Source organism: Onychomys torridus, chromosome 11, assembly GCF_903995425.1.
Source record: "Onychomys torridus chromosome 11, mOncTor1.1, whole genome shotgun sequence".
Classification (NCBI taxonomy): Eukaryota; Metazoa; Chordata; class Mammalia; order Rodentia; family Cricetidae; genus Onychomys; species Onychomys torridus.
The window spans coordinates 15,773,162-16,349,877 of NC_050453.1; the positions used below are offsets into that span (position 1 = coordinate 15,773,162).

Sequence of the window (576,716 nt, forward strand, 5' to 3'; positions counted from 1 at the left end):
TCTATAAACTAATCCATAATCTAAAAAGATTTTAGCCTCCCCTCCTGAAAGTACAGCCAGCATATTCTTTCATCAGCTTGATACGGTAAAAATTCTTACCCTAATAGTGAAATGTTTCACTAAAGCTTGCCTAGTAATTGGGCAAAACCAAAACTTAAAAGCCACAGACATCCTAGGGTGTGACTCTGATTTTTTTTTTTTTTTTTTTTGGTTTTTTTTGAGACAGGGTTTCTCTGTGTAGCTTTGCGCCTTTCCTGGAACTCACTTGGTGGACCAGGCTGGCCTGGAACTCACAGAGATCCACCTGCCTCTGCCTCCCGAGTGCTGGGATTAAAGACATGGGCCACCACTGCCCAGAGACTGATTTTTTAATTGATAATTAGATAAACACATCAACTTGATAATTCTCCACTCTAATTTAGTCAGGACTCAATCAGTAGCACCATCCAGAGAGGGTTGGGTCTGTCCATCAATTAATATAATTAAGACAAGCCTTTACAGATGTTCCTGCAGGCCAAACTAATCTAGACAATCCCTCACTGAGCCCACACGCCTTTAATCTCAGCACTCAGGAGGCAGAGGCAGGAGGATCTCTGTGAGTCCGAGACCAGCCTGATCTACAGAACTAGTTTCAGGACAGCCAGGGACTCTTGTCTCAAAACAAAAAACACCAAAATAATAACTTCAAAGACATGCATAAAGTGGGGATAAGTGGGGATTGAATTATTTGGTTTTGGGTGTGTGTGTGTGTGTGTGCGCATTTAAAGAATTATATATACAGTATTCTGCCTGCATGTGTCCCAGCAGGCCAGAAGAGGGCATTAGATCTAGTTACAGGTGGTTGTGAGCCACCATGTCGTTGCTGGGAATAGAACTCAGGACCTCTGGAAGAGTAGTCAGTGCTCTTAACCGCTGAGCAGTCTCTCCAGCCTTTTTGTATTTTGTTTTGGAGAGGAGCAGGGTTTCTATATGCAGCCTTGCTTGTGGTCTTGGCTACCCAGGAGGATAAGGCAGAGGGGTCATTGACCATAGGAGTTCTGAGACCCTGTCTCGAAATTAAATGAATGCATAAATACCTTTTTTGCATAAATACCTTTTAAATTGAAGTACATATCATCCTCCCCATAAGTCCATGATTTATGGACCTGGCGTTAGAATGCCTGTCTGGAGAAGCAGCTCACCCCCAAGCGTCTGGCTCTGAGTCTTTATGTAAAGTTGATGATGAGATTTTGTGAAAACAGCCACAGAGAAATGACGATGATGGAAATGAAGTGATAAGACCATGAAGCCACGAGGCCACAGATTTGATAAGAAACTTCAAAAAACTCTCTATGATCCCAAAGCTCCAGTTGTTGTAAGTACTTTGCTAGCATGTGAGCCCTGGTATCAATCCCTTAGGCCCACACACACACACACAAAAAAAATATAAAAAAAAAAACATCAAACTCTCTGGTCTAGTTAATTCACGTGCCTACGATAAAAAACATTCTGATCAAAAGCATGCTCTAGGAGAAAGGATATTATTTGACTGACACTCCACATCACAGTCCCTCATCTGAAGGAAGTCAGTGTTAGGAACTGGAGGCAGAACCTGAAGCAAGACTTGAGGAAACCCTGCTTGATGGCTTCACCCTCTGACTATACTCAGCAGCTTTCTTTAGTACCGGGCCCACTTTTTAGTGGGATAATGCCACCCATAGTGGGCTGGCCCTTCCACCACAATCATCAGCTCTTTCTAGATGTGCACAGGCCATCTGATATCTGTGCATAATCCCCTCAAATGATGGTTCTCTCAGTCGATCTAGATCGTATTTCAACCAGGCACCTAAAGCTTAGTGAAAGACACTTCAGATACTCTTTCTGACTTCTACCGTTATAGGTATGCCATTTATACATGGATGGAGTGCAGACACACTACCTGAGTGTCCTCCGTATCCCTTCAGACCAGGCATCTGGATTCATCATCTTATACCTTTTTCTGATTTCTAAGTAGTTGTGACTCCTCTTAGACACCAGATGGCACTCTGGAGAACTTTTCTGGCAAAGCTTGTATGGACACAGGCAACTGAGTAACAGTAGCGCAATCCAAACCCGTTACTGTGCCCAGGCTGGGCCAGAGTATTCGGGAGAGCTTTGTGCAGTGCCATGTCGAAGGTGCTCCATAACATCTCGCTACTGGCTGTTGTTTTCTTATACCTGTTTTAAATCCCCTTCCCTTGGACAAAACAGCATCGGTCTACCTTTCTAGTTTTAGAAATTAATTCTTGATCCGCCACTTAGTATTATTGGGTGACAGTAAATCAGGAAAACTTTTACTGTAGCCAAGAAAAGGGGCAGTTGCCCAGATAAATCTAGCAAGATATACCTAACAAAAGCTCTGAGACCGAATGGTGTATGCTAGTCATTATATGTTCAAAGATGTCCAGACACACTGTGGTTCTCCTCTATTAAGCTCGCCCACCTTAATTTTTACAGATAGAAGTTCTGCTCCATCAGTCAGCTAGACTGGCTGGTTTCAGCGAGTTCCAGGACCCTCATGGCCTACCCAGCTTTCTGAGCACAGGCATGCTCAGCCTTTTATATGAGTAGCATGAAGACCCCAATACTCAGGACATAATCTCCATACGCCCCACACACCCCCATTTCAATAAGAATACGGATCTCCTTATCATGTTTTCTTCTAGTCGTTAGTATCAAAAAAGCTTTACCTCATGTCATAATCTTGGACAAAGTGTTCTTACTTGTGACCAACCAGCCCCCTTGAACTAATATCACCAGACAAGCCCATATTATTCATTCAAGCACCCCCATCCCTCCTATAGCTCCGCATGATAAAATAAGCTGACCAGTTTTCTGGTTGCGCCTTTCCCATTTCAAGCCGGCTATCCAGCCTCCTGCTGCTTGAGCTACGGATGCTGTGCTCAGAAAAACCCTACTTTGTTTTGATTACCTAAAAAGCTATTTTATTTCCCCCAATGAGGAATCAAGGGGAAAATTATTCTGGTCTATAAACTCCTAATGGCTAAAATTACAATGGGGTTGGGGAGTGGCACAGTTGCAAAGCCATGCGATAGGAGCTGCCAAAAAGGAGAAGCTAGAAACATCTGAATCCAGTCCATCACAGCTTTGAGCACTAAGAATGGGGTACAGTTCGTAAGAGCAAGGAAGTGAACGGATACAAGATCTTTCTTTAAAAGAGGAGTGTAATGTGTGGTTGTGTGTATTGTGCTTGTCGTCGTGTGTGGGTGTTGTACACCACATTTTCCTTGGAGGCCAGAAGATGTGCATCAGATGCCCCGACTTGGAGTTTAAAAGCAATTGTGAGACACCCCAAAGTAGGAGTGGCGTAAACTGAACCCAGCACCTTCTGCAAAAGAGCAACAACCCTCACACCACCAGGCCCCTAACTGCACGTTTGGCTGAAACTCTCCTACCCACAGGAATAAGCCCAGGATCTACAAGCAAGAAGTCAGAAACAAGGCTCAAGGAAAAATCCATATTCCAGATATTGGGAAGTACAACATACGAAATCCTCAGCCCGTCACCCAGCAACAAACGACATGAAGAAAAGAATTACCACAAATTCAGGATGCCTCAGCAGAGATCTGAGACGATAAAAAATCTCCCCCATTCTAAAAAATGACGTTTGACCTCTCTTACTGCCAGTATCAGAGACGAACACCCCGCTAGCGATGAAACTGTCTTTCCGCTTTGTTTTTTTTCTTTAATGTTTTTCATGGGATTATGTTCTGCATGCACGTATGTACAAGTAAATTTGTGGTACCATATGGAGGACGGAAGAGCTGGACTGGATCCGCCTTGAAGACGGATTAAGATGCTCTGATTACCCCAGTGGGGTCTGGAATTGAACTCCAGTCCTCTCAAGAACAGCTCACGGCTCTTATTGCTCAGCCTTCCTTCTCCAGGCTCCAATTCCTGCATATTCCACAGCACAGTAGTTTTAGTCAAGCGCAAGCAGGCCTCAGCAGATAATTTGTGGGCCGGAAGCAATGTTGAAAACAGGAAGCTCAGTCTATGTGTCATTGTATTGTGAATGTCCCTTTGACATGGATCGCAGCCAGTGTGACAAATTGCCTCACCATACTAAAACTTGCCACACTCTTCTTATAAGCTAGTGAGTAAAACGGACCCCTTTCGTTTCCACAGGATAAATTTTGAATAGGCCCATTGCAGCGTGAACAACCTGACTTTACGACTATACACAGCGAGAGAGCTTGCTCTCGTCACCCGTCCCGGTCCTGAAACACAAATGTTGCCTAAAAGTGATTCCCTCCGTTAGCACCAGACTGTAACAGTAATATCAGGAACTTCGTGGCTGCACCAGCCCCATGCTGTCCTGGAAACAATTGAGTAATACACAGTATTCCTAAGAAAGACAGAGAAGTATCAGAAGGGAAAACAGAAACAAAGATCAGACTTGGTCGGCAAAGACACTGTCCAGCGAACACCGGGAAACAATACGAAACCCCAACGAGTACAGACCAAATCGTGAAATGCTGGTATGCGAGGACATTCTCAATCTTATCAGCACCGGACCCCCTTCCTTCCTCTCCACCTTACTCCCAGTTGCACTAAACGATCCCCTTTCCCGTCTGCCTCTAACTGGCTGAGTCTAAAAAGAAGAGTAGAGAGATATGTGCAGTTAAAGTCCTGAATTTCCCTTCTTTTGTTATCTGCTGTTATATGTTCCAGGGATGCTTCCAACTAACTCGTCTATTAGCCCGGCTACCTCAAACAGGCAGTCCGCCATCCTCCGTCTTGACTACTGGGATGCAAAAACTGTGCTCCATACCTAGCTCCACTCTCCTGCATGAATCTTGTTCTTAGCTACTTCGTTGTTGAATTCTTCATGCTTTTCTTTTTCTTTTCCTCCCTCCCTCTCTCTTTCTCCTCTTTCTGGTCTTTTCTTTTAGACAGGTTTTCTCTGTGGTACCCTGCTTCCTGAACTTACTCTGTAACAAGACTGACCTTACCCAGGGAATCCACCTGCCTCTCCCCAGTCTGTTAAAGTTGTCAACACCTATTACCAGCTTCTATGCTAATAAAATAAATAAATAAATAAATAAATAAAATAAATAAATAAAAAAAATTTATAGGTTTATTAATAAAAGTGGGTTTTAGTCAGTGGTAGAGCGCTTGGCCTAGCAAGTGCAACCCTGGGTTGGTCTTAGCTCTGGAAAAAAAAAAAAAAAGACAAAATTTACAAAAAAACACAAAAACAGGAGAGTCTTGCTATGTTCCCCAGCTTGCCTCAAATTATCTCCATCTCACTGGCCAGTACTGGACTGAGGGATCCTGGAGCTAAGGGGAGGGCCCTGAAATTCTGACCTCAGGGTTTTTGCTCCTTATGCATGGTGTACTTCTTCATCTGCTACCCAGGCCTCTCTTTCTCTTGCCCCTAACATCACTTGATGAACCTCAGTCTTCTGCTTACACACTTTTGAGCCTGCTGCCAACAGCCTCGCAGAGCCTGTCTCCCTCTCTGGCCAGACTCGTCTCAGATTCTAACAGGGTTCCCAGGTCAACTCCCTGCTCTGTCATCACTTGGGCTCCGCCTGTCTCATTCTTTGACCCTCAGGTCTGATTAGGGAAGAAAGAATGTCCCCGTGGGTCCGTGGCTTGGCTGCCGAAGGACAGGAAGCCTGTGCAACCGGCCACAGCCAAAAATAAAGAGGGAGGCCCCGCCACAAAAGTCACTGAGTCAGTCCAGGCCTCTGCCCCGGGAAACATTCCCTGGTGAAGTCACACCCTCCGCCCTCTGAGGCTGCTCAGAAAGACGGCTTTAGAGAAGCTGGGATATGGGGAAATTTCCCAATGAGATCCAGGGAAGCAGGGGTAGGCGACAGCGAAAGTGACCCGCTAGTTTTCCGTCTGCTGCCACCTCCCGGGAGAGGTGCGAACTGCAGGCCTGCCGGGGGCGGGCCGGGGGCGGGCCGGGGGCGGGCCGGGCCGGGGGCGGAGCAAGGTCACCCGGGAGGAGCAGAGACCTACGGTAAAGTGCACCTTTGTGAGTCACTGGTAGAGGGAGGGTGACAGTGCCAGGCCAGTTTGAAGCAAAAGGGAGAAAGGAAACGTTCTGGCCAGGAGCCCTCCGCCTCCAGTGGGTTATCAAGTCTCGATTTCTAAGCCAAAATACCTCCTACCCGCCCACCCACCTTCCCCATTTCCACTTCTCTTGCCTGGGTGGAAACCTCCTTTCTCCCTGTCAATCCATCCAGCACACAGCAGCCAGTTTAAAACCATTTAGTCGTTCATGCATGCCCTTAGGAGGCGGTCTCCACAACCCAAGGTCCCATTGTTCGCCCACCTTCCCAGACCCTCCCTCACACAGGCAGGCACCTCCAGGAAGTCCGTCCTTTCCAGTTCTTTCCACCGGGTGCATTTCTCCGGGTCCCCACTCTCCATCTATTTCGATCCAGTCACCCTTCAGATAACAGCTCAGCCGTTAATCACTGCTCAAGGAAACTCCCCCGACTGGAAAACCAGGTCCTTTTTCTGTCAATTTTTCAACATTCTCATGGGTGCCCCCTCAAGTTCCTGACCGCAGTTTAATGACCTCTGTATATATTCATCAATTAATTTCTCATTCCCTGTCACTGATATCTGACATTGAACCTGACATACAGTAAATGCTTGAATAATATTTGGAATAAGAGTTCAAGCATGGTGGCTTATTCCTGTAATCCAACACTTTGAAGGCAGGATTTTTAGCATGATCACACACACACAGCCTCCATACACACACACACACACACACACACACACCACACACACACACACACACACACTGAACTTGACCGGGCCTTGAGGATTTTTTTTTTTTTTTTTTTGAGACAGGATCTCTCTATGTAAGCCCTGGCTGTCCTAGAACTCTCTATGTAGACCAGGCTGCCCTCAAACTCACAGAGACCCACCTGCCTGTGCCTGCTGAGTGTTGGGATTATTCTCACTACTCACTATCACTACTCCAGGCTTGGTGGATTTTTTCCTTTGCAAGAAGAGAAGAAGGGAGAAAGAAGTCTGGCTTGCTCGGCGTATCAGTAACTTTCCCCGTTTCTCTAACACAAGCAACTGAAGGAACTGGAGGGTTTATTCTGGCTTCCAGCCTGAGGACACAGGAGTGTGAGAGGCAGCTGTCACAGTGTGTTTTCGGTGGAGGAGGCAGACACGTGAAGGCCCTTGCTTGGGTTCCTTCCCCCTTTGTGTTCAGTCCAGGACCCCAGCCTATGGGTTGGTCTCCCCACTCAGTTAACCCGTTCTGAAATGCCTTACAGACAGACATACAGAGGAAATTCTAGGTCCTGCCAAGTTGACAATATTAACCATAGCAGAAGTGCTCTTGTGGATCAAGAGGAAATAAAATGTAGAATTACTACAGGATATTTGATCACACTGTGAATCCCGAGACTTCCATATTTACTGAAAAAAAAAAAAAAACAAAACCCTGTTTCTAGTTGTGGTGTGGCTTAGCCCTAGCACACCTTTAATTCAAGAGCTTTCTGTTGAATATTGTAAACAGGATTCAATAAAATCAACCATAGGTCAAGAGACAGAGCAGGCAACTGGGTGATAGGAAGTGAACATAGGATTATTAAAAAACAAAAACCATAGAGAGTAAGAGGGAGTCCAAAGGATGGATAGAGAGACGCACAGGAAGTAGAAGGGAGGGGCATTGAGTTTGAGGAGGTGGGTTGGAGACAGACAGCGGAGAGAGGGAGAAGGCTTCTGGTTCTGGGGTGTTGGCAGAGGAGGAAGGTCAGCTGGGTGCTTGCTCTGCCTCTCTGAGCTGGCAGGCTTTCACCCCAGCGTCTGGCTCCTGAGTCTTTATTGGTAAAGTTGAATGATTGAGATTTTGTTGAAAACAGCACAGGAGAAATGAAGTGATGGGAAATGAAGTGATGAGAGACCATGGAAGGATGAGGGCCACAGGATTGATGACTTCAAAAATCCTGATGGGGCCAAAGCTCAGTGGTGGGGTACTTTGCTAGCATGTGAGGCCCTGGGTTCAATCCCTAGTGCCACACACACACACACAAATAATAATAAAAGAAAACATCAAACTCTCTGTTCTAGTTAATTCACGTTGCTACGATAAAAAACATTCTGATCAAAAGCAGCTTAGGGGAGGAAAGGATTTATTTGACTGACACTTCCACAGCACAGTCCCTCACTGAGGGAAGTCAGGGTAGGAACTGGAGGCAGGAACCTGAAGGCAGGGACTGTGGAGGAACCCGGCTTGATGGCTCACCCTCTGACTTATACTCAGCTAGCTTTCTTATGTAGCCGGGGCCCACTTTCTTAGGGATAGTGCCACCCATAGTGGGCTGGGCCCTTCCACGCCAATCATCAGCCCTTTCTAGATGTGGTCACAGGCCAATCTGATCTGGGCTATCCCTCAATTGAGGTTCTCTCAGGTGATTCTAGACTGTATCAAGCAGGCAGCTAAAGCTAGTGAAGACACGTTCAGATACTCTCTCTGGGTTTCAGGATAGGTGATGCCATTTATACAGTGGGAGGGAGTCAGACACATACCTGAGTGTCCTCCTATCCCCAGGACCAGGCAGCTGGGATTCATTCAGTTAGTAGCCTTTTCTGAGTTTCTAAGTAGTTGTGACTCCTCTTAGACACCAGAGGGCACTCTTGAGACTTTTCTGGGCAGCTTGTCATGGACCCAGGCACTGAGTGTAACAGTAGCTGGAATCAAAGCCCTGTTTACTGTGCCGCAGGCTGGGCCAGGAATTCGGGAGACGTTTGTGCAGTGCCAGGCAGGTGGCTCCATAGACATCTGCACTGGCTGTTTGTTTTCATACTACCTGTGTTTTAATCCCCTTCCTTGGACAAAACAGCACGTCTACCTTTTAGTTTTAGAATTAATCTTTACCCCCTTATATTTTGGTGGGACAGTAAATCAGGAAACTTTTTACTGTAGCCAAGAAGTGGGCAGATGATCTAGCAAGGATACCTACAAAAGCTCTGAGACCGAATGTGTGTATGCTATGTGCATGTATGTTCAGATGTCTGCAGACACATGTGGCGTCTTCCTCAGTAGCTCCCCACCTTATATTTTAAGATAGGGTCTTCCATCAGTTCAGCTAGACTGGCTGGTCAGCGAGTTCCAGGGACCCTCATGTCTCTACCCGCTTTCTGATGCACAGCAGTGCTCAGCTCTTTATATGAGTGCAGGGGACCCAAACTCAGGGACATACTCTCCATTCCCCCCCCCCACGCCCCCATTCAAAGAGAATGGATCTTCCTTATCATGTTTTCTTCTAGTGTTAGGGATCAAACCTAGAACCTCATGCATTCTGGGACAAAGTGTTCTACTATGTGAGCCACCAGCCCCCTGAGACTAAATCACAGACAGAGCCATATATCATCAGCACCCCCATCCCCTCCTTAGCTCCCAGATAAAATAGCTGACCAGTTTCTGTTGGCGCCTGTCCCATTTCAAGCCTGGCTTTCCAGCCTCCTGCTGGCTTGGAGCTACCTGATTGCTGCTGCTCAGAAAACCCTCTTTTTGTTTGATTAGCTAAAGCTAGTTGTGTTTTATGCCCCCAAGGAATCAAGAGAAATTAGTTTCTGGTTCATAACTTCTACTTGGCTAAATACAGATGGGGTTGGGGGAGGTGGTCACAGTTCAAAGCCATGGATAGGAGCTGCCAAAAAAGGAGAGAGCTAGAAACATCTGAAATCCAGTCCATCACAGCTTTGGAGGACTAAGAAGAGGGGTACAGTTGGTAAGAGAAGGAAGGTGGGTACAAGATCTTTTCTTTAAAGAGGTGTGTGTGTGTGTGTGTGTGTGTGTGTGTGTGTGTTGTACACACATGCCCTTGGAGGCCAGAAGAGTGCATCAGATCCCCCGAAGCTGGAGTTAAAAGCAATTGTGAGACACCCAAAGTGAGTGAGTGCTGGGAACTGAACCCAGGCCCTCTGGAAGAGCAACAAGCCCTCACACCACCAGCCCCCTAACTGCACTTTTGTGCTGAAACTCTCCTACCCACAGGAATAAGCCAGGATCTACAAGCAAGGAAGTTCAGAAACAGAGCTCAGAAAAATCCATATTCCAGGGATATTGGGAGATACAACATTACGAAGATCCTCAGCCTTCCCCAGGCACAGATGACTGAGAAAGTACCACAATTCAGGATGTCCTCAGGCAGATGACTAAGAAAAAAATGCCCCATTCTATAAATGACGTTTGGCCTTATTACTGCCAGAGTCAGAGAGGGAGACACCCCCTCCTAGGCTGAGGAAGTCTTGTATTCCCTTTGTTTTTTTCTTTAATGTTTTCATGGATATGTGTCTGCATGCACGTATGTACAAGTGCTGGTGGGTACCTATGGAGGCTGGAAGAGGGTACTGGATCCCCTGAAGCTGGATTAAGAGTGCTCGTGAGTTACCCCAGTGTGGGTGCTGGGAATTGAACTCCAGTCCTCTGCAAGAACAGCCAGTGCTCTTATTTGCTGAGCCTTCTCTCCAGCTCCAAGTCCTGCATTTTCCACAGCACAGGCTAGTCTAGGTCAAGGTAAGCAGGGCCTCAGCAGAGGTGGTGGGTCCCTGGCAGTGTTGGAAACGGGAATCTCAGCGTGGTCATTGAGGTGTTGGAGCCCCTTGACATGGAGTTAGGCCAGTGGACAATGCCACCAAGCTCTTGCCACACTCTTCCTAGAAGCTAGGTGAGAAAAGGGACCCCTTCTTCAGAGGATTTGTGTTGGCCATGTCAGCGTGAACACCTGCCCTAACAAGCGAGAGCTTGCTCGTCACCCTCCCGTGTCCTGAAACCACAAATGGTTTGCTGTAAAGGGGATCCCTCCCTGTAGCCACAGACTGGTAACAGGATCAGGAACTTCGTGGCTGGCACCAGGCCCAGGCTGTCCTGGAAAGACATTGAGTAATACACAGGATTGCTAGAAAGACAGAAGTATCAGAAGAGGAAAACAGAAACAAAGATACAGACTATGGGGTCCGCAAAGACACTGCTCAGTGGGACACCGGGAAACAAGGCCACCACGGCAGACCCTTGTGATGCTGGAGGCGGAGGATCACTCTGGTCTTGTCAGCACCGGACCCCCTTCCTGTCCTCCCACGCACTCCCAGTTGACTCTAACTGCTTCCCGTGGTGCCTCTAACTGGCTGAGTCTAAAAAGAAGAGAGAGAGAATGTGCAGTTAAAGTCCTGAATTTCCCTCTTTTTTGTTTGCTGTTGTTATATGGTCCAGGATGGCTTCCAACTAACTCGTTCTATAGCCCAGGCTATCCTCAAACAGGCAGTCCCTGCCATCCTCCTCTTGACTAGCTGGGATGCAAACTGTGCTCCATACCTAGCTCCACTCTGCCTGCATTGAATCTTGTTCTTTAGCTCTTCTTTGTTGGAATTCTTCCATGCTTTTCTTTTTTCTTTTCCTCCCTCCCTCTCTCTCTCTCTCTTTCTTTCTTTCTTTTGAGACAGGGTTTCTCTGTGTTACCCTGGCTGTCCTGGAACTAGCTCTGTAGACAAGACTGACCTTGACCTCAGGGATCCACCTGCCTCTGCTTCCCAAGTGCTGGGATTAAAGGTGTGCAACACCATACCCAGCTTCTATGTGCTAATAAATAAATAAATAAATAAATAAATAAAATTTTATAGGTTTATTAATTAAAATAGGGTTGGGGGTTTAGCTCAGTGGTAGAGCGCTTGCCTAGCAAGTGCAAGGCCCTGGGTTTGGTCCTTAGCTCTGGAAAAAAAAAAAAAAGACAAAATTACAAAAAACACAAAAACAAGAGAGTCTTGCTATGTTGCCCAGGCTGGCCTCAAATTATCTGCCATCTTCACTGGCCAGGTAACTGGGACTGATGGATGGTGCCACACCCCACATTTTGTGATATCCTGAGAAGCAAACCCAGGCCCTGGACCATCCACACCATGAACTCTGCCTTAGAGCTGCACTCCCGGCCCAGGATGTATGATCTGAAAGAACAGCTCTTAACTGCTAATTCGTAATAGATACCATGGCACCTCGCTAGATCCCCAGCCCAGTCCTGTAAATGTCGATAGCTAACCCATCACAGATGCCCGCTTTTACCTTCCTTGTCTGACATAAACGGCCCTGCTGGGAAGTTATGAGTTCTTTCTACCCAGGAGAAGTATCAGGGGAGGTGGGCCCAGTCATGAACTGAGGAATTCAGGGACATATATCTTGTCTTTGCCTCGGGGTTGGCTGTGCTCCTGCCCTCCCCTGTCAGCCTCTAGAAGAGGTCACATCCTTGCTTGATCCCATTCCCAACCTGCTTCCCCTCTTCCCTTGCAGCTTTGCCTGAGATAGCCCATCAGTGAACCCCCCAAGCAACCACTACCCTGTCACAGGCCGCACCTCCAGAGAGCAGACTTAGTCAGTCATTCTTGCGGATGTGGTTGTCATCCTTCCTCACACACACCACTCCACTTCTAGTCACAGCTTTACAGTCTAATGTGTCTCTGCTTTCCCAGCAGACAGTCACAGGATGCTGGAGCCTCCCTGACCAGGGAAACGGGCATTAACTCAAAGCCACACAAATGAATGCAGGGTTGAGTGAGGCATGCCCTGTGAAGGAAAGGCACTGGCCACTGCTTTAGAAGGGGAACGACTCTAATTAGGAGGCCAGGGAAGGTGTCTCTGAGGAAGCAATGTTGAGTTGTAACTAATCTTAGTTGTCAACTTGTGTGATATTTTTATTGCATTCTGACAATAAAGTTTGTTTTGAATCAGAGGGCAAAGCCATCCAGTAGCTGACCAAAATTAACCATAAAGGTGTTTGGAGGACTAAGGACAGATAGAGAGACAGGAAGTGGTAAGGCGGGCCTTAGAAAGATCTCAGCTCTTTTGGATGGAAAAATGGAAGAGATAGAAAGTCACTGGTGGCTTCGCGGCTGCTTTTCTGATCATTCAGGTTCTTGCCCGGATATGTGACTCTGATTTTTTTATTTGAAGCTAGAAAATATTTTCTCTGAAGAAAATAGTAAAAATGATAACATTTCCCAATAAGCCCTTTTAGGGCAAATAATAGCTGAATTATACATATAAATATTGATTAAATTCTGGGATACCGAAGAAACCTATCTTCATCTGTTCAGAGAGTTAAGTTTTACTTAAGTTGTGTGAGATTCCTGTTCATCTTCCCCTTCACTGTTTGATTTATGGCAGACATTTTTCTATAAACTAATCCATAATCTAAAAAGATTTTAGCCTCCCCTCCTGAAAGTACAGCCAGCATATTCTTTCATCAGCTTGATACGGTAAAAATTCTTACCCTAATAGTGAAATGTTTCACTAAAGCTTGCCTAGTAATTGGGCAAAACCAAAACTTAAAAGCCACAGACATCCTAGGGTGTGACTCTGATTTTTTTTTTTTTTTTTTTTTGGTTTTTTTTGAGACAGGGTTTCTCTGTGTAGCTTTGCGCCTTTCCTGGAACTCACTTGGTGGACCAGGCTGGCCTGGAACTCACAGAGATCCACCTGCCTCTGCCTCCCGAGTGCTGGGATTAAAGACATGGGCCACCACTGCCCAGAGACTGATTTTTTAATTGATAATTAGATAAACACATCAACTTGATAAATTCTCCACTCTAATTTAGTCAGGACTCAATCAGTAGCACCATCCAGAGAGGGTTGGGTCTGTCCCATCAATTAATATAATTAAGACAAGCCTTTACAGATGTTCCTGCAGGCCAAACTAATCTAGACAATCCCTCACTGAGCCCACACGCCTTTAATCTCAGCACTCAGGAGGCAGAGGCAGGAGGATCTCTGTGAGTCCGAGACCAGCCTGATCTACAGAACTAGTTTCAGGACAGCCAGGGACTCTTGTCTCAAAACAAAAAACACCAAAATAATAAACTTCAAAGACATGCATAAAGTGGGGATTGAATTATTTGGTTTTGGGTGTGTGTGTGTGTGTGTGTGTGTGTGTGTGTGTGTGTGTGTGCACGCGCATTTAAAGAATTATATATACAGTATTCTGCCTGCATGTGTCCCAGCAGGCCAGAAGAGGGCATTAGATCTAGTTACAGGTGGTTGTGAGCCACCATGTCGTTGCTGGGAATAGAACTCAGGACCTCTGGAAGAGTAGTCAGTGCTCTTAACCGCTGAGCAGTCTCTCCAGCCCTTTTTGTATTTTGTTTTGGAGAGGAGCAGGGTTTCTATATGCAGCCTTGCTTGTGGTCTTGGCTACCCAGGAGGATAAGGCAGAGGGGTCATTGACCATAGGAGTTCTGAGACCCTGTCTCGAAATTAAATGAATGCATAAATACCTTTTTTGCATAAATACCTTTTAAATTGAAGTACATATCATCCCTCCCCATAAGTCCATGATTTATGACCTGGCGTTAGAATGCCTGTCTGGAGAAGCAACCAGTGTGACTTGCTTCACTGACTCACGAGATTTATCTCTTTAAAATTTTCTTGTGTGTATACACATGAAGGTGAGTATAAAGGGTATGTGTACACATCTGTATGTGCAATGAACATGTGTGAGGATGCACATGGACACCTCAAGTGTGGTTCTTCAAGGGTCATCTGCCTTGTTCTTTGAGACAGGGTTCTCACTGGCACTAGGCAGAACCCAGAGAGCCTTCAGTTTCTGCCTCCCCAGCACTGGGATTGCAAGCACACACCACCGCACCAGGCTTTCCACCTAGGTGCTGGGGATCAAACTCGGGTCCTCACACTAGACCTCTCCCTAGCTTCTTAGCTATTTTTTTTTAATGTTTTCACATTATTTTGTGTGCATGAGTATGTATGGATTTGAAGGGGGACAGGGTGGAGATAAGGGTTTCTTTGTGTAGCCCTGCCTATCCTGGAACTCTATTTGTAGACCAGGCTGGCCTTGAACTCAGAGATCCACCTGCCTCTGCCTCCCTTTAATTCTGCTGGAGTTAAGTGTGAGCCACCCTATCCAGCTGAGTACATGCGCTTGGGCAAATGTCATGGTATGTGTGTGGAGTCAAATGGCAACTTCCTTCCACAGTTCAGGTCCCAGGGATTGAATTCAAGTCCTCAGACTTGGCAGCAAGTATCTTTACTCACTGAGCCATTTTGGTGTTCACATATTTACTTGAAACAGGGTCTCTTGTGGCCTAAGCTGGCCTCAGACTCATTATCTGAGCATAACTTTGAATTTCTGATCCCCCTGTCTCCACCTCCCAAGTACTGGGGTTACAGGCCTGTGTCATCATGCCATTTTTACATGGTGCTGGAGATAGTTGGTAGAGTGCTTGGCCTAGCATGCACTAAGTCACATCCCCAGGCCACACCTGTGGTGGTTTGAATGTAATTACCCCCCAAATCACAGAGACTGGCACTATTAGGTGTGGCTTTGTTGGAGTGGGTGTGGCCTTGTTGAAGGGAGTGTGTCACTGTGGGGGTGGGCTTTGAGGTTCCTATGCTCAGGATGCTGCCCAGTGTCTCAGTCAACTTCCTGTTGCCTGCCTATCAAGATGTAAGGACTCTCAGATCCAGTACCATGTCTGCCTGCATCACACCATGCTCCCCTCCATGATAATGGACTGAACCTCTGAAATTGTAAGCAAGCCACCCCCAATTAAATGTTTTCCATTGGTCACAGTCTCTTCACAGCAAAGAGTGAGTGGCTATGGTCATGGTCTCTTCACAATAGACACCCTAAGACAACACCCCTAACTGCTGTGGGATGTTCTGTATGTCAAATGTGTTGCTCTGATTGGTTAAAATAAAGTGCTAAATGGCCAGTAGCCAGGAAGGAAGGATAGGGTAGGCGGGACAAGGAGGAGGAGAATTGTTGGAAGTGGAAGGCTGGGTAGAGAGCCCTGCCAGCCTCTGCCATGACAAGGAAGATGTAAGGTACTGGTAAGCCAAGAGCAACATGGCAACTTATAGACTAACAGAAATGGGCTAATTTAAGATAGAAGAAGTAGACAACAAGAAGCCTGCCACGGCCATACAGTTTGTAAGCAATATAAGTCTCTGTGTGCTTTCTTGGTTGGGTCTGACTGTGGGCCTGGCGGGTGAGAGCTTTGTCCTGACTGTGGGCCTGGCGGGTGAGAGCTTTGTCCTGACTGTGGGCCTGGCGGGTGAGAGCTTTGTCCTGACTGTGGGCCTGGCGGGTGAGAGCTTTGTCCTGACTGTGGGCCGGGCAGGACAACTCTAGCGACACCTAACTTTCCAGGCTATTCCTCTTTGGGTCAGTCCTCTTCGTGGTTTCCCAGAATTCCAAGCTATTCAGTTGACGGGCCTTAGAATCCCTCCCCTCGCTCTCATCCATTCTTTTAAGAGAAACCAGAGGGATCAGATTAGATCACACCCCTGGTTAAAACCTCCTGTAGGGGTTGGGGATCTAGCGCAGTGGTAGAGCACTTGCCTAGCAAGCACAAGGCCCGGGGTTCAATCCTCAGCTCAAACAAAACAAAACAAAACAAAACAAAAAACACAAAACAAAGCACAAAAAAACCTTCTATAGCAGTAGCTCTCAACCTTCCTAAGGCTGCGACCCTTTAATCCAGTTCCTTACACTGTGGTGACCCCCAACCATAAAATTAACTTTGCTACTGCTATGAATCATAATGTGAATATCTGTTTTCCAATGGTCTTAGGCGACCCCTGTGAAGGGGTCATTACCTACAGGTTGAGAATCACTGTTTTCTAGGTCTTCCCCATCTCTCAGAATGAAGCGCCAAGGCCTGCCCGTGCCTTTGAGGCTAGTGTGAGACAGCCCCTGTCCATTTTTCCAGCCTGTGCTCTCCCCCACACTGTGCTCTACCAACTGGTTTTGATTCTTCTCACCCACACAAGCATTTTAATCTGCCAGGACCTCTGGAGTGGAGGTTTCCTTGCCTCTGCATTCTCCTTCCTCTGTTCTTTACCCTCAACATTTAGTTAGCTCTCAGTTAGCGAAATGCAAATGTCCCTGCAAGCTACATTGTAAGATGAAGAAACAGGTGGTTTAAAAAGTAAGCAAATAAGTAAATAAATAACAAGGCCAGGTATGGTGGCACAGGCCTTTAATCCCAGCACTCTAAAGGCAGAGGCAGGCAGATCTCTGTGAGTTCAAGACTAGCTTGATCTACATAGTGAGTTCCAGGACAGCCAGGGCTTTGTAGAGAGAGACTGTCTCTAAATACCAACAATAATTATCTATCCTATTAAGCCATATAAAGAAAAGACAGATGGGGAGGGCCATAGAGCACTTTAGAAAGAACTGTTGGACCTGGGCGATGGTGGCACACACTTTTAATTTCAGCACTTGGAAGGCAGAGCCAAGCAGACCTCAGTGAGTTCAAGGCCAGCCTGGTCTACAAAGCAAGTTCCAAGACACCCAGGGCTGTTACACAGAGAAACCCTGAAAAACAAACAAAAACAGAAAAAGAAAGGTAAGTCAAGTCGGTGGAGACAGATCACAAAGGCATTTATATAGATCGAGGTACAGTTCTAACTATGCCCCAGGCCCTGGGCTCCATCAGCAGCACTGAGCAGGTGGGAAAGGAAGCAGTTAGGATCTAATTAGCATCATGGGGGTGCATAGAATACAGACCCACTGAAACGTCCCAAAACTGTGTTAGAAGAATGCAGTTCCTTAGCTGTCCCTGTGTCACCAAGGAGTCAGGCTGTGAGCTAAGGATCTCATTATTTTCACAAGTGCAACAGTCAGCCCTCGTTGTCTAGGTCACTCTGAGTAAACACCTGCTGTCTGCAAGGGCACAGGCGGTGGGTTTTCGTGTTTGTGGTTTTAATAAGCAGCAGCAGCAGCAGCACCACCAGCAGCAGCAGCAGCAGCAGCAGCTCTATCGGAGAGGTTTGTAACAAGCAGGAGGGGCTTGAATGCACACACTACCCGTCTCTCCCACCAGCTCCAGCTCCAGATTCTGCTTTGTTCCTGCAGCAACAGCTCCTGCTAAGAGCAACAGCTGCATCCGAGTCGTAGTTTTTCTAACATGCACTGAACCAGCCTCCTCACGACCCACAGAAATGCAGTACACCAGGGAGGGGGCCCCTTCCCCAGGAACACCACTACCAGCCCAACTGCAGTCCCATTTCAGAGCTCTTGATTTTCCGCTCCGTGGAGTCCTTCCTCCAAACTAAGTCTAAGTGTTAACAACTTCCCCCGCCCCCGCATTGTGCGGGCATGCACACTCTGCATAGTAAGAACTCCCATCTCACACCGGCTGTTCTTTGCCGTGTGTGGAGAGTTTCTTCCCACGCCAAGTCCAGGTTAATATTTCCCTCTTCCATCCTCTGCCCTATGAATTGCCATTCGCCTCAAGGCCCTCTGGGCCTTGTGTCTTCGACTCTTGGGGTTGTGCATTTGCTCCCGCCCCGCCCCTCGCCTTAGCGCTTCAAAATCTGCCCTCCGGCAAAGACTGGGGAGACCGTAGGGTTTCTTACTGGTTCCATCTCAGAGATCATACTTGGGTCATGGTTGGGATACAGTTGCTTCCTGTATGTGTCCAGGTTTCTAGCCGTTTATGCCAGAAAGCCAAGTTCCATTTCAATTTTTTTTTCCCACAGCTTGATTTCTAGGCTGAATCAATATCTAACCTAAAACACCTATATTAAAAGATGTGTATTCGTGGCTGGTTTGCAAAGTGACAATGATTGGTAGTTAATGGTTGGTTGCTTCGCTTGTCTCTGCTCTTCCCGGAGCTGCTGGGACCTCAGAAGGACCTAGCCAAGCCTTTCCTGAGTTTGCAGAGGAGACTCCCAGAATGGAGACTTTTGTTCCTTAGATACAATGTAGCCAAGATTGGGGTTTATAAATGAATTACTGACGGGGAGCCGAGGACAAAAAAACCTCTCTAAGGACCATCTCTAGCCAAACCCACAGCCTGAGGTATTGTACATGATCTACACCAGAGTCTTACAAATAGTGTATGGGATCCGGCTGGATCACTTCTACATGATGCGGTGAACATAGAAGTCATGTACCCACATATAATGCAGGGCTTTTTACCAATAGACAATTTATTCTTTCCTCTGGACTCCTTTATGTCCATCTGCCGAGTGAATGACTTTGAGATCTGATGTTTTGTATCCAAAAGCCAAAAGGACAGTTCGGTTTTTGAGCGCCATTATCAACTTTATTCCCTTCAGAGAAGCATGCCAGGAGACGTATGAAGAATTTCTTGTGCAAAACGAGTCCTCTATGGACAAAATGCAGCAGTTACACCGTGCGCACCAGAAGGCGTTAATGAAACTGGAGAAACTCAAGCTGGTTCCTGAAGGGCAGGGAGAGTTCGGGCAGGCAGCTTCTGATGATGTTCAGGAGCTGCAGCGCTCGCCGAACCAGGAGTTTAGGCAGAAAACAGTGCTGTGGGAGGGAACTGCACAAAAGAAATCAGATTATTTCAGAAAAAAAATCAGCGTTTGAATGAACTAAAGTTGTCAGTGGTTTCTTTGAAAGAAATTCAAGACCACTTGAAAAGCAAAGTTGTGAACTCACCCGAGAAGGTGAAAGACATTCTCCAGAAGCTCCAGAATTTCCGGCAAGAAGTGCTGGAGAAGTATGAACTCCATAGAGACTCTGTGGATGATGGCCTGCCTCCCTGTCAGCTGGAGGTGCAGATGTATCAAAAGAAAATCCAGGACCTTGCTGATAACAGGGAGAAACTAAGCGGCATCTTGAAGGAGAGCCTGAACGCGGAGGACCAGATTGAAAGTGATTCACAGAACTAAGGAAACGGGACTGAAGAAAACTGACTCAGAACACTGGTGGCTGCGAAGGAGGAGAAGCTTGCCACCGCACGCTTCAAGACAAAGAAGCAGCAGGAGGATGTGAAGCAGTACAATCAGACAGTGACCCAGGACTGCAATACAGCTCAAGCAAAGAGAGGTGCTGTCCGTGAGCAAGTGACCTCCACGGATCAAGAGATCCAGCAGATTTTTGGTTAGTGGACATCACCAGCACTTCTATTGTGTCACTGCAAGTACGCCGAAGGGAAACGGGAAGGCGGTGTGCTGGAGGGCTGCCCGTGTGGATCAAGGCCACACTCTGAACAGCCTCTTCCTCAGCTTGGCAGTCTCCTATTCTCTTCTAGTGCAGCACTCCAACGTGGAGCGTCTTCTCAGTGCTCTCCTGGGACTTTTACATAGAAAATACATAAAAAGAATAACCCAATTTCTGTTAAGAGCTTTGGCAGCATAGAAACTGAGTTCTAGGGTGTAATGGTTAATCTTCACTGTTAACTTGTTGGGATTTTTTTTTTTTTTTTAAAGACAGGGTTTCGCTAGGTAGCCCTGGCTGTCCTGGAACTCACTCTGTAGACCACCAGGCTGGCCTCCAACATAGAGATTCTCCTGCCTCTACCTCCCGAGTGTGGAGATTAAAGGTGTGCACTACCATACCTTGCTGAGGTACTTGTTGAGGTTTAAAATCACCATGGAAATACACTGCTGGGTATGTATGAGTGTTTTTAGGAGCTGGGCAGTGGTGGTGCATGCCTTTAATCCCAGCACCCGGGAAGGAGAAGCAGAAGGATCTCTGTGAGTTCGAGGCCAGCCTGGTCTATAGAGTGAGTTCTAGTAAAGTCAGGCTACACAAAGAAACCCTGTCTTGGGGGAAAAAAGTGTTTCCAGGAAAGTTTAACTCAAGAGGGAAGACTCCTCCTCAATGTGGGCATCACCAGAGTCTGGGCCAGGGTCCTAGACTGACTAAAAGGCAAGAAGTGAGCTGACCATTGGTCTTTATTGCTCTCTGACAGTGGACATGAGGTGACCCACTGGCCCACAGCCCTGCAACCATGCCTTCCCTGCCATGATGCACTGTACCCTTAAACTATGAAACAAAATAAAAAATCTTCTGTAGCTAAAGTGGTCTCAGGGTAACCCTTGATGCAATGTCCAGGTTCTTTGCGGCTCAAAGAAAGAATTGAGCAAGATGCAGAGCAGCCGCAACAAAAACAGATTTACTTAAAGAGAGGGTGAAAGCATAGAAATATTCTGTAGGGTGGGAACAGGCTCAAGTTATTGTGTGGTTCTGTTATGGGGTACCTGGAGATAAAAACTCCAGAGATTTCTGAATAAATCATATGGAGTCTTTATTGCCAGTGGGACCATCCCAAGCAGAGTAGCAGGAAGCTGCCTGGACCTTCAGTTTGAGTTTTTGAAGACAAAACCCACAATTGTGCCATATATAGAAAGGTAACTCTGGACATCTGCAGCAAGCAAGCATTGTTTACAGAAGCAGAAAGACAGAAGTAAACGGGCAGTTCTCATAACTCTTAGGTCAGGAACACATTGTATAGGAATTGATGGCTGGTCCAGAGACAGGTTTACTCTAGGAATTGATGGCTGGTCCAGAGACAGGTTTACTCTAGGAATTGATGGCTGGTCCAGAGACAGGTTTACTCTAGGAATTGATGGCTGGTCCAGAGACAGGTTTACTCTAGGAATTGATGGCTGGTCTAAATGACCAGAGACCAGTTTACCCAAGATAGTTGTTAGCACTTAGAGCATTCTTAGGGATACTTTCATGAGATGGCAGAGCTATAGTTCAGTACCCCACTACAGTTCAAGCGCCCCACTTACTAGATCCATGGCCTTTTATTAGCAAAGGGAAAGGATCAATTCTCTGGAGAGGTTTACTTTTTCCCTTGGCTGTCATAGGGGATTACTTTGCTTTGTTTGCTGGAGAAGATTGTACAATCCTTGGGGTGATAGTCTCAAGCAGTCCCAGGGATAATCTTTCTCAGTTGCTGGGTTCCAGCGTTAACCTTTGTACTCACCGTCATAAAAGATGGACTGGCCTCCTCCCTCACTTACCCCCTTCCTCTTCTTCGTCAGGTACCTCGTCACAGCTGTGAGAAGAACACAGAGGGAACCTTAAAGATGCCCTAAAAGGACAAGATACTCAGGGGGAGTTTTGATGCGTCTCAAATGTGATAAGGCCAAAACAGAACTGATCATCCCAGAAATCTGCCCCTACAAGTCTTCTTCACCTTACTCAACAGAAGCTCCATCCAACAGTGGCTCAGACACTGTAACATCATCCTCATCACCTCACTTTTTCTCTCTCCTTCCATTCAGCACATCAGACTTATCTCTAAGACTTAGCCCAAATTCAGCCATATGCCTTCCACCCTGGTCTTCATCCACCATCAGCATTGTGTGTGCTGTGTTCACTGAATGGAGTCTGACATTTATCAAGCATTTTATGGATACGTGAATGCTGACATTGTAGTTGGGGAAGATTACTAGTGAAGCATAGGCTCTTCAGGAGGAGGGGCAGAGAGTACAAATGATCAGGAAATGCAGATTAGAAGGGTTATGGGTGGAATGAAGGTGTGATGGCTATTATTGGTTGTCGATTTCACCACATCTGGAGTGAACCACAATCCAGAAATGGAGGGCACACCTGTGAGAGACTTTATTTTTTTTTTCCCAGTAGGTGAATCCACTTTTAGTGTGGATCTTTGAAGTAAGAAGGCACACATCTTTGATCTGGATCTTGAAGTGGGAAGGCACACCTTTAATCTGGGCCACACCCTCTGTTGTAAGTCTATATAAGGACATGGAAGAAGGAAGCTTCTGCTCTTTGCTTGTTTGCCCTTGCCTTGCTAGCACATCCATTCCTTCACTGGCACTGAAGCCTACTTCTTTGAAATTCCAGCACATACTGAAAACCAGCTGAGACATCCAGCATTGTGGACTGAGCAACTACTAGATTCTTGGACTTTGTTCACAGCTGGCCATTGTTGGATTAGCTGGACTGCAGCCTGTAAATCATTCCAATAAATCCACCATATATACACATGAGAGAGAGGGAGGGGGAGGGGGGCAGGGGGAGAGGAGGGGGGAGGAGGGGGGGAGGAGGGGGGAGGAGGGGAGAGGAGGAAGGGGGGGAGGAGGGGAGGAGGAGGGGGGAGGAGGGGGGAGAGGAGGGGGGGAGGAGGGGGGAGAGGAGGGGGAGGAGGAGGGGGGAGAGGGAGGGGGAGGAGAGGGGGAGAGGGGGAGAAAGCGAAGTTGACTAATACAGAAGAGCATGGAGAAATGTGGCTGGTGTGTCAATCTAAGGTATTTGAACTTCAGCTAAAAGCAAGACAGGAGATGCTGGCAAGATGGTTCACTGGGTAAAGGTTCCTGCTGCCAAGTGTGATGACCTGAGTTTGTCTCCAAAACCCACATGATAGAAGACTCCAAGTTGTCCTCTGACTTCTATATGTGTGCTGTACACACACACACACACACACACACACACACACACACACACACAATAAATGTAATAAAAGGTGGGGCAGGAAGGTGGGAACAGAATGTGAAACCTGATCATATTAGTAATTTAGAAAGTCCACTCTCAAAAAAAAAACTAAAGGAGGTTTCATAAGGCCATGTTGTTAGTATTTTGGCGTAGGAACATGTCCTGAACACGACACATGTATTTTACTCTTTGTGTGTGTGTGTGTGGTGTGTGTGTGTGTGTGTGTGAGGGGTGTCTCCCAGCTCCCAAATAAATCACACAGAGGCTTATTCTTACTTAAGAATGCCCGGCCTTAGATTGGCTTAGTTTCAAAAGAGAAGATAAACCTCTCTAAGGACATCTCTAGCCAAACAACAGCCTGAGGTATTGTACATGATCTACACCAGAGTCTTACAAATAGTGTATGGATCGGCTGGATCACTTCTACATGATGCGGTGAACATAGAAGTCATGTACCCACATATAATGCAGGGCTTTTTACCATAGACAATTTTTCTTTCCTCTGGACTCCTTTATGTCCATCTGCCGAGTGAATGACTTTGAGATCTGATGTTTTGTATCCAAAAGCCAAAAGGACAGTTCGGTTTTTGAGCGCCATTATCAACTTTATTCCTTCAGAGAAGCATGCCAGGAGACGTATGAAGAATTTCTTGTGCAAAACGAGTCCTCTATGGACAAATGCAGCAGTTACACCGTGCGCACCAGAAGGGCGTTAATGAAACTGGAGAAACTCAAGCTGGGTTCCTGAAGGGCAGGGAGAGTTCGGGCAGGCAGCTTCTGATGATGTTCAGGAGCTGCAGCGCTCGGCCGAACCAGGAGTTAGGCAGAAAACAGTGCTGTGGGAGGGAACTGCACAAAAGAAATCAGATTATTTCAGAAAAAAAAAATCAGCGTTTTGAATTGAACTAAAGTTGTCAGTGGTTTCTTTGAAAGAAATTCAAGACCACTTGAAAAGCAAAGTTGTGAACTCACCCGAGAAGGTGAAAGACATTCTCCAGAAGCTCCAGAATTTCCGGCAAGAAGTGCTGGAGAAGTATGAACTCCATAGAGACTCTGTGGATGATGGCCTGCCTCCCTGTCAGCTGGAGGTGCAGATGTATCAAAAGAAAATCCAGGACCTTGCTGATAACAGGGAGAAACTAAGCGGCATCTTGAAGGAGAGCCTGTGGAGGACCAGATTGAAAGTGATTCACAGAACTAAGGAAACGGGACTGAAGAAAACTGACTCAGAACACTGGTGGCTGCGAAGGAGGAGAAGCTTGCCACCGCACGCTTCAAGACAAAGAAGCAGCAGGAGGATGTGAAGCAGTACAATCAGACAGTGACCCAGGACTGCAATACAGCTCAAGCAAAGAGAGGTGCTGTCCGTGACCGGATCAAGAGATCCAGCAGATTTTTGGTTAGTGGACATCACCAGCACTTCTATTGTGTCACTGCAAGTACGCCGAAGGGAAACGGGAAGGCAGTGTGCTGGAGGGCTGCCCGTGTGGATCAAGGCCACACTCTGAACAGCCTCTTCCTCAGCTTGGCAGTCTCCTATTCTCTTCTAGTGCAGCACTCCAACGTGGAGCGTCTTCTCAGTGCTCTCCTGGGACTTTTACATAGAAAATACATAAAAAGAATAACCCAATTTCTGTTAAGAGCTTTGGCAGCATAGAAACTGAATTCTAGGGTATAATAGTTAATCTTCACTGTTAACTTGTTGGGATTTTTTTTTTTTTTAAAGACAGGGTTTCGCTATGTAGCCCTGGCTGTCCTGGAACTCACTCTGTAGACCACCAGGCTGGCCTCCAACATAGAGATTCTCCTGCCTCTACCTCCCGAGTGTGGAGATTAAAGGTGTGCACTACCATACCTTGCTGAGGTACTTGTTGAGGTTTAAAATCACCATGGAAATACACTGCTGGGTATGTATGAGTGTTTTTAGGAGCTGGGCAGTGGTGGTGCATGCCTTTAATCCCAGCACCCGGGAAGGAGAAGCAGAAGGATCTCTGTGAGTTCGAGGCCAGCCTGGTCTATAGAGTGAGTTCTAGTAAAGTCAGGCTACACAAAGAAACCCTGTCTTGGGGGAAAAAAGTGTTTCCAGGAAAGTTTAACTCAAGAGGGAAGACTCCTCCTCAATGTGGGCATCACCAGAGTCTGGGTCAGGGTCCTAGACTGACTAAAAGGCAAGAAGTGAGCTGACCATTGGTCTTTATTGCTCTCTGACAGTGGACATGAGGTGACCCACTGGCCCACAGCCCTGCAACCATGCCTTCCCTGCCATGATGCACTGTACCCTTAAACTATGAAACAAAATAAAAAATCTTCTGTAGCTAAAGTGGTCTCAGGGTAACCCTTGATGCAATGTCCAGGTTCTTTGCGGCTCAAAGAAAGAATTGAGCAAGATGCAGAGCAGCTGCAACAAAAACAGATTTACTTAAAGAGAGGGTGAAAGCATAGAAAATATTCTGTAGGGTGGGAACAGGCTCAAGTTATTGTGTGGTTCTGTTATGGGGTACCTGGAGATAAAAACTCCAGAGATTTCTGAATAAATCATATGGAGTCTTTATTGCCAGTGGGACCATCCCAAGCAGAGTAGCAGGAAGCTGCCTGGACCTTCAGTTTGAGTTTTTGAAGACAAAACCCACAATTGTGCCATATATAGAAAGGTAACTCTGGACATCTGCAGCAAGCAAGCATTGTTTACAGAAGCAGAAAGACAGAAGTAAACGGGCAGTTCTCATAACTCTTAGGTCAGGAACACATTGTATAGGAATTGATGGCTGGTCCAGAGACAGGTTTACTCTAGGAATTGATGGCTGGTCCAGAGACAGGTTTACTCTAGGAATTGATGGCTGGTCCAGAGACAGGTTTACTCTAGGAATTGATGGCTGGTCCAGAGACAGGTTTACTCTAGGAATTGATGGCTGGTCTAAATGACCAGAGACCAGTTTACCCAAGATAGTTGTTAGCACTTAGAGCATTCTTAGGAATACTTTCATGAGATGGCAGAGCTATAGTTCAGTACCCCACTACAGTTCAAGCGCCCCACTTACTAGATCCATGGCCTTTTATTAGCAAAGGGAAAGGATCAATTCTCTGGAGAGGTTTACTTTTTCCCTTGGCTGTCATAGGGGATTACTTTGCTTTGTTTGCTGGAGAAGATTGTACAATCCTTGGGGTGATAGTCTCAAGCAGTCCCAGGGATAATCTTTCTCAGTTGCTGGGTTCCAGCATTAACCTTAGTACTCACCGTCATAAAAGATGGACTGGCCTCCTCCCTCACTCACCCCCTTCCTCTTCTTCGTCAGGTACCTTGTCACAGCTGTGAGAAGAACACAGAGGGAACCTTAAAGATGCCCTAAAAGGACAAGATACTCAGGGGGAGTTTTGATGCGTCTCAAATGTGATAAGGCCAAAACAGAACTGATCATCCCAGAAGTCTGCCCCTACAAGTCTTCTTCACCTTACTCAACAGACGCTCCATCCAACAGTGGCTCAGACACTGTGACATCATCCTCATCACCTCACTTTTTCTCTCTCCTTCCATTCAGCACATCAGACTTATCTCTAAGACTTAGCCCAAATTCAGCCATATGCCTTCCACCCTGGTCTTCATCCACCATCAGCATTGTGTGTGCTGTGTTCACTGAATAGAGTCTGACATTTATCAAGCATTTTATGGATATGTGAATGCTGACGTTGTAGTTGGGGAAGATTACTAGTGAAGCATAGGCTCTTCAGGAGGAGGGGCAGAGAGTACAAATGATCAGGAAATGCAGATTAGAAGGGTTATGGGTGGAATGAAGGTGTGATGGCTATTATTAGTTGTCGATTTCACCACATCTGGAGTGAACCACAATCCAGAAATGGAGGGCACACCTGTGAGAGACTTTTTTTTTTTTTTCCAGTAGGTGAATCCACTTTTAGTGTGGATCTTTGAAGTAAGAAGGCACACATCTTTGATCTGGATCTTGAAGTGGGAAGGCACACCTTTAATCTGGGCCACACCCTCTGTTGTAAGTCTATATAAGGACATGGAAGAAGGAAGCTTCTGCTCTTTGCTTGTTTGCCCTTGCCTTGCTAGCACATCCATTCCTTCACTGGCACTGAAGCCTACTTCTTTGAAATTCCAGCACATACTGAAAACCAGCTGAGACATCCAGCATTGTGGACTGAGCAACTACTAGATTCTTGGACTTTGTTCACAGCTGGCCATTGTTGGATTAGCTGGACTGCAGCCTGTAAATCATTCCAATAAATCCACCATATATACACATGAGAGAGAGGGAGAGGGAGGGGGGCAGGGGGAGAGGAGGGGGGGAGGAGAGGGGGAGGAGGGGGGAGAGGGGGGAGGAGGGGGGGAGGAGGGGGGAAGGAGGGGGGAGGAGGGGGGGAGGAGGGGGAGAGGAGGGGGAGGAGGGGGGAGAGGAGGGGGAGGAGGAGGGGGGGAGGGGGGGGAGAGGAGGGGGGAGAGGGGGAGAGGGGGAGAAAGCGAAGTTGACTAATACAGAAGAGCATGGAGAAATGTGGCTGGTGTGTCAATCTAAGGTATTTGAACTTCAGCTAAAAGCAAGACAGGAGATGCTGGCAAGATGGTTCACTGGGTAAAGGTTCTTGCTGCCAAGTGTGATGACCTGAGTTTGTCTCCAAAACCCACATGATAGAAGACTCCAAGTTGTCCTCTGACTTCTATATGTGTGCTGTAACACACACACACACACACACACACACACACACACACACACAATAAATGTAATAAAAGGTGGGGCAGGAAGGTGGGAACAGAATGTGAAACCTGATCATATTAGTAATTTAGAAAGTCCACTCTCAAAAAAAAAAAACTAAAGGAGGTTTCATAAGGCCATGTTGTTAGTATTTATTTTGGCACTAGGAACATGTCCTGAACACGACACATGTATTTTACTCTTGTGTGTGTGTGTGTGTGTGTGTGTGTGTGTGTGTGTGTTGAGGGGTGTCTCCCAGCTCCCAAATAAATCACACAGAGGCTTATTCTTACTTAAGAATGCCCGGCCTTAGATTGGCTTAGTTTCTTGCCAGCTCTCCTTAATTCATTGTGTCTATCTTTTGCCTCTGGGCTTTCCCTGTTCTCTTACTTCTGTGAATCTTACTCTTACTCCATGGCTGGCTGTGTAGCTGAGTGGCTGGCCCCTGGAGTCCTCCTTCTCTTTCCTTGATCTTTCCCCTTCTATTTATTCTCTCTCCCTGCCAGCCCTGCCCATCCTTTCTCCTGCCTCACTATTTTAGATAGGCACAGTAACACAGCTTCACAGAGTTAAACAAATGCAACATAAACAAAAGGAACACACCTTAAAATAATATTCTACTAAAGGCCAGATACAGAAAAACCAGTTGGTCCTTATTTGAATAATGTTGATGATTATCAGTGAGGTCAATATCCAGGTCTATTGAGCAAAAAGGCTATAAAGTTTGAAGATATACACGAAGTAAAGCCTTCAGGACTGGGTAGATAAATCCATTGTGGGGTATAAGGAAGAGCAGAAGTCTAGGGTAACAACCAGATTTGTAGCCTGGGTCACTAGAGGGTGTCAGTGTCATTCACTAGACACTAATGTTAGTCTCACTGGTCATTTTCCTGTCACTGGGCTGCAAAGTTCCAGTGATGGAGCACAGAGCTTAAGCCACACATCGGAATTCACCCAGCTGGCGGCAGAAGCCTGATAAAGCACTGTTAACCAGCCCCTTCCCATCCATTATGAAAGGCCACTCCTGTAACATAAACATCATTTTGGACAGGGCTTTGTGACTTCTTGCCCCATTAAAAAAAATTTTATTTAACTTTAATGTGCATTGGTGTAAAGGTTCCAGATCCCCTAGAACTGGAGTTAGACAGTTGTGAGCTGCCATGTGGGTGCTGGGGATTGAACCTAGAACTCTGTAAGAGCAGCCAGTGCTCTTAACCTCTGAATCATCTCTCCAGCCCCTTCTTGCCCCACCTTGATACTCTGAGATAGCTGAAGAAGGATCGTGTAGCCAGGCGTGGTGGCACACGCCTGTAATCCCAGCACTTGGGAGGCAGAGGCAGGTGGATCTCTGAGTTTGAGGCCAGCCTGGTCTACAAAGCGAGTTCTAGGACAGGCTCCAAAGCTACACAGAAACCCTGTCTTGAAAAACCAATAAAATAAAATAAAAGGATTGTGTGTAGGCTTCCCCAAAGAAAGTTTCAGATTTGTGATAGTGACCTAAAACTCAACATCCTTGCCTCAAGTGCTGGGATTACAAGCATGTAAACAAGCCTGCTTGCTTCTCACTTAAAATATTTTGTGTTTGTTTTGTCTGAATATATGTCTGTGTCCCACATGCGTGAAATGCCCACAGAAGACAGAAGAGATTGTTGCATCCCCTGGGACTGGAGTTACAGGTAGTTGTAAGCCATCATGTGGGTGCTGGGAATTGAATCTCAGTTCTCTGAAAGAGAAGCCAGTGCTCTTAACTGTTGAGCTAATCCCTCCAGCCCCTGCTTCTCACTTTTTTTTGTATTTACGTTTACTTCGTTTTGCATTTTTTAGAAGATTTATTTATTTTATGTGCATGAATGCTCTATCTGCCATGTATGTCGTTATGCTAAAGACAGTATCAGATCCCACCATAGATGATTGTGAGCTGCCATGTAGTTGCTGGGAATTGAACTCAGGACCTCTGGAAGAGTAGCCAGTGTCCTTAACTGCTGAGCCATCTCTCCATGCCCCTGCCCCTGGACTTCTTGCTTCTTGAGAAGACCTTTCCCCTTGAGTGGTGAGGGGGTAGTTAGAAGGACACTTTGCTAATCTGTTCAACTTTAGAGCCAATGATCACAGCAGCCAGAGTCCCTTCACCAGAAAAGCTGGGATACCTAAAGGCCCTTTCCCAGGCTTGGCTGAGTGCCCAGGGACAGCAGCCATGAAGAGAGCAGAATGCACCTTTCATCCACCTGAAGGAGAAGGTTGATGAGAAGCAAACCAATCTGTCTAGAGCCAAAGGACTACAAGGAAGGCCAGCAACAGGCAGTAAGTAGATTTAGGATACTGAGTAGCAGACATTCCAGACGGATCTCTGAAAAATCTATCTATAAAGGAGGAACAGAACTTGAAGATCATTCTCAAAGCCACTCACTTGGACATAAGTAGTGTATATAGCAATGGCCTTCCCTTTTATGGAGTGGAGGCAGTAGCATAGTGAGGAAATAATGGGGATTAGACTTTCAAATGCACTGTAAGGAGGTAAAAGAATTGCGTTCATATACTTAAAAGCCTTTATTAAGCTCCTATATGCTTATGAAATAGGAGGTGGTAATGCATGATTATCACATGAATGAATAAACAGACCATTATAGGCTAGTGCAGCTGGAGGTGGCTTTTAATGTAATGAAGTGTTATGCCTAATTATAGGAATGCGGTGTGTGTAAATTTTTAATCATGATGCTAAAGATGGCTCTTGGAATTAAGCATGTTCTCTTTGATTTTAAGAGAGGCTTTGAAATAGCTGACTTTTTTGACCTTCAATTGACCCTTCTATGGGTTTCAATGCATCAGTCAAGTCAGGCAGTCCACCTTTTTGATGAACATTTAAAAAGTAATAGATGAGTCTAATTGGAGACATATCCCAGTGGTCCTAGCTACTTAGAAGATGAGACTCAGTGAGTTCAAGACCAACCTGGATAATATAGTGAGATTCTGTCTCCAAATAAACAAACCATTCTGAACTTAAAAGAGCTTCATAGATCCTTTACTTTTTTTTTTTTTTTTAAGATTTATTTAGTTAGCTTTTTTTGAGACAAGGTTTCTCTGTGTTAATAGTTCTAGCTATCCTGGAACTCTTTTTGTAGATCAGGCTGGCCTCGAACTCAGAGATCTACCTGCCTCTGCCTCCTGAGTGCTGGGGTTAAAGGTGTGTGCCACCACCACCTGGCAAGATTTCTTTTTATTAATGTGTCTGGGTATGGATGTGTGTGTATGTCTAGAGATCAAAGAAGGGTACAGGCTCCCCTAGAGCTGGTGTTAAAGCAATGGGGGAGGGGCACTCAGGGTGGGTGCTGGGAAATGAACTCAGGACCTCTAGAAGAACTGCAAGCACTCTTAACCACTGAGCCGTCTCTCCAGCCCTCATGGTCTTTTTGGAACTATTTGTACTGATCTTAGTAACTATTGACATATAACCTGAATGAAAAACTTCATGGCTGAGATCTTATATGACAGCCTTGTCACTTAAAATGGAACTAAATTATTATGCCCAGAGCCAACTTGTCTTTTACTATTCATATTTGATAACTAGCATCCAAGAAAGCAGTGGGTCACTGCCTAAACCATTAAAACTGTGTCTAGTGTACCGTATTATATATAGTTATAGTCGCACACAATTTTCCCTAAGGCCTATTCCCTGCTTGAGAGGGAAATTTGCTGTGTCTAAAAATTCAGTCTCTGAATATTTGAGACACAGTTCCCTTTTTGCTGATGTGTTTACAGTATCTTTGAACAGAAAACAGGAAGGATTACAATCTGCTTCCTTCAATAATGACATGGCGAAACCTGACAGGAAAAACAAACAATTCCAAGTTACTTAAGAAACTCAGTTTCTTCAATCAGTAACAGACGCGTTTTAGGTTACTTTGTCACAGCAAAGCACGCTTGCAGCACGGTCATCACACAACTGCCATGTTTGACCTTTCACCGACTCCACAGCCAAAAATGCACGGCAAGCTGGACATGGTGGTGCCATGGCTGGGGCAGGGTTTTCTTTTGCCTTTCCAAGAGAATGAAGGCATCCAGCTAAGGAATCTGAAGACCACTGGACAAATGAGACATGTGAAGAAAAAGAACAAATCATCCAGAAAAAAAAAAATGTCTCAAGAAAAAGAGTAAATTGGGCTATTGGCATATCACATCTCCATCAGGATAAAATTTCATAGATCTTCCTAAATGTTTCTGTTGTTCTCTACAGACACATAATGCAAATGGTCTCTTTGTAGTCCCAAATCCAATTAAAAATTAAAGCTAGGGATTGGGGATTTAGCTCAGTGGCAGAGCGCTTGCTTAGCAAGCACAAGGCCCTGGGTTTGGTCCTCAGCTCTGCACTGTGTTGTTGACATTATTTTAATATGGTGTTTTAGCTGTTCACATCCCATCATGTGTACAAATTGACCATCAGTGAGTGTACAGAGCTAGTCAACACTTTCTCATAAGATAGGCTTGTATTGGGTGACTTGGCCCATCCCTGTCTAGGTCTTGTGATAACAGGTAGGATTGGTGTGTAAAAAGCATCTTCGAGTACTGGTAAGATGACCCATGAAATGAAGATGTCTGCTATCAAGCCCGATGACCTGAGTTGAGTTTGATCCCTGGGACTCACATGGTAGAGAAGATCAACTCCTAAGAGCTGGTCCTCAGACCTCCACGTGCACACTGAAGCTCCTGACCCCATTTTATTTTTTAAGATGTATTAATTTTATTATTTGTGTGTATGAATGTTTTACCCCAATATCTGACTCCAAGTTTAAAATAAAATAAAATATTTTATTTTTTGAGACAGGGTTTCTCTGTAGCTTTGTGCCTTTCCTGGATCTCGCTCTGTAGACCAGGTTGGCCTTGATCTCACAGAGATCCGCCTGGCTCTGCCTCCCAAGCACTGGGATTAAAGGCGTGCGCCACCACCGCCTGGCTAGGTTTTTATTATTAAGACCAATTAGAATTCATACCACAGTCATGCTTATCATTTCAGCAATCAAGAGCACTGATGGAGGAGGATTGCCTTTGAGTCTGAAATTAGCCGGGACTGTCTAGCAAGTATCAGGCCAACCTGAACTACACAGCAGGACTCCTGGTCCTCAAGTGTGTGCTACTGTGTTCAACTGTATTTTGTTCTTTTGGGGGAGTTTTTTTGTGATAAGATATGTAGCCCAGGCTTGCCTAGAACTTATTATGAAACCCAGTCTGGCTTTGTCTTTTATGTATTTGGGTATTTTCATGTATGCACACATTTATGTCTGCACGCTAGAAGATGGTATTGCAGGGCAGTGGTGGTGCACACCTTTGATCCCAGCACTTGGGAGGCAGAGGCAGGTGGATCTCTGAGTTCGAGGCCAGCCTGGTCTACAGAGTGAGTTCTAGGAAAGCCTGGGCTATTACACAAAGAAACCCTGTCTCGAAAAAATAAAAACAAAGAAAGAAGAGGGTATTAGGTCCCATTGGACAAGTTACAGATGGTTGTGAGCTGCCATATGGATGCTGGGAATTGAACTCAGGACCTCTGGAAGAGTCTCCAGGGCTCTTAATCACCGAGACATCTCTTCAGCCCCCAAGTTGGCTTTGAACTCACAGTAATCTTCCTCCCTTGGTCTACCTAGTACTAGAACTACAAGTATATGCTATCAGGCTTAACTCATTCTTTTAATCATTTAATAATGAGCTAATATTATATATACTTTTTAAAGATTATATATATACTGTTCTACCTGCATATATGCCTGAATGCCAGAAGATGGCGCTAGATCTCACTACAGATGGTTGTGAGCCACCATGTGGTTGCTGGGAATTGAACTCAGGACCTCTGGAAGAGCAGCCAGTGCTCTTAACCACTGAGCCATTTGTCTAGTCCCCTATTATATAATGAAATCTATTAAATTTTAAAACATATAAGAACTAGGAGATAAATCTCAAACATTGAGGTTGGGGATTTAGCTCAGTGGTAGAGCACTTGCCTTGCAAGCACAAGGCCCTGGGTTTGGTCCTCAGTTTAAAAAAAAAAAAAATCTCAAATATTTTTCAAGGAACCCATTTCAACAGACTGTACTTTCCAAAAATGGCTGTACCTATTTAGTCTCTCTATTAGGGGCCAGCAGTTAAAAGCACTTTTTAAAGCTTTTGCACAGGACCTGGATTCAGTATCCAGCACTCACATGGCATTTCACAATGGTCTAGTAACTCATTCTAGGGTTTCTGATGCCCTCTGTAGGCTTCTCTAAGTACTACATGCACATGGTGTACATACATACAGGCAGGCAAACATTCAAACACATTAAAAAAAAAAAAAACCAAGTCTAAAAAAGTAAAAAAGTGGGCTTGGCAGTAGAGTGTTTGCCTAGTATGCCTAGGTTTAATACGCGGTACTACCAAAAGGGAAAAAAAAACTGTCACAGTAAAATGTTAGATGATTGAAACCCCGTTATCCTGATCTGTATCCCTCCTCTTTCGGTGACACAGGATTCTTGATTGTCTTGTAGGAGCTACAGTAACAATAAGACCTGTTTCAGTGATTGGCAGTCAGGGGAAGGAACTTCCTCCCCAGGAAGGTGGAGCAATATGGGCTGAACGGGTAAAGCTGGCATGAAGGTCAGTTTGGACTCTTTTCCCTGGGACAGTTGGAAACACTGCCTGGCCTGCCCACGGCTGTAAGCTGCTGGGCAGTGAAGCCTGGAATGCACACCAAAGCACGGGGTCTACTCTCCAGCTGAATGGTTCTTAGTGCCCTCAGCTCTCTGGGAGAGTCTGTACAAGCTCCTCGTGTTACTGTAGGAAGATGGCTTGATTAGCGAGCTCTGTTCAGTGGAGGACAGACAAGTCATTTGTCCATCCCTATGCTGCGTCTTTGTACACAGGAACTGTTATGGAAGGCAACACTAATGACTTGACAATTTACAACACTAAGGGGAATTCCCCCTAAGATGCCCAGGGCCTTATCAGAGTCCCATGTGTGTTACTAACCCTGGGTTTTAGGTTTCTTCGTTTTTATTACTGAGGGTTTCTTATAGGTTTTAAGTATTTGTTGTTTATTTAGGCAGTGTTTTGTGTAGCCCAGGCTGGCCTTGAACTCTCTATGTAGCTGAGAATTATCTAAATTTCCTTCTACCCCTGGAGTGCTGGAATTACTGGTATGAGCAGCTGCACCTATGGGTTACTGGAGATCAAACCTGGAACTTTGTGTACACTAAGCAAGCACCAACTGAGCTGTGTGTGGATACCGCTCTGTATGTTGTGAATGTGTTGCTCTGATTTGATTAATAAAATGGTGATTGGCCAGTAGCCAGGCAGGAAATATATGCAGGACAAGCAGAGAGGAGAATTCTGGGAACAGGAAGGCTGAGTCAGGAGACGCTGCCAGCTGCCACCATGAGAAGCAAGATGTAAAGATACTGGTAAACCATGAGCCATGTGGCAAGGTACAGATATATAGAAATGGGTTAATTTAAGATGTAAGATCTAGCTAGCAAGAAGCCTGAGCCATTAGGCCATACAGTTTGTAATTAATATAAGCCTCTGTGTGTTTATTTGGGTCTGAGCAGCTGCAGGTCTGAGCAGGACTGGAGAAAACTCCAGCTACAAAGCTGTGTCTCTAGACCTTTTTTTTCCCCTATTATCAGCTTGATACAGTACAAATTATTATCCTAATAGTGAAATGTTTCACTGAAGCTTGCCCAGTGACTGAGTAAAACCAAAACTTATTATAAGCCACAGTCATCCTAGGGGCCCTCCTGCTATATAGCCTCCCTGGTTCTGTGGGTTGCAGTCTGATTGTTCTTTGCTTTACATCTAGAATCCACTTATGAGTGAGTACATACCATGTTTGTCCTTCTGGGTTTGATTACCTCAGGATGATATTTCCTAGTTCCATCCATTTGCCTGCAAATTTCATGCGGTCATTGTTTTTCTCCGAGTAGTCCTCCACTGTGTATATGTACCACATTTTGAGGGGGGGGGTGTTTCGAGACAGGGTTTCTCTGTGTAGCTTTGTGCCTTTCCTGGAACTTACTTGGTAGCCCAGGCTGGCCTCGAACTCAGAGATCTGCCTGGCTCTGCTTCCTGAGTGCTGGGATTAAAGGTGTGAGCCGCCACTGGGTGTACCACATTTTCTTAATCCATTCTTCAGTTGACGGGCATCTAAGTTGTTTCCAGGTTCGGGCTATTATGATAACGCTGCTAGGAACATAGTTGAGCATGTATCTTTGTGGTATGATTGAACATTCCTTGGGTATATGCCCAAGAGTGGTATGGCTGGGTCTTGAGGTAGATCAATTCCCAATTTTCTGAGAAACCGCCATACTGATTCCCACAGTGGTTGTACAAGTGTGCATTCCCACCAACAGTGGAGGAGTGTTCCCTTTGCTCCAAATCTTCTCCAACATAGATTGTTATTAGTGTTTTTGATCTTAGCCATTCTGACAGGTGTAAGGTGGTATCTCAGAGTCATTTTGATTTGCATTTCTCTGATGATTAAGGATGTTGAGCATTTCTTTAAATGTCTTTCAGCCATTAGAGATTCTTTTGATAATTCTGTTTAGCTCTTTAGCCCATTTTTCAAATTGGATTGTTCAGTATTTTCATGTCTTGTTTCTTGAGTTCTTTATATACTTTGGAGATCAGTCCTCCTTTGTTTTTAAAACAAGGTCTCACATAGCCTAGCCTTGGGTTTAGGATTTCCCAGTTTGTCCTACATACCACTGCAGTAGTTGAAGTGTTTTCTATGAAACCAAGAAGTCCAGAGTTCAGGCCCCCAGAACCTACATAAATATGACTACCCAGTAGCTATGGTAGCTCACCTATAAATCCAGCCTTTGAAGGAGGAGACTTGGATCCCCAGAGCAAGCTGGCTATCGAGATTAGCCATGTGGGCAAACTTTGGATTTGATTGGGAGACCTTGCCTCAAAAGAGTAATGTGGAAAAGCAATCTAGGAAGGTTCCCACTATCAACCTTGTGTCTCTACAGACACAAGTACACACACGCTCCCATACTCATGCAAACATGCACAGACACTGTGCACACATACACACACAGAATCAAGAGATTTCCTTAAGGCCTTTTGCAAAACAGTCTGTGGCAGGCCATTCTGCCTTCTTCCCTCCAAATACTCCTCCAAGTCTACTTCCGCCTCAGAATTCCCCTTTCTGTGTGGCTGTGCATAGGGGCTGACTGAAGCCTAAGTTTGTACACTGAGTAGTGGCTTTTTAAAAGTTCTTCAAAAGATCTCTGTATGCTATCTTTTTTTCACTTTTTTTTTTTCACTTTTTTTTTTGGAGACAGGATCTCACCATGTAACTCTAACTGGCTGGGAACTCTATGTAGACCAGGCTGGTCTTGAACACAGAGCTCTGCCTGCCTCTGCCTCCTAAATTCCAGGAATAAAGGCATGTGTTACCATATTTGGTACCCTGTAAATTTTCTTCAGACAATCAAAATTTAGGTCCCGATTAATTAGTTATTAATTAATGTTAAGTGCTGGGGAATGAATCCTGGGCATCAAGCCTCTAGGTAAGTGCTGTACCTGAGCTATTATTCTCTCCACACCTCAGTTCTTCCCCACCCACCCCAGACAAGATCTCTGTGTAGCTTTGGATCCTGTCCTGGAAATCGCTCTGTAGACCAGGCTGGCTTGGAACTCAGATTTACCTGCGTGCTGGCATTAAAGCTGTGTGCCATCACCACCTGGCCCTCCCCCAGTTTTAAGGATTTTACTATGGATTATTTCAGATGGGCTCCTCCTGTGTAGCTCAAGGTGACTATATTCACAGTTCACAAGGCCTAGCCATCCTCAGTTTGACAATCTTAACTAGTTACATTTGCAACGATGTATTTTTGGAGCAAGGTCACATTCTGAAAGTCCTAGAGGTTAGGATTTCAAAAATGTCCAGGGGAGGGGTACAATTAGCCTGTAACAGAGAACAAGAACCGTCAGATTTCCCTAAACAACTGCTGGAAGGGAGAGACTCAAGGAGAATATCCTGAGGCTGTCTTGGTGTGTCCACTCAACGCCGGTTTTGCAGGACAGTACTTTAACCGTGTAAAAAGCACAATACCAATTGTATCCATTCTATAGCCGAAGAAGAATTAGGCCAAACCCTCCACTTCTTACTCTGAAGAAATCAGGCATGCCTGTTTAATAGTTTTCATTTGGAGTGATTATATGATACTTTTTTTTTTGCAGTGCTGGGCACAAGGGCCTCATACACACCAGGCAAGGATCCTATCGGAGAACTAGACACCTTGGCTGTACTAGCAGCTTTTGAGTACTTGCAAGAAACCAAGCTGAACACTTTCATAAATGTCTGACACATACCAATCAACTTCACTGTGGCAGTAATAAAGTTGTTACCTCTTTGCGTTCTTACGTGGGGGAAACTGAGGGGGGGGGGGTGACTGGGAGTAATTTTCCCAAACTGATCACTCCGTAGGAACAAAGCCTCCACAGCAAGAAAACATTGGTAAATCCATCCAGGCCCAGTGAACTACACCAGTAATCCCGAACTCAGGAGGCTGAGGCAGGAGGATTGAGAATTCCAAGCTAGCCTGGACTAAACAGCAAGACTCAATAAAAACAAACCAGATTTGGCTAACTTTACAGTCTTTTTGTTTGTTTGTCTCTTTTTGTTTTTCAAGACAGGGTTTCTCTGTGTAGCTTTGATGCCTTTCCTTGAACTTACTCTGTAGCCCAGGCTAAAAGGTTGGCCTCGAACTTGCAGAGATCTGCCTGGTTCTGCCTCCTGAGTGCTGGGATTAAAGTTGTGTGCCACCACTGCCTGGCCTGACTTTACAGTCTTTGTCAATTTCCATGGTATTGATGAGAGAGAGGGAGAGGGAGGGGGGCAGGGGGAGAGGAGGGGGGGGGAGGGGGGAGGAGGGGGGGAGGGAGAGAGGAAGGGGGGAGGAGGGAGAGAGGAGGGGGGGAGGAGGGGGGAGAGGAGGGGGGGGAGGAGAGGGAGGGAGGAGGGGGAGAGGAGGGGAGAGGGGGGGAGGGGGAGAAAGCGAAGTTGACTAATACAGAAGAGCATGGAGAAATGTGGCTGGTGTGTCAATCTAAGGTATTTGAACTTCAGCTAAAAGCAAGACAGGAGATGCTGGCAAGATGGTTCACTGGGTAAAGGTTCTTGCTGCCAAGTGTGATGACCTGAGTTTGTCTCCAAAACCCACATGATAGAAGACTCCAAGTTGTCCTCTGACTTCTATATGTGTGCTGTAACACACACACACACACACACACAATAAATGTAATAAAAGGTGGGGCAGGAAGGTGGGAACAGAATGTGAAACCTGATCATATTAGTAATTTAGAAAGTCCACTCTCAAAAAAAAAAAACTAAAGGAGGTTTCATAAGGCCATGTTGTTAGTATTTATTTTGGCACTAGGAACATGTCCTGAACACGACACATGTATTTTACTCTTGTGTGTGTGTGTGTGTGTGTGTGTGTGTGTGTGTGTGTGTGTGTTGAGGGGTGTCTCCCAGCTCCCAAATAAATCACACAGAGGCTTATTCTTACTTAAGAATGCCCGGCCTTAGATTGGCTTAGTTTCTTGCCAGCTCTCCTTAATTCATTGTGTCTATCTTTTGCCTCTGGGCTTTCCCTGTTCTCTTACTTCTGTGAATCTTACTCTTACTCCATGGCTGGCTGTGTAGCTGAGTGGCTGGCCCCTGGAGTCCTCCTTCTCTTTCCTTGATCTTTCCCCTTCTATTTATTCTCTCTCCCTGCCAGCCCTGCCCATCCTTTCTCCTGCCTCACTATTTTAGATAGGCACAGTAACACAGCTTCACAGAGTTAAACAAATGCAACATAAACAAAAGGAACACACCTTAAAATAATATTCTACTAAAGGCCAGATACAGAAAAACCAGTTGGTCCTTATTTGAATAATGTTGATGATTATCAGTGAGGTCAATATCCAGGTCTATTGAGCAAAAAGGCTATAAAGTTTGAAGATATACACGAAGTAAAGCCTTCAGGACTGGGTAGATAAATCCATTGTGGGGTATAAGGAAGAGCAGAAGTCTAGGGTAACAACCAGATTTGTAGCCTGGGTCACTAGAGGGTGTCAGTGTCATTCACTAGACACTAATGTTAGTCTCACTGGTCATTTTCCTGTCACTGGGCTGCAAAGTTCCAGTGATGGAGCACAGAGCTTAAGCCACACATCGGAATTCACCCAGCTGGCGGCAGAAGCCTGATAAAGCACTGTTAACCAGCCCCTTCCCATCCATTATGAAAGGCCACTCCTGTAACATAAACATCATTTTGGACAGGGCTTTGTGACTTCTTGCCCCATTAAAAAAAATTTTATTTAACTTTAATGTGCATTGGTGTAAAGGTTCCAGATCCCCTAGAACTGGAGTTAGACAGTTGTGAGCTGCCATGTGGGTGCTGGGGATTGAACCTAGAACTCTGTAAGAGGCAGCCAGTGGCTCTTAACCTCTGAATCATCTCTCCCAGCCCCTTCTTGCCCCACCTTGATACTCTGAGATAGCTGAAGAAGGATCGTGTAGCCAGGCGTGGTGGCACACGCCTGTAATCCCAGCACTTGGGAGGCAGAGGCAGGTGGATCTCTGAGTTTGAGGCCAGCCTGGTCTACAAAGCGAGTTCTAGGACAGGCTCCAAAGCTACACAGAAACCCTGTCTTGAAAAACCAATAAAATAAAATAAAAGGATTGTGTGTAGGCTTCCCCAAAGAAAAGTTTCAGATTTGTGATAGTGGACCTAAAAACTCAACATCCTTGCCTCAAGTGCTGGGATTACAAGCATGTAAACAAGCCTGCTTGCTTCTCACTTAAAATATTTGTGTTTGTTTTGTCTGAATATATGTCTGTGTCCCACATGCGTGAATGCCCACAGAAGACAGAAGAGATTGTTGCATCCCCTGGGACTGGAGTTACAGGTAGTTGTAAGCCATCATGTGGGTGCTGGGAATTGAATCTCAGTTCTCTGAAAGAGAAGCCAGTGCTCTTAACTGTTGAGCTAATCCCTCCAGCCCCTGCTTCTCACTTTTTTTTGTATTTACGTTTACTTCGTTTTGCATTTTTTAGAAGATTTATTTATTTTATGTGCATGAATGCTCTATCTGCCATGTATGTCGTTATGCTAAAGACAGTATCAGATCCCACCATAGATGATTGTGAGCTGCCATGTAGTTGCTGGGAATTGAACTCAGGACCTCTGGAAGAGCAGCCAGTGTCCTTAACTGCTGAGCCATCTCTCCATGCCCCTGCCCCTGGACTTCTTGCTTCTTGAGAAGACCTTTCCCCTTGAGTGGTGAGGGCGGGTAGTTAGAAGGACACTTTGCTAATCTGTTCAACTTTAAGAGCCAATGATCACAGCAGCCAGAGTCCCTTCACCAGAAAAGCTGGGATACCTAAAGGCCCTTTTCCCAGGCTTGGCTGAGTGCCCAGGGACAGCAGCCATGAAGGAGAGCAGAATGCACCTTTCATCCACCTGAAGGAGAAGGTTGATGAGAAGCAAACCAATCTGTCTAGAGCCAAAGGACTACAAGGAAGGCCAGCAACAGGCAGTAAGTAGATTTAGGATACTGAGTAGCAGACATTCCAGACGGATCTCTGAAAATCTATCTATAAAGGAGGAACAGAACTTGAAGATCATTCTCAAAGCCAACTCACTTGGACATAAGTAGTGTATATAGCAATGGCCTTCCCTTTTATGGAGTGGAGGCAGTAGCATAGTGAGGAAATAATGGGGATTAGACTTTCAAATGCACTGTAAGGAGGTAAAAGAATTGCGTTCATATACTTAAAAGCCTTTATTAAGCTCCTATATGCTTATGAAATAGGAGGTGGTAATGCATGATTATCACATGAATGAATAAACAGACCATTATAGGCTAGTGCAGCTGGAGGTGGCTTTTAATGTAATGAAGTGTTATGGCCTAATTATAGGAATGCGGTGTGTGTAAATTTTTTAATCATGATGCTAAAGATGGCTCTTTGGAATTAAGCATGTTCTCCTTTGATTTTAAGAGAGGCTTTGAAAATAGCTGACTTTTTTTGACCTTCAAATTGACCCTTCTATGGGTTTCAATGCATCAGTCAAGTCAGGCAGTCCACCTTTTTGATGAACATTTAAAAAGTAATAGATGAGGTCTAATTGGAGACATATCCCAGTGGTCCTAGCTACTTAGAAGATGAGACTCAGTGAGTTCAAGACCAACCTGGATAATATAGGTTGAGATCTGTCTCCAATAAACAACCATTCTGAACTTAAAAGAGCTTCATAGATCCTTTACTTTTTTTTTTTTTTAAGATTATTTTAGTAGCTTTTTTTGAGACAAGGTTTCTCTGTGTTAATAGTTTCTAGCTATCCTGGAACTCTTTTTGTAGATCAGGCTGGCCTCGAACTCAGAGATCTACCTGCCTCTGCCTCCTGAGTGGGCTGGGGGTTAAAGTGTGTGCCACCACCACCTGTGGCAAGATTTCTTTTTATTAATGTGTCTGGGGTATGGATGTGTGTGTATGTCTAGAGATCAAAAGAAGGGTGCAGGCTCCCCTAGAGCTGGTGTTAAAGCAATGGGGGAGGGGCACTCAGGCGTGGGTGCTGGGAAATGAACTCAGGACCTCTAGAAGAACTGCAAGCACTCTTAACCACTGAGCCGTCTCTCCAGCCCTCATGGTCTTTTTGGAACTATTTGTACTGATTCTAAGTAACTATTGACATATAACCTGAATGAAAAACTTCATGGGCTGAGATCTTATATGACAGCCTTGTCACTTAAAATGGAACTAAATTATTTATGCCCAGAGCCAACTTGTCTTTTACTATTCATATTTTGATAACTAGCATCCAAGAAAGCAGTGGGTCACTGCCTAAACCATTAAAACTGTGTCTAGTGTACCGTATTATATATAGTTATAGTCGGCACACAATTTCCCTAAGGCCTATTCCCTGCTTGAGAGGGAAATTTGCTGTGTCTAAAAATTCAGTCTCTGAATATTTGAGACCACAGTTCCCTTTTTGCTGATGTGTTTACAGTATCTTTGAACAGAAAACAGGAAGGATTACAATCTGCTTCCTTCAATAATGACATGGCGAAACCTGACAGGAAAAACAAACAATTCCAAGTTACTTAAGAAACTCAGTTTCTTCAATCAGTAACAGACGCGTTTTAGGTTACTTTGTCACAGCAAAGCACGCTTGCAGCACGGTCATCACACAACTGCCATGTTTGACCTTTCACCGACTCCACAGCCAAAAATGCACGGCAAGCTGGACATGGTGGTGCCATGGCTGGGGCAAGGGTTTTCTTTTGCCTTTCCAAGAGAATGAAGGCATCCAGCTAAGGAATCTGAAGACCACTGGACAAATGAGACATGTGGAAGAAAAAGAACAAATCATCCAGAAAAAAAAAAAATGTCTCAAGAAAAGAGTAAATTGGGCTATTGGCATATCACATCTCCATCAGGATAAAATTTCATAGATCTTCCTAAATGTTTCTGTTGTTCTCTACAGACACATAATGCAAATGGTCTCTTTGTAGTCCCAAATCCAATTAAAAATTAAAGCTAGGGATTGGGGATTTAGCTCAGTGGCAGAGCGCTTGCTTAGCAAGCACAAGGCCCTGGGTTGGGTCCTCAGCTCTGCACTGTGTTGTGACATTATTTTAATATGGTGTTTTAGCTGTTCACATCCCATCATGTGTACAAATTGACCATCAGTGAGTTACAGAGCTAGTCAACACTTTCTCATAAGATAGGCTTGTATTGGGTGACTTGGCCCCATCCCCTGTCTAGTCTTGTGGATAACAGGTAGGATTCGGGTGTGGTTAAAAAGCATCTTCGAGTACTGGTAAGGATGACCCATGAAATGAAGATGTCTGCTATCAAGCCCGATGACCTGAGTTTGAGTTTGATCCCTGGGACTCACATGGTGAGAGAAGGATCAACTCCTAAGAGCTGGTCCTCAGACCTCCACGTGCACACTGAGCTCCTGACCCCATTTTATTTTTTAAGATGTATTAATTTTATTATTTGTGTGTATGAATGTTTTACCTGGCATGTGATGCAGATTGTTGGTGTACCACGTGCATGCCGGGGTTCCTCGGAGGTGACAAGAGTGTCAGATCCCCTCGGTCTAGAGTTACAGATAGTTGTAAGCCAACATTTGGGGTGCTGGAGAGAGAACCCAGGCCCTCTGGCAAGAGCAACAAGTGTTCCTAACTTCTAAGACACCTCTCCAGCCTTCTCCCATTTTAAATGTGTAATAAAATAAAGCATCTTTGAAGGCTGGATAGTGCTCAACTAGCTTGTTTACAATAAAAAAAAAAAGTCTGTCTGGTGGCTGCTGCTCTGCTTCTCTGCTCTTTCTGCTTCACCCCAATATCTGACTCCAAGTTTAAAATAAAATAAAATATTTTATTTTTTGAGACAGGGTTTCTCTGTAGCTTTGTGCCTTTCCTGGATCTCGCTCTGTAGACCAGGTTGGCCTTGATCTCACAGAGACCGGCCTGGCTCTGCCTCCCAAGCACTGGGATTAAAGGCGTGCGCCACCGACCGCCTGGCTAGGTTTTTATTATTAAGGACCAATTAGAATTCAGTCACCACAGTGCATGCTTATCATTTCAGCAATCAAGAGCACTGATGGGAGGAGGATTGCCTTTGAGTCTGAAATTAGCCGGGACTGTCTAGCAAGTATCAGGCCAACCTGAACTACACAGCAGGACTCCTGGTCCTCAAGTGTGTGCTACTGTGTTCAACTGTATTTTGTTCTTTTGGGGAGTTTTTTTTGTGATAAGATATGTAGCCCAGGCTTGCCTGAACTTATTATGAAACCCAGTCTGGCTTTGTCTTTTATGTATTTGGGTATTTTCATGTATGACACATTTATGTCTGCACGCTAGAAGATGGTATTGCAGGGCAGTGGTGGTGCACACCTTTGATCCCAGCACTTGGGAGGCAGAGGCAGGTGGATCTCTGAGTTCGAGGCCAGACTGGTCTACAGAGTGAGTTCTAGGAAAGGCCTGGGGCTATTACACAAAGAAACCCTGTCTCGAAAAAATAAAAACAAAGAAAGAAGAGGGTATTAGGTCCCATTGGACAAGTTACAGATGGTTGTGAGCTGCCATATGGATGCTGGGAATTGAACTCAGGACCTCTGGAAGAGTCTCCAGGGCTCTTAATCACCGAGACATCTCTTCAGCCCCCAAGTTGGCTTTTGAACTCACAGTAAATCTTCCTCCCTTGGTCTACCTAGTACTAGAACTACAAGTATATGCTATCAGGCTTAACTCATTCTTTTAATCATTTAATAATGAGCTAATATTATATATACTTTTTAAAGATTATATATATACTGTTCTACCTGCATATATGCCTGAATGCCAGAAGATGGCGCTAGATCTCACTACAGATGGTTGTGAGCCACCATGTGGTTGCTGGGAATTGAACTCAGGACCTCTGGAAGAGCAAGCCAGTGCTCTTAACCACTGAGCCATTTGTCTAGTCCCTATTATATAATGAAATCTATTTAAATTTTAAAAACATATAAGAACTAGGAGATAAATCTCAAACATTGAGGTTGGGGATTAGCTCAGTGGTAGAGCACTTGCCTTGCAAGCACCAAGGCCCTGGGTTTGGTCCTCAGTTTAAAAAAAAAAAAATCTCAAATATTTTTCAAGGAACCCATTTCAACAGACTGTACTTTCCAAAAATGGCTGTACCTATTTAGGTCTCTCTATTAGGGCCAGCAGTTAAAAGCACTTTTTAAAGCTTTTGCACAGGGACCTGGATTCAGTATCCAGCACTCACATGGCATTTCACAATGGTCTAGTAACTCATTCTAGGGTTTCTGATGCCCTCTGTAGGCTTCTCTAAGTACGTGACATGGCACATGGGTGTACATACATACAGGCAGGCAAACATTCAAACACATTTAAAAAAAAAAAAAACAAGTCTAAAAAAGTAAAAAAGTGGGCTTGGCAGTAGAGTGTTTGCCTAGTAGGCCTAGGTTTAATACGCGGTACTACCAAAGGGAAAAAAAAACTGTCACAGTAAAATGTTAGATGATTGAAACCCCGTTATCCTGATCTGTATCCCTCCTCTTTCGGTGACACAGGATTCTTGATTGTCTTGTAGGAGCTACAGTAACAATAAGACCTGTTTCAGTGATTGGCAGTCAGGGGAAGGAACTTCCTCCCCAGGAAGGTGGAGCAATATGGGCTGAACGGGTAAAGCTGGCATGAGGTCAGTTTGGACTCTTTTCCCTGGGACAGTTGGAAACACTGCCTGGCCTGCCCACGGCTGTAAGCTGCTGGGCAGTGAAGCCTGGAATGCACACCAAAGCACGGGTCTACTCTCCAGCTGAATGGTTCTTAGTGCCCTCAGCTCTCTGGGAGAGTCTGTACAAGCTCCTCGTGTTACTGTAGGAAGATGGCTTGATTAGCGAGCTCTGTTCAGTGGAGGACAGACAAGTCATTTGTCCATCCCTACGCTGCGTCTTTGTACACAGGAACTGTTATGGAAGGCAACACTAATGACTTGACAATTTACAACACTAAGGGGAATTCCCCTAAGATGCCCAGGGCCTTATCAGAGTCCCATGTGTGTTACTAACCCTGGGTTTTAGGTTTCTTCGTTTTTATTACTGAGGGTTTCTTATAGGTTTTAAGTATTTGTTGTTTATTTAGGCAGTGTTTTGTGTAGCCAGGCTGGCCTTGAACTCTCTATGTAGCTGAGAATTATCTAAATTTCCTTCTACCCCTGGAGTGCTGGAATTACTGGTATGAGCAGCTGCACCTATGGGTTACTGGAGATCAAACCTGGAACTTTGTGTACACTAAGCAAGCACCAACTGAGCTGTGTGTGGATACCGCTCTGTATGTTGTGAATGTGTTGCTCTGATTTGATTAATAAAATGGTGATTGGCCAGTAGCCAGGCAGGAAATATATGCAGGACAAGCAGAGAGGAGAATTCTGGGAACAGGAAGGCTGAGTCAGGAGACGCTGCCAGCCGCCACCATGATAGCAAAGATGTAAAGATACTGGTAAACCATGAGCCATGTGGCAAGGTACAGATATATAGAAATGGGTTAATTTAAGATGTAAGATCTAGCTAGCAAGAAGCCTGCGCCATTAGGCCATACAGTTTGTAATTAATATAAGCTCTGTGTGTTTTATTTGGGTCTGAGCAGCTGCAGGTCTGAGCAGGACTGGAGAAAACTCCAGCTACAAAGCTGTGTCTCTAGACCTTTTTTTTCCCTATTATCAGCTTGATACAGTAACAAATTATTATCCTAATAGTGAAATGTTTCACTGAAGCTTGCCCAGTGACTGAGTAAAACCAAAACTTATTATAAGCCACAGTCATCCTAGGGGCCCTCCTGCTATATAGCCTCCCTGGTTCTGTGGGTTGCAGTCTGATTGTTCTTTGCTTTACATCTAGAATCCACTTATGAGTGAGTACATACCATGTTTGTCCTTCTGGGTTTGATTACCTCAGGATGATATTTCCTAGTTCCATCCATTTGCCTGCAAATTTCATGCGGTCATTGTTTTTCTCCGAGTAGTCCTCCACTGTGTATATGTACCACATTTTTGGGGGGGGGGGTGTTTCGAGACAGGGTTTCTCTGTGTAGCTTTGTGCCTTTCCTGGAACTTACTTGGTAGCCCAGGCTGGCCTCGAACTCAGAGATCTGCCTGGCTCTGCTTCCTGAGTGCTGGGATTAAAGGTGTGAGCCGCCACTGGGTGTACCACATTTTCTTAATCCATTCTTCAGTTGACGGGCATCTAAGTTGTTTCCAGGTTCGGGCTATTATGATAACGCTGCTAGGAACATAGTTGAGCATGTATCTTTGTGGTATGATTGAACATTCCTTGGGTATATGCCCAAGAGTGGTATGGCTGGGTCTTGAGGTAGATCAATTCCCAATTTTCTGAGAAACCGCCATACTGATTCCCACAGTGGTTGTACAAGTGTGCATTCCCACCAACAGTGGAGGAGTGTTCCCTTTGCTCCGAATCTTCTCCAACATAGATTGTTATTAGTGTTTTTGATCTTAGCCATTCTGACAGGTGTAAGGTGGTTCTCAGAGTCATTTTGATTTGCATTTCTCTGATGATTAAGGATGTTGAGCATTTCTTTAAATGTCTTTCAGCCATTAGAGATTCTTTTGATAATTCTGTTTAGCTCTTTAGCCCATTTTTCAAATTGGATTGTTCAGTATTTTCATGTCTTGTTTCTTGAGTTCTTTATATACTTTGGAGATCAGTCCTCCTTTGTTTTTAAAACAAGGTCTCACATAGCCTAGCCTTGGGTTTAGGATTTCCCAGTTTGTCCTACATACCACTGCAGTAGTTGAAGTGTTTTCTATGAAACCAAGAAGTCCAGAGTTCAGGCCCCCAGAACCTACATAAATATGACTACCCAGTAGCTATGGTAGCTCACCTATAAATCCAGCCTTTGAAGGAGGAGACTTGGATCCCCAGAGCAAGCTGGCTATCGAGATTAGCCATGTGGGCAAACTTTGGATTTGATTGGGAGACCTTGCCTCAAAAGAGTAATGTGGAAAAGCAATCTAGGAAGGTTCCCACTATCAACCTTGTGTCTCTACAGACACAAGTACACACACGCTCCCATACTCATGCAAACATGCACAGACACTGTGCACACATACACACACAGAATCAAGAGATTTCCTTAAGGCCTTTTGCAAAACAGTCTGTGGCAGGCCATTCTGCCTTCTTCCTCCAAATACTCCTCCAAGTCTACTTCCACCTCAGAATTCCCCTTTCTGTGTGGATGTGCATAGGGGCTGACTGAAGCCTAAGTTTGTACACTGAGTAGTGGCTTTTTAAAAGTTCTTCAAAAGATCTCTGTATGCTATCTTTTTTCACTTTTTTTTTTCACTTTTTTTTTTGGAGACAGGATCTCACCATGTAACTCTAACTGGCTGGGAACTCTATGTAGACCAGGCTGGTCTTGAACACAGAGCTCTGTCTGCCTCTGCCTCCTAAATTCCAGGAATAAAGGCATGTGTTACCATATTTGGTACCCTGTAAATTTTCTTCAGACAATCAAAATTTAGGTCCCGATTAATTAGTTATTAATTAATGTTAAGTGCTGGGGAATGAATCCTGGGCATCAAGCCTCTAGGTAAGTGCTGTACCTGAGCTATTATTCTCTCCACACCTCAGTTCTTCCCCACCCACCCCAGACAAGATCTCTGTGCAGCTTTGGATCCTGTCCTGGAAATCGCTCTGTAGACCAGGCTGGCTTGAACTCAGATTTACCTGCGTGCTGGCATTAAAGCTGTGTGCCATCACCACCTGGCCCTCCCCCAGTTTTAAGGATTTTACTATGGATTATTTCAGATGGGCTCCTCCTGTGTAGCTCAAGGTGACTATATTCACAGTCACAAGGCCTAGCCATCCTCAGTTTGACAATCTTAACTAGTTACATTTGCAACGATGTATTTTGGAGCAAGGTCACATTCTGAAAGTCCTAGAGGTTAGGATTTCAAAATGTCCAGGGGGAGGGGTACAATTAAGCCTGTAACAGAGAACAAGAACCCAGTCAGATTTCCCTAAACAACTGGCTGGGAAGGGAGAGACTCAAGGAGAATATCCTGAGGCTGTCTTGGTGTGTCCATTCAACGCCGGTTTGCAGGACAGTACTTTAACCGTGTAAAAAGCACAATACCAATTGTATCCATTCTATAGCCGGAGAAGAATTAGGCCAAACCCTCCACTTCTTACTCTGAAGAAATCAGGCATGCCTGTTTAATAGTTTTCATTTGGAGTGATTATATGAATACTTTTTTTTTTTGCAGTGCTGGGCACCAGGGCCTCATACACACCAGGCAAGGATCCTATCGGAGAACTAGACACCTTGGCTGTACTAGCAGCTTTTGAGTACTTGCAAGAAACCAAGCTGAACACTTTCATAAATGTCTGACACATACCAAATCACTTCACTGTGGCAGTAATAAAGTTGTTACCTCTTTGCGTTCTTACGTGGGGGAAACTGAGTGTGTGGGGGGGGTGACTGGGAGTAATTTTCCCAAAGCTGATCACTCCTGTAGGAAGACAAAGCCTCCACAGCAAGAAAACATTGGTAAATCCATCCAGGCCCAGTGACATACACCAGTAATCCCGGAACTCAGGAGGCTGAGGCAGGAGGATTGAGAATTCCAAGCTAGCCTGGACTAAAGCAAGACTCAATAAAACAAACCAGATTTGGCTAACTTTACAGTCTTTTTGTTTGTTTGTCTCTTTTTGTTTTTCAAGACAGGGTTTCTCTGTGTAGCTTTGATGCCTTTCCTTGAACTTACTCTGTAGCCCAGGCTAAAAGGTTGGCCTCGAACTTGCAGAGATCTGCCTGGTTCTGCCTCCTGAGTGCTGGGATTAAAGTTGTGTGCCACCATGTTTTTAATAGACAGTTGGAGACATTCCAAAGAACGTGGGTTCTTTAGAACAAAACATAATTTGGTTTTTGATATCCTAAAGAATCCGTGGGCTTTAAGAAGTCTGCTTAGCTTTAACTGTCAGCTTCTTGAAAGACAGTTGTTGGGGTGAGTTTACTTCACATGAAGGTCGTGACAGATGCTATGTGAAGACCATATTCTGTGATTTATTTGTACTTTTGGTGGTTTTGGGGATTGAATCTATGGCCTCACACTGTTAGGCGCATGAACTACCTTGAGCTACTCTTTTTTATTTTTTTTCCTCTTTTTTAGAGACAGTTATCACTTTGTAGCCTAGGCAGTCCTTGAATTTCCTCAACCCCTGGAATAGTTGGATTACAGGTGTGAGGCTCATAGTAACTTAGTATTAAAATGTTACTAATTTGTAAGGCAACCTAATTTTGTAAACATTTAAAGTTGGGCCATAGATCTCCACTAAAAACATTTCCTTTTTAGATTCTAACTTTATAAATTTACAGGGACTCCAAGAATGAAGTGTTCTTCAGATTAGTTTACAGATCTCTGTAGCATGGCTGTTCCATCCAAACTCGTTTCATGGATTTTCTATTCAGCTATACAGAATCAGCACCACTCTTTGGGCTCACATTCCTGAAAAGGTGTTTGATGTTTTGGGGCTCATCTTCAGTTTGGCATGCCAGCTTAAATTTTTTAAATTCTCACATTTCAAAATCATGCTCCTAACTACCACCTTTTGTCTGTGCCTTTTTTTTTTTTTAAATCTCAATTTGTTTCTAGGATTCAATGTCTGATTTTATTCCTGTGTCTGATATTGTGATTATGAATGCCATCTTCTAGAATGTAAACTTCTGGAGGTCAGAATGTAGATCTCTGCCCTTGGATTCTACTTTTCCAGCACAGTGTTTTTTGTTTTTTGTGTTTTTAGTTTGTTTTGTTTTTCAAGACGGGGTTTCTCTGTATAGTTTGGTGCCTGTCCTGGATCTCGCTCTGTAGACCAGGCTGGCCTGGACTCACAGAGATCCGCCTGGTCTGCCTCCGAGTGCTGGGATTAAAGGCATACACCACTGCCACGGGGCCCCAGCACAGATTTTAAAAGTAGATAACTAGGAATAGTGGTACATGCCTGGATTCATAGCACTTGGAAAAAGAAGGCAGAAAACTTCAGGAGTTCAAGACCAGCCTGGATTTCATGAACATGAAATGTCTGAAATGAAAACTTTAAAAAAAAAAAAATGAAGCAATGGGTGATTGTTTGGATTAAAATTGAAAGAATTGGTCCACTTGTCTTTAGATCAGATACTTACTAAACAGCTAGGTTTAGAGCTCTGTCTTTGGTGGTAGAATTCAGTCACTTTGGGAATGTGTACGTTTTACTTTAAAAACTGGTTTATGGTATTTTGTTTTAATTCTTAACCTTATAAATTTTGTTCTTCATAATGAAACAGTGATATTTAAAAATAAAAGAAGCTGATATTGAGAGACTTTTAAATTACAAAGAATTAAAATGTGGCACAGGCTTTTAATCCCAACACTGGGGGTTGGGGGCACAGAGGCCAGCCGGGAGTTCCAAGACAGCCAGTGTAGAGAAACCCTGTCTCAGAAAACAAACAAACAAACAAACAAACAAATAGGAAGGAAAGAAGGAAGGAGGAAATAAAATAAAATTAAAAAGGAGAGAGGGAATTAAAAGACAAAGTACAAGTAGCAGAATTAGCAGTTAAGAAAGGCGTTTATTGGGAGCGAGGTAACACACATGCAGCACACACACACACACACACACACACACACACACACACGAGAGAGAGAGAGAGAGAGAGAGAGAGAGAGAGAGAGAGACAGACAGACAGAGAGAGAGAGAGACCGACCCTCTGCGAAGCAGAACAGGTACTAGGGAAGCTGAAAATTCTCTTCTTGGGCCTGGGGTTTTAAAGCCTCCACTGAGACTTCCTCCCTCGGGTTGGTCAGTCTGCAGACAGACTTAATGGTTGGTGACTGATCCCACACGGTTGCGTGACGTGTCCTGATCAGGCCTTGAACTTACTGTACCAGTCCATCCGCAGGGGGTCTGCTGGTAGGAGACAAAAGCTGCCAGGCTTCTGTCTCAAGTCAGCCGGTTGAGGACGAAGCTGGCTATCTTGGAAAACCGCCACAGTCCTTCTCCCTATCTGCCTACTAAGGAGTCTAACTCCTGGTCTCGCAATACGAACAAATCAAAAAGGTAACATAGGTTTGGCGTAATGAAACCCAGAGCTTCGTGCATGCCACGCACGTGCTGTCAGCAGAAGACACTCAGGTTCCGATAGACAACAAATAAGCTAGGAGGCGTGAGCACACTTCTGTTTGGAAAACGAGTAAACATTTCTCAAGTCTTGGGTACGCTTTTTGCATGAAAAGTTGGAGCACAGAACGGAAAACACGGAGGCAAGTGTAGCAGTCAAAGAGGAAAGATTATGGCTTGGCTGCCAGCAGGAACCGCCGCCAGAATACCCCGGCCATGAGCTTGGCGAAGCCTGCCACTCCCTACACCCCGCCCAGCGCGCAAAGCACCGTGGGACTTGTAGTCTTTCTCCTATCCACTCCTAGGAGGCGGGGAGACCCTGATGTACGTAAATGAACCTTTCTTCCCAAAGCGGTTTCCCTTTCCTCCCTTTCCGCAAGGCCTAGTAGGGAAAGTTTGAAAATTCCCGCGGAGTCGGCGCCCGAGGCCGGAACCCTCGCGAGAAGTCCGGGCCCCGCAGCGCGATCTGCGCTCGGCTCCCCGCCCTGGCCGCGATCCTTCCCTCGGCGGAGAGGCGGTGTGTGGGGTTCGGGCAGTGCGCCCGGGGTAGTGCGCAGAGCGCGGCCCGCGCAGTGCCAGCCCAGTAAGTCGAGTCGCCAGCGGGGAGGACGCGGCGCGGGCAGCGGCCGAGTTCGAAGCCGGGATTGGGCGGCCGGGCCAAGGCGCTCCCGGGGCCTGAGGGGGCCGGCGAGTAGCTGAGCGAGACGCGGCTTCCGCGGGCGGGGGCGCGCCGGGCCGTGTCTCCCGGGAGATGCTGTGACGGACTGCGCGGAAGCAGCAGGCGCCCGCCGCGGCACTCGGCGGCCTGGCCCGCGGGCTCAGGTAGGGTGGGGAGCGGCAGGCCCGCGCGCCGAGGGCGGGGCGGACGGGGCGGAGAGGCCGGGGCCTAGGCCGGGCGCTCCTTCGCTTCTCCGCGCGGGGAAGCGGCGTCCGCGAGCCGCGACCGGTGCGGCTCGTTCCAGCGCTCGGGCGTTAGTTACATAACCTTGGAGGCGAGCGCCGGCACATGGCGGCAGAGTCGCGTCTCCGCGCTCATCTCCCGCGCCCGAGGGCGGGATCTCGGCCACCCGGGGCGGGCCTGACTCGAGACCCGGACCCGTCGTGGTGTAACGGGACGATGGAGACCTTTGTGGGGCGTTCCCCGCGGGCAGTGGCGGGCGCTCTGGGTCTCTCCTACGTTGGCGTGTGCTCCACATGGTCCTGTGCTTGGCTCGGGTGAGTCCTGAAAGTTTCACTCCGGCGGTGGCGGGTCGTGCGGGCCACCGGGGTGAATGGATCTGGTACGGGGGACATTGAAGGGAACCGTGTCAAGAACTTTGTCTGCCAGGTTTAGGGGGCGATTACTTCTGCCTTTGGGTGACTTTTTGGGGAGGCGGTTATGTTTGCTTTTAGAATTGATAGGTAGACATGCACGGTCTGCTTAAGACGGGTGGTTTTTGTTGACTTTGTGGAACGGTTCTTTTTGGTACGATGGAGAATCGCGTTCAGGTCCTCACACATGCCAGGCAAGCGCGCTGCCGCTCAGTTGTGTCCCCGGCGTGGGATCGGTTGATGTTTTGGGGGTTCCCAAAACGAATGGCATTCATTCTAGAGATGTGTTGTTATAGGAAGATGAGCGTTATTATTTTTGTTTATTTTTGATGCCAATGATGCAGGTTACCACCTGGCGCGTGTTAAGCACGCGCTCCACCACCGATCTCCCCTCCAAGCCGCTGGGTTTTTTTTTGTTGTTGTTGTTTTTGTTTTTTTGTTTTTAATAGACAGTTGGAGACATTCCAAAGAACGTGGGTTCTTTAGAACAAAACATAATTTGGTTTTTGATATCCTAAAGAATCCGTGGGCTTTAAGAAGTCTGCTTAGCTTTAACTGTCAGCTTCTTGAAAGACAGTTGTTGGGGTGAGTTTACTTCACATGAAGGTCGTGACAGATGCTATGTGAAGACCATATTCTGTGATTTATTTTGTACTTTTGGTGGTTTTGGGGATTGAATCTATGGCCTCACACTGTTAGGCGCGTGAACTACCTTGAGCTACTCTTTACTTTTTTATTTTTTTTCCTCTTCTTAGAGACAGTTATCACTTTGTAGCCTAGGCAGTCCTTGAATTTCCTCAACCCCTGGAATAGTTGGGATTACAGGTGTGAGGCTCATAGTAACTTAGTATTAAAATGTTACTAATTTGTAAGGCAACCTAATTTTGTAAACATTTAAAGTTGGGCCATAGATCTCCACTAAAAACATTTCCTTTTTAGATTCTAACTTTATAAATTTACAGGGACTCCAAGAATGAAGTGTTCTTCAGATTAGTTTACAGATCTCTGTAGCATGGCTGTTCCATCCAAACTCGTTTCATGGATTTTCTATTTCAGCTATACAGAATCAGCACCACTCTTGGGCTCACATTCCTGAAAAGGTGTTTGATGTTTTGGGGCTCATCTTCAGTTTGGCATGCCAGCTTAAATTTTTTAAATTCTCACATTTCAAAATCATGCTCCTAACTACCACCTTTTGTCTGTGCCTTTTTTTTTTTTTTAAATCTCAATTTGTTTCTAGGATTTCAATGTCTGATTTTATTCCTGTGTCTGATATTGTGATTATGAATGCCATCTTCTAGAATGTAAACTTCTGGAGGTCAGAATGTAGATCTCTGCCCTTGGATTCTACTTTTCCCAGCACAGTGTTTTTTGTTTTTGTTTTTTTAGTTTGTTTTGTTTTTCAAGACGGGGTTTCTCTGTATAGTTTGGTGCCTGTCCTGGATCTCGCTCTGTAGACCAGGCTGGCCTTGAACTCACAGAGATCCGCCTGGTTCTGCCTCCTGAGTGCTGGGATTAAAGGCATACACCACTGCCACGGGGCCCCAGCACAGATTTTAAAAGTAGATAACTAGGAATAGTGGTACATGCCTGGATTCATAGCACTTGGAAAAAGAAGGCAGAAAACTTCAGGAGTTCAAGACCAGCCTGGATTTCATGAACATGAAATGTCTGAAATGAAAACTTTAAAAAAAAAAAAAATGAAGCAATGGGTGATTGTTTGGATTAAAATTGAAAGAATTGGTCCACTTGTCTTTAGATGAGATATTTACTAAACAGCTAGGTTTAGAGCTCTGTCTTTGGTGGTAGAATTCAGTCACTTTGGGAATGTGTACGTTTTACTTTAAAAACTGGTTTATGGTATTTTGTTTAAATTTCTTAACCTTATAAATTTTGTTCTTCATAATGAAACAGTGATATTTAAAAATAAAAGAAGCTGAATATTGAGAGACTTTTAAATTACGTCTTTTTTCCTCCTCAAGACAGGGTTTCTCTGTGTAGCTTTGGCTGTCCTAGAACTCACTCTGTAGACCAGACTGGCCTTGAACTCACAGAGATCTGCTTGCCTTTGCCTCCCGAGTGCTGGGACTAAAGGTGTGTGCCACCATGTGTGGCTTAAAAGTCCATCTTAAAATTTATTGTGGCATTGTGTGATGGCAAATACCTTTAACCCCAGTGCTCAGGAGACAGAATCAGGCGGGTGTCTGAGAGTTCGAGGCCAGTTTGTTTTACAAAGCAAATTCTGCTTTGGTTAGATTCTATTCCAACCTGCCCAGTCTTTTCTTCTGTTACTACTTCCTGTTGTGAGTCTTGATATTCATGAATCTTGACTGTGTATCCATCTAGTGTATTTTCTTCCCCCTCTCTACATTAAACTTAGTCTTGCTCTCTCTTTCAAGTGATTTTTTTTTTTTTTTTAAACTTGCTTCTTTACCTTTTGGACACTGAGGCTGTTACTGAAGCACCAACCTGTATCAGAATTACTATTCTTATAGCATAGGCTTGCATTCAGTTTTGAGCTTTATTTTAGCTAAGGTTTTTTAGTACATCCCTAACTGGTCTAGAACTTACCATGTAGACCAGACTGGCCTGGAAGTTGTGGCAGTCTTCCTCCTTTTGCCTCCCAAATACCAAAATTACAGGTCTGTGACAGCATGTCTAGCCTGAGGGAGCCTGCCTCTTTGGAACTCAGAGTGCATTAAACGAGATAGGGTCACCAGGACTAGATTTGATAGTTAATATTCAAGACCAGAGCCAGTTTGTCTCTCAGAATTCCTATTGTCCACCCTCCCTATCTTCCCTCCCTGTCCTCTCTGCTTTTCATCTCATCATTCAGAAAGATGCTTTTATATTTAACCAGAACTTTAGGTTTTATTTTATGCGTATGGGTGTTTTGCCTGTGTGTATATATGTGACCCACACATGTGCTGCATTCATACCTGGTGCCTGTGGAGGTCAGGAGAAGGTATTGGGTCTCCTGGAACTGGAGTTATATTGATCTAGTAAAAGATAGGTATCAGATTCAATTTTTGAGTTTTCTGGGGAGTCTGGACATTATAGTTTTTCTTTCTTTACCGAAAAATCAGCTTTTTGAGGGTTGAAAGTGTTAGTTCAGAGGTACTGGGTTCAGTTCCCAGTATATAAAAGGGAAAAGGGGGAAAGTGGAAAAGAGCTAACTCCTAAGCTGGGATAGCCCCTTGTTCCTGTGTCTGCTGTTGCTCTCAGAGGGTTGGGCAGTCAGGTGGATTACACCGAAGCAGTTCTCACGGAATGTGGGAATAAAGGTTACCCTCAGGACTCCTGGCTTCGTGAGTGTCTCCCTCAGGCTGCTTGAAAGAAATATTTTCTAAGGAAATACATTTTTGTAGGCAAGATTTTGGTAGACCCCACATGTACACACTTACTTTACTTTATTTGCTTTTGTATGTGGCTTGCTTTCCCTCACAATCATCTGACTAGAAATAATGAAGTACACTGTTCAATAGAACAAATAACCATACTAATTTACTTTTAAACAATGTTTACAGTGGAAGTATGCAAGACTTAACAGCTCAAGTGACTAGTGACCTCCTGCATTTCCCAGAAGTGACTGTTGAAGCCCTTGGAGAAGATGAGATAACCCTAGAGTCCGTGCTTCGTGGAAAGTTTGCTGCAGGTAATAACATCGCTGGAGACTCACTAATGTGGGGCTAGAGTTCAGTGATAAAACCTTTGCTGCCTGGCCCTACTCACAGTCCTACGGTTAGTTTCTATTACCCCTCACGGATGTTCACACACATGCACACGTGCACACATGCAGAGGGGTCTCAACACTTAAGAGCACTTGCTGCTTACTTGTGGGGACTGGAGCCAGGATGTTGGGCCACTCAGAAACCAATCATTTCAGCCTCGAGAGGCCTAACACTCTTGACCTCCACGGGCAATCTCATATTCTCACAGAGAGACAAACACACCCACACATAAGTACAATAAAATAAATCTTTTTAAAAAAAGTTTACCAATTTAGTTTTAAAATAAGTATATATTAGTTTCTACTAGTTTGTAATATAAATGTATATATAAATACATAATAATTTCTATAAAAAACAACTTAGAATATTCTCTCTCTCTCTCTCTCTCTCTCTCTTTTCTTGTGGATCTGAGGATCGAACCCAGGGCCTTGCACTTGCTAGGGAAGCACTCTACCACTGAGCTAAATCCCCAACCCCCGAATATTCTTATATAATGCCTATAACTAATGTTTGTAAAACTATATGCTTTGGAACACATTATCAGTAAATTTACAGGATGGTGGATTCTGATTGTTTTTCTTATGGGGGTGGGGTGGGGAGATAACTCAGTAAAGTGCTTACTGTAAGCATGAAGACCTGAGGGGTGTTTTGTTTGTTTGTTTTTGGTTTTTCGAGACAGGGTTTCTCTGTGTAGCTTTGGAGCCTGTACTGGAACTCACTCTATAGCCCAAGCTGGCTTCAAACTCACAGACATCTGCCTGCCTCTGTCTCCAAGTGCTGGGATTAACCTGAGTGCACCTGAGTTCTAAATCTGCATCACGCATGTAAAAGCAGGGTAGAGTGGGACATGTCTAACCCCAGCATTGCTTTGAGGAGAGAGGTTGCCTGAAAGGCCTTGCTCCCTAGCCATTGTTATCAAAATGGGGAGCTCCAGGTTGAGTGTAAAACACACAAATAAGTGGAGAAACACACGAGATACCCAGAGTTAACCCCTGGTCTCCATGAGCAATTGCAGCTGCACACATCTATCCATGCCTAGCTATACACCTATAACCCCATTGCTGTATGGGGCAGATCACTGGGGCTTGCTGTCTGCCGTCATAGTTCCGAGTTCAGTGAGAGACTTTGTCTCAAGGGAATGAAGCAGGACACACAGTACCTTCTACACTCATTGGTATGTGCATGTGCCTATACTTACACAGAAGAATACTCATTTTCTTATCTGGGAAGAAATTAATAGTTCTAAAAAACATTTCCCTGCAAGAGTTAGAATGCTTATTAGAAACTCTTAAGTTTCTTTGTTTGTTTGTTTGTTTTTTAGTGTTTATTATAAACTTATTTAGGAAGCTCTTAATTTAGTATTGTTAGCATGCTTAAATCTCAGGAATCCACCTGCATCTGGCCTTCCAGTGTGCAAGGCCATATTGGATTCTTTTTGTTTGTTAGTTTGTTTTGTTTTTCGAGACAGGGTTTCTCTGTGTAGTTTTGGTGCCTATCCTGGATCTTGCTCTGTAGACCAGGCTGGCCTTGTACTCACAGAGATCCTCTTGGCTCTGCCTCCCGAGTGCTGGGGTTAAAGGCGCCCGGCTGTTAAAAGAGGTGGGAGAGGGTCTTTTTTTTTTTTTTTTTTTTTTTTTTTAATGTGTATTGGTGTCCTGCATGTATATCTAAGTATGGAATGCTGTTTCCCTTGGGACTGGAGTTACAGACAGTTCTAGGAGAGCTGACACTGGCGGGCCGTTGTGAGCTGTCATGTGGGTACTGAGAACTGAACCTGGGTCCTCTTGAAGATCAGCCAGTGTTCTTAACCTCTGAGCTATCTCTCCAGCCTCCATGTTGGATTCTTAACATAGGCACATTTTCTTCTCTCAGTGATAGAAGAAATGGCAAAGGAAACAGAACTGATTAAATATCCAAAATCGAAAAGGGATATACCAGCCACCTGACATTGTGGTATTATTCATTTCTTGAAGAGACTGTGTGTCAAAATGTAATAGATAATACATATATTTCAAATATTACAAAATAATACTAGATTCAAATTAGAAGATAATGGGTCATTCATGGATCTCTAAAATTTCTGCTGAGAAGAATTATATACATGTATTTTATTTTGGGTTTTTTTTTGGGGGGAGGCATATCATGTGTGCCATGATAAGCACATGGAGGTCAGATGAAAGCTTTTTGGAGTAGTACTGTTAATCCACAATATGGATATCAGGGATCGAATTCAAGTCATCAGGCGTTTCACACTGAGCCATCTCACCAGCCTGAAAATTCTCTTTTTAAAAAGCCATTTTTGCTGGGCAGTGGTGGCACATGCCTAAATCCCAGCACTTGGGAGGCAGAGGCAGGTGGATCTCTGAGTTTGAAGCCAGCCTGATCTACAGAGTGAGTTCCAGGACAGCCAGGGATACAAAGAAGCTCTGTCTCAAAACAAAGCAAAAACCCATTTTCAATGGTGTTATCAAAAAACTTTGAGTCTTATTTACTATGGACTGTCTTTTAGTTACACACAGCTAGTCACAATTTAAAGATTTATTATGTTTTTGGGTGTTTTAGCTGCATGTGTGCATGTGTACCATGTGGATACCGGGTCCTCAGAAGTCACAATTTGCAGGTGACTCTGTTGTCAGTTCTGCTTAGAGTCTCCCTAGCAGGAGGGGCCCCATAACTCTTTCACGTTTAAGCTTTCCCAGCTGTGTGTTTACTTTCTGGGTCTCATGAGCCTCCCCTCTCCTGGGGGTAGGGTTTTCAGTAGAAGAAAATTGTTAGACAACAATAATGGGCATTCCATCGTAGTAGAAAAGTGACCTTGATTTCACTTTATTTTATGTGTATTGGTGTGAAGGTGTCAGATTCCCCCAGAACTGGAGTTACAGACAGTTGTAAGCTGCCATGTGGGTGCTGGGAATTGAACCTGGGTCCTCTGGATGAACAGTCAGTGCTCTCAACCACTGAGCCATCTCTCCAGCCCCTCTTAATTCTTTTTATTCTTCATATCTGCCCATCAATAAGCAAATCCTATTCTGTCTATAAGATGAAACTGTAATTAATCCATTCTTTTCACAGTCACCAGCTCACATATCATTTCACTATATCTGCTTTCTTGTTCATTTTTTGCTTAGTGGCTGAGTAACATTAAACAAATTAGATTGTTATTTACTTGCTTTAGACTATCCAGTAACTTTAGAGACAGAAGAATGCACTTTGAACAGGATTAGGAGACAAAGAGAGGATTCTGATACTTTTCTGTGGTTAAACTATTGTATCCTATCTTGTAAGCGTATAAATGCTAAGATTACCACAGCTCATGTTTTGTAGTTCTTACTGCCACTAAGTGTTGGGTTTTCCAGGGTGTGCCACAATGCCTGGTCTTGGGGTCTACTTGATTATACTTGTGTTAACTTTGTAACTATGTGACTTCAGATCAGTTAAAATGCATTAAGCTTTAGGTTGTTTTATGTTCTATTGAGCTGTGATAAGGAGTAAATAAAACAATAAATTTGGATGCCATTATGGTCTCTTTACTGCATGATTTTACTGCTGTAGTTGCTCTTCATTTATTTTTTATTTTTGAGGATTGCTGTGCTCTATAAATACTTGGTTTTCAATTCAGGAGGGATTTGTAATCTTTGTGTAATAAAATATTCATATATAAGAGAGCGAACTACTAGATTTGTTATGTTGCAGTGGTGTTACAATAAACAGACATTTTGCTTCCTTTTTTTCCTCCATAGGGAAAAATGGACTAGCATACTTAGCTTGTGGTCCACAACTTGAAGTTGTAAACTCTCTAACAGGAGAGCGGTTGTCTGCATATAGATTCAGTGGAGTAAATGAACAATCTCCTGTAGTCCTTGCAGTGAAAGAATTCTCTTGGCATAAGAGAACTGGATTGTTAATAGGATTGGAAGAAGCTGAAGGGAGCGTTCTGTGTCTTTATGACCTTGGTATATCAAGAGTGGTCAAAGCAGTTGTTCTTCCTGGAAGGGTATGTACTATTTCAGGTACCTTGATAGTTTTGCTTTCTAAGCAGGAAGCTTACAAGATGTATTTACCTAAAAAACTCATTGAACTGTACACTTAGAATTAATGTGTTTTCATATAATTATCACCTTTAATATAAAGTTAAAAATGTACATGTATCATATGCTCATGTGGAGGTCAGAGGGCAATTTGTGGGACTCTGCCCTCTCCTTATCTTTATGTGGGTTCCAGGCATCAGATTCAGGCTGTCGGGCTTGTATCATTGGGCAGCAAGTAGCTTTACCATCTGAGCCATTTTACTGGCTCCTTCAAAAACTTTAATTTAAGATGACCAGGATGGTGGTACACACATTTAATCCTCACTCAGGAGGCAGAGACAGATGAGTCTCTTGAGTTCAAGGCAAGCCTCCCTCATGTATGTATATAGTAAGTTCCAGGTAAGCTAGGGCTACACAATGAGACCCTGTCTTAATAAAACTAAATAAAACAACATTAAAAACAAGATGATTATAACTCATTTGGAAAATCTGTACCCCTCTCTTAAAAGATTTTGAAATTTAATGTGTTATGGGTATTTTGCATACATGTATGTCTGTGTACTATGCACATGCAATAACCATAGAGGCTAGAAGAGGGAATTGAATTGGCTGTTAGCCATCATTTGGGTACTGGGAATTGATTCCTGGACCTCTGGAAGAGTAGCCATTGTTGTTAATCACTGAGCCGTTTCTTCAGCCCTGGTTTCACCCCCTTTGGTAGAACAACAAACATCTTGTCTGGGGATGTGTGCACAGGCTCTTATGCTATTGCGTTATTTGGAAGGTGTCTTAGTCCTTGTTCTATTGCTGTGAAGAAACATTGACCAAGGGAACTCTTAGAAAGAACACATTCAACTGGGGCTTGCTACAGTTTCAGAGGGTGAGTCCATTATCATCATGACCATGGAGCATGGTGGCAGGCAGGTAGACGTGGTGGAGAAGGATCAGAGAGCTACATACAAACCACCACGGAAGGGTAAACTAAAATGTTGTGGAATGACTACCGCTGGATAATTCTAAAGTGGTTGCTTAAGAGCTCTAAAATAAAACAGCATAGGTTTAAGTTGTATGCTTAGCAATTTTATGATTTTTAAGTTTGTGTTCCAAGCTTCAATTTTTATTTTTTATTATGTTGAAATAATAGCATAATTTTGTAGTATATCTGAGAATTTCAGTATGTTTACTTAGATTCATAAATGTCATATAGTTACAATTCTAAGTCTATTCAAGTTACTGAGCTGTGGAGACTCACAGGTTTCCTAGTGAGAACTTACTCAGGGTCTGAGAATCTGGGCTTGTTTTACCTAGCAGGGCTGCATAAGGGGATGATTTGGCCATGGGTGTGGTTACCAGGTGTTTGGAAGGGTCTACACTTGGTTGGGCAGTGTGCTTTGGTCTAGCAAGGGGGAGGTCTTTTGCTCCACCCCTTGGCATTGTTATAAAAAAGCCCTTTTGAATAAACAGAAAAGTCTGTTGGATGTTGACCCAGTTCCTCCTGAAGCTATTCTGTGTTTCTGTCTTTCTCCTCTTTGCCTAATATTTTCTTATCCCTCTCTCCTCCTCATAGGAACCCTTTAAAAGATGGGAGCTGGCCTCCTACACTAACCTGCCTTAATAATCAGATCCTATTTGTTGTACAGTTTGTTGTATTTTCTCACTTTAGAAAAGCTAACCACATATTCTGGTTCCTAGGTAACAGCTATTGAACCTATAATTAATCATGGAGGAGCCAGCGCAAGTACTCAGCATTTACATCCGAGTCTTCGATGGCTTTTTGGAGTGGCAGCTGTGGTAACTGATGTTGGACAGATCCTTCTTATTGACCTATGTTTGGATGACTTGTCGTGCAGTCAAAACGAAGTAGAGGCATCAGGTGATGTACTTATTCTTTACTGGGGGCGTTGGAGGGGATGAGCATTTCAATGTCCTTGTGTAATTTTCTCTTTGTAACCCTGGCTGTTCTGGAACTCGCTCTGTAGACCAGGCTGGCCTCAAGCTTAGAGATCTCTGCCTCCCGAGTATTAGGATTAAAGGTATGCGCCATCACTGCCCAACTATGGATTGTTTTTCAAATGGCCTAATAAGACTTTCTCAAGAAAAATGAAAAGAAGAAATGGCAAAAGGCTAATAATTAGTTTCCATACATGTACTAATAAGATCTACTTATTTATTTATTTTGGTTTTTTGAGACAAGGTTTCTCTGTAGCTTTTGGAACCTGTCCTGGAACTCATTCTGTAGACTATGCTGGCCTCAAGCTCACAGAGATCTGCCTGCCTCTGCCTCCCAAGTGCTGGGATTATAGGCAAATGCCACCACTGCCCAGCTAAGTTCTATTTCTCACATTTTTATGTATAAGTTTTTCCTGCATATTCTCATGCTGGTCGAGATCAGAAGATGACATTAGGCACTCTGAGAACTGGAGTTGTATACATGTGTAGAGAGGTCAGGAACGTCTTTGTGGATTCAGGTCTCTTCATCTTGTCTTTATTTTAAAATATTTTGTGTTCATTTATGTGTATGTATGAGGGGACATGTTTGCCATGGTGTACATGTGAAGGTCAGAGGACAACTTGTAGGATTTGGTTCTCCTACCATGTGGGTCTCAGGAATTGAACTCAGGCCATTGGTCTTAGTGGCAGATGTCTTTTACCAGGTGAAACATCTGGACAAGCCCCAGTGTACACCTTTCGTGGAGTCTAGGAATTGAACTCTCCTGGCCCTTCCTTAGTTTCTTCATCTTACTTGTCTCTTTGATTTTAGACCTTGAAGTTATAACTGGTATCCCAGCTGAAGTACCCCACATCAGAGAGAGTGTGACGAGGGAAGGACGCCACCTGTGTTTCCAGTTAGCGAGCCCATCGGGAATAGCCATTTCCACTCTCAGTTACATTAGCAGGACAAACCAGCTTGCTGTAGGCTTTTCTGACGGCTCCTTAGCACTCTGGAATATGAAAAGCATGAAACGAGAGTAAGTACAATTCTTTTCCTCTTGGTTGTTGGTTGATTGTTTCTTTTAAGATATATTATTAACTCGTAACTCAATAAAACTGTTGTCATTTTTCTCATACTGAGTTAAGTCATAGTTTGATAAGAAAATTAGTTAGCATGTGAATTTAGGTTAGTACTTGTAGAGTTTATAGTGTCTCAGACGATCAAGATTGGAGGCCAGAGTGGACAGCAAAGCAAGGTCCAGGCAACCCTGGACTTCCTTAGTGTACCCTAAGAAAGAAAGAAGAAAAGAGAGTTTTCTTTTTTGGAGAGAAGAAAGAAAAAAGGGCATTACAGTAATTGTGATGACCCATTTGCTGGTCAAGTATGACCATGGATAAAGTACATATATAGCATGAATTCTGTGAGAACTCTGGTTGCCTGTAATAGATTAAAGAACCAGTTTAAGTGTACTTGGTGTTTTATGTTGTCAAAATCTCCCTTAAATATAATCTAATTGCAGCTTGTTTGGGGGTCACACAGCATATAATGTTGAAGGAGACAGCAAATTAAACACTAGATTTTAGTTCAGAGATAATGTCAATGCCTATTGGGCATTTAAATTTCTGATTTATTTCTTTACCCTTTATTATTACTTTTTTTAAAAAAAATTTTATCCCTAGGTATGTTGGTCTGTCTCCTTGGATATTTTATCCTATAGGCTTTTCCTCTCTGTTCTAGTTCTCTGCTTTTAAATTGTGCCTAAAACAGCATCTTGAAAATGTTACATTTACAACATTGTCTTCTCTAACATTTATTTTGGGGCTTGTTATGCTTTTTAAGCTGTTTATGAAAATGCTTCAGTTTCTTACTTTACTGTCCCTAATTTTTAAATTGTGTGTGTGTGTGTGTGTGTGTGTGTGTGTGTGTGTGTGTGTGAGTACATGTGCCATAGTGTGCATATAACTGTTAGGACAATTTGCAGGAGTCTCTTCTCTCCTTATACCATGTAGATCCCAGGCTGTCAGGCTTTGTAACATATGCTTTATAAGGCTGAGCCATCTCATAAACCCTCATCTACTGTTTTTATAGTAGAAAATTGCCTTCAACCCAAAGGGCAGCTAGGCCTGGATAAGTGCTATCATGCCTTTAGCACTGAGGAAGGAGATGGAGGCAGAAGGATCAGGAGTTTGAGGCTAGCTGAAGCTACCTCGCAAATCTGTGACATGAGACTCTGAAGAAGCAAAGGAGCAAATAACAATGATGATAAAATTCCTAGTGGTTAAGTTGGCAGTTTATCTGTCTCTTGTACTCTGTGAGGAATGATATAGTATGGTGTATATTCATGTGACTCTTAAAAGCTAGTTGTCACAGAAGTATCTGCGTGTGATTTAGCAGTTGTCATCTCTGGTCTGCCTGGAGTAATAACTAGCATGGCATGGTCTTACCCTCCCTTGTGTGTTCTTGAAGGTAAGATGACTTAGGTCCCCCAAATCATTGAATATAGGGAAATGTATAAACAGTGTCCTTTTAACTCGGGTTTTTACAAGAGGCACTTTCCCCCCAGTGATAAAATTTTAACTTAAAAATAAAGCAATGTGTTATTCTGTTGTTTTAGATATTATACACAGTTAGAAGGTGGAAGGGTTCCTGTCTATGCGGTTGTTTTTCAAGAACCTGAGAATGATCCTCGTAATTGCTGTTACTTATGGGCTGTTCAGTCCACCCAAGATAGGTTAGTATGCCTGTGGTTTTAAAATACATGTCGTTAAGACTGAGGATGTATAGTAAAGGGGTCCAACTAGAACAGTTTGTTTCTCTGGAAAGTTTGAATTACATTACCACTGCCAGGTGTTGTGATGGCACCACACCTTGTGCTATGTATGCATTGTACCCGAATCCTTTGGTGCCTTGCTTCATGTCCTTGTTGTAAAGCCCTCTTTTTTGTGTGGGGCTTGATCCTCATGGGTAAGAGTGTGGAGGAAAAAAAGAACACATCTCTGAAGGGATGTGCTCTGTAGCTGCCATGGGATGATTCTGTTCATACTCCCATTGGCCTTGACTTAGTGTGGTGCAAAGGAAGGTAAGAAATGCAGTTGATCTTTTTAGGCAACCGTATATATAACTAAAATATACTTACTGAAAGAGGATTATCTGGGGAAGAATATTGGGTAAAAAAAAAAAAAAAAAGGTAGACTATGCCACATTGCATTAATTACATTTTGTACAAACAAAATAATCTGTTCTACATAAATGCAGTTTGTCACATGTAAAAATTTGGGAAGATAAGAGGCAAGCTCTGTGTTTTAGTGTCTCGGGTAATTTTTCTTTCAGTGAAGGAGATGTTTTGAGTTTGCATCTGCTTCAGCTGGCCTTTGGTGATAGAAAATGCTTGGCATCAGGGCAAATCTTATATGAGGTAAGTGGTGGTTAATTAAATGTTACCATTTGGGGGTTTTTGTTTTGTTTTCTGTTTTATGTTCTTTGCCTTATCGTACTGAAGTTTCTTGTTCAAATTAAAATTGTGTTCATCATGTGATAGAAGAAATACTGGGTTAGTGAGCCTGAGCTTCCTCATATTTTCACCTGTTCTGCCATTGCAGCACTCTAAATTTTTCCAGGTGTTTCCCCGTAACAGAGAGACTGGACTAGATTCGTGTTTGTGACCTGACTGTAGTACCCAGGAGAAATGCTCCTAACTTTGTTCTAACATATCAAACAGTATACACTAGGGAGCAATTTAGGGTATATACATCAGAATGCTCAGATGACTGCTTATTTTTCTAAGCAAATTTCTAAAATTAAAAAAGAGGAATGTTACTAAGAACTGTGTTTCCAACTCTAGAACAGGCTTTCAGAATTAGCGACTGGGTGCATTTTAGGGGATTTATGAATGCTAATGATAGTAAATTTTCCTGGTGAACATCTCAGCCTTTTGTTAGCTCTTAAGGGAAACTGATTAAGAAAGAATTATAAGCCTTTAAACCCAGCACCAGGAAGAGGCAGGAAGATCTCTGTGACCTCAAGGCCAGCCTTGTCTACATAGTGAGTTCCAGGGTAGCCAGAGCTACATAGTCATCCCTGTCTCAAAGAAAAGAAAAAAAAAAAAAGAGGGGGGGGTAATTAAAAACCATTCTTGTTTATTAAGCAAAAGTTTCTTTTTTAATTAAGAATTAATATTCAATCTTTTGAGGCAAGACAAGTTCTAGGACAGCCAGGGCTACATAGAGAGACCTTGTCTCAAAATAAAATGGAAAAAAATAAAATCGTATTCTTAAGAATTTATATGAGAACACTGAAATTGATTGGCTGGCCTAGGGTATTTTATACTCTAGCTTCTAGTACATAAGTGCTCCCATGTTTAAAACAACTTTACAACAGTATTGGTGATTATTTTTGAGAGTGTAAATCTAACTTAATATTTGCATTTATAGTGTATATAATTTTATAGCCTTTGGAGTGATTGGTTCTGTTAAAGCTTTTGTGTGGAAAAACTTTTAAGCATGGAGATACTTAATTTTAGAGCACTTTTACTTAGATGATGTTAAAATTTGTGCTTATTTTATATTGCAGGGATTAGAATACTGCGAAGAAAGATACACACTGGATCTAGCAGGTGGCATGTTCCCCTTAAGGGGACAGACTAGTAATACTAAACTGTTGGGATGCCAGAGTATAGAGAGATTCCCATCTCATGGTGACAGGGAAGAAAGTATGAGAGAAGGTTGGTTCAAAGTACTCTTAACTAGTCTGTGTGATGACTTGTGACTTACGACAGGTTTCTAGAACTAATGTTTCTGACAGTAGAAAATTAAGGTTGTGATTATATTATTTTTTAGGCTTTTAGATCTTTATTGCTTTCTGGATTTCTATACAGAACTGAAGAATGATAGATTCTTGTGTTTGACTCCAATTCCACACAAAGATGGTCTCCATTATATTTAGTATTTCCGAATCCTGCTTCTCCTTGTATAGATGAGATGAAACTATTCCTTTTATAAGAACTACAGCAGAGTGTCACAGTCCCTTCAGTTCTGGAGATGCTTCAGGCAGGGCTGTTCATGTATCTAGATCCTTTATTTTAGTGAGTTCATTCATCCTGTGTGAGCCTGTTTCCACATTCAAATGAACATGTCAGAAACTTAACACGCCAGGTCTCTTCTTCATCTCTGTCTACATCTTCCTTCCTCTTGAAGTTGCCATTAGTGGTTCTGAGGTTTTTACTTTTCTCTTCCTGGTGAGGCTCCTTCTGGTGCTGTTCCACTGCCACAGTCTAGGTATTGGTTTTGCCTTTACCATATGGCTAGACCTGTCTTTCTCAACTAAGTTCCTCTAAAGAATTAAACCTGAGTACTTAGAGACATTCATTTTGAGCTGGGCACACACCTTTAATCCCAGCAATTGGGAGGCAGAGCCAGGCAGATCTCTGTGAGTTGGAGACCAGCCTGGTCTACAGAGTTCCAGAACAGGCACAAAAACAACACAGAGAAACCCTGTCTTGAAAAACCAAAAAAGAAAAGAAAAAGACATCCATTTTGAGTATTGGATTAACTTCTGTGATAGCTCTGTACCATCCTTGGGGGGAATTTTTTTGAAATCACTTTGTATTTTCTCAAAAGTTAATGATGTATTAAAGCAAAGAGCCTTTTGATGAGAGCTTCCTAGTAGCTAAAGAGGAACATCAGGGCATAAGTGAGACTCAAATGATAGAAAGGTTTTTGATAAGTCTATTGAAAAATGAATTAAATGTTCCTGTGACTCTGTTGTGGTTGTACTTTCAGATTCTTTATTCTGTTTCTGAAAAATTGTTGGTTTTTTTGTTTGTTTGCAGCTCTATCCCCTGATACTAGTGTTTCTGTCTTTACCTGGCAAGTGAATATATATGGGCAGGGAAAGCCTTCTGTGTACTTAGGACTTTTTGACATAAATCGGTGGTATCATGCACAGATGCCAGATTCATTAAGGTATGGTTACTGTGTTTTCTCACCCCCTCTCCCTCAGATATTTTTATGTATAGCTGATCAGTGTCTCAATACTTTTTAACTTTTCTTTTAGATCAGGAGAATCTCTACATAATTGCTCTTACTTTGCGTTGTGGTCATTGGATTCAGTTGTAAGTAGGACTTCTCCACATCACATCTTGGACATACTAGTACATGAGAGAAGTTTGAATCGAGGGGTTCCTCCTTCATACCCACCTCCAGAGCAGTTTTTTAACCCAAGTACTTTTAATTTTGGTATGTATTTTAATGATACTTTGAGGGAAATAATGTATAAATGAAGTTGTCAATTGTATGTATGGTGTCTTCTGTTCATATCTCACTGGCATTAACTTAATAATTAATACACATATTTACATGTACATGAGAAATTTAGTATGTGTCTGTAAGTTAATACTATTTCAAATCTTTTAGAATATGTCAGTTAATAAGTTGGTAATAAAGTTTGTGACTATATCAGAAGAAAATATCTGAAGAGGTTTACTTAAGAATTTATTCTTGCTGGGTGCGGTGGCACATGCCTTTAATCCCAGCACTTGGGAGGCAGATGCAGGCAGATCTCTGAGTTCGAGGCCAGCCTGGTCTACAGAGTGAGTTCCAGGAAAGGCTCCAAAGCTACACAGAGAAACTCTGTCTCAAAAAACAAAACCAAAACCAAAAAAACAAAAAGAGGGTGGTGATTTATTCTATATAATTATTTGCTTACCTGCAGTAAACATTTAATTTGAATTTTTAAATCTTTTTTTTATTTTTAAGATGCCACTTGTTTGTTAAACTCTGGAGTTATCCATGTAACTTGTGCTGGATTTCAGAAGGAGGTATGTATGAATTAACAACATGCAGAGTGTGTGGTATTAAGCTGAAGTTGCATATTAAAGTGCATACGATTTCATGCATTTAAACATTCGTGGTATTTATATAATAGTTTCTGCTAGGTTTATGAGTTTAGTGTCTTAATACCTTAGTTTTAATGACAGTTTACTAGAAGAGGCATTGAAGTGTTTTAGGAGCTTTATGCGAATGTTAGCTACTTGAACGCCAAATAAGTGAATAGGCCTTATCACATCTGGGTGGTTGCTTAGGAGACAGGGTCTCTCAGTGGCTGTTGTGGAGCTCACAAGTCCATCTGCTCTGCCTCCAAGTGCTGGGCATAAAGACTACACCCCAACTGTGGCTCATCCTTTGTGTGGTGGTGACCTGGGGAGGGCTTCTCCTTGGCTCTTCTCAGAAATAATACCAAGCTACCATTGGAATGATGCAAAAATAGTTTTCTGGGTAATGTGATGTTCAGATGTGGTAGTCAGCCACACGTGAATAGTTACTGTGACTTAACTGACTGATTTGACTCACGCAAAGAAACATTTCTTGAGACTCTGTAAAGCCCCTTATGATCCATAGGTGTATATTAACTAAAGTATTTCTTAGACTGGATTGGAATTGATTATTGGTTGATGTTGGACTAATTTCTCTATTACAGACGTTGACATTTTTAAAGAAATCAGGACCATCTCTCAATGAAGTCATTCCTGATAGTTATAATCGATGTCTTGTTGCTGGCCTTCTCTCACCAAGACTTATTGACATTCAGCCTTCCAGTTTAAGTCAAGTGAGATACTTAACTATATTCTTTCTTTCTTTTGAATTGCATGTTCTCTATTGCAATCTAAATTATAAATCTATTACATGTCTTTTGCAAAAGTGGATAATAAGTGATACTATCGTGTATTCTCATGCTGTCGATCATGCTTGAGATTTGGCTTCCAAGTCACCTAACTTGGCTAGAGAAATGGCTAGAATTAAGAGTACTTGTTGCTCTTACAGAGCAGGTTCAGTTCCCATGATCCAAATAGTGGCTTACAACCATCTGTAACAACAGTTCCAGGGGACCCAATGCCTTCTTTTGACTGCTGCAGGCATCATGCATACACACATGGTGCACATCTATACATGTAGGCAAAATACCTTTTAAGAAAAAAAAAAGTCCCACATAGAGGTAGGCCTGTCAATGTAAGCATGTATCCTAGTTATTGAGGCAGCAAGATCACAAGTTTAAAGTCAGGCTGGGCCTCAGAATATATTCAAGGCTTGCTTGTCCAATTTAGTGAGCCTCTATTTCAAAATAAAAAGAGGACTGAGGATATATAGTTCAGTGGTAGAGTGCTTGCCTAACATGCCCTGGGCTCCAGTTTCAGTCCCAATACCATCAATTAAAGTAAAAACAAACAGCTTAGGATTTCCTTGGCTGTCTAGTCAGCTTCATCAAACATGCCGTGCGAGTCTTCTGAGTGAGATTTCCCCCCTCCTTACTGAGGCTGGTTATTACTGTCATTGGCTTTCTCAGTGGTTTGTCCAGTTTGGCCTCCAACTTGTGATCCTCCTGTCGTAGCCTCCTGAGTGAGTGCTGGGATTCTAGGCATGTGATTTCTTGTTTCTCCTCCTTTAGCCAATCTAGGGAGTCCTAACTCTTTTCCAGCCTTTGACTGCTTGTTATTTCATGCTGTCTTTCTCTTGAACACATTTAGGAAGAACAGTTAGAAGCTGTATTGTCAGCAGCAGTTCAGACAAGTTCCCTGGGACTCTTGACTGGCTCCATCAGAACATGGATAACAGAAGGTAACAGTTGAACTTTATTTTTAAAATTATAGTTTGTGGTTTCACTTTTTGGCTAAACTTTTTTTATGAGATAATTATAAATTCACATAAACTTGTATGACATAATAGAGTGGAATCTGTGTATGCTTTATACCAGTTTTCTCCCCTGAGTGAGTAGTGCAATCTAAAAAACCTCTTGTAAAGTATCACATCCAAGATCCTGAGCATTGCCCTCTGTGTCTACCCCCTTGCCTGGTGCCTGAGCACTAATCTGCTCACTGCTGCTACAATTTTGTCATTTCTCATGGTCACAAACTGAGTCATGCTTTGTATAACTTTTATATCCTTTTTGCACTCTGCTAAATTCCCTGGAGATACATTTACAGTGTAGTGTGTATCTCTTTTGCTCTTTACATGTGTATGTGCACATATGCAAACGTGTACTCTGCCCCATATTGTTCTGTTGTAAACCAGTTTGATAGAAAGCTTCCTGTTTACTGTTTACTCATTTGAATTTTATTTAACTAAAAGCATGATGCTTATCTATAAAAACTTTGTGATTACAGAATGAAGATTAACATCAATTGAGAACTTAGCAATGTTCCAGAAATGTGTTTTTTGTTGTTGTTGTTGATTTGGTTTTTCGAGACAGGGTTTCTCTGTGTTGCTTTGCGCCTTTCTGGATCTCGCTCTGTAGACCAGGCTGGCCTTGAACTCACAGAGATCCGCCTGGTTCTGCCTCCTGAGTGCTGGGATTAAAGGTGTGTGCCACCACCGCCCGGCTCAGAAATGTTTTATAGCTAGAGGGGTTTGGAGGAATACAGCATCTTTTGTGTTGTTTAGTTTTTTGTGGGGTTTGTTTCTAGACAGGGTTCTTTTGGGTAGCCCTAGCTGTCCAGGAACTTACTCTTAGACCAGGCTAATTAATCTCAAATTCTGATTTGAAAACTTCTGCCTCCTGAGTGCTGGAATTAAAGACATGTGCCTCTATGCCTAGCATGTTTTAATTCTTTTAATATTCCTTAATCTGGTGAAATTTCTAAAGTCAAATTTAAAAGACTATAGGCTTGTTTTTGTTTGTTGGTTGGTTGGTTGGTTGGTTGGTTGGTTGGTTGGTTGGTTTTGATTTTTCAGACAGGATTTCTCTCTGTAGCTTTGGAGCCTGTCCTGGAACTTGAGCTCATTCTGTCGACCAGGCTGACCTCAAACTCACAGAGATCTGCCTGCCTCTTTGCCTTCGAGTACTGGGATTAAAGGCGTGCACTACCACTGCTCGGCTGGTTTTTTGGTTTGTTTTTTTGTTTTTCTGAGTTGTTTTTTTTTTTAAAGATTGCTTTCCAGTTTCTATTTATTGATCTTCGTGATACCCACTCCCTATCCCTCCTCTACTTCATTATGTTTTGTACCTTGGGCAGCATAGTTCATGGAATAAGGTGCACCAAGATACATTTGATACAAGTTGATGTTTAAATTCATGAACTTGGTTAAGGTGCTTCCTGCCTGGTTCCTCCTACAAAGAACTGATTTTCAATTTGGAGTTAGTAATCATTCTTTTTATCTTTTTTCTTTTATAAATACAAATAAGAACAACCAAATTCTGCTGCTAATCTACGATTTGTTCTTGAGTGGACATGGAATAAGGTGGTTCTCACAAAAGAAGAATTTGACAGGCTTTGTAAGTATTAAGTCTGGATTCAGGACAAATTTTAATAGTTAAAAGCTAATCTTGATTAATGTGTTATTTACAGATAGACAAGGTGTCAGTAACCTAGGTTGTCATGAGCCTCACTATAGTCCATGCTTGCTTTGAACTTGTGGTGAGCTTCCTTCTTCAGCCTCCAAGTGCTTGAATTACAGGCATGAGCTCATCTAGCTCAGTAATAGTTTTAGGAATGTAAAATCTTAAGATTTACAGTCCTGGAAGAAAACATTTAATTAAAGTCGTTGAAACAATTTTTCACCGAGTCTTTTCACTGGCAACACATTAATTAATAAGCTACATTAGCATATCATCATAGCGATGTGGCAAAAGATGATCCTGCCTTTACCTCTCAAGTGCTGTGATTACAGTTGTGTGCCTCCACACCTGGCTGTCTATAACTCAGCTGTTGTTGAAGTTTTAAATATTTTATGCTGGTTAATGGAGACATTGTAGCTTTCTTGTTTGTTTTTTTTAACCTCTTATGATAATTCAAATGCAGATATAATATTATAAATTTACAAGAAGAAAATTAGAATTTCATTTAAGGGACTCAGAAATTAAGATAGTTATTGTTTACATTAGCTACATGTTAAAATTGATGTGATTAAATGGCTTATTAAAGTAAATCCATATCTTATGACCCATAGTTGTTAGGAGGATAAGCTGTAGCCAATATTGAGTTTATGATCTTACTTTGACTCTGGTTTTATATTTAAAGCACTTCTAAGTTCCTTGATAGTTGCCATTTCTAGCCTGTATTTTTTTTAGCCTATCATTCTTTAGAGTAATGGGACTACCAGAAAAATGTACATTGATTCTAATCTTGTATTTTAACCTTGGAAGGTGCACCGTTATTTGATGGTTCATGTCGATTCATCGATCCACAAACCATACAGTCTATCCAGCAGTGCCATTTACATCTTAGCAACCTTAATACAGTCTTAAGTTGTTTTGCAATGGAGGCCCAGGGCATCACTGAAAGAGGTATGCATTCTTACTTGGTGAGGCATTGTGTAAAGAGGAAATTAATTGTCCTAGATGGGTTTTTTTTTTTTAATTATTTGTATGGTATAGTGAATGTGCGTGCATATATGCCATATTGTGCAGATGTCACAGGACAGCTGTGGGTGGTTCTTTCTATGTGTGTTCTAGGAGATGCACTTAGGTCTCCTGGCTGTTTTGATGATCGTCTACTCATTGAGCCATTTACTACCAGTAGAATTTAAAATTTGAGGTTAGCATGTATTTTCGTATTGAAAGAAGTGACTTTTTGTTTTTGCTTTATTTTGCCATTTCAGCAAAGGAAAAAGTACCATTTCATTTAAAGGCCGATTTGAACAATCTATTTTCTGTCTATTTTAATTACATTTTGCATGAAACAGTTAATTGTAGTTTGCATAAAAATGCCTATTAGTTGGTGAGTTTTCTTAACATTGTAGAGATTTGCTTAACCTCAATTTGACTCAATGTATAATAAATATAAACTAAATTTTATATATGCACACTGTTGACTGTTTTGATTGTCATTTGTGGTTGGTAAATTGAAAGTTACACAACCAGTGTTGATTCTTTTTTATAGGACTGGTGGACTTGAGCAATAAGCATATGGTTACCCAACTTATCTGTCAATATGCACAAATGGTTCTGTGGTTTTCTCATTCCGGGCTTTTACCTGAAGGCTTAGGTAAAGTATTTAGTATATGAATATGACTGAAATGTCCTAACTCCATACTGTTGTTAATTGTTCTGCTCTGAGCCTCCCTATTATGTTTTCTGGCTGTCCTTCCTTGCTTTGTATCTTCATTGCCTCACAGAGGCACTGTGTGTGTTCATTGGGTTAGCATGTAAAATAAGAGCAATTTGAGGAAACGTGGCTTCGAAAATAATACTACCCCACAACTTAGACCCATGGGGCTATGGTTTTGACAGAGAACTGATGTTTAGTGCTTTTGTTTTGTTCTGTTTTAACAAAAGGTCTCACTGTATATCCCTGTCTGGTCGGAAACTCATATAGACTAGGCTTGTCTCAAAATCATGGAGTTTCACCTGACTCTGCCTCTGCCTCTTCACTATATGCTGGGACTAAAGGCTACGCCGACATGCCTGACTTGTTGAATGTTCTCTTAATAGAATTATGTATTTACTTTGTAAGTTTTGTTTGTTTGTTTCCTGTAACAGGTTCTTGCTATTAGCTCTGGCTGTCCTGGAACTCAAATATGTAGGCAGGCTAGCCTTGAACTCACAAGAGATCCACCTGCCTCTGCCTTCTGAGTACTGAGATTAAAGGTGTATACCCCATGCTGGCATTAATAGTTACCATTAATTATTAATACTTACCATCAATGAAATGGTTCTTAAAATCTAATAATATAAATACTGAGAATTAGCAGCTTCTTGAGAAATTCTCAATATTGGCTTGTATAGAGTTTATTTACAACAAAGGCCTGACTTGTATTTCTACAAAGTACAGCATATTGACTTGAAAGTTACTGTTTACTGCAGGTGTACTTGTTGATCTTATTCTTTTCCAATTTGTTTATATTCTAACTTGAATAAATGGTGAATATTATTTGTTTTCAAATTCTTTTTTGTGCCACAGGAGTAAAAATGACTAGGAGTACTTTCTAGGCTGTTCAATCCCACCCAGCATCCTTATTACAAACTCATGAGAGATTGTTCCTTATTTGCACATTTATTTGTTTGTTAGATTTATTTTTTGTTTTGTTTTGTTTTGTTTTGTTTTTAAATAGAATTTCTCTGTGTAGCTTTTGGAGCCTGTCCTGGAACTCACTATGTAGACCAGGCTGAACTCAAACTCACAGAGATCCTCCTGCTTCTGCTTCCCAAATGCTGGGATTAAAGTCATGTGCCACCATTGCCTAGCTTTGTTAGATGTATTTAAATAATCCCTTAATACTTTAAGAATTTCGATATGTATTCAGTGTTTTTTGGTTATATTTAACCTATTCTCTTTTTCAAACTCTTTGTAGATCTATTCTCCCCCCCACCCCGACTTTATACATACTTTTTTTTTTAAGAGTATGTTCTTGTATTGATTAAATTTTAACAAGACTGGGCTGGGCAGTGGTGGCACATGCCTTTAATCCCAGCACTCAGAAGGCGGAGGCAAGCAGATTTCTGAGTTCAAGATTAGCCTGGTCTACAGAGCAAGTTCCAGGATGGCCAGGGTTACACAGAAAACCTGCCTTGAAAAATAAATAAGTAAATAAATTTTAGCAAGACTAAAAATTGATTATTTAGTTAGAGTAAGATCCATTTGTTATAACCTAAATTTTGAGATGTTTTGGCACTATTACTAACTTTTTCCCCAACTTTAATAAAACCGCCAGATGATGCTCTGCAGCTGTCAAGGCTCCGCTACAACTACCCTATTATTCAGAACTATTACACCAGCCGTCGGCAGAAGTGTGAACGCTCGCCCAGGTACAGTGCAGCCTGACTGCAGTACTCATGCTCAGACTGTAAAATGACTATTTGAACTTCTTCATCAAGTGTTGTCATGATTGACATTACTAGTTGGGTTGTTTGCTTTAACTTAATGTCTATACCTTTTTATTGAAAATAATTTTTTTCATACTCTATATTCTGATTGTGACTCTCCCTCCCCCAACTCTTCCCAGATCTTCCCACCCACCGAAATCTATATCCTTTCTTGTTCTCTCTCATTAGAAAGCAAACCGGCATCTGAACAAACAGCAAACCTGATCAGAACAAAAAAGAAATGAACAAAAGAACAGAAAAACTTAGAGGCAAAGAAAATCCCAAACATACATTGACAAACACAGAAATCCCCTAAAAACACGTAATCAGAAACTATAATATATAAGGAAAAGACAGGACAAGAAGAAAATGCCCAAACAAAGCATTATGGGACAAAAATGACATTGAGTTTGTTTTGTGTTAGCCATCTACTGCTGGAAATATGCAAGTATTTGTGTATTACCAAAATCACAAAATTCCAGTATCAGGGCTCAGACTTATAACCCGGTTTCATGAAATGTCCCCACCCCACCTAAGTGTATTAACTCAGGGTATGGGGCCTTGTAGGTGATATGATAAGTATACATAGTGACCCTCAAAATTCCAACAAGAAAATCCTACAGCTGATAAACAGTTTCAGCAGAGTAGCAGGATACAAAATTAATACACAGAACTCAGTAGCCATCCTTTGTACAGAGGACAAACAAACTGAGAATTAAATCAGGGAAGCAGTACCTTTCACAATAGCCTCAAAATAAAATCTCTTAAGGTATTCTAATCAAGAGTGTAAGACTTGCCGGGTGGTGGTGGCGCACGCATTAATCCCAGCACTCGGGAGGCAGAGCCAGGTGGATCTCTGAGTTTGAGGCCAGCCTGGTCTACAGAGCGAGAGCTAGGACAGCCTCCAAAGCTACACAGAGAAACCCTGTCTCAAAAAACAAACAAACAAACAAAAAAGAGCGTTAGACTTGGGGGTTGGGGATTTAGCTCAGTGGTAGAGTGCTTGCCTAGCAAATGCAAGGCCCTGGGTTTGATCGTCAGCTCCACCAAAAAAAAAAAAAAGTAAGACTTTTATAGTAAACACTTCAAAGACATTGAAGAAAGAAATTAAAGATTCAGAAGCAAGAAAGGTCTCCCATGCTCATTGATTGGTAGGTTTGATATAAGACTGGCCACCGACCTAATGCCTGCAGAGTATACTATGATTTTTTTTTCTAAATAAAATGATAGTCATGTGGGATTTGTCACAGGAGCTTAAAGAATCACTCTTCACCCCCAAGAATCTTCTACACATCAAAAACCTATTGGCTATTTTAACAGTCAGTTTTCAAAACTTTGATCTCTTTTTCCTTTTCTTATTTTTGGTAGTTTTCTCTTAAAAGTAAAAGAAAAAAATGAATAGCCTAGTTAGGTGCTTTGAAGTAAAACAGTTACGATAGAAGAAACATTTAGACACTGAATCCTGTCTCTGGACAGTCTTCTTCCTCCAGTTGACCAAGTAGCATTTAGGGCATGGCTTGCAATCACTGACTCCAGATTTACTGGGTTCGATTCTCCTGGGAATGAGCTATAATTCTCAACCCCTGTGAATTTTGGAAACCAATGCTTTAGCATAACTATTCTATGATAATGGACATGAACTTGGGAAATGGATTGGGTGTATGGTTTTAATAGTCTTTATTCTCTGGAAGCAGTGACTCATGATTTTGAACTTAAAAAGTTTTATAGCCATTATTTTGTAAGTGCGTGTCCTTTGGAAGGTTTGCTTTACTTGTAAGCTGTGATATAAATACAGAAGTTAAGTATGCAGGGCACTTAGTATATGTCTGACTCTTAGGACAGTAAGTAAAAACTTCGCTTGCTGTTTGTTGGTAGGTGAGGGAATCATCAAGGGTAGTGTCTGTATCACATTGGAAGTACTCAGTAATACATTTTTGAATGAGTAAATCAAGATTCAGCTCTGCGTTGGAACAGAAATATTTTTAGTACCTGGGACAAATAATGAGTTGAGAATGGTGGAAGATAGAACAGTCTCAGCCATCTTACTGGTTAGACCCCATTCTTTCCTAGCATGTAGTCTTCGATGGCTGCCTGGGTAATGACTTGAACTTGAAGCTACTTTGGGGTTTTTCTGACCAGTGCTACTTTATTTCTACAGTCTCATGGTACTAAGGAAGTCTGCTTCTCACCTGTCGTTTGGTAATTGTATAGTTTCTGAGCATTTGATATCAATGGTTAACATTCATGCAGATAATCTGTAATGTTTCCCATATTGCAGAGGGAAGTGGAGCCGTGATTGCTTGATGATTGACGGATTAGTTTCTCAACTAGGAGATCAAGTTGAGAAGTTGTGGAAACGGGATGAAGGAGGCACAGGAAAATACCCTCCTGCTAGCATCCATGTAGGTTACAGTAATAGTTCAAGAGTCTGAATGGAGGGAGGGGGAGTTCATGACTGAATAAAGTTTCCATGCCTGACATAGGCTAGAGAAAGTGGGACACCAAGAAAAGACTGTAAATGCACTGACATTTTTATCTTTGTTTTCTAGGCACTACTCGACATATATTTGTTAGACAACATTACTGAAACAAGCAAACATGCTATTGTATCCTTTAAACTTTTAATAGCTATTTGTATATTACCAAAATTATAAAATATCTAACCCAGTCTCATGAGATGTTTTCTTTCTCCCCTACCCCCACCCCTAAGTATATATTCTTAACTCAGAATCAGTTGGTCAGGCTCAGATGGCTGATGATAAATGTAAAAGTTATAAAAGTAACTGTCTTGGGGTGGCCTTGCCTTTATCAGTCTCAAGTGTGCTCAGAAGCAGCTGATCCGGGGCGGGCAGTTGGGGTGAGGGTCTGTAGATGAGTGGTGGCGCACTCACCAGCAGGCCTGAGCCGGGAATGAGCACAGGGCTACTAATATTGCTGGGGCAGGCTGCCTGCTCAGTAGAGTCCATTTCTGTGCCGCAAGTGAGGGCACTGACAGTCCGCACAGCACCACATAAAAGCCAGGGCAGTAGTGTGTGCCTGCAGTCCCAGTGTTAGGGAAGGAGAGACATGGATTTTAGGACCTTATTGAGCTAAGTGATAAGATCCAGGTTCAGTGAGAGACTTCCTCAAAAAATTAAGAACAAGGTGTGAACACTGGTGAGTAGATACCTCCCTGTATCTGGTTTATGGCCTCCATGTGTGCCTGAGCATACTCATAAGCACATGGGTGCACACACCACACATAGACATTGTTTTAAAGTGCACTTGATACAGCCTTAGGTATTATTTGAACCTTGATGCAGTTTGTGACATTGTTTTATCCTAATGTCATTTTAGTCTGATATATTGTTTGTTCATAATTTATTAGGTACTTGATATGTTTGTTTAAACTGCCGATTTTACCAAATAAGAGTTTGGTCTATAGCTCTTTTTAAATTTACTGAACAGGTTACTTAAATTTACTGTTTGTTTTAATGAGCAAGATATATTTTTGTTCAGTCTTTTGTTGTAGCACTAAAATAAAGAAGATAAATGAGGTTGGCATGGGACTACTTTTGCCTATGTTTAATGAACTATATCATAGCTGGATATCCCTGGTAGCCTTGTAAACATGTTTAATTCTATATTTTATTCCCTATTCCAAGTATATATGTAGGATTGTTTCTTTCTGTTTCATTGTCCTTAATCCATTTTTTAAAAGACCATTTATTTGCTACTCGATATTATGTATTCCTTTCCAAACAAAATGGATACTCCCATCGAGTCTTTTCCAACTGCCTTTGCTATTTCTTGGGGCCAAGTTAAGTTAGTTCAAGGATTTTGGCTGCTAGATCATAATGACTATGAGGTAAGTGTTTCATTGGAATACAAGCTTTTGTAAGTTAGTGTACTGGAAAGACGTATAACTAGATGGATTTTGACACAAGACGGTGTTGTCTATTTCTAAAGGTAACAGCACTTTTAACTAGAGTCTCATCCAAGCAGCAGGAATACCAGCTGATAACCTCGGGTTACTTACTGTTTAGAGAAGGGATCAAGGGTGGATGGGTGGGAATGGTGCAGCACTGAGTGTTGTGTAAAGAGATGTGATTGGGTTTGGGTATGAACCAAAGAAGGCAGAGTTGTTAATGGGGCAGGAAATTGGTATAGGAAGAATTTACATACGAGGCCTCAAAGGTATGACACCTTTGTTCTTTGAACTCTACCAGATTAGCTCCTCTTAGCTTACATTAAGCTTACTTAATTTTGATTTCTGTAATTTTTTTAGTACTACTTGCCCCCCCCCTTTTTTTAAGATTTATTTATTTATGTATTATGTATACAGAAGAGGGCACCAGATCTCATTACAGATGGTTGTGAGCCACCATGTGGTTGCTGGGAATTGAACTCAGGACCTCTGGAAGAGCAGTCGGTGCTGTTATCCTCAGAGCCATCTCTCCAGCCCACTACTTGCCCTTTTTAAGAGCTAACTTCTTTGTCTAAATACAAAGGACTATATTTCTATTTAACACTTCATTTTGCAGAATGGTTTAGATCTTCTGTTTCACCCAGTTACTGCAAAACCTGTGTCGTGGCAGCATTCAAAGATAATTGAAGCCTTTATGAGTCAGGGAGAGCACAAACAGGCTCTCCGGTATCTTCAGACAATGAAGCCAACAGTGTCCAATAGCAATGATGTCATCCTTCACCTCACTGTTCTGCTTTTTAATAGGTAAGTACACAAGGAAAGAACACAAGGCATTTTCCTAAGCTGAAGTAAAATTTACTTTGTCTAGGACCTAGTACACTGTGAGAAATGAATTGTTTCAAGTATTTTATAGTTGCACATGGAAATTACCTTTGAAATACTCTAAGCAGGTGACTTTTCTATGTGTTCTATGGCTTTTTGAACCTTTGGTACTGATTTCAGATGTATGGTTGAGGCCTGGAACTTACTGCGACAAAACTCAAACAGAGTGAATATAGAAGAACTACTAAAGCACACTTACGAAGTTTGTCAGGAGATGGGCTTAATGGAGGATTTACTGAAGCTACCATTTACAGACACTGAACAGGTAATTAATCACCAATCAGTGTAGACTTAAAGAAATTTAGGGTAAATTGATAGTTTACACATCTCTTTTGTTCTTCCTAGGAATGTTTGGTGAAATTTTTACAATCCAGTAGCAGTGTTCAGAATCAGGAATTCCTTCTAGTTCACCATTTACAGCGTGCCAATTATATTTCTGCCTTGAAACTAAACCAGACTCTGAAGAATAATCTGACGGTATGATTAAAGTTTTCTCATTGTGTGAAACAAGAGTGTAGTTAGAGTTTTCCTGCCTGGCCCAGTCAGGACAAATCTCTCTTACCCGCCAGTCCCACAGTCGCTCAGACCCAACCAAGAAAGCACACAGAAACTTACATTGTTTACAAACTGTATGGCCGTGGCAGGCGTCTTGTTATCTACTTCTTCTATCTTAAATTAACCCATTTCTGTTAGTCTATACTTTGCCACATGGCTTGTGGCTTACCAGTGTCTTTACACATTGCTTCTCATGGCGGCAGCTGGCAGTCTCTCTCTCCAGCCTTCTACTTCCCAGAATTCTCTTCTCTCTTGTCCCGCCTATACTTCCTGCCTAGCCACTGGCCAATCAGAATTTTATTTACACAGAGCGATATCCACAGCACTTCCCCTTTTCTTTTTTTTTTTAAGGAAGGTTTTAACTTTTACATAGTACAATTACGTATAACAAAACAATTATCAAGCAAGAATTATAGTTACATTATTAAAGAAGATATACTATCTATCTTATATTTGTGAGTCCACGGTTTTATATCTAATTTATCTTTTATCATAACTGAGAAAATTATAACTATCTAGTCTTCAACCACATCAAAGACCTCAGAAGGATATAATATTGCCTGAGAACCGGAAGAAGGATGCAAGCATTTTTCGGGAGTCTTGTAAGAGTAGACAGAGACAGCTGGCAGCCTGGACAGTCACCTAATGTTCCTTTGTAAAGTTGGGGCATTTGTCTTCAGCCCACAGGGCTAGAGTCTCTCGATCACTTCTCTCAGTGACCTGTAGAATGTCTGGCAGTTTCCTCTGCGAAGCAGGAACCTGAAGGACCATTTTGTCAAGCCAAGTTCAGTGGTCACCTTTTTATGGGTTCTGTATGTCCAGTTGATCAAGCAGTCCAGGCAAGAACAGTTTCTTGCCCAAATGGCTATTTTTGCAAAGGTGAAGATAAGATATGAAATGTCTTCAATGCCCATTCTCCTCTCTGAAGTAAATTGGTGCTGCCAGGAGCAGACATGTCTCACTGTCCAGAAAAATCTAAATTTTAAAAATATTTTAAATGCCATATTCTGAAGGTCTTTGAAGTATTTGAAGATTACCTATCTATCTGAAATATCTCTATGTATACCTAGAAGACTTAACTAACATGGCTATGAGTATGATTATCACAGATGATTAATTATTAATTTATTTTTAATTATCTATTATAATTTTAAATGAGTTATACAAACACAATACCTTAAACAGGAGTAGAAATATACACATAGTATAACAAAATTAACTTTAAGTTTGTATCAATAAACTAAAATCTATACCAATGTAAAACATTTTAAACAAGTTGTTGCTCTTTAGAAGTAAATTCCTTAATCTACCCTTTCATCCTATTATATCTGTATCATATCCCCTTTTCTTCTTTAGAAAGAGATCTCATTTATAATCAACCCAATTTAAATAAAAATATTGGTTTCTCTCTGTCCCACACCAGAGGGCTCTTCTGATTTGGGACACGAGAATCTCTTAACCTTTTCTTTTAGCAATATGTCTAGGTTTAGAGAAGGAGTGAGCCAATTCCATCTCCAAAGCCAGCTTGATAATTTTGGGAATGTGGGCATAGTTTCTCTTACTACTTCCTGCTGGAGGGGGGCGCTGTATCTTATGGGGATACAAAGAAATTTTAGGATTATAGAGTAGTCTATTAGGGTGAACCTCTGAGCCAGTTGCCTTGAAACCATTCTGGATGTCAGATCATCTGGGCCATGGTGTCATCAGAGACCTTTCAGGTGGTCTTGGCTGATCAAACCTGATGTATCTTAATCTGGAACAAATCCACAGCCTCTGGTTTTCTGTGGAAACAAAAGCAGAGACTCCTTTCCAAAGCAACATATCCTTATATCCAAATTTCAAAGTCAAGGTACCTTTAAAATTTACATTTTTGTTTAACTCAACAGCTTTTATGATCAAATATTTTTCTGTGGTTAAAAATCCCAAAGACAACATAAACCAGATTCTCTGTGTAATATCCATCTTTGTAAGACTGAAACGCTGCTGTGGCTGCTGGCTCCGCCCACCTCAGCTTTCCAACATGGCGGTGGCACTGTTTACCGCCAGCTCTGTTTCTGGAGCCATGTGTACCATCAGCTATCAGAAGCAGTTCTATCAAAGCAGTGCATAACCCAGAAACTTTTTTTTTTTTTTTTTTAAACTACCTAAGGCTAAATCCACCACGCAGCAGAGTAAAGTGCTGCTTGTAGATTCCTCATTCCCGCCGCAGTACAGGTCAGACGCACACGCCAGGAACCCGCCACAGTAGCTCAAACTGGCAGGCTGCCGCTAACTTGAGGGAGACAACCAGGAAGCTGTTTTTAGCTCCGTTTAGAATCTTTTTTCTCAGGTTTTAGGTGGAAACTCTTGCCAATACGTTGGGCGCCATTTGTAGTTAGAGTTTTCCTGCCTGGCCCAGTCAGGACAAATCTCTCTTACCCGCCAGTCCCACAGTCGCTCAGACCCAACCAAGAAAGCACACAGAAACTTACATTGTTTACAAACTGTATGGCCGTGGCAGGCGTCTTGTTATCTACTTCTTCTATCTTAAATTAACCCATTTCTGTTAGTCTATACTTTGCCACATGGCTTGTGGCTTACCAGTGTCTTTACACATTGCTTCTCATGGCGGCAGCTGGCAGTCTCTCTCTCCAGCCTTCTACTTCCCAGAATTCTCTTCTCTCTTGTCCCGCCTATACTTCCTGCCTAGCCACTGGCCAATCAGAATTTTATTTACACAGAGCGATATCCACAGCACAAGAGAATGAGGAAAACTGAAACCTCTTTTACTTTTACAAGATCTTAGTTTAATGACCATTTGCTTTACATTGTCTTGAACTTGGATAATCCTCATTGATATGGTTAACATTGGGAACTGGGTATTACTGCTTAGAGAATTCTGTGTGTGTACTGTGTTCACTTAGAGAAAAGGGAGGGAAGAGTACTACCAGAGAGTAGGAGCTTAAATATAGACACACAGAAAAGCTGGCATCAGTTGCACTTGGCTCTTTTAAGGGAGAAACCACAGCACCCTGGAAGCTCAGTTTGTTTATTATATGCAGTTAAACAGGGAGTTGGAGCTATTGCATACAGCTGAACAAGGAGGCTAAGTTATTCTATCCACACAGATAAATGAGGAGGTACGGTTTATGGTATACAGCTGGATCAAAGACAGGTTTATTTAATCTTAGTAGAAGCAGTCTTTAGGCCGTAAATATCCAGGGGAATAAAGCTACATTTTCTGTATATGCCTTTAACATTCAATGAACATCCTCATGAACAAGAGGAAGCCTTTGCCTCTATGTGTGTGTAGTGATAGTAGTAGCATCTAACATGAAGATTAAATTTTTGTTAATTATGTGTTCAATAGAGTGATCGTGACCCACGTTTGCGGGAGAGATCAGTGGCTCGAAATTCTATATTAGACCAATATGGGAAAATTTTACCTCGAGTCCAGAGGAAATTAGCCGTTGAGCGAGCTAAGCCTTACCATTTGTCAACATCATCAGTTTTTCAAGAAGGTAAGATTTCATCACAAAATGCTTACACTCAGGCTAGAAAAGATACCGAATGATTCCCTTCCTGGAGTCACCTCCATCATTTCCTTGTGTTGTACAGTCATGTTATCTTTTTCTTTTATAAAAACCTTGTTAGAGATGCAGCTGAGTCCTGTATTTATTTTTCAGTTTCTAGACCCAAACCATTATCAGCATTTCCAAAGAAAGCCGTAACGGGAACAGTGTTAACGAGATCTACTTTCATCAGTAATGTGTTGTCAAAAATTGGAGAGGTGTGGGCAAGCCATGAACCTAGAAATGGCATCTCACTTTATAATAGGTATTGTTTTTAATTACTTTTAACTTGTACCTAACTTTATGTGTGTGGTGGGGGGATAAGGCGTGCAGCTCACATAGCCTGTGTGAAGGTCAGAAGAATATTTACAAAAGCTGATTCTTTTCTTCCACCATATTGGTCCTAGGGTTCAAACTCAGAGTGTCAGGTAAGTCTTGCTACGTGTACTCTTTCCAGAACAGCAGCAACAATATTCATCAGCAAGGCACCCTCGCTGTTAGCGAGTTTATTATAATATAAAATATGAAATTTCTTTTCGTTAGTTACTTTGTTAAAGGATTGTTTGGTTAGTGTGTGTGTGTGTGTGTGTGTGTGTGTGTGTGTGTGTGTGTGTTTGAAGATCATAGGACAACTTGTGGGAGTCAGTTCTCCACCATACGGGTTCTGGAGATTGAATTCAGACACTGGGACTGAGTTCTTCTAGCCCCATTTCATGTTTTCAAGTGACTGTTATTATTTGTAAACTGCAGAGATGTACAAAGAATGGAAGCCCTTTCTTCCATCTAATTTCATAGCATTTTGCCAGTAACCCATATGGTACATAACTTAAAATGGAATTTTTATTTCTCTGTAGTCCTAAAACAGAACAGCCATCTCTTGTAGTACATCCTTTCCCACATCCAGAACTTCCTGAGGCATTTGTTGGAACACCAATTTCAAAAACATCCCAGAGAATTTCTAGGTGAGACTTTATTGGATTATATTGAAAAAACTCTAATTGTCTTAAGTTTTAACAGGTGCTACTTTAATTTCCTAAGTAAAATATAAATACTTATAATTTGGACAAGAGTATACTCATTTTAGAAAATTGTAAATCAGCTTTTGGTATATTTAACATTCTGTTTACTTACCTCATGTGGCTTAGTGAAAATAAGCAAATCATATTGAAACCTTTAGGAAAACAATCTGTCAAACTTAGGTTTTTGTTGTTGTTGTTGTTGATCTCTAAAAGAATGGTGTTTCTGTAATTAGTTACTAAATCTTGGTTGATGTGGTGAAGATTTCTCCTGGGCTTTACTGAAGTATCTTGTGTTGCTTAGTTGCAGTAATAACTTCATCTTGCCTGAAATTTTTTTTCCCCTGAGATGGGGTTTCTCTGTTGTTTTGGTGCCTGTCCTGGATCTTGCTCTGTAGACCATGCTGGCCTCGAACTGACAGAGCATCCAGAATCGGCCTGGCTCTGCCTCCTGAGTGCTGGGATTAAAGGCATGTGCTGCCGCCGCTGCCACCACCACCACCCGGCTTACCTAAATAATTAATTACTTAAGTCTTATGTAAAAAATGAAATTGTGATTAAGTATATATTTAAAACATAATCATTACTAATCGTACGTACATTTTTGTATTCTGAGTAATAATGCTTGAGTATTTTAAATTTTTAGTTGTATTGTCAAAAATTATACTTACTAAAATTAAAATGAGATTTTTATATTAGCAATAAGTTACCTGGCATAAGTTTATATAACAAATAGTTGAAACCAAAGATGTTTGTGGAGCTTTCATAATTGAATATATTTTGAAAGTTCAAAAGGACCTACTTTTTAGACTAAATTTAGTTAGATGATTTCTATTACCACAAGATAGTTAGCTGATGTAAATGAAGTTGTAACTGATGTTCTCTGTCTTGGTCCCTTTCTTTAACTCAGCAGCATAGTATAGCAGAAGGCAATACGGCCCTAATGAAGACCAGCCAAAGGGTTTCAGGTCTCAAGCGTAATCAGAAGCTAATATTAACTCAGATGACAGAGATTCTATTAACTATAACTCTGCTTTCTCAGAAAAATTAATGCAGTCCCCAGTCAGTGAACTGGCATTTTTATTTTTGTAAGGGTTACCTTGCTGTTTTCTGTTGTTTGCCTTGTTATATATATATACTAGAAAGTCTGTTCGTAGTTGGAACACACCAAGAAAACTTGAGGAAATCCCAAGACCTACTGTGATGGTTAGCATTTCTTTTATAACATTTCTTAATTAGAAATAATTTTAAAAGTATAATTTTAGTCATCTATGTGTGTGGGGCACAGGTTTGGTTTCTGCCAATATTTCCCCACTAAGTAACAGTTTGGTGCCCCTCTAATAGTGAGAAGTTGAACCAAAAGACTGGGATTCCAAGAGAAACACATCAACCAGGATTTCTTACTTGTCAGCAGCAAAGCAGGCCACACTTTTCTGAGCATTTTCAGCTGAGGTCACCCTTGCATTTTGGAGGAAGTAAATGATATTTTTGTTTTGGGGTGTGTGTGTGTGTGTGTGTGTGTGTGTGTGTGTGTGTGTGTTTTCTAGACAGGGTTTCTCCATGTAGCTCTGGCTGTTCTAGAACTCAGTCTGTAGATTAGGCTGGCCTTTAACTCACAGAGACCCACCTGCCTCTGCTTCCTAAGCGCTGGGATTAAAAGCATGTCCTCCACTGTTTGATGATGATGCAGGTTTTATCACTAAACATTTTGACCATAAACTGAGGGTGGTGGTATATGCTTATAATCTTTGCATTTGGGAGGCAAAGGCAACAGGATCAGGAGTTGAAGGCCATTCTTGGCTACACACACACACACACACACACACACACACACACACACACACACAATTCACTAAAACATAATGGGAAGAACCACCTATACAAGTGGTTCACTAGATGTTGTGACCTTAAGATGTTTCCTGGAGGTTGAAATTCCGTGTAAAGGGAAGATGGGTTACTGAAGTTTTTTGCTTTTAAATTGTTGTCTACAATTCCTAATTCCCTTTTGCTTTTGAAAGAACTTCAGACTTGTAAAACAAATGCTCTCATTTTTATTACATTACATGTTACGGTGTTTGGTAGTGAGCACACAAACATGAGTGATTGTTTTGAAACTAATAAAGAAGTTACTAAGTTTTTCTATTTAATTACAGATTATTGGACTTGGTTGTTCATCCTATCCCCCAACCTTCTCAGTGTTTGGAGTTTATTCACCAAAGTCCAACAAGATCTCCTTTGTGTCTGCTATCCAGTTCATTGCCATTAAGTTCACAATTAAAAAGGCCACATCAAAATACCTCCAGGCCTTCAGAATTACTTTTACTTGAAACTCCTCCTGTAGTTAAGGTTAGTATTACCTGTCTGTCATCCTGGGGAATTAGCATTTTTCAAGTAGCACAGAGAAATTAAGCTGCTTACGGCATAACTATGGGTAGTCAAATGCATTACTTTTCATTTTTTTTCTTTCATGTATTTATTTATTTTTCAGGGTTTTGGTTTGTTTTGTTTTGTTTTTTGAGGCATTTTCAGGGTGGAGCCCTGGCAGTGCTAGAACTCCGATCTCTAGACCAAGCTGGCCTGGAACTCTCCCTCTGCCTCTCGAGTGCTGTGACTCACGGTGTGCCACCAACACCCTGGCTATGCTTATATTTTCAAAGTCCTATTTAGAGTATAAATATGAACATGAGTATCATAAAATGTCCTTTATAAAATGCTTTCAGGTTTTTTAGTGATATACACACACACACTTTATTGCTGATAATCGTATTTTTTTTTCCAAATACTTTGGTTTTAGGCTTATTTTTACTTGCTTTACTTTGAACTCCTGTTAAAAGGTGATCTTGAAAAGGCTGTTCTTCCACCACACTTGCTAAATTACTAAGAGGGAAACAAACCCACATTTGGGATGACTGGTAGTAATAAATGGGCAAACACATTTTTCATTTTCCAAGTATTTTTGCATATAGTATTTTTTATTAGTTAAAAAGGAAAAAGTCAGGGCCTCTAGAAAGAGTATAAAAAAAGTTCCAATTGAATCTTTTATTTTCCCACCAATCTGAAATAAAATTTTGTACTTGTTTTTTGGAGATAGAAATATATATGCCTTGAAATTACTGTCTGCCCTTGTGTGAATTACAAGCACTAATAACTAACTAATATCTTTGCTCTTCATCATAGAAAGCTAAATCTTTGGCTCTGTCGGCTACTTCTTCTGGATTTGCTGAGTTTACTCCTCCATCCATCCTCAGATCTGGTCTTCGAACAACACCTTTGGCCTCTCCCTCTCTGTCACCTGGAAGATCCCTCACTCCACCTTTCAGACTTAAAGAAACTAGGATTTCATTCATGGAAGAAGGCATGAGCACACACTGGACTGAGAGAGTAAGTTTGAGTAACAGCACAGGGTTTTGGGGGGATTTTTTTGTTTTTGTTTTTGTATGCAATCTTGTGGATAGTCTTGAAACTACAAAATAGTCCTGGAAAAAAAAAAACAAAAAACCTTGTAGAACATGGACTTAGCCAATATATATCTTCTACAAGTAAAAAAAGTGTGTGTGTTTTACTATTATGCTATTAAAAGGCTGAGGAGCTGTGTATTTGGTGACAGAAGTGACGCCTGGTTACATAGACTTCCTGATGGTTTGGTTTTCACCTAGAATCTTGTTGCTTTCCTTGCCTATTGCTTTATATATAGAAAGAGTGTCTGTGAAGTCCACTTTAGTTAATAGTAATAGAAATCTACCCACTTGATGATTTTTCATCATCTGTACATTGTATTTTGTCTTAATTGCTGATACTGATTAGAGAAATGTAAACAGCAATTCACTTTTAGTTACACAACTGAAAAAATGATTAGAAACAAATGAATTGTAATTAAGAAAATTTAAAAAAAATATGAAGTGTGGAAAGGGTGGGTGTGGTTGGGATAGATAGCTGGGGACTCTGATGCTTTAATTTTCTTTTCATAATCCCAGGCTACAGATGACCGTAATGCAAAAGCATTTGTTAGTACATCTTTCCATAAATGTGAGCTCCCAACAGAAACTGAGTGGATGAAGACTAGTGATAAAAATCCTTATTTCCCTCTGGATATCCCTATAAAGGGCCATCAGAAAGTGGTTGCAGGGTCGCTGGACACCCACTCCCGATGTCTGGAGAAACTGGATGTGAGCAAAGAAGACAGCATTGCTTCAACCAGATCAGACCAGACTTCCTTAGAATATCATGATGCACCGTCACCAGAAGACTTGGAAGATGGTGTTTTTGTGTCCCCCAAGCCAGCAAGTGCTTCCACTGAAGTAACTACTAATTTGACTCTACAAACTGACAAGGAGAATGTTAAAGATTTGTTTAATTCCGAAGGTACTCCTTCAGCTATGGAGAAACAAATGGGTAGGAACTTTAAAATACATACTCAAAATTTCATAATAAAATATTTTCTACCATAGGGAAACAAACATCCAGGCTAAACAGTTTTGTTGGGTTTTTTTTTGTTTGTTTGTTTTTTGGTTTTTTTTTCTCCTCAAAGTGTACTGCTAGGTCCTAGACAAAGTAAATTTTATTTCAGCTTAGGAAAGTGCCTTGTGTTCTTTCATAAGTAGATAAGACATTTGATGACAAGAGAACTTGTATGTGCTACCTTTTTATTTAGCCATGACAGTTGGCAAACAACAGTAGTAGTGTTTAGGGAAGGGACCTAACATGCTGTAGTCTGCCTTGAAGGTTTCTCTAAGTATGAGAAGTAATAGTGCCAACTTCATACATACATGAGTACTGTAATTTTGATTGTTCTCTGCCCTCACCTCTGACATAAGCACACAAGGGTCACAAGAGTCTTTAAAGTATGTGCTCTAGTAGAAAATCACCTTCCCCACCATCTGGGGTTGGGGATTTAGCTCAGTGGTAGAGTGCTTGCCTAGCAAGCGCAAGTCCTCAGCTCTGAAAAAAAAAATCTGGCCAGGCATGGTGGTGCACGCCTTTAATCGCAGCACTCAGGAGGCAGAGGCCGGTGGATCTCTATGAGTTTGAGGCCAGCCTGGGCTACAAAGCGAGTTCCAGGACAGCCAGAGCTGTTACACAGAGAAACCCTGACTTGAAAAAACAGAAACAAAAAAATGTCAGTGTCATAAGTAGATTGTATTTCATATTTTTAGCCTAGGCTGATTGAAGGTTTTATAACAGATGAGTGAATTTATTTATATTGTGGTGTCTTTAGCAAACATAGACATTAATTATTGTAAGACCTTTAGGTTTGGACTCATCAATAGAAAATGTGTCTAGAATTTCATGCTCTTTCTCTTTTAATGTGCTGTATTCCACTAAAATAAAATGGTCACCCTTAGATAAAGATATTCATAGCAAAATCTTCATTAATCATTCCTATAATATTAAGCAGTCTCAAATAGAAATCATTTTGAAGGGATAGCATATAACATAAACCCTAGAGTGTAATAGGTTAAGTTTGAATCTTAGCCCAGCTTCTAAACATAGTTTGTAATCTGAACTAAGCATGTAGCTTTATGCTTCTGCTTTTTTTTTTTCTCCCTCAACTATCTCTTTGGATATTGAGAATTAAGTTAATTTAGGGAGACCATGTGTTACACCAAAAATGAGAACTGGGAAGTTAAGAGGGGGCCCTTGAGCTAGGCCCAAAGAATTAGAAGGAAATGCTAACAGCCCTATGCCAAGGAATTAAAACAAATTAGAACAAAAGAAGCAGGCCCAGCAGTTTCCTTAAATGATGGTGATACATTGGTCATGACCTTGCCTGTCTGTCTTCTAGGCTCTGGAGAAGTTGCAGTGGAGGCATCTTCAGAATTGAGTTGTTTAAGCCCTGTCCAAAGAGCTGAAGCTTCTGTTGGTGTGTCCTCAGCCTCTGGAGGGTGAGTGTATGGAGACAACTGAGGGCTCAGAGGTAGTAGCTTGTTGGTTAAGAGTGTGCTGCTCTTCCAAGGACCCAACTTCAGTGCCAAGCACCTTCATCGGGTAGCACAAAACTGCCAGTAATTCCAGCTCTAGGGATCTGATGCCTCTGACCTCCTTAGACACTCTCACAAGTAAATCGGGCTGGAGAGATGGCTTATTTAAGAGCACTTGCAGTTCTTCCATAGTTCCCATGTTCTGCTTCACAGCTGTGTACAAACTCCAGTTTCTGGAGACTGAGTTCAGCTCTTCAGCATCTATATAAAATCATAGTGTATGCCTAGAGTATCAGTTCTGGACACACAAGAGGATCCTGGGTCTGGACAATGGTGGCACATGCCTTTAATCTTAGTACTTGGGAGGCAGAAGCCAGCCTGGTCTGTAGAGCAAATTCCAGGTCAGCCAAGACAGAAACCTTGCTCAGAAACCAAAAAAAAGGAGTATGCTGGGTCCTTACTGGTCCACCACACTAGCCAGTCATTGAACTCCAGGTTTAGTGAGAGACCCTGTCTCAAAACATAAAGTGGACTTGGCCAGGTAGTGGTGGCGCGCGCGTGCGCGCGCACACACACACACACACACACACACACACACACACACAAAGAGAACATAAAGGTGATTTAGACAGTTGGTCCATACCCTACCCCTTCTTCCAATCTGTGTCCTCACCTCCCACCTCCTAAGACAGTTTATTCCTATTTGAGTGTGATAGACCCAAAAATGCCAGGCATGGTGGCATACCCCTTTAATTCCAACACTTGTGAGTCAGAAGCAGGCAGATCTCTGTGAGTTCAAGGCCAGACTGGTCTATGTAGTGAATTCCAGGATAGCTAGAGCTACATAGTAAGACCTTGTGTCCAAAAAAAAAAAGACCAAAACATGCTTCTAGTGCCAGCAAAGCCAAGGTACCCCAGATGATGTATGTCAGCCTTTGCTTTCTGAAACCTGGTTTAGTTAGATATGGTGGCTCACAACTGTAATTTAGCACTTGGGAGCCTGAAGGAGGAGGAGTGTGAATTCCAGATCAGTCTGTCTCCAGTAGTGAGGAGAAAACCCAGTCTAGCAAATCAGTTCTAGTTCCTAGATTATAGTCATTTGTAAGGTTACATTAAAATATATACCAACCTACTGCTTCCGTTGTTGAAAGTCAGCTTACCTAGTCGATTAGTATGACACTGGAGCTACTCATCACCTTTGTTTTAGTTCAGCACTTGGAGTAGCTCTGTTGTAGAGGATCTAAAACATTGACAGCTTTAATTCTTTAGAAATAATAAGGTAAGTTTGATACAATGAGCCCACATAAAGCATGGTTTTATAAGACACAAGAATAATTCTTTACTTTATGAACAAACATGAGTATGAATGACATCACAAGCTATCCACATCTGCTGGAGAATATGATTTCAAGGTGTGTTACTTTGTTTATGCTCTGAAATCTTTGTTTAATGATGCAAAGATGTGTTTGATTAAACAAATTCACCTGTGGTCAGGAGGCTGCTTCAGCAACTAGCTGACAGGAAATGGTAGGGAGGAGCCAGGTGAGAAAGGGTTTATGAGGAGGGCAAGGAGAAGCAGGAGGGCTTTTTGAAGGTCGATAGCAAGGAGAGGAGGTGAGCTACTTGCTGTTCAGCCTCTCTGAAGAGCAGAATTCCACCTTAACCTTTGAATCTTGAGTTCTTTAGAGGGAAAGAGATTTAGTTAAGTTCCCTTCGTGCATAGCTTTTCGACAGTTGGAGCCAGAGGGAACAGACTTCCTTCTGGCTACAGCCCTTACGGCCTAACCGCTGCTGGTGGTGGCAGAGTTGCAGTTGCTGATTCAGACAGCTGTGGCTTAATAGGCAGCAACCATTTAAATAAAGGGCAAGTCACCTCTGTCAAACTTAGTCACGTATTTTCTGCTGAGAATAAAAATTCAAAAACTGGAATCTTCCAGGACTTCAATAAAAAGTAGAAGAGATAAAAGATTTTCTTGATCTTTTTTTAATTGCTTATTTTGTAATTTTTCATTTTAATAAAAATGTTACTTATTTTGGTAAGTTTGATGGCCAGTTTAAAAAAAAACCCAAAAAGCAAACGATCATATCATAAAAGTTAGTTTCCATGAGAATCTAGGTAAATATCAATATTTTGGCAAGATAGTTGTCAAGATAATCTCACAAGCATCTACAAATAAGTACTTCAGAAACTGCTTTCTTGGGAATATAGTGTTTGTTCTGTTTTAAAAGTCAGCATGCTTTAGTTGGGACTTGGGGAAAAGCCAGTGACAGGTGACTGTCAGGATAGTCACAATTGTTTCCATTTGTTGTCCGTTCTGAGTCATTCACCTTAATATTTCCAGTTAGCGCTAAAGAGCTGATGCTGAGCCTACCAAGTCATAGGACATCCTGTGCACCTGACAGACTTACTTGAAAAATACAGCCTCTGGTTATTTTTAAATGCCTGAAATGTAATTTATATACTGAGACACTTAGGAACCATTTTATTTGTACTTTTAAGGCCATACCGTTGTTTCAAAAAAGTAAAAAGAAAGTAGGAAAAACAAATTGCAACAGTAATTCTCTTATAAATTTTATAAAACCTAAGCCATGCTTGATAGTGGCTTCTGAGTTTTGGTTTTCATAGCAAAGTAACAAGTAGAGAGGAGAGGGTGGGACAGGTACGTGGGTCTCATACACTCAAGTGTGCATTTCTGTTTATCAAGGAAAACGCCCACCTCAGGATCCAAGGCATCAGTTTTGGATGGAATAGTATCTGTTGAAAGCCGAGCCTCCACAGTAAGAGCAGACCACGATGAATGTATGTATCATTTAGTGTTTGGAATCAAGACTTCAGTACTTAAAAGGATATTAGATTTTCCTTTTCTCGATTCTTGACCTCTGGCCAGCTTCCCTGGAGTAAAAGCATTCTAAGAATATTAGAGACACTTAAGAATAGAAATCTCAGCTGGGCATGGTGGAGCACGCCTTTAATCCCAGCACTCAGGAGGCAGAGGCAGACAGTTGTCTGTGAATTCACAGCCAGCCTGGTCTACAGAGTGAGTTCCAGGACAGCCATGGCTGTTTCACAGAGAAACCCTGTCTCAGAACAAAATACGGGGGAGAAAAAGGTGTAGGAATCTCGGTGGATTTTGTGGACAGACTTTCATGCTTTCCTTTGGAACAGGGAGGAATAGCAAAATAAATGACCAGTTCATAGCAATTTATTCAGGGAAATCAATAAATATATTATTAAATACTTCAAGATTTTAATATGGTTAGTTTTGTTTTATACAAATAAGAAGATGATATTTTTATTCTGTGCATTCCAGTCAGATCAAGGGAAAGCAGACATGGAATATCTATTCCCAGACACATTTCATATGTATTAGCATGTTTAATCTTCCTAATACTATGCTTTGATGGGGTTGCCCAGGTCTGGAGTGTACACACACACACACACACACACACACACACACCCCGCTATTACACCTTTTGACCTATCATAGTATAGGTAATATCTGGGGTAAGCTTGAGAATTTTGCCCCAAGATTAGAATATGAAATGCACTGAGAATGGTGACTCACTCCTTTAATCCTAGTACTCTATAAATTCTGAGCCATCCTGGTCTACATGGCAACTCCAATACAGCCAGGACTACTTCATATAGAGACCCTGTCTTAAAAACAAACAGCAACAACAAAAAGACTGTGAGGTGAAATGTATGTTCATTGTAAACTAATCTAGGAGAAATTCCTAACATGTAAATTTACCAACTTAAGTTGTCTTCTTCAGTTTTGTTGTGTTTTCCACACCTGTGGGAAGAGGAGACAGTATTGTAACTGCAGGTCTGATTGAGAATGCTTTGGTCTCATAACTCAGGTCTCTACTGACTGAGCTATTCTAAGTATGTTTTGTCTGATAAGTACTGTTTTCATGTGAAATGTTTACAGTCATGTTTGGTACTCAGTAAAAGCTAATTCGTGCTACCTGCTATTATAAATACCATTACATGATCAATACATTTAATTAAAAGAAAAAAAACTAGCCGGGCTGTGGTGGTGCACACCTTTAATCCCAGCACCCAGGAGGCACAGGTAGGTGGATCTCTCTGTGAGTTGGAGGCCAGCCTGGTTTACAGAGCGAGATCCAGGACAGGCCCTAAAGCTCCACAGCAAAACCCTTTCTCAAAAGACTCAAAAAAGAAAAAAAGAAAGAGAGAGAGAGAGAGAGAGAGAGAGAGAGAGAGAAAGAAAGAAAGAAAGAAAGAAAGAAAGAAAAAAGAACGAAAGAAAAACTTTTAAAGTATTTTTAAGACTTTTTCCATAGCAGTAATCCACACAGTATCCTGTCCTTTAATATTATACCCTGTCATTTAATAAGGATGTTCGGTGATACGATTAACCACTTTTTGGTAAGATCATAATATTTTTGTCAGCTATTGTTATTTCTTTAATGCGTGTCATGTTTCTCTTTTCCAATAAAGGTTGATGTACTTCATGCATTGAGAGGGGGAGGTGGGTCATGGTGCCAAACACAGGCATAAATCATTTCTCATTATATGTAACAATAATTACATTCTAGGAATACCAATGCCATTGTGTGTTAAAAGTATAGCAGTCTTTAATTAGGCTAAATATAAACACCGTTTTCCCCCTTGAGGTTATTGTGTTTTGTGTTGATCACAAATGCCAAGCCTCATAGTGACATACAAAACATACACAAAAAGAAAAATGAAAGGGATTTCCTCTTTAAGTGGACCATAAACTTAGGAAGTGTCAGAGAAGACATCTATTCCTACTTGGATGCTTCGCACCAGAAGAAAGACATCCATCCCTTATAGCTACCTCAGAGTCCAAGTTTCAGATCTCTTGTGGAAATCTGTAATGACTCAATGAGGATGGCTATTTTTCTGGAAGTCTGAGGCCTTTTACAATAATGGCAAGAATTGTATTCCAGTTCGGGAGGCCAGTGTGCTTTTCAAGTGTGAAGTTTATCTGCTGTGTTTGCCTTTGTGGGGAGTGTGTGCATACTGTTACCACTTGATGGTATATAGCCAAGAAAATGGGGGGCCACAAGTAGGTCTTCCTCCTGAAGATGTCAACAGCTCTGACAGTGTATTCAAACACTTTTACTCTCAAGTCTAGGGAATCTGTTGCTTTCTAGAGTATATGAATCAAGTTTTTGGTTTGGGAATGTAAGATGTTATTCTGGGTTTTTTTGCTTTTTTCCAGCTGTGACCAACATGGTTGAAGGTGGTGAAAGCTCTGGGCCTGTTATCTGTGAACATAGCCTTGACCAAAAACTCACCTTAAACCTAAAAGAAGATCATGAAATAGAAGCTGATATACCTGTTGGTTTACCAGAAGAAAAGCCTCAAATTTTTGTCAGTCCTCCTGATACTCAAGAAATTCATGTAAAAATATTAATTTTTTTTAATGCTTTATAAGTTTTTGTCTGGCTGGGCTTTAAAGATGATCACTTAAACTTAGAACATAAAATCTCAAGAAACAAAAGAGATTGATTTTTTTGAAATAATTATAAGCCACAATTTAGCCATTTAATTTTTTTTTTTTTTTTTTTTTTTTTTTTTTTGCTTATTTGCTTTAAATGGAGGGTTTTTAGCTATCAGTAAACATAGTGGTTACTTGACATTTAGGCTCCATAGTGATAAGTGGATATAGTGAAACAAGATCTCCCTGCATTTCTGTGGGAGAAGACACTAGAGAAAAGGTTTCTTTTAGTACTTGATAAGACTTCCTGCTTTCCAAAAATCTTATCAAATCCCTTTCATTATCAAGGGAACTTTCAGTATATGAATTTAAGATTAAAAGCCAACTCTTCTAATCATTCTAATTACTCATAGAAATCTAATTGTATGGAATTGGGGGGGTTATTTATAAATTCATCCACATTCATCTTTTTATAAGTATTCTCTCCCTGAAATAAATGACACTAAATTTCCTATCTCTTCAGTTTGAAGGCTAACAGAAATGTGGGTGTAGTCTAACGGGACTCCTCATTTCTAGGTTGTGTCCAGCTTATCAGCTCACTATGGGGAGTGGGAAATTGTCTTTGTCTAGGTGGGTGATAATGTCTTCCTTCTTGGTCAGGAGATCTCTCTGTTACTTTCTGCCTCCTCCTTTTTCTCCCCTTCCCTTACCAAAAGGTAAATGCAAGGACCATTCCTTCTTCCACCAAACCCTTGCAGGAGAGGTACTGAACTTGACAGCCTTAGGAATTTCATGGTTTGTGCAGCCCCAGCAAAGGGAAGAAGATTGAGTCTAGCCCAAGGGAGCTTATGTAGGTGACTTGTTCTTCAACCTTACGGGGTCATGCTGTTTAGAAAAGTGTGGATAGTTAGGTAATTTGGGAATTATTGTTGGGGGTTATTTCCTTTTCTCTGGTTAAGTTTTTTCTTGGATAATAGAATGTCTTTAATTTTCTTAGAATTGTTAGCATAATTTTTTCAAGATTTTATCAGTACTGCCTTTTTAGTTAAGGATATGTGGAATTTCTAGTTTAATTCCAACCATAATCTCAGTATCTTTTTTGTGTAGATATTTTGACTGAGGTTTCATTTCTTAAGTGAATATTTTATGAAGTAAACCTGTTAGCATATGCCATAAGTTTAGTTTGTATTGTAAAATGGACACACAGAGTGAGATGGTCATTAAAATCCTGTATGCTTTAGGTTAAAATGTATTTTATAGTTCATTAACTAGTTTCTTACCTTTAATTTATTTTAGCTAATTGGACACGAAAAACCTGAAGTTCAAAATTCAGAAGAGGAAGCCAAGAATCTTTCATTTAGTGAGTTGTATCCCTCAGGATCGCTTAAACTTCAATATAATTTTGATGCTATTGAGCAGCAGTTTCGTGACTTGCCTGATGACAAAGACTCTGCTGAATGTGATATCGCTGAAGTGGATGGGGAACTTTGTGTGGCCCAGAGCAACTTTACCTTGATATTGGAAGGAGAAGAAGGAGACGTTGAGGCAGGTGACTCTGCAGCAGTGAATGTGTCATCGAAAGCAACTAGCATAGCAGCCCAGGAGAAACCTGGGTCCCAGGTAGAACCTGATAATCAAGACTGCATTACAGACTTGCCATCTAATGTAACTGGTGACCAAGAATCCCACAAGGTAGAGACTTTACCGTATGTGCCTGAAGCAACTAAAGTGGCAATTGCAGAAAACTTGCTGGATGTAATTAAAGATACAAGAAGTAAAGAAGCGACTTCAGCGGCAGTGGAACAGGTGGTTCAGGAAGATGGAGCCTTACTAGGCCCAAAGGTTACACTTCCCTCCAAATTAACACGATCTACACTGAAGACTCTTCAGGAAACAAGTGCCGAGACTGGAAACACCAGCCAGAGTGATGGCATGGTTTCTACTAGAATTCGCACACGAAGGCAGCATGCCCAAAACCTGACTGTCACATCAGAACAACAGGAGTCCTTAGCAGTTGTTACTCCGAAGAGGAGAGCTAGAAAAGGAAAAGAACTTGCTGGGTCTCCAGACAGTGCCGGTTCTGCTGTAACCATAGCATCTGAGACCCTGCCAACCCCTCAGAATTCTCTCACTCCTAGGAGAGGAAGGGGGAGAAGGGAAGTTAGCCAAGGCACGCTAGCAAGCCCTGACACCGTGGAGCGGGAGCCACGGGAGCCGCCAGCCGCTAAAGAAACGCCTTCCAGAACAGCAGTCAAGCTCTCATCTGTTAGAAGAAGGACTCCAAGAAGACGGAAATCTGTCGAAAATGGACAAAGTGCCAAAAGTGTGGAAGATGTAAACTTTAATAAAGCAGCAGCAAGTCATAGTGGGACTAAAAAGATGAAGGATGCTAATTTAGAAGATTCTCAAAATGTGGCCTCTAAACAAGAGGGGGAACCCAGTGACCAGCAGCTGCCTCTGAAACGAAGAAGGGTCAGAGAGAGAGAAGTTAGTGAGTCGAGTGTGATGGAAGAGCCTAAGCTTGTTTCCTTTAGGTTACCGATTCAAACAGAATTTGATGTGCCGGCCACACCTAGGAAACGTGGTAGACCAAGGAAAGTAGTGCCGTTAGAAGACGGTGGTGCCACGGCTGTGGAGGGCCAGACAAGCCCCCAGAAGAGAGAAGTTCCAAGTGTCCGAAGATCTACACGGAACACCCCATTTAGAAATGTGAGTACTTTAGAAAAATCCATTTTAGTGCCAAATGAGGAAGTTGCTGTAGTGATGACCTCTAATAAAAAACCTACAAAGAAGTCTGCAAATGAAAGCAAAAAAGGTCCATTACCAGCAATATCAGACTTTGAGGCTGAAACAACCCACAAGGAGCCAGCTGACCATGAGGAAAGATTGTTGGCCACTGCGGCTTTGACTAAATCTTCCCGGAGCACAAGGACTAGGTCTAGAAAGATCATGTCGTTGACGGACTTTTCTGAACCCAAAGCTGAGTCTTTGTCTTCTCCTCCTTCAGTGAAGGCTCCAAAGAAAGCAAAAGGTATTTAATTTTATTTTTGATTTTTATCTTATTTAGAATGCAAGCCTAATATTTGGTTGTTTAAAAGCACTATTTGAGTTCATTATTTGATTTGAAACACTGTTTTTCTTTTTTTTAAAAAAAAAAAAAAAGTTGATTTTGAGATTCACAATTATCCTGAGATTCTGGCTGGCTTTCTATATCCCATAGTCCAGTTGACATAGGCTCTATTTTGTTATGTTTCTCTTCATTCTGTCCTTATAGCCAAGTGACTTAATTTTGTTTTCCTTCAAACACAACTCTTTTTGAGCTGGGTGATGGTGGCGTATGCTTTAATCCCAGCCAATCTCCATGAGTTCGAGGTCAGCCTGGTCTGCAGAGCATGTTCCAGGACAGCTGGTGCTACACAGAGAAACCATGTCTCAAAAAACAAACAAAACCAAACCAAACAAAAAAAGGCCAAGGGAAAGTCTTTTGTAGCCCAAACTGACTTTGAATTCCTGATGCTCCCTCCTCTGCTTCCCAAGTGCTAGGATCACAGGTTATGTGCCTAAAATTATTGGGGTTTTTTTAAACTGAGTACCATAGCTTTTGGCTTATGTCCCAGTGATAGCCACAAATCTGAATTCTTTTGTGGCCAGCTGTCAGCCGGGTCAACGGAAATAAATCTATACTTAATGTCACCATGTCTGATGCATAATTGCTCCTTGTCTTTGATGAGCATGTCACATGGTTGATAAAGTTTTCTTTATCATGCTTTCTCAAGGATAAGACTGTCTTTTTATGTAAAGCACGTATGTCCATCAAGTAACAAATGGGTATAGAAGGTATCTGTGCTATTTAAACCTCAGTGGGAGCAGTGCTATAAAAATGTCCAGAAGGGTGATGATGAAGAGCTAGTGTAGCTGACCAGATGTCATTGGAGTAACACTTTGTAAAGTTAGTTTTAGTAATTATGGTCAGGCCTACAAAATACAGTTGTTTCCTAACCTTACAGTTTAAAATTTGAATTTCAGGGCTAGGCTGTGGTGGTGCACGCCTTTAATCCCAGCACTCAGGAGGCAGAGGCAGGCGGATCTCTGTGAGTTCGAGGCCGGCCTGAACTACCAAGTGAGTTCCAGGAAAGGCGCAAAGCTACACAGAGAAACCCTCTCTGAAAAACAAAAAAATAAAATAAAATTTGAATTTCAGAAAAGCAAAGATAGCTTTATTCATTTAAGAACGGTGATAATGTATAAGGCAACTCCTGGATAGTTGCCGCCTGTCTTGAAGGCCAGGTGGAAAATAAGTCATTTCAAAATCTTCCATTGTCAGGAGGTGGTGATGCACACCTTTAATCCCAGCACTTGAGAGGCAGAAGCAGGAGGATCTCTGAGAGTTTGAGGCCAGCCTGGTCTACAGAGTATGATCCAGGACAGCCAGGGCTACACAGAGAAACCCTGTCTCAAAAAAACACAAAACAAAACAAAAATATTCCATCTAGCTGTGCATGGTGGTACATGCCTCCTTAAACTCATCCCTGGGTTCCTGCAGGAGATGTTCCCACTAGGTTGTACAGATCTTTGGCCATGATAGCACCAGTCCCTTTCCTTCCTGATTGTTTGCTTTTTTTTTTTTTACACTTTGTATGGAGAAAAATGAAATGAAAAAACGTGAGAGTTTTAACTATATTAAGCTGCTATGTTAGAGAAAGTTTTAAAATGAAAGACAGTGAAATTGGTAAAATATTGTTAATATTTGTATTTTCTTTAGAGCTTAAAGAGTGAGAAATAACATGTTGGTTATGCTAACTTAGACCAGCATAGCAAACATCTTAGTAGTTTGTCATCTTCACATAATTTTCTGTCTAGCTGTTTTTCTGTTAAAAAAACAGTACACATCTTCTATAGAAAATCTGATCATAAAACATGCTCTAGGACATGAATAGTCTTAGCAGTCATGAATGTTCTTTGCTTAAGGCATACAGAATAAGCCAAGCATGGTGTACTCCTGTAGCCCTGGTGCTGAGTAGCCTGAGGCAGCAAGGACAGCTTGTGCTGGATGGCAAGACCTTGTATCAAAACACACTACAGTGGATGAGCATATATATTTTGTGATCATTCTCAGATATCCATGGAAGACTTTGCATTTGAGCAGGTTCGCTAGCCTGTGTGGAAAGCCAAAGGTGGACACCAGCTGTTTTCCAGTGAACCTGGAACTAACTTATTGCAGTTGACTAAACCAGCTGGGCCAGTCAGCAGGCCCTTGGGATCCTGCTGGTTTTGCCCCCCAGCACTGGGAGTGGAGGCACATAGCACTTTGTCCAGCCTTTTAGATGACTGCTGGGGATGGAAATTCAGGTCCTCAGCTCACACAGGTTTACCTACTGAGCCACTTCCCCTGTACCGTTCACAGATACTCAGTCTTCAAAACCCTGAGTATTTATGGCACTGTAGTTTTGGGTTTTGCTTGTATTTTGTATCATGTTGCATTTTATCTTGCTGATATGCCATAGGTGCTTAAACATCCTCCTATGGGATAGTTTCATGTTCTAAGGTTCCCTGAGTTATTAGATAGATAGAGGTATTGTAGATAAGGCATTTGACAATCAGGGTCTGATTTTGTTTGTTTGAAGTTGACCACAGTGGAATCATTTGACCACAAAAAGTAATGTTGCCAACCAGAGCTACCTTGTTTCTCCTCTTTCCCAGCACAGTACTGGATTAGCGTTTAGGTCTTGTAGTTTTAACTTGTCCTGGTTATCAAAATGTTTGCCAGACATTTACAGAGGTAGATGAGGCATTGTCTCATGATATAATAAAATTTTGTCCCTGCCCTGAAAGAGGCATGTGGGATAAACAGTGAATTTGGGAACATTTTCGCACATGATACTGAATTCTTAAAAGTCTGTTCTGAGTCCCTAGAAGTAAATGGGGAAGTTTAAGTGGACTGAGAAAGCAAAAGTTGTTGTTCCAGGTAGCCTAGAAAGAGCATTATGAAGATGAGCAGATTTGTAATTTTAACGGTAGGAAGGGGCACCTCACCATTGGTGGCCTGAAGTGTAATTTCTGCCTCATAATAAGCTGGTAGTGAAGATGTCGGTTGCTGCCAGTGCTTTTCTTTTATTAAGAGACATGGCTTTTGTGAACAGGGGAGATGGGTCACTTGACTCTACTTGACCTGAGTTTGGACCCCATGATCCAAAACAAGCTGGCATGGTACACACCCAAAAGTGGTGAGATACAGGGGCAGAGACAGGATGCTCATGTACCAGCTATCCTGGTCTTCTAGTTGTGGTAGTTCTAGTGAGAGAACTGCGTCAACCAAACGGTGAAAGACACCCGAGGGCCAGCACCCAAGACTGTCCCCTGACCTCCATAGAGGCACGCCTATATCCACACAAGAGTGCAGAGAATTGAGGTTTGGGGAGTAGTGGTGGTGTTAGCTCTGTTTCGTTTGAGGTGGTCAGGCCAGCTGGGCCCCAAACTTGTCATTATCGTGCCCAGCAAGTCCTAACAGCAGGATTTGACATCTGATGTTGGTCAGCCAGTCTATTTGCATATCTGTCTCTGTGTGCATGCCTATCATACAGACATCCTGTTTATAAGGTGCTTGCTATATGCATCAGATTGTTCTGATCTTCTACACATCACAATGCTAAGATAATTGTCATCTGTATCCTATTTTTTATTAGCTGAGGCACAGCCAGTAAGTCTGAACTCTGGCATGAAATCTGTGGCACACAGTACTGTGCTGCTTCCATAGTCACAGGGTCATTGGTGTGGAGACACTATTTAAAAGGTCCAAAGAGTCTACATAGTACAGACTTTGAATTGTATGTTTTGAATCAATTTCCTTTTTTTTTTTTTTTTTAAAGATTTATTATGTATACAGTGTTCTGGCTGCGTGCCAGAAGAGGGCTCCAGATCTCATTATAGATGGTTGGGAGCCACCATGTGGTTGCTGGGAATTGAACTCAGGACCTTTGGAAGAGCAGCCAGTGCTCTTAACCGCTGAGCCAATTTCCTTTTAAAATGTTTTCATTAGCATGTATTAATTACACACGTATTACCACGTTTTCATATACATACATACATAATGTACTTTTATCATATTCAGCCCACCTCCTTTACCCTTTCTTCCTCTTCCTCTTCTCAGCTAGTTCCCCTGTTGGTTCTGCTTTTTTTTTTTTTATTTTTATTTTGTATGATTCGGTTAGGGAGTGGTTTGTAGAAGCATGACCACCTGACCAGTGGCTGCACTGGTGGATAAAAACATCTCCACCTCCCCCATCAACTTGGCCACGGAAAGCTCAGGAAGGGGTAGAGCCTCTCCCCCAGGTCAGCTCTTAAACTAGTCTCCATCTGTGTTATAGCCTATTGTTCAGCTAACTTCTTGCTCTTACGATGTGAACTTTTCTGTTGCCACCCCACCCTCCCAGAAGGAGTAGCTCCGAATAAGGTAGCTAGAAAGAGGTTTAAAATGAGTCTCTTCCTTGTCTTCCTTGCAAATAAAATTCACTGTGTGATACAAACCTCATGTGGAAATTGAGGCTCACACTGTCTTAGGGGATTCCTGCTTTCCTGAGAGAACTAAGGAACACCAAGGACCAAACTGAGGAGTAAGTTTGTACTGCCGGGAGCCCACCTTTCTGTAGTGGCAATCATTTAGTTTGAAGCCTACAGTAGTCAAGACCATTTGATTTTCTTAAATGATAATGGGATTTTTTTATTATTATTAAGACATTTTCTATTCATTTTACATACCAACCACAGGTTCCCCCTAATAATGGGATTTTTTCCCTGACATTTCTGTCTCCTGACATGGGTAATAAAGTCATATGCTATGTTTTCTTGGTTTGGAAATGTTTTATCTTTCTAGTGTGTATCATTTGTCTCAAGATTTTTGATGCAGTATAATATGTAATTGCCTTTATGTTCTCATAGTTTTAAACCATACATAGTTCCAGGTAAAGGTTTTGTTTCCCGTTTGTCTTTAGCTGAAAAAATGGAGGTCCCTGCCCAGCTGAAAGAACTGGTGTCAGATTTATCATCTCAGTTTGTTGTCTCCCCACCTGCTTTGAGAACCAGACGGAAAAATGTGTCCAGCACATCCAAGCTTCTAGATGAACTGGTAAGGAATGCAGCTTGAAGTCATGAGGTTGCCTCAGGTTCCTGAGTGCTGAGATTACAAATATTTTTAAGTGAATTTCTCCTAAGTAAATTTGTTGAAAAGTGAATTTATTTAAAGATAGCATATGAGCCAGAGAGATGGTTCAGTAGTTAAGTGTACTAATTGTTCTTGCAAGGGACTTGGGTTCATTTCCCAGCTCACAACCTCTAACTCCAGTTGTAGGGGATCCAAATGCTGTCTGGCTTCCTGGGGCACAGACATGGATGTGGTACACGTGTAGGCAGAATACTCAAGACACAAAATAAAACTTTTTTTTTTTTTTTTTTTTTTAAGAAAGATAATTTGCACCTGGTGCTGGTGGTACCTGCCTTTAATCCCAGCACTTAGAAGGCAGAGGAAGGTAGATCTCTGTGAGTTTGAGGGTACCCAGGGCTACACAGAAAAAGCCTGTCTTGGGGGCGGGATTTACATTTTTATATTAAGAGTACAAAACTCCTATCTACTACCTTCAAGACAGGTCTGTGGTATGTTGTTTGTAACAGCAGCAGTTTTCCAGTTACCCATTAGGAGGACAGTTTTAAAATTAAATGGTTCCCAGGTGTGATGCTATGAACCCCTAACCCCAGGGCTCAAGGCAGAGATGGGCAGCTCTCTTGAGTTTAACACCAGCCTGTACTACATGCTAAGTCCTAGGCCAGCCAGGGATGCAGAGTGAGATCCCATCAAAATTATCTGGGTGTTCGTGTAAGGTATTAGTGTGTCATTCACAGAGCATCCTTGGAGAGAAAGTTTCAGAATTAAGTCCATAGTCTCTTGTACACAGCATTAAGATGGACATTTTTCTATATATCAAATGTCAGTTACTTTTACTTATAAATGACAGTTTATAAGCATATGTTAGATTATATTCCATTAGCCAGTTACTATGCAACAAAAATAATTCAACTGATAAGTTGATTAAAATGCAGTTTAACTGACAAAAATAAGTAATTCATTTGTTGAATAAAGTCTTTCGGCCCAAATACCTCTGCATATATAGAGATAGAGGAGAGAGAGGCCTTTCTAGCAGAAAAAGCGACAGCTTGCAGGGATTCAGAAGCATGACAGGATGGTGGCTACTAAGTAGACATGTGTAGGTTTCAGGTAGTTTCTTTGGAAAGTATTATGGGCAGGAAAAAAACCATCTCTGGTGACCTAGTGCCTACAAGATGGCCAGAACCTGGACTTGGAGCTGAGCTGTATTAATTAACTCAGGGTGGTAGACAGTGGAAGCGTTCACAGTGACATTGTGACAAGACGTGGAGAATGGGTATGTTGTGGAAATGAGGGATAAAGAGCTCCATCTAGGACCTAGGGCTTTTAGCGATGCTTGACTCCTTATCTGAGCAGGATACTTTCTTGTTTATTTTTGGTTTTTGGGTTTTTTTCATGGCGGTTTCTCTGAAGCCCTCACTGTCCTAGAACTCACTCTGTAGATCAGGCTGGCCTCAAACTCAGAGATTCGCCTGCCTCTGCCTCTGCCTCCCAGGTTCTAGGGTTAAAGGCGTGCGCCACCACCATCTGGCCAGGCAGGATACTTTTAAAATCAGACTAGGTGCACACCCCTTTAATCCCAGCACTCAGAAGGCAAGGCAAGCTGGTCTCTCAGTTTGAGGCCAGCCTGGTCTACAGAGCAAGTCCTAGGACAGCCAGTTACAGAAAAACCCTGTCTCAAAAATCAAAAACAGAAAAAATTTCAATGTTAGGCAATTTATATTTTCTAATTTTTAACCCATAGGAGAGTGACCCTAAACCATTAGAAATCATAGAACAAAAAACAAAAAGAAGCAGGATTGTGAAGACAAGAGCAAGCAGGTAAGCAGCACCTCGCTCTGTAGCCTCTCCACTTGCTGGCTGGGAAAGGGGGCTTCTCAGACATGCCTGGTGCTGGCTCCTTGACGTTGGCCAAGAGCCCAGTGCTGAAGGTGGCGTTCTCCCGAGTGGAGATGGGTGACCTAAAGGTGGTTCATTGTCCCCTGGGTGTGACTGGAAGAGAAGGTAGTTTTCCTTTTCCTTAATAAGGAATTATAACTTTAAAGTCCCACAGTTGTTTCTCTACTAGCAATGTTACTGCATCTGTGGTAGAATTAGTCCATTTGAGATATTTTTGTTTCACAGTATTCTGTTCATGCTCTACTTAGGCATGGCTAAATTTAATAAACATACAAATTAATAAACAAGCCTAGTGCTCGTGTGTAAATTGTCTGTGTCTATGTACACATACTCACCAGCTGCTACTGTTTTGGAGTATTGCCCCACCCCACCCCTTTTGTAGTACAGGACTGCATACCTAAGCCGCGCCCTGCATTCCTTGTGTTTTCTCTTAGAATGGGTCTTTAGAACATAGATTGGAACTTGCTAGGTAAACCAAGCCAACCTCAAACTCTGCCACTGTCCTCCTGCCTCTCTTACTGAGTCTTGGAATTGTATAAGCTCCGTGGGCCTTCTGGCTCTCATCCCATGAACAAACCATAGGTACTTGGACCATCCTTGTAGCACAGCAGTATTTCATATGTATATGTACTAAGTATGTCGGCACATGTGGCATGGGTGGGGAGACACTAACCCTGCCTGCCGTTAGCCCTCAGCTGTGCTCCCTTCCCCTTCATCTCCCCACAGAGTGACTCTCTGTGCCTATTCCTACTTGAGTGTCTCTCTCTTTCAGAAACACAAGAAAAGGAAGTTCTTGGTCACCTCCCCCTGTAGAAATTAAGCTGATTTCTCCCTTGGCAAGCCCTGTTGATGAAATAAAGATCAGCAAACCAAGAAAAACTACAGAAGTAGCAGGGAAAACTCTTGGAAGGGGCAAAAAGAAGCTGTCTTCCTTCCCGAAGCAAGTTCTACGCAGGAAAATGTTGTAAATTTTAGCCCAGGATTTTAACGTGCACCTGTTTGTAAAGTCATCAGTATTTGTGTGGATTATTAAAGTCACCTAATTTGGAAGGAAATAATTTATATAAATTGTACAATTTTGTAAACAAGTAAATAAGTAGCTCCACATTAAGTGTGGTTCTTCTAGTCCAGGCGTTTTATAAAATTTCATACGTTTATATAATATGTAAATATGGCTTATTATTGGGATGTTAAATAAACTACTGTAAAGTATACCACTGTGTGTCTGTTAGATTTTTGATAAGGGGTTTCTGTCTTAGTTGTGATTTTATATGCTACTAGACATTTGTCCGTTTTCTTCATTGGTACTAGGACTAGTCCTGAAATGAGGGTGACCGACTGTTGATTATTTTTTAAAGTTGCTGTTTTATAATTTATGCACTTTTGAGTCTGTTACTCAGATTTCTAATCATTACATGTATCTTCCTTGGGCTTTGCTTGATACTGTGTTGAATTTGAATTGTGGGCATGTGATTTTGCCTTTTTGTAGTTTTACAAATTTTGTGTAATCTACCTCAAAAGAGTAATTTTCCAGTAATGCATTGGTTAACTATAATGCTGGCATTTCTTGTTCAGTAACTTAAAGACTATTCTTGTCTCAATTCAGAGACTAATTATCCAGGTTAGATTGACCGGTTCACTGCTTCTTAGCAACCTCATGAAAGGATTTGAGAAAGAAATGTGAATAAAACTGCTCCAGATACTCAGTACACCTGGTGTGTGCCTAACGTTGAGAAGAGGAGTCGGACCGATTTTAGACTACCATGCTGTGAAAGCTACGGAATCACAGGAGCCTCTTAGTATTCAGGTTAAAACTGCAGTTCCCACAGGACCTCAGGCACAGATCATGGAGAATGGAAGAGTGTGAGTAGACGTGGAAAGGAGAAACAACACCCTGCTGTACAGCATGAGTGTGCGCAAGTAATGGCACTTGATGGAAGCTAGGAGATTCATCAATAACAAAGTGTTGTCAAATAATTTATGACAGGTAATTGATAGTGTGTAATGAGTGGACCCTTAGTAATTGATACCTAGAAACAGACTGCCTTTGTCAACTAAGCTTGGATGTTTTCGTGTGAAGGGTAGCAGTGTGCTCTGTATGTTATTTTTCTACCAAATAGCATTATGGAAAGTGAGAAAAGGGGGGGGATGCCTGTGCCGGGCACGGACAGCGTGAGAGTGGCGGTGCGGGTGCGGCCTTTCAGCCAGGTCAGTCATGTTCATTGCCTTGTTGACAACACTGCCGATTTTATTCTTTTTAATAACGGTTACTGAATTTGTACGTAAGCTGCTTGTCAATTATGAAATATTAAACTTATTTAAATGAATTTATCAAATGAATAACAAGATCTAAGAATAATTTAGTAAACAGTTTCATTCCTTGGTACAAGTAGCACAATAAAAAACTGACCAGAGAAATAACTGTCAAGTTAGTAATTATTTAAACCAGTACAGTTTGGTGCAGGAAAATGTATGGTGTCTGCTTTTTTTGGGGGGGGACAGTGGGGGGTGAGGTGGTTGTTTCTTTGGGGGGGTTCAAGACAGAGTTTCTCTGTGTAGCTTGAGCCTGTTCTAGAACTCACTCTATAGACCAGGCTGGCCTCGAAATCCACCTGCCTAAAGGTGTGTACCACCACTGCCTGGCTTGTATCTGCTTTTAAGACATGTATGGGGGCAGAGATGGAGCTCAGTTAATAGAGTGTTCACCTGCCATGCATGAATCCCTGGGGTGGCTGACCAGTACTCTAAAACTAGGCATGGTGACATGTGGGATCCCAGCAGGAGGAGTTGAGAGACCCCGACTAGAAGCGGCCATCCTTGGCTGTGTTGGACATTCAAGGCCAGCTTGGGCTCCACGAAACCCTGTCTCAAAAACACCCAAAGTTTTATCTTTTATAAAAGTAGGTCTTGCCATGTGTGGACATAGATCAGTGATCCCAACACAGAATGCTGAATCAGGAGAATCATAAGTCACAGTGAGACCATGCCAGGCCACGTTTACATATTAATGGGTTTATATGAGAATCTACAACTTTCTATGGAAACACTACTGCTCTTGAGATCTCGTGTACACAAGGCCACCCCTTCCCTTTGGCTGTGTCCCATTCTCCATTAGCACATGTAGGCACACTGTCCAAAGTGCACAGGTCAGAATCCTCCAGACCTAAGCCCTTCTGCAGGAGTGGGCAACTTGGAGAGGGTACTGTGAGGTGATGAGCCTGCCAGGTAGAGAGTTGTGCTGTGCCCATTGTGACCACTGGAACTTACCATCCACCCTTTCCATTATGATAGGCTTGTCTTTACCCACTGTCCAGGGATGTCGTTGTTGCTATATGACTGCAAGAAAATGCTAATTCTAAAGGACTGGAGAGATGGCTTAGTGGTTAAGAGCATTGGCTGCTCTTGCAGAGGGCCCAAGGTTCAATTCCCAGCAACTACATGGGGACTAACTATCCATAACTCCAGTTCCAGGGCATCTGATGCCCTCTTCACCTCCATAGGCACTACATGCAGGCAAAACACAAAGAAAAACTAAGGCTTTTTCAATAAAGGTTAAGTATCCAGTCGATTTTCTGCCCCTTTCCAAAGCTGGAACCGAAAACCTAGAGGTACTTTTGTCCTGTTCTTATGGGAGAGCCCAGTTCATGAATCTGCAAATGGCAGCCAACTTGACTGACACACCCGATAGGAGGTACTACTCCACCAGGTTATCTCCTGGAGCCTGGAATGTCACAGTGTGCCTTATTAAACGCTTCCTGTGGAGACCATCCCAGCCCCACGGGGCTCCTGTTTTCATTCGCTCATGCTCTGGGCATAGACATCACACTACATGAGGAAGGATACTCTTAAGGAGTTCTGCAAACCCTGTACATCTTTGCTACCCAGGAAATAAGTTTGCACTTTATACACGGTTGTCCCCCTGCCACACACACACACACAAAACACCCCATGTCAAGAATTAAAAGGATGTTTCCCACCAGTCACCCCTAAGAATGTCTCATATCCAGGGTCCTGAATCTTGATACGAGCTCATACCTTCATGGGTAGATGGATGAAGTATAGTCCTTACTGTGCCCTCTAAAGGAGTACAATCTCAGCATCCTAGCATAGAATCACTATAGTAGAGCCAGGTCCTGCCAGGAAGGAAGGGGACCAGATTCCCAGCCTCTCTGCTTTGTGATAGCTGGCCTATGTGTGGCTGCTCCTGGGCAGGACATAGGATGTCCAGTTCTATGGGTTCAGTTATAAGGGATGCTCAAAATGCTATCATCTAATGTTAGGGCGGCATGCACAAGACCAAGGGGAGGTCTTCCTCCAGCACCTATGAATAGTCAGGATGGGAGGTGTCTTATTGAGCTCCCCCAAGTGCAGTCCCATCTGGCTTTCTCACAGAGACTGGGCCATGGAAGGGAATGGGAGTGTTCAAAATTCCAACCTCAGGTTCATCTGGAAACTTACCTGTGTCTACTGTGACCCTCCTAGTATTGTATGTCAGAATGCTTGCTTCCCAGCCAGTGGCAGTTTGGGGAGATTGTGGAGCCTTTGGGACATAGGGCCTCGCTGGCCTCTGAAAGCTACTGAGACCTTCAGCTTGAGCTTGCTTAGAGTCCCACTATTGCTTCCTGATCTGCTACGTTGTGAACAAACTTCTACAGGTTCCTGCCTCCAGTCCCCCGGCCATCTCCACCATCATGCCTAACCGACACTGTGGCCTGAAACAGCCCAAACAAGCCCTTCCCTTCAAGTGCTTTGTGAAAGTCCTTTGCCATGGGGCGTGAGAACAGTAACTACTGCGGGTGAGGAGGCCGAGGGTCCAGTGCTCCCTATCAATACTGCCTTTACAACCTGCACTTTGAACTGTTCTCTTTCCCCAGTCTGTAATGTCTTTCCTAATAGAATATCTACCCGCCCCCCATAATGTTCTCGGGGACCAGGGATATTAGCACAAAACAGAATGGGGTTATCCTCCTAATGCCCAGGCACAGAACAACACTTGTTTTTCTCTGATGGTTGCACCCCCATTTCCACCAGGTACTTTACATAGCCTTTGGCCTTTTACCTGTGACCTTTGGCACCTGTAAACACCAGAGCAGTGGGCTCCTTGTCTTCATGGGTCCAATGGAATAGTGAGTTCCTTGGGAGGGCTGTGTCGCCCTCTAAAGCTTATTCTGAGATAATGGCTCCACTTCTTACAGCATGGAGCTGGGGACCCATTCCTATGCCCTACAGGAAGCCACCTCCTCTATGGGGTAGCACGGGAAAGATGAGAACGCTGGCTGGTTGAGTTTACTTCCCATCTGCTAGGCTACCGAGATCATGTCGGGTTATCTTCTTCCTGGAGTTCAGGAATGGAGCAAATCCACCACACTGTTGTGCGTTCTAGTCAAGTGCCAGCCAGCCTCCCTCCCTCTTCCCATCCCTTTTGGCCTGTCCTTTCTCTGGTCAGGTTTTATGACAAGGTGTGCACACTTTCTCAAAGGCCATCAATAGCCTTGTCCACACCATAAACTGGTCTTAGTTACTTTTCTTACCATGATAAAACACTGTGACCGAGGCAATTTTGACAGGAAGCATTTAATTTGGGGACTCATGGTTCCAGGGTTTAGCAGTGTCAATGATCATCATGGCAGGGAGTCTGGCGGCAGGCAGGCAGGCATGGCAGTGGAGCAGTAGCCGAGAGACATGTTGGGACAACGACCACAAGAGAGCTGATTGGAATGATGGGGGCTTTGGGAACCTCAAAGCCCACCCCAAGGGACACAGCTCCTAATCCCAAGCAGGTCAACCAACAGGACCAAGCATTCGAACGTGAGCCTGTAGGAACCATTCTCATTTTAAAATATGAACAGAGGGAGGGGACAAGCTCAGGGCTCTCCATTCTCAGGAAGTAGTTGGCAAGTTTGTTTTCCATTCTATCCATCAAAATGGCTTTCTTGGGCTGGTGAGATGGCTGGGGGCGGGGGAGGGGGGAGGGCAGGGTAAAAGCTCTTGTGCACAAGCCTGATGACCTGATGACCTGATGTTTGACCCTTGAAACTCATAGTGGAAGGGGAGAAATGATTCCCAAGTTGTTCTCTGATCTCCACATGCACCATGGTGAGGGCACATACACACATGTGCACACACACACACACACACACACACACACACACACACACATCATACATTCACTAATAATAAAATGAGATATAGTGAAAATGGATTTCCCGGGTCCCTGAATCGCCTGGGCATAAGTGGCTTCTCCCATCCATGCCAGTTCCCACAAAATGCCCATGACTTGCTCGATGCTTGCTCTGAGCTACCTGCCCTGACACACCCCTCTCATTTGGCCATGCTGCTCTCGTGGCCACAAAGATCAATTCTAAGGCTGTAGTGCCACACACCTTTAATCCCAGCACTTGGGAGGCAGAACCAGACGGATCTCTGTGAGTTCGAGGCCAGCCTGGGCTACCAAGTGAGTTCCAGGAAAAAAGTTCCAGGCAAAGCTACACAGAGAAACCCTGTCTCAGGGGGGAAAAAAATCAATCAGTTCTACTGTGGACCAAGTTCCTTGGATCTGGCAGGCAGTTTGCATGCTCTTCCTCAGGCCAGATGATGGCTAATGTTGCTCCTCTCTCAGCTCCATTTCTTCTCACAGAGATGCCATTCCCATATCCCAGAGTGTACTCACTCGAGCAGACAAAGTTCTCAGGACTATCTGTTGAAGAGATTTTGTTAGCCAGGCGGTGATGGCACACACCTTTAACCCCAGCATTTGGGAGGCAGAGGCAGGCAGATCTCTGAGTTTGAGGCCAACCTGGTCTATAGAATGAGTTCCAGGACAGCCAGGGGTACATGGGAAAACTCTGTCTAGAAACCAAAACAAAACAAAACAACAAAAAACAAAAAACAAAAAAAGATTTTGCTGGCTGCCTAGGTACCCTGCTACTGTGCAGTCTTGAACAGTCTGCTTCTGTCTCTATTGGTACATTCTACACCTTTGTGTTAACAGTCACAGAAAAGCAAGCATCAGGAGTAGGTGGAGTCTCAGTCCTCATTTCCTTCAATGTGCTGATGAGGTGGCAGTTCCCTTGATCCCTCTCTCATTTTTACCTACTGCACATGGCTGGTTGCTTGGACTCTTTCCTTGGTGTCCCAGGCTTCCATTTCCATAGCATTGTGCAGGCTGTGACTTCTGGTAGCACTTTCACCCATAATCATCTAGATATTGGTGGCCACCCAAGTCCATAGAAACAACCCCACTCCAGTAGCAAGACACTGACCTTTCTTTTACCAGCGGCACAATGGGCATTTGGAAAACAGCTGTTCATAACCAGCATTGCCTTTGGGGTATACTCATTAGGACAGTCACAAGCATCGTGCCACACAGAGGGCCCCTTCCCGTACAGAATTACATGTCGTACTTGTGTACCTCCTTACTCAAGCTTTTATTCTCTTAGCCAGTCTCTTGGTTTTTCTGGTTGGCTTGCCAATTATTCAAGAAAAAAATCCAGCCCGGCGGCAGCGGCGGCGGCAGTGGTGGCGCACGCCTTTAATCCCAGCCCTCGGGAGGCAGAGCCAGGCGGATCTCTGTAAGTTTGAGGCCAGTCTGGTCTCCAGAGCAATCCAGGACAAGTACCAAAACTACACAGAGAAACCCTGTCTCAAAAAATAAATAAATAAATAAATAAATAAAATAATAATAATGAAAAGAAAGAGAGAAAGAAAGAAAGGAAGGAAGAAATCCAGTCCCAATATATGAGAACCAGCCACGAGGTGCCACGAGATAAGAGGAGGCAGTAGAGATCAGTGTTGCCAAGAGAGCCTCACCAACAGGCGCATGGGCCTAGGGAACCCTACAACTCTAGTCAAAGAACAAGGCTTATAAATCAGGCTTTCTCACTGATCTATTGCTGTGAAGAGACACCATGGACAAGGCAACTCAAACAAGTATTTAATTGAGGGCTGCTTACAGTTTCAGAGGGTTAAGTCCATGACCATCTTGTCAGGGAGCATGGCAGCAGGCAAGCAGGCATGGCCCTGGGGCAGTAGCTGAGAGCTTACATCTTACCAGCAAGTTAGAGGCGGAGAAATGGAAACGGGAGTGGGTGTGGCCTTGCTGGAGGAGGTGTGTCACTGGGGTTAGGCTTTGAGGTTTCAAAAGCCCATGCCATGCCAACGAGAAACCAAATATTCAAAGATGAGCTATAGGGCCATTGTCGTTCAAACCACAAGGGGTTGGAACAAGTGACTTCTTCCAGCCAGAATGTACTGTGATTCTGAATTTATAACCTGACTATAGAGAGAGAAGAACTCTGGAAGCCACTGTGTGGTTTCCATGAATTCCCGAAGCACCACCATTCGAGACCCTAAAAATGGAGAGCATTTGAAGACCTTCACCTTTGACCTGGCATATTGGTCTCACGACGGATATCAAAAGGACAAAGATGGCATCCTTATTCCATCTGATCCAACTAGTAAATTCGCAGGCCAGGTAAGTCGCTTAGAAACTTCAGTGGTAGGTTTTGTGTTTTGTGTTTTCTTTTCTGCTGCACTATAAACATTTCAGTATTGTCCACACACTATAAACATTTCAGTATTGTCCACGCCAGAGCAGGGAGATGGATCAGTTGGCAAAACACTTGCTGCGGAAGCATGAGGACCTGAGTTTGGATCCTCAGAGGCTATGTGAATGCCAAGCCTTGCTCCTCAGCCTACAGTGCTTTTGAGGGGAGAGACCTAGTGGGAGGAACTCTGGGTACTAGCGTGTCCTTGGAGGAAATGTGGGGACCCCTGTCCTTCCTCTCTCTCACTTTGCTCTCTAGCTTCAGAAGACAAGTCTCCGTAATAGAGTCCTGCCATGATACACTGCGCCACCACAGACCCATAGCAGTGGGGCTGAGCATGAATTGAAACCCTGAGCCCAAACCAATCTTTCTTCTCTAAATTGGTTATCTCAGGAATTATAATGATGGAAGGCTGCCTAGCACCATGAGGTGCAAGTGAAGGGAAATCTTTCCTCTGTGTGCATAGAACAGTGGGTGGGAAGAAACTAGAAATGTAACTCAAAGATGTACCAGATATTTTAGCATGCAGATAATATCCACACTATATCCCAGTGTCGTGATTATTATCATGGTCCAGCCTTAATAATCTTCTTCCTAGGGCCCAGAGAAGCTACAAATGGCGAGAATTATTTTCAGGAAAAGAATCTAAGTACACTGAGCTCTTAGTTCCTCTATTTTATTCCTCTGGGATAAAATTCTCTCTCCACAGCTCCAGTTCTTGCCCCTGGCTAGCTCCTTTCTGGCCTGATTTCTCTCTACCTTTATCTGCTGTCCCCTCTAAGTTCTAAACTCTCTCATCTTAGTTCTGCCCCATCTTGGTCTTTCTCCATCTCGTTCTTCCCTATCTGGCTCTTCCTCATCTTCCATCTCCTTCTAGTTCTCCATCTAGTTCCCCAGTCAAAATCCTCCCTAAGTCTCTGAGGGTTACAGTTATACACCCATGCAATAGCAGTGCTCTAGCTAAAGCAAGGTCATCAGGCTTGAATTCTTACAGGGTCATAAAAGCAGACGAGTTTTCCTCAGGCAGGGATTGTTGGGCTTTCTTTTACAACCCAAAAGGGGAGTGGTAATGGAGGAGATCAACTAAGAGCTAAAATTGGTTAATATATCTGAAAAAGAAAATGTATGTGCTCAGACTACAGTCCTAGAGATGGTTAGGTAAATGTTAGGAGTCTATCACGTTAGTATAAATACCACTAAGGCTGTATAAGAAAGGAGGGTCCGAGCTGTTTTACCTTAATTCAAGAGAGCATTTGGCCTTGCATGCTTGATAGGTATTTCAGATAAAATACACTGTTAGGAGTTCATGGAAGCATGCATAGCATACAAAGAAATCATTGCAGGAATTGGCTAATGTATATACAAAAGCTAAAATGTCACCAAGACTTCTTTTTTTTAAAGATTTATTTGTTTGTTTATTATGTATACAGTGTTCTGTCTGCATGTATGACTGCAGGCCAGAAGAGGGCACCAGATCTCATTACAGATGGTTGTGAGCTCCCATGTGGTTGCTGGGAATTGAACTCAGGATCTCTGGAAGAACAGTCAGTGCTCTTAACCTCTGAGCCATCTCTCCAGCCCTGACCAAGACTTCTTAAACCATGGCTTGACCTTTGGAAACATCCTTGATCTTTCCCAGTAATAGCTTTTGTGATAGTAGCTGGATTCCATTCCATTTCCTGTGGCTTGCAGCACCAGTGGGAGACTACACCACTAACATTTTATGAAATGATTCTACTCTCTACCTAGTACTTGACTTAACAAAACTCCGGACTATTCGAAACTTTCAAATTATAAAAATTAAGGACAAGGGCTGGTAAGATGCCACCTTCACCATGTCTGGATTCAATCCCTGTGACCAACATGGTGAAAGGAGAAAACCAAGTCCCACAGGTTGACCTCTGACCTCCACACATGTACTGTGGCAAGCACATGCACTTCCACACACAAATGCGCACACGCACACTAAATAAAAAATGTAATTAAAAAATTGTAACTAAGAACAACAACAACAACAACCAATCTCTAAGATCCCAATAGTGTCAAGTAGGAAGGAAGCAAAATTACTAAGCTTGGTAATCGTTCCCCAGGTTTACCCAGTAGCTGCTAAACAACCCAGCTGGGTAGACAGATGCTCAGTGGGTAGTGGCAATGACTGCTCTTGCAGAGGACCCGAGATTGGTTCCCAACACACCTGTGTTGAATGGTTCACAATCACCTGTAACTCCAGCCCCAGGGCATCCAACACCCTGCTCTGGCCTCCAAGGGCACCTGCACACATGCACACACATACACATAAATAAAAAATAAACCTTAAAAAAAAAAAGAGCTGCAGATATCTTTATTCAGCTACATTTTGAGTACAGGTATAGACACATTGTTCTTGAAAAATATAGGTCAAATTCCATTAATTCTAGAGACCACACAACCCTTATAGTACAGTAATTCTTTATTTCTGTTTTTGTTTTGTTTTTTGATACAGTGTCTCTCTATGCAGCCCTGGCTAGCCTAGAACTTGTTGTCTAGACCAGGCTAGCCCGAAACTCACAGAGATCCTCCTGCCTCTGCCTCCTAAGTGCTGGTATTAAAGGCGTGCAGTTTTTTATTCCTTTCTATGGGAAACAAATAGTATTTGTTGTTGTTTTCTGTTTTTGGAGACAGGGTTTCTCTGTGTAGCCCTGGCTGTCCTGGAATTAGCTCTGTAGACCAGGCTGACCTCGAACTCGGAGATTCGCCTGCCTCCTGCCTCCTGAGTGCTGGGATTAAAGGTGTTCGCCACTGCCTGGCTAGAAACAAATAGTATTAAAATTGGTTATTTTAAATTTTCCCTTAGTAGGTCATACTATGTTGGTGTGTATATCTTTCTCAGAATTAAAAGTTCCACAATTCCATAAATTCCACAAATGTATATATTGTGACAAATGGATTCCATGGTTCTCCCTTTTTCTTCTTTGACAGCTGTTGCTGCAGTGGCTGTGACCAGAAAGAGAAGGAACCAGGCCACACCTGCCTTTTGATTCGACTTTTAAAAAATGTTTCCTTTTTTTTTTTCTGTTTCCATCTCCCAAAGCACTCTACCTTCATGCCTGGTTTTAAGAGTTTGTTGTTAGCTGCTCGGTGGTGGTGCATGCCTTTAATCCCAGCACTCTGAGGGCAGAGGCAGATGGATCTCTGTGAGTTCAAGGCCAGCCTGGTCTACAGATCGAGATCCAGGGAAGGCGCAAAGCTACACAGAGAAACCCTGTCTCAAAAAACTAAAACCAAAATAAAATAAAAATAAAAGTTTGTTGTTTTAACATATTTTCTGGGGCTGGAGAGGTGGCAACTCAGTGGTTATGAGCACTGGCTGCTCTTCCACGGGACCTGGGTTCAATCCCAGCAGTCACATGATGGCTCACAATTGTCTGTAACTCCAGTTCTAGGAGATCTTCTGGTCCCCAAGGACACCAGGCACACGTGTGGTACATAAACACACATGTAGGCAAAATACCCATGCACATAAAATAATGAACATGTAAATAGAGCTTATATTTTATTAATTCTTTTAGATTTTATGCCCACATACATTACATTTTTATGGTATTCACCCCTTGCTCCTTTCCTAAACGCCTTCTAGATCCACCCCCCCCCCTTTCCCACCTTCTCCCAATTTCTTCTCTTCTCTCTCTCTCCCTCCCTCCCTCCCTTTCTTTCTTTACTCACAGAGACCAGTTTTAGCTGTCCATATATCAGGAATGTGGGGCCATTAACTGCAGCTTCTTAACTTACCAGGGGTCACACCCTTAAAAAAAACTGTCTCCCTGGAAGCCACCAACTGCCAGTACCTCCTCAGCTGGGTGGGGCTCACGAGTCCCTCCCACTCTGTGCTAGGCTGGCAACTGGCTTGCTGTTGTGCGGGTCTTGTGAGTTCTTGAGTGCGCCTGTCACGTCCTGAAGGGACTGTTTGGCTCGGGTCCTCCCTGACCTCTGGCTCTTCCCATCTTTCTGTTCCCCCTTCTTCAGTGGTCTCTGAGCATTGAGGGGAGGTTTGTTGTTGTTTTTTTTTAAGATTGTATGCATTAGGCAACTTTCTGCTAGTATTAAAAAAACCCACCTGAGATAATCCACTTTGAAGAGTCAAGGCTTACATTGTTCACTTTGTAGACACTAGCCCATTTTCCAGATTGTGGAAAAGTAATGCATTACATCAGGCAGTGTTGGGGGAGGCAAAACTACAGATCTCATGGTAGGAAATCAAAGAAAGAGACTTCAGTGTTTCCACAGCCTCCCAGCGCTACCAACCTGGGGGCTAAACCTTTGGGTAGCACCCTGAATACAAAATACAGTTCTGTGGAGGGGTTTGTGTCATGTGAGTGTGTGCACACATTCATATGTGTGTGGAAGTAATGCTTTAGAGCCACCAGGGTTGGCGACAGTTACAATTTCCTTTCTAGATCCATGTCTTCCACGATATTGGAAGAGGAATTCTAGACAATGCCTGGCGAGGCTACAATGCTACTCTCCTGGCCTACGGCCAGACTGGCTCTGGAAAAAGCTACTCCATGATTGGCTTTGGCACAAACAAGGGTATTATTCCAAGAGTGTGTGAAGAGCTCTTCCAAGCTATTAAGATACAAAAAGAAAACATAGAACTCCAGGTATGTATCCATTATTCTAGAATCCTTTCTTTGGGGAACTGAACCTTTTCATTTCCCACAAGTGGAAGGCACCAGCATCTATGTTTTCAGATGTGTGTGTGTGTGTGTGTGTGTGTGTGTGTGTGTGTGTGTGTTTTGGAGGACATTTGATGGCACTATGAATCTCGATATTGCATTTGCATTAATTAAATAAAATTAACCTTTGGTCAGGAGGCTGTGTTAGCAACTAGTTGACAGGAAGTAATCATAGACCCCCAGAGGGCATCTGGGAGAGATAGAGAGACACGGGAAGTAGTAGGGTGGAATTTGGAGTGGAGCAATTTTCCTGGTTTGGCAAAGAGGAAGCATGGGTCTTCTGTAGACACCAGCAAAGAGAGAGGGTTAGCTAGTTGCTACTCAGCCTCTCTGAGCTCCCAAGTTTTCACCTCACGCATAGAACCTTGAATCTTAATCATAATTGAATGATAGAGATTTAGTTAAAAGCTACCTTTAGTGGCAGTGATAGGGCCAGTGCCTATGAGAACCTGAGTGACCAGGACGCTGCTAGAGAAGCAGGTTGGTAACTATGGAGCTGCAATTGCTGGCTGAGATAGCATTAGATTAAGGCTCAGCCACTGTGCTGAAGTTGAAACAATATTGGCACCCAATATGGGGCCCAAATTTCTGCAAAGGGCCTGAGAAAGCTGAAAATTAATCAATCAATTAATTAATTAATAAAAGATGTGGCTCCTTTAAGAGGCACTGCTGTGCAGCAGAGCACTTGAGCAACCAGCATGCTAAATAGAAACAACAAGCTAAGTAAAATGCCTGCTACCGTGTGGGAACCAACTTCCTAAAGCTGGGTAGGTTAAATGCAACTCTCAGGTAAATGCAGCTCTCAGCCGGGCTCTTGGTTTAAGACTGGGCTCTCAGCGATCTGAGGAGGGGGTGGAGCCAACCACTAGAGCCACATGGCAGAGGGTTAGTAGGTGAAGCACACACTGTGTGAGTCATTTCTGTAAAGCCCATCCTAAAACCCTCCTGAAGCCATGTTCTAATTAATCTTCCTGCCTTGGCCTGTTTTGTGAGTTTTCCTTTTCTTTTTGATTGTGTATGTGAGTGTGTACATGAGTATGTGATACAACAGTGCATGCACACATGTCTAAACAGGTAGAGAGACATGCTTCCGTGCACATGTGTGGAGGCCAGAGGAGGACACTGGGTGTCCTCTCCATCACTCTCCACCTTGTTCCCTTGAGAGAGGGTCTCTCACTGAACCTGGAGCTTGATGTTTTTAGATGGACTGGCAGGCATCGAGTCCAGAGCTCCTCCTGTCAGCGCCCCCACAGCAACTGGTGAGCACAGTCATCCCTGGCTTTTTATGTGGGTGCTGGGAATCCAAGCTCAGGTCCTCATGCTTGAGCGGCCAGTGTTCTTACCCACTGAGCAGCTCCCAGTGGTTTTGTGTCTTTTTAAACTTTATATTGAGAGACTTTCCAGTGCCATAAAATTCCCAGAGAGCTATGCAGTTTGAAACAGTTCACTGTAGTTAATGTTAGCTAGCCTTTTCCTTTGTTGAATGTTTATGTTCTTGCTACATCACTCCTGAACTCAGGACACTGACTCACTGCTCTCCCTACAGGTCATGTTTAGCATGCTGGAAATCTACAATGAACAGGTAACATTCTCTCTGTCTCTGTCTCTTTCTGTCTGTCTGTCTGTCTGTCTGTCTCTGCTGAGAATCAAACCCAGGTCCTTGCACACCCTAAGCAGAGGCTTTACCACTGAGCCCCACCTATCCCAGGAGCCTGTGCTGACATACAGGCCTGAGTGACTCTGAATTACTAGCACCGAGGGCTCTGGTCCCCAGTCATGCTGTGTTGAATGTAGCCGGCCTGCCTCTCCAGCAACGTCTCAAATTCCTTGTTCTTCACTGTAGGGAACCTTAGAGTCAGCTCAAGGTATTGCAAGACCAAGTTCTCAGCAAAAGGAGATTTATTTGTTCCAGAGGGACAGAGGGCAGCAAAGACAGGAGATAGAGGACCAAGGTGAAGGGGAAGGGAACAGGGAGAGGGGGGAGGGGAGTTTGTCCTGGAGGGACAAAGGACTGCCTCTGGATAGAGAGGAGACAGATGTGGGCCATAGGAAAATGGCAGTTTATAAAGGTACAAGGGAAAACTCCATGTTAGGATGAGGTGTTTAATTTTAATTGGGCATTTAATTAAGGCAGCCAAAGGGGGCTTTTGATCGCTGGACTTCAATGCTTTGATAACTGGGCCTTGGTAGTCAGGAGGAGGGATTGGCCAAATAAGGGACTAGACCTTGTTGGCTAGCTTTAGGAATGTAACATAACTGGCTTCATCAAGGCAGAGGGAAGGGCAGAGAGAAGGGCAAGGCCTGCCAGAGCCATGGTCACCAGGCCTGGGCTGGCTTCATCCACACCCCATGCTCTAGCCACGCGGCAGCTGTCTTTTCCATGGCTGTGAGAAAATGCCATGGACAGGCAATTACAGAAGGAAAAGCTTATTTGGTGCTTACGGTTCCAGGGGTGAGAGTCCCTTGTCTCTATGGGGGGAGCATGGCAGCGGGCAGGCATGGCCCTGGAGCAGCCCCTGAGAGCTCACATCTGAACCCCACAACAGGAAGCAGGGAGCACACTGGGGATGTCAGGAGAACTTTGAAGCCTTAAAGCCCAGCCCAGAGACACGCCTCCTCACACCTCCTATTCCTTCCCACGCGGTCCCACCAACTATCCAAACACAGGAGCCCTTGGAGGACATTTTCATCCAAACCATCAAATCTCCTGCCTTTCCAGACATGCCCTTGTAGATGTAACCGGCTTGTTAAATAAGAAACACAGAACCAATTGCAGAGTTAAAAACCAAGAGGTCAGAGCAAGAGCGGAAAACCTTACCCTTCACTGCTTCTGCGATTCTTCCTCTCCGCAAGAGACCTACTTCTGTGCATCCTGTCTATTTAAAGACTTTCTGTTCTCCTCTCTCATTGGTTGTAAACCCAGCCACATGACCTCCTCGTCACTGCCTGTTTGTACAGACCTCCAGGTCTTCTATGGTTGGTATTGAGATTAAAGGCATGTGTCTGCCATGCTGGCTGTGTCCTTGAACACACAGAGATCTGCCTAGCTCTACCTCCCAAGTGCTGGGATTAAAGGCGTGCCCCACTACTGCTCAGCTTCTGCTCTGGCTTGTTCTGACCTCAAGGCAACTTTATTGACATACAAATAAAATCACATTTCAATACAAATAAAATATCACTATATGCCCTTCTCTGACAGCTGCCCTTTCTCTGCTGCTGAAGAAACCACTTGACTTCCAGGCCATCGCTTCATGCATCCTGAGATCGTTAGGGTCAGTAGGTGAGATGCTGTTGGGGACCAAAAGAGGACTCCTGAGTCTTTGCAGCCCTTGCTGTCTGAGGCATGGTTCATCTCTGCTTTGGAGAGCAAAAGAGAGATGAGCCACCGCGCCATGTGCCGTGAGGCTGCTGACAGACGCTGCAGTTTCATTTCTACAAAACTCTTGTGTGTCACTAAATAGGACTTTTAATTCCCCATCCCAATCAAGTAAAAGTGTGGAACACATTCTTAACTCAAGAGTCACAGGGGAGCAGTTGGTGCTTTGGATCTAGTTCACAGCCTGCGGCTGGCAGACTTCTGTCTGGAGCAGTGGGAAAAGCAGAAGAATGAGACAGGGTGACGCTTGGTAGCCCAGGCTAGCCTAGAACTCACTGTGTATCTTAGAGGTAAAATGCTTGTTTACCAACCTTTTTTTTTTTTTCTTCTTTTTTCTTTTTCTTTTTTTTTTCTTTTTTCTTTTCTTTTTTTTCTTTTTTCGAGACAGGGTTTTTCTGGGTAGCTTTGCGCCTTTCCTGGAACTGGCTTTATAGACCAGGCTGGCCTGGAACTCACAGAGATACACCTGGCTCTGCCTCCTGAGTCCGCCACCACTGCTCGGCTTTGTTTACCAATCTTAGCCCTTGGTTTCATCCTAAGGCAATAATAATAATAATAATAATAAGAATAATAAGAAGAAGAAGAAGAAGAAGAAGTCTGTAAATCAGAGATAAATATATTCAAGCAAAGAAGTTTTAAAAGCCATCTGTTTATAGTTAAAGAAGTGTGAACTCTCAACATCCCAACTTACAATCCACCTCCCAGCTCTTCCATGCCCCAGAGAAGGCAGCCTCTGCCTGTGTGCTCAACCAGCATCTCTTGAGCTTTCCCTATGAATTGGGAGGAAGATTTCACAGCACCCTTAGAAATCCAGAGTCAGGGGCCTTGAAAATAATAAAACTGTGTTTCCAAGAATAATCACTTAAATTAAGAACTAGGCTTCTGGGAGCTGGCAGGATGGCTCAGAGGGCTAAGACACATGTTTCCAAGCCTGATGACCTGAGTTCGATCTCCAGGACCCACATAAAGATGGAAAGAAAAAACTGACTCCACCAAGTTGTCCTCTGACCTCCATGTGCACACTGTGGTACTGTGGTACTCCTTGGGCACCTTACCTCCATATGCGGGCGGGCACTCAAGTACATGTACACACACATGTACACACACACACACATGTACACACACACACACATGTACACACACATGTACACACACATGTACACACACATGTACACACACATGTACACACACATGTACACACACGCACACACATGTACACACACGTACACACATGTACACACACGTGCACACACATGTACACACATGTACACACACATGTACACACACGTACACACACATGTACACGCACACATGTACACACACGCACACACACACGCACACACACACACACACACGCGCGCACACACACACACACACACACACACACGCACACACACACTGGTAATTAATCTTCTCATTCCACTATTATGATAGACTTTCTTGTCTTCTTTTCTGTTTTTGTTTGTTTGCTTGTTGTTTGTTTGTTTGTTTGAGACAGGGTCTCTCTGTAGCTCTGGCTGTCCTGGAACTCGCTCTGTAGCCCAGGCTGGCCTCAAACTCCGAGTCCCACCTGCCTCTGCCTCCCGAGTGCTGGGATTAAAGGCGTGCACCACCGCCCAGCCTTTCTTGTCTTCTTTCTTGTACATTTCCCTGTTTCTTACTTAGCTCAATTATAAGGTTATCTGGCACCTATAGAAACTCAGTATTAATTCAACTGCCTAAGACTTATTTACAGAGCACCTAATATTCCACAGGCAGTGATAAGGAAGGAAATGAAACTCCCACATTCTTAAACTGTATACCAATTCTTCTTCTGTCTCCTCCTACAGATAAGAGATTTGCTATCCAGAACCAAGACTCCCGGAGGGTTGAAAGTCAGGGAAGATCCACAGCTGGGCTTTTTTGTGGAAGGTCTGAAGTGGGTGCCTTGTGAGAATTATGCACAGATTGAAAAGCTGATGGAGCAGGGATCACAAATCAGGATGACAGCTTCAACCCACATGAATGCCAGCAGCAGCCGGTCCCACATGGTCATCACCATCCAGTTCAAGCAGGTGGGAGTCCTCATCTGTGGGACAGGCTCCTGGTGGCAGAGCAGGGGTGGTATGGTGTGCGGCGAGCTCCTCGAGCAGCGAGGAAGAACGACCACCATTCGAGGATTCTTCTCAGATCACACTTTATTGGAGCGCCTCTTGATTGAGGGAGAGCGGGAGGTGAGGGGCCCCGAGAGCCAAAAGGCAGCTGCTTATATGGGGAACCAAGCAAACGAGTCAATCTGTGATTGGATCCCACCAGAATGCAAGCACGGGAAGCCATGGGATAGGCTGAGGACATAAGGCCAAGTTACCATATACATGCATGCCCAAACCTCAAGGCGCGTAGCCCAGCAAGCATATCCAAATATGGAGTTGTTTACAGCTAAGCTGTCAGGAAGTTGGCGCCATCTTAGAATGGCGGCTCCCTACAACAGTGGACTTTGTCCAGAGTGGACCAGGGGCTAAAGTAACCGCTTCCAACCATAGAAGGTGGGGCCCAGATGGGAAACGCTGAGGGTCTTGCTCTCCCTGGTCACCCCTCAATGAAGCAGGCTCACTACTTATGACAGAGTGGTCTTGTGATCAACCAATCCTTGGAGTACCCACAGGACATGGCTGGCTGGTTTTCCTCAAGTAAATTCTACACTCCAAAAAGTGAATTTTGGGGCCAAGTTGGCAAAGGAGTCAACTGTGGTCTAGCATGGAGAACTAAGATTAGCAGGCCCATGCTTACCCATTTGAGGATCAGCCTTGAGCCAAGGGCACCGCCAGGTGCTCAAGCATCTTTCTGAGACTCAGACTGACCAAGATCAGTTCTTGGAAATTCTGCAACTAACTAAAGCCTCTGTGTAAATGGAGGCTTTTCTGTCCCGCCTGGTCCCACAGCCGCTTTAAAAATAATCAGAGGCTTAATATTAATTACAAATTGTTTGGCCTATCACTCAGGCTTATTACTAATTAGCTCTTACAACTTAAATTAACCCATTTCTATTCATCTATGTTTTGCCACGTGTCTTGTGGCTTTACCTGTGCCCTAATCCATCTTGCTCCTCCAGGGACTGGCTGGCATCTCCCTGACTCCTCCCTTCTTCTCTCTCTGTCTCTGCTTAGATCTCCTGCCTGGCTCTATCCTGCCTTCCTATAGGCCAAAGCAGCTTCTTTATCAACCAATGGTAATAAGACATATTTACAGCTTACAGAGGGGTTATTCCACAGCACCTTTGATAAACCAGAGAGGACCTCTCTTCTCCATTCTCCTCCGTGGGTGTCAGGACGTCTCTGAGCAACATCCCCGGTTTGGTTTGTTCTAGAAACAGTTGCTCCTGAGTCCTGGGTGAACGCCACAGCCAGCTGTGATTCCATGACCCTTGAACTCTCAGTGCTGAATCAGCAATGGGGGAAACCATCACGCTCACACCAGGAACAGAGGACACATAAGTGACTGTTTAGGCACCCGTGCTAATATTTTTGAGGGGGATCATCTTCCCAACCCCCAGTTTTGTCTTCTGTAAAATGGGGTGATGGCTCTGTTCTCAGGCATGTTGGGAGGCTGAGATGAGGCACTGCATTCTAAAGAATTTTCTAGAGATGGGAAGATGGTTCATCAGTAAAGCACTTGCTGTGCATGAGGACCAGAGTTCAAATCCTCAGTACCCATAAAAGAGCCAGGCATGGCAGCATGCTTCTATAATCACCATGCTAAAGAAGCAGAGACAGGGGGATTACAGGGACCTCCTGGCCAGGAGTCTGCCCAAATCAGTGAGCTCTGGGACAGTGAGAAACTCTGCCTCAAAAATTAAGTGTAGAACAGTTGAGGAAGACACCTGAGAGCAACCTCTGTCCTCTGCATGAATACTCACACATGTGTACCTGCACATACACACATCCACAGACACACACAGACACACACACACACACACACACAGAATTGTAGTCAGACTTTCTTTTGGGACCATCAGCTTCCAAATAACGACATGGAGACTTATTATTAATTATAAAAGCTTGGCCTTTAGCTTAGGCTTGTTCCTGACTAGCTTTTAACCTGTTTCTATTAATCTGTGTTCTGCCACGTGACTTTTTACCTCTCCTCCATCTGCATATCTGACTCTCTCCATGTCTTGCTGACATCTCTCCTGCACCTAGATTCTAACCCCTCTGAGTTCCTCTCTCTGTCAAGGAATCCTGCCTAACCTCTCTGACTAGTTATTGGCCAATCAGCTTATTAAACCAATCACACAGTGTACACAAATATCCCACAACTGAGAATTTTGTACATTTTAAGGGCAGTTCACTGGATGAATTTTACCATGTTAGTGAAATTCATATACTGTATATATGGTTCACCCTGTTATTCGAACTTCTTATACAGGAGCAAGGAGAGAAATCGGATGAAGGCAAATAAGGAAAGCTTTTTAAAAAAATTATTTAACTTTATTTTATGTGCATTGGTGTGAATGTGTTAGATACCCTAGAAATGGAGTTATGGACAGTTGTGAGCTACCATGTGGGTGCTGAGAATTGAACCCGGGTCCTCTGGAAGAGCAGCCAGTACTCTTAACTGCTGAGCCATCTCTCCAGCCCCAAACTCATTTTTTTTTTTTAAAGTGAAACCCTGTAGGATTCCGCTGTGTGTTCATTCAGCTGCTGGACCACAAAGCTGAACAGTTCATGATGTTGCAGTTTTTATGTGCTAAGTTTACTGAAATGCCTGTGCCATGACTGGTATCTAGTATGTCCCCCAAAAGAGCTTTGCGGAGCTGGAGAGAGGCAGGCAGGACACTTGGACCCAGGAGTGCAGCATTATCCCTGTCCACTGTCCCTGCTCAGGGGATGGCACCTTCAGTGATCGCTGCCACAGCTTTATTATATTTGGAGTCGTGTAAGCTCCTGGCACAGCCTGTCTCTGAGGCATCAGTCTAACAGCCCTCTGTGTGTCTCTACAGATTTTCCTGGACACAGCCCTCACCAAACAATCCAGCATCAACATGGTGGACTTGGCAGGAAGTGAGAGGCAGAAGTCATCAGGAGCTGAAGGAGACCGGCTGAGGGAAGGATCGAGGGTCAATCTAAGCCTAACCAGTTTAGGAAATGTCATCAGGTATGTGACCAGCAAGCAGATATTCATGTGTCTTAGTTACTTTTCCATTGCTCTGAAGATACACCATGACCAAGGCAACTTGTAGAAGCAGTAGTTTACTGGGAGCTTACAGTTTCAGAGGGGAAGAGTCCATGACTGTCATGGCAGGAACATGGCAGCAGCAGGCAGACATGGCACCAGAGCGGTAGCTGAGAGCTCACATCTTGATGTGGGCTTTTGAAACCTCAAAGCCCACCCTCAGTGACACACCTCCTCCATCAAGGCCACACCTCCTCATCCTTCCCAAACAGTTCCACCAACTGAGGACCAAGCATTCAAACATATGAGCCTATGGGGGCCTGTAATAGGCTTTCTCAGGCCACCAGCCCCCAAACCATGACACGGAGACTTCTTACCAATTATGAAAGCTTGACCTTTAGCTTAGGCTTGTCCCACTAGCTCTTTTATCTGAATTTAACCTGTTTCTATTCATCTACGTTTTGCCTCGGGGCTTTTTATCTTTCTTTCCTTCTGTCTGTCCTACTTTCCTACTTCCTCTGTGTCTGGCCAGCTGGCCCTGGGCATCTCCCTCTCTTCCTCCCTCTTCTTTTTCAGTCTAAATTCCTCCTCCTACTTATTCTCTCTGCCTGACAGTACTGCCTATCCCTCCTCTGCCTAGCTATTGGCTGTTTGGCTTTTTATTAGACCAATCAGGTGCCTTAGGCAAGCAAAGCAAAACAAATGCAACACATCTTTGCATAGTTAAATAAATGCAGCATAAACAAATGTCACACACTTTACATAGTTAATTATTCCACAACAGGGCCATTCTCGTTCAAACTACCATGTCATAACTTGAAACAATGACATATAAAAGAGGAGAGGGTGGTGCTCTGGTTCCCTAGTGAGCCCAAGACCTGGATCCCATCCCCAGCCCCAAACCTACCAAGGTAAATGGAATAAAATTAGATTAAAAGTAGTGTAGTTAGAGTTTTCCTGCCTGGCCCACAGTCAGGACAAATCTCTCTCACCTGCCAGGCCCATAGATGCTCAGACCCAACCAAGTAAACACACAGAAACTTATATTGCTTACAAACTGTATGGCCGTGGCAGGCTTCTTGTTATCTACTTCTTCTATCTTAAATTAACCCATTTCTGTTAGTCTATACTTTGCCACATGGCTTGTGGCTTACCAGTGTCTTTACATGTTGCTTCTCATGGCAGCGTCTCCCCAGCCTTCTGCTTCCCACAATTCTCTTCTCTCTTGTCCCGCTTATACTTCCTGCCTGGCCACTGGCCAAACAGCATTTTATTTACACAGAGCGATATCCACAGCACTTCCCCTTTTCTTTTTTTTTTTTTTTAAAAGGAAAGTTTTAACTTTTACATAGTAAAATTACATATAACAAAACAATTATCAAGCAAGAATTATAGTTACAATATCTAGTCTGTTTTGGCAAAATTAAACAAAATATTCTATCTTATATCATAACTGAGGAAATTATAACTATCTAGTCTTCAACCACATCAAAGACCTCAGAAGGATATAATATTACCTGAGAAACGGGAGAAGGATGCAAACAACTTTTGGGAGTCTTGCAAGAGTAGACAGAGACAGCTGGCAGTCTGGACAGTCACCTAGTATTCCTTTGTAAAGTTGGGGCATTTGTCTTCAGCCCACAGGGCTAGAGTCTCTCGGTCACTTCTCTCAGTGTCCTGTAGAATGTCTGACAGTTTCCTTTGTGAAGCAGGAACCTGAAGGACCATTTTGAAAGCAAAGTTCAGTGGTCACCTTTCTATGGGTCCTGCATGTCCAGTTGATCAAGCAGTCCAGGCAAGAACAGTTTCTTGCCCAAATGGCTATTTTTGCCAAGGTGAAGATAAACTCCATATGAAGTGTCTTTAATGCCCATCCTCCTCTCTTAAGTAAATTGGTGTTGCCAGGAGCAGACATGTCTCACTGTCCAGAAAGTCTAAATTTTAAAAATATTTTAAATGTCATATTCTGAAGACCTTTGAAGTGTTTGAAGATTACTTGTCTATCTGAAATATATCTATGTATACCTAGAAAAATTAACATGACTATAAGTTTGATTATCATAGAAGACTAATTGATCTGTATTTCTTAATTATCCATTACAATCTAAATGAGTTGCATAAACATAATACCTCAAACAAGAGTAGAAATATATATACAGTATAACAAAATTAACTTTAAGTTTGTATCAATAGACTAAAATCTATACCAATATAAAACATTTTAAACAAGTTGTTGTTCTTTAAAAGTAAGTTTATTACTCTACCCTTTTGTCCTGTTATATCTATATCATATGCCCTTTTTTTTTTCTTTAGAAAGAGATCACATTTATAATCACCCTGATTTAAATACAAATTTTGGTTTTTCTCTGTCCCACATCAGAGGGCTCTTCTGATTTGGGACACAAGAATCTCTTAACTTTTTTTTTTTTTTTTTTTTTTTTTTTTTTTTTTAGCAATATGTCTGGGTTTAGAGAAGGAGTGAGCCAATTCCATCTCCAAAGCCAGCTTGATAATTTTGGGAAATTGGGCATGGTTTCTCTTACTACTTCCTGCTGAGGGGGGCGCTGTATCTTATGGGGACACAAAGAAAATTTTAGGATTATGGAGTAGTCCATGAAGGTGAACCTCTGAGCCAGTTGCCTTGAAACCATTCTGGATGTTGGATCATCTGGGCCATGGTGTCATCGGAGACCTTTCAGGTGGTTTTGGCTGATCAAACCTGATGTATCTTAATCTGGAATAAATCCACAGCCTCTGGCTTTCTGTGGAAACAAAAGCAGAGACTCTTTTCCAAAGTAACATATCCTTATATCCAAATTTTGAAGTTAAGGTACCTTAAAAATTTACACATTTGTTTAACTCAACAGCTTTTATGATCAAATCTTTTTCTGTAGTTAAAAATCCCAAAGACAACACAAACCAGATTCTCTGTGTAATATCCATCTTTGTAAGATTGAAATGCCGCTGTGGCTACTTCCCAACATGGCGGTGGTACAGTTTACCGCCAGATCTGGGTCTTGAGCCATGTGTACCATCAACTATCAGAAGCAGTTCTATCAAAGCAGTGCATAGCCCAGAAACTTTTTTTTTTTTGTTTTAAACTAGCAAAGGCTAAATCCACCATGCAGCAAAGTAAAGTGTTGCTTGTAGACTCCTCATTCCCGCCACACTGTAGGTCAGATGCATACGCCAGGAACCTGCCATAGTAGCTCAAACCTGCAGGCTGCCCCTAACTTGAGAGAGACAACTAGGAAGCTGTTTTTAGCTCCGTTTTAGAATCTTTTTTCTCAGGTTTTAGGTGGAAACTCTTGCCAACACGTTGGGTGCCATTTGTAGTTGGAGTTTTCCTGCCTGGCCCACAGTCAGGACAAATCTCTCTCATCCGCCAGGCCCATAGACGCTCAGACCCAACCAAGTAAACACACAGAAACTTACATTGTTTACAAACTGTATGGCTGTGGAAGGCTTCTTGTTATCTACTTCTTCTATCTTAAATTAACCCATTTCTGTTAGTCTATACTTTGCCACATGGCTTGTGGCTTACCAGTGTCTTTACATGTTGCTTCTTATGGCGGCGTCTGGTGGTGTCTGTCTCTCTGCCCCAGCCTTCCACTTCCCAGAATTCTCTTCTCTCTTGTCCTGCCTATACTTCCTGCCTGGCCACTGGCCAAACAGCATTTTTTTTTAAACAGAGTGAGATCCATAGCAAGATAGCCTTTAATTTATGATACAGTGGCATCATTGGTTTATGCCCAGCCTGCCTGTATATTTAAAACTAATTAATGCTTCACAAAATAACACTAGCAGAACAAATGTTCCTCCCATCAACTGAAGTAGTTGGTGCAGAATTCTGTTCCTGTACTCTCCTCCTGGAGGTACCCGCCATGCGGGCTTTGAGGTTCCGCCCCTCCCCCACCATTGCTCTCCTTGTTTTTCTTTCTTTTTCTTTTTGCCTGGGAGGTGTTTGTATGTGTGTGGGTACACATGTCGGTGGGTGAGTGGGTGTGCATATATGTACACACATGTGCAGAGATCAGAGATGTCCTCCTCATGTAGGATGTCTCCCTCGGCTCTCTCCACTGTATTTATTGAGGCGAGGTTTCTTGATGAAGATGGAGCCCTCTGGTTCAGCTGGTCTAGCTAGACAGATTGCCCTGGGGGTCTCCTGGGGAGATCTCTGGTCTCCACCTTCCAAGGTCTGGTGGGCTGCCACAACAGGCTGTTTTGTTTGTTTGTTTGTTTGTTTGGTTTTTGTTTTTTAACTCTTTTGCTTTTTTGGCTCACACAGAGGCTTATTATTACTTATAAATGCCTGGCCTTAGCTTGGCTTGTTTCTAGCCAGCTTTTCCTAAATTATCCCATCTACCTTTTGCCTCTGGGCTTTTTCCTTTTCTTACTTCTGTAATCTTACTTTCACTCTTATTCTGTGGCTGCCTGGGTGGCTGTGTGGCTGTGTGGCTGTGTGGCTGGCTGGCTGGCTGTGTGGCTGTGTGGCTGTGTGGCTGTGTGGCTGTGTGGCTGGGTGGCTGGGTGGCTGTGTGGCTGTGTGGCTGGGTGGCTGACCCCTAGTGTCCTCCTCCTCTCACATTCCTTGATCCCTCTTTTCTCTCTTTTTCTCCTTCTATGTATTCTCTCTACCTGCCAGCCCCGCCTATCCCTTTTCCTGCCTTGCTATTGGCCATTCAGCTCTTTATTAGCCAAACAGGTGTTTTAGACAGGCAAAGTAACACAGCTTCAGAGTTAAACAAATGCAATGTAAAAGAATAAAACACATCTTTGCATAATTAAACAAATGTTCCACAGCATAAACAAATGTAACACATCTTAAAATAATATTCCACAACAGCCTGGCTATTATGTTTGTGCTTGAATTGGACCTCATCTTCACACTCCATCCAGTGAGACTTCTCCAATCTTTTTGTTTGTTTGTTTGTTTGTTTTGAGAGAGGGTTTCTCTGTAGCTTTGGAGGCTGTCCTGTAACTTGCTTTGTAGACCAGGCTGGCCTCAAACTCACAGAGATCCACCTGCCTCTGCCTCCTGAGTGCTAGGATTACAGGCGTGTGCCACCACCGCCTGGCCACCTTCTCCAATTTGTTCTATCACATGCATGTTAGTGCATATGTGTGGCACATTGTCTTAACTTCATGTAAAAAGGTAAGTAATAAGTTTCCCCCCACCCACCCCAAAAGTTTCTCCACCAACGCAGTAAGCCAGATCAAGCTGAATTGAAAAAGTATAGCAACAGGTTTATTGAGCAAAGCAACTCCTGGGCCAGTTCACCAGTCTCAGAGATCGAGGCCAGAGAATTTCTGCATCTGAACTAAAGCTGGGAGATGTTATAGATTATGGGTGAGGGGTGATTGAAAGGATTTTTTAGAAAGGCGAAGTTGGCACCTTTTGGAGGGCCCTGCCAAGGTATGCCACTAGGTATGGGGGAGAGGGAGGGAGAGAGTGAAAAAGTGAAAGGCTGTTTCGGAGTGGGGAGGCAGGCAGACAGACAGACAGACAGAGAGAACAGGCAAGAAGAGAGGCAAGAGAGGGAACTGGCAGGCACTTTTAAAGGATGCCTGTGTGTCGAGCAGGTGATGATGTAACTGCCTTGGCAGCTGAGGCAGGCTGCTGCCCCTGCAGGAACTAACAGTGAGGACATGTCTGCCACAAGCTGGGTTTGTGCCCAAGTATGGTCAAAAGCTGAGCCCTCAGGCGGGGACTTGGGTGGCTGGTGGCATCAGGGGAGGAAGCTGCGGTAGCCACCAAGAATGCAGAACTGGGATTTTTGGCACCTTCCCTTTGGTCAGAGGCTCTCTGAGCTGGTAGGGTTGAGAGAGAGGGGGGGGGGGGAATCCCAGACCGAGCAGGGTGAGCAAGAGGCTCCAACTGAACTGTAAAGTGTTATAATTTCTTCTGAGAGTAACTTTAAAAAACTCTTCAATTATGGTATAAATCCCAGTGAAGTACATACATCTTTTTCTTTGTTTTGTTTTTAGTTTTGAAGTACATAAATCTATTTTTAAAAAAGATCGATTGATTGATTGATTGATTTATACAGCATGTATGACTGCAGGCCAGAAGAGGGCACCAGATCTCATTACAGATGGTTGTGAGCCACCATGTGGTTGCTGGGAATTGAACTCAGGACCTCTGGAAGAGCAGTCAGTGCTCTTAACCTCTGAGCCATCTCTCCAGCCCCCTTGAAGTACATAAATCTTAAATACTCTGTTGAATGAATTTATATAAACAAGTTCACACACACACACACACACACACACACACACACACACACACACAATGTAATTCACACCCAGGTTAAAATATAGAACACTTCCAGAAGCCACAAGCCTCCATCACAGCCCTCCCTACTGGGCACACCCCTGCCTGCTAGCACACCACCAAAACAAGCTGCTTTTTTTCAATATTCTGAACAGCCCCTTGGAATCCCACCCCTTGGTGCTGCTTTTTAAGGAAAAATTCCACCCCTTCTCTCTGTGTTCTGCCTTTTCCTCCACAAGGACGTGTGCACCCCTTGACCTCTCTCTCTCTCTCTCTCTCTCTCTTTCTCTCCTCTCCTTCTTTCCTATCTTTCTCTTCATCTCTCTATTATAATATACTCTATACATGGATACAACATCTGGGTTGTGAATTATTGGCCGATGGCATGCATCTGTCCAGAATGCCAGCAAGTTTTCCCTCATGTGTGGGATACCCTGGCTGGGCCAGCTGGGGGTTTCCAATGTGTGCATAATTCATAATGCTTTTACTATCAGATTCATCTTTGCCTAATTATCATGAGTTTTATAATTTAACAAAATTTAATTATGTGTATATCTATGTGTATAAGTGTGGGTATGTGCATGTGAGTACAGGTGCTCATGGAGGCCAAAAGAGGGCGTCAGATCCCCTGGAGCTGGAGTTACAGGTGATTGAGAACTACCTATTGTGGGTGTGGGAGTCGAGTTCTCTGCAAGAGCAGTACATGATCTTACACTCAGTACCCTCTCTCCCATCCATCTTTTGTGTAAATGAGGCCATGTACACGAGGCTTATGTCCTGTTTTGCTTGGCGCCTTTGCACAGGTGTCTACTAGTCTGTGTTATTATTGACACTTTACAGGGTGTATTAGCCACTTCTCTCCCACCTGAAGCCACTTCACGGAGGAAGGATTTATCTTGGCTCATAGTTTGAGTGAGGAAAAGCATGGCAGCTCCTTGGAGGCAGACAGAAACAGTGGCTTACCCACAGGGGTGACCTTGAAACCGCAGCACAGGACCACTGCAGGTGTGTGTGTGCCATCTCTCGTTACCCGGGAGAGGCAGTTTCTTCTTAGCACTTCCATTGATTGTTTTATGTTTTCTCTTTCACCCAGTGCTCTGGCTGACTCAGCCATGGGGAAGAAAGTTCTGCATGTTCCCTACAGAGATTCTGTTCTGACCAAACTGCTCCAGTCGGCTCTGGGCGGGAACAGCCGGACAACACTGGTAAGATCTCTTTCTTAGAACAGCTCTTGGTGTTCTATGGCTGAAATCACTCTCAACACACCCAGGACTCAGTGCTCGGCCCTGCTCTCTGCATCATCTCACAGGCTCTGATGCCTGTCCACTTCGGGGTGTGACGAGGCTTCCACAACATTAAATATTTTGTTCTTTGCTGCAGCTTTTGGGGTTGCTACTGAAATATATATTGTTTGCCATTTTGACTCTGTTTTGTGATGGGGATCGAACCTAGGGCCTAGCACAACCCAGGCAAGTGCTCTACCACTGAGCCATGCCTCCAAAATATAGTTACGTTTGCTATAAGAACAAAATTAACAATAATACTACCACCGTTGTGTGGTGAGGCAGTCAGCTGCCAGGCAGATGTGCAACCTGCAGGGTGACTGAGTTTTGGTCTTAGCACTGAGAGTCAGTCAGCTGTGTGGGTGGCAACATGCTAAGCCAGAGCCCTCTCTCTTCAGTTGCAAAACTGGGTAAATGCCTCCTCTCCCCAAACTCACAGTAAAACACACCCTCGCTTTTTTCATGAACTCTTGCCTAAATACTTCATCTTAAAGTCCTTCCAGGCGTCGGTTATTTGTGGATCTCAGTGGCGCATTCACCAAGAACCTGGACTAAACAACACTCCTCTGACCTGGGGATGTAGCTCAGGGTACAGCATGACCATGTATTAGATTCTGGGCTCCATTCCCAGTACTGGAAAAGCAGAAACAAAACCAGTGCACCCAAGACACCTTCCGAGTGTCCAACTGCATATTAAAATCCAGCTACCTGACAGCAGTCTCCTGCCACCGTGAGGCGAGGACACCTTGCAGATCTGCAAGACTCGAGGGCAGACCTCAGGGCTTCGCTCATTTTGAGACAGGGTCTTACTATATAACTTAGGTTGGACTCAAAAAACACAATCCTCCTGCCTCAGCCTCTCAAGCGCTGGAACTATAGAAGGGTACCATTCTAGGCATTTCTCCTACCACTGAGCCAGTCCCCTACCCCCCACCCCCATTGTAATGTGTTTTTTTTTGTTTTTGTTTTGGTTTTTTGTTTTTGTTTTGGTTTTGGTTTTTGTTTTTGTTTTGTTTTTTGGTTTTTCAAGACAGGGTTTCTCTGTGTAGCTTTGGAGCCTGTCCTGGAACTCACTTGGTAGCCCAGGCAGGCCTCGAACTCAGAGATCCTCCTGGCTCTGCCTCCCAAGTGCTGGGATTAAAGGCATGTGCCACCACCGCCCAGCCCCATTGTAGTGTTTTAACAACAACAAAATACTGAAGAAAAGGAGGTAGGAGATGAATATTGAGCGTCCCAAGACTCAAATAAAACACAGAATGGCCACAGCTAACCTCCTCCAAGCTCAATGACACCAGCCCAGCTTTCAGCAAAAATAAACAAACTCTCCTTTTAAAATTTTAATTAAATTTATTTATTTTACATTCTTCCCTCTTCTCCCATTCTCTCCCCCCATCCACTCCCCCTCCACTTCTGTTCAGAAAAGGGCAGGCCTCCCATGGATATCAACAAAACATTCTCTTGAAAGGGATGAGTCACTCCAACTTTTTCCAACTGACCCAGACAACAGACAGTCCGCCAGACATCATTGTTCATCAGCCAATCTCCACAGAGACTTTCAAACATTATGGTAGATTTTAGGAAGCTGCTTTCAAGTTCTGTATTTGCTGCTTTTCAGCAAATGATATACCTGCTTTGCCCTGAGTCCGGGGCATGGAAGAGTACTTAACCCAAGATCACAGCCATGCTTTATCTTAGGTTGTAAATGTTGGTCACACAGGAAACCCAAGGCAAGGTTGTTATATTGTTCTCTTAAAGGCAGGTTAAACAAACAGGGCTGAGTACACAGTAGGACAGCAGTCTTCAGTCTTAACGACCTCAAGTGAGTTATTAACTCTGGCTGCAAGGTCCAGCGAAGTTCCAGGCTCTTCCAGTCTCTTGGAATGTAAGAGATGTTGTCACGGTATTGCATTGCCACAGCTTGGAGATTACGGAAGCAGACCCTACCTCAGCCGGAGTCTGTGACAGTGTTTCCAGAGAGGATTTAGCAAAGAAGAAAGGCCTGCCCTGATATGGGCTGTAGCATCCCTGAGGCTGCAAGCTGAGGTCACATAAGATGGAAGAAGGGCAAGGAAGCCCACAGTACAGGCTTTCTCCCAGCCCCACAATGCACCTGTGTGATGCTCTGCCTACTCTGCCTGCACTACCTGCTGGGATGTGCTGAGTCCTCTGGAGGTCTGAGGCCAGAGAAATCCTTCTTGGTACGCGGTTTTCCTGGGCATTTTGTCTCAGCAATGGAAAGGTCACACAAGATTAGGTGCCATGCTTTTGACGGGATCTGGAATGAGCAAAACTTTTTCCTTCTGACCCTGATAACATTCACAACCGCTGTTTCCTGAGGATGTTGATGAGGAGTACCAGGTACACAGAGCCTGTGGCAGTCAGCAGGACAGGGACAAATTTCAGAGTTAGCCAGTGGCCAGCTCAGATTCCAGTTCTGACCGGTTATCATCTGGGTGGCCTTGGCTGTATTAGTTTTCTCAAAGCAGAGTTTTCTGGCTTGTAAAGTTCAAATAGGGTGGGCTGGAGAGGTGACTCAGTGGTTAAGAGCACCAACTGTTCTTCCAGAGGACCCAGGTTCAATCCACATGACAGCTCACAACTGTCTATAACTCCAAGATCTGACACTCTCACACAGACATACACGCAGGCAAAACACCAACGCAAGCAAAATAAAACTCAATTAAAAAAAAAAAAAAAGTTCAAATAGGGCAGTGAAATGGCTCAGCAAAAAGGTGCTTGCTGCTAAACCTAAACCTGACGATCTGAGTTCTAGTCCCGGAGCCGACAGAGTGGAAGGAGAGAACCAACTCTTTTGCAAGTTGTCCTCTGACTGCCACACACACACACACACACACACACACACACACACACACACACCCCTTCACACACACACACACACACACACACACTCACTCACACACACACACACACACACCTTCACACACACTCACACACACACACTCACACACACACTCACTCACACACACCTTCACACACACACACACACACTCACACACACACACACACTCACACACATTCATACACATAAAACAATTAAATAAACCTAAAAAAGTAAATAATTTAAGGTTTAAATAATACTGAAAATTAAATGATATAAGCTGTTTTGTGAACATTGGGGTTTTTTTTATTAGCATGTACATGCATGAGGTGCATGTGCAAACGTGTCTTTGTGTGTGTGCACACTCATGTGAAGAAGGCCAGTCAACAACCTCTAGTATCATCCTCAGGAATGCCACCCACTTCCTTTGAGACAGGGTCTCTCCTTGGCCTGGAGCTCACAAATTAATCTAGACCACTGGCCATTGAGCCCCAAGGTCCCAGCTGGGATTACAAGCTGGTGCCAGCACGCATGGCATTTTTGTGTGGATTCTGGTATCAAACTCAGTTCTTCTTGCTTGCAAAGCAAGTACTCGACTGGCAGTGTCATCCCCCCCAACCCGAATATTAGCTATTTTAATAGCATCGATGGTAATAAAGCCCTGGATGACGAAAGTCTGCACGGGGTGGTTCCAGATTGCCGCCATCAGCCCAGCTGATATCTGCTATGAGGAGACCTTGTCGACACTGAGATACGCCGAGAGGTAAGCAGTTGGTGGGCAGCAGCTGGCCATGTCCCGGGTCCTAAGTCACGGCTCCTTTCTGCTACCTGACGGCTTGGTGTCTAGGGTGGGAGTCCAGGAGAAGGTGAATAAAGTGACTAGTGAGAGAGGAATGAAAGATCAAAACAAGAGAGGAGGAGGGGCTGGAGAGCGGCGCTCTTTCGGGGATGCTCAGAACTACTCTTTGGGCTTTAGCGTGTGGCGCACGCCTTTAATCCCATCGCGTGGGAGGCAGATGCAGGTGGATCTCTGTGAATTCAACAGCTCCAGCCGGGTGAGATCCTGTTTAAAAAAAAAAAACAAAAACCAAACAACAACAACAACAAAAACCCAAAGCACAAAACCCTCCAGTTCAGGTCATGCCTCCGGCACCGCCTCTCCTGATCCGACCTTCAGACACTTCTCAGCCAGAGAGCCCTTTCCTGTGAGTGAAAACCACATTCCCTACCCCCCCCCCCCTGCTCCCCAAACCCCCCACCCCACTCCACCCCGCCACTCTTCACTGCTCAGATGCAGTACTGTCTCATGCCATGACATTTTTCTTCCAGCATCTGCCATGCAAGCTCAGATCTGTGGAACTTCAGTTTTAGCAGCATCTGGAATGTTCCTTTTCTCCTGCCTATGGCCGAAATCTTGTCAGATTTCTGGGAGGGGTTATACACAGAAAGGCACGCTTCATTCTATACTCGGTTCCTGACTTTGTGCTTGGAGCAAGCCTCATTGGATTCTTTACATTTCTTTTGTGCCAGCCCACAAAGCATCCCAGGCTAGCTGTAGATGTAACAGTGTCAAAAGGCTGGCCACTCCTGGTAGTGAAAACTAACATGGTTCTGCCCGGGATCTGAGCTTGCCCGCTGCTCCCCCAGGGCTGGTAGTACAGCCCTGACTGCAAAGGGGCCTGAGAGAGTGTTTGTCATTGCCTGTGACAGGGCTAAAAATGTTCAGAACAAAGCTGTGATCAACACCTGCACACTGGGGAGAACATCCAGGGCCGAGAACAAGTTGCTGCTTGGATTCGGGGGCACCGGAGCAGCAGGTAAATCAAGTCAGGTTATGCTCGCTCAGCCACACCTGACACCCAGAGGCTAGTTGGAAGGACTGGGGGGTGGCCTGCATAGCAGCTGGGCTGGGGAAGGAGGGGTGGCCAGGTAGAGTGGGGGTGGGAGGGGAGGCCCACGTTTTGTTAGGCACCCTCTGGCTCAGTCTTGGAATATTCCAGCTGTGACATCAGTGTATCTCATTTGGCACTGACATGAAACAACGGCCTTGTGCTTTCCCATGCTGTTTGGACACAGAGCAGGCACACCCACCAAGACACATCTCCAGGCTTCGTACGCCAACCTGCCGACCTCAGGCATCCACGGCCACAGAGCACTGCCTGCATTAGAGCAGATGCATACGGTGGTTCATGCCCAGCTCTGCTGGTCACAAGGTTCTGGATGTGCTGAGTGTGAATGCACACTCGGCATCTAATTCCCACTGTTTATAGACCTAGGCGTGAAACATGAAAACACAGACAAATCTGTCATTCTTTCTGAACCTCTGGTCGGATGGGAATTCCTTGAACGGATAGATGGTCACATTGCCTGCACACGTGAAAAGAAGAAAAGGGGACCTCTGAGCTCCATGCTTCCCAGTGACTCATCCTTCGGGTTCTAATGCCCGAGTCACCCTGGGGCACCACCACCTGCGGCAGAACCGAGCCAATGAGTCTTCACATAGAAGCAGCTCGGTTATCCCACTCTTCTGCTGTTCCTCTGCATCTCACTGTTGGTGATGTTGAGGCTTCAAGTTCCTCCCTCCCTCCCTCTAGAACACTCTGCTTGTTTCCCGGCAGAATGGCAGCTGGGGATTCGTGGGACCTGGGCTCATCTGCTGGAGCAGGCACGGAAGGAATGGGAGGAGCGGTACGCGGCTCTCACGCAGGTGAGGCTCACCCTGTCGCTGGTGGTCCACCTCCCTCCACACAGCTGACAGACAGCCTGTGCTGCGGTCAGGCTCCCAGCTGTGGTGAGGGCAGAGTTGGGGCCTTATGGGATCAACGATGAATAACGACAGATGTTAGGGCGGTTGGCAATTCGTGTTTGAAGGACTGACTGACTGTCCCTCAGGGACGGTAATAGTTTGGCCTGAGCTCTTGTGTCCCTCCTGGGTGGCATTCACTTTCACCATCAGATCCTAACGGGCCATGCTGTGAGCCCAGTGATCATCATTATTGTTATTTTTAGGTGCTGGGGTGAAATCCAGGGCCTTGCAAATGCTAGGCAAGCCTCCTTGCAATGCTGAGCCCCACCCCAGCTGAGTGGGGCTGTGGATGTCGTCCATGGGTGGGGATGCTGCCTTGACTCTCAGTAGAATCTTATTCTTAGCCATGAGGCTCTGAGCAAATGCCCAAGTCTTGGGCCAGTCCTGGAACTCCTGGGAGTCTTGGATACAGGAAGGTTCATGAAGCCCAGAATAAACCTCAGATGGTAGAAGTAGAGTGTGGTCTGTAGTGTCAACAGCCCAGATCAATGCAGAGGTCAAGGTCAAGGATTCTGAAGGTCTAGGCCAGACTTGGGTGCCCTTTAAACAGCATCCTTCAGAGGGTGGCCCTGTGCGACTCTGGGGCTAAGTGGGATTTCAGGGTACAGGTCTACAAAACTTTATTTCAGCAAACAATAACCACCAGGCCTCTCATGGTCTCTGCTCTTAATCAAAAGGAACTTCAGGATTTAAAACTCACCCTAAGCCACAAGGTTTGCCCATCCTCCATAAGGACAACAGGGGCCCACCCTGTGAGGAAGACTGAGATGCACTTGGGCATCACTGAGGGGGAATGCAGTGTGCCATTCTTTGCCATTAATAATAGCTAGCAGCAAGTTAAAAAATACCCAGGGAGGGGCCACGGGGGGGGGGGGGCAAGGAGTCAGAGGATGCCAGGGGCCTGAAGAAAAGAAAGGTGAGGCAGAAGTGGGGGGGGGGCAATTGAAGATGGCTGGTGGAGGAAGGAAGGGAGGCACCTGGGCCTTGGAACAGGCCTTCCGGGACAGCTCCCCTTCCTCCTGAGGTCCCTGGGACAGGCTCGGGGATCTACAGGCTTCTCTGTCTTTCTAGGAGCAGCAGATGATGAAGGCTCTCCCACATCTTCTCAATGTCAATGAGGACCCGCAGCTCACAGGGGTCCTCAAATACTTCATTCACAAAGGTACTTGACCCTGCTGCTCCTGCTACCCACCCCAGGCCAGCTCTGATCCCATGTCTTTCCTCCCTCTCTTCCTCCCCTTCTCCCTCACCCCTTCCCTTGCTCCCTCCTTCCTCCCTCTCCCTTTCCTTTTTTTTTGTATTCAAAACACTTTATACCCTTTCTTTTTTTGATTTTTAAAAAATATTGTATTACAAAACATACAACGTAAAGTTCATGTTGTTAACTACTCTTGAGAGCACAGTGCAGAAGCACTAAAACCATAACCGTACCTACTTCCAGAACTTTCCAACCATCACCTCAAACTGAAACTCTGTACCCATTAAAAGCCACCTCCCCACTCCCCTCCCTGAGCCCTGGGTGACCACCATTCTTTCTGTGTCTGGATTTCTCCATGCACGTTGCCTCATAGCAGTGAGATCACACCATGCTTGTCTTTTGTGTCTGCTCAGTTCACTGAGTATCATTAAACTCTTTCAAGGTGTAGCATAGTTTGGAATTTCTTTCCTTGCTAAGGTAAATAAATAGTCTCTATCATATACATAGCGAACACACTGCATGTATCCATCACCCACACGTGGTCACCTAACATTTGTCTAGTGGTTTCTGCGGAGGTGGCAGCCTTTGGAATGTCTCTCCAATATGTGTGCTACTGAGTGGGTTGGCATTCCACGCCCAGAGTTGGCCTGACCCCTGTTCTCCACTCCCTGAGCACTATGCACGTCTAAGCCATGTGTAGGATGGTGGCATGACAGCCAGGACCACTCAGGAGCTGCAGGGGATACGGTGCACCCTGAGGGGCCAGCCACCACAGAAACAGAGCTTCGAAGAGCCTTTGCTGTCCTAGCTTCAGTGGGTCACTGAGGACGAAGGCCCATGAAGAAGGAGGCATTTTCACCAAGTTGGGGATCCCAAGACAAACAGAGCAGAAAGTAAAACAATTATCCATAAAGCAAGGTCATATCTGGGTGCTGTTGTGATTGACAGCTCCAACTGGGGAAGAGGAAAATAAAACTCTTTGCATGCTCTTACTGAAGAAAAAAATGCCACTTTCAAACTATCAAACATTACTTCATCAAGGCCAAATGTTGACGATTTGAAGATAAATTGTCCCAACTCTTTCCAGGCTCCTGTGATGTTGGTCGAGATGCTTCAAATGCTGTTCGTCTTCAGGGCCTGGGGTAAGAACAGCACCCGTGTCCTGAACTAGAGGATCAGGATTTCTCAGCCCAGAGATCTGTCTTGTTTGGTTTTAGTTTTTTTGTTTGTTTGTTTGTTTTTGTTTGTTTGTTTTTGAGACAGGATCTCACTATGTAGCCCTAGTTGGCCTCAAACACAAAATCCCCCTGCCTCTTCCTCTGAGTGCTGAGTTGTCAGGCTTGTGCTAGTATGCTTCACTGGAGAAGATTCTGGAAGGTCATCTGGTCGTAGATAAGCCAGGCTGTCAGTCCTACATGGGCAATATTAAAAAGTTCCCAAACTGGGGGCTGGAGAGATGGCTCAGAGGTTAAGAGCACTGGCTGCTCTTCCAGAGGTCCTGAGTTCAATTCCCAGCAACCACATGGTGGCTCACAACCACCTGTAATGAGATCCGACACCCTCTTCTGGCCTGCAGTCATACATGCTGTATACACAATAAATAAATAAAATCTTTAAAAAAAAAAGTTCCCAGACCTCCCTCTGCAACTCCTGCAACGCTCATGCAAGAGTGCTTGCTGAAGTCCAGGAGGCCAGTGGTTAAAGCCTGTAAGACAGCACTCCACAAGCAGAAGAAGTAAGGCGACCCTGGGGGGGGAAATGGTGGAGGGGAGCCGAAAGGCCGAGCACGTCGTCAAGGGTCTTTCACAATTTACTTTCAGGTGGCTGTATCCTTAGGGGTTTGGAGCCCTTACTGTAGCAGCTTTTGAAAATTAATTTTAAGCCACACCTAGTGGCGCACGCCCTTAATCACAGCACTTGGGCTGCAGAGGAGGGCAGATCTCTATGAGTTCAAGGCCAGGCTGGTCTCCAATGTGAGTTCCAGGACAGCCAGTGCTACACAGAGAAATTTTGTCTCAAAAAACAAAAAACAGGGCTGGAGAGATGGCTCAGAGGTTAAGAGCATTGACTGCTCTTCCAGAGGTCCTGAGTTCAATTCCCAGCAACCACATGGTGGCTCACAACCATCTGTAATGAGATCTGGTGCCCTCTTCTGTATACATAATAAATCTTTAAAAAAAAAAAAAATTCTAAAATTACATATATATATGTTTTTTGTTTTTTGTTTTTGTGGAGCTGAGGATCAAACCCAGGGCCTTGTGCTTGCTAGGCAAACACTCTACCACTGAGCTAAATCCCCAACCCCCATATATATGTTTTAAATGGCACCATAGATATGTATATGTGTGCTCTGTAGATTTTCAGAACACACGTAGGATGGTTAGTGATCAGATATACTAGGGATTTATAACACTGAGCTAATGACTTTTAACATCATAAGCTTCTGCTGTAGAGCACCAGATGCTCTCTTCCTACTAAGCTCCACCCTTGTGGCCATTAACTATCCCCTCACCCCCTCTCACCCCAGGCTATGGTAACCACTCTTCTATTCTTTACCTCTTTGAGACCAGTGTTTTGACCTCCACAAATGGGTGAGAACATGTGGTTATTTGTCTTTCTGGACCTGGTTGATTTCATCATCCCCTCCAGCTGCACCCATGTTGCTGACATCATGGGAACCCGTTCTTTCCTTCTGGCCAAATAGTTTCCCCTGGTGAACATACACCATATTTCTTTACTACCTTTTGGTGGACACACATACAGTCTTGGCTATTGAAACATGTTTTCATTTCTCCACTGCTAGCTCATAGCTTTCAAGGACTTCTGGCGGTCTCAGTATCTGGTGGTTCCCGGCAGCTCTAGGTGCTCAACTAGGGTCTGTTCTGTGGCTAGACCAGCATCTTTGCTGTCTTCCAACTCCCTGCACTCTCCAGGGCCTGGCCCTGCAGCTTCCACTAGCCTTTGAACCACAGTGCTATGCGGGGTGAGGGACAGTGGGAGCTTCCCCATTGATCCGAGCTGTGGATCTCATTGTGTAACTTGACCACCCGTGAAATCATAATCTCCTTGGGTGACCCCGACAAATTCCTGTCTTAGAATTTCAGATAAACATGCTTCCTTCGTGAACTTGGACGGTAAAGTGACCGTCGCTCCACACGGCAAGTGCAAGGTTGTTGTCAATGGGGTGCCTGTCACCAACAGGACAAAGCTGCAGCATCTGGTACGTTCCTTGCCCAGCCACAGAAGTGCCTGCGTGCTCCCCTCGAGATAGCGGCAGGGGTGGGGGGGACGACACAGGACTTTCTTGTGAAATGTCTCCTGTCACACAGAGAGGGACTGTCCAGGTCTGGGGCTTCCTTACTCTGCCAGACTGCATAGGCTGGGATGACAGACCTGCTCCCAACTCCCTGTGTCTCAGGAACATCACTCATAACACAAGGAAGGTGGAAATGGATACTCTTCAAGACCCTTCTTGGCGCTCACATTTTGTGACATCTGAGGCTTAAGAGAGCCTGCGGTGGGGAGTGATGAATTAATTACCTGCTTACACCGGTCCCTCTGTGTTCTGCCCCCCACCTTGGAGTCTCTACCACCATAGTGGCTCTCCTGGCCACCCTGAAGCCTCCCCGCTTCACCAATCACTATTCACAGAAGGCGCAGCCTCTAAGACAGGCAGGTGGCTCTGCCACTCCCCCTTTAGAAGGACGAGGTGAGCCCTCCCTAGCTTCAGTGTCCAGCACACGCCCCATCCCAAGGACTTCCCTTTAGTGGACCAGCAGCAGTGTGGTCTCCCTCACCGAAAAGCCCCCACGTAACGTCTGCGCTTAAGTCTCTTCTGCCCTCTCAGAGGACTTCTGAAATCCTAATCGGAATCAGACCCCAGGGCACTCCCCAGAAGCCCTGTGCTTTTCTTCTGAGGCTCTGACCTTAGTGGTTCCACACCTCGGAAGAGGGCTGAGCCTGGGTAGTCATGGAGACAAGCGCCTTCTCGTCTACCCGGAGCAGGCCAGGACTTTCCTCCCTATGCTCTCCCTCCCAGGACCGCATCATCTTGGGATCCAACAGTGCCTTCCTCTACGTCGGGTTTCCCTCGGAACGAGGTGGTGAAGATTGGAGCAGATTCGATTATGACTTTTTCCAGCTGGAGCGGGCAGCGGCTGAGGGAGTGAGTGTGGACATGCTTGGTAAGTGGTCCTGGACCCGCCTTCGGGCACTTCCTGTGAAAACAAAAGCAACCGTTTTCATGGAGTCAGAGTACAGTAGGAGAAAGTTAAATTGTGAGGTCTTTCTCTCCCTCCTTCTCCTCCCCTCCCCCTCTCAGTGCATGCTGGGGATAAAACCCAAGGCTTCGTGTTCTTGCATGCTAGACAAGTGCTCCACCGAGCTACATCCTCAGCCCCCAAATAGAAATAGAGAAAATTGAATACGTGTCAAAGATGTGTTGAACGCACTGACCTCATCCCTAGGGATGAGGGTGAAGATAGTCCACGGTATGAAGCTTGGTGTGGCAGAGTGTTCCACACAGCAAGTGGAGGCCAGAATGCTGAGACAGGATGGATGTGTTAGAGAAAGGCCTTGGGGTGTGGGGGGGGGGTGGGAGGGTGAGGGAGGCTGGCTCTACAGGTCCAGGCCTCGGTCTGGAAGAAGTTGCAGCTCTAGGTTTCTGAGTGGAAGATACTCCTTTGCCCTTCAACCCACCCCTACCCCTGCACTATCTAGGATTCCTCACAGGTTCCTAGAGGCTCCCCCTCTGCCCGTCCACCTCCCCTTACTCCTCAGATGGAAGCTCCTTAACACCTTCCCACACCTCCTCCCTCAGCCAAGTCATGTGCACAGGGTTGGCTGGACCCTACTGAGGTCTTTGTGATGTGCTGGCTTCTCAGGGGAGGGATCTACTCTCTGTTTGCCTTAATAAAGCCACAGGTGAGGAGCAGTGGAGTGCTGAGATTACAGGTGTGAGCCACCATACCTAGCTCTGGTTTGGTTTTTCAGATCTCACTAGGTACCCAAGGCTAGCTCAAAACTCACTATGTAGCCCAGGCTGGTATCAGTTTGTTAACCTGCCTCAGCCTGCTGAGTATCGGGAGTACAGACGTATGCCACCACATCCACATTCTGCTGAAGTTCTTGATATAAATCCAAGGCCAGGGTTAGCAAGATGGCTCAGTGGTAAAGAATGCTAGCTTCCTAGCCATGAGGACATGTGTTTATACCATTATCCACGTAGAGCTGGGTGTTGTCTCAGGCAGGACAGAGACAAGAGGGTTGTCTGGGGCTTGGTACTGCTTGTCTAAGTTCATGGAGAGATGCTGCCTTAGGGGGATAGAAAATGATAGAGGAAGACACTTGACACCCTTCTTTGGTCACTTTCTTTACACACACACACACACACACACACACACACAATTAAGATCACCCACAATTAACCCACCTTTTCATTTAGTTCTTCATACCTGAATGTGTAGAATGCCTTCCCAGCACAGGGGTAGTGATAACAGGAAGTTCATCAAACCTCAGGCCTGGGCTGAAGCACCCAGGTCCCAGCGGTGATAGCGGGTTCTCAAGGCAGCCTAGTGGGACATTCTGAGGCATTGGTACCATGGGACCCATGGGCAGGGAGTCTCTAAAGAGCAGACAGGTCCTAACCCAAGGCAGTACTCCTCCAAGTCTGGAAAGGGGATTAGAGCCTCCCATAGTCGCTATGACCCTCCCCCATAGCACCCAGACACGACTGAAGAAGATTAGTTGCTGCACCACTGAGGATTCAGCACAAAACCCCTGCCCTGGCCCATTGGCTTCAAAGGGATTTGACCCTCCTTTCTGCACAGTCCAGAACCACACTGGACTGAGGCCCTTGAAGTCAAGAACTAGGATAGCCAAGATTTCGAGGTAGTGATGAACATCCCTATGAGTGAACATCTGAGTGTGTATTTTGCGAAAGCTGAAAGTATCCGAACGGGCAACAGACCCACTTCCTCCGTGACTCTCTTTAGGTGCTGTGAGCCCCGGAGATGGCCAAGCAGAGCCCAGTGTCTTAGCTGTGTTCCAGGACTACATCAAACTCATGCCGCTGGTTGTGGAAGCAAACCAGATGAGTGAGGAGCTGGAGAAGGTGACCTTGCACCCCACAAAGGTCAGGTTTCAGAAGGCCTGAGGACTAGGCGAGGATGAGGCTTTTCCCACCAAGGCACTGAGAGCTAGTGACAGAATTAGACTGATCCTCAGGCCTTCCCAGCCAGCTGAACATCTGCCCTACTTACCAGACCGTAGTTGACCACCTCCGATGTCCCCATCACCTCTCCAGCACCTCAATGGCTGATATGCCACAGAGAGGACCTGGACTGCGGTTAGCTCCTGGTGACATCGGATCCCAGTCAGCAGGAGCCTTGAAAGGGGATTAACCGACTTAGGAAGTACAAGTGTTCCTTCCAAGATCCCACTGGGAAATGCTGGCGCTGGGCTCTTTGGCTTGGCAGGAACTCCAAGGAGCAAGCTGAGCGGGGCTGTGTTCTTTTACAAACCCCATGGCTGGGCAGAACGGGAAGAACACAAAAGGAATATGAGCTGGGGGGTTGTTTAGTGAAATGCTTCTTTCCCAGGGGCTTAAAATGGAATTGAAGGTGAAGAATTTGGCATTGTCAGATTCCAGGGGCTATGACCTCCAGAAAGAGGTCATGGTGAAGGTGACCAAGCCGAGGACTCACGAGGTAAGACCCCATCAGTGGGCAGGCAGGAGTCCACAGGATTTTTTTTCAGCTGCATCCAGGAGTCTTGAGTAGGAGCTGAGTCTGGGGACCCTGTGTCGTGTGTCCTGGTCTTTCATAGTGCCAGTTCCTGGGACCTTTTCTAGTCACCACGAGCTTAGTTGGGTTACTCCTGCTGTGGTGAAACACCATCACCAAAGGCAATTTGGGGAGGAAAGGGTTGATTTCACTCCCTCCCATGTAGCAGTTTATCACTGAAAGCAGGGAGGGCAGGAAGTCAAGCAGGGCAGGAACCTGGAGGCCATGGAGGGGAGCTGTTTCCTGGCTTGCTCCTCATGGTCCGCTCAGCCAGCTTTCTTAGAGAACACGGGAGCACCACCCCACGGTGCTCCCTCCAACCATGCTGAGCTCTGTTCTCCTGTATCAATCACTAATGAAGAAATGCTCTACAGACCTGCCTACAACCTGATTTTTTTTTTTTAATTTATTTATTTTTATTTTGAGACAGAGTTTCTCTCTGTGTAGCCCTGCCTATAGACCAGGCTGGCTCCAACTCGAGAGATCCAAGGTAGTGGTGCACACCTTTAATCTCATCATTCTGTAGGCCGAGGCAAGTGGATCCCTGAGGCTAGTCTGTTCCAGGACAGCCAGCAGGAATACAGGAGAGAGAACTGTCTCAAAAAACAAAAACAAACAAACAAACAAAACCACCTGGAAGTTTACCCAGGTGGTAAAGGTGACTATGTCTCTCTGTGTGCATAGGACAGAAACATACATCTCTGGATGGCGCTACCTTACATGCCCGGAGGCCAGAGAGACAGAAAAATCTATGTTTATCCTGCAACTGTCCCACTGAAGGTGACATTCCTGGAGACAAGACCTGGCTTCTGTTTTTATTTTAGTTGTCCAGAGAAGGGCTTGTTGGTTTGATGCCATAACACTTCTGGTGGGACATTTTCGGTCAAATTTCCAACTGGATTTCTATAGATTGCAGCTTAAGTTTCTCTCCATAACAGATACTGGAAGAGGCCCTGCCCTTGCCCAGTGAGAGGACAGCAACTCCTGTCCTGGACTTGTTTCTCACTGAACAAGAATGGAACCCCTTTGTGGGCTTCTGAGAAATGTAGCTAATGTACCTGTGTGCTTAGCCACAAGGAAGGCCTAAGGGGTTGTGTCCCCAGCACATGGCTGTGCATCTGCTGTGGAGCCACTTGGCTTTTCTGTAGACCATTTGTTCTGTATTTATCATCTGTTGTCTGACCCGTCCTGCAGGCCAGGTTATTAGGTCAGACCCGAGGAGGCACCACCTGAAAGACCAATGGGGGCGAGAGAGGAAGGAGACCAGGCGCATAAAGAAAGACAGAGACAATCTGAGTCGCGTCAAGGTCTCATTTATTGCAAAGTAAAGCAAGCTTATATACTGGTGGATATGAGTGGAAGAGAGGGAGACGAAAAAATTGTTAGAAAAGGGTTCCGGACGAGGTCTCTTTGGTCCAGTGCTCAAGCAACAGATCAACCAATTAGGAAAGGGTTGGGGAGAGGTCTCTCTGGTCCAGTGCTTGAACAACTGACCAATCAAACATACTCCAGGAAGTTTAATCTAAAAGTACACTTTGTGGTTTTTCCAGGAATGATTGTTTTTGCAATTCAATGGGTGCAGTTATGCCAGATCATCCAAGCAAGAAAAGTCAAGGCACAGCTATCCAACTTTTGGTTCCCAACAGTTGTCTATAACAAACTGTCACTCACTAAATGACCCAAGGTTATAACCTTAGCTCTCTGTAAGCTGTTAATCCCACACAGGTCTTGCTGAGCGATGTTGATCTGTGGAAAATCAGTGGTTAAATCTATTTCCTTGCTTTTTCCAACTTTTGGACACCATCGATATACCTTGGTTCATGGCCTCTCTGTCTTTAATCAGCCATACATTTTCTCTCTAGCTCCATTTCCATCACTTTAAATATGGTGTCTGGAAGGGCCTTAAAAAGTTAAGTTTGATGAGAGTAGTATGTGGACTTCCCAAAACTCCACCCATGAGGAGGAACAGACTGGAAAAAGAGAGAGATAGGTTGTTTAAGCAGCAAATGAAACAATACATGGTCTTGTGGTTTGAATAATAATGGCCCCTAGAGGCTCATATATTTGAAGGTTTAGATTCTAGTTGGTGGAACTGTTTTGGGAAGTATTAGGTATCTCCTTGTTGGAGTAGGTATGTTTCTGGGCGTTCATGTCAGGCCCAGTCTGTCTCTGTCTGTCTGTCTGTCTCTGCTTCCAACTTGTGAATCAGGATGTAAAGCTCCCAGCTACTGTTCCAGGGCCATGCCTACCTACTTGGTGCCAACCTCCCCTGCATGATGTTCATGGGCCAACCCTTTGACATTGTAAGCAGGCCCCCAGTTGAGTATGTTCTTTTACAAGTTTCCTCGGTCATGGTGTCTCTTCCCAGAAATAGAAAAGTAGCTAAGATGCTGGGTGACCCCCTTTGCATCCCCAGGTATGGATTTGGTCGAAAGCCAAGTTTATCAATCGGAAATTCCTGATGGAGGAACTGTACCAGCACTTTCTAGAGAGTGGAGCCAGGCAGGTGGCTCAGGAAGACGACCCTTTCTGGGACCCTGCGGAGGCTGTCCACTTGGGCTCGGCACACATCTGGCTGCAGTCCCTGGCTTACTGCATGCTGCTGGAGGAGCAGGTGGAGGTTCTGAACTGTGACGGGCTGCAGGAGGCAGTGTTGCTCATCCGCATCACACCCTGCTCCCCGGAGGGATGGTGAGTCTCAGGCCCTTCCAGAAAGTTCGAAGGAGCCCGAGTGCTCATAAAGGAGAGGGAGGTCAACCTTAAGGGGTTACTCATGTGAAGTGATTGAGCTCATTTATGATTTGGCCTCGTTGAATATGATTCTTGTCAAATGCCCAGCGTTGCCCCGGGGAACCAAGGAATGAGGAGGACATCCCGCAAAGCAGCAGATGGAGTGAGGAATACTGAACTATGACCCAAAGCCCTGGGTTGGTTCCATGAGGGGACACCCGGGAAAGAAGCCTGTGCTGTGGCCATGCTCACCCACAGCCTGCTCCTGGCCCTCCACAGGGTGCTTGTCACACATGGCAGGCATCAGAGCCAGAGCAGAAGTTGGTTTCTGCTCACACATCTCCATTCTTGGCAGAGACCAGAACTTTGCTCCTTAGCTTGAGGGGAGGGTTAGGTGTCTGGACTCCTCTGTGCTGTCTCTGAACTCCTGTTTTATTATTTATTTTTGTTTTAGTCCATAGGGTGTTTATATAAAAGTATTTTAGCAATCCTGGCAGGAGTCCCAAGCTCGGTACAAACATCCAGTGTGACCTTTTGTCTTGATGAAGAGGGAACCCACGTGAGAAGGGAATAGGAGAGCCTTGGAGTGCTGGGTCCAAAAGGCCAAAAACAGTGTCTATAGGGACTTCAGGCCACTGGCTAGTCACCTGGCTACACTGGCTACCTAGGCTGCCCAATGGTCACTTTAAAAATTAACAACATGACATTCTGTGTGTAAGTTTCAGACTTTATGGACATAGTTGACAAAGAGAGGTCCCCAGTTAGAAAGCTGTCCCAATCGATTTCTGAGGCTGGAGGGATGATGATGACTCTGGACTGTGAATGACTCACCAAGGTAGATGACAAATTAGGCTACAGCATCTGAGGTCTTTCCTCCTGCCCAGTGGGACCAACCTGTCCTCAATGTGGGTTTAGCGTCGTATCCACACACATTCACTGCATGAAGATGTCTCTACTCTGTTCTGGGCTGTGAGCTCTTAGAGATGGTATTTCTCCCAGAAGCCATGTAGAAACCTGCTCTCCGGTGAACGTATTCTACAGCAGATTCTACCACCCACCCTTCCTTCAGGGCAATCATCCATCTCTGTCTATCTCTTAAGGACTCTTTCATTCCCAGGACATTTGAGTGCTAACTAGTCTGGGTCCAGCCTAATCCAGAGACTGATGTTCAACTCTTGTCTGCAGGGCACACGGTGAGGAGGACGTGGTTATTGACCCGCTGGAGCTACTGGGCAAGAGGATTGACTTCCAGATTCACATTGTCGGGTGTCTTGGTGTCAAATGGCTAAAGGAAGATGCAAACCGGGGCATTCAGATGGGGTAGGAGTCTGCACTGCACACACTTGCACACACCACCTGTGTGGCTCCTGGTGGGAGGGGCCTTATTTCTTTTACAAGATGAGTTTATCATAAAATTCTCTTAAGAATTTCTGTCTGCTCAACTGCAAAATGGCTACTTTCTCCATCAGGTAGAGAAGCCACACAGCCCTCCACATCACTAGGATGGCTGCTGAGTCTCTTACGTGATTAAAGCAGCAGGATGAGACATTTTGTCCCCCCGCCAAAAAAAATCCACCAAAACTGTGTGATTTAAGTAATGTATTATGATAGTATAGACACAACCAGAAAGGGTTAAATCCATTAAGTTCAAAGGATAAAGGTAAAGAAAGGGATGCTTTAAGAAGTGGAAAATGAAGTCAGGTGTGGTGGCACACTCCTTTGATCCCAGCACTTGGGAGGCAGAGGCAGGAAGACCTCTGTGAGTTCGAAGCCAGCCTGGTCTGCAGGACAGCCAGTGCTGTTACAAAGAGAAACCCTGTCTCAAAAAAAAAAAAAAAAAAAAAAAAAAAAAAAAAACAAACATACAAATAAACAAACAAAAGAGAGTCCCAGGACAGCCAGGGCTACTTAGAGAAACCCTATCTCAAAAACCAAAGAAAAAGTAAAAACGGAACACCTCCCAAGGAAACTTCACACTTTAGAGCACCCAAATAGAATCTAAACATTGACTCAAACCCCTCTTTCCTGTGGACTTCCCAGCTATGTGGTGATGATGTTTATGCTGAACAACAGCATTGGAGGCCACAGGACTCAATTCCGGGTCAGCTTCCCATCTAACTGCACTGTAGTTCTGTGGCTCATCTGATTATTTTCCCCAGATATGCCCCTTCTGGTTTTCAATTATGTTTTGTATTCTTGCCTCAGGTACAAAATTTATGATCTCCCAAACACTCTGTATACCAAGCCTGTGTGGACAAAAAGTGTGAATCCCCAAATTGAAGAGACTGTCCACGTTGTAGCCTTGAGCGCATCTCGAGAGTTTCTGGATTACTTACTGACCAATGCGCTTATCATTGATTTGTGGGGCCTCCAAGGTACCTCGTTTGCTCCTTTTTTCCTACCGTGTGCTGTCCAACCAGGTCTAATGCTGCAGAGGGAGCGGAGGGAGGCCCGTGGGGCTGTGGAGCAGTGGATGAGCATCATCTGCCAGGCCCCGGGTGCACCTCAGCTCACTGGGGTCTCTAGCTGAGAATTCTTTCATTTCTGGTCTTTTCCCACCTGGCAGAAGGCTGTGCCGAGTTAGGCGTCTCTCAGCTGGACATCCTGCTCTCAGGTGAAGGCCACATCATGGTAGATACCAAGAAATTGTCCAGTATGAAGAATGTGAACCAGGTGTGTACATGTGGCAGATCACAAGGGGGCGGAACAATCTTGGTGACAGCCCCTTAAGAAACATCCCTTTGGGGTTGGGGATTTAGCTCAGTGGTAGAGTGCTTGCCTAGCAAGCGCAAGGCCCTGGGTTTGGTTCCCTTCAACGAAAGTGGTTTTTGGGCCTTTCTGTGTCTCCCGAGGGATTAAAACCTCTCCCTGCCTTCATTCCATCCTAGTTTACATGACATAGTGTGAACCACTAGCCTGGAATGCTATGCAGGTAATTCCACAAAAGCTGAGATGACATATCTTCTGTAGATCATGTCAAACCAGGTGCCAGAAATTTATCAGACGCTGCTCAAGTTAGAGCAGGAGACGGAGCTGCTCAGAGATGTTAACCGAGCCCTCAGAGAAGAAAACGTGTCTCTCAAGGCATCACTGGAAAAAACTGGTTCTGCTCAACAGGGTGAGAGACGGTACTGCTATGGTGAATGGTCATCTCATTCCCAACTCCCATGTTTGGGATGTGCTATTTGTCTGGAATAGGAATTAATAAAAAATTATTTATTTTTATGTGTATGTATGTGTGCCTGAGTGTGTGTCCAGAGACCAGCAGAGGGCTTCAGATAGGTCCCCTGGAACTAGAGCTACAGACAGTTGTGAGCTGCCATGTGGACACTTGAAATCCAACCTGGGTCCTCTGGAAGAGTAGCCAGTGCTCTTAACTGCTGAGCAATGCCTCCAGTTCCAGAAGAATAGGAAATCTGAATGAGTTAATTCATGTCTTAGACCCCAAACAAAACAAAAAAAAAAAAACAGAACCCTTTTTTTTCTTTTGACCTATAAGATTTCTTTGAGTGGGTCCAAAGAAATATGCTGATATGAAGATATAAAATGTCACCAAAGCCAGGCCTGGTGGCACACACCTTTAATCCTAGTACTCAGGAGGCAGAGGTGAAGCAGTTGGATCTCTAAGTTTTAGTGAGTTTCAGGACAGCTAGAGAGCTACACAAAGAAACCATGTCTTGAAAAACCCAGTAAATAGACACAGAAATGCTTGGATACAGATGAAAAATGCTTTTTTTTTTTTTTTTTTTTGTGCCCTAGCCCAGAGGCCAGCTGATCCAAAGAGAGCTGGGGTGAGGGCACAGCTGCCTGCAGCCAGAGAGGCTACACAAATGTGTGCTCAGCAAGCCAGCTGTGATGCACAGCTGGCCAGAGCTCTGAAGGTGTTCTATCAAGGCATGAGCATGGCCAGAGGACAACTTCTCAGACTGAGGCAGTGCAGGCCTCCCGTGAGTACCCAGCCTCCCTGCCACCCCCAAACAACGCCATTGAACCTACAGATTTGATGGATGGAACAGCAATGGGTGCGTGCGTGCGTGTGTGTGTGTGTGTGTGTGTGTGTGTGTGTGTGTGAGCAAACTGGTGCTTAAAAGTGTGGGTCCTGGATCGGGAAGATGGCTGTCAGTAAGGCGCTTTGCGCTTGCCGCTCTCTTGGCTCTTGGCTCCTATCTTAGCTGTGACCACTACAGGACAGTCACTCACTTTACAAGTCTGATTCATTAGTGTGAAGACCAGTATAATTTAGTAAGATTTTAGGAGTGGCTGGAGATGGCTCAGCGGTTAAGAGCACTGACTGCTCTTGCAGAGGACCCGGGTTTGAGTCCTGGCACACACACTGAGGCTCACAGTCAATTGTAATCCCAGTTCCAGGGGATCCAGTGCTATCTTCTGGCCTCTACAGGCATCAGGTGCACATGTGGTACACAAGCACATATGTAGGCAAAACGCCTATATACAGAAAATCAAAATGAATACATCTTTTTTTTTAATTTTATATGCATTGGTGTTCTGCCTGCATGTATATCAGTATAATGGTGTCAGATCCCCTGGAACTGGAGTTACAGACAGTTGTGATCTGTTATGTGGGTGCTGGGAATTGAACCTGGGTCCTCTGGAAGAGCAGTCACTGTTCTTAACCACTGAGCCATCTCTCCAGCCCTGAATACATCTTTTAAAGCAGAGATTCTAGGAGAGGGCCAGCAAGATGACAACCTGAGTTCTTCCCAGGGATCCATAAGGTGGAAGGAGAAAACAGACTCTGACAAGTTGTCCTCTGACCTCCACATGCGTGTGCACCTTCATGTGTATGCATACACATGCACACACATGCATATACATGCACACACATGCACACAAAATAAATAAAAACTAAAAAAATGTTAAAGATTACAGGAGAAGAATAATTTGATTACTTCAATAGATGCAGAATGTGAAAAAAAAACTGGACATCCTATTAAGATAAAAATTTCTGTCAGGTGGTGGTGGTGCACACCTTTAATCCCAGCACCTGGGAGGCACAGGCAGGTGGATCTCTGTGAGTTTGAGGCCAGCCTGGTCTACAGAGTGAGCTCCAGAACAGCCAGAGCTATACAGGGGAACCCTGTCTCAAACAATAGCAACAAATTCTTGGCAAACTAGAACTCAAATGGACTGTCCTCAGTCTCGTCAGGGAACTGGCAGGCAGACAGAGGACTCCATGACCAAAGACTGTCAGCACTGCTTTTCAAACAGGGGGAAAAGCCAAGGGTGCTGGCTGATCCACTCCTGCAATTTCAGGTGTTAGTCAGCACTGTGAGGCAGAAAATACAAGTGCTGAGCAGTTTGCACTGACTGAGCCAGTTCTCACACACCCACACCGAGGAGACACTGTTGTTCAGGTATGCATGAAGGGGCAGAGCTCCCTAGAACGGCAAAGAATTTATCGTGAAGACCAGGCTGGCAGCTACTTATGGAAGAGCAAGAGTGCCCGAGAGGAAGGCGCTGAGGCCTGACCCTGCCTAACTAGACCTGGGCGACAATGTGAGGAAAATACTGGCTGGAGAAAGGCCCTGTGGTGGTTTGAATGTAACTGGCCCTGCATAGGCTCATCGGGAGTGTGCGTTGTGGGTTGTTTGTTTTTTGTTTGTTTGGTTTTTCGAGACAGGGTTTCTACAGGTAGTTTTGGTGCCTGTCCTGGATCTTGCTCTGTAGACCAGGCTGGCCTCGAACTCACAGAGATCCACCTGGCTCTGCCTCCCGAGTGCTGGGATTAAAGACGTGCGCCACCGCTGCCCTTTGAGTGTGTTGTTCTTACCGAAATCTCAATCATTTGATTTTACCAATAAAGACTCTGGAGCCAGATGCTGGGGTGAAAGCCTGCCAGCTCAGAGAGGCAGAGCAAGCACCCCGCTGACCTTCCTTCTTCACCAACATCCCCGAAAAAAGAACCTTTCTCCTACACCGCCTCAAACAAAACTCCTCCAGCAAGTTGTCCCTCCTTCTGCTTCCTGTGTGTCTCTCTGTTCTCCTGACTCCCTCTTACTCTCTGTTTCTTTTCTTTTTTTTTTTTCCAGAGCTGAGGACCGAACCCAGGGCCTTGCGCTTGCTAGGCAAGCGCTCTATCACTGAGCTAAATCCCCAACCCCGCTGTTTTTTTCTTAATAGTCCTATGTTCACTTTCTGTCAACTGGTTGCCTGCCCCACCTCTTGATCTATGGTTGACTTTAATTAATCCTGTTTACAGTATTCAAGTGGAAAACCCTTGGATTAAAGGTGTGTGCTAGGGCTGAGCCACACCACAGCTAGAAGCAGTCTCATAGTTCACCGTGTAATCAAATGTCCTGAAACATTTCCCCCTTTTTGTCTAAATAAAAAGGGAAAGTTTTAACTCTAACACAATAAAACTACAAAAATGAAGCTATTTCTGCCCAGCTTTCCACAATGTCCAGCTTGGTTGTATTTGGCAGTCTCAGGATTAAGTATTTCTGAGTCCAAAGTTCTGAACAATGTTTGTGTCTGTCTCGTACAAACTCAACGATTTGAATGTCTTGAGTAGTTTGTAGTCCAAATTGGATCTTTGGGTGGTGTTTGTCTATTTACTGACATTACCACGATCCAGGTGGATTCGTTCTTGCAGGACCTCATCATCTTACTGGAGACGTTAAAGGTCACTGTTAGAAATGGTCATAGTTTGTTGCAGAAAACTTAAACATTTTAAATGCCATATTCGGCAGATCTCCAAAAGGTTTGAGGACCACGATCTATTAAGTATATCCGAGGTACACAAACTTAGTTCCTAGTCACCTGCTTCAGACTCGAACCTGAAAACACATACAGGAAGCTAGATGAAGCTTATTTCTAGAATTAGTTAGTACTCTGTGTGACCACTAATATCATGACAGAAAGTTTATATGTACATAATAACCTTATAGATCTTGAGACAATATTTATGCCTTAAGAAAAGTTTCAGAGAGTCGAATGAAACTCAAAAGATCATGATATTAGTGATAGTAGAATAGTCCCTTATTTTTGTTTTCCTCTGTCCCATACCTGGTGACTCTTCTGATGAGACAGAGATTTTGGATTTTCCTTTAACAAGCATGCTTCGGTTTAGAGGAGCCACACTCCAACCCCAAAGTCAGCTTTGAATTTTAATTGAATTGGGACCACAAGGACCACTTGCCACTTATGTCTGTAGAGTGCAGCAGAAAAAAGCATTTTGGGAGATTTAGGCCCTTCTACCCTGCTGGAGGTGGTGGGTGATACCATTAGGCCAGTTTACTCTTTTCCTTGGGACATTTTCTCTTGGTGATCTGTCCTTTTTCTTCAGATGTCTCATTTGTCCAGTGGTCTCTGAATTCCTTAGTTGGATGCTTTTATTTTCCTGGAAAGATAAAAGCAAAATCCTACCCCAACCCTAACTCTGGAAGTGTCCCTTTTTTGGCAGGTTATATCTTTTCTAGGGCAATTTTTTTTTAAGGTAACAGGAGGGGATTGGGGATTTAGGTCAGTGTTAGAGTGTCTGCCTAGCAAGCACAAGGCCCTGGGTTTGGTCCTCAGCTGGGGGTGGGGGTGGGGGTGGGGATAACAGGAGATTTTTATTTTCTTTCTTCCTTCCTTCCTTCCTTCCTTCCTTCCTTCCTTCCTTCCTTCCTTTCTTTCTTAAGATTTATTTATTTATTATGTATACAGAAAAGGGTGCCAGATCTCATTACAGATGGTTGTGAGCCACTATGTGATTGCTGCAAAAATTGAATTCAGGACCTCTGGAAGAGCAGTCTGTGCTCTTAACCTCTGAGCCATCTCTCCAGCCCTAGGGCAATTTTTTAAAAGATTTATTTATTATGTATAAAGTATTTTGTCTGCATGCTTGCCTGTATGCCAGAAGAGAGCATCAGATCTCAGTGTAGATGGTTGTGAGCCACTATGTGGTTCCTGGGAATTGAACGCAGGATTTCTAGGAAGAGCAGTCAGTCAATGCTCTTAATCTCTGAGCCATCTCTCCAGATGATGATTTTTAGAAAAATGATTTTCAGCAACAAAAAAGTAGTATCTTTCAATTAAAAAATTCTTTTGAAATTTTGAAACTCAATATACCTTAGTATGTATGGATAAATATACCTATATTCTCCTTTCTCTTTATATATAATTCAAGGTTAAAGTGTATTTATTTTTAAATTACAAAGGACATTCACTTTGAATTTCAGCCTATCCTTTGCAAGCAGTTTATAAATTTAAATCACTGTTATTCTTATGTGCCTGCCTCTGCCTCCCAAGTACTGGGATTAAAGGTGTGAATCACCGCCTGGCTATAGATTCCTTATAGTGGTTATTCTCCTAGGGTTGTCCTGGTTTAATTTGGTTCTCCATCCCCTCTTATTTTTTAGTGTTAGGGGTAAACTTTTAAAATTTTTGAATGTGTAATCTGTCATTCTTGCTGATTTATTCTGAAGTTGTTCCCTGGCAAATTTTAATATTCTAGTCTTCATTAAACATGATGTCAATTTATCTAGTATTTCATTATTTTCAGACGTTTTGTCTGCTTTGCCTGTATGAGCTACATACAACTTCATGTCTTTGCTAGGTTGTTTTGCCATTTCCATTCATGCCTCCCATGACCAGATCTTTGCCATTTATCTGCCAGTGAGTGGTTTTCCATTTCGATGACCATGTAGCTATACCATTGCACGTGCGCCATGAATCGGGGAAGATACAGATTTTCCTTTTGCCTTCCTTAGCTGTTTGTCTGACAGCCAACAGTACTGCTGTTACTCCTGTGTGTTGTGCTGATCTGGTCGTTCTTCGTCAGTGATAGCCATTCCATCCCCCAGTCTGCAGGCCACGGCTTTCTGTTAGGTTTCAGTTCCATCGGTGACTGACTGATGAGCCACCCGTAGATCCGTGTGACCATCCTGTTGGTCCCCACAGTGCAATGGTGCCGCTTCTTTTGTGTGTGTGTGTGTGTGTGTGTGTGTGTGTGTGTGTGTGTGTGAGAGGTGATCAGTGTAGGATGGGGATATAAGCAACTGGGCTATTGCCTTAGTGCGGGAAGGCACAGACCCCTTTGCTACCACATCCTGGTCACAAAGGAAATCAGATAGAAACCATTTCCACTGTAATACCTTTCCTTCCATGGCTAAGCCTGTCTTTGAACAGATCCAATCCATCGTAGTAAGGGGCGCTCTTATGACCATAGGGTGGTTGGCAATGACTGAGTCTAAGGTTTTCCACGCTTCATAAAATGATTGTTTCTCAAAGAGAGGATATTTATTCTCTGTAAATGGAAAGTGTTTGCCATGGAAGCCAACAGACAAAAGTTGGTGGACTCCTTTATGCTTTATGAAGAGTCCCCACTTGTCAATTCACCAATAAATATGATATCCATATTTAGGGCATCATCTGGTTCAATGTTGGTCAGGATTTCATGAACCAAGAAGAGCTTACTGGCATTTGCAAAAGCTGCAATTTGTTCCTGTCTCCACTGGAAATTAGCTGCCTTTCTGGTATCCCTGTAGAGGGTTTCTATAGATCTATAAATGGGGTTTGTAATTTCTCTAGTGTGCAACCATACCAATTAGAAGCTGTATCTGAATTTTGTCCCTTGGTGGTGGGATTAAAGGCATGCACCACCACCACCTTGCTTACTCTAACTCTAGAATTTAGCAAACAACTAATTTATAGAGGTCCACCTATCTCTGATGGGATTAAAGACATGGGCTACTATTGCCCTGCTCAAATATTTTATCTTAGCTCCAAATCACTCCAACTCTTAGAGATTTAGAAAACAAATTTGAACTATTGTAACCCTTTGAATTTACTTAAAATGTTTTAAATCTCTTAACTGGGTTTTTAATTCCAAATAATAAAATTATGTTTTTTATTTAAGAAGAAAACTCAAAAGGTGATGTCCAAGATAGCATGGGCCACATGGCAATCTACACTCTAATATTCTAATATGGAATTAAGACACATGGTTTAAGAAAACCTATTTTTCATTTCATCCAGTAAGGCAAGTGTGCCTTTGGTAAATTATCATTCAAAAATATTTTTTATTTTTATTCTTTAAGGCCTGATCAAAGGAAAGGCATTTGTTAGTCTTTATAAGTGAGTTTGGACTGAATGACCAAGCTGTCTGATGAACTATCACCTCTCCTAATCAAGAGGTCTCTCCTGTTCGAATCTAACCCTTATCAATCTTGATGGTATACACAGCTTTTCTTCTCCTGTGGAAACAAAGGCAAAACCTCTTTCCCAATGTTACACATATCCCTGTTTCCATTCTGAGGTTAACACATCTTCAAAACGTTTAGGCTGATTTAATTCAGAAGTTTTTCCCTACTATCCAATGTCTTTCCACAGGTGCTGTCCCTTTCTCATTGTTTAGTTGGAACTTCCAGCTTGCCCCTGCATGATCCAGAAAGCCCTATTCCTTTCTCTCTCTCCAAACCCCACTATCTCAGAGAATCTCCAAGAAAAGGCACCAAAAAGTCCAGTTCTGAATTTTTGGTGGCTATGGCAGCTCCTCCCCTGAACTTGCCAGCAGCTCAAGTCCCTGCCTGAAGTGCTCAGCTTTTGGCCATACTTGGGAACAACTCCAGATTGTGGTGGACATATCATCACCCCTCACCTACAGGCTATATAAGCTCCCTGCTTTAGTTTGGGCATGTGACTTCTCCTGCCTCTATCTCTGGGGCTGGAGAACTCACCCAGGAGTTACTTTGCTCAAATAAACCTGTTCTTTTACTTTTTCAGATTGGCTTGATCTAGCCTACTACATTGACAGAGAAACCTATTATTGCAATTCAGAACACCTATCATTCATTAGCATTAAAAAATTTAAAGTTAATAAAGCATGGTGTAATCTATCTGTCTTAGTTAGGGTTTCTATTGCTTCAACAAAACACCAAGACCAAAAGGCAAGTTGGGGAGTACAGGGTTTATTTGGCTTACACTTCAGCATTGCTGTTCATCACTGAAGGAAGTCAGGACTGGAATTCAAACAAGGTGGGGTCCCTGAGGCAGGAGCTGATGCAGAGGCCATGGAGGGGTGCTGCTTGCTTCCCATAGCTTGCTCAGCCTGCCTTTTTTTTTTAAATAGAACCCAGGACCACCAGCCTAGGGATGGCACCACCCACCATGAGCTAAGCTCTCCACCACTCATTGCTAATTGAGAAAATGCCTCACAGCTGAATCTTGTGGAGGCATTTCCTCACCTGAGGCTCCTTCCTCTCTGATGACTCTAGCTTGTGTCAAGTTGACACACAAAATCAGCCAGTACACTATCTCTGAATGTCTTTATTGCCCCTTTTTGTTTATTAAGCATATCCTTTAAAGTGTGATTAGATTTTTCTGTAACTGTTTGTCCTATAGGATTGTGTGGTATACCTGTAATATACTTTATGTTGTAATAGGCAAAAAACTGTTTCATTTTTACTAAGAGACATATGCTGGAGCATTGTCAATCTTCATTTGTACAAGTAGCCCCATATAGCCATACCTTACAACAACTGTGTAATTACAGAATCGGCCTTTTCAGGACTTAAAGCAGTTGCCCATTGAAAGCCTGTGTATCTATCTATAGTATGATGCACATACTTTAATTTTCCAAACTTTGCAAAATGAAACATGTCCATTTGCCAAATTTCATTTCTTTGGGTGCCTTTTGGGTTATTTCCTGCAGGTAGCGGAGTTTGATTATACAAAGAACAAGTAGGACATTTCTTTATAATTTTCTTGGCTTGTTGCCAAGTGATAGAAAAAAATCTTTCTTCAAACCTTTGCTATTAACATGCTGTTTCTTATGAAATTCTGAGGCTTTTTGCATATTTCCTATTAATGGCTGATGAATTTCATTATTACCTTGTGCTGGAGGGCCTGGTAGACCTGTACGAGATCTGATATGTGTTATACACAATGGATGTTTTCTATTTCTGGTTACTTGTTGTAGTTGAATAAATAGCAAAGTTAATTCTGCATCATCCAGAATAAATTCAGTGGCTTCAGTATGTAAAACAACCCTTTCTGCACATTGAGAGTCAGTAACTATTTTAAGAGATTCAGGAAAATCTAATATTACATAAGAATGGCATACAGCTGATATTTGAAATGAATCGTAAGGGCTTTGAGCAACTTTACTTATTTTTCCTTGACCTATAACCCGACTTTCCTGATTTATTTGCATCAGTATGGAATGTAAGGGCTCCAGAAACTGGTGTCCTTTTTACTGTGTGAGGGATAATCCAATTAGTTCTTTTATAAACTGAAGTCTGTTGCTTTTCAGATATTTGTTGTTAATCTCTCCCAAAAAATTACTGAAACCTCTTTGCCATTGTTCATTCTCTGCCCACAATGAGGCAATTTCAGCATTAGTAAAAGGTACCACAGTTTCTGCTGGGTCTATTACTGCTAATTGATGAGGTCTCAATTTTCCTTTCAGAATCAATTCAGAAACCTTTTCTACATAAGCCTTTAATTTTTTTACTCTGTTGTGTGCTAAAAATATCCCTTCTAAGATATTGTCTTCTCTCTGCAGTCTGCTGTGGGAGAATGAGTGAAGACACAATAACCAAAATGCAATCAAGCTCTGGATCCAAGCGATCCATGTGTGCATCCCATAATTTCTTTTCTACCAAAGCCAATTCTCTCTCAGTCTCAGCCGACAATTTTTTTTGACTCTTTAAGTCCTTATTGCCTTGTAAGATTTGAAATAAATTAAATAGCTCTTGAGGAGTTAATCCAGTTGTGGGCCACAGCCAGTTAATATCTCCCAGCAATTTTTGAAAATCATTAAAAGTTTGTAATTGATATCTCCTGATTTGTACTTTCTGTGATTCAATTTTCTGTAAACCTATCTGGTATCCTAGATAATTGATAGTATCTCCTCTTCATATATTTTTTCAGGAGCAGTTTGTAATTCCCAGCAAAACAAAATTTTCTTTACTTCATCAAACATTTCTTCTAAGTTATCTGAGTCTGAATCAGCCAGTAAGATATCATTCTTATAATGATAAATTTTAGATTGAGGAAACTATTTATGAATTCGTTCTAATGGCTATTATACAAAATATTGACACAAGGTGGGGCTGTTTAACAAAACAGTAACACAAAGTTCTTCCCTGTGGAAGAACTTTTCAGTGATACCTTTTATTTCAATTTATTTATTTTTTATTTGTGTGCATTGGTGTTTTGCCTGCATGTATGTCTGTGTTGGAGCCTTGGAACAGAATTTACAGGCAGTTGTGAACTGCAATGTGGGTGTTGAGAATTGAATTCTGGTCCCCTAGAAGAGCAGTCAATGCTCTTAACCACTGAGCCATCTCTCCAGCCCTCACCCCCCAGTGATACCTTTTAACATATTGAGATTATTATGAGTAGGCACTGTGAAGGCAAATTTTTCTCTGTATTGTTCTTATAAAGGTTTAGTAAAAAAAAAAAAAAAAAAAAAAAAAGTAGTCCTTTAAATCAGTTGCTGTAGTAGACCATCCCTTAGGTAATAAAGAAGGCAAGGGAATTCCAGGCTGTAAAGAGCCCGTTGACTGAATCACCTTATTTATGGCTCTTAAATCTGTTAACATTCCCCATTTTCCAGATTCCTTTTTAATGACAAATACAAGAGAATTCCAAGGACTGTTTGATTCTTCAATATGTTGAGCATGTATCTGCTCCTGTACCAGCTGTTCTAAGGCCTGTCATTTTTCTAATGTCAAAGGCCAGACAGGTTTGTCATTTCACTATTTTAAAGGTAGGGCTGTGGTACTTTTGAGAGATCAGCAGCTGTTGTGCCCTGTTTATGTACAACTTGAACAGTCTGTGACTGCTTGATGACATCTTTTAATACTTCTCTCAGAAGCATTCTTTAATTTATGGTTTGTTTCTGAGATTGGCAGAATGTTCATCTATGTTTTCCGTTGCTGTAAGAAATCATGCCCCCATAAATTCATGGCTATATTAGCTCCATGTGGCTTTAATTTTCCTATTTGTCCTTCTGGCCCTGTATACTTGATCCATCTTTTACTTTTTTATCTGAGATAAAGTTCCCATCCCTAGAAGCTGAATATTTACCCCCTGAAGAGGCCAATCTGGATGCCAAGATTTTGGTTAAACTATTGTTATATCTTCCCCTATGTCTACTAAACCTTCTATTTCAAAGCCATTTATTTGTATTTTTAGCTTTGGTCTCTAATCATTTATCCAGTTTGCCAAAATACTTGTTTTCTGGTCTCTCTTGAATTTTTTATCTATTGAAGCTGTTCTGTCCTTGATTATACCCAGAGCAGGACTGTTTTTAACAACAGGCATTAAATCTTTTAATTGCTCTGTGGATGAGTTTCTCTAATACTGTCAGGGAATGATTAAATCAGATTTGATATCTGGGCCTGCTGGAGGCACCTTAGGGCATTTCCTAATGGCAAAGGGTTACCTTGCCTCTCCCTTGTTGATCTGCATTCATTAGTTCAATACCAGACTTTGGTACACCTTCTGCATATTCCAGAAGGTAGGGGCTTTCTGTTCGGATTATTCCTAGAAAAAAAAACATTGTTTCTAGGAGTGCCCTGTGTACAGTCTCTTTTGAAATGACCTTGTTTACCACAATTAAAACATCTGCTGGGCAGTGGTGGTGCATGCCTTTAATCCCAGCACTCGGAGCGCAGAGCCAGGAGGATCTCTGTGAGTTCGAGGCCAACCTGGGCTACCAAATGAGTTCCAGGAAAGTTGCAAACCTACACAAAGAAACCCTGTCTCAAAAAAACCAAAAAAAAAAAAAAAAAAAAAAAAACCAAAAACTAACATTTTTATTTTTCTTAAAACTTTTAGAAATTACTTCTCCTATCAGAGTAGCATCATAAATGTGAGATCTAATTTCAGCTGTATTTCTAATCCATTTACCTATTGGTGCTGATCTTGCCTTTAAAGGCCTAACCATCCATTTGCATTCTGAATTAGCATTTTCAAAAGCCAGATTCAATTAATATTTGTCTGACTTCTGGATCTGATAGTGTTCTATTTACAGCTGAAGTCAATCTTTGAAAAAAATCAGCGAAGGCTTCTATTGGGCCTTGTGTAATTTTTAGTAAATGACTCAGCCCTCTTTCCTAATTCTTCAACCTTGTCCCAAGCATTTAAAGCCGCTAAACAATATAGTGTCATGGTGTGACATCAAACTAAAGTTGCCTTTGTAACTCAGCATATTGACCTTCACCTAGAAGCTGATCTTGGGAAGTATTAACACCTCTAGCCCTATTTTGCTGTTCTATGGCCCTAGCTTCCTCTTTCCACCATGTTTGCCATTATTAACTGGGGGCCAGCTTCCAATATTGCTGTTGCCAAATCTTTCCAGTCTTGTGGGATAATTCTGTTGCCCATGAATTTAATATCTGCTTCACATAGAGTGAATGCATACCAAATGAAATGACTGCTTCCTTAAATCTCCTCAAATCCAATATTTCTATAGAACTCCATTTAACTTCCTGATAACCTTGAGGGTGTGTATCATCTGCTGGTAGTTCTTGCATAGTAACTGGATAAGCTAAGGTTGGTTTTCTAACAACTTTGGGTCGCTCCTCTTCAGTTTCATCATGTAGTGGCATGGTAATTCTCTAAATCCCTGTCTGTGTCTGAGTATTTGTCTTATTTTCATTTATAAGTCTTTCTAAGGCATGTATCTTATCAATCCACTTTTCATATTTGGTACAAAAAAAACCCACCATGACTACTAAGGATAAAATATGAATTACCAGACCAGTAGAAATTATAATTGGTATTATGTTAATCTCAGTTAAGTCATCTATCTTTTCATTTTCTATTTTCATGCCATTTGAAGTAGCACTATACAGGATCCTAACACCCTGCATTATGATATTTCCCATCCTTAACGTGGGAAAGATTTTTCCTTTTAATATTACTGAACTCTCTCCTTGAGTACTTCCCAGTTCTCAAATGGCTTCTCAGTTTGTCCACAGCTAAAGTGATTTCTCTGCCCATGTGGTCATGTCCCACATTGGGTGCCAATTTTTTTTTTAACAAAATCTCAATCATTTGATTTTACCAATAACGACTTGGGAGCCAGATGCTGGGGTGAAAGCCTGCTAGCTCAGAGAGGCAGAGCAAGCACCCAGCTGACCTTCCTCCGCTGATGACCTTTCTCCTATGCCATCTCAAACAAAACTCCTCCAACTGGTTGTCCTTCCCTTCTACTTCCTGTGTGTGTGTCTCTCCATCCTCCTGAGTTCCTTGTACTCTCTATGATTATTTTCCTGTCAACTGCTTGCTTGCCCCACCTCTTGACCTATGGTTGACTTTAATTAATCCTGTTTACAGTATTCAAGCAGAAAACCCTTGGATTAAAAGTGTGTGCTCAGGTGAGTCACACCACAGCTAGAAGCAGTTTTTTTTTTCCAGTAAATAATGCAATCTCAGGGTTCACTGTGTGATCAAATATCCTGCAACAAGAGTGGCAGTATTAGGAGGTGTGACCTTGTGGGAGTAGGTGTGGCCTTGTTGGAGGAAGTGTGTCTCAGTTTACTTCTTATGTCTGTGGATCAAGATGTAGAATTCAACTCCTTCTCTAGCACCATGTCTGCCTGTATTGCCTCCCTGTTTCCTGCCATGATGATAATAGACTAAACTTCTACAAATGTAAGGCAACCACAACTAAATGATTTCCTTTATGAGAGATGCTGTGGTCATGATGTCTCTTCACAGCAATAGAAACCCTAACTAAGACAGGCCCCATAAATAAAGCTAATGGTAAGCACTGGGGGCTGGGAAGGTGGTTCTGCTGGTAAAATGCCTGCAGCACACATAGGAGGGCCTGGGTTTAACTCCAAAAACCATATATAAAAGGCCAAGCATGGGGAAATGTGCAAAATCCCAGTCCTAGGGGAAGGCAGGCAGGGGATCCTAGAGCTCACCAGCCAGTCAGCCTAGCCTATTTAGTGTGCTTCACGACAGAGATCCACCTCAAAAATTAAGGTGGACTGCTCCTTATGAACAACTGTGAACACCTTCCTCCCCATTCTACACACAAGAATAAGTACAAACCAATTCATATCACAGGTTGACTATCCCTTATCTAAAATGTTTCAGGGTTCTTTGATTTGGGGGATATTTTCATGGATTTTAACTGGATGAACATGTCTCACTCAAGAAGCCAAAGGGCCCTAAAATCTAAAACTTCCTGACTGCTAACCCATAAATATCATCAACTATTAGTGTTCAGAATATATGAATGATTACCTTTGAAATAGGAAAAAGAAACATGGAAAATTCGTTGGGAGAAATAATTAGCAAAAGATCTGAACAGGCAGGAACCTATTGACAATCCAGGAAGCAAACTGGAGCCCAAACAGCTACGCCACCTGTCTTCCCCACCCTGCCCTCTGCTGATGCTCACTGGACTCTGGAACCCCTTCTCAGTGGTACTTGCTTCCACTGGGCAGGAAGTAAATCAGCAAACCCCTACATCTGGGAGTTCTTGTGCAAGTCTCAAAGTCTATAGTACTGAAAGAACACAGAACATTCCGATCTGAAATATCAGACGATCTCATCTACTCTTGGTAGATTCAAATGGCCTTCCTCTAGTGCCTGCTCTGGGCCACTACTGACTGCTCACAATGGTCCAATGCACTTCTTTAGCCACGTGGGAACATTTACTGGACATCATTCACATGCACCCAATATTTTTATTCTAGTCGTATGAAGTCTACTGTCATTTTTTTTCATTTAATTTTTAGGAAGATGATGAAATGCTTCGACCTTTTGTGCACCAACAGTCACTGATGCTCAAGGATTTGGAAGACCTGCTTGAATCCAGCTTACAGAAGCTGAAAAATGATGTTGCTGTCATAGTGAAGAAGAAAAAAGAGTGTCTATTACATACCCAACAGTGAAGATGAGCAAGCTGTAAACATGCTCTGAGTTTATGACTTCATTGACTCATGTAACTGCATCTACCACTTTTAAGTAAGATGCCTCCACTTGCCTCTTTTCTGACAAGGCCTTGCTATGTGGACCAACCTGGCCTTATCTTGCCTCTGTATCCCCAGCCCCACACTGAGCCTTAAATGGATTTAAAAATCTATAAAAAATTAACATGTATACAGGATGGTGAGGTGAGATGTTTGTGGTGAATGTTCAGAACCTGGAGCTCTGGATTTGATTGCTCACAGTTCAATCCTGGCTAAATCTATCATCACTTCTACATTGTACAATGTGGGGCAACTCACTGACCTCCCTTTACTCGTCAGTTATCTGGGATGGTTAATGCTTACCACCTTCCTGGCAGAATGCCTGGCAGAGAGCATGCTCAGTAAGCATTGCCATAAGTGCTTTCCTGGGAAATAGTTCGCATTCCTTTCCTTTTTAAAAAAGAATAATTTTATTGTGTGTGTATGTCTGTCTATATCTCTGTGTATGTGTGTGGTACCTTTTTAGGCCAGAAGAGGGAGTTGGATCATCTGGAGCTAGAACTAGCAGAAGCCGTCAACCCCACCTTGGTTGCTGGGCACTGATCTTAGGTCCTCCGGGAGACTAGCATATGCTTTTAAGCACTGAGCCATTTCTCCAGTCTGTTCTCTTTTTATATTTTGAGACAGAGTCTCACTCTTAACCCAGGCTGCCCTCGAACTCTTAGTGGTCCTTCTGCTTCATATCCCCAGTGCTATGACTGCAGGTGTGAGCCAACATGCCTGGCTTTTCCATTCCACACTGTAAGCAACACCTGTCTGATTAGTTGATTTTGTTTCTTTTTGTTGTCAGAAATAGATAATAGTTAGTTCACATTTCTTATTTTGTACTCTTGCTCTTGAACAAGTCCACCCATCCATGAGTTTTCCCCTACTTGTTTTCTATTCATATGCTTATTTGAAATACATTCAATTGGCTCAGCTGCAGTAGTGCCAACAGGATCTCTGTGGTATAGAGCTGAATGTTAGCCAACTCCTTTCTGTAGACAGTCCATCCTGCAGCGGATATTGATTCTACAAATGGTTGGTGAGTCTCAGAGACTGACGGACACTAAGTACTCTAGGAAGAATCTATAAGAAAATCTTTTATGGCAAGGGAAACATCTAGTAACAAAGCCACAAGAATAATGACCCTTGGGGCTGCAGAGGTGGCTCAGAGGTTTAGAACACTGGCTGCTGGGGCTGGAGAGATGGCTCAGAGGTTAAGAGCACTGACTGCTCTTCCAGAGGTCCAGAGTTCAATTCATAGCAACCACATGGTGGCTCACAACCATCTGTAATGAGATCTGATGCCCTTGTCTGGCCTGCAGTCATACATGCTGTATACATAATAAATAAATAAATCTTAAAAAAAAAAAATACACTGTCTGCTCTTCCAAAAGACATAGGTTCAATTCCCAGCACCCACATAGCAGATCACAACATTCTGTAACATTCTGTTACAGGGGATCCAACAACTTCACACAGACATACATGCAGGCAAAACACCAAAGCACATAAAATTTTAAAAACTTTAAAAAAAGAATAGTGAAGGTTAACACACATTTACCAGGTGCCAGACTGTAATCTTAATTCCAAACATTTGTTAACTTGTTCAAATCTCATGATAATTTATCGCTTAATGTATGCAGTACTTCCACAAAAGTTCCTCAAAACAACAAAAACAGAATTATCTCATGATCAAGCAATCCCATTACCGTGTGTATACTCAAAAGAACTGAAATCAGCATGTTGAAAGCTAGCCATACTCCATGTCCACTGTGGCATTATTCTCAAGCTGAGATAAGGCTTAAGTGTCCACCTATGCATGGGCCAGCTTTTTAAATATGACATATGTATATAATGGAATGCCACTCAACCTTAAGAAAAACAGGATTGTTTAACTAAACTGGCATGGCACCAAACTGCCTTCTAAACATTCATATTTATACCTTTGTACAAATGACAATCATAATCAGAGAAGCTTCTCTTAGCAATGAATGGCTGGTCAAGGTACTGATGGTAAGTGACAATTAAGTGCGCACCCCTAGACAGAACATTTATACCACCCCCCTCTAAAGCTCAAGAGAACATCGTGGGAGAGGGTGCTGAAAGAATGTAAGAGTTGGAAGAGAGGAAAATGACAGTGGAATGCTCTGTTCTGGGCACGACACAGCCGTCGCAACCATGATCACCGGCGCTGCAGCTGCCTGCCCTGGGCCTGTCAGCTAGCAGTCAGATTGGGTAGGGGCTCATCGGGCCCTGCCATTCCCTGCTGAACAGTTGACTGACACAGCTGGGGCCAGTCGCTGTCTTCAGTTGTGTACTCACTGATAAGCCCACTGGGCTCCAGTGGATAGCTCCAAAGCCATGGGTGCCCAGAAGGCCATGGTCAAACTCAGTGGGTAACAGAACGAAAAGTCATGAGTGTGGGGAAGCGACTGGTAGGGTCGATAGGGGTTAAAGTGTGATCAAAAAGAGTGAGGTGAGAGAAACCGGAATGTATTATATCCACGTGTGAAATTGTCAAAGAACAAATAAATGTTTTCTTTAAAAGCAGGAGATTCTAATTTGTGACAACACAGGTGAGCTTAGGGTCATTGTGTTAAGTGAATAATCAAAGTATACAAAGAGATGCTGTGGATTAATCCTCTGTACACTGTGAATATGTATTACTCTCATTGGTTAATAAAAAACTGACAGGCTGGTAGCCAGGCAGGAAGTATAGGCAGGACAGCCAGACACAGAGGAGTCTGAGAGGAGGAAGAGCAGAGTCAAGGGAGTCACCAGCCAGCCAGCTGCCGAGGAAACGGGACGTGTAGAACATGAGGTAACAAGCCATGAGCCACGTGGCAAAACATGGATAAGAAATATGGGTTAATTTAAGTGTAAGAGTTAGCTAGTAACAAGCCTGGGCTATCAACCAAGCATTTGTGAGTGGTTATTTGGGAGCAGTGGTCCAGACAAGAAAACTCTGTCTACAGAGAGAAGTATTAATCTAATATCTGCAAAAAATAACTGACAGAACTGACAGTGGGATGGTGTCTGCCAGGAGGTTGAGAGAGGTGGTAAGTACAAAAGAAGAGTCCTTCCTCAGTGGTACAAGTTACAAGGAATAAATCTGTGTGTCCCAGGCTAACTCACCATAGCTAACAGTGACTAAGGATTTTAAGTGTTCTCATCACAAAGAAATTGTAAATAATCTGAAGTGATAGATGCTATTACTTTTATTTGTTTATTCTATAATGTGTGCATGTATTGAAATATCTTTTTTTTCCTTTCCAGACAGGGTCTAATTATGTAGCCCTGGCTATCCTGGAACTCACTCTGTAGACCAGGCTGGCCTCGAACTCATAGAGATCCACCTGCCTCTGCCTTCTGAGTGCTGGGATTAAAGGCATGCACCACTATGCTCAGCTAAAAGCCATTCTTAAAAAATAATTTTTATAAAGATTTATTTATTATGTATACAGCATGTATGACTGCAGGCCAGAAGAGGGTGTCGGATCTCATTACAGGTGGTTGTGAGCCACCATGTGGTTGCTGGGAATTGAACTCAGGACCTCTAGAAGAGCAGCCAGTGCTCTTAACCTCTGAGCCATCTCTCTAGCCCCCCCCCAAAAAAAACCAATTTTTATGTCTATGTGTGTGCTGTTGTACCACATGTGTGCAAGGTACCCTTAGAGGGCAAAAGATGGCATCAGATTCCTTGGAGCTGGAGTCGCCAATTATAAGCCACCTGATGTGGGTGCTGATAATCAAACCTGGATCCTCTGCAAAATCAGAAAGTGCTCTTAGCTGTCTCTCTAGCCCCAGCCATACTCATTCTGAATTTCATGAATACATACCATTACTTGCCAGTTAAAACATTAAATAGAAATAGCCAGGCACTGGTGGCACACACCTGTAATCCCAGCACTCGGGAGGCAGAGGCAGGAGGATCTCTGTGAGTTCGAGGCCAGCCTGGTCTACAGAGCTAGTCTAGGACAGGCTCCAAAGCTACAGAGAAACCCTGCCTCGAAACAAAACAAAATAAAAAACAAAAATAAATAGAAATAATTTTTAAAAATAAAAGCGCCTTTCTTTTCAAGTTGAATATTCTTCCAAACAGAGAGCAGAGAAGGATCACCAAGCATGAGTACTACTGTTATGTCCACAAATGGGTGGCTGTCTTCTTTACATAAGAAACAGTACAAATACTGTATGTGCATGTCTCAGACGTTGTTTTTATTGTTGAGATAGCGTCTGTAGTCCAGGCTTGTCTCCAAATTCCTACATATCTGAGGATGACTTGGAACTTCTGATCTTGCTGCCTCTGCCTCCTGAGTACTAGGATTACATGTGTGTACTAGGGCCTGAACCCAGGACCTCATGTTTGCTAGGCACATACTACTACATAAGCTACATCCCCAGTCTTTTGTTTTGTTTTGTTTTTCGAGCCAGGGTTTCTTTGGTATCACTGTCTGTCCTAGAACTCGCTCTGCAAACCAGGCTGGCCTTGAACTCAGAGATTTGCCTGCTTCTGCCTCCAGAGTGCTGGGATCAAAGGTATGGGCCACCAGCGCCCAGTTATCCTCCTCAGCTTTGAGTATATATATGTCATGTTATTTATTAAGAGAGGAGATATTCTCCCTATTTTAGTATCCCAATGCAAAATGTGGCTTAAACGCAAAAAGCAAATTTGAGAAAGATTCTGCTGAGGCTGTCAAGATCACTAGAAAGTCAAAAGCTGTTTGCTTAATACTAACCACAGCTATGAAATCTGGGGTAAAAAGACGCACTAACCCAATTATTGGCAGTAAATAGGTCAGGCTACTTTAAATAGTGCCGATGTACAATAAGCAGGGAAGTCCAAACCAAAAACAAACAACAACAACAAAACCACACAAAACAAAACCCCATCATTTAATTAACAACCCTTTATTATTCAACTTAGGTAAACAATCCAAAATCAGTCCATGTAGGTGGATGAGAAAGTTGACTAAAATAGAAAAAGTACAGTTTACTTAGCAAATGATCACACTATGCAGAGGACCTCCCAGGGGGTGAGATCCCACACCACCACGGCAGGAAGGCAGAAGTTCCCACCACCTCCTAACACCAGTCCAGCCCCACCACTAAGGAAAGCTGTTAGTACACAGACAGGGGCCTTCACTATCTGATCTTCAGTTCATTCGACAATAAAAAGGCAAGGAGAATATTAGTTTTCTCTCACAAGCAATAAAATCATAAAAACAGCTGAGATATGAGGTTTAGGATAAGTTAGTATAATTTTCTGCTTTTAATGTATAGATATTTTAGACTTGACAGTCTTCCACATACAGTCAGATAGGTTTATAGAATTTCACATAATAGCAAATAGAGAAGCTGTTAGTTCGTGCATTTTATGATTCAGTCAATCTTCACATGTTTAGACCTCGGAGCTGCTAATGACGCTAAATTCAATGCCATGCTGGTTGAGTCTGTCAATCAACTTTGTTCTGGAGAAAGCTGCTCCAGGTGTAAAGACACCACCCCTGTAAGACAGGAACAAGAGAACACAGTGCACAAGGCTCCTTTCCAGCCCTCTCTTCCGTGGGCCGAGCAATGGTCACTCACACCTCCTGAAAACCAATTCTTCCCTGTCACATTCCTACAACCAGCCAAATGAGCACATGGCTCTTAGTCCACGGCACTGTTTAGTTCCTAATGAAACTTTTCCATACTAGAGGTGTGCTCAAGGGGCCCTCTGAGCATCATACACCTGAGTCTTCACACTCAAGGGGACTAAATAAAAACATGAATGGGATTCATTCAGCTAGCCAACGATTACTAAACAGCACTTCAAGCTGATGAAAAAGTAGTTTCTTCAACTATAATGGCCAATATTTGCAAAAATTCCAAATGATGAGTACTGGAAAATTTTAGTTAGGTTTTACTGCACACAACTTCTATCTATATTTCTTAATACTGTTTTAGGTTATGCCCGATTTGCTTTTTCAGCCATGGGCTTCTGTGAACTGGTGAGGTTGGCTTAGTTCCAAGGGTACCAGCTAACTGCTCAGTAAGACAGCACACTCCATAACCACCTGGGCAGCAACCATGACTCAGTTCCCACCTGCTCAGCCAGGATTCCCCTGCCACTCAGCACTGATTAGGAGCCCTGGATAACACTGCTAAATAAACACCAGGGCCCCTTTCTGAGTGTCAGGCTCTAGGCTTGAGTTTTGTTTTGTTTTGTTTTTAATCTACTTTATTTATTTTAGTTTTTCGAGACAGGATTTCTCTGTGTAGCTTTGTGCCCTTCCTGGAACTCACTTGGCAGCCCAGGCTGGCCTTGAACTCACAGAGATCCACCTGGCTCTGCCTCCCAAGTGCTGGGATTAAAGGCGTGTGCCACCTTTAATAAACAAAAGGAGAATGTTGTTTTCTTTAAATAAAGAATGGAAGCCAGCTTACATGGCTCTCATTCACCTTCACAATAATTCCAAAGGCAGATTAAGGAATTGTTCTTGGCATTGCTTTAACATACATCTTTGGTCCAAAGGAACCCAAGACTAAAAATCAACTCAAAAATAGCTAAGATGTCACATGACTGAAAACACATTTTCTCACTAGAAGAAATTCAAACTTACCCTTTAGGGAGATCAGAAGCATCATTCAGAAGAGTCATGGCTGCCTGTACCATGGCTATGGGAGTAGCCACGTAGCCAGCCTCTGCAGGAAAGGGTCAGGCAAAGGAAAATGTTCATGGGTGAGCATCATCTCAAAATCAAAGGTGCATTTCATGTCTAGCACTGAGTATACAGAGATTTTTTTTTCAATAAATATTCTGGTCTCTTAACAAAAATAATAATAGCGAATGTAATAATATAATAATAGTGAATGTAGCTCATGTTGAATATATACCTTTATCCAAACTACTCGGGACTTCTATGCTTTAGGTTTTCTGTTGTTGTTTTTTCATATATATTAGAATATGTACATACACACACACACACACACACACACACACACACACACACACACACATTGAAATTATTACCCTGGAGGGTTTTGTTTTTGTTTTCCCAAACAGAGTTTCTCTGCATAGCTCTGGCTGTCCCAGAATTCACTCTGTAGCCCAGGCTGGCCTCAAACCCAAGAGATCTGCCTGTCTCTGCCTCCCAAATACTGGGATTACAGGCGTGTGCCACTATGCTGGCCTTGGAGATAATCTTATACAATATTTTGAGCACACCTGCAATTTGACATTATCCAGTACGTGAGGTCTGGTGCAGAATCTGCCACTTGTGTAATTGTTGGAGTTGAAAATGGTCTGATTGTGGAGAATTTCAAATTTTGGATTTTCCCATTACAGATCCTCACCTGTACTTATTGTTAGGAACTATTTATTCTAGTGCTTAAGAACTGACCTCAGCTCGCTCCAGTTATATGTGAGCAACACCATTCCATCCCACTTCACAGATAGGGCAATGCACCCTGTGTCCCTTCTTCGCCTGATCTCATAGAGCAGCAACGCTAAGGCGGTCACCCTCAGGCAGGCTCCCGGGCTTCCCAACCACCACACTGCTTCCTTCCTACAACCCTGGATGCTGTGGACTCTCATCTCTGCTTGTTAGTCCTTTAAACTGATGCCTCCTTCCACACTTAACAAAAACAACTCTCAGGATCTTAAAAGAAAATGTAACTAAATTGGGGGCTGGAGTGGTGGCTCAGCAGTTAAGAGCTGAACCTGACTGCTCTTCCAGAGGGCCAGGGTTCAATTCCTAGCACCCACATGGCAGCTCACAACTACCTTTAACTCCAGTTCTAGGAGACCTAACACCCTCACATAGACAAACATAAAATGAAAATAAATTTTAAAAAAAGAAAAACAACTGATTGTATCCAGTAACTTAAAGTCCTTAATAAAGTGAGATATTAGTATTTATATTACTATCAAATAATTGAAACACAGTCAGATTATCTTTAAAAGCCAAGTTGTCATTTGAAAAGGAGGTGTGATTCAGAAACCTGTCTTCTGGCTTCCTTAGTCCTGACCCCCGTCAGAGTGTGGTAATTACACTTCTACAGCTCTTGTGAGGGCTTGTCTCTGCATAGTGCTCTAGAAAGTTCTTCAGTCTTTTGGGCAATGGATCCTTTTAACAATCTATCAAAACTTATTATGCTCCTTATAAAATGTGTGTAAATCTATATATCTCACAAAATTTGAAACCTTGGGCCACAGATTTGACTCCCAGAACAACTACACTACTTAAGTAAGAGACTGAAGCAGGTAAAAATATCAGCTGACCTTCTTTCTTATTAATAATTAAAATTTGCCATTTTCAAACTTTAATTATTAAATTATCATGAAAAAGGCTAGCTGTGTTAACAAAATAGGCTAATAACAACATCAACCCTTCTATAGACAGAATAATTTCAAAATATGTAATCCATGCAAATGTAGTTCTAAAACAAACATACCACTTCACAGTCTAAGACAGTGTAGACCCTGAGACAGCCTTATGCCATACGCACAATACCTGGTCCTTTCACTTGGGTACAGATTTTGATATTTGGTTTGTTCTTGTCGACACTAAAGCCATGGCTGTAACCTTGACCAAAGAATGTCATCGTAAATGATGACTCGTCCATCTGCGAAAGAAAAGTGAAGGGTGTGCTTAGTGGAACGCCATTTCCTTCTAGAACACAATAAACCCTGCCGTCCTACTTCACACGAGACACACCTGCTTTTCCTCACTGAATGTTTTAATGGCTCTCAAAATCCTGTGACAGATTTTTAGATGTTTCCATTAAAAAGTACTAGTTTTGAACACTAATAACTCTAAACTGCCAAACAGAAAAAATGGCCCACAAAACATTCTCCTTTCCTTCTTCTGAAGGTTTTATGATGCACTGTTACCATTCACCAGGTTTTCAGTATTAAACTTAAACAGCCAGTTGTAACCAACAGTTCTGAGACCGCTCTCCTGCCTCTGATTGAGCCCAGGGTGGCGGGTGTTAGGACTGCTGTTCACTTAGCTTTCTGAGCTTCTGGGCAGAACTGGTGACCTCCCCAGCTCTAGTGACCTTCTTGTCTAGTGACCAGCTTTGATGACCCCCACAGCAGCTGTCTGCTTTATGTTACAAAAGCGAAAGGACCAGGGGAGGAGAGTCAGAGAAGCTCTCAACACACCTGGGTTTGCTTGGACCACATAAGATGTTTGTTTTTCAAGGTAGGGTTTCTCTGTGTAGCCCTGGCTGTCCTGAACTGGCTCTGTAGACCAGGCTGGCCTCTAACGCACAGATATCTTCCTGCTTCTGCCTCCCAAATGTTGGTGTTAAAGGCGTGTGCTACCATGCCTGGTGCACACACAGATATTTTTAATAGATTAAAACAATCAATGTATTCTCTGCCATATGTATGGATCCCCTTCATGTAGCTGACTATACTGCGCCATGCAGTTCTTATCAAATATGCCCACTTTCGTGAATTACTCAGAAAAATTTACCTGCCTGCTGTGGTAGTCTGAAGGTAATGGGCCCCCATAAGCCCACAGTGGGTGGCACTATTAGGAGGTGTGGCTCTGTTGGAGTGGGTATGGCCTTGTTGGAGGAAGTGTGTCACTGTGGGGACGGGTTTTGAAGTCTACTTTGCTCAAGCTTTGCTCAGTGCGACATACTTCCTATTGCCTTCTGATAAAGATGTAGCCAAGCACCATGTTTGCCTGCATGATGTCATGTTCCCTGCCATGACGTTAATGGACTGATCCTCTGAAACTGTAAGTGAGTCACCCCAATTAAATGTTTCCTTATAAGAGTTGCTGCCATGCTCATGGTTTCTCTTCACAGTAATAGAAACCCTGACTAAGACACCGCCTTTTTTTTTTTTTTTTTTGACATTCCCTTCTATCTCTTCTCAAAGCATGCTTTTCCTAACATTTTGGGCCTCATTCTTTCTCCAAAACTCTTCTCCCTGCCATGTGGGGAGTTCTATGCCAACTTAACTAAAATGGCATGGCTTTTCCCCCACTTTCTTTTTTCTTTCTTTCTTTCTTTTTTCTTTTCTTTTTTTTTTTTTTTTTTGCCAGTGCTGAGGATCGAACCTAGGGCCTTGTGCTTGCTAGGTAAGTGCTCTACCACTGAGCTAAATCCCCAACCCTTCCCCCATTTTCTTTTATCTAGCTTTCTCCTCAGGACGGTGGCTGTGATTTCAGCTTGCTGCCCTGATGTTTTCCTTCTCAACTCTAACAAAATCATCCTTGAGTGAGTCTGGCAACTGCAACCCAAGGACAATGAACAGATGGGAAAAGATCAGTGCGTCACTCAACCCTCATCAGGAAGCATCTTCTTTTCAGGGCACGGGAATTAAGATGACCCACAACTGGACAATGTGCAGAGTGAGAGACATGGGAACACTCAGATCTAAATGGAACATCTTCATCAAACATCCCCTCAAGGCTCGGGGACCCTCGTAGAAGAGGTAGAAAGATTATAGGAGCCAGAGGTGGTGGATTATTCCAAGATACAACAGCACTGATGCACATATGAACTCAGAGACTGCCAGCACACACAGGATTAAACAGGTTCAAACTAGAGTGCCAGCACTGAGAAGGAGAGGTGGACACAAAGTTCCAACCCTGAGAACCCAACCAAGAAGCTATTTGATGCTGATACATACAGGGAAAGGAAAGTTAGTTTTCTACAACAGAGTGTCACTGTGTATATCAACCAAACTCTAAGGCAGGCCCAGGAGTGACCGTCCAATACAAAACTGAATCCAGTGTGTGTGTGTGAGTGTGTGTGTGTGGGGGGGGCTTTTCATTTTGTTTTTGGATTTTTTGTCCTTTTGGAGTTTTTTTGTTTGTTTGATTTTCATTTTTTGTTTTGTTTTGAGAGAGAGCAAGAGAAAGAAAACAAGGTTGGGTGGGAAGGGAGGAGGGGAGGAGTTGGGGGAAGGGAAAGAATATGATCAAAGTATATAAAACTTTAAAAATTTTCCCTGAGCTTTCCTCTGAGTCCATTTCTAAACATTTTCACTAATGAGGTTAAGAACTGCAGTAGGGACTGTTTCCCTAGTAACAGACAGGCAATTCTCCAGGACTCCCTCCCACACTTTCAGTAACAGGTATATGCTACCATGTCTGGCAAACACACTTTACTAGGCTGCCAATCCTAACCACATGATTCATTCTCCAGGACTCACATGGTAGAAGGAGAAAACCAACCCCAGCAAGTTGTTCTCTGACCTCTCATACATGCTGTGGCACATGGTACCCACACATACACAAAAAACACAAATAAATGTAGTAAAAAGATGGAATTACAGAAAAAACAATGCATTAATTAAAAGCAGGAAGGGACACAGTAGGTTGGTGTATCTGGGAAATATAATTTGAGTGGTTCAAACGGTCAGACACACAGGACAGCCCCTCCTGCCTCTGCTGTGTGTGGCAATGCACTAAATGATCAGACCCTAGTCTTTCAAGCTAGGCACACATTCAGCTTCGGGACTATTTTCAACACATTGTCTGAGTTGCTGCTCCAAGTAATGAGAGGTGGATGCAAAATGAAACCATCCAGAACAAGACAACGAGGGGCCCAGGATGGCCTCAAACCTCTGGAAGGAACTCTTGCCAGCATGCTCTAGTACTTCACACACAAATCAGCCAGCCCTGACCAGGAGCATCCTGCCTCCCCAGCAGTGATTTAACCACGGCAGTGCTCTGGCATCACTGGAAGCTTCTGAAAACCCCAGTGCTCAGGTAGGTCTCTGGTCATCAGCTCCGGACTTTCTCTGCAAGTCAAGAACCGCTTGGCATTTTCAGCCTACTCTCCAGATCTACCAATCAGAGTGTGGCTAGCTCAGGTCTACGAGAAACAAAAGGCTCAGGTGTGATTCTCTGCAAAATTCATTGCCAGAAGTATTTTAAATAAGACAATTAACAAGGCCAGATTTTTGTATGTGTTAGATCTTTTGGACAGCAGTGGGAACACGGGTAGAAACACAAGGATGCTATGAAAAGTTTAATCCAAAGGTAAGGACCTAAAACAGCAAGTAAACAAGAAGGCAACACAGAACAGGAGATTATGTGCAGATCATCATTTGATAAGAGGTGCTTATTTAGAAAATACAGAGACCTTCCATCCAAACCAACAATGGACAAAGAGGAATAGACATTTTTCCAAAGAAAACACACAAAATGTTCAATATCAGGAGTCATCAGGGAAATGCAAATCAAAACCATGATACCAATGTACATCCATTAGATGGCTACTATAAGGAAAAAAAAAAAAAAGTAGAAACAGTTGGTGATGCTGCTCTTGCAGAGGATCTGAGCTCATTCCCAGCATTCCTATTAGATAACTAACAACCGTCTGTAACTCTGACTCCAGGGGAATGCAAGTACAAATACACACATAATAATAATGAATCTTTTTAAGTTTGTGAGGCTATGGAGAAAGTAGAATCCTGGAGTAATAGGGGGAGGTAAATGATGCAATTTTAACAAAGTTAACAGTTCTTCAAAAAATTAAAAACAGAATGAATACGTAACTCAGGCACTCTACTTCTGAATATATAGCTAAAAAATACCTGGAGCATAATTTTACACAGATATTTGTACATCCATGTCCACAGCAGCATGTTCACAATAGGTAAAAGCTGGACGGTAAACCACATCCACTCATAGGTGAATAGAAAGTGCTATATACACATAGTGAATTTCCTTATAAGGAAAAGAAATTCTAACATACCCTGATGAACCTTGAGGACCTACAGCTAACAGAAGTGGCCAGACAAAGAAGAACAAATACTTTATGATTCCATCTCTATGAAATATCTAGTGATAGCAAATAAAATGGCAAGTTCCTGGGGGGCTGGAGGGACCAGGAGATGAGTGGCTATTTAATGAGTATGTTGCAGTTTTACAAGACAAAAAGTTGTGGGGATGGAGGGTGTGGAGGCTGCACAAAAATACAAATGTACTCACTTGATAATTAGAAATGATAAGTTGTTGGGTTTCTTTAAAATAAAGATTTATTTCTTTATTATGTATACAGTGTTCTGTTTGCATGTATCCTTGCAGGCCAGAAGAGGGTGCCAGATCTCATTACAGATGGTTGTGAGGCACCATGTGGGTGCTGGGAATTGAACTCAGGACCTCTGGAAGAACAGCCAGTGTTCTACAGCCAGTATTCTTAACCTCTGAGCCATCTCTCCAGCCCTGATAAGTTTTGTTTTGTGTATTTTATAATAGATTTAAAAAAAAAAAAAAGGAGATTGGGTCTGAACCAAGGCATGTGAGATACATTTAGAGGAAAATCTATAATGATGCCGTTTATGGTTGGAGAAATTGGTAGAGCCAGCAAGTCAGATGGACAATATAGAAGGAAGGGAGTTGCAGGAGAAAGGACTCCAGATCTCAGCACACTGAACTTCAAGTGCCCACAGGATGTGAACTGCTACAAGTGGACATGTCAATGGAGATGTGTGCCTGCTAAGAGAGAGTAACACGTCCCTGTGGATCGTCCACCTTGAAGGACTAGCAGAGAGGTGAGACACAGCACAGCAGGCAGAAAGACACTGGGAGGACACAGACGAGCAGTTATCTCAGGAGCCCCCACCCCAGTATCAAAAGCTCAGAAGTGTATTAGGTTAGAGACCCAGACATAAAAAACAACTATTACCTGTTTTTGTGTCGGACCTTGTTTTGAAAAATAACCAAAGGAAAAGAGCCATGGGAACTAGAGAAGACAAAAAACAAACTTAGTGGTATTTTCAAGACTTCATGAGAAATTTTACTCAAGATTTTCTTAAAAAACGATTACTTACTTTTATAAGAAGGTGTCTTCCAATGCTGAACTTCACAAAGAATAAAAAGAAAAGTCCTGCAAACATCAGCTTAATAACAGAGGTGATGCCTCCCACTGTGACGTAAGCAGCATACTGAACCTGGGTGCACAACACAAAGTCAGGGTATTAACTGAGTACGAGGGATGGTGGCTGTGCTGCTTTACTCTTTAGTTCCCAACACCCAAGAAAGCAGTTTCCATTTAATGACCGAATTACGTTCTGACAGCTTCTTCAGAACCCAACACTGGCAGCCTGCCTGTGTTTTAAAGGACCTGTTACAAATGGCAATTAGCTTGTTCTCCTTGAACACCAAAGTCCACATAATCTACAATTTATCTGAGTCTAGTAATAATACTACATAGCCCAGGCTGGCCTTGAACTCATAGAAATTCTCCTGCCTCAGCTTCCTGAATGCTCAAATTACAGGCATAAGCCACTACACCCTCCACCTTTTAACCTGAGATAGTTTCTTCTTGATGTTTCAGTATGAACAATGAATTCCTTCACCAAAAGGATGTGCTGGCACTCTAGAGGAAGGAAGGAGACCCAAAGGTGGGGCCAAGACATCTCCAAAAACCACTACAGAAATAGAATTCCAGCAGCTGAGACGCTAAACAGACAGCCGGGTGGTTTTTGTTGATTTCACAGAAGGCCAGATTTAAATCATACACAAGGCTGGTACCATGCTCATGATCTACCCTTATACACATTATTTACTCTTTTTTTAATTTACAAACATGAACATCAAAATTTTAAGATGTTAAACATACTGAAGAACTAAAACAAACATGGGCTTACTCTTTATTAATAAGTAAGCCATGTTTACTTACTGGGGAGTCCTCTAAATTTTCATGTAAGTAACGCTGAGTCCTCTTCACGACAGACATATCAGATCCCAAAAAAGGAATGGAATAGGAGTTCAGCTCTCTACAATAGGAAACTGGCCACCTGCAAAACAGAGCCATGAAAATGCTACATTTCCTCTAATTACTACAGTGACCACAACTTTGGCTAATAAATTTCCAAATTAAAAAAATCAGAAACCTTTCTTGGAGTGATTAATAAGGAAAGAGTGTGCCTTTAGTTCAATGAGCTTCTAATAGTCTTCCTTTGTTCTCCATACCTACACCCATAGTAACAATGATACTTTGTTATTCGTCATACTACTGACACATACACACATACATGCACAGTGTTTGATCCCATCAACTTCTCTAGATACTGACTTAAACACCAGTCACCAGCCCAACTCTTACATCTTCTCTGATAAAGTTCTCACATATGAGGGTTATTCACACTGATTATGTTAAATAATCACTTTTTGGGGGGCAGAGGTTACAGACATAATTTCTCTGTGTAACCCTGGCTGTCCTGGAACTCACACTGAATAGACCAGGCTGGCCTCAAACTCAGAGATCCACTTGCCTCTGCCTCCAGAGTAGTAGGATTAAAGACATGTACCACTACCACCCGGCTAAGATGTAGTTTTATAACATAAAACTAAACTGAAATTTAATTTTGATGGTGATAGTGGGGGATCATAAAATTCACTTTTAAAAGTATTATGTATGTGAAGTAATATATAAAGTACTTAAACTCCAGGTTGGGCAGTGGTGGCGCACGCCTTTAATCCCAGCACACGGGAGGCAGAGCCAGGAGGATCTCTGTGAGTTTGAGGCCAGCCTGGTCTACAGAGCAAGATCCAGGACAGGCACCAAAAGTACACAGAGAAACCCTGTCTCGAAAAACCAAAAATAAAAATAAAAAATAAAAATAAAGTACTTAAACTTAGTATAATAGGCTAATTACATTTTAACTTTGAAAATAACTCGGAACTTATCAAGTCTCCAAGTTTTTCCTAGTAAACATTAACAGCCAACCAACAGCAATGCAACTCGCAGACTAAAAGTAGTAAAGGCTACGTTTGAAATGACTGTACCTTCTTTTCAACTTTGAGCCAATAATTGGGACAGGTTTCAGACCTGATGCACTCCGTAGTTTTCTTAAACTACCCTTATCTCCAAAACCGTAAATTGCTGACTTCCAGGTACCATCATGAACACACAACCCCTAAGAAAACATTTCACAATTAAACATGTCTTATGGGTAATTCCTGAAAGATAAGATCAAGTAACTTAGAGTTATTACATTTCACCTCTATTTGTGCAAGACATAATGCTGTAATTAATAATCTTGGCATGAATTTTCATGGCTAACTAGGCAGCAATACTGCCCATTGCTTGGTTATATTCACCATCTACCCCAACACAGTTCCTTCTTCTTCCTTACTTACTCATGCTGACTGGCACTACGTGACCTTTACAACAGATGGAAGTCTTAGCACTGTGATCACAGAAAGCCACTCCAATGTAGCAAAGTCATTCACTAGCTTCACTTTCTAAAATTTATCTTAAATTAAATAGTGACTCTCACACTAAAAAGGACAAATGCATATAAAGATTAGTCTAAATCTTTTTAAGAGCCATGTATCATTTGCAAAATATTTTTCGTATTAGCTTGAAAAGAGAGTCAAGCAGGAAACTGACCTCAGGTCCTGAGTGTATGGTCAGGAAGCTTTCCACTGCAGTCAGAGTACCTAAAGGAATAAGAGACGGCATAAGGTCAAATCAAATAAAACCCAAGTTACTCAACCAGGACAAGTAATAAACTATGCCAATCAGGTGGGGACATTTTTAATAAGCTTACAGCTGGAAAAAAAATCAGAAAATCTGCACAGACAACAGTTTTATTATGTTATTATCCACAGATCAAAACACGGTTAATAAGGCCAGGCGAACTCCCAGAAAGAAGAGATTGGCATGACTAACTGGTAGAGTTGACACACTCTCCTGCAGTATTTAAATGAACAAGGCTAAGAATCTTCTCCAGCAAGACAACAGCTTAACCTGCTCATCCAGGAAGGCTCATCACAGCACTCGGGAGTGATGCTGGCTTATACATAATTGTTTTCAAGGAATTTTCAATAGTAATTGAAATTTACTGCAAATGTTCAGAAAAAACACTAAACACTCCTTGTGGTGACTTCTAAAATACTTCAGACATGGGCTAGGAATATTGCTCAATGGTAGAGCTCTTGCCTAGCATGTGTGAGGCCCTAAGTTCAATTCCCAACACCACACACACACACACACACACACACACACACACACACACACACACACACAAATACTTAAAGCTGTTAAAATAAAAAACATACTGGGCAATGGTGGCACACACCTTTAATCCCAGCACTCGGGAGGCAGAGGCAGGTGGATCTCCATGAGTTTGCAGCCAGCCTGGGCTACAGAGTGAATTCCAGGAAAGGCTGCAAAGCTACACAGAGAAACCCTGTTTAAAAAAACCTAAATAAATAAATAAAAACAGGGGCTGCAGGGATGGCTCAAAGGTTAAGAGCACTGGCTGCTCTTCCAGGGGACCTGGATTCAATTCCCAGCACCCATATGGCAGCTCACAACTGTCTGTAACTCCAGTTCTGGGGATCCAACACCCTCACATAGACATACATGCAGAACAAACAAACACACACACACCAATGGGCATAAAGTAAAAATAAATTATTAAAAAAATAAAGAATAAAAAACATATATCACAGAGCTAGGGATGTAGCTCAGGGTAGACACAGTGCTGGCCTAGTCACCACGGCTACAAACACAAAGTTCGTCTGCGGTGAGATTTAAGTACTCTTAATGACCAGTAGTTACCGTTCATTTGATTTCTGGTGTATAACACTCCTAGATCTGCCGGAATGGAGTCAAAGCCACTGCTTCCAATGATATAAACCCCTTTTTCTGCAGCTTTCTCATGATACTTCGCATGCATTAGCTCCAGAAACTAAAAGATCCAGGACAGAAACGTGAATCAGAGTTTATACAAACACCTAGACCAATATTAAATGATTTCTCTTAAAGACAAAGCCATTAAACTGGAAATGCAAACATGTGGCCTGTAGCACAGTATCAACTGCCCAATGGCTTTCACATATTCTGCAAATACTAACTCCAAGCCACGGTGTGACAGCGAGCACAGGGATGCTCTCATCTAACTAATAACTAAAAATGATTATTTTAGGATGCATTTTCACTGTGAAGCACTTCTTTTAAATCAAAAAACTTACCCCAGATTGCAGTACCCAGATGAGCTTTTCAGACATTATCTATACACGGGGTAGGAAAGTGGCTGATAGAGGACAGAAGAAAGCCTGTTCAAATCCCCGTCTGAATTGTGTGGAGTTTTGCTGTGGTATTTTGAATGCTAGGATGGAACATAGGGCCTGCTATGTTAGGCAAGGGCTCTAATCACTGTACTATATATAGCCTCAGCTACACCAAATTTTAGAACAGACTTAGATTTATAGAAAAAAAAAAAGATTGGAGAGCTTCCAATGTTGACTGAAACTCAGTTTCTGCCAATATTAACACTTTTTATTCTAGCATTTGTTAGAAATATGAACCAAAACTGATACATTAGTAACTAAATCTTCTCTGTGGTGGGTATTGTGTTCCCTGAAATATTGTGTGTTCCCTGAAATAAACATATCTGGGGTCAGAGAACAGACAGCCACTAGAACAAAGCCAAAAGTGGTGGCTAGAAAATGGGAAGAGTAAGCCATAGCAGAAGTTAGGCAGTGGTGGTGCACGCCTTTGATCCCAGCACTTGGGAGGCAGAGCTAGCCGGATCTCTGAGTTCAAGGCCACTTTAGAAAGAGCTAAGCATGGTGACCCATGCCTTTAATCCCAGAAACCCAGCCTTTAATCCCAGGGAGTGGGGGCAGAAAGAAAAAGGTATATAAGGTGTGAGGACCAGGAACTAAGTAAGTAAAGCATGTAGTTAGTTAAACATTCGGCTGGTTAAGCATTCAGGCTTTGGAGCAGCACAGTTCAGCTGAGATTCATGTGGAGGAGGACTCAGAAGCTTCCAGCCTGAGGAAACAGGATCACCTGAGGAACTAGCAAGGTGAGATAGCTGTGGCTTGTTCTGCTTCTCTGATCTTCCAGCTTTAACCCCAATAACTGGCCTTGGGTTTGATTTTATAAATAAGACTCTTTAAAATTCCTACTACACTTCTCCTTTAAAAAATTATCTTCATTTTGTATGTATGGGTGTTCTGCCTGCATGTATGTCTATGTAGCACATGTGTGCAGTGCCCTGGAGGCCAGAAGAGGCATTGGATGCCCTGGAACTGGAGTTACAGAGGTTGTGAGCAGCCATACCAGTGCTGGAAATTGAACCCAGGTTTCTGGAAGAGCAACTAGTGCTAACCATTGAGCCATCGCTTCAGCACCCCCCATACATACAAGCATATACATGCATGTGTGTATATATGTGTGTATAGTAAGGTGTCTTGCCTGCTTATGTGTCTGATGCCCATGGACATCAGAAGAGGGCATCAGATCCCCAGGAACTGGAGTTAGTTGTTAGCCACCATGTGGGTGCTGAGAATCAAAGCCAGGTCCTCTGGAAGAAGACCTCTTAACCCCTGAGCCACCTCTCCAGTCCCCCCCCCCCCGTGCTCCCCCCCAGTGTTAAGGGCACTAGGGATCACACTCATGGCAGAAGCTCTACCACTGGGGCTCTTCCCAGTCTTCTGCCCTGCTTACTCAGGCACAGGGGTTCACTGACGCCCAGGCTGGTCCTGAGTTCACTCTATCTGAGGCAGGTCTTGAACTTTGATATTCCTGCCTCAATTTACTGAGTAGCTGGGATTACAGGCCTGGCTTAAAGTCCATTCCTAATTTGTTCCTGTAGACAATTTTACCCAATGTCCTTTTTCTGTCCCAAGATCCCTGAACACCACATCACACACAGATGCTAAGTTTCCTCAGACTCCCTTTGGCAGCAAGTTTGTCATATTTCCCTTGATTTTGACAATCTTGATTGTTTTGAAGAACACAGATCAACAATTCTATAGATTATCCAGCTACTAGAATTATCTAGTGTTTTCCTTAAGATTGAAGTGACTTAGGAAGGATACTCCTATCAACATACCGTATTAACTTACAATCCCTCAGTTTATGTTGTGTATATGTGCACGATGGTGGGAAGCCTGTGTGTCACTGTGTGTGTGGAGTCAGTTCTCACCATCCGCCTTCACATGAGACCAGAGAGCACATGCAGGTCACCAGGCTTGGAATCTAGCACCTCCACACACTGAGCCATCCTGTCAGCTGGGCTTACTTGTGTTCACGCCAATGGTGGACACTTGGCTGAGGCAGTGTTTGTCAGGCTTCTGTGCTGTACAGTCATGTTCTCATCCTGAGGGCAGGGCAGCTGCCTATCTCAGGCTCAGTCTGTCAGTTCTCTCTCTCTCTCTCTCTCTCTCTCTCTCTCTCTCTCTCTCCTCTCTCTCTCTCTCTGTGTGTGTGTGTGTGTGTGTGTGTGTGTGTGTGTGTGTGTGTGTGTGTACTGGGGGCTGAACTCAGAGATTTGTGCTTGCTTCCCACTAAGCTAAATTCTCAACCCTTTTTATATCTTCTCATCATTAGTTTTGAACTGGGTTGTTTGTATTTTTATATTTCCACTATTGATATATAATAGTTTTCTGAGGCTACATTGGCTGCTCTCCAAGAGGACCCAGATTCAATCCCCAGCACCTATATGGCAGCTCACAAGCATCTGTAAGCCCAGTTCCAGAGGATCTGATGCCCTCTTCTGGCCTCCAGAGATATCAGGCATGGCACACAAGTAGTACACAGACATGCATGCAGACAAAACATTTATATATGTAAAGTAAAATAATCTTTGAAAATGGTGCTCTGTATATTCCGGATCTTCATTGAGGCTTGGAGGAGGTTATGTGTATTTCTGTTTGTTTATTTGTTGTTCTGGTCTTTTCTCAATGCACCTGGGCCCCCAAGAATGCTATACCTCCTGCACACACTTATTTCCAAATGTGCAGTCTCAACAAACGCATCAGGGTCGGGAAGGAGGGCTGAAAGGCATTGTGGTTGTCAGGGTAACTCCTGTCTTGCACTTGTTTGTACCAAGGTGAGTAAACAGCAGGAGCAGAACGGGACAAAGTGCAGACCTGTCGGCTTTGACACTGCTCTCATGGCAGGCCACAGGACAACTCACAAGCCGCTCACCACTGTCTACACGCGGGGTTATTTTAAACAACACAGAATTGGGTTTTGTTTAAGCCATGTGTCCTTCCTGCTCTGATAATTCACACTTTCCTAGTCTTCCAATCTACAACACCAATTGATGATCTGATTATATATACAGCATGCTGATGATGATCAGTAGACACTGCAGAGACAGAGGAATTTACATTCTGAAGGTGGTAGGGGAAGTTCAGTGCCTGTTCACAGAGGACTCCCCAGTATGGCAGACCAAATCCTACTTCCATTAACTAGGTGTACGGCTATGAGCAAATTATTTAACCTTCTAAACTTCGATTTCTTCATCTATAAAACAGGGAAGAAGAAAAGTACAGATATGTTTTCAAAGAGTTATACAAGGTACTTAGCACAGTGCCTGGCAAATGTCAAGCATTACATATAATGAGACCATTTAAATTTAATTATATAGTATCTACATTATATAACATACACATATCACATACATATATTTTCTGGAGGTTGCTGGGGATTGAACTCAGGGCTCACGCATACTAAGTAGATGGTCTACCCCTGAGTTGACCACCAAATCCATCATCTCTCATTTAAAACTTTTAAATTGAGAGGATTTTTTTTTTTTCTGAAATAGGGTTTCACTGTGTAGCCCTGGCTTGCCTGGAACTTGCTATGTAGACCAGGCTGGCCTAGAACTCACACGATCCTCCTGCTTCCTCTATTTTGTGTTGTTTTAAGACAGGGTCTTTGGAGTTCATGTTGTAGTTCATCTGACCCTCCTGCCTCCACATCCAGAGAGCTAGAATTCGAGGCATGTGCCAGCACACCAGGTTTATGCACTGCTGTGAATGGAACCCAAGGTCTGGTGCATGCTAATCACACATTCTACCAACTAAGCTACATCCCCAGCCCAAGTGGATGGGATTTTACATTTATTTTCCTGTAATGCTACAAAGGTACACAGTTTTAAAGAGGGAAATCATAATGAAAAAGTTACTAAGAGACAGTCTGAGAATTACAACATACTGCATTAATAATTCATCTTACAGCATTGAGTAACTATAAAAACCAGCACATCCACACACAAAGGAAATAACTAAAGACATAAAAGAACATTTCAAGAACAATGAAGCTAGGATCTTATCAACATTCTTCCGCAAGCTAGGACTAGAACACCAAGAGAATGCCAGCTCTAAAAACTAGAAATGCAGCTGTCACCTTCAAAATGCCTTCAAAATGGTCCTAAATATGCTTGCATTTTGCAGAAAAATCAGGAATGGCTGATTTTTTGATTTACATACCTGCGGCTCCCCACAGATGTCAATACAACTTGTTCCATTTTCAATACATGCTTTTACCACAGGTTCTCCATAAAATCGATACTGGGAAATAAAGAAAACCATTAAGTTATTCTTACTTCACGAGCTTAACTGACCAAAGGCCATTGTACAGCTGGGGGAAAGGCTCAGTGTGTAAGCACCTCCCAAACATGCGTGAGGACTTGGGTTGAGATCCCCAGAACCCATGTAAAGGACCTGGCGTGGTACTGCGTGTCTGTAATCCATAACATATGTGTATAATCTCAGTGCGCCTACAGTGAACTGAAAGGTGACAGGAGAATGTCTGGGAGCTTAGGGGCCAGAAAGCCTGGAATATGCAGTGACAAAAAAGAGACCCTGTTTCAAACAAGCTAGAAGGTTCTTCCTTGACCGTAACTATGCTGTGGTGTACACACACACACACACACACACACACACACACACACACACCAGATTTCACAAGCAAAATGCCACTTCACCCTTAGCAGTGCAGTCTTAAGTTATTAAAAATCACATGCTGGGCTGATAAGACAGTTTAGCAGGTAAGAGCATCTGCTGCCAACCCTGAGAACCTGAGTTCAATCCTAGGGACCCACCCACATGGTAGGACAGAATAATAACACACAGATAAAATAAGGTAACTGTACTGTACTGCCTCTCACTGTAGCACAAATCTTAAAAGTTCTTATTAATAAAAGCAAACCTGGAGCCAGGTATTGGGGTGAATGCTGGAAGATCAGAGAAGCAGAACAAGCCACAGCTACCTCACCTCGCCAGTTCCTCAGCTGATCTTGTTTCCTCAGACTGGAAGCCTTTGAGTCCTCATCCTGAATGAATCTCAGCCGAACTACTGCTAGAAGCCTAAAAGCTTAATCAGCCAAATACTTAATTCTTAGTTCCTGGTCCTCATGCCTTATACACCTTTCTGCTTTCTGCCATCACTTCCTGGGATTAAAGGTGTGAGTCACCATGCCTGGCTGTTTCCAATGTGGCCTTGAACTCACAGAGACTGAGAGGGATCTCTGCCTCTGGAATGCTAAGATTAAAGGTGTGTGTGCTACCACTGCCTATCCTCTATGTTTAATATTGTGGCTGTTCTGTCTCTGACCCCAGATAAGTTTATTAGAGTGCACAACATTTCAGAGAACACAATATCTCACTATATAAAGATGCAATGGACTCAGAGGCATGCATGCTTATCTCTAACTAAAGACAGAATGGAAAGTTTTATAGAAGAAATAATTTACTTGAGTTAGATACCAAAAGAACAAAGATGTGTGGAAAACGTAAATAAAAGCAAAAATAAGTGTACAGATATAAGAAAAGAGAGCTGCTACTGCTAACAGCACAGGCCGGCCGGCCACAAGTATTAGGAAACGAATTTAGAAAGAAGCACTGAGGTCAGATGGGAAGCACAGGAGTGTCAGTGAGCAGTTTGAACTTCATCTTTACTAGATGACTTGGTCTCCTGGAGGACTGTAAGAGGACACATGTACAGGCGCGCGCACACACACACACACACACAGTCCAGGGACAAGAGCACCTCCTTCACAGGCTGCTCCAAAGCTGAGCCAGCTGCGTGGGCACCCAGCACTCACGTTACCATCCTGTCTGTCATCTGCAGTGTCACTCCACACAATTCTCAGGCCTGAAAGCCCAGAAGCTTCCTTCAGCCTACCTACCCTGTAAGTCAGCAAGTTTTGTCAAATCTGTCTCCTAAAAATATGTCGAGTCCATATTATTACCTCACCTAATTTTCTACACAAAACCCCCAATCACTTCACAGTATCCAATCTAGCCAATTTTCAAAGGAATATCAAATTATTATTTTAAAATACAAGCCTGATACAACCTTTCCTTCTTCCTCAGCTATATTAGTTTATCTGCTCAGAATCTTTTACCAGCTTCCCAGTGCCTACATTATACCGTCTACACTTACCTTGTCACAATTTCTTAAGCATCATGTCACCCCCAGCCCCTTCATTCTCATGTTCCAGCAGTTCTAAAGACAACAGAGTGTTACACTCAGTTGTGTCTGCTTCTACCACCCGGAACCACCTCCTACTCTGCATCTGTGGCCTAGCTGCAACACTACAGTCAGGCTTGCTTGCGTCTCAGCTGGTGAGATGCAGCTCTCAGACTTTACCTACCAATACTAACAAGCCACATGTAAAGCATTAAGACCCACTTCAAAACACCAACACTTTGTAGGGAAAGTGCACATCTTCCTATCGCCAAAACACCCACTGCTTACACACACAGTCACTTATCCATTGAGGAATCGGAGGAATTTCCACTAACTTAGCTCTGGGTTATTATGCTGTTCGGGATTTTTGTTGACTGCAGAGAAGTCAGTAGTTAGAGCACTTGCTGCTCTTGCAGAGGACCTGAGTTCAGTTCCCAGTACCCACATCTGGCAGCTTCCAACTGCCTGCAGTTCCAGGACATCTGAGACCCTCTTCTAGCTTCTACAAGAACCTACACACACACATGGTATAGATTATGTACATTATATAAAGTAAATACAAAGATTTTTCTTCATTAGACCCCCTCAGTTTTTACAAGGTAATCAGAGACACTCCGAGTAATAATCTTTGATTTAATCAGTTCTCAACACTCCATGTCATAAGCCAGTGGGGGTATACAAAATGATCCATTGAACCTGACAGTAAATATATGAACTTTTATTCATGCTAATTTGGGGTATGAAAAAATAAAATGTTATTCATAGTTGATTTGTATTTATAAATTGTTGTTAAGTAATAGTAATTTATTGATAATTGAAATGTGGATTAACTCCTGGGACATGTTAAATACAAGTGGTATTTTCAGTGGCGTGGGAGAGCTCCACACACCAAGGGGCCACAGTGATAGACTCATTCACTTAGCTCTTCCTCCTGCTGCTGCTGAATGCTTGTTTGCATGTCTAACAGAGAGGAGTGTCAGCTTGAAGCCTTGGCATTTTGAGAGACAGATACAGAGATCTAATATCAAAGACAGATGAATCCGGTGGGTAGGAGAAAAACCGGGAGAGAATTCAAAAACCAAGTAAAGAACAGAGAAAACGAGCCAGTTATGATGACTCACAACTATAATCCTAGCACTCAGAAGCTGAGAAAGGTGGATGACCAGGAATTTGAAGACAGCCAAAGCTAACAGTGAGATCCAGGACAGCCTGGAGTTATCAAATAAGATAATACCTCAAAAATTAAAGGAAAAATTAAGAAGAGGAAGAAAGTTCCAGAACACATGCAGGAAGGTGGTTCAAGATGAGGGCTGGGGTGAGTGCATCTGGCAGGCTGAGAGAGCGGGCAACAGCCGGGCAAGAACTGGTTAGAGGAGGAGGGAGGGAGGCAACAGAACTCTTCAAGGAGTCTTTAAAGAGGGACACACAGAAACAGTATCGTTAGAAGGGTTTACGAAATCAAGGGGAGTTTTTTAAAAAATGAATGATATAATCACTTAAGGGCTGACAGAAAATCCAACAGGGACCTCACAACCTGAATCACCTGAGGAAATGACTAAATAATTGACGAGGAAATGACTAAATAATTGATGCTGTCTGTGTGGACCTCTGTGTGTGTGGAACTCTCCCATGCCACCATCATCTAATGGCCTCTTCTGGACTGTGAGTATGCATACACCACCACCATCACCACCACCACCACCACCACCACCACCACCACCACCACCACCACCACCTCCACCACCACCACCACCACCACCTCCACCACCACCACCACCACCACCTCCACCACCACATTATTGCAAAAAGAAAGAATGCAACAAAAACAAAAAATACACCACCCAATAAAGATAGGAAAATAGATAATTATAAACGCAAAGCCTTCAAATGTTGTGCCCAACAGGCACAGAGATGAAGGCAGAGGTCAGGGTGCTACTTGGAGGTACACAGTAACCGAGCAGATCGGGTAGCATGAAGACAAAGACATCAGTTTCTAGGTTCATGGGGGAAAATGGCTCATGCCTAGAACCCTGCAGTCAGGAGAAACTGAGGCTGGACAGCTGTAAATTCGAGGATAATCTGGGCTGCACAGCAATACCCTTCCAAGGATAAAAAGAAAGGGAGGAGCTGGGAGTAATCAGCTGAGCGCAGGAACGATCAGAGTGTAAAAGTGGCGGGCCCTCCGTTTGCCTCAGGCTAGACAAGAACAGCCAAGGAAAGAAACCGAAATGTTGTGGGGTGCGGGACTCAACACAGTGTTGTACTGTGTGATGTGTGTTAAATCATGTTCATGTTCACGTTCTGGTGAGGGATTTCAGTTAGACTCTCCAGGGTTGGGGTTTCTCTACAGAACTGAGCAGAGGAGGAAGGTGCTGTTCAGAGTGTCACACTGATCACAGCAATGTGCTTGATAGCCCCTAAGCCAGTAACAACAAGAAAAATATAAACAACATTTTTAGATGTTTAGTTTTCCAACACATTGCCAATTATGACGGCTTCTTCAGGTCAGTAAATACTATCAATGGTCACCTTGTAGGTCAAAGCTTACAAGTGACCTTTTTCTTTTCTCTCCTTTCTTTTTGAGGCAAGGTCTCTCTGTACAGCCCTGGCTGTCCTGGAACTCACCATAGACCAGGCTGGCCTCCAACTCACAGAGATCTGCTTGCTTCTGCCTCCTAAGAGCTGGGATTAAAGACATGCACCACCACCCAGTTTAGAAGTGACCTTTTCATTCCCAATATCCAATAAAAGGGTAAGAGCTGTTTTCCTTTTAAAATACTAAAATAAACTTTAAGAACTTGAGAAAGAGGCACCTTCAGCCTCCAAAGTGCTAGATTACAAGCATGCACCACCATACCTAGATTACCCAACCACTTCTAACCACCTCTGCTGCTACTACCTCCACGTCTGTTTGGCCTGGGCCATCCTGCTGTTGGTCCCTTAGCTACTTTCATCTCAGAAGCTGAAAAACCTAAAAATGAAATCAGGTCTTCAATGACTCCTGCTCATTTTTAAAAGACAATCGAAGGCTGGAGAGATGATGGCTCAGTGGTTAAGAGCACTGGCTGCTCTTCCAGAGGACCCAGGTTCAATCCCCAGCAACCACATGGTGGCTCACAACTGTCTGTGACTTCAGTTCTAGGAGATCTGACACCTTCACACCAATGCACACAAAATAAAGTTAAATAAAATTGTTTTAGAAAAAAATGAAAGAAAGAAGTAAAAGACAGAAAATGTAGTTCCTAAGAGCCCAGACAACCTAGCTCCTGAGGCTTTCCATACATATTCTCTCTCTGCTGGCTCCTAGACCCAGCCACACTCTTTTCTCACTTTTTTCAGCCTTGCCAAGCACAGGCTCATCTGGAACCTCTGTAACTGCTTTCCCCAGAACAAGGGTCTTCTCAATTGGTCATCCATTTACTCCTTCCCTTCATCCTGATTTCTGACCAAATGTCAAATCCTCAGAAACATGTCTTGAGAGACTATGAGGGTGGTGGTGCACGCCTTTAAACACAGCACTCAGGAGGCAGAGGCAGGCAGATCTCTGAGTTCAAGGCCAGCCTGTCTACAGAGTTCCAGGACAGCCAGGGCTACACAAAGAGAAACCCTATCTGGCAAAAAAAAAAAAAAAAAAAAAAAAGATAGAGTATGAGAAACTATTGTCCCAATACCTGTAGCTGATTGTTCTGTTTCATTTGACTTATCCCTCTTTACTATTATAATGTTATATTCTTATCTGCCCCACGAAATGTAAACTCCTGTCATGATTATGTCCTAGTTGCCCAGAATAATGTACTTTATATAGGATAAACATTCAATAAATGAATAAATAATCTGCTTTTAGTTCCTACCTATTCTGCCTTTTAACATGCTACATAATACTACAAGAATTTAAAAATGTAAAATTAACTTATTTGTTTAGTGTGTATGTGAGTGTATGCGTGTGCACATGCTATGGTATAACTGTGCAGACCAGAGGACAACTTTGGGGATCACTTCTCTCCTTCCACTGTGCTGGTCTTGGTGACTGAACTCATCTTTCTGGCTTATCAAACATTTTTTTTTTTTACATTAGAAAGGAGGGGGTAGGGTAGGGGGTTCCAATCAGCACATTCTCCAAAAACAGTGTCACAAAAAAGCCTGACACTATTTTGGGAGACTTTGGCCATAATCAAAAGACTCTCCTATGGAATCAAGCAAGTCCTCTGTCTTCTGCCCTTCTGTTCCTCTGGAATATAAAATACCAGCTTTGCTAGAAATGAAAAGGTTTTTTGTTCTGATACAAAGGGGTTGATTACTTACAGGTCCTACGCAGTTGAGGACAAGCACAGCCTTTTGAGCCATTTCATCAAGTGAGGCTTGATTACTGATATCACAGACTATTATTCCAACTTCAGATGACAGTGTCGGTCTCCCTAAAGTTAAAAAAAAAATCATTTCAAGCAAGTCTACATCAATCTGAGGCCTTCTAGATCACCTCTTTATGTAGTCAGTGACTGCAGAGTTACTAAATAGACAAACATACTGAAAACTTTCAACCATGAAAACTTTACCATCTTGTTTAGGTGCTGAGTAGATGACTGCTCTGTCTTCCTCTCCAAGGTATTTCTATCACAGAACTAGCTACTAAACAATTATATATGATCCAATTATAAGAAGTGGAAGGAGACTGTCAAAAGTCAACACCATGAGAACTAAGGAGGACTCAGGCCAATTCACTTTTTAGCATTTTTAAGGATTTATTATATTTTAATTATTTTTTTGGTTTTTCAAGACAGGGTTTCTCTGTGTAACACTTCTGGCTGTCCCAAAACCCGCTCTGTAAACCAGGCTGGCCTCAAACTCACAGAAATCCACTTGCCTCTGCCTCCAAGTGCTGGGATCAAAGGTGTGTGCCACCACCAAGCCCCTGGCTATTATTTTTCTAATGTGTGTGTATCTGTATGTGTGTATGTGCACTTCAGTGCAGGTGCCCAAGGACACCAAAGGTATTGGATCTTTCCTGAAACTGGAGTTACAGGGGCTTGATTGTGAGTCACTCAACATGGATGCTAGGAACTGAATATGGATCCTCAGCAAAAGCAGTACATGCTCTCAACTGCTGAGACATCTCTCCAGCCCTGTGAATTTATTTTTAAGTAGTCCAGCCTACATAAAATCATTCAAGTGTATAAGGAAATAACTGGAATTAATCGACCCAATAGAGCAATGCAAGTGTCCACTGACTAAGGGCATACTCTCCAAAGCCACCTAACTTTGGCAGTGTAGATGGTAAGTAAGAGGCTATAATACAGAGCAGTGGTTCTCCACGTTCCTAAGGCTGTGATCCTTTAATACAGTTCCTCATGGTGTGATGACCCCCAACCATAAAATTACTTTCATTGCTATTTCATAACTGTAATTTCCCTACTGTTATGAATTGTTATATAAATATTCGTGTTTTCCCATGGTCTCTGGTGACCCCTGTGAAAGGGTCACTTGACTACCCAAGGGGTCCCAACCCAGAGGTTGAGAACCACTGCTATAGCGCCTCACTGAGGAAGGAAAATGAAAGAATGTTTTTAATAATAACATGTTTTCCAGAAAACATAAATAAACATCCAAAACCTCTCTGTCAAGGTTCTGTGTGTCAGCGGTGGCAGCATTCAGAGTTGTAGGCGAATCTAGCTTGCATGCTACCATCTACGTATAACCACAGAACAAAAGACCGTGTATTCTCACTCTGTGTGGAGCTGTAAGACTGAACAGAAAGAATGGAGAACAAGTGTGGCTTGTCTTAGGTGGAGATTTAGTTGCCAAACTCCAAGGCTATTGGGTTCTAAGTCAAGTGCTTCCCCCAACTAGAAAGTAGGACGTGTGTGTGTGTGTGTGTGTGTGTGTGTGTGTGTGTGTGTGTTTGTGTGTGTGTGTGTGTCCGTCCGTCCCTTCTCGCTCCCATGTGTGCGTCACAACACTTAGGAGAAAGGAAAATACTATTCAGTAAATATATGTTGAACAGAACTCGAAAGAATAAGTAAATAGCCAAAACATAAAACGCGAGGCGGGAAGGCCACATTTTTATGAAGAATAAGATGACTGCAGGGGGCGTGGCAGTGCTAATGTCAGCATTTGGGAAGATGAAGCAAGGGGATCACTAGGCCAGCCTACACTGCCTCCAACAACTAAAATCGGGACTGCTGAAGGATTTCTACATGCAAAACCACAAACTAAAAACCAAAAGCACAACAAATAAAAAAAACCAAGCAGCTAGTGGGATGCACAGCACGTTCGGACGTGCTGAGATAAATCCCTATCACCAAAATAAACAGATAAATAAGCGCCCTATAATGTTATTAGTACAACTCAAGCTTGCTTTCTTGTTCCCAAACACAAACGGACCTCCGAGAAATCGGTATCTTATTTCCCTTTCCGACGGAAAGTACCAAGAACCCTCCAAACCCATCACAACCACAGAGATGTCCCGAGGCGCTACCAAAGTTCTCATTTCGACAGCGGGGCTCCCCAAACTGGGAGAGAAAAGGCCTTTTCATGTTTTCTTTCTTTCATTTAGGGGCGGAACAAGGCCCGGCCCGGCCAGGCGTCGGGTCCTCGTCCTCCAGCAGAGCTCGATGCAGCAGCCGCACACGGGGGAAGACGCCCCTCGGCGACCTGCGCCCGGTCCAGCCGGGTCCAGCCCGGCCCTGCCCACCCCGCCGCCGCGTTACCCAGCTTCAGGGCAGCCTTCTCCAGCACTTGCTGCAGCTTCTCCTTGGAGCGGCCCGCCACGGCCCAGGGCAGGCGGGAGCTCTGCTCCAAGGCCACCTGCTCCCGGGCCACCTCCTCCGTCACGAACTGGCCGGTGAAGCCGGAGGCGCCGAACACCACCAGGCGGAAAGGCCTCTGCTCCGTCGCCATGACGAGTCCACAGCGAGCCGCAGCCCGGGGCGGGCTGAGTCCACCGCGCCTGCGCCTCAGGCGGCGACCCCAGTACCGGGCGCAGCAACCGCCGCTGTCCTGGCCGCCGTCGCCGCCGCGGCTAGAGCGCCCCGCTCCCTTCGGCCCGCGCGCGGGCCACGCCCACGGCCACGCCCACGCCTCCTCGCGCTCCGGCGGCTGCGCGGCCTCCGGGGCCGCCGGCTGCTGCCGCGGGACCTCGTCGGGCTCCGGCTGCAAGTCGGCGTCGCTGGCAGACAGGAGCGGCCGGCGGCCCATGTTGCCCGCAGCCCGGCGACCCGCACGACTCTGGCCGCCCGAGGCGTCGCGTCCTCTCTGAGGCCGGACCGGGGCGGGCCGGTTCTTCCCGCTTCTCCGGGGGATTGCGAAAAGCAGCAGCCCAGGGGTCGCCCACGCTGAGCGCTCGCTGCAGCTTTGGAAGCCCGGGTGGAGGCGGAGGGGAAGCGTATTAGCAATACTGGACGCTGGTGACGGGGCTGAGTGCCCCGGACTGTCATCCAGCCTTTCTGTTGGTGACTTTGTCAGAGACGCTTGCTTTGGGCTAGATTTCCTTTATTTAAAAAAAAAAAAAAAATTACTTATTTATTTGTTTATCTGTCTGTGGACGTTGTGACGGAGCTGGAGGAGAACTTTCGGGAGTCAGGGATCAAACTCAAGATGTCAGGCAGTAAGTGCCTGTCCCCACTGAGCTAGTCTGGGAGCTACTACAGACCAAACCCATTCCTGCTGATTGAGACGTATTATACAGATAGCAAAATGTCTATGGGGAACGGTAGCTGGGCCAGTTTATTTAAATGACCTGTATCTAATGAAGTCACTCATTTTGCTCCGCTTGCAGTTTTGCATTGTAAATCTCGCTTGACTTTAATGCCGGTCTGGGTTTCTTAAAACCAGCTCTGGTTTTGAGGGCCTCCCAAATTACTGATTATTGTTAAGTGGGTTTTTTGTTTTGTTTTGTTTTGTCTTGAACTTGCTTAAAATTTTGTTGTTGCTTTTGTTTTGAGACACGTTCTCTATGTGGTCCCCAATGGCCTCAGGTTCTGGGTCCTCCTGCATCAGCCCCTGGGTCCTGGGATTACAAGTATGTGACCCTTATGCCTCCCCCCCCCTCCCTGCTTTAAATGCTCTAGCTAGTTTTCTCTCACTATCAAGAACTGTGGTATGGAGAGATGGCTCAGCAGTTGAGCACAGTGGATGCTTTTCCAGAGAATCCAAATTTGATTCCCAGCAGCACCCACTTCCATGATGCACAGACATTTACACACAGACAAAACACTCATACACCAAAATTAAATAAATAAATGATAAATAAATAAATAAATCTGAAAAATTAGCTTATGGCGAGGAAAAGGTTTCTTTGGTTTGCGGTTTCTGTAGCCCTAGTCTTTGATCTGGTGCGCCAATAGCTTTGGGTCTCGGGGCCTCTGATGGTCGTTCTGGACAGCGATGACTGAAGGTCAAAGCAGAGCGGGTTACTCACTTCACGGCCCAGGTACACAGGTAGAAGGAGGTGGCTGCTGCACCCTCCCTTGGTCATTCCCGCAGTGGTTTAAGGACTTCACGTTAGCAGCCCCCACCAAACCCTCCACTCTCTCCACACAGTCGTTCCCCAGAACCTCGGGGCCCAGGACTAACACAGAGGCACCAACCCTCCCCAGAGGGACAAGACTAGGGGGAGGATTTTATGACAGTCCTACACCCACCTTCCACCCAGAGCCCGCCTTTTAACACGTGGGCCTTTGGTGGACACACAACAGCCTCGATGTAGCATGCTGTAGATACTACTCCTAAATTTAATTTTGTAATGGTGCGATTTGTATCCAGTACATGTAAAAAGCCATGTAATGCCATTCAGCAAGCATTCCCAGGGAGCCTCCTGTGTGTTAGGCTCTGAAATAAGATCTATGAATACATGGCTACAACAAGCATTGCTATCCCTAACTGGGGCATAGATGGCTTAATTGCTGTATATGTGGCGAATGAGCAGAGGAGCTAACTCTAGGCAGAATAAGCAAGAGAAGACACTTGTCCAGGTTGTACTGTTGGTGGTGTCAAACACCATGCTGAGGACCCTTGTGTTATGGGGTAACTGTTTTTTATGTTATTTTTCTTTGTTTATTGAGAAGAAAACATAAAGCGGGTAAATATGTTTGGTTTTGATTTCTTTTTCATTTTTCTTCACTGAGAAACCCTCCACTCACTCCACACACCATCCACAGATTCCCCCCTCCTCCCTCCCCATACCCCCCGAGCCCTCTTTTCCCAAGCCGCCACATCCCCACATCCCCCAAATCAAGGTGTCCCATGGGGAGTCAGCAGACATGGGGTAACTTTTAATCCATTAAAAAAGAGAGTCCAGAGAAGAAGCCAGTACTGGCCCGGATTAGCAGGGTTTAGATATGGAAGAATCAAGAGAATAATTGAGATAATAACTATTTTAAGTAAGCATTTTTTAAAAATCACAATGAACAAAAAAAATCAAAAGTTTAAATAAAGTCAGTGATTCTGAGCAAATGTTCTCTGCCCAACGAGTGTAGAAAGCAATCACATAGCACCAGATGTGCAGGAAGAGCTACATGGTAGGTCAAGGGAGAAGGAGAGAAGCTCATCGGCCTAGGGGAGAAAGGAGAAACAGGCACCTGGCTGGTTACTGTCTGATTGTAACAGGGAGTAAACAAAACAGGAGAATAACTAGGGCTTGCTAGCCAGCCACTCCGGCTGAATCAGAGAGCTCCAGGTTCACCAAGAGACCCTGCCAAGAAAAGGTTAGCGAGTTGGTTCAGCAGGTTTTGGCACCTGCCATAAGCCTGGACCCTAGTTCAATCTCAGGGACACATTTGGTAAACAGAAAGAACCAACCAAACACACACACACACACACACACACACACACACACACACACACACAAATACATAGAGGTGCCAGAACATGAGATGTCTGCCAAGGAAAGCTGCAGACCAGGAGTGGAACCAGCCCAAGAGACACGTGTGTTGCAGGCAGCAAAGCTCAAAGGACAGCACCATCCAGGTCCTTTGACCTCAGACACGCTGCTACAGAGTGTAGAGTTTTAGAGTTTGCCCTGCTGGGTTTCAACCTTGCTTTGGTCCAGTACTTCTTCACTGTGCCCCCCTTCCTCCCTTTTGGAATGGTAATGTGTCTTGTGCCATGGTATGTTGAAATGTGTAATTTGCTTTTTGATTTTACATAGGGTTACAATTAAAAAATTGCTTTATGTTTCAGAAAAGACTTGGACTTTAGAACATTGTTGAGTCTGTGATAGACTATGGGGACTTTTGAGGCTGGACTGAATGCATTTGTACTATGATATGGCCAGAAGCTATGGGAGCTAAGGAGTGAAATGTGGTGGTTTGCATGAGAATGGCCCCCATCAGCCTACACGTTTGACTATTTGGTCCCTAGTTGGTGGCTATTTGGGGAGGATTAGGAGATGTGGCCTTGTTGGAGGAAGTATGTCATTGGAGGTGGGATTTGAGGTTTCAAAAGACTATTACCATTTTGAGTTAGTTCTCTCTGTCTCTACTTGTGATCAAGATAGGAGCTTCCAGCTGTTGACGCACTATCTATAGTTGTTCCACTATCATGGATCCTAAACCTCTAAAACTATAGGATGGATTAAATTCTCTCTTTTATAAGTAGCCTTGGTCATGGTATTGTTTGTTTTTTCTCTCAGCAACGGAAAAATAACTAAGACAGCTGTTTTCTGTTGCTATGATAAATGCCTAAAACTAAGAACTCTAGAGACAACAAAAATTGCTTAGCTCAATATTAAAGACCAACAGTTTGTTGGGCAGTGGTGGTGCACATCCTTTAATCTCAGCTCTCAGGAGGCAGAGGCAGGTGGATCTCTGTGAGTTTGAGGCCAGCCTGGTCTACAGAGCTAGTTCCAGGACAGCCAAGGCTACACAGAGAAACCCCGTCTAGAAAAACAACCAAAAACCCCAAACAAAGACCAAAAGTTCCAGTTTAGGCCGCCCTAACTGCTTGGTCTCTGGTTCAGGTGAGCCGTCTGTTGGGTAGAAAGGAAAACAGTGTCAGAGTGCTTGTTCAGCATGCACAAGGCACTCGGGCTGAAAATAGAACAAAGGGAAAACAAAAGAGCACATAAGAGAGACAGACAGACTGACTGCTTCATCCTCCCACTCTGATGAGCACTAACAAGGGGTCCTCATGAACTGCACTGGTCTGCCCAAGAGCAATGCCGGAGCATCTGGCTCCTACTGGCTCTGCTTTTCAATGTTTCAACACTTTCCTTATCACTGCACTTGGACCGAGCACCAACACACGAACCCTTGGGAAACGTGCCCAAACCACATCCAAACCGTAGCACAGATAATGTCCAGGTCTGCTTCAAAGTAATTCAGGACATGTATCGGCATCATAAGTTAAAAAAATATCCCTGTATCCCAGATATGACAGTGTTATCTGGATGATATTTACATGAAAATTTTAAATATTCCCAAGATGGTTAATTCTAAGAATGTATACTGTGCTGGCTAGTTTTATTCCACTTGGCACAAATGAGAGTCATTTTGAAAGAGGGGAACTCAGTTGAGCAAATGTCCCTACCAGATTGGCCTGTGGTGCATTTTCTTGATTGATGACTGATATGGGAAGGCCCAGCTGAGGTAGGTGCTACCTCTGGGCTGGTGCTCCTGGGTGCTGTGTAAGAAGGCAGGTTGAGCAAGTCATGAGGAGCAAGCCAGTAAGCAGCACTCGTCATTAGCCTCTGCCTAAGTTTCTGTCTCCAGGTTCCTGCCCTGCTTGAGTTCCTGCCCCGACTTCCCTCAGTGATGAACTATAGTGTGTAAGTATAAGTGAAATAAAAACCCTTTCCTCCCCAACTTGATGGTGGTCTTGGTGTTTTATCACAGCAATAGAAACCCTAACTAAGACACATATTTTTATCCTGTGTTGACTTCAGCTAATTACCCACCCACACCTAGCTGTCAGACACACTATTTCTGTAGTTTCCCTCTGTTGCCTCCACACATGAGTTGCCAAATTCCATATGTGATGTGATGCATGGTCACCAAGGAAGACTGCATTTTGTTTGTCTGTCAATGACACCCATCTCTGTCTTCCAGGAACATATTCAACAGACAAAGGCTCCAGCCCTCACCCCCACTAGACCCAGGCTCTGTTAACCCCTAGGTCATAACTGTAGGCATTTATCATAGCTTAGGAAGTGCCCGATTCCACTAGCTTTAGGCCTTCCTTCTCTTTTTCACTCTTGCTTTCTCATACACACTACTGATTGTAGCTTGAAGTTTTCCTGTGCCCCACCCAGTGGTGCGGTCCCTCAGCTGCTTATAAAATAATCAATCATTTAGAGGCATATATTAATTATAACTGCTCAGCCATAAGCTCAGACTGATTACTGACTAGCTCTTACACTTAAATTAACCCATAATTCTTATTTATGTTTAGCCACATGGCTTGGCACCTTTTTTCAGTTCTGCCTTCACATCTTGCTTCCTCTGTGTCTGGCTGGTGTCTCCTGACTCAGCCTTCCTCTTCCCAGAATTCTCCTTGTCTGTTTATCCCAGCCTATACTTCCTGCCTGGCTACTGGCCAATCAGCATTTTATTTATTAACCAATCAGAGCCACACATTCACGGCATACAGAACAAGATCATCCATCAAATGAATGCTTCATTCCCCAAATAGTTTTTTACTAATTTCCCCTGTGTGTTACATGAACTTAACACTAATGCGTGCAAAACCCTAAGTGTTTGTAAGAATTAGAAAAACATAAACATTGTAACAAACATTTCAAATGATGCACTTTCTACGATTATATGGGTGATACAGCCTACAAAAAGTGATAACATCAATACAGAAAGTGTCATAGTGTGTGAGGGCTGGGGTTCCTAAGTTAATGAAAATTATTTACTTGCTAGTATAGTTTTATGAACATAAAACTTTATATATATATATAAAACTTGGACTTACATGTGTTGGAGGTCCTGTGTGGAGTGGTTTGGGGTCTGTGTTTTATTTGCACAGTTCTTTTTTGGGCTCATATGTGAAAAAGAGTCTTGCTTTCCTGGGTCTGATTTTATCATGAGAACTCATTTAGTCACTAGATGGAGCTCTTTGGTTCTTCTTGCCCAAAGGCTGTGTGGTTTCCTTGGCACACACACTTCCCAAATACAAAGGCCTCGAGGCACTTTCTGATAACCCTCCCCACCATCTTGATTAGATGTAGTGATTCTGTGCCCCACGGCATCTTTAGCATAAGGCTGGCTATAAGCCCTGTTTCAGGACACAGATTGCATCTAGTTCACTCTCTTGGAGAGGTCAACTTTGTAAACTAAGTTTTTCTTTTTCTTCCTCCTCTCCTCCTCCTCCTCCTTTCTCTCATTACCCCTTCTCATCAAGACAATTCTCACCATGCAGTCCTGCTGTGGATATCGCGCTGCGTGCTTGTGAATGTGTTGTTCTGATTGGTTAATAAATAAAGTGCTGATTGGCCAGTAGCCAGGCAGGAAGTATAGGTGGGACAAAGAGAGAGGAGAATTCTGGGAACAGGAGGGCTGAGTCAGGAGACGCTGCCAGCTGCTGCCACGAGAAGCATGATGTAAGATACCCGTAAGCCACGAGCCATGTGACAAGGTATAGATTTATAGAAATGGGTTAATTTAAGATATAAAAACTAGATAGCAAGAAGCCTGAGCCATTAGGCCAAATAGTTTAAATAATATAAGCGTCTGTGTGTTTATTTAGGTCTGAGTGGCTGCGGGACGGGCAGGACTAGAGATAACTCCAGCTACACAGTCCAGGCTGGCTTCAAATTCTCTTCCCATTTTTCTGTCTCAGCACACTGAATCCTGGGATCACAGGTGTACACCACCACTTCTAGCAGAGCACTGTTTGGACCAGCAGAAGCATTAGCCAAACACAAAAGGGCAGTTTTGCCCTTTTGTTGTTATGCCTATTTGTGTTAATGTATGAGGAACAAAGGAACACACTGTAAGCATATTGACAGCAGCCGATAACATTCCTCTTCCTGCTCAGCCACTGAATTGCGCATGCCTGGCATGGGAGATGTGTAAGCACCCATAGAAGACACTGCAAAGCACTTACTAATACCTAGCAATCAATATTAATGTGCAAATTTTCTGTCTGTTTACCGCTCTTCTCTGGGGTACCTGAGTATTAGTCAGGGTTCTCTAGAGGAACAGAACTGATAGAAGGAGGTGCTACAGGGCTGAAAGGCCAGTACGGATGCTCCTATCTCCTTCCTGTAGTGCGCAAGAAGCACATGCCTACTTTCCCCCTTCTGTTCTACACACATGGAGTGCTACCAAGAGCCAAGAAATGGAAACTGGTAAGAGTGAAGCTTGGTTTTCTGACCGCTTGCTTGGAACAGCCAGTCTGGGTGGAGCTGGAGACAGGAAGCCCAAAGCTTGAGGAAAGGTCTGTTGTATAGTGAGAAGGTACCTGGAATGGCTTACATAGGTCAGGAACAACCAAACCAAGGCAAAGGGTGGCCTCAGTTTCTCAGTCGGTACCAGGGTCAGCTCTGTAAGGACCTCAGAAGTAAGAAGCAGTTACCCCACCTGCTTCACCACCCCGAAAGTGACAGTCACAGTGCCACTTCATGGGCAATGCCACTGGTGACGGCTGCCACCTGGCATAAGGAAAGAACAGTGGGGGGACAGGCTGTCATGAGCTGAGGAGATGCTGGAGAGCAGGGGATGGACAGACCTACATTCAGTACTAGCTCAACCTGTGGTGATTTCAGTGACCTTGGACATACCATTCGCAGACTCTGAGCTGTTTTTTTTTTTTTTTTTTTTTCCTGGAAGGCAAAGTTAACTCTTGCTCTGTTCCGGAGGATGTATTTTGCAGGAATTAGGGCACAAAAGTCACTTTCTGAGTGTGTGCCTGTGGGATGTCGCCGAATCTCAGGGAGTTACTTCAGTTCTTCTGTAAGGTTGTGCAGCCTCATAGAACTGCGTGGACTGAAGTCGGGTAGCAGTTTTCACAAGGGCTGGAACACAGTGGGACTCAACCAGTGTTTCGTAACACAAGCAGCCCTCGCTACCAAGAGACAGCCCAAACCTGTAGCCTGCTGTATTCCTCAGGCATGAATGGTACTTGTTGGCCTTGTTGCCACAAAAATTTAAATATCAAGAGGTCATGGATCATGTTGCCTAGCGCTGAGTCCAGCACACAGAAAGCACAGAATAAACAAATCTCTGCCAAACACAGACAGAAATATACAGGCCTCGACACATGCGCCCATTAGGCCGATACTGGAGAAACTATTTATTACTCTAGGCCTATAAATTCTGGAACGTTTACTTTCCTGAGATACTCCTGGGACTAGAGTGGACCTGTGGCTAATAACAATGGAGAAGGAGAGGATGGAGAGGCAAGTCTAGACTGGCCGTCGTCTACACACAGACTGAGTGGAAGACCTTTCTCCTGTGTGTTAGGTATTTTTCTGTTGCTGTGACCAAAGGCTGCAACTGAGAGCAAGTTACAGAAGAAAGAGGGCTGTTGTCATCATTTTCTTTTTGGCTTGTGGTTCTGGAGGATTAGTTGTCTGTCATGGCAGCAGGAACAGGAAGCTGAGAGAAGCAGAGAGAACTGGAAGTGGGTGCGGCTACAAACTGATGCCCTTCCTCCAGCAAGGATCTGCATCTTGAAAGTTCCATAACCTCCCCAAACAGCTATGAACTTGGGGGTCAAGTGTTAAAATACATGGGTCTATATAGGGGACACTTTTTCAAACCACCGCACCCTGCTCTCAGGTGTTACAGCTGGGGTTGGGGAATAGGGGTTGTTTGTTTTTCCAGACAGGGTCTCCTATAACCCAGGCTGGCTTTGAACTCACCAAGAATGACCTTGAATTTCTGATCCTCTGCCCTACCCCCAACTGCTGGGGTAGCCCTGTATCACCTTGCCCAGAAAGTCGCATGGGCATCAAACCCAGGTCTTTACAGATGCTAGGCAATCTCTCTCTCTCCTCTCTCTCTCTCTCTCTCTCTCTCTCTCTCTCTCTCTCTCTCTCTCTCTCTCTGTGTGTGTGTGTGTGAACCTGAACTACCTCCCTCCAATCCTGAATTTTTTTTTTCTTTTTTGCAAATATAAAGAGGTTTATTCACGTGTTACTGGGGTACAAAACATAATGTATAAAAAAGCCACCTCCTCTCTCTTCAGTGTGAGCATCTTTTGCCATCCATGGCCATCACGTCAGGCTTCACACATAGCGCAGTTGGTGCAAAGCGTCTTCTCACCATCGTCGTCATAGCTACGGTTGTCAAGAGAGAGAGAGAGAAAAGCCGCTCTGCAAGGCCACACAGCATACAGGCCAAGGCACCACAGCCCCCCAGGTGTGAATACATTGTCCACACAGGGCCCCGTCACACTGGTTGCAGACCGCCTTCCCATCCACAGATCTCACAAAGGATGAACAAGCGATGGGTGCTGTCGCAGGCAGCCAGCTTCCGAGGCCTGAGCTTGGTTGGCCCAAGTGTCAGTTGGCCATCAGGTCCAATCACCATCTGTCCCCTTGCAGCTTGAGGGGCCCCCACCAGGCCAGGCTTCAGCGACTCCGGCAAGTGGATGGAACAGCCTTCGCCTGTATGTGATCTCTGTAGGCCTGGGCCCCTTGGAAAAGGAGCTGCTTGATTCTTTCGAAGACCTCGCGCGTAGTGCTGGGCGAACGCACCGCGGCTCAGCTCTCTCGGGCCCACATGGACCTTGAGCTGCAGCGAGGAAGCATCAGCGAACAGATAGTTCCGCTTGGGCATGACAGCAGGTACCAAACAAAGACCACAGCTGCGCACAGCACCTAATGTGTAGCCCAGGCTGGCCTCGAACTCGTGATCCTCCTGCCTCCGCCTCCTTCAGCAAATCCTACCGGCGTGCGCCACCACAACCAGCCTGAATTCTTACTGTGCCGTGAAAGAGCCTCAGCTGAGCATTCTGAAAGCTGTGTTTCGGGCAGTGTGAGAAGATGACACTGTGGTCCCTTATCAAAGTGCCATGTGCCTTGTGTGATGTGTCATCACGCGGTGAGACATTTCTGGGAGATCCCAGAAGGAGGACATGAGAAGGTAAAGTGAAAGACAGAGACCTCTGTGTACGTCTCAAGCCTGGAACCTGCAGTCAGCAGGATGCTTGCTTGAGAGTGACCCCTCGTCCCATGCCTGGCCTTTGGAATCAACTTCTTTGTGGGAAAGCAACTTGTGCCTGCCACTGAGCACAAATGCACAGGGCTATTTCGAGCCACCACCCTCTGGAATCATGACAGTCTAACTTGTATAACTGGAAGTAGGTCACCAACTAATCTCTTCCCAGTGACAAAAAAAAAAAAAAAAAAAAAAAAAAAAAAAAGCATCTGTAGAACCCTTGAAGGCAAGAGTGAAGCCCTGGCTTTAGCCTTTGCTAACCCACCACACTCCCCTGGAAACTGGAGACACAACAGGTTGGTTAAGTGGACTGTGCATTTGCCTTCATAATACGTCAGCTCCCATCTGGCTGCACATACACACAACGTGGTAAAATCACCAAGTCCCCTGGTTCTTTTATGGGCATTATCATAGCTGTTGGTGGTTGTCATAGAAACCAGCAGAGGTGTCATGACTTCTCTCTCCCAGCCACAGGAAGACCTAAAGTTATTCTGATCTGAGCCTTTTAAAAATAGAAACTGCCTTAAACTAGATAGACAGCCTAAGAGTTCTGTCTGCTTTGAAGATGTTTTGCTGCATGATTTTTTTAAATTTGCAATTTGTCATAAATTTTAATTTAAAAAATAGAAAAATGTTGAGGGGGCTGGGGAGATGGCTCAGCTGGTACAGTATTTGCCTTGCAAACACAAGGACCTGAATGTGTTCCCCAGAACCCATGTTTAAAATCCTATACTGTGTCATGCTTTTGTAATCCCAGTACAGGGGAGGCAGAAACAGGAAGATCCACGGTGCTCACGGGCTGGCCAGCCTAGCCTATGTGTTGGGTCTTAGGCCAGAGAGAGAGAGACCCTGGCACTCCATGGACAGCGTTTACTAATCCTATTTCATCCATCCGGCCCTTTGGACTAGTGCTGTTGGGGAGTGATGGGCTTGACTCCAGTCAAGTTGAAATTCCTGTCTCTTTGGAAATATGGCTTTATGCCTGTAAAACCAGATTAATACAGGGCCAGTCAGGCAGCTCACTGCTCCATCAGCCAGGAAATACCTCACATATCATGAGAATTTCAGTGAAAACATGACTGGGGGCTGGAGAGATGGCTCAGCAGTGAAGAACACTTGTTGGTATGGCAGAGGACCCAGCTTAGTTCCCACATGATAGCTCACGCCCTGCATCTGTAGCTCACCCCCAATTCCAGAGGATCCAGAGCCCATCTTGTGCATTGCATACATGTGGTGCACATGCATACATACAGGCTCTGAGGTCCGGGCTAGTAACAAAACGGATGAGAGTGGGGACCTCGTGAGAGGTCTGCATGTGTCCTTGAAAGGGATCGTGGGAAGGCTGGTGAGGGGTGGTCAGCAGGTAAAGTACTTGCCGCAAAACCCCAGTGACAGAGTTTAACCCTGGAACCCAAGGTGGAAGGAGAGAACAGACTCCTGAAAGTGGTCTTCATCCGGCTTGTGAGGGTGTGCCCGCACTCACACAGAGACATGCGCGCGCGTGCGCGCGCGCGCGCGCACACACACACACACACACACACACACACACAAATAAAAGCACATGTTTAGAAAGAAAGGCAAGGCAGGCAGGAAAAGATGGCTAGTGGGACCCCACCCTTTCCTCTTTGGTTTTTCTTCTTACCTGGCCACGAGGTAAAGAGGCCTCTGCTGCAATGTGTTCCCACCAGGATCTACTGTTCCATCCCATGTCCATGTCCAGGCAAACTGATCATGAACTGAACCTCAAACTCACAAGGGCTGGAGAGAGGGCTGGAGAGATGGCGCAGAGGTTAAGAACACTGGCTGCTCTTCCAGAGGTCCTGAGTTCAATTCCCAGCACCCACATGGTGGCTCACAACCATCTGTAATGAGATCTAGTGCCTTCTTCTGGCCTGAAGGGATACATGCAGGCAGAATACTGTGTACATAATAAATAAATCTAAGAAAAGAAAGTAAAAAGGAAGGAAACTAGAAAAACTGCAAATATTTTTTTTAAAAAATGAGCCAAACAAACCTTCCTTCTTTCCACGATTATTTGCCGCAGGCACTTGTTACAATAATGGATAGCTGGCCAACAGACTCAGTGGCATTGCCTGGTCTCATTTTGGCCTTTGTCACATCTAGAACCCTTTGGCAAAGATGTCACAGTGACTAGTTCTCAAATCTCACATCCCTTCAGCTCTAGTTAGTGGCAGGGGTGAGACTGGGTTCTGGGTGCCTCCCGGCAGAATCTTTGCCAGCATTTGAACCCGCTTCCAGGAGGGAAGTGTGAGGGGCGGCACTGTGGGGTGAGAGGGGCAGTAACTGCAGTCATCCAGTGGATGGGCAAGGGCCACCTCTGCATGTTTACATCCCCTGCCCAGAGCTCACCTAGCCCATGAGTTTACCCTTAAATAGCCAGGTGTTGTAAAGGAGATAAAGAGTGCATTTTGGCCAGGCGGTGGTGGCACAGGCCTTTAATCCCAGCACTCGGAGGGCAGAGGCAGGAGGATCTCTGTGAGTTCGAGGCCAGCCTGGGCTACAGAGCGAGTTCCAGGACAGGCTCCAAAGCTACACAGAGAAACCCTGTCTCGGAAAAACAAAACAAAACAAACAAACAAAAAGTGCATCCTGTCTCTGGTGTGTTGACACAAGTCAGACACATCTATTGTTCTTTCCAGGGCTCACCTATCTGCACCGGCCAGGAGAAAGACACCGTGCATTTATACAAAGTTTCATTTGAGGAATCACTGTAGCAGGGGAAGGAGTAGCTGGGAAAACACTGAAAATCCTAAGAACACAAGAAAAGCAGGTGTGAAAACCAACCCCAGGGCTGAGAGAGCACAGGCTCCCGACCCCACACCCCAGGGTTGAGGTCTAGACCTGTGCAGATGGCGTGGGGGAGGGGGACTGTTGTGGGGGCCTCACGGGGAAATATCTGGAACTCTGCTCCTAAACATGCCATGCACAGTTGTTTGTGGGGCCTTGTCCCGACCCATAGGGGTGTGCTATAAACAGCTCTGGGGTGAAAGGATTCCACTGTTCAGGCTGTGCTGCCCTGGTGTGTCGTCACTGCGGGAAGAAGCTGGTGCCACGGAACTGACCTGAGCACCCCCGGTTACGCCTACTCTCCTGGTGGAACTGAGTGTCCGCATTGCCTCACCAAAGCACCCAGCTTTGGGAAGTTGTCAGGAGGAGCTCATCGGTGTTTTACGTTAAGCTCTCCCTCTAGTGGTGAGGGAGGCTAATCACATGCATCCCAGCCAGTGAGGGCGCTGAAGGGGTGGGGTGGACCTTCAGGAGAAGCCAAGCACCCAGAGCAGACACCTGAGATGGTCATAGCCATGTCAGGGGTGGGAGAAGGGAAGACAGAAAGTGTGCCTTCGGAAGTGGAGCTGGTGCCTACTCCAGGAAAGGCCTCCAAGAGTCACTCAACCCAAGAAGGACCGTCATGATTATTCGTGAACTCCCAGAAACGTCTAATCAGATTGAGACATAGAAACCAAAGTTCAGTTCAAGATAGTGTGTGCCAAGTCTCTCTCTATAATAACATATATATTGAATCATCATTATATATTAAATTATATATAATTAGATAAATATATAAAATATATCGCATCATTAATATATATTAAATTAAATAATATATATTTATTTCTTGAATCACTAATTAATTCCACTAACCTTGTGCACTGCATACATGTGGTGCACATGCATACATACAGGCAAAAGTTTCATATACATAAATGAAAATCATCTGTTTTAAAATATAATTAAAATTCCACTAACAAGTGTTGGGACACTGTAAGCCAGTACTGGGGGCAAACGGTCTGGTGTGGTACACAGTAGGAGTGGGAACTGTTATGTGTCAGGACCGTGAGGGCTCACCGGTCTGCCCCAGTCAGCTTTCCAACAGCACAACAAATGCCTGAGGCAAATCAACTTTAAAAGGAAACTTTGTTTTGGTTCACAGTTTCGGGGTGACCTATGTTGCTCTGGACAGTGGCAGCATGGTGTATCAAGGTGGGGACACCCTGTTTACCTCAAAGCATCCGGGAAGCAACAAGAGAGGAAGAGCTGGGGCTAGGGTCTTCAATCTCCTTCAGGGATATACCTTTAACGGCTTACGACCTCCCACAAAAGTCTGTGTAGCCTTGGCTGTCCTGGAACTCACTCTGTTCTGACCAGGATGGCCTCGATCTCAGAGATCTGCCTGCCTCTGCCTCACAAGTGCTGGGAATAAAGGTGTGCACAGCCACCTCCACCCTCTTTAAAATTTTTAATTATAGGGCTGGAGAGATGGCTCAGAAGTTAAGAGTACTGACTGCTCTTCCAGAGGTCCTGAGTTCAATTCCCAGCAACCACATGGTGGCTTACAACCATCTGTAATGAGATCTGGCGCCCTCTTCTGACCTGCAGGCAGAACACTGTATACATAATAAATAAATAAATATTTTTTTAAAAAAAATTTAGTTATATTTTAAAACAGATGATTTTCATTTATGTATATGAAACTTTTGCCTGTATGTATGCATGTGCACCACATGTATGCAGTGCACAAGGTGGGGCTCTGGATCCCTTGGAATTGGGGGTGAGCTACAGATGCGGTGTGTGAGCTATCATGTGGGAACTAAGCTGGGTCCTCTGCAATACCAACAAGTGTTCTTCACTGCTGAGCCATCTCTCCGGCCCACGATCCCACCTTTAAAGATTCCGTCATCTCTCCATAGTTGGAAAGAGAAGTCATGTTTCCACTGAAATTCTCATGATATGTGAGGTATTTCCTGGCTGATGGAGCAGTGAGCTGCCTGACTGGCCCTGCATTAACCTGGTTTTACAGGCATAAAGCCTTATTTCCAAAGAGACAGGAATGTTAACTTGACTGGAGTCAAGCCCATCACTCCCCAACAGCACTAGTCCAAAGGCCGGATGGACGAAACAGGATTAGTAAACACTGTCCATGGAGTACAGGGGGCAGGCCATGCCTGGAAATGAAGCCTCACTTTCAATGGCGCTCTCCTCAGTAGACAGGGCTCTGGAGTTGGCTTGTCAACGACTTGCTAAAGACTAGCTCCGGGACACTCACCTTGTGCTCAGTTTTAGAGCCCAGCCATTGGCTCTCGGGGTCAGTGGCAGCCTATCCAGAGCAACTCAGAAACTTGGGAAAGATGACAGGCATTGAAGCGGCTTGTCAGTGGTTCTTGTGGTAATTTATTAGGGACTATGGAAATTTAACTGTAGACTCAAGAAGCATTGTTGGAGGAGACAAAGCTATTCTTCCAGCCCATGCCTGCCTCCCCCTGCCTTAACTGTCATTTTGAAAATGTTGATGCTGGACACAGGCTCTTGTGCAGCCCCTAGCCTTGGGTGGAGCCTTCTATCCCCTGGTGGGCTTCTCTGGGGTCTTTGGATTGGAAAGTCTTTGGACCTATGAGGCAACAAGCCATCATCTCCAAAAGGCACAGAATGGATAACTGATTTCCCTCTGGAGCTCTTAAGGCCTGAATTCTGACCTGCCTGTTTGTCCTTGTCGAAGTAAGAATACTTTTTTTTTTTTCATTTTTACCGCAGCATTCCACAGAAGAACTGAAAATATTATTGAAGGCAAAAATAGCATTAGAGACAGGACCTAGAACAGGCAAGGAGGGATGGAGGAGAGGCACGTGGTTCCTAAACTCCTGCACGTGTACAGTGTGTGGCACACTCTGGAAGTTAAGATGGCCATCTCGTGGGGTCACAGAGGGGCTGTTTCCCACGAGATCTGCCTCTGTGCGGTTGGGGAAGGCAGAGCCCGTTCAAGGTCTGTTCTCTTCTCTGTCAGCCACCTGGAATTTTTGTTTTTATAGTCTTTACATTTTCCATTTTTGTTTCCACTTAAGTTATTGATGGCTTAAATGCTTATGCCCTACCAGCAAAAGAAAGAAAACCACTCACGTGTGCTCACTCACAAGCATGCTTTCTAAAATCCTGCGGTCTCCCAGGCTTTTCCTTCAAATATATGTGTGTGTGTGTGTGTGTGTGTGTGTGTGTGTGATTTATTATTATTTATTTGCATTGATGTTTTGCTTGCATATTTGTCTATATGAAGGTGTCAGATCCCCTGGAACTGGAGTCACGGACAGTTTTGAGCTGCCATGTGGGAGCTGGGAATTGAACCTGGGACCTCTGGAAGAGCAGCCAGTGCTCTCAACCACTGGGCCATCTCCCCAGCTCCTTCCTTCAGTTCTTCTTTTGACAAGTTCAGGGGGCTTTGTGGATGAGCAGGCAAATGTGACAGGGCTGTACCCCTGGTTTGGATCTGCTGGGAGGAGCAGTCAGTTCGATGTTCCAGCGGGTAAAAGTGTTTGAAGCCTGAACTTGAGTGCTACACAAGGAGGAGGGTGTGAACCAACTTCTGAAAGACATTCTCTGACCTCCATATACAAACCACATCTGCGCATGCGCCCCCCCCCCCCCCCCCACTCCCCACCCCCCCCCCCCACCCCCGAGCAAATAAGTAAGTGCAATAAGAATTAACAAATCAACAAAGCCCTTGCTTTTACTTTCCATGGTGCCCAAAGAGCTCCAGGAAGGGGATCTCCCAGGTCACAGCTCATTCCGTTTTAGGCGTCCTATGTCACCAGAGGCTCTGCAGAGACCTCACTGCCTGCTCCTGTCCAGCCCTTTCCCGCTCTTTCGCCAATTCATCACTCTGAAGAAGAGGAGAGGCCAGCAGGACTTGGCTGGCACTAATGCACTTCTATTTACGAGTAATGATTTTAAACACAAGATGGGATTAGCCTCTGACGAAGAGGCCAGGGAAGAGCAAATGTCTCATCAAGAGGGATGATGTTTCTCCCAGTGAAAATGCAAGTGTGTGGATGTGCCTGGATGTGCCTGGCTGGGGAACAGCAGGTGGGGTAGGGAGCATACCGTCGTTTACCTGTCATCCTTTTCCACAGCGATTAATCGAGTGTTGGATCCAGGTGCAGCCAGAATGCCAACAGAAGACCCGGGAGCTATAACAAATGGGTCTTGATGCCATATCTCACATACAGGTATTTAGCTGATGTTGCCTGAAACCTGAGAGCAGATCACACAGTCCTGTGTCCAGAGCAACAGGATGTGGGGACACATTTGCCAGATTTTTTTTTTTTTATTTCAGGTACATACTTTTTCATTTTTGGGGTGTGTGTGTGCATGTTGTGTGTATCCGTGTGTGTGTGTGTGTGTGTGTGTGTGTGTGTGTGTGTGTGTGTATACATACATGTAGGCCAGAGGACAATCTCAGAGGTCACTCCTCAGGGGCTGACTTGTCAGCTTCCATAGTGAGTACCTTTACTCTCTCTGGCCCAATTATATTTTTGGTATTAGGCAGGGAGTCCTTGGCCTTGAGCATGCTAACTGGCTAGGCACACAATCTCCCACTGTGCTATAATCTCAGCTTCCTGGGGGTATTTTCAATTTCTCAACCAGAAGTGGAAACTCTTCCATTTTTTCTGTTGCTCCTGATCTTAAGTAGGTCACCGACAGTCCTAGGATCACAGCTTTGTTCTGGACACAACAGAGCCAACTGGACAGAGTTTGTACTGCCCAGTATCTGTAAAATAAAATGATTCTAAAGAGCCAGGCAATGTTTACACAGGAAACTGCTGAGCAGTTTGGCTTCAGTTTACAGGGAACAGTCTCTTTCTCAGGGGACCTTGTGTAAGGAGGACGTTTGCAATGAAAAAGTCACCCCACTCCAGCCTTCTGAAAGGAGACTGCTGTTTGCTTACACCTTGGTGACCCTTTACACCTTTTTGTGTGTGTGTGCTGGAGATGGAATGATGGCTCAGGGATTAAAAGCACTGGCTGTTCTTCTAGAACACCCAGGTTCAATTCCCAGCACCCACACGGATCTGACACCCTCTTCTGGCCTGTTCTGACATGCAGTAGGAACTGCATGCATTGATGCACATACATACATACATGCCAAACACTCATACAAATAAAGAAAAAAGGTAAATCTCAAGAAAAACCTTTAAAAAGTGTGTTTATTATTTGTGCGTGTGCACAAGACATGACTTGCATGTGGAGGTTGGAAGACAGCTGTGTGGAGTCGGTTCTGCCCTCTCACATTTCAGCACTGTCCTCGGGTTACCAGGCAAGCGCCTTTACTGGCTGTGTGACCTTTGAGGCAAGACCTTGAGGATGTCTACCCTGGCAGCTCTGCTGTCCCTGGGTCCTTTGGCTCCATGCTTTCCCCTGCCACTGCAAGGTGCCTGCTCCTTCCACTGCCAGAGCTAGACAGAGTCTGTGTGTCAGGCTCATGTGGTCAGAGAGGACCTGCTTGTCAGAGTCTCTTTGCCAAACACCCTTCTAAATGCATCTTCACCCAGGTCACCTGCCTCCCTAGATGTAAACATCAGGGGCTGCATCACCCTAAGGCACTCTCCAATCTAACCAGTCGTAGCTAGTGCAGGGTTAGGCTACACAACACATCAAGCTTTCCAGAGAAGGAACCATAGGCAGCAGGCTTTTGGAAGTGGCCCATGGGCACAGGAGATGGTTTGAAAATCGATGCATCAGTCTTCAGCTTCTGCCTCTCACTTCCGTGTGGCTTTGGAGAATTCGCATGCAATACTCCAGCTCCACCCAGCAAATGTAACCACCCAAGTTGTTTCTTGGTGAGGGAAAGCAGAATGCATTAGACTGCCAAAGAATACAGAGGGTTTTAGCTCTGAAGTTGTTAGAAATCCTATAGATGAGGAAGCGGGAGGCTGGAGAAGGTTAAACAGCTTGTTAATAGGACCTCACTTGTTATCCGGATTCCAGCCCAAGGCTGCTTCCTTTCTTCAGAGTTTATGCTCTACCAAACTAGCTTACGTGGGGACAGCCTCTTCTCTGGGGCTGGTGAAATTGCTATTCCTAGACCAATTTTCACTGAAGCAATAACAGACAGAAAGGCAGAGCAGAGCACACAATTCCCCGGAAGTCTGAGGCAGGAGGATTCTGAGTTTGAGGCCAGTCTGGGCTATGCAGCATTCCAACTCATCCTGAGATATGTAGAGAAATTCTTTTACAAAAAAAGGAAAAAGATTACCTTCATTCATAGCAACTTATGGACCTATTTCTATCCTTGGAAGCTCAGGGTGTTTTTCTTGCTTGGTTTATAGCCAGCCACTTAGAGCTCCATCATGCTGATGGGTGAGGGGATGATGTAAGCTACTTCTGCTCCTAAGTGCACATCTCCTGCCTGACCTTTGATCCAAATCAATTAAGCAATGAAATTATGAAACCTCACTTTTGATCAATACGTTCCATCCAGAGGGACACTGTGTTGTCCTTACAGACTATTATTAGATTGGGTTTGGAATGTGAGCTGCTGCATCACGTAGAATTAAAAAAAAAAAAAAAATCTCCATGGTCTCTATTGTAACCCAAGCTGGCCCAGACCTGGCCATTCTCCTGCCTCAGCCTCCTGAGAGCTGAGAAGACAACCGTGCTCCAGTGTTGTCTTAAGTCAGCAGCTCAGCATTCCAGAAGGAACTAGAGGGATCTGCAAACAGCAAACAGAGTTAGGACGGGGTGGGGCATTTGGAATTAATGAGTTTATCGAAACACCCTGTTAGCTAGTGGGTGGCTAGGCCTTGCACATTTGAGGTCTGTGGAAGTCACCAGAGGTTTTGGTTTTTCTAATTAAGCCACAGCGGTGAAATGGAGGGAGTCTTCTGAAGGACAGAAGGACTTTTCCTTGCCTCACATATTCTCATAACCCTTCAAGGACCCTCCTATCTTCTCCTAATCTTCATCTAACGTGAGTTCTAGTCACAAGGCTGTTTAATACTTTTCTACACCCAGTGAGGTGACCATCCTCCTCCTCTTTGTTCTCTATCACCAATACCTGAATTCCTTATGTTGAACTAATCAACCTTGTACTGTCTGCCCAGGCAGTTTGGAGACTCTAAGTGCCCAGAGGTAGCTCAGTCATTTGCATTTTCTTGGTGACTAAGGATCCTCAGTGTATTTTCATGTCCTCATTGGCCATTCACACATTCTCTCTCATGAAGGCACTTCAAAGTGGTCATAATTCTGAATTATGTGAGCCTTCTTACATACCCTAAATTTACAAGGTCTTTGACAAGTTCATGGTGAGGCCCTTGCTGCCAAGCCCAATGACCTGAGTTTGTTCCCCAGGACTCACATGGTGGAAGGGGAAGAACTGACTCTCAGAAACTGTCCTCTAGTCTCCACACACACACCAGCAGGGACCCGCTGCCCGGCCCACGAAACTGAAAACAATATTGTGACTGTTTTCTTCCATTTGAGTATTTGCCTCTAATTTTCCTCACCAAATGTGCTAATTTCCTAAAGCTCATTTTAAAAAGTCCAATTACGAGTGTTCCTTTTATAGTCTGTACACTCTGAGCTCTAAGGAGTATCTTTTCATGTAAAAGTGGCAAGCAAAGTTGATCCTGGTTTCTTCTAGTTACCCTACAGTTTCAGGTTTTAGACCTAAAACCAATTCACTTCAGATTTTTGTTGTTTATGTTAATTTTTTCCAATTGCACATGCAATCTTGTTGCCAGCATTATTTGTTGAATGGGTTCTTCTTTCCTGATGAACTGGCTTGGCTCCCTGTGGCTCCCTTGAACATGCACATGTGGCTCTTTGTGGAGGTCTCCCTGGTCACCAGCTGGTAACTGTAGGACAAAGCCTTGGAAACAGGCGCAAGGGCCCTCCGACTCTGTTCTGATAATTCCACTATTTTCTAGGTCATTTGCATCTCATGCATTTTAAACTGTCAGTTTCTGAAAATCGCTGCAGTTTTTATTTGAATTGTGTTGGTCACATCTATGGTCATCCTGGGGCCTGAACTCTTGACCTGGTGAATGGCAAACCCTCTATACCGAGCTATGTATCCTCAGCTGGTTTCTTCAGATAGAGTCTCACTGTGGAACCCAGGCTGGGTTTTCACCTTCACAAACACAGTCTACCTTCTTTGAGACAGAGTCTCTGATTGGTTTGGAAATCACCAATTAGGCTGCTTGGCCAAGAGAGCCAGGGATTCTCCCGGGCTCGTCCCCTAGAGCTGGAATTATGAGAGCGCATTTTTTTTTGTGGAGATCAAATTGAGGTCCTTGGGCTTGCCAGGCTGGCACCTCACCAGCTGAGCTCTCTGCCTCCCTCACCTGATGAGCTGAGAATATTTCCTGATGAGATTTTTCATTGTGTTCAATTTAAGGTAATCAGACTCCTCTTTTTTTAAGACAAGAGTGACTGTCGTCCTCCCACCTAGAGTGTTCCCTCTCAATTTTTAAATTCTGTAAAGTGAAACATATCTATCTGTCAGATTTTATTTTTTTGAGTTCCCTTTGCATTACATCCTGCTGGTAATGGCGTCTGATTGTAGAAGGAACAAGGAGGACATTTTTTTTTTTTTTTTGCAATTTTCTTGGCTTGTTGTCAGGTTATGGAAAAATCTTTTTTAAACCTTTATTATTGGCATGATGTTTTTTTATGAAATGTTGAGGCCTCTAGCACATTTTTAATCGATAATTTATTAATTTTATCATTATCTTGTGCTAGAGGGCCTGGTGGGATCGGATGTGAGTTATATATAAAGGATAACAAAAAAGATGTAAGGTACCGGTAAGCCACGGGCCACATGGCAAATATAGATTAATACAAATGGGTTAATTAAGATATAAGAAGTAGATAACAAGAAGCCTGACACAGCCATACAGTTTATAAGTAATATAAGCATCTGAGTGATTATTTTATACGTGGGTTATGGGACCTGGGGGGGGGGCTTGGTGGCACCTGGAGAGAAGATCTCCAACTACACCCACCCTCTCCTATCAGCGATTTTCTGAAAAAGATTTTGCTGTCTTAAGTTCACCAGTATCCTTACTTTATCTTGTTTGGCTACCAGAGCAATACTGGCCTCCTAAAATGGACCAGCAGCACTTTCTTTTTAAAAGAGCATTTTGTGAGATGGGTATTTCCTTCTTAAATGATTGACAGACTGACTGGCAACACCCTCTGGCACTGGTTTTCCTTGTGAAGTGGTTTTAAATTCAGGGCCATTAAGACTTCTTTTTTTCTTTTGTGACACTGAGTTTTGAGCCCAGTATTGAGGTCTTGTGCTCAAGAGGCAAACACTCCACTTCTGAACTCCACCCAGCCCCAGAGCTTCTGCTCCGAACTGAAAGTTTTCACTGGAAGCCCGCCTGCTGTGAACTCCTGACGTGCTCATGCAGGTGTGAAGCTGGGAACCGCCAGACCTTAGGCTGGCAGGGAAGATTGCTGTTGACTTTCCTATCAGTAGCTGGGCATCTCCCTTATTCCTAACAGTTCATGACACATGACCGGAAACGATGAACTCTAGTTCCTACCCCCAGGTGGCCTGTTGCTATCGGTTCCTTCTTGGCAAATTACTTTCCTTGACCAGACACTAGTTCTTGGAGCTGGGTGGGGCCACGCTCACACTACAGGCAATTGGATGTGTGTCAGGGTACAGAGGGCAGCCAACACCACTGCGCAAAGTTCTGCACACATGTGTCTCCGCACCGGGCACAAAGCCATATCCAGCTTACTAAGTACTTACTTACTTATTTGAAGGCCAAGGCTAAAGTGCACAGGCCCCAAAATCACTCTTTCTGCCTCTGAAGGTGCAGGTCATGTGACAGAAACAAAGTGTGGTGGACTTGGGCATCATGAGACCTGTGGCTGAGAGCTGTAAGTGTGCTAGTCCAGGTATGGAGTGAATGAATGTTAAAGTACTACAAACACCACATAAAGCACTACGTGAGACCAAGTTCAGATCAACTGTGCGCGTAGAAACGAGAGGGTTACTCAGGGCTACTGCCTCTTGAAGGGATCGGCGGAGGGTGGGGATAGGGAGATGGGAGTAGGGGACAGGAGTATACCAGGAAGTGAAGCTGCTCAAAACGCACCGCCTACACATGTGCAAATGTCATCATGAAACCCATTATGCATATTAATAAATGATAATAGAGAAAGTGAAATGCTGCCTGTGTGTGGGGAGCACAGACCACAAAGGCCAGTGTCAGGACAACAGGTCAGCAGTCAAAGGACGTCTTTGTCCTCCATGTCCCCTGCTCAGCTCCTCCTGGTCCTTTATCCCTGCTCCTCTCAGCCATGTTGTCCTGTTATTCAGAAGACCCAAATCACGTCTGCCCTTGCAAAATAAACCTGACCTTCAGACTTCGGATCCTCACCACATCTCACATCCCAATTCACAGCTCGATAAAATAAGACTTTAGACTTGATGTTCAAGTCTAAAAGGATGCACTTGAGAGCGGAGTTTGGTTTACCACATCAGGCAGAGGCAAAAAGTATTTTAGAAGCTGAGAAGCTGTTACTCAGGGACTTATTAGGACATCTTCACAACAGGGTCAATAAGAGGGGCTCAGTGGGGGAAGGTGCTTGCTGTTAGGTGGACGGCCTAAGTATGAATCTCTGGACCCTAATGATGGAGGAGAGAGTGACTCCTTAAGAGTACAGTGTGGCATACATGTGGCCTCCTCCCAGAATAAATAAGTAAATGTAATTAAAAAAAAAGACCTCCCCCAAATAGATGGCATCTCCTTTAGGGGCTGAACCAACTCTGACATTATATTTTGTTTTCAATCAGTTCCCTTAACACTAAGAGTATAAATAAATTCTCTGAGACATTTTGTTGGTATCGATTTTAAATTACAAGCTTGATTTGACACCCTCAAACACAGTTCTTAGGAAGGCTAGTTATAAATAGTTGTCAGCACTTTCAAGTGAGCGGAGAAATGATACCTCAGTACAGTAGGTGAGTTCTTTATGCACGGGATAACGCCCTCTCCTCTCTAGGTGGGATGCTCCAGTTCATGCAGTGAATGACTATTACATTTTCAAAGGTGCCCTAGTGTTTCTAGGTGAGATTTCATGCCCACTTTAAGTCAAGAGGTCGGCCTACTCCCAATCACTCTGTGGTCCCTGAAGTTGGTGACCGCCCCAGCTCCTCTGACACACAAGGGGCCCCTGGTTAGCCAAGTGTTATTTCAGGCCTTTCTTTTGATGATGGCTCCTGGGACAAATTGGGTTTTAGAAAAGTGGCCAAGGTGGCCGAGAGGTAAATATAACACCAGAGATCACATAGGACTCTGAGTGACCTAAGTAGGCAAACAGGAGGAAGATTTTAACTTTTCTTGATATAAAATTGTCAGAAACGGGCCATCCAATCCGGAACTAGAAATCACGAGGGGGAACATGTTTGTGTATCATGAGGAGGCCTGCACAGACACCTCACTAACAGCTCCCACAGAAGCGTTCATGGCAGTACCAGGACAATGGGACCTATTTTACACATGATGTGAGTACAAAGTCTTAAAATTTATAATAGGACATTAAAATAATCTTCTAATAAAATCAGCCTTAGGTATAAGGAATCTAAATTTCAGTATTCTGTATACTTCTAAATAAATAACTCTGATCTATAACCATTGAAAATATTACAGTTTATGGTGACATGATAAGAGATAAGCCACACAGTATTATAGTAAAAATAAAATGTCAATTTAAAAATAAGCTAAAATATACGGAGCTGAAATAACAGAAAATCAAAACACTAAGTATCTAATTAAATAGGTAGCGGTGGGATGACCAAATACATGCTCAGCAACATACTCTCGACTCATACAAAAAAGCCCTTTAAATTCACAAGGTCCAAATAAATAAGCAGAAACACAAAGGAAGGTACTGTGCCAGCCAGTAACTACAAAGCAATTTCTCTCTTTTCCTTTCAAATGATTCTAACATGAAAACAGAACATAAAGATCACTTGCTAAAAAACTATAATTCATGATTTTTTAAAAAAAGATGTTGCCTAGAATACAAAAAGTCAAGGCTTCCTAAACATTAGATCAGTGTACCGTAAATAAGGAAAGGCCACCTAACGACAGATTTAAACAAAACTGGACATTTAAACTTGTCTATTTAAGGTATGATTGAATTTCCGCTTCATGACCCCATGACAGGGGACCAAAATGAGCCCATGGTAGGAAAACACATTCCACACACCCGAGCATATGGCCTGCAACTACTCAGTTACGTGTGGTGTCCTGTTTCACTTAACTTAGTAAGGGTTTATCTTACATGAACACCCACACACTAGGAACTACCCCTCACTTGGATTCCTTGTCTTAGTTCCAGAATGTACTAACTGCTCAGTACGTCTCTCTTGAGCGGTGGAACCAGGACGCATTGCGTCAGGAGGCAGAGAAGCCACAGCGGAATCTCACCTGAGACCTGGGAGTTCTGTCACGGTACCTTCGGACCTGTCAAATTCATTGCCACAGATCTGCCCGTTTCTCAACTCAAGGCCAACATTCCTACAGTTTATCTAGTTCACAGGTAAGCCTTCTCCAGAGATGTGTGCCTGCACATTGTAGTCAAGTTAAAAGAATAAAGGTCATCTTTGTACTCTAGGCTGGATATCTGCTTGTGGAAACTGCTTCAGACATACACGCACCCACACAACCATTTCACAAATGGAGAATTTAGAGTAATGCCCAAAGCTTAAATTATACAGCTCCCAGATTAACTAAAAAATGGCATTGGAACCATAAGGTAACTCTCTCTGATTACAAAGTAACTTATTGCATGGTGGCGGCCGGAAGCGACACCTATGGAGCAACAACTGTAAACCAGGAGTGTCCTTCAGTCCGCACGACGACGCTGCTCAGTGTGCTTCACTACACAAGCAAGCGGCAAGGAGAGGCGTGCTCTCCATGGCGCCTTCCCTCCGTCCCCAGTGCCTACACCAGCATCAGCCTTCTTCTGTGGATCTTTCTGACAGAGTTCTCTGGGCTGCGTTTAAAGCTGCCGTTTCTAATGTCCGTCCTGGGGTCCTCGCTGCTGGGGAGGAGGAATGTTTCCTGACTCCTGAAATAAAAGCTGTTTGGGAAGTTTGCATCTTTGTCCGTCTGTCAGCACGCCTGTCCCACCTGCTGCTAGGAGAGGTAGACCCAGTGTTTGAGCCCTGCCACCCCCTGCAGCAGCTTAGTGTAATAGAAGTCCATGTTGTCGGCAAAGTCTGTACAAACAGGTGACTCCATGTTGCCCAAAGTGCAGTAGAGCGCAGTTCCTCCCACACTGAGGAAAACCGTGGCTATGCACAGCAAGATGAGCAGGATGCAGGAACCACTGCTGACTTCATCTGCAAACAAGAGAACAGGGGTCAGACAGCGTCACACGGCCCTCGTCGGTCCAGTCTCTTCACCTGCTCTTCCTCTACCTGCAGTTCTCCCTGCCTGCTAATCTGTGCTAGCAACCTAGTTTATGTATCCCTTCCCGCTTCTTCTTCATACCGTCAACAGTCAATCCTCCGTATGTGTGGACCAAATAGTCTGAAGAAATTTTACCCATATGAAGTATGTACTCTTTTCTCATTGTATTCCCTTAAACAATACCATGCAACAATGACTTACAAATTATTTAAACTCATGAGGGAGTATATGCAGTCTGGAAGACTTCAACTGCTGAGCCAACTCTCTGACCCAAGACACTCTCTAATAAGGAATAAGTAGCTGGGCAGTGGTGGCGCACGCCTTTAATCTTAGCACTCAGGAGGCAGAGGCAGGAGGATTTCTGAGTTCGCAGCCAGCCTGGTCTATAGAGCGAGTTCCAGGACAGCCAGAGCTATTACACGAGAAACCCTGTCTCCAAAAAGGCAGAACACAAACAAGCAAAAAGAATAAACAAAGTATGCATGAAGAAATGGTGGGATGGCTTAGCTGGTTAAGGACATGGCTTGCAAGCCTGATGGCCAGAGTTCAATCCCTGGGATGAATTAATGTGGGAGAAGGGAACCGACTCCCAGAAGTTGTCCTCTGACCTCCAGGTATACACTGTGGCACAGGTGTGAATCCAGTAATCATCATCCAAGTACAAAGGGGGTGTGAACAGTCTATGAAAACAATATGCCGTCTTATATAAGGGTCTTGAGCCCTATGGTACATGGAGGTACATTTTAATACCATTTAGGTATTTGAAAGTATCTATTTTGTTTAAATAAAATACATTATGAGCTGTAGTGGGAACAAGCCGTGAGTGGCTGTGACTGACTGATACAAAATGATGCAATGTGAACGTGAAATAGATCCCAGCTTTGGAGGCCTGAGTGTGGGAAAGAGGATGTGAAATATCTCACCAGCAATTTTCCCACACTGATCAATCACATGGTGCAATCTTTTTGATACACTAAGTTAAATGAAATATACTACTACAGCACATTTCATGTATTTTTACTTTTGTTACGTGGCTGCCATAAAATGTAAAAGCACCTATGAGGGGCTGAAGAGATGACTCGGTGTCTAAGAGCACTGAAGATTCTTCTGGAAGACCCAGGTTTGAGTCCCAGGCACCATGTGATGGTTCACGACCCTCTGCAACTCCAGTTTCAGGGGATCTGACGCCCTCTTCTGGCCTCCTCAGATACTGCACACATGTGGTACACAGGCACACATATAGGCAAAACACCCATGCACATACACAAACAAATCACCTATGAGCATCCACGTTACACTTCTAGGACACAGTATGATGAGTGGAAGGATGGGCCTCTTCAGGGAGCTCCAGGCAGGTGGTGAGGTTTGCACCTACACACGTGTAAGCCTTACCTAAAGGTTTCATGACCGCTGAGACCGATTCACACACTTTTCACTGTCCTGAGCGGCAGAGCAGTGATTATTATTTTATATTTTGAGGAGGATGAAGCTGAGGAACTTGGTGAAGAATGAGGAGGCCTGAGAGTTCCAGACCCTGGTGCCCTTGTGTGTGGTCAGGACAGAGGACTCCACAGGGGTGGGAGTGTGGTATGGGGGCTGTGCTGGTTACAACAAGATGCTTAGATAAAAATAAAGCATTCCCAGGGCCTCAGCTTCCCAGCTGAAAACCCTAGGCAGCTCTCCCGCCATCTTAGAAACACAGTTCGGTGTTCATACCACTGCTCAGTGCACAGAGAAGCACACTGACCAGCCCTGAGCTGGTTCCCACTTCCCTGACTCACTCCTGCCTTAGGTAACTCTATCTGCAACCACACAAGGCAGCTGGGCTGTGAGAGCATGGCCTCAGTGCTGGCCAGGGACAGAGGAGCTCTATGACAACTGGGCTGAGCAGACTCTCTTGGGAGGCGCTCAGCTTCCATTCGAGGAGGGACTGCCTCGTGATAAAAGAGGCGTTAATCTGTCACTGAAAACAAAATAGAAAAAACAGGCTCCCTACAGAGGAAACAAGGGAAAGAGGACAATACTAAAGGGAAAAAAAAAATCTGAGGTGAGTTTTAGACTTTGACCACTTCTGGACTGAGGAGACCACAAGGTCAATTTTACAACTCGCTCATTTATTTCTGCAAAAAATCCTTCAAAAATTAAAGCTCTAACTTGATTTCTTTCTGTTTCTCTGCCAGAAGATAGAGCAAGTCCACAGAGCCCTCATAATCCTGCTAGCAAACATCACGTGACACGACTGTCCGGCACTCACAGCTGGTGAACCAACCCTCCAGACCCGGGCCGAGCGCACCTTGATCCAGGTTGTCATCTATTTCCTGGAACCGCACTCTCCGCTTAGCTGGCTTTGGCTGCATCTGGGCAGGATGCTCTCCTAGTGGGTCATTCCTCTTCTTTAATATGGAAACTAGTCCTTCTGCAGGAACGGCCTGTTGGAGATCGGGAGAAGCAGTTACATGAAGGTGGGTGGGACTTACGGGTGACAGTTACACGTGCAAGCACAGGACACCATTCAGTGACTTCTGCTCCAGCTCTCTTCATTAACAATAGCCCCCCCCCCCCCCCAATAGGGTCTTCGAATCCGTGGCAATTTCCCTGCCTTAGCACGAATGCTGGGATTACACGTATGAGCTGTGACACCTGGCTCAGTGACAGTATTTAAGACATAAAGACACAAGCCTTAAGATATATGTGGTGGCAAACTTAACATCAAATGAGTTACCTCAGTTCCTCAGGGAAAATACACATTACTAAATGATCTCTAGTCATAACCTTCTGGGGACTTTTCTTCTAGACTTTCTCTCAGTTTTCTAGGACTCATTACTTTGTATGCAGAGGAAGGAAACTATTTAACCAGCACCCCTGGTTCTTACCCCCCCACCCTCCCGGCAGATAAGGGTCTCCTTAGCCTTACAGCTCAGGATAGCTTGGTGTTGTGGATATCACTCTCTATAAATAAAATGCTGATTGACCAGTAGCCAGGCAGGAAATATAGGCGGGACAAGCAGAGAAGAGAATTCTGGGAGGTAGAAGGCTGGGGAGGACAGACACTGCCAGCCGCTGCCATGAGAAGCAACATGTAAAGATACCGGTAAGCCACAAGCCATGTGGCAAAGTATAGACTAACAGAAATGGGTTAATTTAAGATAGAAGAAGTAGATAACAAGAAGCCTGCCACGGCCATACAGTTTGTAAACAATGTAAGTTTCTGTGTGTTTACTTGGTTGGGTCTGAGCGACTGTGGGACTGGCGGGTAAGAGAGATTTGTCCTGACTGGGCCAGGCAGGAAAACTCTAACTACAGCTTGGAACTTGCTATAGCCCAGGCTGGCCTTGGATTTGCGATCTTCTCTGAGCCTCCCCAGTGCTATCGTGCCTACCCTTACTTCACCCCCTGTTTTTGTAAATTTAATTGGAAGCTACTCAAATTTTGCATAGCTTTGGGGGGGTGCTTTAAAGCAGAACTGGGAAGCTGTGACATCAGGTACCTTCGGCCCCCACCAGCTGTTAGGCAGCCTTCTGATTTTCACGCACCTCCCTCCTTCCTACACGCCATCTCTTACCTCAAACCCAAAGCACTTGCTTGCCATTTATTTAGGAGCAAAGGCCTCCAATCTGCAGGGGTGGGGGGAAGGGGGGAAGAGGGTCAGTGTGGAGAGGCAGGAGGGGAAGAAGCTGCTCACTTCTGCACACCCCAGCCGACTGGGAGGAGGTGCCTGCTCGCCTCATGCCACAGATGAGGACGTGGGTGGGCACCGTGGGCTCAGCACTGTGATGTCAGGGGCTGTAAGCTAGGATTGACTGTAATGTCATTTATCTGATCAATGGCATAAAGTACTTAATATGATTTCCAGTTCCAGGCAGCAATCTTGGATAATTACGGATCCCATTAGTTCTTTTTATAATTCAGAGCTTTTAGGAGCAAACAGCTCTAGACAAATGGTCTTCTACTGGGGTTCTCTGAACGTGGGTCTATAGAAACCATTATCTTAAAAAAATCAATAAGTCAGCAATTTAGTCTTTTTATAGGGAACACATATTTCAGATACCCTTATTCTGAGAAAACTAAGGTACTTGGCTGACATTAAAATGCTAAGTACAGGGCTGACAAGATGGCTCAGTGGGTAAGAGAGCTTGCCACCAAGCCTGAAGATGTACCTGAGTTTGATCCTTGGAACTCATGGTGGAAAACAGAGAACAGACTCCCTTCACACACACTGTGGCACAAGCATGCTCCTCTCAATATAGAAACAAATATAATTGTTTTTACAAGGACAAATATGTGTAGGAATAGATTTTTAAATTTGTCTTTAGAAAACATTGGAGAACTCCTTCATAAAACAATGGAAAACAATTTTACAAGCACCTTGCTTAAAGTGAGAACAAAGACACACGGTTGAGTTTGTAAAGAGCAGGGAATGTAAAGAGCCGGTGAGAGGGCTAAGGAGGTAAAGCACTTGCTGTGCAAGCTTTGAGTTAGAGTCCCAGCTTCCACCCCAGGAGAATACTGACTTGGACACGCCCTGTGGCCTGTGGGTGTCTGCACTCATACACATGTATCACACATGTACAAAATACGTAAATAATTTTCAAAAAACCCTAAAAAGCGGGGGATGGGAAATGGAAATTAGTTTTAATGAAAGACATGTAACAGCAACCTTTGTATTTCTAGAAAGTGTAAGAGTAAAGAGGAGAAGCCTCATGGAATCTTCATTATCTTTTTCATTAAACATTTCTCTGTTACACATTTGCCGGTGGTAAATTTATCTACCATAGGAAGCTTTCTTTTTGTTTTCATAGAGAGTCTTGCTATTTTCTCAGGCTGGTCTTAAACTCCTGGACTTAAATGATCTTTCTGCTCTGGCCTCTTAAGGACGGCAGAAGTGCCTACTGTATGCCAGGCAAGGATTCTATTACCGAGATGCGTCTCTAGCTAAGGAGTTAAGGTGCATCACACTTACTGTGTGTGTGTGTGTGTGTGTGTGTGTGTGTGTGTGTGTGTGTGTGCAATTTTCAGGAGTTAGTTCTTTTTCTCCACTATGTGGCTCCTGAGATTGAACTCAGGTCATCAGGCTTAGCAGCAAGCGCCCTTACCTGCTGAACCTTTAGCCAGCCCTTAAGGTACAGTTTTAACTTAGGCCAGGGCTATATACACAGAGAAACCTGTCTCAAAAAACAACAACAAAAAAAACCCAAAACAAAACAAAACAAAACAAAACAAAACAAAAGAAGTGTTAAAACATGCCGAGCAAGCCTGAAGACCTGAGTTTGGATCCCAGCACCCAAGTAAATAGCTGAGCGTGTCCATGCATCTGTAACCCCGACACTGGGGATGGGGAATGGAGACAGGCAGACACTGGGGCTTGCTGGCTGCCAGTTTTGCTGAAAAACAGCAAGTTCCTGGTCCAGTGAGAGACTGTTTCAAGGAAAATAAAGCCAACATCTGACAGAGGGACAGAAGAGACCTAACACCCTCTTCTGGCATGTACACAAAGAGCTAGGGAGAAGGGTGAGCCCAGGCGCACTGTTACGTGTATCACTGGGATACTGATTTTGCATTTGTAAATTTAAGAAACAAACTAAAATGTATGTCAGACTGAGAAAGTCCCCTGGAATGGCTGGTCTCAGTGTGGCAGTGATCTCCCCCCCTCACTTCCAGGAGACTCTGGCTCTGGAGGCCGTCAGGGGAGGAGGCAAGCGACTAAGGGGACTTTGGAAGGAGGACAGCGCGGAGTCTGAGAAGGCACTGGCGTGAGATGGATGTGGAATCTGCTTTGACTCTGGGCTAGGGATCAGGCCTCCCCTTCTTCACAGCGAAGCCTTTAGTTTCCGAGCCTGCCCCACCCGCTCCGGCCCTTTCCCTTCCGTGGGGACGGTTGAAGTGAAGGACGGTGCTCTCTCATGGTAGGTTCTCTCAGTATCTTTGGGTATCCACTCTAGGTTTTTCTTTCTTTTGTGTGTATATTCTGGTTCCTATGGCATATACATGGGACCACAGCACAGTGGGTCTGAGCACGAGAGATGCGGGCCATGGAGGGCAAATCTTGGATGCAGGAAGTCTAATCCTTAGGATGTGCCTCTGTGGGTTGTTTTTTTGTTTGTTTTTTGTAATAGTTTGGAACAAAGAGTTTGGATTTATCTGAAACAGAATTTCTACTTCCTACAGCATGGCAGCCAAAATCAGACCTACCCTACCCACAAATTAATTCCTTCCTTCCTTCCTTCCTTCCTTCCTTCCTTCCTTCCTTCCTTCCCTCCCCTTCCTTCCTCCCCTCCCCTCCCCTCCCCTCCCCTTCTTCTCTCCCTCTCTCTCTCCTTCCCTTCATGGTGTGGGGATCAGGACCAGGACCTTCTCTATGCTAGAAAAAAAATAAAGAAAATTTAAATCTCCAAAAGAGGTTTATCTATAAGGGTAAATTTAATTTCCTGTTTTCAATTAGCAAATTGCTTTCTTACTCAAACACTATATACCCAGCCCATCCGCTCAGAACGCCTGAGCCATAATCACTGTAATTGGTGGCACTCTGCTAGATGCCGGGCTGGAAAACATCCATCTGCAAATAAATAGCTCATCCTGCTCAGCAATCATGGCCACCTTAAACAGTAGACCAGAGCACACAAAACAAAAATGATCCTGTGACCCGGAATTGCAATTCTTGACGGGAAGAAGAGGGCTGAGCACGCTGCAGTACCTTCTCACCAGATTATGGAGGAAATGGATCAAAATTATACTATTTTCATCTGGAACCTCAAAGCTTGTTAATTTTAAACAAGAACACATGCTTGGCTTCCAACTTGAGAATGAATATCCCACAAGCCACATTATTATACTGTGTGTATCTTTTTTTTTTTTTTTTTTTTCCTAGAGACACTATTTCTCTGTATTAACAGCTCTGGCTGGCCTGGATGGAACTCACAGAGATCCTTCTGCTTCGGCCTCCTGAGTGCTGGGATTAAAGGTGTGTGCCACCACCGCCTGGCAAATGTGGGTATCTTAAATGCCAGCGATTTCACTATGCATGAACGTGTGCTTTTTATAGACAGTTCCACATGATGCCATGCTCAGTCCTCACAATGGTTTCAGGCATTATCAGATGAAAAGCCATGTAAAGAGCCCAGGAGCGTGACTGAGTTCACACTGCCAGCAATGGGCAGAGTTAAGAACAAACTCAGGGTGAAGAAATACTGAGACCTGATCTGTACTGTCAGGATTTTACTTTGTGCTGTATGTATTCATTACCATTAGAGTGAAATCAATGGAATTTTCAAACAAGATGTACAAGGCTTTTGGCTTCCCAGAAGCTGTTTATATTGTCTACCTGAAATTCTGATCTTTTGTATTCCCCAGTTAGAGGTACTTAACTAACGGCTATTCTTGTCATGGAGGACGGCTGTAAGATAGATGGAAGATCTTTGGGAGGAGATTAATATCATGGCTACTGTCACAGGCAGACCTGGGGGTGACAGTTAATGTGGGAAAACCATTTCACAGAGAAGCCTGTGGCTTGCTCGGGCCTCCCAAGGCTAAATCCAGGAACATTGCAGCAGAATATGCCAAGTGGGAAAACAGATTTCGGGGAGATACGCTATGTTGAATTTCTAAATGCTTAAGAAGGAAAAGCGTCTTGTTAAAAGCAAAGGCGAGGACTTTCCAGTGCATCTAAACATGTAGATCAAGTGCTGCCACAGGCTGCTGCTCTTGTCCCTAGCTCTTGCTTGCAGGAGACAGGAGATGGGAGTGTCAGGCACCCTGCCTTTTCCATCTCCAGAAGACTGGGTGGAGAGCTACCACTTTCAGTGTCTATAATAACCCTCACCCTGCTGGAATGATTTCACAGATTTTTAACGTTGCACTTTGTTATTCACTGTGGGTGTGGGTGTGGGGTGCATGCCAGCCGCAGCACACATGGAGGTCAGAGGACAGCTGGACAGAATCAGTTCTTCCTTCCCACTGTGTGGGTTGGCTAGATGGAGTTATCGGGCTTGGTGGCAGCTGCCTTTAGCAGTGTAGCATTCACTGGCCCCTTTACTAATATATGAAACTACACTGTTCATTCTTATGTGAATTTAGTTAAAATAATCCATCTAGTAAGCAAGCCTCATGAAGACAAGGACTTGATCTCTGTCCCCTGGTCTCTATCAAGTAGTAGAGATTGTGCCTAATCGGGGTCTGGGAGGGAGCCCCTGCTGTGTGGGGGTGGGAGGTGGGGGTGTGTGTGGAGAGAAATGAGTACACCCAGCATACAGTTAGAGGCTAGACAGAGACAGAGAGATGTAGACAAGAGGATCCTTATCTTTCAGGACCTGGGAGCTTGGTATAGAAGAAAGTATGCCTGTGTCCTATAGTAAGTGGGGAAGATCCCAGCTGGACAAGACCTTAGGAGGAATGCTGTCCCACCCCGCCATCACCATGAGTTCAGAAAAAGCATTCCAAGAGAACAGCAACATCATGGAGTTGGGCACCGTGCTGGGCACTTTACATACTGAAGGGCAAGATCTGGATGCTGAGGCTCGGGAAGAAGGTGGCTCATCCCTGCAAAGCAACAGACATAGCAGACAGCAAGGAGCAGAGGTCAGAATGCACAAGGTGTGTCTGGAGGCCACAAGGGGCCAGTCTGACTGCAGCTGAAAACACAGGACAGTAGGAGATGATGCTGAAAGTGGATGGGCCAGACTACCAAGAATTCTGAATGTCAGGTACACAGCATTTCCATGAAGTTATAGGAGCCCCGGGAAGGGGACACAAGGACACTGTAGGGCAGAAGTTTAAGTCAACAGGGCAAGTGTCAGAGAGGTGGGCTGTCTTTGACTTAGTAGTATGATCTTTTCCTTCCTTCCTTCCTTCCTTCCTCCCTTTCCCTCCCTCCCTCTCTCTTTCTCTTTCCTTTGAGGCAGGGTCCCCTATGTAGTTTCAATGTCCTTGAACTCACAGAGATCTGCCTCCAAGTTAGGATTAAAGGTGTGTGCCACTATATATGCTCAGGCCTAATGGATGTTTTGTGTGTTTAAATTTATTTTTAATAAATGTTTTGTCTGCATGTATGTATATGCACCATGTGTGTACCTGGAATCTGAGTTCAGAGGAGGGGGCTGAATCCCCTGGAACTAGAGTTATAGATGATTTCAAGCTGCCATGTGGGTGCTAGAAACTGAACCTGGGTTCCTGGAAGAACAAGGGCTCTTAACTACTGAGCCATCTCTCTAGCCATGAGTAGAGAGTTTTAAAAAGATGAAACTCCTAGACCGATATGGGGACATCTCTATCGCCCTACAGTCATGTCATTTCACTTCTTTTTATGACCCGATTGGCTCTTCTGGGTGTCAGTTTGAGACTCCAGGTCTACACAGTGTTAATGTGAGATCATGGGAGTGAAAAGGGCCAAAACAACGAGAAGACACTTATGAAGTAGCTAATGCAGATGTCCAGGAAGAGCAGTAAATATGCAAATTCAAAATGTAATTAAAACCGGAAAGGAACCTGGTAAAGAAACACGTCAGTCAAGATGCATTAACTAACTAGAAATGTAAAAGCAGTCTAAAAACAAGAGGCAACAATGACACCATCTGGTACAATTTAAAAATGGGCGATCCCAGGGTTGTCCTCGGGGACTAGTTAGAGAGCTACATAAATCAGGGGTCAACCATTCCCACCCCTGGTGTTCCTGGAAGCCAAAATGTGAGCAAGCTACATCCCTGCTTCCCTCGAGAGATCCACCCTGAGCAAAACTGCCATGGCTGCTGTTGGTAAGGCTCTTCTTTTCCCAAGACCTACAGAACAGCCATCTCCATGACTGCCCTCAACATGGCTGCTTGGCATAGGCCTCCCATCTTTATTTGGTAAAGGAACCCCACATCAGCTAACCTTTTAAAAAATTTTAATTTTAAAATTGTGTGTGTATGTGTTTGTGTACACTCGGGCACACATGCAGAGGCCAGATCAGGACACCTTGAGACAGGATCTCACTGAAACTTGGCATTTCCCAGTTTTTAGCTAAGCTGGTTGGCCAGCAGGCTCCAGTAACCCCCATGCCTCCCTGCATCCCATGCCCACCCACTGGCTCAGCACTATGGCTAAAGGTCTCATCCACTAAGACATCTCCCCGGCCCCAACAGTTACATTTATTTTATTTTATTTTTGAGGCAGGGTCTCACTATGTAGCCCTGGCTAGCCTGTTTCTGAGTGTTGGGATTAAAGGCGTACACCACCACAACCAGCTTCAGCTGTATTTTTAATCATTACATCTGTATCACTGTAACTCAATGGAAGTCAATCACAAAACTTACTAAATGTAAGAATAAATGAGTGGCCCTAACTTGTTGTCTGACACTGTACAATACTAGCTTTTGTTTCCTACAAAATCTATAAAATAAACCAGGCATGATGTCACACACTTCTGGGCTGGAGTTAGGTCAGTAGGTAAACGCGCTTGCTCTCAATCTCCACCCCCAGGTTCCATGCGCTAGGAGAGGACAGGCTCCCACAAGCTGGGACCCGTGGCACATGTATACCAAAACCCACACACAACAAATAAATGAAAATGATACACATGAAAATAAAAACCTCAAATCTATGGAATGGAGATAAGTGTACTGAATGTTTTTTCTTGCAGCAGTTGAGACAGTACTGGGTGACAATGGTCGTGTAATTTTCAGTAAGAAAAAAAACAGCAAGGCTTCAGCTACTAAGCTATTATTTGGCAAAATTATTCCTGGGTTTGAAAAAAGCTTTCCAAGTCTAGAAAGCCTCATTTACACATGCATCCACACTCATGAACCAGAATGCTGGAGACATTTTTCCTTCTCTCTGAGGTGAACAGTATTTCATTTTAGAGGATGAATCTGAGTCTTAAACAACTTAACAACTGACTGTCGATAGTTTCAAAAACAAGTTCTCCTGGAGCCCAAACTGAGTAATGCAGAGTGCCAAGAGAAAACACCCGGCAAAGAGAGGCTACCGGTGCCCTACAAGGTGGCTAAGAGCTTCAAGCAGAAGGGGACCCTAAGAGGGCAGAGTCCTGGGCAGGGCAGAGGTAGCCGGCAGATTCCAGGAGAAGAAGAGGGAGGGACCAACAGTGATGGGCAGCAGCATGTGGGCAAGCAGGTGAGCTGCTCCCAGAGCTGGAAAACTACCAACCGGTTCAGCTGCTCTGGAACTGTGAGCAAGAGCAGGGAAGCCTGGTACAATCAGGTTGTTAGCAGTGACAGCGGGGAGGGAGCCCCTACCAACTCAAGACTCTCATTAGTGCCCAACAGTGCCATGATTCTGTAGAGGTTTGCTGCAAGCACAGAGCAAAAACTGGTTACATTTGCACTTCAGTGAAAACTAAGGTTTTAGAATTTAATTATTAAGAATTAGGGGCTGGTGTGCTCAGCAATAGAGTGTTACCTAGCACATACAAGACTCTGTCATGTACTCCCCAACACAAACAAACAAACAAATAAACCAAAAATGTGCTGTAATTTTTTACTTACAGTAACTCCAGCACATGAGAGAGAGGGGCAGGAGGATCAAGAGTTCAAGGCTACCCCCAATGTGGAGATCCCGTCTCAAAACAGAGAGAGGAACACATAATGCATATGTGCCTGTGTGTGTATGTGTGTAAATAATTACACTTATAAGGACACGTATGTTTAACCTGTATGTTTAACCTAACCTAGAGCTGCACTTTTATGGTATTAAGAAAACACTAAAGTATTAGTGATTTCTGTTAGTTTAAGACTCCTGCAGACAGGCAGATTTTATTAAAATACACAGTTAGTATAGATATTGGAATAAGTATTCAGAAAGTACACTAAACAACGTATTTAGCGCCACCATAGAGTATGTTGTATCTGTTAACTGAAGCTTCAGGGGTTCTTACAGAAAAATTTAACAGACCAATACATTTTAAAAAGGAGCCCCTTGTGCACTAACTTCTCAAAGAGACAACTTTCAACTCTACAGTTTCCTAGCCACAGTCTCATGGGAAAAGAGACACTGTGCCTTGCTACAAGGAAGGAACACCCCGGATGGCTGTAACATCACTGCTCTGATGACCCCTGTCTCCTTGGGACACACTGATCTCTGGTCTGTTGTTTCTCAAGAAATATTTTGAAAACTGCCAAGATATATAACAAAGGTACCATTTTATCTCTTTTTCTATGCAAAGTTCAGTGTATTATAGGCAAATGTTGAAACCGATCACTACCACCTCCTACCTAACTACACCATCACCTGGACAGACAGTATTCACTGAGCAACAACTGAACGATTCTAGCAAGAGAAAATTAAGACACAAAAATCACAGTTTTGTGGGAACTGACAATCAAATAGCCTGGTAAAAGTAAACATAAGAATAACTACTGAGCTTAAGGCTTTACTTTAAAAAAAATCTAATTTTGTCAAAAAATTAAAACCATAGTTTGTAGAAAATTAACTAAATAGTGATAGAACAATGGTCCCAGGAAGCCTGTCATGGAGTTCCATTCTTTAATCAAATTAACATATAATTTGCTATCTATTTTTGCTTTTTTTTCTACTTTCTTCTTGAATTCACCCTTTTCAAAGATAATGCTGTTAGAATACAGTAGGCACACATGAGAATTTTAGGGGGTGCCTCACTCTGCAGCCATGGCTGGCTTCAAACTCACAGTGTCGTGCCCCCCCTTGATGCGCCCCCCCCCAGGCGGGGTTTACAGGTGTGAATGAGGATAAGGGCCAACTTTGAAGGAGAAAAAGAACAGAAAAAGCATCCCCACTTCCCCAGCATAAGCAGGCTCAGAGAGACAGCACAGACCCGGGGGCTGGTGAGCCTGAGGCCCTGTCCCGGACCCGCCCACCGTGACTCGGCTCTTCCCACCCACTCTGCTATGGCTTCTTATCTTTGTTTTCCTAGGCTTACTTTTTGTATTTATCATTTCTCCCCAGGACTTTTAAGATTCTCTTATTAAACAAAGGACAACAATCATCTCTCTTTGCTTTAATTTTTCTTTCTATTTAATAGCTCAAAAATTCATCAAGTACCTCCTGGTGTCATTATTTTGAAACTTTACTCTGTTAAGTCTGTTTCTTTTTTACCTCGGAGCTGAGGACCGAACCCAGGGCCTTGCACTTGCTAGGCAAGCATTCTATCACTGAGCTAAAGCCCCAGCCCCGTTTCTAGTCATTTAAAATGTATGCTGATACACTAAAGGGATGGTGAGCACACACCAGGTTTCCTTTTCTGTGGGTCTGAGGAGAAAGATTTCCTGACTCAAGTGTGACCGTCTTGTCTTCATCTGAGTCCCTGAGAATGCTAAACTGAACTCACAAGGTAGAAAAGGGAAAACGGCATTCATAACCACACCTGTGTCTAGAGGCAGACAGGGCAGCTTCCCGAATCGTAAACACAGCAATGACTGAAGCCATCCGATTCAACATGTATGAGTAACTTAACAATTAATGCTTATGTTAACTGAAACATTCCCCTCAAGCTCAGAACCAGAGAAATTTCATAAAAACACAGCCGCACTTTGCACAGGCGAGAATTCATCTTACTCTTTACTTCCTCCCAGCCTTACCTCTGCGATCTCTATCTTCTTGGCCAGGTCATCAAGGGAGAGTGAGCTCTCATCAGGAGGCAGGTTCTCCTGGAGACTGTAGGACGCTTCTTCAGGAGAAAGGTCTTGGAGGAGGTCAGAGTCGTCGTCCTGGATATCTTCATAGGACAGGGACTCTTGAGCATCTTTTAAGCATCCTTCCAACAGGCTGTTCAGATAGTCTTCGGTTTCCTTGCTGACTTGGTCTTCCTTATCCCGCCCTTCTTCAGGGGCCATACACATTTCTGGACACAGTGTACTTACGTCACATGCTTTACCGTCCCCACAAAGTGCATTCTCAGAGCCGGGCTCCAAGTCAGTCTGACTCTGTGGTGATTTCCCATCAGGCTGCCGTGATTCATCTAATTCACCGCTCTGAAGCTGATCCCCGGGCAGCGCTTCAAATACACCCTGAACTGGCAGGCAGAGTTCTCTTCGGTGTGTCTGGGAATATTTACCCTCTGAGATCAACAAAGGAGGTATGCTGCCATGGCCTGGGAAGAGCTGCGGCTCTGTCAGTGACTCACTAGGAGGGGACACCTTAGGGTCTCTGGCCACATCGGGGCGGTCCTCGGGGGGAGGTGCCTGCACGCAGCCGACATCCTCACCGGCATTCTCAGCAGCATCTGGCCCTGACCTGCTCCCGGCCGTCTCTGGGGACTGGGTGTGGAGCTCCAGTGTGGCACTGGGGCCACAGAGCAGCTCCTCCTCCTCCTCCTTCCCTGCAGTCACTGGAAGGCTGGGGGAAGCTGCCTGCCAGTCCATTTGATGAGAGCCAGGGCTGCTCTCTCGGGGCTGCTCTTCACGCTGGCCTCCACTCGGCTCCATGCTAGGGCAGATTTCAATCTCTGAAGATGAAGAAAAGCGAGCCGCTTGTGAATTCCACACAGTGCTTTGCATACACAGGCGGAGAAGGGACAGAGGAGAACATGTGTAACACAGATTGCTTTAATCCTCTCAGACACGCTATCTGTTGCACTGCAGTGTCCTTAGGTAGAACATGCATGCTGAGTATTTCATAGAGTATTAATGTAGTAAAAATAATGAAGATTCTTCAAAAACATGTTAAAATAAATGAATGATTCAGTCTTTATCATAAATGAAAAAGTTTAAATTCTGAATTTTTTGGTCTTTTACATTTAAATGAATACACTTACTGGTCTTTCTGTTTACTGAAGTTAGAAAAGTTTTCCCTTCCACTTAAGGCATCGCATCCTGAGTAAATACTTTTAGGTGACCTTAGTAACAACATAAAATGTAAGTAGAACTAAATCTAATCGGAATGAACAAGAGTTTGTTCAGATCAAATTTGCAATTTGAACATAGTGCCCTTAAAAATGTGCTTTCAAAGACAACATCTTAGTGCACGGTGGCAGAGGGGACAGAAAAGGACACATTTGACAAGGAGAGACAAGCTTGAGTTTCAGCCTTTCTATCTCTTTGCCAGAATAAAATCAACCTAAAACACTTAAAAAAACAAAACAAAACAAAAAAACAAAAAAACAACCTTAAGACACGCCTTTAATCCCAGCACTCGGGAGGCAGAGCCAGGTGGAGTCAGAGGCCTGTGAGTCAGAGGCCAGCCTGGGCTACAGAGCAAGATCCAGGAAAGGTGCAAAACTACACAGAGAAGCCCTGTCTCAGGAAAACAAAACAAAACAAAACAAAAGCAAAAACTTAAGACAGTTAAAATCCTTTATGTAAATAACAAAAGATAATGCCCATTGGTTAACAGAGAAACCTTCTTGCCTTGTTAAATGTTTCATATAATCCCCACAAATAAGGGTCAGAAGTGCAAGATAAATTAATAATTTTATTATTTAATTTCAATTTATTGGAACTTCAATTACCAGCTGACAGTCCAAGCTGAATCCCTACCACAGACCAGGCATTTTTTAAGGACCGTCTCAGATGCCAGAGAAGCCAGAACTGGGCTGGCGGCCTCAGCTCTAAATGCAGAGGAGGCCCTAGGAGTTTGGGGTTCTCCCCACCCCCAACTTCAAATATCAGCGAGGCCTGAGAAGAACTGGCCATCTCTGGAGAGTCCTGTATCCCTGCTCTCCACACTCTCAAGGTTTGACTGCAAGAAAACATGTGGGCAGCTGGTTCCATGGTTCTGTGCTGTGCCCCTGAGCTTACTGGCACCCCCTATCAGAAGGCAGGTGGAGGGCAAAGGTCAGAACAAGGAAAGCCACAGCCAGGGGGAAAAGGGTCAAGCTCAGTCACAAATTCCCAGTACCCAAGGGTTCAGAGATAGCCCCAAAACACGTCTGTAGGATTCAGAGGCTAAATGAGACTGGGGAGCACATTCCCTAGGTCCTGGTAAACCACAAGGTCGGAGGGTCACCACGTAACGGGGGTTGATAAGCAACAATGGCAAAATATAATGTAAGATGCAAAGAGTTAAGAATTCCGAGCTGCAAAGTCAACTGGAAAGTTGTCCACAGCATGGACAGTACTCTGTAAAACACACTATTTTATCAAGCTGGGGTGAGATTTCCTTCCTTGTCCAGGATTCAGTCCACACCCCTTCATAGGATGGATATTAGCATGGTTTGGCTTGTTGAAGCCAGTGATAATCCCTATAGTTTACTCAACCAAAGCACGAGGTATTCAGTTAGAAGCCAGAAGATCCAGGTTCTACCAAAGAATCAGGGAACCAAACAAATGGCTATAAATATGGTGCCTCAGCCTCCCCATCTATACCACACAGATCACAGCAGAGGCCAAGCCAGGGGTAACAACAAACCAGGTAACCAAGAAGGGGGACTCTGAACTCCTGCCCTTCCTGCCCGCACCTCTCAGTTCTGGGGTGAGAGGTGCACACCACCACGTCTGTAAAGTTGTAACAAGCTTATTTTACCTGGTTTCTGGTATAAAAATGACTCTAGAAAAGAGACACCAAGAAGAGAGTGCACGGGACTGACACAAAGCAATATCTCCAATTTGTATCGTGAGAGAAAAGGGGAGAGAGATCTCAAAATGATTTTAAAGGATCTTTACAGAGGAAGGGGCCAGTGGATGGCCACGGCCACACCCATATCTCAGGGACGCCCACTCAAAACTCCTGTCATCTCTTTAAATCAGGGCTCTCAGGCCCAGGATCATAAGGCTCACAATAGAAACTGATAGTAAAATCAGCCACCAGGATAAAAAATACCTGGAAAAATGTATGTATTTCTAAAACTCTGTAAATGCATTTAGAAAAGAAGTTCCCCAAGTCTTTTTGACTGAGGCACAAAGTGGTATAAAACATCTTAAATGGTTAAGAAACACGCGCACACACACACACACATGCACACACACACATGCACACACACACACACACACACACACACACAGAGTGTATGTTAGTGTTATAAATTATCAGACAGAACTTCTCATTATCTAGATTTATAGAAAAGGTCAGTACCTGGTTAGCCCATTTAGTAACGGTTGTTTTTTTATTTTCCTTTTTAAGCAAGAAAGGATGTCTAAACGTACCAAAGTCATTTCAGATCATTATATATAATCTTTTTATATTCTGTTTTCCTTACTGATAACACAGAAATTATTTTTTTAAAACAATTTATATTCTATTACTTCTACTTATCTAAAAATGGAAATACATATAAAAATGTTTTATATTTTTTATAAGTATATGTACAAAAATCTAAATGCAAAAAAATTCCAACACAACAGTTCAGATCTAATATGTTGTATTGTGTTCTGACAAAGACTGTTTCAAGTCGGAGGGCGGAGCTAGCCATGAGCTGACCAAAATTAACCATAGAGGTTTGGAGGACTGTAGACAGAGAGAACACACAGGAAGTAGTAAGGCGGGGCTGAGAGAAAAAGGAACGGAAGAGGTAGGAGGTCACTGGTGGCTGCTCCCTCCTTCTCTGATCTTTCAGGTTCTTTCCCCTCACACCCCCATATGTGACTCCTGATTTTATTGATAAATATTAATTAGATTACCGCCTCACTATTACTTTAAAATGCCTCCGGTAACAGGACTCTTGCCTATTGCTCTCCAGGATAATCGCACCGACCTGGCTCTTTGGCTGCTGCTCCTCTCCCCTTGGGCTCTTCAGACACTGTCACCCGGGTTAAGCATTTTCTTCCCAGCGACTTTTCCACAGGTGCCGTCTAAAACGTTTTATAAAAGGAAAAAAATAGTTACAACTTTTTTGAGAAACTTAATTACATTAGAAAGTAACAAGTGTCCTGAGACAAGGTTTTCTAGAACAGTCCAGCCCCAGGCATAAGATGCTGACATACTCCCCACAAAAGCTTACAGAAACCTCTTACCTTATGCTTGGACAAGAGAGGGCTGTAGAAAAGAAGAGAAACATAGTTTTAAAAGTATGGCATGCTTCCAAACAAATGTCACTGAAATGACGATAAAAAATGGAGCCCCTCTACATTCTAATATTAGCGTAGCAGGGCTGAAACCCTGCCACCAGCTCACGTGGCTCAGGACAGCTACAGCACGTGCTTCCTTGGACATCCAGTTACTACTGAAAACCCCCAAACCAGTTACACGTGCTGCTGGCACTTATAAATGTTTTACAATGTCAGTTTGAAACAGATTATGGCAGAAGATAATTATGTTGGAATTACCCATGGAGAGACAAGTAACTTAACTGTTAGGTTTTAAAGAATACCACTCTCTTTTTTCCTTTTTCTTTTTTTTTGGTTTTTTGAGACAGGATTTCTCTGTGTAGCTTTGCACCTTTTTCCTGGAAGTCACTTGGTAGCCCAGGCTGGCCTCGAACTCACAGAGATCCGCCTGGCTCTGCCTCCCAAATGCTGGTATTAAAGGCGTGTGCCACCACCGCCCGGCAAGAATACCACTCTTAACAGTATGCCAATAAAGGCACAGATGAAATAAATTCTCGCTTTACTATTATCATAATACTTGGAAGAAACAGCTCAAATGTCTACAAGTAAATGAAATGGGTATGTAAACTGCCACATGGTCATACAGTAGATTGGTACAACAGCAAAACATCAAACTGTCACTGCATGTGATAAAATGTAACCCAGAAACAATAACTGTATTCTGCACGATCCATTTGTATGAACTTACAGGCCATGTACACCCATAGTTAAAGAACTCAGTTATGATCTCGGGAGAGGGGGGAGGGAAATACAGACTTGGTAATTCAATGAAGGGGCTCTCTGAGAGATTAGAATGTCTGTGTCTTGGATCCTGTTAGGAGTGGTAATCATAGACTATGATAGGGAAAAATTTACCAGGCTCATACACCGAACTATAAATAATGAGACATAATTTGGGGTACAATGATCTAAAGATACCATGCTCATAGCATGTTCAAGTAAATACTTCCAACATTTGAGACACACTAACAAGCTGTGAGTTCCTTCAGAAGGGCAGTGGGAGGTGTCTGCATTGAGTATATTGAAATAAATTGAGTAAATAAATTATATTTCCTTTAAAGCCGATTCCAAAGATGAAAATATAAAATAGAAAGCTAACATAAGAACTTCCTAAGAATATGAGTTACAATTCAGAATCCCTGAAAAGACTGCAGCAAAGGTTCAAACTGCCTGGCACAGGGAAGCCATCTTCGGAGAGCTGAACGGACATTTCCGTCCAAACCTCTATCACTTCCAAGGTTGGTCTCCAGGACCGCCAGATAACTAAGCAAATGCCCTCTCTTCTGCATGGCTAGGCAGCAATTACTTGGGACTGTTTCATTATCAACACACAGAGATTTAGTTTACTGCCCATTATTCTGAAGAGAGGAAGACAAAGTTACCAGCAAAATAGAGTCCTTCATCCTTTGTGCAGAGGACTCAGGACCTAGGCCGGGAAATGGGCACTACGTAAACACTATCACGCTTCAGAGCTCTGAGTGGTCCATTGAAGAATTCAGAACAAAGATAACAAGAACAAAAAATAATAAGCTTTATTATTAGGATGCTTTAGTTTTAAAAATCTTATCTCCTTGACATGAATCAAGCATTTGGAATGTACCCAGTAAATAAAGTTTTCCTTCATTTAGGTTAAATACTACATACTGTGCTTTTTAGACTGTTCTAAAGAAGGTTACAACTTTTCTTATTATACACAAACACTGGAAAACAGCCAAAATATCAATAACCAATATACAGAAATATATATATATAATAAAATTAAAGTAATAAATAATGGTTAAAAACCAAACAGAATAAAAAGTCCTATTGTGCAACTTAGATCAAAAAGTATCAAAATTATCAATGTGTCTAGTTAGAAGGATCCTCTGAGCCTATGGAAACCTAGTGAGGTCGGTATGAAAGAAAAAAAGCTGAGAAACCTTAAAATTTCATTAGACTCAGTTCACTCTCTTAAGTTGAAAACAGCAAGAAACAAATAAATGGATCATACAGTTCAATACTCAATATAATGTGTATCTTCAATATTCTCCAACTTACTTTAAATAAATTATAACATACTTACTCTTTATGAGTTGTGCAAATTTTAGCAAGCTGTTCAAAATCTTCACCATTAAATCCCTTTTCTGAATTCCTCAGAGGCGTCACTGTATGTGGCTGGACAGCTTTCCATTTTGTTTCTAAATTTAAAGTATTTGTTAATCACTGGCTCTTACAAAATGTATTTAGGCTCCTTGGTAATAATTAATATGCAGCTACCTTCTCAAGCAACCCAAAAGTTAACACAGTTAGAAAGAGCTACATGATTACTTCACAGCACACGCAAAGATCATTCTACACACAAAATTAGCCTGTCTATGAAGAGCAAGACACAAAGAAAACACCCTCTGCCTTCCTTCTCTCTCTCACGGTGCTGGGGGAACCCACCGCCTTGAGCTCACTGGGCAAGCTCCCACACTGAGCTACATCCCCCAGCCTGCGCTTTGCAACAGTAGCTTGAGTGTGTAACTTCTATTCTTTCAACATGCAAAATCAGGACAATATGCTCACTCTCTAGATAGCGAGTTGTTCCATTCCTGCGGATTCCCGAGTTCCAGGTCAGTCTGTACTTACCCCACTGTTCCTGAATGGCAGAAAGATTTGCCAGCAGTTGCTCATGATACAATCGTTCAAGCTGAATGAATTTCATTGCTTTCTCATCTGAATAGAAACACTGAGGAAAATGGAAATCAAGACTATCAACACTAAACCCCACATCTGCAAAGGAATGTCCTATAGAAGACAAGAAATGTGTACCTCTGACCAAAAAAATGAGAAGGCTCTAATTATTTTTAAATTTAAGCACATCTGGCGTGAGGTTTCCTGGCTTTGGAGTAAGTACATTTTGTTGTCACACATGATGGAGAGGTACTTGGGTTCTGCAAGCCAACAGAAAGGAAAGGTTTTACTCAAGGACTGCCCGCCTGGCAATGCACTGCTAGCGGTCATTACAGCAATATAATTGGAAAGAGGACGCACGGGGCATCCTGGAGGCGGTGGGAAACCTGACGACTCCCTGACTAGGAGACCCTTCAGGGAAGTGTCTTTCGGCTTTCATGATGGACCTTTTTCTCCCATGAGTCAAAAGCAGCAAATGCTAAATAATGAAAACATGGCATGGGTCTTTTATAAAAAAAAATAACTCACCCCAGTGACTTTCCTAATTATCACGTAATTCCCTGCCCCGCTTTGGTTGATCTTCTTATGACCTTTTGGCTTCCCATCTGTACCACACCGACTTGCATCTTAGGAGGTTTGAGAAACACTGTCCAAATGCCCAGCTTCCTCTGGGCAATGTTCTAAATATTGACCCAGAAAAAAGGAAGAGATGGTCGGAATGTTTAGCTTTGTGTCCTTCCCATGAACACCAAGAGGTTCAGCTCCCTGTCTCTGTCACCTTAACGATTCTAGGGACCAGGACAAGCCTAACAACTCCTCTGTTCCCTCTGCCGAGGACTACACGCTTCTTATTCAAAAGCTTATAAGGGTCTACTTGAGAACAGTATTTTGTTGGTTACTATGAAACCCAATTTTTCCTTGGCAGCTACATATGGCTGTGTGTCATAAAACATTTCTGTCAGTGAGGAAGCATTAAAAGATAAATTTAAATTGCCCAGTGATGCTGTAGTGTCTTAACATGATGTTCTCCAAACAACAAAACCCCCAAATGATGCCCTTCTCTGGACATAGCCCTGCTGTCTAGCAGCTCAGGACCACCCCTGCAGGGAGCAGTCAGAGGTGTTACTATGCGTTGTCCAACATGCTCCATTATGTGCATGTTTGACTCGTGTGCTTAAGAGCAAGAGAATCTAATGGACTTAAAGTCTTCTTTCTCAGCAGCATGTGTTTTCCCCATTCTCTTCAACATAAATGTTTAATATTGGTAAAGTTAGGTATCCTTGATGAAAGCCAAATTTATGTGGCTCTAAGGGATTTCTGGAGTGACCTATTTCCTACACCTGGCTCTTTGAGGTGGTGACAAGGGCACACACAACTGCCAAAACCCACCCAAACCATATGGTCCACCTATCTTGTTACATAGACCTCAACTTAAAAAAAAAAAAAAAAAAAAAAAAAGATGGGTTCTTCAAGTGTTCTATGAATTTCTGTCTGTAGTCAGGAAAAGGATACAGTCCTCTTCCTGGAAATAGGTCTCAGCTACCTGTAAAGACAAAAGAAGAAATGAATAGTTGAGTGAAAGGACAAGCTTGGGAGCCAGCAAGATCTTGAAAGTTTGCTTTGATAAATTACTAACAAAAACCCTTTCACCACATTCAAAGTTCGGAGGACTCTGTAGGCGCAGGACATGATCCTTAGGTCTCTGTCAAGCACTCTCCAGCCTCCAGGCCACCGTGTTCTAGTCCAGCTCAGGCAGTAACCAGCATCACTTAGTCCCTACAGTCTAACTTAAGGATGAGGGAGGCTATAGCTCTACAAAGGTACGGCAGGGTGAACAGGTTAAAGGATTATTCTGTTCATTATAAACTGAAAGTTAGAAACGGGTCAGATGGCTCAGTAGGGAGAGACGTGTCTACCAAGGCTGACAACTGGAGTTCAATCCACGTGACCCACATGGTACAAGGAGGGAACAAGTTCCCCTAAGTCTCCCTCTGACCCCACATGAGCACCATGGAACGCACACACAGACATACACACACACACACACACACACACACACACACACACACACACACACACACACAAATAGATAAGGCCCAAAATGTCACATTCCATGGGACCTTACACCATTCGTTTCTAGTTTAAAAACTACCAGCTCAGAACCTCATGGGACACTGGTTTTGGTGTCTGTGTATGTTTGAGCCTAGGTCTCACATAGCCCAGGCAGGCCTTGAACACCATATGCAGCTGAGGATGACCATAACTTCTGACCCTCTTGCTCCTGCCTCTCAGGTGGTTGGGTTGTAAGTAGCTCCACCATAATAGACAAGGTTATGTTGTGATGTTTTTATTATTTTTTCTTTGAGTGTTTGTGTGTGTGCATGCAGGTGCATGTATGTACTAGAGTTTGGCATGGGGTATTATGGTGGCTTGAATGTAATTGGCCCCCATAAGCTTATAGGGAGCTTATAGGAGTATAAGGAGGTGTGGCTTTGTTGGAGTAGGTGTGGCCTTGTTGGAGGAAGTGTGCCACTGTGGCTTAATGCTCAAGCCACACCCATTGTCTAAGACCACTTTCTGTTGCCTGCAGGTCTAGATGTAAGAACTCTCAGCTCCTTCTCCAGCACCGTGTCTGCCTGCATGCTGCCATGTCCTGATATGATGATAATGGACTAAACCTTTGAACTGTAAGCCACTCCAATGAATTGTTTCCTTTATGAGAGTTGCTGTGGTCATGGTGTCTCTTCACGGCCATAGAACCCTGACTAAGACAGCTGTCTTCTGCATTTGCTCTCCACCTTTATTACTGGTATTATTTTTGAGACTGGGTTTCACTATGTAGCCCAGGCTGGCCTCTACCTCACGGAAATCCACCTGCCTCTGCCTCCCAAGTGCTGGGATTAAAGGTGTGCGCCACCATGCCTGGCCAGACCCTTTATATTTTGACTCAAGGTGTCATTGGACTTGGAGCTCACCAATCAGCTAGAATGACCGGCCAGTTGGCTCTGGGGTCTGCCTTGTGTTTTTACCCAGAGGATGGGGGTCCAGACTGGGTTCTCATGCTTGCACGGCAGGCACTTTCCCTATCATTTCAGTCCACATTTTTAATCATGTGTGTGGCTGTGTACGGGTATGTGCATGTGAGTGCAGGTGCCTGCAGAAGCCAAGGCAGCTGGTCCTCTGGAGCTGGAGTTACAGGCAACTGTGAGCCACCTAGTGCAGGTGTTGGAAATTGAGCTCAGGTTCTCTGGAAGAGCATTCATTACATGCTCCTAACTGCTAATCCATTTCTTCAGCCCCATGCCTAGACCTATTTATTTTTTTGAGACAAGATATCTTGTAGCACAGGCTAGCCTAGAATTCATTATGTAGCCAAGGATGATTCTGAACTGCTGATCTTTGGCTTCTACTTTCTGAGTGCTAATTATAGGCCTGGTGTTGTATTGCTATTTTTTTTGTTGTTTGTTTTTTTGTTTTGTTTTGTTTTTCGAGACAGGGTTTCTCTGTAGCTTTGGAGCCTGTCCTGGACTAGCTCTGTAGACCAGGCTAGCCTCGAACTCACAGAGATCCACCTGCCTCTGCCTCCCGGTTGCTGGGATTACAGGTGCCACCACTGCCTGGCTTGTATTGCTATTTTTAGAAAGGCCAGGCTATCGAAGTGATAATGTTTGTCCAGCATGCTCCAGGCTCTGACTCCAGCCCCGAGCACCATAAACACAGTTTGAAGATGTAGCTCAGCGGCAGTGTGCTTACCTAGTATATGGGGGGACCTGGGATCAACCCCAGCACAACAACAAAAGAGAGAGAAAGTAAGGTGTGCAGGGCCACACATGCACCGAACACCAGAGTCCAGTCTTAGGAGGCGATGATAGGAAAGGCTTCTCACTCACCAGTTTCCTTCTAAAGGATCTTTAAAATGAAAACAAAACAATACTGAATCAGGCATGCACCTTAATCCCATCTACTGAGGATAAGGCAAAATAGCTTAAGCCTATGAGTTCAAGGCCAGCCTAGACAAAAAGTGTGCTGTCACAATCAAACACAGTTAATTAATTAAGAATTTCTTTGATTAAAAAATTTTGAACTCCTAAAAAGTCTCCACTATATTTTATCCTTAGTGTCACACTTGTTTCTTTCCTACATCTGGCCTGGTCTTGCAACCACATATGTGTTGGGGCATTAATTTCCCACTACATGCTCTAGAATCCAATAATATATCATCTAGCAAGTGTCTTTATCCTAGACTCAAGAATGTACAAAAGTGAGTAAAATATTTCAAACTTTAAAAGCAACACTTAATTCCACACATGCAACTTTCCCCATCTTTCCTATGCTGCTAGTAAGTAACCTTAAAACAGAAATCAGGGCAGTTCCAGGACACATGCTCTCTGGTCTCTGCTGGGAAGCCGCATGTATTGACGCACTCTTTATGCCTTGGAGTGCTGCGTTTTGAGTTAGGCCAGTCCCCAGGCTTACACTCTGCAGCTAACACACTTGCAGATGAAAAGTGAAATGCATCAATTACCTGTCTTCCCACTGAATAACCATTTCAAATAGTTTCATTTGATGCTGGCACTTTAAGTAATTGCGTTAGCATAGAGTTAAGTTTGTCTTTCCTCTAATAAGCAGCAGCCTTTGCCATGGATTGCAGAAGTGCCTCATGGAACAGTGACAGGGTTCTGACGCTGTACAAAGTGCAGCAAGCACTTCTTAAAGAAATACATTCATGCTCTGTCTTCAGTCTGGGCCAGGAAGGGAGCTTGTGATGGAGCACTCGCCCTGGCATCAATACACAGCACAAGAAAGAAGTCAATACAAAGATGATGTATTCTGGCCGGGCAGTGGTGGCACACGCCTTTAATCCCAGCACTTCGGGAGGCAGAGCCAGGCGGATCTGTGAGTTCAAGACCAGCCTGGTCTACAGATTGAGATCCAGGAAAGGCGCAAAGCTACACAGAGAAACCCTGTCTCAAAAAAACCAAAAACCAAAAACCAAAAAAAAAAAAAAATGATGCATTCTGTGGAGATTCTCTCAGTCTGTGAACTGTAATGCCATAAGGACAATCACTTTTTAGGAGTTCTCACCATTGTTTATACTGTATACTGAACTTCTTGGTTGAGAAGCAGAATTTTTATATAGTAAGTAGATCTGTCTCATACTCTGTGTGCCCACATATAAATTATCTTCTTATATTTGGGAAAAAAAGATTTTTTTAGGACCTTGATAAGATAAAGTGTGTATGACCAGACCAGTGAACTAAAATATTGGTAACATTTAGCATAACTTGTGATACTTAAAATATTCCACATAAGCATTTTTTTACATTACACTACATTGCTTTTACTTTAATTATTTTGTATGTGTATGTGTGTGGGTGTATGTCTGCTACATGTGGAGGTCAGAGGACAGTGGGCAGGAATTGGTTTCCTTTTCCTCCATCAGCGTTCCGGGACTGGCTAAGGTGTGCTGACAAGGACCTGTGTGTGCTGAGCCATGGAGACAGACCACTTTACACTTCAGAGCGCGTTCTACTGATTCCTTAGGTTTCTAGTAAAAATAAATAAATAAAGGATTTCATTTGTAGATCCCTATCTCTATTTTCTAGTACAAAGAACAATAAAGTAGTTGTTAAGCTCGTAAAAGCAATAAAAAAGGAAGAACTTTGGCCAGATTTCCCACAAGAAATAGTATGTGTAGAAATAGTATGTATAGAAACAAATTTGAGCACTTTATTTGTTTAAGTTAAAAACAAAAAAGCAACCATTTTTATACAAATAATGAAGATAATTAAATACTTGTAATTTTTCAGTCTAAACTTGGATTCTATATTTTACTTTGATTTTTATCAAGTCTTTCTACTATGTTACAGATCGATTAATACAAACTACAGGACACTGCTAATATTCGACCATTTTGAAATCTCTATGGAGTGAGAAAGTCTAAGCTGCATGGCTGTTTAAGGTTTGGCTTATGCAGACAAAAATGGTTACAGATACATAGTACAGCAGGTTGAGACAGGAAAAAACCTCTAAACAGGTTACAGTGTGTTCAACAATGTGCGTAGGCTTAAGAGAAAAAAAAAAGATTAGATAGTCATAAAATAAATAAATAAGTAGTTTAAAAATAATAGAGTATGGGTTGGAGAGATGGCTCAGAGTTGAAAGCACCGGCTGCTCTTTCAGAGGTCCTGAGTTCAATTCCCAGCAACCACATGGTGGCTCACAGCCATCTATAGTGGGGTCTGATGCCCTCTTCTGGCATAAAATAAATAAATAAATGAATAAATAAATAAGTAAATAAAAACAATAGAGTCTTTAAAGAAAGAGTAACGTACCAGGCAGTGGTGGTGCATACCTTTAATCCCAGCTCTTGGGAGGCAGAGACAAGCAGATCTCCATGAGTTCTAGGTCAGCCTGGTCTACAAAGTTGAGTTCCAGGACAGTCACAGTGGTTACATAGAGAAACCCTGCCTCAAGGAACTTAAAAATAAATAAGTAAATAAATAAAAGAGTAATAAAAATAAGTCACATAGAGATGGGAAATATATGGGGAGTCTGGATCCTCTATTTATTGTGTCGTTTTTTAAATTTTTTGAATGACAGTTGCTGGGAGACATGGGATTGTGAAAGGGACTCCTGAAATAAACCAGCCTAGAAACTTTAAGAATGCCTTAACTTTAAAATGGAATTCAAAAAACATATTGCTTTGGAAAAGAGGTTGTGCTTTTGTTTCCACAGGAAATGGAAAGCTATGGATTCCTTCAAAATTAACAAAGATCTTGGCTGCAGATGTGAGGGAGAAAGCCAGAAAAGACTACAGGACAGGGGACATGTATGCTGATCCCTCTACATCGGAACAGCTCAGACTGGATGAGACATGATAAATCTCGCTGGCTACAGTTTGGTTTTACGTCCAAATGGACTTATAAAGTTGACAGATGTCTTTTACCTGCTCGAATATAAAACAAATCATCTTTAGCTGACTTGTGCATACTGTACATTCCATATTTATGTTAATACAGATAGGTATGTTACCTTTAAAAATTTACATGATTTCAGAACAAAAGGACTGGACATGAATAAAAACAAGACAAGTAGCCAAAATGATCTAGCATGTCAGAATGCCTGTTACAGTTTCCTCAAAGATCTACACCCAGAACAGCTTCAAAGCTGCTAGCTGAGATGGCCCAGCCTCACAGACTACTCCAGCCTAGACTTCAGATAAGCTCTACACTTTCCCATCTTGACCACTATCCCAATTTTCTCAGGTTCCCCTAGAGATGCTGCCAGTCCCCAGAGAGCAGGAGGCAGTCTAGAGAACACAATGCCCTCATTCCCAAGAGGTGGGATGGATGGTTTCTTGTCATTCAGTAGATGTTTGTCATTGTTTAGGAGGGTTGGTTGCAAGTTGTTATTTGTAATGGTCAGAGAGGAAACTAAGCAAAGGATCTTTTTCCAAAATAAATAAATACAATGGGGGAGATATAGGAAAGAACTGACTCTACTTTTAACATAAAAAAGATAGGATAAAAAAGTAGATTATTAAATCTACTTTTAAGCTAAAAAAAACCCCCCCTATTAATCTCAAATATTTCACATTGGTATGGATTTTTGTATACTGATACAAGTTTAAGGTTATTTTTGTTCTACTGCATGTATGTTTCTACTCTTGTTTAAGGTATTGTACCTGTGCAACTCATCTGAAAATTAAGAAATACAGTTAGTAGTTAGTCATCTATCATAATCAAACTTGTAGTCACGTTAGGTATGTTTTCAAGGTTAAGGCTAGGTTTCTTTAGCTCAGATATACTTAATAGATAATGGCCCTCAAACTTGTCAGATATCTGATGAATATGGCACTTAAAATGTTTAACAGAAAAAGCTTACTATGACAGACAGAGATGCTTCTCATCGTGTTGGTAACTGCGGTGATGCTGCTACCTGGGATGAAAGGTTTACTGCTACAGGTTCAGAGAAGAATTGCCAGGACCAGCGTGTTTCAAGAAAGCGTCAGCAAAGGTCAGTTTGGAAACGTTTGGCAAGAGAAATGCTGGGGAGAAATTGCTGTGAAGATTTTCTCTTCTAGGGAAAAACATTCATGGTTCCAAGAGACAGACATTTATCAGACTGTGATTACTCCAAACCACAGAGGAGGCACACACACACACACACACACACACAAACAAAAAAAAAAAAAACAAAAAAACAAAAAAACAAAAAACAAACAAACAAACAAACAAAAAACTACAGGGAACCATGACCACATCTAACAGTGACTTTGAAATCTTCAAAAGGATGACAGGATCCCACAACGATGATTCCACATGGACTATGATAAAGCCATTAAGCTGATTAACACCACGGAAAGATCGGCTTTGGACTACAAACTGTTCAGGAAAATTTCGAGATGACTGGCTGAGATGATCCAGCCTGACAGACTACTTGAACAAGGACTTGAAACAAGCACTGCATTTTCTCATTAGGCAGAGACTGATACAGGACTTGACAATTAACCCCAAAAATAGAGTTTTTGTTTAAAGAAGAAAAAGGAGAATATAGATATGAGGTAGATCACTGAATCTACCCTGAGAAAAAAAGATAAAGAAATAATAGGGTAAATGGGTAGATCACTGAATCTACACTAAAAAGAAAAAGGGAAAGATATAAAAATGACAAAAGGTAGATTATTGAATCTATTATGAAAAGAAAAAAGAGAATATGAATATGATAAGAAAAAAAGATCAATTTTTGAATCTACTTTTAAAAAGGAACTACTTGTTTTAAATAGGATAAGTAATGAAAAAATTTTTGTCTGAATTTGTCAGGTGTTACTGGACTGGACATTGTTATATATAATGGAGTTTTTCGCCTGAATCTGTCAAATGTTAATGTACTAGACATCGCTAATGTAATATTGACTGTGTATATTGTATATAGTTATTGGATATGATTTTTCTTGTATTAGTTATAAGCTTTTTTAAATTTTAGACAAAAACAGGGGAAATGTGGTATTATGTTCCCAAAAATATTGTGCAGGCTAATAAACTTATGTGGGGTCAGAGAACAGGACCGCCACAATATTAAACTTGAGGATAGGCAGTGGTAGCACACGCCTTTAATTCCTAGCATTCCAGAGACAGAAATACCTCTGGATCTGAGTTCAAGGCCACATTAGAAACAGCCAGGCATGGTGACACACACCTTTAATCCCAGAAATCCAGTCTTTAATCCCAGGGAGTGGGGAAATGCTGTGGATATCGCTCTGTGTAAATAAAGTTCCGATTGGCCAGTGGCCAGGCAGGAAGTATAGGCGGGACAAGAGAGAAGAGGATTCTGGGAAGTAGAAGGCTGGGAAGAGACACCGCCAGCCGCCGCCATGAGAAGCAACATGTAAAGACACTGGTAAGCCACAAGCCATGTGGCAAAGTATAGACTAACAGAAATGGGTTAATTTAAGATAGAAGAAGCAGATAACAAGAAGCCTGCCACTGCCATACAGTTTCTAAACAATGTAAGTTTCTGTGTGCTTTCTTGGTTGGGTCTGAGCGACTATGGGACTGGCGGGTAAGAGAGATTTGTCCTGACTGTGGGCCAGGCAGGAAAACTCTAGCTACAAGGGTAGAAAGTAGAAAGATATATAAGGCATGAAGAGCAGAAACTAGAAGCATTTGGCTGGTTAAGCATTTGGCTGGTTAAGCTTTTAGGCTTTTGGGCAACAGTTCAGCTGAGATTCTTTTGGATGAGGACTCAGAAGCTTGCAGTCTGAGGAAACAAGACCAGCTGAGGAACTGGTGAGGTGAGGAAACTGTGGCTTGTTCTGCTTCTCTGATCTTCCAGCATTCACCCCAATAACTGGCCTCAGGTTTGTTCTTATTAATAAGACCTGTTAAGATTCCTGCTATATCAAAAGCTTACTATGACAGAGATTCCCAGATCCTAACAGTGACCTAGATGTCTTCATCCGGATTATGGTAACGCTAACCACTGAGAAAGACTGACAAATGCAGCCCCTCTCACCAGGACCAAACTATGGACAAGGCAGAATACTGAAGAGTTGACTGTCCCACGTTGGGTGCTATTCATAGGTATTCTTTTTTTTGTCCCACCAGCCAGCTCCCAAATAAACAGGGAGACTTCTTATTAATTATAAAAGCTCAGCCAACAGCTTAATTTCTTTCTAACTAGCTCTTATCACTAAATTAACAAATTTCTTTTTTGTTGTTGTTTTCCGAGACAGGGTTTCTCTGTGTAGCTTTGCACCTTTCCTGGAACTCACTTGGTAGCTCAGGCTGGCCTCGAACTCACAGAGATCGCCTGGCTCTGCCTCCTGAGTGCTGGGATTAAAGGCGTGTGCCACCACCACCTGGCGCAAATTAACAAATTTCTATTAATTTAAGTGTTGCCATGTGGTTCATGGCCTGTTACTTCATCTCCTACATGTCATGCTTCCTCTGCATCTGGCTGGCAACTCTGCCTTCTTCTTCCCAACATTCTCTCTGCCCCCAAAATCCTCCCTAGCTTTTGGCCATTTAGCTTTTCATTAAGCCAGTTTTAGTAACATATCTTCACACTGTGTAATGGAATGTAATGGAATATTCCACAACAATGGTGCTACCAGTAGTATGCTGAGAAACCTTTCAGAGTTAGTTCTGGTATGTTGGGGGCCCTGGTGTGTGGAGTGTGCATTCCTGTCATATCCAACACGGAGCTGCCAACAGCTGGGAAGACGCTCAACATGATCACCATCAGCTAGAAAAAGCAGGTTCCAGGGTATCACTGGGTTATGCCTAATAGAAATTGCTAGAAACCTTTCATCTATGGCCTTGTAAAGAAAATTAAACAGTTTTGCACAGAGTTCTTCTTAGACATGAAAATACAATGCCTGGCTCTTTAAAGCCACTGCCTTGCCTTTTGTAATTGGCACATGGTAACTGCTCTCATGTGAGAAGTTTTGATGAGTTTCATTCATATATATTCAGATGGGGGGTGCAGAAATATAATTTTCAGTCAGTTTTTAGGTTTCTATGGCAGCTGTTGTTGTTTGAGTCAGGGTTGATATAGGGTAACTATATCCCAAGCTGACCTTGAACTCACTATGTAGACCAGGCTGGCCTCAATCTTACAGCAACCCTCCTGAGTCAACCTCTCCAGTGCTGAGACTGTAGGTGTCCACAGCCCCATCTGTGAGCTCTGGAACCACAAGGGCAACAAAACCCAGGCTTCAAAGTAAATGTGTTTCTCGGTAAAAAGGGAAACTTCAACATAAATATGCAGAATATTTACTCTGTAAAAAGCCCCTCCACATATGTTGAGCAGGACAATGAGGCAAGCCTCACTGCCCCATTTATCTAAACCTGCAAAGCAGCCTGGCAGAGCAGGTGGACCTTGAATGTGTCACTTTGATCTTTAAAATGGTCAGAACCAACCACATCTATAAGACACAAAGTCAAGCCTTCTACCTCAGCTTCCCTAGTGTTTGGAAGTGCACTAACTTGCACTGGGCTCTTGATAAACTTTGAGACATTGTCTCATACTGTAGCTCAGCTTCCCTAGTGTTTGGAAGTGCACTAACTTGTACTGGGCTCTTGATAAACTTTGAGACATTGTCTCATACTGTAGCCCAGGCTGACCTTGAATCTCCGGAGATCCGATTGTCTCAGCTTTGAACACCCCGCCCCCAATTCATCACTTTGGAACTCCGCTTTGTTGGGTGCTCAGATGAAGGAATCCTGAGGAAGACTGGATGGGCTCAAACTCCCATCCAATATCTTCTTTCCCTCTTTTCAATCCCAGGGTTCTGGACAGCCACACCTAGTGAGTGCAATCAACAAACTGAAAATGACTGGCTTCATCCAAATGTCTGAGAGGGTTTGGCAGGAAAGACACTGAGGTTCTCTTAGGCATCTCACCACAGCCCCACCTTTGACAAGGTGACCGAGGTGTCTTCTGTTAAGTCCCAGATCCCCTACCGGTCAGAGATGTCTAGCTTCATTTACACCCCTCCCCCCCCCCCCCCCCCCCGACAGGGTTTCTCTGTGTAGCTTTGCGCCTTTCGTGGAACTCACTTGGTATCCCAGGCTGGCCTCGAACTCACAGAGATCTGCCTGCCTCTGCCTCCCGAATGCTGGGATTAAAGGTGTGCACCACTACCGCCTAGCTTATTTACTTTTGAACACATCTCCTATCAACATCTCTATTCTGAAAGTCCTTGGTGTAATTATGGTTCCTTCCAAACATTACCACTGGGATAACCCTGGGAAATGGGATAACCCTTCCTCTTCCTGAGGGGTGTGAGGGAGTAGTGTCTTCCTCAAGTTCAGACCTTGGGAACACACAGGACTAGAAGCTGTGGAGCTGAGCACATGTCACAGTTCTCGAGTTTTCCCTGAGATAAACAAGGGCAATTTTCCCAGAGCCTCACAGGGCAGCAGGGAACTTCCAGGGTATGCCTAACCCACCTCCTATCCCAGGGCACCCAGGCTTTCCAGTGACTCTATGTCCCCAAAGCCCCCTTTAGCATATATGATCCTGACACCCCCAACAGAAATCTTGTGCAAGGGCATTTTCATTAAACACATGAACACCAACACACACACACACACACACACACACACACACCAGAACTGCTCTAAGGGCTGGCAGAGAAAATATTTCTAGTGTATGGCCATACCACCTTGAATCTCATCTGATCTCAGAAGCTAAGCAGGCTCCAGCCTGGTTAGTACCTGGATGGGAGAAAACACATTTCTAACCAAGCAATTAGATTTTTTTAACCTGTATTTTTATTTTTTTAAAGTTCTATATCAATAATTTATACACATTTACTATTATTCTTTTGTTTTAACTTGCTTTTTGAGACAGGGTCTCAAGTATCCCAGGCTGTGCTCCAATTAGCTATATACCAGAAGATGACCTTGGGTTCTTCGTTTTCCTCACCACCTCCCAAGTATCGGGACTACAGGTGTGCACCACCACCCCAGCCTATGTGCACTATTTCTTGATTTCCCATTCTTCAACAAGGGATGAGTTGCTAAGTTCTCTGCTTGTGGCCATCCCAACCTTTCAAACATGCACAGTCGTTTTCTCACACATTCATCTGTCTCATGTTAACATACTGAGATCCTGGGTAAACATCTCATGTTGTACACCTTATTCAAAGCCCCCTCATATAGTAAACTCTTTACTTGGCATGAAAAGAGCTTTGTTTTCTTTGGAGTTGTCCCTCGTTCCTGCCATCCCTACTCCCCAGTGCTGGGGACTGAAAATGTTCAGCATACATTCTACCCCGAGCTATATTCTCAATATAGTTATGTTAATTAACAAAACAATCTAACTGGGAGGGGGGTCTGGATGTGGTTGTACCTCCCTTTAATCCCAGCACATATGAGTAAACATATCTCTGAGTTTTGAGGCCAGCCTGGTGGCCTACACAGCAAGTTCTGAGTTCTGGAGTTAGATGGTGAGATCCTAATCTCAAAAGAGAAGGGTGGGTACAGGAGATGGCTTGAGGGGTAAGGGGCCTGCTATCATGCATCCTTTGCAGCTACTAGGCATGGTCTTGACAAGCAGCCTCTGAACTGGTTGCATAGTATTTGTAAGAGGGCACCAGATCTCATTACAGATTTTTTTTTTTTTTTTTTTTTTTTTTGGTTTTTCGGGACAGGATTTCTCTGTGTAGCTTTGTGCCTGTCCTGGATCTTGCTCTGTAGACCAGGCCTGCCTGGAACTCACAGAGATCCTCCTGGCTCTGCCTCCGGAGTGCTGGGATTAAAGGTGTGCGCCACTGCCACCAGGCTTGATTACAGATGGTTTTGAGCCACCATGTGGTTGTTGGGAATTGAACTCAGGACCTCTGGAAGAGCAGTCAGTGCTCTTAACCTCTGAGCCATCTCTCCAGCCCCAAGGCTTTTACTATATACCAAACACTACTACATGCTCATGTTCATTAACTCAGCTCATCTTCTACCAACTTTATAATGATAAAGAAGCCAAAAGCCACATAGCTCATCAAAATGCCATTCTGCTCACTGAGCTCCCTTCCCAGGTCAAATGCAGACTGCCGAGAAGCGGGATGAGCTTCAGTTAGAGGGCGAGGATTCTGTGTGTTTCTGGGGAAACAGGGCAGAGTTTCTGTGAAGAAAGAACAGATACTTTCGGCCCACTCAAGATTACTATTGTCTTCCTGGCTAAAATGGGCCCTTTCTTTCCCTCCTGATTTGCCCCTGACCAAGGATCACCTGCCATAGAAAAGAATTTTCTTAATTCTAATGCATAGCTTATAGTTTGTTTGTGTTCTGACAAATACAGCTTTCCTGGAGATCAGAGGGCAGAGCTAGCCACTAGTCAACCATAGAGGCCAGGCCGTGGTGGCTCACACCTTTAATCCCAGCACTTGGGAGGAGGAAACAGGAAGATCAGGAGTTCAAGGCCACCTCGGGCTATAAGAGATTGAACCAGTCTAAAAGAGAAAGAGAGCTGGGCTGTGGTGGTGGTGCACACCTTTAGTCGCAGCACCAGGGAGGTGGAGGCAGGAATACAAGGTGTGGAGACAGGATCTCAGCCCCCTTTGGGTCAGAGGATCTGGAGAGGTTAGAGCTGCTGCTCTGCTCCCCTGATCTTTCAGTTTTCACCCTCCATATCTGACTCCAGGTTTTTATTCAGACTAATTAGGATCACACTTCAGAAACTCCATGGAAAGATCTGTCTGCCTTGTTGTTTCCATCTTTATCTTAAATACCCTTTCCCTAACGTTTCATTGAAATTCTGCAGTGGAGTTCAAACCATAGGAAAATGAACAGCCACATACTTTTGCCCTTGGTTTGGCAATGAGTGTCATTTTGTTAAATTTGCTTTCTCTCTGTCCTTCTCCTCCAACATCTTTTCTCCCAATCAACAACTTCAAGAAGAGCTTCAGGGCTCACTCCAAGTATCTCTGATACCTGCACTTTGATCACCCAGGAACAAGGACACTCTCCTATAGAACCATAACTTCATCAGCCACAGAAAAAATGATGCTTGGGGCTTGAGAGCGGGCTCAGGTATGCTCTTCCAGAGGGCCAGAGTTCACACATGACAGGCAGCTCGGAATGCTCTGCAACTCCAGCTCCAGAGGATCCAACACCTTCTGGTCTCCAAGGGTGTGTGTACACACACACACACACACACGTTTTTAAAAACTTTAAAAAAAGATTCTTTATGACAGTGCTATTTGAATGCAGCCCATATTGAAACTTCTTCCGGGTTATTTTAAACATGGATGCATCTAATCCCATAGCAAATTTTAGTACTAGTGTTGAGGAACTCAATGTGAGAAAATGGTAATAAGGAGGATGAAGCAGCCGTGACCACTTTTTGCAAACTCAGCCCACCATGCAAATGCAACAAAGGCTGGAAAGCCAAGGGAGGGTTGCCTTGGTGCATGGTCCTCAAGGACGGCAAGTCAGCCATGTTCTACAGGCCAGGCAGCAGGCCGTGCTTCCTCGACAGTCACACGGCAGCTAACACAAATCTGTAAAAATACACATCTTAATGCCCTGGAACAAAATGTGTTTTCCTTTTAAAAATCCCCTGATGGTTTACTACAGAAGTTGACACAGAAGCACATGAGATGAAAAGTTAAGGGCTGGAGTGTAGCTCAGTGTGGCAGACAGCTTGTTCAGCCCTGGACCTGGGATGCTGGTTCATGACTGCAATCACATCACTTGAGGGGAGGAGGCAGGAGGATCAGAAAGTCAAGGCACCTTGAGCTACACAGCTAGGAGACATGAAATCCCCCTCTCACAAAGGAGAGAAAGGAAAAGAAATAAACAAAAACCTTTCTCTAGTCCCAAGTACCAAGCATTTTCATTTTAACTGCAAATAAAATACAAATCACAAACTTAAATTTTTCCCAAGTGATCTCATTTTTAGAAGGCTTCCTATTTCTTTCCATGTTCTCCACCTTTCAACACACCCCACCTCCCAATCTTCAGAAGATTCTGTTTCCAGAAGTGAAACTGCATTCTGGGTATTTGAGGTGTCACTACTAAGTAGCTGAGTGCCTACAGTTATCCCCAGCATCACAAAACAATAACAGCACCCCAGCTTAAAACAACAATAACAATAGCATCCCCCCCCCACACACACAAAGGCCTCCTCACTGATAAAGGCTTCTAGCCCGCATCTCGCCTGCCTCTTTCCTTCTTCAACTGTGATATCCCAGCCACACCTTCACAGCCTAGTTGCTCTGCTGTGATGGCTCACTTTTCTTCTCTTTTAAACATTTAAAAATTTACGTATATGGGTGTTGCCTGCACGGTGTATGTCTGTACACCTCTGTGTATCTGATGCCTGCAGGGGCCAGAAGAGGGCGTTGAGATTCCCCCGGAACTGGAATTTCAGACAGTTTGTGAACTGCCCTGTGGATGCTGGGAATTGAACTAAGTCCTCTGGGAGAGCAGCCAGTGCTTTTAACTGCTCCAGCACCTGCTCACCCTGAACCACCCATCTCAAGAGCTGCCTTCTTTTCCCTGTAGCTGACTGGGCAGAGTTAACTGCTGAGCCTTAGACTCATCCACTCTGACAGCACAAATTCCCCCCTTGTATCGACATACTTATTTCTCGCGTTTCAGCACGCTGTCTTTAGAACATGCCTTAGGAGTCTTTGTTCCTTCGGTGGCCTCTTGGCATCCAGTTGGAGCTTACCAAACTCTTGCCATACTGATTCTTCTTTATGCTTGGCTGAATCACTGAATAAAGGCATTGGCTACTGTCCAAATGACAGACCACTCAGGGTGCAGCGTGTCCTACTCGCCCAGTCACGAGTTCAGGGTCAACAGAGGGTTGGAGGGATCGATCACCGAGAAGCGGATTTTAGATGACTCCAAACACTGGCAGCGGCCAGCAAGGCTGAGAGCAAAGGCTGTGGTCTTACCTGATGGAGGAAGAGGGGGAGTGCTCTTGAGTCCATCTGCTCCACCTCCCCGCGGATCAGCGAGAACAGCGGCTGCAGCACCGGTGCTGGAGCTTTTGGGGGGTCATTTGCATTCACCCCGGCAGCCTCTTCCCCAACGGTCTGCAACTCTGCAGTCAGTGTCTGCACTAAAGGCCTGGCATCGCCTACAGAACACAAGGGAAATGACTGCATCAGGCCAGGCCCCGATGATAAGACCCTGAAGTCACAAATTACTGTTCTCCTTCATTAGCGATTTCTGCAGAACTATAACTGAGCAGCAGTACACCACGACCAAAAGCAAGTTGAGGAGGAAAGGGTTTATTTGGCTTATGCTTCCGCATTGCTGTTCGTCATAGAAGAAAATCAGGACAGGAACTCAAGCAGGGCAGGAATCTGGAGGCAGGAGCTGATGCAGAGGCCATGGAGGGGTGCTGCTTACTAGCCTGCTCTTCATGGCTTGCCCAGTCTGCTTTCTTATAGAAGCCAGGGCCACCAGCTCAGGGATGGCACTACCCACAATGGGCTGGACACTCCTGCATCAGTCACTAATTTAGAAAAGGTCCCACAGTCTTGCCTATGGCCTGACCTTATGGAGGCATTTTCTCAATTGGGGCTCCCTTCTCTCGGACGACTCCAACTTATCATCAAGTTGGCATAAAACTAACCTGCCCAGAAACCCAGTCTCAAATCTCTCTATCCCCCTCTCTATAATATAAACTAAGGTGGACAGCAACTGAGGAAGGCACCTGACATAGATGACTGACCTCCACAATACACACACAAAATAAACAATAACATTTAAAACAATATATGAGGCAGTGGGTATTACTTAATGGCCTAGGACTCCATTCCTTGCACAGCAAAAAAAAAAAAAAAAAAAAAAGGAGGAGGAGCCCAAAGGCCATTGCTGTGAACAAGTGTGAACAATTGTTTTAAGAACTGAAAGTAAGACTGCCCCTCCCCAGCCCTAAGAGAAGTGTTCCTCCAGTTTCCTGACATAAAACATGTTAGGCTTTCAGGCAGGGAAATAAGCTCTTGCAGGGAGAGTTCCACAGCATTTCCACAGGGTGAGTTTTTGTTTTTAGTCTTGCCAAAAGTTTACAGCAGAGGTCTACCATGGCTTACATAATCACACTACTGAATAAGGACACACTTTATCTTAGGGACATATAAATAGACATTGATATTCTAACTATGTGGAGTTATATTTAAAATATGGTCTTACTGGTTTCATGCCATTAACAGGACAAAGAATTCCTATTAGAAAACCATCGGCCAGGTGTGGTAGCTATGCCTTTCATACCAGCAGAGGAGGAGGCAGAGGCAGAGGCAGGGGGATCTCTGTGAGTTCCAGGACAGCCAGGATTATTACACAGGAAAACACTGTCTCGAAAAAAACAAAAAAGAAGGAAGGAAGGGAGAGAGGGAGGAAGGGAGAGACAAAGAGAAAGAAAAGAGAAAGAAGGAAGGGACGAAGGAAGGGAGGGAGGGAGGGAGGAAAGAAGGAAGGAAAAGAAAAACTATCTGTTGCCCAAGTGCCAAAGAATCAGAGGATGGACGCTCTGGAAGCCAGGCAGCCTGCTTCCAACGCTTTTTCCCTGTTCTTCTGCCTACTCACTTAGATTCCCTAGCTTTGTCTTGATTTCTCTGCAGCACTGGGGAGATAGCATCTACCTTCTAAGGTCATGTGAGCAATAAGTAGACAGTAGAGACAGCTGGCAAAGCAAGGTATGCTCTCCACTCGCACTGATATTTAAAAGATTGTTAAGACAGGTTTACCTCTGAGGCAGGCTCTTTGGAGGCAAAGGCTAATAAAGGTTAATAAAACACCCTCAATGTTGCAGTGAATAACAGAAATGGTCACGATGCATGGAAGCCAGACATGGTGGCATCTCCAGTGGCCTCAGCATTCTGAGGAAGCAGGAGGAACAGTTCAAGGTCATCCTTTGCTACATAGGAAATTTAAAGCCAGCCTGGGCTGCATGAGAGACTGTTCCACCAAAAACAAAATATAAGAATCACAAACAAAAACAAACACATAAAGAGCCGTGCAGAAGAGTCAGACACTTAGTTCAGTGTTCACCAACATTGTTAGCTTGAACATAAGTGGACTCCCCACGGAGTAACACACAGTTGCGTTTCAGCTTGGCTTCTTTTGCTTAGCCAGGACTCAAGTTTCCTCACGCCTTCCTGTGGCTTCAGATCTCATGTTTTCTCATGGCCTTGTTTAGAGGGAAACAATTACTCAGAGAAACACTGGCATAATCGTAAACTTACAGGCTACCTGACGTGAGCCTGCACCTCTCTGTACTAATAACTTTATAACAGTCCTCGGGCTTCCACATTGTAAATGGAAGCTCACGGTTCTCCATGTGTCTTTCGAGGTAATTTGGATATTGTTATTTTTAATGATGCTCCCCCCCCCCAGTCTTATAAATGTTCTGCTTTGAGGAGATTAATTATGCTTTGTGAATTACCACTAAATTTCTTTGTGGTACATACAATGTTCTCTGGTAAAAACACATTTATAGTTAAGCAAGAAAATCAAAACACGAACTGCCACATGTAATTTCCCTTTCACTTAAAGTCTCATCAATATAAATAAAGCTCTCTGTTGCTGTGCATGAATCCAGATGGTTGGAGAGAAACAAGAAACTCTATTTACCTTCCTTTGCAAAGTCACGTGAATTATAGTTAAAATACCCACCAAGCAACTTGGTGATGCTATTTATACATTTTGCAGATGACAGGCAGATTCACAAGCTCTAATTTAACTTAACACCTGTCAACTTTATTAAGCTCCAAAATAGAGACCACAGTTCAGCATCTGTCTGTTAACGTTTTATTTAGCTTTTATACTTGATTCTAGCAAAAGTCTAAGAAACTATTTTAGTTGATTAAAAAAAAATTATTTGTAGCAACTTTAGGGCAGAGAGTGTGCAACTTATCTCGACTGAGATACGTCTAGGTTCTGTGTCCTTGGCACATAACTGATCCATTCAGCTTAGAGCCTCAGCTGTCAGGTTGTCAAGAGGCACCCAGCAGAACCCCGTGGTATCCTTGAACAGCTTTTGTCTTGAAATGCTAGGATTGCACCCTGGTACGCATGCCCCTCCAGTAATCTGCCATCTGAGAACAAAGCTGAGATGCGACTGTTTGGCTCTAGGCTGGGGGAATAGTGTGACCGGATCATTTAATGGCAAAAACCATGAGTATGAAACGCTATCACAAAAGAGACCCAAAGGATGCTTTCCGGAAGCCAGCAATGACCAAGTAAACGGAGTGGCGAAGGAAGCCCGAGGGTTAGGGTTTCAGAGCAAAATGCCAGAAGAGGCAGCCCTACTCTCCCAAGTCCTTTTATCTAACCTGTCCTTGTTACCTGAAGGACTGTCTTTATGTTATCTAGTTAGGAACCCCTCCAGAGCAGGAACGTGGCAGGCATGCTCAGGCCATCAGAAAGTCAAATGACAACTAGCTGAGTAACAAAATGACATCTGAAGCCAGAGAGGAAAAGCCAGGCCTAAAGTCAGCCTTGAGAAACCATGGCATTTGAGAGTGCTTGTGTAATTGGCAAAGAACAAAGCCACCCAGTTGTTGGGAAAGATAAATACTTAGAGAAAGCCCGAGGAGGCCTGGGCTTTCGCCTGGATGAACTTAAGCTCTGCATGGAGCAGGGAGTGAAACCACAAACAGTTTGGTTCTGAGAGCTAGAGCCAAGCTGTAAAGCCTGGAAGAGGAATCCCAGCTAACCCAGTCACCCAATCACCAAGTACCACCCTCTGCTTCCCAGAGTCACTGCCATCACGGGCTCACTATGCCCAGTAATCCGTAATAGAAGTCTCAAAGTGTACAAAGAAACAGCATAGAAAGACATCAGGGACAGAAAACATCCCCAAGGAAGACTAAATGTTAGACCTACCAAAGAATGGAAGTTAACAGTTTCAAAAATGCTCAAAGATTTAAGAAAGCCATGAACAAAGCATGAGCAAATCCAGGAAGAACTCAAAGGAGACTGAAAGAGGCAGACTAGACAGTGGAATTACGTCTATGCACACAGACATTCTGTGGGGTGACTGGAGTTTAGAAATAGGCTGGAGTGAAGACTATGTATATTATGGATATAATTACTGCCACTGAATGAACAGAACATTCTGGGCAATGAGTGGTTAGCGGGGCAAATCTATGTTTACGGCAATAAAAATAGTAAAAACAAAAAAACACTTTCCGTTCCATGGTTTTGCTATAATTCTCTGAGTCACTGTGGAGCTTATTCTTCACACTGCTGCACTCAAAAATGCTGTGTCCATCTCCATCTCAGCCAGAATCTTGCAGACAGATCAGGTGGAAACAAACATGAGGTCTAACTTCTAACAGACAGGAGACACTCTCCATTGAAATATTGTAGGCTTGTCTAAACACACTGCAGTTGTCTAGCATGAGGGCCAGTGCTATGAGGAAGATAAATCTGAAACAGTCTTCGGGCCTGACCTGGGGTCAAAGGGATGTATTATGTAATTACAGCATAATTACTACTTGCTCCATGGCTGGGTCTCCTCCCATACCCTCAGGCCACAGCTTCTGCCTTCAGAGGGAGCCAGGTACAAGCGGGGCTGTGTTGAAGAGGTTGGGCTGGGGTCATACTATCCTATTAACAAGGTAATAAAGTAATTAACGATAAATAATAAAGAAGATGACACATATGATATTTCCAGGCACTGGGAATGTCACCAGGCTGTACTTTAGTTGGCATACTTATTGTTTGTTTTGAAACAGGATCTCACCATGCAGCCATAGCTGGTCTAAGACCCACTGGGTAACCCAGGAAGGCCTCACACTCATGGGTGATCCTCTTGCCTGCTTCTAAGTGCTGGGATTACAGGCATGAACCACCATGCCAGCTTTAGGTGGCAATTTAAACATGACAGTTAACACTAGGGCTGTTTTGAAGGACACGCCTCTCATCTGCTAAACTCTGCTTATAAACTGCCATCCCATCAGGCTCTGACAGCTACACATACACCTCTGAAAGATTCCTCTCATTCTTGGCAGGAGGACGGCACAAAGGGTACTTTTCTTGAGCAAAAGTTGAGCCTTTTTATGGCTTGTTTGCTTGGTTGAGCACTTACAGAGGATGGGCTCTAATTAAAATCTTCACCAAGCCATCCTGAGCCGAAGCCTAGATCTGCCTTCAGCTACACTAACCTTGAACTTGAAGATCTTATTTATTTTTTCCTTTCAAATACAGGGCTCATTATATCAGACACATTATCCTAAACTCAGTGGTTACTGGATTTGAGAAAGCATTTCACAAAATGAACGCTATGAAAATGTGAAAGGGATTTAACAAATGTGTGCCCATGAGCACTCATGGGCCAGCCTCAAAGCAGGTGACCACACACAGCTGTGCCCATTCCACCCAGGGCCGCCGACTCTTCCCTGCAGTTCTGCCACTCCCTGATGCTTGCTGCAGGCTGTTTTCAGTTCATACCCACTGCACAATTAGCACACACAAATACTGCCGGAATTAGAGTCAGAATTCTGTAGAACATGCCAATTAGCGCCAATGTGGGGAATCCCTAATTTTCCTCTTAGACATTTGATTAGCTCTCCTACACTCCAACAGGTCTTATTAAAAACTAAAAATATGCCAGGGCTTTGCCCAAGCATCCAACTAGTTATGCAAATTCCTAAACCTTAAATTAATAAGTTCTTAAACTTCTTGTCCACAAACAAACAATTCAAATGCCAAAATTTCATGTGAAATTAGTACAGAGCTTTTCAACTCTGGCACTGACTTGGAGAATATCAAATGGCTAAGTTCCACCCTGCTATCAAGTTCATTCCAAGAAAACCAAAATCAGCTATCAAGTACAAAATGTCTTGAGGTTCTCTAGGTTACATAAAGGTGAACAATTCTTAAATTTTAATGACCTTATACAGAAGTATATAATCAGGAAAGGTTGTAAGTAAAGGCACTCATGAGCAAGCCTGGAGACCTGAGTTCAATCCCCAGACCTCACATAAAGGTGGAAGGAGAACTGTTGCTACAAAGTCCCCTGACCTCCACGTGTGCACTGTCTGTCTGCACCTGACCTCCACGTGTGCACTGCCTGTCTGCACCTGATCTCTACATGTGCACTGTCTGCACCTGACCTCCACGTGTGCACTGCCTGTCTGCACCTAACTTCCACGTGTGCACTGTCTGTCTGCACCTGACCTCCATGTGTGCACTGTCTGCACCTGACCTCCACATGTACACTGCCTGTCTGCACCTGACCTCCATGTGTGCATTGTCTGCACCTGTAATAAGTGAATCTTAAAGGGTATATAATCTTCCTAGATGAGTAATTCTTTGTTGAAGAAGGGAGAGAGACTAATTCCCATAGGAAAGGAACTGAGAATTTTCTAGAAATGATTCCCCATTCTAATCTATAATCCCCTGACAATGGATTATCTTTGGAATAACAAAATCAGATGAGAAAGGAAGATTTAGAAAAGTTGGGAGTTAAATCTGAAGAAAATCCAAGCACGTGTACAGCAGTGTTACACTGAACTGTCCTCTAGCAGGAATCTTCACACTTTGTGGAGCTGTGGACTACATCCTGTTTCTTCACACCATTAACCCACACTAACCCACACACGCTACCTCCACATTCTTTTCAAAAACAGCTTTACTGAGACATAATTTACATGGCTTACAATTCACCTCTTCAAGTAGAGACTCAACAGCTTCACTATCTAGCTAGTGTTATGTACTGTGCAGAGTCCATACTTGTGGCTTCTCTCATTAAGCATAATTAATGCTTCCAAGATTCATCCTGTAGCTTGTATCAGTACTTCATTTTTCATTGCCAAGTAATATTCTGTTGTATGTGTGTACTTTGATTGGTGTGGCTCTTTCCAGTGGTCACTTACGTGCTTTCTTTCTTTCTTTTTTCTTTTAACAATTAAAGTTAAGTCTGCAGAATAACCATTTAAAAAAACAACAGAGACAAGGATCATCAAACACTGTTTGGACCTATGGTTGATACCTAGACGCAGTTATCTTAAACAAATGAAAATAAAGACATTATCTCTTTGTAGGGATCATGATCCAATAAAAACCTGGCATAAAGAAAGAGAAAAACACAAGCAGACTGCTTAGAAAACTGGTAACGTTGCACATTTTAACTTTAGCACTGAAGGACTGAGACGAGAACAGATGTGGTGGTCCATGCCTGTGATCAATCCAAGAAGTTAGGAAGAGGAGTCAGGAGGACTCCCAAGAGCTTGAGGCCAATCTGAGTTACAGGATAGTCTGGGATTCTGTCTCAAGAAAAACCAAACAGGAGCTGGGCAGTGGTGGTGCATGCCTTTAGTACCAGCACTTGGGGGGCTAAGGCAGGCAGATCTCTGTGAATTTGAGGCCAGCCTGGTCTACAGAGTGAGTTCTAGAACAGCCAGGGCTACACAGAGAAACCTGGTCTTGAAAAACCAAAAACCAACCAAACAACAACAACAAAAACAAGAAGGCAAGGTAGTTCAGCAAGCAAAGGCACTTGCCATCAAATGTGACACACACACACACACACACACACACACACACACACCCTAAGTAAATAAAGAAATGCAAGAAAAAAACCAACTAAACAACAGAGAAGCCAAAGCTACAAATACCCTGGGTATTTTCATTAAGCTGGCAATAACTGAATTCTCTAAAATCAGTAACTATTCTTAAATATAGCCCTAAAATATCCCTTATCTTTATGTGTTCATCTATATCCATCTGTGCCTACATATAACTGCAAAAATATATGAATTTGGGGTATACTTTTCTTCATCTTCATCATGTATCCCATTACTTAAATAAATATTAATTTACCAGGACTGAATGTAGTTTGGGGACAGAATCTGGAAAGCCACAGACAACTCTGGCACTGTATTTTTTTCAGGGGGGGACTGTTTTTGAGACAGGGTTTCTCTGAGTAACAGCTCTGGCTGTCCTAGAACTCCCTCTGTAGACCAGGCTGGTCTCGAACTCTCAGAGATCCGCCTGCTTCTGCCTCCTGAGTGCTGGGATTAAAGGTGTGTGCCACCACCGCCCAGCTTCAGACTCTGTATTTTCAAAGCATGCCTGAAATCACGACCCAGTGACTAGAGAAGGGGCACATCTGAGATCCCCTCGGTGAGACTGCCAGCATCCGTCACACAGACACTGCTGAAGTCCTTACCTGTTTCCCTCACTTCCACTCTTTACGTGCCCAGCTCGTTGGGCACATTCACTGTGGCTCCCATTGTGTTACTGCCTTGCTCAAGCCTGTTTGGAAGGTCCAACCTGGTTATTAGAATATTTATAATCTGGGCCTTGTTAATCTCCCAAATCTTGGGTACCCTACTCTGCTAATTCCCCGAGACTCATCCTTTCCTCTCACTGTCCTCAGCCAAAGAAGATGGAGACCAGCCAAAACACAGGACAGCCTTTCCTTGTGTTCGGGGCTACTCTGACATTCTTCCTCTTCATCCTTACCTCCCTTCTTGACCTGTACTTGTCCTAGCTCGGCCTAGACATCAGCTCCTCCTGGAAGCTTTCACAGCTCCCCCTGGCCATTGCACTCCACTGCTAAGGGCGTGCTTGATGCTGTCAGGACTTCCTCCTCTACTAGACTGCCCCTGCTGTTACTTAGTTCCCTCACCTGAACACAGGAAACTGAAAGGCAGGCTCACCAGCAGTTGAAGAGCGCATGGTATAGGAAACTCCACAAACACCCTGCTGACTAAGCAGTCCTGTATGGTTCTATAAGTTAATGACAATGTTTATAAAGTATAAGACTTGGTTGTTATGTAAAGCATTGTCATTGTGCCTTAGTTAAAACACTTTCAGGGTTTGCAGAATAAAGGCTCCCCAAAATGATTATGTCCCAATTCCATGAATCTATACATTCTCTCATGTTACAAAGAGAACTGCAGCAGTGGATGGATGTAAGGCTGCTCCTCAGGTGTCTCTGAACAGGGAGGTTACTCTGGATCACCTTGTGGGACCTGTGTGATCATGGGGGGCAGCAGAGTAAGAGCAGCGTGTGCAGGACTCTACAAGCCATTGCTAGATGGAAAGGCAGAGAAACCGACTCCTCCTTAGAGGCTAAGGAAGAACGGAGCGGGCTGACAGCCTCCCTTTAGCCCAGAGAGCAAGGGCAGACTCCCCACCTACAGAACTGTAGGACAGATAGTGTGTGCTGTTTTCAGCCTCTAAAGTTGGGGACCTTTGCTAGGGGACTAGGGGGACTCTTTCCTTCTTTTTTAACGTGTGTTTGGGGCTGGAGTCAAGGCTGATGGATAAAGTGTCTGTCATACAAGCAAGAGGACCAGAGTTTAGAGCCCCAGAATCCACATGTGACTCATGATTTGGAGGCCAGTTAGAAAAGTTCTTCTAGGCTCAAAGTCAGACAGGTAAGCTGCAACTGGGAGCCCATGTCTTATGTTATCACCAGTTGTTATTTTTAGACATCAGAAATGTGCCACTGTGCACCTCTGCCTAACACTAAACATAGGGCAAGGTCCCAGGTTCAATTCTCAGTCCCACCATGAAAAGAAAGAAAACCCCCAGGACTGAAGAGAGGCACAGACAAAAGAGCTGGGCAGCTAAGGTGGACACACAGAGTTAGTTCTTAATTCTGAGCTCTCTCAGCCATGCTCCCCAAAAGAACGTTCTGTGACACAGCAATCGCAAGCAAGCGCAAAGAGCTCTTGTCTTCTGGCTGCCTGACGCACAGGACAATGCTGCAGGATGTGCAGTATCAGTTTCCTCGGAGATAAGCGGAGACAAGGAAGGCGCTGAGTTCCTGATCTCAGATCACAAAGAGAGCTCCAGGCAGAGCAGAGCCTCCAGCCCAGAGCTCTACTAACTATACCGGCCTGACTCCAGGCTGCAGATCCAGTTCCAGGTTTTGTTGTCCTCCAGAGTCCTGCCCTCCTGGTCTTGGACCAGCTGGATACACTGTGAAGGGCAGGAGTAATGCAAGGTGATGTGCTGAATGTGGCAACTCTATTTGGGAGAGCCTTTCTTCCTCAACCTCCTCGTGCTATCTACCCCTGGTTCTGGCTATTTCCTGCACTGTTTTGTCTAACGTGTAGATACCATGGTGACTAGGGGTGAGTAAACACCAAATGTTGTTATGGCAATCTTTAGACACTTAATCTGAACTTGTCTGTTAAGTCATACAAAATTTATGAGCCATTGATTGCCAGGGGCTGAGGAACAGGAGACATGGAGAGTGACTGCTAATGGGTTTCTGGTTTCTTTTGCAGGATCCAATACTGATGATGGCGCACAGTTCCGTGGCTAAAATTAAACCACCTTGCCGTATACTTTAAAAAGCAAACTCTGTGGTTTGTTAATTATGTTTCTGTTTTAACAACTTGCTATTATTAAAAACAAAAACAAAAACAAAAACAAAAACCAGACATTAACAAATGTTGGCAAAGAGACAGAAACTGTATCTCTCCCGTATTTTAGTGGGGCTACAAACTGGTGGAGCCACACTGGAAAATAGTTCACCAGTTAGACATAATGTTCCCTATCAGGTAGAACTACCTCCCACTGACAAATGAGAGAAATAAAAACATGTTCAGAGAGACATCACAGTAGATAAAAAGTATAATAACCAAGATGCTCACTGGTGTACACATAAATACTTGAGAAATGTGCTACATCTGTCCATGCAATGGAACATCACTTAGCCATGAGAAGAGAGTTCTTAAAGGCGGCACCATCTCCTTCCTTACCGAACCCGGAGCTTGCCAATCAGCTGGTCTATGTAGCCAGCTTGCCCCAGGAATCCTTTCTCTACCTAATAACACTGGCCTCCAGACCTGCCCAGTATTATGTGGTGCCAAGAATCTGAACTCTACAGGCCGGGGAGATGGCTCAGGGATTAAAAGCCCTGGCTGCTTTTCTAGAGAACCTGGGTTCAATTCCCAGCACTCACATGGCAGCTCACAACTGTCTATAACTCCAGTTCCAAGGTATCTGACACCTTCACACAGACATGCATGTAGGCAAAACACCAATGCACACAATAAATAAATAAATAAATAAATAAATAAATAAATAAATAAATAAATTTTTTAAAAATTAAAAGAAAGAAAGTAATGTAAAAGGATCTGAATTCTGGTTCTCATTTGTTCAGCAAGGACTTTGTCCACTAAGCCACCTCCTCAGCCCATAGTTTTATATTTTACTCTAAATTTTCAAACTACAAACGAAACCCAGGATATGGAATAACTACAGTTCTTATCAACCAAAGCACAGGAGAGCAGGAGGAAGGAGGAGACACTCGCTAATTCACGAGGCCTCTTGCAAACACTGCCGGCCTGGATAAAGTGCATTCTAGGAAGGACTTCCGGCCAATAGAACCCCAGCACTGTCGTGTTTCTGACAAAACAAAACAACAGCAAATAAAAGCAGGCACAAAACTCACCAGTGGTGGCTTTTCCCCATGAGTGCCTGGTGAGACAGACACAAAACTGTACGGCTGTAATCTTACCCTCCAAACTATAAGAAATCTGAGTTACTCTGTAACCAAAGACATGCAGATATCAAAACCTTACTCAACACATTGCTACAAGACATGCATCGATTTACATAAGTTCACGTATACTGCTCACCTACAGAGTGAGGCAGAAAAATCCTATCCAAAGCTGTACTAGCACAGACCATCACAGGTCAGACACCAAGGCCACGGTGATGGGGAAGGAAATCCTAAGGGCAGCAGACAACTGTGTGCTTTATAAAGGATGCAGACTAAGTACGTTATGATTCATCTATAGATGAACCGCACAGTGGGACCTATGGATACTGCTGAAGAACAGGACTGAACGAAGAAAAGCAAGTTGAAATGCCGACTTTTGTTAAAGGATAGGAAGATCTGAAGGCCTTACCTGCAGGTACGTTCTTAGGAGTGCCTCTTTTGGTTCTTGGACTTTTATTTCCAGGGAGTGTTTTGTCCTGGCCCAGGGAAGGCTGATCATCTTTGGGACCGTCACGTGGCGTGTGTTCTGCTGTCTCACCGGGGGCTACCCCACAGCTGGACAGGCAGCTTTCATTATTGTTGAGGCTGTCCTGTTCAGACCCTGTGGCTCTCCCCATGGCACCGTCACTGCCCGTCAGACCCGCAGGCCTGTCCCCGTCAAGCTGATTTTCGTTTTCATCTGAGACAGAGGGCAAGGCTGTTACTCTCCTTTCCACGCTGTCACCCGGATGACATCCATCTTGTGGTTCTATCTGAAGACGGTATGTAGGAGGGTCGCTGTCATCCATTAGCGCATCTTTTGTGGGACTGTTTAAAGTTTCATCAAAGTCCTTCCATGCCTACAAAGACAAAAGAATAAAGGCTACTTCATCCTGGAACCTCTGGGGACACGCGTGCTTTTCAGTTTCCCACTTCTTTTCATTTCACTGATACTAGGAAAGGAATGGACTCCATTCTTCCCTTCTTCTTCACCTGCAACCTCATCCAACTCTCACCCAGCTCTGCATGCCAGCGCTGAGGCTCTCCCAGTCGCTGTCACTCAGGGGATGTCGCACTAAAGCAGAGTGGGAAGGCTGCCTGCATCCTGTGCTTCCTGGTGCTCTCAGTGTGCTTCTGACTGTGCATCAAGCTGGGGCAGCTGACTCGAGGAAAGAAATTCCTGGCCGCACAGGTTAGCTCTAAAAGCCATCACTCCTGACATCCTGGACGTGTGCCAGGAAAGCAAGCGCCAGCTGTGCAAATACTCCTTTGACTAAACAGCAGCAACGTTTACAAAGGAGAACAACGGAAGCCGTAGTACATATATTTTTTTCTAGAAAGGCACACGGGGGAAGACTCAAACCACATATATTTACTCTGCTGTTGACAACACCTTTACTTTCTGAAAGCAAGTACTGAGCACTCCAGAGGCCAACCTTACCATTTCCAGCAAAACCATTTTAAACAATCCCCGTTTTAAAAGAGAGGTGGTAATAATTACTTAATGTGGAGCTTTAGGGGCACGCTTAACATTTTAAATACCTAAAAAGTGCCTGTAGGTCCCAAGTACTTGGGTGGTTGAAGCAGGAGAATGGTTTGGACCTAGGAATCTGGGGTCAGCCTGAACAAGACAACAGGCCTGAAAACACAAGCCAGTTAGTTATCAGCCATTTTTTATCTTACCAGTCAAAAGTACATTTTAAGAAGTATGCCAGCTTAGCATTATTTCTGGGTCTGAATAAACTATCCCAATAATTCTGGAAAAAAATATCTCCCCCTACTTAGGTGATAGTACTTAAAAAAAAAAACTTCAAATGGATAACTAGAAATTCTTATTCTTTAAAAAAAAATACATAAATAGGGGCTGGAGAGCTACTTCTGGGGTTAAGGGTACTCACTGCTCTTGCAGAGGACCCAGGTAATATTCCTGGTACCACACAGCAGCTCACAAATATCTGTATCTCCAGTTCTAGGAGATCCAGCGTTCTCTCCTGGCCTCTGCAGGCACCAGGCACAGCCAGGCAGGTAACACATACACATAAGATAAAAATAATAAAAAGAAAACCTAAAATATAACAAAAAGTATGCAAAGAAAGCATAATTCTCTTTAAAATACATAAGCAAAGCCAGGCAGTGGTGGCGCACACCTTTAGTCCCAGCACTTGGGAGGCAGAGGCAGGTGGGTCTCTGAGTTTGAGGCCAGCCTGGTATAGAGTGAGTTCCAGGACCAACAAGACTACACAGAGAAATGTTGTTTATAAAAACAAAGCGACAATAACAACAAAACATAAACAAGGGCTGAGGCTGCAGCTCAGTTGACAGAGTGCTTGTCTAGAATGCAGGAAGCCCTGGCTTGGATCCCCAGCACCACACAGACTGGACACAGTGGCACAAACCTGTCAACCCAGTACTTGGGAGGCAGAGGGAGGCAAATCAGAAATTACTATCCTCAACTATGTAGCAAGTCAGAAGCCAGACTGTAATACATGAAACCCTGCCTCAAAAATATATATACACAAATATATCATACACATAAACATATATATCACATATATGTAAACAAAAGTCTATAATACTAATTCTACATAAATGCATTACATATTTGCAACATATTTTGCAACGGGGAGGCATTTTTTCACACATAAGAGCATTCTTAGAAAACATAAAAATCTCTAAATCTGGCTGGTATCATCTTCCTTAAAACATGCACAGCATATCTCTACTGGATCTAGTTCTACTGGTTTTGTTGTTTTTCAAGACAGAGTTTCTCTGTGTAGCTTCGTGCCTTTCCTGGAACTCACTCTGTAGCCCAGGCTGGCCTTGAACTCACAGAGATCCGCCTGGCTCTGCCTCCCGAGTGCTGGGATTAAAGGCGTGTGCCACCACTGCCCCCGGCCTTGTTTTGTTTTTTGTTTTTGAGACATGGTCTCTCTACATAGCCCTGGCTGTCCTGGAACTCACAGAGATCCTCCTGCCTCTGCCTCCCGAGTGCTGGGACTAAAGGCTTGCACTTCTATTTCTACTTTACACAGCCTCAGCTGCTTTCTAATTTAGACCATCAGCAGGTACTGCAGCGTGCTTACAGTCTGAGTACAGGCTTTGATCTGCTAACTGTAGCGACTCTGAGACCACTCACTCATGGAACCGGAGACAGAAGAAACAGCAGTTGAGGGAGCCCAGCACTGATGAGGCTCGTCCCCACACCCTTACCGTGGCAGCCACTGCACAGGTCCAACCTCTGGTCTTCAAAACAAGGCTGCACTACAGGTATTCACGTTGTGTTTGAAATGAAGGAAGAAAAGACTAAGGCCATAATCCTGGAACAGAAGCAGAGCTGGACCTGAAACCCTGTCTTCCTGGTTCAACACAATGGCTGAGGACAGAGGCACACCTAGGTTCAAATTGCGTCCTTGCCACTTTACAAGCGGTGTGGGAAACAATAGGTGAGTTACCTAGCAACCACACACCTCATTTTCCTCATCTGTATGACTGTAGAACTGTAGAGTACTTGTCTCAAACGGCTGAGTTTCCTTCTGTTTTTGGTGATACCAGGGATTAAACCCAGGACTTTCGTAGGTGAATATACCATTATTAAGCTACTAGCTCCCAAAGATTTTTCACTTTACATATTTAGTGTCTCTGTGTGTGCACATGCACGCATACCTGCCTGCCTATTTCTATGTATGGGTTTGTGTGTGCCACAACACATAATATATGAAAGTCATTGACGGTCAGAGAATAACTTGTAGGAGTTGGCTCTCCCCTGCTATCATGTGGGTTCTGGGTATTGAACTCAGGTCATCAGGCCTGGCTGCAAGCACTTTTATCCACTCATCATTCTGCTCCTAACTTTCATCTGAGACATGCTATTGCCAAGTTGCCCAGGCCAACCCCAAATCTGCTGTGTAGCCCTGGCTGGCCTTGAATTCTAATGCTCAGCCTTCTGTTATGCGACTTACTACACCTGGCCAAAGGTCATTTGTGATGCTTGGGTAACAGGACAGGTAAGGCGCTTCAGAGAGTATTTGGTCCACACAGCAAATGCTTAATAAGTGTTACTTCCCAAACACAGTCACAATGTGGTTGACTCGGGGGACACTCAGCCTTACTGGATATTCAGAAACAGCTTTCCCAAACATTCTAGAAATGACCAGGTGCTGGATGATAAACAATGCTAACCAGCTTGGTTATAGAACACTGAGGCATCAATTTACAATGGAGGGTTCTCATTCAGTTCCTGCAGTACCCACGTGTTTCTTCTGAGTGTCCTGTTTCAGATGACTAAGACATTTAGAGATTAGGTTGGAATTACTTGGTATGGGCAGTGAGCTAGCTCAGTGGGTAAAATGCTTGCCATTCAAGCACGGGGACATGATTTGATCCCCAGAACCCACATTTTAAAAGCCAGGAATACTGCTGGGTGTGGTGGCACACACCTTTAATCCCAGCACTTGGGAGGAGGAGACAGGCAGATATCTGAGTGTAAGGCCATAACAACAAAAAGCCCCATGGAGTTGCATGCATTTGTAATTCCCACTGCTGGGAGGCTGGGAGGCAGATCACTCAGGCTCACTGGCCAGCTAACCTAGCCCTTTCAGCAAGTACACATATGTATATATGTAAAGGTACACAGCTCTGAGGTCTGGCCTCCACATGCACACATGAGCACACAAACACATACACACAGGATTCCTGGGAGCTGGGCATGATGTACACACTGGTTATCCCAACGTGAGCAAGGCAGAGGTTGGATCAGCCCTTGAGGGACAGCCCAGCTACATGAGACCCTGTTTCAAAAGCAAAGGACTCCTTATACTCATTTGAAGCTTTGCTCCACACCAGGCCCCAAGTTAAGCGCATCCATACAGCAGACTCAATTCTCACCATCTCCCAGCAGATGGTTACTTCTAGCCCTTTACACAGCTGGAAGCTCATCAGCCACTTTAGAAATGGTATTTGGACTGAGTGTGGGCAAAGCCAGAGTCTTAACCAGTGTTCTGTGGAAAGAGAACTGTAAAAAAAAACATCCACTCCAGCGTTCCTACCCACCACCCACCCTAAGACAGAGACATGCCTCCAACAACCAAGTTCAGGTTTCTTGAGGTACTTTTCTCCTCCCTGGAAAATGCTATATCCCTGAATAGATGGTTTCCCAGGAGCCCTCTTCCTTCTGTGGAGAGCCTTTCTGGGTGGTCTTGGGGTTAGGTCCACTCCCAGGAACGTCAGAGTTCCTCTCTTTGGGCCTCATGACAACTTGTCTCCTACTCTTTTGTGACCACACAGTTAGAAAGGAAAGCCTTTAAACTGTTTTCTAACACAGAGTCTCTTGATCTTTCTCAGATTTTATTTTTTTAATTTTATTTTTGTGAGACTCCTAACAACGCATCAAGGCCCGGCTCAAAAGTCACTTACCCCAGTTTGCCTGGCTGATTTCTCTGTCCTCAAAGACTCCCGTACAATGCACTCCTCTCCAGCACTCTGCCAGTCAATCCTCCCCGAGTATCAGTCTTCACCAGAGTCCTCCCCGGGTATCAGACTGCACCAGAGTCTTCCCCAAGCATCGCCCTGCACTAGAGTCCTTCCCGAATATTGCTCTGTAACTATTTCTGCATGTGTTCTTACATGTAAGGTTTTTGATTGTGCACAGTCTACTACCCCCAAGCCTGGTTTGTCAGTGTCTGGCTCCTATGACTATCAGACACATGGATTAAGTCAGATGCTGACTGCCACCTGCAGCCTGACCCTGTTCTAAATGGTAAAGGGACCTGATACACAGCGCTTGGCACCTGTCTGAATTCTTATTGCCCTGCAGTTAGAATGCTTTAATTTGAACAATGGGATAAACTGCTAGTGGAATTCTAATCATTAGCACACTCTGCCAGCTTTGGAGTTCAAAGTAAAATGTCCTATTTCTCTCTTTTTCTGCAAGCAGTGGGAGAAAGGACTGAGGAGGTCCAGGCAAACAGCAGGTTCAAAACCTGTGCTAGCACTGCGACTGAGGCCATCAGCACGTGTGAGTCTGTGGGCAAACTTACTTTATCCACACAATATGGCTATTCTGTTAGAGACCCCATGTCTAGGCCAATTCTCTCCAAAGCGGCAGTAATGCTGAATCACGGCTACAACACAGACGCTAACATAGTTTGCCTTTTAAAAGCATGACAGTTAGCCTGCCCGGTTCCAGGCTCTTGTGGCAAAATAGCATTCCAAATATGTACAAGGCGTAAGTCGTCTGACACGTTGACTCTCCAGCCAAGGAATTCCAAGCAAATATATTCAAGGAAGAAGGCCTATACAAAGCATGAAAGCCAGAAAACCTTAAGGAAGAAATATCAAACAGACAAACGTTCTAAATTAACAGTCCAAGAAGGAAATCTTTGTGAAAAGCACAAACTTAATCACATATAAAATTTTAATTCATTTTTACATTTGAATAGATGTAGTCATATTAAACACAGGTGTTAGGAAAGTGAGAACAATGGACAGGAATAGTTAGGTGGATCCTGCTGACTCCCTTATAGAGACATTAAGGAGACCGCAAATGTCCTATTTCTTTAATTCCTTCTAATCAGACTCACATACTCTCAACTTTCACACACCAAGTTTCATCATAAGAATAAAGGTTGAGGCTGGGCGGTGGTGGTACACGCCTTTAATCCCAGCACTCGGGAGGCAGAGCCAGGCGGATCTCTGTGAGTTCGAGGCCAGCCTGGTCTACAAAGTGAGTTCCAGGACAGGCTCCAAAGCTAGAGAGAAACCCTATTTCAAAAAACAAAAAACAAAACAAAAACAAAACAAAAAACAAAACAACCCCCCCAAACAAACAAACAAACAAAAAAAGAATAGAAGTTGGCCCAGCACGACTTCAATCCCAGCACTCGGGAGGCAGAGCCAGGCGGATCTCTGTGAGTTCGAGGACGGCCTGGTTTGTAGAGTAAGTTTCAGGACAACCAGAGCTACACAGAGAAACCCTGTCTCGAAAAACCAAAAAAAAAAAAAAAAAAAGAACACAGGTTGACTTCTAAGTTTGAATTGGTCAATTTACAGGCAGGCCAAAAGTTCGAGGCAGTGAGCCAAGGAGGTAACACAGGAGGTAACACAGTGAGATGGTTCAGTGGGCCAGGGCACTTGCTGCCCATCTCACAAGCATGCACCCACACACTAAACACACAGAACTTTTACAAAAGGCTTAGTAGTTGAGCTTGGTGGGTGTCTTAGTTTGGGTTTCTATTGCTGTGAGGAGACACCATGACCCCGGCAACTCTTATAAAGAAAACATTTAGTTGGGGTGGCTGGCTTACAGTTTCTGAGGTTCAGGCGGTTAGCATCATAGTGGGGAGCATGGCAGCATGCAGGCAGACGTGGTGCTGGAGCCCAGAGTCCTACCTCTTGCAGGCAACAGCAAGTCATCTGACTGTCGCACTGAGGGAAGTTCCAGCAAGAGAGATCTCAAAGCCCGCCCAACAGTGACACACTTCCTCCAGTGAGGCCACACCTCCTAACAGTGCCACTCCCCTTGGGGACCATTTTCTTTCACACCACCACAGTGGTGTACACCTGTAAACCCAGTAGTAGACACAGCACAAGGACTGCTGTGAGTCTGAGACGAACCTGGGCTACAAGACTGTGTTTTGCTCCAACACGAACCAAAAAGGGTGGGGTGGGGGGAGTTTTTCACAGTGTAGTTTCTAGGGACAATATTAGATATATGGCTTGTGCTGTATTGCTATAGGACCACGCTGCTCTGTGACACTGCCTTGGCAATGTCACAGTCATGGATCATGGTGACTCATTCCATGCTAATTCATTCGGTAGCATACAAGTTATGCTACAGGCAATTTCTGACATAGACAATTATAATTAGTGTAACAAGTAAATACTTACGGACAGAAATAGATGCTATGTGTCCTTAAAACTAATCTCTACTACTTGTTTATTTATTTTGAGAATGTCAACCTCAGAATTATGCTGTTTTCCTTTTCGTTACTTCCTCATATCCAAAAGCTAAATCATTCTGGGCATATCATAAAAGTTGTGTATCAAAAACAAAAACAGGAGGAAAACAAAAAACAGAAACAGACTCATGGAAGGTGCATATATTGAAGAAATGGGGTGGTCTGTTGGGAGGGGGCCTTGGGAATTACCTGGAAAGTATGAAGCAGCCAATGTGGGAAACTGGAAAAGTAGGGGCTATTGCCACAGTCTTCTTAGATGGATACTACCATAAATCCAGTGTCCATTCTGCTCCATATACACACACTGTCTAGAGATGGATACTACCACAAATCCATAGTGTCCATTCTGCTCCATATACACACACTGTCTAGAGATGGATGCTACCATAAATCAGTGTCCATTCTGCTCCATATACACACACTGTCTAGAGATGAATTCTACCACAAATCCAGTGTCCATTCTGCTCCATATACACACACTGTCTAGAGATGAATTCTACCATAAATCCAGTGTCCATTCTGCTCCATATACACACACTGTCTAGAGATGGATACTACCATAAATCCATAGTGTCCATTCTGCTCCATATACACACACTGTCTAGAGATGGATACTACCATAAATCCATAGTGTCCATTCTGCTCCATATACACACACTGTCTAGAGATGAATGCTACCACAAATCAGTGTCCATTCTGCTCCATATACACACACTGTCTAGAGATGAATTCTACCACAAATCAGTGTCCATTCTGCTCCATATACACACACTGTCTAGAATGGATTGCTACATAAATCAGTGTCCATTCTGCTCCATTCTACACACTACTGTCCTAGAATGGATGCTCACCATAAAATCAGTTGTCCATTCTGCCATATACACACACTGTCTAGAGATGGATACTACCATAAATCCATAGTGTCCATTCTGCTCCATATACACACACTGTCTAGAGATGAATGCTACCATGATTCCAGTGTACATTTTACTCGGTGGAATATTCACTGTCTTCAAATCAATTAAGTCAAATCACAGTGCAATTGAATTACAAAGTAGTAGCTGAACAGAGATCTACACCCTAACCTTCTACAGGAGACACTATTAACAGGAATGCAAGAAAGTTCGAGGTTAATAGAAAAAGTTGTCTTCAGTCTATCTTACCACCAACTTTCATTTGTTCTGTATTCTGTGTAGCTTTGCGCCTGTCCTGGATCTCACTCTGGCCTTGAACTCACAGAGATCCGCCTGGCTCTGCTTCCGGAGTGCTGGGATTAAAGGCGTGTGCCACCAACACCCAGCTTTTTCCTGCTTCTTCATGTGGACAACTGAATGACCTTTCTAAAATCCTGACTCGGGAGGATGGGGTGGACACGGTTCACTGTTAAAACACATCTTATCTGCCTAAGGCCTTGGGTTCGCTGCTTTCCAACATCCTTCCCCCAAAAGATGACTATATTTCTTTTAACTCTGTAGGAATCTCACAAACGTCACCACCAGTTTTGTAGGACTTTGGACTGTTTAGAGACACTTGTATTGGAACGTGCCACTTTTTGTTTCTCAGATCCCAGAGAAACCTAGGACAAGTCTCCCCCAGTACCTGTGGCTCCTCCCAGAACTTTCCATCCCATCCCCCTCCACTAACCCTCTCCCTCCCTTCCAGGTTGCCCCCCCCCCCCCCCCCCCCCCCAGCTTCTCATTCCTATAAAGCTCAGCCATTTTGGCTACTTGCTCTCTCGGTTCACATGCACTCCCTTGATCCTCTATGTCCTCTCTCCCCTCCCTCTTCTCTTTCTCTCCAGCTCTCCCCTGCTCTGCCTCTCTCATGGCCCTGTTCTGCCTGCTGGCCTCTTCAGTCTGGACCCTTCCAGATGCCTCTGGCTAGATTCTCCCTCAGATCCACAATAAATCTTCTCCTCAACCACACTAGGAATAGCCATGTCTTCATTTTCCTTCATTGTTGGTAACAGTTCCCAACTCCGTCTTATTTCTTAGGCATTTGGAGCTTGCCTGCAGAGACAACACTGAACCTATGGACGGTCAAGTGACTTCGAGACTTCAGAAACACGGCTCTAATGAGCTCTGACGTTATCTCAATCCTTCAGCTCTAAGACTCCTAACTCTAGAACTTTGTTCTAATTTAGTTCACAGAATCCCTGCCATTTCTCCGACGCCAGTCTATAACAAGTGTCGCTTTCTAGCCGGTTAGGTCTCAGAGTTACAACCTGGGCTATCTATTTAAAAAAAAAAAAAAAACTGCTCACAGGCAAGTCTGTACATTTCCTTCTGGCATCCTATTGTCTGCCTTATCTTGAAAAACAATGACACACTGTTGGCCTTGGAATGGGAACATGTAGGTCCTGCCCCAGATCCAGGAGGCTGTCTGCTTTGAACTGTGAACACAATCCAGGTGTTACACTTCTTTGTAAGTGTAACTTACACGTACACTCTTTGTAACCAAAAGCTCATGTCTGGCCAGCAGTAAAGACTTACTATGAGGATACAAAGTAAGTCTCCACATGGCAGCTGAACTCTGACCCCGGAAGCTGAGTGCTTTGACTGAGTTCCCAGATGAAAAAGCACTCAACTGTAATGTCTCTTATGAACGAGATGTATTTACCTAATGAGGGATGAAGCATGTCAGTCCTTAACAGTTCCCACTGCGCTCTAAAACTGAATGAGGTTTCTGCTTCACTAGGAAGTAAATTATAAGCTCTGCCCTCACCGTCCTTCTCCCTACAACTTTCTGCTACAAAGAACAATGAGATTAAGAGCGGGCACAGTCCCTAGGTGCCAGAGGAGACTACTTGGGTGAGATAGTGGTAACAGGCAAATATTTTAAGATTATTGGATTTGTAAATCTTTTTAAACTTTATTTTTACTTAGTGGGGAGGGGCAGTCAGCAGCTTGTGGAAGTCAGAGGACAACTTGTGAGGGTCAGTTCAGTTTTCTCCTTTTACCAGGTGGGTCCCCAGGAGGGGCTCAGATGGCCAGACTTAGTGGCACAGGCCTTGACCTGAATATCTGATTTTGTCCCACAAAGTAAAAGAAACAGGAGCCAGGCGTGGCACATTCGGGAAGAATTCAAAGGCAGCCTGGGCCTCAGGCAGGGCAGGAAAGTGTGTAGAGAAGCCAACAGCGCGAAAGACTTCAGAAGGAAGACCCAAACGGAGCACACGGCCAAAGAGCAGCCGAGGAGGAACGCAACAAGCTCCAGCAGCCACACTATTCATGACAACATGGGGGAGACATCAATTGTTAATGAAGGGATGGAGATTCATGAGGAGTCAGCCTCCCAGTGTGACATCCACTTCTGGACCTCCGTGCCCTTTGCCTAAGAACCAGATGAAATGCCATCTTCCGCCTCCCTGGACGAAACAGCACCAGCCAGATGTACCTGTCCCTGCCTCCTAATATGGCCATGAGGATCCTGACCCTTCCTTCTTGTCCATCCCCAGCTCTGGCCAGAGAACGCTAGCGTGGCAGAGACAGGAGACAAGGTATGACCTGCATCACCCGCGACTGAGGTGAGTGTTCCTCTCACAGTACCGGTACTGACACCCTGAGGAGAAGAAGTGGCAAGAGAGGAGCCAGCCAGCAGACTACAAAGGTGAGCAAACGGAGTGAGCGCATGGCGCTAACCGCTGCACTGTGGAGGAAGGATGCTGAGGGGAAGCAGCAAGCTGTGAGAACTATAAACTGATGCAGGCCTGCATCTCGAGAATGAATTCATTGGTATTATTTTTATTTATATGTGCATCTGTATGAATGTATGCTACATGTGTGCAGGTACCCAAGGAGATGAGAAAAGGGTGGCATAGTCCCTGCAGCTGGAATTATAGGTGGTTAGGAGTCACCCTCTGTGGGCGCTGGGAGCCAAACTCATATCCTTTAAATAGCAGGAGTTTTTTTTTTTTTTTTTTTTTTTTTGGTGTTTTCGAGACAGGGTTTTTCTTTGTAGTTTTGGTGCCTGTCCTGGATCTCGCTCTGTAAACCAGGCTGGCCTCGAACTCACAGAGATTCATATGGCTCTGCCTCCCGAGTGCTGGGATTAAAGGCGTGCGCCACCGCCACCAGGCGAGCAGGAGTGTTCTTAACCACTGAGACAACCCCCTGAAGGTGCAGAGATCTCAGGTGTGCTCCCCATTCTCAGCACAAACCCAATTCCTAAAATTTCATTCATATAAAGTGTATATTAAGATACTATGGAACTTTCTGAATACCTCACCTCTTTCCTTCTTCCTTCCTTCCTTCCTTCCTTCCTTCCTTCCTTTTCTTTTGCATAGCTGGGAGCAGAGCCTGGGGCCTCAAGACACTGGGTCAGCAGTTGTAATGGTTCGTCTGTCACCTTCACACAATAAAGACAGTCTCGATGAAGGGTTGTTGAATCAGGGGACCTGTGGGCATGTCTGTCGGAGATTATCTTCACTGCTGTAATTGATGTGGAAAGACCCATTCTGAATGGGGGGGGGGGTAGGGAAGGGCATCATTTCATGGATTGGGCCCTGGACCATATAAGAGTAGAACTGAGGCGTGCTTGCAATTATTCTCTTTCTACTTTTTATTTTCCTCCCTGAGACAGGGTTTCTCTGTGTGGTTCTGGCTGTCCTGGAACTCACTCTGTAGACCAGGCTGTCCTGGAACTCAGAGAGACCTGCCTGCCTCTGCCTCCCAAGTGCTGGGCGCCACCATGGCGGCTCTCTCTCTCTTGACTTCCCTGCAGTGACGGACTGTAACCTGGAATTATAAACCAATAAACGCTGTCCTATTAGTTGCTTTTTGTCAGTGTATTTTATCACAGCAGCAGAAAGGGATGGTTCCACTTTCACATACATGCACCATACACACACAGATGGTAATAGCACATAATTTTTACTAAGTTACTTCTTTTAAGTATTTTATCGGGGCTGGAGAGATGGCTCAGAGGTTAAGAGCACTGCTTGCTCTTCCAAAGGTCCTGAGTGAATTCAATTCCCAGCAACCACATGGTGGCTCACAACCATCTGTAATGAAATCCGGCGCCCTCTTCTGGCCTGCAGGGATATGTGCAGACAGAACACTGTAAAATAAATAAATAAATAAATAAATAAATAAATCTTTTAATAAAAAGTATTTTATCATGGCAGCAAGGAAAGTAACCAACTCATATGCCAAGAATGAAACCTACCCCAGAGGACTTGAACTGAATCTAACCTGAAAGCCTCCTCCCTGAGGACTAATTTGCATGATACCAGAAAGCCCCACACAAGCTTCCAAGGGAAAGAAACAACCAACAGTCCTACCCAGCTATGGCACCTATGAACCACAACGATGCTCAGCATGGCATGATAACCCTAAGGGTCACTAGTGCCATGCAAACCTGTTGGTAACCAACAGCTATTTAGTCAGTCTTAAGACCTGTTCAACAAGAGGGAAACCATGTTTGGTACTGGAAACCTAGCCAAGTACCTGGGACCAGTGAAGTCCTGGATCTTGGAAGAGAACTTACAACCACCACGTTATTAAACCGGCACGATCCCTAACTAATAAATATTTATTTCTCTAAATAGTTATCCTTATACACATGGATAAATGTAGCTCTCACCCCCATCAAAGACATTTTCTCTTTGGAACAGAGACTATCACAGAAAGCCAAAATCAGTCAAAATGCCGAGACAAAAGGTTATGGAGTGCCCGGTCCCAGTGGACACATGTACTAGACACTTCTGCATCGAAGGCTTGGAGAACGTTGCAGAAGAGGGCGGGAAGATGGGAAGATCCACAAGAACGTACGTTTGCTCTAAGGCTGTCTCCTAGAAACACGAGAGAGGCTGCACCCATGAAGTCTCTTCAACATGCCTGACTGAACAAGACCTGAACCATAGCAATGGACACGCTGACATGGAAGGGGAAAGCTCACAGGACTTCAACACTGCACAGGGAGCTACGGGCAACCTGGCGAGGCTGAGAGCAGGAGAAATGGTCTTCCCGAGAAAGATGCTCACATGGGTTGGCCAACACCAAGTGGTCAGCTCTGAGACCATAACATATACAGACAGGCAATAGTGTATGGACCAAGCAGGTTGTAGTTACATATTTAGGGTGTGTGTGTGTGTGTGTGCATGCACGCAACAGCTAAAGAGAAAGAGGCCATGAGTTGGAGAAAGAACAAGGAGCATGGGCACATGAGAGGGGCTGGAGGAAGAAAACGGAAGGGAAGCATGATATAATTTCAAAAAATATTACACATTTTTGAATTATTCTGAAATAGAAATTTTGTGTTAGTTGCAGTGAACCAAATGATTTGGTTTAATTTGCTTTATCACTGATAAATCTATGCAAAGAATGATTTACACTTGGAAATAAGTATTCATGGCTTATTGTCATCTTTTCTTAACTTCTAGACTATTCTTGTTATATATTGAGGTATAACTTTTAAAAGGGAGGTTATATTGTGGCAGTTGTCTTTGATAAATATCATAGCACATGACAATCATTAAAAAATCATAATCAGAAACCTATGATTCATTACAATGATTATACACGGAAAGACTATTAAAAAGAATTAAATCTTCATATAGACCTTAAAAAATAGCAATAGGTTATTTTCAAATATTAAAGGAAAGCATCAATTAAAAACAGAGAACTGGTAATATTATATCTCACTTAAATTTAGAAATTTGGTACCGTATATAACCATTCTCAAGAACATTAAGTCCTAGCTAGACATGGTGGCACACATCTTTAATACCAGCACTCAGGAGGCAAAGGCAGGTGAATCTTTGAGTTCGATGCCAGCCTCATCTACAAAGTGAGTTCCAGGACAGCCAGGGCTACACAGAGAAACTCTGTCTCAACAACACCCCCCCACCCCCACAAAAAATAAACAAACAAACAAATAAGAATGTAAGTCAGAACCCAGTCACCGTGGTGCACATCTTTAATCCCATCACTGGGGAGGCAGAGGCAGGATGTCAGGCACCTAGTCTACATAGCAAGTTCCAGACCAGTCAGGGCCAGCTACAGAGTGAGAGGGAGGGAGTAGACACACTCACTCCACATTTCAGAGACACCAGAAGTGACATTTCAAAACAAGAAACCAGGATTAGAGAGAAGATGGGTCAGTAGGAGGCAAAACCCTACTTTTGGAATCATTCCTGGTTACAGCCAGGCTCCCTGGCCTGCCGGCTCTGAAATCTTAAGTCACATTAGTTCAGCTCTCCGAGTCTCTCTTTCTTTGTTGTAAGAATGGAATCAGGTAACACATGGGCAATGAGTAAGGCAGTCCATAAAGATAAAGCATTAATCACACCCTTGTAAGCAGTCCTGGCTGTCAGGGCATTCATAGAATTCTGCTTTATTGGAACGGTCCAGTGCCTGACCAGAGACAGTTCCTGCTGTGCATTCCATGAAGCCATTCACTCGTATTTACTCAGCTTAGGACTCCATATGCTCTCAGGCACTGATATTTTATCAATCCTAGAATATCAAGGATCTCTGTGAGTCTCTGCCCATCCTCATTCTTTCCTTCGCCACCCCCTTAGATTCTCTTATCCTAAGATCTCCATTACTTGACGTGTCTTCTGTAATCTCTCCTTACAGTCTGTGCTCACATCTTCTTTAAGGAAGATTATGTGTATAGGTATTTTGCTTCCATGTGTTTCTGTGCACCATGTGTGTTCATCTTGCCCAAGGAAGCCAGAAGAGGCATCAAATCCCCAAGAACAGGAGTTGTGGACAGTTGTGAGCCACCATGTGGGTGCTGGGAATTGAACCCAAGTCCTCTGGAAGAACCTGAAATGCTCTTCACTACTGAGCTCTCCCCACCCCCTGAATGCTACTTCCCCATATGCTCACTTTCAAGTTGCCTTGGCCAGCTCTTGCTCTGTATTTTCCTACTGTGGGCCCCTCGATAGCACACAGTTTCATCTGCGGGAACCTTGCACAGGCTGAGTAAGGATCACTCCTTCATGAGTGCTTGTGTTACCAGCCAAGACTACTTTTTTATACTGCTCAGCATGGAGCCACAGTTCTAAAGGCTCAGGGAAGATTGTCTTCAAGAGGATGCTCAGCACAGGCTATGTTCCTACATTGCAACCCATCCCTCCACTTTCAGGAACAGTGATGTTTAAGAGTCCTAGTGCTGTGTGACATATCCTGTTCCAATGCTCTATTTGGGTTCCCTGCTTCAGATACAGGGACTCCCTTTTAGTTCCCACAGGGCAGTTAAAACTCAAGCCCATTGGATAAATACCTCCATTCTGTTCTCTAAAATAGCTGTTGAAACATGTAACATTTGTTGAACATTTAATGAGTGCTTGGTATATGCTAACATTCTGTGCATGTTTTATTCCATTTGCATAGGAACTATTATCTTTCCCATCTTATGGATAAGAAAACAGACAAAAAAAAAAAGTAACCTGCTCAGGCTTATCTAGCAAGCAAGCAAGTAAGCCTCAGACCTGGGATTGAACCCAGACATGAGTATTAATCCCTGTAAACTGCCACTCCTTCAGAGTTCTTGTGCTCCATCCATCACAGAAACATGGAATGGCTGCAGTATGAACACACTTTCTCTTCTAGTGAGAAACCCTAAGACCAATTACTTTATTGGGGAATGGGGGGAGTATGAGGACAACCTTGATTGTTGGCCTTTACCTTCTTCTTCTTTTTTTTTTTTTTTTTTTTTTGGTTTTTTTGAGACAGGGTTTCTCTGTAGCTTTGGAGGCTGTCCTGGAACTTGCTTTGTAGACCAGGCTGGCCTCAAACTCACAGAGATCCGCCTGGCTCTGCCTCCTGAGTGCTGGGATTAAAGACGTGCGCCACCACTGCCTGGCTTTACCTTCTAATTTAAGACAGGGCCTCTTGTTCTCCACTGCAATTGATAGACTAATTGGCCCATGAGCTTTCAGGATTTCTTCCTGTTTCCTCCAATTTCACAGTAGGAGTTCTAGAATTATAGATGTGCGCCATCATGTCTGGCCTCATGTGGATTCTTGGGATCACAACTCAGGTCTGTACATTCGTGTGACAAGTTCATTACCGCTGAGCCATCTTCCCAGACACCCCAGCAGATTTTTTTTTTTAAACAAGCAGAAACATTAGATGGAAATCTCAGTTATGTTTTATACTGAATTACAGGTTTTTTTTTTTTTTTTTTTTTTTTTTTGGTTTTTCGAGACAGGGTTTCTCTGTGCAGCTTTGCGCCTTTCCTGGAACTCACTCTGTAGCCCAGGCTGGCCTCGAACTCACAGAGATCTGCCTGGCTCTGCCTCCCAAGTGCTGGGATTAAAGGTGTGCGCCACCAACGTCCAGCTATACTGCATTACAGTATTAAAATATCTGTTTGGTTGGGGATTTAGCTCAGTGACAGAGCGCTTGCCTAGCAAGTGCAAGGCCCTGAGTTCGATCCTCAGCTCCAAAAAAAAAATAAATAAATAAAAATAAATAAAAAATTATCTGATTGATCATTTGTGAAATTGTTACTTTTCTAGTGATAGCAAGATGTTTGGCATTTTCAAGATACGTTATACATTGCTATTTAAATTTAAAATAGGATTCCTCTTTGAGGAACGTTAATGTACAAGCTAGTGGAGAACACACAGACAGAATCAAGAACTGACTACAGAGGATAAAAAAATCTTTGGCAGGAAGGGAAGGAAGAAAGAGTAGAAGTTGAGCAGGGATCTCAAAGCCACAGGATAAATGTACATTTTTCTTACGACGTCAAGATCCTAACTCTGTGCTGAAATGGATGGATTATTAACAGCACACCATAAAACACCCAATAACTTAGGTTTGAATGAATGAGTCTATGAAAACAAGTGATTATTTAACTCTACAGTGAAGGGTGACCATATCATCAGAGGGAGAGAAAAACACCAACATTTTCACAGTGCTTACTCGGCTCATGATAAATCATTTATTCTCACAGCAATCCTAGGCAACTGTTAGGAACAAGGCCATGCCCTAGGTAAGGAGACTGAAGCAGTAACAGGTTGGACTACTCACTCATGACCACGCTGTTCTCGGAACCAAGACTTCAACACAGCAGAGAGCTCCACAGCCTGAAATCCAGTCTCTGAATGCAAAGACTCCATGACCAAGGTAGTGTGAGCCATACGCCGAGGAGTGTGGACAAGTTGGGGGAGCAGGAAGGGAGACTGACAACATAAACCCTAGAAAGCCTGGCCATAATGTGAGGCGCAGTTAATACAGAGTCTACGTGGGGGCGTCTCCAGAGACCTGTTTTTAAATGGACTGAGCAGTGTATTGTAGGATCCAGGGTGAACTGTCTTAGTTTTGCTTCTTTCTTGCTGGAGGGTTTCTTTCAAGTTATTTCATGCATGTGCTGTTATTATTGCCCAACTGGAACAGAAACATGTCTTTTGCAATCCTCACCACAACACAGCCCAGGGCACCTAAAAGGTACTAAATATATGCTTGTTCAATTGAACGATAACACTAAAATTTCACTTTCACTGCCTCTTACCTAAGGACACAGATGCAAAAAAACAAAAATATTACATACGATGATATTTTAAACTTACCTAACAAAGCCACAAATATTATCTGGTAGGAAACGGAGAGACAAGGGAAGGTTGAGAACAGGGTACTTCTGTCTCTGAAAGATTAAATATGATCTGGACAAGCAGCAAATTCCCAAAAGAACCTATGAATTAATGGCTTTTTAAATGAATTAAATTAGTGGACTCATTCTGCGTTCTGACACCATAACGTGGGAAAATTCCGAGTTTGTAATCACAAACATCTGTGCTATGCATCTTGAAGGAATAAGCTCACACGTGCACAGAAAACACAAAGGAACCGCTCTAAGTTATATTCTAAAGTAAAGACAAATGGATCAGGCCAGGGTCAACTTTAACCTAAGCTGTCATCTGTTTCTTTCCCAGTTTGACTTGAAACATTCACCTTGTCCCATTCTCGACTTTTTCCGTCCACAGGAAAGCAAACTAGGTAACTCCACACTGTGACAGAAGCACGGTGTGAGCCTGTGACACATAATACGGGAAACAGGTTCCACACAAGAACGACCACTCAGGGAAATTAACTACAATTAGTACACACACGTTACTAATAGGACGCTCCTGACATTGCACAGGCAAACAACTAGAATAAAGTGATAATTGGGACACCAAGGACAAATGGAGCCATTCTTGGAGAATCTGAACATAAGGCATGAAATGGTGGACCAGGAAAACAACAGTATCATTATTACTGATTTCTGAAGAATTTTTAATCTAAAATTAGCTCAAAACCAGACCCAAGCTGTGATGGTGTAGCCTATAATCTCAGCACTTGGGAGGCAGAGGCAGGGGGACGACCTCAAGTTCCAGGTCAGTCTGTGCTATATGGAGAATTCCAAGAGTGAATCCTAGTCTCAAACAAACAAATTAACAAAAGTAGAAATTGAGGGAAAGGGAGAAAGGAGGCAGAGAGGGGAAGGGAAGAAGGGAGGGAGGGGGAGGAAGGGGAGGAGGGAGAGGAAGGAAAGGAGGTAGAGGAAGGGAGGGAGGGGAGGAAGGGGGAGGGGAAGGAAGGGGAAGGAATAAAACAGAAAGGGGAAAACATGATTAATTCTGAAGAGTTGGCAGGTACTGGGATACATGCCTATAGTTCTAGCACACAGGAGAGTCAGGAGTTCAAAGTAAGGGTGAGCTATACACATAGTAAGCCCCTGTTTAAGAAGAAAAAAAAAACTGGGAGCAAATATATCAATGGTAGATAACTTGGCCTAGCATGTACAAAGCCCCAGGTTCTATTCTCAATAACACACACACACACACACACACACACACACACACACACACACACGGAAAGAGAAAGAACCCATTCTGAAGATCTTGAGCCACAAAAGCATTTTCTCCTGAATGATTTCCTGGCATGTTCTTTTCTTTATCATGATTGAAAATATCTACCTTAAAAAAATCATCTTAAGGGGTTGAAGAGATGGCTAAGTGGTAAAGAGCACTCACTGCTCTTCTGAAGGTCCTGAATTCAATTCCCAGCACCCACATGGCGGCTCACAACTGTCTGATGCTTTCTTCTGGTATATATATATAATCCATGTACACAATATATGAATAAATAAATTTTTTAAAAAATCTTCCTAAAAGCTACATAACTTGGCAGTATTCCATCGAAATAAAAAGCAGGGAGAGCAAAATGAATCCTAAAAACAGAAAAACCTAATTCAATCATTGAAACTTTTCCAAGTAAAGCATGTTGGAACAAGGCTGCCAAATGTTTCCACGTTGGCGCTCCCATGAATTTTAAAGGCCAAGTTTCCATGGATTGCTGCTGAAGGCAAAATTAATTGTTGTTGGTTGTTTTTATTCTTTACTCTTTTTATTCTTTGGGGGGCCTGCTACTCAGCTCCCAAATAAATCACACAGAGGCATATTCTTACTTTAAATGTCAAGCCTTAGTTTGGCTTGTTTCTAGCCAGTTTTTCTTAATTTAAATGATTCTGTCTATCTCTTGACTCTGGCCTTTTACCTTTCTCTATTTCTGTACACCTTTCTTTCCTTCTTACTCCATGGCTTGCTGTGTAGCTAGGTGGCTGCCCTGATGTCCTCCTCTCCTTTCCTTGCTCCTCCATCTTTCTTCTCTCTTTTTCTCCTTCTATTTATTCTCCTGTCCTTTCTCCTGCCTTGCAATTGGCCATTCAGCGCTTCATTGGACCATCAGGTGTTTCAGACAGGCACAGTAGCACAGCTTCACAGAGTTAAACAAATGCATCATAAAAGAATGCAACACATCTTTGCATCATTAAGCAACTATTCCACAGCATTAACAAATATAACACATTGTAGAATAATATTCCACCTCAATTAATGTCCTTTATCAAATACTAAGCATTCTCTACCAGGTCCACTGTAGGGTGGGGCAGAAAAGAAGGTTAATAGGGTAAAATGATAACAGAGTTGAGACATGAAGCTGGTGTCCTGGGATATCCTGGTTCACGACACAAACACCCTGGTACAAACACCACAGCAAAGGACAAGCTTTTAGTAAGGGCTGGGAATAAGCAGAGGATGTGGGGAAAGCCTACGAACAAAAGCACAACAAATGTCACTTGGGCTGGTTCTGAATCCAATTCTCCGGCACATGCCTTCACAGTGCTGGCCTGCGAGCGACACCATGCCAGGTAAGGAAAGACTGCAGGACTCCAAATACTGAGCACTGTATTCTACTTCACATTCTGCAAATAACTACTTTGAATAGCTTAGGCAGGCTTCTGGTTCCCTGCGAACTTTAATTCCTCCAGCAGTAAAATCGCAGGGTTCCAGAGAGCTCTTGAAGAGTTTTTCCTCTCTTACAGCTCTACTGAAAATGCTTGCCATGTTCCTGTAAACTCCGACAATACTTGTACTTCCATGTAAAAGATGTAAAAACTCTTTATTTGTGCATATGACTCTTAATACTACTATTAAGCCATAACAAATTGACAAAGCAACAAGAAACACATCAATGAAATCAAATCAATTTGAGGATGTCTGCAGAGAGTCAATACTGTTCACAAACTGAGCCTGGATCACTGTGCGGCCAACTCCCTTTCAGCTCCAGTGTGCAGGACAAGGGCACACAGGGACCTAACTCTTCTCCTACTTTCTCTTCTGCTGACTATGGAGAAATCTTTGTTCATAAAAGAACTGTGGTGTTGTGCAAAAGGTGTGATTTATTAATTTTACCCCATGTTTATAAACAGATGTGTAGACTTCAGCACTGAAATGTCACATTGGAATGTGGTTTTGTGAATCTTAAACTTGAATTAGCTTAGGTTGTTTTCTTTCAGCTTTCACTGAAATAAAAATAAAGGATTTTTAAAAAAGATTTATTTATTTATTTATTTATTTATTTATTTATTTATTTATTTATTTATTTTGGTTTTTCAAGACAGGGTTTCTCTGTGTAGTTTTGGAGCCTGTCCTGGATCTCACTCTGTAGACCAGGCTGGCCTGGAACTCACAGAGATGTGCCTGGCTCTGCCTGCTGGTATTAAAGGTATGTACCACCGTCACCCAGCATGATTTATTTATTTTGTATATAGTGTTCTGTCTGTGTGTATGCCTACAGGCTAAAAGAGGGCACCAGATCTCATTACAGATGGTTGCCAACCACCATGTGGGTGCTGGGAATTGAACTCGGGACCTCTGGAAGAGCAGTCAGTGCTTTTAACCACTGAGCCATCTCTCCATCCCCTAGGTAATTTTTTTTTAAATCTCACTTTTTTCTTTTTGTACTTTTCTAGATTTTACCATTCTCTATAATAAATGTATTTTTTCCCAATTGACTGTCTCAATGACTGTGCTATTAAGATACAATTCTCATCATACAACTCACTGAAATGGTATAATTACAACAATCCATTCTAGAACATTTTCATCACCCTGAAAACAAACCCCTCACTTCACATCCAGCCAGTGACCACTTCCTACTCCCCAGTGTCCCCCACAGCCTTCTGTACCCACTCAAACTACCAATCTCCATGGCGAGACAAAAGGACAGACAGGGGTTCAAGGGCAGCCCAAGCTGTAGTGTGTTGCGGGCCAAAGTAGGGCTACAGTGTGAGATCCTGCCTAAAAGAACAAAACTCCATTAATCGGCCTGTCCCCATAGACTTACCTATTCCAGACATTTCCTATAAAATGAAATCAGAGCAGGTGCAGTAGTGCACATCTTTAATCCCAGCACTTGGGAGGCAGAGGCAGGTGGATATTGGTGAGTTCAAGACCAGCCTGGTCTACATAGGGAGCTCCATGACAGCCAAGACTACATAAAAGAGACCTTGTCTCAAAACACCACAAATAAATAAATAATAAATCAGTAAGTCGTTAATTAATGGAGTCATGGAATACATAGTCTTTGTGATTGGCTCTGAACCTGCTATGTATCCAAAGAAGACCCCAACTCCTGCTCCTCTTGCCTCGAGCTGGAAACTGCGGCATTGTAGGTGGGTGTGTCCCCAGGCTGATTTGTTTTCAGCTCTTTTCAGTATAATCCAGGAGTAAAACGGCAAGGCTGAATGCTACTTCCGTTTAACAAATTAAGGAACCACCACACAGCTTTCCACTGGGGCCAACAAACATGGGACACCCCGCATCATCGACACAGAAAGGTTTGGATTTCTGTCACCCCAGTATGAAGTCTATGGCTTCAACTTTCTTTTTCTTCCCCCTCTCAGGACTACTGTCAGTGTGAGCCGGCTTGGGCTACATAAGGAGTTCCAGGCTATCCTGGGCTACAGAGTCTGACACTGTCTCAAAGACGCACTGGACAGCCAGGTGTGGTAGCACATGCCTGTGATCCCAGTACTTGGAAGGCCAAGGCAGGAGTTTGTCAGGGGTTCAAGGCTATGCTGAGCAGCACCACTGGCCAGGACTACAGACACAGCTCAGCAGAAGTGCACCTGTCTCACATATGCAAGACCCCTGGGCTTCCCCCCCAAAGCACCGGATGTGGACATTTGCTAACACTCTCTTAACGCGGTGTGTCAGTGCAGAAACTGCCCATTCCTGACAGTTCTTTACTTACCCCACTCTGGGAAGGCAGAATGACATCTGACTGGTAAATTTAGCAATCATTTTGGCTGGAGATAGTAGTTCAGGGATAGAATACTTGCCAAGCATTCAAAAGGCTGGAGGATCAGCCCTTAGCTCCACAAACAAATAAGTTAAAAAAAAAAAACAACAAAAAAGACTCACCCCCCTTGCCCCTGGCACATGTCTGTGTGCCGAGAGTACATTGTTCTGCTGTTTCAGGAGGTCTGTCTCCTGCATCCTTGAAAGAGACACTGGGCCACATTAGAAATGAAGGCTCAGATGGGAGGTTTGGAATGCCACAGGCCCACAGTGTAGAGAGACAATGAACTGTCAGAGGAAGTGGGCACTCATCAGCTCGGCTAGATGGAAACACAGGGGAAGCCCCGTCTTGTCTCTCACAGCACGCCCCTGTACTCCCGTTCAGGCCCCTGCGAGAACCGAGGAACACATGGCTCACCACACTCCCTTTCCCACGCCTGTTCACAACCTCTTGGAGCCATCTTCCTATTTCCTACTAATTCTGTAAACCCTCCTCCCAATTAATTGTCAGTTCCTCTGCCTCTCAAACCCCAAAGGAATTATTATTATTATTATTATTATTATTATTATTATTAATCATCTATCTGACTTTGTGTGTGGTTATGTGCATGTGAGTCCAGGTGCCCACAGAGGCCGGAGGTGTGGGAACCTCTGACTGGAGTGTGAGCTAAGTGTGTGAACTACAAGTGTGAGCTGTCTGATGTGGGTGCTGGGAAACCAGACGTGGGGCCTCTGCAAGAGCAGTCCATACTTTCAACCTCCGAGTCCTTCGGATTAGAGGCGTGTGCCACCACACCTGGCCCCTTCCTCCAGGCCCTAGGACCCTATTTTAAAGACTCACAATAGAATTGCTGTAACCTACAGAACTGGGGAATTCTACAACGCCAGTTCCCACGAGCCCAAGAGGAGACCTCCACAGTAGAGGTGATCACAGACCCAAAGACAACTGAATTGTTTCAGAACCTTATCCCTCTGTGTTTTCAGGAGTCTAAATTTAAAAGGAAGCATTTCAGGATCCACCTAGTGATGGCTCAGCAGGTGGAAACACGGGGCTCAAGGCTGACACCCTGAGTTCCACCCCAGAACCCACATAAAGGTCAAAAAGGACAGAATGGACTCTACAAACTAGTCCCCTGACCTTAACTTCATATGCACACATGGTACAAAGCTCCTCTCTCTCTTACACACACACACACACACACACACACACACACACACACACACCAAACACAGTAGCATCTAGGTTTTGCTAAACTGGCATGCAGGAGGAATTTTGTGAGTTCAAGGCCATCCTGGTCTAAATGGTGAGCTCCAGGCCAGCCAGGCTACATAGTGAGACATAGTCTATAATAATAACAATTTGCTAAAAAAAATTGAATTCTATACACTACTTATTGTATTATACATTATAATAGCCCAAAAGGTTCCATTTGCATTTCCTTTCTTTAAAAAATTAAGTTAAACTGAGTATGATAGTGTACACCTTTAATCCCAGCACTCAGGAGGCAGAGGTGGGTGGATCTCTCTGAGTTCAAGGCCAGCCTTGGTCTGCAAAGCAAGTTTTAGAACAGCTAGGGCTGCCTTGAAAAAACAAAAAAAAAAATGTTAAATTCACATAAAACCATTCATAGTTTTAAGAGAAACAAATTATTTTTTAAAAATTATACTTATTTATACACTTATGTGTGTGTGTATGCATGTGTATGTGTATATGTGTGTATGTGTATGCACAAGGACATACAGAGGACAACCTAGGGAGTCAGTTTGCTCCTTCCACATTGGTCCCCAGGACTGAACTCAAGTCTTCATGTTTGGTGGCAAGCCTCTTTACCTGCCCAGCCTTGTCACTGACCCAGGTCTATATTTGAGGGACTTGATTTTTCCTCAAATGTTTTTTGTAGAGACTTACACAAAGTGTTCTGTGTGAGTATCTGCACCATAATCCCACCATACTTAGTATCATTCTGCTTACCTACAGCCCTAACATCACCATCAAGTTCACAGGCAGTAACACCTGGTCCAGAATCACTCATGAGCCTACGAATTTCAAAGTTAGTCACCAAAGTGGTGGATTTTCTTATATATGTATATCATAATATGTTCTCTTGCATGGATTAGGGTTACTTAAAATTCATTTCTTTAATTCATCTAGAGTAAAGTATAATACCTCATATGGCAAACACAATTTTAACTGTATTATACAACCTAAGTGGAGAGCTTGTCAGCTTATCTCTTAGTCTTCCAAATAAGGAGTAGAAACTTAGTGTTATCGTTTTGGGAGTTAAGAAATTACAGTGTCCAGGATAATTCTTCCTTTTAATTAAAGGCTCTCAATATCTCACATATCCCTTTCAATCTCTCCCGCATACCAGAGGCAGATTAATCTTCAGAAAACACTACCTTTCTATCTCACATAATAAAAAACAGTGGCTCCACATACTTGTGGAACAAACAATTCTTCCTGTCTCAAAAATCCATAATGACATGTTACTGTCTGCTGCTCAATTTGGTTCGTGTCATCCCATCTTATATTTTTACTGAGCATCAAAAAATTTTCTGACACACTCAAATAAATCTCCGTCTCTGCAACATCCCATGACCAGTGTCTCGGTATCTCTTATAGCCAAGCTACACACTGCTGAGGAGAATAACAACTGTGTGGATCAGCACAGCTTCTACCCAGCGGCAGCTGCAGCCCCGGTGTTGGTTTGGCAGCCTTTCTAACACGGCTTCCAGGACCAAATGCCACTGCAAAGCTACTGTGAACCCCCACCTCCAGGCCCACCTGTCCCTACTCAGTGAGCCTCAACCGGACCACAATGGAAACTACTGAAAGCTACATGGTAACCAGTATTTTCCTCGCATCTCAGAGGAATGCCTCTACATCTGCTTTCTAGAATAATCTTTCTGCCTGTCCCCACTTTTGTACTCCTTTATTTCATTACAGAGCATGCCTGTAAGCAAGCCTGTTCCCAGCTCCATTCTGCACACTGGGAAGCAGATCTCCTTGACCCTACTACTCCTAAATCAATGAATAACTTTGAACTTTCCACGAAAACTCACCCACAGAAATGACTCTTTACTATAAAACACACAGAAGATAAAAACTAATGTTTAGAACAAACAGAAAAATCCTGAACATTCTAGAGAGAGGTCCAATGAATAACTTCTGAAGGTATAAAGGATATAAGGTAACCAAGTATGGGGGAGCTTCCTTTAATCCAGTGCTCAGGAGGCCTGAGACAGGCCAGCCTGGTCTACATAACTGGTTCCAGGCCAGCCAGGGCTACACAGTGAACCCTGTCTCAAAACAAACAAAATAAAACAAAACAACAAAAAGCCCACCTAATGTGCTTTTTAAAAATGAGTTATCCCAAATACTGTATTTGGATAGGAGCTTTGGGGAAAAAAAAATATAAAGACAGGTTCTCTTCAACAACACATTCTAAGTAAAGGGACAACCAATAATAAAAATGTTACTAGAGACCATTTTCCAGTGCTTTTTTTTTCCAGGTTTGCTGGTCAATTACACCTTTTCATTTTCCCCTTGGAAAAGATGTAGTTGGAATAGGTGGGCTAGAAATGTCCTCATGTCCCCTGGAGTGAGTCCCTCTTCCTGGCCAATTCATCACACTATCAATACAGATGGGAGACATCAATGGACCCTCACTGCTAAGTAAGCTTTCATTTAACTTTCTTAGACAAGAAAAAAAGTTGGTCCCTTTTCAATAATCAGGTTTTCTCCAAGTTAAAACTCAGTTACCTTTTTTCTCTTTGGAGAATTACTTTTTTATAATTGAGGAGAGGAAGGAGGTAAATAAGGGTTTTAAGGCTGGGTGCTCTGACCTTTGCTTTCTAGAACAGGCACAAGAGACCCCAGTCAGGAGAGGGAACACGCTACAGAGGCTCTCTTTTCAAGATCTCTTCACACACACTCCTGAGGCAAAGGTCCAGCAGTAACTCCCAGCAAAGGCTTCCCTGAGCACCGAGCCTTATGGGAAGCATTGCACATGCAGTGCAGAGCCCTTAGCTCTAAAGCAGGCATTCTTACAACGGTTGCTGCCTCAGCCTGGATAAGGGCTCCGGAAGCAGGACTTGGGCTCTGAACCTAGGCATACCCTCTGAGGCTGTCACGGAGCTCGACCCTTGCATAAAAGCAAAGCTCTCCACAGCGTGGCTGGGGGCTGGCTGTGAGAACCCAAATAGACAAACTCCTGTCAGTAAAGAGGGAACCTGGAGGAACAGCAGCTGGTCGGTCTTATGAGTAAATGCTTTTCTAACTTGGAGGTTACTCCGCAATAGATTGTCCTTGCTAAGAACAGCCGGGCTTCCATGACCGATTAAATGCCTTAGACTGGAGTTCATACGGAATACTAAGAAGAAAAACCTTTCTTCCTCTTCTAATCCAAATGTTTACTATATGACTAAACTAGGGAAGACACGTGAGGCTGTTTTTATTTTTGACAGTGTTTACCTAATGTTTTAGGTATAATCTCTAACTGAGACAGTAAAAACAAAAAACTCCACAACAAATCTAAAAATAGTTGGAGCAAAACACACACACACACACACACACACACACACACACACACACAAAATGTAACTTTTTTGTTGTTGTTCTTGTTTTTTTGTTTTTCAAGACAGGGTTTCTCTGTGTAGTTTTGCGCCTTTCCTGGAACTCGAAAATGTAATTTTTAAAGTTGTTTTTTTTTTTTTTTTTTTAAATTTCAGGGTTCAAGTCCCAGCACCCAAAACAAACAGAACGATACAAACTACTCACAATTTTCTGACAATTTTCCTTCTTCATCCTCCTAAACTTAAAGCCTGGGCACATCTTCCTTTTATCTATGCTGAGTATGAGGGAAGAAATAATGTGGATTTCTTTCTCGAATCCTTATAACTTATGTACCTTACACCTGGATTAAATAAACCCTTCCCATATTCTAAGAATGTGTGTGTGTGTGAACAAACCTTAAAAACCTTGTACCTTCGTAAGTTAAAAATAAATAATTACACTAAGCTCTAGTAAATAAAACCCATTTTTAAAAAAAAGTCCTCATTGAAAAATCTTTAGCAATGGCTTTTGGTTCACCCAGAAATTCTATTAAGTTTACAGTGGTAAGAACTGGACCTGCAAAAGGCAGACACGGATGAAAGAAGGCCCATGCATGCATTTAATCCAAGAAACAGCAGGCACCAAACGGCCTTCAAGTATAGTACACTTAAAGATTCTCGAACACCCGGGAAAACATATACCCAATACTCTTAAAACCTAGGAAAACAGCACTCTGTTGTATCGCAAGGTGCACATACTTTAAGGGAATCATTAACTGCAAAATCTACAAGTACCCAAAGAGGTTATTATGCTTTCATTGAAATTAGAACAGCACCACCTAATAACACTGAGTTTTCAAAACACAGCTAATACAGAAAAAGGATATAATGACCTCTCAGGTGGTTGTTTTCCTGGGAGAATAATGGAGACATTCTCATAAGAAGGTTTAACAAATATGATCACAGATACAGTTAATTATTTTTATTTATTTACATTGAGACAAGGTCTTACTATGTAAACCAGGTTAGCCTGGGCTCACAGAAATCCACTGCCTCTGCCCCTCTCTTAAGAGTTGGAATTAAAGGTGTGCATCACCTTAGGGACTATGATGTTAGTTCTTAAAATCATAGATACTGTTAAAATGTCAATGCCCAAATGTCAATTAAGGTTGCTAATTTGCTATTGTTTCGTAATTCTTACTAGACAGTGCAACAGGGAAAATGAATGCAGCTTTGCCATTATTTTGATAGGTACACACTATCTTTCCATTCCAAATGGCCAGTGATGACAAGAACCAGGAAGTCCTAAGATAGCATAGTGCAGTGGGGATGCAACACAAGGTTTCGACCTCCAAATATGGTCATTGCAAAATCATGCCTAAAACACTTTCAGAAATCTCCAACTATCATAAAACTTAAGAATTTCTAAATATACTATATATTTTAAATACCTCATATGAATTATTCCAATTGCTTAAAAAACAAAGTAGTCCCTTGTTGAAAATAAATCTATTTTCCCCATGGGGACGATCACAAGGTAAAGTCTGTATTAATGTAAGTCTTAAAGGCTCAAAACGGAAGAGAAAGCAGCGTAATAGTTTGGAGACATCAGACCTTCTCATCCAGAACATCTCTTTTTGGAAGGTCTTCAAGCATGAAAGGTTTTAGGGTTTTTTTTTTTTTTTTTTTTTGGTTTTTTGAGACAGGGTTTCTCTCTGTAGCTTTGGAGCCTATCCTGGACTAGCTCTGTAGACCAGGCTGGCCTTGAACTCACAGAGATCCACCTGCCTCTGCCTCCAGAGTGCTGGGATTACAGGCGTGCTCCACCACCGCCCGGTGAGTTTGTTTTTGTTTTAAAGAAACTGTAAACTTGCCAGGCTATCAGCTTTCTTCCTCAAATAACTAAAATGAACTCACTGGGGCTGATTTTCAGGAAACAATGTGTTTTAATTTTTTTTTCTTTTTCAGAAGGGATCTAGCTATGTTGTCCAGGTTGACCCCCCAGGTCCCTAGGCTTGGGAGCCCCTTTTCCAGCCTCTGTCGTAGCTGGGACGACAGGAATACGCAACTTTACCCAGCTTATTTTTCTTTAAGAAAAAAAAAATTGTTGCTTTCAATTTTCTTCTTTAGTTTTCAGTTAGATTTTAGAGACAGGTTCTCCTTATGTTGCCTAAGTTGCTCAGGCAGATAGATCTCCAACTCACCATCCTCCTGCCTCTAAAAAACAAACACTCACAGGCAGATCTTTGAGTCTGAGGCCAGGCTGGTCTACACAGCGAGATCCAGGACAGCCAGGGCTACACAGAGAAACCCTGTTTTGAAAAACAGCCCCCCCCAAATTTTTTTTAAAGTGAAATGACTGTGTCCTTTTCCTACATTGTATATTTAAGCTATATAGCTCCATTGTAAAAGATACATATGTATTACATAAGATAATGGGTATTAAAATCGTTATTAAAATGAAACAAATGAATACAATCATGTCAGTTGTCCCCCCCCCCCCCCCACCCCCAGTCAGGGCTACAATGTACTCACTTAGCTAAAAGCTTACACTGTTCCTAACTGCCACTCTTTTTTTGTTTTCCGAGACAGGGTTTCTCTGTGTAGTTTTGCACCTTTCCTGGATCTCGCTCTGTAGTCCAGGCTGGCCTCAAACACACAGAAATCCACCTGCCTCTGCCTCCCGAGTGCTGGGATTAAAGGCATGGACCACCACTGCCCGGCCCTAACGGCCACTCTTATGCTGTGCGCCAGCTCAGTCTACCTGGCAGTGTGTAGATTCGATACTTTGTATCCTTTTGCCTGTATCTTCAATTTTCTCTTTGTGGTCCTGAATTGATTCTTTTTATCAAACTAACAGCCACCAATGTCTACTTTTAAATGCAAATGAAAACACTACCAGAATGTACACTCCTCTTTCACAAAAATGAGTCTATCCACCTTTTCCAATTCTATATTTGCTTCTGCAAACACTCCACAGGCTGCCTTACAGTGAGCCAGTCTACACAGACTGGCGTTTAGATAGAAAGTCTGTTTGCTGATCAAGGAAGCAGACATGTTTCTTGTATTAAACTATAAGGAGTATTAATTAGGAAATTTATTAGAACGCAGCAGTCAAGTCAGGACCAAGACAGGACCAAGACAGAATCCCCACAGAGGTCAGCTCTAAGCCTGGTTACTTCAGCTCTAAACCATGGATGGTTTCACTTGAATTAGCACACCTGCTGCAAAGCAGCTCCTGGCAGGTGCCTAGATGATGTGCCAGCAGCTTTAGACAGAGCTGCCACATTTCCCTTTAACAAACATAAACTCGGGTTCCCACGGTTTCAAAGCCAAAATACCATCCCCACTTTCATTCTAAATTTCGCCTGAAAAATTGCCTTGCCCTTGATAAGAAACAGCAAGCTACAGAGGACCACATCTCCCAGACCATTAGTCAAACTTGACACCTGTTCAGGAAATAGTACGACAGCAGGTACCTACCTGTTTCACAGCCAAGTTCAAGCGTCACATAGGGCCCCAAGTCCTCCCTGCTCAATTCCACCAGACTTACTGGACAAAGACTCACAGCCCTGACACACTGTTGACACACAGATGGAAAGAACTATCACAATGACACCCCAGGAAATGACTGAGCACTCTATTCATCCTAGGATAGTCACTAAACAAGTACTGGGCATCAGTGCTCACTGAAGAAGCAGAGTTCAGTGTCAACATGGAACAGGAAGAAACTTCTTAGAACCTTCTTCCTGCACAGAATCTTCTCAATATGAGAATGGAAACAGAGAGAAAGAAAGAAGAAAGGGCCTTTTTATGTATCCCGAGAGAATCCGACTCCCAGGGGAGAAAGGCATTTTAAGCATCAAACACCAGTCTTCCGGCTCCGTGCCAGCCAATGAGGGAGCGAGGCATCGGCTATCACTACAGGTGACTCTTAAACACTGGCAACGGGGTCAGTCTTAAGATGTGCTGAGTGTGAACCACATCAGAACTGCAGATTTAGTAGAAAATCTTGGAAAACATCGAGGCAACTATGCTATACAGAGGATTAAAGCCATTAAGGCTATTTCCACTTGGTAAATGGGACCACTAGAAAAGTTTTAGAATTAGCTTGTATTTTTTCTGAACGGTGCTGCTCCAGCCTTGACTCTGACACAAAGCAGAACATTCAGTATTTCCCAATTTCAGTTCTCACTTAAAATCTACGAGGAAAAAAAAAACAAAAAACAGTAGTTTTCTTTCTCAAGCAATTTGATTATGATTAATAAGAAAAATAATTTAAAGCCAGCCATAAAGTAACCAGCAAGCATATTAGAAAGAAAAATCACTTCAAGGGGGCGAAAATAGCACAGGATACAAAAACTGCAACTGTTAAAGAGAATGTGATCACAAATACCTTAACTAAGTTTTTCTAAAAATGTAGGTCTAAATGCTGATTATAATATGCATTTTAAGCTGGGTGATGGTGGTGAGCACCTTTAATCTGAGCACTCTTGAGCAGATCTCTGAGTTCCAGGCCAGCATGGTCTACAGAGCGAGTTCCAGGACAGCCATGGCTACTCAGAGAAACCCTGTTTTGAAAAACCAAAAAACCAAAAAAAAACCAAATCATTTTAAAAGTGAAATGACTGTTTCCTTTTTAGCATCCAGGGCCCCAGGGGTGGGGTGGTTTCTGTATTACTCCAGTGCTTGCAAACACAAACAAGTAAACACGTAACACTATGAAAATGGAAACAACTGAACACATGACACATACCTGCAAATCCCAGCTAAGGCAGGAGGAGGAGGGGTTTAAGACCAGTTTGAAGTACAGTTAAAGGGGAGGGTTTAGTATTCGCAGGCCTGAAGACCTGCCTCCTGATCCCCGAAGATACAAGTCTATAACCCCAGTGTTTAGGGAATGGAGGTGGGTAGATGGCTAGAAATCTCTGGCCGGCCAGCCTAACAGAATCTGTTAGGGACAGATAGGTTCAGGGACAGACCATGTCTCAGAAAAGTAAAGTGGACAGTGACTGTGGAAGTCATCTGACATCACACCACACAGGGCACACACATGCACGCACACACAAACATGTACACACTCGTATACCACATACACAAACAAAAGCAGGGGATTGGGAGTAGCTTGGAGGCAGATCATTTGCCTAGCTTGTGCAAGGCCCACGGTTTGGCCTCTCACAAAGAAGGGGAGAGGGGGAAAGGCAAATAAATATAACTTCCCTTCCACCAACTGCTCCAAAGCGAAATAAACACGGCCCTAAGTTCTCAAGGCCTGATTAGGCTGTGGTCCACAGGCACTGTGAAATTCTTAAAAATGTACTTTCCCCACAGTGCTAAGTATACTTTCCTTTTGTGGTGCCAGGTACAGAATTCAGGGCCTAAGCAAGTGGTCTACTAAAGAGCTACATTATATACCCTTGCCTTAAGAGGCTTATTTGAAAAGCAAAGAAACCTCAAGAATATACCTGGTAAGTGAATTTCTCATTGCTCTCACATCAAAAATCATTTTGCTATATTCAAGTGTTAAAATATTGCGCTGGGGGGTTAAATCTAGACTACTTCTGAGTTTATCAAAGTGCTCACTTGGGGGGATGATCATCTTTCTTTTTCTCCTTTCTGAGACATAGTTTGAGTATATCCTAAGCTAGCCTTGAACTCATAAGGCATCCCAGGCTGTCCTAAAACTCATGGAGCCTCAGCCTCCTGAATGCTAGGATTAGAGACTTGCACCATTGCCTGGCTACAAAATTTTCAGTGAGGTAAGGATACTAAACAAACAAACAAATTAAGATCAGTGAATGAAATCCTCAGGATTTCCACAATAGTTAATAACTCCTACACTGTACTATTAACTTATTCAAAAAGGGCCATCTTCAGGTGTCAATTCTTGATGTCCTTGAGTTTCATCAGCTAAGGATAATCATTGGGCTACTTGGCAGGTGACACATTCCTCAGAAACTCTTTTCCTTGTGCATTTAAATGCCAAGCTCAATTATGCTGCCAGCAGAGTAAGCAGAAAGGATTGTACATATTTTAAACTAGGGAGTTGATTGGCCGCAGCTTCCTGCCTTGATGGAAAGGATAATGGTAAAGCTTTGAGTCCAATCCCCCAAACACTGAAACCACTCTCAACGAATCGGATCTTCTAACACTGCCCCAAAGACTGCCAAAATTCCCATTAGAACATCCTATTTTTAGTCTGCGATCGGCCTTTTAAATTGCATTCTACAGTACAATGTGCTTAACTAAGTTTACACAGAAGAATAAAGATGCTTCCCAAGGCTTTAATCCTTTTAAAGATAGGAAAGAATTTTAAGCTTTCAAATCTTATTTTCTGTTCAGCCTTAAATTTAAGTCTTGCAAATATGCATATTAAAAAGAAAGGTAAATCTTGGCCCAGAGGCAGGACAAGAAGGGAGACAACTAGGCGATTTCCAGACAACCAAAGAGGTGGCGGTGGAGGGGAAACAAGGTATGGGGGCAAATAAAAACCACCCGCAGGAAAGCGAGCACAGGCGACGGGCCACCGAGCAGAGAGACACCGACGCGGTGTAGAAGCCGCAGGATCCCCGGGGAGGCAAGCGCGCGCGGGGAAATTGGCGCGATGCGCGACAACAGCATACCCGCAGAAAAGCGGGGGAAGCCGAGAGGGGGCGGATGCAAAGGGACCCACTGCAACTCCCGGGAGGACAGCGCCCGGGGAGGAGCGAGCGACTGTCCGCAGCTCCGCGGCCGCCGAGCCGGCGGATCCCCTGCAGCCCGGCTGCTCTTCTTACCTGGGCATCCGAGGCAACGCAAGGGCTACCGCCGGGCGCCGGGTCTGTTTCCAGCCCCGCTTGCTGACATGGCGGCCGACGAGCTGTCACACAGCTGGCTCCGGTCTCCCGCGGCTCCGGAGGATCGGACACCTCCAGCCTTCCCGCCCCGCCTCCCTCCGCGCGCCCCTCCCGGCTGGCCGCCGGACCGAGGAGCATAGAGTGCGAGAGGCTAGAGAGGAAGCGCCGAGGGCGGGCGACCATAGAGTTCCAACCCGGACACACCCGGATAGTCCACTCACAGGCGTCTGGGGGCGGAGCCTGGGCGGAAGCGGAAGCGAGTGTAGAAAAGGCAGAGGCTCCGGCGTCCGCATGCGCCGTTTGTAGTGTTTGTTTCCGTCCGGCCTAGTGTGTCGGTGTGTTGCTGTTGCACGTGGGGATGTGGTGCTTCTTGTTCTTTGCAGAAACTACCTAAACTGGTGGTTGTGTGGATGTTAGAGGAGGATGTGGGGCCCGGCGATGGGGCTGCCTCCGCGGCTGGCGCTGTCAGTGTTGGCAGGTCCCGGTCGCTCTTGTATTTTGGGGTCTGGAGCTGCGACGCGGAAGGACTGGCAAGCGAGGAACCGTCGCGACTTCTCTGACTTCTACCTGCAGCCGTTATTTGATCATGATTTCGATGAATCACACTTCTATGCACCCAAGGGTCGATCCGAGCCTACGCGTCACATAGCGTGTAAGAAATTGGCCAGGAACTTGGTACGAAACATCCTGGGGTTCCAAAAACCATCCCGACAACTTATACTAGAGTGCAATCCAGGTGAGATAACAGAAGGTTTGCTCTTAACCTTTACATCCTTAATTTTCTAAATTAGGTTTATTTATTGTGTGCGCGCGTGTTTAGTTCAGAAAACAACTTAGGCAGAGTCACTTCTCGCATGGGTCTCGATGATGACAACCTCTTGAGATGAGGTTGTCAGGGTAGACGCCAAGCGCTTTTGCCCTCTGAGCATTCTCCTTGGTCCTGAATTGTCTTTTTTCTTTTTTAAGCACCATTTCTTACGGAAAGTCGGTTCCGTTTAGACTTGACAATAGTTTTATGACTAAACACTCAGATAGTCCCATGAATCAGAGGTAAGCTGCAATCTTAAATACTGTTTTTTTTTTTCCTAAGAAATAGATTTGTTGAGGAGTGTAAATTTTGCTGTCGCTGACATCCTGGAATGTTCTCCAGTTACCTGTTGGGATGTTGTGGGTTCAAGTTAACTGTCTAATCATTTTTTTGTTTTGTTTTGTTTTTCCGTTTTTTCAAGACAGGGTTTCTCTGTGTAGCTCTGGCTGTCCTGGATCTCGCTCTGTAGACCAGGCTGACCTCGAACTCACAGAGATCCGCCTGGCTCTGCCTCTTGAGTGCTGGGATTAAAAGGCATGCGTCACCAACGCCCAGCTCATATCTTTTATGTAAAAAGGTCTTTCAATGTAAAAAGAATCATATCTAGGAATTTTGTGATATTTAAAACGTGTAAAATCGCAGAGGCAAGCTTATCTCTGAGTTCAAGGCCAGCCTGGTCTACATAGCTAGTTCCAGGGCAGTCAGGGCTACATAGAGAGACCCTGTCTCAAAAAAACAAACAAAAAAAAAGAAAAAAAAATTTGATGGTACACACCTTTGATCCCAGCACTCGGAAGACAGAGCCAGGCTGATCTCTGTTAGTTTGAGGCCAGCCTGGTCTACATAGTGAGAGAGAGAGAGAGACTGTGTTGTTTATTTTGCAAATTAAGTTTTTCTGTTAATATACCAGGTCCTGGAATCCTGACTGAGGCATTACTTAAAGCTGGTGCCAGAGTGATTGCCTTTGAAAGTGAAAAGTCTTTTATCCCACATTTAAAGGTATATTTTTATGTTCCTAAAGTCATTTGTTGTTCCATCCACTAACTTTGAGTGAGCTAAAGAAGTGAAATTAAGCACAATTTCTTCTTAGAGATTTTTTTAGGGACTATGTCTAATATCTCTGAAGACTAGGACCCATTGAGTCCTCAGTGCTTGCTGAGTAACTTAAAGCTTGGGAGTTCTGGGCTGTTTTCTAGTTCCTATTGGGGCCCAGAAAATGGTACCTCAAAGTGTGACACATTGACATGCTGAGTATTTTGAAATAAAGGACAGTTGGAAGCCCACAAGTGTAGCCTCAGAAACAAGGCATTTCAGCCTTCCTATCTCTTCATTCTCCTTCAAATGGAGCCAGAGACCAGATCTCCTGTTCCCAAAGGGCAGTCATAGAAACCAGGACCACCTGGCTGCAAAGCACACCGTGGCCCGTGATTATTGTTAGCTTTCTGTGTGAGAGCTGCCTGTAAAGACAGACTCTGGCCTCCCTTGTTTCATAGTAGATCATAAGTCCTTTTCCTCCCAGAAGCCCTCGCCCTCTGTCCAGGAGGAGGAACAGCACAAATCTAAGAGGCTAAGAATCTAGACAGATGGGCCTGGGGTCTGTCCCACATTTGGTTGTTTATAGTAGATCACACTCCATTTATGCAAGCTCATCCCCATGTAGCTGCCCGTTTTCCATTGACTAAGCTTAGGAAAATCAGGTACTTTCCTCTAAATCTAGGTAGGACCACTTGTTACATAAGCCCGGTTAACCAGTTCTTTACCCTTTTCAGTTGGTAACCTACCTTTGGTTACATGCTTGTGGTTTGTTCCCCTAAGATCAGGAGGGAACATGTCACATCTTCCCCCTTCCTATGCAGTCTAGCCGAGTGATCTATGATTGGTCACTAAGCTCGTGTCTCCATCTTCAGTAGGCTGCCCTAGCCTTTTTGAGCTTAAAATTCAAGAGTGAGCTTAAGCTGAGGTTAAGTTAGTGGATCGGTGTAAACTCTTGAGTTTAGTTAGGACTTAAAATGAAGCAAAAACAGGTTTGATATGGTCAAATGCAGTTGCAGAGTGCTGGATTTTCCTCCAAATGGTTGTTGCAGTGTTTCTGAGTCTTTAACTGACAGCTGACCACTTGAGAGGAAATCAGTTCAGAAGACTTACACCTGTATATCTATGCCAGTTTCCTGAAAGTGTGGAGAACAGATGACTTGACTTTAAAGAGCTGTGCTGTAGCTCGAATCCTAATTGGTCATAGTAATAAAACCCAGAGTCAGCTGTCAGGGTGAAAGCTGAAGGATCAGAGAAGCAGAGCAGCCAGCCAGTAGAAAGGCTTCTTACCTCTAGTCATCCTCAGACTGTCTCCACCTTATCACTTCCTCTCTGCCCAGCCATACCACTTCCTGTTTCCTCCTCCTAAGTTCAGGGATCCAAGGCATGAGATCCTGAGCTGGGGTTAAAGGCATGTGCCACCAGTGCCTGGCCACTTCATTTGTTAAGACACGAACAAAATGTCACCACACTGTGTGACAACAAAACATTGTAGAAATAGCTATGACATCTAAAGATTTAACTTTTGAAAAAACAAAACTTAAGTATTGAGTTGTTGTTGGCCTTTGGTGTGGTATGCTCAGTGGTAGAACAATTAGTTGGCCTAGCCCAAACAAGGTCCACAGTACAAACCCCAGTGGTGAAAGTGAGCCCGGCAGGTGAGGTGCCACGTGCTCTTAATCCCACGAGTCTGGCCCAGTGGCAGAGAGAGTCATTAGGTTCCAGCCCTAACCTAATGTATGTTGGGAATTCCAAACTAGACAGGGCTGGCTACATAGACTTTTGTATGTAAAGAGTTATGATATATCAGGTTGGCCTCCGCTTCATAGAACTGCTTCTGCCTCCTAAGTGCCTGCCTGTCTGTCATCCTAGCATGTGGGAGGCAGAGGCAGAAGACATCCCAAAGAGGTCAGCTTCATCTCTGTAGTGAGCTCCAGTGCTGCCTAGTGAGACCCTGATTTAACATTCCCCACACCCTCCAAGGGGGCAGCTTTATAAACAGCAAAAGCAATCAACAAAAAGAAAGAAAATTGTGTTGGTGATTTTGTTTGTTTTTTATTTCAGTTTTTTGAGACAAGGTTTCTCTGTGTGTCCTGGCTGTCTTGGAACTCCCTCTGTAGACCAGGCTGGCCTCCCCTACCTGCCTCTGTCTTTTGAGTGCTGGGATTAAAGGCGTGCCCCAGCATGCCTGGCTTGGTTTTGTTTTGAATGTGGTGCTGGTGGTTGACTTCAGGGCCTTGTGCATGCTACATGAGTACTGTACTACTGAGCTCCACAGGCTCCTAGGGAGGGTGGCTCCTGTATCAGACCTCTTAGAAAACTCTTGCACTTTGACTGTTTTTTCCTGCGGTGGTTGATTTTTAGTTCCTATGTTAAATTTGAGGCATATTAATAATACTTCAACCTTCACCCAAGAGCTTTGAACTTTTTTATTTGAGGTGCTCTAGTGCCTCCCTGGGCCTTGTGCATGTTTGCCAGATGTCCTGTCATTAAGCCGTGTATATTCCCAGCCCTTGGATTGTTCAGACCAGATCTCACTATATTCTAGAGATAGACGGGTCTTAAACTTACTGTGTGGCCCAGGTCCTCCTAGAATTTGTAATTCTGCTGTCTCGGTGTCCTGAATGATGAGATTGCAGACATGCCCCCGTGTACTCGGCTATTTTTGAGGTACATCTTTGAATGGTAGCACGGTGTACATGATGCGATGTCTGCTGTCACCTTCTCGTCTCTTCAGGACTTAAGGAACGCTGTGGGTAGAGAAATGCAGGTGGTTCACAGTGACTTCTTTAAAATGGATCCCAGGCATCAGGAAGTGATAAAACCAGAATATGATTCACGCGTCATTTTTCAGAACTTGGAAATAAAAGCAGTTCCTTGGTCAGCAGGTAATTTTTGTCATTCATTAAAGCTAATTGTTTATAAACAAACAGCATTTTCTTTACCAGTATGACTCATTAGTTTGCTAGATGTATATGCAATATATATATAGAGAGATTTAGATTGTCCAGTTAATAAGCAGCTGCTCTTACACTAAACATGCCATTCCTTTTTACTGCATATAGAGAACCTTAGTTTCGTACAGGACAAGTTATGTTTTAAGTAGGGGGCTTAGTTATTGAATTTTAATTGTATATATTCATTGTACATGGGACCATATGTCATATAAATGTATGTTTAAATAGGTGTTGTTCATATGAATTCCCTTTCATATCACCTTGTCTTAGGGTTTCTTTTGCTGTGAAGAGACACCATGACCATGGCAGCTTTTATAAAAGAAAACATTTAATTGAGGTGACGGCTAACTGTTTCAGAGATTTAGTCCATTACCATCATGGCAAGAACCATGGTAGCTGGATGTATGGCGGTATGCAGGCAGACATGGTGCTGGAGAATTATTCTACATGTAAATTCAACAGGAAGTGAACTGTCTCACTGGGTGTGGCTTGAGCATATATGAGACCTCAAAGCCTGCCTCCACAGTGACTTCCTCCAAGACCACACCTACTCCAAAAAGGCCACATTTCCTAACAGTGCCCCTCCCAAACCACCACACACTTTTTTAAAGACATATTATTTTGTGCTTGTGCGTGTTCTGCCTATGTTTGTCTATACACCATATTGTTGCAATACCCATGGGAGCCAGAAGAGAGCTTTGATCCCTGAACTGGAATTTTAGACAGTTGTCAGCCACCATGTGGGTGCAAGGAATTGGCCAGTGTCCTACAAGAGCAGCTAGTGCTCTTAACCACTGAGGCGTCTCTGCAGCCCCTCCATACTCTGCCTTTCACCTGTCCCTTACAGCTTTGCTTCTACACAGGACTTTGTGTATCTGCAAAATCTAATAACGACATATGAAGAAAACAAAATATTTGTCTTCTGAGGCTGGCTTAGTTTGCTTAATATGATAATCTCCAGTTTCTTCCCTGCAAATGACTGTACTTCGCTTTTTACAATTGAAAAAAAAAAAGGCATTGTGTATTGTGGTCATTTTGGATGCATTAATAATAAACTTTAATGCCGTCTTAATGGGTTGTTCCATTAATCAGTACAAAGTGACCTTTATCTCTTCCAACTTGTTTGTGTTTAGAGTCTGTTTTGTCTGTTAGAATGGAGACACCTGCTTGTCTCCCAGCTCGGTTTGCTTGGAACTCCTTTTTCCATTCTTTCACCCTAGGGCTCCTCCTGTCTTTGACCTGAGGTCTGGTTCTTGGAAGTAACAGATAATGAGATCCTGTTTTTGTTGTTGCTTTTGTTTTTTTGGGAGGTGTGGTGGGGAGAGTGGTCTTTTGGTTTGTTTGTTGCTTGCTTGTTTGGAAAGGTCTCACTGGGTAGCCTTGACTGGCCTGGAACTTATTGTGTTACAGGCTTCAAACTCATAGAGATCCACTTCCCTCTGATTTGGTGCCCCCCACACCTGACTTAGGTCCTGTTTTTAAATTCAGTTTGCTCATTTGTACCTTTTGATTGGGGAATTGGCTACTGACATTTAGCATTATTATTGAAAAGTATCTATTAATTCCTGCTATTTTATTGATCTTGTAGTATTTGGTGTTTTTCTATCCTTTGCTTAACTACTGTTTCTGGTGTATTTCTTCTTTCCTCTAGCCTCCTGGGTGTTTTTATCTTTCTCTTCAGTCTGAAGAATTCCTTCAAGCATCTTCTGTAGGGCTGGCTGGTTGTTTAGTCTGCCCTTATCATGGAATCTTTTTCCTTCTCTTTGATTGTGACAAAGCTTTGTTGGTTGCAATATTCTGGGTTCACAGTTGTCACCTCTCAGAGCCTGAAATGCATCGTCCCAAGCCCTCCTGTCTTACTTTCTGTTGAGACATCTGCTGTTACTCTGCTGGCCTTCCTTTACATGCAGCTTGCCATTTCTCCCTCACAGCTTTCAAAAGCTTTCTTTGTTCTGTATATTGAGTGCATTTTTGTTTGTTAGGTTTGCTTTTGCTTTTGCTTTTCCCAGACAGGGATTCTCTGTGTAGCCCTGGCTGTCCTAGAACTCTCACTATGTAGACCAGGCTGGCCACAAACTCAGAAATCAGCCTAGCCTGCCTTTGCTTCCTGATTAAAGGCATGCACCACCAGCACCAGCTGAGGGTTTGGACCATCAATGAAATGGGAAGGTTCTTGTCTGCTCGCGTCTGTTTGCATTATGACTTGAATGGGCATGTCTTTCCCTAGATTCAGAACTTTCTCCTATGATTTTAATTAGAATATTTTCTATGCCTTTAACATGAATCATTCTTTTATGCTCATGATTTATAGATTTGGTCTTTTCTTATGGTATCCACAGATCTCAACTGTTTTGTTGATACCTTCCAGTTAATTTATTTTTACCATTTTCTGAATGTTCTAGTTTCTCTTTGTCTTAAAACCCAGATAGTGCACCTTCACTTTGATCTGTTTTACCAGTGATGCTTTCCACAGAAATTTTTATTTGACTTTCTGAGTTTAATATTTCAAGTATTTTTCAAGTATTTCTATCTACTTCTTTAATTTCAATTTATATCTGTACTACACCTTATTTCATTAAGCTGTTTGTGTTCTCTTGGAATTTGTCCAGGAAGTTTTTGGTGTCCTCTTTGATTTCTTTGGATATACTTACAATCCCTAGGACAATCCTAAAGGAGAAGAGTCTCTGCAGGAACAATCACCATCCAAGAGTAGCCCCACTGTGAACATATAATAGCAGTCAGCTACACAATTCCCTTTAAGGGCCAATCATTGTAGTAAGTACAGGAACACCAATGGTATGGTATGTCTTAGGATATTAGTCACTGTGTATGCATGGAAAGGAGAAAGGTAGAGTTAGGTTAGCGAGGAGTATTGAGTTGGGCGAGAAAAGGCGAGGAGGGAAAAATTAACAAAAGGGGTAACAGTAGAAACTGTAGGATGTCCATGAAGCAGTTTTAGCTAAGGTTAGCCCAGCATTCGTGTGGGCAGCTCACAACTGTGTGTACCAACAACTCTAGGAGATTTAATGCCTCTGGCATCCTTGTGCACCTGCACTCAACATGTGTGCCTACATGCAGAAACACACATCTGTGCATAATTTTAAAATCATGAAAATCAATCTTAAAAATAGAAAGACACATTATCAAACAACCTAAAAGATTAAACGAACCCCAGCTGTTATGGGGCTGAGACCAGAGACCCCACAAGCCTGTCTATATAGCCCTTGTGCTTTGGACAAGCCTATGGAAATAAAGAAGAGGGGACAGCAGGATAGAGGACAAAGTTAGTCTGCTAACTTGAGTATTGAACAGAGATGAGCAGGAAGGGAAAGAGTTGCTTGGGGGTAGAGAAACTGCATGCAGTCTCACCTGATTGCTGGCTGCAGCCTTGCACCTGGATGCCTATCCATCAGGTCCCAGATGCCCAGTCTGTGTGTGTGGGGGGGGGGGGCATCCTTCACAGGTCTGCTCATACATAATAGTTGCACCTGGGGTAGTTCCTTCAGGAGTCCAGTTTTCGAATGCTTATCCTGGTCCCTGGCTGTACTTCTGGATGTCTAGAGTGTGCCACCCCACACAAGTGTGTATTCTCCTATAGGCTCCCTCAGCCAGGTGTCCGTCTCATTGAATATTGCATGGCTCTATCTAATTCAGATTTTTTTCTAGTCCCATGAATGACATTTTGGGGGGCAAATGGGAGACAGGACCAAGCTGCTGACTCAGCAGAGGGTTTGTTTGTTACTGGAGGTCTGTATAGACAGGCAGTGATGAAGAAGTCATGTGGTTGGGTTTAGGACCAATGAAAAGGCAGAACAGAAAGTCAATAAAAAATACAGACACACAGAAGTGGCTCTCTTTTCTCAGGGGAAGGACGGCAGCAGCTGGTAAGAGACCAGGCTGACCTCGAACTCACAGAGATCCGTCTGGCTCTGCTTCCCAAATGCTGGTATTAAAGGCGTGCACCACTGCTGCCCAGTGGGCTTTCAACTCTTTATTTGGCTCTGTGTTTCTTATTTAATAAGACTGTTTAGAATTGCATCAGTCTTTTCATGTGCTTATGTGTAAGTGTATATATGTACATTCTGGTGCCCTCAAAAGCCAGAAGAAGGCATCAGATCTCCTGGAGCTGGAATTACAGGTCATTGTGAGCCACCCACGGTGGGTGCTGGCAACCAAATTTGAGTCCTCTGGAGAAGTACCAAGTGCTCTTTAACTGCTGCTGAGCACCTCTCTAGCTCCAAGAATCTTTTTATGGTGGTGTTCTGCGGCTGCTCTCCTGAGTGCCAAGAGGAAAGGGTGTCCCCAGTATCTCCTCCTGCCATTGCCACAGGCAGCTGTCTTAGTGTCACCATTGTTGTGATGAAACGGTGTGGCCAAAGCTACTTAGGGAGGACAGGGCTTGTTTGCCTCACACTTATATATCACTGTTCATTGTGGAAGGAAGCTGGACAGGAGCCTGGAGGCAAGAGGTGATGCAGAGGCCACAGAGAACTTCTCCTTGCTCCTCATGACTTGCTCAGCCTGCTTTCTTATAGAACCCAGGACCACCAGCCCCGGGGATGGCACTGTTGCTCTAATGTTTTTTGTTTGGTTTGGTTTTCTGAGACAGGGTTTCTCTGTGTAGCTTTGCGCCTTTCCTGGAACTCACTTCGTAGCCCAGGCTGGCCTGGAACTCACAGAGATCCGCCTGGCTCTGCCTCCTGAGTGCTGGGATTAAAGGCGTGCGCCACCACCGCCCGGCCTAATAGTCTTTTAATTAAAAAAAAAAAAACCTGGAGTCAGATATTGGGGTCAATGCTGAAAGATCAGAGAGACAAAGGAACAAGCCACTAGAGAAACTTTGCCCCACCACCAAATCCTCAGACTGAATGGAAGGCGAGATCCTGTCTCCACGAATCCTCTGACTGCATCCCTCTGTGTCCTCAGTTGGAAGGCTCTAGTTCTGTCTCCTCACACCTTCTGTGCCTTCCCCACCCAGCCATTTCACTTCCTTCCTAGTGCTGAGATTAAAGGTGTGAGTGCTTCCCAGGTACTGGTAGCAAAGGCATGAGATCTCAAGTGCTGGGATTAAAGGTGTGTGCCACCACTGTCTGGCTGTTTCTCTCCTAGTCTGAATCAACCTCATGTGGTCCAGGGTGGCTTTGAACTCACAGAGATCCAGACAGATCTCTGCCTCCCGATTAATCCCTATTGGATTAAAGGTGTGTGCCACCACTGCCTGGCCTCTATGTTTAATCTAGTGGCTTGTTCTGTTCTCTGGTCTTCAGGCAAATTTTATTAGGGTACACAATAGATCATCACATGGCACCACCCACAACGGGCTGGTCCCTCCTCTGTAAATCAGGATTTAAGAAAATGCAAGCACAAGGCCCTGGGTTCGATCCTCAGCTCAAAAAAAAAGAAAGTACGCTATAGGCATCTTAGGGAGGCATCTTCTCAACTGAGGCGCCCTCCTCTCGGGTGACTGGTTAAAACCAGCTAGCACAGCCACTTTCGTGGTCTTCCTTTTCTCCTCTTTATGTATGTGTACACTTTCGTGTGTGCACATGTACATGTGTGTGCCTGTGGAGGCCAGAGGTTGATATGAGCGTCCTCCTCAATCGCCCCATGCCTGTCACTGAACCTGGAACCTAGTTAGGTGGACTGGACTGTACAGCCTGGGGATCTGGAGTCAGGTTCTGACGCCTGCACAGTAAACCCTTCTCTATGTGAGCCCTTAGCTCCTACAGTTTCTCATTTACTTCATTATTAGACTGGACAATTTATGGGTGTTTACCCACCTCTTCTGATAATGTCACCCAGCTGTCCTCAGTTACTTCCCTGGTGATTCTAGCACACCATACCTGCATGTCACCCACCATCTTGGATCCTTAATTGAAATAGTTACTGTTGTTAACTTACTTTGCATCAATAAAATATGATCATAGGGGAAAAAAGTTTTAAGAACCTTATGCAATTTTATGCCTGTATCCCTAATAGGTGTTCCTATAAAAATAGTTGGGATCCTACCAAGTAAAGACGAAAGACGATTGCTTTGGAAAATTCTGTTCGATCTGTATTCCTGCGAGTCTATATTCAGATACGGACGAATAGAGCTGAACCTGTTTGTTACTGAAAAACACTTCCAGGTGGGTTGTCAGTGGGGACACAGAGTGCTGTAGAGAATGCTGTAGTCTTCTGGTTTGGGGCCCCTGACATTTGAGAGTTTTAATTATTTTACAATGTACAGTTCAGTGGCATTAAATATATTTATGTTATACATCCAGTACTTGAGGTCTAGCTCCAACATTCTTTAGATATTCCACTGAGCACTTAACCTCCCATGCTCCCATTTCCTCAGGCTTTAGTGACCATTGTCCTGCACCCTCTCAGAGCTTGGCTTCAAGTCATACTACCTTTGTCCTTTTGTGGCTGGCTTATTGAACTTAGCATGATATCTTCAAGTTTCATCTGTGTTACAGCGTGTTGAAATTTCTTTCTTTTTTTTTTTTTTTCTTTTTTAGCTGAATATCATTCTGCTATATGTACTCACTAAAATGTATCTAATGATCTGTGAAAGAACACTTAGCTGCTTCCACTTCTCAAATACTATGAATAAAGCTGCCACATATACAAGTTCTCGCTTTCAGGTTGTGACAGGGGTGGTGTGCAGATGGATTTGTAATCAGCCTCTGATGTCATTGCTCAGGAGCCATCTACTTCTTTGATTTTTTTTTTTAAACCTTTTTCTTTCTTTACCATTATTTTACTTCTTCATTGATCTACTTCTTTGAGAAGGGTCCCTCACTAGGACTTGTAGTTTGCCCTTTGCCTACACTAGTTGGCCAGTGAGCCCCAGGGATCCTCCTGTCTCCACCTCGAGCTGTGAGTCACAGGCCTGAGCTTCTGTGCTGGCTTTTCCATGGGTGCTGAGGACCATGCTCAGGTCCTCCTGTTTTTGCAATGAGCACTTTACACTGAGCTGCCTCCGCAGCCTTGCTTTCCGAGGTTTTGGTTCATATGTGTAGAACTAGTGTTGCTAGATCGTGTAGTAATTCTAGTTTTGGTTTTTGGTTTTTGGTTTTTTTTGGGGGGGGGGGGGGTTCGAGACAGGGTTTCTCTTTGTGTAGTTTTGGAGCCTGTCCTGGATTTCGCTCTGTAGACCAGGTTGGCCTCGAGCTCACAGAGATCTGCCTCCTACGTGCTGGGATTACAGGCGTGTGCCACCACCGCCCGGCCTCTAGTTAAGTTTTAAGAAAGTACTATACTGCTTTTCTTGCTAGATACACTATTTTACTTTCCCAACAATAGTGCACAAGAATTCAGAAATTTTCCCCATCATACTTGTGTTTGTTTTTATTTTGTGAGGTTCTTTTTGTTTGTTTTGATTTGTTGTTGTTGTTTGCTTGCTTGCTTATTTTTTGAGACAGGGTTTACTCTGTAACAGCCCGGACTGTCCTGGACTTGCTTTGTTCCAACTCACAGAGATCTGGCTGCTTCTGCTTCTCAGGTGGTGGGATTAAAGGCGTGTGCCACCACATCCAGCTAGTTTGTGTTTCTTGTTAGTGTATGTGTGGAGGTCAAAGGTGTGTTTCAGGGATCGAACCCAAGTCGGCAAGCTTGGCCAGCTGCATCATCTCACGGGCCCTTTCTTTGTGTTTTTGATACCATCTCATAGTTGGATGAAGTAGTGTTTCAGTGTGTTAGTGTTTTCCTAATGGCTAGGTATGCTGCTGAACATCTTCTTTGTTTTCTTACCAATCATTGGTATATCCTCTGAAGCAGTCCATCAAAGTCTTGTGTCCTTTGCGGTTTCTCACCACCCTGACTACTTTATCCTGATAGAAGGGTGCATCAGCCCCTCTTTCCATTGACAATAGAATGCATGTCTGGACGGAAACAGTAGAGGAGGTTGGTTTTCCAGACAGTGGACACTGAAGAAAAGCTAACTCAAACTCAGTAGCTGCTTAGTCATTTCACAATCACATTCCTAAAAAAGAAACAGGGATACTGAACAATGGAAAAATAGCAAATTGGTTACCACCAGGTTCCTTCAGATGACCTTGTTGTATAAGGATTAATGCAGATTGTCTGTCATTATCTTGGCAGGTTGTGCCTGGCTTGTTTGGGAACTTTGGCTGTTCCTGATTTCTGGGAAAAGCAAATAAACAACATTGGTTCACCTTAGTGGCTTGAAACTCAAGTCTGAGTGGCTCCAGTTGGACTTTTAGTCTGCTCTTTGGGGGTCTGGTGCAGGGACAGCAGCCTCTGCTTTCTTCCTTTTTAGTGAGGAGGCGCCCTGCAGCCCTGAACAGTGCTGTTAGAATTGGCTAAGGACCACAGAGCTTCCTGTGTGTGTGAGCTTTGCTCCAGTATAATAGGCAGTGCCCATTTGTACATAAAGGAACCCTAGGTAGGAATAATGTCCAAGAAATGAGGGATGTGTCCTCACCCAGATAGAAAATATTGGCTAGTCATGTAGAATGAGAGTAGACAATCCTGATCCATTTACCTACATACATATATACTATAAATAAACAAAAATGAGAACAGGGTACAAAGGAATGCTCATCAGGTTTGTAAGTTAGTCACAGTGGCCAACTATTTGGGAGGCACTTAGTGGGCAGAGGAAGAGGGATCAGAATTCAGGGTCATCCTCCAATATATAGTTGCAGACCAGCCTGGGCTACATGAGAACAAAAATTTTGTCTTGCTTACAGTTTCTTTAACATGGACTTTTCCATGAGATCTTTTCTCAGTGATACCTTCAATTCACTGATGGTATCATCCTTAATATCCAGCAAGAGTCGGCTTTACTGGGCAGTGGTGGAGCACCCCTTTACCAGCACTCTGGAGGCAGAGGCAGGCGGATTTCTGAGTTCAAGGCCAGCCTGGTCTACAGAGCGAGTTCCAGGACAGCCAGGGCCACACAGAGAAACCCTGTCTAAAAAAAAAAAAAAAAAAGATTAGCAATTATTTCTTATTTAAAAAAAAAAACAAAAAAAAACATTTAGTGTGTGTGTGTGTGTGTGTGTGTGTGTGTGTGTATGTATACACTTGCATTCACTCATGCTCATACACACCATTGTTAGCCATGTGGGAGTCAGGAAACAACTTGGAGGTGTCGTTTTCTCTTTCCACCATATTGGTCCCAGGGAGTGGACTCAGGTCGTCAGGTGACCAGCACCATCTGATCATCCTCAGCCATAACAACTCTTGATACACAGCTTAGTAGCTCACCTGATATAGAATTCTAGCATACTTCTCTTTTTCCATAGTCCCTGCTGTTCTGTTGTGTTGTTGTTGTTGGATCCATAGAGTATAAATTGTTTCTGTCTTAATTGTGCCTGTGGCTAAATGATGAGTTTTTCCTATTTGTGTTTGGTTTTAGTTTTTTGAAACAGTCTTGCTCTATAACCTGGGCTGGGTATGGAACTCAACTATGTAGCCCAGGCCAGCCTTGAACTCAGAGGAATCCTGTGTTAGTCTCCCTAGTGCTGAGGTTACAAGGTGTTTTTACCATGTCTGGTCATTATACAGTTTTTATTTTAGTTTTTTCTTAAGTATGATTCCCCCTGAAATGCCACCTTATTAAAAGTGATATGTCTGTGTACCTTGTGCATGTGGTGCCTGAGGAGGACACAAAGGCATCGGTCGGATCCTCTGGGTCTGGAGTTTTACAGACAGTGGTTGTGACATGTCACGTGGTTGATGAGAACTCAACCTGGGTCATCTGGAGGAGCATCCAGTGCTTTTTACTGCTGAGCCATCTTTCTGACCTGTGGTTTTGTTTCATTCATATTTTTAATTAGATGTATATATTTACACCGTGTGTGCATGTACTTGACAGAGGCTAGAAGGTGTTGGAGTTAGAGTTACAATCTTAACAATTCTTGATGCACAATTTAAATAGCTCACAATTGTGAGTTCTGAGCCCCCTTTTGTCTGTGCTAGGAACCAAATTCCAGTCAGGAAGAGCAGCAAGTGTTCTTAACCACCCCAGCCCATACAATCAGTTTTATATGTTGATATTATATGTTTTCAAAAAGGAACACTCTACTTGAAAATACTTATGACTAATGTTTTGTACTTAGTTCTCATCTTTTTGGTTTGTTGAGATAGGAGCTCTGTTATGTAGTCTTGTCTGTCCTGGAACTCACAGAGATCCACCTCCCTCTGCCTACTGACTACTGAGTTTAAAGGCATGTGCCACCATACCTGGCCAATTCTCATTTTTTAATTTAAATTTCTAGATGCTACTAAGATGTCAAAGTTAAGATCCAACATATGATATTGATTATGAATCTATGTAACATAATTTTCTCTGTTTCTTTTTTTCACTAGAGACTAATAGCCACTCCTAAAAGGCCAGACTTGTATCATGTGTTGAGTGTGCTTTGGCAAGTGGCTTGTGATATTAAGTTTATTCAAATGGTGAGTAAAGTCTCAGATGCCAGGAGAATTTTCTAACTCAGAGGCTTATAAGCACAGACCATGCACTAAAGGTTAATGTAAAAGATTAATTTATTAAAAGATTTAATTTCATTATTTTCCAATTTGTTTAGTTTTGTTTTATTTTGACATAGGGTGTCACTATGTAGCCCTTCCTGGCCTGAACTCCTTATGTAGATCAGGATGGCCTTGAATCACAGAGATCCTCCTGCCTCTACATCCTGAGTTCTGGGATTAAAGACATTTGCTGTTGCCATTTCTTAGAGGGAGATTAATGTTGACACTTGTTTGGCGCCTTGTGGGAGGCCAGCTCCCACTTTTTGAAGGGTTTTTATGGGGGGGGGTAAGAAAATATTAGATCGAGAGACCTAGTTGACAAGAAGAAAGACAGAAACACAGGATAGTTTAAGGAGGGCCTGGATCAATACCCAATAGCCTCTTCCATTCATTCAAAAGGGCTTTTTATAACAATGCCAAGGGGTGGGACAAAAGACCTCTTCCTTGTTAGGTCAAAGCACACTGCACAGCCAAGTATAGACCCTTCCAAACACCTGGTAACTACGCTGGTGGTCAAATCATTCCCTTTTGTAGCTCTGCTGGGTCAAGCAAACTCAGATTCTCAGACCCTGAGTAAGTTCTCACTAGGAAACCTCTGTGGGTCTCCGCAGCACCTTTTTCTCTAATCATAGAAGTAATATTTGAGACAGTGCTCAAATAGCTCATGATAAAACTAGGAAACTTGCTAAGTGTTGCATGTCTTTAATTCCAGCACTGGGGAGGCAGAGGCAGGTGGATCTCTGTGAGTTCAAGGCCACCCTGATTTACAGAGCTAATTCTGGGATAGCCAAGCTTACACAAAGAAACCCTGTGTTGAAAAACAAACAAACCAGCAAAAAACTAGGAACCGTGTTTTATTTGATACATGCTCTACAAAAGGGAAATTTTATAAATCAATGCTGTAGACATCACCAGTGGCATAGAAGACATACTTTTGTCTTCTGTTTTCCTGTGCTTTTCTTCCTTCCTTCCTTTCTTTTTTCTTTTTTTTAATATAGTGAATATTACATTGCTTTGTTTTGTGAGACAGGGTTTCATTGTGTAACCCAGGATCACTCTAGACTTTCTGTCCTCCTGTGTCAGCCACCTTCAGTGCTAGGGTTATATATGTGTACCGCCACACGTAGGATGACACATCTCTTACCTGTTACACAAAATATACCATTTGAATACTGTAGTTCAAATACTTGGTCATTGTTAACACTTACTTAGCAATGCTAGATACCATTCCAAGTGTTTTTCCTTTTATTTGTGTGTGGGGGGGTTTGTATTTGAACACAGAAGCAGTGCTCAAATAGAGAGCTACATCCCTAGCCCCTGGGTATGGTTTGGTTCTGTTTGCAGGGTGGGGTAGACTGGGTCTCATATATAGCCCAGGATACCTCTACCTCCCAAGTACTAGGATTACAGTGACACACCACCACCCTGAGATTCGCCTAGGTAGGTTTTTATTTGTTTTATGGCGTTAATAACTTGAAGTATTTTGACTAAAGAGAACTAACAGAACTGAGGAGCCTTGGGCCTCATGTGAGATAATGTAAACTAAAGAAGGTCCTGGGGCTGAAGAGATGACTCAGTTGGTAAAGTGCTTACAGTGTTAGCATGAGGGCCTGGGTTCAATTCCCAGAAGCCATGTGAAAAAGAGCTCATGCCTCTCATCCCAGGGCTTGGGGAGGCAGAGACAGGAGGATCTTTGGGACTTGCTGGCCAGCTAGAGTTCATAAGATCCAGGTTCAGTGAGAAACCCTTATTCAACAATAACGTGGGGAGAATGATGGAGTGAAACACCTGAAAACAGCCTCCAGCCTTCTGTGCACACGTCCCACATAGACCTTCAGAAAGAAAGAACTGCCTTGTCTGTTTTTCCTCCTCCAGGAACCTTGGTCCTCATTTAGTGTGCATACCGAAAATGGGCACTTAGAGAACTCAAAGCTTCCGGTAAGAACAAATGATGCTGCCATTCCTGTTCACGTTTATTTTCTTTAAGATTGCCTTCAGAGGCTGGAGAGAGGGGAAAAAGTACCTTTTCTGAATTAACTTTTTTAGTAATAAAATTATACATACGTATGTGTGCACACATAGTAAATAAATGCATGTTTAGAAAAAGATAAGGAGGGCTGGAGAGATGGCTCAGAGGTTAAGAACACTGACTGCTCTTCCAGAGGTCCTGAGTTCAATTCCCAGCAACCACATGGTGGCTCACAACCATCTGTAATGAGATCTGGCGCCCTCTTCTGGCATGCTGAGACATATGCAGGCAGAATACTATATACATAATACATAAATAAATCTTTACAAAAGAAAAAGATAAGGAAGCCAGGTGGCGGTGGTGCATGCCTTTAATCGCAGCACTCCAGAAGCAGAGCCGGGCGTATCTCTGTGAGTTCGCGGCCAGCCTGGTCTACAGAGCAAGCTCCAGAACAGGCACCAAAACTACACAGAGAAACCCTGTGTCTCGAAAATCCAAAAAAGAATGAGATAAGGAAAAGGCGAAAAGGCTAGTCACTAACACTTTTGTGTTCTTGGGTGTGCTTGTGGTGTCCTTGAACACAGCAGGAACTGTTTCGTGTTGATGCCACTGAGTTCTGATTTTACTGTAGTCACGAGGCTATCAATAAATACACTTCAGCTTTCCGGGGTGGATAAAGACTGTCTGAGCTGCCAGCCCAGGAGGTGGTAAGTGGTTTGCTAGGCGCACATTGGGTTCGCCCCACAACTGAGGAATGGACTAGGACCCTCCCATCACCTCTTTCGTGGCAAACGTCAGCAATCTTGCTGTTTGTCACATAAAAACCTCCTCCTTGTAGGTTACTTTCTGTCAGAACTCTGCGTGGCCCACATTACAAAGTGTTGAGCCTTCAGGAAGCAAACCCAGGGACGTGGGGATGTGCAGCAAGTGGCTTGAAGGAGTCACCTGGTAATAGTGTATGACTGACAAAAGTTACTTTCTTTTCTGTCTAGGAATCATTAAACTCAATGAAACAAAACCTGTATTTTATTCAAATGACTCCTCGTAGAAGTTTATTTACAGAAAACTTAAGTCCCTTGAATTATGATATATTTTTCCACATGGTAAAGCACTGCTTTGGGAAGCGCAGTGCCCCTATAATACAACATTTACGGTAAGTAGAAATTCAGTGAGGTCAGACTATAAAAGGAGTGATTTAATGTGACTGTCTCCTGTGTTACAGGGTGGTGTTTCACATCTTGATTTGGAGTAAGGTGTGCCCGTGTTAAAAATACTTTACCTGTTAAAAATACCTCCTTCTGGACTGGAGAGAGAAGCAGTTCACAAATGCCTGTCTTTCCAGTTCCAGGGGCCCACCCAGCGCCCCTGCTTTGCGTCCGTGCGCACCACACAGGCAGCATGCACACACCTGCCTGTTACAGACAATTCATAAAGAAATAAATAAGAACACCTCCCTCTGACCACCTGTTTTCGTCTTTAAGCAGCAAAACCTAGGCTACTCGCAGGCTGTTTGAGCTTTGTTCAGTTTGTATTCATTTCGTTTTCGTGTGTGTTCACTCGTGGGCTGTTCCTGGGTACCTGCGGAGGTCAGACAACAGTCGCAGCACCCCTAGAGCTGGGGTTGCAGAGCTGCTGAGAACCGAGCTCAGGTCCCCAGGCAGAGCAGCAAGAGCTCTTAACCCAGGGCCGTCCCTCCCTCCAGCCAGTGTGACTCTGTGTTCTCCAGTCAACTTTGTGACTAGCAGTCCCTAAAGTATTGTCAGAAGGTGGAAGACGTGTTAAAATAGTATTTTAATTCATCGTCATTTGCCATATAACCTTATTGGGACTGTTGACTAGAAATATTTATTTTTAGTTAACTTATTTGTTTAGGTATTTGTTTTGAGATTGTTTTGAGATTGCCCAGGCTAGCTGAACTTTCTGTATAGTCAGAGATGACTGAACTTTTAACCCTTCTGGCCTTTACTTTCCAAATAAGAGGATTATAGCACTGCCACACTGTTTACATGTAAATGGTAAACCCATAATCTCAACTCACAGGACCTTGGGGCAGGAGAATCAGTCACATGAGTTCAAGGCCTTTATTGTAAGTTCCAGACCAGACGGAGATACAGAGTGAAACTATCTTTTAAAAAAATCTCACACACATAGTGGTACATGCCTTTAATCCCAATACTTGGGTGGCAGAGGCAGGTGGAACTCTGAATTTGAGGCTAGTCTGGTCTACATAGTGAGTTCCAGACTAGTCAGGGCTATGTGGTGAGACCCTATCAAGAAATAAAAGATTTTAAAAAAAAAACAAAACTAGAGTGTGTGTGAGAATTGATTGCACCACTTTAAACTTACTGGTGGGTAGCTCTAAAATTTTAGGAATGACTTCTCAGTCTCCTGAGTGCTGAGATTATAGGCTTAACATTTATTTTATGTAAACATTTCCTATCCATACCCAGTATGGTAGTACATACCTATAATCCCAGTACTTGGGAGGTAAGGTAGGTGTTCAAAGTCATCTCTGTCCAGAGTGTACATTTTAATGACCTGAGGAGACAGCTCTCTTAGATTTAACTGACAGATGTGAAAGGGAGTTGAATATGTTTTCTTGGTTTCCTTTTCAGCTCGCTGAGTACAGTTGAACCGATTGAAATACTGAGGCAGGTGAGAATAAGACCTGGATGGACAATACTTAAACTGTATCCTCAAGACTTCAAGAGACTTTTTGAAACTATAGAGAGTTCTGAAGGGTCTGTCTTCAAATGGGTCTATGATGAAAGCTTGGAGGACATTGTGGGCTAGGAAAGCAATCTACAAGCCATGAGCTGGAGCTGTTCATCTATTTATTTGGAAATTAGGAGACAAATGAAAACTGAATTTCAAGAAGTTCATGCACTTTCAACAGAAGAGAAACTGTCCTTGTTTGGCACAAATGAGGCAAATAATTTCTTTTGAAGTTGATGCCTTTGATACACTTTTTTATTCAAAATTGAATAAAATGGAAAGTTGCTGGTTTGATCAGATCAAATTTGTTTCGTTTTAAATTACTGTCTGCTGTAGATCAGTGTTAGAACACATACCTAGTATGTGCTCCCCAGCACAGGAAATTTAAAAAAAGAAAATTGTATTTACTGTAAAGGTCCGTAGGTATTGGGTATTCTCGGTTTTAGTTTTGTTTACTTTTATAAAAGCCTTTCGGCCAAACATCTTTAAATCCCACAGCCTTCTCCATCGCCAACTGCTTTCATCTTCCTCCAGTTTCTGCACTGTTCACCTGAGAAAATAAACTGATTCCTAGGCATGGTGGTGCAAGTCCTGGGACCTGGAAAGTAGAGAACCCATCACTCTAATGCCAGTTAAACTGTATAATGAGTATGAGGCCAGTTTGGGCTAATAAGAGACCTTGTCAAACAAAACAATTTAAACTTATTTCAGAAAGGGATTAGTTTATCTTTCAGTATGTTGAAATGGATTATCAGGTACTATACAATGTAATTGTTTGAATTTTAGTATGGTTTTAAAATAAAAGTTTTTACATAATATATTATAATTTTTTGCTTCTAAATACATAAATGAAATATTAAATTGATCCCAAACGTATTTACCTTAGTTCTATAATATGTAGTCAGTGCTTTCAGGGAATAGTTCTGTCTAACTGAAATTTGAGGAACAAAGTGCAGTAGTGTGCCTCTGCAGTTGCAGCAGTGTCTGAGGTGGGAGGGTTGAGCCAACAAGAGTTGGAGACTAGCCTGAGTGGTGATGGGGTCAGGGACACGTGAAGCATTTATATTTAATCTTTATCAATAAAAACTCAGGGGTCAGATATCATGGTAAGAACCTGAATGATCAGAGAAGTGGCCAATGACCTTTCTTTCTCTTTCCTTGATCTGAAAAGGACCAAGATCTTCTCTAAGCCCTGCCCTACTACTTCCTTTGTCTCTTTGTCTGTCTTCAGTACTCCAAAACCTCTATGGTTAATTTTGATCAGCTAATAGCTGGCTATGCCCTCTGAAGCAAACTTTATTGCCAGTCTCAAGAACATCAGAACGCAATCAAAATATCACATTTCTCTCTTTTTGTCTAAATAAAAAGGGAAGGTTTTTAACTCTGATACAGAAAAACTATATACAATAGGAACAATTACATTCACACTGTCCAGTTCATTTGCATTTGGCAAATTCAGAGAAAATACTCCATTATCTATTCTGTCTTGGTGAGTCGAAAGTTTGGTAACTAATCCACTTTCTTTTTTTTTTTTTTTTTTTTTTAGCTGAGGATTGAACTCAGGGTTTTGCACTTGCTAGGCAAGCACTCTACCACTGAGCTAAATCCCCAACCCCTCCCCCAATCCACTTTCAATGCTAATTTGTATTACCAACCCAAAACTATTTTTTTATATCTCAAAACATTTTCTTAGATAAACAATTTGAGCTTTTATGTCTCTCACCCTTATATACTTTATATCTCTTTTCTGAATTTGTTAACAAGGAAAACTGTAAGTGTAACTATCTACTCTTCAACCCCAACAAAGACCCAAGAAGGATATAAAATTACCTGATTAAACAGGAAGTGCAGAGCAAACAACTTCCAAAACTATAGAAATGACAGAAACAGCCGACTGCCTAGACAGTCACCCAAGGTTCCTCTACAACGTTGGGGCATCCATCTTGGGCCTGTGGGCCAGAATTGACTTCTGTGAAGCAGGAATTTTGAAGTACTAGCCTGCCTTGTCTTGGCAAAGTTTGGCAGTTGAATTCCTTTGTGTTCTGCTTGTTCAATTTGGACAGCATACTGTCAGCAGTCGAGGCAAGGACAGTTTCTTGCCCAGTGGCTAGCTTTGCCACATTTAAAGCAAACTCCATATGGAGGTTCTTCAGTGCCCATCATCTTCTCTGAAGTAGATTGGCACTTCCAAGAACAGACACATCTCACTGTCATGAAAAGCCTTACATTGTTAAAACATCTTAAATGCCATATTCTATAGATCTCTGAAGTGTTTGAAGACTACCTATGTAAAATATATCTGTTTAACTTTGAAAACATACCTAATATGACCTCAAGTTTGATTGTTATTGGTGACTACTAATCTACATTATTTAATTACTCTAAACAGTTTGTAATATAGCTTTCAAGGACTAGAATTTTACATTACTTTTTTTTTTTTGAGGGCCTTGCGCTTGCTAGGCAAGTGCTCTACCACTGAGCTAAATCCCCAACCCTACATTACATTTTTAAACAGTAAAAAAATATATACAATATGTTATAACAAAAAATTACCTTGAATTTGTATCAATATACAAAAATCCATATCAATGTAAAATATTTGAGACTAATAGTTGCTTTCCAGTTTAAAAGTAGATTCAATAATCTACCCTTTTATCTTATTATTCCTATATCCCCCCCTTTTTTTCTTTTCATCTCCTAGCTCCCCCCTTGTTCTTCAACACTAGATAGGAAGGAAAGAATGATAGAGGAAAGGAAAAGAAAGAAATCTCTTAACCTAACCTTTGGTTGGTGTCCTCCCTGACCATGACCAATAACTTGCAACCAGCCCCTAAACAACGACAAACATCCATACTCACAGAACAAGCAAAATCCACCCACACCACCTGTCCAGAATGAAAATTACTTCCTATTGTCTGGGGGTGACAGCATCTTTAGGGGACCCTGATAAAATTGGGATAATGGCCAAGTCCTGGGGAAGCTAAATGTATCATTTGTTGTCCAGTCTGTGTGATGGGAAAGTGCTGGGCTTAACTGATCTTTGGGTGATGTTTGTCAGCTTAGTGGTGTTACCACAATCCAGATGGATTTGTCATTGTAGGGCCCCATCATCTTCTTGAAGACCTCGAAGGTCACTCACTACCAGGAATGGTCATGGTTCACTGCAGGAAACATAAAACATTTTAAATGCCATATTCAGCAGATGCTGTGGGATGATCCTTTTCTACATTATAAATATGTGTTACTCTCACTTCCTAATGAAATGCTAATTGGCCAATAGCCAGGCAGGAAGTTAGGTGGGACAATTGATCTGAGGACTGGAATGAAGAAGGGCAGAGTCAAAGGAGACAGCTGCCCTAGAAGCAAGATGCCAGAGGACCGTAAAGCCATGGATTATGTGGCAAGACATAGATTAATAGAAATGGGTTCATTTGAATGTAAGAGCAAGTTAGTAACAAGCCTGAGCTATAGGTCAAGCATTCTGTAATTAAGCTTTTATGTGTTTATTTGTGACCTGGCAGTTGGAACAAAAGGCTCCATCTCCATTTACAAAAAGATCTCCAAAAGGTTAGAGGACCATAATCCATCAAGTATATCTGGGGGTATAAACTTAGTTCCTAGTTACATGCTTCAGACTCATACCTGAAAACAAATAGAGAAAGCTATATGAAGCTTATTTCTAGACTTAGTTAGTACTCCATATGATCACTAATATCATGACAGAAAGTTTATATATACATAATTTTATTTTGAGATAATTATACCTTAAGAAAAATTTGGGGACTGGAGAGATGGCTCAGTGGTTACGAACACTGGCTGCTCTTCCATAGGACCCAGGTTCAATTCCCAGCACCCATGAGGCAGCTCATAACTGTCTGTAATTCCAGAGGACCTGATGTCCATGGCAAACACCAATTCCCATAAAGTAAAAATAAATTTTTTAAAGAATCAAATGAAAACCAAAGGTTAAGAGATGAGTGTCAATAGAATACTTCCTTATTTTAGGTTTCTTCTGTCCCAAACCAGATGACTCTTCTGATATGAGACAAAGATTTTGGATTTTTTTTTTTTTTTTTTTTTTTTTGAGCTGAGGATTGAGCTCAATGCCTTAGCACTTGCTAGGCAAGCACTCTACCACTGAGCTAAATCCCCAACCAGGATTTTCCTTTAATAAGTATGTGTGGGTTTAGAGGAGAGCCACGCCCCAACTCCAAAGGCAACTTTAATTTTTAATTGAATTGGGACCACAAAAAGACCATTTGCATTTTGTGTCTTTAGACAGCAGCAGAAAAACAAGCATTTGGAAGATTTGTGAAATTCTACCCTATTGGAGATGGGCTATACCATTAGACCAATTTACTCTTTTTCTTGGGACATTTTCTCTTCATAATTCATCCTTCTTCTTCAGATGTCTCATTTGTCCAGTGGTCTCTGGATTTCTTAGTTGGATGCTTTTATTCCAGGAAAGACAAAAACAATACCCTTCCCCAACCTTAACTTTGGGGAGTTCCTTTTTTGGTAGGTTATATCTTTGTTAAGGCAAAATATTTTTTTGCAACAGTAAAAGTATTATTATTATTATTATTATTATTATTATTATATTGTTGGAGCTGAGGATCGAACTCAGGGCCTTGCCCTTGCTAGGCAAGTGCTCTACCACTGAGCTAAATCCCCAACCCCATGTATTATCTTTTAATTTAAAAAATTTTGAAATTTTGAAACTAAATATACTTTGGTATGTGTGGATAAATATACCTATATTCCCCTTTTTCTTTATATATAAATTAAGGTTAAAGTGTATTTATTTTTGGATCACAAAGGATGTTTATTTTTTATTTTAGCCTGGCCTTCTAGGATCCCTGTAGAAGGGTTTTGTAATAATCTGTAAATATGGTATGTTGTTTTTTCTAGTATACAAACATACAGATTAGGAGTTTTTTTCTGAACTTTGTCTCTGGGTTATGGCATCAAAGGTGAGCACCACCACCACCACCTTATTTACTGTAACTCTAGAATTTATAAGACAACTAACTTGTGGAGATCCGTCTGTTTCTGCTGGTACTTAGGCATGGTCTATCACTGCCCTGCTCAAACATTTTATCTCAACTCCAAATTGTCCTAACTCTTAAATATTTAGAAAACAAGCTCGAACTGTAGTAACTCTTTGAATTTACTTAAAACATTTTAAATTTCTTAACTGAGTTTTTAATACCAAACAACAAAAATATCCTTTTTATTTAAGAAGAAAACTCAAAAGCTGATGTCGAAGATGGTGTGAGCCACATGGCAATATACAGTCTAACGGTCTAACCTGGAACAAAGAAAACCCATTTTTCCTTTCATGCCAGTAAGGCAGTTGTGCCTTACAGTTTGCCTAATATAGTGACCTAACATCTTTCTTACTGCTTCTTTATTTTAATTACTTTGAAACACACCGCCCATGTTAACAAATGTCTATTTAACATAATTGTTACAACGGTGAAGTCAACATTACTCTGATGAAATAAAACTCATTTCTTCTGACAAAAGGTAGATCTCCACAGAACAGGAGAGCAACTTTCTACCACAGGCTGCCTCTGCTCATTTAACGCCATGGTTCTAGCATGAGAATCCCCCCAAAGTTGCAAGGCGTGGGGAAGGGGGTGCTCGGGACAGAGGGTAGTTCTTAACCCATTTTGGCTCTGTGGCTGCATGCAGGCTCTCCTAAAGGAAACTGCTTAAAATGGGGGGGGGGGAGACAATTAAGGCTTTGGGGTCCTGGAGTGGGCTTTAGGAACTAGGGGGATTTTTTATTTCTAATTTTTTTTTTTAATTTGTATTTTGTGTGAGTGCTCTGCATGTATACCTGCATGCCAGAACAGGGCACCAGATCCCACCACAATGGCAGCGAGTCACCATGTGGTTGCTGGGAATTGAACTCAGAACCTCTGGAAGAGCAGCCAGCACTTATAGCCATTGAACCATCTATCTCTCCTCTGAGTCTTTTTTTAACATCTTCAAATTTCTTTAAGTTGTTTGGTATGTCCCAGTTCTAAGCCAGACAAAACAAGCCCGCGCTAATTTCATTTCTGTCGCTGTGATAAAATCCACCAACAAAACGCAACTTAGAATAGAAGGGTTTATTTCCGTTTAAAATATCAGGCTCCAGCCCACCATTGTGGAGAAATCCAGGCAGGGACCTCCAACACCCACTTACATCACACATGCTCACTCCTGTTTGAATTCTCCACTGTTACAGCTCAGGACCTCTTCCCCCGGGAATGGTGCTGCCCACAGTGCCTTGGGTCTGTCAGTCCGCTATAGGCATGCCCACCCACAGGCCGACCAGATGTGGACAGTCCTTCATTGAGCCTCTCTTCCCAGGTGATTCTGCAACGTGTCAAGTTGACAATGAAAGCTGGCTGCCATATGGCCCATAGGCAAAGGTAAACCCAGGAGCTGAAGCTTGATGTGTGGGGCGGGTGAGGCACGAAAGGCAAACGCCACCCGGGATATCCGCTCAGGGACTGCCTCTAAGAAAGTGTCTTCAAATCCCACACGTTTAGGTCACGAACCATCTAGTTTCAGTTTTTGTTTCTTTTTTGTTTTTGTTTTTGTTTTTCCTCTAGGGCCTCATATATTTGAGGCAATTGTTTTAAAACTGAAACACATCTCCAATCTGCACTTTTATTTTTATTTATTTGTTTGGTTTTTTTGTTTTGTTTTGTTTTTGTTTTTGTTTTAGAGACAGGGTTTCTCTGTGTAGCCCTGGCTGTTCTGGAACTTCCTCTGAAGACTAGGCTGGCCTTGAACTCAATCCCACCGGCAACTGTTGGGATTAAATGTCTGGACCACCATCATCCAGCCTGAACTTTTATTTTTTAGTGTGCTGAAGATCAAATCCAAGCTAAATGCTCCACCACCCTTCCTAGACTTGGATGAACTTTCATCACGAGACAAAAATGCAAGGTGTTCCCCCCTCCTTTTTTTCTGAGTATAGTGGATTGATCCTAGGGCTTCACACATGTTAGGCAAACACTCCATCACTGAGATATATCCCCATTTCAGAAATCCTTTTTGGGGTGTGTGTGTGTGGTATATGTGCCTAAGCATGTGTGTGGTGGGCAAACGACATTTATTTTTTGGTTTGTGAAGACAGGGTTTCTCCATGTAACAGCTCTGGCTGTCCTGGAACTTGATTTGTAGACCAGGCTGGCTCATGAGTGCTGGGATTAAAGGTGTCTATCACCACTGCCCAGCTATTGCTTATTTTTTTAGATATAAGATCTTTAGAGCATTCCCACTGAACCTGGAGCTCCTAACTTGGTTGGATTGTCTGGCTAGGAAGTTCCTCTCTGTGTTTCACGCTCTTGTACTCCTACCACCATGCAGAGCTTCATGTGTGTACTGGGAATTCAAACTCAGGTCCTCATGATCGTACAGTGATCTCTATTGAGCCACCTCCCTAGCCAACAGGAGTTTTTGTTGTTGCCAAGATGAGATCTTGCTCTCCTGTCTGTTGTGTGATGTTTGGATCACATTCACACATTCCCAAGACCGCCAATGAAGTTTGCTTTGAATCAAAGGGAGGAGCTAGCTACTGGGTGGGCAAAACTAACCACAGAGGTTTTGGAGGACTGAGGGCAGATAGAGAGACACAGGAAGTACTAGGGAAGGGCTTGGAGAGGTTCTTGGCCCTTTTTAGATTGAGGAACAAGAGAGAGGTCACTAGTCGCTTCTCCACCACTTCTCTGATTCTGGTTCTTACCCCAATATCTGACTCCCAAGTTATTTTTTATAAAGAATAATTAGATAAATGCTTAATCTGATGTCCAACTTGGGGCATGAGATCATGAGGCAGCCACTTAACCCTGGCTTTGCAGCTGCTGGAATCATCACCACCGCTGGTTTTTCCTCCCTCCCCCCAGGCCCTCTAAGTGAGTCTGGGGTTTTCCTATTGTAGCCTCTAGCCTCTGGCTGCTGCCCATTCCTGGCCCCAAACTCCTTAGACACCAAACTCCACAGGTGGCTGGGCTCCAAACGCCACTGGAGTTAGAGGCCCAGTGCTGGCCAGCTCTGTCCTTTAGGTGCCCCCATGCCCTCATTTCCCACAATGCATGCTTTTGATGAATGTCCCCATGTCTGCTTTCAGGCAGCTAGCTCCCTCTCCCCATGGGTTTGCAGGCTTCCCCAGAACCCCTGCCTGTTGTGGAAAACCATACTGCGGTGGATGACATAGCAGCTTCAATTGATAAAACAAAAATTTCAGAAGAGACCATAAAACAAGTATTTTGGCAAATTTCTATAAATGATCCAAAACCAAAGCTAAAAATACAAATAAATGGCATTAAAATTGAGGGGTTGGTGAACACAAGGGCAGATGTAACAATAATTGAACCAAAATCTTGGCATCCAAATTGGTCTCTTCAGGGGGTAAATGTTCAGCTTCAAGGGATTGGAACTTTACCTCAGGTAAAACAAAGTGCAAGTTGGGTCGAGTGTATAGGGCCAGAAAGACAAAGAGGAAAATTAAAGCCACATGTGTCTAACATGGCAATGAATTTATGAGGACGTGATTTGTTGCAGCAATGGAAAACCCAGATTCACATTCTTCTGATCTTAGAAACAAACCATGAACTAACATATGTTTCTGGGGGAAATATTAAAAGGTATTATCAAGTACAATCAATGACTGTTCAGGTTGTACAAAAGCAGAGCACAGATGTTTCAAGTGTACCAACAGCCCTCCCTTTAAAATGGTTGACAGACAAACCTGTCTGGGTGGAACAACGGCCTTTGACATCAGAAAAATTACAGACAGGCATTAGAACAGCTGGTACAGGAGCAGCTAAATGCTCAATATATTGAAGAATCAACCAGTCCTTTAAATTCTCCTAATTTGTCATTAAAAAGAAATCTGGAAAATGGAGAAGGTAACAGATCTAAGGTGATTCAATCAATGGGCTCTTTACAGCCTGGAATTCCTTTGCCTTCTCTATTACCTAAAGGATGATCTATTATAGTAATTGATTTTAAAAAGTCTGCTTTTTTACTATACCTTTACAAGAACAGTATAAAGAAAAAATTGCCTTCAGAGAACCTACTTATAATAATTCCCAGACTGTTAAAAGATATCAATGGAAAGTTCTTCCACGGGAATGCTAAGTAGCCCTACCTTGTGTCGATATTTTCTAAAACAGCATTGGAAATAATTCATAAACAGTTTACTCAATCTTTAAGGTACTATTATATAGATGCTATTTTTTCTCTTAAAATAGCCAATACAAGCATTTATTTAATAATGCTGAACAATACTATTGACATATTCAAGCCAGGGTAGTCAAGAGGATAGATTATTACCTTGACTTTCCTTAAGTCCTCAATTGTAAACAAAGCAAGTGAAGTCACAGGTAAAGGAAACCTTGCCTAGGTCCAAGTAATGAGACAGTATGGATGATATCTTACTAGCTGATTCAAATGGAATACCTTAGAGAAAATGTTTGAAGAAGTAAAGAAAAAAATTTGCCTCGTTGGGGATTACAAATTGCTCCTGAAAAAATACAAAGAGATTCTATTAATCACCTATGATACAAGATAGGTTTACAAAAAATTCAACATAGAAAATACAAATCAGGAGAGATCAATTATGAACTCTTAATGGTTTTCAAAAATTTCTGGGAGATATTAACTGGCTATGGTCTACAACTGGATTGTAATTTATTTCAAACCTTACAAGGTGATAAAGACTTTAATATTCCAAGAAAATTATCAGTTGAGGCTGAGAGAGAATTGGCTTTGGTAGAAAAGAAATTACAGGATACACATGTGGATCATTTGGATCCAGAGCTTGATTATATTGTGGTTATTTTACATTCTATGCATTTCTCCTACAGAAATTCTTATGTAGAGAGAATATATCTTAGAATGGATATTTTTACCACACAAACAGAGTAACAAATTAAAGAATTATGCAGAAAAGGTTTCTGAATTGATTAATTAAGAGTTCATCAATTAGCAGGAATAGACCCAGCAGAAATTGTGGTACCTTTTACTAATGCAGAAATTTCCTCTGAATTGGCAGAAAATGAACATTGGCAATTGGGAGAGATTAGCAACAAATATCCCAAAAGAAAGAGACTTCAGTTTATAAAGAGAACTAATTGGATCCTTCATCATATTGTACATGCAGCACCTATTTCTGGAGCCCTTACATGCTATACTGTTGCAAATAAATCAGGAAAGGCAGGTCATAAGTCAGGAAATTTAACTAAAGTGGCTCAAAGCCCTTATGATTCTGTTAAACTGTCAGAAATGTATACTGTTCTCATGGTATTATTAGATTTTCCAGAGCATCCTAATATAGTTACTGATTCTCAATATACAGAAAGAGTTCTTTTACATATTGAAACTGATGAACAGTTGATTCTCAAATGGCTTAGCTGCCTATTCAATTACAAGAAATAACCAGAAATTGAAATCATTCCTTGTACATAATACATATCAGATTCTATATGGGTCTACCAGGACCTCTAGCAGAAGGTAATGATGAAATTAATCAGGTATTGGTAGGAAATGTGCTAGAAGCCTCAGAAGGAACACCATGTTAAAAGCAAGGATTAAAGTAAGATTTTTCTATCACTTGGCAACAAGCCAAGGAAATTGTAAAGAAATATCCTACTTGTTCTTTGTATACCAACCTCTACTACCTGCATGAAGGAACCCAAAAAGTACTACCCAAAGAAATAAAATTTGGCAAATTGATGTGTTTCATGTTGCAGAGTTTGGAAAAGTAAAATATGTATACCATACCACAGATATATATTCAGGATTCTTTCTTTTTCTTTCTTTCTTTTTTTTTTTTTCCAAGACAGGGTTTGTCTCTGTAGCTTTGGAGCCTGTGTTGGATCTCACTCTGTAGACCAGGCTGGTCTTGAACTCACAGAGATCCACCTGGCTCTGCCTCCCAAGTACTGGGAATAAAGGTGTGAGCCACTGCCACCTGGCTCATATTTAGGATTCTAATTGGCAACTTCTTTAAGTTTTGAAAAGGCTGATTCTGTAATTACACATTTATTAGAATTTATGGCCATTATGGGGATACCTATACAAACTAAGACTGGCAACACTCCAGCATATGTCTCCAATAAAATTAAACAATTTTTTGCATATTACAGCATAAAGCATATTATAGGTATACCACCAAACCTACAGGGCAAGCAGTTATAGGAAGATCTAATAACACTTAAAAAGATATGCTTAATAAACAGAAAGGTGTAATAAAGACCCCCAGAGATAGATTGCATAATGCTTTATTAACTTTAAATTTTTTAATGCTAATGAGAAAGGAACGACAGTCTCAGAGAGACATTGGGTAACAGAAAAAACTGCTGAATTAAATCAACCTGTATACTTTAAAGATGTGTTGACCTCAGAACGGAAACCAGAATATGTGTAATGTAGGGGAAGAGGTTTTGCTTTTGCTTCCACAGGAGAAGAAAAGCTATGGATACTATAAAAATTGATAAAAAATTATATTCAAACAGGAGAGACCTCTTGCTTAGATGAGGCATTAGTTCACTGAGTAGAATGGCCATTAAATCTAAATTAACTTAAAAGATCAATAAATGCCTTTCATCTGATCAGATATAACTTGTCAAAAAGGGAAATTCCATGAAGTTAGGATTGGGGCAGTGTTTTGTTTTTGTCTTTCCAGGAGAATGAAGGCATCCAATTGAGGAATCTGAAAACCACTGGACAAATAAGACATCTGGAGAAAAAGGATGAATCATCCAGAGAAAATGAGTAAATTGGCCTAATAATATAACATATTTCCAACAGATAAAATTTCATAAATCTTTCCAAATGTTTGTTTCTGCTATTCTCACAGACATATAAGGCAAATGGTCTTTTTGTAGCCCTATTTCAACTAAAAATTCATGCTGATTGGAGTTGGATCATGGCTCTCTCTTTCTTTAAACCCAACCATGATTGTTAAAGGAAAATCCAAAATCTCTTTCTCATGTCAGAAGAGCCACCTGGTATGGGACAGAAGAGAAACCAAAATTAAAGTACTATTCTATTGCGATTAATCTCATAATCCTCTAGTTTTGACTCTTTAAACTTTTCTTAAGGTATAGATAGACTCATCAAGATAGCATAGATAATAGAGTACTTTCTGCAAAGTGACCAAATACAAATGGACTAGGCATTGTGAATGTAATACTTGCTTGATAATTGTTCTTATTGTATAGAGTTTTACTGTGTTAGAGTTCAAACCTTTCCTTTTTATTTAAACAAAAAGGGGGAAATGTTGTGGGATATTTGATCACAATGTGAATACTGAGATTGTGTTAATTAAATAAAATTAACCTTAGGTTAAGAGGTGGAGCCAGCAACTAGTTGACAGAAAAAAGCCATGGAAAGTGGGAGGAAGTCAGCAAGATGAATAGAGAGACTCACAGGAAATAACAGGGAGGGACTTTATTCTGGTGGCCTTTTTGGTTTGGGACAGTGGAAAGGAAGCTCTCTTTCTGAGATGCCAGCTAAGGAGGACGTTTAGCTGGTTGTTCCTGCATCTCTCTGAGCTAGAAGGTTTTCACCCAAGCATCTTGACTCCCTAGTCTTTAATGGTAAAATCATATTGAGATTTAGTTTAAAAAACTACATTTCTGATACCTAAATAACCTATAAGTAAGTTTTACATCTTAGCAGCATTTGGTCAAACCACTTTCCCCTGGATTTCCTTCTGCCATTGTTTTACAGTTGAATGTTGTTGGAAATGCTAAGTGCTCTGTGTCCTCATACAATTCATCTCTATTACATAGTCGGTCCATTCTTCATGTCATAGTCTTCTCCTCAGCCACGTGCTTTACACCTTGATTTACCTTCAAATGTCTTAACTCTGTCTTTATCCATCCGTTTTGTATGGGGAATAATGTACAATAGCTGTACATTTGATTTTGAGTGACTGAGTTGATTGAGCATATAGTAAGCAAAAGAACAAATAGCAACCAGGCAGCAGCAGTGTATGCCTTTAATCCTAGCACTGGGGAGGCAAAGGCAAGTGGATCTCTGAGTTTGAGACCTGCCTGGTCCACTACAGAGCAAGCTCCAGCATAGCTAGGGCTACACAGAGAAATCCTGTCTGGGAAAAAAAGAGCAAATAGCAAATAGCAGTTAGTAAAACATCTCACATCAGAGTATCCTGATCAGGAGAACAAGCAAAAGTAACAGAATCAGATCAGGCACTTACAACATCCATCATAAATGATCAGGGACACCCTGCTGGGATAGTCATAGTAGGGTTTTCATGGTTGAGAGATTTCCAGGCAGAGGGTTTTCTACACAGACAAGCTTTCTGGTGTCTGCTGCCCAGTGCTGGCATTTTTAGATCATGATAACAATTACTTCTTTTGGAAAGTCTTTGTCCTCTAGCTGTCCCAAGAGTGCAGTGTTTTAATACCCTTGGCTGCTTGCTCTTCTCCTTTATACTTGTTACAGAGCCAGGGGCCCAGCCTGACCCACGACAGGGAGTCTTGATACCATGACATGCCCCCTGACATCCTGGGGTCTTTATTACCAACCACTTTCACTTATGTTTTCTGTTTGTTTTTGAGTCTGATTTTACTATGGTAGTCCTCGCTGGCCTAAAACCAAGCTGTCCTAAAACTCAGAGACCCACCTGCATCATGCTTTCAAATGCTGGGATTAAAAGGGTGTACCATCAAGCCCAGCCCAGATTTCATGACAATTTACCTGTATAATTTACACTATTTCATCATTTTCATATTGATCTTTCTAGTATCTATTTCTTTAATTTGTTTCTTCTACAAATTCTTTTTTTTTCAAGATTTATTTATTTATTATGTATACAGCCTGTATGACTGCAGGCCAGAAGAGGGCACCAGATCTCATTACAGATGGTTGTGAGCCACCATGTGGTTGCTGGGAATTGAACTCAGGACCTCTGGAAGAGCAGTCAGTGCCTTAACCTCTGAGCCATCTCTCCAGCCTACAAATTCTTTTTTTGATCATTTCTTTTTTCTTTTCTTTTTTTTTTTTTTTTGGAGCTGAGGATCGAACCCAGGGCCTTGTGCTTGCTAGGCAAGCACTCTACCGCTGAGATAAATCCCCAACCACCTTGATCAATTCTTGATCAATACCAGGCTTTCCTGAGTTTTCTTAACTCAGTTATACCTTGTAATAATAACTTATGACATCACTAACCACTGGAAAATTATGGTCTCCTGAACTTTAGCACTGGTGCTCAGGCACGGCCTTGACATGCAGAACGACGTGGGTGAGTTCATGGACCTGTCCGTGCTGCGGAAATGCCCCACAAACAACCGCATCATTGGAGCCAAGGACCACGCATCCATCCAGATGAATGTGGCCGAGGTTGACAGGGTCACAAGCCGGTTTCATGGCCAGTTTAAAATCTATGCTATTTGTGGGACCATTCGAAGGACGGGTGAATCAGATGACCCTATTCTTTGATTGGCTAAGGCTGATGGAATTGTCTCAAAGAACTTTTGACCAGAAGAGATCGGGAATATTTGTCATAAATAAAAGTGAGAAAGTAAAAAAAAAAAAAAAAAAGAATTGATGATGAAGGCCTTAAAATGCAAGGTGGCACACTCCTTTAATTCAGCACTGTAAGGTAGAGGCAGGAGGATCTCTGTGAAATCTAGGCCAGCCTGGTCTATATAGCAAGTCTACATAGCGACCATCAGTTCTGTTTTTGTTTTGTTTTTTGAGACAGGGTTTCTCTGTGTAGCTTTGTGCCTGTCCTGGAACTCACTCTGTAACTCAGGCTGGCCTTGAACTCATAGAGATCCGCCTGCCTCCGCCTCCCAAGTGCTGGGATTAAAGGCGTGCACCCCCGCTGCCTGGCAATCATCAATTCTTGATCAACACTGTTGCTAAGCTTTGGGAGCCATATTCTACCCTGTTTTAGTCAGGGTTTTACTGCTGTAAAGAGACACCATCACCATGGCAACTCTTATAAAAGAAAGCATTTTGGTGGGGCTTCCTTTAATCCCAGTACTTGGGAAGTAGGGGCAGGTGGAACTCTGTGAGTTTGAGGCCAGCCTGGGCTACAGAGTGAGTTCCAGGACAGGCTCCAAAGCTACACAGAGAAACTATCTAAAAAAAAAAAAAAACACAAAAAATTTTATTTTTATCTTTGTGTATATGTCTGTGTAAGTTTATGCCATATGTGCAGATTCCCGAGAGGCCTGGAGTTGCCTAGCATGGGCGTTGGGGACTGAACTCGGGTCCTCTAGAAGAGCAGCAAGAATTGAACCACTGTGCCATTGCTATCCCTTCATCAATACTTTTTGTTTTGTTTCTGTGGGTTTTTTATTTGTTTGTTTGTTTGTTTGTTTGAGGCAGAGTCTCACTGTGTATCCCTGGATGGCTTGGGACTTGCTACTTAGACCAGGCTAGCAAATATCAGCTGGTGGTGGTGGCACATGCCTTTAATCTCAGCACTCTGGAGGCAGAGGCAGGTGGATCTCTGAGTTCAAGGCTTGGCTGGTCTACTACAGAGCAAGTTCCAGGACAGCTAGGGCTACACAGAGAAACCATGTCTCCAAAAAAACCAACCAAACAAACAAACATTGATGGCACAGGCTTATAGTTCAGGAAGCTAGGAATCACATGTGCCCTGGACATACCTGTCTGGGCAATGTACAATATAGAAAGACTTGTCCCCCAAAAGAGGCTGGGCATGGTGACTCACAGTTACAATTTCTTACTTGAAAGGCTGGCACAGGAGGATTGCTATGAATTTGAAGCAAACTTGGGCTTCATTGTAGTGGGTAGCCATTCCAGCCTTGGCCTAGAAATTCAACCCACACTGAGGCTTCGGTAATGGTCACGCCTACAAGGCGGGGCTGAGAGAGGAAGTTGAAGACCCAGGATCCAAAGGAGAAGGAACTCTTGGTAGCCAGACCCTGGACACTGGAGTTAGATGGAGCAGATTTCTCCAGAGAACACCGCCAGACTGCACCATACCTTTGCCAGACCCTATAACCTACCTATTCCTTCATTTGTAAGTTACACCACAAAATAAACCTCCCTTTTAACTACGTGGAGTGGTCTTAATAATTTCACCAATACTTCATGGTGAGTTCCAGCCCATCTGGGCTAGTGTAGGACCCTGTCTTGAAAAACAAAGACAAAACAAAACAAAACAACCCCCCCCCCCAAGCCAAAAACCCTACACTATTGGTTATCAGGATGGAGTCACAGTTAAGCAGACTTTTAAGGATGGGGCAGATGGTTCAGTGGTTAAAGTACTTGCTGCAGAAACCCTACAACCTAAATTTACAGCTCCAGGACTCATGCAATAGTTATCATACATGGTGGCACATGTCTGTAATCCCAGTACTCCTATGATAAGATGGGAGGTGGGGGACAGAAGAATCTTCTAGAAAGCTCAAGGGCCAGCTAGCCTGGAGTCCTCAGTGCAGCAGAAAATGAGACCCCGCCCCCCAAATAAGGTGAAAGACATGGACTGACTACTGAGGTTGCCTTCTGACTTCCTTATACATGCCATGGCATACACACACACACACACACACACACACACACACACACACACACATACATTCACACAAGAATACATTTTAAAAACTGTAAGCATAGCTTTAAGAAAAGGGAACAGGGGAGCTGGCAAGACAGCTTAGCAGGCAAAGGCACATGCTGTCAAGCATGGTGAAGGGAGGGAACCCATTTTGTTCTTTGTTTAGATAAAGGAAGTCGAGTATGAGTGCTGTTATAAACATAGGCCAAAGATGACAAATTCATACCTTGCAGGGGCTGTATTCGCTAAGAAACCACAGTATCAGTTCAGGCAGAGTGGCAGGAAGGACCTGAGGACAACATCTGTAGTAACTATCGTGAACAACCAACCGCAGGAGAGAGAGCAATGGAGGAGAGCGGCAGAGGTCCTGGCTTGGAATCAGGAGACCAAAGCTGCAAATGACCGGGCTGCGGTGAGACTTTGCACAGCAGGTGTGTGTGAGCAGTGTGGGGAAACGGACAAGAACGTCAATAGGACGGTGACAAAGGGGACAGCTTTAGATCTGTGCACTGGGTTGAGCCGTATCAACTGTAATCGAGTATTTAAAACTTGCAAATATAATTTGCTGGCTCTGGGGATGTAGCTCAGTTGTAGAGCACTTGCCCAGCACGCAGTCTCTGTGTTCTAGGACTAGAACTAGAAGAAATCATCAAAAACCATAGAATTGGGGCTGGAGAGATTGCTCGGTGGTTAAGATCATTATTGCTCTTACAGGGTACCTGGGTTTGGTTCCCAGCACCCACATAGTGTCTTATTAACTACTCTAGTTCCAATTCTAGGGGGTCAGATGCACACCCTGACCTCTGTAGGCACCAGGCATGTATATATATATATGGAAAAATACTCATACACATAAATAAATTTAGAAGTGGGGAGAACTTTCCCAAAGGAACAAGCTGTGGTCATAACCCCATGGTAATTCCAGTGCTGGAAGACAGAGAAGTAGAACAAGTTAAGCCAGCTTGGGCTATGTTGAGACACTCTGAGAAATGTTTTTATTGGAGCTGGAGAAATGGCTCAGAGGTTAAGAGCATCTGCTGCTCTTCCAGAGGTCCTGAGTTCAATTCCCAGCATCCACATGGTGGCTCACAACCACCTAAAATGAGATCTGGTGCCCTCTTCTGGCCTGCAGGCATACATTCAGGCAGAACACTATATATAATAAATAAATACATCTTAAAAAAAGAGAAATGTCTTTTTTGTATCTTGAGACAGATTTCTCTGTGTAGCCCTGGCTGTCCTGGAACACTCTCATAGAGATCTGCATGCCTCTGCCCCCCCAGTGCTGGGATTCTGATTTTTTTTTTATTTGTTTTTTTGGGGGGACAGGGTTTCTCTGTGTAACAGCCTTGGGTGTGCTGGAACTCACTCTATAGACCAGGCTGGCCTCCAACACATAGATTCATTTGCCTCTGCCTCCCGAATGCTGGGGTTAAAGGTGTGTGCCACCACCACCTGGCTGAAAAATTTTTTCAATATGATAATGTCTGACTAGCCTGTTCATTTTGCTCCCTCAGATCTCATGAACTTAGTATATCGTTCAAATAAGTATCTAAGGTGTCACTTCTTGGCCTTTTGCCTGAGGTCAGGTGGAGGAGCTGGGCTGGTATCTCATGTTTTTCTGTGCTGGAGAGATGGGCCAGTGAGTTTATCCCTAGGAACTCACAGGGCAGCTAGCCTGGCATACATAGTGCTTTACAGGAGACTCTGTCTCAAACAAGTGGAAGGCACAGGACTGACATCCCAAATTGTCTTCTGACCTCCACATACATGCCTTTCTGGTACAAATCCCTGAGTAAGCATGCATCAATCATGCAGGCACACACACACACACACACACACACACTAAAAGGAAAAAATTGTGTTTTTCTGTCTTTTTTTTTCCTCCCTGAAACAAGGTTTCTCTTTGTGGCTGTCCTGGAACTGGCTCTGAGATTAAAGGTGTGTGCCACCACTACCCAGCTCAAAAGAAAAATGTTTTACCTAGTGCAGTTGGAAGTTTTCCTGTGTTCAGCCTGGTCCCTCAGCTGCTCAGACCCAAGTAAACACACAGAGGCTTTTATTATTACAAATTGTATGGCCATGGCCTATGGCTCAAGCTTCTTGCTAGCTAGCTCTTATAACTAAACTCAGCCCATTTCTATTCATCTATATGTCTCCACATATTCCGTGGCTTTACCTGTGTGCCATTACATGCTGCTCTCTGGATGGTGGGATGGCGTCTCTCCTGCCTCTCTTTTCTCCTTCCACTGTCTCCCTTGGATTTTCCCGCCTGGCTCCATCCTGCCCTGCCATAGGCCAATGCAGCTTTATTTATTAACCAATCAGAGCAACACATTCACAGCATACAGAAAGCCATCCCACAGCAACCTAGGAAAATGAAACAGCTGTTCACACATTTTTTTTTTCCTAGATAGGATCAAGATGCTGAAAGTCATTAAGAGAACTAAAAGCTTGCATTATTCCAGGAGGAGATTCCTTCAGTTGTATTTAATAATACTTTGGTTTGTTTGGGAAATACCCATAATTGTGCACTAATAAAATAAATGATACAGCCAGGAGTGGTGGCTCATGCCTGTAATCTCTCAGCAAGGTAGATGCTTTAGTTAGGGTTACTATTGCTGCAACGAAACACCACAACCAAAAGCAAGTTGGGGAAGAAAGGGTTTATTTGACTTACATTTCCACATCATAGTCCATCATTGAAGTAAGTTAGGACAGGAACTCAAGCAGGGCAGGAACCTGGAGACAGGAGCTGATGCAGAGGCCATGGTAGGAGGTGCTGCTTACTGGCTTGCTCCTCATGGCTTGCTCAGCCTGCTTTCTTATAGAACCTAGGACCACCAGTCCAGGGGTGGCACCATACATAATAGCCTGAGCCCTCCCCCACCAATAACTAATTAAGAAAATGCCTTATAGACAGATTTTATGGGGGCATTTTTCTCAATTGAGGCTCTCTCCTTTCAGATGACTCTAGCTTGTGCCAAGTTGGCATAAAACTAGCCAACACAGTGGGTAAGCCTAGGAATAGTTTGACAACCTGGGTTCCTGCTTGGCTAGAGCTACACACATGCACTTTTCCAAGAAATGCTCTTAGCAGCTAGAAAGTCCTACTTACATTGCTGTGCACACTCACACCTCTCCAAACAAAGCAACAGGTTGCTCTGACCTTTTCCTAGCTGCCTGTTAGCATAGGCAGCCTTTGGAAGGCAGGCTCATAGAAAGAAGTTAAGTCATTGGAAGTGTGCCCTCAAAAGGGATGTTGGGATTTTGGTCCATTCTCTTGTTCTCTTTCACTTCCTGGCTACAGTGAGGACTTCCTCTGACCTTTGCCTCCTAAGTGCTGGGATTACAAGTGTGTGATGTCATGCCCAGTTTATTTGTGAAATTCTAAAGCTTCTAGACCTGAAAGTTTTTTCCTTGGCCTTCTGTCTAAGAAAAAGCTGGAGAGTGAAAGTGAACATAGGACAAGCTGATACAGAAAAGGAGAGAGAGAGAGAGAGAGAGAGAGAGAGAGAGAGAGAGAGAGAGAGAGGCTGAGCATGGCATGGGCTTTTGAAACCTCACAGCCGACCCCCAGTGGCATACCTCCTCCAACAAGACCACACCCACTACAACAAGTCCAGTCTTCCTACTTCTTCCCAAACAGTTCCACTAACTGGGGCCCAAGCCTGCAAACATATGAGCCTGCCACAGGTTTACACTTTTAAATCACCGTAAGAAGAGAGTAATTGGGACCAGAGAAATTGCTTGGTGAAGAGCACTGGCTGCTCTTCCAGGGGATCCAGGTTCAATTCCCAGCACCCACATGGCAGCTCTGTAACTCCAGTCCCACAGGATCCAATGCCCTCTTCTTACCTCAGAAGAGACTGCACAAACATGGCACACAGATATATATGTGAGGCAAAACACCATCCATAATAAAAGTAAATTAAATGTTCAAAAAGTTTTGAAAAGAGAGTAAAAAAAGAGAATTACTGAAATCAACATGATTGATGATTTTAAGCTACAAAACTGAACCTTAGTATTATTACAAAATGAAGAATCTGGTGTTTCATGTGCAGTAAATATATATTACATTATTGTAAAATTTAAAGAAAATATTTTAGCTTCCTGAGAAGGTATATTGAAAAGTTTTAAAATAATTCAGTAATTCTTGATTAACTGTTCACTCAGTTTATTACTCAAATTGCTGTCTGATTCTATATTAAACATTTATAGCTACTATTTAATTTACCTCTTGCTAATAAAATAGTGTATTACACTTAACAATTAGGGTTTATGGGGTACTGTGAGATGTCTTTCTGTATGCTGTGAATATGTGTGGCTCCCATTGGATAATAAATAAAGCTGTTTTGGCCAATGGCAAGAAAGCTTACAGCCAGGCTGGAAATCCAAGCAGAGATACAGAGAGAAGAAAGACAGAATTGGGAGAGATGCCAGCCACCACTGCCAAGGAGCAACAAGATGCCAGCAGGCTGATAACATAAAGGTGGCGCACGCCTTTAATCCCCGCACAGCTACGGGCAGATCTCTGCGAGTTCAAGGCCAGTCTGGTCTACAGAGCAAGTTACAGTATAGCCAAGGCTACACAGAGAAACCCTGTCTCAAAAAAACAAAAACAAAAAAAAAAAAACCAAAACCAAAAAACAAACAAACAATAATCTACTCCCAGCCTTCTGGGTGGGAAAACAGGTACTTTATCCCCTCTCCTGAGAAGAAGTCCCTCTTTGTTTAACATTCCTGGTTTCCCTATTGATCTGTGGGCATAACAATTAAGTACACACATTTCATTGTATGTCCAGTCCCACTGTGCGTTTCCCTAACTTTTTCATTGTTTTGAACAGAAACTCCACCCCCATTCGCTGTTTCCATGACCCTCCTCCCTCGGCCCCAGCTCCTACCCCACGTATCATTGTGTGCGAGGTCTCTGCTGCATTGTCTGGCCTGCTCCGGCATACTTGTCCTTTGCATCCCGTGTGTTTTACCTCGCATCATGTTTTCAAGTCTTCTCTTTCATGCCACATATGTTGGGATTTCATCACTTACAATTTCATCACATTTATTTTTGTGTGAGAGACTGTGTATGGGGGCCACAGGACCCTCTTGTGCAAGTCCGTTCTCTCTACTCTGTGGGTCTTGGGGACAGCATGAAGGCGGTCAGAATCGGCTGTAAGCACTTTACCTGCTGAGTTATCTAGCCGGCTCAGAATTTCATTCCTTTTAAAGGCAGAATAAGATTCTTACATGTTCAGGTACCACGTTTTCTCTCTCCATACCTCTGCAGATGAACATTTGGTTTGCTCTACTTTTTGCTACTGTGAATAATACTACTGTGCTGTGGACACTGATGGAAATGTAGCCATCTGAGTCTTGGCTTTCATTTATTTGGTATAATGAGACTGTTGCTCAGTAAAATGGTACATGGGTTGGAGGTGGCATTCTTCTAACCCATAGAGCAATTGTGTCTGGCAAGTACAATCAATCCTTGGTATAAAACGGCCACAAAACAATACAGGTTCAAGTATAAAAGTGAATGTTTGGATTGAGAATAGAAATCACATCAAATATTAAAAAGTGTGTAGGATAAACCATGTTATCATGTCTGTTGTATGTGGTCAGGTATTATTTACCTATTACTGAGGGATCATGGGTGGCTTCCCTGCCATTTCTAAGAGGCAGACATGTAGAGATTTTAAAGGTGAGATGACTCCCCTCCCTTCATCACTGTATTAAGAAAAGTCATGCCGGGTGTTGGTAGCCCATGCCTTTAATCCCAGCACTTGGGAGGCAGAGGCAGGCGGATCTCTGTGAGTAAATTCCAGGAAAGGCACAAAACTACACAGAGAAACTCTGTCTCAAAAAACAAAACAAAACAAAAAATGAAAAAAGAAAAGTCACACAGTAACATTAAAGAATTTGTAGTGAACTACTTATACCAAATCAAACTCAGGACATACAAAGTCCTGGATTCTATTCCCAGCACCCAGCCCAACAAGATGAAGCAATCCAAATCACAAACCAGATCACAAAACAGTGGATATACAGGTAAGTGAAAAAGTGAAGGGCTGGTGATATGGCTTGGGGTTAACAGCGGAAGGAGAGACCCTCTCCACAGCATTGTCTTCTGACTTCTACACACACACCTAGGCATGCATTCACTCACACTCATGGACACATGTCACAGACACACACTAGCTCAAAAATAAAGTTAAAATTTACTTCCTAAAAAAGTGAGTACTGCTGGGTATGGTGGCACATGCCTTTGATCAGGCAGGGGCAGGGACAGGGGCAGGGGCAGGGGCAGGATGCAGATCTCTGTGAATCCCAAGCTGGCCTGCTTTACACAGAGTTGCAGGTCAGCCAGGGTGACATCACAAGATGTGGTCATAAACAAATCAACAGAGTATTCGAATTAAAGTAAGAAATCACTAATAAAAAAAATAGGGTTGGGGATTTAGCTCAGTGGTAGAGCGCTTGCCTAGCAAGCGTAAGGCCCTGGGTTCGATCCTCAGCTCAAAAAAAAAAAAAAAAAAAACAACTTTGAACAGGATTTCTCTGTTACTTAGGCTAGTCTTCAATTTGTGGGTCTCCGGGATTGCCAGAAGGCCTGGAGAAGTGTGTACAAGATCCTTTGGTGGGCAGGCCTGATAGGGCACACCTTTAATCTCAACCCTCAAGGCAGTGGTAGGTGGATCTCTGTGAGTTCAGGACCTGCCTGGTCTACACAGAGAGTTCCAGGACAGCCAGAGCTACATAAAAGAGAGACCCTGTCTTAAAAAAAAAATTCTATGGTGTGGTGTAGGTAACAGCTGTTCATGCATCAGACCTCCCCGAAATCGCTGACTCTGTCAGACAGTCCCTGTGCTGACACTATTGCTGGGACATTTCACACCCATAATCTCGGTACTCAAGAGGTGGAGAAGACCTCCTGAGTTCAAGACAAACGGTTAGACAAACATTTCTCTGAAATGGTTCATCAATAATATGGGCATACACACATACAGGTGGTGTGATTCGAAACATCAAATGCTAAGAATTGTTCATCTAGGTGGTGAATATGCAGGTCAGGACCATGATCCTATCAACTTTTCTCTATGCATTAAAATTAGCATAATAAGTAGGGCGTGGTGGAGAGCACCCTGAATTCCAGAACTGAGGAGGCTGAGGCAGGCAAAGCCCAGTGAGTTTGAGGTCTAAAGAGAGAGGATCCTTGGTCAATATGTTCCAGAACAGCATATGCTACACACACTGAGACTGTCTCAAAAGAAGAAAGAAATCGCACTATAAAATCCGGGAAGACAGCACTCCAACTCAGGTTGTAGTAGGCCCTTCTGCGCATGCTCACAGGACCTGCCAGCGTTCGTCCCCGCCCCCTGGCGTACGCAAGCGCAGGACGCAGGCGCGCAGTCAGAAAACACGAGACTCGAGCTGAGGGACGCTGTGCGGGTCTGAGGTGCAGATCTGTGGAAGGATGGAGCCACTGAAGGTGGAAAAGTTCAAGACCGCCGACCGGGGAAATGGGCTGCGTGCTGTGGTCCCACTGCGCCCCGGGGAGCTGCTCTTCCGCTCTGACCCTTTGGCGTACACTGTGTGCAAGGGGAGTCGTGGCGTAGTCTGTGATCGCTGTCTCCTGGGGTACGTAGGGAGCCCGAACCCGGGGTGCATGGCTTTGCGGGTGTCTGTGGACCTCTCGGGGTCGGCTCTGTGGGGTGCCTGCAGCGCTCCAGGCTGCGGCAGGATTTGGGGGAGCCAGTGGTGCAGATGAAAGAGAAGCGTTGGGCAGTAGATAATTTTGCTAGGGAACAAAACATATCCATACCTTGTGCAACGAGCTTCATCGGTTGTGGAAATCAGAAGTGGCAAGGGTGGGTGGGTGTGGGAAGGAGCTGGGGTGTGTACGTCTGGTTCAGAACTGAGGCCCCACCTGACCAGTGTTGCGGAAGGAGGGAGAAGCCTGCTGTTTTTGGTGCACTTTGATGGTCCGGGTTTTGTGTGGCTTAGACACGGGAAGATGAATAAGAATGACATCCTTAAAGAGCCGATCAGATGAGAATTACAGTGTAACAAGAGAGCAGACTACAGATGCAAACAATGTTCTCTTAGCAGCGTTAAGTTACGGAGGGTTCACGGTGTGCTTCGCCGTGTAGTGGTTGCGCGGACAAATATAATTCACCACCTATGTGTAGATGCAACAGTTTATGTGTGTGTTTTGGAAGTCTGGAAGCACAGTATCAATGTAAGGTGATTTGCTATTTCTAGAATTGTATAGCATACATGTGTATTCATAGGATTTGTATTCCATCAACACAAACCGGATTCCCACCATGCACTGGGGGTAAGGACTCTGTGATAGGTAGGTTGATTTTGTGCTTGACTCCAGACTGTGGTTGGGGTGGGGAGGTGGGGAAGTAATCTAGCTTCACCATTCTTTTCACAATTACCCCCCCCCCCCCCCCCCCGTGGTTTCTCTGTGTAGCCCTGGCTGCCCTTGAATTTGCTCTGCAGCCCAGCCTGGCTACCTGCCTGACCTCCCAATGGCGATGGCCATCATTACCTGGCTACCACAATATTCTTGTTTGGTTTACAGTTGAGGACTTTGCATTTTAAAGTTAGCAGATAATAACCTCATTTGTTATTTTTTGGTAATGATAGCAATGACATACATACACACACACACACACACACACACACACACAATTTATTGAGGAGAGAGCAGCTTGAAGTTTGTGTAGTCAAAGCAAGTCAATCCTTGGTCTCAAACGCCACACACCTCCTCTCACAGACTCTCCATTACGCTGCACACTTTGGAGTGAATTCAGAGCGTGGGTGTACCGCACTCCGTAGCAGAGGGCTTACTGCCTAAGTCCTGTAATATCAAGTAGTGAAGACAGTATAGGCCTCCTCATGGACACTGCCTGCTGTGTTCTCTAGTAGGTGGAACAGAACATTTTGATCAGAAACAATGACAAAGTAATAATGGAGTTGGTCCATTATCATCATCATCATCATCATCATCATCATCAGAGATGGTATTTTAAAAAATTTTAATGACTTATTGTTTTTATTTTATGTGCATTACTGTTTTGCATGCATGTATGTCTGTGTGCAGGTGTCAGTTCCCCTGGAACTGGAGTTACAAACTGTTATGAGCTGCCATGTGGGTGCTGGGAATTGACCCTGTGTCCTCTGGAAGAGCAGCCGGTGCTCTTAACCACTGAGCCACCTCTTAAAAAATTCTATGTGAATTTGTGTTCTGCTTGCATATTTGTCCATGTGAGGGTGGTGGATCCTTTGGAACTGGAGTTACAGACAGATGTGAGCTGCTATGTGGGTGCTGGGAATTGAACCTGGGTCCTCTGGAACAGTGGCCAGTGCTCTCAACCTCTGAGATCTCTCCAGCCCAGGAGTTGTTCTTTTTAAAAAATTTAAGTTTATTGACTTTTCTTATTGTTCGAAATATTAGATTTCACTCTGACATTTTTGTACAACACATTTCATTGTTCTCAGAGCTGGTCTTGAGTCCTAAGCGACGAGGAATTGCCCCATTTCCCGGAATAAAGTGCATGAGCCTTTTATGGGCAGCAGCGCCTCTTGGTTTACCATATTACATCATTACTTTTATCATTTTTCTTTCGAGAACCCTGGTGATTCAGCGACAAAAAGGAGTTTCTTGAAATGCTGTTGGGGAGTCCTCAGCACTGCTCTAAGCTGGGAGAAACCTGGACCTGAAGATTGGCAGGCACCAAGTCACTTGCACAACAGTGGTTGGGCTAGAGTCTGGGCGGCGCTGCTTCTGTTGCTCCCTAGTAAATGGATTCTGCTGCACATTTCACTAGCACCGTGGACAAGGGACCCTGCTGCTGCTGCTCGTTGGGAAAATCATTGTTGTTGGGGATCTGTTCGCTTTATTGGATTGACTGTGCTCAAGGCTGTTATTTTACTTTAACTAGGCCAAGATGTGTTACTTTGTTTATGCTGCGTTTGTTTAACTTTGTAAAGATATGTCCCATTTGTTTGTGCTGCATTTCTTTAACTTTGTAAAGATGTGTTGCTTTGCCTGCCTAAGGCACCTGATCCCTCTAGTAAAAAGCTGACTGGCTGGCTAATAGTTAGATGGTTCTGGCGGGCAGAGAGAATAAGTAGGAGGAGAGAAGAGAGGAGAAGAAGAGAAGGAGGGAGATGCCCTGGACAGGTGCTAGCCAACCAGACACTGAGTAGGACACACAGAATGCAAGAAAGGTGAAAATCCCTGAGGCAAAACATAAATGAAGAGAAACAGGTTAAAATAAGTTCTGAGAGCTAGTGGCTAGCATAAGCGAGGCCGAGCATTCATAACTAATAAGAAGTCTCCATGTCCTGATTTGGGAGCTGGCTGATGGGCTCAAAGAAAGCCTGCTATATGGGCCACTGATTGTGTCTTAGTTGACAGAAAAGTTGAGAAAGTATTGGTCTTGGTTAAAAGATAGGAGACAGCCTGTACTCAGTGTTATAAACAAATGCCATGAATCCAAACAGATGTGTCCTTCATACTGGTTATAGATACTTGCTTATTAATTCTTTACACAGAACAGTTGGTTTGTACTTACTTTGGGTTGCCAGGTGGTAGGTATACCATAGTTCACTGGCGTTGTAGCAGGCTCTTTGGGTAACACACTCATTTCTGTGGTTGCCTGATTGAGAATCACTGCAGCCTGAAAATCTAGTTCGGGAAATGCTGGTACATCCTTAATGAGGTTTGCCGTCGCTACTGAATGTTCATCGCTACAGAATAAGTTTCTGTTTTCCTTTCTTTGTATGTGAAGTTATTTATTTATTTATTTGTTTGTTTATTTATGTGGCCATCTATCCATCATCACTTGTAAAACTCTTAAGCTGTTGACTTGTTAAGTTTCTGTAGCCCTAAGGCAGAGCGAGCATACATAAGCTCTTATTTTGTTACATGAGTGTCTGGCAGAATCATTTTGCACAATCTTTTTTTTCTTGTGTTTTTGAGACGGGGTTTCCTGGAAATCACTATGAGGACCAGGCTGGCCTGGAACTCACAGAGATCCACCTGTTTCTGCCTCCCAAGTTCTGGGATTAAAGGCATGCTACCACACCTGGCAAACATTTCTGTCTGTCTTTTATTTGAATTATTACACAATTATGTATTAAAAAAATGGACTTTGTAGCATTTGGGGGAAGGGGATAAAAATAGAACAAAGGAACAGATATTATAATTACTTCATTAGTGTCCAGAAATTATTGTTAAAAATTCTGTTTGCTTTCCTTTGCATTTGGTGAGTGCTTTTTTTTTTTTTTTTTTTTTTTTTTGGTAAAAGTAGCAGCATAACAAATTATTTACTAATGCCCCATGATCTAGAAAAATCTATAGCTTGCATACAGAGAGTGGGAGTGGGGGTTGGGGGGGGGGGGAGTGGGGGATTCAAGCATTACTCAGGAACACATGATCAGTGCTCTGATTAGTACATATTTATGTATTTATTTGTTCATTTGTTTGTTTACTTTTAGACATGATTTCCTGTATCTCACGATAGCTCGCCACTAGCTATGTAGCTGAGGATGACCTTGGACTCCTGACCTTGCTTCTAACTCCCAAGTGCTGGGATTATGGGCATGTACTAGCGTGTCTGGCTTGTTTGTTTGTTTGGTTTTTGTTTGTTTGTTTTCTTAATGGAGAAACTTGAATCTGCCTCCTGACTTCCCTTGTTCTTTTCCTTAATGAATGCTTCTGGGTTTCCATGTAGTGAGTGGAACAGACAGTGAAGAGGCTGAGGGCATAGCTCCGAGTATAGTGATTGCCTAGCAACCAGAAAAGAAAAAGATGAAATTGTGAATCATTGCAACTGTGAATGGAAATCATTCGGACTGTTTTTTCTCCGCTGTTGTACACATTTTTAGTGTGCTGCTGATACAAAAGATGGGTTGTAAAATGAGCTGTGTTTACTTTCAGCTTGTTTTGGTCAAATGCAGAATGTGAAATTTCACTTTGGGGTCTGGAGAAATGGCTCAGAGGCTAAGTTAGAGCACTTCCTGCTCTTCCAGAGGCCCGGGGAGTGATCCCCAGCCTCTGTGTCATGAGGCTCACAACCAGTTGTAATGCCACCTCCAGGGGATCTGATTCCCCCTTCTGCTCTCTGCAGGTATCTGTTCACACATGACATACATACACATAGGTACACATAAATGAAAATTTAAAACTCAGTCTTCAAATAGTGCCGCTGCAATCATCTTGTTTTTCTAGGTCTTCGTAAACTTTCTACTCTAGCCCACAGCAGATGGTAATTGTTTGTGTGTCGAAGGACAGTATTTGGGGGATAGTTTAGAAACAACCAAGTTGCCTTCATCTTCCATATCAGTACCGTCTGTGGACAAACTCTAACTGTTCCTTCTGTAGGTTAAAGAGCTTTCTGCCTGCCAGGAGGGGAGAGGATGACTTGGAAGTGGGAAGGTCTCCCCTTTCTGCCGTTGTGGATTGTGGAGAGAAGTGGGCAGACGTAGGGTAAACACATTATGGGAATTACATGCTCCTACTGTTTTCTTCTGGCCAACATTCTGTGGTTATGGTGGGCGTTGAATGGACTGAGGGACATGTAATAATAGTACAGTAGTGGGTGTTTGAAAAGCTACTCCTTTTTCTCTTTATTTGGGATCTCTTCTTTTTCTGGAGTGCTGGGGGTGGAACCTAGGGCTTTACACATGCTGGTACTCTGCCACCAAGCCACACCCCCAGCCCTGTTATTTCCGAATCATGAGGAGAGCGCCCTGCTGGCCGCAGCACATAGTGGTAGAAGGAAGGGGCCAGGTAGGGGAACATGTGGAACAAGGGATTCCAAAATGCTGTCTTACCACAGAGGTAGAGGGAGGAGGTTAGTGGCTGGGTGAGGAGCAGGCATCATGACAAAGGACTGTGATTGTGGACTCTTAAGTCAGATCCATGGACACCAGGGATGGGAGCACAATGACATCCCAAAGGATGAGATGGCCACTCCTGGCCGCAGAGAACAGTGCGGAATCAGAGAGATACCAACATCCGAAGCGTTGCTACACTGCATCCAGGGTGTCTCAGAAGACCTGGGGGGGGGACCCCTTCAAAGCAGCTCCTCAGAGCAGTCCTGGTGAGAAGCTATGCTCAAAATCTGAATGTTAACAGGAAAAGACTGAGATGTTTGATACATTTAAAATTTCCTGGCTCTTTATTAGGGTTGGTACTTAAAAGATGAGTTATAGAACAAAGCACATCATATTCAGGAGAAAACAAGGCAGCCACATTTGAGTTGAAATGTATGTGTTTGGGCCATTGTGGCAACACAGGAACATGGTTTAGTAAGACGGTGAAGTCTGGCTTGGCTGAGGACTGGACGTGACTGGAGACCAAGGGGAAATAGCGTCATGTCTTATGGTGGGCAGAGGCTCTGCAGAAGGCCTTGCTTTGAAAGGGAAGAGACAGAGTCAGGCATAGTGTCCCACCCCTTCAATCCCAGCATCCGGGAGACGCAAGCAGGGAGTTTAAGGCGAACCTGGTCTGTGTAGCACATTCCAAGCCAGTCAGGGCTACTCAGTGAGACCTTATTTCAAAGACTAAGTAAAACACTGAAATGGGCATTTTTTTTTTTTTTTTTTTTTAGTGTTGGAGAGATGGCTCAGTGGTTAAGAGTGCTGGTTACTCTTTTACAGAATCCTGGTTCGATCCCCAGCACTCACGTGGTGGCTCACAACCGTCTGTATCTCCTGTCTCAGGGACTCTAATGGCATTTTCTGGCCGCTGCAGGCACTAGGCATGTGCATGGGATGCACAGACACACACGCAGGCAAAGCCCCCATACATATACAAGAAATACATTTAAAAAAACTGAAAAAGGCTGGGTGGTGGTGGTGCACGCCTTTCATCCCAGCACTTGGGAGGCAGAGGCAGGCGGATCTCTGTGAGTTCAAGGCCAGCCTGGTCTACAGAGTGAGATCCAGGACAGGCACCAAAACTACACAGAGAAACCCTGTCTCCAACAACCAAATAAACAAACAAACAAATAAATAAATGAAAAAGGTGTGAGACAGCCAAGGGGTTGCTAAGTGACTCAGATTTGGGAGGTTCGAAATAGTTTTTAGTTTTCTAGGAGAGAAGGAGTTGCCTGCTGAAGTGTGCGCTTGATGTCAAGTGTTGTGAGACCACCAAAACTTGTTTTCCTTTGACCTCTGCACACTTAGAGCAGTGCTTGTTGCCTGTCTCAGTAGCCAGCTGTTGGGTGAGTGTGATGGTGGAGAAAGGGAAGGAACTTGGGGTTATAAGCAAGGGCTGGTGGAATGGTAGATCTTAGCCTCTAAGCTAGGGAATGGGGTCATGAGCAAGGCGATGGGTTGGGAATGTGGCGGCATTACAGGATCAACGGTCTTTTTGTCGTTTAGGACAGGGGCTTATGTCACCCAGACTGGCCTGAACTTGCTGTGTAGCCAAGACTGACACTGGTCCTCTGGCCTCTATCTCCTGAGTGCTGGGATTTAAAGGCATGTGTCTGACTAAAGGCCTTTTCATTTTTATTTCTTTCTGAGTGGATGTGTGGATGCCAGAAGAAAACTTGGCGTGCATAGTCTCAGGCGCTGTCCACATTTATTTTTTTGAAACAGGGCCTCTCTTACTGTCCTGGGACTCAGCAAGTAGACCAGGCTCCCTAGCAGCTTCTCTACCTCTGAGATAACAAGAATGTGCACCACACCTGGCTTCTTTTTAGGTAGGTCCTCAGCAGTTGAACCCAGCTCTATACTACTTGTATAACAAGCAGTTAGCCAATTGAGCTGCTCTCTTTAGGCTGGTCGGGATCTCTAAACGTACTGTATGCAGGCTGACCTTGAACTCATGGACGGCCTGCCTCAGCTTCCCCAGGGCTGTAGGCCCCAGCATCCTGCTCTCTTCAGTTTTTCTTTCTCAGTCACTGTTCTATTGCTGGGAAGAGACACATGGCCAAGGCACTCATAAAAGGAAGCATTGAATTGTGGGCTTGTTTGTATACAGTTTCAGAGGGTGAGTTCATTAGAAAGACAGGCATGGCGCTGGGGTAGGAGCTGAGAGCTTTACATCCTGAATCATAGGCAGCAGACAGAGTGGGACACACATATACACAGAGACATGCAGACACACAGAGACACACACAGACACACACACACACACACACACACACACACACACACATACACACACACACAAGACTGGGCCTGGCATGGGCTTTTGAAACCTAGAAACCCATCCCCAGTGACATACCTCCTCCAAGGACATGGCTATTCCAACAAGGCCACACCTCCCAATCCTTCACAATTCATCAACCTGGGACTGAGCATCCAAGTATATTAATTAGCCTATGGTGGGGTGGGTATTCTCATTCAAACTACCACAACCCCCCACCCTTTCTGAGACAGAGTTTCTCTTTTTATATAGGCTAGAACTATTTAGCTGTTTTGAAATCAGGGCTTGGACATTCCTGATAATAGCTAATGGTTTACCTGAGGGTTAGAGACCTGGAATGAAATGAGGTGGAAAGACTGATGATTAGGTGGGTTGGAAAAGGACATTGTGGACATGACTTCAGGTTTTCTTCCTAGATGGGAGTCATAATTCCTTTTGTTTTGATTGTTTTCTTTCGCAAGGAGGTTTGAGAAAGGGCCCTGTGGCTGAGCTCTGAACCTGAAAATCTTTGGTTCATGTGAATGCTACAGCAGAGGATGTTCTTAATCAGACAGGAGGAAAACCTTTGGTCCATGTGGTTGCCACAGCACAGGACATTCTTAATCAGACAGGATGACCTGCTCTTTGGACAGCAGTAAGCTGTTCTCCATTTCCAGACTGTCTGATGCTTGTTTGGAGGGCTCAAGAACAGAGTGACGTGGGACAGAGGTAGAGGATATTGCCTGGAAATCAGTCCAGTACAGACTTCTCTAGCAGTAATTCTATCAATAGAAATTAATCCATGGTCCCCCAAATGGTGAACCCCATTTCCCCCCAGGACTGGCCAGCTACGTCAGGTTTTTTTTTTTTTTTTTCTTGTCATGGAGACTCAGATACCTGCTGTCAGGTTTTTATTTTTCTTGCCTTGTCATGGAGACTCAGATTTCTTCCCATTGGACTGCCTGTTTATTCCCTGCATTTGGATTTGCTCTTTGCTGTTGTCTGGAAATCTTCTGTAAGCTGTGGAATTTGTGTTTGCCTCTGATCTTCATGTGCTGGGACTCAAAGCAGCCAGCTAAAGCCTGTGGTTGTGACTGTGCTTCATGTAAGCTATCTTTGAGGTAGCACTTTTGCATGCCTAAAACTTATTAAAACAGGTTCAGTAGGAAGATTTAAAAAAAGCTGCTAAGGACAATGGCAAGTTTGCTTTTGAGACAAGGTCTGTGGCCCAAGTGGGTTTGGAACTCACCATGAAGCCAAAGATGACTTTGAGCTACTGATCCTCCTGCCTCCCCCTCCCAAGCGTTGGTAACACAGGCATAGACCACCATATTTGGCATACAAGGTTTTGTTTATGTGGGTCTTCTCTATTGGTATTTACAGCATAAAGAAATTAAAACTGGGATGGCCAGGGCTACACAGAGACACCCTGTCTTGAAAACAAACAGCAAAAAATTAAAACTGAAATATTGCAAAATAATTATTAAAACATACTAATTTGAAACAAACTGAATTTATTTATTTTCCACTTTGGAGTCAGATGCACTACTATGTGGCAAGGTCCTCTGATGCTGACTGGGTAGTCCAGGCTGGTCTTGAAGCAACTCTCCTGCCTTCAGCCTCTTGAATGTTGGGATTATAGGCATGAGGCTCCCACCCCAGCTCATCCTCAGTGGGAGCTAGATTTTTTTTTTTAGCTGAGGATCGAACCCAGGGCCTTGCGCTTGCTAGGCAAGCGCTCTACCACTGAGCTAAATCCCCAACCTGCTAGATTTTATTTTATTTTTTTTTTGATACCAGGTTTTATACAGTTCAGGGTTAGTCTCAAACTCTCTAGCTGCAGATGTCCTTGACCTCATCATCCTGCTCCATCTTGGGTGTTATCCTCAATAATGCTTCCCACTTCCTTTGAGACGGTCTTTGCTGACCAACTAGGCTGTACTGGCTAGCCTGCCAGTCCTAGTCATCCTCTTAACTCTGCATTCCCAGTACTGGGATTACCAGTATGTGCCACCACAGAATGTGTTCTGGATCCTGCTGCTCAAACCAGCCTATTAATATGCCCATCTCAATGAACGCAACATCTCCACCGTTTCCTTCCTCCTACCCTTATCTGACACTCCTGGAATCATTTCCCAGGAGTTTTGTTGATATAAGTTGACTAAATATTGCAACCTCCCCTTTTTTCTTTTCTTTTCTTTTTCTTTTTTTGCATTTTGGGAATGGAGTCAGAACTTGTGCATGCAGGAAAGTGCTCTACCATGCACCCAGCATATGTCAGGCACCTCCTCATGATTCACACTTTGTGTCTTTGGTGCCTTCTGAGGAGCATGGGCATAGATGGAGAAGCATTGGCAGGTGGGGAGGGCAGTGCCTGAGAACTACGGAGCACTTGCCCAGGGGTGCTCTGAGAGGTTTTAACAGGCAAAGGAGGATCAGCCTCTTCAGAGAACCCACACTGAGGAATTTAACAGTGCAGAGTACAGGGTTGTGTGAACATCTCCCCAAGTGTTTGCACCCCAATTTAGTCTTACAGTCTATCTTTCTATATAAGATAGCTGGAAATTCATTGTGCTTTTAATTCAATTCTTGATGCCCTAGGTGATAGTCTAGGGTCAACAGCATCAGCATCAGCAGGGAGCTTGTCAGCATCAGGAGGGAGCTTGTAGCCCATGTGCCATTTTAGGCTCTAACATACACTGAATCAGAATGTGCTTTCTATGTATATGGTTTCAAGATAGCTCTGTAACTTGTTTGCACACTAAACTAAGGTGAGCTGATTTCTGTACTTTTAAAATTCTTAGTAACATGATTATTTGATAGCTACTTTGAGAATATTCGAAGACTCTATGATTTGATTTTTACACATAACCTACATATCCCACATCTAAAGAGTGTACACATCAAATTTTAGACTTCCCATTGGCATTTTAATTATAATAGAGGCAGAGCTCCCTCTGGTGGACAATAGAAAGAAAAGCAATTTAAGTTTTCAGATTTTAAAGCGTATTCACTGAGCCTGCCATGGTGCACATACCTGTATTCCCAGTACTTGGGATGCTGAGGCAGAAAGATCGCTGCAAGTATGTGGGCAGCTATCACCCCTAACCCGCCTCCCTGCCCCTCCAAACCCAGACAAAAAGAAAACGATAGCCACCCTCCCATCTTATGAACTGGGTTTGGCTTTGGTAGAACAGTTGATGAGCATGCCTGATTCAATCCACAGAATTATGCACCCATAAGAAAATTCCCTAATTTAAAACAAACAACAAAAGAACTCCCAAACTAAAAAACACCCAAACATCCCTCACCATAAAGAAAGACCATGGTAGGTTTCTGTGGTAAAGGTGGATTATTAACAGTAGCCATGTTTTCAGAATTCAAGTCACAACCAATGTTTGGTAGTCAGTCGTATTTGAACTTGGTGTGATCTGGGGGAAATAATCTTCTTGTCTATCTCTTTGCAATGGGATTTATTGCTGTGAAGGTTTTTCCCCCCTTCCTCTCCTTCTACCGTGTGTTCTGGGGATTAACTTAGGTCGGCAGGCCAGCAGCAAGTGCCTCTCCGTGGAGCATTCCTGCCATTCCCTGGTTTTGGTTTTTATGAGGTAGGGTTTCACTGTGTAGGCATTCAGACTACCACATTGTGTGTGTGCCATAGCACTTGGGGAGGTCAGAGGACAGCTTGGAGATGCTGGGTCTCTAACTCAGAACCTCAAGCTTGGTGGCAGTGTCTTTTTTCCTCGGGGCCATCCTGTCAGACCTATCTTAGTTTTTTTTTTTTTTTCTTTTTCTTTTTCTTTCTTTCTTTTTTTTTTTTTTTTCTTTTGGTTTTTCGAGACAGGGTTTACTCTGTAGCGTTGGAGCTTTTCCTGGACTAGCTCTGTAGAGCAGGCTGGCCTCAAACTCACAGAGATCCACCTGCCTCTGCCTCCCGAGTGCTGGGATTACAGGCGTGCGCCACCACCGCCAGGCTTTTTTTTTTTAGCTGAGGATCGAACCCAGGGCCTTGTGCTTGCTAGGCGAGCATTCTACCACTGAGCTAAATCCCCAACCCTTAGTTTTTCTTTTTGATATAACTTATTTTACGTTTGTTGGTGTTTTACTTGCATGTAGGTCTGTGTGAGGGTGTCAGAAGCCCTGGAACTAGAGTTGCAGACAGTTATGAACTGCCGTATGGGTGCTGGGAATTGAACCTAGGTCCCTAGGTCCTCTGGAAGAGCAGCTCAGGCTGGCCTCAGCTCACTCTGTAGATGAGGATGATGATGACCTGCTCTTCCTGCTTCCCTCCCCACCCCCCAAGGGCCGGGACTACAAATTTACAGCACCACATGTGGCTTTGTAAGGATTTTGGAGTGAAAATATGAAATGCACAAAGTGATAGCAGATCAGTGCTGATTTGTATGAACCGCTGTGATCAGGAAGATGTGTAAAGACTGGAGATGTTTCACGATGACTTTGAAGTGTAGGGAGGCGGGGCTAGGAGAGTGGCTGAACAGCAAGAGCCTGTGGGGAAGACTTCACCTGGTGTCTGGATTAGAGGTCAGGAAGGCAGGAGGTGTGGCTGGTGTGGAGGTGTGGGTGAGATTCCCAGGTAGTAATTTAGGCAGCAGGAAGAGTGAGTCCTGCTGAGGATCTTACCTACAGGAGACTGTGGAGCAGTAATACTTTAGTGAAAATTTATAGCCCCTCCCTCCCTTTTTCTTGGCCTAAATTATACTATGTATGAGTCAGGTAAGTGGTTTAATCTGAGTCTTCATTAACATTTTTGGTTTTTCAAGACAGGATTTCTCAGTGTAGTCTTGGCTGCCCAGGAACTCGCTCTGTAGACCAGGCTGGCCTTGAACTCACACAGATCTGCCTACCCTACCTCTGCCTCCCAAGTGCTGGCATTAAAGGCGCGTGTAACCTTTTTTTTTTTTTTTTTTAAGGAAATGAGGAAATAAGGATGTTTGAAATGGGGTGATTTAATGATTTCTGACACTTTTTTTTTTTTTTTTTAAACTTCAATAGCTCCCCTACTGCCCCTAGACAGGATTAAGCCCGTTGCAGGCGTGTGTCCTCCACACTGGGCTCTGTTCCCAGTTGTACTGTTTACAGTTCTCGAGGCCATTGCTGTGTTCGCTCCCAGCTCGGCTGCCTTGTTCCACTCTTAAAGGATGTGACAGCAACAGTGACAGCTTTGTTCAGGCACAATTCAAACACCCTGTCCTCCACTCATTTAAAGTGACATAAACTAAGTCTTACCATTTTACCCATTTTAATTAAAAAAAGATTTGCCTATTTTATATGTATAAGTGTTTTGCCTGCATGGATGTATATGTGTCACATGCATGCCTGGTGCCTGGGAAAGTCAGCAGGGAGGGGATCAGATCTCCTGGCAGGAGTTACAGATGTTTGTGAGCCACTCTGGGTGGTGGGTGTCAGACTTCTTAACCACCGAGTCATCCTTCCAGCCCCACATTGTACCCATTTTTAAGTGTATGTTCAGTGGTGTTAAACTACATTTAAAACGTTAGACAGCCTGGCTGCAGTTGTAGCTCAGTTGGTAGAGTGCTTTCCTAGCATACACAGATTCCTGGGTTCAGTCCTCAGCACTGCAGCAAACTGCGCTTGGTGGGATCCAACTGTTATTTTAGCATCCAGCAGGTAGAGGCAGGAGGATCAGAAGTTCAGGTCATCCTCTGTTACACACTGTCTTAAAATGTTAGGCAACTGCCACCATAATCAACCAGAAAATTCTCATCACTTTCAGAAGTCATGCACGTTGAGATTTTCTTCCGACCCCACTCAAGGAAATGCTGTGATTGAACTCATGCTCTGGCCTACCTCCAGGATCTGTCTGCCTTGTGATTTCACAGATCCACTCAGAAGTCACTCCCCGTTCAAAGGGACGCCTTACAGTGCGGATCCACAAGGTGGCAGCGTGGGAGCAGCAGGCAGGACAAGTGTTGGCTCCATCTCCAGAAACAAGGCTGCACAGTAACCCCTCTGTGAACAGCCTCCTTATGTTCCCATCCTCTGTTTCCTCCGGGCCCGCCTGGCCCTGCAGCTGCTCAGACCCAAGTAAACACACAGAGGCTTATATTACTTACAAACTGTGTGGCCTAATGGCTCAGGATTCTCGCTAGCTAGCTCTTATGTCTTAAATTAACCCATTTCGATTAATCTATGTTTTGCCACTTTTTCCATGCCTTTACTGGCCTGCTGGCATTTTGCTTCTCCTTGGGCAGCAGGGTGGTGTCTCTTTGGTCTCTCCTTTCTTCTCCCTGTCTCTCTTGGATTTTCCGCCTGGCTATAACCTGACTCGCCATAGGCAGCTTCTTTATTAACCAGTCATAGCAACACATATTCACAGAATACAGAAAAACCTCGCACGGCACCATAGATTGAAAGTCTTCTGCATGGAGATTTTGCTAACACAGAGTAGCCTTTCCCACTTGCTTCTGTTTCCCATTTATGTGAACCAATCTGAAAATTCCTGTGACAGGTATAGTGACATCTGTCAACCCAGCATTTGGGAGGCAGAGGCAGGAAGACCACCAGTTCTAGACCAGCTTAGGATACATAGTGAGGTAAGACCACATCTCAGAAGAGTTCTGGTTTTTGTGACTTGTTAAATATGGTGACTATTTTGTCTCATGTAGTTAGAGTTTTCCTGCCTGGCCCACAGTCAGGACAAATCTCTCTCACCCGCCAGTCCCACAGTCACTCAGACCCAACCAAGTAAACACACAGAGACTTATATTGTTTACAAACTGTATGGCCATGGCAGGCTTTTTGTTATCTGTTTCTTCTATCTTAAATTAACCCATTTCTATTAATCTATACTTTGCCACGTGGCTCGAGGCTTACCTGTACCTTACATCTTGTCATGGCAGTGGCTGGCAGCATCTCTCTGCCCCAGCCTTCCACCTCCCAGAATTCTCTTCTCTCTTGTCTTGCCTATACTTCCTGCCTGGCCACTGGCCAAACAGCATTTTATTTATACAGAGCGATATCTACAGCAGTCTCATTTTATTTTAAAAATTATGTCTCTGTTGTGTGTGTACACATGTGTGCAGGTACCCCTGAAGGCCAGAGGGGGTGCATTGCAGACCCTGGAACTGGAGTCATCGGTGGTTGGGAGCTTCCTGACATGAACTCAGGTCATCTATAAGAGCAGGAAGCGCTCTCCGCTGCTAACCATCTCCCAGACCCCTGTTACCTCTGGAACTGCTGCTGTATCTGGGGATCACTTGCTTTGAACCCACTCTTCACTCTCACTTCTGTTTGCCTTCCTGCCCCGTGCCTCCTGCAGTCCCTGCTTCTCCTTTGTCTTCCCAGGCTCCAGCCATGACCGAGGTCTAAGGCAGTGATTCTCAGCACTGGCTGTGGATTGGAGACTTTCGGGAAGTGCTTCAGCGCCTTGATGCTTGGGCTACTTACTAAATCAGAATCTGAAGGTGGTACCTAAACATCGTACTTTTCAGTTCTCTGATTGCCTACTGAATATTTTTATCTCTTACTAAGTCTGTAAATAAAAGAATGAATTTAGCTAGATAGCTTCTGAGTTCATAGCGTTTCACTTAGATGCTGTCCACTCTCCCAGGTGGTGTATGCATCCCTCCTCTCTGTCTGTCTCTCTGTCTGCCTCTCTCCCTCTGGGCACACATGTGACACAGTACACATGGAGGGGTTGAGAACACTATTGGGAGTCCATTTTCCCCTTCCACTGGCCAGGAGCTCAAACTCAGGATGTCAGGGTTATGCCACAAGCTCTTTTAAGCCATCTCATTGGCCCTTCTCCATCTTATTTACTTATTTTTGAAATTGTTTTACTTATTTTTATTCATTTATTTGTATATGTGTGCACACTTCAACATACATGTGAAAGTCTGGAAAATATGTGGGAGCTGGTTCTTTCTTTGAGCCATATGGGTTCTGGGGATCAAACTCAGGCCATCAGGCTTGCTTGCAAGCGCCTCTGGCTGCTGAGCCATCTGGCCAGCTCCCTCTCATTCTGCAGTCTCCCCACCCTTCTGTTTCCATGTGTCCAGTGTGTTGGAATCGCAGGTGTGTGCTGCTGGTCTTGGCTTTTACATGGGTGCTGGGAATTGAACTCAGATCTCCATGTGTGCATAACAAGCACCTTACTAACTAAGCCAGTTCCTCAGGCAATCCCACCAGCCCCATTTCTCTCTCTCTCTTACATTGACTATACCCATCCTTTTCATTCTTACTTGGGAATGTCACACATGCCATCTCTCTATCTCCATTGCCCTAAAAGGAACTCTCACTCTGGCTGGTGACCTCTACCCAGATCATGTAGGAACTCAGTTACAGTTGACCAGAGCAGAGTGGGTGCACAGTTTACTGCAGGAGAGAATCCACATACCTTGGGGAATCTGTGAGATGGTTCAGAATATGTTAGAAGAAGTTCATTGTGGGAGTTGGCCTTAGTTAGGTAGTTTTGAGAGGTCTCAAAAAAAAAAAAACAAACAAAAAAAGAAGAAAAGGTATTGCCTTGCTTGGGTGTGGTCAAGAAATGACAGTGATTCTATGATTTGATATCTTGGAATAGTTTATCTTATTGCCCAGAGGAGTCATTGAGGCTGAAACTTTGATAAGTAAAGATACAGCAGTCACAAACAGTTCTGATGGGGCATGTTGGATTGTTCTTGTGTCTTGGACAGTGTTCACGTTTTGTCTGTGTCCAGACATGATTACAGCGTGGCCAAGCCTGTTACCAGGGTGCTGGTAATTGTTTCTGTTTAACTGGAGGACACCATCACCTCATGCAAGGGCTCGGCCAGTTTGAAGGCACACTTGCTACCCAGTGCCATGAGCCCTGTTTATTGACATCAGCGACAGCTCTTTCTAGGGCTGTTTCTTAATGGATTGTCTGTTTACAGAGCCACCCTATGTATGACAGTCTATTCTGCCAAGTACTTCCATGTCCTAAATGTCCTTTTTATGATTGATTCCTACCTCACGAAACACAGATCGTGGTCCTGGGCCCAACTGCATTTCCCTCACATGCTTCGTTTTTGCCAGTTTGTGCAGTGACTTTGAACCAGTCAACCTTCTTTACACGTGGGCTTCCCATTGCATTACCTTCTCAACTGGACCCATGACTTAGGCTAAGCCAATTAACTGTGTTTGCCTTTGTCTCTTTACCCTTAACCCTGGACCTTAGTGGTTACTCTGAGGACTACAATAACCCTGGAAATGTCTGGTATATATTAGGACTTCATAAACAGCTGTTCTTGCTTGACTTAGGACTTACTGACTTCCTTCAGTTCAATGTGGCATTTTGGGTAATAAAACATAATCCAGGCCTTCATGTGGTTACGTGCTTGAATACTTCCTCGGTCCTTGGTTGGCAGCACGGCTCTAGAACCTTTGAATGGAAGGCCTACTTGGTGGAGTGGGGCACTGATGGTAGGCCATCAGAGTTGTGGTGCCCCCCCCCCCCCTTTTCCTGGTCCATCTTTTTCCAAACTGTGGACTTTGCTTCACATGCCCCATAGCCACGAACTGAGTGCCTGCTGCTGCGATGCTTTCCGGTCATGTGGACCGTACCCCGGAAGCCATAAGCCTCTTCCGCTTGAGTTGTTTCTGCATGTGCTTGCCACAGTGATCAGAAGGGCACTACTAACAGGTACTGTTAGGTTTGCTAGCTGCTTATCCTCTCATTTAGCCTCCCGAGGTAGAGACACTGCCTTATTTTCTGTCTCTTCACAGAGATTCATACTCAGTAAATGTCTCTAGGACCGAGGTTTGCATTTTCCTAGAGAACTCTCTGTAGGTAACACTCCGACACTTTCCTGCCTTCATCTTTCTAACTTAATTTATTGCTGGGGCTGATGAGATGGCTGAGTGGATAAAGGAGTTTGCTGCTGAACCTTTTGACCTGAATCCAATCCCAGGACCCACAGGTGGAAGGAGAGAACAGATTCCCACACGTTGTCCTCTGACTTCCCCATAAGTACTGTGGTGATTTGAATAGGTTATGGCTTCCATAGACTCATGTGTTTGAAGGCTTGACCCATAGGGAGTGGCACTATTAGGAGATGTGGCCTTGTTGGAGGAAGCGTGTCACTGTGGGGGCGGGCTTTGAGGTCTCATGCACAAACTGCACCCAGTATGGGACATAGTTTACTTCCTGTTGCCTGTGGATCAAGATGTAGACCTCTCAGCAACTTCTCCAGCACCAAGTCTGCCTGCATGCTGGCATGAAGATGATAGACTGAACCTCTGAAACTGTAAGCCAGCCCTAATTAGATGTTTTCCTTTGTAAGCGTTGTCATGGTCATGGTGTCTCTTCACAGCAATAGAAACCTTATCTAAGGGAATGGTGGCACATGCTTTTGATCCCAGGACTCAGGGGTGGGGGTGGTGGGTAAGGGGACAGAAGCAGGTGGATCTCTGTGAGTTCGAGGTCAGTGTGGTCTACAGAGCTAGTTCCAGGACAGCCAAAGATATACAAAGAAACCCTGTCTCTAAAAACAAACAAACAAACAACAAAAACAAACAACAACAAGAAACCCTAATTAAGACAAGTGTTGAAATAAATAAATGTGAAAAGTAACACTAATGGCCGGTTTGAAGTCTCTGCTGTTTTTCTAGCTTACTTCGGGGTTCCTCAGCTGGTCTCATTTCTTTGGTCTCAGTGTTGCTTTTCAGCTGAAGTTCTCGAACTTCACCCCTATCACACCGGTCGATGGCAAAGTCTTTTGTTTCAGGAGGGATATTCAGGTCATGCCAACAGGTAATTTTATAAGTCTGTTTTTAAAACTCCTCCCAGACTTATACTGTATGATATTAACTATTTAATAACTGCCTTCAGTGGTTAATTTTACAATCACAGATCAAATAAATGTATTTGGTTGTAATTTGTAGCCCAGATTTTAATGAGCAGACTTTAATGAGCAAATTCTTGTGGGAGATAGATTTAGTGAGAGGTCATTGAGTCATTCGGCTGCTATGTCTAGAAATGTTAAGTGGCGGGTGGGTGGAGCCAGCACTGTTCTTATTTCCTGGTGGGTCACACCTTCCGGAAGTATTCCTTGTAGGTAGGGGCATTTCCTGTTCTTTTCCTTCTTCTCTGGGTCAGTGAACAATTCTACAATCATCCCATATTTGTTGAGTCCTGCTTTTTCTCCTTTACCCTCACAGTACTATATACTTTATCTTACATTTATTGCACATTGTACATTTACTTTAAGAGGTTTTATTTTTAAAGATTTACTTATATTTGTTTTATGTGTATGAATGTTTTGCTCACATGGGTGTCCATGCTTGGTGCCTGTGGAGGCTAGAAGATGCCATCAGATCACCTGGAAATGGGGTTAGAGCGTGTGAGGCTCTGCATGGGTGCTGGGAACTGACCCCAGGTCCTAATGCTGGGAATAACAGTAAACACAGCTGCACCTAGCCCCATGTTCTGTTTTAATTGACTGTCTGAAAAATGAAGTTATTAAATTATATTCTGTCTCCTGGAAGCTCTGGACAGGGACTGTGGTGTTTGCCACTAATAATATTTGTCTGTTCTATTTGTATTGAAAATTAAAATGTAAGTACATAATTTCCTTCCTCCAGTCCCTCCATGTCCCTCTCCTGACTCCCCTCAAATTCATGTCTTACTTTGCTTTGTTACCGTTACATAAATACACGTATGTGAATACATATATAAATATAGTGTGCTCAGTCTTGGTGTTACTTGAATGTGTATGATTTCCGGGCTGACGAGTTGGTATTGGATAACCAGTTAGGATGCTCTTCCCTAGAGATACTGTTCCTTCATTCTCAGCATTCCTTATAGTTCTTTGTCTAATGGTGGGGCCCTGTGAGAGCCCCTTCCAGATGACCTTGTCTGGTGGTGGTGTTTTTGTTCAGGTCTTGTTTAGGCAGCCATGTGGTTGAGGTTTCATGGGTGCAGCTTCCCTGTCATTTCTGTATCTGTCATTTTTTTTTTTTTATATATAATAGATCCTTGGTATCATTCTAGATGATAAATAGTGAATATAATTACTTTTTTTTGGAATATACTTTCTTATTGTTATTTTTTTGAGACAGGGTCTGGCTATGTAGTTCTGGCTGTCCTGGAATTCTCTATGTAGACCAAGCTGGCCTCAAACTCACAAAGATCTTCCTGCCTCTGCTTCCCAAATGCTGAGGTTAAAGGTGTGCACCACAACTGCCTGACTTTTGGTACACACACACACACATACATACACACACACACACACACACACACACACACTTGTTTATTTTTGAGGAATACTATTTTAAGGTGTGTTACTTTTGTTTATGTTGCATTTGTTTAACTCTGTGGAGCTGTGTTACTTTGCCTGTCTAAAACACCTGATGGTCTAATAAAGAGCTGAATGGTTAATAGCAAGGCAGGAGAAAGGATAGGTGGGGCTGGCAGGCAGAGAGAAGAAATGGAGAAATCTGGGAGAGGAGAGATCTAGGAGCAAGAGGAGAAGGACATCAGGGGCCAGCCACCCAGCTTGACAGCAGGCCATGGAGTAAGAAGTAAAAACAGGTATATAGAAATAGAGAAAGGCAGCTGGGCGGTGGCGCACGCCTTTAATCCCAGCACTTGGGAGTCAGAGCCATGCGGATCTCTTTGAGTTTGAGGCCAGCCTGGGCTACAGAGTGAGATCCAGGACAGGCTCCAAAACAACACAGAGAAACCTTGTCTTGGAAAAAACAAAAAACCAAAACAAAACAAAAATAGAGAAAGGTAAAAGCCCAAAGGCAAAAGCTAGACAAGATAATTTAAGTAAAGTTGGCAAGAAACAAGCCAAGTTAAGGCTGGACATTCATAAGAATAAGCCTCCATGTGTGATTTATTGGGAGCTGGGTGGCGGGCCTCCATAGAACAAAACAAAACATTTTTATTGTTATCTTGGCGATTCTCTGTCTTGTAGGCTCTGGGGCTAGTGTTGTATTTTCTTACATTCATCTCTCCCCTCTTTCTCCTCCCCCCCTCCATCTTGTTTTTTTTTTCTCTCTCTCTGTTTCATTGTTTATTTCATTGGTTCTCCACCTTCCTAACATTGTGACCCTTTACTTTAATACAGTTCCTTGGGCTGGAGAGATGGCTCAGCAGTTAAGAGCACCGACTGCTCTTCCGGAGGTCCTGAGTTCAATTCCCAGCAACCACAGGGTGGCTCACAGCCATTTGTAATGAGATCTGGCGCCCTCTTCTGGCCTACAGACATATGTGCAGGCAGAACACTATACATGATAAATAAATAAATCTTAAAAAAAAAATACAGTTTCTTATGTTGTGGTGACCCCCCAGCCATAAAATTATTTTCATTGCTACTTCTTAACGTAATTTTGCTACTTTTGTGAATGTAATGTAAATATCTGATATGCAGGATGGTTTTAGGTCCTTGTAAAAGGGCCATCTGATCCCCAAGGGGTCATGACCCATAGGTTGAGAACCAATAAACCCAGGCCCTTATGCATGCTAGCTAAGTACTCCGTGACAGAGTCCCCTCCTGACCACATTCTTTCTTCAACTGTTTAGTTCTGAGAACAGCATCATTTCATGGTCTCCAAGGCTTGGATTATAACTGAGAATGAGTATGTTGTGGGGCTTACTATTTTGTGGGGGCACGTTACTATTTTTTGTTTGAGACAGGATCTTGCTGTGTAGGTAGATTAACCTGGCCTAGAATGATATAGTTTCAGCCAGCCTTGGTTTTATGGTCATCCCTTTGCCTCAGCCTTGTGAGTGCTGAGATTTCACTTGAGGTAAGAAAATTGTTCTGGGTGGCCATGCTGGGATGGAGTGCAGGACAGCATTCAGGCATGCTCAGCATGCGCTCGACCACTGAGCCCCCATCCAACCTAGAGGCCGCGTCTCAGGGTTTCCTCATCTGTGTCTACATGGCAATGACAAATAGCACTGTATTTGGGACAAGCCAGCGTAGATTTGAGTACTTCAGCTTGCCAGATATGCGACCTTGGGTAGGTCAGTGCTCATCTTCCTCATTTACAAAGTGAGACAATTTCTACCTAGGCGATGGGATTGTAGTGAGACAATCTTTAAAGAACATGCTATGCCAGATTGTTACATACATGCAACATGCTCATTCTGGACAGTTTTGAGAGAGGAAAGGCCAGTTCATTCAAGAATTAGAGTTAAGTGCTCTGGGTTTCTTTTTGTTTTAAAAATTCTGAAGTTACCATAGTTACGTACAGATCGGCATCCCTTACAATGTGTTGGGTTGTGAATCTGTTATCACCTGTTCTGAGTCAGTTTTGCTAGGTAGCCCAGGTTGGCCTGAACTCATGATCTTTCTGCCTTAGTCTCCTATCACATTCAGCTAGAACCTCCATTAGCTTTGAATTTTTATTAAAGATAGGGTCTCATATGTAGCCCTACTCTCTATGGAGACCAGACTGGTCTTGAACTCACAGAGGTCCACCTACCTCTGCCTCCCAAATGCTGGAATTAAAGATGTGAGCCACAGTGTCTGAACCCTGTTTTCCTCAGTGATAAAATGGGGTTGACAGTAATAAAAACAGCTACTTTATAGGATAGTTTAAGTGTAAGATATTGTGTGAATTGATAAGCAGTAGTGACAGTCACAGTGGGCGTAAGGTGAATGGAACACTCGCTGTGTGTCTGACACAATGCCACAGGTTTTTGTGTGTGTTATCCAGTTAATCTTCCAGAATTTTCTGAAGTTTTTTTCAGCATTAATCGTATTTTGTAGATTAGGAAACTGAAGACTGAAGGTCCCCCCCCTCCTTGGTCTTTTGAGACAGGGTTTCTCTGTGAAGCTTTGGAGCCTATCCTGAAATTCGCTCTGTAGCCCAGGCTGGCCTTGAACTAACAGAGATGCACCTAGCTCTGCCTCCCGAGTGCTGGGATTAAAGGTGTGCGCCACCACCACCCAGCAACTTGGAGGGGTTTTAATTAGCCCAAATTAAATAGCAACTTGTGCCTGAATTCAGAGCTCTTGATCTCTTGGTTTCTGTGGAAACTTGTCATACATGAATAGTAGTTATGCATTTGGTGACATACAGCATTAATATTAAAACAATAACGGTTTTAGGGACTGGAAAAATGTACAGACCAGATTTAATTTATAAATCCCTCTCAGCTAATGTGTAGCTAGCTACTCAATTCAGGTTGAAATTGTGTGTTTTCTCCAATGGATTAACACATTTTTTTTTCTGATTGATATCCGTTAAAATTATGAACAAATAACGATGTATTTAAAGATGTGCATCATTGGCCAGGCAGTGGTGGTGCACATCTTTGATCCTAGCACTCAGGAGGCAGAGGTAGGTAGATCTCCGATCTGTAGATCTCAGGGCCGGCCTGGTCTTCAGAGTGAGTCCCAGGACAGCCAGGGCTGCACAGACAAACCCTGTCTGGAAAAACAAAACAAAACAAAAAGATGTGCATCTGAAACTCCGAAAATTACTTGAGCTGTACTGAGATTATTCTCCTTTTTGTTAAAATGGCTTTGAACAGCGACGGGATCTGGACTGGAGCGAAAGAGGAAAGAGAGAGGTACTAATTGCCATGTTTAACACGAACTGTTATTTCAGCTGTGTTTTGTCCTGTTTTGTGTGGTCTTCATTGTGCCGTGGTCTGTAAGAAAGCTTCCGGAGACCCAAAGTATGTAATCCCAGAGCGGCAGGAGAGAGCGCGCGCGTGTGTGTGTGTGTGTGTGTGTGTGTGTGTGTGTGTGTGTGTGTGTGTACACAAATGTGCTTGCTTGAGTATGTGTCTGTGCTTTCTATGTGGATGTTGGGTCTCTGAACTCAGGGGTTCAGGCTTGTCCAACAGGCACTCCCCCCATGTCGCCAGCCCCCAGTGGTTCCGTTCCTTGCCAACTCATTCCATCTCTTTATTTACTTAGTGAGACAAGATCTCATGTAGCTCAGGCTGACCTTGATTTGGCTACACAGCCGAGGTTGGCCTTAAATTCCTGATCCTCTGGCTCTGCCTGTGAGAGCTGGGATGATGGGCATGAGGCACCACACCTGGCTCCTTGGCCATTCAGTGTGACTCATTGTGTAATGTTCTTTAATGCTCTGCTTCAGTGACTGTGACTGTTTCATGAGCAAATGGGATTCTACGCAGTCACCACCAGTTCGACGTGCCGCTTCATGCTCATGTACTTCAGTAGAGACGTACACATCACCAGAGGAACATTCTCCTTTGATCACATTAACCTCAGTCGATTAAAACAACACTTGAAAACAGACTCACCTGGGTACAGTAGAAAGTTAGTTCTGTTATTAGGAAGAGTGAACCTCTCCCAAGCCTGCAGCAACCCTGTGGTACCGGCATAGCAGCATAAGTCAGTAGAAAGCCACGCGGTTCTCTAGCTTGAACAACCCTTGGGAAAGCTGTCTGTGGCTAGAAACTTTTGGGAGTCTTGGTGTCCTTGGTCCATCCATTTCTGTGGTCCAAGTGTCCTTGATTGATCCATTTCTGTGGTCCGTTGTTCCCCCCTCTGCCCCTGACGGGTGATGATTCCCAAGATCTTATTTGATAGCTGTTTGCTGTGAAGTATGTGGCTTTCATTTCTTAGGACTAATTCTTGTTTTCCACCAAAGCTTAAGTTACTGTGTTCGCAAAGCTGTGGAACAAATTGCTTTAGTTTGTGGGGTGTGTGTGTGTGTGCCAGAGAGCAATCTCAGCTGTCTTTCTGTAGGTGCCATTCACCTTGTTTTTTGGGGTGGAGTGGGGTGGGGTGTATGTGTGTGTTGGGGAGAGATTTCATATATATATAGTCCTGGTAGGCTTGAGACTCACTAAAAAGACCAGGCTGACCGTGAACTCACAAAGATCCATCTGTCTCCTGAGTTCTGGGATTAAAGGCGTGTGCCACCACACCCAGCCCCTTTGTTTTTTGAGACAGGGTCTCTTACTAAGACCAGTGTTGGAGTCACAAGCACAGGCCACCATACGTCCCTTCTATATTTGGGGGATTGAATTCAGGTCCTGATGCTTACAAGACAAGCACTTTCTCCATCCTGTGACCCCTGTAGCCCCTTGTTGCCTTAGTTTCACTGGCCAAAATTATGTGGCTGTTAGTTCACAGGCTGGCCACTCTTAGCTAAAATCTCTGTAGTAAAATTGAGAAGCTGTCTGTGTTAAACTGCTCTGTTTCTATCATGAAAAACATGAGGTTGGGTATTGTGCTGTCTGGTTGTTTATGTCAGTGTGACACACGCCACAGTCATCCGAGGGAACCCCGATTGAGAAAATGCCTCTGTAAGATCTGGCTGCAGACAAGTTTAGAGGGTACTTTCTTAATTAGTAATTAATGGAGGAGGCTCCAGCCCACTGTGGGTGGTGCCATCCCTGCAAAGGTGGTCCTAGGTTCTATGAGAAAGCAGCCTGAGCAAGCCATGATGAGCAAGCCAGTAAGCAGCACCCCTCTATGGCCTCTGCATCAGCTCCTGCCTCCAGGATCCTGCCCTGTTTGAGTTCATGTCCTGACTTCCTTCAGTGATGGACTGTGATGTGGAAATATAAGCCAAATAAACCCTTTCCTCCCCAACTTGCTTTTGGTTATGGTGTTTCATCACCACAATAGTATCCCTAGTTAAGACAATGAGGTTTGATAATTATAAATAAAAGAGGTTTTATTTAGCTTATAGTTTTGAAGGCTGAAGTTCCAAGTGTGGCCTACCTCATTGATCTGTTCTCTGATGAGGCCTTTGGGTTTTCATTTCTGTGAAGAGACATCATGACATGGCAACTCTTATAAAGAAAACATTTAATTGGGGCAGCTGGCTTACAGTTCAGAGGTTTCATGGCAGGGAGCATGGTGGTGTGCAGGCAGGCCTATGTGGTGCTGGAGCTGAGAGCGCTCGATCTTGACTCAGAGGCAACAGGAAGTTGACTGACTGAGTGAAGCTTGAGAAAAAGACCTCAAAGCCTGCCCCCACAGTGACATACTTCTTCCAGCAAGGCCACACCTCCTAATAGTGCCACTCCCTTTGGGGCCCATTTTCTTTCAAATCACCACAGGAGGCTGTGGTACCTCTGAATGAAAGTCGGGGAGCCCGCTGTGGGTGCTAATATGAGGTAAGGGAGAAGCTTTGTGTGTGGACTCAGTCTGGGTCAGGAAAGAAGGGAGCGGCAGCCACAGTTACAGCAGACAGTATAGTTATCCCCTTTCCCCTTCTTCTAGAATGTGTAGATGTTTATAGTGTTACTGTGGTATTTTCAAAACGGTGGGAAGGAGTCACATCATACAACAGGGCCTGCGTGAGAAGTTTATTGAGGGGAGGGGAGGGGAAGGAAGGGGCAGAGACAGGTCCCTGGGGATGAGAGCAAAGGAAGAGACAGGAGGTGTACAAGGCCTGCCTTTCTAAGGAAATGTAGTGAATGTGCACAGGGGTGCTCTTAGTGACTGCAGCTGAGGATATATCCTGTCAGAACCCTAAGGGCAGGCCAGCACAGATGCCTAAATGCTAACACTTACCATGCCAAAGCTTTTGAACTTGAGTGTGTGTGTGTGTGTGTGTGTGTGTGTGTGTGTGTGTGTGTGTTTGTAGTGTGCTGGGTCTTGCATGTCCTAGGTAAGCATTTACCACTTTATACCCACAGGTGTTTTAATTTAAAAAATGCTTTATTTATGTATGAATATATCTGTATGTGTGAGTGTATGTGCATGTGTGCAGAGGCTAGAAGAGGGTGGTGCTCATCTTCTTCAGTCTGTCTCTGTCTATTCCTTTGAGGTAGGCTCTCTCCCTGAACCTAGAGCTCACGTTTTTCTCAGCTAGGATAGCAAGCTTCCAGAATCCTCTTATTTCCACTCTCCTGAGAGCTGGTACACCAACAGGTGTGCACAGGACACTTGGCTTGTTACGTGGATGTTGGCGTCCACACTCCAGTGCTCAGCAGGAGTGCGTGGCTGAACAACTTCATGAAGCCAGGACTGTTTTGTCCCGTTTGACTTATGAGGTGAGCGAAGCTTAGAAAGATTTCTGTGTTGTGACCACATGGCTTGAACCCGGTTTTCATCCTTGGATCTCAGGCTCTGGAGCGCGATGAGGTTCTGTCTTCAGGAGAAAGCAGGGTGTGTATGTGAGGGCACTATATGTGGGCACACACTTTCTCACCTTCTGACTCTGTTAGAATATTATTAATATTTATCTATTTGTTTCAGAGAAAGTCTGATGTATCTCAGCCTCGAACTGGCCGTGGAGTGGAGGATGACCTTGAACTCCTGCTTCTATGTCCTGAGTACTGGGATTATATCATTAGTATTTATTTATTTATTTCAGAATTAAGAATTATCAAATCAAGAAATGGCAAAGATTCATTTAGAGGAGAACAATTGGCCGAACTATCTTATATCTTGTTTTAGCAGTAACCAAGTTGTGAGCAGCAGGAAAATGGTCTTACCGTGTAGCCCAGGCTGGCCTGGAACTGTCAATCCACCTGCCTTGGCTTCTTGAGTGCTGGGGTTATAGGCATTTATTATTTTAGCTGGATAGAGAGCATGGCACATCTTTAAAGGAAATTGCACCACTTTCTACATTGAATTAAACATCAAGTCCTGGGTGGCTTAAATTTGTACGCTCATCTGTGGTTCACTTGAGCCAACTTCATTTAGTTGACATGCATGTGGCGGCATGCCCTCATGGACATGTGGGTTTTGTTTATTTGTTTTTTTGAGACAGGGTTTCTCTGTGTGTAGCCCTGGCTGCTCTGGAACTAGCTCTGTCGACCAGGCTGTCCTTGAACTCACAGAGATCCCCTGCCTCTGCCTCCGAGTGCTGAGATTAAAGGCATGTGCTACCATTGCCTGGCTGTGGACATGTGTTTTTAAGAAAAAACAATCCCAGGCATTTGGGATGTGTTTCCTTTGTGTGTAGCTTTGGAGCTGAGCTGTAGACGCCTCTGCCTAGGGATCTTCATTAGAAGGCTCCTCATGACAGGGAGTTAGATGGGGTGTTAGCCACAAAATATACTTTCGTAAAGTAGTTCTTCAGTGAGCCCTCAGGTCAGCTCAGATGGGAAGTTTGTGGAACTGAAGAACTTGTGTCTTTTCCTGGGAAGTCGAGATGATAATTTAGGTGGCTCAGGGGGTGGCTGGTGAATGGTGAATTTTCTGACCCTTGATGTACGTCATTGGACTCCCTGGCTCTGCAAGGTTGTGAAATGTTTAAACCATCCAGGGCACGGGAGCCGAAGGGTGGAGGGATGGGTGAGTGCCTTTGAGCTGAGCCATCCCATGGGCCCATTAGAAAGCACCTGAACATAGTTCTTACCGGAAGTGTTAGAAGTGTCCCGTGTGCAGCCGTTCCTTGTGGAGGTGGGGAGCGGGGGAAGGCACCTGCCTTCCTCTTTTGTTCCTCTGTGTGTTTCTCTCATTGCCCTTGGCTAGGTTCGCTTTCTGCTCCTGCTTACACGTTTGGATCCCGGGTTCTGCCAACAATATGTTGCTTACCTCGCATATTTCTCCCAGCCAGTTACTCCCGGGCACCATGTAGGTGTATGTTGCTTTGCTGACAGTGAGCGTCATGGGAGTTGATGCAACCTCAGAGCCCTAAGTGGGCTGATTCCGGAACTGCGCTTCAGAGAAGGCAGTGTGGTGAAAAGGATGGGGGTCGGGGCGGGGGACACACAGAGCCAGCAAGCCAAAACTGAGACTCCCAGGAGATGGTGACAGATCCAGGAGAAGACAGGGTCCTAAGAAAGACTGGTTCACAGAGTTTGTGTTCCATGCAGTGACGTGGCCTCAGGTAGATGAGGAGACTGCTGGACATTTAGAAGTGCAGAGGTCATAACGACCTGCAGGCACATAACTTCTTAGGGGAATAGGGTGGGTGGGGGTGGGCTGAAGAGGTTGGGTTGGTGGAGATGCAAATCAGTTTGTTCTAGCTGGTTTCTTGGCATCATACCGGGAGGCATGTAGCCAGGGATAGACCTGGGCATTTTGAAGGAAATGGAAACATTTACAAACCAGGAATGGAAGTCCATGGAAGTCATACAGGACCTTCTAGAATTAAAAACAATTCATTTGTATTAATCTGTTTTCTCTTGTTAATTATATTACACCTCAAAGCAGGTAGGCTATGGAAGAATTTGTTTTGTCTCAAGGTTCCAGAGATGCAAGGTCTAGGGGTCGCGTCTGGTGATGCCCTAGCTGCAGAGACATTTCAGGGCATACTGTGATAAGGACGGAGTGCTTGTGTGTCCGTCTGCCTTTGCTTCTTGTCTTAGAAACTCCCCAGGATTCACTCTTAATTATGTTTCAGTATGTGAAGCCTTGAGATGTACCTAAACAATCCCCTAACGGTACCGTGTGTTCATTATTAACTTTGCTGTGTGGTTAGGTGGTCCTCCCCCCACCTCTATCCAAAGCATTTGTTATTTCACCTGTCCAAAAGATGTGCATTTATTATGTGGACTTAATAAAAAAACCCAAAATCTTGTTGTAATTAAGATAATTACCAATAACTATTTATTGATGAGTTTTTGAGATAGAATCTCATGTAGCTCAGGCTGGCCTGGAATTGACTGTGTAGAGAAGGCTGGTCTTGAACTCCTGATCCTCCTGCCTCAGCCTCCCAGGCACTGATACGGCTGGAACCCCAGAGGTGGTGTTGCCTATTGCCACTGTCATCCATGAGCAGAGACAGGAGTTGAGTGAGCTGCGGCTCATTCAGGGAGCTGGCACCCGAGAACATCAGGTTGCCTTACACCTCTCTCCTCTGCAGCCAGCTGGCTATCTATCAGTCAGAAGGACAAAGGCAGTCGGTCATTCTAGAGCTCAGCTTGTCTGTGGTGGTCAGTCAGGCACATTTCTGAGGCTTGTAATGTCTACATCTCTTGTCTTCCTCCATTCTCCGTCTGTCTGGGGTCAGCTCTGCCTGCAATGCTGTTGTAGTCAGTGTGTGCTGGGATCAACCTTCTGTGTCTCCAGGGGCCCCAGGTAGGAGAGCATTAACTCAGAACAAACAAACCATTAACCATGTGGATGTGCTAGGATATTTATTAATAACGTGCATGCAAACTGCTCTTTACAGCCTGGTTTTTTGAGACAGGGTTTCTGTGTGTTGTCCTGGCTGTCCTGAAACTCACTTTGTAAACCAGGCTGGCCTCGAACTCAGAGATCCACCTGACTCTGCTTCTCAAGTGCTGGGATTAAAGGCATGTGTCACCATGCCCTGCTCTAGGGAATACTTTTTAAAGACTCGTCTGTCCTTCCTTTCTTCTGTTGCTGGGCTCATAGGCATGCATCACAGCACTCAGCTACAGCAGTTTTGTAGTACCAGTATGGTTACCGTGAAGTGTGACGGGATCCAGTACGGTTACTATGAAGCATGGCAGGATCCAGTACGGTTACTATGAAGCGTGGCAGGATCCAGTACAGTTACCGTGAAGCGTGGCGGGATCCAGTATGGTTACCGTGAAGTGTGGCGGGATCCAGTATGGTTACTGTGAAGCATGGCAGGATCCAGTACGGTTACTATGAAGCGTGGCAGGATCCAGTACAGTTACCGTGAAGCGTGGCGGGATCCAGTATGGTTACCGTGAAGCATGGCAGGATCCAGTACAGTTACCGTGAAGCGTGGCGGGATCCAGTAGGGTTACCATGAAGTATAACTTCCACCACTTGTGTTGCTTTCTACATTGAGGATTCCCTCTGTGTCTAATTGACTAAATTTCCCTTTTCCCCCCTGGGTCATAGGTATGTAATCTGTATGTCTCAGATTACATCTCCACACCACTGTTTAATTTGCACCTTTCTCCTTTAAATCTTGAATCACTGGGGAGATCTAGGTGCCATCGATTTGGGGCTTAGTCTTACATGAGAAGATTTCTTGGGAGGTTTTGTGTTAGGTGGCATATAATGCTTGTGTTTTAGGAGAACTCCATGGGCCCATTGGTTAGTCCTCTATGCATATTCATAGATGGCTTTGCTGGCTGTCTGGATGTCACCTAGCTAGGAAGCCATCATTTTGGGGAGGATGGTACCACTGTCTTGCATTTCTGACTGCAGCTAAACCCTCTGCTGCCTTGGGTGAACTTTAGGACTGTGCCCTGCAGGCCCCTACACACCCAGTCCTTCCCCATCTTCCTCTCTGTCCTTTCCACTGTACCGTCGGTATGACGCTTGGATCTGCACAGGCTTACTGACTCAAAACCCTTCTTTCTACCTTTACTGCTCACCTGCTCCAATCACAGTGGCTGTTGCCATGGTAACAGCGAATAACTTCCTGCTCTTGATGTGTAGCCTCCATTTTCTTAGGTTCCCTCACATTAGCTTATTGCTCTTTAAATATTTTTTGTGCTGACTAGCGTGAAGGTTTCCATTTCACCCGTTTTAAGTATGCAATTCAGTGACATTAATTGCATTCAGTGTTGCACAGCCGTCTTTACTGTTTTCAAAACTTTCCATCACCTTGAACAAAAGAATCTTTTTTTTTTTACTAAACTTTTATTTATTTATTTATCTTGAAAATTCATACCATATATCCTGATTTATTACTGATAGACAGTAGCTCCTCCTCCCTTCGCTCAGCTCCTGGTAGCTCCTGTCTGTTTTCTGTCTATAAATCTGTCCTTTTCAACTCTTTTTATGCGTGTGGACTTAAACGTTTGTTCTTCCGTGTCTGGCTTATTTTCTGTACCACGATGTGTGGCTTTTGTGAACATTAGTGCTCTGAACATTTACATGTACGCTTGCGTCGTGGACATTGCTTTGACTAGTTCCTGTGTGTGCATCCGGACTGAGACAGCGGGGCCATCCAGGCATTCCTTGTTCAGTCCTTTGAGGTAGCGTCACACGCATTTCCACAGTGGCTTTGCCATTTTACACATTGGTTTTGTGCGTGTCTTGGTTTTAGCTGTCCCCCTGGGCTGACGGCCAGTTTTCTGTGCCTTTGGTTTTTCGGGTCCCTCATGGTTGGTGCCTCCCTGTTCTGAACTGCCTCGTTCTCCTGTGGACATTGCTGCGCTTTCCTGGTCCCCTCAACCTTCACTGTCCACTTCTCTGTCACTGGCTGCACCTCTCCTACCTGCCTGCTGAGCATGGAGTACAACCTTGGGTGTTCTTGTTTCTCAGAACTCTTGGCTTGTCCCATCTGGTGCCTTACATTAAGTCACTCTGTATCAGAGTGAGTCATTCTGGGACCTCTGTTTTCCTTGCCTTTCAGTGTGATGTAGTGAGACTGCCTACGTTATAATCTGTGGCTCTAAAATTGAACAGTTTGCTTGTAAACTGTTCCCTGTGTTGGTTCGATCTGGGGACAAGAGTGTACATGGCAGAGGCTGAGTGGAGGTGGGTGTTTTTGGCACGTCTGATTATTGTGACTGCATGTGTGTGTGTGTGTGTGTGTGTGTGTGTGTGTGTGTATGTGTATGCTCTGAGACCTTTTGTGACTTGTAGTACAGCTCTGGGCAGTTGACCTTTGGTTTGTATTTGGCTCATAAAAACAAATTTAAAGATCACGGGAATCGCTGGTGAGCCACAGTCCGGTGTTTTGGCTGAACACTTAGATATTTTATAAATCATCACGGCATCATGGCATGTCTTCATGTCCTAAGATTGGGTCTGATGTCCTCCGCTTCCTGTAGCTGACTTGTGCTTCCTGCTAATTAGCACTCAAATTTATACTTCTGTCATTCTTAATCTAGTTGACTTAAGGAACACGCTTCCTGCATATTTTTAGCACTTCTTTTGGTTTGGATCTCCAAGTCTATTTATAGATAAGAGATAGAGTGTTTTATCTCACCCAGGGGATCCCTGATGAGCCCAGGATGAAACCTAGCAGAACAATAAACAGAGCACCAGTGTGTAATTGCTGTGTTCTAGTACACTCTAATCCACTCATAAAATATTCATTTGTGCTTTAGATCACGTTAATTTTTAGATCTTTTCATTGGAAAGTATATTTTGTTAGTTTGCTAATTATAGTTGAAATTAAAGGTTCATTGTAAATGCATTCTCTTTTAATTATAATTGGTTAACTTCTTTTTTTTTTTTTTAAAGAAGAAACTTTATTTTGGGCTAATCTCAAAATTATAGGAAAGTTGAAAGCACAGAGAAGTTTCTTATGTCCTTTATCCAAATTTAGAAAACCTAGCATTTCCCATGTGAGCTTTATCATGTTTAATTCCTATACACACATATTTATTTTTGAATCACTTTAAAGCTAGGCTGCATATATAATATTCCTTTACTCAATAGTTCAGTGTGTTTTTTTCCTTCCTTCTCTCCTTCCTCTTTCCTTCCTTCCTTCTCTTTCCCTCCCTTTTTCTGTTGGTTTGAATTAGAATCTTACATTGCACAGGTAGGCCTTGAACTTCCGATGTAGGTGAGGCTGGCCTTGAACTCCTGTTCCTGTCTCTGCCCCTACCCACACCCACACCCACACATATGTGTGCAGAGGCCAGAGGTGAATCTTGGGTGTTTGTCCTCAGTCACTTTCTACCTTGTTTTTTTTTTTGGAGATAGAATCTCTCACTGGGACCTGGAGCTCACCAGTTCAGCAGGGCTGGCTGGCCCATGAGTGTTAGTGAGCCCCCTTCATCCACATCCCAGCACTGCAAGTGAGTGGCATCACCTCCAAGTTTTTACTGTAGGACCTGGGGATAGAACTCAGGTCCTCATGCTTGCGTGGTCAGCACTTTGCCCACGTCCCAGCCCCTCAGCGTCTATTTTCTGAGAACAAGAATGTTTGTTCTTCCCTCCTCCTTGTCCTCCTCACATCTCCCTCTTTCTCTCCAGGGTCCTGCTACAGATCCTTGCCTGGCACTCTCCTTTCAGCCTAGGCTGGCCGTCCAGCAAGCCTGCTAACCTTCCTCTGCCTGCCTCAGCTTCCGAAGTGCTCGAATTACATGTTTGTCTTTCTTTTTGACAGTGATGGAATCAATCCCAGGGCCTCATGCATGCTAGGCAAGCATTCTACTACTGAGCAAACCCCCAGCCTTGCACAACAGTCTTCATCACGTGACCATTTTTGCAGTTTGTCAGTTGTTCTGAAGAAGTCTTTTGTTGTGTTTTTTTTTCCTTCCCATCTGAGATCTAGTCCCCCGTGACACATTGCACTGAATTGCCATGCTTTGCTTTGTTATTCTGCAGTGGTTCCTTAATTGTGACCATTTTTTTCAGGCTGCTTTTTGTAATTGAAATCGATTAACATAATACTTGTGATAATCTGATGCTTTTATATAATATATAGTGACCAGCGGAATCAGGGCAGTTAATGTTTTCCTTGTAAACATGTATCATTTCTTTGTGTTGTTGGCTTTGAACTCCTGGTGCTTCGGAATACAGCACACTGCTCTGAAACATACCTCCCTGCCATGCTGCAGAACAGCACCTCATCCTTCCTAGTTGACTGCATTTGGGTGTCTGGTACTGTCCTGTCTCCGTTCCTCTCCCACCCCTTCTTCTAGTCCAGTGACCTCTGCACTTGTTGTACTTCTGTGAGGTCTTTATTTTAGGTTCCACACGTGAGTGAGAAGAGTCCATGTTTGTGTCTGCATCCAGCTCATTTCTTCCAGTTCCAACTTGAGGCCGAGTAGTGTTTGTGTGGGTGCCTCTCCTGTGTTTGCTCTGTCTGTTAGTGTTTTGGGCTCCATGACTGATTCCTCATCTTGACGCTGTGATGGCGGTGCACACACCGTGGGTGTGCGGACCCTCTGACACAGTGAATCACCTTGGGGTATATACCCCGCAGTGTTAGCTAACGTATGGCAGTTCCCATGTTTAGGTTTTGAGGAGCCCTATATTTGTTTTCCAATCCCAGCCATGAAGGAGGGGTCCTCTGCACTGTGCTCCTTAAATTCTTACTTCTTGTCTTTGGTATAATAGCCATTATGACTGGAGTGAGCTCTCACTGTGACTTGACGTGTATTACCCTGATAATGAGTATGCTGAACAATTTTCCATGTATCCTTTTATATCCCCTGAGAAGCAGCTAATTGTATGCCCATTTTATTTTTTATTTTATTCAAACTTATAGTGTGTGTGTGTGTGTGTGTGTGTGTGTGTATGCCCATGTTCCAAGGAGTGTGTGTGTAGGACAGAGGATAACTTTTAGACAAGGCCTGTCACTGACCCCCAAGCTCAACAGTTTGGTTCGTCTGGCTGGTCAGTGAGCTTCCAGGATCTGCCTGTCTCTGCATCTCCAGTGCTGGGGTTACAGACACACGTGGCTATGTCCAGCTTTTACACGGGTTCTGGGGGGTTGAATCCAAGTCTTCTCGTTTACATAGGGAGCTCTCTTCTCCTGGAGCCCAAAGCTGGTTTTTCATGTTATATCCAGCAGCTTTATTGCTTTCTTTAGTTCTGACTTTTTGAAAATTTTTTTTATTTTTATTTTTCAGGGCTGAGGACCAAACCCAGGGCCTTGCACTTGCTAGGCAAGTGCTCTACCACTGAGCTAAATCCTCAAACCCTAGTTCTAACTTTTAAAATATTTATAATAAGTGGTGTGTTTGCATGCCTGTCTCTGGGTTCACTCGGAGGCCAGAGGCATTGAATCATCCCACCCACACCCCCATGGGCTGGAACCACACATGTGGGTTTGGGGACTCAAACTCCTGTCCTCTGCAAGAGCAGTAAATGCTCCTAACCACTGAGCCACCTCTCCAGCCCCTTAGTTCGTTCTCCTAGGGTTTTCTAAAGTCCTTAGACTTCTGTGTGTACGGTATCTGAAGACTGGGGCACGGTGGCTGCCCTTCCCTTTTGTTTCCGACTCTTATTTATTGCTCTGGCTAAGATTGGCAGTGCTGATGCAGACATTCTCTGCTCCTTCCTGACCCTGGAGCAGCCACTTCTGGGTCATTTCCCCTTTCCCTTCTGCATCTTCTTGCCTGTGGGTTTGCCGCCTACATAGTCTTGTTGTGTGATGGGCGTTCCTCTTCATTTCCTGAAGGTTTTTTCTCAGTTTTACTGAATGCTTTCTGTTTCTTGAGATGGTCAAGATATTTCAGGGTTCCTGTCCTTCATTTTATTGATGTTAAGTATTGTGTTTATTAATTTACATATGTTGAAGCGTTTGTATGTCTAGGATAAATACCATAATACGATCATGTGTAATTTTTTGGTTCTTTGAAACGGGGACTCAGTTTGTAGCTCTGAATGGCTTGGAACTTACAGTGTAGAGCAGACTGACTGGCTTTGAACTTGCAGTGACTCTTCTGTCTGCCTCTAAAGCGGGATAACAGGTGTGCAGCACCATACTCAGCTTTTGAACATCATGTACAATCCTTGTGAGGTACTGCTGGGCTGGGTTTGGTTGTGTTTTATGGAGGAGATTTTGCATCTGTGTTTGTGACAAATACAGGTCTAGTTTTCTTGTGACCTTTTTGGTAGCAGAGCAGTGATGGCTTTGCAAAATGATTCTGGGATTTGTATCTTCTCAGTTGTTTGGAATAACTGGAAAGAACTGGTGTGGGTTCCTCTTTGACAGACTAGTAGCATTATGCATTGAAGCCATCGACACTTGGCCTTGCCTTTGTGAGGGACCTCTTCTCTCTTATTCAGTCTTGGTATTCATTATTGGCCTGTGTAGGTTTTCTGTTTTTTCGTGGTTTAATTTTGGTTCACATATTTAAGGTTGTATTCTAGATTTTCTCATATATCAACTCATAGCTGTTTATAATAGCCCTTTGGTATTTCTGAGGTATCAGCCTGGCTCCTTGCAGGGATGTCAGAGGGTAGGCTGGGTTATGAATAGTCTGTGGGCCAAACTGCTCATAGTACCCAGTCTGGTCACTTTCCAGGCCTGAGCATGAGTGGGCAGTCACGGGCTGCTTCCTGAGTCAGCAGGGAAGTAGGAAATGCTTTCTGGAGTCCTCTGCAAGCCAAGCTGTTCAGAGGGGGCTGCCATGTTGTACCAGGTCACCAGAGACATTGTGGAGTAGTTGGGTTCTGTGGCTGGTTTCCAGGTGTAAGTTTGCTGTCCCAGGTTTACCAAATAGCTGCTCCATCTCTTCACAATACCCTAGGTAGATGGGTCTCAAGGTGGCCTTGTGTAGCCAGAGCCTGTGTAAGGCTGGGTACTCTGTGGGTTGGTCTGTTTCCCCCTGCGCCTTGCAATATGGTGGGGACCCTGAAGCTTCCCAGATAGGGCTCAGGGTCTGAGGGTGATGGGTGTCTTCAACAGCATGTACATCAGTGGGAATGTCTGGGGCCTTCTGCCTGCCTCCCACTGGGGGATATCCTTGGTTCAAGGTTGCTCTCAAGAGATAGGGCAATAGGTGCTGTGGGCTGTGTTCCATTCTTTACACGACCATTGCATTTCTCTGCACTCTTCAGGGTCGTTGCCACTTTCCCATTGAGCTCTGTCAGCTCTTACTCACTCAGTAAAAAAGCTCTTGGTTTTCTTTGGTCTTTTGTTGTACAAGATTATCAGGAACCTGTAGTAAGCCATTTTGCTGAAATCACTTCTGAGTTTTTACAATGGATTACAGATTCTTTTTTGGGGTGGGTGATGGTGGCAGTGTAGGGATTGAACTCGGGGCCTCATGCATTTAAATGCTCTGCCACTGAGCCACACTCCAGCCCTCATTGTAGACTTTAACATGTCTGCATTTTGTGACATTCTCCATTGTCTTAGTCAGGGTTTCTATTGCTGTGAAGAGACATCTTGACCACAGCAACTCTTTCAAAGATAACATTTAACTGGGGTGTCAAGCTTATCAGTTTAGAGCTTCAGTCCATTATCATCATGATGGGAGCATGAAGGCATACAGGCAAACCTGGTGCTGGAGTGGTAGCTGAGAGTTCTACATCTTGCAAGTAACAGGAAGTCAACTGAGACAATTGGGCAGTATCCTAAGCATAAGAAGCTTCAAAGCCCACCCCCACAGTGACACACTTCCTCCAACCAGGCCATACCCACTTCAATAAAGTTACACCTCCTAATAGTGCCACTCCCTAAGATATTATGGGGGCCGATTACATTCAGACTACCACATCCATTAACTATTTTTTCCTACCCAATGCCTGGAACAGCATTTACTGTTCAGGTGACTTATTAAGAGTATCATAATGTCTATTATCACATGGAGACTGGCAGCATTTCAGTTAAAGAATAAATGTTTGAATTAACTTTCTTTGAAAATGAAGTCCGAGTCTTAGCTCCTGACACTTGGGGGCTTGTCAGTGTAAGATGAGCTTGCCATACATTCTCATATTCTTCAGAAACTTTGCTTTTCATGTGTTACCTTAGACAGTTTGGGACGTGGATGACTTCTCCCTCATGTTTGTATTTTCTCCAGGTATGTACAAGACTCCAGGTCATCTTTGCATTTAGTCGATAGCCTGATAATGGCTTGGGTTAGCCTGGTTAGTATTCACTAAGGCATGGTAGAAATGTATTTAATTTGTCCTTAGTAATTAGGGGTCTACAGTAATTGGGACATGCTGGCTTGAAGTTTCTTTGTACTGTTGAAAGTGAATAGAAAGGGATTTGCTTGCTAATTAAAACTATATACAAAAAGGGAAGTTTAATCCCAATAACTACTTTCAAATACTTGTAAAATCAGCACAAACTAGGGATATGCCAATTAAAATTTTTTAAATTAATCAAAGCACTAATGAATTCTCTGAGGCTTTCTTTCTTGGCATTTGTTAAAGTTACTAGGAAATAGGGACCTAAAGATATTTTTCAAATTATCTTGTTCATAATTTACATTTAAATATTATATCTATAATAATTTTATAATCATTACAATACATTATAACAATCTGTAACACAACATATATCTATAATATAAATGTAAATTATGTACATATAAATTATATGTGTTATAAATTATGTATATATGTAAAGTATATCTATATATATTTTATTACTATCCTGTATAAACATAAGTAATTGAAACCAAAGTTGTAGAGAAAAATAATTTTAGCCGGGCGGTGGTGGCCCACGCCCTTAATCCCAGCACTCGGGAGGAAGAGCCAGGTGGATCTCTGTGAGTTCGAGGCCAGCCTGGTCTACAAAGTGAGTTCCAGGAAAGGCACAAAGCTACACAGAGAAACCCTGTCTCGAAAAACCAAAAAAAAAAAAAAAAAAAGAAAAGAAAAGAAAAATAATCTTGCTTGTGATACAGGAGTCAAGTAAGGTAATTTGTATTCTTTTATATTTTAAATATTAAAAAGGTATTCTTGAGTTCTAAGTTGGTTTTACAACTTGATCAAGACTCACTTTGAAAAAAGACTAGACTTGGTGATAATCTTTAACCCCACATTAGTTGATTAATTTTTTTGCTCTGTGTGTGTGTGTGTGTGTGTGTGTGTGTGTGTGTGTGTGTATGTGTGTGTGTATGTATGCACATGTCATAGTGCATGTATGTGGAGGTCAGAGGACAACTTCTGTGAGTTAGTTCTCTCCTCCTACTCTGTGGGTTCCTGGGATTGAATTTTGGTTATGTCTTAGTCAGGGTTTCCGTTGTTGTGATGAAACACCATGAGAAAAGAGCTTGGGGAAGAAAGGGTTTATTTCAGTTACCTGCTGCATCACAGTCTATCATGAAGGGAAGTCAGGGTGGGAAGTCAGGTCAAGGGCTGGGGCAGAGGCTCAGAGGATCGCTACTTACCAGCTTGTTCCTCATGGCTTGCTCAACTTTCTTATATCATCGAGGACTACCCACCCAGAGGTGACACCAACCCCTGGGAGATGGGCCCTCCCACATCAATCATTACTCAAGAAAACACATCAGTCGGCTGGGGGCATTTTCGCAGTTGAGGCTCCCTTTTGCAAAACGACTCTAGCCTCTGTCAAATTGGCATAAAAACTTGCCAGCGCAGGCAGTCAAGCTTGGCAGCGAGTGCCTGTGTTTGTGGAGCCATCTCACTGGCCTGTTGATAATCTCTGGTAGTTGTTTCGTTTTGCCAGGTATCTTCCGAGCGCTCCCGAGTACCAGAAGACTGAGTACTAGAGCAGAAACTATGGTTCCTGTCTTTGGGAAATGCACAGACTGATGGAAGTGACAAAATCAGGCACGTTATTTCCTGTCGCAGTTCAAGTTTGGGCAAAGCACGGAGGGATGTTGACGCCAGCGTCTGTCTGTAGTGGGAGGGCCTGTAAGACAACCATTGGGAAGAGTCAGTAAGTGTCTGTCTGGTAGAGTGAAGCATAGTCTTCCTGAAGACGTGCCGCTGAGCTGGTTTCTTACATAGTGCCGAGCAGTGGGTTCGACATTTCTGCTGTTAAAACTGCTTGAATAGAAGACACATGCTGTGAACTAATGATGAGCACTTGAATGGGAAGGTGCTCCTAATTTCCTAAGTATGTGAAGAAGAGCCAGGCTGGCAAAGGCGATACAAGCCACGCAAAGAATACAGATTTCATTGTCTAAGTGAGGGGAGGAGATTTTTTTTTTTTAAAGGTAACCATGGCCAGTGGTAGCCTGAGGTGGCAAGAGATGGGCAGTATGGGTATGGATTCTGTTGTTCAAAAAGTTCATGCAAGGGGCTGATAAGTAGCTTAGTTGTAGAATGCTTGCTTAGCATGCGTGAGGCTCTGGGGCTGATTCTCAGCATACCGTAACACTGTGCGTGGTGGCACCCACCACTTGGGAGGTGAAGGCCTCCTAGGCTACAATAGGTAGTTCGAAGCCAGCTGGGGCTACATGATGCCTTGTCTCAAAAACAAACAAACAAACAAACAAACAAACAAACACTGTGTAAGAAATAATGAAGTTGTTGTAGTGAGAGGTGAGAGAGTCTGAACTCAAATTTATGTCTTTCAGGGATGTAGTTTTTAAGGACTATTTGATCCAACACAGGGCCAGGCTTCCAACAGCTTGGTGTATTCTGAGCCCTGAGATGGAGAAGGTCAGTGCTAAGTACCTCTTCCACATCGCTGTGCTCTACTTCATGAGGAGCCCTTGATACTGTGTCTGCCTGGTTAATCTTTGAGCCTGCCTCCCAGTTTCTAATTTGTAATTCTTTTTTTCCGAGTAGCCCAGGCTGGCCTCGAACTCACAGAGATTCACCTGCCTCTGCCTCCTGAGTGCTGGGATCAAAGGCGTGTGCTATCACTGCTTGGCTTGTTCCTAAAATTTTACTACAAAATTTCTCTCTCTTTCTCTCTCTCTGGCTTTTGATTGACACACTGTCACCTCAGTGTCACCTACTTGTGGGCACTTTGGGTATAAAAGCACAAAAAACAAACAAAAAATAACACCCCCCCCCCCAAGTCTTATGGGAAGGGAGTCCTTCACAGCAAATGGTGACATTTTAACTGAAACATCTACTCGCCCTGTCATTGTGGAAGTTGGAAGGATTGCCTCCAGCTGCTGTGGTCAGGTAGAGCAGGGGAAGAAATGCTTGGCCTTCCAGAGAAGTGGGAACAGGCTGAGGGATATCAGGTGGGGTTCCTAGGACGTGGCTAGACTGACGGACCTAGGGGAGAAGTCAGTGGTGCTCAGGCTTGGCTGCTGTTTAGGGAAGCTGAACACGCAACCTGGTCCTGATACCGAGAGTCTTATTGATCTGAATTAGGGAGCCAATTTGATAGGGTCTAGAAGTGATGCAGGCGACATGAACACAGGCGGGCTGGCGAACAGCTGGGACCCAGGAGAGGCATTTTTCTGGAGAAGGCGGACACTGAAGAGCTGGTGGTAATGGAAGCCTTAGATGCAGGTTGGTGTGGGAACAGGTAGAAGCAGAAAACCGTACGGCACACCAACCCTGTGGCAGAGAGAAAGGAGGAGCCAGCAGAGGAAAATCCGCAGAAATAATTCCCTTAATTGTGACCCGTGTTAATTCAGGTTGTTAGTGTAGATTTTGTACAACAGCTGTCTCTTATGATCTAGTGTGGGCTGTAGATCAGAATGTATCTTAAGTGACTGGTTCATATATATAAATTCATATGAATATTTAATTATTTACTTATTTGATTGACAGACTGACGGCACTTATGTTAATTCTTTTATCACTGATGTAGAAAAGCATGACCTTTAGTTTTTATCATTAGCAGATACCCATATCTGCTTCCAAGTTCACTTAAAAGACAAGTGCATGGAAGTAACATTTTTCAAGAACCTATTTTATTTTCTGAATTCAAAGTCACCTGTCACTTTTGCCATAAATTCTTTGAGGCATGAAATAGCCTGCCAGTTGTCTATTGCTTTCAAAGTTAATGAATGGTTATCAATTTATCATGGATAATAACCTAGCTGCAGATTGTAAAGAGGACATTCTATCACTCCCAAGCACGGTTGCCTCAAGGCAGGTTCTGCCTGTCTATACTGTCTGTCTTCCAGGAGGAGAGTTTAGAGGCGCAGTGTCCCCGAAGCCTTTAGATAGAGCTCTGGTGCTGAAACTGGAACATTTGGGAATAGCCTAGTGAAACAGGAGAAGTTAGAGCTGGCTGTGTGTATTAGATTCCTGATGTAAGATTGTAAATGACATTTCTTGATGGACACTGTAGCAATGCAGTTCTCAACCTTATTAATATTACTTTAAACATTTTGGATAGATTTCTCACTAATTCACACTGTCCAGATGTGACTGCTTCTCAGCCCGCTGGCCTCTTGCTAGGTAGTTTATGAGTATGGACATAGGGCTGTTTCAAGGAACCCTATTTTTCTTTTCTTTTTTCCTTTCTTTCTTTTTTTTTTTTTTTGAACCCTATTTTTTCAAGGCATATTTTTTCCACCCCAGACAGGCAATGTGACATCAACATTAATATTTCCTTTTTCTGACAGGGACTTGGAACTGACCGTATCCTTTTTATAAACAAACCAACCCAGGGGTTTCTCAATCTTGCAGTTCATGATCTGAGGACAGTATAATAACTCAGTATTTGTTGGAATCCTGCGACCCACCTCCCACTTTGTCAGCTGTAATTGTTGTACAGTGGGTTTTATTAGGGATAGGAGGCTTTTTTTGAGGGCCCCTCCCCCAGTCATAGCAGTAGAGCAGCAGGTAATGGCTGGACAGTTAGACGTGTTCATGTGTGTATCAGTCGTGGGTGCTCTGTCTGCAAACGGAGCATTTTTATCGATCGTCTCCTTTAACTTACTCATTTAGAGTTTGGCCCAGTGGCTTCTACTTTGGTAGTGGCTAGTTAGTGCATTGTTTTCTGTATTGCAATGGAGAGTAACACTGTTGAGACTTGAGGCCTTGCCATGTGGCTGATGACCTCGACTCTTTATTGCCATTGTGGTTTACCCGTGTACAGGTAAAGCCGCCAAGATTCTGTTCTGGTTGCTTCTCAGAGCATTCTGAAATAAGACATTCGAGACATTTGAGAGAGTGCTCCCATTATTAGTATGCCTTGCTCATTTCTTTTCATGTATTGCTTTGTGCTTCCCAGGCTTGTCTCCCCAAGCACACAGTGAGCAAGCATTTCTTCTGCTGGAACCACAGCTCACATACATAATTACTGGGTGGGCAAACTGTGATGTTGGGGGTACACTTCCTGATGCTCAGTGGACTGTAGTTTCTCAAGGAAGTGCAACTGTCTCATAAAAATATTTCCTAGAGAGAATTCCAGTTGCCCTGGGGTTTCTGGGTGAGTGTTCTCTACCTGGTGTATATGCTTAGCACACTTTTCCTTTTTATTCAGCCAAGACTTCAGCCCATAGAACAGTGTCCCATACACTTAGGGCTGGTAGTCCCACCTCAGCCGACCTAACCTGAATAATGCTGGGAAAGACACAGCCAGGGGCTAATCTACATAATCTCTTACAGGTGTGTGCAGGAAGCGGGGCTTCTGGGTGGTGGCATTAGATCTATTCATTTTACTTTTTGCAGGTTTGTGTGTCCACCATGATCATACTTGGTGCTCAGAGTCAGAAGAGGGCACTGGATGCCCTAGAACTGCAACAGAGTTATGGATGGTTGTGAACCACTGTGTAGGTGCTGGGACTCAAACCCAGGTCTTCTCCAAGAGTAGCAAGTACTTTTTTTTTTTTTTAAGATTATTTATTTATTATTTATTATGTATACAGTGTTCTGTCTGCAGGCCAGGAAGGGCACCAGATCTCATTACCGATGGTTGAGAGCCACCATGTGGTTGCTGGGAATTGAACTCAGGACCTCTGGAAGAGCAGCCAGTGCTCTTAACCTCTGAGCCATCTCTCCAACCCCGAGTAGCAGGTACTTATAACCCCTAAGCCATCTACCCAACCCTTCCTGAATATTTCCAGATCCTCTTAAGTTTTTGATTTTAACCATCACACTGACTAAATAAACCATGACAGCTGTACATCTTCATTCAAATAAGAACTACAGATTCAAAAAAGTTATTTTAATTTCAGTTTTCATAACTAATGAAACTAATTTTTTAATAATATGTATTCAGTTTTTATTATTTGGACATAGAAAAATACTATTTTTTTCAAGTTTTTAATTTAATAATATGTAAGTTTTTATTTTTCCTTCTGAGTTCTATAGACCTAGTCATACCATTGGTATATACACATTTTTTCCCCCTCATTTCTGACAGAGTTTCATGTGGATGGCTCTGACAGACATGGAGCAGCACTGATGTGGCTTTAGACTCTAGTCTACAACTTGCCAGCTGTGTATCTCTGTGACTCAGTCTCCTTTTCTGTAAAATGGGGCAATATGCCACCCCATAGCACTGTGGTGAATGTTGTATCAGGGTTCTCTAGAGAAACAGGACTTCTAGAATGAATCTTTCTCTCCCTACACACACACACACACACACACACACACACACACACACACACACACACACACGGGTTATTGGAATGACTTACAGGCTGTGGTCCAGCTAATCCAACAATGGCAGGCTTTGAATGGAAAACTAAGAATCCAGTAGTTGTTCCACAAGGCTGGATGTCTCAGGTGGTCTTCAGTAGGTGCTGGAATATTGAAGAAGCAGGCTCTAATGCCAGTGAAGGAGTGGACTTGCTATTGAGATGAGAACTAGCAGGCACTGAGCAAAATTGCTCTTCCTCCCTATTCTCTATAGGCTTCCAGCAGAAGGTGTGGCCCAGATTAAAGGTGTGTCTTCTTTCCTCAAGGCCCAGATATCTTCCCATCTCAAAGGTCTGGACTAGAAGTGGATTTATCCACTTCAAACCAAGCCACAATATCTCAGAGGTGTGCCCTCCATTTCTGGATTGTAGTTCATTCCAGATGTAGTCAAGTTGACCACCAAGAATAGCCATCACAGATGTTCTGTGAGTTAAGTGATTTGATGTTTGTGAAATGGGGAAGACAGTGGTACCCATGTAAACACCATTAGAATGTTTGATAAATAGGAAGTGCATCTTTCCCCAGCATTGTCTAATACGTCAGAGTCGGCATTTAGAATGATGGGTGGGGGTGGGGAGATGGCTCAGGGCTTAAGAACACTTGTTGCTCTTGTAGAGGGTTGGGTTGGGTTCCCAGCATCCACATGGCATTCATAACCATCTGTAACTCCAGTTCCAGGGGATCCGATGCCCGGTGCACCTACCTGCTCATACACATAAAATAAATACTTCTAATTAAAATAGATTTTCAAGGAAATTATTTTAAAAGGTAGGTGGGGCTTTTGTGTCTTCTAGATTTCAACAGATGTTCTTCTGTTCCTTGTTACTCACTAGTGTTCCTAATAAAGTTTGATGTTAGATTTTGTATTTTTCAAAGATATTAAATAGTTTTCTGGTTTTTTTTTTTCTCAAAGTATGGTGTGGTTTTAAAATTTCATTTCTTCTTAGCACCCACGTGATAGCCATCTAACTGAAGCGATTGTAGTAGAAGTTAGCGATGCACTTCTGTGTGCCACCAGGCTGCCTGTACTGAGCATCCACCCTGGAACACTGCACTGAACCCTGTGGCCATTTTTCATTTAGTGCACATCTGAATTCTCCTTGGCATGAACAGTTTTGATTCAAAATTAGTAAGTGAAACTTATTGCTAACTTGTATTCTTTTCGGTGGTTCTAAGAATTGCAGCTAGGCAAGGGCTCTGTCACTGAGTGTTTAGCTCTGCTGGTAATTATTGGTGAGTTCTGTCATATTTTAGTATTAACATAATGCTGCAAACATTTGTCATTTCCCCTTCTTTCTCTACACTCTAATAAGATTTCAGTTTTACTGCCTAGTTCTGATTTCTTTTTTTCTTTTCTTTTTTTTTTTTTTTTTGAGACAGGATCTCACTGTGTAGCCCTGGCTGTCCTGGAACTCACTCTGTAGCCCAGGCTGGCCTCGAACTCACAGATATCTGCCTGCCTCTGTCTCCTGAGTGCTGGGATTTAAGGAATGCACTACCACACCTACTTATTACCTATTTACTTGTTTATTTCTGTGTACAGTGTTTTGTCTGCATGTATGTCTGTGTACATGGTGCCCACAGGAGTCAGAAGATGGTGTTGGATCCGTGAATTGGAATTATAGAGTTGTGAGCCACCATGTGGGTGCTGGGAATCAAACCCAGGTCCTCTGGGAGAGCAAGTGATCTTAACCACTGAGCCATCTCTTCAGCCACCCATTTCCAGTTTTTAAAAAGATGTTAAGTTGGGACATGAACTGCAGAGTTTAATTCTGCTTTTAGCTTTTATAGATGAAGAGACAATAGCGTGTTTACTGTTACTTAGCAACAGGCCTTTGAGTGCTTAAGGGGCTGAGGTTGTTGCGGGGAGGAAATCACATTTATGGAGCATTTGCTTAGTGAGTTGTTTTGAGACAGAGTCCCAGTCTGCAGACAAAGCTGGCCAGGAAGGCCTTGTCTCAGCCTGGGGTGCTGGACTGCAGGTGTGACTCACACCAGACCTTGAAAAACACTGTACTTCTCCTTCCACTCCTCTCCGAGTCCCGTCCCTCTCTCCCCAGCCCCTCTCTTCCTCTTTCTTCCTCTTCTTGGAGCAGAATCTCAGTATTTAGTCCAGGCCGACCTTAAACTCCTTTCTTAGCCTGGAAAGGTCCTGGTTTTCAAGCATGTCACCACATCTAGCAAGCATCATACTTTTGATGTACTCATTAAATGTGGATTTTACATGGAGGATTTTTCTTTTAAAGGTTTATTTATTCATTATGTATACAGTGTTCTGTTTGCATGTATCCCTGCAGGCCAGAAGAGGGCACCAGATCTTATTACAGATGATTGTGAGCCACCATATGGGTGCTGGCAATTGAACTCAGGACCTCTGGAAGAATAGCCAGTGTTCTTAACCTCTGAGCCATCTCTCCAGCCCCAAACATGGAGGATTCTTAAGTCAGAGTGAAACAGTGTGTGTGTGTATAATATGTTCTATACAATATATACACCACATACAATATATGTATTTATATATACATTGTATACACACACATATACATACTGTGTATCTATATAGATACATAAGAATTTTTTTTTTTTTAGGGATGAAAGCCTTAGAGATCAGGGAAATACCACCAGCTATGTAGCTTCCAAATGCCCAAGAATATGTTTTTTAAAAACAGTAGATTTTGTGTTTTGGACTACTTTTGAGTATAAAGGCATAGAGTTAATGTATGTACTGTGTTCCTCAAACACATACCGGCTCTTACATCCTATACAAAGTACAATGGTCACAGCTTTTGTTACACCTGTTAAAGTTGACAAGTCATCCCGTACCTAAAGTTTGTGTGAAGGTTCACTCAGGGTTGCATGTCCTCAGTTTGGAGCAGTCAGTGATGGCCTGTCTCCTGCTCTGTGCATCCTTCCTCCCGGAATCCTGGCCACCGCTGTTCTTCCTGCTGTCTCTATATTTGCCTTTCCCCGAATGTCGCACGTGTTTGGATCGTACTGTATGTCACCTTTTCAGATCCAATTCTTTCACTTTGTAACATGCCTTGAAAGTTGACCCTTGCTTTTGTGGCTTAAGAGCTCATTTCCTTTTAGTACTGAATAATCCATTGTCTGAATAAAATTCTATTGCTTTTGAATGACTAAATGTCTTCCCTGAATCTTGTCAGTGAGCTAATAAATGCTTATTGAAAGCCAACAAAGTACTTTGCCAATCTCCGTGGCTCTAGGCACACAAAAGTGATCAAAACAGAAAGGAATGTTCCCTTGTGGAACTCCTGAATGTTTGTGGTTTAATTATATTTGCCTCCTGGCCCATCAGCCCATTTGGAGAGTCTGCCTTCTTTTTGGGACTTTTCAAGTGTGGTAATAGCCAGGCATTTCCACTAGGTGGCGGTAGGGCCCTATATAATGAACAGTTTGCAAGACAAGCCACTGTTTTGTTTATACATAGTTCTTTATGTAAGTTAAATTTAAATGCTTGTTATAACCCCCAGATATAACCACTAATTAAAATGGTGCTTTAAAATTATTATTCTAGAGTTAGCATACAATATAATAGATTTCATTATAATAGGATCCTCTCCCTCTCCCCCAATTCCACCCCCACAGGCGACTTTCTCTGGGTAGACCTGGCTGTCTTGGAACTCACTCTGTAGATCAGGCTGGCTTTGAACTCGGAGATCTGTCTGTCTCTGCCTCCCGAGTGCTGGGATTAAAAGGCATATGCCACCACACCTGGGAATTTTAAAATAAGCTTTTCAGAATACGTCCCAATACTTATAATTTCTTTATTTTATGTGTAGGAGGAGTGTGTATGGCTGTGCACCACTTAGGCACTTTGTGCCTGCAGGGGCCAGAAGAGGATGTCAGATGTGCTGGGACTGGAGTTAACCATGTGGGTGCTGGAAATTGAACTTTGGCCCTCTGGATGATCAACCAGTGAGTGCTCTTAACTACCGATCATCTCTCCAGCCCCAGTTCAAACTCTGGAGTTTGTCTTCTTTTGAGTGATGAGACCTTTACTGTAGTCCAGGATAGGCTTTGGTCTAGTGTTGAGGGTTCAGAGTTGAATAATTGTTCCCTTTTGTCCTTGAGACATCACAGTTTGACATGGGAGACCAGCTGGAGGATACATTACAGTGAGTGCCCGTGTCCTGCATGTCCATTGGATAACTTTGACAGATGCAGACCTGTATAACCCGAATTCTCGTTAAAGGATAGATGATTAATGCCTTGGGGTGGCCGTGTGCAGGCTGGGTAATCAGAGGGATAGTCCAGTGAAGATGGCCGACCCAGGCATTGTTGAGAGAATGGCCTGGTGTCTTGGCTGGTTATTCACCAGTTGAGCTTCAGTCCTTTTGAGTCCGTCATGTGCTTTGGTTTTGTCCAGGTGATTTTGCAGAAATTCGTTTTGGTCTTTTTCTGTCTCTTGTCAAAACAGTACACACATGTTAGAAAAGACGACCACTACCTTTCAAAGATGAAGACCTTTGGCCTTACATTCCTAGTGGCACAACACAGACAGTGAGCAGATTCCTCAGCCCAACAGCAACAGGCTGTTGATTCACAGGCTCACATGGCCCAGGGGGAGCAACGCGCTGCACGGGGCACCGTCTGTGCCAGGCACCGAGCCTCGGCGTTCATCACCACCTTCAGGAGCTCTAACCACTGGGTGGCTTTCATTCCTTGTCTTGTTGAGAGTGTCAGCAAGAAAACAGGTGTTCAAAAGACGATAGCACCCATGTAACCCCATAGCTAGGGGAGTCAGTTCCCGACACCCAGGCCCTCCGAGTCCACAGCAGATCTTTCACTCCTGCTCCAGAAGAAGGAATTTTAAGATATAGTGAAAAAAAATTCACAAAAGTAAAATGGAGGTTTTTAAACTTGTTTTTATCCTATTGATGGAAAAAAAAATGAAGACCACACCACAACAACAGCAAGTGATTACTTGTTTTTTTGTTTTTTTGAGATAGGCTTTCTCTGTGTAGCTTTGCACCTTTCCTGAAACTCACCTGGTAGCTCAGGCTGGCCTTGAACTCACAGAGAGTGAGTTCTGGGATTAAAGGCGTGCGCCACCACCGCCCCACAAGTGATTACTTATTCAGGGACTCTCTACATGGCAAGGCAGTCAGCCACTCTTGCATTTGACAGTGGGGACAGTTTAGAGTGGACCAGGGAAGCCTTCAGGTACGTGCCCATTGGAGGGAGACTGTGTAGAGAAGAATGAGCCAGGAAAAGTGGGACATCCCAGCACCCAGAGCTTCTCAGATTGTGAGTTCCAGGCCAGTCTAGGTTGCACAGCTAGACTCTATCTTGAACCAAACCAAGCCAAAGCCAAACCAGATAAACAAAAAACTCAGCTAACCTAAACAGACAGACAGACAGACAAATAAAACCCCACAGCATCCTCTTGTTGGTTCTGCAGGAAGCAGGAGAAAACCTGAGGGCCTGTCAGTTACTAGCATGGTGCTGAGCAGTTTAACTGTTTAATGTTTGACTCCGGGCCCTGCTGCTGGAGGAAGCCATCTGAACTGTCCACCCTGACTGGCTTCCATGGGCAGATGATTGGCTGCCTGAGCTGGCTTTAGCCGTGACCTTGTTCTTGTCCATCTGCTCACTCAGTCTCTCGTAAGAGTTGATTTGGGACTGGGCACGCCTTGCTGAAGGGCTTCTTTCTGTAGGAGTATCTTTTTCAGAGGCTGGATGTTTGGACAGGGAGGGTAGAAGATGAGGCGAACACTCTGGGACATTTGTGTATTGTCATCTCTGAGCACTGGCTCTTGAGTGTGGTTTCAGCACCAATGGCTTTGGTACAAATGGTACCAAATTGGTAGCAATGTACAGCGAGAGGCCTCCCCTCATACCCCTGAGACAGAACCTGGGTAAGTGGGCCCAGTGCATCATCTTTCACAAGCCTCAGTGGTATCTGTGATGCATTGCAGTGGAGACCCACTTGACATCTGGCTAGGGATCCTAATAACAACAACTTGAGTTCAACTATATCCCTATTTCACAGGCAAGAATAGTGAGGTTCAGACTTGCAAGCAGCCTTGGAATCGCAGAGGGTGATAGACATTGCTTTTATTTCTGTCTGACTAAAGGCCATGAATTTTACCTCAATAAAATCCAACCAAGCAACTTGATTCATTCTTAGGCCTAGCCTAACAAGTTTGATAGCTTCAACACAAATTTAGTGCTTAAAAAGGATTCAGATGGGGAGTTTGTTCTTTTCTTACGCTGGAGGCCAGAAGTTTGGAATCGTAGTATTATCCACATCCTTCTAAAGGCTCTGGAGGAGGGTCCTTCCCTGCTTGTGACTCCAGACACCCTGACATTCCATGCTTTGAGCTCCACACTCTAGTTTCAGCCTCTGTCACTGACTGGCTTCCTGTGTGTCTGTCCCTGTGAGGACATTTCAGTGCATATAGAGCTCCCCTGTGCAAGTATGACCTCATCTTAGAGCTCCCTTGTGTAAGTATGACCTCATCTCAGAGCTCCCTTGTGTAAGTATGACCTCATCTTAGAGCTCCCTTGTGCAATTATGACCTCATCTCAGAGCTCCCTGTGCAAGTATGACCTCATCTTAGAGCTCCCCTGTGCAAGTATGACCTCATCTTAGAGCTCCCTTGTGTAAGTATGACCTCATCTCAGAGCTCCCTTGTGTAAGTATGACCTCATCTCAGAGCTCCCCTGTGTAAGTATGACCTCATCTTAGAGCTCCCCTGTGTAAGTATGACCTCATCTTAGAGCTCCCTTGTGTAAGTATGACCTCATCTCAGAGCTCCCTTGTGCAAGTATGACCTCAACTTAGCTAATCATATCTACAGAGACCCTGCTTACAAAGAGAATTTTTGGGTATGTACTAGTACTCTGGAAAGTCAGCCGACAATATGGTAATTTGTGATTGGACATCCTAATCTCTTCCGTCGGTGTCGATGGCTGTCACTAGGCTCACATCACATGTGATTGTGTTTGCTGTAGTTTTCTAAGAAGTCTGGACATCACGTAGTGTAAGTCCCCTAACTTTGTTCGTCATGAAGATTGTTTAAGCTACTTTACGTGCTTTACTTTCTTGAATAAATTTTAGGATTATGTGAATTTCTAGAGAAAAGCCTGCCGGGATTTTGAGTGGGATTGCTTTCTATCTACTGACCAATCTTCTTAGTTAGAGTCTTCCACTATTTTCTTCAGGATTGCTTCTCACTGGTGTGCAGGAGTGGTGTGAAGTGGCTTAGGGTTATATAGATCCACACTGTCTGCATCTACACAGGGCTCATGACAGTAGCTCTGCCTGTCAAGTGTATCCTCAGTATCATTGGTCACATGACAGCGCCTCCATAGCAGGTGGCTTTGAATTCCATCGAATGAATGAATTGGTGAGTGGAAGTCTTTTGTTTTTGTTTTCTTTTCCAGTAGAGAAATGGTGTCTAGAACAGGAGATCATTTGAATTATGGTGTTAAAACCCAGACTTAAAAACAGAAAAACAGAAAAAAGGGGCCAGGAATGGTGACACATGCCTTTAATCTCAGTACTCTGAAGCCAGAGACAGGTAAATCTCTGTGAGTTTGAGTCCAGCCTGGTCTACAGAGCAAGTTCCAAGACAGCCAAGGCTACGCAGAGAAACCCTGTCAAAAAAACAAACAAAAACCCCAAACCAGGAAAACAAACAAAATCCAGTAGTTTACTAAAAATCCATTAGCTCCCAGCACTTGGGAGGCAGAGGCAGATAGGTCTTTGAATTCAAGGCCAGCCTGGGCTACAGAGCGATTTTTAAGCCAGCCAGATCCATAGTGAGACCTGAATCACAAACAAACTAGCAAAACCACAACCTGCAAAAGTCCAGGTTACAAAAACTGAGCAACTTCTTGTCAAATTTGGGAAGGTTGAACATTAAGAATAAAAAGTTTTTATTGATTAAACCAGAAACAACAATAACAACATTTTCTTCTTCTTTTTCTCCTCCTCCTCCTCTTCCTTTTCCTCCTCCTTCCCTTCCTTCCCCTCCTCCTCCCTCTTCTTGACCTTCCTCTTCCTCCTCCTCTGTCATGGAAACAGGGCCTTGAGCATGCTAAGCCAGTGCTCTAACCCATGAATACATCCCTGACGAGGGAACACGGTGAAAAGGTATAGTGATATTCATGCATAGTGATATTTCAAAGGTTACGAGAATTTGGGAGGAAACCTTTTTCCTTCTAGTACTGGGTACTGAACACTTGGTCCTGTGCATGCTATGGAAATGTCTGACCACCAAGCCACACCCCTAGCCCATACAAGATGCTTCCTAATGAGTACAGATGCACTGCAGACAACCTGTTCTAATACATGTGTAATGGTAGATTCAGGCAAGGGCCATGGCTGTGTGTAGAATATTGGGTGAGGCTTTCTAGAGTGCCGAATCTGCACACAGTGTCACAATTTCAGGGAGAATTTTACCTTTGCAATGGGGATCTGATGGCCACTACATATAGGTGGTCCTGACTTTGCTTGCCTATTATGATGCAATGTGAAATACACAGCAACTGTGAAGGGTCTCTCAGAAATGTTTAACTTAGATCTAATCAAATCTCTACTGAACTTCAGGAAAGTTCAGAGGAGAAGATGGCTGCATCATGAAAAGAACCACATAAATTCAAAATACAAGACACAACAGGACTAATTTCTGAAACTTTAAATAAAAGTCATGTGACTGAGAACAAAAAAGATGTGTGTGTGTGTGTGTGTGTGTGTGTGTGTGTGTGTGTGTGTGTGAGAGAGAGAGAGAGAGAGAGAGAGAGAGAGAGAGAGAGAGACAGAGACAGAGACAGACTTCTCTAGACAACAGGAAACTAAAGAGGCATTACCAGTCATGATATGTGAACTTTGATTAGATCCAGGCTGAAGGAGAAATTAGAACAGGATTTTTTAAAAAATCATTTGGATGAATTTGTGTGTAGACTGCACACTAGATAGTACTATACATTGTGGTCACATGAGAGATGATTCTTAGGAAGGACATGTTGAAGCTTTTAGGAATGGTAAGATTTCTTAAACTTTCAATCGGATGAACAAAAGAACACACATGAGTATGTGTGAGAGATGGAACAGACATGGCAAATTGCTAACACATGTTTAAACTGGGGGTGCGTGGTAGTGGTTATTGTATCTCTAGCTCCACAACTTTTTTCCTTGATAAGTGGAGGAAAACAATTCCTTTAAGAAGCTGAGGGAAACAGTAGAGCTCAGTAACCCAAGTGATGATCACCTGGCAATTAATCCCCTGGGCAGAGGAGGCCACCTCCACCTTCCAAAGGTGTTGATTGAAGAATTGACTGGGACCGGAGCGGACCTGTCCCCTGTGATTTATGAGGGGTATGAGTTGTGTGAGCTCTCCTCTGTGCGTACTTCTATAGACTTTAAAGTTGAGAAAGAAATATTGGAAAGACAATCATGCCCTGGATTGAGATAATCAATCTTACAAGACAGGTGAGAGCTGTGGAATGTGGCCTCGGAGCCTGCCTGCCTCTTTTTCTCTGTTGCTGGCCGTGTCTCTTTGTCTCTCTGTCTCGCTCCGTCTTGTTCTCTCCTGTCCATTTCATCATAGCTGTGAGGGAATCTTCTGGAAGTTACCCCCCGCTCCACGTAAGTATTTTTAGTATTTTCATCTTATCATAAGCTTGGAATTTTCCTCAAAAAGTTGTAGCCCCAGATTACTTTTTTTTTTTTGCCTTTAATAAATCAATTATTTGTATTAAAGTTGTAGATTTTACAAGTACACTTTTCTCACGTTGTATTTTGTCCCTTAATATGAAGAAAGTTAATGTGATCAGCACATTCTAATCGACTCACTTAATAGTCTGCCCAGTTTCTCCAAGAAGTGAAAAACCTTGCAGATTCCCACATGTACTGACGAGTCAACCTCACACAAGCTAGAGTCATTTTGGAAAGAGGGAACCTCAGTTGAGAGTATGCCCCCACTAGGTTGAATTGTGGGTAAGCGGGTAGATGATGGATGTGGGAGTGCCCAGCTCACTGGAGGCGGAGCCCCACCCCTGGACCGGAGGGCCTGGGTCCATAAGACAGCTGCACCAGCTGTGGGAAGTCAGGAAGCAGAACCCCTCCATGCCTTTCCTCTTGTTACACCTCCAGGTTCCTGTCCCGAGTTCCTGCCCTCTTCTTCCAGGGATGGATTTAGAAGCTGTAAGCGGAAACAAACCTCCCCCCGCCCCGAGTTACTTCTGGTCACAGTGTTTATCACAGCAATAGAAACCTTACAGTTAAACCTAGTTTGCAAAGGAACATTTAGCAGTGCCACATTTAACATATTAGCAAAATCTCCACATTGTTGGTAGTTTAGGAATGTCAACATTTCTCTGAATTGGGCTGTTGCAGCTGGAATTACAGATGGTTGTGAGCTGACATGTGGTTGCTGGAAATTGAACCCTGGTCCTCTGTAAGAGCAGCCAATGCTCTTAACCCCTGAGCCAGCTCTCCAGCCACTAGAGTAATTTTAAAAGGATTTGGAGAGATTAAGTTTAATGTATTGTTAGATTTTTCCCTTTTCCTTACATAGTATAGTTCAATATAATTATAGACCCCAACAATAGAATCATAAGAAATACATCGATTTAAGTTACATACATTTTTTTTCCTATGTTGGTAAGGTCTTTATATAGAGAGATGACTTGGGTATACTGAAGTTTATTTTTGGATTATAATAAATTCAAAATTGGCAAAACTGAGGGAAACAAAATATTCCTAACCCTAGGATACGCTGGTCCTGTGACCCTGTACGTGGCTATCTTAGTGACAGATGGCGGTACAGACAGTGGCTTGTCTGTTATTAAGCTCTGGGGTGCCCTCCAGCACCACCCACAGCCGTGTGAGCGAACAACAACAAAAGACAAACATTCGTTTGTCCATAAATTGATTTATTAATTTAAGATCTACTATTATTAATTTTCACAGTTCCGTGTGTCTGTGCCTTGCATATTGACTCCCCCTTCTCCCTCCCTCTCCTTTCCCTCTCCCTCTCTCTGTCTATTTATTTAGTTTTAAGACAGGGTTTCCCCATGTAGCCCTGGTTGTCCTGGAACTCAATCTGTAGATCAGGCTGGTGGAACTCAGAGATCCTCCTGTCTCTGCCTCCCGATTGCTGGGATTAAGGGCCTTAGCTGGGGCTGTCTAAATTATATTTTTAGGGCTAGGCCTACAATCATTACATTTCATTTTCTGCCTTGGCAGCTAAGAATTTCTTTCTTCCTTCTCTTCCTCTTCCTCCTCCTCCTCCTTTTTTTTAAAGACAGGTCTTAAAAATTGTATGTAGCTTGGGCAGATGTGGAACTCATAATCTTTCTGCTTGTACCTCCCAAATGCTGGGATTACAAGTATGTACCACCATGCCTGACAGTTGACAGTCTTAATAATTTTGAAAAAACTTAAAATTTTTTTATTTTATTTATGTTTTGTGTATAGGCGTTTTGGTGACAATTACGTCTGCGTTCCACATGTGTGTCTGATACCAGCAGAGGTCAGAGGATGGCATCCGGTCCCCTGAAACTAGAGTTTCGGACAGTTGTGAGCTGCCAGGTGGATGCTAGGAATTGAACCCAGGTCCTCTGGAAGAGCAGCCAGTGCCCTTAACCTCTGAGCCAGCTCTCCAGCACCTAGTCTTAACAGTTTTATCGATAGTATTAGCTACATTAACAGCGTTGTGTAGCTGTTACCTCCACTGTCTCTGGAGTTCTTTTTACTCTCAAATGTGAAACTTCGTGTCTACCAAACACTGACCCTGTAATCCTTCTAAAAATACAGTTTCATACAATTATAGAATGAATTTAGTAGTTTTTTTTTTAACACCGTCCCCTTTCCTCATACCCCCACACCCACTATCAGTGCAGAGGTTTCTTACTGCTCCATATTCTGATCAATTCGTTCCTCTTCCTCCCCTCCCTCCCTCCCTCCCTCCCTCCCTCCCTCCCTCCCTCCATCCTCTCCTTCTTCACCTCCTCTCTGTCTCTTTCCTCCTGCTTTCCTTTACTTCTAGTTAAGCTTGCCCTGCTTTCTGTTGAACCCGGGAATGCCCTAGCCCAGATTAGGATGGTCTGGGGTTGTTTTCACAGATGTGTTCAATCAGAATCGCTAAGATGGGCGCCTAGGTGGTACATATTGGACAAGCATTCCAAGGTGATTTTTGTAGCCAAACACATTTGAGAAATACTGATGTTGTGGTTATTGGTCAGTTTTTTAAAATCAATTTTCTTAACTCCTTGGAGACTCACAGTGATCATTAGCTTGTTAGAGGATATTTAGAGACTACCTTCCCTAAGCTATTTTACATCTGTTTAATTCAGCATTTCCTAACTTAACCATGAATACTTGCGTGTGTGTGTGTGTGTGTGTGTGTGTGTGTGTGTGAGAGAGAGAGAGAGAGAGAGAGAGAGAGAGAGAGAAAGAGAGAGAGAGAGAGAGAGGGAGAGAGAGAGAGAGAGAGAGAGAGAGAGAGAGAGAGAGAGAGAGAGAGAGAGAGAGAGAGAGAGAGAGAGGGTGTTTTTCCTTTGAATTCTGACTTAAGCAACTGTCTGTAGCTCTCATCTTGTGGGAATGTTTTATTATCCTGAAGATTTCAGCATTAAAAGGTCTTGCATGGTGCATTACAACCTGGCCAACACATTCAAGTCTCAGCTATCAATTGAGACTTTGTTTTTCTCCTGCACAGACACATCTGTCTGTTTATAATTAGTGAGAGCTGTTGGCTTTCCATGGTTTGCATTTCTTAGTCTTAAAGTTTAGACTTACTGTGGTCTTCTTATAGTAAAGAAACAGTTTTCAGGTACAAAGTAGAAGTATCTGCTGTGCCTTCTGAGTGTAGGGATAACACCAGTCTCCTTCAGCCTCTTCTGTGATGATGGTTGGCAAGCTCAGGCTGATGGCTACAAGAGAAGATAGTGGGCGCTTCAGGAGTTACCGGTATCATAGCAACCATCAGCTTCCTGTAGCCCTTGAACTCTGAATTAATTTAAACGAAACCTAAAGTTCAGTACTTGAACCATGGCACCTATGTTTCAAATCTCCAGTTGTAACTCATGGAATTGCTTTGTATATCAGGACAGTACGGATCCAGGACATTTTGGCTCTTGAAGAAAATTCCTTTGGACAGTGCCATTGTTGGAGGTCTAAACACTATTGTGGTTTATCATCTACCCCTGTGGCATTGGTGATGACTTGCTGGATAAAAACTTCTGAATCCAGAGATGTTTTTAATATCTAACATTAACAATTTAGAATTATAAAATAAACCCAACCAAAACCCGAAACAACCCAACTGCACTGTCAGCAGCTCAAACAGGAGAGATTTGTTGGGAACCCTGAAGTTCCTTTAAAAACCTGCTAGTTCATCGAGTATGTGGGAGCAGAAAAGAGCTCCAGGTTGCTGGGGTCTCACAGACTGTACATTGCACATTGGCAGCATTCCATGGGGTTCCTTCTGTACATGTCCAAAGCATTGTGGAGCTTGCTTATTTAGTAATGAATGCATTGCTTCAAATATTAAATGAACTTGAGATATCATTTCCCAAAAACATCCTTCTTTGGTTTCTGAAGTAAAAACTGTTTTTTTTTTTGCAGAGTACTCATCTAATAAATGTCTTGTAATATATGAAATAATAATTTCAGTTGGGGTAAACATACTAGGGTAATTAGGAAATACAGCTGTTGATTTTCTTCTGTTATTAGACATGAATATAAGAAACAATGGAAATTGGGAATGGTGGTGTACACTTGTAATCTGGAAGCTGAGGCAGGAGGATTGCAAGCCTACAGCTAGCCCGGGCTGTGTCCAAGGCAGTGTTGTGAAGAAGCAAGCGGGAGAGCAAACATTACCTCAGAATACTTCAGAATGCCTCCTCTCCCCGGGAGTGGGGCTGTGCTGGATACCAAAGCCAGGAGCCTCCTACCTTAGGCAAGTGTGCTGCCCCGGATCTGCACCCCAGCTGATAGCTTCCTTCCTGACTGTCCTATGCCTGCTGTCCTGTAGAAGAAGCTTAACTTTTGAAATTACTAATTTATTTTCATGAATTCCTAAAAATATCCATTTCATCTACACTAAATAGAAAAAAAAAACATGCCCTGTTACCTTTAGATTTAAGATTTGTTTAACAGGTAGCCAGTTGGAGTGATTGCATCATCTTAAAGAAACAATAAAGGGGGTGGTTGTTGCAGGGTGGGTGGGTGGTGGTGCATGCCTTTAATCCCAGCGCTGGGGAGGCAGAGGCAGGTGGATCTCTGTGAGTTCGAGGCCAACCTGGTCTACAGAGTGAGTTCTAGGAAAGGCACAAAGCTATACAGAGAAACCCTGTCTGGAAAAACCAAAACAAAAAACCAAACCAAAACAAAACAAAATAAACAATATATATATTTTAATTTGGACTTGATCTAAGCAAAAACACTGAGAATGAATTTGTTTTTTCTCTTTCTTTCTCCCCCCTCTCCCCCCCTCCCCCCTTCTTTTTGTTTCTAAAGCAGTTTTGGGACTTGATGAAGCTGTAAACCAAAGCATAGAATTGGGTTGGTTTCTAGATAATTGTTTTCTGTGTGTCTGTGTATGTGAGTGTGTTGTGTGAGTGTATGAACGTGTGCATGCAGGGAGATCCAGTTGTGCAGACCTTGGAAGAAGGCATTGGACATCCTCTTTAAGTCTTTGGGACAGCGTCTCTTCCTGAACCTACAGCTTGTTTTTTTTTGTTGTTTGTTTGTTTGTTTTCCTGCTGAGATGGAAGCCAGCAGGCCTCAGAGAGCTCTCGTCTCTCTTCCTCCCAGTGCTGAGGTCACAGACACAAATAGGACCGCATCTGGCTTGTTATGTGGATGCTGGGATCCAACTCAGCTCCCCATGGCTGTGCAGAGTACTGTTAGCCACTGAGCCATTTCTTCAGGCCCTAGATGTTTCGTCTCTTTCGTAGCTAAAGCCAAGAAGAGAAATTAGGAGGAAACTAATGATGAATATATATTTTTGTTTGGTAGTTTACAGATATTTCATGAAGCATCATGTAACTCTTCACTACAAATGGGATCATATATATGTAAATTTTTATTTTCTTTGTGTGTGTGTGTGTCTGTCTGTGTCTCTGTGTGTCTGCCTGCCTGCCTGCCTATCTGTCTGTCTTTCTGTCTGTCTGTCTGTGTATAGGCCAGAGGTTGATAGTCAGGTGTCTTCTTCTATCATTGTGCACCTTGTTTTTTGAGGTAAAGTCTTTCACTGAACATGGACCCTACCATTTCAGCAAGACAGGCTGGGACACGCCCGCCTCTGTTACCCAGCGCTGGGTTTGCAGACAGACACTGCCATGCCCAGCTTTTAGGTGGGGGCTGGAGATTCAAACTTAGGACCTCTTGCTTGCACGGCAAACGCTACCCACTGAACCATCTTTCTCGTGCTTAAGTTTTATTTTTCTTATTGAAGAATTTAATTTATTTATATTGTTGTAATGGACTATAATAGAGATTTTCACTATTACAACGGAGACTTTCATTTTTTTTTTTTTTTTTTTCCTAAAAACTATTTGGTACCAGAATTCATAGTATGCTTCACATCTCTTCTCAATATAAACTGATACATCTTTGTAACTGAAGCCAGTAAATAATACCTTGTTACCTGCAACCCAGTATGTCCTTTACTACATTCATCTTTATTCCCTTGTTCAGTTTACTTAATAAAAAAGGACGGTAATCCCCTCTTCAATTGATTTTCGAGCACACTAATGGGTTGCAGCCGACTGTGACTCTCCTGTAATCTCCAGGCAGAGGTTAGTAGTCAGCAGTTGGTAATTGAGGGGTGCTGGTTCTTCTGTCACTGTGTGAGACAGATGCAGCTGCCTTTCCCTCAGCCACCGTGGGCATCCAGACGCAGGCTGGCCTCTATTGATGAGCACACTTTAGACCCTGCTGTGGGGATGTCTTGTGCTGTCCCCCTTGGCCCACGCTTACTGTGGGCCTGGCTGCTCTTTCTAAACAACATTGAGATGCAATTTATGTAATATGAAAAGAGACAGTACTAGCAGTTCTAGAACATTTCCATCCTGCCTTAGAGCAGTGGTTCTCAACCCGTGGGGCGCGACCCCTTGGGGTTGACGGACCCTTTCACAGGGGTCATCTAAGACCATCGGAAAACACAGGTATTTGCATAACAGTAGTAAAATTACAGTTACGAAGTAGCATCAAAATGATGTTATGGTGGGGGGGTCACCACAACATGAGGAACTGTATTAAAGGGTCGCAGCCTTAGGAACGTGGAGAACCACTGCTGTAGAGGAACCTGTTACCTCTCAAGTCTTCTTTCCCTGTCCTTGGAAAACCACAAGCTGTTCTTTTTAAAAAGACATTTATTTACTTTATTAAGTGTCTTTTAAAAATATAATTTATATTAAAGAAAAAAAACATTCATTTATTGTGTGTGTGTGTGTGTGTGTGTGTGTGTGTGTGTGCGCGCGCGCACGCGCATGTGCATGCATACAGGAGGAGGTTCAAATGACACCTTGCAGCAGTCCGTTCTCTGCTTCCATCATGTGGGTCCCAGGATTGACCTCAGGCCTTGGTGGCAAGTGCCTTACGTGCTGAGCCATCTTGCTGGCTCTGGGTTTCTCTCTTTCTTTCTTTTTTAAAGTTAGCATACAAACCATGGGTTTCAGTGTATACACATATGTCATACTTTGTTGAGCATCTTTTTAATTGACCTGTGTCTTCATTGTTGAACTTACGAATTATTTTTTTATAATTTAGATATAAACTTCCACCATATATGTGGTTTTTGTTTTAGTGTTGGGGGATTAGACCCAGAGCTTTGCCGTTGCTGAGCCTCATAGTGTTCTACCACTGAGTGCCTGGTCTGGTTTTCAGGCTCCTGGGCTCATGTGATTTTTCTGCCTTGGCCTCCAAGGAGCTGGGACTTGAAGAGTACACCATCATGCCTGACTTGTTTTCCCACCCTTTTAGTAGTGCCCTTTGATTCAGAAAGATTTATATTTGATGAAATCTATTTATCTTTAAAAATACATACTATTTATACTTTTGGTATTGCATTTAAAGAAAGTATTTCCAGGAGTGGTGGCCCATGCCTGTAATCTGAGTACCTGGAAGCAAGCACAGAGGGTCACAGATCCTAGGCCAGCCCTGGCTATATAGTGAGTCCCTTTCTCAAAAACAGAAAGAAACAAACAACAAAAACCAAAGTAATGTCCAAAATTGTTATCTAATTCAAGGTTGTGAAGATTTATATGAATTTCTTTCTAAGAGTTGTATGTTTAACTTTACATTTAGGTATTGGATGCACTATTTTGAGTTAATTTCGTACACAAAATGAAGTAGGGATTAAAATGGATTCTTTTGCAAGTGAATACAAAGGGTCTCCCCCCCCCCATCTTTGTTAGAATATTCACCTCTGTATTTAGTGTGGAGACCCACAGAGGTTTCCTAGTGAGAACTTACTCAGGGTCCGAAAATCTGAGCTTGCTTTACCCAGCAGGGCTGCATAAGGGGATGATTTGACCACAGGCATGGTTACCAGGTGTTTGGAAGGGTCTACACTTGGCATTTTTATAAAAAGCCCTTTTGAAGAGGCAGAAGGTGCCATTGGGTTTTGACCCAGGTCCTCCCAAAGCTGTCCTGTGTTTCTGTCTTTCTCCTTTTCTATCTTTCTCTCTAATATTTTCATTTCCCTCTCTCCTCCTCATAGGAACCCTGGAAAAGGTGGGAGCTGGCCTCCCACAGTTTAGGAAGGAGAATGTGAATTTTCATGGCATTGCTCATTAATTCAGCAACACCAGCTTTGGAGATACTTGTTAATAATGAATTAATTAATTTATGCTTCATAGCATGTATGTGGCATTCTGAGGATAATGTGCATGTTTTTGTTGCTTCTTCTACCATGTGGGTTTTGGGATTGAACTCAGGTCGTCAGGCTTGGTGGCATGTTTGGTTACCCACTGAGCCAACTTGCTGGATTTTCTTTTTAAACAACTTTATTACAACTTCATTACGTACCACAGCATTTATGTAGCTAGGTGTATGATTCAGTAATTATGAGAAGAAAGAGAAGCACATGAAGGAAATAGACCACACTCCGGAATGCACTGAGAGCCACTAGTGACCATAATTGCTGGTGTACCTGTGTGCATTTGTTTAAAGAGACAAAACATTTAATCTCTTGGAAAAAAAAAAAAAGCTGCCACTTCATTGCCTCTTGGGGATTTCTTGGTTGTTTCCAAGGTTCAGATGTAGATAGGACTGGGTGTCTGGGCTTTTCTGTAAGGGAAACCAGGGAGCTGCTGGCTCCTCCTGGGAGGCAGAGCCTGGTTAACACATCTCTTGGAGTCTTGCTCCAGCTGACTCTCATCATTCACTCGTGAGCTGGTATGTAGAACGTCTAGATGGTTGAAAACTCATTTTCCATGTGTGGCTTCATAATAGAAATCTGATCCTGTGATACATTCACAGAAGAAAGATAGAAATAAAAGAAAGTTCTCGACTAACTAGATTTTATTTTCCTTTTGTTGACATCTTTTATGTTTTGGCAAAAAAGGAGTTGGATCTCCTAAAGAATTCCCTCTGAACATCTGCCAGTTCACTGACATTTCTAGTTAAAAAGGTTTTCAAACTTAGCATACACCTCCTCTCTTGCACAGCAGATGGGAAAGATCAGTGAGCCACTGTAGAGAATTACAGGCCCCCCTTCCCTAGCTGTTTGATCTTTGATCTTAAGACAACTTTTAACCATGTAGTAATCTCCCAGGAGATTTAAGAAAATATTTTGTAAAGTAAAGTTATGGGGACCATGAATGTGTAATTGGTGTTCTAAAAGCACTCTGCCAAATATGAAGCCAGTGGTTTTAAGAAATCATTATCAGCTGTTATGTGTTTTTTATTAGGCCGAGTTCTTAGTATAGTGTATGTTTAAGTGCATTATTGCAATTTGGTTTTGAATTTATTGTTAGGAAAATAATGAGACCTTTCTTGATGATAAATCAACAGCCAGAGAAATAAACCACAACCATGAACAACCCAAACTGTCTAGTTAGGTTTTAAGAATAAAAATCATGTTAGAGTATTTTAACTTGGAACATTCCTTTTAAGTTGGCCCCCCTAATGAACCTAGCCTTTTAGTAAACAAATTCAGGCAGTAATAGAGGCCACATTCTATACAGAAAGAGCATGGCTTCTAACCTTTAAATGAAGCAACAGAAAGCCGAATGACCTTAAAACACAACATCAGAATGCCAAATAACTGAGTGTTCATTATTGTGTTTGAACTCCAGAGATCTCATGGCAGCCAGAGAACTAGAGGCCCAAGAGAGACAGGTGTGCAAGGAGGGATTTGAGAACTTGCTTATCTGAGGTACACACAGGGAAACACCGTCCAGAATTCAGATGGTAATGGATTTCATAGCTGCTGTTTGCCGGGTTTGCAAGAGGGTGTGGAGTCCCTGAGCTGTAGGGAGTAGTAAATACCTGTGTGTAGGCCTTTTCCCCACAAACCACCAAATGACCCCCCGAACAGGTAATTCGCTTGGTGGTACAGGGGGGAGAGAGAACAGCTGCTGCAGATGTGACAGGGAGCTTGGCCAAGACTCCTCTTCCTTATCTCCTTGACCTCTACTGAAAGGAAGTAGAGGGAAGGATGATGGATGGAATGACTCAGGATAGAGCTTGTGCCTAACATGTGTGTATGTGCCTAACACTGTGAGTTCCATCTCTATTAAGGAAAAAGCAAACACTGCTGTTCATTTTAGGGTACTCGTACAAACTCGCTGGCCTGCTTGAGGGGGATAAAGGCAAGCCTACCCTGGAGGGAGGATGTGAGCCCAGAGCTGCACTGGGGGAGGGGCAGAAGCATGGAGAAGGCACGTCTCTGGTACCAAGGGAGAGAGTGACTGTCTAGAACTGATGCTTAATCAGAACACTGCCATTTCCATAGCAACGAGTACTGAGTATCGGAGGACTGTTGTCAGAGGCACAGGACTCCTGTGGAACCTTAGAAAGATAGCACCAAGTGAGACCCGAAGCAGGTAGCAAACACAGAGAAAACCTCCTCATTCTGAAGACAGGTCATCCCAGAGGACTGTGTATGTTGAGGAAAATAAACCTCAAACCCAACCCAACAGCCTGCTCAGTCCACACCTAAGGGAATAGAAAGGAAGGGTACCCATTCCTAGGAATTAAAAAACCATTACCTTAAATCTCATTTTCTTTGCAAGATGTCTAGTTTTGGACAGAGTAGAAGACATGCAAAAAACAGTTCCAAGGGATTAGTTAACGGGGATTAGAAATATAAAATAGCCAGGTGGTAGTGGCACACGCCTTTAATCCTAGCACTTGGGAGACAGAAGGCGGATCTCTGTGACTTTGAGGCCAGCCTGCTCTACAAAGGAGATCCAGAACAGCCAGGACTACACAGAGAAACCCTGTCTTGAAAAACAAAAGAGGAGAGAGGGGAACAGCTTTAACAAGGGAAGAACCTGGACAATTTTAGCAGATTGCTAAGACCTGTAGGAATAGAAAAACAAAACAAAACAAAGCCCCAAAGATAGGTTGGATGAACTTGGAAATAAAACTGATGAAAATGTGAAAAAGAAGAAAGAGCAGGAACAAATGAAATCCTCTCAAGCGGGTGAGAGCATCCAAGAGCCAATAGGCAGTGTCAGGGAGTGAGTGGAACGGGAAGACTCCCCCCTACTGAGGATCACCCTGGAGAAGGCTAGCAGGTCAGATGCATGGTGCTGCTTCTTGGTCTTGATTCTGATTTCGATACTGATTTCAGGGGAAACTGGCCAAATATCTTACACATTAAACAGACGAACAAACAAATGACTTTTAAAAATTTAAAAGCAATAGATAATTGAATGAATGATGCGGGGGAGCATTTCATTGGCGAATTTCAATTAATAAGTGCAGAGGCATTTGGGAAATAGAAAATAACAGTTAAGGTACCAAGTAACGATTGTTACAGTGCGGTCCAGTGATGAGCGTTTGAGAAGATAGGATATTGCAGAGTTTCAAAGGCTTTTCCCCAGGATATTCATTATAAGGGAAAGAGAGTGGCAGATATCCTCACCAAGAGAAGAGCACATCACCTGTGGTGGTCTTGCCCAGTTGTATGACCTAGAGAAAACCTTTCTTCAACCCCAAACACCCAACTATTGCTCTTCAGAAGCTTTACATGCCGGAGCCTGGAGGATGATGCAGGGAGTAACAGTTCTTGCTGGACAAGCCTGATGACCTGATTTGATGTCCAGAACTCACATCAAGTGCTGGATGCAGGGGCTGTGCACCTGCCAACCTAGCATCCTAGGGCGAGATGGGAGGAGACAGAATTGGCGGAAGCTCACGGTCCACCTAGCCTGGGATGTGATGTTCAGAAATGAGAGACCTTGCCCCAAGAAGGTAGGCAGCAGGAACTGACTCCTGAAAGTTGTCCTGTGACCCCCACATGTGCACATGGCGTGCACATGTACACATGGCGTGCACATGTACACACACACACTTTAAAAAAATTACATGTCAAAGACAAGGAAAGACTTAGGGATTGTCACAGACTGGATGAGGCTAAGGAAATGGAAATATATCACAGACTCGTAGAAAAGAACAGTGATATTACCGCAAAAATTTATTTAAGTGAAATCTGAGTAAAGCTTATAAAGCCTATATTGCATAGATCTGAATTAATGCTGTTTCTTGGTTTTATTATGGTTAAGACATTGTTAGGGGAAACTGGCCAAAGAATTATTTTTTTCTATTGCAACTTTTATGTATATTTAAAATGATTTTTAAAATAAAATTTAAAGGAAACAAATTTAGGCTTAAAAAAATTCACTGCCTGCAATAGTCTGTAAAATGCAGTGTTCCCATTTCCGGTTGTTGGAGTGCATGTGTGTTCAAGATCAAATTACTTTTAACTTCATGCTTTTGTATAACATTCTTAGGGGATGGTTCATACCTAGATTTTTACCTGAAATATTTAGTATTTAGGCCTTTCCTTTTTGTCTTTTGAGTAGATATAGGAGATTTGAACACGTACTATTATTCACTAAAAGCTTCTAATTTTAAGGACTTTAAAAAGAAAATTGGCTATTACTTTCTAACCCTTACTTTCTTTATCGATTCAAGACATGTTGTGTACAACCATGTGACAGGTGCTGGACCGAGTCCTGTGGGGCCTGACTCAGGGAAGCATTTGCCTGTAACAAATTTCCAGTTTTTTAGAGAATGTAGGAAAAAAAACAAAAACAAACAAAAAACCTTTACGGGGAAATTCAGTGTCCATGGGCTGTTCCGGGCTGTGTGGTTTCAATAAGTATGATTTCTCCATTTTCTCATAATTTGCATGGGGAATTCTATCATTCAGAATCTTCATAAGCCAGCTGCTCTCCTGTGTGTCCCCAGGCCAGGCTGTTTGGGCATTTCAAGTTCCTGGTGGTTTCCCTCCCTTAGAGCTGTGGTGTCCTGTCCTTGGTGCGCCTTACCTAGTCTGAGAGTGATTCCAGATACCTCTGCACTTAGCACAGGTCTACAGCCAAGGAAGCTTCGAAGAACAAATATAAGGCCCTCATTTAAAAGTATGCCCATTTACTTTGTCTCCATGGCAATTGTTATTCTTTCCACCATCATTTAAATTATTCTTTTAAAAACTAGCATATAAAATTATGAGCTTTATTATGGTACTTTGACACACACACGTTTAATACCTGTCAATTCTTTTTTTACAGTACTGGGGATTGGATTGGACTAAGACTTTTCTGCACATGACAGTTGTACTTTACCACTAAGCTATTTATCCTGACCTCTTTTTACTTGTTATTTTGAGATAGGGTCTTATCAAGTTGCCCAGGCTGGCCCCCAACTTTTGAACTGACACTTCTGCCTACCTAGCAGCCAAGATTTCAGGCCTGTGTTATCAGGCCCTGCTATCCCATGATTTCATTCATAAAATTAATTTTTGAGGCTTGGGACTCTTCTTTGTAGAAAATGATGTTGCATTAGAGATGTTTTGCCTACAAGAAGCATCTGAGCTCAGCAGCTTGTGAAGAGAGAGGTTTCCTTTGGCTTACAGCTTCAGAAGGGCTGTCCAGTCTGTCATTGGTGGCCTCTGTTGCCTTGGGCCTATGACACACCACGTCATGGGAGTATGTACTGAGCAACACTGCTCATTTGTGGCTAGAGAGCAAAGACAGAGAGAAGTGGGACCAGACCCAGAATGCCCTTCAAGAACATGTCCTTATCTCTTAAAGGTTTTGCTACCTCCAAGTAATACCACCCAAGGAACCAATCTTTTTTTTTTTTTTATACGACTTTTTTTTTTTCCTAAGACTTATTGATTGATTGTGTATACAGTGTTCTGCCTGCATGTGTCCCCGCAGGCCAGAAGAGGGCACCAGATCTCAGTACAGGTGGTTGCGAGCCACCATGTGGTCGCTGGGAATTGAACTCAGGACCTCTGGAAGAGCAATCAGTGCTCTTAACCTCTGAGCCATCTCTCCAGCCCCTCTGAGCCATCTCTCCAGCCCTGGAACCAATCTTTTAAGGCTTTATTTTTATCTCATTTGTAATGCCTTTGGGGGTGACTTTCAAGACCCAAATTTTAGCAAATGCACATAGATGGGAATATTTTCAGATCATTGCAAATGCACTGTTAAGCTCATCCATTGACCTAGGTAAAGGAACATGTTTGGGCCAAAAAACGGAGTGTCAGTTTGTCTGTTGGATTAGCTGTTATCACATTAGGAAGTAATTTGGTAAGCATAATTATGATAACCCAAACAGTGAAAACTTACCAAGAAAAGATTGTAGAATTTTTTTTTTTATTTTTATTTATTTTTTATTTTTTTGCGGTGGGGGACAGATTTTGTGGCAGGGTTTTTCTTTGTAGCCCTAGCTGTCCTGGAACTCACTCTATAGACCAGGCTGACTCAAACATAGAGATCACCTGCCTCTGCTTTCCGAGTGCTGGTATTAAAGGCGTGCACCACCACCACTGTCTGGCTTATAGAATGTTTTTTAATGATGGATGTTGTGATGAAGGCATATGGCATGGTTATTGTAAAAGGCTTGGCTGCCTGTAGAGCCTGGGAGTGCTGGAGCAGTCTTCCACGTGGCAGCCAAGGCTGGACTTAAGTGTCCCTTCTCATTTCTTTCGGCAGACTGAGCAGGGAGCACATGAAAGTTGGCAGAACTGGGAAATCAGTTACATCCCTCTGGAGTCTCTTCTGCAGCTATGCATGGAGGCCGGAGGCCAGGACAAGTTTCTTTCCCCCTGTGTGGGTCCTCAGTGTCCTGTCCGCCTCTCCGCTCTTGCTGCGATGCTCATTGAGTTTGCTGTTAGATGTGACCCTTTGAGTTCTCCGTGTTTTGATGTCTAAAGGGCTTAGGTTGCGTTTAGAGTCCATCAGTGGTTATCAGTCTGCTCAGCAACAGGTCTTGCGTGATTCACTTCTTTACTTTATCTCATTTGAAATGCGCGTGGGGTGGAGAGGGGGCACATCATGTTTTATTGAGGGCCCAAGTTATCTCGAGAGAAGAATTGTTTGGAAGATCAGAATTGGTATTTTAAGACATACTAATAGGATCACGGCAGTTCATGGAAGAAGGGAAATGATGTTTGTACAGAGTCATACAAAATCAATGCCACTCTGCAGTTGCATGTGTGGTTTGAATGTCACCTTTAATGGTAAATGCTACCGATGGCACTTTGCCTACACACAGCCATTGCGAGTTTACATTTTCTGATGGCGGCCAGTACCCATCTGTGGAAATAAACCACCTTGCTGTTAACGAGTCGTCGATGAAGACAGTATAGCCTTCAGTGTGCTCTTTCCCTGCTGACTGCTAACACCTCAAATTCTGTTACATAAAACTCTTCTTTCTGGTTTAATTTTTAAGATATCTGAGCTAACTTTGAGCTTTGTTAGTCATAATGATTTTGTTTGCCTTTATCCCTTGGAAATATTTGAAGAAAAGTAGTTTTCTTACTCAGGAGCCTGGCCTCATGCTGGAACTCCATGTGACACACTGACCTCAAAACCTTCTTTTAAAGTGAAAATGAATAAACCCATTAAAGAGAGCTGCATTCTGTGTCTTGACACTGTGTAGATTACATATTTTGGGCTTTTGATGTACTTCTTCCTGGAATGATCGCTCTGCCTATGGTACCCTCTAATTAACGTTTCAAAAGGAGCCAAACACCCACCTGCTTACTTCTTGTAGATTCTTTTTGTGAGAACAAGCAGAATGATTAACTTTCTAATTGATGTGTGGTGGCATAACGGTCTGAAATACTTCCATTAAAGCAACGTAATTTTTAAAAAGATAGCCAAGTTAAATATGTAGTCACTCTCTAGAGTAATTAAAATAGAAGAATGGATGTAATTACAACGTGTGTCAGTCTCTGTGTAGGGCACACGTAACTGATGGCACTACTGTACACACGCTGTCAGTAAAGGCTTCTGGTGTTCCCCTGGGGAGAGGGCTTGAGGAAGCAGGCCTCTCCTGCTGACGCGGTGGTCCCATCTGAGTTTAATGTAACTCCCACTACTACTGCTCAGGCCCATCTGCAATTATGTGCTGAGGTTAAAAAAAGTGTATGTAGATTGGGCTACCAGAATATGAGTTCCCTCCTGGAATATAGCCAGACATGTGAATTTAAGATCTGAATTTTATCAACTGCTGTAAGGAAGGGGATGTTTGAGTTTTTTTAATGGCTCATTTTATGATAAGGTCGAGTCCTTTTTAGGTAAAGAGTTACTGAGTAAAACTAAACTTTTGAGGTTGAATTTGGTTGCCTGGAGTCAGCTTGGCAGATAGTGGCCAAATCAGAGAGTAATTTATGAAACAGGGACCCATAAAATGGCGTCTTCTGGGACGGGGTCATGCCAAAGGTATTACCTTACTTTTGTTGTTGTTTGAGACAAGGTTTCTCTGGGTAGCCTTGGCTCCGCTGGAACTCACTATGTAGACCAGGCTGGCCTCGAACTCACAGAGATCTGTCTGCCTCCGTCTTCTGAGTGCTGGGATCAAAGGCCTGAGCCACCACCGCCCAGCAAAGGTGTTCCTTGTATACCTTTTAATCATGTTTTGCTGATCAGTTTCTTTGCTGGAGTGGGTTCATTTAATCAGCAAGTTAGCATTCTAATTAAAGCAGAACATTAATTTGTGCAAGATAACAAATGAGTTATGCTGGCTAAATTATATAGAATTTCTAAGAATTTGTTATTTTATTTGTATGCATGTTTTGCCTGCTTGTATGTCGTGTAACACTTGGATGCAGTGCCTGCAGAGGCCAGAAGAGGGCGTTGTATCCTCGGGAGCTGCAGTCATAGACCTTTCGTGAGCTCCATGTGGATGCCGGCAATGGAACCCAGGTTCTCTGCAAGAGCAGCCAGTTTTCTTAACTTCTGAGCTATCTCTAGCTCCCTTGAAAATAATTTTATGTGTTTTATTTAGGGTAAGCCTTTTGAATGGGATCCAGCCTGCTGTTTCTTGTAATATTTTGCCAACCTGAAGACCTTTCCATCAGTTAACGTCATCTCAGATCAAGGGCATTCTTTTCTGTGCATCTTGTTCTGACCCCGTATGCACACCCTGCTCCCATTTCTACTGGTTAGTCACATGCTTTCAGCCAGCTCATCCATGACCCAGCGGGTATCTGGTGGTATTGTGTTCCCCAAAATATTGTGCACCCTAATCAACTTATCTGGGGTCAGAGAACAGAGCGGCCACTAGATACAGAGGCTAGAAAATGGTGGCACTCACGCCTTTAATCCTAGCATTCCAGAGGCAGAAATCTGTTTGGATCTCTGTGAGTTCAAGGCCACACTGGAAACAGCCAGGCCTGTTGACTCACGCCTTTAATCCCAGGAAGTGATGGCAGAAAGCAGAAAGGTGTATAAGGCGTGAGGACCAGGAACTAGAGCTGGTGAAGCTTTTAGGCTTTTGAGCAGCAGTTCAGCTGAGACCCATTCAGATAAGGACACAGAGGCTTCCAGTCTGAGGAAACAGGATCAGTTGAGGAACTGGTAAGGTGAGGTGGCTGTGGCTTGTTCTGCTTCTCTGACCTTCCAGCATTCACCCCAATACCTGGCTCTGGGTTTGTTTTTAATTAATAAGACCTTTTAAGATCCATGCTACAGGGATAGGTTTCCACTTCTGTTTCTATAATGTCTTTAGGTGAACTTGGTTAGTATTCTTTCTTTGTTTTTTTTTGAAATGGTCTTATATGGCCCAGACTGGCCTTCAACTCCTTGCCCTTCCTCCCTCCACCCCCAAATGATGGGATTACAGTGTAGACGAATTGCTAAATGGTCTTATTAAATAAAAAAACACGGAGCCAGATATAGGGGTGAAAACCTGAGAGATTAGTGGAATAGGAAAAGCCACAAGCTCACCTCCTCACCTCCCCGACACGTCAGTCTCCACAGCGACCTACTTCCTGTCTACCCATGCCTGTATGCCTTTCTATTCTGCTCTATCATTTGCTCTCTCCATCCAGCTACATCACTTCCTCTTCCTGCCCAGCTCTGTCACTTCCTGTCTGTACAGACCTTCAGACTTCCATGGTTAACTAGTGTTGGAATTTAAGGCATGTGCCACCATGCCTGGCTCTGTTCCTAGTGTGGCCTTGAACTCATAGAGATCCAGACGAATCTCTGCCTGCCAAGTGAAAGGATTAAAGGCGTGTGCTATCATTGCCTGACTTCTGTGTTTACTGTAGTAGCTGGCTCTTCCCTCCGATCCTCAGATAAGCTTTATTGGGGGACACATAAATGTCACCACATTCCAGGAGTATGCTGCCAGGCCTACTTCATTATTCTCTTGGTTTTGTCCACTGAACAGTATTTTGTTTTTGTTTTTTGTAACAAAGTAAAAATAACCATGTTAAATGAATGAATTTTCATATTTTAAACAAATGTCAAAAAGATTATTTCAATATATAATCAATATAGTAGCTACTGATGTATTTTACACTTTCCCCCTCCTTTTTGGGCATAGAATCTCATTATATTACCCTGACTTGTACTGAACTCAGTTTGTAGCACAAGCTGGCCACAAATTCGCAGTCTTCTTGACTCAGCCCTAACTGTGGGGATTACAGTCGTGTGCCACCATGCCTGACTTCTTATCAGGATATTTAAATTTTGATTTTTTTTTTAGACAGGGTCCTCTACCTCTGCCTCTCTCTCCACCTCTCTGCCTCTGTTATTAATGGTGTGTACTACCATGCCTGGCTTCTATTAAACTTTAAAACATTTCAAGTGAGTTTTATACTCAGCTCACCTGATTTCAGATTATTTCTATTTCAGTGCTCAGGAGTCATGCAGTCACATTCTGTAGGCTTGTAGTACTTCTTTGGGGGAATCCTGGCTTCCCATCTCCTTCCTTGGGGTTTTAAGCCTGGCTCCATCATTGTTCAGTGATGGAGTCTAGTATGGACCTCAGCATACAGCCTCTCTCTCCAGTTCTGTGTGTGGCCCTGTGTTCTCACCCTTAGTGTGCCTGGTGCTCTCTGTATTCCTGAGGTGAAGAGAAGGCAGGAGGGGGGTTCCCAGGTGTGCAGTCAGGAGGAGGGGGTTCCCAGGTGTGCAGTCAGAGGAGGGGGGTTCCCAGGTGTGCAGTCAGGATGAGGGGTGGTTCCCAGGTGTGCAGTCAGGAGGAGGGGGTTCCCAGGTGTGCAGTCAGGAGGAGGAGGGGGTTCCCAGGTGTGCAGTCAGGAGGAGGGGGTTCCTAGGTGTGCAGTCAGAGGAGGGTGGTTCCCAGGTGTGCAGTCAGGATGAGGGGTGGTTCCCAGGTGTGCAGTCAGGAGGAGGGGGTTCCCAGGTGTGCAGTCAGGAGGAGGAGGGGTTTCCCAGGTGTGCAGTCAGGAGGAGGAGGGGGTTCCCAGGTGTGCAGTCAGGAGGGGGGTTCCCAGGTGTGCAGTGAGGAGGAAGGAAGGTTCCCAGGTGTGCAGTGAGGAGGAAGGGAGGTTCCCAGGTGTGCAGTGAGGAGGAGGGTGTTCCCAGGGGAGGAGGGTGTTCCCAGGTGTGCAGTCAGGAGGAGGGGGGTTCCCAGGTGTGCAGTGAGGAGGAGGGGGGTTCCCAGGTGTGCAGTCCGGAGGAGGGGTTTCCCATGCAGTCAGGAGGAGGGGGTTCCCAGGTGTGCAGTGAGGAGGAGGGTGTTCCCAGGTGTGCAGTCAGGAGGAGGGGGGTTCCCAGGTGTGCAGTGAGGAGGGGTGTTCCCAGGTGTGCACTCAGGAAAGGCTTTAGGTCTAGTTAATTATTGCTCTTTCCATAGATCTTTGGCATTTCTTCAAAGTCTGCCACCGTTCTTGTTTCAAAGTTCTAGGACATGGTGAATCCTTTTCAGCATTTTATTTTATTTCCCCCACCCTCTTCAAAGTGGTCTCCTTCTAGTTAAGCTTCTAGATCTAGGTTCTCATGGTCTCTCACAGTGGTTTAGTTGTTCTCTTTATGCACACTCCTCTCTGTCTTACTGAGGGCTTCTAGTGCTGCGATAACACACTGTTACCAAAGCAACCTGGGGAGGAAAGAAAGGGTTTATGTGGTTTACACTTCCATAGCACTGTTCATCACCAAAGAAAGTCAGGACAGGAACTCAAGCAGGGCAGGAACCTGAAAGCAGGAGCTGATGCAGAGGCCATGAGGAATGCTGTTTACTGGCTTGCTCCTCATGGCTTGCTCAGCCTGCTTTTTTATAGACCCCAGGACCACCAACCCAGGGATGACACCACACACAATGGGCTGGACCCTCCCCCATTAATCACTAATTAAGAAAATGCCATGCCAGCTTGCCTAGAGCCTGATCTATGGAGGCATTTTCTGTATTGAGGCTCCCTCCTCTCAGCTTCTGTCAAATTGACATAAACTAGTCAGCATGTTTTCATTCCCTTCTTTAACAGGATATGACTTTAGTGGAATCCTGAGGAAGTAGTGAAGTAGCTGCGGGTATTCAGTTGATGTTTTTCACTGCTAGACATGGATAGCCTTTCCGTTTCAGTCTCGTGGCTTGCCTGTGGCCTATGGCCTGCTGATTCCATAGTGCTAGCAAGAAAATCATGATAAACGCTTCCTTAGGTCCTTGTTTTCACACAGACTCACTGGACTCTATGTTGCAAACTCTGAAATGTCCCAGCAGTGGAATGTGCCTGCTGTCTCCTCGTGGAGAAGAGAACCTGCAGAGGTCAGAGGAATGGGCAACTGGAAGCATTTTAGAAGCACGGTAGTGGCTCACATTTTTAATCCCAGCACTCGGGAGGCAGAGGCAGGCGGATCTCTGTGAGTTCGAGGACAGTCTGGTCTACAGAGTGAGTTCCAGGACAGCCAAGGCTACACAGAGAAACGCTGTCTCGAAAAACCAAAACCAACCAACCAAACCCCACAGAAGCAGTGCTGCATCTCATGGTGAGGCATGTCCTTCACCCTGTGCTTGCTCAGCGAAGCCTCTAGGCTGTCCCTTTTCCTTCCCCTGTTCATCATTAAAGGATGCCAGACTTGCAAGAATTCATTTCTGCTTTCTCCTCCAAGCTAGCCAGTGTCTCTACCAGCAACACTTTCTCCAAAAATGTTCACTTTTCCATCCGCCTGTCTCTGGTTACCCACCTCACAGGTCTCCAGCATCAGGTGCAGCCCCCGAGTAAGCAAGCAGGCAGGACTTTCTTGTGAGTCGAGGGTCTGCTCTGGAATAGTCTGGGAAATCACAGTTGCTTATTTGAGGCATTGAAGAAAAAAATGCATCAGGCTAGAGAGATGGCTCAGCAGTTGGGAGCATTAGCTGCTCTTCCAGAGGACCCAGGTTTGATTCTCTATAACTTACGTAAATTTTAATTCTTTCTATCTATCTATCTATCTATCTATCTATCTATCTATCATCTTGTGTGTGTGTGTGTGCACATGCATGTGCCCGTGTGTGCATTCTATGGTGTGTGTGTGTGTGTGTGTGTGTGTGTGTGTGTGTAGGAAGATCAGAGGACAGTGTTTGAGAACTAGTGGGTCCTAGGTATTGAACTCAGCACATCAGAGTTGGTAGCTAGCTTTCACCTGCTGAACCATCTCACCAGTCCTAACATAAGTTTTAGTATAAAATATAGGTATCATATCATTTCCATTTTGACAATTTTTAATTGTACAATATACCAGCCTTAGTTATATTCACAATACTGTAGCTGAAAGTTTTTCTGTGACCCTCCCAGTCCACAGCTGCCCAGACCCAAGTAAACACACAGAGGCTTATGTTAATTAAAACTGCTTGGCACTTAGCTCAGGCCTGTCATTGACTAGCTCTTACACTTAAACTCAGCCCATTTCTGTTAATCAATATGTCACCACGTGTGCCATGGCTTTACCTGTGTGCCATTACATGCTGCTCCCTGGACGGTGGGTTGGCATCTCCTGACTCAGCCTTTCTTTTCCTGGAATTTTCCTTGTCTGCTTATCCCAACTATACTTCCTGCCTGGCTACTGGCCAATCAGCATTTTCTTAAACCAGTTTACAAAAGCATTATTCCACAGCACAATATTGTATAAAAATCACTACTATCTTTTTATTTTTGTTTTGAGACATGGTCTGGCCATATAGCTCAGGCCACTCTTAACTCAAGACTCACCTCCCATAGCCTCTTAAGTACTGGTATGGCAGGCATGTGCAGGCCAGTCCTGGTTGGACAGGTCTGTAATCCCAGCTACTTCACAGGCAGAGGCAGGAGGATCACAGGTTCAATGTCTGTCTGGGCTTCAGAGTAGGTACGCACTAACCACCACGTCTGGCTGATCGTTGTCATTTCTAAAACATTTTTATCATCCTGAACCAAAAATTGTAACCATTAAGCTTAATTTTCCATCTCTCTCTCTCTGCTCAGTGTTTTGTCTCCCGAGTAATTTGCTTCTTCTCAATATATCATTAACAATTATGTCATTAGCAACCTCATACAACATCTGTCTTCCTGTGTCTGGCTTCTTTCGCTTAGCACATCTTCAGAGTCCTTCCACGTTACAGCATGTGCCAGGTCTTCATCTGTAGGCCTTGATTTTGGATCATGGTATAGAGTTTCACTTGGGGCATCTGTATGGCTTTCTGTGTAAACATGAATTATTTATCCCCCTCTTGATTTTTGAACTGAGTGTCAGCATTTTTCGACTCTCCCCAGTGGCACAGCGATACTGTTGGCTTGTTGAGTCATGCTGATGAATAACAATTTCCTACAAGTTATTCTGGTGTGTAAGGTTGATTTTTTTTTTCATGTGGTCTGCATAAAAATTACTGTGGCAAATATTAATCAAGTAAGAATGAAGATCTGAATGCTAAGTTGAGAGAGGAGGTGGGTAGGGAGAGCATGAGAGAGTGCTTAACTAGAGTAGACTGGTTACATTAGTGGTCCCTCTGCAGGGAAATAAATATGTTTGCTAGTTCTGTGTTGAATTCTTGTTTGTTTGTTGTTTGCTTTTGGTTTGGGGGCAGAGTCTTGCTATGGACTATGTGGTATATATACACAGTGGATGTAAATTAAAAATTATATAAATATAAATAAGAAATTATGACATTCACCAGAAACTGGATGGAACTGGAGAGCAAATTAAGACAGACTCAGAAAGAAAAATATTGCATGTTTTATGTGGAATCTGGATTTAAATATGTATATGATCTTCTAAACATCTAGTGTGTGTGTGTGTGTGTGTGTGTGTGTGTGTGTGTGTGTGTGTGTGTCGGGTGGGGTGGGATGCGGTGGGGTCATGTGTATCATAGTGTACATGTGCAGGTCAGGGAACACATTGTGGAAGTTAGTTCTTTCCTTCTATCATGTGGGTTCTAATGATGGAATTCATATTATAAGTCTTGGCAGCAAGCACCTTTACCTGCCATCTTGCTGGCCTTAAATATATATTATTCACACACACACACACACACACACACACACACACACACACACACACACACACCCTGAACTAAGAAAGAGGTCAAGTGGGGGAGGGCGAGAGAATCAACAAAGTCATCTAAGGCAAAGCCCGTTTTATACTAAAGTGCTGAGTGTCTCATGTCTGTACTGAATGTCGTGGAAGCGGAGAACAGTGACTGCTCTGGCTCTGCTGCTGTAGCATTGTGCCGTGGAGCCGTCACTAGTGTAAGCAGTGTGAGCCAGAGATGCATTTGGAGGCATTTGCTTTCCTCTCTTCCATCAGCTCTCGTGGCTGCCTGGGTTTGTAAGTGATGGTGTATGCCGTCTCAGCCTTGGTGGGCCCTCTAAGGACTGGGCTCTCTGGTTTGCATTTGCTAGCTGTTTGTCTCTGACTGCCCCTGGGGTGGGAGTTTCATGGAGACCAAAGGGAAGATGATTTCCAACTACTCAGAGGATGGGATGAGTTCCTGAGTTTCAGTGTGGTGTGTCACCTAGCCACTTTCTACTCACATAGCAATACCAAGGAGTTGATCTTTAATCATTTCATGTTCAATTTTTTTTTTATTAGCACAGAAGAGGGTATTTAATTCTTAGGGTTAATGGCTGTGTGTCTTATGAATCTTTTGTTTGTTTGTTTGTTCGAGAGACAGAGTTTCTCTGTGTAACAGTGCTGGCTGTCCCAGAATTTACTTGTAGATCAGGCTGGCCACAAACTTAGAGATCCATCTGCCTTTGCATATCTCCTGAGTGCTGGGACTAAAGGTGTGTGCCACCACATCTGGCTTCTTTGAGTTTTAATGATTTGTGGGCTAAAAAATTCTTGCTTTGATTTGTTAGTGGATCTTCATGATTGAAAGGATGAGGATCTGCTCAGGACCCCTAAGACCCAAGTTCTCAGCACAAAGGAGATTTCTTTGCCCCAGAAGAACAAAAGGCAGAAAATAAGAGACAAAAGGAGACAGGAAAAGGGAGAAGGGGAAGGGAACAAGGGAGAGAGGAAGGGGGATTTGTCCCAGAGTGGGACAAAGGACTGTCTCTGGATAAGAGAGGAGAAGACAGGTGTGGCCCATAGGAAAATGATAGTTTATAAAGGTAAAAGGGGAAACACCATGTTAGGATGAGGTGTTTAATTTTAATTGAGAATGTTAATTAAGGTAACCAAAGGAGGCTTTTGATTTCTGAACTTTCATACTTTGATAGCTGGACTTTGGTAGTCAGCCTCAAGAGGAAGAAATGGCCAAATGAGGGACTAGAGCTTGGTGGCTAGCTTTAGAAATGTAACCCAATGGTTTTTAGCAAGGCAGAAGGAATGGGGAGAAGGGCAAGGCCTGCCAGACTCACTGTGCTTGAGCTGGCCAGATTCCCTTTGGTGATCCTCACACTTAACCCTATTGCTCACTGCACCATGACATTGGGATAGACCTGAATATCATCAGTACTCTTTATTCGTGAAATTAGCTAACCCTGGTGGTGAGGACGGGGAGAGCTGGCAGGGTGACCAACTCTCTCAACTACCCAGGCCTAGAAACAGGTTGGAGTTGGTCTATCCCCAACATCCACCCCATCTGTGATCTGCTGGAGCATGTGAAGGGATTGGTCCTGTAGACCCAAAGCTGCAGGATCTCCACAACACATGGCAACAACAGGATATCCAAGAGGAATCCCAGTGAGGGCCCAGCATCCATAGTGCAGCAATAACCCGAGGCCTCGAACCAGACCGATGACTCTTTGCAATGAACACGTGCAAATAAAGATCTATGGACAAAAGAAAGGGTTCACTGTGTGACTCACCATGTCACACTGCAGCTTCCATGACAAGATTTTTCTTTTAAATTTTATTTTATTTTGGGGGTGGGGTGGGTCCAAGGGCAGAGGGTGAATATGAAGGTCCGGGAAATGAATGGTATTGCGATGCATGATTTGAAAGACACTAAGAATAAATAAAAAGGAAGTAAGGAAAAGAAAAAAAAAAGAAATTAGCTATCTACCCTAATTTTTGCCTAGTGAGTTCTTGTCCTTACAGGCAGCACTGATTCAATGTGTAGGTCCCGGAGTCAGAAGAAATGCAGGCTGTGACGTTTCCTATGTGATTTTGGAACCCCTCCTTGACTTTCCTTGGCTTTAGCTTTCCTGTTTGTAAAATGGGAACTATTTTGGTATGTGACTCAGGAGGTGACGACAACCACTAAATGCGATGTTTAGCACAGTTTCTAGCGCGTAATTAGCAACAGTGGTACTAATTATTGTCAAGCTGCGGTGTAGAGTAATGGAATCAGACAGACGGGTTGCAATCCTACTACTGGGGCTGGTGGGGGCGAAGGTGTGCGACACTGAATAAGCTGTCTTCTTCTGTCTGCATTGATTTCTCAGCCTATAAATTGATTAGCTCTCCCATTAGGCAATTAGGAAGATCTAGTGTATGGAAAAATTTAAATCAGCTGTTCTCTACTTTGCAGTCCCAGCTCAGTTTAGGAATGAGGACCAAATGGATCAGGGATCGTGCTTTTTCTGGAGTTTGGACAGGAGTGAGCAACAGGCTAGCATGAGTTTATTTTCTCTGCCCCCCTGCCCTTCCCTGTGATATGGAGCACAGGAAGAATACCAAGTCTGCAAAAATACAGCGCCCTTCTAAACAAACAAACAAAATTAAACCACAGTTACTTATTTATTTGTAGATGTGCCGGGGAGTAACTGAACTACAACATGGTGTGGAGGTCAAAGGACAACATGTAGGGACCCAAACTCAGGTTGTCAAGGTTCCAAACATAGAATCTTTTTTAACCTGCCTCGTCAGCTTACTGATAACCCTCTCTTTTAATCTGAATAATTTAAATCTCTTTCTCTCTCTTACACACACACACACACACACACACACACACACACACACACACACTTGGAAAGGGGCTATGAGAAGTGAGGAAGTTGTATTTAGCATATGCTAACTTTTCTAGGATTGCAATTATCAGGTAAATTAGGAAAACTAGAATGTTCCAGTAGCTAACCCAGTAGTCCCAGGGTTCAGGGTTTCAAGTCTTCTAAAAGCCATAGACTTCATTGTGTTTGGTGCACACCTGGACAAGGGAATGGCTATGAAGTCACCGTGTGAGAGCTGCTTCAGCCGTCCACGCTCTCAGATTAATTGTGCTGGGTTCGTATTTGCTATGTCCAATATGGTAGCCAGCTACTAGCCAATTGTCAGCATTTGGAACGTGACGGAGGAAGTTAATTGTTAATTTTATTAAGTTATATTTAGCCAACAGAGGAGGCTTTAAGAACTTTCTAGATGATGCCTTTTTTCTCCTTTCTGCCTCTTACACTTGCAACTCCCCCGCCCCTGGGAGTCTGCCTGAAGATGCCATCATTCAGGCGGCGGCACCTGTCTGTGCCTTTGTGGATGCACAAGCACAGGCATAGGTCTTCAGGCATCTGTAGTCTGGCAGGTGGGGACCTCCTTGTTCAGCAGCTTTGCAGCCCGGGTACTGCTGAGCTGGCTCAAGGACCCGTTAATGACTTGGGCATCTGTTTCAGACCTGGGCAGAGGCAATCTTCTCCTGCCAGTCTGAAGTCAGCACAGGTGGGGCCTGGGGCCAGGCCTCCGCCTTGGAGAGCTAAACTGTTAACCCTTCAAGGTTGCTGTCTCGGTGTTGACCCCACAGCTGTGTTGGCTATGGGATATGTAGTACATTTCCAACACCAAAAATTTCCTTCATAAATATCATCATCAGCCGAGTTCAGGGTAGGTAAATGAAGGGTAAAATATGTTGGCTGGCTTCCTTTATTTACTTTTAAGGTTACAGTGTTAGAACAAGAGTAGGTTGGCAATGTTTGGTGTGTCCATTCATAGAGCAGTTGGAGTCTAACATGCACCCAAACAAATATATTTCTATCAGAGAGCTGGCTGAAATCAAACCAGGGAATTTGAGATGTTTCCAAAGTTTCGTCATACATTTGAGATTCAGTATAGATCTACACTTCTTTCTACATTTTGAGTCTATAAAATAGCACAATTGCTTAATGTAGTCATCAAGATTATTTATTTTTCTCTTTCTGAGACAGAGTCTCACTTTGTAACGTGTCTGGTTAGGATTTACCGTGTAGACCAGGCTGGCCACAAAGTGACCGAGATCTGCATGCCTCTGCCGACAGACTAAGGGCATGCCCTTTGCCCTGTGTCAGATAAAATTCAAACCAGCAAGCAAGCAAACACACCGAACCCCTCAGTGTTGCGTTTTCAAGATCTGTCAGTATTGTTTCAGGTAGTTATAGTTTGTCTCCGCTGTTGTCTGCTGCTGCGTTGGGGAGCAGATGCCACACTTTCTCCATTTTTGTACCAGTGAGCTCTGGGCTGTTTCCCAGTAAAGTGTAGGACTTGTTCATGCTTTGAGTTGCATTACCATTTGAGAGCAGCAAAGATAAGGAATAAGCTATGCACGTGTCCTGAGAGGAGGGACCCAAAGGAGAAGGACCAGGAATACATGATAGACAGCATTTAAAACAGGTGGAAGAGAAGGAAACTGGACTACAGAGTTTTCTAGCTTTCTGGAGCCATCCCAGAGTCTGTCCGTATTAGTGAGTGAATGAAGGGGCATACTGAGAGAGCAGTTTCCAGGATCACACAGCTGACAAGAAGTACAATGGGAACTTAGAGTCCTTAGAGCAGTGGTCTCAACCTTCCTAACACAGCAACCTTTTAATACAATTCCTTATGCTGTGGGGAACCCCAGCTGTAAATTGTTTTCCTTCATAACTGTAATTTTGCTACTGTTAGGAGTCATAATGTAAGTATCTGCTATGCAGGATATCTGGTATGTGACCCCTGGGAAAGGGTCATTCAACCCCAAAGGGGTCCCTACCCACAGGTTGAGAACTACTGCTTAGTTGTTTTTGCCCAGGGGTAACTTCAACAGTCATGATCACATGACCAGGAGAGAGAGAGAGGAGGATTTAATGGAATGGGGAGTCTCTGGTGCTCTGTCACTTAGAATGACAGGCCAGCATTGTACAAGGGCAGCTCGAGTTCAAGGTCAGTAAACAAAGGGCAGCAACTCAAAGGAAGTTTAGATTAATGCTTTCCACCAAAAATTGCTCTGGCCTGTTCTGCCCAGGCTAGGACTTCTGCAGGGGAATCTGAGGTGCTTAGGCTTGTAGAAATTCTTCACTCAGGGCAGAACTGGAAAACCCATGAAGATGGGATCACTCTCCATCAGCCACAGGCAGAATTAGCAGGTCTGGTTTAGCAAGAACTTGTCCTGTCAGTGAAGAATTTGAGACAGGGTGCTTGTATATTGTCCGGCTGCCCTTGAACTCTTGGGCTCATGGAATCCCCCAGACTCCAGGTGTGTGTAACTGTATATGCCTAACCATTTTAATTTGAAATTAGGTTTTATTTATTTATGGTGTATAGGTGTGCATTGTGTACACACCAGCGTGTGTGTGTGTGTGTGTGTGTGTGTGTGTGTGTGTGTGTGTGTGTAAGTCAGAGGACAACTTGTGGGAGCTGGTTCTCTCCTACCATATGGGGCCTGGGGGTTGAAGTCAGGAAGGGCATCAGGCTTCCTGGCAGTGTCCAACTGCCTGCCACTGGCGATCTGTTTGTCTCTACCAGGAATTTTTATGTTGAGTTGGAAAGTCTGCAGCATTTTTGATTGTTAGTAGTGTAACCCATGATAGATTGATTATAAGTTCATGTTTAAATTTCATTTCCATTATTGTAAGTGTTGACTGCTACTGGTAGGCCAGAGCTCGTATAGCCCCAGTGATTGTGGAGCTGAATAGAGAAAGGTCTCTTCTTGGGACATGGAGACCAGAAGTTGGCCTTGCACATTGCAAGTGGCTATTGTCCTTGCTCATGTTTTATGTAAGTATTTAGCAGTGCCATTTTAGCTTCTAATTAAAATCGTGCCTGCTTGTCAGCTGTTTTGAAGCCTTCCACAGACTGAATGATCAGATCAGGCCAAGGAGAACTTGCACAGGTGAGCGCGGTCCCTACTCTCTGCCCAGGGTGTGAAGGGGAGCTCTGATTCATAAGAACACCACCAACAGCTCAGTGATCACTGGAGTCTATTGAGTCAAGGATGAAATGCAGGGGGCTATTACAGATACTCTGTCTCTATTAACCTCTTGTACCCTTCCATTTAGTATGATGGATAGAGGGATGCGTGCCCTGAAATCACAGAGGTATCATGTGCTCCGATGAGGGATCTTCTCTAAGAAGGCAATGTTAATCATTTCAGGAGACTAAGACTTAGTTTGACTGGTTTGAACAGTTTTGCTTCACATTTTGTTATGGAGCTTAATAAATTAGGAAAGTAGATAATTAACAAGTTTAATCTTGGATTTGTTCACTAGGGTGGTTAAACACCTGTATTTTGATATCAAAGCCAAAGCCTGATTTGTTAATGCCAAACATATTGAGGTAACATTCTTACAATGAAAATAAAATACCTCAATTTAATCTTACCATTCTGCTGGAAAGAAAAAAAAGGGATAAAGGCGTTACGTTTTGTTTCTAGGGTTTTTCTTCTTCTAGCATAACATACACTATGAGTAATCTTAAAGTGTCAGGGTAAAATCACCAGCATTGATAAGCATCATTACCGTGATGGTTTGATCTCTGTATACTAACTATGTACCCTAATTTTTGGAGTTTAATATTATTATTTTCTATTGAATGACTTGTCCTCTACCTACAGTTTTGCGCTGAGCTTTCTGGAAGCTTTGCTTTGAAAATGATCGCATTTATCTATGGGTCCATCCAATGCTGTGGTGGTGAGCCACCCTGAACACATTTTTAAAGTTAAAATTGTAGTCACTAACTATCACCAGTTTCTTTTGATTCATAAACTTCAACACATAGGAGCTTCAAGTGTCTGAAAAGGAGAGGAAGCCCGAAAGAATTGCCTTCCACGTAAATGCTTTATCCTCAGTGTTCTCGAAAAAGGATACATGCCTGGACACTGTGTACTTCAAAGTTTTCTAAATCTTATTTAGGGCAATGAAATAATGTTAAACCACTTTGGGTCTTTTATTACACAGTTTATATCATTCACCATGGCTGCTTTCCTATTCGTCTTATTTTTCAAAATATTCCAACTTTTCTATCCCAGCTAGTAGAGTCTGGAAGAGACAAGGAATATTCTTTTGGACATGTATCTAGTGTGAGAAGCCATAAAGTAACAATTAGTGATTAACACCAAGCATGGTATTTTTTCTTAATGCTGTTTGAACACCTCCCATTATTTATTCATCTATGATGTTGGGCAGTCAAGCCAGGTGGGCTTTCTTGAGCCACACTTGTAACTTATAAAAAGGTGGTTCGAAAATGTTTCCGTGTAAATGGTACATGGATGTAGCTGCCAGGATTATTTATAAAAATCCCCTAGTACACTTATGTAAAATTATCCTCTCACTAGGCTAAGTTTTGTGGGAAGGTAGACTCTGCTCCTGTGGGTTCTGTGCTCATTTCTAGCTGTCTGTCATGGTATCTGGCTTGGTAAACAACTGTTAGAGGAATAAATGAATGAAGGTCTGCACTAACGACAATCTTAAGATTGGTCATCTTGCAATTAGACTTTTTTTTTAATTATTATTATGTGTTTTAATTTTATACATCAGCCATGGGTTCCCCTGTCCTCCCCACTCCCGCACCCACCCCCACCTTCCCCCCATCCCCTCCCCTCCATTCCCATCTCCTCCAGGGCCAAGACTCCCCTGGGGATTCATTTAAACCTGGTGGATTCAGTACAGGCAGGTCCAGTCCCCTCCTTCCAGGCTGAGCAAAGTGTCCTTGTGTAAGCCCAAGGTTCCAAACAGCCAGCTCATGTACCAAGGACAGGTCCCGGTCCCACAGCCTGGGAGCCTCCCAAACAGTTCAAGCTATTCAGTTGTCTCACTTATCCAGAGGACCTGATCCAGCTGGGGGCTGGCTCCACAGCTGTTGGTTCATGATTAATGTGCTTCCATTAGTTTGGCTATTTGTCCCTGTGCTTTTTCCAATCTTGGTCTCAACAATTCACACTCTTACATTCCCTCCTCCTTCTCGACAGTTGAACACCTGGAGCTCCACCTGGGGCCTGGCCAAGGATCTCTGCATCCACTTCATCAGTTATTGGATGAGAGTTCCAAGACGACTGCTAGGGTGTTTAGTCATCTGATCACCAGACTAGGTCAGATCAGGCCCTCCCTCGACCACTGCCAGCAGTCTACAGAGGATGTATCATTGTGGATTTCTGGGGATCTCTTGAGCACTCTGCCTATTCCTGTTCTCATGTGGTCTTCATTTATCATGGTTTTAAGGACTCTGTATCTGAGATATGTAGCATTTGATCTTTTCCTTTTGTTTCTTTTGCAAGGGAACCTAAGGAAAACAGAGAGAAAGGTCCAAGTTCAAGGTAGTCTGGAGCAGAGCCCTAGTCCTCACGGCTTCTTGAGGTCACACTCCTCAGATACAATGAGAGCGTAATGAATTCGTATTGACAATCTGCCAATTTATCATTCAGAATTGTTAGTGTCTGTGCTTGAGTTTTATGTTTGTTTACATAAGTAATTGTCAGGATGATGTTACTGAATCACACTGAGGGATGATGAAAGCCCTATGCATAATTTCTTTAATAAATTCTCCAGGGCAACAATGTCCTTATAAATCCTTAAGTGATACAATTCAGTGTGTAGCTTGGTAGTATTAAAAAGAAATCCTTACCAGTAGATATTTATTTTTCTCGTCTTGATTATTTTTCATGGTTTATTTCGGCTTGGGGTGAGGAGAAAGGCCATCTTGGCAGATAAGTAATGGTGTCAGAAGTGTAAGGCAGTTAGTGATATCGTGTCCCCCATCAGGACACAGAAGAGGGGGATGCTGGTGCTCATTACCCCTTCATCTTTTATTCAGCCTAGGATCTCACTCAAGGTGGGCCTCCCTTAAGCCTTCACTTAAACTTTCTGGAAACATTTATAGGTATTCCCAGGAGTGTTTCCATGGTGATCCTAAATCCAGTCAAGTTGACAATGAATACAGGAAGATTACCCAGCACACTCACCTTGCTTGTTTAAATCGTGTGTGTGTGTGTGTGTGTGTGTGTGTGTGTGTGTGTGTGTGTGTGTCTGTACACGTCTGCTTGTGTGTGGAGGCCTGAGGTCAGTGTTAGATTCCTTTACTCTGTCACTTTCTACTTTACTGAACCTGAAGTTCATTTCTTTGACTAGTCTAGTCTGGCTGGCTGTGAGCTTCAGAAGAGGTCTGTTTCTTCTGCTCTACCCCTGGGATTACAGGAGAACACTTTTTTACATGGTTTCTGGGCACCTGAACTCAGGTCCTGATACTTAGGTAGCCGTTATTTTCCTGACTGAGCCGTCTCCTCAGAACCTCCGATGAGGATTTACAAGCCCCCATGTGCGCTCATGTATGATATAAGTGTCTGGACACAGCTGTTCTTCAGGAAGAAGCACAGAAGTGGTGGTTGGAGTCCTCGGTCCCTCAGTGTCCATCCTACAGTGCTAGTTAGTGATGCTGATGACCCGTTAGTGAAGATGGGCACTTTTTCAAAGGCAGCTGACAGCCACTGATTGGGTCCCGTTTACTTTTGAGAGCCCCTTAGGGCAATTCAGATGACTCTTTGAAAAGCATGAAGAAAAAAATATTTCCTTGTAGAACTTCATGAGTGATGTTGGCACTGAGGTCTCTGTTCCTGGTGCATGATGATATTTCAGGGACAGAACAAAATGGCAATTCTCCGTAGTTGGCCTTTGATGGTGCATGTGGACTTTACATATTAATATACTTAGAGCCTGCCTCGTTCTAAAGAGTTATGTTTTCAGATCTGTGCCACAATTCTTGATTGGTTGTGTGGATAGTGGTAGAAATGCTGTCCTGTGTTTTGAAATGCTGTCCCGTGTTTTGAAATGGAGGGAGTTAGAACCTCTCTCTCTCTCTTGGCTTTGAGCCTGGCTGGCTAAGATGGATCTCTTTGACAAGTGACCAAATGGCCTGTCTCACATAGCACAGCATAACAAATTCATGAGTTCATTGCTACTGTGTTTATTGTTGAGATTCCTTAGAGAAACAGGACGGGCTTCTGAAGCCTGCATGAGTCCTGTCTTCGGAATATCCTGACCTCTGTGAAAATCCTGGATCCAGTGAGCCCAAAGCAAGGTTCTGCAGGCCGATGGAGATGATGAAGGCTCAGTTCCTGGAAAACATTAGTTCTCCAGGTATTGGTGGGCTGCTGTGTGTTTATGCTGGGAGCCCTTCTCCTTGGTGTTCTGATGTCAGGGTCTTGCCAGTGTGGTCAGGGTTGTGTACAGTGGAGCTAAAATGCTTATGATAGAGAGGCAGGAGCATGGAGGACCACTGCAACGACTCTGTTCTTCAAGGACACACACCAGTGTTTAGATTCAGATGTGTTGGAGAGATTCGGTTTTACTAATGGCACATGTCACACTCCTGTGTTGTCTGAGTTGTATCATATTTTCTAAAACTTTAACTAGATGACATGAACAATGAGGAGTCTATATTCTTAAGTCTGCTACTTCAGTCCTGTCCCCAGAGAGCATGGAATAAGAATGGCTTATTCCAGTGAGATATTGGCCAAGAGTATTTTAACTCTTTCGATTTTTTCCAAGGATAATTAAACCAGAATTCATGTGGAGAATTGGCTCCAGTGGCTAATGCTACATTACAGTTTTACTGCAGGATCCCAGGAAAGGCTAGAAAGTAGATCAGAAATAAAGCAGGACATTTTTTAGAGTTCTCTTAAACATCATGTTTTTCTCATGCTCCTAATCTTTTAAAAATTACCTAAATAAAAATGCTCATTGAAACACATTGCTTTGGTTTACCTCTTTTGATGCAAGTGGTTGAGAAGATGAGACACTGTGGTGGTATTGTGTTCCCTGAAATATTGTGTGTTCCCCGAAATAAACATGTCTGGGGTCAGAGAACAGAAAGCCACTAGAACAAAGCCAAAAATGGTGGCTAGAAAATGGGAAGAGTAAGCTATAACAGAAGTTGGGCGGTGGTGGTACACACCTTTAATCCCAGCACTTGGGAGGCAGAGCCAGGTGGATCTCTGAGTTCAAGGCCACTTTAGAAACAGCTAAGCATGGTGATCCACGCCTTTAATCCCAGAAACCCATCCTTTAATCCCAGGGAGTGGGGGCAGAAAGAGAAAGGTATATAAGGCGTGAGGGCCAGGAACTAAGGGGTAAAGCATGTAGTTAGTTAAGCATTTGGCTGATTAAGCATTCAGGCTTTGGAGCAACACAGTTCAGCTGAGATTCATGTGGAGGAGGACTCAGAAGCTCCCAGCCTGAGGAAACAGGATCACCTGAGGAACTAGCAAGGTGAGATAGCCGTGGCTTGTTCTGCTTCTCTGATCTTCCAGCAATCACTCCAATAACTGGCCTCGGGTTTGAGTTTTATTAATAAGACTCTTTAAGATTCCTACTACATCTGGCGCCCAACGTTCGTGGTACGAATTCATGAAAAAGCCTCTTGCCTGTGGCCTTGCAGGCCCAGCTCAGGACCGAGCTACACTCGGGCCAGCTGTGGTGGCACATGCCGGTAGGATTTACTGAAGAAGGCAGAGGCAGGAGGATCCCGAGTTGAGGCTGGCCTAGGAGAAGCTTCAGCGGGGCAGAGACACAAACAATGTTGGTGGGACCATGGAGGCAGTGGCGGCTGCTTCAAGTTGCAGGCTGCTTCTCATCGTGTTGGTGACTTTGGTGATGCTGCTACCTGGAAGAAAGAATTTACTGCTGCTTGTTCAGAAAAGAATTGCCAGGACCAGCATGTTACAAGAAAGCGTCGGCAAAGGTCAGTTTGGAAAAGGTTGGCAAGAGAAATGCTGGGGAGAAATTGCTGTGAAGATGTTCTCTTCTAGGGAAGAACGTTCATGGTTCCGAGAGACAGACATTTATCAGACTGTGATTGCTCCAAACCACAGAGGAGGCACAAAAACAAAAACAAAAACAAAAACAAACAAACAAACAAAAACTAAAGGGAACCATGCCTAACAGTGACTTTGAAATCTTCAAAAGGATGATGGGACTCCACAATGATGATGCCACATGGACCATGGTAAAGCCATTAACACCATGGAAAGATCGACTCTGGACTACAAACTGCTCAGGACAATTTCGAGATGACTGGCTGAGATGATACAGCCTGACAGACTACTTGAACAAGGACTTGAAACAAACCCTGCACTTTATCATTATGCAGCGACTGAACAAATGATACAGGACTTGACAATTTAACCCAAAAATAGAGTTGAGGTTTAAAAAAGAAAGAAAGAAAGAAAGAGAGAAAGAGAGAAAGAAAGAGGAGAATATAGATAGGAGGTAGATCACTGAATCTACTCTGAGAAAAAAGATAAAGAAATAATAGGATAAATGGGTAGGTCATTGAATCTACTCTAGAAAGAGAAAGATGACAAAAGGTAGATTATTGAATCTATTATGAAAAGAGAGAATATGGATATGATAAGATAAAAAGGGAGATTATGGAATCTACTTTTTAAAAAAAGGAACTAATTGTTTTAAATAGCATAAGTAATGAAATTTTTTTTTTGTCTGAATTTGTCAAATGTTAATGGACTAGACATTGGTAATGTAATTCTTGACTGTATGTATTGTATATACTTATTAGATAGTTTTTCTTGTATTAGTTATAACCTTTTTAAATTTAAAATAAAGGGGTGGGGAAATGTGGATATTGTGTTCCCTGAAATATTGTGTGTTCCCCGAAATAAACATATCTGGGGTCAGAGAACAGACAGCCACTAGAACAAAGCCAAAAATGGTGGCTAGAAAATGGGAAGAGTAAGCCATAACAGAAGTTGGGCGGTGGTGGTACACACCTTTAATCCCAGCACTTGGGAGGCAGAGCCAGGTGGATCTCTGAGTTCAAGGCCACTTTAGAAACAGCTAAGCATGGTGACCCATGCCTTTAATCCCAGAAACCCAACCTTTAATCCCAGGGAGTGGGGGCAGAAAGAGAAAGGTATATAAGGCGTGAGGGCCAGGAACTAAGGGGTAAAGCATGTAGTTAGTTAAGCATTTGGTTGGTTAAGCATTCAGGCTTTGGAGCAACACAGTTCAGCTGAGATTCATGTGGAGGAGGACTCAGAAGCTCCCAGCCTGAGGAAACAGGATCACCTGAGGAACTAGCAAGGTGAGATAGCCGTGGCTTGTTCTGCTTCTCTGATCTTCCAGCAATCACTCCAATAACTGGCCTCGGGTTTGAGTTTTATTAATAAGAACTCTTAAGATTCATACTACAAGACACTCACACGTTTCTCTGATTAATTAGAGTTCAGGATCAGGCCAGGCTCAATGTCAGTAACTCCTATAGTGGACAAGTTCTGCTGTGCAGTAACTCCTGTAGTGGACAAGTTCTGCTGTACAGTAACTCCTATAGTGGACAAGTTCTGCTGTGCAGTAACTCCTGTAGTGGACAAGTTCTGCTGTACAGTAACTCCTATAGTGGACAAGTTCTGCTGTGCAGTAACTCCTATAGTGGACAAGTTCTGCTGTGCAGTAACTCCTATAGTGGACAAGTTCTGCTGTGTAGTAACTCCTATAGTAGACAAGTGATTTATTTTTAAAACTTAATTAAAAATCATTTTGATGAGATTTAATTCATGTCCCTACATTCCACTCATTTGCTTTGTATAATTTGTTGGGCTGTATTGTGGATACCAATTTTAGAATCCATTTGTCCCTTGAAACCTGTTCCCGCTAGCTGTCATCGCCAATCTGCTAGATCACAGGATGCCTCCATGTTTAACATGTGAGGAGCTGCCAGCTTGTTCCTATTTTCTATTCTTACCAGCCATGTATGAACCTTCCAGTGTCTTCTAATCTTTGCCATGTGAACATGTCTAATTGTTAATGTCTCTCCTCGTGTGTTTCAAGGAGTATATTTTCAAGGTTTTTGATTGACATTTTCCTAATGATTAGTGATGCTGAATAGCTTCCATGTGTTTATTGGCCTTTTGTATATGCTCTTCTAGAGAAAGGCCCCTGTATCTTAATGGACTTCTTGTTGCTTACCCATCCTTAAGATGGTAACGAACCTGTGCTGTCCTGGTGGAGCTGTAAGGATTAAGAGAGCTAATGTATGTGAGATGCTCAGAACGTTGGCTGGCACATTATGGTTATTATAACAGTTTCTTTTGTGGTTCCTGCTTCCTACAGCTCCTAATTTCTCATGAAACTTCATCTTCAGTTCCTAGTTCTGCCAAGTCTGTCTTTGCTACATATGTTCCATTGCTCATTTATTTGTTCTTTGGACACCTATTTTGCATCATCTTATTGATAGAGTCATATGAATTAACACAGTAAATGTCCCCCTCCAGAAATCTTCTAGACAGAGATAGCAGAATGACAATAAGATGGTGACATGTTCTTTTAGATAGGCATGTGACGCTGGGCTGAGAGAGTAGGTGGAGGATCACAAAAGGCTTTGTCGTCAACCTAAATGATGAGCAGAAGTTTCTTTCTTGCATTGTGGACAGTATGAGGGCAGTTGGAGAGCAAATATTCATGGTAAAATGAGACCCTCAGGGGACTCCCTTTGTGGAACTGGAGACGAGAACCTCTTGGCCACTCTTCCCGATTGGATCTGGAGGTCATCCATGCAGGCTTCATCCTCACCTTTGCCTCATGGCGAAGACTGAGCTGCCCCCAAGGCCCGACATGTTTAAGTAGCGCTGTATGAATGCAGTGACCCTGAGAGGTGCTGCCCAAGCAGGAGCTCAGCCTGTGACAGTGTTGTCAGGGGCCACGTCTGTCTGGAGAGCCATCTCTAGTGTTAGTAGGAAACCACCATCTCCAACAGGAGGTCGCAACTGATTAAGGACTACCTGGACAAGTGGAGTCAGAGAGGAAATCTGTCTCTCCCAGGTTCTAGGAATCAGTGGCTAGGTATTTAGTAGGTAATGCCTTCTTTTGGAAAATGAAGGGAGATGATTGCTGGTACCTTTCTGAAGCTGTAGGGAGTGGATGGTGGAAAACTAGTGATGGTACCCAAGGACCTCACCCAGACACATAGAAAAGTTATCCATACATCCACCCCCACCTTGGCCTGGTTCCTTTTACTTTGAGGTCCCTAATAACCTAGAGCTTTCCCACACGTGTAATAAAACATTATGTTTCTCAGTGCAAAATATGATGTAGCAGAAGGAGCCAGAATTAAAAGCAAACAGAGTTTTCACACATCTCCATTCCTTATTCTATTTGGGTTTTCCATAGTGAAGAAGCCCATTCATGAGTATGGAATCAACTGTTTATAGTCGTACACACTGCAGCTTCCGGGAACGCCATTCCTTGATTTGTGTTTGTTTTGGGCCCTGTTTTATGTAATTATTGCTGCAGAGAAATATTAATAGCTTCACTTTATATAAACACAAGCAGTTTCTAGACACTTGTGCCGAGGACTAAAAGTGTTTATGGTATTTCAGTAATGTGAGCCGGTTCTACAACTGGCTGTGTTTGTATGTCTGGGAAGATAGTGAAATGAGAATTATAGCTTGAGAGTGTTCTATATGTCGTTGGCATTGTCATCATCAACATGTTCTCCTTTTCTTTTTCTTCATCATCATCACCATCACCATCTTTTTTTTTTCCTTTCAAGACAGGGTTTCTCTATGTCGGCTTGACTGCCCTGGAACTTGCACTATAGACCAGGCTGACCTCAAAGTCACAGCGATCCACCTGCCTCTGCCTCCCTAGTGCTGGGATCAGAAGTGTGTGCCGCCACTGCCCGGCTCCACATGACTTCTGAATTTCTAGCAAATTGAAACGTCTCCTGAGTCACAGTGTGGCCCTCGGGTCTATGTGTGACAGTGTGGGCTCTCTTCATTTCGCTACTGTTTCATTATAGTAGGGGTTTTGGGTTTTGCCATCATGACCGCTGAGGGAACATTTGAGCGTTGGGAGGTGAAGGTCATGTCTCTGTATAAAGCTGTGTGTTCTTTTTTAAAATGATGTTCATTGGGCCGAACTGGCCTAGTCACTTATCCATTCACTGCCTGATTTTAGGTTACCTGCCGGTTGCTTGGCTAGATAGCAGGTCCTGAGAAACAAAGGAAGAAGAGAATGCAGAGACCGTGCTTTGATAAAGAGGGAGGTGGCGAGCTCTGGCCACCCAGGCCGAGAGCAGGTCACTGGGACTTACTTTCCCACTGTAAACTGAAGCATTCAGGGATGCCAGACTTTATGGCAGCTGTCTTTTGGGAGAGACAGATGCACGTTGAAAAATTCACTGTAAAACGCATTTTAAAAGCATCTTCTATTTTTACTTGTCATTTTGATTTCAAAATTACTCCATGGAGGGGAAAATGTGGCTGTAAAAATCAGTTTGAAGTTTGTACAAGTAACAAGTTATGAAGAAAATAGCAAATAAAAGGAAGTTAAAAGGCCAATGAGGTGGCTCAGCAGGTTGCCATGCAAGCCTAGTGACCGGTGTTCAAGCCCCAGTACCTCTGCAACCCATGATGTAACTAAGAATTCCACAGTGATCTAACTGGGCCAGCAGGAGGAAGGGCAGCAGCCATGGGAAGGATGTGACATTCAAAAGGAGTTCTTTAAGAGACAATTAGAGTTTGCCATTTCGAAAAGCACATGGTTTTGAAAAAGCATTCAAGTAATGACATTTTAAAAATTGTTTCTCTAATTTTCTCTTGGGGAAAATAGATGTTTTAATTTACTGCTATATTGGGATTCGTTGAGTTTCGTCAAGGCTGATCAGTTACACATTTCCATCTCCCGAGACTATTATAAATGAGCAATAACCTGGGGGATTGCTGTGTGGTGAAATGGGTGAACTTACCTGAAAAGAGGTGATTAATCTCTTCTGTATTGCAAGATGTTTCATAGCAGCCTAATGTGTAGGAATAAGAGAAAGTTGATGTGTTGAAATTTTCTTAGCCTCTTCTATCATCTAGGGAGGAAACCAAAAATATTTGCTTCTCTCTTGTCTTTGGGAGTGATTGGTATTGATTTGTCTGCTTGACAAGATTGGGAAGCACCATGGATATAAACTGCTGGACGTATCTGTAAGGGAATGTTTAGGTGGGATAAATTTGGGTGGCAGGACCTATCCTAAATGTGAGTGACACCATTCTGTTGGCCAGGGTCCTGGACTGAATAGAAGGAAGGAAGAGAACTGAGTGCTGTGTTCATCTCTCTACTTTCTGAGTGTGGACACATGTGACCATGCTTCTCCGGCCATGGTTTCCTGCCAAGATGGATGTTACCTTTGAAATGTAACCCAAAATAAACCTTCCCTCCTTAAGTCACTTTACGTCAAGTATTTCACCAATGCATAAAGTCACCAATGCATTGAGTCTTTCCTTTCAGATAAAAGTATATAAAAGTTTTATGAAAAAAAATCTATTTAGTGATACTAACCTTCCTAAATGGTTGTAACTTCAGAGCATTTCAGATTTTGGATTATTTGATAAGGTATGGTTAACCTGTTCAATTATTTATTCTTATTTTAGTTCAATGAGATTAAATTACCCAGTGTTACATAGCTAAGTGTGTTGGAGCCCTCAGAGGCTCCCTAGTAAGGCCTTATTCATGGTCAGAGAATCTGAGCTTGCTTTACCCAGCAGGGCTGCATAATGGGATGATTAGGCCAGGGCCATGGTTACTAGATGTTTTGAAAGCTCTACACTTGGCTATGTTTTGCTTTGATTTTAAAAGGGGGGAGTCTTTTGCCTTTCTCCTTGGTAGTGTATAAAAATACCATTAGAATAGATCTCGAGGCCTGGCAGTGGCAGGACATGCCATTAATCCCAGCATTCGGAGGCACAGCCAGGTGGATCTCTGAGTTTGAGGCCAGCCTGGCCTACAGAGCAAGATCCAGGACAGGTACCAAAACTACACAGAGAAACCCTGTCTCAAAAAAAATCTAAATAAATAAATAAAAGAATAGTTCTCGAGGTGGCTGGTTATTGACCCAAGCCCCCCCACCCCAAGCTATCCTGTGTCTCTGACTTTCTTGTCATCTCCTCCTATATTTCTAGCTAATGCTTCCTCATTCCTCTCTCCTCCTCTCCCCCCCCCCCGCCCCCCCAAGAACCCTTTGACAGGAAGGAGCTGGACTCCCACGTTTAAGTGGTAAACTACAATTCAATCCCAGGTTAATGTGGCTGTAGTGTCAATGATTTCTCTTAGGGCTTTGCTGAGGAAGAAATGCAGTCTTAGAGAAATTAATTTATGAAGCATACACAAAACAAAAAAAATGATACTCCGTGAGAAAACAGATTTTAGTCACTTCATATTATTGAATTTTTTTTTTCCCCCCCGAACTGAGGATTGAACCCAGGTCCTTGCGCTTGCTAGGTAAACACTCCACCACTGAGCTAAATCCCCAACCCCTTGAATTTTTGTTTTAAATCCTAATTTCTTTCTTTCTTTTATTTGAAACAGTGTCTCACTATGTGGTCTTGGGCAACCTGGAGCTTGCTTTGTAGACCTCCAGTTCACAGAGCTCCTCCCTCCTTGGCCTTCTGAGTGATGGGATTGAAAATGTGTGCCATCATGACCGGCTTGATCTTAGTTCTGAAAGGCAGAAATGAAAGGGACGCTAAGGCACACTGCTGTGGTTGAGAGGAAACCATCAGTGGGCATGGTCTTAGATCTTCGCCTAGGCTGTATGGGATCCTGGGTCCTGTCCGAAGCACCTTAGGAAAGAAAAGAAAAGGAAAAAAATACCTTTAGAAAGTAATGAGTTGTTTTCGAATGTAAAGCATCGCTGGTGTGTTAGCGCTCACTGGAATTTTGCCAGTGGTACTTTTAGTGGTTATGCTGGGTGGTGTCTATAGTAGTGATACTTAAGTGGTACTTGGTTTGAATCTTTGGTCAGAGCCAGAGGTTTTTTTTTTTTTTTTTTTTTTAAATCATTCTAGACTTCAAGATATAGGGAGAATCAAATACTGTTAGGATATCAAAGTTGAATTTCTAGAGTTGACTGAAAAGGTTTTTAGGATCAATGAAAAAAAATCCTTTTTGTATTTTGCCTCTGTGTGTGTGTGTGTGTGTGTGTGTGTGTGTGTGTGTGTCTGTCTGTCTGTCTGTCTGTCTGTCTTGCCAGAAAAAAAAAAGCCTAGCATACTTCAGTACCAAGAGTGTCACCAGATTTCAAATACTAGCTATCAAAATGACCTACAACTTGTAAAACCTTGTAGCAGACAATTATTCATATAATGGGGGAAATTTAAACCTGTGCTCTTGAAAAAAAATATTAATTTGCTCCTCAACTTGTTACAGATACCTTGCATAAGGCAAATGGAAGGTACGAGTCATAATTGCCTTTTAATATTATCGGAGATTTAATAGTCTCCCCTGGCTTGAATTTCCATAAAGGAGAGATTCAAAAACCATTTTTACTGCTTCCAAGTCAGACCTTGATCAGACAGTCTAGTCAGCCGTTGGAGTTGAATTGAAATCAATAGGGATGGAAGCTTGGTGAATGTAGGAAGCTGTGACGCCCAGGATGCCAGGCAACACCTAAAACAAGGGTCACTTGGCTGTTGGTCATGAGAATTTTAAAGTAATAACTTGTGAACTGTCAGTTTGATTGAGTGAACACTACTAGACACATGTAGATTTTGCTTTCTTCAGCAGTCGTGGGAAAGGCATGCGAAAACATGTTTTTCTTCCTTTCTGATGTGGCATTCTACTTGGATGAAATGATTTTATATGGCATAGAGCTGGATGAAATCACCACCATTTGAAAAGACACGTAGCTGATTGGCTCATGTCTCTGGTAGATAGCCTGTTGGCACCGTGTTATATTCACTCTGTAATCATCTGCCATGGTCTGCATAGCAGTCACTCATTGCCTCTTTCCTGTGAAGGAAGGGGAGCTAAGAGAGGGTCAACCCTGCACTGTTAGTAGTTGGCAGGCTTCAGGTGTGAGCTCAGATTGCTGAAGGAATTAACTTCCCTTTCCTGTGCCACAGCCCTAGCATCCACCCTGTTTAACAGTCCATCCCGGAGAAAGTGACTTCTTTTGTTTGAACTCGGGTCTTATGCAGCCCCGGGGCTTCTCAGACGGCCGTGGTGGCTCAGGAGCACAGGCTTTCACGTGGTCTCACTCATGGAACACTGAAGTTTGTGTACCCATTAGCCCGAAAGACAATGGCTTTAATTTAGAGATCTGTGGACAGTGGAGGGAGAGGGTCCCAGTGGGTAGCGCCTCCCCTGAGTAGCATGACCCAGATATTTGCTATCCCTTTGTTTAAGAGGCAGGGGATTTAGATTGCTTGTTTGCCTTCCGGGATAGTCAGTTTCCCTGAAGTATTAGTCATTATGTTTTCTAATTTTCTACTTTGTATGCTAGAATTGTGAAATACAGTGACAGGGAACACAGGAAAAGAAGCTCAATCAGCTCTGTTTTCCTTTTCTCATGGAGTTATATTCTTCTGACCACATCTGTTGCTTTGTATTAAAAATCATTTGTTAGTTATATGGATGGGAGAGTGAATCTCTTTAATTTTGAAAAGGGCCTCTGGGCCCAAACCAGCATAATTACTATTTGGCAACAAAACCCAGAAGATCCTGTCTCTAAATTGTTGTGACTATTCAAGCCAAAGGGAGGTCTTATGTTTAACATTTTCTAGCATCTCTCACTTAGTTAGAAGTACAGTGATTTCACTGCTCTGAAAGAATAGCATGATTTTAACTGAGATAATCTTTTTCTCATAGTGTGGAATTTCCATGAAGAAACAGCCAAGCACTTGGCCATGTGGCATTACCATTTTTAATGAATCCTAATGCTTAGATTTCAGATATAAGCATGAAAACTTTGTGAAGATACATTATTACTATGATTTCTTTGTATGAAAATCATCTATTTAGACTTTATTTATCTAGTTATCTTAGGCTTTCTCCATGTCAAATAAAAGGCATGCTTTTTTTCCGTGGGATTCCTTCTTGAGAGCCGTTCATCTGAGCACTCAGGACTCCTCATGTGCATTTCCCCCACAAACCATTTTATATCTCAATTGTGTGAACAGTATTTTCCTAGCAATTCCACCCAGAGAATTATTCTTATAGCTGGTTTTAAGGTGTGTAGAGTTAAGTCAATTTGCCCAAATCAGTATTTTTCCTGGCGATTTTAAGTTATTTAAGTTTTAACGAATTCTCTTGTTTGTCAGCTAAGATTTCTTTCCATTGTGTCCCTCCACCACACACTGAACCCTGGGTTTTGAGGGTTTATTCAGTTTTCTGAAGGCCACTGGGTGTATGTCTTAATCCAAGGGGTGATGTTGGAAGGACCCCTGCTTCACGGTGGAGCGGTTTGTGTTGCTTAGGGGTGGGTGTGCCTCAGAGAGGGAAGGGCTGCTGTCTTGGTGTGTTGTCACAGGCAGTGCCTGGGCCCAGAGGCCCAGCGGTGGGTCAGTTATCTTCCATAATGGGTCAGGCCCACTGGGAGATTTCTAGAGAAGTAGGAAAATCACTTAAAAGAGCCCCGTACAATAAGTTTATTATATGCATCTGTATTATAGATGAAGTTTGTTCTGTGTGAGACATTTAAAGTGGGTTTTGTATAAGCCAGGGGTAGAGGGGAACTGGGAGACAACCTGACTTTTAGAAATTCTCTCTGTCTCTTTCTCTCTCTTTACTTATTTGTGGTGTGTGTGTGTGTGTGTGTGTGTGTGTGTGTGTGTGTGTGTGTTAGTTACAGGCAGTTGTAAGCAGGCTGGCGTGGGTTCTGGAAACTGACTCAGGTCTTACAGAAGAGCAGCAAACGCTCTCACCACTGAACCATTTTCTCTGGCCTGGTCTGTGTTTTCTATATGAATTCTGGAAGCTTCTTTCCTACTGCCTGATAACTTGCTTCATTGTCTTAGAGGCATAGGTACTCTTTCCTTTTGCTACCCACGGAAAGAGAGATTCCTGATCAATTGAGATTTGAGGGTACCCATTAATTCCTTTGATTTCCAGAGACCATAGACTCCCTATACTCATATCTTAGTTATTGACTTGTAACTGACAGTTAATTTAGCACAATTTAGTTTCCTGTTTACGTTTCAGTAGCTTACACTGTTGTAGAAATCAACCATAGCCCAGGCTATCCTGGGGAGAAAGGACTTACTGCCTGTGCCCCAGGATCTATTACTGCACTCAGGACATTGGCTAACCTAAGAATCTCCCTAGATTTGACACTGTGCTGTGGTGACATTTTATTTGTACTGAAATATGATTTTATTTGTATATTAATAAAGTTGCCTTGGGGTCAGAGCAAGCCATAGCAGAAGCTGAGCAGTGGTGGTGCACACCTTTAATCCCAGCACTTGGGAGGCAGAGCTAGGCAGGATCTCTGTGTGTTCAAGGATATGCCAGCATGGTGACACACGCCTTTAATCTCAATACCAACCATAGAAGACCTGGAGGTCTGTACAGACAGGCAGTGACGAGGAGGTCATGTGGCTGGGTTTACAACCAATGAGAAGGCAGAACAGAAAGTCTATAAAAAAGAGACAGGAAGTAGCTCTTTTGCGGAGAGGAAAGACAGAGCAGCAGTGAAGGATAAGGTTTTCAGCTCTCAGCTATTGCTCTGACCTCTTGGCTTTTAACTCTGCAATTGCCTCTGTGTTTCTTATTTAACAAGATGTTACATCTACACTGTGCTGCATCTCCCATGTCTCTATGAATATGTAGGAAGAAACTCCTTTTTGCTTTTTAAAAAATAACTTTTTATTTTATGTGTATGTGTGAACGCTTGCATGTGTGTATGTGGACCACGGGTATTCCAGAGGCCTTAGAGGGCACTGAATCCCTTGGCATTGGAGTTAGAGAGGTTGTGAGTTTCCATATAGGTGCTAGGAACTGAACCTGGGTCCTCTGCAAGAACAGCCAGTGCTCTTAGCTACCAAGCCATCTCTCCAGTTCCTTTTCTTTAAAACAAGACAAAATAGTAAAAACCACTATTGTTGTTTAGAGAGTACGCTTTTAAAAGATCTCATTTATTTTAGTAAAATAGTTTAAAAATTCTTTTAATTATGCTAGGTGTGGTGGTGCACACCTTTAATCCCAGCACTTGGGAGGCAGAGGCAGGTGGATCTCTGTGAGTTCGAGGCCAGCCTGGTCTACAAAGTGAGTTCCAGGGCATTCAGGGCTGTTACATAGAGAAACCCTGTCTCGAAAAACAAAAAGCAACAACAATAAAATTCTTTTCATTAGAAGTGTTTGTGTCTTAAGTAGAGGAAGAACAGATTTAAAATTGGTTATTGTTGTTGTCCCTGGTCCATTCTTAACTTCTCCAGATTTCCTTTCAGTGAGAAATTCCCATGAAAGATAGAAAACTGAGTATGGAGTGTGTATGACGTTCAGTTGTGAATCAGTGGGCCTTCACTAAACTTTATCCACATTTCAAGATTATGGATGTGTGATATCATCCCATGGAAAGTTGGCCTCCTAGTTTGAAGCAAGTACATCACTGGGAAACTGGATTTGGTGTTTTTAGAGCTGCTTTCATGTTGAATTTAGAGGTTTGTGTCTCCCTCCATACAGATTCCTGGGTGCTGGGGAGTCCAACTTGAGGGTTCTGCGTGTTCCCCGGGCAAATTGGGCGCCAATTGTAGATGTATCCTGCTTGTTAAATAAGAAACACAGAACCGATTGCAGAGTTAAAAACCACGAGGTCAGAGCAAAAGCGGAAAACCTTACCCTTCACTGCTTCTGCTGTTCTTCCTCTCCGAAAGAGACCTACTTCTCTGCGTCCTATTTAAAGACTTTCTGTTCTGTTTTCTCATTGGTTGTAAACCCAGCCACATGACCTCCTCGTCACTGCCTGTTTGTACAGACCTCCAGGTCGTCTGTGGTTGGTATTGAAATTAAAGGCGTGTGTCTGCCATGCCGGCTGTGTCCTTGAACACACAGAGATCCGCCTAGCTCTGCCTCCCAAGTGCTGGGATTAAAGGCATGCGCCACTACTGCTCGGCTTCTGCTCTGGCTTGCTCTGACCTCAAGGCAACTTTATTGACATACAAATAAAATCCCACATTTCAATACAAATAAAATATCACTATATTTCCCCTTTCTGCCAACTAAGCTATGCCACAGACCCATTTTTTTTTTCCTTCACAGATTTTTCTTCTTAGGAACTTGAAAAAAAATCACCATGTTTTTGCTTCTTATTGTTTTGGTGCACATGCTAAGAATTGTGTACAAATTGAAATGTCTTTGCACTGGTCTTCGACATAGTCAAGTCTCAGTTATGAGAGAAATGTCTGTTCTGAGTGGACGCTTGTCATTCTTGGGACAGTTCCTTTGTGAAGGGATGTTCCTACCACCTGAAAATGAAGTGTTCATCACTTCTCTGCCCCACTGACACAGCCATACTTCCCCTCATAATATGCACAACTTGCGTCATCTCCCAACTTAATTCCTAGTTGTTGGCTGCAGTGCTGGGACTCCTTCCCTCCCAGCAAGGCACTGCTGGGTTCTCCATCCGCACACGGAGTCACCTGCAGCCTCGCACTTCTGGGGCATCTGGCTTGGGTTTTGCCACGTTTAGAAAAAGCTTCACGATTTACATAAAACCTGTTCTTTGTTCATTTTCATTCAGTGTTTCTCCTTTTAGTCCCTGGAGTTGCCTAAAATAGGCAGTCCTTTTTCTGGAAGATGACTAGTTATTTCTGGTTTTGATTTGATGTATGCATTTCCCATTGCTGCATTCAAGAAATGCAGCTTTGTTTTCCATTTGGAAATGATGTGCTTTAAAGGAGAGAGAGAGAGGAGAATGTTTCTAAAATGCCTGATTCTTTGTGTCTTCCTCTGTTTTCTTCTGTTGTTCCAGAGCTTCTCAGCAGGGGTCCTTACCCCCAGCACCCAAGCTCACCCCAAGAGGATGTAGGGTTCTACTTGACATCAGTGGCTGGTCTAAACAAGCACTTACAACATTTTTCTTACATTCAGTTAACTTTATTTTTGGAACTTGAGAATTAAAATTATCTATCTATCTATCTATCTATCTATCATCTATCTATTTATTTTTTTGGTTTTTCGAGACAGGGTTTCTCTGTAGCTTTGGAGCCTGTCCTTGACTAGCTTTATAGACCAGGCTGGCCTCGAACTCACAGAGATCCGCCTGCCTCTGCCTCCTGAGTGCTGGGATTACAGGCGTGCGCACCACCGCCCGGCCTAAAATCTATTTATTTGTTTATAAAAATTGTGACCATCTAAATAAGCTTCGTTGTGGGACTTCTGGCCAAAGCAAACAGCAGTTAACCTCTTCCGTGACTCTGGTCCATCTTGTGGAGTGAGCCACACAGTCATGCTAGGATGCGCTGTCAGGAGCTATGGAAGGCAGATGGAGCAGGGCTGGTCCTGGCTACTGTTCATCACTGATATGCTTAGAAATCTCGATTCCATTCACTGTTTCTTAGAAGTGAACAGCAGCACTTTGTGTAGCAGGGGATCTTTGTTTCCAGGCAGCAGAAGTAACCTCTGATTGAGATAGACAAAGAGAAGAGGGTATAAGAGGCTGCGTCTGGTGAGGTGGGTCAGGGCGCAGGCAGTCTTTTGCCCTCACATCCTTTCCCCCGTGTTGGCGTGCTGGTCTCGGGCTGGCTCATCACCCTCTACATTGGTTGGCTTTTGGCAGATTTGGGTTACTTTTGCTTCTGGGCTGTTGGAAGGCTGGTTGTTTACTCTTATTTCCTCCTATAATGCTGTCTGGCGTCCAACGTGTTGGCAAGAGTTTCCACCTAAAACCTAAGAAGAAAAATTCTAAAACGGAGCTGAAAACAGCTTCCTAGTTGTCTCTCTCAAGTTAGCAGCAGCCTGCCAGTTTGAGCTACTATGGCAGGTTCCTGGTGTGTGCGTCTGACCTGCATTGCGGCGGGAATGAGGAGTCTACAAGCGGCACTTTACTCTGCTGCGTGGTAGATTTAGCCTTTGCTAGTTAAAAAAAAGTTTCTGGTCTATGCGCTGCTTTGATAGAACTGCTTCTGATAGTTGATGGTACACATGGCTCCAGACCCAGAGCTGGCGGTAAACTGTACCACCACCATGTTAGGAAGCTGAGGTGGGTGGAGCCAGCAGCCACAGCGGCGTTTCAGTCTTACAAAGATGGATATTACACAGAGAATCTGGTTTGTCTTGTCTTTGGGATTTTTAACTGCAGAAAAAGATTTGATCGTAAAAGCTGTTGAGTTAAACAAATATGTAAATTTTAAAGATAACTTGACTTCAAAATTTGGATATAAGGATATGTTGCTTTGGAAAGGAGTCTCTGCTTTTGTTTCCACAGAAAGCCAGAGGCTATGGATTTGTTCCAGATTAAGATACATCAGGTTTGATCAGCCAAGACCACCTGAAAGGTCTCCAATGACACCATGGCCCAGATGATCCGACGTCCAGAATGGTTTCAAGGCAACTGGCTCAGAGGTTTACCCTAATGGACTACTCCATAATCCTAAAATTCTCTTTATGTCCCCATAAGATACAGCGCCCCCCTCCAGCAGGAAGTAGTAAGAAAAACTACGCCCACATTCCCAAAATTATCAAGCTGGCTTTGGAGATGAAATTGGCTCACTCCTTCTCTAAACCCAGACATATTGTTAAAAGAAAAGGTTAAGAGTTTCTTGTGTCCCAAATCAGAAGAGCCCTCTGGTGTGGGACAGAGAAAAACCAATATTTTTCTTTAAAAGAGGTTGATTATAAATGTGATCTCTTTCTAAAGAGGAAAAGGGGATATGATATAGATATATTAGGATGAAAGGGTAGATTAAGGAAGGAACTTACTTCTAAAGAGCAACAACTTGTTTAAAATGTTTTACATTGGTATAGATTTTAGTCTATTGATAGATACAAACTTAAAGTTAATTTTGTTATACTATGTATATATTTCTACTTGTGTTTAAGGTATTATGTTTGTATAGCTCATTTTAAATTAAAATGGATAATTAAAAATAGATTAATAATTAGTCATTTATGATAATCATACTCGTAGCCATGTTAGTTAAGTCTTCTAAACATACATAGAGATATTTCAGATAGATAGGTAATCTTCAAATACTTCAAAGACCTACAGAATATGGCATTTAAAATTTAGACTTTCTGGACAGTGAGACAAATCTGCTCCTGGCAGCACCGAATTACTTCAGAGAGGAGGATGGGCATTGAAGACACTTCATATGGAGTTTATCTTCACCTTGGCAAAAATAGCCATTTGGGCAAAAAACTGTTCTTGCCTGGACTGCTCGATCACCTGGACATGCAGGACCTATAGACAGGTGACCACTGAACTTTGCTTTCAAAATGGTCCTTCGGGTTCCTGCTTCACAAAGGAAACTGTCAGACATTCTACAGGACACTGAGAGAAGTGACCGAGAGACTCTAGCCCTGTGGGCTGAAGACAAATGCCCCAACTTTACAAAGGAACATTAGGTGACTGTCCAGGCTGCCAGCTGTCTCTGTCTACTCTTGCAAGGCTCCTGAAAAATGTTTACATCCTTCTCCCAGTTCTCAGGTAATATTATATCCTTCTGAGGTCTTTGATGTGGTTGAAGACTAGATAGTTGTAATTTCCTCAGTTATGATACAAGATAAGTTAGATATAAAACCTTAGACTCACAAATATAAGATAGGATATCTTCTGTAATATTGTAACTGTAATTCTTGCTTGATAATTGTTTTGTTATATGTAATTGTACTATGTAAAAGTTAAAACCTTCCTTAAAAAAAAAGAAAAGGGGAAGTGCTGTGGCTATCGCTCTATGTAAATAAAGTTCTGATTGGCCAGTGGCCAGGCAGGAAGTATAGGCGGGACAAGAGAGTAGAGAATTCTGGGAAGAGAAAGGCTGGGAAGAGATACCGCCAGCCGCCGCCATGAAAAGCAACATGGAAAGACACTGGTAAGCCACAAGCCATGTGGCAAAGTATAGACTAACAGAAATAGGTTAATTTAAGATAGAAGAAGTAGATAACAAGAAGCCTGCCACGGCCATACAGTTTGTAAACAATGTAAGCTTCTGTGTGTTTACTTGGTTGGGTCTGAGCGACTGTGGGACTGGCGGGTGAGAGAGACTTGTCCTGACTGGGCCAGGCAGGACAACTCCAACTACAGCTGTCCACTTAAGTCAGATCTCAGAGCCGTTGGCAGTTGTTACGGATGTAGGTGACCAGTGTGAGAGTCAGTGGTCAAGTCTGGAGACTTAACGTCTTCTGTAGCTGACGTTCCCCAGCGTTGTTTTTAAATCACGATTGAATCTTGGGTTATCGTCCTACTTATTCCTAACATTCCTACAGGAGTTATTGGTTAGCACTTTCTTCCTTGCTCTATTAACCCATTCTGCTGTAGCATTGGCTCTTATTCCATTTAAAACATTCGCCTTATGATTTTAGCTTTTACTTTTTGCCTTTGTTGGTTTTCTCTTATTATAAAATGTTTTTTTTTCCTTATTATTTGTTTGTGAGATAGTGTCTCAGGTAATCCTCCTGCCTCTGTCTCTTGAGGGCATGGATTACGGATGTGCACCGTTGTCTGGCTCGAATTTAAGTTCTTGACTTGCATGGCTGGTTTATTTTGCTTCAGCTTTTCTTTTACATGAATATTTAATGTTAAAAGTTTTCTGTATTATTTTCATACAAGTTTGGCTATTTCTCTCATTATCTACTGAGAATATACTTCCTAGTCTCCATTGGGTCTCTTCTGTTCTCAGACAATGTGGAAGCATGTCTCACATGTCCGCACAGAAGTTCCTTAAATGTTTTTAACTCCTCCACTGTTGGAGGAATTCATTGATCAAGCAAATCAGGAGGAAGTGACTCAGAGTCAGTCACACCTGTTATACGGCTGTGCCACCACACATCTTTTCCAAGCACCGCCGGCCACTCATAAAAGGTACCCAGGAGAATGCCTGTTCTCCTGATGTGCTTGATCAATGAATTTCCAAAAGGGAGTCTATATTTTTATAGCAATATCTACCTCTTGCATGGTGCTTCCTGCATTCTGGACACTTTTAAGCTCCTTCCATATATTAACTGAATCGTGTGTTGGTCATTTTTTCTCTTAAAGGTCTATTATTTGTACTCTGTATATTTTGAGACATTTATTGCTGGACACATAACAGCTGGTGAGGTGACTGGGGTCTTTTATCATTACCTTTGGCCTCCTTTATCTCCTATGATTCGTTTAACCTTCTCCTGATATTGATATGATTATATAGTTGTTTTTTTTTTATTGTTTACCTGATGTAGCCTTCTCTTCCCTTCTTGCACGTCTTGACGTTTGAAGCATGAGTGAATTAAATTTTTATCCAATTTATTTCTAAGTGACAGTAGAATGTGATGATGATTTAAAGCAAAAACTTAAAGGCTAGATTGGTTGGTTTGGTTTGCTGTTTGGTGTGTAGATTTTGGCAGCTTCCCTCTATTTACAGTTGCATGGGGAAGCATTTTACCTTTTCTTTACATAAACCCTCCGCACGTTTCACGCCCTGCTCCTCACCCAGTTCCTCCAGCGGAAAGGTAGCAGATGCTCCTGTTCTCATTTTCAGTGAGGCTCTTGTTACCCTTGAGAGTCAGTCACATGGCACAGTCACTTCATGCTTCCCCAGCTAATTTGTACTGTAGCATCTACTTGTTGTAAAGACAGGGTCTCACATGTAGCTCAGGATATCCTGGAACTCTATGTAGACCAGGCTGGTTAATCACAGATATCCCCCTGCCTCTGTCTCTGCAGGGTTTAAAGGCATGCACCACCATACCCGGGTAGCGTCTACTTTGGTTCTCTTGAAAATGTGTTAAATATTTCTAAAGTGGACATAGTAAGACTGCTCATCTTATGGGACTCTTTCAAGTTGAGCATGAGTTGGTAGATGAACAGAACATGGTGCCATGCCTGGCACACCAGTGAATGCCCACAATGAGTCCCTCTGTTTTTCCATTGACTTTGTTATACTCCGACGGTTGGTGCTTTGGCCTGCCTTGACTCTGTCCACCAATCCACAGTCTTCTCTGTGTTGGTCACCATGCATGTTACCAGACTTACTATTTTAATTTTGTGGTTCAGCCATTTAAATGTTTGATTGTTGTTGATCAGGTGACTTGTTTAAAACAACTTTGATGCTTCTCAGTCCCAATCCTGCCTGTCTGAAGTAGAATTTAATGGAGTTTTGAAATCATTTCTTTGCAGGAGTATATGTTATTAAGCTTGTTAAGCTCAGTACCTAGTGTGTATGATTTTGGGGGTCTCGGGAGATGACTCATAATTTTTCTTATATTTAAAATGTATAGAATATAACTTGAGAATCCACAGATGATTGAAAAACCTAAATTACTCTAAAATCTGAGACATTTTGAGCATTCACACGGTGGTGGAAATTCCCATGCTGACCTTATATATCAGGTTGCATTCACTCACAAGTGTACCAAAAGTGCCATCCCTTCAGGCTATCTGCACACAGTACGTATGGAATATAAATGAAGCTTATGTTCAGAATTGGTTCCCATCTCTGAAACATCTCATCATCTCAATTAAACTATAATACCAGAAAAATAATCCCAAATTCTAAACACTTGTCTTGTTCCAAACATTTCAGGTAAGAGAAGCCCAATCTGTACCTTCTCCAGTTGATACATTTGACTTGGGGTTCCATATGGAGAGAACAATGCTCCCATGAGTAGAATTTTTAGGAATATTGTTATATAGCAATTAAATTTAGCTTGAAAAGAAGATTAGTGGTGATGTTGGTTGTACAACATGTGAATTGTCTGTTTTTGTTGTTACTAGGGATTGAATCTCAGACTTCATACATATTAGGCACTGAGTGAGCTATGTCCCTAGGCCCCAGATGTGAATTTTCTTAATGCTACTGGACCCTATATTTAAAATTGGTTAAAATGTTAAAATTATGTTGACTATCTTTGTTGTATGACTTTTTTTAGTGGGGAGGATGGGACTATTCACCTTAGATGGAGAGGGCACTGACCAACCAGAGAAAGGAGTCTACCCAAGCCTGGCTTGCCGAGAGGGTGAATTTGTTGAAATGACTCACAGGAACCTGGGTGACTCTCAAGCAGCCACAATGTCAGGGTATCCATAGGTGGCCTGTAGGCAGCTAGTACCACAGAGAAGCCCCCTACCTTATTCAACTCTTTACTTATGTGGTGGTGATTGGAATTCTGGGAAGAGATGGGTCTGACAGGATCTCCCGAGTTTCGTAATCTGGTGTTCTCCCTTTGTGAGGGGGTTAGTAGGCTGGATCTCTCAAAGGTCTTGTGTACATCATCATAGCTGCTCTGCATCAAGATGGATATGTTCGTCATCAAACCAAGAGGAAATAGCTGCATTATAACCTTATACCATAACCTAACCAAAGAGTATTACTTATGCTGCTGTTTCACATCAGGGATGAAGGCTGATGTTTAGCCATTTGGAAATCTAAGTCTTGGCTGTGTGTATGTGTGTGTAGCCACTGTGCCTTTCTGCCTGGGCCTGTGCACAGAAGCCAGAGGTCACCTTTATGTGTCTTCCTTTATTGTTTTCCACATTGTTTTTGAGGCAGGGTCTCTCACTGAACTTGGATCTCACTGCTTTGGCTAGGCTGACTGTGGCCAGCATGTGCTGGGATCCACCTGTCTTCTGCTCTTGTTAGCACTGGGGATATATGTGTATATCATCAAACCCAGCTTTTATGTGGGTTCTTAGATTCCAAACTCAGCCTTCGTGCTTGAGCAGCAAGCATCACTCCAGCCCCTAAAAGGTTGAAGTCTTAAAGGATCCCGTGTGAAGAGTCCACAGAGCTATTGGCATCAACGTCTTGGCTTGTGTTTTCTTTGTTCAGTAATACATGTTTCCCACTTATTTTCTAACACAGAATTAATTTTTTTTTTTTTTTTAAACAGGAAGGAAAAGCTGATGCGGTGTTCTCAATGCCGAATCGCCAAATACTGCAGTCCCAAGTGTCAGGTAAGGCTGTTGCATAGTTCATTGAAAGCCTCAAGACTCCTACCCGTGCATCAGTTCTCAGTTACACCTGTGGGCCTTCTTCATCCTTTTTCTTCCATCTTTAAAACAACAACAACAACAAAATGGTGATTTTTTTTTTTTTGGTAGTTGTTATTTTCTTTCAGTTTTAAATTTACTATTTGTGCAGTTTAAATAGGCGTTGTCAGCCGGGCGGTGGTGGCGCACGCCTTTAATCCCAGCACTCGGAAGGTAGAGGCAGGTGGATCTCTGTGAGTTCAAGGCCAGCCTGGTCTACAGATTGAGTTCCAGGAAAGGTGCAAAGCTACACAGAGAAACCCTGTCACGAAAAACCAAAAAAAGAAAAAAAGAAAAAAAAAAAGGTGTTGTCAAGGAAGGAGGGAGGGATGGATGGATGGATGGAGGGAGGGAGGGAGGGAGAGAGAGAGAGAGAGAGAGAGAGAGACAGAGAGAGAGAGAGAGACAGACATAGTTACACATGTTCCTGCTAGGGTAAATAATGAAAGCCAGGTACCAGTGACCACTTTATCCCAGCACAATCTCCTGGTCACCCCTTTAGCTATGAATTCATGGATTATTTCATGGATGACATTAGTGCCTTCATTATCCAGCCAGCTACCACTGGCGCCCCCTGGAGGTCCAGCTTTTACTTTAATGCCTACTCATTTGGTGGTACATTTCAGTTTGAAAACATATCATTGTTAAGGTTTTGTGCAGACATATTTGAAGATCCAAATATGTTTGTAAAAATTGATATTGGTTGTTTTGGCTCAGGTTCTTCTATGTCTTGATTTCCTTTTTCATATTTAGAGACTATTTTGTATCACCAAATATATTATATTACGTATATACACACACATACATATATACATATAATATACACGCACACATATATATATATACACACATACACATAGCTGTATTTACCATGATCATAATTTTCTCATTAATGAATGTTTAGATTTTCTCCCAAATTTGGTATTGTTAATGATATACCCAACATTATTTTTGTAGCTTTTGTATACTTCTAAAAATTAATTTCATGATAAATTTCTAATCATATTTTTAGTGGAAGGATATATGCATTTTGAATTTTAACAATAATGCCAAATTGCCTTCCTAAGGATTAAATTAATTTGTAATGAATATGGCTGTTAATATCTTTGGAATTCTTTTAAGGATGTATAATTAACATCCAGCATGACCTTTTCTTCAGATCTTTTGATTAATCATTTAGTAAGAGGTATAATTATGCTCTAGTGAATTATATCATTGAAAAGTCTAATTGAAACTTTTGTGTGTGTCACCCCACCCTTGTGCACATTTTGGGATGTGCGTGTGTTTGCTTGTGTGTTTGTGTGCACAAGCACGTGGAGTTCTCCTTTCTTCCTTTGGATCTAGACCGTTACTCATGGACTTTCACCTTTGAGCTCGTCTCTTCTGAGTGCAAATAAAATGATTGTAATGGAAGAAACTCCATGGACAAAACTCTGAGAGGATCCAAGTTCTGATGGTACTTCTGCCACGTTCTAGTTCAATTATTTCAGAGGAAACGCAAAGTCAGGCCTCAGTTTCTGAATCTGCATTTATGAGTGCTAATACTTGTTGGGTATCCGCTGGGTGCTAGGTGCTGCTAAGAGCCAATATTTGTTAGGTATCCGCTGGGTGGTAGGTGCTGTTTTATTCCGTTTAACTTTTTAGAATCTTATGTAACTGGTGCCACGCTCAATTACTAGTAAGAAAAAACAGCTCAGAACAGCAAGTAAATTGTCACGTATCTTATGACTGATACATCCTGCATTTTGGGAAGTATGTGTGTGTGTGTGTGTGTGTGTGTGTGTGTGTGTGTGTGTGTAGCACATGTCCAGATTTTTATGTTTACCATCGGAATAAGTTTTGTTCTTGCTGTAACATTCTGATTACATCTGCTTTTTTATTATCTATTGCATTTGTCCTTTGTTTCTTGGCTAATTATTTCCATTCTGACCTTTGGTACCTGCCCAGAAGGATCTTTATTCCTTCTATTCCCTCAGCTATTTCGTTTTGTTTTCAAGAGACACAAAAAGAAAAATTCACAACAGAAATCAAGAGCTGGGGAGATCGTTCAGTGGGTGAAGTGTGTGCTGGGCAGGCATGGGGACCTGGGTTCACATCATCAGACGTGACGGTACATGTCTGTAACCCCAAACTGTGTGGGAATGGAGACAGGCTTGGGAGTAGAGACAGGCAGATCTCTGAAGTTCATTAGCCAGCCAGCCTAGCTGAATCCATGAACTTCCGGTTCAGTGAGAGACTGTGTCTCCAAAAATGAAGGTGGAGAGGAATCAGGGAAAGATACTCTGTTTCAGTGTTGAACCTCCACTCATATGTATACATACATGCATGCATATCTTCACATAAGGCACATATCATATATAGGAACAACACACACACACACACACACACACACACACACACACACACACACACTTCCATGATAAGATATGAATTGTTAAAAACAATTTTTATTTTCATTTCATTTTTTTTACACCAAATATTTTGTCAAAATGAGAGCTCAGATTTCTTGTATAAGATCATTAACAGTAACTATAATAAAAAGCAGAGGGAGGGAGGGAGGGAAGGAGAGAGAGAGAGAGAGAGAGAGAGAGAGAGAGAGAGAGAGAGAATGAACACATGCCTTTTCCACAACATAAATCATAGAAAATCTATTTTGTGGTGATATTTCAGCCCCCTCAATCCCCTGTAAATTTGGGCTCCCTGTTTTCCCAAATGTCAGGTGGAATACATGTAGAAATGATGAATTAACATGCTATTTGACACACATCTTTTGGAAACTTCATTTCTAATCTCAGTGGCCTAAGACTTTATTTCCACTCCCCCAGTTTTACAAATATATTTTCTCTAAGGCTACTTTCTCTAGTTGTAATAATCCATAGAGAAAAGAAAAAGCCATTATCTGATTGGAACAAGTAGAGGGAGTTTGGCAAGTGGGTATGTCCCTTTGATTCATTGTAGTGCATGTATTTTATCACACACATTAGCTATTCACTGTGGTGTCAGTAACAGCGGCATTGTTAGATATAATGTGTCAGGCACTGGGAAAATAAATAGCCAATAAGTTGAAATATATGTTGTTAGCTTGAGTGCATGTTTATGTGTGTCTGTGTGTGGGGTGTTGTGTGGGTGTAGAAGTGGGAGTCAAACACTGGCCGGAACACGGGCATTTAAACTGTTCTAGTTATCCACACCCTATGGGACAGAGCTAAATGTTGTAATTATTATGGATACCTACAAAGCTGCACAAATTAAACTGGGAAACTGATCTATGAGAACAATGAGCGGGAATGCACATGAAGGAAAGGCAAGTGGAATGGAAATTGATGTAAGGATTGTGACTCTGTAAAAAATGTTTGCCTAAGAGGGACCTGACCTTTTATGTGGGTTTATGGTATTGATCAGTGGTCTGAAAGGTTTGGGGGCTAGTTTTAAGGGTGTATTATATTCTTTCTGCTCTAAGGATGCTACCATTGCCATCAGCATTCTCATTTCATTTTTAAACATAAGCAACACAAGAACATATTTTCATTATAAAAATTAAGATAATATAGAATTATACAGGATTATTAAAACAATGGGCATTCTCTCTAGTTTCCTTTTCTTCTGTTTTCTAAGATAATTCGTGTTTCTTTTTGTGACTACAGTAGGATACAAAGACAACTGTTCCTCCATGTTTCCTATATATTCAGTCAGTCAGTATGCCCACTCCTCCACTGCTATCTACAGTATTATTTCAGATACTGACAGGAACATTTTTTTTTCATTGGTGGCATTAAGCTCCTGCGTGGGCCTTACGGTGAGACATCCATCGCATTATTCCCTAGTGTGGGAACAGGGCTCCATGTTGGCATAATGGAACATCACAGTTGATTCTGAGACTGAAAAGGAGAAACAGGCAGTTTTCTTATTAAGAAATGTTCAAATGTAAGTACTGACAGTACTTTGATAGCCTTTCTGGAGTTAGGTTGACTTGTGATGTTTGCATTTCTAATTGGCCTCATTGCTGAACAAAGCACATGACCAGCTTCTAGATCAGATCTCCCATCATGATCTTGTGAAAAGCACCGTGTTTGCAGAGAGAGGTCCTGTTTCATATTAGCAATTACATATCTTTACATACATGAATCGTATTTTGAGTCTGTATTTCATGTGTAGTTATCAAATGATTGATTCATTTTTATGGTGGAAAACTAATTCCTACATCAGTAAGCATTTCACAGGGTGTTTTTTTTTTCAGGTGATTTTGGAACACCATATTTAAAGAGGGTTACTAAAGAAAGCTGAGCCTTTTGATTATTTCAGGAATAGCTATGTTTCAGACCTCAGACTGATAGGATTTGCAGAGTTTTATTATTTATTATTATTTATTTATTTATTTTTGTTTTTTTTGAGACAGGGTTTCTCTGTGTAACTTTGTGCCTGTCCTGGATCTCACTTGGTAGACCAGGCTGGCCTCGAATTCACAGAGATCCGCCTGGCTCTGCCTCCCGAGTGCTGGGATTAAAGGCGTGCGCCACCACCGCCCGGCCAGAGTTTTATTTTTAATCCATCCTGACAATCTCTCTTTTAATTGGTGCACCGAGGCCAATGGCACTCAGAATGATTCTCATTATTGATATCTGTCATATCTGCTACTGTTTTCAGTTTCTGGTTCTTTCTTGTTTTGGTCTTTCATCATTTTCCATCCCTTTGTAGTTCTCGAAACATTTTATTCAGACCTCTCCCATTTTCTCTTCTTCCCTGTGCTTTTTGGTTTCCTGAGGTTGGGTCTTGACCGTGTAGCCTGCACTGGCTTCAAATTCATCTATCCCAAGACAGCTTAACTCTGAGATCGCCCTGCAGTAGCCTTCGGAGTGCTTGGGTTAGAGGTGTTTGCCACCATGGCCTCTATTTAGGAAAACACGAGGCAGGGTAAGAGGAGAACCAAGTGGGAGACTGTAGCAGTGGTCTGGGCGGTCTTAGCATCATATTTCAACTGGAGTTTTCATCCTAGCCTTCCATTGCTTGCTCCAAATCATGGCAGTAATAGAGAGATGTTTTAAGACTTCAGTAATCTAGGCTTTTGATGAACGCCTCACCCAGACACGTTTGAGTCTCCTTCTCTGTCAGCTACACAGTCTTTCATTTAGAGTTTTCACACAGCAGGGTAGTCTGTCCCAGACGCAGGTGTGATACCCCTGATGGCTTCCTGAATTGCTTCTGCCTTCTGTCTTTTTACCATAGTTTGAACTTAATGATAAGGACTGGCTACCCCTCTGGTAACTTTGGGAATTATGGACTTGACAATTACTTGCGTCAGGGCAATAAAATGCCTTTTCTGCTAGGTCCACATAGACCCTGCTGTTGATATTTTGGTTAACCCAGCATGGAGATTTCTGGTATGTTTAGCGTCCCCTGAGCTCTGCCTAATGTTTGGCTGTGGGTCTGCATCTGTTTCCATCAGTTGCTGGATGAAGCCTCTCTGGTGATGGTTGGGCTAGGTGCTGATGTATGAGTATAGCAGATGACCTCAATGTCTCAAGATAGCAGCACTGTAGTTTCTTGTCAGCATGAAGGACTCTGCATTGGTCTGCTGAACCTACTCTCATTTGAAGACCAGATGGAAGTAAGCGCCTTCCCATGCATCTTAGTCCTGTATACCAACCCACATCCCCAAGGATGGCAGTGGCCGCCATGGGATGCTGTGTTACATCATTGTACAAGTTTCTGGGATGCATTGGAATTTTTAGTAGGTGTATTTGACAATGAAACAGTGAACTTTTCGAACTCCTTGTACGTCTCGGTGATTGACAGTTGGTAGTTCAGTACTCCCTGCACAATGGGCTTTTGTGTACAAGTTAGGTTTTAATACCATGCCTTCAGGTAAGTACCTGCCTGTAGCTGCCTGAAAGGCCATTATAGTTGTAAATGTAAGTATTGTCAAAGACACTGTCCAGTATGATGATCAACCTTCTTGGAATACATTTCTCCTCTGATTTAATGTTTAGTAACATATGTCTTCCTTTCTACCAGATGAGAATTATGGAAGTCATTATGCTCTGTTTCCACCATGCTTATAACGCAACTTAAATAAATGTACAAACATGGCAGTCATTTAGTGTGCATAGTGAGCATGCCAAGGGGTGTACTGTACTTGTTTGTATTTGGGAAGTTTGTTTTCAATCCCAGATCACGAGCCTTACTTTACCTGTCTAATATTAGGATGGTTTCTAGTATCTGTGTTACTGAGAAAATTAAACACAGTGTCATATGTTAATTGCTTAGGCATGTATCTAGCACATTCTAGAATGCTAAGTGGATGTCAGAGGACTTTACTCAATTCTACCAGTGATTTTTTAAAAAATCATTTTATGTTTCTGCTGTTACTACCTATTTCTTTTACAACTTTCATTTTTCTTTCTTTCTTTCTTTCTTTCTTTCTTTCTTTCTTTCTTTCTTTCTTTTTTTTTTTTTTTCTGACACAGGGTTTCTCTGTGTAGCTTTGCGCCTTTCCTGGAACTCACTTGGTAGCCCAGGCTGGCCTTGAACTCACAGAGATCTGCCTGGCTCTGCCTCCAAGTGCTGGGATTACAGGCGGGCGCCACCACTGCCTGGCCATCTTTCTTTTTTAAAAGATGGGTTTTTCAGCCAGGCGGTGGTGGTGCCCACCTTTAATCCCAGCTCCTGGGAGGCAGAGCCGAGTGGATCTCTGTGAGTTCGAGGCCAGCCTGGTCTACAGAGCGAGATCCAGGACAGGCACCAAAACTACACAGAGAAATTCTGTCTTGAAACCCGCCTCCCCCCACCCCCCCAATAGAAAAGATAGGTTTTCATGTGGCACAAGTTGACTTGAACTCATTATGTGGTCCAGGATGACCTTGAACTCCTAATCCTTCTTCCTCAGCCTCCTGAGTGCCTGGGTCACAGGCACATCATCTCTTTTTCCTCTTTTTTCCTCCTCCTCATCTTTTTTTTGGCAACACTAAGGCTTGAACCAGGGCTTCAGGGGCTCTCTCACTGAGCTATGTGCCCAGCTCTTCTCATACTTCTGTCAGTGGAACCAGTGTAGTCCTGCTTAGATGTGCGCGAGGTATAAATGCTGGAAGGAAGGATTACAAAGAGTGTTAAGCAGGTTCATCATGATCAAAGTGAGCAACTAGGAGTGGAGTTGATGGCAGAAGCCATAGACTTGTAAACAAGCTAGGTTCCTGGGGGGCTGGCCAGGCTGACACAGGAAGTCTTTCCTAGCAGAAGGCTCACTTGAACACAAATATGTGTCTAATTTTTATGAAGTAAGAATGTGTGGGGCACTGAGTGTGCTGGCGATAGAACACACGGGACTGTTGCTCTAACTCTTACCCTGTCCCCAGGCATCAAATCCCTCCCTTTAGTCCACTCGCGTCTAGATATGTGGCCAGCCTGCTCCTCTCTCCAACCTCATCACGTAGTCATGAGTGTGCTGATCAGAAAATTTATCTTCCCAAACACATGCTTTTTCAAATGAAAAGGACTCTGTTATAATTAAGCCAGGACATAAGTATGACCTTGTACAGTCTTTCACAAACTGTGTATCATGGGTTAGCTCCTTTCCTTTGAGAGCTACAGTCTTTATAGTTTTGCATCTGTTAGCTCTTCTGCATGCCTGACTTTTTTACAGCAAGGTGGAAACTCAGAATGTTGGCTTCCCAGTTTTGATTTCCTGAAGCCACATGTTTTATTTTATAACATTGAGTGATATTTTCATTTGTGAATCTGTTCTTTTTTGTTTGTTGTGTTTTGTTTTGTTTTTAAGACAGGGCTTCTTTGTGTAGCCTTGGCTGTCCTAGAACTCACTCCATAGACCAGACTGTCCTTGAACTTACAGAGATATGACTGCTTAGGCGTGTGCCACCACTGTCTGAGTGATATTTTTGTTAAAAGACTATCTTATATATTACTAAACATTAAGTTTAAGTGTTAAGAAAGACCCGCTGGTTCTTACTGTGTAATTTCCCAGCTTGGTAATGACTAGAAGGCAATTTAAAGGACAAGGTGAAGCTGAGTTGTTAGTGTCTTCATCTGGTACCTACTTGACCAAGACTAAGTTCTGGATCATTCAAAGTGTTACAAAATGAATTTTGCATTTTACAGTTATGTTTAGGTTGTTGAAATTAAATTAAGGTTGATGATTCTCAGTGTTCAGAACTGGCTTAACTTTTCATCTCCAGTGCTCTTCCTTCCCTGCTCTTGTCTTCACAGAAAAAAGCTTGGCCTGACCACAAGAGAGAATGCAAATGTCTTAAAAGCTGTAAACCCAGGTATCCTCCCGACTCCGTGAGACTTCTGGGCAGAGCCATTGTCAAACTTGTGAGTACACAACTCAGGAGAGGAGGCTGCATTTGATTAATAAAAGCAATTGCTATTCCCATTCACACTTAAGGCTGAGACAGAATTCATGTTAAGGTGGATGGTGGGTTATCTCAGGCAGTGTGTTAAGACAACAAACTCATGTTCCTATTAGTCATTGACTTGATGGCTCTGAGGTCTTGTCTATGGAGCTTTTGCAATCTCTTTCTTGAGTGGGGTTTTGAGGTAACCGATGTTAGTGACTAGTACTTAACGTTTTCTTCATAATTTTTTTCTGTGAACACACTGCATGCCTTTATTGTCTTTTCAAGTGAGGGCATAATTGGATATCGATATATTAAATTGACGAATCCTTATATCTTTCCTTGTGTAGAGCGATGATCTGTGATTTCTGCGTCCTTCCCCCGTAAGACAGCAGAGTCTGAAATCCTGCTCTGAAGACACCTCTAGATTGTTTTGCTAGACTGCGGCATAAATGTCTCAGATTATTGCATGGTCTAGTTTGGTTCCTTCATTTATTCATTGACTTTTGATTTTTTAGTTCCCATTTCTCCACCCTGAACTTTCCTAGAGGCTTTTAAAAATGTGAAAATATGGGAACTTCTTGTAAAGAGTGTTTTTTATTTGGAGATAAAGCTGCTTAAGTGAAGTTGCAAGTTAGATTTCTAAAAATTTTTATCCATCTATCTATCTATCTATCTATCTATTTTTGGTTTTTCAAGACAGGGTTTCTCTTTGTAGCTTTGTGCCTTTCCTGGAACTCACTTGGTAGCCCAGGCTGGTCTCAAACTCACAGAGATCCGCCTGCCTCTGCCTCCCGAGTGCTGGGTTTAAAGGCGTGCACCACCACCACCCAGCCCATTAGATTTTAAAGTTGTTACTAAGTAATTCCAAAAAAAGCTGAAGAGGCCTAGAGCTGAGACTCAGTGTTTAGTGGTGCTTACTGATGGCCTGAATTCAGTTTTTGGAACCCATGTGATGGCAGGAGAGAATTGATTTCTTAAGTTACCCACCACCCCACATACACACAATGAATGAATGAATAAATGTTTTAAAAAGTTATGAAAAAGGATATATAGAAAATGACCTTTTAAAAAATTTCATTGAAGCTGGGTATGGTGGCACACACCTCTAATCCCAGCACTCAGGAGGCAGAGGCAGGTGAATTGCTATGTGTTCGAGGCCAGCTTGGTCTACAGACTAATTTTCAGGACAGCCAGAGCTACATAATGATGTCGCAGTCCATCATGTCTGAAAATAAGCAAACAAAAGAAATTCATCAGATTATCCAAGTATAGTCAAATCTATTCACTTATATATTGAAGCAGTTACCTGTGCCTTCTTCTTTCCCTTCACAGATGGATGAAAAACCCTCGGAGTCAGAGAAACTTTACTCGTTTTATGATCTGGAGTCCAGTAAGTGATTATTCATTAGTATCTTAAAACTAATTCTGTCATTTATCAGCTGATCTTCCCTCCCTCCCTCTCCCTGCCTCTCCCTTGCCTTCCTCTCCTCTCTCCCCAGAGGTTCTGTCCAGGGCACTCAACCTGTGGGTCACAGCCATCAGAAAACACATTATTTCCCATGGTCTTAGGAACTGAGAGAAATGCTCAGTAGCAAAATAACAGTTATGAAGTAGCAATGGAAATGATTTTATGGTTGGGGGTCACCACAATATGGGGAACTGTAGTAAAGGATTGCAACATTAGGAAGGTTGAGAACCTTCTGGGTCTAGGACCTTACTTACGGTTGGCACACACTTAGCCACTGAATTGCTTTTAATGACGAGTCTGCTTTTCTGTATTTATTACATGAAACAAACCTAAAGAAGTCTCTGTTTTTATAAACAACTAACACATAAGTTTGTCTAGTTGGGCCACACATAATTTTTTAAAGATCCTACAATTGAACAGATGGACTCATCTTCATAGAGAAACCGTGGTGAAGGGTTGACACTATCAAAGAATTATTGACTATGGTAAGATCGTTAGTTTTGTGAGTTTTTCAAGCCTTATTATAAGCACTATACAGTTTTTTTTTTCCATGAATAACTGAAAATTTGCAGTGAGAGTAGGAAGTTCAAACCTTTAAATGATAGCAGATGAGCCCCTCCCTTATGCTTGGGAGCCTGGAGAGGGACCTGTCAGCCAAGCAGTCCCTTTTCTGGTGTCTGGACTGTGCTTGTCCAGGTGAGGCTGATTTGGACATTGAATGGTCACTCTGAGAATACTCCACCTACAAGGACTTCTGTTTCGGGAGGCCTTGTTCCAGCAACAGTCACACCAGACCAGGCAGGCACCGGCCTGAGAAGGTAGGAACCTGAGCCAAGCCTTGGAGAACTTTACATGACCCTGCAGGTGTTCTCATTCCAGATGGGAGTGGGAACACCCACTTCATGAACTCAGAAAGAAGCTGTTTGATTGGTCGAACTAAAAGCTGTTCTTTGATTGGTACAAATGCAACCCTTCATTTGCATACCATACTGTCTCTATTCCTGGCTCTGTCATCGTCAGCCTGAAGAACCCCTCCTGAGCTGACAGGTTTTTAACATTTAGCCCCATAAAAAGCTTCTCCCAAATGGACTTCTTGCCTACCCATGCTGTTTATCATAGGTCGAGTGGACTGGACTGGAAACACAGGGGAAGGTGTGTGGTGGCTGAACAGTACCTGTGAAAGGATGGCTGAAGGGTGGGGTGGCTGGCTCAGGGGTGCAGAGGAAAAGTAGTGTACTCGTTGAAGCGGAGACTTGGGAAGGCAGTGGACAAGAGACTGGGAGCCCTGGTTGGTCACTGGAACAGTTCCTGGGAGTTGCCACACCCTGCAGATTGAAGGTTCCTGCATCCAAGGTACTTGAGAGCTGTGACGCCGGTGCTGAGGTCCTGATACCCCAGGCTACCATACTTAGCCTGTGCTGACTGCCGCCAGCTGCTGTCACGAGATGTTGCTTAGAGCCAAGGATTTCAGCAGCCACCTTGTGCCGGTTTGGTAGCACTTGGAGTCCAGGCCTGAATGCCTCTAAGCCCTGTACCCTGTACTTATCCTGTGTGATAAGCCTTTAGCCTCTAAGGTCTCCCGATATACACCTCCAGTTTCTAAGAATTGAATTTAATCCCTTCAATCTGCTAATCCAACCCATAATCCTTTGCCATACAAGGGAGTGCTCATGACTTCCTCATGAGCAGGACGAGGGATCTCATTCAGTTGGTTAGTGCAGAGCTGTTAGTGTAAGCGATAACATTTGTCTTGTTTCACCTCTCTTCCTCCCCTTCTCTTGGTTTCCTCTCCATGTTAGCCAACAGTGATGTAGTCAACAGTGCCGTTCTAGGGAATCCTTGGTGTCCTCATTCCTTTAGATACAAAGAAAAGCTGCAGGTACAGATGTCTTGGGCTCTGTGACAGTATTGAGCATTGGTCTTTCCTGAGCTCCCATGCTGGTTGCCAGCCAGCAGGGATGCCTTAAGTCTTCCTGGTGTGGGTGCAAGTGCAGTCTGGTTTATTTTGCCTTTGGACAGTCACAGGTCCTCTTCACTGAGGGTGTAAATGGTTCCAGTCTCAAACTAGCTAGAAATCATAGACAACATGTGTTGCACAGTTTACCACTTCTGGTTGGAGGTGAATGGATGATCTCTAGATTTACAGTTCTAGGAGCTTAAGTGCCAGTGGTAATAAATTATTATTTAAGAATTCATGGGTTAGAGGGATAGATCAATGGCTCAATGGTTAAGAACACTGGGTACTCTTCCAGAGGACCCAGGTTCAATTCCCAGGACCCACATGGGAGCTCACAGCTGTCTGTAACTCCAGTTCCAGGTGATCTGACACCCTTACACAGACATACATGCAGGCAAAACACCAATCACTGCTCATAAAATAATAAATAAATAAATTATTAAAAAAGAAAAATGTAATTGATGCATAACGTATCTAAACACATTTATGGGGTCCAGTGTATGTATATAATATGTAACAATAAAATCAGGGTAGTTAGCATTACCATTTCAAAAAATGAATCATTTGTATATATTAGGAACCTTTTGAAAGTTGAAACGCTTCAGTAGAGTAATTCAGCATAAATATACAATAAGTAATGATAGTATCAGAATGACAGATGTTTTCTCTCAGAAATGTACCATGTTTTTATGTTGGGAACCTTTTTACTGTTTTTATCTGGAAAGGACCTAAGCCTGTATGCTACAGAATAGCAGTACTGATTCCTCCTAGCTGACTGTATGTTGGTACCCATTATCTAATGCCTCTTTACTCCATTCTCCTTTGTCCTTTCTCACACCCAGCGATCACTAGTTCACTGTTTTGTTTGAGATCCTCTTCTGCCCTGGCTAACTTTGTCCATTTGATACAGCCTAGAGTCACCCGAGAGCAGACGCCTCCGATAAGAATTGCTTAGATCTGGTTGAATATGCCCATGAGGGATCATTTCGATAATTAGTGCATGTAGGAGAGTCCAGCCCGTTCCTTGAGCAAGTGGTCCTGGGCTGTGCAATAAGACTAGGTAAACACGAGCCTTTGAGTGAGCCAGAGAGTGATCAGCATGCAGTGTTTGTTCATCCATGGCTTCTGCTTTGAGTTTGGGCCTCCCCTCTGTGACTGACCTGGAGCTGTAAACCAGATAAACCATCTTCTCCTCAGTCAGTATTTTATCACAGCCACAGAAAGGAAGCTAGACAACCTTTTCAAACTTCCTCCAGTAATGGGAACGTGTGATCCTTGTCTTTCTGTGCCTGGCTGGTTTCACTTAGCATCGTGTTCTCCAATTTTGACCCAGAGTTAAAAATAACAGGCTTTCACTATTTTTTTTTTTTTTTAAATGCCTGGGTAGTGTTTTGCTGTGTAGATGAACCATATATTCTTTATCTGTTCATCCTAGTTCCTTGTTTTGGGGACTGTACTTAGTGCTGCAGTAAATTCAGACGGGCACACACCTAGTTGACACAACACTGTTTTGCACAGTGACTGCACAACATTGTATAGGGGTGCCCACATTTCTGCATCTGTGCCAGGATTTATTATTTTATGCTTTTGGATAATAACCATTCTGGCCGGAGTGGGATGATGTCTCATCATTTTAGTCCACATTTTCTGATGATTAGTGCCATGGAGCAGTTTGTCACATGCCTGCCCACCATTTGTTTACCTTTTCCTGAGGACTGTCTGTCTAGAGCATGCTCTTTCCTTTAAATGGGATTTTTCATCATCAGGTCACGTTGCCATTGAGTTATTATTTGTTGTTGCTTACTTATTTACTTTTTGTTTCTACTTCCCAACCAAAGTTTCTTTTCCCTCCCCTTTTCCCAGCTCCTTCCCCCCCCCCTCCCTTCGCCCTGCTATGGTTCTTTTGAGTTCCTTATATAGTGTAGATATTAGTCCCTGGTGATGAATCACTTGCAAGCTTTCATCTGCCATGTAGGCTGTCTCTTTGCTGTACCGATTGTATTCTTTGTACAGATATTTTTTTTTGTTGTTGATTGTTTAGATCTTATTTTCTAATTTTTATTTTCTCTTGATAGTATTTTGTTGCTATATCCAAAAACCTTGTGCTAAGGTCAGTGTTCTAAACCTTTTCCTTTATGTTTTTCACCTAATAGTTTTATGGTTTGGGATCACATACTTACGTTTTTGATATGTTTAATATTGCTTTTGTATATGAAGGGATAGAGCGCTAGTTTTGTTCTTCTATACATGAGTATCATATATTTATGTTTTTGATATGTTTATGTTTAATATTGCTTTCATATATGAAGAGGTAGCGTTCTAGTTTCGTATTCTATACATGAATAAGATATTTATGTTTTTGATATGTTTAATATTGCTTTTGTGTATGAAGAGAGATAGAGTTCCAGTTTCGTTCTTTTATAGATGAATGTCATATATTTATGTTTTTGATCCATTTAATATGATTTTATGTATGAAGAAATAGAGCTCCTGTTTTGCTCTTCTATACATGAGTGTCTACTTTGCTGGCACAATTTAGCGAAGGCACTGTCTTTCCTTTAATGTGTATTTGTAGCAACTTTGCTGAGAATCATTTTGTTGTGTGAGCATAGATTAATTTCTGGCCTCTCTGTTCTGGTTCAGTGGTGGGTGGGTCTGTTTTCATGTCCATGGAATACTCTTTGGTGATGAATGACTTGTAGCACGTTTTTTCAGATCAGATATTGTCGCATCTCTAGCGTTTTCCCTCAGGGTTGCTTTGGCTTTCTGATTATTGCTTCTGTTCCCGTGAAGGATGCCATTGATAATCCCTAGGAATTGCACTGAATCTGTAATCACTTAGGGGAGTGTGGGCATCCTAACAATATTAATTGTTCTAACTCATGAACATGGATTGTCGTCTTTAATGTTTATGTCCTCCCTCCCTTCCTCCCTCCCTCCCTCCCTCCCTCCCTCCCTCCCCTCCCCTCCTTTCCTCCCTTCCTTTTTTTCCTTCCTTCCTCCTTCTTTCATATATCCTCTTCAGTTTTTTTCATCAGAATTGTGTAATTGCAGAGGGCTTTCATTTCTTTGGTTAAATTTCTTCCTCTCTGTTTCATTTTGGGGTCACAATTGTGACTCACATTGTGGGTTTTTTTATTCTGTCATCATTTGCTACTAATGTACAAAAAGTCCTAGTAATTTTTAGGCCGGTTTTGATTCCTGAAACATTATAGAATTGCAGTCAGTTTTAGCTCTTTCCTTATGTCTGCAATCCTTCTCTTTAACCCAAACATAAGGAGAAGCTGCCCAGCCTCCAGCCCTTCTTTCTTTGTCCAACCTGGAAATAACTCAAGGTTGGGATTTCTTCAGGCCGTCCAGGTTTTTGTTATGATACACATTTTGTCTGACAAACTTCAATTGTTTAAACTTCACATGAACTTTAAATGTCTCATCTTCTGCCTTTTTAACCTTTCAGATAATACCATTTACGAGTCAGTTGTGACCTGCTTATGAATTATTATGGGGAATAGTCAGTTTAAATTCACTGGCTTAATTAGGATTTATGACAGTACAGTTGTGCACCATGATGTAAAAGACTGGTAATGTGCAGCTGATTTTGGTTTACTGTACTTCTAAAGCCTGTCTGTGCATTCATTCATTCATTCATTCATTCATTCATTCTTTCTTTCTATCTATCTATCTACCTTTCTTTCTTTCTACATATCTATCTATCTATCTATCTATCTATCTATCTATCTAATAGCGGTGTGACCTATTTTGTGGATAAAGTCAGACAGAATTTAATCAATATGATACGTATATCACGATTTATAGTTATCAGGGTAGATTGCACGTCAGGAAATATCTTGTGTAATAGCCAGCATTGAACACCTGAAAATTATCCATGAAGTCCACTTGGTGACTATACTATTTATTTTATTTACAATAAAGATATTGACAAACTTACCGAAGATAAGAAAGAAGGCCTGAGGCAACTTGCAATGACCTTTCAGCATTTCATGAGAGAAGAGATACAGGATGCTTCTCAACTGCCGCCTTCTTTTGACCTTTTTGAAGCCTTTGCAAAAGTAAGTTTGAAGGTTCCTCTCCTTGCTGGTGCTGTGAGTCAGTCCTTTACCTTTACTTTCTTGTTGCTTGTAAACACGCCGAGAGCCTTGATGGGACATTGAAGACCGTTAATGCCTTGTATTACTCCTCAACTAAATGAACAGGGAATGGAAGAATTCAGTATTGCCTGGACCGAAAAGGGTGTTACTTTTCTGCTTTACCAGTAATTTTGCTTGGAGACTATTCATTGCTAATACTGTAAACATCCCCTTTGGAGAGTTTGCTCTCTTTTCTCAAAAGAACACAGCATATCTATTTCATTATTTTCTACTGAATATTCATTTTATTGTTGGACTTATTTTTAATGTTGGTTGTTTTAGCCAAGTGAAAAAAAAAATCTCTTGGGATCTATTCTGGTTAACTGACTTTGAAATAACATGAAAGCATATTGGTTTCTGACTTAAATAATTTAAAGATCAGATTAATGAAATCTGAGGTTAGAGAAAGAAACCAGATTGATTTAGTGTTTTATCTGTGCTTTGTTAGTAGGTAGGAGTTACAGGAAGCGTTCTGTTGGAAAACGAGTCTGCAAGTTTACTTTGGCCCAGGCAGCGAGGATGTAGTGTTGGGGACAGCGCATGCCCGGCACTCCCCAGACTGCTCTGGGCCTGCTGTCTTTGTCCATTTGTTTCTAATGTTCGTCATGTTTGACATTGGAAGATGCCACTTAAAAACACATATTTTATAACATCCCCTGCCTATTTTCAAGTATGCTTTTAAAATTACCTATTTGATAAGAATTTAAATGTGATTATTTTGATTGCTAGAGATTTATTCTAGTTTTTCCCCCAAAGTTACTTTTAGTCTTTAAAGTATGTCCTATGGTTTTCCAATAATACAATCTTCGCATTATATTCTGGTTTGTCTATAATTTAAAGTTGATTGGAAATATAGTGGCTACTTCCTTTTTATTTAATATGTTCTTGGCAGATTACAGCCTCTAGTTCCATAGGTGCTGTGCACACGGCTTCCTCGATGTTAAACACTGAAAATGCAGCACGTGTCTTACAGCGGCTGGTCTTCATGTCTCACATTAATAATGCTGCTGCTCTGTGGTGTCATTTCTGCTGTTGAGAAACCTCCCATAACAAGTGTGATTATGATTAATATTTACATAAAATGTCTTCAAATTCTGCCAAGTCTAACATATGAGTCGATACCTTGTCCCTGTTGTGATTGTTGCACATTTTCAATGGCGTTTATCTTGTGGCGCTCTTTCCACGTTATGGATGAGTAACGTCCTGGCATGGTAATGCAAGTGGGTACGTTTTTATGGACCAATTTTCAATAAGAAGCTCCCTTCCCACATACGTGTAGTTGCGCTTGCTATAAAATTGGAGCATTTAGGACTGGAGAGGGCTCGGGTGGTTAAATGCTGACCACACCAGCAGGAGCTGATGACTTCCAACGCCAGCACCCATGCAAAGGCTGCCTGTGGGGGTGCACTCTTGCAGTCCTAGTGCATTAAAATGGTGACTAGTGGGTCTGTGGGGCTCACTGGCCCATCAGCCTTGTCCAGTCTGGAAGTCCCAGGTCTCTGAAAAAGTCTGTCTCAAAAAACCGTGGTGAGTGGTTCCCAAGGAGCCACAGAATCACACCACACAAATGCACACATGTGTGCACACACAGAGGACAACATATATATCATTGAGATTTTGGAGAATAATTGGGCTCCGATATGTAACTCGTCTTAAAATGTACTTTAGCAAAAGTCAGAGGAAGCAGATAATTAACTGGGAGCTCCTGAGCACCTTTGCCAAGGTGTCGTCTGTTACTATTTGGTCACTTGTGGTTGTTTTTGTGCTTATACATTCATCTGTGGGAGAGCTCACTCTCTTGCTCTTCCTTTCTCAGGAAAATGATCTTAATCAAACCAATTAGTGTCCTGCAGGCTGCAGAGAGGCACTACTCAGCCCAAAGCGCTGAGTGTAGAGGAGCGCACGCATCTCTTCCAGATCACTGGGATTGGGTGGAAGGCACTGGGCAGAGAACCTTTTACTTTTATTATCATTATACAGTTAACCAGAGAGAGGAAATGGGAGGCACCACAATGTATGCCCTGTAGTAGGCTGCTTCTGCATGTCCCGTAGCAGGCTGCTTCTGCATGTCCTGTAGTAGGCTGCTTCTGCATGCCCTGTAGTAGGCTGCTTCTGCATGCCCTGTAGTAGGCTGCTTCTGCATGTCCTGTAGTAGGCTGCTTTTGCATGCCACCTGCCAGTTGTCACTTCCTGGGACTTCCTTGTGCATTTGCCCTCCTTGGTCTTTGGAATGGGCCTTTGCCTGGCCTCAGTAAAAAGACCATGTGTTCTGGGTTGGTTTTGGTCTCTTTCTTTTATTTTCACTTATGTCATAGGTCAGGGTTAGACTCAGTACACTTTTATTTTAGTCTTAGTCACCAAAGGCCCACGGTGTATTTTGGTAGGGAGGGAATCAGGTTTATTCAAGCCAGGCCCAGTGGAGAACACAGTGGCTAATCCCTTAAAGCTTTCTCTTCTTGTGGCCCTAGATGTTGCACCCTCTGGAGTTTCCAGTGGAAGAATAACAGCTCCCCTCTCTTAGAGAAGGCTCCTAGAATGCTTCTAAAGTTGTAGTTTTTGCCTAGCAAAATTTCCCCTGACACTCTAGAGACTTTGCTGCGTAGGTATTTTGTGGGTCACAGTTACAAGAACTTCTTAGCACCAGCATTAGCTTTGCTTTTATCACCCCCACATAAATGCACACACGAACAGCAATTAGCGTGTAGGTCCTAGGAATGTCCCGTGTGCTCTATCCCATGAATGTGTTGCTTGGTTGTAAAGTTGAGCACCATGAGATGTATCGGAGTGTTTTTTTCCTCCTCAGTACAGATATCAAGGAGGCCTCTCACTGAGAATTAGAAATTGACCTGAGTTTAAGATCTGCCAGCAGATTATACGCAAGAGGTCTTGAATGGTTGGTGGGGAGTGTGGCTCTCTGATTGGCTACCCACGGGGCCATCCGTGGGAGAAGACTGAGAAGGGCCGTCTGTGGAAGGTAGGCCCAGCTGTGTGGTTCTTCCTGTCAGAGTTGAATGACAGATGGATGCTTACTGTTCTCATTGATGGTGACCGCCACCGGCCTCCAGAACTCCCCGCCAGGAGAGCTGATGCCAGGTGATGTGGCGGAAGAGAGGCAGGAGCCATTCAAAAGTCCTTTGATTGTGTAGTAGTGGTTTCTTCTTTAGAGTATATGTTCTTCAGGCCATAAAACGAGGAAATTCAAGGAAGGGAGGCAGGTGGTGACTGCCTCTGAAAGTAATAGAGGCAGCCGAAGGGTAGGAGGTGGCCGAAGATGTCAGAGCATAGAGGAGGCGATTTTTCATATGCTCCTTAAAGATAAGGGTCTAGCTCTCCCTTCGCTTCCTCCCTGCAAGCCCTCCCTTCGCTTCCTCCCTGCAAGCCCTCCCCTCCCCCATACCATACGTTTGTTGTTCTGCTTTTATTTTCCTGTAAAGTTTCTAGTCGGGTTTTAAGGTAGAATCATCTAGGAAGGACTAATAAAAACTGCTATTATTGAGTCCTAAACATTGGCTCCCAATGCAGAAACAGAGGAGATACTAATTATGGTTATTAACTTACAAGATCAGAAAAAGTACAGCTAATGAGAGGACCGATTTATTTACTTATTTAAAAAAATTTCATTTTATTATTTTACGTGTTTGGGTCTTGCTTTCATGTAGTTAAGTGTACCACATGTGTGCTGTGCCCACACAGACCAAAGAGAGTGCTGGATGTCTTGGAACTGCCATGTGGGTGCTGAGAGTCCAACCTGGGACCTCTGGAAGAGCAGCCAGTGCTCTTAACCACTGAGACATCTCCGAAGCTCTCAGAGGACAGGTTTATGTAGATGCTGTGTGGTACGACAGTTAAGCCATTTTCTCCAAGCAAGAAGTGAAATTCTCATGATGTGTATTTTTGTATGCACGCATACATACATGCACACACACATAAGCACACGCACAAATAAACAAATACAGATAGGAGGATTTCATTTTTTTGCTTTGGGAAAATACCTGCATGTGTTCTTATGTGCATTGGAATAATAACATCATCTCCTTTGTGGATAAAAATGAGGACTGACTGTAAGTTGCTTGGTAGAGTTCTGGAGCATACTATGAATGTCTCCTACTGTGGCTCCACCCCCTGCATTATTGGTATTTGAGTATAAAATGTCAGTGTTTTATGTCTCCAGTACTGCATTCAGCCTTGAGCATAGGCTGCTCCTGATTGTAAACCAGACTTTCAGGCAGTTGCTCACTGTTGCACCCAGCGCTGGTGTCTCCTGAGATGCCGTCAATTACCTGTCTTGATGAGAAGAAATTTTGCAGACAGAAAATGGTATCTCCACCCTCGTCAGCTATTTTTGTTTCAGTCCACAGCTATTGTGGCTAAAATTCACTTCAGTCTTCACTCATAACAGCCCACTTGACTCCTGAGTGTTTTCTGTAGGTCATGGAAATCTGTTTCATACTTGTACCTGAAGAGGAATAAGCTAAATTACAAGTGTTTTTGTTATCATAATTTTCTGAAATGGACTGCGACATGTAATATTTTCTATTCATTGTAATTATTGGGAATGTTTATGAATAGGCTAATCATAATTTTAGCAAACAGCTTTTGAGGTTTTTATAATAAATGCAAAGAAAATATTTGTTTAGGGGTTAGTATAGGGTTCTAGAAAAAGACAGCTCTCTTCTATTCTGGGTTGTAACTTTTCTAAAAATGAGTTTTGACTGATTAGAAACATAAAATCAGAGCAATAAAGAAGAAATGGAACGAGCCGCACAGAATATTCCAGAAATAGACATTAAATTGGAAGCAACAGTAGCAATGACCTTCCTGACCACAAAACATGTGCCTTTGTCAGTGTCCCCAGAGCTCTGCAGCGCTGTTTAACTTCAGTGTTGTGCTGTTGGCATCGAGTTTTTTTGATTAGAAATCCCACATCCGTTTGAGAAGATGTTCCCTCGTCCTTTTTCCTTCAAACAAAATAATAATTCTTCTGGTCCCATTTTATTCTTTAAGGCTCCTATGCCTTCTTAAATGTAATTTTTAATTGGATAAAATGTAATTTTTTAATGCATTTAGCTGCATTTGCAGAGTATGCTGGTTGTATGAATTTGAAAGAGGACATTAGAAGGTGGCTTTTTTGTATTGGGGACACTGAAGTTTTATATTCTGTTTTATTATGAGCAAATTCTTTTTACTTTTAATTGGAGAATTCAGAATCTGTTATAACAAGAATCTTGTGAATTAATAGGATGAGAAGTGGTATTGATTCAATGTTTTGATGGACATTAGAGATAAGGCTAAATAAAACAGGGCTCGGATTCAAAATCATGACTTGCATTTAGGTCGAGTGTGCTATCAAGATGTGGAGTGTTGATAAATAATCTACCCCATAATTTTAGAAAAGAATTGACTGGAAGAGATAAACTTTAAGCAAACCTTTCTTTTATTTATTTATTTAGTTCTCTGGGAGACTGCTCACCAGTGAAAAAGGAGGAGTGAAACTCACCTTGATATATTCGGTTTTCAGTCTAGAACTTGCAGGTGATTTGGGCTAGCTGTCAGTGCTGGCTACGCTGGTGCTGGGTGACGCCGGTGCTCTGTGTTGTGTAATTTGTAGGCAGAATATTACCTCTTGTTGTTTGGAAAGATCTCGAGTATGTGTGCATTTGCCACTTGCAGGCTTCAAGTTCACACCAGACTAAATTTTAGTGCCTTTTTGTTGATGAGCTCAATTGGCTTTCACTATTGCGGCATGCTGTAAAGCAGTGAAGAAAGCAATTTTTTGAATTAATAAAGTGATGGATTATCTAATTACGAAGTTGATGTGAGATGGCCGCATTGTAACTCCGACTACATTACGAGGTGATCCCAGTGACTGATCAGATGGGCCTGCGTTCCATTAAGGGAAAATACGCTATTAAATATTTAATACTGAGATCGAGCAGACGCACCAGGACTGCTAACCTCCAGTCCACCCGGGTGCATATACCCATGTGTTTGGCAGTAACTTTGAGAAGAGACGCCACAGTGTGCTCAGACCAGCTGCCAGAGGTCTTAGTTGTTGGGATTTTACTTCTCTGCTGGTCTTAAGTAAAGCAGCCAATCAGCCAAGATGCTTAACTGCAATGATCCTGACATTCTAATTACAAACCGGTTATATACTCATGATTTATATGTTTTTTCTTTATTATAATAGATTGAGTCCCCAAGTAGATTCAGGAGACATTTATTCTCAAAGATGTGCATCAGCCCTTCAAGGAAAATGATGTTTGTTGGACACTTGGGCTTTGAAGACAAAACAAATCATTGTTTGAATTTTAATGATGATATTTATTTATTATGTTCTTCACTTTTAGCCATTTGGTTAATATCTCTCTTCATTTTTGTGTAAATAACCTATGATGGATGTATGTTTATCATGGTTAGAAACCAGATGCCTTCTAACTTCTTAGGGTGGGAAGGACAATTAGTGAGCTCTCTATCAGCATTTTTATTTATCCCTGTGCTTCCCAAGGTTAGTTCTTAGGTCTACTGCTTTGGGTACAGCCTTTCCCTTGTCTGTTTGAGTGTCTAACTTGCCATTAAGTCACATAAAGGGGAGCTTCGGAAGATGGCGATCCCATGTTGTGAAGCAGGGAGGTCACCGTCACTGCTTTGGCCCATTTATAGTGTCACAGACTTGGTTCTTGGGGACTGTACCTCCATGAGAAAGTCACGTGGAGTCTGGAGTTGCATTGAATTGGATTCCCTAACAACTGCCCTGTTTAATTTTTGGCCAAATAAAATAATACAGACCAATTAAGTGTCGTCTGTTTTGTGGATATTATCTTAAGAAATATTTAAAAACAGTAATTCCATCTGTAAGTATACACTAGACAGAAGGCCATCTTTAATATCAGGGCAAAATTTATGAAGTTGAGTAAATCGGCTGTCAAGTCAGTGTGTTAGAGAGGCTGCTATTTTAGGAAAGGACGACTTGCTGGATTAATTACTCTAGGGCTTGGGAAGCCTTTCTGTAAGATGCACGTATATGACTCACTGCAGAAGGATTTGGGCATGTGGAAAGAGCACAACTGTGCTCTGTCTCTGAGGCACTTTTCAAGAAAATTAATTGTTTTAAATTGACAAATAAAAATCCCAATTTGTCATTGACAATGATTGCTTATTTATTTATTTGTTTGTTTGTTTGTTCATTCATTCCACTTATTCATTCATTCATTTATTCATTCATTTATTTATCTATCTATCTATTTATTTATTTATTCATTTTTCATTCATTTATTTATTTATTTATTTATTTATTTATTTATTTATTTATTTATTATTTTTGCTCCAACTCCTTGATTCTACTGTGCCCAGTTCCCAAGTACTAGGATTACAGGTGTGTCCTACCACACCCAATCATCCCAATATTTTGAAATCTGTAAACCTTATGGAATGGCCAAATGGACTTCGTTAACATATACATTACTTCACAGGGTGTCAACTTGATTTTGCTATCGTAGCCAAAAGCCTGGGCCATGCATTAGGGAGGACAGAGCTATGCACTAACCAAGCGTTATTTGTGAACACAGAATATCAGTTTTCATATATTTTGACATATCTTGGAATGGTCTGCTGTTAATTTTCCCCAGTAACCTTTAAAAATAAATGAGCATGGTTGTAGCTTGCAGGCTGTATTAAAGCAGATGGCAGTCCAGATTTGGCCTGTGGGCCATTATTTGGCAATCTATGAATCTTCTTTGTAAGCCAGATGATATTCTGCTCATACCAGGAAACAGAATGTACTGTCAGAAAAGTTTAATATATATATATTAATATATATATAATATATATTATATATTAGGAAGTGTTTTACTTGTCCTAACAAACTATTAGTTCTATTTGTCTTGATTTCCAGTTCTATTTATAAGCACGTGTATACAGACAATAGCTGATTTTGCATTTATTTTTAACTCTGATATTTAATTCAATAACTTGAAAAGTTTTGTGGGAGCCTGTTTTCAGATTCCTCCTGGCTTTACCCAGCAGGTCCGCATAGAGGATGATTAGGACCACGGGCCTGAGTGCAGGTGTCTGAGATGGTCTGCACTTGGCTGTGCTGGGGGAGGAGGCCTTTTGCTCCACCCCTTGGCGTCTCTATAAATACCCTGGGGCAGAGATAGTCAGGGCCCTTTGGAAAAGGTTCCAGGCCCTCTCGAGGCTATCCTTTATTTTCTGTCTGATTATCTCTGCACTATAAATCCTTCTATCTAATATTTCCTGCTGCTTGCACTCAAGAAAACCCTGGGGAGCTGTGGAGTTGATGGGTAAATGTGCCTCAAAGTTTCAATTCAATAGTACAGTAATAATAATAGTAATAATAATACAGTTACTAAAGAGAGAAAGAAAATTGTCAAATGGAGAAAATATATACTTATTAATGTCTTATATATTTAAAATATATTCTGTTTTTGTTCTTATATATATTTTTTGGAGACAGGGTCTCACCATGTAGTGCTGGCTGTCTTAGAATTTTCTATGTAGCCCAGGCTGGCCTAGAACTCGCAGAGATCCACCTGCCTCTACCTCCCAATTGCTGGGATTAAAGCATACACCATCATGTCCAGATTATTTTAAAAATTATTATTACTATTATTATTAATTACCAGCAAGAGGAAGAGGGAGGGAGAATGAGAGATGGGGAATCTTACATGTACCACCTTGAGGGTGTGGTGGTCAGAGGACACCTTGGTTGGCTGTTTCCTCCTGTGTGCTCTGCGGAGTGAAATGAAGTCATCAGGCCATATGGCTAATGCTTTTCCAGGCAGCACCATCACCCAACCCTGTTTAGTTTGTTTTTATAAGACAAAGGTTTACACTGTAGCTCAGGCTGTCCTGGAACTTTTGGCCTCTTGCCTCATGGCTTTCTCCCACTTGCTAGGATTTATTGGTGTATATCCCCCCTTTTGGATATGTTTATATTTTTCAAAGCTAATGATATATTTTGTCATTTTTCTGATACAAAGCTTTATGTTAATGTTAGAAATATCTTGGTATACCAGGGTCAAAATTTGTGTGCACGTGTGTATGTGAGTGTGCGTTTGTGTGTGCTATGTGTGGGTACACATGCATGTGGAAGCCAGAGATTGACAAAGAGTTTCTTCCTGTGTCACCTCTCTGCCTTAAATAGGGTCTCTCCCTAGTTTCCAGATTGGTCCAGACAGGCTGGTCACACTAGCAGTCTGCCTTCCCCATGCTGGGGTTACAGACCCGGGTAAGCCAGGCTTTCTCGTGGGTGTTGATGACTCTGAACGCTGGTCCTCATATGTGCATAGCCTGTGTTTTTACCCACTACCCATCTCTCCAGCCCCCGGTTCAGAACTTTTCATTTGATTCCTTAGATTTTTTTTTAAATTTCTATTATCGTCCTCGGACTAGGACTACCTTGTGATTTGTCTATTTCTATTACACTTGAGAAGAGCCTTTCCTGAGAGGAAAAGAACAAATGTATTTTAGAGGTGTGATGTTAAGAGCGACAAAGATTGCCATAAATTGCTCTGCTGCATTTTATAATCAGCAAGAGCAGAGTTATATTTTTGAGATTAGAAACCATTTGTTGCCCTTTGATGTGGAAAATACATTGATACATTAACAAAATAAAGAAGTAACTTTGGTGATGGCTTCTCTAAGCCAGATTTAAGAAAAATATGTCCCAATCAAGGTCAAAAGCAGTCTCCACCGTCTACAAGTAGAGGCTCAAAGATACATTTACATTAAACCATTTCTGTTCAGTGCTCAGTGTTCATATCCCAGGAAGTGCTGTTCTCTGAAGCGTGTTGAAGAACAGCCAGAAGGCCATACCATTTTTAGCCACACTGGCTGAAAGTCCTTTAAAATTAGATGCTGCAAGGATGAATTAGGTTCTTTTAGTGTAACCCGGAGCTGCCTGTCCCCGGGAGGGTTTCACTGAGGATCAGATAGGGGATGCCAGGATGGTTTGTCTCAGTATAAAGTAGGACCGGATGGTAAGTGGTATGCACATGGGGTTTGTGATGTTGTCCTATTGATGGTGCATCATGGGGCTGCAGGCTTTTTCCTTAACTTGTCTTCTGAAGTTTTCTTTCTCACTAAGGTTTCAGCCCAAGTCTTCAATCAGAGCCACCACTAGGGCTGGCCTTTTTGGTTTTTGTTTTGTAAAATCAGTCACTACCGGTGTTTTCTACTCCAGTCTTTGGTGACTGTGTTTTGTAAGCTGCATGTCCTTCTTCCCCAGATTCTCAGGTAGGTTGTGAACCTCACGAAAACATATTCCTGCTTCCCCCCCTCCCTTTGCACAGCATGACGGAATAAGATAATATTTGGCTGAAAGATCGAAGAAATTATCCACCTCATAACCTGCCCAACTCTTCTCCCCCTCCCTCTCCCGTGATGCATCAGGTGCTGTGGGGAAAGCTGGTTCTTATATTCTGTTCTGAGACGTTTTTGTTCCTTGATGCTGACTAGTTCAGGAACATCCCGCTGAATTACAGTGAAAACATGCTGGAACACTAACTTATTAACTAATGTCACGCCAGCTCGTCATCAGTCTTTGTTTCTTGTGTTGAAAATCATCTCTGTAAAGCCCGGAAATTAAGAATAGTTGATGTAATCCCATTATTCCCACGAACATCTTGAGGCTAGATTAGGTCATCTCTACACTGAAGAATTTCAACCTCAGAGATTCCGTATGTCTGTGTTCAAATGATTGTGACTTGCCGAACCAGCTGAGCGCTGGCACTTCAGGTGTCTTGATTAGAAACAGAATTTCTGCGTTACACATTGGCAATGTGTGGATTCGTTTGCGGTTCCGCTGGTTTGGCGCATTAGACACCAGGAAGCCTGCGGGTATTAGACATGTGCGGAGCTGTGTGTTCTATCAGTAGATTGGGGCAGTTGAGGATGGGCCTCAGGATTCCCAGTCTCGCACTCTCCAGTTCTACTTTTAGCACTTTATAACTCCACAGAGTACTTTACACCTATAGGCAGTCATCCCCTGCAGCGGCCCTCTGAGTCCCCATGCTTATTCTGCCCCCTGCAGGTGAGGCAATGTGTCTGGTCACACTCTTTGTAAGTGCAGGGATCAGAGCTTGAGACTGGCCGTGTCATCTCCAACTTCCTGCTCTCCTTAATCCTTCACACTGCACTCTGTTCTGTGAGTTCTGGTAGGGCTCTAATTACGAAGGAATATAAACCGCAGGAGCAAAATCCAGAGCGGCAGAAATAAGAATATTCGCCAGTATTTCTCTTTCTAGGAAGAAAATATACTGCAGGCAAAGCAGTAAACTTTTAAATGCCGTTTCTTGCTGTTTATATGCAGGAGATACGATGTGTTACCCCTCCCCTTTCATCCAGGCACCCCTAAATTAGTGTGGGTAGGGTGGGTTGGAGGGTGGGGAATTTTTCTTATCAAGTGGTTTTGCATTGAAGTTGCTGCAAGTTTATGTAAAAATAAAGGTAATTGAAGTAGAATTTGCATGGGGATAAGGCTGTCTTTTGATATCTGAATCCTATAGCCTGGAAGTACTATATATTAAAATATGAATTATTCAAGAGCCCCCCAGCATGAGTCTGTATTGTTTCTAGGCCATTATTGGACATATTTTCTTTGTAATTCTGTAGATAGATATTTTGTCCATTAAAACATTTTATAATTTTATCAACTGTGTATGTAATATAGAAGAAAATCCTTTTTGGTAGTAGTAATTTCTTCCCCCTTTTATTAGTATTTATTTGACCTGAGCATTTATATTCATTAATAGCACAAGAAAAGCATTTTGCAATACCATTTTTGAACACGTGCTTTCCAAGCAAAATAAAAGCAGAAACTCTAATACATTAGACCAGCCTTGACAGTGATAGGTGGCATTTCACATTTTGATTGGCATTTGGTTTTAGTTTTGATGGGTATAGAAAAACTTATCATGTTCTGTGCTGTTCAGGCAGCTGTCTCCTTAGGCTCTCTGTGTTAGCACAGGGAATCAGGACAACCTTGCATTCTCCCATCCTTATGGTAAGAGCAACAGTGTTCATCTGGGCCTCAGTGGTACTGGGGTCCTGGGGTCTGTCTTGAGCTCTTCACCTTTCTGGTGCAGAGGGAAAGTCATTAAGTTATGTAGTTTTATTGGCGGTCAGTTTCCTCTGGTAGGAGACATATTGTTGGCTTTCTTGAGTTCCACTTTCCCAAGTTTCCACACAGAGGTTTGCACGTCACGTATGCAGATCTTATGTTGTGATGTTCAGTTTCTAGAAGTCCTTTGCTGTGTCTCAGCCCATTCCCAGTTAATTCACCGTTTCACTTTACCAGAGATCTTTGGCGGATTTGTCTCTCACTGTTGGCTGGTAGTAGTCCACAACTGTGGCTTTACCCACCTCCTGTGCCTTGAGAAAACTCCAGGGTTCATTTCTAGCCTTGGTAATTTTTGTTTGTTTGTTTGCTTTTTGTTTTTCGAGACAGGGTTTCTCTGTGTAGCTTTGTGCTTTTCCTGGAACTCGCTTTGTAGACCAGGCTGGCCTCGAACTCAGAGATCCACCTGGCTCTGCGTGTGCCACCACCACCTGGCGGTAAATTTTTTCTAAGCTATAATCCCATAATTTGTAATTATTAATGAAAAATTTCCCCTGGACAACTTATCTTTACTTCAGATTCATCACTCCCAGTTTGTATGCCCCCTCCTTCCGACAGAAGCGTTCTTCACAAAGCATTTCTGTGTTTCCTATTGCCTTCTTGGTGTGGAATCAGGCAGGCTAGGACCTCAGCAGGGTGCCTGGTCTCTCTCTTCCCCAATCCTCCCCGATTTCTCTATCTTGTTTGTTTTACTCCCCCCCCCCCCCCCCATACTGCCCTAGTTAGGAGTGTTGTCATCCTACCCAAATCTTGCTTCTTACTCTTTCTCATTTTTATACACTGTTGGGTAGAGATAAAAACCAAACAGATACAAACCCAAGTCTGATCATTTAAAATGCCCTCCATAAAAATGTCTGTTAAGAGGGGCTGGAGAGATAGGTCAACATGAGAGAATGCTTGCTGCCCTAATCACCCAAACGGCTGCACCCCAATGACTTCAGTACCTTGTAGAGATGAGGACTTGCAACGATCCAACCTCTGTGTTATTTAACTCCTTCACATTATTATTTTTTCAAGAGACCCGAGTGTCATGCTATTCCAAAAAGGCATCAATGCTTTAATGATGGCAATAAACGTGGGTGCTTTGAATGCATTCTCTGGATAAGGGAATTGTCTTTGGCAAGCTGAAGCATTTCTGAATTAGTTTGTAAAACTGATCTTGGATATGAGGACATACAAGCAGAGGCCGTCCAAGCCAGTCACAAAGCAATGGTGGTGTGGTGTGGTTCCTTTGACCCTGAAGGTAATATTCTGACTTGCTTCAGCTCCAGCTCTGGGTAATAATCCTCTGAAGTAGCTGAGTGGATTTTTCTGCTTTGTCAGTACTGTTGGATTTCATAATGAGATAATTACAAGCATGTGATCAGATTTCAGAAATCCACTTATGCTTGCTAATGGTTGCTAAAGCTTCAAGGGTTTTTTATTTGTTTAAATCATTAAGAGGCGATGGTAGGGTGGGACTGGTGAGGTCAGTGGAATCTGATGTCCCAGGTAGAGCAGATGTCTCTGGTCTCCTTGAATGAGAGCCCTTCTAGCATTTTTGTAGAGAAAACTATTCCTTTCAGTGAGATTAGAATATTGGTTACTTCCTACCATCCAAGTCTGTACAAAGACTCCCACAAAGTCTTCTGTGTTTTGTGGGCATGAGGCATTGTGTTCCTATAGTTAAAAATATTCTCTTAGTTTTTTGGAGTAGAATATTTTCTTCATGACAAGAAATATTGAAACTTGGTGATTTCGCTGTTTAAAAATTCTTTTGAAAATGACTAGATGTTTTCAATTATAGAACACAGTGGGGCTCACAGTGATCAGGACTGTTTGATGAGCCACACATTTACTAACAGCCACCAGCACTGCCGTTTGGCAGTTCCCTTACAGCTCAGTTCCTTTATTCCTACCTCTGTTAGTATGCCACTTCCCTTCTGCAAGGGTACTTCCTTTCTACTCTTCTGGCTGTTGCCGCCATCACTGTAATGCACCATCACTGCCATCACTGTGGTCCGCCATCTCTGTGGTCCGCCATCACTGTGGTCCGCCATCACTGTGGTCCGCCATCACTGTGATCCGCCATCACTGTGATCCGCCATCACTGTGTTCCGCCCGAGAATGGAGAAACAGCATGCTGACTATGCCGAACAAAATGGGAAACTGGTGGTGGCAGTCACAGTCTCTCAAAGGACTTCTGTGAAATTATGTTTTAGCTGTTTTTGTGTTTATTTCTTCTAGTTCTCCTTCAAGACAGAACAGAAGCTAAATCTTAACTTACTTTTCCCATTTAATGATGCAGGAAGAGGAAATAGGAATTTTCTGAACTACAACATATTTGGCTGGTTCCCTCTGACCTAAGATACCCAACAATTACATTGCTTAGTTTCTACCCCTATTTCTTCATTTCTTTAGTATACATCAGAAATCAGAGGAGCTTGTAGATGACAAACTACTTTTTCTCATGCTCTTTATCACCGACACACAATACTAAATATCCTAGTAACATGGGAAGCAGGGGAAGAGTCTGGACCCTTCCAGACAAGAAGCCTCCTACCATGCTGCCAAACTCCAAACAGCAATACCATGTGATGCTTAATAGGGAGAACGGTTCACATTTACAGTTTAAGATATCTCAAAGGCAGTCCGGGATTTTCTGTTGAATACACTGAACCAAGAACAGCTGTGAAGCGAAGACATCTAAATGACTTCAGTGTGAGAAAACTCTGTGCAGCATTTCCTTCTACTCAAAAGTTTGCTGTTGCTTCAAAATAGAAAGGATTGCAATGCCAACATTTCAGGGAGAAGAACTTCAATGAGCACCCAAGCTAGCATCCATCCAGAAACAAAGAAACGTATTTCCGCACCTAGGATTTCGAAAGGCAATTACACCAATATATTCTAAGAAGCATTCCATGTCTGCGCAGTTAGTAGAGCATCAAGGGAGTTTCTAAAATCAATATGTATTTTTTTTCCACTGTTTGAAAGCATTTAATGTTAGCAATGAAATATTCTCACAGGCTTTGTCGTTCACAGAACAGGCTAAAATTCTAGCAAGACGATGCATATGAGCATACTTTAACACAGATTGGAAAGCAGAAGGATAAAATATATGCAGACAAAAATATAAGAGCAGGCACTTGGGTTTGTATTGCACTGCTCCAGTCAAACAAGATTACAGCCAACTGTCCTGGGCAGCCCGAAGGGGAGAGCAGAGATGAAGGTGCCGGCCTGAGATGAGTGGAGCTGGGACTGTTGTGACACTCATGCCATCTGTGTACCAGGTAGGAAGAAGGCTCAGGATGCTATCTCACTTCTTACAGTCAGTGTCTGTCTACTGTGGCCAATCTGAAATCCTGTAGAAGTAACTGGGCCCCCAAATGACATTTAGATAAAGCAACGCGATTCAGGAGTAGAGATTGCCCACAGAACTGTTTCCTGGGACATGAGCTGGGTTTTGAAAAGGAATATGTCATTTGCTGAGACATGGCCTTTCAAGATGCTTTAGAGACGATCCTAGCTCACTCTTTTATGAATAACAATTTGGCACTAGAGGTCTCACTCACTTTTTAAAATGTAAGAACAAATGGATCCTAAATATATGGTGATAACCATTAAACAAAGGACTGGACACCGCAAAAGAAAAACAAACCAACGCACACACACAAACACATCAGAGTAATGCAGCGGCTTTCCAGACGTCAGACACAGCATCTGGAAATCCAGGTTTTTGAAACAGGGAGATGAACTTACTATAACAAATCTTTCTGGGCAACAAGATTAATAATGCATCTTGTTGGACTCATACTTTTCCTACTCTACATAATCTGATCTATTGTTTATAGAAAGTAAATATCTGTAAGCAAGATTTTCAAGGGAAATATGCTGCGAATGACTGCGTTTAATTTTATGATTACTATGTCACTACAAAGACCATTAAAAGTGATTGTAATAACCCACTAGTTCTAAGGAATGGAATGTGCTCCTTATTGTGTCTTAAGTTCTGTTCTCTCTCTCTGTCCTCCCTCCCTCCCTGCCCGAGATGGGGTTTCTCTGTAGTTTTGGTGCCTATCCTGGAATTCATTCTGTAGACCAGGCAGGCTGGCCTCGAACTCACAGAGCCTCCGAGTGCTGGGATTAAAGGTGTGTGCCACTACCACCTGGGCTGTGTTCTGTTTTCTTTAGGTGACTCATGATAATGGTATGTATTTATGGAGTATAATGTGAGTTTCCACTGTATGCATATAACTGTAATGATGTAATCAGTCCGTTGATTCTGCAGAATGAGCAGAGGCAGGCTGCCTGAAAAGGGTCAGTGCCAAAGACAGAGGGAAAGAATGCTCAAGAAATGTGAATACAAGGCACCACTGTGTGTCTGCAGCTGCTCTTCACTTCTGATGGACTGGAGCCTGCAGCTACTACCATTGTGACACACAGGCCAGTTCAGGTTGTCAGCATCTAATTCACGGAGCAAACAGAGAGCAGTGCCTATGCTCACCTTTCACACTTACACTGAAGACTTCTCCTTTCCACTTCCCTGTCCCCATCCTGACGTGATAGGGCAGAGTCCAGAGACAGGAGGGGACAGAGGAGCTGAGGTGTTCTAGAAGTCTCAGGTAGTCTGGCACCCGTGAAAGAAGTGGTTCAGAAAAAAGATAGCCAGCTACAAAGATCAGGATTGCTAACCAAGTAAATTTCATATCGAATTGAATACCTAGAAACTCACAGTGGGGCTTCGATTTCTCACATGGATGACCGTTGTGAGACTGTCTTTGTTTTTGTTTGAGACAAGTTCACACTTAGCCCCAGGCTGGCATCCTACCTCAGTGTCCTGAATATTGGGATTACAGGTATGATCTGTCATACCTAGCTTTTTTAAAAAATTTACAGTCTTAGGACCCCCCCCCCCCCCCACACACACATATATACCCCATTGAAACTGAAATTAATTCTACCACAATTGGCTCGTGAGGTGAGCTTTGATTGTAGCTAGAATGTCCTGAAGTATTTCAGGAGGAGCCACCGTGATTTAGGATTAGGCAGACTTAAAGCCATCTGTAATGGAAATGTCCAGAACAAGGAAGAAAGGAGGTCTAAGTAGTCCATATCTGCTCTGAGCAAGCTTGCTGTAATTGCTCCTTTGTAGGATGTAATTTTTTACTCCACCTCAGTAGCCACAGAGCTCTTTAATTGGGGAACTCACTGCATTGTAGTTAGAGATGGAAGCTTGGTTTTGTGTGTGCTTTCCCGCCTCTTAGGCACCACCGGAAGGCAATACTAACTTAAGAGATTATCTGCTGAAAAGCTGGAGGGTCTATCTTCATAGCTCCTCTCACTGTTGAAATATTACAGTTTACGATATCAAACATGGCTTATTTAATTCATGAACATTGACATTGGAAAAATTTATTCACACATGCTTTCGACTTTCATTTTTAATTTAAGCAACGCAACTATACAGTAAAGTTTGACGGTATGTTTGGTTGAATATTTTTTCCTCAACGCTGATGGCCGCGAGTCTTTAATCCTGATTCATCCTTCACACAGTAGCGGTGGGCATGTGTTGTGGTACCACAGAATTTCTGGCTCCCTAGTCAGACAGAGTCTCACGAGATGGCAAGTATTGAGAGCCGCAGTCATTGGGCTGGGTCCTGGTTGAGGGCTAGCATGATGTTTCAGGAGAGGGCTAAAGATCTTACGTGCTAAGACAGAATAATAGCTGAAATCGTAGGACAAGCTAACTGTAGATACTTTTGCAAGAAAGAAACCTTGAAAGTGTTTGTTTCATTTATATTAGACTTTCTAATTAAGGAATCTGTGGAAATTAAAAACTCCAGCTTCTAAATATGGTTGTGGAAGCACACATGTTAATTTGAAATTATAATCTTCAAATGGCCTTATTTCCCTTATCATCTCTCTTTAATATTAATTTTTAACATATTTATGAGGAAGTGTCCCTTATCTGCATATTATTAAATGGAAGCAGTCAGACTTGAACATTAACATTTTTCTACTGTAGGAAAGCTGTGAAATTAGCATGCCCCTTATATTTGACGTTAAAAGGACGATTTGTGTTACTGTGAAGATAACAAGAATGCTCTTATCCTGATCCTTGCGCTGAAATGAGGTCCTCTATAATTCTCTTAAGTTATTGAATGTCACATTGTTCCAGCAGCAACGTTGTATCTTGCGAGGTTTTAGAACCACCTGTGAGCCTGAATCTCTAATCATTGTTTCACCAAGTAAAGACCGGGTCTCTGAATGTGAGCGCAACACTGGACTGAGAGATCCTGAGCTCTCTCACAAGGTTGAGTCTCCTCACCTGACTTAAGTGTCTCAGAATTTGGCCTGCACTTCTGGGCATCTTTTAGGGGTGCAAGGTGAAGCAAGTCTGTAGCAGCGGTTCCCTGGGAGCTTCCTAACGCTGCTCTTATTCTTCAGCTCAGCAGGATAAGAAGTTTCAGCCAGTGTGGTGGCACACACCTTTAATCTCAGGCCCTCTGGAGGCAGAGGCAAATGGATCTCTTTGAGTTCAAAGCCAGCCTGGTCCACATGGTTGTTTCTAGGTCATCCTGGGCTATACAGTGAGGCCCTATCTCAACCCCCACACCCACAACCCTCCAAAAATTCAGCAAAGATGGAAGTTTCTTTTTGTGGTACAAACAAACAAAACTATAACTCAGAAAGATTCATCCCAGGGCTGTTTTTCTTCAGATAAAAATGGATTAACTTGTAGCCCTTGGTTCTAAAGCTGTGGGAGCATTAAATTCAAGCCCGGAGTCACAGATTTCTATAGAGATCAGGCAACATAGTGCTCTTTAACAGGTGCTGGTGTGAATGGCCAGGCTGCACGGGACATGCCCACCTCCTGCAGCCTGGGTTGGCACATGCTCTGGGCAGTCATTCAGCTTGGATGAGATGATAAAAACCTCTGTGATGCATTTTCTCCTCACTGTTTTTTCCTGCTTAGGAAATGTATTTTCACGTGTTTTTTTTTTTTTGTTGTTGGTCATTTGCTGTTATGTACTTCTGTGGCTGTGTGCACGTGAAAACATTTCAAATTTATTATTTTGTGGTATGTTTTGAAGTTATTTTTTAAAATTGAATTGTATTTTCACATTTACTATGGCCGCCTCAATAGAAATTTCTTCAAGTTTATTATATTTGGATGTTTTCTTTTTTACTACTATATTTTATGTAGGAAGTCTTTTGAATGTGTTTTATATTTTCTTTTTTTTTTCTTAGTTATCAGGATTTTAGTTTTTTTCCTTAGTTACTAGGATCTGAAATACAGGACTATTAGACACATACATGTTAGTTTTGTGTACCAGTAAAATTATTTTTTTTAATAATAACATATATTATTGTTTTCTGCCAAATTTTTTATCTAATTTACATTAAAACAGTTTTGATTTTGTATTTTATTTTTAAGTTAGAATAATGCCATATGGACACATTCTAAACTTATTATTTCCAATTGATTCTCAGTCTGTAGTATGTAAACCTTAATGATCATTTTTTTCCCTGATAAAAAATCCATAACTTTCAAATCACTTAGGACATATATTATAAGAAAGCAGTTTTATAAATTGCCTGCTTTGTTTCTTTGTATCTTTAAAATATACCTTATGTTCCTTTGTATATTCTGGGCCAGCGAATATAATATTTCTGTTATCAGAATCTCATTTTGAGTGCATCAGAACAGACCCTTTACTGGACAGCCTGTAGTGATAGTGGTGACTGTGTACTGAGGACTTACCCATGGGCTGTGCCGTGTTCTAACAGTGTCCTGGTGTCTGTTGCTGCATAACAAATAGGTGCCATTGTCGTGGCTTAGATAGCTCTCAAAGGCAGTGGTTTATGAGGACACTTCAGAATCCCCCCAACTCAAGTATTAACTCATTTCCTTCTTAGAAGTTGATGAAGCAGGCATTCAAAGCAAGTTGTGTTTCATAGTCTCTTGATCCAGGTCACTGATCCAGAGCCTGGATAGCAACTCGTGCATCCTGACTTGAGAACATGAATTCTTTCTTTTCATCTGCTCTTCTGTTCTAGCCTTATGCAGCATGAGGCTATCTCCGTTATCCACAGACCCTGTATACAATGGTAGTTCAATGAGGGCACATGGAAGCCTCAAATCCCCATCTCCTACTGAGGTTCCAACTGCTGTAGTACTGTAGCATTGTGGATTACTCTGTGATGATACGGGTTGTCTAGAAGCATAGCTATACAGCTATACACAATGTACAGTATTTAATAATGATAATGGGCGTGGCTGGTTTATGTATTTATATTAGTATACTTACATTGCTTTTATAGTCTGCACTATGTATGAAAAGGAGCTCTTGCCACCAAGTATGTTGACATGAGTTTGATCCCCAGACACACAAGGTGGAGGATGTCTCCTACAAGCTGTCCTCAGATCTTCATATGCATGCTCTGTCATGTGCCTAAATGCACGCTCATGTACATACACACACAGATACACACATACATACATAAACAAATCAATGCAATTTGAAAACACTTTAAAAGCTTACTATAAAATGCTTGTTGTATTATGCCAGCAGCAGTCTGATGCATCTCCTGGGTCTGTCTCATTTCTACTGGATCTCTTCTTGCATCATTTCTTTCCTGTGCTGGATTTAACTTACTGTAGTTTTGTTCCTGGACCACAACAGGATCATATCTGCACGTGCATGCTGTATGTCCCATATAGCCCAGTTGTCTAGCAGGCAAAATCATGTACCAACACATTTCCAAGGATGTGTCTGTCCTGTTGTTCTAGGACCTATCACTGGGTTTCTTTGGTAGGAGCCCAGAGTTGTTGCCATTTTTTTAAAATCATTTTAAAAAGACTTGTATTTACTATTTTAAATATTGAATGTTTGCATGGGTAGATGCATGTGAACACAGAGGCCAGAGGAGCGAGACTCCCCGGAGCTAGAGTTACAGGTGGTTGTGAGCGGTCCTTGGTGGGTGCTGAGCATGAATTTGGGTTCCCCCCCTTTTTCTTAACCACGTTATATGTTTGCATTTCTCCTTTCATAGTGAGATGTTTCCTAGAAGAGTCATGTACTTGCATTTAGAAAGCTTTTGCTTGAGTCCACGTATGTTTCGTGGTTTGAATTTACCTCTTTAGTCGTCTATGAGGCCTTTTAGGAGCGTAAGGTTGTTCCCTAGCTCTGGGTCCTGTCCCATAGATTTTTCTAGGTGGTCTGAATATCTCTGTCGTTTCTCTCTTTGTTAGTGGCTGCTAACGTTTACAAAGTCTAGGCTTAGCTTTTGTGGTGAAATTTGGAGTTGTGACTTTCCTGGGTCACTTTTCACACAGCAGCTCTTCTTTGGTTGGCCAAGTGGAGATGCTCTTTTTAAAGTGAAGAGTGAACAGGGCCGGTGCTGCCCAGGTTCCTGTCCAGGTTCCTGTCCAGGTTCCTGTCCAGGTTCCTGTTATTCCCCTTGGAGCATCCTTACCCACTCTTTGTGTGGTTCATTCCATCTGGTGGACACTTTCTGTGAAAACCCACCACATCCTTCACTGATGAACTGTTATTCCATCTTTCCTTCCCTTCTTCCACCATCTTATTTAATCTGAATAAAGCATAAAGAGAGTTTGTGGGCTGTGAGAAACATCTTCACTTCACCTGGCCACTCCCTGGGCTTCCGACAGTGTCCTTAGTATCTGGTCTCTCCCTTTGGTGGACTCTTCTTCCAGGAGTTGCTCCTTGTGGAGGAGAACAATGGGCCATTCCAGGTCCAAATGCAACAGGAAGGGGGAAAATGATCTGTTTCTTTGTTTGTTTATTTAAGCATAGTCCCCCAAATTAGCTGTGACATGGGTTGGATCAGGCTGACTTTTTTGAACTAAGTTGTAACCAATGGGAAATCAGTACTTTGAATTGTCCGGCTTGGACCCCATGCCCATCCAGGGGCTCAGCTCGCAGACAGATACCAAGAATGACTCTGTGAGGGCCGGTCACATAGTGCGTGCCCTCATCCTCCTTGCTCGCCGACTGCCTCCTTTCTAAGTTCCTCTGATACTGACCATCCATGGTACATACCAGTTTTTGGCTCTTTTGTTTTATTGTATGGGTAGAAGTGTTTTGTCTTTACCATATGCATGTCTGGTGCTTGCTGAGGTCAGAAGATGGCATCAGATCCCCTGGAACTGGAGTTCTAGGTGATTGTGAGCCTTCACATGGGTGCTAAGAATTGAACCCAGTTCCTCTACAAGAGAAATAAATACTTCTAACTGCTGACTCATTTCGCCAGCCTTTTCTTTAGTACTTTAACAATAACCTTTTAGATTAATGAATAAAGTAATGTGTTTCATTCTTGGTATTATTTTCATTATCATTTCATATTTGGTTTGTTTGTAAGACCTTATGTAATTTCCCCCTCAAGTTCACATTCATGTTTAACAGGAAGATTTGGGTTTAGCGTTCATGGGTTTTCCTTTTGGAACTGGTCTTTTTGTTTGTTTTTTTGTTTCCAGGGTTTCTCAGTGAAACAGCCCTGGCTGTCCTGGAACTCACTCTGTAGATGAGGCTGGCCTTGAACTCAGAGATCCACCTAGCTCTGCCTCCTGGGTTCTGGGATTAAAGGTGTGTGCCACCACTGCCCCACTGAACTGGTATCATTTTAATATTTGTCACAGTCACGGCTAGTATTTATCATCAGGAGAGGACTTTTAATTCTGGAAATCAGCTATCCTTAGGATGGCAAGAACTATTATAGACAGAAAGTGAGCTCCACTCACAGGCCAGAGTACAATAAAACCCAGCCTCTGATTCCCTGAGCTTGTTGTGATTGGTAATGAAATGTAAACTGATGTCTTTGGAGGCAGAGGGTAAGAACCATCATTGGGTGTTGGCTAGTGCCGGCACTGCAGCTTACATACATTGTATTTAAAATGCTCACAGCAGTTCTTGGTAAGTTTTGTTATTATTCTTTAATCACAGAAGACAAATAGAGGCTTAGGCAGGGGAGTGAGCCTGCCAGAATTAAGGACAGATCTGAGTCTTGACCTATTGGATCTCTGATCTCTCAGTCCAAGCAAGCTCTTAGTCCAGGAATCACTGAGCTATTAAAAAAAAAAAAAGCCCAAATTCATAATGTACTACATCCAATACCTCCAGAAAAAGCTGTATAGTATCGTCGCTGTCGTCTGGTAATATTTTATCAGAACTTGTTCATTTCCTCCCATTTTCCCAGTTAGCCAATTTTGTATCATTTCCTTAATGCCTTCTGTGATAAGAGTAGACTAGATGAGCTACCATATTACCATTAGTGTCTCTGAGTACCTCACCCTTTAGTACACTCAGCTTTGTTCGTATCCCATGCAGACAAGTACATTTCCCACCATGTTAGGACATACCGTAATTTCTTTAAAGCATTTGTTCAGGTTAAATATGTATTGTCAGGTCCGATAGTACAGGCCCATAATCCCAACTACTCAGAAAGCTGAGGCAGAAGGATTTTAAATTCAAGGCCTGTTTGGGATACAGAGTATTTAAGGTCAGATCCTGTCTCAAAATAAGGGATGCAAAATGAGAGATGGCCATAAAACTTGATGGGTAGAGTACTTTCTCAGAATGCTTGAGGCTCCAGTTTTAATCCCTACCACTGCAACAAAACAAAACAACCTTTATATGTATCACAAAAAACATTAATAGTAAGTACAAATACAGACTAGAAATTCAAGCTCTACAGAATCCCCGTTCTTTAGAGATCACCAGTGCTAAGAACTAGGTTTCCATCTATATCAATATTTAGTATAGACACCTTTATTTTTTTAGTTTAATTTTTTCCAGTAGTTGTAAACTCATGAATGTTGACTTTTACTTAGCACCTTATTAAATTGTAAACAGCAGTATGTGTATAAAAAGTATTATTCAATCCCAAATGTGTTTTTTCCCTTATTCTTTTTACCATGGGTTGAACAAATAGAAGTGAAATTGTGAAGCAGATTTTGCATTTGCTTTGTGTGTCATCAAATTGATTTCGAATATAGAATGCACTGGTTTAGACTCGACCAGCATTGTGTGAGAGCATTCTCCCCCTCCTTTCCTCTTCCCTTCCCTCCCTCCCCTCCCCTCTCCTTCCGTCCTTTTGTCTTTTTGCCTCCCTCTCCCCCCCTCCCCCAGCCCTGTGTGTTTTTTTGAGACAGGGTTTCTCTGTGTAACAGGCTTGGCTGTCCTGGAACTTCACTTTGTAGACTAGGTTGCCCTGAGAACTCACAGAGATCCTCCTGCCTCTGCCTCCTGAGTGCCGGGATTAAAGGCACAGGCTACTACGCCCAGCAAAAGCATTCTCTTAAAACAGAAGCACTATTATTCTTTTAATTCTTTCAATGCTTATATAATATATAAGCAATGTCTCTGTAATTTTTTAATTATTTGTTTCTGCTGGTTTTAAATCTTATACATTTACATGCAAAGACCATGAGTTTTTTATATTTTTTTTTATAATTTTAAAAAATTTTGCATACCAATCACAGATCCCCTCTCATCCTTCCTCCTGCTCCCCCTAGCCTTCCCTCCTCCAATCCCCTCCTCTGAAAGGGTTAGGCCTCCCACAGGGAGTCAGCAAAGCCTGGTACATTCATTTGAGGCAGGACCAAGCCCCTCCCCAATGCATCAAGCCTGTGCAAGGTGTCCCACCATAGGTAATGGGCCCCCAAAAGCCAGCTCATGCATCAGGCATAGATCCTGATCACATTTCCAGGGACTCCTCAAACAGACCAAACTGCACAACTGTCTCCCGTATGTAGAGGGTCCAGTCCAGTCCCATGCAGGCTCCACAGCTGTCAGTCTGGAGTTCGTGAGTTCCCACGGGCTTGGTTCACTTGTCTCTGTAGATTTTCTCCATCATGATCTTGATGCCTCTTGCTCATATAATCCATCTTCCCTCGCTCTCTTTGACTGGACTTCTGGAGCTCGGCCTGGTGCTTGGCTGTGGATCTCTGCATCGGCTTCCACCAGTTACTGGATGAAGGCTCTCTTGGTCCAATCGGAGCTGGTGGAGTCTGTCAGTCCATGAGATTTTTAACTCTCTCCCTCCACGCCTGAAAAATTGGAGGCCCTGGCAATTGTAACCAAACCTAAACATTTTCTCTGGTCTTTGAATGTAGAGATGTTTCTTTGTCTTTAGTGATGGAGTGTAGAGGGAATCTTAAATGGTCTTATTAATAAAATCAAACCTGAGCCAAGTATTGGGGTGAATGCTGGAAGATCAGAGAAGCAGAACAAGCCACAGCTTCCTCACCTAGCCAGTTCCTCAGCTGATCTTGTTTCCTCAGACTGCAAGCTTCTGAGTCCTCATCCCAATGACTCTCAGCTGAACTGTGTTGCTCCAAAGCCTAAAAGCTTAACCAGCCAAATGCTTAACCAGCCAAATGTTTCTAGTTTCTGGTCTTCACGCCTTATATAATCTTTCTCTTTCTGCCCCCACTCCCTGGGATTAAAGTCTTGCTTTCTGGGATTAAAGGTGTGTGTCACCATGCCTGGCTGTTTCCAATATGGCCTTGAACTCACAGAGATCCGCCTAGCTCTGCCTCCCAAGTGCTGGGATTAAAGGCGTGCACCACCACCACCCAACTTCTGCTATGGCTTGCTCTGACCCATTTTCTAGCCACCATTTCTGGCTCTGTATCTAGTGGCTGTCTGTTCTCTGACCCCAGATAAATTTATTAGGGTGCACAATATTGTGGGGAACACAGTGCCACTACAATGGAGTGTGATATAAGGGATGTCACGAATTCTAATGGTTATGTCATCATCACATAGTGCTAACATTTTGCCTTGCCTTCTTAAGCCATCAAATCTCAAACATTTTCATCTGGTGGAAGTATATCTTAGACTTTACTAGGGGAAAATGTCCATCTCGTCTCTAATACCTGATGGATGAATGCTTGAACTGCATGTGGCAGCCCCTGCCTGAGCTGTGAATCCTGTTGAAAGCCCAAGACAGCCTTTAGGCTACTCAAGGCTCTTTTCCACATCCAGGGACTTTGAACTTAAACCAGCCCATTAGTTATTTAACCCAGTTTTTAAGTTTTTCTATCATGGACAAGAATTAATATTCAACATTTAGTATTGTTTTTAATTTATTGTCTTTGTATCCTTGATAGAATACTGCTATGGTTTGCTGCCTTTCTTCTTGCCTGATGTAACATTTGCTAATTAGTATTAATTTTTTTCTCCAAGTAATTGTGCTTTTGCTATTATAGAAATTCTTTTCTGTTTCTGGCTTGTCTTTGGTAGGACTGTCTGGAACTTACGGATTGACATAGACAAAGGAAAAGCTTGGGTTGTTTGTTGTCTTTCCAGAAGAGGGTGTATCAAGAGAAGAAAAGAGCAGGCTTCCTGTACCACTCCTTCAAAATTAAAGACAATGAATGTTCATTATATGGAAAACACGGTTGTAGTTATAGTTTATAGTTAATGTTGGCATTTAAATCCAAGATGTCCCATTAGCAGAAAACAGAAATTATAACTGTCTGCCTTTAAAATATGGATGTTATTGTCCTATGAAATAAAGATGAATACAGATAACAGATATGACTCAAATAGAAATCTTGGGAAGAATTTTTTAAATTTAATTAGAAGCCATGCTAATTCTAGTTATATACATAGCTTTCTGTTGCTTGAATTTCTGAAGGTATTTTAATAAAAAACCTGGAACTAGATGTTCAGGTCAGAGCTGAAAGATCAGAGAAGCAGAGCAAACCACAGCTGTACCTCTTACCTCACCAACTCCTCAGCCTGAAAGAACCTCTAGCTGAAAGGGATGCTTCTATTGAAAAGGCTTCCTCAGCCTAAAAGGCTTTAGTTCCTGTCTCCTCACGCCTTATATACCTTACTCCGCCCACCACATCCCTTCCTTCTTAGTGCTGGCATTAAAGGTGTGTGACTTCCCAAGCAAAGGCATGAGCTCTCAAGTGCTGGCATTAAAGGTGGTGGTGTGCCTGGCTCTGTTTTCTCTCCTAGACTGAGTCAATAGTCCAGGGTGGCTTTGAACTCACAGATCCAGACGGATATCTGCATCCTAAGTACTAGGATTAAAGTATTGTACCACTACTGTCTGGCTTCTGTGTTTAATCTAGTGCCTTGTTCTGTTCTCTGATCTTCAGGTAAATTTTACTAGGTACACAATATATCACCACAGCTTTCTCTGACTGATGCTATAGACCTGTGGCATTCACACATCAGAAAATAAATTGTTGACTTTTGATTCATTACAGAATATTCCTTTTTTTAGTGACTTGTTTATTTTAATTCTATATGCATTGGCATTTTGCCTGTCTGCATGTCTGTGTGAGGGTGTCGGATCTCCTGAACCTGGAACTACAGACAGTTGTGAGCTGCCATGTGGGTTCTGGGAATTGAACCCGGGTCCTCTGGAAAAGCAGCCAGTGCTCTTAACCGCTGGGCCATCTCTCCAGCCTCCACACAGCAGAATATTCTTACCTTTGCTAAGACATGTAGGTAAGCTGTTAGGTTCTTTTTTAAAAACCAGCCATTGCTGCCTCTGACCACAAGCCAGACAATGACTGCTGTTGGTTCTTTCTGCTAGGAAGGGTGATGTGAACGCTGCCGTCCGTCGGCTTCATCTGTTGAAGATTCTCCATGTTAAGGACTGAGAGCAGATTAGGGGGGCTTGGTGCAGCCCACCTCCCCCACCCCCATTGTTCACTCGCTGACTTTCTTTAGGCCAGCTTTCACAGCTTACTGTGCTGAACTGAGCTCACAGTTACACCTTGGACACTGAATACAGTGTTCTTTTCCTCTGCTGTCTTTGACCTCTCTGAGATGTCTGCTGTGATGTTCCTTTATTTGGTCTTCTTCCACAACACGATGCTGTTGCCACTGGCTCACACTGCACTCATCTGTTAATATTGGTCCTTCTTAAAGACGGTGTTTATTTCTTCCTTATTCGCTATTGTTTTCTTACATAATGTCCTCTTCTGAAGACACTCTTACCTGGCGGGGGAGATACCATGTTCACAAAGAGTCAATTCTTAGCGGACTATTGTCTATTTCAGACACTCTCCTGAATTACAACCAGGATTTCTAACTGGTTGCTATCCATTGTGTACCCATGGCATCATCTAGAGTTCAATAGCTTGGATGGCCATCTTGCACTTTTCCTTTGATCCATGTGACACATTTCCCTTACTACCTAGTTTTTTTCTTCTAATTTCAGCAACCCAGAAACCTTTGATTATGTCAGCATTTCAGCAAATCTGTTATTTTAGAACTACATCTCAAGAAAATGTATTCCTCTACGGCATAGATTTGCTAATTTAATTGCTTAATATTTTATCCAAGTTATACAAAATTGGAAATATCTGATTGTATAACATTTGCTATAATATGAACTATTACTAAGGGTTTTTACTACAGTTTCTCTTTGTAGCTCTGCCTCTTCTTGGAACTCTCTCTGTAGCCCAGGCTGCCCTCAACCCAAAGAGATCCACCTGCCTCTGCCTCCTGAGTGCCGGGATTAAAGGCGTGCACCACCACGCTCAACAATCTTAGCTATTATTAACAACATCTTTAATTCTCTTCAGTGGGATTAGTGACAGTTCTCTATTGAAAATAGGGAGATTGACTTTATATACAGAAAATGCCATTATATGTAGTTTTATGATTGTTATTTTAGAAAAAATACAACTTTTTATAAATATATGTGTGTGTAAAAATATGAATCTGGGGTTGGGGATTTAGCTCAGTGGTAAAGCGCTTGCCTAGCAAGGGTAAGGCCCTGGGTTCGATCCTCAGCTAAAAAAAAAAATCCTGAAGACAAAATATGAATCTGCAAAAGTAAATGATTTGCCCATGTCTACACTGACTGTATAGGTTACAGCAGGTGTGGCTCAGTTTCTTCTGTCATTTTTGCTGGTATTTTTTTTCTCACAAGGCCATTTTATCATTGAAGTTATAAGAGTTGCAGTTCTTATTCTGGAGATTTTTCCGGATGCTCAGCACTTCTGTGCCATTGTGCACAGTCATTGCAAATCAAAAAGAAATGATTTGCTTACAGCTCGAGTTGTTAGGAGAAGTGTTAACATCTTTGGATAGTTGTAGAAACAAGTACTTGAAAAGTCTGAGAGGAGAGAAAAACTTACAGAACTTTCACAGGCGTCACTGAAGCTTGACAGTTGTGTAGAAATTGCCCCATCTGTCTAAGCAGCCTTCATGTCCAGACTTTAGAATGGCCCACTTAAGACCAGTCTCTTTCTCCTCCTTCTCTTGATTTTGAATATGTCCTTCTGATATTTTCTAGATAAATGTCAAAGGTTCAGTAATCCCCAGGCCTCCCAGTGTGCACCCCACCTGCACATATACACACCAAAGGAAAATCAAACCTTGGAGGTTTCCTGGCACAGTTAGCTTTTATAATTCACACTTCTTTTGAGACTGATTTTATTCATCCTTTTGATGAATTTTGATGTTTTTGTCACATAGCTGTCACCTCGGTTGCTTAGCAGTTTACTTTACTTGTTCAGAGAATTGAGTTTTCTGGATCTTATAGCTATAGCTTGTATTGGTGTCAAGGTCAAAATCTTTTAATTTTATTGATGGAGCTGGTTTTATAACCAGAGGGCCTCATGTTGTATATTTAAATCCTGTCATAGTGCCTAAAACCTGTCATATCTTGGCTTCCCGTCCAGCAAATATTTTTATTAAATTCCTTGGCTATATCTAGTTTACTTTTCCTTAGGAGAAATATTACAGAATACCACCAGCCTCATGATCACAAATAGATTGTTGTCATGGCAACCACGCAGGGTTTTTTTTTTTTTTAATATTAGAATTTTCTTGTTGAAGCAAAACTTATGACATTGGGGACCCTTTCCTGTTGGTGGAAACTTCCTGCTGTCTCTTAGAGTTGGAATTATGCTGGGTCCAGATAGAGAGCAGCTCTGATTTAGGAAGCAAACAGTTCATTTACACACTTTGCTAATCGGTGGCTCTATTGCTATGTTAGGAGACCCGTATTTTCTTTGCTGTAGACACTGCACCAGTGAGATCTGTAAGAGCATCGAAGTCCCATCTCTGTCTCTGGCATCACAGAGCTTGGCTGCATACTCACTGCAGGAGGTCTTAGAATATTGCTTGGGGTCCCTGAGACTGGTTTTCAAAGTTGTAAGTAGGAATATTAACTTCTGCCTTATGGGCTTGGTTTATTAAATTATTGCTTTTTATTTACAGAGAGCACAGCAATAGTAAATATTCAGCATATTGAATTTATGTCTCATCTCACTTAACCTCCATAAGTAAATGACGTTTGTTACCAGTTGCTGTGACAAAATACACCAACAAAAGCAACTTAGAGAACAAAGGGTCATTGCAGTTCACAATCTCAGTTTCCAACTCATCAATAGGGGGAATCAAGGTGGTAAGAACTCACAGAGGCGCCCATAGTCAGAGCAGAGGGTCGGTCACAGAGGTGTCCATAGTCAGAGCAGAGGGGCGGTCACAGAGGCGTCCATAGTCAGATCAGAGGGTCGGTCACAGAGGCGCCCATAGTCAGAGCAAAGAGGATGATACATGTATGCTTGTTCTTAGTTCCATCTCTCCATGGTTACACAGGTCAGGATATCCTTCTCAGGGAATGGTACTGTCCACAGCTAAGATGGGAGTTTCAACATCTTTGAACTTAATCTGGCAGTTCCCCACAGACATACCCATAGGCTGACCTTATCTGGACAATCCTAACTGAGCATCTCTTTTTAGGGGATTCTAGAGTGTGTCAAGTTGACAGTTAAAACTAACCATCTTAATAACAATATGAAAGGCACAACATTTCAGTTCAGTTTACATGTGAAGATGTTTATGGGGGATAGCTAAATCAATTTGTCCACATCACAGTTACTCATTCAATGCCCTTCTTGGGGCAGACTTTTAGGGAAAGATCTGGGCATGAAATAAAGAATTGAGAACTTAAAACGGCATTGATGCTGCCTGATGGTGTTAGAGTAGAAGTGAAGAGAACCATGGACACCAACCTTTGGGGGCTGGCGATATGTCTCTGTGCCTGATGTGGTCAAAGTGCTTCCAGTACACATATGGATGTGAGTTCGGGTCCTTAGAACCCATGTAATGAAGGATGGGTGTGGTAGTCCACTTTTAATTCCACCCAAAAGTTAGGGGTCAGGAGATCCCCAGATCAAGATGACTAGTGGGACTAGCCATATCCATGAGCTCTGGGTTTGATTGACTCTGCTTCAATATATGAAGTAGAAGAACTATGGAGGATGATTTCTGACATTAGCCTTGAGCTTTCTGTGCATGCCCACATGTGACTTGCACATGGACTACACTATGCCCATACATGTGCGAACAGTCACCATACATGCACAACTCCTGCCCCATACACACATAGAAAAAGAAAGACAATAAACCATTGAGCAGAAATGCTTAAGAACCAAAACTGAGAAAGGGGATAGCAAAGATGATTGAGGTACATCTGGAGAGAGAGCAACTGAGCAATGCTCCAAGGGCATCAACACTTCCAAGTGCCATAGAGGTCACCAGCGATGAGGACTGCAAAATTAGTTGAACTGGTTGTAAGGAATGATGTGTTGATTTCTGCTCCAGCACCTCAGTGTGATGAAGGCTGGACCGTTGTGAGAAAGTTGTCTAGGAATGGATGACAAGCCTAAGGTGTTAGTTGGAAGGCCAACGTAGAGTTCTTGCATTTTGTTAGTGTCTCTTAAAGAGAGTGAGTAGGTGAACCAATACCAATAAAACGTTAACCATGAGTGGATGAGAGGGATATTAGCGATGAAGTGAGAGTTCTGAGACATTGACAGGAAGGAGGTCAGTTGTGAGTCTGTGAGGGCTGTTCCCTGTGTGGGCTGGCCAGCTTCCTGGAGTAGTCTCATCGGAAGGACAGCCATTTAGCTCCATGTCTGCATTATGTCACTTAGAGCCCACAGCCCTCTAGTTTTGCCTTGTGATAATGCCTTAAGTCAGTTTAATAAAAACCCACTTCCACTTCCTGTAAAGCAGCCCCCTCCCCCAATCTCAGGTCGGCCAAGGGGCCAGCAGATCTGCAAAATACATTTAACAGGGCGATGCAGTTGGAGAAGCACACGATTTGTTGACCAAACTGTGATGGGTACCCTCCATGCTCTGAGTCCTGGGATGAGGTGTTCTCTAGGTGGGGACCTGCAATGTTAGGGATACACGGTATTAACCAGCCTAGGGATTCCTAAAATCTTCTCGGTGAGGTTGTAATTACCATCACATATGCAAGAGTACCATGAATGCTTCACTTTTGATTTTTAAAAATATCACAGGGACCCAAACCAACTCGGAGAGGAAAGGGGTTGTTTTGCTTGTAGTTTACAGTCCCTCATCTGAGGAAGTCAGGGCAGGAGCTCAAAGGAACCTGGCCAGAGACAGGAACCAAAGCAGAGACCCAGAGGAGGCTCTCTACTGTCCTGCTGTCTATGGCTTGCTCAATTTCATTTCATTTCATTTCATTTTCTTTCTTTCTTTCTTTCTTTCTTTCTTTCTTTCTTTCTTTCTTTCTTTCTTTCTTTCTCTCTCTCTCTCTCTCTCTCTCTCTCTTTCTTTCTTTCTTTCTTTCTTTTTGTTTTTTGAGACAGGGTTTCTCTGTAGCTTTGGTGGCTGTCCTCGAACTCACAGAGATCCATCTGCCTCTGCCTCCCGAGTGCTGGGATTACAGGTGTGCACCACCACTGCCTGGCCAGTTTCATTTCTTATACAGCCCAGGACCACCTGCCCAGGGGTGGTCCTACTCACAGGGCTGATGATCTCTCCCACAGCATTCCTTCATCAAGGTGATGCCCTGCAGTCTTACCCACTAAACGGAGGTTCCTTCTTCCCAGATGACCCTAGCTTTTTCAAGTTGACAAAAACTAGCCAGCACAAGTGGTTTTTATTTTGTTTCAATTTGTAGTGGGATTGAACCACAGTCCTCTGGCATACTAAGTGTTCTCTCTGCCACTAAGTTACACTCCTAGCCCCATAGAGTCCTTTTGTAGTACAGAGATGATAACAGAGGTGGACCTTCATCCATCTGATGTGAGGTGCTTTCAGATTAGTGTTTGGGATCCTCCTTGTTATTATCTGCAGTTTCCCAACTCAGGCATCTGTTTTTAATCTCCTACGTTTTCTTTTGTGGTGCCAGAGATTAAACCCTTGTGATTTGTATGAGCTAGGAAAGCGCTCTACCTCTGATTTATACATCCAGCCACGAATCTTTATTTTTCTTTCATTTATAAAATTTCATTAATTCTTTTCTTTCTGTTTCCAATACATCCTGACCACAGTTTCCCCCCTTCACTCCTCCCAGCCAGCACCCTCCCCCGTCTCCCAGATCTGCTCCTCCTCTGTTTCCCTTCAGAAAAGAGCAGGCCTCCCATTGATATCCACTGGACATGGCATAACAAGATATAATGAGATTAGACACAAACCCTCATACCAAGGCTGCGCGGAGGCAACACAGTGGGAGGCAAAGGGTACCAAGTGCAGGCAAAGGAGCCAGACACCCCCTACTCCCACTGGACCCACAAAAACAGCAAGCTAACAGCCATAATACATGTGCCAAGGACCTAGCTCAGACCTACGCAGGCCCCGTGATCGCCGCTTTAGTCTCTGTGAGCCCTGCTTAGTTGATTCTGTGGGCTGTGGTCTCCAGGTGTCCTCGATCTCTCTGCCAGGCATGAATCTGAACTCTTACTCACAGCTACGATTATCGTCTTGGAAGTGGTTATGTGTGGACTTAAGTGCGTTTCTGCCGCCATCCCACATTCCTGGCCTAATGTCTGAATCATTTGCTCAGTTCTTTGTGTTGCTTTCTGTTGCACGTTTCTGTTTGACGTGGCCCTTCTGCCCTTGAGTGCTCTCAAGGAATGGGCTTCCGATACCTGTTCCTGGCACTTTAAGGGAAGGTTGTAATATGTCATGCTTTTACTGTATCAGTGGTTTAGTGCAGCATATGTCTACAAAAATTATATTGTGCTGTGTTGAGTGATTGGAGTGTTGGAGTGGGTTTTTATTAGCAATATATTTGCCCATATAGTGATCATATCTTTTTTAATATGTGACAGTTATAGTAAGTTTTAAGATACAGACATATTGGATTGGTTGTGGGAGGTAGAAATGCTTCCTTTGCTACCTACATGCGTGATAATCAAATTCATTTTTTCCTAAGACCAATATTTCTTTTTTCCATTGTAATTAGGTTCCTCATTCCGCAAGTTAATTATGATTATAAATATTGAATGCTTGACATGTTTTCTCAAGTATGAAAATAAAAGCTTATACTTAATGTGTAAACTCAGCTGTACATAGGTCCAGGCATATGGTTGCTTGTGTTTTCTAAATCATAGGGGCCTTTTGTTATTGTTGTTACAAATGTGCTCAAAGGACTCCCGAGTCAATTATTTTTCTGTTCTTTATAAATAAAATAAATACATTTTTAAATTCAAAAATTGATAATTTAAGACATTACTTGATTGGACCTTTATTTGAAGGTCTGTGTATAACCTCAGTTTGCTCAGTTGCCCATGGTCTCTAAACATTTGGTCTAGTATTCATTCCTGGCTAAAAGCCAGCAACAAATTATACTTTCCATGCAATTCTTAGCTCCTCTCTCCCTTCTTGGAGCATGATCTACAAAATGTACTCATAAGACATCAAATTTGAATTGCAAATTTGTGAGTGGATATTATCTTACAAGTAGCCAGGAGAGCAACCGAGAGGGAACAATTCCCTCATTTGTCAGCAAGCTGTCTACATAATTTGTAACTGATGTTCAACTTGACCATGCAGTCATCAGTGTTTTGTAGATTTGTAAATAATGGCATCCATCAGCCTTTCTTTTCTCTTTATTAACCAATACCCACATATTTTCTCTTTTACTTAAAGCAAAGCTTGTTTTCGAATCAAAGGTGGTACAAGATCTGCAATTCCAGCACTCCTGAGACCAAGGCAGGAGTACTGTTAAGTTCGATGGCAGCCTGGGCTATGTCTTAGCAGACCAGTTCCTACAGACAAACAACAAAGCCTCCTTACCTGTATTTACTGCAAACTAGCAAATGGCTGGTACATACCACTTTCTGTTGTGGAAAATTGGCCTGTTATAAAAGATGCACATAATGCCAGGTGTTCTCTTTGGAAGTTTGTAGCTGATGACCAAAGTGTCAGTGTGATAAATTCTGAAGAGTATCTATGTCTAATTTTTTTTTGTTTTTCGAAACAGGTTTCTCTGTGTAGCTTTAGAGCCTGTCCTAGAACTCACTCTGTAGACCAGGCTGGCATCAAACTCACAGAGATCTGCCTATCTCTGCTTCCCAAGTGCTGGGATTGAAGGCATGTGCCACCACTGCCTGGCACCTATGTGCTGGGAAAGGAGAAAGAGACGTTGTATGTGTAGGTTGGTCATGTATGTATGTATGTATGTATGTATGTATTCTTTACATTCTCTTATTGTCATAGGAGGCCTGGGTGTTGTCGTTCCTCTGGTCTTGCTGCTTGCTGTTTGTAATTGGTAGTTGGAAAACTAAAATCCAGACATTGTTTGAAAGAAGTGCATGAAGGATTGCCCCGTGACTGTGACCTTCACTCTGTGTTGATGTGTCTAACATTCTCACATTCGGAAGCCAAGCCTAACTTTGTAAGCCCAGTTTTGCGTTTGTATAAATTAATGTTTTTACAGGTGGATTCCAATTATGAGGAACCTTCCTCGAGAGGAATTCTAGAGATTCAATAATGTAAGAATCCCTTTCCCAATAGCTTTGGATGGAGAACTGTGAGCTCTTCCCTTAGCTTCTGAAATGGGAATAGAAGCAAAACCAGAAGCAGAAACATATAGTTCATATATAAGTTTTTCTATTATAGTGACAGCAGAACATTCAGGTAGCTATGGTTAAATTCATTCATTTAGCTTTGGAGACATGATTTGCCATGTGGTCCTGTCTGTTCTGGAGCTCATTCAGTATTTGGTGTGTAGCCAGGCAGGCCTAGAATCTGTACTGACATCATTGGTGTTGTACCATCACACCTGGCTTAAAATCATTTTATTGTTTTGGGATTATATCTAGGGACATGTGTCTACTAGGCAAATGCTCTACCACAGAGATATACATAGCTCCTCTTTTAACAACTTTAACGAGCACAAAGGACTGTTAGTAACAGGAGGAAACTACAGAATATGGTGGGGCGCGCATGCGTGCGGGGTTTGTGTGTGTGGGGGGTTCTCAATTTTTTTTTTTTTTTTTTTTGGTGGGAAACTTTCATACCCTGTCCAGGTTATCTCTATTTCCATCATAATCTAGTTACTTCACTGTGCTGTTTTTCTTCTATAGGTGTGTGTGTGTGCTGTGCGTGCGTGCGTGTGTGTGTGTGTGTGTGTGTGTGTGCACAAACACATGTATTTGTGTTTGCATGTGGGTGCACATGTGTTCATGTATGTGTGGAGGCCCAAATGTGATGTCCAGTGTTTTTCCTCAGTCAATAGGTCAATCTCCACTGTATTTATTGAGGCAGGGTCTCTCACTGAACCTGGAGGTCACCAGTTCCGTCTGGCCCAGTTTAGCCAGTGTGCGCCAGAGGTCCCATGTCTGCTCAAATGTTGGGATTATGGAGGCTGCCAAGCCTTCCTAAGCGTTTACGTGGGTTCTGCAGATCCACGTTCTGGTCTTCAGCTTGTGTGACAAATGTCTCACCCCCAGCAGCTGTACTTTTAAATGGCATTCAGTGTTCCTGTACAGGAGAGAGGGCCACACTCTGTCACCGAGGGGTTGGGTTCCTTTGGGTCTGTGTACTTCTTTGTGCCAAGTCACCATCGCCACATTCCGTCCTTCAAACACCCACACAATTATGATGGTAGATAAACCAGCGACTCTCACCGTTTATCTTGATAGTTTGGGAATTTCCCTGCATTCTCGGAGATGTAGATGGTCCTCACTCAGGGACTCGTCTGTCTGACTCCTGGCCTGGCATTACCGTGGATTACTGCTGGCGACTCTGTAAGGGAATCCAGAGCCACTTTCAGAACCCTAGCCACTAGGATTTGACAGTCACAGGCTTTCTGTTTTCCTCTCTTTCCGAAAAAAATGACAAAGAAACACAAGCAAACAAAAACAACCAATCAACAATACCCAAGACAGACAGACAGTCAAGCAGAAAAGCACACAAATTGAGTGCACACAAATTGTGCAGACACACACCAAATCAAAACGAGTGTATTTTTTGTTTGTTTGTTTTTCGAGACAGGGTTTCTCTTTGTAGCTTTGCACCTGTCCTGGATCTCGCTTTGTAGACCAGGCTGGCCTCGAACTCACAGAGATCCGCCTGCCTCTGCCTCCCAAGTGCTGGGATTAAAGGCGTGCGCCACCAACACCCGGCAAATTAAGTGTATTTAAAATTATTATTGAGCTTATGATTTGGGGTCAGATATTCCCCAAAGATCTGTAACTACTTTTTCTTTCTTTCTTTCTTTTTTTTTTTTTTTTTTTTTTTTTTTTGAGACAAAGTAGATCAGGCTGGCCTCAAACTCAGAGCTCACTCTGCCTCTACCTCCTGCATGATGGGGTTAAAAGTGTGAGCCACCATACCTGGCTACAGCTACATTATTAATGGAGGTTAGTGGAAAAATTTTTCTCTTATGAATTTGGAGTCTGAAAGTTTGATTATCACACATTTAGCAGGCAGCAGACCAACTCTTTAGTCAACAAAAGAGAGATTTCTGCCATTTGCTAGGTCCTGAATTAGGTGAACATTACAGAGATTAATAAAGACAGTGTCTCGGCATCCACATTTTTAATGTGTTACTACAAACAAATTTTTAAAAAAGATTTTGCCCAGTTATCCAGGGGCTTAATAGACCAAAGGACTAATTTTCTCAGAGTTTGAGTACAGAACATCTGTCATGATTCTCATACTTAGAAATTGGTGTTTTGCAAAAACTTGGGTAAATAATTTGTATGGCAAATTTTAAATAAATTTGAAATCTAAGACAATGGAAAAATCCTTGCTTTTAAAATACATCTACAGGAGTAGTATGGCGATTTGTGAGTATTAGATTCTTTCTGAAAGTGCTAGCATGTGCCAGAAGCAAGATTTGATTATCATCCTTTATGAAGCTGTCTGGTGGGGAGAGGGAGAAAGGGAGGGGTGAGAAAGAGCGAACTAGAGAGCACACACTTTGCCTTGGAGTCAGAATCCTCAGAGACTGGAAATTTATCTCAGTGTTCATGACATCCGGAGTCTACCTTCATGACCTAGTGACTCTCGGAGCTCCAAAGGTGCTGCTGACTTTGGGAGAATCCCGAGCAAGGTGCTTTCTTTGTTCTGCATCTACTGCATCCACAGCATATGCCAGATGCTAGACACAGAAGAGCTGCGGCCCCCCCCTGCCTGTTGGGAGATCTTAATCTAACCGCTGAAGTAGCCGATCTGCAGCATGTGACAGTCCTGTGTGCCCTGTCGTTGATGCTGGCTCTGAGGAAGGGCTCACAGGTGACACGGAATGCACTCTCCTAAGGATTCATGGAGTCTTCCCCCCCCCCCCCCCCCCCCCCGAGTCATTTTTTTCCCCTCACTGATTTGCTCTTTTACCTACTTTGGATGCGCTAAGCTTAAACATTTGATTTTATGGAATGTAAATGCATTGAATTTTGTTATTTTCAAATCAGCTTTGGGAGCTCAATGATTACTGACCCTGAAGGTTGCACATAGGTCACAGTTAAAATGGGGCCTGAAACATGGACTCGGCTTTGTTTATGACTCGATTGTGTGTATCGTGGGGGATATAAAATTTATCCGTGTGACAAGCAGGGATCCTAGTAGGTTTCTGTGAGAGCTGTAGGTTGAAGTAGAAATGGTCTTGGGCTTTTGATGTCGTAGGTATGGCAATTAGATTTTTGTCTTATCTCACGGAAGAAGCAAGTGCCATTAAGGGACCCGCTGGGAAGAATAGTGGAAGTTAGTTGCCTTGAGGATTAATGTGTAGGTGTATATAGTGAGAGCTCCATCTGTTGGGGGAGCAAAGAAGGCCTTCCTGTGGTGCCGATGAGGTGGGGTGGAAGGCATGATGACACATTTAACCCAGTTGAAACCCAGTTTAGCTAGTGTAAGGACTCCAAATTCCTGTGTATTCAGAGTGAGAGCCAAAGGTGAAGAATTGGCAGGAGGGCGCAGGGCAGGACAATGTGGTGGTAGCAGCAGCAGCTCAGATTGTTACACACTAATGCTGTAGGCGCTGCGCTCAGCCTTCTAAATAGAAAGGCGAATGACTTGCTACAAGCAACAGGCGACCTTGATATGTGTCCCAAGGCTGGCCTTGAGCTCCTATCCACCTGCTTCCGTCTCCCCAGTGCTGGGATCACAGGTGTGTGCCACCACTAGTGACTTAATTAGTTGAAGTCTTCAGGAGTGAGAGTTCATTGAGGTTTGGCACAGAGGAGTCTAATAGAGGAAGTATTGACAGTTCTGGGAATCTGGGCCCATTTATTCTTTTGGGTCCAGAAATCAGAGTGCTCATTTTCTTTAGATAGTTAACAATGGGCACAAACCAGATTGATTCATGGTATTTTTCTTAGTAGCATTTGTTGATTGTTTAGCAATTTTAGTCGTGAACACAATCTTTACCATTTTTCTCATAACATATGTTAGAACAGACGTCTCGTCTGCTAGAAGCAGTATTCAGAATGCTTACATAACAATAAGGGGATACAGAAATCATCTGCTGCCAATCAAGGAATTCAGCCACTGTACCTCATTTATCTTCATCTGTCTGAAGTTCTCAGAAAAAAAGATGCTGAACATAAAACAAGGTAATAAAAAGACACAAAAAACCAAAACAAAAGCAAAAACAAAAAAGCCCGCATGTGTTTTTATTTTGTTTGCTTTTATTTTATTCTATTTTATTTTATTTTATTTTATTTTATTTTATTTTATATTTTTGCATTGAGATTTGAGATCTCTGCCTTGTGTTGTGTTCAGTGTGTTGCTTGGTGTGCAAAACTGGTTCCACATGCTCTCCATCTTGCAGAAACATCTTTCAGGCAGTTGACTTTGTAGTCATCGTACAAAATCAGAGCAGAATTCACACACTGCTTCCTCCTCCCTGGCTCCTCCTCTTCCTCTTAGCACATGACAGGCTGACACTCGAAAGTGTCCTTGTCCACTGATGATGGATGGAGTCCATGTGCTGTTTGATTCTCAACTGTTGAATAGGAATCAAGCCTCTAGAGCACTGGTCTCAACCTTCCTGATGCTGTGACCTTTTAATGCAGCTCTTCGTGTTGTGGTGACCTCCTCAACCATAAAATTATTTTCATTGCTACTTTATAACTGTAATTTTACTGCTGTTATGAATCGTAATATAAATATCTGATATGTGACCCCTGTGAAAAGGCCGTTGGACCCACAGATGGGTCACAAACTACAGGTTAAGAACCTTCATTATTGAACATTCTGTTGGTTCATGTCATGGGGCCTCTCCTCCTATGAGGTAGGCACAAAGGAGCCCATGTTCAAGACTCAAAGCCTTTTCCTTCTATAATGCTTTAGCCCAGGATGTGAACAGTACACATTAAGTTGCAACATTAGTCTCTGCAAGCAGCAGGTTTTTGAATATTTACTATTTACCAGGCTATGCTCTAGATTTGGGGGAAGACAAAGATAACAATGGCATAATTCCTCACCGTCAAGGCGCTCAGCTTTCATGGAGAGAAACACTTGTTTAAACTAAAATCATTGCAGTGTGTTGTCATCAGCTCAGAATCACGATTTCCTCATTCATGCAACTAGCATGAGCATAGACGTTGTTATCCATGGGAGCTAGGGCAGCAGTTCATGGAAAGGTCCTTGCCAGTATCTGACACACAATAGGTGGTCAAAAAGAGCAGCCACTTTTAGTCATAAAAACTAAAGAGAAAAATACATTGTGGGTTGGTTCAGGGCAGAAGCTCAGGTAACCTGAATCCAGTAAGGCCTCCCGTGCCATTGTGCCGTTCCATCCATCCTTTGCCGCAAATTATTCTGGAGTGTGTGCTTTCTTGTGACTACCTGCAGGGCAGGTGTAGGTCTCTTAAACATCTCTTCTTCATTTGATCTTTCAGAAATCCGTGAATGTTTGTTGAGTTCACAAAATCCTGGGGTAAATCGGTGGCTGTCGAAACATTCCTGTGGAATGGCAGTGTGACCTTAGTCACGGGGGTCTCTGTGGTAAAAGATCCTTCTGTTGACGTTGCTCTCCTAGCCACACTTTCCCGAAGTCTTTGTTTTGGATGCGGCAGTTTGATCAAATGCAGGCTCACCTGTGGTGGGTAGTTAGGTATCGTGGGGCCTAATAAATGTACAAATAGTAAAGACGAGGCCAGCAGGGGTCAGTTTAATTCCAAGTTAAGCAGTGAGCATTTTTATTTCTGTGTAAAGTGCAGAGAGAATAGAAACTGGCACACACACAAATACACACTTTTAAACTCCAAGCTACACCAGAAGATTGTTAAAAAAAAAAAAAAATAGAGAAATATCTTCAGCAAATTTTCCTGACTGACGAAGGCTGTTCCAGAAGATAAACTCTAGCATACAAAAGCTTTAGTTCTTGATTCTGACATGTTGGTCCAATACTTTGAGCTAAGTTTACTTTTCACAGTTCGTATTGATGTATGCTAGAAGAATCTGGAAATGTGATATGCATTTATTTGACCTCAGCTACTTTATGTAAAATACTTTATATCCCTTTCCCCTTAGCTGGCTGCAAGATGAACTGCCATTAGTTATAGTTTGCATGTGAAATGTCAGTAGCTTATATATGAGACTGGACATGAAATGATTACTTCTGGCTACTAATCTTCAAGAGAAATAGCCTCCAGCTGCTATATATATTGCCTTGTTATCTTTGTGGGCTAGCATGGCCTTTTCTTTGCAACCTAGATGTATGGGCTTGGCATTTGTAAGACTAGGATCTCAAGTACTAAAAATTGAGTGTGTGTTGGACTCCATAATTATCCATGTAGTTTCTTGCTAATGATAAGCACTCTCAGCAGATAAATATTGCCTTGATGCCTTGGTGTCCTTTTACCAGACTAGTAGCTTCTTGCCTTGTACTGTTTAGGGGCCCCTGATATACTGAATACCATATTCATCCAAACATGGATCCAAGATATTAGGGAAAAAATTGCATCTGTACTATGCACAAGTATTTTTTTTTGACAATGCTTAACAATACAACAGTGATTGACATCATATTTATACTGTATCTGCTATCATAAGTAATCTAGAGATTATTTAAAGTGGGTGCCACTCACGTAAGGGATTTGGAGCATCCCTGGAGTCTGGTATCTGAGAGGTTCTGAACTCATTCCAAAGGATGATTATAATTGTTCACCTAAAGATCTTTATGTAAAGGGTCTATGGAGAATAACAGTCAGACCTAAGATAAACTTTAAGGATCCTGAAGTCCCTGTTTTATGGAGCAGCTGTGTGATGGGTTTTGCATAGGACTGCCCTATCAGAACACTCCAGAATTCCTATGATATTCATTTCCCATGACCCAGCACTGCTTGCTGTCTCTACTTTCTGTCTTCATGTTTGAGTTGACTGATAATAGATTATAGATGCCTTTGTCCTGCATCTGACTTCTCACTAGCTGTTCAGTACAACCTAGTGCATATAAGGACTATATTTTCATCCTGCCCTTTGGGGGAGTCATGTCCACTAAGGCCATATGTAGCTACAGAAGATGTGTCTTTCCATACAGGAACAGGACCCTGTCTTTAAAGGGCTGATGGGACTGTGTTTCCCATAGTATTCTTGGGGTTACTGGGAAGTCTATGGTTCATGTATAGTAACCCTTTAGGGCCTGGAAAATTCTGGGCTGATGAAGGTGGCCTGTTTGTGGTCAGGAAGGACCATGTAGCAGCATTATCTGTTGAAGTAAGATGTGACTGTATGGTCTTGGCAATTGATACATAGCTCTGGCTGGCCATTGTGTTCTGAAATGCTTACTGATTTGGTATATGAAGCCTGTTCTTTTTAACCACTTAAGTGTCCTTTGTCTATATTAGTTTTCTTTGCAGAATGCATCACCACAAATCTGTTACATTAAAACAACATATATTTACCTTATCTCAGTTTCTAAGGACCAGGATCCATGCTTAGCTGGGTTTTGTGGTGAAGGTGTCATAGGCCTCTCATCAAGCTGTAACCTGGGCTGAATTTTCATCTGGGAACTGGGGAAGGATCTACTTCCAAACTCCCTTGGGATGTTAGGAGCATATATTTTCTTATGTAAGTAGTACTCAAGGACCTAGCTTCTTGATTTTTTTTTTTTTTTTTTGAGGTAGGGTCTCCATATATGTCATGCTTGCCTTGGGCTCACCATCTTCCTGCACAACCTTCTTAATGCTGCAGGTGCTGGAGACTACCCACAACTTAAACTGTCTCTTTCTCCCTTCCCATCTCTTCCCTTCCATTCTCTCCCCTTCCTCCCCCTCTCCCCTAGCCTTCTCTTTTATCTTGGTACTTGTGATCAACCTTAGACCTAATACATGGTAGACAACATTTTGCCACTGAGCTGTACCCTCAGCTCCTGGCTTTTTGCTGGATGAAGTCCACTCAGATATCTCCATCTCATTCTTCGCGCTATGGTTTTCCCCACATGGCCATTTATCTGATTAGTCAAAGAAGGTCTGTGATGCAAGTCTTCTAACAAGGCAGAGTTTAGGAGTGACATAAGCTTTGTCATACATTGTTGGAGATAAGCACATCACAGAGTCTGCTCAGACTCCAGGGATGGGATTGCACAGGGCATAGACACTGAGAGGCAGGAATCACAGTGGGGAGCACCCTGGTGAATGAACACACACACACACACACACACACACACACACACACACACACACACACACGCTGCCATGCTGCACATGCCTCAAGCTATGTCAAGGAAAATGAAGCAAGCAGGAGAGCTTGGGAAAGGGGATTAAGCAACAGCAGAGTGACCCATCGAGGATACCGTCCCTGGGTTTCCCATGGCGGTGTTTCTAATCTTCTGGGCTCCAAAAATGTCTTAGTTGTTGGTGCTCAATGGGCATGTGAATGTATATACTCACGTCACTAACCATGACCAACCACTGCCAATAGCTAGAACAGTGGTTCTCAACCTGTAGGTCTCAACTTCTTGGAGGGTCAAACAATCTTTTCAACAGGGGTCACCTAAGACTATTGGAAACCATAGATATTTACATTAAGATTCATAACAGTAGAAAAATTATAGTTATAAGTAGCAACAAAAATAATTTTATGGTTGGGAGTCACTACAACATGAGGAACTGTATTAAAGGGTCACAGCATTAGGAAGATTGAAAACCAATGATCTAGAATATTCAATCACTCCAAAATTTCCAGATCTCTTCCCGGTGACAATCCTTGCATACCTGGCTGTAATAACCATTGATCTGCATTGGGCTTGTAGATTAATTAGCTTGCTTTTGGATCTCTGGTCTGACACATCACTTCATATAATGACCTTTTAAGGTGTGTCCCCATTGGTGTGTGTGTCCTTCTGTTGCACAGTGGCAGTTGTATGGGTGTGACACAGCTTGTGTATCTTGTCACCTGTCAGTGAACCTTTGCGCTGGAGAGTGATGGGGAACTGTGACCAAAGCTGCTGCGAATATTCAGACACAAGTCTTTGTGTGGACATATGGCTTAGTGCTCTCACATGCATACCAGTAATGAAGTCACTGGCTCATATAAGAAGTGTATTTCTCAATGAACAAGATGGTGCCAAACTAGTTTTCCAGCATGATTATGCTATTTTGCATTCCCACCTGCAGCGTGTGAAGTTGCCAGGCCTTCCTCTTCTTCATCGACACTTTATATCGTCTCTCCTTTTGATTTCACTCCATGGAACATGTGAGCAGTGACGGCTTGTGATGGTTTCGGTTTGCGTCTGACCCCATTTCTCCCTCCTTTCTTCTCCTACTCTAAGCTTTGAGTCTATTCCTGGGATCCCCTTGTGCTTGCTTTATTACTGAACTATACGTTTAGTCTTAGTTTGCATTTCATGATAATAAATACTGTCAAGCATTTTCTATAGACCTTTTGGCCTTTTATATATCTTCTTTCATGAAACCTTGCAATCCCTTTAAAGCAGTCTAAACTGGATAGATTATATCAGCTGTTTATATTTAAAAAGGGCATTGTCTTTTATATATAATTGCTCATATATCAATTGAATGAACATACATTAGACAGCCACCAGATACTAATTGCTTTATGCACACTGAGTGGTATACATATCTTCATATCACTCCCACAAGATTAATGGCACAATTATTCCCACTTTATGGATGGAAAAATGAGACCTGGAGACACTGAGTAACTTCCCTGGTGCGATCAGGCCAATAAAGAATGGAGTTAGGATTTAAACTTGGATGTCTGACTTCATGTATATGTTCTAGTGCAGGACAAGGTTAAACACATCTATGTTACACTAGCAGAGCTGAGTAGCTGCAGTGGACGTGTCCTGGTCTGCACAGTCCCTTTGCTGACTCCTGCTCTTGACCAGCCTGCTTTGTCCTCGCTGGCTCTGCAGCGCCGCCTGGCTGTGGGAGAGAGACCCTCTGAACACAGTAGCTCAGGTTCTCAGAAGCCTCTTCTGCAACAGTAGACTTTTCTTAAAATAAGTAAATAGTGACTAAACTGTCCCAATGTAAACGAAGGGTGGAAACTTAGATGGCGGTAGCCTCCCCAGCTGGTCGAGCTTTAGAAGGAACCTTCTGTGTAAATGTGGGGCAGATTCACACACGCTGTGTTCTGTACCCGACCGCTGCCCTCAGAAATCCTCTGTGCCTGTGACTTAGCATTTCTGGGGAGTCATTTGAAAACCTGAAGCCTGGTCTATACAGAGACAAAGGAACAGATGGAGACATTGGCTCTCAGTGCTCTCTGCCATTTTGGTTCACTTTCACACAGCCGTGTCCATGATGAGGCTTTTTATTTCATAGGTTTATAGGCTACTCAATAAAATTTAGATGAGTTTGGACTGGTTGGAGGGACTGTGTGCTTGAATTAGTGAAAATCTTGAGTTACACAGTTTCAAAACGTTACAGAGTTGCTTTCAATTATGTACAATAATTTAGTTTTTTTTTTTTTAAGTTCACAGAACAAATGGGAACATTTGGAGAATGGAGTCCATGGTGTTCAGCAGCAGTGGTTTGAAGCAAAGCCCCAGAATAAAACATTGGGTTGAATGTTGGTGTGCCCACATCAGTGTTTTTTATTATACGACTCATTCTTTCTATAAAAGTCAGGCATTGTGAGAAGTCCAGATGTGAAGCTTAGAATAATAAAGCCAGAGAAAGAATACATCAGAGGTTTGTAAAACCCAGTTAATGTGGAAGTAATTAACTATGGGAATCATGGTATGTTCTTTGACAATAACCTTGAAACTTCATTATTGTGTCTAATGACTCATAGTACCCATAAAAAAGAAAGGGGAAAAACGCTTTCAGGCAGGGTATGAAGAAGTTTTGGGGTTTTTCTATTGTTTGGCTTGCACACAGGAGTATTCTAGTGTGGTATTATGAGCTGAAGAAAAGCATGGTACTACTGGAGGAAGGTTTAACTGTAAAACTTTATATAACAAATTACTGTAAGTGAGCAAGTTTTCTTACTTTACAAAAAGACATAAATACAAAGCTACCAGAAGAAGAGAATTAATAATAATAATAATAATAATAATAATAATAATAATAATAAAAGCTATAGAATGATAAATGAAATCAAAACAGAGAAACACTTGGAAAAGTGAATGAAACCAAATGGCTAACCCATTGACTCCATTGGGGAGAAGGGAGGAGAGAGAATGGGCAAGGGCAAGCGAGGGATCTGGCTCAAATTATTAAGTTAAATGAAAGTGGGAATATTACTGTTTATTATAAATGGAAAAGATTATAAAAGGATCCTGTGAACCAGTCCTTTGTCAAGAAATTAGGTACCTGGCTACAATTGATGAATTCCTATAACCAAACAAAAAATACATACTTTTACAAAACATGAAGAAACTTGAATAGAATAATTAATAGTAATTAATAAATAATGTGGAGAGTCATTTTATAAAAGATATCTCCCAACCAAGAAAGTCTCTAGTTAGATAGTTTCACAGTTAAATTTTGTCAGACATTTAAAGAATGAACACAAGTTATTAAACTTTTACCCCAAAATGAAAGAGCAGGGAATACTTCCAGCACATTCTAGGAAGCCAGCCAGCATCACCTGGGTACAAAAATAAGACAAGACCACTACAGGAAAACAAAACTCTGACCCTTGTGACCTTATAACCATGTGACATAAGTCCTCAACAGGCTACTATCAAGCCAGATTCAAGAGTATAGTAAAAAGGATTTATGTCATGGTGAAATGGTATTTATTCCTGGAATGCAAGGCTAGTTCAACGTGTGAAAATCATTGCAATGTACCATATTAACAAGATAAAGAAAAAAAGTGCCATGATTATTTGAATCCATGCAGAAAAAGCATTTGCTGAAACCTAACATTTCATGAGCTAGGAATATAAGGGAACTAACTACTTTAGCATAAGAAAAGCCCTGTGTTGAAAGGCCAAGCATCATGTCATGACAATATTCAAGGACTGAAGACTTCTGTTACATGCTGGTTTTCACCCCTTCTGCTTAGCATGGCACCCAAGAGCCTAGCCACGTTAAGTAAGACCAAGACCTAAGACCATGACATAAGAGACCAAGATGGAAGACATGGAAAGAAAGAAGGAAGATCATCTCTGTTCACAAGCCATATAACCTTCTCTGTAGAAAATCCCCAAGTTTCCATGAAACCTAGCAGAGTAGCCAAAATTGATAGACTGTAGCTAAGTGAGTTCTAAACGCCTGTAACCCAACATCCTGGAGGCAGAGGAGGCCCATGGCAAGCTTGGGCCAATCTGGGCCACTCAACAAGATCCTTTTACTAAAAAAGTATAAAAGTAATTTAGAGAGCAAAAGTACAGTGGTATTTGTCAGAGGATGGGGTTGAAGGGGGAGTGGATGGGAGTTATTGTTTAATGCTGAACCATGGTTCCACCTTTCAGTACTGAATTATAAGGAGGGATGGTATTGAAGGCTGTTCTGTGTTGTGAGTATTTTTATTAACACTGAACTGTATGCTTATAATTGTTGAGGCAGTAACTTTCTGTTATGCATATCTTACCATACTAAAACATTTTGAAAAAGATCAAGTTGCAACCTAGAAGGACTTTTGAAGCTGCTGTATTTTGAGGAATGAGTTCTTTGATATAAATTCACAGCATTAAGAATAAATTTCAGTTAATGGAGTATGTTGTCTACATTTTAAATACATTTAATAACTTTTGGCGAGTCAAGCATGTATCTTGTTTATTCCAAATCAAGAGGAAAGGGTATGATAAGGGTCTGTTCTATACTGAGGTTAATGCTTATATTTATAATATTAAATGATTTGGTTAAGGTTTAGTGGGAGATATTTATCATTTTGAGCTCACCCTTTCTTGAAATGACTGCACTTGGCATTCTGTAGCTCTGTTCCTAGAACCTATGTGGATCTTGAGGGGAAGCCCCCCCCAAAGACACAGAAGAGCATGTTGCAGGAGAAATTCAGGGGTCCTCCTGTAGTCTTGGAAAGAAGTCATAAATTGCATAGAAGTGGATTCTTATTCTCACTTGTCCCCAAGTATTTATCTTCTGCTCCTCAGTTTTCTGATCTAGGATATGAGAATATAATATTAATGTCACAATATGAAGAGGTTTAAATTCATTCTTGTAGCATGGAAGCCTCTATATTGAGATGTTTGTATTTGCTATCATATCTTTGGTGTATCTATTGGGTCTATTGAAATATCTTGGAAGAGTGTTATTCTGTTTGAAGTCAACTTAAAAAAAAAAAAAAAGGAACAGGGTCACTTCTGATTAGTAGATGGACCCAACCTTTGGTCTCAAAGGGTGCAATTTAGGTCATGGTATATCAGATTATGTGAGCTTATGCATGTTCAGAGGGATGGACAAAGGGGTGGTTTTATTTATTAACAGCAAATACGTGATTGTTGGATGATGTAGTAATGAGGTCCTACAACTTTGCAACTGTGTACAAAACCCCATGCCCAAGAATCTTGAATGTGTGAGACTTACCCTCTTAAGAAAGGTAGAATGGGATTGATAGCATAAAGGTAAAAGTTCTAGGAATAGGAGAATCTTTAAATGGTGAGCTGGAGGCAGGACTTGAGACTAACTAAAAGTGTTCTTTCAGTTCCTGAAACCTGGCCAAGCATGAGCCAGCTTCCTCACATGCCCCAGGTGCAAGCATGGGCTGGCATCCTCACAAGCCCAAAGTACAATTGCACTTATGTGCCAGCATCCTTATATGCCCAAGGTGCATTCTCTGCTTCTGAGTTCCAACTCAGAATGACTGTCTTAATGTGAGAAAGATCCTAAACCACTTGTTGGCATGGCATGGCTAGTGGATTTTATTTTTGGATTTTTGACTTGAAGAGATTTTTTTTTTTTTTTAATAAGGAGAGAATTGAGGAGGAAGAATTCCAAGTAAAGACTTTTACATGGAAATGCCTTCTCCACTAAAATCTGTTTGTACCCAAAACAACAGTTTGTTGGTATTTGAGAAGTTCTCTAAGAACATTCAAATGAGAATTTGAAAATGGTTCCCCAGAGTACTATTCATATGAGACTGTCAGGATTTGCTTATGAACTGAAAATAATAATAACAAACCCCCATTCTTTTCTTGCTTTAGAATTAGGCCAAGAATATAGATTTGCAGATGTTTTATCATTGCCTTTAGTTCCTATCTTAACATGTGGTTACTTGCTTCTTAGGTTACCGTGGTACTATTGATGCTGGTAGCTCATCTCTTTTGGGCTCAGCTATCTCTTTGCAGCTTTGTATTCAGCTCATGCAAATTTATTTTAATGCTGCTCTATTTCATCTTTAATCAGGCAGGGAAAAAAATCTAATAAAAAGTTTCAAAGTGAATATTTTATGACCTAGTACTAAATATATACTCTATAACTTTGGGGAGAGCCATTTGTCAGGTTCATGAAATGACGTATAACCCACCCCCATAAATAAAATTACTCTGGGAGATTTAGTGAAAGAGAATTAAGATGCTGTGGAATAGGAAAGAAAAGTTTTATTTTTTTGAGTTTGTATTTTCATATGGAATTATACTTCTTTTTGAGTTCTTAATAAAAAAAAAGCCTTTCTTTTTTTTAATTCCTGTTTCAAAGACATTGTAATGTTTTCCTTAAATTATTAGTAGAATCTGACATTACAGTAATCAAATTATTTAACAAACATTAGCCAGTCTATACTAGATATATTGGGGCATAGAGAGAGTTAATTCTTTGGCATGTAAGTAATTTACAACAATGTACTTAGTGATACAAAACAAAATATTTAGAAGAAACGTTTTAGCTCGGGGACACAGAGGATGGAACTTTTGGTTCTCTTTGTGTGGTTTAGACATGGCATTTCAGCTGTCCCAATGAAGGTGAGTATGTAGTTGTCATATGGAGCAAATAAAATGGGATGGAAAGGGAGAACCTATCATTCCAAGTCTTGCTACTTCCCTGTCCTGTCACCAAAAATTGCTTAATCAATTAGTGACCATAACCTTGGATATATGGTGAGGACATAATCTGCTGTATGACTAGCTACTCCTTACACTAGTCTCCTTGCCCAGCCTTAATACATGGCGAGGTCCTTAGTCTGACCGCAACTTGATATGCCATATTTTGTTGATATCCATGAGAGACCTGGCCTTTCCTGAACATAAACAAATAGATTTGGATTAGGAACAGAGTGTGTGAGTATGTGTATGTGGGGGGGTGTGTTGGGGGAGGGACTTGGAGGAGAGAATAGAGGGGAAATTACAGAGGGGATATTGAAGAAGGAAGAGGAAGGAGGAAGGAGGAAGGAGGAAGGAGGAAGGAGGAAGGAGGAAGAAGGAAGAAGGAAGAAGGAAGAAGCAGCAGCCAGGCAGTGGCGCACACCTTTAATCCCAGCACTCAGGAGGCAGAGCCAGGTGGATCTATGCAAGTTCAAGGCCAGCCTGGTCTACAGAGTGAGATCCAGGACAGGCACCACAGCTACACAGAGGAACCCTGTCTCGAAATACCCCCCCCCCCAAAAAAAAAAAAAGAATGGATTACAACAGAGCTGGTAAGGGAATCACAACGGATTTCTCTTGAAATCAGGTTTTTAGCAAATATAGATGAGAAGGTGAGTATTGTCTTGAACTGATGATGCGGATTTACAATTCTAGGGAGATAAGTCAGTTACTGTGGGAATTTGGTCCAACAGCCAATTGTATTGGAGTGGCTTGGCCCATTGGGTGTGGTCTCCTCTGCAGATATGTGCTGGATAAGAGCTGGTGGTTGTGAGCTGCCAAACTGCCTAACATGGGTGCCGGGACTGAACTGGTGTCTTTGTGCTCTTAACCATAGACCCATCTCTCTAGCCCCAGGTGATGAGTTTTTCATATTTTATTTTATCTGATATTGGTATGTTTTATGTGATGATATATTGTGTACCCTAATAAACTTTGACTGAAGATCAATAGGATAGAAAGTGAATTAGGTACACCAAAATAGGATAGATAATGGAGTATTTTCTCTGAATTTGTCAAATGTTAATGGACTAGATATTGTTAATGTAATTCTTGACTGTATTTATTGTATATACTTATTGTGTATAGTTTTTCTTATATTAGTTATAACCTTCTTTTATTATTTTAGACAAAAAAGGGGAAATGTGGCAATACGTTGTATACCCTAATAAAATTTGCCTGAAGATCAGAGAACAGAACAAGCCACTAGATTAAACATAGAGGCCAGACAGTGGGGGCACACACCTTTAGTCCTAGCACTCAGGAGGTAGAGATCCATCTGGATCTGTTAGTTCAAAGCCACCCTAAACTACATGAGATTGACTCAGTCTAAGAGAGAAACAGATCTAGGCAGTGGTGACACACACCTTTAATCTCAGCACTTGAGAGCTCATGCCTTTGCTTGGGAAGTCACACACTTTTAATCCCAGCACTAAGAAGGAAGTGATATGGTGGGCAGAGAAAGGTATATAAGGCATAAGGAGACAGGAACTAAAGCCTTTTGGCTGGAGCTCTTCCAGGCTGAGGAGTTGGTGAGGTAAGAGGTGGTGGCTGTGGCTTACTCTGCTTCTTTGATCTTATGGCAAAGTTTATTAGGGTACACAATATATCACTACAGTTTTATGTCAGGGTCATGTTATAGTTTAATTGACATAATTTCTTAGCAGAGCTGATGAAACCAGCTCTGAGTGCTGAGTGGTGTTTAGAGAGGGTCAGTGAGCATCCAGAGATGGAAATAAAAGCAGGGGAGTCATAGACTTAGGTCACATTTGTGGATCCGATTTCTCAGTTGGATTATTTTCATAATCTTCCGTCCCTTACTTCCTCTCTGACTTCAGCCTTGGAAATACTCAGGCTCCTTAAAAATTAATGGAGATCTTATTAATCTTTTCTTCAAAAATCTCTCTAAATTATGCGTGTATTGTGCCATCTTGTGGTGCCATGTGCCGTTGCTGGGACAGGATGTGTTGGGAGTGCAGTCTGTCCTGCTGCTGGTACAGGCTACGTTGGAAGTGCAGTCTGTCCCACTGCTGGATTTGTTGTATACTAGAGTTTCCCCCACCTCTGTGAGCTCATTTCTTAGTTCATCTTAGCAGGCCAGGGGTGTGTCTGTCTCCTTGCAAAATGCTTGATAAGTTGTTGGCATTTAATAAACATGAATGTTTCCATCTCAGTGTCCTTGTACATAAAATGGATTTTACTTATATGGTATATGATTACTTTTATGATGGTTGCAAATAAAATTTTTTGAAACATTTTGACTTGGAAGCATTGTGTTTCTAAGACTGCCACTCCCCCTTCTGTTGGAACATAGGCCTTTCGTGAGCCGTTCCTAATTGAATTAAGTTATTTCATTAATTAAAAATTAGTAATTAATTACATTTGCTCTGTTTCAGCCATGTACCTGCCTGCGTGTCCCCGAAGCATGCCAACTCTTTGGTCTGAGAAAGACAGCTGAGGTCAACTGTGGCCTCCACACATGCACACCCTACTCTGGCATGTGCGTAGATACAGGAACAGTTGCACACGTACTTTGTATAAACAAGAAGTAGGCTTTACAGGTTACTATGCAACAGATTAAAACCCGTTTGTCTTCTCACAGCATGTATTCTGAGCCTACATTTCCTTATATCTATGGATTATAAACTTAAAGGAGATACCTTGTTCTGCCCAGACACTATAGTCTTTTGGTTAGAACTCAGAAATTGAAAACTTGATTTGTTGGTTTTGCAGGCATCTTATATCCAAGGAATTAGCTTGGCTTGAAATAATTAGGTAGTAAAAGATTAATTATGTACCACTTAGTAAGTAGTAATATATTATTTAAAATGGTTTCTGTCTTTCACTTTTTGCATTTGATATGTGAATTAGTTGTTAAAAAAAATGTTCAACCTTGCTTTGGGGTTTGATCATACGTTTGGAAGGAGCTGGTGTTTTTCTCTAAGAATGGAAGGATAAAGATTTTAATGGGAGTACAGATCCATATAGAAAGAATTCAGTTTTTCAGTACCATCATTTTCGGAGGATACTAAGACATTCTGAAGGTTAGAGAACAGACAAGGGCATCGAGGCCTAGTGAGCTAAAATGTACCCTGGCTGGAAAACTTCCTTGCCAACTCCTGTTAACCCCCTCTTCAGCATAAAGCAGACACTTAAGAAGCCCCGGCCCTGGCGTGTGCTTTGCCAGTCATTTCACGTACAGCATCTTCACAGTCAGCTCTGAATGGAGTGTAGGTGCTCTTAGAATCCTTTGCTTTTCGAAGTCATAACCCGAGACTGTGAGAAGTGAAGGAATTTGCCCCTGATGAGCAGGTGTTAGATAGCAGAGCTCATGTCCAGCTCCACCATGTTTGACTGGAAAATAACCCTTGAGTTCTGTGGCTTCCTTATTCTAAACACTTTGGTCATCACTATGCAGTATGTCCTCAGTACATGCACATATTAAAAGCCCATGCCTGTGCAATACTTGTTATGGACCTGGGTAGTCAGATCACACACACTCGGAATAGTTGGAGAGTGCATGACTTGGTCCGCGTGGGGTGAAGGACCTGCATTAGCATGCACACTAGCATACTTCTATGATTTGTTAGTTTGAAGTGCCCATTTCTGCCACCTGCCATGGACTTCTGGGAAAGTTGTAAGTATCTTTTTAAAAATTACATCCTTCAAATATATTTTATTTGAATTAGAAGATATTTTAAGGGCTGGCGAGATGGCTCAGTGGTTCAGAGCACTGGCTGCTCTTCCAGAGGTCCTGAGTTCAATTCCCAGCAACCACATGGTGGCTCACAACCACCTGTAATGAGATCTCATGCCCTCTTCTGGCCTACAGGAAATATATGCAGGCAGAATACTATACATATTAAATAAATAAATCTTTTCACATAAAATACAAATAAATAAATTTAGAAAAAGGTACCTTAAGGGATATAAACACTGATCCAAACAGTTATTTCTATTTTGTTTTGTGGAGACACATCATTTAATACAGAAATTCATCTGATATTTTTGTTGAGAGTGTACCATCGTCCAAATGTATGCTGAATATCAGAAGTTAGTATGTCATAGTGGACAGAGAAATGGACTCATAGCGTAGATACTGTGTCAGACAGAGCTCCTGAAGAATCAGGAAGTACATAGAAATATTTGTAGTTGAAGGGAAGAACATTCTGTCTGAACTAGGCAATTAGCTAATTTCTCTGTTTCTTCATTTGAAACAAAAAAAATTATAAGATCCAATTTAGAAGGATTGAGTTAAAATATGGCAATATGCCCAGAACTGTGTCTGGTACATATTAATAGATAATTAATAATTCTTAGTTCAGCAGTGAAAAAAAAAATAACACATCCCTGGTCTCTAGCAGGGTTAGGCTTTAAAATTGGACTGCTTATACACTGTGGAATTGTACTTTGGTTCACATATGCATGTGTTTGCTTTGAAATCCTATGTAATCTTCACTAGTAATCCAAGAAGATAATCTCTCTCTCTCTCTCTCTCACCCCCACTTTAATTATTGACTTGTCCCGTGAACAAAAATCTGTGTGAAGTTGTTGCTTAGAACATGAAGCATTCTTGTACTTAGATGCCTGCGATAATCACAGAAGTACTGGGAAAGCTTTCAAAAGCAGCATTTTACATTATTGGAGGAAAGACTGTATAGAGAAATACATCTATTAGTGCTGAATTCCTGTATATATATATATATTCTACTTCTACATACTGCGATGCTGTTTGTTTGGTGGTGGGACTGGGTGTTGGACATGGCAGGTGATCATCCAGTCATTGAGCTACAGCCCTAGCCCAGGAGTGTGATTCCTAGAAATTTATTTTGACAAAAATGAGGCTGAGTAATGCAGAGGACTGTGGTGGGCACAGGACATAACCTGACTTTGTGCCATTTGTATAGGGCACCTGGTGTTTTCAATTTTTATTTTTGTTGTTGTTGTTGAGACAGGGTTTTACTATGTAGTCTAGGCTGCCTAGACAATGTGGTCTATTGGCCTCAAACTTCCAAAAATCCACCTGTCTCTGCCTCCCCATTGCGGGGATTAAAGGCATGCACCACCAGCTCTGGCTAGTGCTTCAGTGACCCTTTCCTGTTTGGAAGAGCATAAAGTCTGCCACACAGTGGTAAACTGATTCAGCTTGGTTTAGTCTCTGTTGTTTAGCCCTGTGAGTAATTCCTGAGACTGCATATTATAGGAGCAGACTGTTTCACTGGTGAAGGTCAGTGATTTATGATGGGTCTCTCTAAGTGAGCTCAGGCTCGTCTCAAACTTAATGGGTCACCGTGCCCAGCTAATTATTGTTTAGATTTTCCCTTATCATCATGTAAATAATTAAAATGATCATTTTTATACATAACATATCCGTACGGTGTATATCCATAGGCTATGTTGGTGACATTTCTGTATTTATTGAATGTCACCCTTTTTAAATTAATATGTCTCTAATATAAGGAAGTATACCTATTTTCTGACATAAATTATCATCAAACCTTAAATTTCAATGACTATAAAGTAACATTAAAACAGCAGCAAGATTCATTAAATTTAAATTGTTTTTAAGTACATTTTCAGCCTTCTTCGATTTAATCTTGAATTACAATAGAAATGTCAAATAATGTAAAATTCAAAACACTTCTCTAGTTCCATATTGAGCCCACAGAGTATTAAATATTAAACATTAATTTATTTCATGCTACTGGAAGGTCACAATGATTTGGTACATAATGAAAAAAGATACAATTACTTGAGGGTTTCTACATTCTGAAACAACTGTGTGTTTATTTACCACTGATTAACAGTGTTTGTTCTGGTAGTACATATTTCAACATTATTAGGCCATGTATGAAAATACTTATTTTAGATAGATTTGACATCTGAAATTGGTAACTTGAAAAATTAGAAAATTCTGTCTCTTTTGGAAAATATATCTCCTTTTTTAAATGAGAGAGATAATGCAGTCATGACAGACATTAGCTATAGGTTGAGTCACTCCTGGTGAGTTTACAAAGTGTAGCCAATTCTTTCTGTAAATTAATCTGGAAAGAAAAACTTGCCTTATATTAGTGGAATGAATTTTTGAACAGAATTAGAAATGTTTATAGTTGATGTATTTCTTTATATTTTAGAGACAGTGATATATATATATATATATATATACACACACACATATATGTATATATATATACATATATATACACACATACATATATATGAGGTTATATATCTAAATGTATATTTTTCCTTTTATTGTTACTATCTATATGAGCTAGAATACTTTGGTTTAAATATATAAAATGGACTTAATAATAGTCGGTATTTAGCAGTGTCCTTTCGATTGTGCCTGGCAGTTAGCTAACAGCATGTGTTATCTTGTGTTTATGTATGAGGTGTGAGGGCTCCGTCCTGTGGTTGAAGACAGAAGTAAGAGATGCAGACCCTCACCGACTTCTGAAACCCAGTGCTGGGGAACAGGCTAGTGGTGCCATCCGGGTGATGTGCTTGACATGTGCTCCAGTCAGAAGATGACATCCATGGGAGGTGCTTTTTATTTGTTGTTTACCTGTAAATGCACAAATGCAGACACTCTCATTTGAAGTTGTTCAGCTGCTGTTCTTTGTCAGAAAAAACAGCCAACAGCACCCGTCCACCTCCCGTCGTCATAGCCTCTTCTGGCCAGGTCTGTGTGGGTCTATCTATCGGTTGTGTTATGTCCATGGTGTCTGAGTCAGACTCTCAAATCTATACATAGGCTTTCATGATGAAAACTGTTTTAAGTCTCAATGTATTTATTGTGTATTTTAATTATTTAATTAAAGACAGGGTCTCTGTAGCTCAGGCTGGCCTTGAACTGTGTCGCTCAGACTAACTTCAAACTTAGTTCCCTCAGTGTCTTGAATGCTAGGTTCACTGGCATGAACCACCTCTCCTGCTGTGTGTTTATCTTGAAAAGAGCTGAAGTTAGTTGGCTTTAAGCTTTCATTTTAATTTATCAATCCATTAAAGCTAATAATCTTGGAACATGGCTGCCTTTTAAATGTTCAGTTTAGGAGAATTTCAGTGACAGTCCAGCATGCCTTCCTCATCTCTCAAAGCTGTACATCAAACCAACTTCTTCCTTGTTTTGTTTGAGGGAGTTCTAGATGCATCAGAGGTGTCTCAGGAAATGCAGTTGTGTCTGCCATCTGGGCAGTGACCTAGCTCATGGTGAGGTCCTAGTGCTAGTGTAACTGGTAGGCTGCTTTTGCCATACTCAGTGTGCTAAATAGATGTAATGGTGCCGCCTTCTTGTGAATTTATCCATTGAGGCTGGTGAAGATTTGCTTTTGTGAAATGGAATTTTCTCTTAGGATGTGCAACCATTCTGCGTCTTCACACCTGGCTCACACGGGAATCATCTGTGTTGAGCACCATGGCTTCCCAGGCACTAAGAATCAGGTATGGGTTCATTTGTTTTCTTTAAGCTGATGCAGGATGACATCTCAATTTCTCAGGTGGAAGCTGAAGGCGTGAGTATTGGACTATGAAAATGAAGTTTCTGAGGAGCCTCAGTCATCACAGAGTGAGAACAACTGGATAGTGTTCCAAGTGTGTGTGAGAGGACAGCTTAGAATTAGCATCAGGGCTGAGGAAGACATGCACATACAGAAGTCATTTCGAATTTTATATTTCATAATGAGAGTTTTTAGACAGTTCTCATGGTATGTAACAGGAGAAGAGGAAAAAGAAATGCATTTAAATTTATTCTGCAAGTTCTTAGATTTATGAATGAACTCAAGAATCTTATTATGCCAGATAGCATGAAGACGCCCAGGGAAAAGCTCACAGTAGATGAGAGGACAAGTTCGTTCTCGTTCTCTCTCTCTCTCTCTCTCTCTCTCTCTCTCTCTCTCTATATATATATATATATATATATATATATATATATATATATTAGCTGGTGAGCAAAATAAATTTGGGAAATACTTAAGTGTGCAAGCATGCACATGCATGTACAGAGTTTCTACTTTTTTAAGGAGAAAGAAGAGCTCTATTTTGTATGTGGCTAGAGTTTTATCATGCGGTGGCCTCATTATTAAATATAATTTTTTTCTTTGAGACAAGGTTTCTTTCTGTAGCCTTGGCTGTCCTGGAACTTGCTCTGTAGACCAGGCTGGCTTCGGACTCACGGAGATCTACCAGCCTCTGCCTCCTGTGTGCTGGAATTAGAGGTGTGTGCCACCATCGCCTAGCTAAATGAAATTTTTTATGACGCCTATTTTTTGAAACATTTCATCCCAGAAATTAAAACGTAACCCCAACAACAACCATGTAGCATTTCCCCCTACATATCAGGCATTTTCCTTGGATGATTACTAGTTTGGGGGTTGATTGTGTCTTTCCTGTGTTCTGTAGACAGTATTAGATAATACTACTGTCATCACTATTTTATTGCTCTTTATGGCCTCCATGGCTTGTTCATGGTTGTATTTGAACTTCAAAAAAGCAGCTCAAAGCAGCAGAAGTCAGAGATGCATGGTTCACCCAGGGGTGTTCCAGACAGGCTCACACTGGGACCTTCAGAGTCTGGCCCCAAGCTCCCTCCTTATGGAAGTCCAGGGCCGGACCCCCTTGTGATGCTCAGAGCATACTTAGGAGAGAACTGCTTCTATACCACATATAGCTGATGCTGGAAGAGGTGATATACATTAGGTTTTGTCACAGTCTCATGCAGATAAAGGTATCTTCTGTGACACTAGAAACACGTAATTAGACTGAACTGAAGCTTCCAGATTTATATGTGGCATTTCCAGAATTACTTTGTTTAAAAAAATATTGTCCCTATTTGGAAATATTTCAAGCTAGCAATCAAAGCAAATTTGAGATGATCCAGACAGATTTAAAATCTTTTCAAAATCCAAAAATCATGTCAGAGCTCAGTATTTGTTTTGTGAAATGTGTTTTTTGTTGTTTGCTTTTGGTTTTATTTTTCTTCTGTCTGCCTTATATTTTGCAAAGGACGTGGTTTCTTTGTGTACTTTCAGTATGCACTCAGGACCAGTATGGACTAAACTGTTAAATGATCACTTTTCATCTTTTAGATGCCAGCCCTATTTTGCTTGTCTTTTGGTGTTGTGAAACAGCTTGCCCCTCATTCTACCTCACCAGTGGCTCCTCCTCCTTCCACCCTGACTCCTGGCCCCTCTCAGAGCCCAGCCCTTCCCATGAACCATTGGAGTTGAGAGGCAGGCTTAACTTATCAAATGAATGTCTTTGTGCAGCTTTGGGGTTTCCCTACCGATGGGGGGGGGCTCTTGGCAGGGGACAGATAAGCCAGAGAGGGTGTGTTCTCATGCCTTGTGATCTACTGAAGTGCTGCTGTCTCCTCCTGTCACCTGCCCAGTCTAGACAGCAGCTGGCCAGGTTCCGTTAGTACCCATATACTTTTAGAAAGATGATTAAAAAAAAAAAAAACAACAACAACAAACCAAAAAACCAATACCATAACCCAAACAAAACCCCACAAAAAAAAAATTGGAACTCACTGGAAGAATTAGTTTTGTGTGAAGGTAATAGATAGCTCTTAGCTAGAAATAAAATGCTACTCCAGTTTCTGTTTTCTTCAAGGAGCATTTTCCAAGCAAAAGATCATGCATTTTATCAAAGAAATGAAACTTGAGGTTTAACCATTGTTTTTCCTGTAGCACACGAACTTTGAGATCTAGACCAGAGCTATTTCTTCCCAAGCTGCACGTGTACTTGAAATGCCATTTCCTGCTTGCGACTAGCATAGGGCAATTTGTTATACCGAGCAGGTCATTTCTCAGTGTTGGTCCTCTGGGCTTCAGTGCGAAGTCGTCCAATACAGCTGATAGGTGGAGTAGCAACTTGCGTTCAGGTCAGGAGCTACCTGAGTTCACAACTGTCGCCTTCAGTCCGTACGAGGAAGCCGTTCGCAAAACACCATTTGGTCTCCTAATTGATTGAGTAGTACAGTGTGTGATCTTTGTAATTTAATATTTATATGTAATCAAAAGACACGCTGCTATTTTCTGCAGGAAAAAAAGTTGGAATTAAAAAAATAAATCTAGATGTGTTTGCTCCCACATGAGATAGTATAATCACATTGAAAAGTGTAGACGTTGGAACTGGGGATCTTAGCCTTGAATTTTCTCTATACCGTATTATGAAGCATCTTCTTCAAACATTAGCTGTGTATCTTTAAAGTGAAGATGCAAATCCAGCAGCTTTGTGGAACTAATATACATATTAACTAAAATCGTCGGTGTGCTATTAATCTACCTGCCAGGGCACCCAACAGGTGATATTCTTCTTGCATTTGATATAATTAATTCCTGTATGAATTGAGCTTTAGGCTTCACTGGCCATACTGAGTGTGTGTGTGTGTGTGTGTGTGTGTGTGTGTGTGTGTGTGTGTGTAATGCAAAGTATAGACGTCAACTCTTCAGAAGTTATACACTGGATTTTTTGCACTTAATCTAATGATCCTCATTTGGCAGGAGATTTTTCTACTTGACAAGAGCGCAGACTACGCAATAGACCGGTGAGGCTGTCCCGCGGAAGAACGCGCATCTCTTTGCCACATAAAAGCCCCCTGGCATAGCTAGAGCCGTGTCCAGCTCAGCGCCACCTCATCTTCATTACACGGCGTATGTTTTCTGTGCTCAGTACAGCATGTAAAATGCCCCATGTTCTTTTACTTTTATCAGCTTTTACCCGTGTTCACGCCATTCGGAGTATAATTTGACATCAGACTTTTAAATATAGAGAAGAATGTTTTTTTCATTATCCAAGGCTAAGTAGTTATGAGCTAAACAAGTAATATTTTGGGTGACCTACATGTCACGGAGACGAGGGGAGCTGTTCCTTTTGTTGACTTAGTGGTGCCCTTTCAAGTCCCCATCTCGCTAATTGCAGTCTTGGCTTGGGTCTTTACCGATACATTCATTTGGAGTCCACTGCTCTGTTATTTGTACTGTCCTGTGTGCCATCCTCAAGAGGATGATTTTATAAAAAGAAAATGACCTATCTACCTGCTCTGGCCCCCACCTGCACTCACACCCTGGTGAGCGTCATATCCTGATTTATTGTCTTTTTATAATGCACACTTTTAGTTATTGGGAAAATAAATCCTTTGCTTTCAAATCACGTTTCTCTCCTGAGTCAGAATAGCTCATTAATATTAATGCTCTGAGTTGAATGAGAATTCTAAACCACTGTGTAATTCATCCTGGGCACAGGTGGTGACACGTTCTTAAGAAGGTGAAGGTCCTAAGTCCCTTAGGTTATTACGTGGAGACCTCCTCTAATTATGTACCCATTTGGTATCTGCATAGCTAAAAAGATTGCTCTTCAGTCTAGTCTGGTCCCTTCTATTTGATGCACCATCAAGCTGTCTTGTCATTGGTGAAGCCAGACTTTCATCTCCTTTCTCATTTGCGTAATAAATTGGTAAAACAGTAGCCTGCCCGTCACCTCCACTCTTCAGGTTTGTTCTTTGCTAATATTTCTGGCTTCATAATCTCTAGGTTGTTTGATCTTTTTCACATGTTCAGTCAGTGGTTGGATAAATGTGACCTGGATCTTCCAGACTCCATGGCCTTGGACTTCCTCGGAGGCAAATCTTAGTCCTGAATTATGAATTTTATAACAGGACATAATGACATAATCTGAAAAATAGCTGCCTGTTCTTTTTCCCCGTTTGTATGTCTCCTCTCCCCTCCCTCCCTCCCTCCCTCCCTCCCTTCTTCCCTCCCTCCCTTCTTCCCTCCCTCCCTCTTCCCTCCCTCCCTCCCTCCCTCCCTCCCTCCCTCCCTTCTTCCCTCCCTTGTGGAATGGTTCCAGTAATGGGTTCATTGAATTGGCCATTGGCATGTAAGACTTTCTGTGTGTAAATCTGTTACAGGCTCATTTATAACCATGACCTGTAAAATAATTTAGGGAAGCGACTGCTAGAAGTCCAGGAGGATATATCCTAGTTTTCGTGAAAAGTATTTCTGAAACTTTGAAGAGGTTTCAATTAATAATAATAATAATAATAATAATAATAATAATAATAAAGATGTTGAACATATCTGTTCCATGGTGTGGTATGGCTGCAGTCAACCCAGAGTCTGGCATACATGAATTTTGGTTGAAAAGATAAATTGCTCTTCTTTGGAATTGAGATACATACTCCAGGCATAGCCAAAGCCACTGTGTCATGGATCTGTCTTACATTAAACTCAGAAAATCAGAACTGTGCCTCTGGGGTGTTAGTAGTTCACCTTGGTACTATGACCTTTAACCTCAAATTACCTCACCAGCAGCAGTTCCCAGCACAGGTCTCCACTCGGTTTCCACACACGGGAACCGTGACCATTTTCCCATTATGGTGTGCTAATTAGGAGACTTTGTGTTGAAAGTTTCGGAAACCAATCATGGCTAGCTTCAAATCAGTGGACAGTCGTATGCTAGGTTCAGCACGTTCTATAGGACCAAAGGAATTCTCTTAGCCCAAGTTTGTGGACCAGCTGCGTTCTCCAGGATGCTGTTTCCCCGGGATAACACTCCCAGTGTCTAGTCTCTGTGTCTGTATACAGGCAGGCTATTTATCGTAGCACGTTCAAAAGTATCTCTGTTTCCATTTTTATTCTTCTTTTCCAACTATGTCTTGTTTGTAGATGGAGTGAGAAGGAGAAAGAAAAGGTAGAAGCTGCCAAATGCCATCGGGAACTTTACAGAGCCTGGCTTCTGGGCGGGTCTGCCCAGAAGGGAGTGTCTGAAAATGAGAAACGGTAGTGATGCCCGAAAGGCAGGCTGCCACATGGAGATGAGCACTCTGTCCCAATAGCAGAATTAAAGAAACCTGAAGCTTCAGCATTTAGAAAATCCTCATAGTATCCTTTTTCTATGTGTTCAGGATTTTTCAGGAATAATGAGAGATGCAGTCCATATAAGCCTAGCTTGTGAAGCTACTGGAGCTTTCTTCCACGTGGAAAACCATGATAACTATGCAGCCGAAAAGATTTGAGTCTTTGTGGTAGACACCAGAAGATACTAGGAAACTCCACGAGAGCCAAAGTAGGACTTCCTGTCCTTTCTTTGTGGCACTAGAATGTACAGACCAAAAAGAATGATGAGCACACCCGCAGAAGATCGTCTCTCAGGCTGAGTATTTTATGTCAGCTGCAGCACGCTGGCACCACATATTCCCCTGTCAAATTGAATTAGTGTGGCACATGTCACGAGCAGCAGCGAAACCATTTTGCCTTTAATAATAATGTGTTTCGAAACACCATATGAAGTGATTATGGTGTATAGCACCCATGTTTTCAGCTTTCTGTTCTACATGCATCACATCCTATTTATAAGGCAGCATTATCCAAACAAATGGGGAAATGGTCTGGAAGATGAAGACTCTTTTTCAGTTCCACTAGCAAAAGCCTCATTCTGTCCAGTGGCTTGAGTCAGCAGTTAAAAAATTCGAATGTGAAGAATAGTCTGGAGACACTATTGAAGCCGGGCTGTTCAGGAAAGCAGACAGGGCAGTGACTGCATGTGAATCCCTTAAAGGGCCGGATTAAAAGGGGATTGCACTCTGTGATGATGTTCCTACGTGTAAAAAGATGTTCATGAAATACCTTTTTTTTTTAAAAAAAACATTTAAATCAAATTAGCAGGGACTATATTCATAGGATTCTTTCCTTCTTCCTTCTTTCTTTTATCAGTTATCAACCTGGCCCTAAACCACAGGGATAGGCAACACTTGTCACAGTGCATTGAATATGCAGTTGTAGGGATGTGTGTTATAAATCTGACTACCTGCCTGTGTGTAGAGGGGACGCTCCTGGCGATGGGTTAAATTTCAACTGGTTTTCAGATTCCATTGGAATCTGATTGGTTGGCTTTTGCAAGTCCCTTTAAAAAATATGTGTATTTAAAAAACACGTGTACATATTACCCAGTCTTAAGAAGAGTTTACAAGATCTAAAGGGCTTCTTTAGAAGTACATGATTGTTCTGTCATAGTTGTCTTAGACTGTTGCAGGTAAGACTGTGAAGGGACACGGGCATGTGTACAGAAGTCAAGATTTCAGTGACTCAAGCCACGTAGAGCAGAGCATGGCTGGCATGATCTGACTGAGGTGAAAATGCTCTGTTTCTGTGTGTTCATGTGAGAACCTAGACATCTCCTCACTCACTACCAGTTCTAAGAATAGTGAAGGTTTGGTGGAATTTAAAAACAAAGTCAGTTTGGGGGCTGCAGATGTAGTCCAGTGGTTAAGAGCATCAGGTGCCCTTCCTGAGGACGTGGGGTTGGTTCCCAGCACCCACCTGATGGCTCACAACTGGAACACCAGTTCCAAGGGATCCAACATCTTCTTCTGACCTCCATAGGCATTAGACACACATGTGGCACACACATTCATGGAGGCAAAACACTCAAGACACATAAAATAAAATAAAAAAATCTAAAACCTTTGTAGTTAGAAAACTTAATGTAAATATCTGTGAAAAGGGGATGTTAACAGGCAGGAGAATGAGAAGCAGTGATTTGCCTGGCATTAGCCAAGGGGGGGGGTACAAGGGGGAGGGATGTGTCTTCAGAGACAAAGTGTCTGTCTCTGACCACTTTAAAAATCTTTAATTAGTTAGTTAATTGCTCTTTGTTGTGTATGCATATGTGTGTATGGGTTTGTGTATACATACGCATCTATGTGGGGGTATACCTGCACATGGCTGCATGTGGGTATGGGAACCAGAGGACAGCTTTGGGTTTTGCTCCTCAGGAATGCCACCTACTCTATTCTTTTCAGATAATGAATTTCAGTGGCTTATTGGTCATCATGCAGGCCACTGACTAGCAAGCAGGCTGGCTAGCAAGCTCCTGGGATCACATGTATGTTTCCCGGTGCTAGGATCACAAGTGTGTGCCCCTGTGCCCAGCTTTTTATGTGGCTTCTGTGGATTAATTTCAGGTCTTTTTGCTTACATGGCGAGTTCTTTAACAAGGGCGCCATCTCTCCATCTCTGATCACAGACATCGTGTGTGTGTGTGTGTGTGTGTGTGTGTGTGTGTGTGTGTGTGTATAGGTTTTACTTTAGTTAATATAGTCTTTAAACATAAAAATAATAGCATGCAAAGTGATGTGTTTTGATGCAGCATTTTCTTACATATGTACCGATTTGCTTTGTTTTTATTCACACTCTCCCTGACTCAACTGCCTTCACCTTTGACCCAGGCCTCCCTCTGGCAATCTATTCCTTCCCCCAAGTACCGCCCCCACCCCCACTTTCGAATTAATATCTTCTTGTGCCGGTAACATTCTCTAGGAGGATGAGGAGAATCTTCCTCCAGTGAGACTTGTATCGTGTAACTTGTTCTCGGGAGACTAGAGGGTAGTCTATAGCCTGAGCAAACACAAAGGGCACAAAAGATGGGGAGTAAGTGTCTGTGTCCTTAAGTAGGTTACATTCCAGGAATGGAAACATACAAACGTATACCACAACCGCCTGAGAGGTGAGCAGCAGCAGACATTCGTTAGATGCAGACATAGATGCCAGGTTGTCATTTCATCTCAGGGCAGAGAGGAAAGTGTCCTGGAAGAGGTCCTGTCCACATTGCCCTCGACAATGGCTGGACTCGGAAATGGCATGGACCGGCATAGTCTTCTGTGGACTGAGACGGTGATGGGGCTGTGGCTGGACTTCTTCCAGACATTTCAAGGACACGCTCAAAAATTAATTTCTTTGATGAAAACCATGTCTTCCCCCTGTGAGCGTTCTGTTAAAGATTGAATTCATACACAGTTGGTAAAGTCAGGGATGATGTTGAGTCAATGTGACAACCTCCTTGGTTTATAGGTGATGTTTTCTTTTTCTCGACACATTAACTTGATGGCTTTTGTCGTGAGGTAGTAGCCACTGGAGCCCCCGCAGCGACAGGAGGGCAGCCCAGCAGGTGTGGAGGCATGAGGAACACAGTACCAGCCCTTGTTGCCTTGGTCTCTTGCCTTTGTTTCCAGTTCCTATAGTCTGTTAGCTTTCCGTTGCTATAACAAACACCCCCAGACAAATGTCTTTATAAAGAGAAAGGTTTGTCTTTGTTTTAGAGTTTTGGAGACTTCAGCTCATCCTCAGTTGGTCTCATTATTTTAGTTTTTTTATTCTATATTATTTTGTTGTGTGTATGAGTGCACACGCAGAGGTTAATGGACAGCTTGGGGGAGTTGGTTCTCTCCTTTTGACTTATGGGTCCTAGAGACTGAACTTGGGTGGTCAGACCTGGTGGCAAGGGTCTTTACCTGCTGAGCCATCTTGCTGCTGGACTCATTGCTCATAGGTCTTGAAGAGACAAGGCATGGTGGAGGTTGTGTGGTGAGGCAAAACTGCTCACCCCCTGGCTGCTAAGAAGCACAGAGAGGTAGGCGCAGAGAAGCAGCTCTCACAACCACTCTTGAGGACATACCCGACACCCTAGCACCCCCACTCGGCTGCACCCCCACTTGACCATTTTCAGAAGTGCACATATCCAGCAATCATGAGCCTTTCCTCTAGCCTACACAGTAGTGCTTCCTGTCACGATGGGACGTTTTATACCTTGCTTCCCTTCCAGTATTACAGCCAAAAAAATGTATGTGGCTGTTAAAACTTAAATTCATTGAATTAAATAGGAAATTTCAACCTGTCGTTAAGCTCCGAAGTGTCTGGCGGCTCCTGTTCTGGATTGCACTGCAGTAGTGTGAGATGGGCATGCTCAGGATGTCTGAGCCCCTGAGTCACCCAAGCTCTCTTTCCCAGAATCCCCCTGTTTAAGAAGTCAACAGTTTCTCAGGAGTGACACTCAAGTCAGTCCGGGACAGAATGGAGTGTACACTAACCAGGACAGGGAGATCTCCGGTTGGAAGTGGCGCTGCCTGGAGTCCAAGGCTGATGTGCGTGTGTCTGGGAACCGAGCACTGGGCTTGGGTTTTCTAATCACTCCCATGGGCATGAGATGGATCTCATCCTAAGGCTGGAAGGCAGCATTTTACTCACCTTCTAGTAGAAAATGAGAACAATTCTTCAGTTAGGGTGCACTTGAAGGGCTTAAATTTAGGGTGACTAGGGCAAAGATTAGTGCATCATTCAGGACATTGCGATTACAGTGGGTTAGGCTTGCTTCACTCTCGTCTTCTATTAGGCCCCGGCCTTATACTTAGGGCAGGTCTGTTGGGTAGATTCTTGTGGGTTTTTGTCTTGTTTTTACTTTCCAACTAAGTCATTCAAAAGACCTACTACTTTGGCACAAAGAAATTACCTGGGCTGTGGGGGTGCACACCTTTAATCCCAGAGGCAGGTGAGTTCGGGACTAGCCTGGTCTACAAAGGAAGTTCTAGGACAGCCAGGGAAATCCTTTATACAGAGAAATCCTTTCTCAAAAACAGTAACAACAACAACAACAACATGAGAGATGGAGTGTGAAGAAAGATGACTGTGTTGTTAGATGTGATTCAATACACCGTTATCCTTTTCCTTCCCTCTGCTCAATCTGCTTTCTCCTGTTAAACCGAATGGCATCCTAGGTTTTCCATAAGGGTTTTGCTTCTGTTGAAATGAACCACATGAAACACCTTACAGTTTTTAAGTCACGTAGTTATGAAGAAATACTACATACGTTTTAACGGATTTATGTCACTCCATATCCCGTTCTATATTTTTATGGCAGGGCATGGCTTGCCGTGTTAGCGGCTGAACAGTTCTCATCAGGCAGGCCAATTCAGTATTTCCTTGCATGAAATATCTTAAGATTATTCACATTTGTAAGGCCCAGTGACATGGACTGGCCAGTCTGTGGCCTTGTGAGCAGGAGCGCATAGGGCCTGCCCGCCTTCCTGCTTCATTATCATTCACGCTGCATCCAGCGTTACTGGAAAACTAATGAAAATGCTGGGCCTACAGGCTTTATTTTACTGTTGAGAATTCTCAGTGGTTCCAGTGTTATGTACCACCTGATTCTCTTGATGTTGCTCTTTTTTAAAAGAGTGATTTTTATTTTCAGTCTAATCATCCATTTCTTTCGTTAAAACCCTCTAACCACTGAGTAAGCTCGGGTCACAAAGAAAAGCGCCTCAGATGTACTGCAAAGGTACTTCTAATCACCTCCGTGAGTGTGTGTGTACACGTGTGCGTGTATGTTCATATTCTCATTGGCATTAAAACCTATGTCTTTTCCGTCGACCTCAGATGATCCAAGAGCTGGAATAAGAACAATTGCACAAATATTGTTTCTTCTAGAATATCTCAGTGATAGAACTGTTTTCAGCCATAGAAAAATTAGGTTAAATTCAATAAAAGCTGATCAGTACTCCCCAGAAAACTAAGCCAGGGCATCAAGATTTCAATGTCACGTTTCTTCCTTTCCATTGGATTTCCTCTCCTTAACACAAAATCAATATTGGCCTTACCCTTTCTTTTGAAAATAGCGATTTGCTGCAGCAGGTTGATGGCATTAGACCTGGGGTATAATCTGTACAGATTTGTATCCCAACCAGCAATTGTCATTCACGCCATGCTTTGTGTGTCAAGTGGTGCCTCTGATGAGCAAGTGCAGCCCCAGATGACGAAGTCTGTTTTGATAGGTGTGGGATGTCACCTCTGGTACACTGGGAAACGGCTCATGAGCATGTTTTGATTTTGCCCCTTGCGATGTTAAAGAATGCAGTGATTTCTGTTCTCTGTGTATCAATGTCAGGGTATGTGTACATTTTAGTAATCACTAGAAATTGATCTTTGATGTGGAATATATAGCTATTGTGTGAGAACTTGTCTGTGCGCTGCGACACAGCTGCATTGGTGTGTGACATTCTCCCTGAAGCAGGGACATTTTGACTTCTGACATATGCCTATTGCTGAGGCTAATTTTGTATGTCCTGTGACTGCACAGTCAGCTTCCTGGACAGCATTTTCACAGCGCCCCGCATGTATCTACAGCAGATTAAAATTAAAACTAGCTTCACATAGCCGCAAATGCCTACCATCTCTGGAGGCTGAGACAGGGAGAAAGCAAGTCTGAGACCAGCCTGAGGAACTTAGGAAAACCATGCACCGAAATATATATAAAAAAAGAGGAGATGGATAGCTGGGCATCTAGCTCAGAAGTAGACAGTTGCCCTGTGTGCTGTGGGTCCTGTCTGTAGTAGTGTATGTGCATGCACACACACACACACAAAGAAAGAAAAAAAAAGGAAAACTAGAAATAAAAACAGTGATAGCAGAGAGATATTATATCCTGCTTACCAATTCTACCCTAAATAATCCATAGTTGAAAAAACTGGGCACATGAGAAATTTGTTGTCTCAGCATGTGGATGGTGTCACAAATGGACACAGGTGTCATAACCAGGATTTGTGTAAAATAATGGTTAAAAACTGATCCATAACCAACATCAAAAGATAGTATCAAACACTATTTTTTACATAATTCATAGTTACTTTGTAATAGTCATAAGTGAAAAATGTACTCTGATTCTCCTGTAAATTAAATAAATGCATAGTATATGACTGGGATAGCCGGTGTCCTGCCAAGCTAATGGAAAAGCTGTGGGATTCACTTATGATTCATTTAGGAGCTGAGGGTCAGTATGAGGCAGCTAGGGTGGGGGGCTGTCATGGGTCATTTCCTCCCTCTTTGTTCTCGGTCAGGTCAGTGACCAGACCACTCACAGAGATGGAAACCACTCACAATTTGATTAGGAGAGCACATGTGTGGAAGTTTATTTGAGGTGGGAACACATTTTCCAGACCAAATTGAAAGCCCGAGTGTGAAAGAGAATAAATAAATATGTTACAGACACACTCTGTGAAATGACTGGGTCAGGGGCTGTTTTTGTTATTAGAAGTATCTAGAAAAGCGTCTTCATAGTGGAAACTTCTCCACTTCCTCCTAGCTGTAATGGTAAATCTGTTTCTTTCCTCCCGTGAGGTATCACTTTCTTTGTAGTCTTATAATAGTTATACAATGTTGCTAATTGGCACACGTTTATGAAAACAAAGAATATAGTTGTTATAGTCCGGTTCTATTGCTGTGAAGAGAGTCCATGAACCAAGGCGACTCTTAGGAGAGAAAGCATTTCACTGGGGGCTTGGTCACCGTTTCAGAGGGTGAGTCCATGATCATCATGGTGGGAGGTGCGGCAGCAGGTAGACTGGCATGGTGCTGGAGCATCCGCTGAGAGCTTGCACCTGGTCTGCAAGCAATTTACAGGCAAAAAGAGAGTGAGACAAGACCTAGTATGGACTTCTGAACCCTCAAAGCCCACCCCCAGTGACAGACCTCCTCATCCTTCCTGAAGGGTACAGAGAACCAGTCAAATTTAGGAGCCTATTCTCACTGAAACCACCACAGTAGTATGACTCTAACCTATCCGCAAAACTCTCTATTAGATTTTAAAGAAAAACACGGGTATTGAGCCAAAGAGAAATTAGCATTTTCTCCCATGTCTAAGATGCTCACCACCTTTATATCACCACCACCATCTAAAGTAGCCTCAGATGTTCCTTGACAGGGTAAGGGCCCCACTGCATTCCTTCCTTTGTTCTTCCTTTCCTGCCCCTCTGGTTTTTCGGGGAGCAACTACTGGACCTTCTGGAATATGAATTGGCTCGGCCTGTGCTTCCCTTTCACGCTCTCATTGTGCTCAGAAAAAAATGCAACCCGTCCCTTCCTCAGCACTAAACCTTCTCTACCTTCCATCTTATGACATCGCCATACTGCAGCTGTGTCCGACTTCCTCTGGCCTCCCACACACCAAGTTCATTTTCAAAATAGACCCTTGGAATTGCTGGTGGCTCTGCTTTGGAAGTTTCCGTGTGAAGGTCTCAGAAGGAAGAAGCCCTTTGCCCCATCCATAGTTTAAAGAGTTCCCCATTGCATCTCCATATATTCTCTTTGAAGAACTCAGTATTTTATTTTAACGTGTTGCTTGTGTACTCGTTAACTTGCTTGTTACGTCTCAGTGCTGTGAAAAGAAAAGCCGTGAAGATGGTCTTGTCCATTCTGGTAGCTGTGTACAAAAAAAGATCCTGCATTATCAATGAAAGGTGCTTGAAATAATGATTCAAAAATAAAATGTTTGAAATCCCTTTACAGATGAGAAGTAAAACCAATTTAAAATTTCAGTTTACATTCAAAAGTGATTTTGAAAAGCTACTCAGTCTGAATGCTATATGATTGAAATCATTCCATTGAAATTATAGGATGTAGCAGTTCTAACATGTTAAAGTTACTGGAGTTTTCTGAATCCTAAAGGACAACTCCAAGCACATCTCCTCCCCAGCTCCATGTGTCACTTCAGAAGAGACAAAGCATAGTGACCTAGACTGTACAAGGCCCCTAAAGTGACACTAAGATGAGGCTGGCAGGTATGCAAGAGAAGCAAAGCCACTGGTGTTGTGTGACTGTGGTTTCTTCTTCCACACTCCCACAAAATGACAGAGTGAACAAATACCTGAAAATGGGTATGTCCCTCTCCTCTCCAGGGAGGAGATGCGGGGACAGGAAACCAAAATCGTGGTGATTTAAAGAGGGCTGAACTTTTTCAGGAGGCTAGATCTGTGTAGTTGATCCGATAACACCCCACCTTGCTTACCTGCAGCAACCTGTTTGTCCTTCTGCCCCAGGTAACTGTGACTGTGGTGGGTCTCCATGCCCAGCACCTTGCCCACAACAGACTTTTTCTTCTGTTGACTGCTGGTTCCTTTCCTCTGCCAGCAAGCAGAGATGCTGTGGAATAATCCTCTTATACATCATAAAGATTTTTCACTCAAATTAATTTAATAAAATGCCAACTCATTAGTAGCCAGGCAGGAAGTATAGGTGGGGCGCCCAAACTAAGGATGATGGGAAGGAGAAGGGCAGAGTCAGGAGTCGCTAGCCAGACACAGAGGAAGCAGGAGATGAATGTGCCATGCTAATAAAGGCACTACCATGTGACAGAGTGTAAATAAGGAATATGGGTTAACTTAAAATGCAAGAGTTAGCTAATAACAAGCCTGACTATCAGCAGGGCATTTGTAATTAATATACGCCTCTGTGTGGTAATTTGAGAAGTGACTCCTGGGTATTTGGTCTTGGTGGTAGGGACAGGAAACATGCATTTACATGGAGGAGTTGGGCAGAGGGCAGAAGTTCTGTGGTTGGTTTGTTTGCTTTTTTGTTGTTGTTAAATGTTCTCCTTTATAAGAGTTGCCATGGTCATGGTGTCTCTTCACAGGAATAGAAACCCTAAGTAAGACAACTATAAAGACTGAGCAGGGTATATTTATGAATGTATATGTATATTCATATATGCATTTAACAATAATTAATGAAAAAATTGGTCATTAATTTGCAAGAGAGCAAGGAGGTATGTATGTGAGAGTTTGAAGGGAGAAATGATATAATTAAATCATAGTATCAAAAAAACAGTCAGGGGGTGACTATTAAGGGACAGTCTGTGATATGGAATATATGATTTTGCTGTGTGGCAGAGATAACATGCAGGAGCTCTCAGGATAGATGTTAAATCTTGTATGATTCACTTTCACAGCTATGATCATCACCATGGGGAGCCATTTCTTCCAATCTAGGTAACAGATTACACGTTAGATTGCTGCCTTCTTTCAGGATGCTCTGTTGCTGAAGCATGGCTGTACACAGCTTAGAGCTCTTGGCAGCCTGTAGTTTATATGGATATTTGGGTTGTAAACTTGACCCTAAATCTGTGTCATCCTTGACTTTTTGAAGGGAGTAATGAAACATTTGACTTATTCTTTGACTGGGACTTGACTAATTAAGCAAATTCACAGTCACCTATTCTTTGATTAATGTTCTTTCTTGAGAACTTTTTGTGTATAGAATTCTCATAGGAACATTGTGAATTAGGTTTTTTTTTTTTTTAACCTATTTACAAATGAGATAGAAACTGAGAAATCCAGATCTTTGCTCAAAAATGTACCACTAATGAGGTCCAGTGGTCCAAACCCTAATTTTGACTTTTGACTTTGGTTTATTTCACATTACATGGGTCTATATTGTATTCATTCTCTATGATAAACTTGATAAATACTAAGCAGTAATTTTTAGTTTTATAAAATAGAGAATTAGATAACTGTGCGCCCAATACCTGTTCGTATTCCAATCCCAATATGATTATTATAAGCAGGAATTAACATTAACAATGCATTGTTTTGGTTGGCTTTCATTTTATACGAATAGTTCTGAATTCATGCTATGATGCTGTGACAATCTCTCTCTCCAGCAGTGAATGTTTTAATTATTTGTTGGGATCCTCCTGGCTGTGTTTGGGTTTCTTTGAGATTTAGTTTTACACCCTTCCAATTGTTGGCAAATATTCATCATGTAGCAGACCTACCCATCTGTTCTGCTGCCAGCCCAGACATCACAACAGTCAAAACAGCAGATCAGCCTCTGCCATGAATGTGGATGAGACAGAGCAATGGGATGCATGCTGGAGCTCAGATGACAGATGTGGAACTAGATACAGGTGGAACTTCTCAAATCCAAAGTTCTCTAAAGCCTAGGACTTTCCGAGTGCTCAAAGAGATTCAGTGATTCAGATCTTGGAATGCTTCAGATGTTTGTTTATTTATTTTGGGCTAAGGATTTTATATGTAGCCCAAGATAGCCTCAAACTTGTGGCAATCCCTCTGCGTTTGGCCGTGACATTACAAGTGTGTATCACTACATCTGGTCTTCCGATTGAAAGTTTTGCAAAGTCTGTGCAAAAAAAATCTCCACGTCAGAAAAAGTTCCCAAATATGAGAGACTTCTGGCCTCAAGCATTTCTGATAAGGGGTACATACTACATGTTAATACTCTACATGGGTTATCAGCTTGGGGAAATTTAGAGTTTCATCCAGTGCAGTGACAGCTGAGGACATTTATGCCAGAAATTGTGTTTACAGATGTCATTGGACTTGGAATCGAGTAAGCAGAGCCGGTGAGAGAAAAACAGACAAACAAACACCATTTACTTAGCTGAAGCCTGGTTTGTATTACAAACAAACATGACAACTGGGCATCCCGGGAGTGGTTGCTGGAGCTCTCTGGGTTGGAGGGTTTTTGAGGCAGCTGGTCCTCTGTATCCTCTCCTTTCTGAAGCACGTTGATGTTATGCTGTGGCGTCCCTCGATCTGTCATTTCTCTTTCTGAAACGTGTGTGCTGCTGCGGCACTAGGGTGACTTTATGATGAGGGTTAGGGTACCCCTGAGGGAGCTCCTTTTGTGGGGGACAAAAGCTAAACAAACAAAAACAATAAACAACCCGACTTTTCTTTAAATCCTTCAACACATAGAACATGGTTTTCAGTCCAGTTACACATCACAGCAGATAAAAATGTCTGTGTGGTCCACTGTCTTCCAAATGCTGTGATCTCCACATTTCACCCCTTCTTTCTTCGCTTCTGGGGAGTCACCACCAGCACCCCGAGTTTCATTCTTTGTGTTTCTTTGCAGTTTTTCACGTATGTATTGGCATCAGTAGTTGGTTCACTTTGATATGTTTTTAATTTTATATAAAGTGAGCCAGCTTGTGCCCCCCACCCCCATTTTATTAACTTTTGGCCCAGTGCTCGGTGATTCTTTTTCAATGGTGAAGCATCTAGATGCAGTTCATTCTGCTTCATTGCTGTAATGTTTTATCAGCATTTATCCAGACTGAGCTCGCAGTGTATTCTTTTGGGTGACGAAAGCATTAACAGTCCTGGGTTCTTCTTAACATTGATTGCTGGGCTGAGGTTTAATGGACTGTGCTGTGGGATCCTAATTCACAGATGTTCAGATTCACTGACTGTAGTCTCTGGGAGTCTCAGCTCTTTGTAGGAGTTTGTTTTCATACTTCCCAGTCCGAAGAAGGTCCAGGTGTTCCCTGGTGCTTTGGTCCACATGTGCAGTCAAGCTTGAAGCTGGGGGTCCTTGGGATAGTCGCATGTCTCCAGTGAGACAGCTGGGGGTGGCAGCATGCATGAGAGAGGTTGGAAGGTAGAAGGAAAAATGATGTCATTATATTTTGCTTTCCAATATTTTTTTTTCTTCAAATTTAAAAACATGAAATAGGGAAGCCTGTGTCCTTACAGACCAGCACCAGTTAGCCTTTGGACTTCTTCAGCAGGCCAGCTCTGCTGACCTTTGGTTGTGTCCTGTTCGGCCCCATCCATGAAGATAAGGCAGAAAGACTAGACCGAGCTATCTAAGTAATTTATGGGTGGAAACAAAGGGATAAAGATTATTCTCTTAAATGCCAAACTAACTAATGCTCTGCTCATTCCTGATGACTTCGTTAGAGTCTTGATGAATTTACTGTTGTGTGACATTTTTAAGATGGTTCATAATTAAAAAAAATATAGTGCTATGAATAACAATAAGTGCTTAGTAAAAAAAAATGAAGTGATGCTGTTTTTTGATAATCTTCAAGTAATTTATGCATTTAAATATGTGCACGAAACCCTGCATTTATATGTTTCTTTGTCATTGACTTCCCAGTAGCTCGGTTGGATTTTAAATATTTATGTTTTATATTTTCCTGCTCCTGTCCCACGAGAACACACATAGACCATGCAAACAAAGATGTATTTAGTGCCGGGCTTGTGAAACCGTTTTATTACTGTGCCCGTCCTCATTGGAAATGAAGCTGCTTTTTCAGATGCTGTTTTAGCATGCCGTATAGCGGCCAGTAATTGTACAGATTATAATCATAAGCTTCTTTTCCACATGCATATGGCTTTTGTGGTAGTAACTGGTCAACCACTGCGTTTTAATTTGAAGGAGAAAAAAACTCAGCAAAAGCATTTTAAGACAGGTGAAAAATATTTTTAAAAAGAAGAGAAATAAACTGTATCTGTGAATTTAAATTTGGTACAACATGGGAAACTGACATAGATAATTGAATATGTATGCACCTCTATAGTATTGTTAATGTATACACAGTGGGCGATATGTTCTTATACCAAATAAATCTTGTAAAAATGAGAGTATCTCCTTCCTCATGGTTTGAGGTCTGAGATGAGAAATCAAATGGATTGCAGGTTACTTCTTTTGTCTTTTTCAATCTTGTTACTCCTATAACTCAGCGTTGTGATGACCCCGTTTCCATTAGATTAACAACTTCCTGTCTCTGCAAGAGGAAACAAAAAGCTTTGATGGATTTTGAAACAGTAACTAAAGGATTAAACCTCGACTGTCTTTAGCTGATGGTCTCAGAACAGAGCTTTTTGTTAATATGTGTCCTGTAAAGGCGGTTCTGGTAGCCGAGGTCAGGAAGACCCCTGGCGGTATTTCAGAAGATGAGTGGGATGCCAAGTTGTCTCGATATGTTCTCATGAAAGAAGTGAATTACTGTGTTTAGTAAGAGAAATAAGCAGGACTGTATGAGTTTTTTTTGTTTCTTTGTTTGTTTGTTTTGAACTGACTGGCTGGGATAGAGCTGTGGTATATTTGAAGCCGATGGCCATTACAGTCATTGGGATGATGTCAGGCATCATGGGAAGAGCATCAGCTGCAGTAGGTGGACCTCGTGGAATACATCTGGGTGGGACTAATCCTGGCCTTCAGACAGGGTCACTGTCTTGGTCTAGATGCTCAGTGTACAGTGCAGGCTGAGAATCAAGTCAGGAGGTTGAAGGGTCTGTTGACCTTGTCCCAGCTAATGTGGAGGCACAAGGCCCCAGAGCAACTGTTAATTTCTGTGGCTGGTTACTTCTGCCTTTCTGTTTTGTTTGTAATGGTGGTCTCAATAAAAACGGCCCTCGTAGGCTCACATGCTTGACTAGTTCATCCCAGTTGATAGGACTGTTTGGGAAGGAGGAGGAGGAAGTGTGGCGTTGTTAATGGAGGTGTGGCATTAATGGAGGTGTGTCACTAGGAGCAGACTTTGAGGTTTTAAAAGACTTCCTCCATTCCCAGTGTTCTTTCTTTACTCATCATTATTATTATTTTTTGTCAAGATGTGAGCTCTCAGCTGCTGCCCCAGCTGCCTGCTTCTCTTCCCCCACTCTGCCATCATAAACTGCAACCCTTGGAACTGTAAGCCCCACTCAATATTTCTATAGTGGCCTTGGTCATGGTGTCTTATCACAGCATTGAAAAGGAACTAAGACATCTATGGTGTTCCTTTGAAATGTACTTGTTACGTACTCAGCATCTTCAAAATGGCCAACTCCATTCATCCACCTAAAGGGGTTTTTTTTGGTAGTGTATGATGATATTTTGTTTATGTATGTGTTTGTGCATTTATTTATTTGCTATACTAAAAGTAATATCCAGTACTTACTATATATTAGGCAAATGACCTACCACTGATTGATTTCTTCAGCTATAGTTTTTGTTATTGTTGTATGTGTGCGTATTTGTGTATATGCATGACTATATGTTTGTGGTCATGACTGATGTGTGGTTACACTTGGGCACGAGTATACATATGTGCAGAAGGCAGAGGTTGATATCAGGTATCACCATCAGTTGTTTTCTGCTTAGGCATTGAGGAAGAGTCTTTACTGGAGCCCAGAACTCACTGATTTGGGAAGCCTAGCTAGCCAGCTTGCTCTAGGGATGGCCTGTCTCTGTTCCCCAAATGCTGGGATGACAGTTGTGCTTCCACAGCTACCTGTAGATCAGAATTTTGGTCTTTATACTTACGTGGCAAGCTCTTTACCCACTGAGCCATCTCCTCAGCCTCATTAATATATTTTTAATTGACATATAATAATTTTAAATATTTATGGAACACAGTGTGCTATCTCCAGGTTTATACCTTGTGTTGGGATCATTTAAAATCTCCACTAGCAGTTTGAAATAGAGTTAAATGCTGTCCATTATAGCCACCTTGTTGTGCCTCTTATCTGTTAATTAGTCCTTTCTTCCAACCTCTGGGCAACCCCCACTCTACTTTCTGCTTTTATAAGATTGCCTGCCTGCCTGCCTCCCTCTCTCCCTCCTTCCCTCCCTCCCCCTCCCTCCCTCTGTGGAGGTTCTGGTTCTCTCTCTCTTTCTCAATCTCTCTCTCTCTCTCTCTTTCTCAATCTCTCTCTCTCTCTCTCTCTGTTGTGTGTGTGTGTGTGTGTGTGTGTGTGTGTGTGTGTGTTTGATACAAGCTTGGATCTTTTTTTTTTTTTTTTGAGGTAAAGTCTTAATTGAGCAAATGCCTTTATCATATTGGCCTGTAGGCAAGTCTGTAAGCTGCAGATCATTTTCTTGATTAATGATTTTTGTGAAGGAGCCAGCTTATTATGGGCAGCACTACCTCTGAGCAAGTGTATATATATGTACACACACACACACACACACACACACACATTAACTTGGTGATGTGTGTGTGTGTGTGTGTGTGTGTGTGTGTGTGTGTGTGTGTGTGTGTGTGTGTAGTCATGGGGAGCTAGAGAGTAAAGAACACTCCTCCATGGGCTCTCTTCAGTTCCTGCTTCTAGGTTCCTACCTTAAGTACCTGCTTTGATTTCCCTTCATGATGGACTGACTTTAAGATGAAATAAACTTTTTGTTCTCTAAATTGCTTTTGGAGAGGTGAGAGGTTTTTTTCTCAATCATGAAATGATGTTGAATTTTATTGAATTACTTTTGTTTCTATGAATGTGGTCAGATCTTTCCTTCTCTTAGTTGCTGTATAATGAATCACATTTTGGTGATTTACATAGATTGAAACATTTTTGCTCCTCAGTACAAATCCTACTTGATTGTTGTGTACAGTATTTTTGTTGTAGAGTTAAATTTGATTCCTTATTATTTCTTGAGACATTTCACACCTATTTTCATCAGTAATGTTGTCTGTACTTTGTTGATTTTTGCCTTTGTATTAGAGTAATGCTGTTCACATAGAAGTCTGGAAGAGTTACCTCCTCTTCATTTTTTAAAAATAGTTTGAGAAGAATTGATTCTTCAAGAGATTGATAGAATTCAGCAGCAAAACCAGCACAATGGTGTTTTTTCTCTACCACATTCTACACACTATTAAATGTACAGATTAGAGGTTTAGATTATAATTTACTCATCTATGTAGATATAATCCATATCAAGTTGGATATTGGTTGTTATGAAGCAAATATTGGAGTGTTTACCTGAGTTATATCTGTTTTTCTACATTTATTTATATGAACCTTTCTACCCAAGAGAGTGTACGGTAATATTCCACTTATCAACAATTAACATTTGCAACAGCAGATATTCAGTAAATATGAAAACTGAGTACCACATAATAACTACCTTGATAAAATTGTTTTTTTTGTGACAAAAATGGAACATTATTGCTTTTAATGAAGCAACTCTAAAGATAATGGAAATAAGATTTCACAATACCATTCTACCTTGACAAACTTTTAACTTATTAATGTAACTCTACATATACCGTAAGAAAATGTCACCTCTATTGGAGCATGTCACACTCTGATGGTCAGTGTTATTTGTCAACATGACGGAATCCAGTATCACCTCGGTAGCTAGCCCCTGGGGATGCCTGTTGGAGATTAACCTGTGTAGTTGGAAGTTCTCCTGTGTCCTGCCCAGTCCCGCAGCTGCTTGGTCCCAAGTAAACACACAGAGGCTTATATTAGTTACAAACTGTATGGCCTATGGCTCAGGGTTCTTGCTAGCTAGCTCTTTCATCTTAAATTAACCTATTTCTATTAATCTGTGTACTGCCACGTGGCCATGGCGTTACAGGTCTGCTGGCATGTTGCTCCTTGGGTAGTGGCTGGCATCTGCCCTTCTTCATCTCTGTCTTCACCTAACCTCATTCTGCCTCACTATTGGCCAAACAGCTTTATTTATCAACCAGTGACAGAAACATATTCACAGCATACAAAAAGACATCCCACAGCAAACCTGGTTGGGTTAAATGAGATGTGAAAATCCTCCCACTGTGGGTGATGTCATTTCCTGGGATGAGCCCAGAAAGAAAGCTGAATAGCAGTAGGCATTCATCACCCTGTGCATTCTGGTTGTGAGCGAGGCGTGGCTGCATGCTGCCGAGAGCCTCTGCTGTCTAGACTAACCTGCTGTGATGGGCTGTACTTTTGATCTGTAAGCTAGTGTGGAACCCTAAGCTTACTTGGGCCTGCAGTGGGAAAAGGAACTAAGATATAACGACTGTGACTCTAATCAAGTCTTTAATAAAATCTGTACACTTATAAAATATTGGCATAAATTAACAAGTCATATTACCAATACAGTCTTTAATAGATGATTCATTTTTCCCTTCTCTAGTCATGTGTGCTTAGGTATCCCCATTTTGGTTAGTGCATGTGAAGCTCTTGGCCTTTTATTATGGAATAAATACAAATTATTATGTGGTTCTGATTAGTTTATCTGGTTTGTTCTCATTCATCTATGAAGCTAAGTTCTTGAGTCTTATTTATGTTTTGGAACAAAGCATTCATTATGCGAGCATACTGTCATACTGTATTTAAAAATTCTCATCTACTTCCCCCATTCCTTTTTTATTCCTGAGTGAATGTTGCTAGTTTCTGTGTGTTTTCACCATTGACATCAAAGTATTTATCTTCTTAATGTTTCCTGACTGTAAGAATTATATGTTGTGATATCATTGAAGTCATCACATTATTCAGTAATTTTGATAACATAAGAATGTGGCTCAAGACAGGAGCTTTAACAAAGATAGGAGGTAGGTATTAAGCATGTTTCTGAAGATCATTTGCTTCTTGTGTTTCATGGCAGTCCCTTGTAAATCTGCAGTTTGAATGATAATTCATGCTAACAGCTTTCATCTCCCATGAGGTAGCAGAAATCAGTTCTAAAATGGCAGAATGAAAGAGTATATAGCAGATAAAGTCAATGAGCTGTCAAAGGATTTTTCTTCATCAAATGAGTCCCCGGAGTATCCTGTGCTGTTCTAAAACTTTCCTCACCCTTCATTCTAGGGTTCTCAGTTCAGGGTTGTTTTTTTTTTTTTTTTTTTTTTTTTGACCAGGTGGAAAATGAACAAACATATGTGGTCAATCAAACAGGAGCTGCTTGCAAATAGTACCTTGGAGCGGTGTTTCAGTCTTCAGGAGAATGGTGAAGGGGAAATCCAGCATTGATTGCTGTTGCTAGGCAACGTCATTTGCAGCAGATGTACCAGGGACAGTGGTGCTGTCTGCCAGCACAACCATGCAGGATAAAAAGCGGTACAGGGCTGTGATGTTTCAGAGAAACTAGAATTGCTCCCATCCCCCTTCCTCTTTCCTTGTGGTTTCCTTTGATCTGGATTTGAGAAGTTAATATTACATGGGCCAAATTGGTAGACAGTGAGAAATTTGGAGCCCTTTGGGGGGTTTTTAGAGTGGTGTGAATAGATTGGTTGTGTCAACTCCAAAAGAATCAAAATTTTTATTTTTTTTCAAGTAAGATTAGTTTTGCTGTCTGTTCCTGTGCTTTCCCATTTATTCATCCATGCATATCCCCACATATGCACTTACCACCAAGACTCACTCATTCATACATTCAGAGCACTGTGCTCTTACTGGTTTGGGGTATCTCATCTTGCATCATTTTGTGTGTCATAAGTGTGATGAAGGAGCCATTGTGCCAGTGCAGACGTTTTGTAAAGAAGAGCCTCTTGCCTTCCTCTGAGCCTTTGGAGCACAAGAGACTCTCCTGGGTGTTAGAGGATTTCTCTGTCTCGTTTCCTGTGATCCTATTACCCCCATCCTGGAAGGTAATTCAGGAGCGTGCATTGCGTTTCAACTTCCTGGGCGAGTCATTCTGGTGGTCGGAAAGCCATTCTTGAGATACACTGAAGCGGATGTGTTAGTGACAACCTCACCAATGCCACCATCAGTTTCCACTTATTCCTGGAGAAGCTGCTTGCTTCAGGGTTGAGGCAGTGCCCACCAGTGAGGGCTGGTACATCAGCCTCTTCATGCTGGGACTGCTGCCGCCGACCCACTTGAGTCAGGTGGGCTCATCTTCCTTCCAGAACTTGGTTTCTGAATGTCTCTTGAGGAATTGGAAGAGCAGCATCAGCGCGTGGGACCCAACCACCTCAAGAAATAGAGCTACATAACAGCCTGTCAGCCTCAAGTGCTGTTTACACAGCAGACCCTGACGTGCACAGTTTAGACTTCTTTATCTTGAAAAACCAACCAAAGGTCCAACAAATAAACAGAGCCGCATGTGCCTGAATTTGCCTCTTTGTTGTTGCAAGGCTGATAACATCACATTTCAATGGTCTCTGTACCGTGACTCTAATCAAATCTTTAATAAAATCTTGTGTGCTAATAAAATATTGATATAAATTAACAAGTAATATTGCTTATACAGTCTTTAATAGGTAATTCATTTTTGCTTTCTCTAGTCATGTATACTTGGAATCCCCATTTTGGTTAGTGCATGTGAAGATCCTAGTCTTTTATTATGGAATAGTACAAATTAATATATGGTTCTTATTAGTTTGTCCAGTTTGTTCCCATTCATACATCAAGTGACATGACTTTTAGATGACTCATACATTCAAGTCTGTTCCAAAGTCATTAAGGTTTGTAATTTATCATACAGCTGTTGCTGACCTTGTTCATGGTCCTTGACTAGAGTGATGTTCATTGAATATATATTGAAGAATATGAAAAAAGTTATGTTGCACTAAAAGTATTATCAGTAAGTGTGTATGTGTGAGGAGGTTTACACTGTGGCTGGTAATCAATCATAAGCTTAATTTATATATTTGATAATGCAGACATTTTTCATTATTTATAATTTTTAAATGACTTCAGTTGAAGAACTAGCCACTCTCATTTCAGTTTGTGTTCAGCAGTGAAATAATATATTTTCTGAATAGACACCGTTATATGTGGCTTGACCTTTTGTTGAATCCGGTGGTAAAGATCAGGATGAGTTATGCTTGAGTGGAAAGGGGCTTTTAATGTGGCCGTGTGCTTGGTGGCACCCCCATCACACATGCTGTGGAATAGTATTAATTCACTTGGATCATAATGAGTTAAAAAACAAACCTAAGCTGGTTTTTGGCTAATGCATTCTCGGATGTTAAAAAGGGATATAAATACCTGAATGGTTGTGTATGAGCAGCAATGCATTTATATATTGTCTGCAAGGCAGAGCACAACACAATCGCCTGTGGCAGCAGAGCACGTTTCTGCTCATGTTTTCTCTTTGTGTGTGTATGTGGGTGACTCCTGACCATCCTCACGGTGCTCAAATGTTCATTCGGGAAGTAAGTATTTAGAATGGAACGAACAATGAATATTTCAGAATTATCTCCAAACCTCTCAAGTACTAGGAAAGCATAAATGACTCTGAGTGCTTAAACCAGGAAGAATATTCAACTCAGTCATCAGTGGCTTGCCAGTGAGAATGGAACTGTCTCCATGTTTCCATTCGCTCGGGACCAGTAGAGTCTGTGTCCATCCAGCCATCGTGTCAAATCCTTGAGAATGCCCTGCATCATGGGAAGTCAGTGAATAAGACTCAGTCTAGGCTTGGGCCTTTGGGATGCTCCTTGTTTAATTTTCTGGCGTATAATGACTCATGTAGTAGATCTACTGTGACAACAAAGTGCTGGCAGAGAGGGAGAGATAGGCTTTCAGTGAGCCTAGGAGGTAAAGGTAAGCACCACTCTGAAATCATTCACATCCTATACAAGTGAAACGTAACTCCACTTTATAGAGTTGATGCATTTTTGAAAGTTTCTTATTACCAGCAGATCAACTTCACATCATATTTTCTCTATGGTATTAGACAGATGCCTATATGGAAAAATTTCAGACAGCCATATGGCCACTTAAGAATGCTTAAAATCTATTCAGAGTTTAGATAGCATGGGTTTATAGAGAGAATCATTTTTCTAATAAAACATCTTGTGGGGAGGACTGACTAAGCTTGGAATCTCCTGGAAGTTTTGGGTGTATAACACCTCCTGAGAGCCAGTGTTAATGCAGAATGGTATAGGTTTAACTGGAGGATATGGGTGATTTGAGGCTAACAGTCACTTAGTGCAGCTATGGATTGCTCACATTGGAAAACTTGAAAGTTACATGTTACTTGCTTTGAAAGTTCAACTTTCTGATTTTATTAGTAATTCTGGATGCTTTAGAATCTCTTCAATTTTGATGGGGTGAGTTTCGCAAGCCTGTAATCCCAGCTATGTGGGAGGCTAGGGTAGGAACATGGCAGGTTCAGGGCCTGTTTGGGTTATAGGCGATATTCAAGGCTAACCTGAACAACTTTGTGAGTCCCTACTTCACAATAATAAGTAAAGAGAAGACTGGGTATATGGATCCATGATAGAGCCCTGGCAGAAGCCTCTGGATTCAGTCTCCTTTTCATCCCCTCAAGAAAGCCTGAGACTTTTCTTAAATGTGTAATCGATAGTATGTAGACCCCAAAACATTTCTAGCACTGGGCAATTTTCTTAGTTTACCATGATTTTTAAAAAGTAATTAAAACAATGCACTCCCAAGTTATTATTTTTTAAATGACTTACTTTTTTGTGTGGGTAAATTGGTGTTTTGTCTGCATGTATATCTGTGTGAGGGTTTCAGAGCCTCTGGAACTGGAGGTACAGTTGTGAGCTGCCATGTTGATGCTGAAAATTGAACCTGGGTCCTTTGGAAGAGCAGCCAGTGCTCTTAACCTCTGAGCCATCTCTCCAGTCTCCATCCTCATTTGAGAATGGAAAGAAAATGTAGAAAACTATAAAAAGTTATACATATATGTGGTGGTATTGTGTTCCCCCAAAAATATTGTGCACCCTAATAAATTTATCTGGGGTCAGAGAACAGACAGCCACTAGATACAGAGCCAAAAATGCTGGCTAGAAAATGGGTCAGAGCAAGCCATAGCAGAAGTTGGGCAGTGGTGGTGCATGCCTTTAATCCCAGCACTTGGGAGGCAGAGCCAGGCGGATCTCTGTGAGTTCAAGGATACAGCCATCGTGGAGACACACGCCTTTAATCGCAGGGAGTGATGGCAGAAAGAGAAAAATATAGAAGGCGTGAGGACCAGAAACTAGCAGCATTTGGCTGGTTAAGCTTTTAGGCTTTGAGCAGCACAGTTCAGCTGAGATTCATTTGGATAAGACTCAGAAGCTTCCATTCTGAGGAAACAAGACTAGCTGAGGAACTGGTGAGGTGAGGTGAGGAAGCTGTGGCTTGTTCTGTCTCTCTGATCTTCCAGCATTCACCCCAATAACTGGCCTCAGGTTTGATTTTATTAATAAGAACTTTTCAAGATTCATGCTACATATATATCTATCTCATAATACATATTTTAGTTATTCTGTGCCAATTTTTTTGCTGTGTTGTATAACTGGTGTCCAGTGGCTGCTTTTTCATTATATTAAAACATTATTATAGTTCATTATTTTTCATAAATATTATTTGGGGAGTTATTAATTTTATTTTATTTTTTTGGTGGAGCTGAGGATCGAACCCAGGGCCTTGCGCTTGCTAGGCAAGCGCTCTACCACTGAGCTAAATCCCCAACCTATTAATTTTATTTTATGTGTGAGTGTTTTGCCTGCCTGTATGTGTGCACACCACATGCATGCTTGGTACCCATGGACGTCAGAAGAGGGAAGCATATCCCCTAGAACTGGAGTTAGACATGGTTGTGAGCTGTCATGTGGGAGCTGGGAATCAAACATGGTCCTCTTTGCAAGCACAAGTGGTCTTACCTACTAAGCCATCTCTTCAGCCCATAAATACCTTGTTTAATCATTTTTAAAAAAGTCTTACTGAGCAGATATGTTTAAAAGTGCATGTTTCTCTTTGATTTTTCTCTCTAATGCCCTATGGCCATTGTCTCTCTAGCATGTAGCTGTCTTGCTCTGTTTATTCAGAAAGCAGTGTTTCTAAGCCTTTTTCTTGAGAGTGAGGCTGTTTTTTTGGACTCAGAGGCAAAATTGAGACCACTAATATAGCTACTCTCATAACAAGAGAAAAACAAAGGTTAGAATATTTAATTCATGAAATTGAGATTCCATTCACTGAGAAAGGTATAAACCACATTGAAATGTTTAAGAACAAAATTAAATCTTTAAAATTGTATTTGAAAATGATACATTTTATGTTACATTTTAATTCCTTTTCTGCTTCCAGTTTTTAAAAAGTGTTTTTATGGTTCTAAAGTCCTGTTGACATGAATTTTGAAATTTTGATACAGTTTTTCTTTCAGGAGTTTTTATTACTTTTACCACATTTATAGCTATTGATTAGACTTAATTACTTGTTATTCTTTAATTATTAATTACACTGTTACTCAGTAGTGCTTCTTCAGAAACCCTGTTTCCCGACTCTTCTCCTACCCATCCCGGCAGCCTATAAGATAGGGACAGTGGCGGCCAAAATTTGTGAAGTAGTTTGCCCTCTGTTTCTGTGGGCTCCCTCGCTGCAGGGTGAAAAGAATTGTTTGAATTATGCATGTTCAGGGCCTCTTCTATAATCAATACGGTGTCACCGCTGTTTCACAGCATCTGTGTTGTCCTAGGCAGCATAAGTGAAACAGAGGTTGAATGTGCATGGGAGGCTGTATAGAAGTTTTCTGGGAATACCGTGATGTTTATGTAAGACACCGAGCATAAGTACATTTTGCTGTCTGTATCAGCTTCCTGGATTCCAAGGGCTGATTGTGTTTCCAAGGTGTCTTTGGCATGCTTATATGCTCTTCTGTCAGGGTTAATCTTCTCTATGTTACTCCAGTGTTGATTTTATTATTATCTCTTCTGGAAAGATAAATTAACTGAGGCAATCTGAACTGAAATAATTTGTTTGTGGTCACCAACCCTCTGCAGCTGGGAGTTGGTAAATCCATCTCTCCCTCCCTTCCTCCCTCCCTCTGTCTCCCTCTGTCTCTCTCTGTCTGTCTCTCTGTCTGTCTCTCTTTCTCTCTCTCTCTCTCTCTCTCTCTCTCTCTCTCTCTCTCTCTCTCTCTCTCTCTCTCTCTCTCTCTCTCGTCATTTTTCCCTTGGCTGGAAGAAGCATGCACTCACATATGCTTGCAGACCTTGTCTGCCTGAGAATGTCTGCACAGCTTGGACATAAATTGTCAGTGAAGTTCTTCCGCAGGACATTGCTGAGCCACACTGGCTTTTCCTCCTGTGACAGGTAAAACTGTCTCCAATGTGCAGAGGTTGCTGTTTTTCTCTTGGAAAGGGCAAGGCGAAGGGCAACTTCTTTTTTTCCTTTTGTTTTTCTCTTCCTGGGCATCCTGTATTCTCCTTCCCCAAACTGTGCTTGTAGGTTCATATTTTCGTTTTAACTTTCAAATTCAAACGTTTTGCCGGGGTTTGGCCTGGCAGGACTTTTTAGTTATTCATGTGTAAAATAACGGAATTCCCGTTATGTCAGATTTCAGTGTTTCTTTGGATTAGAAAAGATCCTCCCATCACATCTGTGTTTCTTGCTTCCATCCCACTTGGTCTGGTTTCTCTCTGCAGATGCACATTTTTCTCATTGGTTGTGTTTCCATAAAATAAAGGGCAAGCCACACACGGTCTCTCTCACTAGTCAAGGAGACGCCTGCCCAGGAATTGTCTTTCCTGCCCTGGTACACGTCTTCCTCCTGCTGTGTCCAGAGATGCCCATCCCCAACACTGTCCCTGACTAGGACCATAGAAAGAGGCTCATTCTTTCTTGTCACCCTGCTTCCTTTTTGGAACCTCCTTCTGCTTGTTGTCTTGGTTAGCGGGACCCATCATGCCAACAATAATTCTCCAAATATATAGCTTTCTGAGTTCTAAAGAGTTGTCCAGTTTCTATTTGACCAGCATGATCCCTTTGAAAACCAGAGATTTAATAATTTATATAGCCAAAAAGTATCAATTTGGGAAAGAAATCAGGTTCAAAATTGAAAGAAGAAAATGAAAACAAGTCCTCCCTCACAGGGTCCTACTTACAAATGAAAGCAAAACCAAACACAGTTCCTTGCCCGTGGTTGTTTTACTTTTGTAGACAGGACAGCTCTTTCTTTTTTCTTTTTCTCTTTATTCTACGTCTTTTCTCTGGATGTTGTTTCATCTTTTAGTCTTTACACGGGGGTCCTTGCCAAATGTCACAGTCGCTGGCTTTTTCCCACGGGTCATACTCTTGTGATGGAATGTGTTTTCCACATCACCTTCATTCAGTAGCTTCCAGTCCGTTGGCCTTGGCCACTCCTGTGCTGTATGTTAGTTTGAAATAGGACACGTCCTGAAGGATTCCATTTTAGAGCGCTGATAGATCTTAAGGTTTCCAAATCAGGTCACTGTAACACGAATCAGTAGTGAAGATGAAAGCCTGTGGGAGAAGCAGTGTGAATCTTAACAAGAGCCAGAGAGATGGCTCAGTAGTTAAGAACTCCCATGGATCTTTCTGTGGGCCTGAACTGCCTGTAACTCCAAACCAAGGGGACTCTAATGTTTCTGCCCTGCTCAGAAATCTGCACTAATATATACATACCCACATACACACTCACACATATAATTCAAATAAGATAAATCTAAATAAATAAATATTAAAGAGAAACATGCATCCAGATAGTAAGTGATGTCATGTCTAATTCTCTTTTAAATTAATCGTTATTACTGATAATAAGATTAGATATATCAATTACTCATAACTTAGGAATTCAGATTTTTTGATGTGTGGTACAGACTAGTCATATGGCCTAGACATATGAATAACTTAAATCTAACTTCTGTGTTCTGTTCCCAAGGTGTGTAGGTCTTTATTCTTTTTGTCTGTTTGTTTATTTTTTTGAGATAGGGTTTCTCTGTGTAGTTTTGGTGCCTGTCCTGGATCTCACTCTGTAGACCAGGCTGTCCTCGAACTCACAGAGATCTGCCTGGCTCTGCTTCCTGAGTGGCTGGGATTAAAGGCATGTGCCACTGCCACCTGGCCTGGTCTTTATTCTTTATAGAAGTGACCAGTCATGTTTATTTTAGGTAATGTGACTATCCAAGACTTACCCTTTTTTTTTTTTTTTTTTTTAAAGAAAAATCATGACTAGTGATTTTTATTTATCTTTGCTTTCATGAATTTAAAATTTATTCTTCTCTCATAGGTTACATCCTGACCGAAGTTTCTCTTCCTCCTCCTCCTCCTCTTCCTTCTCTTCCTCTTCCTTCTCTTCCTCTTCCTCCTCCTTCCCTCCTCCTCCTCCCACTCCCCATCTCTTCTCCCCCAGATCCATTCCTGTTATCAAAATTTTCTTGGTCTCACCTGGTCCTGAGGTCCAGACAAATGTCTCCCACTCCTGGTCCTGCAGCCGCTTATAAAATAATTACACAGAGGCTTATATTAATTACAAACTGTATGGCCTATGATCGGGCTTATATTAGCTAGCTCTTTCAACTTAGTTCAGCCCGTTCCTATTCATCTATGTCTTGCCACATGGCTTCGTGCCTTACTGGTACTTTCACATCTTATTTTTTGTGTGGCTGGATTGCATCTTCCTCCACTCTGCCCTTCTCTCTGTCTTAGATTTCCTGCCTGGCTGTAAGCTTTCTTGCCATAGGCCAAAACAGCTTTATTTACTAGCCAGTGGGAGCTACACATATTCACAGCATACAGAGAGACATCCCACAGCACATTCCTCCCCACTTCTCTTCAGAAAAGGGCATCCCCTCCCAGGGATATCAATCGAACATGCCATATCAAATTATAATAAAACTAGGCACCTCCGCTTATGTTAAGACTGGACAAGACAACTCAGCAGGAGGATTAGGGTCCCAAAAGTAGGAAAAAGAGTCAGAGACAGCCCCACTCCCATTGCTAATAGTTCCACAGGTACCCCACACAACACAGCCCTAACATACATGCAGAGGACATGGGTCAGACCCAGACATGCTCCCTGATTGTTGGTTAGTCTGTGTGAGCCCCTATGGGCCCTGGTTAGTTGATTCTGTGGGTCGATTTCGTGTGGTGCCAAGACCTGTCTTAAATATCACAGCTTTCTTAGACTAACATTCCTTGCTAATGACCAGGAATGAGTTTTTCCAGGAACTCAACTTTCTTCAGCCTGCTTCCTAGTATGCTAGCACTTTTGGCAAATCCATGTATTTAAAAGGGAATTGGAAAATTAATAGGGATTGTATTACCACAAACTTGGCCTTTTGTAGTTGTTAAATCAGTTTCAATGAAATGATGAAGAGTTACCCAAGCCGTTAAAAATTTAATATACTTCCTCTAAAGTGCTCAGTGTTAGAGGTTTTCCTGACTGCCCCTGTGTTTCAGTAACGCATCAGATGTAAAGTGCTTTTTGTACCACAGTACGATTAGTTATGTGTTGGTGAGGATGACAGATTCACTTGGCTGAGGAGATGCTGAGTAAGCAGTTCTGTTCAGGCTGTGCCGAAAGTGCCTTTATGCAGCACAGTGGATAAAACCTAGAAATAGAATTGGGTATTGATTTTGCTTATTTTGCATTTGTGGCAAGAGGAAAAATAATACTTGTAACTGTTCTTTCAAGCATATAAATCCTGTACAGAATTTTTCTCTGTCATTTTTTGTCTGATATTGGCCTACCAGAAATTTCTATATGGTCCCACGTCCGTATGTCACATCTGTGACAGTCAGCCTGCCTATAATACCTGTTTAATTTATTAGCACTTCGATTTTCCCATGGAATTTGTGTTACTTTTTCTTATTCAGAGTCTCCCTTACTTGCTCTTGTTGGTTTATGGCAAACTATTGATTTCAACATAAGGCTCCCCTCATTGGTTTTGATATTTAGTTGTATATACTATGGATCTATTTTTCTTTTTAAAACTTAATTTTGATTTTAAATTATTCTAGCTTTCCAAATATGTTGAGTATTCCTTTTTCCACATCTAAGAAAGTTTTAGCGAATAAGCGAGAGTCTTGTTTTGCTGTTAGACATTGAAGTCAAGCTAGAGATGGGTAATTCATCAATCACTTCAGCCAGGTACTTTTTCAACCTTGGTAGCTTTTAGTTAATGCCATGATTCAGAGTTTACTGGTAATGGAAGACAGAGGTAAGAAACGTGACTTATTGGTCATGAGAGGAGATTTTAAGGGACTACCAGAAGCTGACGTTTTCAACTACATACCATACCTCATGTCCCTTTTCTAAGAGGATGGGTCCTTTGCTTTGGCCTCCTGGGTCATAGGAAAGGATCCAGGGAGCAAGATCACCTCTTCTTTTTGTTGTTTTGTGTGCTATAAGACAACAAAGAAAAGAGGGAATGTAGCTTTTGATCGAAGGGGTGGGGACTCCTTAGTATATTGATAACCTTGTTAAATCCTTAGGTCTTCTCCCGAACTCATTTATAATCGCTCAGTTAGCTGCTTGCAAGACCCACCCTGGGTTTCTATCTTTTTCTCCCCCCCCCACCCTCTTCCAATTACTTCATGTGTTTAGTTGTTTTGCCTGGATGTGGGTCTCTGCACACTGTGGATGTGTGATACCCACAGAGGCCAGAAGAGGGCACTGCATTCCTTGGGATTTGAGTTAACAGATGGTTGTGAGCCTCCCTATGGGTGCTGGGACTCAAACCCTAGTCTCCTGGAAGAACAGCCAGTGCTCTCAGCCACCGAGTCATCTCTCCAGCCTCCTGTTTTCTACATTCTTATATCTAACCCCCAGGAGTCTAATCACTGCCCTTTGGAAAGTATAAAACTTCTCACTCTCATCTTCATATAGCCCATCCTTCTGGAATAACCAGACCATGTACAAGCTGAGGAGATGGAAGGAACGTAAATCCAGTCTGCTCCAGTGAGATCCCAAACCAACAAAAACAGAACAACACAGGGGCATCACAGGAGTCTAATCAAGCCTTAGGCTACAGATTAAAACCTGGTTTTGGTCCACTATGATTTCCCTACAAATTAAGTTATATTAAAATAGTTTATGATTCAAAGCCAGTGGTTCTTAATGAAGGTATAAAGGGATCACTTGCATATATGATTAATAAACATTAGTCATCTATTTTGATAACTCATAGATGTTCCCTATCTCCAGGTGTTTGAATGTGTTCTGAAATATTAAATGTGTAGATAAATAATCTGTTAAGTAACTGAGTTAATATAAAATTTTTAAGAAACTAAATTTTGCTAATTTTGTAGGAAAAGTAGGAGTTTTGAACTATCATGTCATTTGAGTATACACGGGACCTAATGGACAGCTCATTGGTAAATTGTTGAAGCCTATCATTAAGTAGGTGGTGAGCCCTTTCACAGTTACTCAAGTGAAGACTCCAAGCTTTATAAGATAGAAAGCCAAATTGTTGTTTTAGGAATTATGTAAGGCTACACACTAATCTGGACACAATGCCTAACATTGGGTACTTGAAGATACAGTGCCTGGCATCTGTTTTCTTGGAGCACAGGCTTGAGATGTGAAAGATGACAGGGAGCATGTGGGGACTCAGCAGTAATTGTTTTAGTGGGATATGAAGAAAATGAATTGATGCAAAGAAGCCAGATTTCAGACAGGTGAGAGATGAGTGACAGGTGAGGAAATGGGGAAAGTGACTCTTCCAGATTATAGGAGTTGACACTGATTGATGATGGCAGGCCTATTTCTTTGGTCCACCTACAGTATTTCATTTTTACCACATAGAAAACTTTAGAAATCTCATATAGATATACTTATGTGTCTTTTTGAAAATCAGAACAGGACAGACAGCCTGGGTTTTGTGTTCATTCATGACTTCAATGGGACTGGTGCTGTCTGGCTCCACATCTGGGCATGCTGGCTGGCTGGGCTCTTCCACATTTGATATGGATACACTCTTCTCTTGCCACTGAAGGAGGAAGCTAGATTTAACTGGGAGAAGATCCAGATGAAGTGGTAGTTCTTGGTCCTTTCAAGTAGAAAGGGATTGGAAGATGCTACTTAATGAAGATGCCTCTTCAAATGAGAGCTTGGGGAAAGAGAGAACATGCAGTGTGGGCTGAGTGGTAGCCAACCCAGATTCACCTTTTGAAATCTTAGC

At 43.1% G+C, this 576,716-nt stretch overlaps 7 protein-coding genes and 3 pseudogenes across 9 annotated transcripts; 7 read left to right on the plus strand and 3 right to left on the minus strand.

Moving 5' to 3' along the window:
• Positions 1-17,443: 17,443 nt before the first annotated feature.
• LOC118593269 lies at positions 17,444-19,894 on the plus strand (annotated as a pseudogene).
• A 3,164-nt stretch (positions 19,895-23,058) lies between these two features.
• On the plus strand, positions 23,059-24,706 carry LOC118593270 (annotated as a pseudogene).
• A 28,371-nt stretch (positions 24,707-53,077) lies between these two features.
• Ahctf1 (AT-hook containing transcription factor 1) lies at positions 53,078-109,937 on the plus strand. Of its 3 annotated transcripts, none has more exons than XM_036202121.1 (36): positions 53,078-53,436; positions 57,453-57,580; positions 61,397-61,650; positions 63,377-63,557; positions 64,446-64,653; positions 66,232-66,348; positions 66,948-67,032; positions 68,187-68,337; positions 69,445-69,577; positions 69,669-69,850; positions 70,370-70,431; positions 71,091-71,219; positions 72,136-72,226; positions 73,791-73,880; positions 74,751-74,891; positions 75,487-75,591; positions 77,258-77,351; positions 79,687-79,810; positions 79,958-80,014; positions 81,109-81,255; positions 81,932-82,119; positions 82,318-82,462; positions 82,543-82,674; positions 86,102-86,252; positions 86,418-86,568; positions 87,158-87,265; positions 89,473-89,665; positions 90,497-90,700; positions 91,294-91,711; positions 93,102-93,201; positions 95,943-96,037; positions 98,451-98,632; positions 99,966-101,700; positions 106,658-106,791; positions 108,569-108,645; positions 109,496-109,937. In XM_036202121.1, exons 2-36 carry the CDS (start codon positions 57,460-57,462, stop codon positions 109,689-109,691), a joined length of 6,681 nt encoding a protein of 2,226 aa, XP_036058014.1. In that variant the 5' UTR covers positions 53,078-53,436; positions 57,453-57,459; the 3' UTR covers positions 109,692-109,937. The 3 variants fall into 3 exon arrangements, with proteins under 3 accessions (XP_036058014.1, XP_036058015.1, XP_036058016.1); XM_036202122.1 differs by having other exon boundaries at positions 98,451-98,602; XM_036202123.1 differs by having other exon boundaries at positions 91,423-91,711.
• Positions 109,938-110,011: 74 nt separating this feature from the next.
• LOC118592984 (kinesin-like protein KIF28P) lies at positions 110,012-172,281 on the plus strand. The gene is made up of 23 exons (XM_036202124.1): positions 110,012-110,931; positions 117,005-117,196; positions 121,703-121,906; positions 123,528-123,563; positions 127,187-127,411; positions 130,336-130,490; positions 137,873-137,984; positions 141,597-141,664; positions 142,612-142,718; positions 143,496-143,608; positions 144,779-144,869; positions 145,993-146,047; positions 148,002-148,125; positions 148,945-149,089; positions 150,899-151,017; positions 151,505-151,612; positions 154,104-154,378; positions 155,603-155,737; positions 156,623-156,792; positions 156,984-157,090; positions 157,388-157,535; positions 158,177-158,364; positions 172,126-172,281. Exons 1-23 carry the CDS (start codon positions 110,848-110,850, stop codon positions 172,279-172,281), a joined length of 3,117 nt encoding a protein of 1,038 aa, XP_036058017.1. The 5' UTR covers positions 110,012-110,847.
• Positions 172,282-177,236: 4,955 nt separating this feature from the next.
• Positions 177,237-203,586, minus strand: Sccpdh (saccharopine dehydrogenase (putative)). Its single transcript, XM_036202472.1, has 12 exons — positions 203,235-203,586; positions 200,833-200,945; positions 194,547-194,627; positions 189,877-190,006; positions 188,701-188,750; positions 188,094-188,224; positions 186,985-187,102; positions 186,134-186,253; positions 185,989-186,045; positions 180,843-180,954; positions 178,950-179,031; positions 177,237-177,851 (listed from the first exon to the last, which is right to left on the minus strand). Exons 1-12 carry the CDS (start codon positions 203,422-203,424, stop codon positions 177,746-177,748), a joined length of 1,290 nt encoding a protein of 429 aa, XP_036058365.1. The 5' UTR covers positions 203,425-203,586; the 3' UTR covers positions 177,237-177,745.
• A 9,102-nt stretch (positions 203,587-212,688) lies between these two features.
• Positions 212,689-213,248, minus strand: LOC118592930 (annotated as a pseudogene).
• A 14,032-nt stretch (positions 213,249-227,280) lies between these two features.
• Positions 227,281-314,007, minus strand: Cnst (consortin, connexin sorting protein). Its single transcript, XM_036202151.1, has 11 exons — positions 313,737-314,007; positions 279,299-279,728; positions 267,362-267,546; positions 251,962-251,992; positions 250,405-250,491; positions 249,857-249,971; positions 247,702-247,723; positions 247,443-247,539; positions 243,394-244,259; positions 232,149-232,284; positions 227,281-229,785 (listed from the first exon to the last, which is right to left on the minus strand). Exons 1-11 carry the CDS (start codon positions 313,977-313,979, stop codon positions 229,580-229,582), a joined length of 2,418 nt encoding a protein of 805 aa, XP_036058044.1. The 5' UTR covers positions 313,980-314,007; the 3' UTR covers positions 227,281-229,579.
• Positions 314,008-314,034: 27 nt separating this feature from the next.
• On the plus strand, positions 314,035-334,069 carry Tfb2m (transcription factor B2, mitochondrial). Its single transcript, XM_036202152.1, has 8 exons — positions 314,035-314,532; positions 315,515-315,603; positions 318,374-318,524; positions 324,573-324,721; positions 328,917-329,006; positions 330,957-331,019; positions 332,043-332,203; positions 333,666-334,069. Exons 1-8 carry the CDS (start codon positions 314,220-314,222, stop codon positions 333,841-333,843), a joined length of 1,194 nt encoding a protein of 397 aa, XP_036058045.1. The 5' UTR covers positions 314,035-314,219; the 3' UTR covers positions 333,844-334,069.
• A 13,958-nt stretch (positions 334,070-348,027) lies between these two features.
• On the plus strand, positions 348,028-348,240 carry LOC118592795 (40S ribosomal protein S21-like). The gene has a single exon (XM_036201868.1). It carries the CDS (start codon positions 348,028-348,030, stop codon positions 348,238-348,240), a length of 213 nt encoding a protein of 70 aa, XP_036057761.1.
• A 9,492-nt stretch (positions 348,241-357,732) lies between these two features.
• On the plus strand, positions 357,733-483,476 carry LOC118593388 (histone-lysine N-methyltransferase SMYD3-like). The gene is made up of 6 exons (XM_036202816.1): positions 357,733-357,970; positions 466,948-467,011; positions 475,304-475,411; positions 476,770-476,827; positions 482,796-482,932; positions 483,459-483,476. The coding sequence occupies exons 1-6, from the start codon at positions 357,807-357,809 to the stop codon at positions 483,459-483,461; spliced, it is 534 nt and encodes a 177-aa protein (XP_036058709.1). The 5' UTR covers positions 357,733-357,806; the 3' UTR covers positions 483,462-483,476.
• The last annotated feature ends 93,240 nt before the right edge of the window (positions 483,477-576,716 follow it).

Coding starts and splice junctions, on each gene's coding strand:
- LOC118592984 (XM_036202124.1), top strand. CDS start 110,848: ATGGAAAGTGAGAAAAGGGGGGGGATGCCTGTGCCGGGCACGGACAGC. Junction 110,932..117,004: donor GGGTGCGGCCTTTCAGCCAG/GTCAGTCATGTT, acceptor ACCTGACTATAG/AGAGAGAAGAACTCTGGAAG. Junction 137,985..141,596: donor GGAACAGCCGGACAACACTG/GTAAGATCTCTT, acceptor GGGTGGTTCCAG/ATTGCCGCCATCAGCCCAGC.
- LOC118593388 (XM_036202816.1), top strand. CDS start 357,807: ATGGAGCCACTGAAGGTGGAAAAGTTCAAGACCGCCGACCGGGGAAAT. Junction 475,412..476,769: donor GCAGAGCCATTGTCAAACTT/GTGAGTACACAA, acceptor TTCCCTTCACAG/ATGGATGAAAAACCCTCGGA. Junction 476,828..482,795: donor GTTTTATGATCTGGAGTCCA/GTAAGTGATTAT, acceptor TTTACAATAAAG/ATATTGACAAACTTACCGAA.
- LOC118592795 (XM_036201868.1), top strand. CDS start 348,028: ATGCAGAACGACGTGGGTGAGTTCATGGACCTGTCCGTGCTGCGGAAA.
- Tfb2m (XM_036202152.1), top strand. CDS start 314,220: ATGTGGGGCCCGGCGATGGGGCTGCCTCCGCGGCTGGCGCTGTCAGTG. Junction 314,533..315,514: donor TATACTAGAGTGCAATCCAG/GTGAGATAACAG, acceptor TTAATATACCAG/GTCCTGGAATCCTGACTGAG. Junction 331,020..332,042: donor TAGAGAACTCAAAGCTTCCG/GTAAGAACAAAT, acceptor TTTTCTGTCTAG/GAATCATTAAACTCAATGAA.
- Cnst (XM_036202151.1), bottom strand. CDS start 313,979: ATGGTCGCCCGCCCTCGGCGCTTCCTCTCTAGCCTCTCGCACTCTATG. Junction 279,729..313,736: donor GCGTTGCCTCGGATGCCCAG/GTAAGAAGAGCA, acceptor TTGTCTTTGTAG/GCATGGAAGGACTTTGATGA. Junction 229,786..232,148: donor AGATGACAACCTGGATCAAG/GTGCGCTCGGCC, acceptor TCTTGTTTGCAG/ATGAAGTCAGCAGTGGTTCC.
- Ahctf1 (XM_036202121.1), top strand. CDS start 57,460: ATGCAAGACTTAACAGCTCAAGTGACTAGTGACCTCCTGCATTTCCCA. Junction 57,581..61,396: donor TCGTGGAAAGTTTGCTGCAG/GTAATAACATCG, acceptor TTTCCTCCATAG/GGAAAAATGGACTAGCATAC. Junction 82,463..82,542: donor CATTTACAGACACTGAACAG/GTAATTAATCAC, acceptor TGTTCTTCCTAG/GAATGTTTGGTGAAATTTTT.
- Sccpdh (XM_036202472.1), bottom strand. CDS start 203,424: ATGGCGACGGAGCAGAGGCCTTTCCGCCTGGTGGTGTTCGGCGCCTCC. Junction 187,103..188,093: donor GGCTCAAAGTTGAAAAGAAG/GTACAGTCATTT, acceptor TCTGTTTTGCAG/GTGGCCAGTTTCCTATTGTA. Junction 180,955..185,988: donor AAGGTCCGACACAAAAACAG/GTAATAGTTGTT, acceptor TTTCTTTCGCAG/ATGGACGAGTCATCATTTAC.